General features: G+C 48.9%; 16 protein-coding genes, 5 long non-coding RNA genes and 1 other non-coding gene across 66 annotated transcripts; 9 read left to right on the forward strand and 13 right to left on the reverse strand.

Annotated features, from left to right (window-relative positions):
• The first annotated feature begins 543 nt into the window (after positions 1–543).
• Positions 544–87,245, forward strand: TNRC6C (trinucleotide repeat containing adaptor 6C). Of its 12 annotated transcripts, XM_090122058.1 has the most exons (23): positions 544–1,596; positions 15,755–15,854; positions 16,717–16,738; positions 37,714–38,037; positions 53,143–55,734; positions 61,620–61,829; positions 63,043–63,209; positions 64,045–64,176; positions 64,879–64,936; positions 65,145–65,290; positions 70,050–70,223; positions 71,478–71,624; positions 72,052–72,171; positions 73,448–73,531; positions 73,846–74,077; positions 75,710–75,877; positions 77,109–77,300; positions 77,452–77,595; positions 80,188–80,304; positions 82,303–82,497; positions 83,199–83,269; positions 83,948–84,087; positions 85,720–87,245. In XM_090122058.1, the coding sequence occupies exons 2-23, from the start codon at positions 15,792–15,794 to the stop codon at positions 86,075–86,077; spliced, it is 5,856 nt and encodes a 1,951-aa protein (XP_089978184.1). In that variant the 5' UTR covers positions 544–1,596; positions 15,755–15,791; the 3' UTR covers positions 86,078–87,245. The 12 variants fall into 12 exon arrangements, with proteins under 12 accessions (XP_089978184.1, XP_089978185.1, XP_089978175.1 ...); XM_090122059.1 differs by lacking the exons at positions 544–1,596; positions 15,755–15,854; positions 16,717–16,738 and adding an exon at positions 26,591–26,777; XM_090122049.1 differs by lacking the exons at positions 544–1,596; positions 15,755–15,854; positions 16,717–16,738 and adding an exon at positions 33,186–33,268.
• A 6,784-nt stretch (positions 87,246–94,029) lies between these two features.
• On the reverse strand, positions 94,030–96,586 carry LOC116232341 (GTP-binding protein Rhes-like). Its single transcript, XM_031598604.2, has one exon. It carries the CDS (start codon positions 95,167–95,169, stop codon positions 94,543–94,545), a length of 627 nt encoding a protein of 208 aa, XP_031454464.1. The 5' UTR covers positions 95,170–96,586; the 3' UTR covers positions 94,030–94,542.
• A 10,397-nt stretch (positions 96,587–106,983) lies between these two features.
• Positions 106,984–141,759, reverse strand: SEC14L1 (SEC14 like lipid binding 1). Of its 3 annotated transcripts, none has more exons than XM_031599136.2 (16): positions 141,603–141,759; positions 140,616–140,706; positions 120,526–120,675; positions 120,306–120,437; positions 118,730–118,858; positions 118,244–118,478; positions 117,470–117,579; positions 116,825–117,014; positions 114,198–114,286; positions 113,215–113,285; positions 112,369–112,540; positions 111,950–112,084; positions 109,693–109,827; positions 109,001–109,252; positions 107,799–107,977; positions 106,984–107,241 (listed from the first exon to the last, which is right to left on the reverse strand). In XM_031599136.2, exons 2-16 carry the CDS (start codon positions 140,676–140,678, stop codon positions 107,136–107,138), a joined length of 2,148 nt encoding a protein of 715 aa, XP_031454996.1. In that variant the 5' UTR covers positions 140,679–140,706; positions 141,603–141,759; the 3' UTR covers positions 106,984–107,135. The 3 variants fall into 3 exon arrangements, with proteins under 3 accessions (XP_031454996.1, XP_031454997.1, XP_031454998.1); XM_031599137.2 differs by having other exon boundaries at positions 141,610–141,758; XM_031599138.2 differs by lacking the exon at positions 141,603–141,759 and adding an exon at positions 141,497–141,592.
• Positions 141,760–153,151: 11,392 nt separating this feature from the next.
• LOC149915358 (uncharacterized) lies at positions 153,152–156,734 on the reverse strand. The gene is made up of 3 exons (XR_016459095.1): positions 155,949–156,734; positions 153,881–153,929; positions 153,152–153,296 (listed from the first exon to the last, which is right to left on the reverse strand). It is a non-coding gene; the product is annotated as an uncharacterized LOC149915358 (long non-coding RNA).
• On the reverse strand, positions 155,680–155,849 carry LOC116232684 (small Cajal body-specific RNA 16). Its single transcript, XR_004167741.1, has one exon.
• Positions 156,735–175,024: 18,290 nt separating the features above from the next.
• LOC116232628 (uncharacterized) lies at positions 175,025–181,432 on the reverse strand. Its single transcript, XR_004167728.2, has 4 exons — positions 181,389–181,432; positions 177,630–177,980; positions 176,841–176,948; positions 175,025–176,356 (listed from the first exon to the last, which is right to left on the reverse strand). It is a non-coding gene; the product is annotated as an uncharacterized LOC116232628 (long non-coding RNA).
• Positions 181,433–183,722: 2,290 nt separating this feature from the next.
• Positions 183,723–187,156, reverse strand: LOC149915359 (uncharacterized). Its single transcript, XR_016459062.1, has 3 exons — positions 187,053–187,156; positions 186,481–186,583; positions 183,723–186,389 (listed from the first exon to the last, which is right to left on the reverse strand). It is a non-coding gene; the product is annotated as an uncharacterized LOC149915359 (long non-coding RNA).
• Positions 187,157–188,974: 1,818 nt separating this feature from the next.
• Positions 188,975–237,692, reverse strand: MGAT5B (alpha-1,6-mannosylglycoprotein 6-beta-N-acetylglucosaminyltransferase B). 3 transcript variants are annotated; one of them, XM_090121917.1, is made up of 18 exons: positions 236,990–237,692; positions 225,941–226,053; positions 216,035–216,179; positions 207,805–207,917; positions 207,644–207,717; positions 206,686–206,853; positions 206,061–206,225; positions 205,389–205,558; positions 198,565–198,696; positions 197,844–197,977; positions 197,581–197,711; positions 197,409–197,414; positions 196,315–196,470; positions 195,798–195,944; positions 194,625–194,741; positions 190,938–191,012; positions 190,499–190,773; positions 188,975–189,553 (listed from the first exon to the last, which is right to left on the reverse strand). In XM_090121917.1, exons 1-18 carry the CDS (start codon positions 237,115–237,117, stop codon positions 189,355–189,357), a joined length of 2,448 nt encoding a protein of 815 aa, XP_089978043.1. In that variant the 5' UTR covers positions 237,118–237,692; the 3' UTR covers positions 188,975–189,354. The 3 variants fall into 3 exon arrangements, with proteins under 3 accessions (XP_089978043.1, XP_089978041.1, XP_089978040.1); XM_090121915.1 differs by lacking the exons at positions 197,409–197,414; positions 236,990–237,692 and adding exons at positions 229,750–229,807; positions 230,000–230,067; XM_090121914.1 differs by lacking the exons at positions 197,409–197,414; positions 236,990–237,692 and adding an exon at positions 229,750–229,951.
• Positions 237,693–238,404: 712 nt separating this feature from the next.
• MFSD11 (major facilitator superfamily domain containing 11) lies at positions 238,405–261,466 on the reverse strand. 6 transcript variants are annotated; one of them, XR_016459080.1, is made up of 17 exons: positions 260,412–260,480; positions 259,690–259,849; positions 259,331–259,504; positions 257,959–258,014; positions 256,817–256,924; positions 256,322–256,401; positions 256,137–256,233; positions 254,338–254,396; positions 252,957–253,098; positions 252,077–252,117; positions 250,892–250,957; positions 249,045–249,170; positions 248,441–248,615; positions 247,447–247,582; positions 240,968–246,940; positions 240,163–240,210; positions 238,405–238,999 (listed from the first exon to the last, which is right to left on the reverse strand). XR_016459080.1 is itself a non-coding variant. In XM_090121921.1 (16 exons), exons 4-16 carry the CDS (start codon positions 259,424–259,426, stop codon positions 246,776–246,778), a joined length of 1,347 nt encoding a protein of 448 aa, XP_089978047.1. In that variant the 5' UTR covers positions 259,427–259,504; positions 259,690–259,849; positions 260,412–260,474; positions 261,299–261,466; the 3' UTR covers positions 240,627–246,775. The 6 variants fall into 6 exon arrangements, 5 of the variants coding, with proteins under 5 accessions (XP_089978047.1, XP_089978046.1, XP_031454980.1 ...); XM_090121921.1 differs by lacking the exons at positions 238,405–238,999; positions 240,163–240,210 and adding an exon at positions 261,299–261,466 and having other exon boundaries at positions 240,627–246,940; positions 260,412–260,474; XM_090121920.1 differs by lacking the exons at positions 238,405–238,999; positions 240,163–240,210 and adding an exon at positions 261,152–261,466 and having other exon boundaries at positions 240,627–246,940; positions 260,412–260,474.
• Positions 261,467–261,676: 210 nt separating this feature from the next.
• SRSF2 (serine and arginine rich splicing factor 2) lies at positions 261,677–266,455 on the forward strand. Of its 7 annotated transcripts, XR_016459084.1 has the most exons (5): positions 261,677–262,402; positions 262,706–263,016; positions 263,351–263,454; positions 264,106–264,217; positions 264,718–266,455. XR_016459084.1 is itself a non-coding variant. In XM_090121924.1 (4 exons), exons 2-3 carry the CDS (start codon positions 262,041–262,043, stop codon positions 263,007–263,009), a joined length of 666 nt encoding a protein of 221 aa, XP_089978050.1. In that variant the 5' UTR covers positions 261,677–261,820; positions 262,008–262,040; the 3' UTR covers positions 263,010–263,016; positions 264,106–266,455. The 7 variants fall into 7 exon arrangements, 3 of the variants coding, with proteins under 3 accessions (XP_089978050.1, XP_031454992.1, XP_031454994.1); XR_016459082.1 differs by having other exon boundaries at positions 263,351–264,217; XR_016459083.1 differs by having other exon boundaries at positions 264,106–266,455.
• METTL23 (methyltransferase 23, arginine) lies at positions 266,134–268,050 on the reverse strand. The gene is made up of 5 exons (XM_031599129.2): positions 267,772–268,050; positions 267,594–267,698; positions 267,033–267,270; positions 266,625–266,709; positions 266,134–266,302 (listed from the first exon to the last, which is right to left on the reverse strand). Exons 1-5 carry the CDS (start codon positions 267,865–267,867, stop codon positions 266,134–266,136), a joined length of 693 nt encoding a protein of 230 aa, XP_031454989.1. The 5' UTR covers positions 267,868–268,050.
• A 111-nt stretch (positions 268,051–268,161) lies between these two features.
• Positions 268,162–280,653, forward strand: JMJD6 (jumonji domain containing 6, arginine demethylase and lysine hydroxylase). Of its 2 annotated transcripts, XM_090121923.1 has the most exons (8): positions 268,164–268,387; positions 269,252–269,640; positions 271,894–272,180; positions 273,482–273,617; positions 273,736–273,874; positions 274,344–274,471; positions 275,921–277,802; positions 277,911–279,619. In XM_090121923.1, the coding sequence occupies exons 1-7, from the start codon at positions 268,259–268,261 to the stop codon at positions 275,955–275,957; spliced, it is 1,245 nt and encodes a 414-aa protein (XP_089978049.1). In that variant the 5' UTR covers positions 268,164–268,258; the 3' UTR covers positions 275,958–277,802; positions 277,911–279,619. The 2 variants fall into 2 exon arrangements, with proteins under 2 accessions (XP_031454983.1, XP_089978049.1); XM_031599123.2 differs by lacking the exons at positions 275,921–277,802; positions 277,911–279,619 and adding an exon at positions 279,658–280,653 and having other exon boundaries at positions 268,162–268,387.
• A 516-nt stretch (positions 280,654–281,169) lies between these two features.
• On the forward strand, positions 281,170–304,458 carry MXRA7 (matrix remodeling associated 7). 3 transcript variants are annotated; one of them, XM_031599128.2, is made up of 5 exons: positions 281,176–281,974; positions 286,448–286,508; positions 288,636–288,735; positions 290,232–290,312; positions 296,814–298,547. In XM_031599128.2, exons 1-4 carry the CDS (start codon positions 281,534–281,536, stop codon positions 290,263–290,265), a joined length of 636 nt encoding a protein of 211 aa, XP_031454988.2. In that variant the 5' UTR covers positions 281,176–281,533; the 3' UTR covers positions 290,266–290,312; positions 296,814–298,547. The 3 variants fall into 3 exon arrangements, with proteins under 3 accessions (XP_031454986.2, XP_031454988.2, XP_031454987.2); XM_031599126.2 differs by lacking the exons at positions 290,232–290,312; positions 296,814–298,547 and adding an exon at positions 301,451–304,458 and having other exon boundaries at positions 281,170–281,974; XM_031599127.2 differs by lacking the exon at positions 290,232–290,312 and having other exon boundaries at positions 281,192–281,974.
• An 83-nt stretch (positions 304,459–304,541) lies between these two features.
• Positions 304,542–325,250, forward strand: ST6GALNAC1 (ST6 N-acetylgalactosaminide alpha-2,6-sialyltransferase 1). Its single transcript, XM_090121918.1, has 12 exons — positions 304,542–305,597; positions 306,681–306,807; positions 312,735–312,823; positions 313,536–313,784; positions 317,525–318,143; positions 320,752–320,920; positions 321,117–321,288; positions 321,496–321,634; positions 322,180–322,283; positions 322,816–322,905; positions 324,156–324,255; positions 324,629–325,250. Exons 5-12 carry the CDS (start codon positions 317,556–317,558, stop codon positions 324,797–324,799), a joined length of 1,533 nt encoding a protein of 510 aa, XP_089978044.1. The 5' UTR covers positions 304,542–305,597; positions 306,681–306,807; positions 312,735–312,823; positions 313,536–313,784; positions 317,525–317,555; the 3' UTR covers positions 324,800–325,250.
• A 3,858-nt stretch (positions 325,251–329,108) lies between these two features.
• ST6GALNAC2 (ST6 N-acetylgalactosaminide alpha-2,6-sialyltransferase 2) lies at positions 329,109–336,511 on the forward strand. Its single transcript, XM_031599118.2, has 11 exons — positions 329,109–329,168; positions 329,348–329,657; positions 331,645–331,737; positions 331,829–331,883; positions 332,208–332,382; positions 333,116–333,281; positions 333,362–333,500; positions 333,771–333,874; positions 333,952–334,035; positions 334,461–334,560; positions 334,649–336,511. The coding sequence occupies exons 2-11, from the start codon at positions 329,533–329,535 to the stop codon at positions 334,814–334,816; spliced, it is 1,209 nt and encodes a 402-aa protein (XP_031454978.2). The 5' UTR covers positions 329,109–329,168; positions 329,348–329,532; the 3' UTR covers positions 334,817–336,511.
• A 91-nt stretch (positions 336,512–336,602) lies between these two features.
• Positions 336,603–339,552, reverse strand: LOC116232620 (uncharacterized). Of its 2 annotated transcripts, none has more exons than XR_004167722.2 (5): positions 339,486–339,552; positions 338,791–338,897; positions 337,721–337,810; positions 336,934–337,023; positions 336,603–336,683 (listed from the first exon to the last, which is right to left on the reverse strand). It is a non-coding gene; the product is annotated as an uncharacterized LOC116232620 (long non-coding RNA). The 2 variants fall into 2 exon arrangements; XR_004167723.2 differs by lacking the exon at positions 339,486–339,552 and adding an exon at positions 339,344–339,478.
• A 12,159-nt stretch (positions 339,553–351,711) lies between these two features.
• Positions 351,712–362,404, reverse strand: LOC116232621 (uncharacterized). 2 transcript variants are annotated; one of them, XR_004167725.2, is made up of 4 exons: positions 362,382–362,404; positions 354,075–354,160; positions 353,747–353,896; positions 351,712–353,633 (listed from the first exon to the last, which is right to left on the reverse strand). It is a non-coding gene; the product is annotated as an uncharacterized LOC116232621 (long non-coding RNA). The 2 variants fall into 2 exon arrangements; XR_016459146.1 differs by lacking the exon at positions 362,382–362,404 and adding an exon at positions 362,111–362,240.
• CYGB (cytoglobin) lies at positions 362,352–372,781 on the forward strand. The gene is made up of 3 exons (XM_031599116.2): positions 362,352–362,761; positions 368,737–368,968; positions 369,534–372,781. Exons 1-3 carry the CDS (start codon positions 362,619–362,621, stop codon positions 369,696–369,698), a joined length of 540 nt encoding a protein of 179 aa, XP_031454976.1. The 5' UTR covers positions 362,352–362,618; the 3' UTR covers positions 369,699–372,781.
• A 5,466-nt stretch (positions 372,782–378,247) lies between these two features.
• Positions 378,248–393,136, forward strand: RHBDF2 (rhomboid 5 homolog 2). 3 transcript variants are annotated; one of them, XM_031599115.2, is made up of 19 exons: positions 378,248–378,338; positions 384,379–384,507; positions 385,635–385,780; positions 385,874–385,998; positions 386,332–386,524; positions 386,604–386,816; positions 387,374–387,502; positions 387,872–388,005; positions 388,199–388,405; positions 388,568–388,679; positions 388,893–388,967; positions 389,266–389,427; positions 389,512–389,612; positions 390,058–390,121; positions 390,257–390,351; positions 390,582–390,657; positions 390,780–390,880; positions 391,122–391,275; positions 391,737–393,136. In XM_031599115.2, exons 3-19 carry the CDS (start codon positions 385,652–385,654, stop codon positions 392,154–392,156), a joined length of 2,490 nt encoding a protein of 829 aa, XP_031454975.1. In that variant the 5' UTR covers positions 378,248–378,338; positions 384,379–384,507; positions 385,635–385,651; the 3' UTR covers positions 392,157–393,136. The 3 variants fall into 3 exon arrangements, with proteins under 3 accessions (XP_031454975.1, XP_031454974.2, XP_089977933.1); XM_090121807.1 differs by adding an exon at positions 382,455–382,601 and having other exon boundaries at positions 378,270–378,338; positions 385,635–385,998; XM_031599114.2 differs by having other exon boundaries at positions 385,635–385,998.
• Positions 393,137–393,445: 309 nt separating this feature from the next.
• AANAT (aralkylamine N-acetyltransferase) lies at positions 393,446–397,929 on the reverse strand. 3 transcript variants are annotated; one of them, XM_090121810.1, is made up of 4 exons: positions 397,199–397,929; positions 394,650–394,925; positions 394,410–394,564; positions 393,446–394,325 (listed from the first exon to the last, which is right to left on the reverse strand). In XM_090121810.1, the coding sequence occupies exons 2-4, from the start codon at positions 394,804–394,806 to the stop codon at positions 394,020–394,022; spliced, it is 618 nt and encodes a 205-aa protein (XP_089977936.1). In that variant the 5' UTR covers positions 394,807–394,925; positions 397,199–397,929; the 3' UTR covers positions 393,446–394,019. The 3 variants fall into 3 exon arrangements, with proteins under 3 accessions (XP_089977936.1, XP_089977934.1, XP_031454973.2); XM_090121808.1 differs by having other exon boundaries at positions 393,446–394,564; XM_031599113.2 differs by lacking the exon at positions 397,199–397,929 and having other exon boundaries at positions 393,446–394,564; positions 394,650–394,928.
• A 1,485-nt stretch (positions 397,930–399,414) lies between these two features.
• Positions 399,415–448,511, forward strand: UBE2O (ubiquitin conjugating enzyme E2 O). 10 transcript variants are annotated; one of them, XM_090122123.1, is made up of 20 exons: positions 410,154–410,448; positions 411,546–411,772; positions 417,234–417,326; positions 422,072–422,131; positions 426,115–426,225; positions 426,876–426,973; positions 428,418–428,481; positions 430,303–430,446; positions 431,080–431,189; positions 431,942–432,092; positions 432,922–433,421; positions 435,394–435,548; positions 436,241–436,353; positions 437,114–437,239; positions 438,242–438,331; positions 440,617–441,274; positions 442,190–442,326; positions 442,767–442,970; positions 443,413–443,470; positions 445,383–448,511. In XM_090122123.1, exons 2-20 carry the CDS (start codon positions 411,692–411,694, stop codon positions 446,135–446,137), a joined length of 3,708 nt encoding a protein of 1,235 aa, XP_089978249.1. In that variant the 5' UTR covers positions 410,154–410,448; positions 411,546–411,691; the 3' UTR covers positions 446,138–448,511. The 10 variants fall into 10 exon arrangements, with proteins under 10 accessions (XP_031454966.2, XP_089978249.1, XP_089978250.1 ...); XM_090122124.1 differs by lacking the exon at positions 411,546–411,772 and having other exon boundaries at positions 410,155–410,448; XM_031599108.2 differs by lacking the exons at positions 411,546–411,772; positions 417,234–417,326 and adding an exon at positions 410,602–410,658 and having other exon boundaries at positions 410,179–410,448.
• A 419-nt stretch (positions 448,512–448,930) lies between these two features.
• On the reverse strand, positions 448,931–453,977 carry SPHK1 (sphingosine kinase 1). Its single transcript, XM_031599112.2, has 5 exons — positions 453,566–453,977; positions 450,987–451,136; positions 450,768–450,862; positions 450,472–450,587; positions 448,931–450,088 (listed from the first exon to the last, which is right to left on the reverse strand). The coding sequence occupies exons 1-5, from the start codon at positions 453,960–453,962 to the stop codon at positions 449,326–449,328; spliced, it is 1,521 nt and encodes a 506-aa protein (XP_031454972.2). The 5' UTR covers positions 453,963–453,977; the 3' UTR covers positions 448,931–449,325.
• Positions 453,978–456,413: the final 2,436 nt, after the last annotated feature.

The raw sequence follows: 456,413 nt of genomic DNA on the forward strand, positions 1-456,413 counted from the left end.
CGCATGGACCGCTGGTTGTTATGAACGCGCTGTACCCGTTGGCACAGCCGCTGTTCGCACGGGGAGAAGCACGCGAATGCGCCACTGCCTCTTTGCACGGGGGGGGCTATAAAAGCACTGCTACCCATTCGCTCCGATGCCTGTTTGAACGGGGAGGGAGGGGAGGGCAGCCTGCCGTGCACACACCAACCTTAATTTGCACGGCGGGGGCTGTGCACGCACCGATAGCCGTTTGCACTGCGGGAGGGGGGAGGGGAGGGGGTGGCAGAGCTGCGCGCACCGCACCGCACCGCACCGCACCGCTCGCACGGACCGCGCGGCTCCTTCCCCCCCCTCCCCCCACCCCCTGGGCAGGAGCTGAGCGCGGGGGGGGGCGCGAGGAGGGGTGGGGCGAAGCCACCCGCTCGCGCCGCTCTTTGGCTGCGGCCGCGGCGCTCATTTGCATGTGGCGGGGGCTCCCCTGTCACGTGGCTGCGCGGGGCGGAGGATCGGGGCCCGTTGAGGGGAGAGGCGGGGGGAGGGGGGGAGCCGCACTTCCTGTTTGAGAGCGGCGCTGGGCGGGGCGGGGAGCGCGGCGGAGCCTCCCCGCGCTCTCGCGCTGCCCGGCGCGGCTCTTGTCAGTTAGCAACAAAATGGCCGCGGCGGCAGCAGCTGTGCTCCCGAGGACGGCGGCGGCGGCGGAGGTGGCGTCCGAATCGGCGGCGCGGAGGAGCAGCGGGGGCCCGGCTCAACAGCACTGAGCGGACACCGAGAGCGAGCGGCGGAGCGCGGCCCCCACCCGCTGCTGCAGCCCGGCCCGAACCCCCGCCCCGGGGGCACCTCCGCTGCGCTCCCCCCCCCCCCCCCCCCCCCTCCGGAGGGACTCCGCCGGATCCTCCCCTCCCGCTGCTTCCTGCGGGGCGGCCCCGCGGTGCGGATCGTCCCGGGAGGGCGCAGCGAACGCCGCTCCGGGCGTTGCGCGGGGGGGGGTCCTTTTGCGGGACCGTGCCCCGGCGGGCCGCGCTTTATTTCGCTGATTCGATTCTCCTGTTTGTTTGGGTTTTTTTTTTTTGTTTTTTTTTTTTTTGATTTGCACTTTTCACCTCCTCAGATGCCCCTCCACGCGGACTGAACCCACCGGGACGCGGCAGAGCCCCTCCCGACCCGGTTCGGATCTTCGCTGCAGCGCGGACCGTGCGCGCCGGGCACGGACTGAGCCGCGCTGCGCTCCGCCGGGAGCCGCCGCTGCCCCGCGCCTCCGTGCGCGTCCTCCTCCTCTGTGCCGTTGTTTTTTTCTTTTTTTCTTTGAGGGGGTGTCGACAAACGACGACGGCAACAACAACAACAAAAACTTCATTTTTTTTCTTTAATTATTATTTTTTGGCCGTGTGAGATTTTTTTTTTCGCATCGATTCGTGAAATTACGGGTACAATTACAGAAAGAGAGGGAAAAAAAAAAAAACAACCAACCAACCACCAACACAACAAACAACCTTTAAAATAAGAAAGGAACGCGTCAGTCAGACCCCTCCATCGTAGACGACATCCCTGTTCGTTTCCTCACAGCGAGACCGAACCGAAAGCTGCCAAAGAGCCCCGCACAGAGCAGACCACAAGGTGAGGGCGCCGGGCTGTGCGGGACCCGCGGGGCTCAGCGCTGTGACTGCGGCGGACGGAGCGTTGTTGCGGTGCGCTGTGTGCGGCTCGGCAGCCGCGGGTTCGAATCCCGGGGGCGGTGACTGAGCCCCGGGGGTTGCGGTCGTCGCGTTGGTTCGTATTGAAGGCTGATCCCATAATGTGTTGCAGGGCTGGTTATGGGAATTAATTGCTAACTTTAGAGTTCACTGCCTTTCTCTGCATACGGTCCTAGTCGTACTTCCTGACTACTTGATCACCATGTAGATGCGAGGCCGCTCGTCCCGCAGCACCACGGCCTGTTTAAATTTAGCCGTAATCCTTATTACGTCATGGCCTTTCTGCTGCAGAATTCTCCCTCCCTCCCGCAGCCGTCCGCCTCGGAGGGGTTACGCCGGGCGCGTAACGCTGCGCGTACGGACGGATTTACGCCATCCGCGTAGTGCGGTTACGCCGCCCGCGTAGCGCTGTGCTGCGCTGCGGCCCCGGGCATCGCTTGGCCGCGGTGCGGAGCTGCGCACCGTGCGGGCGCTCCCGGCCCGGCCCCGAGGAGGAGTGTTCGGTCCCAGCTGGGATGGCGCTGCCCGGAGCCTGGAATTGTGGTTGGAAAACCTGCCGTTTGTCTTCGTTTTAGGTTTTATTCATTTCTGCGATGAGTCTTTCCTATTAATGAAACAACTTGTGGTTTTCCTGACTTCCATCGTCTTTTGTTTACTCTTAAAGGAAGCGGTTCTGGCCTTTTGTAGTCGGGCCTTCTAAGACTTTGACATTTCCTAAGCATGAAAGCGTATTTGGGCACAAAAATGCTTCTAAGGTGGAGCACTCAGAGCTTCCAAGTTCCGTACTTTGCCAAGCAGTAACAGCGAACCGGGGTTAGGCTGAAGGCTTTGCCAAGCACAGCATCTTCCCGTGTCCCCAACTGTTGGTTAGCCTTAACCTTAATACTACACCTTAAGAAGGTGTAGTGTTACAGCAGCCTAGGAGGATAGGAAAGAAGGATTTTATTTATGCTTTTGGTTCCCTTCATTCAGAAAGGACTCTTCATCCCGGTGGGGGTTTGCTGCCTGCTGTCAGCTCGGGCTGACCTACAATTCCCAGTCGGTTCACAGCGAGGTGCAGCTCCTCTCTTCAGTGGCCATTTGGTATTAAAACCCAGCAGAAGGGTTTGGTTTCGGTTTGAGTTGCGAAGCCTTAACCAAGAGCCGTGTATGTGGGAACGGGTAATATGTTAACTTACATTTATTTCCTCCTAGCAGCTGGCCTCACCGAGATAAACAAGCGCTTTTCCAAATGCTGTCATCTGGCCCTTTTCCAAAACAAGCTGAAGGAGGAGGTCAGGGGTGGAGCCATCCTTTGCTTTAGTAAAAAGAGGCTTTCATTTGGAAAGAATTGCTGGATAGTGTTGGCTACCGGACCTGCAGCTTTAAAAATAAAATACTCAAACCTTTAGGAAGTGAAGCAGTCTGTTCCTCATCTCTTAATGCATGTGCTGCTGCTGTTGGAAGGTATAGCAGCTTGAAGGTAGAATTCACGTTGCTTGTTTTGCTAAATAATCAGTGCCCTATGTAAGACTTTGAACATGAGAAGTGAGCGATTAAACATTTATCATCTTTGGTTACAGTGGAGATGTGCAACACAAGGGCTATTGTTTTAATTGTTTAAAATTCAGATGACAAGATAATGGTAATACCATTAGAAGGTTTCCCTTTGGCCTAGAAGCTGCAGGTAGGAGCCTGTCGATCCTTTGGTATTAAAGATGAATGATAAGGAAACCTCTTAAATGCCTGTGACGCTGCAGTCGAGCCAATTTAGCATCAGCTGATGCCTTCTAGTGATAATGGCTTGGGGTGTTCAGCTGCGTTATGAAGATATCAGCCACAGCAAATAGTGTTAAGAAGAGAAATACACTTTATTGAATGGAAAGGTGATCCAGAAGTGACAATAAATAGCGTTATTAAATGATCTGTGTGCTTTGCACGGTCTCTTCATTGGTAAATGCTGGTGGTACAATCAAAGATGGTTCTTGAGGCGTGAAAGCAGAGGAATCAAAGTATTATTTGATCTTCCTTTAGGATTCTGAGCTATTTATGAGAAACGTCTACCAAAGACACGGCTTAGTTTTACATCTTAATTACTGGATGTAGATAGACCTTTGCTTGTGTTATCACTGCTTAGTCGTGATCAACATCACTTGGATTCCAACGAGCAGCTCTGCGTTTTGTGAAACCTCATTGGTGTGCAGTTTCCTGCTTTGGCACTAATGCATTTTAATGTCTGCCGCACGAGATAAAAACGTCTGAGTTTGGTCACAGTAACAAACTGCCTCCTCCTGCACAGACTGCTTACAGAGCAGCTTCAAATGATATCAGAGCTGCTATCGTTTGCTGAGACTGCAGCGGCAGTTCAGAACGCGCTGCTGATTCTTTTGTCTTTTTTTGGAATCACTTTCTTCGTGCAGGAGCACTGAATTTCACCGCAGACATCTGTGAAACGGCTCGATGCGATTTAAGTCTTCAGAGCAGCAGGAATCGACCTCGGAGTTGGTTTTGCTCTTAGCTCTGGATGTGAAGCAGCGCCGTGATTTCTCAGTGCTGTATTCCCAGCCGTAGTTGCAATTCAAGCTCATAAAACATTAGAAGCTTTGGCGGCAGCGAGGGCTGCGTTCTGGATGTCTTCCCCATGGGTTTACAGCCAAGGATGGCTCGAGAGTGAGAACAGTTATCTGTGCTGCAGCAGTGCTGGCTTATGGCTGCGTGCCCAGATTGTCTAGCTTTGCACACAGCTTGATGGTTTGCCTTTGAGGGCTGTGGAGGTGGAAGTCGTTTGTAATAAACAGCTCTCTGCAGTTTGCTTCTGAAACGCACGTTCGTTTAAAGGATTGAGAACTACATTGACTTAGATTTCAATCAGGAGATTCTGTTTCAGAAGCTCGCTTATGAGAATTCACTTTTGTGGATGCTCCATCCCTGCAGGCATTCAAGGCCAGGCTGGACGTGGCTCTGGGCAGCCTGGTCCTGAGGTTGGCAACCCTGCACGCAGCAGGGGGTTGAAATTAAACAGTCATTATGGTCCTTTTTAACCCAAGTCGTTCTGCGATTCTATGAAATGGGAACGGTTGTTTTTTTGCCTTGTATTAAAATAGGTGATGTTTATCCCACGTCTGTGTGTGTGTTTGCTTTCTTAGCAGTAAGCACTGAATTGCTGGAGACTTTTCTTTCATTTGGGAGGAAGATTGACTCGTCAAGTCGGTTGGCATCCCTTTGTGTAATTAAGCCCCAGATAAAAATATGTCTATAGGTCTCGAAATAGTTATCATGCGACTACCAGCTGGAGGAAGAGAGCCCTCACCCCAAGGGGAAAAAAACCACCTTGGGCTATGGAGTGCTTAGTGTGTGCCCACAGGCATCTTCTGCAGGCAGAGCTGTCCTGAATTTTTCTTAGTTTCTTGTTAGTGAGGTCTGCATGCATTTTCCCATAGTGACTTCCCAAATGCATCACAGGGAGCGCCTGTGTTAGGATCTGGGCAAGAAAATCCCCCCCCAAATGGCATGTCTGGTTCTCCTTAGCTGCACTGGTTTTCCTCCTCTTCCCCTTCCTGTGTTCAGCCTGCCTGTTTTTGCTGGAAGCTTAGGCTTTTCTCAGCAGTGCTGCTGTTGCAGGACTTCCTCGCAAAAGCAGCGGAGAGGCAGAACTTTTATCTGGGGCTGGATGTGGTGCTGGCTGTGCCTTGGGTGCTGCGCTGCGTGGTCAGCGTGCGCTCATATCAATAATGAGTTCAGACTGCCTGCTCTATTTTAAGCACAGCCTGATGCTGTGCGTGGTCTGACTGGGGCTCTTAGTTCCTCAGAATCCCAGAAGGTTTCTATGGCTGATACTAATTTCGGATGCTGACAGCGGGGGTGTTTTTCAGCAGTGGTTATTGGCGAACAGCAGAGCAGCAGTGCGGTGCTTCATTGCAAACCACCGTAAGCAGGAAGCAGCTCAGTGGTGCTGAGAAGAGCAGCTGCACAGCTGGGTCAGTGCTGCCATTTTGCTGGGCTCTATTCCTGTGCCATTGGCTGAAAACCAGAGCAGGTATTTGGTATTGCTTGCAATGTTTCTGACAGCTCAGGATATGTTTGGAAGAGTAACTTTGTAGATGTTCTTCTTTATGTTGCTACCAAGTTAGGAGGCGTTGGAAAGCTTTGCAACCCTGCAGGTGCTGTGTGTTGGGAAAGCCAGCCTGCAGGATGCCTTCTGAGCCTTCCACTGCTGTCATTCTGTCCACCTGCAGGTCTCAACGTTCCTCTTCTCTCAGTATTTCTAATGAGTTCCAAGCTTCCCTAATGCAGGAGAATTGCTTCTAAAAGGCATACCTTGGTTTCAGCCCCATTTTCAGCTTTGAAATGAATGTTTCACTCAACAGCTTCTTTTCTACCCAGGCTGCAAAATGAAAGATACCCCATATCTGCACGTCTAGTCCTTCTTGTCTCCATCTTCGGCTGTGTTCTGTCTTGGTCTTGGTTTGTGACGCTGCAAAAACTTCCTGTTAATTCAGAATAACCCACTGGCCTAAGAGTGCTCATCACATCTGTCTGTAATGTACCCCTTCATTTTCCTGCTTGTGAAACAGTTTGGTTTCTCTTTGTGGTGTTAGGTGATATATATAGTGAAGAGGTCTGTCTTCTTAAGCCATTTAAAAGCTATAGCGTGTTGTGGTACAGGAGAAGAGCCTACTTGTGGCAATTTAAATGCTACAGAATACTTTGTAGTATGCTGATCATCAAGTGTGGGTGTCCAATCCAGGTGTAGAACTAAATCTGGTCTGTGATTGCTGCGGTCAAGAGAAGATTGCTTAGAAACAGCAGGGTAAAAGAGCTTAGTGAAAGTATGATAGAATTACTTCTCCAGTAGTTATTCTTCTAATCAAGCTTTCTGAAGTCCTTTGCTTTTGAAAACAGCAATCCCAAGTCTCATCTCGCTGGGCACCAAGAATACATTGCTTTTCATATTGTGCTACACTGAAGCAGAATATTTGAATAAAGCAATGGCTGTATTACTGGGTGGATCCATTGCAATTTGCTTCATAAAATCAATTTTTTTTTCCTAATTGCATTTGTGAAGATAAGACATTCTTCACACGTTGGTGGAAGAACTGTTAAGGTGACAACAGAGCCCCATGTGTTTGGAAGCAGGTGAGGTAGGTGATAGGTGTTGGTCTGTGCGTCCGGATGCTGATCCGATGCTCTGATAGCCCAGCTGTACTGAAATTGTCCCCTCTGTCAGCACCCAAACAAGCAGCACTCATCTTTCTGGAGTCCTGTCTGCATCTACTGAACAGATAATACAGGCCTTTTGAGTGTGGGAGGGCTGCTCTGAAAGTAATGCCTCCTACTGTTTGATGTTGGCCCGCACCGTTGGAAGCACATGTTGGTGATACAGAGGTTGAACCTTCCCACCTGTAACCCACTGCGTTTGGTTGCTGTGTGACAGATGGCAGCAGAGGAGCAATCTAACATCTAACATGGAAGCACGTGAAGCAAACGTGGAATCGAATTCTTCTGTGAAGAAAAAATGGCACCCACTGCCATTGAGGTTAACGAATGGAGACCAGGCGGTGGGTGTGAGCACAGCCAGGCAGAGTGATGCATTTTGGCAGTGGTGACAGAAACGGTGGTCACCTCCCCTGAGTGTGACATGCAGGCTCTTGTTCATCATTGGAGAAAGTGCACAGCTGATGGTGGTGATGGTGTTGCAGAACAGTAGCTGAGAATTTGCTCTACCAAATAATGCTCTCGTGCTCTTTGGATGGAGCAACCAATGTATTTCTGAGAATATTTGCTCCCTTGGGCATTTTATAGACTAGCTGAAGGCGTGAAATGGTCATTGCAGAGATGATGATTCACTATAAATTGATTTCTAAAGTGGTGGTTACTGCAACTGGGAGCAGTTTGGTTCCCTAGTGGAGAGGCTGTTCGTTTGCTTGGTTGAAACATGGTGATAATCCGTTCTGATGGTGGGTCTGATATTCCAGTATATAATAAAAATGCCGAGTTCAGCTGTTAATTGAGTACTTGATAGATTTATCATTGGCAGGAATTGGTAGCCAGATGCTTTTATTATAGAAAGTGGTGGAACAGAGAACTTCTAAACTTAATGGAAAGGAGGATTACTCGTTCAGCAACGTGCTGCAACTGAAGATGCAGTGGAACAGCAACTAAACTGATTCAAAATGTATTTAAGTTGAGCAAAATAGTCACGGAGGGCAATGTTTTGGTTTTTGTAGTTAAACGCTAGGGATGTATTAATACAAAAACAAGTAATTTTTTTCATTTGTGTTTAAACTCCCCCATATTTGCAGTGTGCAGTTTTCGAGCGCAGTTCATTAGCCTGTAGTATGTTTTGTCTTCCTTTGCTCAGATCAGATTTGGTGTTAACCTCCTGCGGAGAATTCCAGGACCCCTGACATTTTATTGTGACTCTTGATTAGCTCACCAGGGTTCCTGCTAAGAATTCTTCTTTCATTCACTTGATAAATTGAATTCCCTATTCACAGTGCCTTTAAATAGAACGGTATTTGGAAAACTCGGAGACAACAACTTGAATGTTCAATGAGCTCTCCCAACAAGTGTGAAAATGCAGAAGGAGGAAATTAAGGGCTTGTAGTCTGAAATCTTTTAGGGGAATAAACATGTTATGAGAGCATATAGCTCTGTCTTAGTGTTCCCTTTGGTCTTGCTTCCCTCCTGACTTCTACAAGAAGGGGTGCTGTTGATGCCTGCTTTCCCTTTTTCACCTCATCTCATGCTGGTGATCCCTGAGTTGTGTTGTACCATTTGGAGCCCTACTGGATGAAAGATGGCATAGTTGTTTATTTCTGAGCCCCAGATCTTGAGGTCCTGAGCAGGCTCTGTCCTTCTGGTCCCCCATCAGCCCTGCCTGCTGTCCTGGTGCCACGTGCCAGCTCTGGCTCTTCTTTCAGCTGGGCAAGGCAGAGGTGCAGGATGCCATCTCCCAGGACTGCCTTCTGTAGGCTGCTGTGGCTCATCTGTGCAGTGGTTTTAATGCCACAGGAGTGGAAAGGGCCTCTGGGGATCACAGATGGGTGACAGCTGAGTCAGGTGACATGGCTACATAGCTGAGTGCTGCTGTGTGGCTGTGATGGAAGGCAGAGCTGAGGGCGCTGGAAACCTTAGGGGCAAAATGATGCGTCGTGTTAGCTGTGCAAGTGTACCTGTCATCTCTTTTAGCTGTGTTTGCATGAAGGAGTCCTGCATAGAAGCTGCGTTCTTTCTGACTGTTCATTGTCCCCTTCATCTGCCACCAAAGCCTGGTGATGCAGTGATGTGCTGCCTGGCTGCTCCAGCCCTGCTATGGAGAGATCAGCACACAGAGCCCAGAGCAGAAGATCTGCTGCTCCTGTTCTGTTCCCTGACCTCCTCCTCAGCTGTGTCCACATGTGCTATGCTGGAAGTGCAGTGCTCTGACTTGTTCTTCAGGTCCTGCCAAACATCTGAGCAGCTGCTTGTCCACGGGTTGCCTCTGCTGCTTGGTCAGTTGATGGGTGATGTTTATTTGAGCAGCTGGCTGCTCTGGAGGCTTTGCCTCTTGTCACTGAGCTCTTCTCAAGCGTTTGCAGAAGACATGTAGTACCTGGAAGAGATGAGCACGTGCTGCTCTGCTGCTGGATTGCAGAGCTGTTCTCCATCGTGCATTATCTCCCAGGAGAACTATCTCTGTGCTGCTTGGTCTGCTGGTAAGTAGCACTGGCTGGGAGGCAGTGCTGCGAGGCTAAATCTAGTCAGGAACTAGACTAGATTAGAGGAACTGTTCCTAACATGTTTTCAAATGCTGATCACCTGCTTTGGGTGGTGAATGCAATGCGAGCGAGCCTTCTCGTTCTGGTTGGATGTGTGGCTGCCGTGTCCTCTGCACCCACAGTTCTGCTGTACAACTCCACCAGCGTTGCTTTACAGTGCTCAGTAATAAAGACCTGACACGTCAGTTGGGACGTTCTCATTGGAACTCTGGCAGTGATCCTCGAGAAAGTGAGAAAGGCAGCCTGTGGATGGAAAGCAAAACCCCAAAGCCCACAGCTGTGCGCTGGGACTGAGCAGTGCTGGTGCGTGGTCAGACCTCAGGCATCTGACCTGCTCCTTGTGGTCAGCCTGCATTCTCCGTCAGGAAAGCCTTTCTCTTTGAGATTTCCCCTGTGCTGGTTAGTAGAAGCTAAAACAGGGCCGGGTTGCTCCATGGTTTGTTCTATTACTTTGTTTTTAATCTCTAATTGAATGATAATTTCTGTTGAGTCTACGTTATTTTGATTCGAATTTAATTTGCTCTGATGGTTTGCTTCTATTATGTGTATATGAAGTAGGGTCACCAAAAGTTATTGTTGAGTGAACTGGAAACTGAAAGGCGAGCCTGGGTCCTGCAGTAAATAGCACTTGGCACTGTCCTCGAGGTGCTGTCACACTGGAGATGCTCTTTAACCAATGGTCCAAATTGGCACTGCTGGAGACACCAGCTGCTGGAGGTTGAGATGTCTTAGCAAGCATTCTTTTTCTTTTTTTTTTCACCTGATGGTGGGATTTCTATTGTAAAGGATTATTAACTCAGTCTCTTGGGCGACCAATAATCTGCCATAGTTTCAGTAAGGTATTTTAATTGAATGTGATGCTTTTCACATCCTGTTTTCAGCTAAACCTGTAGTGTTTGTTATTGTCTTCAAATGGCAGCTCCATTCTGCTTAAATTTCAGCAGTGAATTCAGTTATCTGTGCATGTCTTGCCACCTTAGTAAAGTGGGCTGTGATTTCAAGAAAGCCTGAAGTGGGGTGTGGGAATCAAGTGTAATCCCTCACAGTTATTGGCGGCTGTGGAGAAGGGTTCAGAGAGCATCAGAGACCTGGAGATACCCACCAGTACCCTGCACACGAATCAGCAGACAAAACCAAATGCACACCAAGATGCCATAGAGCTGAAATTGCATTGTGCAGTCCATGGAAGAGCAAAGGCTGTCGTGGTTTGTTTATGCACAAGGGTCTTGATGGAGTTTCTGTGGCTTCAGAAGCCAGGATCCTGTTCCTGGTAATGATCAGTTTTGCCTTGTATGCTTCAAGATTGGTTGACCAGATACTGGGAAAACCAAAGTAGCAGACCCACAGTTAGCAGAGGATGATATTTTGATGTTTCACATGAAGGGAGAAGTCTTGTCAAGTCAAATTATGCACTAAGTATTGACAAATGCAGGACAGGGACGTAATTTAACAGTCAGAAGCCCCAAAGCATGGGATTAATAAATCATAAATGGAGGTCAAACAAATGCTCCTCAAGCTTCGTTTACGATTCCCTGCAGCGACACATTTTGCACCCAGACTTTCAAATTACAGGGTTTAGTTTCAAGCTGCGTGTTCATACCTGTGCATAAAACACATTATCAGCTTACCTTGTCCTCAGTGGTGTAGCTGATGGTTTCCCAGTTAATTCCTGCCGCACTGATGCTGAACATGGTACCCTGTGCTGCTGCTGAATTGCACTCTGCTGTAATTCAGACCACATCCCGGCTGTATCTGCTTCTCCTGAATTCTGTCTGGCTGAGTTTTGCAGCCTCATGACTTGATGTGTTGTGGAAGCTCACTGCACGCATTTTTCCAGCAGCGAAGTGATTAATAGAAGTACTGAATGCTGCTGGACGTGTGTGATGTACTGCAACCAAATCCATGGGATCTCTGCCTGCTTGGAAGGGGGAGTGCTTGACTGTGCCATAGTGTCACTCAGCCTGTGTTTCCTTACCCTGTTGTGTTGACTAAAGCACAGTGTTTTTCTTAAAAAAAAGCTGTACAACTTGCTTGAAAAGTCAATAAATTACATCTGTTGCATCTTCTTTTTTCCCTGTTAAAAATGCCTGTAGCTGTGCCATAGGGAAAACAACAAGCTGATTTGATGTAGCTTCTCTTCACAAGTCCTTGTTAGCTGTTAGTGATGTTGTTATCCCTTCCCCTTTGAAGTTGGAGGTGCAATCTTTGCCTCTTTGCCAGTCTTCTGGGCTGCTGCCCATCTCCTGCAGATCCTTCCAGGTAATCAGGATGACTTGGATACAGTTGTCCTGTGGTAAGTTACATCAGGCCCAGAGAGTGGGGAAACCGTCCTATTTCTCTTAAAGACTTTTAAAGCTGTTCTTACTTTTGCTGCCCCGTGTAGTTCCACCTTCTGTCAGTCCATAGGAGCTCACTTCAGAAGCTGGGCTGTCTCCCCAGGATCAGGAGCAGCACTGAAGGACCGTGCAATGGGATCCTTGCTTGGGGCTGGGTTCTCTGGCCGTTTATGGCCAGGAAGGCAGCAGGGGATGCTGCTGGCACTGCTTGGTATGTGCCCAGATGCTGCCCCTGGGCAAGCTATCAAACAAATTCTTCCTCTTGCTTGTTCCCAAAGCACTTAGCTTTGTTGTCACTTCTAATGTGCTAATTGATTATTGACTTTTTTACCTATGTTTGTTCTGGTTTGGTGTTCATTCTCATTTGGTCTGGTTTTATGGACTTCTTTCTTCCTTGAGGTGATTGGAGAGCTGGTCATTAAGGACCGCTCTGACTCCTCCCAATTAATGACTGAGCCTCGGTACCAAGGAGAAGCCTGCTGCTGGTTAAGCTCCTGCCAGCTCTTTGCCTTCTGCTGGGATCAGCTGCAGGCAGGTCACCGAGGGCTGGGCAGAGCAAGGATGAGGGAGGAAGCAGTGTGAGCAACGGGCTGATGAGGAGCCCTGGTTGATCCCTCTGAAACCAGGGGGCTGCTGGTGGCATGGGGCTCTGTCAGCATTCCTCCTCTGGGTTGGGGTGTCTGCATTCTCTTCTGGATTTGTCATTTCCAGGAAACAGCACCTGGCTCTTTTCTTCTGCAGCAGCGTTTCTCAGTTGTCCTGAATTGTTGCAGCCTGCCTTTCCAGTACCTGCTGCTTTTTATGTGTTCTTCCCCTATTTTGTTGCTGCCGTTTGGAACCAGATCTGCAAGAACCTTCTGAATGGTTTTGTGTCTGTGCTGTCCAAACCCCTCAGACTGGAGCTGTGTCACATGGAGGCACAGGCAGGGATGTACCTCTGTCCCATGGCTGGCCATTGCAGTGCTTCTGGATGAGGCATAGGACGGGTATAAGCTTACATGTAATGACATGGATCAGCCCTTGAAGTTTGCATCAGAATGCTGTATTCCCAAAGGGCTTCTTGCAGAATCCCGTTAGGATGTCAGGTTGGAGCAGTGCAGAATGCCAGCTGTGCTTTCAGACGTGAAAGCGATCCGGTGTCTGATGCCAACTAGAAAACTTTTCACTGGGCTCAAAAAAATCAACCTAGATTGGTTTCTTTTTTTTTTTTTTTTTTTTTAGGGGAAAAAGCAGACTTTCTGTAATGAGCACAGACTGACAGAAGGTAACCGTAGTTCTTGCAGGCTGTTCTGATACTGACCTGTCAGCTCACCTTCCTACTGCAGGAGAGCCTCCTCAGCTCGAGTGCTCTGCTGGAAGCCTGGATTTAGGCTCAGATTTATGAGCTAATTGCATTCTTTAAAAACAACACCAAAGTAAAACTGGGTTTTGCTCGTCAAAAAAATCTCCCGTGGCTTTGATACTTTGGGTCCGTTTTTATGAAAAAGGCAAGCTCATGCAAATATATCTGAAGATGCTTCTGCTTTAAATCATGAGCTTTGTATTCTCTTTTCTTTAGCATACTTCCTGTAATAAAGATTGAATCGTCACTCGGGAAGTAAAACTACAACACATGGCTTTTGACAATGTAATCGAACTTAATATAGCATTGTTTTTATTATTTTCCTGTTGTTTTGCTCGGGGATGACTAATTTCTGCCTAGAAGTGACAGCGAGCGTTGCCATCCCAGAGGCCACTTGGAGCTTTATTTCTATTTTAAGCATATTTAAAGCATATGTATTCAGAAGTGTCATTATGTAAATCACTCCTGAAAATTGAACTCCATTAAAAATTATAGTATCGTTTTCCGTGTTAATTTGAGGCTATTTTAAACTCAGAAATGAAATATAAAAAAAAAAAAACACACAGGTTTTCTGCTAGGAGTGGCACTTCTACCTCTTATGTTGTAATTGATTTGATAATACGGTAATAAAATACAGTGTATTTTTAATGAAGCAACGTGTTTGCTGTCCTTTGATTTAGAAAATCCTCTGGGATGCTGTGTTAGGGGTGGAGGGGAGGGAATGGCACTTTGTGCTCAGAGCAGCAGCAGCTTTGGGGGGCAGCAAGGTGGGAGCAGAGAGGTGTGCTGCTGAGTGCAGCGTGATTCAGGGAACTGAATGGGGGGGAAAAGACCTACCAGTAAAGTTGGGAAGCGTGTGATTTCATAGTTCAAAGGAAACTCGAAATTAAGGACTTTTTGAATTATTTTTTCCTGCCTTTTAAAACACTGCAGTGATTATTAAAAGGGATTTAACTGCAGTTGTGGTTTTCTGGAGTTGCTGTCACAGCACTGGTTTGCTGAAGTACCAGCAGGAGACCAAACTGTTTCCCACTTGGCTTGCTTCAGTCACCTGCTTTAACACGGGAGAAGGGCTGGAAGTTCCCTTGGTAGAAGCCTGGGAGGTGTGGGCTTTGTAGAGTGTGGTGGGACTTCGTTAGGGAGCGCTGGAAGTGCAGGGAGTGGATGCAGCTGCTTTGTAGTCACTGAAATCCGGGGGACTTCTGTTCTACTGAGCCAACGGGAAGAAAGTCACAGCTATTACGGTTTCAACTGTTTCTTTTGGCAGTATAAGTCATTTTTTTTTTTTTTTGTAAAGTTCTATGAGAGTCTGTATAAAGAGTCTGTTTAAAGCTGCCATTTCAAGTACCCATCTCAGACGCGATGCTAAATGCGCCGTGCGGATTCCTAGCTGCAGCTCTTGCAAGTGTGCCTTAAGCATGGGGCAGTGCAGTGTTTGGAACCACTTGGGAACTGGTGTGAATAAGGGCAGTTGTGTGGGCATCGAGTTTGTGGTGACGTGGGATGTGGTTGAGGTGCTTCAGGTCCTGCCTCCAGCTGTGCTGACCTCCCTGCTGTGCTGTGCTATGGCCATACCTGTCCTGCAAATACTTGGAGTGCCCTACTGTGTGTGCAAGGGCTGTGTGTGTGTGTTCAGAGCTGGGAATTGGCAATGGGACACTTGGTGTTTGGGTAATACGGATAGGAAAGCTGCTTTTGGATGTTGGGAGCGCTGTGCAGCTCTGCAAGCATTACGTATCTGTAATGGCCACAGCCTGTATTGTTGGGCGACTGGAAAAGCTGAAAATCAAATCATGCCTCAGAAGCTCTAATCCAATAAGAGCTGCAGTAGTTTCAGCCGATCAGAAACGGAGTCTTTTCAGAAGATCTGTAAGGCTGATAAATGATCAGGCTCTGAAGAGCTGACAAGGAAGATAAAACAGTTACTGCAAATAATTCATTTACTGCTTGTTGGTATTTGCTTGGCGGGGCGTTGCGGGGGATTCCTTGTGAGGGCTGTTCGGTGCAGCGATGGACAAAGAGGGCACAGAAGGGGAGGTTCAGGTGGAGGAGGTTCAGGTGCATGTCCTTGGTTTGGGGTGAATTCCTGCTTGGCTGGAGTTGGCATCTTTAACCAAGGTGCCCGTGGAAAAATGTTGTACAGTCATGCTCCAATCTATAGGATAAACAGAAAATAGGATAATTTGAATTAGTCCAGACTTTATTTTATGATTCTTTTTTTTTTCTTTCCTCTGGAGAACAAAAGTGATGCATCTGAGGAAAACAAGCATTTGATTTAAAAAAAACAAAACACTTCAGAAGTAATGTACTCGTGCGTAATCCTCAAGGTACATTGAGAATCACAGCATTAGGAAGCCAGCGTTAATTAGTTGGATTGGTGCTTTTTTTTTTCCCTAGCTTTAAGTCTTCTTTCCATACAGCATTAAGTAGAAATGGAGGAGAGGGGTTCCAAATCTATTATTTCAGAGTTTCCATCCCCTACTGTTTTAGTTGTTGCTCATTTTGGTTTGAACAGCTTTTTTTTGTGATGTTTTCTTTCCAGCATTAGAAGCAGCCCTTTTTAGAGATGCGAATTAGAAAGCTAACAACATTAGTATGGATTATTTGCCTTCCCAGGTAAATTTGATCTTACTGAAAAGCTCTCTCCACCCTTTATTCCCTCAGGGAGAAAGAGGAAGAAACACAAGAAGAGGAACATTTGATGGAAGAAAAGAAAAAGAAAAAGCAGGAAGAAAAGAAAAAGAAGGAAGGTGCTCAGAAAAAGGTTTGCTTTTTTCTTTTCTTACTGATGTATTCATTTACTTGTATCATATGGATACAGCTCTGTAACCTTTACTTTGACTAATTCTGACACCAGTGAGCAGCCCCATCAGCTCTGAGTGAGGCTGTGGGCTCAGAGCAGTTGTGACAGTTCATTAGCAAGCTCTGAGCTGTTGGCCATCCATGGATGGTGGTGGCTGCTTGCAGTGCTGCACGGCGTGCATGCTCCTTGTCAGCATCAGTGCACAGTTAGCTGCCTTACCCTAAATTGATGCTGGAGTGGCTGTGGGTTCCGAGGCCACTTCATCTTTTCTGTGGTTTGCATTCTCTTGCCTTTTAGTTATTACTGTTTCTGTATGTACATGGAGTTAGCTTTAATCATATGTGGGCTTGAGGGTGAGGGTAGGAACTGCTCTCTTGCTCAGTAGTTCAAAAACTACACCTCAAATAGAAAGAGAAGTGGGTAGAATTGAAACAGGCAAAAAGGATGGGGCTTCACAAGAGATACTGGGCAAATTCATGGAACTGAGTTCTGTGAGTGTTTCGTAGACCTGCTTGGTTCAGGACATCTCTGAGCCTCGGGTGGTGGAAGGCTGAGTGGGGGCTGGTGCTTGCTGTGCTTCTTCCTGCTGTTAGGCAGCAGCTTTGGGCTGTTGTCAGACAAAGATAGCCATTCTTACGTTCCCTGTACATGAAGTTGAATTAAAACTATCAGTAATTAGTTCCTATCAGTAATTAGACCTAACGCCCGCTTTATGTAGGCGTTGTCTGCAAAAGGTCAGGACTACAGCTCTGCAATTATTAGGTGTCCCTTTGAATATTGACAGACAATTGATTTTTTTTTTGTTGTTCTGTTCTTTTTTCAGGCTGCTGAACAAAAAACCAAAGGTAAATTTACGTTTATTCGTTTGGTGAACAACGTGGTGTTTTAAAAGTTTGCTTAAAGATGTGTGTGTGTTCTGTCCTTTATGTTCCTTTTTAATGAGGGGGTGTCTCGTTAGTTCTATTCCTAAATCCTTGTTGCAGGAGCCAACTCTTCATACTGGATTCTCAGAGTAAGTTTCTACTTCGGGTGTCACATGGCTCCTTTTTGGTAGGAATGCACAGATGAAATAACTGGAATGTAACACACTCTATGTTATCAATTTTCCCCTCATGTCAGGACAGATGTAGTTTTCAATTTCAAAGACAGCTCACTGCCACCAAAAAGTGCACATCTCCCCATCCTACAGCCCCAATTCAACTCAGTGTAGTGAGTGAATTTGGTTCCTTGAGCTCATGAGAAACCTGGGTGGAGGAAATGGTGGTGAAGCTGCGGCCTTACCGAAGGTGAGGAGGTGAGGCAGGTGTGATACCTTTCTTCTGCAGCTTTCTGCCATCTGCTCTGTGCCTTGGGTTGTTTGTCACCACGCAGCAGTCAGGGCTGCAGCTTGGTGTTGAACTGGTTAATGCACGTTTATTGCTGTGTAATTAGGTGGCAGACTGGCAAGTACAGCTTCTCAAATTCCAAAGGCTGGGAATTAGAAAAGAGCCAAGTCTAGCATATGGGATTGACAAAACAACTTATGTTTCAAACGCTTTTTATGTATTTATATAGCAGAAATTAATTCTCTCTTCAGTAATACTGAATTCAGAAAAACAATCTTCTAAGTACACGATGGAGAAACGAGGACAAATAATTTATCAGCACGCTTTTTTTTTTTCCCCAATTTTTTTCCCATGAGAAATGTGTGAAATCAGAAAGCTTCAGTCTGAATTGTGTTGCATCTGCCCTGTGGTTCATAGCAGTAAGGAAGACAGCAATAGCTGTGACCTTTCCTCTCAGAATCTTAAGCATGTGAGCAATTGGGAATCAAGGTATGATTTCTATCTCAGAAGTAGTTTAGTTTCCAAAATATGTAATATTTTTTGTCAACTCATTTCTGTGTGAAAAGGATTCAGTGCTACAGTGACTTTAATATCATATCTCAATAGCAGTTGTTTTTCTTGTCACAGTAACTAATTATGTTCGTTTTTACATAATTAATGGGCCTTGATTCCTGACAGCATGGAGCCACAGTGCCATCTCCTTTCCTGTGTGGCATAGTGTGGTTTTTGTCTTTGCTGTGATAACTTTGTATTTATGTTTGATACCATCGAGTGTGATGTAAGGTTTTATAAGGATGGTGATATAGATCCAAGTTTTTTTTCAGGAACACCTGAGTTAATTTATTTTAAATGTAGGGACTGCATTTAAAACTGTGAGTTCAGTACTTGTCCCTTATCTTTGTCTCTTTGGCACCCGTACTTTATTTTATTTCCAAGGTTGAATGACAACAGCCACTAGAATTAAAGGCAGCACAGGGATTAACACCAAATTATTTTATTTCATATCTGGGAGAAAGCAATTAAATTCATTGTAAAGGCAGAATGGCACTATAGCTGGGTGAGCTGCCTGCAGCAGTTATTGCATATACAGGCTGTTTTAAATCAAAGATTGAAGCCAAATGGGGGCTGAGCCTTCTGCAAAACATTACTGCATCTGGATTTGGGGTAGGTAAGGTGTGACATAGCAGAGCTGCTTGCAGCACGGATGTTACTTTCTCTGCTGTGATCTTTCCAATGTCTGAGACCAGCCTGGGTGTGCAGGGGAAGCTGTGTCAGAATGTGCCAGCTTGGCAGGGGAGCACAAATTCCTTTTGTTGGTGCAGGCATGGCTCTGCTGTGCAGCTGTGGGTGGCGGTGGCAGTGGGAGGTACTCCCACCAGTTGGGTTCTGCTGGAGGAGGCTGAAGAAAATCATACAGAGATGGCAGAGGGAGGCAGTTTTCAGTTTCTGTTTTTCAGCTGGTTGGGACAACGTGTTTATGCTGTTTCTTATTAGCTCCTGGCTGTGTTTGTGAAGGAGAAGGCAGTTCTTGGAAGTGACTGGAATGGGAGAAGCTGCGGGACTGGAGCAGTGGAGAAGGATTTCTTTTTTGGTTGGCTTATGTTGTGCTGGAAACCTGTGCTGTGAGAAAGAGACTTCTAAAGTTTTTATAAATATTGCATTTCTCGCTTTTTCTTAGTGTAGTATTAAAAAAAAAAAAAAGAAAAAGAGGATACTGTTCCATCTAGCAATTTAGCTCCGTGTGTGTGGTTGTGGCTCGTTGGAAGCTGTTGCATGCTTGGTCTCTGGTGAGGCCTCAGGAAGGAGGAAAGAGGTTTCCTGTGGGTGTGAGCATGGTGTGCTGTCAGCTCGGAGCAGGCTGGCTGTTTGCATTTGTGTGTGCAGCACAAACCCTTCCAAAATAAACACGTGCTTCCACCAATAGAGGGAAGGCATGCGGCTGCCTCTGAAGTCACTGGTGCAGGGGTAGGAAGTGCTCCCTCGTGTTGCTCTCGTGTCTATTTAAACAAATTATTTTTGTTGTTTAAATGAAGAACCAGCTCTTTTAAGTCTTGTCTACTTAGCAGCTTCTTCAGTTTCTAATTTTTTTTCCGCAGCATTGTTTGGTATTTTCTTTTAGGCTGAATCTCTTATGAGTTCGCTGTTGGCAGCAGTTCTGGGCTATGTGTGAAAGGAAAAAAGGCATTTGAAGAACTGATAAGGAGCTGTTTCTCAATTACTTGAAAACAAATTAGTCTTCCTGTTAAGCTGGAGAGAAGCGCTGCAGAATTAGATGAGGTGGGAAATGAACACGTTCCCATTGCACGCTGTGCTCCCATGTTACTGCTTTATGGTAATTTTTTGAGAGCAGCACCATTGAACACAGCCCATTAGTGTTTATTTCAGATGTGTAAACTCTCACCGCTTTCTGTGCTCTTGATGAAGAAACTTTATGTATATATAAAGGCTTTTGTAATGAAAGCATTTAGCTGTAACTACCAAGAAGAGCTTGGTGCTGTACAGTACGGAGTTCCCACTGCAGGAAATGGCTGTTACTTCATAACTACAGGAGACTTTTCATGGAGAGCTGTGCTTGTGACAAATGCTACGAGGTGAAGGTATTTTGCTGCTGCTGTTTGTCCAGCTGTCTCACTGAGGATTTAGGGAGCACAGAAGTGCACGAGTCCCTGGCTCTGGCTGCTTTGCTCCCATGCCAGCTGAATTCTACGTGCTTTATCTAAATGGAAGCTCAGGTGCTAAGTATAAAGTAGCTGAAGTGATGATAATAGTGTGTTACTGAAGCATCCACCCTTGCAATGCATGTACCCCATTCTCCAGCATCATCTGCAGTGAAGGTAAGTGTTGAATCTCCAAATGTACAGATGCAAAGAGTTAACTGTTTACCATTTTCAGTTGGCCTTAGAACATTCTTTCCTAACTCTTTGATTAGGAGAGGTAGTCTGCAGAACATTTTTTCCTTCACTGTAAAGCATAGGGGGTCAGTCTGTCCCTTTTACTTCATGATGTGTGCAGGGCTGTGCATTCCTGGCATATGACCAGGAAAAGGGATGATGGCTTTCAAATGGAAAGATGGGACCTTCAGCTCTCTGCTTGCAGGATGAGGCAAGGTTACGATGGCTGGAACCCTGCAGTGAACGTGGGACCCAGCAACCCTGTCAGCACTGCCCTATGATGGAGTGGTGTGGCAGCATCATTCCCCTCTGCTTGTTGTCTGGAGCTTTCTGCTCCCCCAGGCTGTTTGTACTGTGTCTCTTGGGAATCCTCACCATACAGTGATGTTAATGTACAGCTTGCAGAGGCAGGAAAGTTGCATATCTGCAGACTGAGAGGTTACAAACGTAGACTGTAAACTTTCACTTTAGAGATGATGCCAGGCTCTTTTTGGTTGTGCCCAACAACAGGACGAAGGGCAGTGGGCATAAACAGGAGCACAGTGAGTTCCATTGGGGCGTGAGGAAGAACTTCCTTGCTGTGGGGATTACAGAGCACTGGAACAGGCTGCTCGTAGATGTGTTGGGACTCTCCTTCTCTGGGGACAATCAAAAGCCACCTGGATGCTTTCTTCTGTGCCCTGCTGTAGGGTGCCTGCTTCAGCAGGGGGTTGGATGTGATGATCTCCAGGGGTCTCTTCCAGCCCTTGTGGTTCTGCAAGTGTAAAATGGAGAAGATTCTTACGTTTCAATTGTAAGAAGTAAGAGACACTGGATGATATTTGGGGTCTGGTATCTCTTTACTACTGATAGGTTACCATTAATCCAGTGTCTCAGTGTGACCTCCAAACTGGAGTAGGCTCTCTTGGTTTCTGATTGCAGACATAAACTTATAATTCTCTGGCCTCCCCCAGGGCCCAGAGTAGGAGAAACCACAAAATCCTAGAATGGTTTGGGTTGGTAGAGACCTTTAATATCACCTAGTTCCAACCCCCCTTGCTATTAGTTCAGTGTTGTGTTTGCATGAAACAGTTCAGCACTGGTGACAAAATGTGCCACAAATCATCATTGCAGGAGGAAGGGGAACGCTGTAATAAGTTCTTCAATTAGGTCATAATATGTAGTCATGTGATAACCTGCTGATAACCCACTGCCATGTGTTAAGGCTTTGTAACGCAAATGTTTTCATTCTGACACCCCTTATCTTTGTGTTGTTTTGCTATTACAAGAGTCTTTAAACAAGTTGCATGTGTTTCATTCATAGCTGGCTGATACATCACTCCTCTAACAGGAGAAGTAATTACGATTTTACAACCTAAGAGAATAGAATGGGAAGGTAATTCATAGAGTCCCTCCATAACATTGGTCAGAAAGAGAAGAAGGTGGTATAAAGCTGGGACAGCACATCTAGAGGAGAAATTTGCATGTGGAAGATGACAGATGAGCCCGGGTTGCTTGGAGTTAACTGGGAGAGAAACTTTGGTTTCCTGCTTGCTGTTGAATGTGGGATGGCTGTGACAACCCACTGGAGTTTGTAGTGACAACAGCTCAGTGCTACTTAATGTGCCTTTTCTGCCCACAAGTGTAGGCAATGTTGGGAGTATCTTTAGTCCAACCCTCTCATTTTGAACCGAAGGAGAAAAAATTAGCGTAGCAAGTAAGTGTATGGATAACTTTTCCTACAACTCCTGTTCTGCGTTCTTTTGTTTGGGTCCTGTTGGTTTTCTAATCACAGGTATCCACTGAGAGGCCAGGTGTGTGTAAGCACCGGTGGATTTTGGCAGAAGAGCTGAATTATGGCAGGGCTGGGCGTCCTGAGCCCTGCAAGTGGGGGCTGCCAGTTTTGAAGATGGAAGTCTTCTGTAGCTCTTGTGAAGCTGTAGACACTTTCAGACGAATGTTTCCAGATAATCAGGCATCAAAACAAGTACTGTAAATGGTTTTTTGTTGTTGCTGATAAAAATATTTGTCTTAAAAAAAAAAAAAAAAAGCAACCAACAAAACAACAGCACACACAAACATTTAACTCCAGGATTATTTGAAAATAGAACAGAAACAACATTCTTAACGTGCTCCTGTCCTGAGCAGGGTTTACAGGGCAGCTGATCCTTAAAGAAGTAGAAAAATGCTTCAACTTCTTTGCACAGAGATGCTGTTTTTCCTTACAGCTCATGCAGGCACCTCCAATTCTGTTCCCTGTGTGCCTTGTTAAAGTTTTTGAGTTCCTCTTCGTTCCTCTCGCAGACCCCTTAGTGACAGCTTGCAGTAGCTGCCCATCACGGAGATTTGGCTGTGTACTTGTAAGTGCAGAGAGAATATTGCTCTGCTCTTCCTTGTAGCTTGCATTGCTCAGTCTCCTCAATTGGGAAGTGATCTGGGCTTACCAGATTTAGGATGTAACAGCTCCAAGTGTATTTATTTTTAAAACAGGGTCAAAATGTGAGCTTTCCCATACTAGAAACAATGAGAAGTATTTGTCAAATGCTCTGAACGTTGTCCTGTTTGAAGGCAGTAGGACTTCATGCTTTCATCAGATGTCTCTTCACATTGTCTAATAAATACATCCTGACATTATCTCTACAGGACTACTCTGTGAAGAGAATAAGAACAACTGAAATAACACCAGTTTGACTTTTCTAGCCCTGATTCTCTGGGTGCCCCTTGGTGCTGATGCCTCTCGGATAAAATCCCCGACTTGCATTCTGGAAACACAACAACTGCCAATACAGTTGTTGACAACTGTATATTATAGAATATAAATTTTAGCACAGCTACACAATGATAATGGTGGCTGTTAAGATCAAACTGCATGCTGTTTTATGGTTATTTATCTGCCCACAGTGTGTGCTTCCATATTCAGCAGTAGGCCTCTTTCTCAGTAACAGGCATTGCCTAACAGTGTATTTAAACATGTAGACTGTGAAATGGTCAGACTGTTGCCTCTTCTGGTGTCACAGCAGTTTGGACAGTAGCAAATGTTCTGTTCTTTAGTCCGCTTATTTAATAACTATTTACCAGTTAGAAATGGAATGTTGTCTGATGTTTCCTGTCCACCTGAGATAGATGCTCTCGTACCATAGACCAGAGGAGGTTTTCTTTGCAAGCTTGCCATCACTGTATTCTGTATTTGCTGAGAAGGATGGACTGGAGCTCAGCTTGGAGTTTAACCCACCCAGCAGGTTGGTTTTGTTGCACATGGCGTTATGCACAGCTGCTGATTCCATCAGTTTGGTTCTCCTTTACATTCTGAAGTTGGTTGTTAGTTGTTAGCCTTACATATGTTTTCATTTAACTTAAGGACTGCCTTATGAGGTCATTCTTTTATGGGAAACACTGCTGCTGTGATGCCATCTCCGTTAGAAGCTGCCAGCTTTCTTTTACCTGCCATGTGATGAGTGCTCTCTGTTGGTAGGTTATTGTGTTACTGCCTGCAGGGGGCTTGTATCCCATGTAAATATAATGTCTGTAAGATCTGCAAACCATAAGCTTGAAGGAGAGGTTTATTAGGGGACAAACATAGGCTTGGTTTGGAGCATAGGATGCTGGGTGGATTTGAGGTGCATGCCAGCTTTGTAGCATTGCTTGTCCCGTTCCTTGGAAAGGGTGCAAGCAGCTTTGTGCTGTGACACTCTGCACGTTCCTCAGGCAGTTACTCTGCAGATTCTGGAGAGTGTTGTTTTGGGGAAACAAAGGAAATGAAAGAGCATTCTGATGTTCTGACACGGTGTGGAGCCTTTGCTTGAGGGACCTTATGTTGGGACCTGCTGTTGGCATTCCTCTGCTTCGAGAATCTCATCAGCCTCCTGACTTCCTTTGTAAGATTATGTTAATGCTTTTCCTGAGTTGTTAAAGATGGCAGCCCGTACTTAATAACAGCAAATTCTGCAGGCATACTTGCAATGCGAGTTAACCAGCTCGCTCTGTTAGCTGCTGGAAGCACTGTGGCTGTGATCACAGCGTGCAGCTGACCGACCCTTCTGGTTCTTCCTGACCTGGTTCAGGCAGTGCAGTGTGCTTGCTTCCTAAGGATGGTTACTCACAGGGCTGATTGCAGGGCCAGGATCACCAGGACAGGAGGTAATGTTCTTTGTAAGCATCCTGTCCCAGCTTTTGTGGTCTGGCTGCAGTGGCTCATGCTAGGCAGCGTTGTGGGACATGCATTTAACAGCTAATGCTTCTGGCACTTCTCAGCTGCATGGGGCATGTCAGCATCCATTGCTGTTTGCCCAGGAAGAACATGTGAACCCGAGGTGCAGCTCAGCCTCTTGATTGCCTCTTCCCTTGTTGGCAGTAGTCGTTCTCCTCTGTCACATAGAGCTTCATGAAGATTCCCCTCCTGTATCAGGATGCCCTTAGCACTTCTGGCATCGCTTTGGGTTTGGCTGCTTTGCTGTCTGTTTTTCCAGCAGTCTTCATGGAGCCAGACCTTTGGCCTCTCCAGGACGTGTGATGTGAAGCTGACAAGTTACTGAGCTCCAGAATCAACACGTCCTCAGCTCCTTTAAAAGCTCTGAGTGCCACACTGACGTTCTGGGCTCAGGACATTGCACGTAGCTCTTTTGGCTAACAAGAGGAGATTGTCGTGTCCATCTCCAAGCTGTCAGACAGATCCAACAGATATTCTTGAAAGGCATTTTGTTTGTTGTTGTAGAGCAGTGTCCTACTCAGCCTGAACAGTCTTTCCTGTAATTTAAGCCCATTCTTGTCTGATAGTGCCTGGTATGGAAAGCTGCCCTTCTCTGCAGCAGCCCTTTGTGGATCTTCTTTACTGAGCAGCTCCGTCTGTCTGACTTCGTGCTGCTGCTTTCAAACCATTTTCCAAACCACAGTTGTTTGTTTCTCTCCTGTAGAAATCCTTCTAGTAATGTAACGATTATTAAGTAATGTTTTGAGTTAACCTGTGTAATTTTACTACTGCTGTTTGTAAGTACAGTCTGTTCTGTGTCTGTCAGGCTGAGTCCAGTGTACAGCTCTGTAATGTGTTCATAGCAGTGCTGCTGATTCCTCCAGTTTGGTTATGTTAGCTCATTTATCTCTCTCTGAACCCAGCTTGCTTTAAGGAGCTTCCCAGTTTCAGATGGCCTCTTCTCCAATGCCGTAAACACCTTGAATTGATCGTGCAGCATTTCTTCTTCCAACTCTCCTCTCCCCCTTTCTCCTTTTCATTCACTAACCATTTTCTCTCTGCTGGGAGTCCTCTGAAGCAGACATTTAGATACAACATTTGCTTTAATTCCTCACCAGTTTCCGCTGCAGTTGTTTGCATCTGATTGGCAAAAGATGGGAAAACCTCCTGGTGGTGCAGGAGGTGAGGCTGACCCCCCAAGCTCCCACATCCCCTCCAGTTCTGTTCTGTGTAGGTGTGAGGCAGACCCCACTCCTTCCTGGCACCCACCAGGGGCTCTGTCCTCTACAGGAGGAAGACAGGAAGGCCGTAATGCAGTATTTCTTCAGGAATGAAAACTTTAAAACCACGATCTCATTGTTACTGCTAGCTGGGATCTGGGCAGCTGAAGGTTACAACATTGCAGTCCATTACATCCTCACTGCATTACTGCACCTGTGCTTTGTACATTTGATGTAGGCCTGTTTTTCAGTTGCGATTCAGAATGTGTTTTAAAATACGCAGTGTTTTTGGCTCTGTGTTCTTTACAGTATTCCATTACGGTGGCTGTATGCTCTGCCTGCTGTCAGCACCTCATCTCAGGTGGATGATAACCCCAGGGGATGATCGGGGTGAGGTAGGGCCCTCTTGGGCCTGAAGTGTTGGGTGAGTTTAATATGAGCTATGGGTGAAGTCAGGGCGATGCAGTGCTGTTAGCTGGCAGTGCCCCTATTGGCACTGCACAGTGGAGGCAGCTTAGGTGCATCTCCCAGCTGGCTGTCTTGCTCTGATGTGCAAGGAATATTATATTAAAACCCCAAATTACTATGTTAGGTCTCTGGAAAGCCATTATGAAGTTGTTATTTTTGCAGTCTGCTTCGGCAGCTCTGGGATTTTCCTCTTCCTCTGCAATGGAAGCTGGGCACAATCTTAGAAGGCTTGGGAAATGGTCCAAAGTTACTCTTTGTACATCAAAGTGTGTGTGCTGGAAGAAAATCTTGGGCTTTCACATGTTAAACCAAGCAGTATTTCACTGATGAGCAGCCCTGACAATGCTGCTGTGGTTTCCTTTGGCCACATCTGCCTACCTGATATAAATATGTGCAGTAAATGTGGAGTAATTAGGTGTTCCTTCCTGGTGAGGGGAAGACATGTGCCTAAAATAAACTGAGCGAATATTTTGAATTGAAGTGAAGTAATAATATAAAATTATTATTAGTAATCTTTATTAAAACATCTTTAATTTCTTTTAACATTCATGTAATAGAATCTGATTTACTGGGAGTGGCATTTAATTAATTTAATTCAATTTAGAGAGTTAACTCTATTACATATTAGTACAGAAAATTACCTCTGAACAGTCATTTCTCACTGGTGACATGCAATAAGTTAATTTAGCTCCAAGTTCGTTTGGGTGCATTGTGAGTTCTTGCTGAAAGTTGCTATGGTGACAGCCCCATCACCCGGGCTGTCATCTGTCCCAACCAACGCAGCACTTTGTGCGGTGACACCGCTGCTATGGGAGGTAAACACTGCCAGATGGAGCAGCACTGCTCCCTGCTTCCTTCTGCTCGTGGTCCTTTCAGTCAACTTGGCTGCTTACATCTTTAGAGATGCCCAACTTGCATTGCAAGGACTGAAAAGCTTCCTTGGGAATGCCTGGTCATTACTGGCCCTGCTGCTGCCTTCCCACAAAGGAGGTTTTCTGTCTCACTGTGTTCAACAAATTGAACGGAGCTTTTCTTGGCTACTGTAAAATGACTGCAGAATCCCAATCAGAACTTGGTTGGCTTTTATTTAGGGCATTTTCCTGTAGATTTGGGGGAGAAGAAAAAAAAAAAAAGGTGGTCTGAAAACTGCTGGAACTACTTTCTTTGTTTTTCAATAATTTAAATCCTGTTTCTCTGATATGAGATTAATGCACGATGGCCCTGGAAAGACACAAAAGACCTGTTCAGCTTGAGCAGCATCACTGAGTAGGGTCTGCTCCGAGTTCTGAGCTGCTGCAGGCAGGTGGGTGAGCCCTCAGTTCTGAACAGAACGCTTCCCATGCAGGGCTGCCTTTGGGAAGCTCACAACTGCGTGTTTGAAACAGCGTTTGGATTGGAAAGGGGAGCTGTCAAAAGAACTGAAATGCACACTTCATGCCAGTGTACTTTTTGTGTCTAGGTCTGCGTGCTGGAAATCTGACTTCAGCAGTGTGTGTTTTTTTTCTTTAGAGCATGACTTTAATTGGGCTTATCTGACTAAGGGATCATTTTTGGGTCCAGATTGTTTTCATCTGATCACTTGGGGAAGCCACAACAATGGCAATTCCCCAAGACCTCTTCCGTTTCCAATACTGGGGACTGCATCCAAAATAGGATATGGAACCTCAGATGTTTCTCTAGAAATAAAATCCATGACATTTGGTCAAGTAGATACCTGTCAGTTTGGTCTCTCATTGAGTTGGCTGCACGCAGTCCTTGGCGAAGATGGCTCAGGGCAACCCTGCAGTGCTGTGGTGGTTCAGGTGGTCCTGGCTGTCCATAGGGCTGCAGGATGAGCACATTCTTAAGCCTTCTCTTGTGATAAAACACGGACCTAAAGGGTTATGCCAAACTTACAGAGTCTTTTTACTGGTTTATTTAAAACGTTGCTCTCGCCCACGAATTTGTTACTATTTTAGTATTGCTCTTAAGATATTTATTTGGTACCATAAATGTCCATGACAGCAGAGCCAAAGCTTTGTGTTTACACAGTCAGGCTGACATGTGTGCAGAGTCCCATGATTTCAGCAGCACAGCCAGTGTCAATAAAAACGACACGTCATGTCCTGACCATGCTGAACTCTCATCCTGCAGATACCTGATCTGCAGCTGTTGATAACTGCCTACATGGAAATGTCTCTAAGGAGCTAAATGCCAGTGCAAGTCCTTCCTCATGCTTCCAGCCTCTAAAGTCATTGGAAAAGTTGTATTCCTAGTTTGCAGAACAGATGTGTGTGTGTGCATATAGTGGGTCTGGTGGGTCTGTGCTATGTAAGACACAACAGATTTGATGCACACGTCTCTGTATGGATAATATGGGTAACACATCCAGCCTTTGTGATACAGCATGGGCATCCAAATTTAATTTAACTTGAAGATTTTTGCCTCAGTTTACTTAGTTCACAGACTACATGTTAACCTGAGGCAGGCAGCCCACCAGGTTGCCCTGCTTTCTGCATGGCTTTTAACAGGACTCAGGGCTTGGTCGTGGGATCTGTAGATAGAAATGAAATTTTAAGCTCTTGTGTACAGAAAACTGATAAATTTGGAGATTATTCCAGCTGTTAATTACTTCAAATATACCAGTTACTGTCGATTGTCATAGTTACCTATTTGTACAAATGATATAACCATGAGCAGATTGTTCCTGCAGAAGATATTTACCATTCAATCTGGGAGTGGCTGTGATTGAATTAAGGAAGAATGTTGCTGGTGTGATGACTTTGCACCTTTTGTAAATTTGCTTTTAAAAAATCCTTTAAATATGAAAACTGTATGTAAAACATTGTCTAATAAGATTAAATGCACACAGCTTCAAATTGAAGGATTGAGTTCCCACTTCTGCCCAGAATTCTTATGCAGCCCTGTATGGAAGCTATTTAATCTGTTATTACAAGGCTGGGATTCTCCCAGCAGCACTTGCAGTGGGGTTAGCATTGTGTCATTCATCTTGGAGCTGGTTCTGCCCATGACTGCCATTACAGATGGGGCTGCAGTGCCATAGATGGATGAGATGGATGCACACAGCCAGGTAGATGAGCTGGCTTTCTAATGTCAGAGTGATGTTGAGGGAGGAGAGCATACATGGTGCTGCTCTCTGGGTGGGCATTGAGTTTACAGCAGTCTGAATTCCAGGTCAGCGCATGCTGACGTGTTGGGTGAAGCATGTCTGTGTTGGGGGCTCTTTGGGAGGAACAGCAGGCTGGGAAGCAGCTTCTGGGCACCATGCATCTGTTTACTGATTTGTCTTTGGTTTCCAGTGAGCAAATCCAAGAGTAGAGGGATGGACATGATGAATACTGGAATTGGGAGTTATGTGAATCCATAAATACTGCTTAACGTCGTCTGCAAATTGGAGAAATATTGTTTGAAAGAAAGCAGACAAAGTGTTAAGCCTTGAAAGTTACCATCTGTTACCAGTTCACATCCTGAAGAAATGTAGCTGTGATAATTTAACTGTTCCATTACTCGGTTTTGATTCATGGCTTGGACTTCTAAATTTGAGGCCTGATGCATGTGATCCAATATCCATTCATCAGCCAGGCCATGGTAAACCATGCGTGTGCACTCAGAACCTACAATAAACACTCGAGGGTTTGTCTTGCAGTGAAAGAATCTGATGCTAAATAGCATTGTATTTGCTTTGGATTATCAATCTATTGTTGGTGACAATGTATCAACCTAATTAGCTGTACCATTTTTAATGGCACGGCTAATTAATCGTGAATTTAAAATTAAAATTGTAATCAGTGCTAACGTGGAGGAAAGCAGTAAGGAAAAGCTTGGGAGCTCTTAAAAGTGTAAGTATTCTTCCTAAGAGTGCTGCATGCACAGCCACACCAGAACAGTGTGGAGTGGGGTTGGAAAAAAGGCTTTTAAAAAAATGCACATTTCATAGCAAAAATTATACAGATTTTGTATCTTGAGAGAAATATTTGGCACAGTCTGCACTCTGATATGAAAGGGTATGTAGGTGCTGATTAAGGACGTGAAACAAAGTTGAGTATTGGAGTGCAGAGGTTTGCAAGGATGTATGTTTTTATTAGGAGCTTCCTGCACCACACCTGCAGCAAGTCTGCAGGTAGTCCTGAATGATCCTCACTGTTAGAAACGTAAACCTTAACCTTTGCTGCTGCTATTTAAGCCCAGCAAGTCTTGTCCTATTCACCATGCGATGAAACAAGTTATTTCTTCCTCTGTACTTATTTTTTGCAGTGCACACAGTCTGCCAGGCTGAGCAGCTGCCCTGTGCCATGGCTGTCGGCGTCTCCAGGTTTTTCTTTCTTTATGCCACGTCCAGGTCTTGGAGCTCTCCTTTGAATGGGGATGGTCAGATGGTTGACCATCAGTACTGGCGCTGCTTAGCGAGGGCTGTAACATGGCACGGATGTGGAAGGGTTACTTTGAGCCTTGTGGCTTGGTATTTATGCAGTTACAATGCTTGTTATCATACAAGCCTGACCTTTTAACTTCAGTTTAGTCTGTGATCTGCCTAAATGTATTTTTCTGCACATCTTCTATGGGTCAGTTGCCTGCTGTTCTGCATTTCAATCTTCCTGCTTGATAACGTGGCTCTCCTTACCAAATTGCAGCTGCTTTCTTTCACAGCACTTCTCCGGTTTACCATTGATTTCTCGACAGTTGATCAGAATTCTGATCCTGTCCCGCAGCAATCTCATCACCCCCGTGTTGTTTCTCCCTGGCTTAGTGTCATTTGCAGATTTAATAAGGATATTCTCTAGTCCATCATGCCGTTGTTAATGGAAATGCTGAGCAGCGTAGGCTCAGATCAAGTCCCGATGGAATCTTTTCTGAAATATGCTTTCGTTTTGACAGCAAACCATTGATTCTCCCAGAGAATATTTCAGCCAATTTTGCATTTAGCTCACATTTCCCCAATTTGCTTATGACAGCATCACATAATAATTTCATGTCAGAAGCCATTACAAAGTTGAGGTGTGCGGTTGGGGTTGGTGGTGACGCACCAGAAGGGTGAAGCTATCATTTATTTAATTGTTAGAGTTTATTTCTCCACTCTTTTCTTCACTGGTACAAAATTTATCAATATTACCTTCTACAAAAATAGCAGAGATTCATCCTTTTGGAGGCATTTTACGAACAACTGTGGGGGAAAAATGCTCTCAACAACAAATTGTGCTGCGTGTATTTTTTGGTCTGGTTTCCTAAGGGAACGAGGCTGGTGAGGTTGGGTTGTGTTGGTCTTCCCATGTAAAGCTTAAGAAACTCGTGTTGGATTCTGACCACACGAGGCAGGAGGTGCAGAGGTACAGACACCATTGGGATGTGCAGCTGGGTGCAGGACGGAGGCTGATGGGTGCCATTTCTTCCCTGTCCCATCTGCTCAGCCCTCACAGCACATCCTTAACGTGAGCACAGTGGGATCTGTGCAGGTCGCCCTGCGTGCTGGAGGTGTGGAACGAGCCACAGTACTGCTAATGCTAATATATCTTTAAGAAAAGACTGTTTAGTTCTTCAAAACTCACAAAATACAAGCAAATGGAATACACTTTCCGGCTTGCTTTAATATTTATATGGTTCTAGCAGATCCAGGAATGAAGATTAAAATAAAACCTTTAATTTATAAGAAGTAATATGGAAGTTCACTCTTGGGAAGGTGATTTGTGACCGGCTTGTCACTGTGGGCCCTATAAGTTATTATGATTCCCTCATAAAATATTGATTTCCCACAGATGGTTGTAAAATCTTTCTGGATGACATATTTTCAAAGGAGGTTTTCCAGCATCTATATTAGGAATTAATTTTTGACTGAATTGAAATCCACTGAATAGATAACAAATACATTTCGGCATTTAATATCTATCAATTTATGGTGGGTAGTTATCTGCTAACTTGACGCAACGATTCTGTGTCTGAATATAGCCTTAGAATAAATTATGCTCCTATCTTGATGGAGCCTGTGAAATGCGCTCAGATGAACAGATCAGACTGCAAAAAATAGGAGCTGCAGAGCTTTTGGATTCATCCAATGCAGAGACCTTCTCAGCAAACCCAAACATCCTTCCTTAAGGCTGCAGAGCTCCATCAGCAGTGCGTTCAGAGCTTTGATTTCTTTGTCTTTTCCAGGATTGAAAGCTCTGTCTGTTCTAGTAAAGCATGCTGTGTGCAAGAGGGACTTTGGTAACTTCACAGTCATTTTTGTTCCATTGCACTTAGCTGTGGTAGAGCTGTAGCTGCTTTCTGGAGGCTCAGCATCGCTGTGTCATGGGATCACCAAGGTTGGAAAAGACCTTTAAGATCCCCAACCCACTGTGCCACATCTCCACGGTTCTGGAGCACCCTGGCAGTGCATCCCTGGGAAGAAATGTTTCCTGATACCCAACCTGGTGTTCCTCTGCTTAAAGCAGGGTGAGGGGTGGGACAGCAGTTCTCTCTATGGAGCTTCCTTGCTCATATGCTACCAGCATGCTGAGCACAACTGAGTTACCCAGGATGAAACCCTAACAGTTGGTAGAGATGTTCTCTGTGTTAATTTCCATCCTGACTCTGAAATTTCCTGTTAAAAAAAAATGGTGGAGGAGTAAAGAAGGAGAAAAGGAACACTGCTAAAGCCAGAAGGAAGGGAGGGGGAATGCTGTGAAGTGGGAGGAGGTGTGCAACAGGGAGACAAAATGGGAGGGGGATGAAATTACACCTGGAAGACTTCATTTGTCCTCAGCATGTAAGAAGCGTTGTGTTCAGGAACTAGTACTAAACTGAACTGATCTTAAAGCTCTGAAGCCTTAATAAGGCTGCATCTTTTTCCTTTTACCTTGGCTGTGGGCTCGGTTGTCAGACTGCAGCTTCTGCTTATGGCCTTTTTGCAAGTTTTGCTATTACTTCTGGCATTGGGCCGTGCTCTGCAGTTTGTCTTTTCTTGTTTCTTTTTTCCCAGAAGTTTGTGTGCTGGGGGAGGGGAAGAACACAGCATGAAAGCGCCCACTTTTGTATAGAAATGTTAAGAAGCATTAGGTTTTCTGCAAGTTTTCTGAAATACCTTTGCTTTTGCCAGTAGATGTCACTGTGGATGAAAAATGCCAGTGCTTAGTAGACAAAGGAGGTAATTTGCTAAATGAAAATTCATCCTTTGAAAGTAGATTGGGGGGCAACTTTTTTTTTTTTTCATCCTTCTAAAAACAACAACAAAAAAAGACCTTTTTAATCAGGTCAAAATGGATTTCTCACCAATCGGACGCCCGTTTCTGCCCAGCACCATCCAATGCTTCCTGTTTGCCTCCCCCCGAGTTGGGTAAGTTCTGCCTTTCTGCCTGACTTGAGCAGGGCTGCCTGCTCTGCTGCTCGGCGTTGTGCTCCGTGCATCTCTGGGTGCTGCTCCAGCCAGCAGCAGCGCTCACAGCAGCATCTGTGTGCAGGGAATGGGGCATGGAGGAAGTGGCTTCATTAAGGTTGATTTGGAGGGGGGAGCGAGATGAGGGGAAAAAAAAAAAAAAAATTGCCCACATGATTGGCTGGGAGAATAGCTCTGAATTATGGGATCCATCTGTTTCCTGTAATGAATTCATAAACCCATCAAACAATGACCTGAACGAATTGCTGAAGGAAAAAAAAAAAATAATACGCTGGCATGATATGTTTAACGCAGTGAGGCATTGGCATTGTATAATCAAAAATTCTTCTCACATGCAGCACTTTGTAATGGAGCTGCTGTGTTTAATAGAAGCTGTAAATAAATCCTGTCACAGTGGCAGCCAAGAATGCATTTCTGGCTTAACCGTTTCTCTTCTGGAATGTCTGCTCCTGGAAGCCCTTAGAAATGCAAGTTTGATGGGGCTGGAGAGCAGGATTCAGAAATGCAGAGAGATGTTAATGAGGGGAATGAAAGGAAAAAGCTGCCGTAAATCAGTATTATGTGGCTTAACCAGTTTCTTTCATTTATGCATGTTCTTTTCTTATGTCACAGAAATGTACTTAAAAGCTATTGTTGTAATTGAAATCTGTTAGACTGATCCTATTCATTATATTAATAAAATCCACCTACAATTGCACATAACAATTTTTTATGCGGTCGGGATTCCCGAGATTGTAATCATCAGAAAGCATGCGGAGTAATTATTGGATTTGTTTGGGTAAAATTGGATTAAGAAGTTTAGATACCATTAAGTACTGATAATTATTACAAGCAAGCCCATTGTTTAGCATATGTACAGCTCTCTGGCTGCAGAACGAGCAGATAGCCATCACAAACATGGGGAGAGCAAGCAATTTGGAGGCTTTCATTCGATGCCTTTCATTGTATTTTGGCAAGGTTCTTTCTATAGCTCGCTCTTTTGGCTCTTTAACTGCGTGCCTCTAATGGGGGTGGAAAAAAAAATCACTTTGCTTTCACTTCTTTCCCCCATCTCCTCAAAATAACATTTTTAGCCTTCCAACCAACCCAGCCTTGGGCTGAGGGCTGCCTTGCAGTTCCAGCTTCCCAGCAGCTGCCCGGCACATCAGTGGTTGCAGTGCATTGCTTCCAGGTGAGCAGCACAGAGGGGCAGCCCTGCGTGCATGGGGCTGTGTTGGGCACAGGGCAGCCCTCCTCAGCATAGCCTGCAGGAAGGGAGGTGTCTGTGTTTGTAGGGGAGCTCTCAGAGCAGCAAACGCCTCGTGGCAATTAATAATTAGTAAATCTGCACGGATGCTTTGAGCGGTCGGTGTTTCTCAATGCACATCAAATGGAAATTGCTGCTGAAACACTGCTGGAGAGACAGCTTATAAACAGTTTTTTGGAAGAGTACAGTCATTGCGTTGTCTTTGTAGCAGATATTCTCCATATATTATATCATGTGAACAGGCTGATCTGAAGCTGAAATATGGAACAGAGCCCTTTCTGCGTTGTTGGTGCTTTATTTCCTGCTGCTGGGGTCATCCAGCAGTTCCTTTCCAGCTACCACCATTGTCTGCATGGGCTTCTTGCAGGGCTGCCTTCCATCTCACCAGTCTGACAGAGATTTTGGTGCATGGAGCGAAAGCACTTTGCTGTGCTGATTAGAGAAATCAGTGCCATTAACAGGCAGGGATGTCGTTCTGCAGCGTACTGCTTGCTTGGTACTTGGATTGTCTTTGTTCTCTCATCTCCATTCAGATATTGAGAGGGAAACATTGTGAGGCTGAAACTGGGTTTCTCTGGCCACAGCTCTGTGGTGAAACAACTTCAGTTTACGTTAAAGCAAAAATTGGCGTGTCTTCTGTGGCTTGGAGATGTGTTTTATATCCGTGCCTATTTGGAGTTATCAGCTGGCGTTTATCCCTATCGCACTACGAATGTAATACTTCATAAAAACCGGTCCATCTCCATCTTTCAAATGTGTTTCCAATTCATTAATATTCCTGAAGAAAATCCACGGCCAGGCGAATACGGGCTCTGCTGTTGGCGTTGTGCCACGTAATGGTTTTAATTCCGCTGACAAAAGAGCAGAGCAGGCACTGCTCTCCCACCTTTGCCGTGGGGCGGTTTTCTCCTGAGCATCCTTGGAGCACACGTTTGCCTTTCAGAAGGACTGGGCACGTGAGATTTCAGTGTTGGTAAACACCGATGTCTCAGAATACATAAACAAATAGCCCCCAGCTCTCTAATTTTTCTGTTTGCGTTCCCCATCTCCCAAATGAAACAGGGATGTTGCTTTGTTCAACAGCATAAAAAGCAGTTCTATATCAGTTATCCCTTTGATTCATCAAAGCAAGGCAAACAAAGCAGGAGCGGGCATTGGGGAAGCAGGGATTTGGGTCCTGAGCCACACGCCAGCTTTGGTTCCTGGCACAGTTATCTGAGGGCCGGCTGTGATGGCAGGCAGTGGTGCTTCATTGAGTTCGTAGTACCCATAGGTACTTCAGAGGGTTAATATTTGCAACCTCACAGCTCAGAGTGTAAAACCAAAGGGCAGCAGGTGCTGCAGAGGTGGATGTGTTTCCGTTCCCTTTAAAGGAGCTCTGCTCCATCGCTACTTGTTGCATCTCTGCCCTTCTCCCCCTGCTTTAACCCACCCAGAAATTTGTTACAGCAAGGAGTAAAAGCTTCCAGCACTGCAGCAGGCACTGTGCCTTGCACAAGTAGAGAAAAACCATTTTAAAACTAACTGCTGTTTTAGTTCCAGTGGTGCTTATTGGCCATTATGTTGTCCTGGTAGCAAAGCAGAGGCTAAAACTGTGGAAATGGAGTAGTTAAGACAGTATGTAGCATATTTAGAGGTTTAAAGCTTAAAAGATGGCAGAAAAGCTTGCGTTAATCTTGTGCTGAAATACCTACAAGCAGCTGCATACATTTCTTTTTCTGCAATGTAAACCTGGCTCACAAGTGCCTCGTCTCAGCTGCCCCGTGCACTGCTCAGCACGGCGGTTGCACCACGAGGAGTTGGCACTGCACAGTAATGATGGGAAAGAATTTGTCTTTGAGAAGTAGCGCTGACTGGCGGTAGAAATAACATTCATGTTTTACGCTTCCGAATCCGTTTTGCAAACTTCAGTTGAGCGTTGCTCAGTGTAGATGAGATGGCCTGCCTCTGGTCACTTGTGGTGCGTGGGGAAGTGATGCTGCAGGCTGCTTGTCCTCGTGCACAGACGCCTGCATTGGTGCACGTGTGCAGCTCGAGTGAAGTGCTGAGCTGTGGTTGGATTTGTCAGTGTCAGGTTAGAAATGGGAAATGTTCTTGCAGAGAAGCAGGTGTTGTGCAGCATAGCAGCACACGGGGGTGATGCTCCTGCTCCTCAGGGTGGTGCAGACCCTGATGGTCTTCTGAGGGACGGGATGAGGAAGGATCCTCTAGAAATGGAGCTGTTGTAGTATGGGAGTTGTGCTGCTTAGTCACTCTTTCTAATTAAAGGAAATAATTACGATCAGAGCTTTAATCGTAACTTTTGAATACATGCACCCCACATCTTCAAGTACGATGTACTAGATGATATATTTTGTTTGTTATAATTCTTGAACAGAACATGTTGATGCATCACTACAGACACAAAGTATGTGCACATATGTCTGAATCTACATTAAGTAAAGCAGAAGAAAATTAGTCTTGAAGATCAATCTTGGCTTTTTACTACCTGGAATTCCCCCTGCTGTAGTGCACACTTCTTTTCAATTCATGTTCTAAACTTCACGTTTCCCAGCATGCTGCTGCTTCACCATCACAGTCACTCTCAGCTTTAAAAAAAAGAGCCCTGTGAACCCGTGTCTCATTTAATAATCAATTGTCCTTACGTGGCTCGAGAGCAGCAGCAGTCATTTCGATCATCCTCTTGTTTGTTGGGTTCCCATTTTCTCTTCTGGGGTAAGTACTGTTAGACATCTTAGAATCACAGAATGGCTGGGTTGAAGGGACCTCAAGGATGATGAATCTCCAACCCCCTGCCACATGCAGGGCCTCCAACCTCCACATTTAATACCAGCCCAGGCTGCCCAGGGCCCCATCCAACCTGGCCTTGAACACCTCCAGGGATGGACGGGGCATCCACAGCCTCTCTGGGCAGCTGTTCCAGCACCTCACCGCTCTCATAGTAAAGAACTTCCCCCTGACATCCAACCTCAATCTTCCTTCCCTCAACTTCAGACCATTTCCCCTCGCCCTGCAGTTATCTAACCTTTCAAAGAGTTGATTCCCCTCCTGTTTCTACGCTCCCTTTAGGTACTGAAAGGCTGCAATGAACTCACCCCAAATTTCCTGATACTAAATTATTATTATTTTTCTTCCACAGTGCCAGAACCTATTAAGACCAGTTTAAGCCAGCCCCAACCTGCCGGTACCGGTACCAGTACTTCCACCAGCACTATCACCAACAGCAGCAATGGCAAGCGTGCATCTGCTAACGGGCAGCAGCCAGCCGCGTCCCGCTACCTGCCCCGCGAGGTGCCTCCACGCTTCCGCCAGCAAGAACAGAAGCAGCTCTTAAAGAGAGGGCAGCCGCTGCCCACCGGGACTCTGAGCAGCAGCCCGGCACAAGGCACTGGGCCAGCAGGGGCGAGTCCTCCCCCACAGCCAGGGGCGGGAGGACAGCATCATCCCAGTAAGACCCAAGCAGGTAAGAGCTGCGAGCCGGGGGGGGGGACGTGCATGGTGCTGTGCTGTCAGCTGTGGGAGCTGAAGGGGTGTGTGATGTGCCTGAGAAAATCAGGGTTTGAAGCGAAGCGTGTGCTGATCCTCTTTTTCTTTCACAGTTATGAATGAATGTTCTCATACCCCGTTCTATAAGTTTACTTTGGACGCTCAGACCTACGGGGTCTTTTTCCAGCTTCATTTTTGCTCCTTGTACTGGCTGTGATTTCCACAACGTGACAGTATTTCTAGTGAGCATCCCCTGACAAGCACTGTTAATTTGGGTTTTTCCAAGCTTTTGAGTATCGCGTTGGCAATCTTAATGATCTTTAAAGAGTTTTGTGTATGTAAATAAAAATGGGGAACTTTGCTTGTGTGTTGTGCTGGGACACTTCAGTGCCTCTATAGCTTGTGCTCTCAATATTATTGTCACATTATCAGGTCCTTCTGCCACTTGGTTCTCTCCTCTGGCAGATGCCTCAGCCTCCTTTTGGCCATTGACAGGAGCACTGTGAGCAGGCAGGCTCTCAGCTGCCTTTCTCTTCTCTGCAGCTGCTGATAAGGAAACGAGGCATTCTCTGCTCATTTGTCCCTCTGTGCTGGAGACCAGGTAGCTGTCGGATGGAGAGGAGCTTTGTCAGAAGGTGGTACGGATCACCTTTGTCATCACTCTGCTGTGTGTGTGGTGTCAGGCAAAGCAGGGAGCACTCTGAGCTGCAGTTGTCCATTGCTTAGAAAAACTTATCTGGACTAAGCCACAAGGAGGAGGGGTTTTTTTTTTGTTTTGTTTTTAGAATTGAACATTAGTAATTTCTGCATGATCTCGGGAGTTGCTCGTTATCACTCACTAATGGTGTCAGACATCACAAAATTTTGATCTGAGCTGTCTGCAGTTTTCCCCTCTGGGCATTAGGGAATCTTTCACAAGTTTTGCTGCCTGTGATGCTGAACTCCAGCAGTGAAAATCATTCAGTATTGTCCTCAGAAGTTTTGGTTAGATAAGAAAATAATCTCTTTCAGAAATGAAGCTTTATGGATGCACTTGAAAATACGATTCCACTACTTTCCAGAAGCACAAACCAAAACAAAATAATGTATATTTACATAAAGTGGTTGCAGTTATTTAATTTTTAGAGTGAGGAAGAGGTTCTGTTGGAGTATTTGGCTTTAGTGGCACAAAAGGTGGTCGGTTCCTACAACTTCCAGCAGCGTTCTCATCCTCTGTACAAGTCACATTCAGCAGGGAAGGTGACAGGCATACATGGCTTCTGTTTGAAAGGGAGATGTTTCCTAACTGCCACACTCATCTTCTGTGTTAGTTTGATATTTACTTGTTTGTTGTGTTTTTTGGGGATGTAACTATTGAGACAGTAGAAACAGGCTGAGGAACCCGAGTGGCTCAGGCTGGCTGAGGATCAGCGTTGGCTCGGTGGTACTGTTCTGAGCATCAGCAGAGCTGTATCCCAAATTTCTTTCTTTGATCTTGAAGGAACACACCACGTCTCACGGAAGAGTCCACTCTAAATCATAACGTAATCCATGACAGAACTGCCTGGTAGGAGGGCAGTGCTTGCTCTCTGCCTTTGATCTTGCCACATGCATTTGTACCGTGAGCTTTGAGACTTCTTTTCCTGACTCCTATTTCAACTTGCTGTATGAAATAAACACTTATTTCTGGTGTTTCTCAGCCTGGCAACTGTCAGCAGGTGTTTGTGCTGTTGAATTAGTTTGTTTTCTTGCGTTTCTGCTACTTCTGTGTCAACTCTTGGGTCAGTTCGTAATACAGTAACAAGTAGTACATGGGGAGGAATGCAGTAGCATTTCTGCATCCTGCTGTATTTCATATTGCACTAAGTGTGTTTATTGACATCACATTCTTTGTAAAAGTATGACTGGGAAGCACTGATCTGTTGTCAGCAGGCTTTGGTGAGTGCACAGGGCAGAACTGCCAGGTTGTTTTCTATGTTAAGTCAAACCAAAAGCTTTACAGGGTACCTGAGAAGTTCTGCAGCAGTTCCTGGAGCAGGGAAGGAACTCTCACAAAAGCTACGTGCTTGGCTCACTTTTGTTTTGTTGGGTTTTTTTTCCCTCTGCTGACAGCAAGGTTTCCTGTTGCGAGACAGAAGCGGCTCCATCTTCCTCATAGAAAACACTTGCTGAATACAGAGCTCATTTATGTCTCTTTCCAGCAGGTGGAGCATCAGTTCGTCCACTGAGAGCAGTTACAGGAGGGAAAAATGCAGCTCAGTTTATAGCACCAGCAGCTGTGCACCTGGCTTCTTTGCAAGGCTGGGACAGGAGTGGTGTCTCATTCCCAAGTGACCTTTGTAGCCACGAAATTCTTTGCATCTTGATGGTCTTATTCAAACCAGGTCTGTCTTAATGGCTGCTTCTGCATGTTGAGATGAACATACAGACAAAAGAAGTAAGAAGTATTCAGGGAAGGCCAAAAACTTGTCATTTCAGCTGTTAGGATTGGAAATATTTTAGGATTTGATATTCTGAAAAACTCCAGATAACGAGTTTTCCATGAAATTTAATTAAAACTGGTTCACATTTTTGTGAATATGAAAGTAAAGATTTTTTAAGTGAGCATTCTTGAATGCATTTGTCAGCTAGAAGCTTTCCTGCATGTTTTGTTGTCCCTGAGGACGGTGTTCCTTTGTCTGTCTCTGGCTCTTGGGATATTTCATTTACTGAAGGCTATCGAAGTAAAAGTTTTCAGAGGAAGGGAAGGAACAATATCATGAAAGCTGCTCCTACAGGCGAGCACAGATGTCTGATCCACTGGAAGTGGGCATTTGGTCTACCTGAACATCGCCTGCATTGTAGCAGGGAGCGTGCTTCACAAACGTTGCTGCTTCTCTGAGAGGCAGTCAGTGGAACATCCATTGCTGAGGGCTCTCTTGCTCTCAGAGCCTGATTGCCTGAGCAGAGCTTGTTAGACAGGCGCTGGATTCAGTCCAAGCAAGTCTCCGTATGTGGCTTTTTTATGCTTACATTGAGCAGTAGTGGCTTTCTTTTGATGGATGACCTGGTATTAATCAGAGAACCAGGACTGCTGTAAGCTAGCATCTTGTATCCAAAAGATGCTGAATATAAATTCACGTCTGTAGCTTTTATTTTTATAGTGTCGTATTCCTTCAGAGTTAACTCGAAATTATGCAACCACGTTCTTTCCAGGACCTATTTATAGCTATGGAGATACAGGGAAAGCTGTTAGAGAGGCACTGCCAGCCTCTTCACTGTGAAAATTGCCCTATTTTATCTCTTTATTCTCTTATCATCAGTCTCTGTTATCTGCTGCCTTGGCCTATCCAAAACACTTATCAGAACTCTAACTGCAACGTCGTGAATTAAAAAGGATGTTCTGCCAATGTAAGGGAAGTGGAAATTAATGACCACTAATATATTCTTTGTCAGATTTATCATTTGGAAATATCAGTAAAGTGGATGAGAGTGCTGATTTTTTGTTTCTCTTTTAAGGTAATCTGTGAAACATTAACTAAGCAAACTGCTAGGAGAAGATATTGAAACATTTCAAATGGCATAAAATATTTGAGATATCTTATCCTTTGAAACAGTCTTTAATTCATTGTTAACTATTATGAAGCTGTGTTCGGTAAGAGCGTTTTCTGTAGCATAGTAATTCTTCCAGAACTTTTATCTGAAGCAACAAAGCCTGTTCTCCTCACACTGCTTCTGTAATCCTTTCCAAGATTACAGCAGGGAAAGCTATTTGTGTAATTTACGGGCAGTATTCTAATATCCGCTCGGCTATTTCTACTTAAAGGTGCTGCTGCTTTTTATCTCTTCCCTCCCCACTTGGTCAGCTAACTCTGTATGTGGTGAGTAGCTTTCTCCCTCGTTAAGGTGCGAGCCATCACTGGAATGGCCTTTTTGCCAAGTTACCTAATGAAGTTAAGGTAATTTCTGGAAGCTATCATGGGAGAATGAAAATAACAAGTGATGCATCCTCCTTTGTTTCTTTACAAGCGATGAAGTTTGTAAAGGAATCTCCAGGCAACCCCTGTGCGTTTGATGATGGTAAGAGCAAAGATCAAAAGAAGTAATCAGGTTCTCTCGAAGATGCCTTTCACTTTTCTGCAGTTCAGCAGCATCAGACCAACATCCATCTCCTCCAAAGAAACCTGTCGTGTCCTGCAGGAGTTGGGAGCTGCAGTGAAACTTCTGCGCTTCTTTTGTGCTGGCAAGCAGAGGATTTGTGGAACTGATCCGTAACATATGTTTGCAGAGTCTTAAAAGAAATGAAAGCAGGTAATTGATAGAGCAGTCAACATGAGATGCAACCCACAAGAAGCTTTGTGAAAGCTGAAGAGTTGCGCTCTGTTGTTTTCTGGGAGGTGAGAATTTGAGAGCTGTTAGATGTGTTTTCCTAGCGGGGTCTGATGCTGGATTTTACATTAAAATTTTTTCTTTTTTCCTTTTTTCTCCTCTGAAGTGAGAAGTCTTATTTCATGTTTCAGCATTTCGTTAGCTGCAGTTTGTGTATTCCTTCCTGTGGCATGGTGTGTGCATGTGCAGCTGGGAGCTGCCAGGTGCTGTCACGTGGCAGGGTAACTCTTCTTGTTGGCATGTTGGTGTTAGCTTTGCCTTTGGGTGACTTTGAGGAAGCAGGAGAAAAGAACCAACCATTACTGTGCAGATCCGTGTCTGATGGATCCACTTCCATCCTGCCCTGATGCGACGTCCAGTGCTTTAACCATGGGTTGCTTCAGAATTCCTTCTAACAGTGATCATGTAAGGCAGTCTAATGAAATTTGGAGAGGTTTTAGGGAAAGGTACCATCCTGTCTAAAAGCAGTCAGTGTAGTTGGGAAACACAGATAAGCTTTGGTATACAGCTGTCTCATCAGATCAGGCAAAGCAATAGGGACCTTCAAACTAAGCATGAGTTTGAGCTCAGTTCAGCTTTTGGACTTGGTGGTCACTGCAGGTAAGGCGTGTGTGTGTGCAATAGTTTTGGAGCATGTGAATAAAGGATCGTTTCAAGTTTGAAATTAGGTTCAGCTTGGTTTCCGGGAGGCTTGGCAAAGAGCTTGGTTTTTAATGAAAAGTGCACATGTGAAAACTGCCTCTATGGAAATGATTAGCTGAACTTTATGGGCCCGTATTCTATAATTCTGTTAGCAGAATATCTCTGTTGGCAAAACTGTCTTTGCTTCTCGTTGGCAAGTTACTGGATTAAAAACAAACATTTTTCAAAAATTGGTTTTCTTTTTCTGGATCCTTTGTTAAAGGATCAGATAAAGGGCCTGCAGGAAAGCTGGGGAGGGAGTCTTGGCTGCGGTATATGGTGATAGAACAGGGGGTGATGGGTTTAAACAAAAAGGGGAGGTGTAGGTGAGATGTGAGGAAGAAGTTTACTCTGAGGATGTAAACTCCAGATTTGGCTGTTTCTTCTTTCTTCGTTCTTACTTCTGTGAAAGACAACTGTGTATAACAAATACGTGATGCTTATTTACAAATAGTGTTGGTTTTGCATCACTTGACGAGGTGCTGGTTGTAATTTGCAGAGCAGTTCCCTATACGGCTCATTCACAAGTTAATCACACTGCAGTTATGTAAAAGTTCTCCTATTCGTGGGGTGAAATTTTATGTTGTGGTGTTAGTTAAAAATACAGAAACCACCATTTCTTTTTAATTAAACCTTTTGCTAGTAATGTCAGTTAGTTAACATTGTAAAAGGATGCACAGGTACCCGAGGAGGCTGCAGGAAAGGTGGCTGTGCTTATTTCTTGTTTTCTTCCTCAAGGCATTGCTCAGCATTCAGTAGTGCTTCGCTCCATGTTGTCAAAGTGTCAGGTACGTGTTTAGACCAAAGGAAGCTTAAAAACGTGGTGCAAGGAGGAAAACACGCAGTTAACGCGGAGGTGGGATTCAGCCAGTAGGTGCTGCCTGGGATTTAGTCCCAAGTGATTAATAGCTTCTGAAATACAGTGATGGGAAGGTCTGTGGGAAGTGAGTCACGGCTAGCAGAGGTTTTTGTCTCCCATGTAAATTTTCCTAAAATCCATATAATGCTTTCAGTGTCAATGGAAAAGTAGCGGGCTTAGCGTAGCATAAATACAGGCATTATGAATGAAAAATGATGGCTGAAACTCATCAGCAAACTAATCTTTGGAATGAATTTTTCTGTGTTGTGTATGTTCTCTGACATCGGGCAGCAGAGCATGAAAAATAAATCTGCTGTTTCAAATCTATTTGACAGTGATTTGAATTTTTCACCGGGAGAAGGAGAAATAGAAATCTGTAAAAGGGATAAATAACTGAAACACCTTTGTATTTTGCTGCCCTCCTTTTCAAAGAGCATGGCTGTGCAAAAACATCATGAATCAAAAGGCCAGCCCATTTGCTTTGGAATCAGTAGGTCTGTACCCTATCTGTAGTTTCGTTGTAGAAGGCTGTGATTTAGTGGTAGTCAGATAAATAAACTGTCCAAGTGTCTGTTGGGAAAGAACATCGAGAGACAAAGAGTCTGGCAGGTTTCTGTAATGTGCAGATGGCAGCTTCCTGACAAAGCATGTCGAGAGACCGAGCTGCAGGATAAGCAAAGGGCAGAAAGCAACTACTGAGGTCAGGCTGAGCAGGGAATGGGAATGTGGTCCTGGGGAAGGAGCAGTGAGAAAGCAGTGTCATGTGTAAAGTGATGGAAAGGTGAATTCGTGCAGCGCAGGAAACAATACGGCAAGAAACAAACAAAGCAAAGCAGTTTGTAGCTACTGGGGGGAAAAATGGACAAAAAGACAGCATTTTCTTAAATAATGCAAGGAAGGCCAAGGGAACTGGCGTGATGTTCAACAGGGAGACCCATTAATAGATGGCATCAAGAATACTTTGTGTCTTCTCCCTCATCTGTAAGGTGATACGTGGCTGAAAACTAAGGCTGCAGTGAGTTAGAATACTTACATAAGTGTTTCAGATTTATGGAACTGATGAAATTGATCGCTGTGAATACAGTGAGGATGTGTTGGAGCAGTGTTGTCTCACTGGCTCTTTGAGTGTTTGAGGGCTACAGAACAGAAAAATGAAATAAACAATTTTTAAAAGCACAAAAGGAGGAATTACAAAATGTCGGTGCAGTCCTCTAGGACAGAACTAGAAAAAATAACCAAAACAGCTATTTCAATACATGCAGAACATCACAGAGAAACAAGAGCAGAGCTGGCATGGGTTTATTGAGAGCAAATCATGTCAGAGGAGAGCAGTTCCCTGTAAGAGCCGAGCAACAGGCATTGCAAAACAGGAGAGAATAATGTCATAAAGTCTGTGTCTGGCTTTTGACAGTGCCTCAGAAGGCTTTGGCATGATGGATGTGTGCTGTTGTAAATAAGTGGGAAGTATAAGATTAAATTACTGTAAGATCGGTGATGGCTGCTCAGAAGGGCGCAGACACAGAGTAGCTATCAGCCCTTAACTGACAAAATTAAGTTTTGAGATAGAAAATTTGTCCTCTCTGGTATTTGCATCAGTCATTTGGCTATGAACAACAGCCTTCATTAAGTTTTTGAATGATGCCAAACTGGAGAAGAATGTGAGACAACCGGAAGACAAAACAGCGGTGACAAAATTGTGCAATCAAATAAGAAGCAAAGAAAAGGGGAAGGTTCTTTATTTTCACCGGAACAACTGGGTACAGAAATATGATTACGTGAGAAATGTGCTGCAGAAATAGATCTGGAGTTGGTCACAGGAGGTGAACCTGACGAAGGGTGTCACAGACTGAAGGGAAGACGCAGCGTGCTGAGGTCTGGCTTCCAGAAGGCACGTGTGCTCATCCCTGAGGAGTGGGACATCGAGTCCAGGCCGGGATGCTGTGCAGTCGGAGGTGAACCCACTGGAGAAAGAGCAGAGGAACGCACCAGGAGTGAGAAGAGCTCGAGAACAAGATTTGCAAGCAGTGAGGCAACTGGGACGGCTAAATCTAGAAAAAGCAGTGGAGTTAAGAATGCAGGAATACCTAACTGACTGCAGCAAGGACAAAAATGGTATGTTCTGTACGGCTGTGGTGCATCAGGTGAGAAATAACAGGCTTAGATTTTTGCGAGGAAGATTAGGGGTACGCATTAGGAAAGACTTGCCAGTGCAAAAACTGTCTCAAAAAGTGAGATGGAATAGCTGGGGATCTGCAGTCTGATGTTAATGGCCTTCATTGGCAGGTTGAAGAGACATCATTTGGTGTCTGTGGGAGTCGTTGCTTAGCTCAGCTGGGAGGTCACCTCTCTCATCTTCAGTTTTTGCCTTTGGGTGCCCATAATGAGTCTTGGGGCTGCAGGTGCCCTGTGCATGTGGTGGGAGTTGGGGCGCACTGGGGTGTCCTTGGGTTCTGCATGGCCTTACTGCTCCCTGCCCCGTGAATTGGTGCCACTGATAAGCACTGCCTCCATCACTTGAAGGAGACTTTAGGAAAAGATTCACTATATTTTTGAGGAAAATTACAAGGACTACGAGAATGTGCCTTACGTTCTCTTCAGGTTTAATATATTTTAACTAAGGAAAATTTCTACCAGGTGTAGCTGCTGCTATTAAGAGAATGTAACCATTCACCACAATATATCCCCCTTTAAGGTGGCTGCAAGATCGACTCTCAGGCTCCTCTTCCCATTCCGTTTGAGAGCGTTTTCTGAGTGAAGCAAAGAGGAGATTTCATTTGTGTTCATCGGTTGTTTTTAAAATGAAGTCGAACCCATCCAACATTCAGACAGCGCTGCACAGAAGCAGGGAGCAAATGCCTTCATGGGGAGCCTGGCTATTTTCAGGAGTGCTTCAGCAGAGCAGCTCTGGAGCCAGGAATAGCAGCAGCGATTGTGCTGTGGTAGTGAAGTGGCAGCAATTCAGAGCACAGAGCCAAAGCCTTAAAGAGCCATCGGTTGTGTGCGACCCAGCGCGAGCCGAAAGGCCTTCCGACAAACACCTGACAGGAATGGCAGCGGCAGATTTACAGTGTGCTGCGCAATTAGTATGGATTTGGGACAGAGCGGAGGAAGAGAAGGGAAAAACGGGGAGGGGGAATAATGGTGAAGTGCATTGGAACGCTGTGTGTAAATGAGCCGTGTGGATTTTTTGTGTAGAAGACCTCCACGCTGCTCTTCTGTAACGTGTGATGTTATGTCGGCTGCGCCCTCCCCTTTATGTGCTGCGTTCATATGGGCAAAGACGAGCAGGGCGGCTGCTGCCGTTCCCCTCCCGCAGCCGAGCTGCATTGTCTGGGCAGCGTACAAACAGCCGGGGCTGTGATTAATATGCTCTGCTGTTTGCTGCCTGCATCGCTGCGAGATAGAGGCAGGGAAGTAATTAAGAGCCTGGCGGCGGGCCAATACACATATGGGACTTGTTGTGAGCGGGAGGAGGAATGGAGGAGGAGGAGGAGGAGGAGGAGGAAGGCGGGAGGCAGCCTTGGCGCTGCACGCCCGCGCTTTTGGCTGACTTTCAAAAAAAAAAAAAAAAAAAAAAAAACAACCAGAAGAAAAGCGGCCGGAGCGCTAATTGTAGCCGGGTCCTGAAGTGAAAATGTTTTGTGACAGTTGCAAGAATTTAAAGAGGAAGGAAGATCGGTTTAGTGTCAGCTGCAATTAGATAATCAAAGCTCAGAAGCACCGTTGGGCTGGGGCCGGGCCCAACCTGCAGGCAGGCCCAGCGCGGCACGGCGCGACTCCTGGCAGCGCTACAGGATGAGGCTCAGGCTGCACGCAGCCGACATATTGCAGCGCAGGACGTAGATGCAGGAGCAGCTCTGCACACAATGTAGCGACTCCTAGGATGGTTGGGCGGCTCCTTGCTTCAGGTATTTCGTTACCCGTCAACCCTTCTTAGAGCCAAATTGGGAGAGGAAAACAAAACAAAACAAAACAAAAAAAAAACCCGGAACCTTAACCCTGAGAAAACAGCATCTGCTGCTGTTAAATCAATTTATTACATAACGTTTCAGGGAGAGAGAGAGAGAGAGCAGCAGCGCGGCGTGCTCAGCTCTTGGCTGCGTTTCAGGTTTGATAAAATGGCGTCTCCGCAGCGAGCCGTGCGCCGGGCAGAGCTCCGAGCTGTGTGCTGTGCCATCCTGCACAGCCGTGCCGACGAGCACAGCGCCGTTTGTTTCGTGCTCGTTGTCGTGGATGTGTTTGAAAGGTTCTGGCATCAGAGGAAAGGAGCGACATGTTCGTGTCGTGGTGGAACGTGCTCACGGGCTTTCCCAACTTGCGTGCTTAACTGGGCTTCGTTTTAAAGTAAAGCGGTTGTGTTTGGTGCTTCCATCTTTTGTCTGCCTTAACACATGATGTATGTGTCTCAGGAGTTCAGCTTCTAGCATGCACGGGACAGCAAGGCGCTTCAGGTAGAGGGCAGCTGGCAGATCTGTCCTCAGCCCTGGGCAGGGGATGGCAGGGCTGGACGTGGCAGGTTACCCAGAGCCTGTGAACCCAGGGCTGTTGTGCTGGCTAACATGCATTGGAAAATACAGCCAGGAGTAAGAAGAGGGGAATCTGTTTTGTTTGTTCCGCTTTAAATCAAATCTATACTTATTAATAAGATTCTCATTAAAAATTTATCCGAGGCGGTGCCGTTTTGCACCTCCTTACTTCATTTCGTAAATCAGCCGAATGTTAAATTATAGTTGAGGGTGTGTAATTGTGCTGCGTGTGGTTCAAAGTAATTACTGCGATGGAAGTTATAAAGTAGAGCTAAAAACAACAACAAAACAACAGTGAGGAATATGATTGCAAACAGTGTTTTCAGATAAAAGCGTTTGTTTGCCTTTCTGCAGGCCGTGCACTTTGCTTTTAGAGAAATGCACGCAACAGCTCCTCACCTTTTGCTCTGCTTGTACTTTACATCTGCAGCCTATGCAAGCATTTACCTGATTTTGCAGTTACTTGTTTATGTTAACATAAGCAGAAACATTTTCTGAACTGCAGCGTGTGAATCCAGCCGGCTGCAGTGCTTAATAGCAGGGATCTCTTCCTGCCCCATTACATTGCAAAAACAAAACCCAGTCACCTACTGCTTACTGGTCAAAGCTGTGCAATTTTCTGGTAGCCAGCATGCCAGCAGTTTGACTCAATTTGTTGTGAGTTTTGGTGGTTTTTTGCGTATTTTGTTGTTGTTTCGGTTTTTAATTAACAAGAAGTGCTGTTAATCTCAGCTATGTTAATTTTCTTTCCTGATTACTGGAGGTTTTGTTAGCCAAGAGAAGTGTATTTCACAAAAGACACGTAATGAAGATTTCCAGGCGCAAAGTATTGGTGGTACCAGCAGTTGGACCTGGCGGTGCAGCAGCAGAGCTGATATGAGATGTTGCTTCTCATCTCCTACTGCTCTGCTCGGAATGGCAGCTCCCAGGAAAGATGGTCTCATGCTCCTGGCAGGCTGGGTGCTGTGCCTCAGAGCTTTGCAGGAGTAAAGAGGAACTGCTTTTTAAGTACTGACATTTTATTGGTTTTCCCATTCCAGCCTTAACAGCTTATAAAATAAAGCCGTGGCAGTTTTTTGTGGAGACGTGGTTTCCTAGAGAGTCAGAGGAGATTTTTGTGTTCAAAGGAAACCCCGAACAAACAACGAAAAAATTACCCCAAGATTTAATCGTATAAAAATATTTTCCTTTCATTATTTCTCCTGTTGGTGTAAAATCCTTGTGGGCTGAGTGTAACTTTGCTGCTCTCCGCTTATTTCCTTTTAGGATTGAACTGCTTTTAGGTTAGAGAAAATGGAAAAACGTCCTTTGGATGTTTGCTTCTGGAGGCATTGTATAAAAACACTTTTTTGGGGGCTTGTTCTGTGCTGGAAGTGCGTTATCTTTGTTTAGCAGCAAAGTACCAGCTCTCGCAACTTGCTGTTTATTTTGTGGGTTTTTAATCTGTCCCTTTCTTAGTGCTTTTACAGCAGCACTCGGTGTTAAAAGCAATTGCTGCAGTACCTTTCGGGACGCTGTGAAGCTGCTGTCTCTGGAAAATGTTGCCTGTCTGAGGCAGGAAGAAAGCTGTAACTTCCAAGCAGCTCCTGCAGCTCGTTTGTTAAGGCAGGTCGTCAGGTCCCTGCTAGCTGCCCTCGTGTTGTAACAGATGTGAAAGCAGAGGTTCAGGCCCCAGAAGCTAAAGGGAAGCAGGCAGAGCTTGTTGCTCTTAGCTTTTGGGAGCAGCTTCTGTCTGGAATCTGCAAGGAACCATCCCTGAGTACATTTTTCTTTCGTTGTTTTGTTGTTGTTTTTAATTTGATAACCCTGCTGCAGCACGTGTCACATTGAGAAGGGCTGGATTTGGATTTGACCACTTTGTTTTTTGAGCACGTTCCTTGTGAGAGCTGCCAGCCTGAATCCCTGCCGAATCCAGAGCAGGGAGTGAGCAGCACAGGTTAGTTAGAGCTGCTGTTAGTAGGAGCACTGTATGTTGTGTACTGGAATTAGCACAATCCTTATCAAAGGAACCTCTTTCAGATTAGTCAGTGGTTGTTGTTGTTGAGGCCATCATCTGAATCTTGGCAAATGTGCTTTTGGAAGGGAGCAAATAGTGATTTGCAAGCCCTCTGAAAGTGGAATGTTTCTGAGCTGCATGCATGCTGCTTCCTGGAGGCAGACGTGTGATGCTGCCCCAGCAGTGCTCAGCCAGCTGCAGGACCTGACCTGAATGGTCAGCTCTTGCTCTGTATAATTCTTCCCCTTCCTGCTTTGGTTTTTCTGTTTCTTTGGCTGCTCTTCCAAATCCCACTGCCTCATGCAATGAACCATTTTGCTCCCTACCGAGGAATCTTTGGAAGTTGTTTTCTTGTTCTTTCTGCCATCCGTGTGCACAGTGAGCCCTGTGCAGGGTGCTGTGCCCTTTCCCTCAGCCTGCCCTGCCCAGCACCGCTCTGCTCCTGTGCTCCAGGATGGAGCTTCAGGTTCAGCTTTTGTGAGACCTTTTTATTGAAACTGTATTTCTAGCCGCTTTTAAATCTTCCTGACATGTCAGAAACATACTGCTGAAGCTCACCACCCACTGTGCTGAAAAAAAATCACACACAACTCCTCTTATCTGATTCCTTGGTTACCTCAACTTCTTATCTGCTGGCCTTGGCTGCTGCAGCTTTTTTCCTTTGTTTGTTTCTGCTCTGCTCCGAATGCTGCTTGGCTCATATTTCTGACCCCGTCAACCCAGTTTGGGTCATTTTGCAGGCTTCCTTTCACTTTCCCTGCCTTATCTGGGATTCTGGGCTCTGTTTAACACCTTCGTAGATTATCAGGTAAATTTTCTGCCTTCTTCCTCAGCTCTGTAAGCGGTCGGTTTCGTGCAGGTATAACGTGATGCTTTCCTTCTTGCTGGCCGTTGCATGCAGGGGCAATAATCCGGCTGCTAACCAGCTGCTTCATATTCTCTTTTCAGTTTGTCCTGTAAATGCGTATTGTTTGGGTCTTTCTGTGAACAGCAGGCATGTCCTGGCATTGTGAGCAGGCAGGCAGTGAGCTGAAACCGTGTTCCCATCCATTCTTTAAAGTATCTTCAGTTGATTTTGAGATGAGATGCTGTCCTGGGTTAGTGTGTTCGTTCTGGATCCCGATAACCTGCGTGAGGCAGCTTAATAATCACAGCTCTCGTTTGCAAAGCCACAGGTGAAATGTGTGAATAATGAGACTTTGTTCAGGAGAGCTTTTTCTATTCTTGGAATAATTTTTTTCACAGTGTTGGAGTACCTTTAATTGGAAGCAGTTGGAGGAGCTAATCACACCAAAATATTTGTGATTCAAATCAATGTATATTAGTCATCCACTGTTAAACAGCTTATTTGGGAGGTTTGTTGTATACATCCTACCCTCAGAACAGTCTTGCACTTCTTACTCAAATCTGATGTAGATTAATTGGTTGTAAAAATCAAAGTCACGTTAGTGCAGATTTACGGCAAGTAAAAATAATTGGCATCCAAAATGTGTAAGGTGTAGCTGCAGTTTGCTCCTTTCTTTAGATCAGCAGTTGGAAGAAGTGCTGTGCAGGTGGCCTCCACCATGTATCCCCAGGATGGGACTGAATTACTTGCCATGAGGTTCCCATTAAAACAAACTAAAAGGAGAAATCTCTACCAGAGGTCTTTTATAGAGAGCGATTGGGATGGAAAGTAAAAGCAAAAACGACTAAGCTGGAGTCCGTAGCGTGAAAGTGGTTGTCTTTCAGTATCATTTTGCATCCTAGCAAGCAATTAGAGGCTCAAGAGCTTCTTTAGAAATTGTTTGATTAGCACCTTTGTTTCAGGATAGGTGTGTGGTATATATTGTATGAACTTTGTGCCCTAAAGACCACCTGAATATCTGTGCAATACAGCATTAGTTTCATTGGGTGGGGGGTGGACTTTGGACGTACTTTGGATGATATGTGCAGCTAAAAAGCACATTTAAATCCCTTGTAAATCCTTTAAGAGCTGATTTTCTTGCCCAAACTGTTATTATGAAATGCCTGTGTGTTCTCTGCTATAATTTAAAAGTTACAGTAGCATTGTTTGAATGCGTAATTGACGCTGCATAGTGAAGGTGGCTGTCAGTGTTTGTTCCTTTATTTACAGGAAGGGCTGAGGATGTAAACGAAGTGTGAATGGAGTGTGTGGATGGTGTTGTGGCTGCAGTGTGTGTAATGGCAGGAGGACGTTTTACATTTTTCTACTGCGTGCTCTTTGAGAACTGAGTCAAGTAATAAATTTCACAGATCATCTTCTGCGTTTTTCACAAATTTGCTTCTTAGATTTCTTCATGGAGGTCATTGTATTTGCTCTCTCTATTTCTGGTGTGTATTATTATTTTATTTATATACCACTGCATGTAAAATGTTGTTGTGTCTCTCTTCTAGAATGGAATGATTCCATTTTAATTGAGAATTTTGCCAGATTAAAAAAAAAAACCAAAACAAATAGCAACAACACAAAAAATCGAAATATGAACTTGGTATTTTGTTGTACTGCAGAAAATTGCTGTATCATGTTAGAAAACATGCTTGAAATTTTAGGGCAGTTTCCATCTGAGTGCAGAGCACAGCATTATAACTAGTGATGTAGAGCAGTACTTAACTGTGTTTTTGTGGCGCTTGAACCGTGCACTCATTTTGAACCTTTTTGGATCCTTTCAGATCTCAGTCACAGTGGATTGGGAGACCATTATGAAAATTCCCACTGGGGACAGCAGCCCACTTTCAGGAGTGAAGGCAACTGCAGCTGGGATAAAGTGATAATAGACAGGACTGACAAGGAAGCGTGGCCTTCCATCACAGGAGCTGAGACTGAATCTGCCTCAGAATGTACTACAGACACTGACTCTGCCTCCAACTGTGGCTCAGAGAACAGTAGCATGGCTACAGGGAGTGCCCAAGGCAACTTCACTGGACATACAAAGAAAACTAATGGCAATAATGGCGCCAACGGAGCACTCGTCCAAAGCACTTCTAACCAGAGTGCCCTTGGAGCTGGTGGAGCCAATGGTAACGGCAGCTCGGCCAGAGTGTGGGGCATGGCTGCAGGCTCTGGCTCTGGCCTAGCTCACTGCTCTGCCAGCGGTGGGGATGGCAAGATGGACAACATGATTGGAGATGGTAGAAGTCAAAACTGCTGGGGTGCTTCCAACTCAAATGCTGGCATTAATCTTAACCTTAACCCTAATGCCAATCCAGCTGCCTGGCCTGTACTTGGACATGAGGGAACTGTGGGAGCAGGCAACCCTTCCAGTATTTGCAGTCCGGTCAGTGCCATAGGTCAGAACATGGGCAACCAGAATGGGAACCCGACAGGCACCTTAGGTGCTTGGGGAAACTTGCTGCCGCAAGAGAGCACAGAACCACAAACGTCCACTTCTCAGAATGTGTCTTTCAGCGTACAACCTCAGAACCTTAACACTGATGGACCAAATAACACTAACCCCATGAACTCTTCACCAAACCCTATCAATGCAATGCAGACAAATGGACTGCCGAACTGGGGGATGGCTGTTGGTATGGGGGCCATCATCCCGCCCCACCTGCAAGGCCTTCCTGGTGCTAATGGAACATCAGTTTCTCAAGTCAGTGGGGGCAGTGGTGAAGGAATGGGCAGTTCAGTTTGGGGGATGTCCCCGGGTAATCCTGCCACAGGAAACAGCAATTCTGGGTTCAGTCAGGGGAATGGAGACACTGTGAACTCAGCATTAAGTGCTAAACAAAATGGATCCAGCAGTGCTGTGCAAAAGGAAGGAAACGGAGCGAGCGCTTGGGATTCAGGGCCTCCGTCTGGTCCTGGGGTACTGGCGTGGGGCAGGGGCGCTGGCAACAGCGGTGTTGGTGGTGTGCATTCTGGAGCTTGGGGCCACCCCAACCGTAACGCCAGTAACGGTGTCAATGGTGAATGGGTCAAGCCCCCAAACCAGCATTCCAATAGCGACATCAACGGGAAAGGATCAACGGGGTGGGATAGCTCCAGTGTTACCAGTCCGAATCCTGCCATGCAGCAGGGCAGCGAACAAATAAACTCTTGGGCCAAAGCTGCAGCGTCCGGCACCACAGCTAGCGAAGGAAGCAACGACAGCGGTGGAAGTCAAAATGAAGGCAGTACTGGGAGGGAGGGGGCTGCAGAGGGCAGGAGGAGAGACAAAGGGATGATAGACCAAGGGCAAGTTCAGTTGCCAAGAAATGACCTTGACCCCAGGGTCCTGTCCAATACAGGGTGGGGACAGACCCCTGTAAAGCAAAACACTGCCTGGGAATTTGAAGAGTCCCCGAGGTCTGAACGAAAGAATGACAATGGAACGGAGGCCTGGGGTTGTGCAGCTACTCAATCTTCAAACTCAGGGGGGAAGAACGATGGGTCCATCATGAACAGTACAAATACCTCTTCAGTATCTGGGTGGGTCAACTCTCCACCTGCGGCTGTTCCAACAAACACAGGTTGGGGAGACAATAACAACAAAGCACCAAATGGCCCAGGGGGGTGGGGAGAGTCAGCAAGCTCTACTACTGTTAATAATGCTGCTGCTGCCAAAAGCGGCCACACTTGGAGTGGGACCGCAAATCAGGAGGACAAATCACCTACCTGGGGTGAACCTCAGAAACCCAAATCTCAAAACTGGGGAGACGGACAGAAATCGAATCCAAGCTGGACTTCGGGAGGTGGAGATTGGACAGATTCATCGTCTGTTCCTGGACACTTGGGTGATGGGAAGAAGAATGGATCTGGGTGGGATTCTGACAACAGGTCAGGGTCTGGATGGAATGATTCCACGAGGTCTGGGACCAGTGGGTGGGGAAATGGCACAAACAGCAAGGCTAATACAGGTACAAGTTGGGGGGAATCTTTAAAGCCAGGCCCCCAACAAAATTGGGCTAATAAACCCCAGGACAACAGTGTGAGTAACTGGGGCGGAGCTGCTTCTGTAAAACAGACGGGGTCGGGGTGGGTTGGTGGGCCAGTGCCAGCCAAACAAAAAGAGAACTGTGAGGCAACTGGCTGGGAAGAGCCATCTCCACCGTCCATTCGCCGCAAGATGGAGATCGATGACGGTACCTCAGCTTGGGGCGACCCAAATTACAACAACAACAAGACTGTAAACATGTGGGATAGAAATAATCCTATCATTCAGAGCAGTACCACAACCAATACCACCACCACTAGCACCATTATCAACACAAACATGGTTGAACCTCAGCCATCGCACCAGTCAAGTGCCCAGCCGAACCGGTCCCCGCTGCTTGGTCCAGGTATGACAGTACTTCTTTAAGCTCTGTACCAGTATTAGTGAGTGCTGTATGGCCTGCTCACTGTGTAACTGAGTGTAAAGATGGAAATGCTCCGTTTATGTCATAGCTTAAATGTTTGTATTTACTCTTGAAACAGCGGTGTTAACTGCTCGCCTTGAGTACAGAACGCATAGAACCTGGCAGACACCTTTCCAAAGTCCAAACTCCTTATTTCCAGTTCTTTCCAGACACAGCCACGGTATTTTCTGTTTCTGCCAATTTCTGCTGCCTGCCGTCACCTTTTTGGCAGTGCTGCTCCGATGGATCTAAGAATAGTTGCAGTGTGCTTGCAGATGCACCGTGCGTCTGGGTGAACCTGTTGGCTTTACCTTTTTGCTGTAGAGATTTGGTTTTGTAAGTAGCACCAGAGAGAAGGCTGGCTGGCTGTGCAGTGAAAGTCAGAAAAGCTCTAGCCAATGTCAGGCTTGGCATGTTGGTCCAGATTTTCGTTGTAAGGTCTTTCACCATTTGTTAGCACCTTCTGCCCTTGGAGAGCTGGCTGCCTTTTTGCTAACCTCTCTTCTGTTATTTATCTGCTGTTACTGTTACTCAGTCTTTATTCTTGTTTAGACACTGAGCATCTGTTTCTTTTCTACAAACCCTATCTCTTGGCAGCAGATGTTTTTTTGGCTGTTGCATGAATCCAGACTGGTGCTGTTTCTTCTGTTTGCTGTCGTTTGTGAAGAAATGGTTCTCTTCCATCCTTCAGGTCTCAAGCATGGACTGTAGCTGGGCTTTTATGAGGTTCTTGTCAAGCTGGATTGGTTAAAGATGTTAATATTCAGGGTGGCTGAAAAAAGCCATTCCACTTCAGTTCTGTTCCAGATATGAGGTTTTAAGCATTGTTTGTCTGAGAAGAGCATGGGATTTTTTCTAATGAGAGAAAAGGTGCTGTTGTTGATGAGCAGCTAACAATGAAAATACGGGGGAGGTACAGAGAAAAAATTGTTTAGAGGAGAGGTATTTAAATAAATGTCACTGGAAGCCCTGTTCTGTGTCTCAACCACAGACATCTCAAATCCAATCTTGCAGTGCTCTTTAATATTTCTCATTTGATTTTGCGTCCAAGTCCTTGTTTTGTCTTGGCTGTGCTTAAATATTGGCTTTCTAACTGTGCTTTTCTCCAAGCGGGATTTCTTCTCCTCCTTTTATTGCCATCATTTTTTTTTTTTCTTTGATGTTGTGAAATAATTCAAAGTTAATGTAATGTCTGTATAAAAATAGTCTCATGTTCCTTACTCTGGTCAAATATTTTAACAGTTGAGGATGTCTGTTTCTGTCAAATAATGTGCTCCAGAAAAAGGAATCTTCTAAGAGGTTTGTACGTGGCCACGCTCCGTGCATCAGTTATCTTAAACTTATTTCATTCGTATTGAGACCTGCAGCCATGAAACCGAGGTCTGACATTTTGGGATTATAGCAAAGGTGTCCTTTCTTAGTGTGGGTTGGTTGGTTTGTTCTCCCCCCAGAAGCTGATTTTTGGATGATTCCATGTGTTTCTGAAGCTGTTGGTGTGCAGCAGTGCCTCTCCAGAGGTGGTAGCAAAGGAAGGGTTTCTTGGAAGCAGTGTGTTTGTGCAGTCAGAAATGCATATTAATTTGAAGCCACCCACTCAGGATGCCACATGACTCGGTTAAAATGACCGTATTTTGCATCTTGCAAAGGTTTGCATTAGAAATAAGATATTCTAAGATATTAAACCAGAACAACTTTCAGAATGTAATCAAGATGGAATGCAAGAAAAAAAGGATTAAAAAAAAAAAGGAGTAAGGGATGAGTGATTTTCCTTCCTCACAGACAGCTGCCATACCACGTAATGTTATTTTTTTTAACCCCAATTTCCTTTCCCATTGATAGGGAATATACCTTTCCAACCTCTGCAGCAGGGAAAACAAGTCCTGTAGCCAGGATGCTTCTGTGAACCAAAGACACATTTATCCAACAGTGGTTCTGTTCTGTGTACATTATTTCTGTGCAAAACTTGATTGTATAATTAAAGGCTGTGCCTTAGGGCATAGGTAAATGCTCATCTGAGATCTTCCAGCATTTAAACCAAGTATTAACATTGGAATTTGGTCATCTACGTGGATCCTGATGTGCTTTGCCAGTCTTGGTTATCATTTATTTCAGGGAATGGCTCAGGGAATAAGGACTCCTCGTTCTGTGCCTGTCTCAGTAGGGAAGCCTGCTGTGTAGCTGTAGGATGGCACAGTCACACATTGACAACCAAGAGGTAGCTCTTAATTTTGCTGTACAGAACTAGTTAATGGTTCATAAAGGAGTAGCAGCTCCTTTTGAAATAGGAGTTTATGCTGTGTTAGCTCAGAAATGCAGGCCAAGCTGCAGCCTTGTTATTCGAGTTGTCACCCATCCTCAGAAATTCTCAACATTCTTTGCAGAGCTTAAAAGCTGTTGATGGGAAGCAGATGTTGGTACGCACTTCATGCAGTGCATTGTGCTCTGAGCAGTTTCTTTTCGTGTTGTAAATAAATGCACACAAGAACCAGGATAGATCGTGTGATAAATGTACTCCTTTCTGGTTGTAGGAGCTCCCTCCCAAGCCAGCAGTGAGTTATTTAGAAAGACAAAGTGACAAAACAGGGATGAGTGAGAAAGAGATTTTTGGATCCCAAACAGCGAGAGATCTTTCCTGCAAATGCTAAGAAGGGCTGGATGCTCTCCTGTGTGAGGGGAGATATGGGGCAGGCAGACTGACAGGATTCCAGCCTCCATCTGAGCAAGGAAGCCAGCTGAAGGTAATGCAGGCTTTCCTATGGAGATTTCATGTTGAAAATTAGAGCCTAGAGAATGAGCAGTTCAACTTGGAAAAAATCTAAACGAAGATCTGAATTCTTCTGCTGCTTCTGCATCTCCTGCTGTTCTGTTGGCAGCAGCTCCAGTGCCACTTGCAGTCTGTGATTTCCATGGAGCAAAAGATGGGAGCGGTGCATTATCCTTTGAACTTCCATCAGAGTGGATTGGAAACCGGAGGAGCAGCTCTGAGCTGCTTTAGGGCACTCCTTTAGAACCTAAAATCCCGTTGTGGCTACTGAGCTCTCTGACAGTTCTGTTCTGGGGGATGGCCAGGTGTTATGAGAGACCTGTCCTCTGCTGTCATGCAGCCACGGCCTCGCTGAGAACCAAGTAAGAGCTTCCCCAGTGCAGAGCCATGCAAGAAGGCATTGAGCCCCACTGCATGAAGCTTGCAGGAGGTGGGAGCTGAGGTTAAAGGGTGCAGGAACCTTCCTGTGGGTGCATACATGAGTACACACTGCTGCGGCTTGTTTATTCGCTGAGTGAGCAGACTAATGATACCCTATCTTTTTTTTCTCCTGAATCTCTTCCATCTCCATCTGCATAAGGCTCTCGTGCTTCAGTTTGCCTGCACTGTAGTCATACACTCTGCTGTATATCACAGACCAAATGACTTCAAGGAGAACAGTTTCTATCCTCCAAATGGGTATAGGGCTATTTTGAGGGAAAACAACTGCATCCTGCCATAACTCAGTTAACATTTCACTTTCCCTTGAGGATTTCCTGTTGGCTGAGGCCCAATGTTAATTATGTTTTTATTTCTATAAAACGAAACTCTGCCAATGTGGCCATATTCATTACTCACTGTGATCTCTTTGTTTCTTGCAATTCTAACAGTTGAAAAACTGCAGTATTAATGCTTCACTTTCTTGCCAAGGAGCCCTTTAGCAGAGCTTATCCTATTGCAGAACAGCGTTCATGCAGAGCCATTTGTTTGTAGTTTTGTTTTTTATTTTAAAAGCATGGGGCTTTTTCTTAGGAAAGCCTTACATGTGTGTTGTTTTCAGAGGGGAAAATAGTAAGAATTTTTTGAAAGTGGAAGACTAGCTCAGATTCGAGACTGTTAGGAAGGTGTTTGGCTTCCCTAGGGCTGTGTAAGGGAGCTTAGAAGTAGCTCTGTGTGTTGCTTCAGCCCTCTGCAATAACATTTGGGATCTGCTGCACTGGGACTGCAGTGCAGGCTCTTTGAACTGATGTCTGTTTCAGATACGACTCACACTAGATGTAAAAATCCAGGAAAAACCTCGTTTACAAACGACTCTTCTGGAGGCTGCGAAGCAAGTATCTTCTTTCCACTTCAGGATTTAGCATCTGCTTGAATATGTAACCTTACCTTCCTTGTTAAGATTGTAAAGCAGAGCCATACAAAGGTAACACTGTGATGCTAGCAGAGAGCTCCTTACCTCAGAGGGGAAAATAGAGCTAGAATTGGCATGTCTTCGCAGCACTCAGCATCCTTCAGCTTGTATTTGTTTAGTTCCTGCACTGACCTTGATCTGGTGAGACAGTATGAAAACTTCTATTTGATATGTTTTGTTTGGTGTTGGGTACTTTCAAGCATCATCTTTCAATGAAGCCTATCTCCTTTGTTGTTTGTAATCCCATGTTACTTCTCAGTGCATTTAAAGAACTTAACTTGGACATTGCATGTCTGTGGTCTTCATTCGAAATTCAGTGTTAATTAAAGAGCAGCAGCAGGACCAGTTCTTTGGAATTTATAGTCTACAGCTTATTACACTTTGCCTTTCTCATACATGGGTTTTGGTTTAAGGCTGATTTCGTGAGCTGAGTTGTTTCCTTCTTAACTAGTCCTGTGTCCGTTTTGTGAGCCAGAAGCTACAGATAGGCAGGGCCTTCATTCACTGGAATAAAACACATGCACTTAAATAACATTCAGCTCCAAAACCACTTTTCTCAAGTGCTGATGTTCAACAAAACTACTGAACTCCCGCGTGCAACAAAAGAATGGTTAAAAACAACAACAACAACAACAGCACAAAACGTTGGGACAAAAAAACCTTGTTGTATTGCTGTGAGTTCCTCTGTAGGTTGCAGAAGCAGTTCCTGGCACACACAGCTCCAGCACTAAGCTTGGTGGCACATGGATTTAAGCGCATTACGTTCAGGCCAGACCGAGGCAGCTTCTTTATAGTAGCTTATGTGTATGTAGCAGCTTCTTTATAGTAGCTTTAATGAGTTAAAGTAATACTCTGCAGGAAAGCAGGGACTGCTACCTGCCAGTCCTCGTTCTAATTGCAGTCTTGTCTAGCTCTGCTGTAAAGAAAACAAAAACAAAAAACAACACACTCATTGATTACTGCACTGAGCCTCAGAGAAGGGGCAGGCAGTGAACACAGTCAGCCAGGAGCTGTAATAAGAGCTTTAAGGAGTGTTATCTACATAAGTAGTCTATGTTGAAAGTGTTAGCAAGCAAATAATGTCTTGCATACAAGGTGTGAGCAAAGAGAAGGACTTTCGAGACTAAACCAAGGAGATTTTAAAATCTATTTTATTATAGAATCATAGAATGGCCTGGCTTGAAAATGACCATGATGCTCATCCAGTTCCAACCCCTGCTACCTGCAGGGTCCCCAACCAGCAGCCCAGGCTGCCCAGAGCCACATCCAGCCTGGCCTTGGATGCCTGCAGGGATGGGGCATCCACAACCTCCTTGGGCAACCTGTTCCAGTGCCTCACCACCCTCTGTGTGAAAAACTTCCTCCTAATATCCAACCTGAACCTCCCCTGTCTCAGTTTAAAACCATTCCCCTTGTCCTATCACTATCCACCCTCACAAACAGCCATTCCCCCTCCCGTTTATACTCTCCCTTCAAGTATTAGGAGGCTACAATGAGTTCTCCCTGGAGCCTTCTCTTCTCCAAGCTAAACAATCCCAGTTCCTCAGCCTTTCTTCATAGCAGAGTTACTAATTATAGTTAGAGTAACTAGTTGCAGTTACTCTATTACTGTCCGACTTTGAAATGACTGACAAAAGAAACCTCTCATCACTCTTCCTCCTTGCCTCGCTCCAGCAGGCTGGGGAGAAATGCCTAACGTCCACACGAAGAGCGAAGCTTCTTGGGGAGAGCCATCATCCCCTTCTGCTGCAGTCGATAACGGCACGTCGGCATGGGGGAAACCTCCCAGCAGTGGGACGGGGTGGGGAGAGAGCCCTGCTGAGCCAGCGGGGACCTACGGCAGAACAGCCACTCCAGCTGCTGCCCCAGCACTGTGCAAACCAGGTAGGTGTGTGGGCATCACGGGGTGGGGATGAAAAGAAGGCAGAGGTGTTTGCTGCTGCCAGCGTGGCTTCTCGTTCTCCTGTATGTTTAATTCAGGATTTCTTAATTTCATTTTCAGAACTCCTCTAGGTCTCTCAACTTCTGTGATTCCAGATACCAGCTTCATTTAAAAGCATGAATTTAACTCATCCAGTAAATTTAAGTGTGTTCTTTAAGGGTATTTTTTGCATTCTTTAAGGACAGTACAGTGTAAATAACAGGCATAGGAAAAAAGGAAACTGCAGGACTGTGTGACCAATGCCTGAAAGAAACCTGCATTAGGGTGAGAAGAAACTGAGCTCAGTTGAGATAGGATCAACTTTGGTAGGAGGAGAAGCACATGAAAGTGACTGGTCATAATGTCACTCATCTGTCACACTAAAAGAGTGGATATCTGCTTCAGCTGTTACAGCTGTTCACAGGCTCAGGAGCACCATGAGCTGCTTTCTGGTTCTTGATTTCTAACAAAAGTTATTTGATAAAAATCTTAAGTCTCCAACTGCCCTGAAGGCTGCAGGTCTGGTTTTAAACTAATGTTGAGGCTGTGATAGTCTTTAAGTGTTATTGCTGCTAAATGCTGCAGTGAGAGATAGTTAAAAGTCCCAGAAAACCTGAAAAGAAGAAGGAGAGGTCTGAGAATGAGTAATCCCTGCTTTAAGCAGAATAAACAGTAAAACAGATTGAGCTGACACAGCCTTGTCACTTACTGCACAGTGTTCCTTGCAGCCTGCTTGCTCCTTTCAGACCTCATTCTTCTGTGATGTGAATGAATTTCTGGCCATTAGTAACCTTGCAGTTTGGTTTTGTTCAGTGGAAGAATGTGGTGGCTGAAATTGTGAGATTCATTGAAAGCAAAATTGTACACAACAAGAGTGTGGTCATACTTCTGGTTCCTTGTTCCTAGGAGACGGGAAGGGTCACAGATCTCTCTTAAAAGGAAGATTTGCCATTGCTGGACTTCGTCCTTCTATAGCTCTATTTAGAGCACTTCTCTTTTTTGTTAGCTTCAAAGGAGGAGTCCTTATCATTTAATGCCAATTAAGCTATTTGATGAACCTCTATATCTCTTGAAAATACTTAAACGTTAGCATGTAGGCTATGGTATGAAAGTCTATTTCTGTAAAATTTGCATCAAATTAGGTCTGATTTTTTTTTTCTCCCTCTTTCCCTCCAGCTTCAAAATCTATGCAAGAAGGCTGGGGCAGTGGTGGGGATGAAGTGAATCTCAGTACTAGTCAGTGGGAAGATGAAGAAGGAGATATGTGGAATAATACTGCTTCACAAGAAAGCAGCTCCTCCTGTAATTCCTGGGGGAATGCCCCAAAGAAAGGACTTCAAAAGGTGAGAAAAAATAAAGATAGTCTCTGGGAATGAGTAGAAGTACAGTGCAGCATTTCTGGAATCCATTGTAAGAGATTTTCTCTTGCATTACATCTGGCAGTAAATGTACCCCTGGCACCAGAACACAAACACAGCTCACTGCTTCCATGTTGGAGTACAGCTTACCTTATTTCCAGGGCAAGCCTGATGAAATGATGATGTATCAGTGGCCTTCAGCCACTTTGTGTGGTGCTAGAAAACAAACAGTAGTTTGTGATGGAGTAGTTCAGCAAAAAATATCTATTTTCTGATTGGAGAAACAAGTAGATAACTTTAAGGTTTGTATAGGTATGAGAATGAAGCAGTTTTGTACTGATGCCATGCTTAAGCAGGATCATACCCAGTAATGTAACAGACGGCTTCTGTTGCATGTACCTCTTTTCAGGACAAGGGAAACCTGGAAATTAAAGAAATTGGGAATGCATTTAATCAGTCCACTTATTACTCCGTTACCCAATGCAGGCTGTGATCAGCATAATGATTCAATCAAGCTTGTCAGATTTTTTTATTTCATTGTGGTTCTCTGCCAGAGATTACCATGAAATACTTAAATCAAAGGTGGCCTTAATTCAGTGGTCATCAAATCAAATAGGAAGTGGTACATGGAACACCTGTTGAACAGAGATGGGGTTTGATGATGATTGTAGAGTTTGGATAATTTGTAGGGGAAGGGAAAAAAAGTTGTAATGATTGTAGGGTTCTGAATACTTTTTAAATTAATGTACTGATATATCTTGCAATAGTATGTACTATTAACAAGAAAAACTGCTTGTGTACTTGATTTACATCTCACTAGTACGGGTATGCGAAGCCAACCGTTAATGGAATCTCCTGCTTGTTTACCAAGGGCATGAAGACATCTAGCAAGCAAGATGAGGCCTGGATCATGAACCGCCTGATAAAACAGCTCACAGATATGGGCTTCCCTGTGAGTAGTGCTCATAGCTCAGCAGCCTGGGGCTTAGCTGTTGTTAGAATCGTAGAATGGCCTGGGTTGAAAAAGACCACAATGCTCATCTGCTTTCAACAACCTGCTGTGTGCAGGGTCACCAGCCACCAGACCAGGCTGTCCAGCCACATCCATTGATATACCTCCAGGGGTGGGGAGCTTGAACTTACTGTTCTTCAGTGTTTCAGACTGTAACTACAGAAATATGACGTCTTCTTCAGACTGGGAAGCAGTTCTGTTACACAATTAGAAATTTACTTCAATTTCAGGATAAGCTAGCAGAGTGCTCTCTGAGATTGCTTGATGATGTTTATAGAACTTAGGAAACTGAGAGTTTTATGGTGTTACTTTGAAATTCGGTAACAATTCCTTATTAAATAGATGAAATGAGAATAAAGCTGTATTTTTAAGGAAGGGCACATAGTAGTAATGTTTAAGTTGACCATAGAAAACAGGAAGAAATTGGAATAGCAGAAGACTGTGACATGACCTTGTAGAAGTGGTACACACTTAACAAACTGAACTGCTCTGAGAATTATTAAAGCAGAAGAAAAATACATGCAGACATTTGTGTCACTGAGTAAATATTAAATCCAGAATTATGATGTGTTTTCTCAATTTCCTTTGAAATCTTCTAAGCACAATTAGTTCTTCTCTTAACGTGATCTGTATTTTTGACAGAGAGAACCAGCGGAAGAGGCCTTGAAGAGCAACAATATGAATCTCGATCAGGCCATGAGTAAGTGTCTCTGCAGCTGATTTTTTTTTTTTCCTTTAATGCAACATACCCAAAATTCATGATTCTGAGAATTCGATCTTGTCCAGTTCAGTTGGATGACGTGCTTTTACTGAGGGTTTTTGCTTTTGTAAACAGGAAGCACTGATGCTGGCAAATTCACAGTCTTTGTGCCACCTTCTTGAAAGTGTTTTTTTCCTTTTCTCTGAAGGTGCTCTGCTGGAAAAGAAGGTGGAAATGGACAAGCGTGGAATGGGAGTGACCGACTATAATGGAATGGTCACCAAACCCCTTGGCTGCCGCCCACCACCAATCTCCAAAGAGTCTTCCATGGACCGCCCCACCTTCCTTGACAAGGTAGGTCAGAAGTATGATACACAGGTTAAGACTGTACACTGGAGAAACACCATTGAATCCTACTGAATGCTTCAGTATTTTAGAAAAGTCAGGAATGAGGAGCTGAGGTGTTTTTAAGTCAAAGAGCAGACGCAGTCGTAAACAGCTTCTCAGATGAGCTTCCTTTTCTGTGGTCACATATGACAAATTTTCCAGTTTTCATTGCACTTTTTCATTGTGCAATGAATGAGGGTTGAGGCGTCAGTGGTGTCCAAGATTCAAAGTGCCTGAAGAACAGAACGTAGGGAAAAGTGCAGCCAGATCTTCAGTAGGAAATGGGAGTGACAGCCTGACGCAGTGCCCTACAAATAGACTCAGCAAAACACCTCAGAATCCCTCCCACCCAGAATTGTTCATGAGGAGTGAGCATTCTGTGGTGCCAGTCTTTATTTCGTGAGTTATCTGAAATGTCTGTAAAAGTTGATATTATTTTTCAGTTGCAGAAAGCAGTGCCTTTTTTACAAGCTGTGCTGAAACCAGTTCACTTTACATAAGCTGTTTACAGGATGTGAGACAGAATGATAGGTAGTCTTATTAACAGACTGTATTAAAATCTATGCTGGCCAGGAATAATCATTCTTTCCAATTGTCCATCCTTCTTACAGTGTTAAGTATAGCATTACGGTTGAAGTTAAGGTGTGAGCTGTGACAGATCCCAGGTATTGTATTAAGAAAATCAGCCTGGCACTGCACTAGGACACTAGGTATCACTGTATGTCCATCATAGCCTTGCTCCCTACTATGTGAGGCTTTACCTGGCTCTTCTTTTTCTCTTCCTGCCACTTAAAATTCATTCTTAACAGTAACCAATTATTTGTTTGTGTCCAACCTCAATGAGTGTGTTAATTGAAAGATCCCTCTCATCATGGAGGTCACAGAATTAGTGCATGCATGCCATTTTCTTCTCTTAAATAGCAATATCTTGTGCAGCACATTTATTGCAGAAGGGAGGGGTGTATTATGTGCAGCATAACACATAATTATGGAAACATATGTTAAACACAGGTATTGAGAAGGGAATACTAGAATGATTAGTATTCATACAGCAAGTAAAATCTGTCAGTCTAGGCATAATCTGTCACAGTGACTTTAATATGACAAAGGAAATAATCCCAAACTATATTTGTTAGTGTTGAGCAACTTGCTAAGTGAATTAAACAAATACAGCTTCTTCACTAAGAATAGATTTTTTTCCCCTATGATATTCTCTCTGTATTTACATCTCATGATACTGGAGTAGCTCTTTTCCAGAGCCTTTTTGCCCTTCAGGGTAATGCTTCAGAGCACAAACCTGGGGCTGCCTCTCTTTCTGATGAGGTCATCTTTTCCGTGGTTGGTGCCACAGCTGCACAAAACAATCTAGCTGATGTTCCTTATTTTACCTGTTGTCTTGCCCTTATCTTTTCCTCAGCTTTGGTCTTCCATGAGTTATGCAAGGTTCTTCTTCAAGAAGTTATAAGCTAGGTTACTGTGCTCAGTGCTGCCTCAATCAGCTGATTCTGTAAGCACTTAATTCATGTATTCTTTATTCTGTGTCACACAGAGTCAGTCTTTGGCACTCAGTGCTTTGTTAATTGTATTATTTTTTCAGGAAATTACCTTGCTCTGTAGCACCATAAAAGGAGAAAGGAGAAAATCCAGTGGCTTTGAGAAAACAAAAATCCAGCCTAGCAGTACCCTGATACGTGATCTCAGCCACGTTATTTTATACTTGGTGGCAAGCATGCTGTGCTTAGGCATCAGGTTTGCTTGAAGACGTTACATGATGTCTTCTGGAGACATCAAGTTTGTAAGAAATGCATGTAAGGTGTTCCTGGCAGCATCCTGAAGGATAGCAGAAGTAAGCCTGTTGTGTTTCATTGGCTCTTTTCTGAAACTAACTGGGCTTGGTCTTGGAGGCACTCCTGAGCACTAGAACTCAAGTTTGGTAGATTTTATTTTGTCTTTTACTTTGTTTCTCTACCTTCTCTTTTTTATGCTTTCTCACACATCACCAGCATAGAATCCTATCTTCCTTGGCCTGGTGCTGCTTGCAAATATCCTCCCAAATTCTTGAGCATGTAGGAAATTCTCTCCTTGAAAATTAAGCCCCTTTCACTGTTGTTTTGGTCTTCAATCTGCTCTGTTTCTCTGCTGTTAAGGTTTAAAAGTCTTGGTGGTTGTTGACTGCCGTCATGGTTTTCCACAAACACTCTACTTGTCTGCACTGTTCTCTTGTTTCTAGTTCAAATATAGCGTTTGCTGGATTTTTTTCCAGCTTCTTCCTCGCATTCTGGTCCCACTTGTCGCTCCTCAGTGTCAGTTTTTTTGTCTTTGGGATAACAGATGAGGTATTTCATCCTTATGCAGGACCGCTTTTTGAGGTCCTTCATTCATGAAGTGACAGTTGTTATGGGCAGCTGACTGCCAAGGCATCCAGGAATCCTCTGCTAAATTGCCCATAGCTCGTAGCACCAAAATATCTTAACAGTGCTTGCATTCTGTCATATCTTGTACATGGAACTGTTGTGAGACCTTCCAGTGTCCTGAAAGTAATGTTTTGTTGGGCATAAGGGCGGTGCATTTTGTTCAATAAATGTAGAAGGAAATACTGCCTCTGGTAGCATTGTGCAGCTGTGTCAAGTCCTTTCCATGAAGTTAAATGCAGTGCTGGATTGAGCATCATTTTAACAATTCATATGCAGGAGGGTTGCTGAATTGTTTCACCTCAGGGAGAAATGTAACATCCATTTGTGAGAGCATCACTGAAGAGAGATGACAGGAAAAGTTGGGTTAGAAAATACTACTTTTTAAGAAATAGTGCAGAAAAAGTCTGAAAAATAATGGGTAACGAGCCACTGTCTGGAGTGAAGGTATCACCTGGTCTGGATTGAGAATGGCTGAATACTTGATGTGAAGTGAATTGATTTTTGGCCCCAGCTGTAGGGCACAGAGTTGTGCAGCAGTCTGCCTCTTGCATTAAGTAAAATTCAGAAAATCAAACCCGAGTGAATGCAAACAATGTGTTAGAAACAAAACCAAAGACACGTGCTGTAGGTCAGCCAGAAAACATGCTCAAGGTGACGGTGGTCCAGAGCAGAAATCAGATGCCCAAATCTCTAGCATGGCTGTCCTTCACCTCCTCCAGCAGTGCCTCATTCCAGAAGGAGGAAAAAGAATATCAGTGGGATGATATTTGAGTAATCTGGGGCATGGGAAGGGATTGCATTGGTCTCTTTTGGTCAGCAGTTCTGTTCACAAAGGAAACAATGGCACCTGAAAGAGAGAGCACACGGAGCTTGAAATGATTTTCACTTTAAAGAGAGAGGGGCAGAATTGGAAACACATGTCTGTGATCAGAGCAGAAATCCTTGAACCTGTTACTGTCATGCAGGCTGCAGTTGTTTGTAGAGTGTGACTGATGTCCAGTAGAATGTAAAATATCTTGAGCTGAAAGGCCTTGGGGATATCATTAGAAAATGTCAGTGTCCCCCTAGGACAGTCAGATAGCATGTCAAGTGTCAGTGTGCCTGGTAGCAGAGAAACTTTGTTTGCATCAAAGGAGAACTGTTGAAAATGCATTTCTCAAGATTATCTTAGGACGTGAAATTCCCTGAGATCCCTGCTGCATGAGGCCGTTTGTTTGGCTATCTGCTATGAGGACAGGGCTGCTTTGCTAACAAAGGAGGATTGGATTTAACGACTGATCTAACCTAACTCCCCACCTATACAAAGGCCTTTCTTTGCACTGAAAACATTGCTTGAAAAACACCAGTCTGGTATACTGCAAATGAAAGAGCTTTGCTCTCTGCCTGCTTTTGGAGCCGTGCTTTGTAACCAGCACTGTTTGATGGTGCCTGCTGCAGGCTGCCCACACATCAAAGCCCAGCATGAGACAGAGCTGACTGCCCCACCACAGTGCTGCCCACATAGCTACCTGTTAGACTGGGGATTATGGGATGTACTGTGTTTTCTGCTATGCTGTTTGCCCCCCACAGGGGCTGCGTTGTTTGCATCACATCCGTGTTCAACCCTGGTTCCCTGCAGCCTTGTTAGGAGGCTGCTCCTTACGTGCCTCCTCCTGGGGGTTTGGGCAGTGCCCTCGTGGCTTTCCTAGCACAGCCACACAGACAACATCATCAGTATTGGTTTTAAGTATCTGTGCTCCGTGGGTGCCGGTAGTGTTTCAGACTGGATATTAATAAGTCACCGCTGTGAGAATATTAAAAGAGGCTCATGTGTCTGAGTTAGGAAAGGGGATTAATGCAAAAATGTTTTCTTACAAACAGAGCTGTGATGTGGAACCAAATGCAGGCTGGTGTCAGGTTCACGTATCGAGCCTGTCAGGGTTAGCAGGAGCACTGCACTGCCTGTCTGTGCTCTGCTTTGGGAGTTCAGCAGAGTAATGCAGACCTCCCCAAACCCTGTGAGGTCTCTCCCCATCCCAGTGTTAGCTCTGGGTGGCTCGAGCCCTCCTTTCCTGCCGGGAGGTAGAAGAGGGTGGTTGTGCATTTGTGGATTAATTGCGACAAAGTAAAGAAAAACAGTACCTTAATGCTGTTTCTCTTTCTCTTCTTCCTTCACCCCATGCTTTTCATTCCCATCATTCATATCTCTTTTTTTTTTAATTATTATTATTTTTAATATACACACATTTTTTTTATTTTTGCTCATCCACGCCCCTTTATATTCTCATGGGCAACTGTTCTGTGTGCTGCTCACTCCCGGGCACTGCACGCAGCTCACCCTTTCTTTCTCCAATCAGGATGGCGGCCTAGTGGAAGAGCCCACTACTTCACCATTTTTGCCTTCACCAAGCCTGAAGCTCCCCCTTTCAAACAGTGCACTCCCTAATCAGACCCTGGGCGGGATTGCCTCAGGGCTGGGCATGCAAAACTTGAATTCTTCTCGACAGGTAAGGCTGTTCAGAGAGGTCACAGCTTGAGTTGCAGCGCTCGGACTCGCAGCTCGCGCCTGTCCCTTCCCCTTGGAAATGAGGCTTTGAACTGAAAAATGCACACAAAGTCTTTGTTCACTTGAAATATCAGTGAAGAAGCTACCTGCTGTGTAAACATTTCACGTTATAGGACATAAAACAACTGCTTGGTTGTAATTAGCCTGCTAATTACACGCATCCATTGAGAAGAGGCTGTAGTGTTACGGATTTATACCAGCAAACCCCAGTGTAGCTCAGCCTTGATTGATGTGAGGTTTCTTTTTTGAGGCACTGCTAATTGTCACAGACTTTAAGACAGAGACGTTGCTCTAATTCATCTTTCCTGGCTGGAGTAATTATTCAGTGATGAGATGGGTGAGAAGTGATGCGGTTTTATTTATTCATGTCATAAATGTCAAGGCAGCTCCCAGCTTTGACAGGTGGTAGGAAAGGAGCTGTGCTTTCTCTGGTCAAACGCAGCATCGTGCAGGAGGGAAGTTTTGGCCCCTGGGTAGAACACAATGCAAGGACAGGAGAAGGGAGAGGAGGTGAAGGGGAAGATTCGTAAACAGAATGAGATGGAGAGGTCATGGACTACTCTTGTTTATGTAGAAGTTAATCTTGCTGTATAAATTGAAGTACTAGTTAAAATAAGAAAAAGAAATATATATATATGTATACATATATTGTTCTATTGTGGCTTCTATTATGTATATTCTAAGTTAGTTTCCTAAAGGCAGTACTTGTTCAGCACTTACAACCCATTACCCATATCAGAAGTGGAGGCAGCTCTAATAGCACATCTATTATCAGTGGGTTTGTAAAATGAATATGTATAAAAACTGCCTAGATAACTTAACGACTAGAATGTGAGTTTAATGACTTCATTCTCCTGTTCGTTCCTGCATAATTACAAATATTTTTGTGAGTTCTTTTCATTGCTCATCTTGTGACCTCCAGCCTTATGCATCCTTATAGAAGAGATCTTCACCTTCAGCTGCCTTTTGTTCTGACACAGTACAAAGTTTTGGCAGGTTTGGGGTGTTGTTGGGTGTATGGTAGAGCTTGCAGTCCCCGATTCTGAGCCTTGTTATCAACAAGGCTTCCCGCAGAAAAGTCCTGGATTCTTTTTCTGTGCCAGTCACTGGGGGTAAAGGCTGCACAAATGAGGAACTCTGAGCTTCTATGTTGAGTGAAGTGTTTCAAGGCTGATGTCTTTTTGTCCTGTTGCAGATACCGAGTGGCAATCTGGGTATGTTTGGCAATAGCGGAGCAGCACAAGCCAGGACCATGCAACAGCCGCAGCAACCGCCAGTGCAACCTCTTAATTCATCCCAGCCTAGTCTTCGTGCTCAAGTGCCTCAGTTTCTATCCCCTCAGGTGAGATGGGAGCTTCCAGCCTTATGTTCTCCCTTTTCCTAGAATTCTCCCATGTGATTTCTGCTCTGCACGCTCATTCAGTGATGATCCTGAGGCTCTGCAGCCGTTAAGCATGTTACATGGTGAAATGTTCTTCCCTGTGTGTAATCTGTGTATGCAGATCCTCTCGCTCCTTTTTGCAGAAGGCAGTGTTCCTGGAAAGCTGAGGGCTTTATTCCCTTTTTTTCTCTTCTCCTTTCTGTAAATGCACGTGTGAGTGTTGTTACTAAGAACTACTTAGAGCCTGTTGTTATTTTTTTAATGATTTATTACTCAATTATACAATAGTAATATTATTCAGCTGATGCCTTGTGACTCTTTCTTACATCTTACAAGCTACCAGCGTTAAAAGTGAATAAACAGTGCTTAATACACTGCTCTTCCTTAGGTTCAAGCACAGCTTTTGCAGTTTGCAGCAAAAAACATTGGTCTCAACCCTGCACTATTAACCTCGCCAATTAATCCTCAGCATATGACGATGTTGAACCAGCTCTATCAGCTGCAGCTGGTAAGTGTGAAAACCTGGCAAGTAAGCTCTAAGTGTGAATGGAATGCATGAAGGTAAAATAAGAGAGCAGCAATGAAATCTTTAAACGGACATGGCAGATATTTAAAGCAATTAGATAGTGATTTCTTTGGAAGAGCTCCTTTTCAAAGAAACAAAACCATGGTTTTTGCCTCAGGCTTTGTGGAATAATTATCCTTTACAGCATATCAGGGGAACTAAAAAGTCTTGTTGCAACTGTATATTATCAAACAGCACTAAATCTGCCTGTTACAGTCAAACACGTGCAACTCATTGACCAACTGGGAAATTAGTGTCACAACATAACAAGACAGAAAGCTTGGCAGTGTCATTCACCTGAGTTATGTAAGAACTGCATTCCATTACCTCACTAGACAATAAAGTGCGTGGTGCAGTTCCTGTCATTAATGGTATGAATGTTAATCACGCCGTAAGGACTGCTTGTTTTTGGAAAGTTGTGTCTTTGCTACATTTGCACATGTATGTTTTATTTAATCACATATTATGGGTCTCTTTAAAAGCTGTATTCTGTGCTAGCAGTTTGTTAGTGTTTGCTTGTATTAAATATAAAATTGTGGTTGACAGACTACCTTCATTACTGATGTCATGTGCTGGTCTAACTCTTCTCTTAGTAACAAGATTTGGTATTTCATGTCTGACCATATGTCCCAGTTTTGAGCAGCACAGCACTGCTCTCATGCCATGACATTGGTTGGACAGTACAAAGCTACTTGGGAAATACCTGTACAGAACTCCTTTGGATTTTGAATTCAGATGATTCAGGGAAATGATACCTTGCCCAGTGAATGACAATAAAGTTGCAGGATTTTTCTGGAGTAAAATCACACAACCAGTGAAATACAGTGTGCTATCAGAACAACAACAACAAAAAAAAACAACTAATACAAAATAACTGTTGATATTTACCCAGTTTGGATAACTTTATAATCTTATGTGTTATTTTGTCCTTTGTTTGGCACATTTTTCAGAAGGAAAACACATTCCTGTGTTGAATGAATCCTTATTGCTGGTGAACTTACTCAGTAGCCTGTTTGATTTAAAGAGAAACAATGCTGAACTTAAACAAATGCATTTTGTAATATGTTCTTAACAAGATCATTACATTTGCTTCATTGTGTGTTTTCAGAGAACTCCAATGCTTCTTCCTTATTGTGTATCATACCAGATCAGCTCAGGCAAGCTTGTTTAGGATTCTTGTATATGTTAGAGTCTCTGACCTCTGGTTTCCATCCCGTAGGCGTACCAACGTTTACAAATCCAGCAGCAGATGTTACAGGCTCAGCGTAATGTTTCCGGACCCATGAGACAACAGGAGCAGCAAGTAGGTTTGGTTGCCAATTCAGTTCCACCATCAGAGTTCGGCTTCAAAAGCTTAAAGAGATGGAACACGATACCAAACCAGTTAGAGCATCCTTAGAAACAATAATAGAGTGCATGGTTTGAGTAGTGGGAGGGTAAGAGTGCTGGGGGGATAAAGCTACTTCACAGCACTCAGTTGTTGGAGGAAAGCTCTTCAGCACTTAATTCAGTCTGTTTTTATTTGTAAAGAGATCTATCTAAGGGTAGAAAAAGCCATAAGAAATCTTAAGTCATTGCGAATCGAGCAGTTACTGATTTGTTCTCTTTTGTTGCCAGGTTGCACGTACAATCAATAACATGCAGCAGCAGATCCAGCAGCACCAGCGCCAGCTGGCCCAGGCCCTGCTTATGAAGCAGCAGCCTCCCCCTCCACATCTATCTTTGCACCCCTCTGCAGGCAAATCAGCCATGGATAGCTTTTCACCCCATCCCCAGGCTCCCGGCCTTCCTGACCTGCAGACCAAAGAGCAACAGTCTTCACCGAACACCTTTGCTCCTTACCCTCTTGGTATGTGTCCTTCCTCAAAGCAGTTCCATATGCAAAAGGCAGAGGGAGTGTTTGTCATTATTTTATCCTTCAGTACGAGCTCTACAGTAATAAATATAAAAGAAATGCGTATTAAATATTGTTGAAATGGCTAAACAAAGCTGTGGTTTTGATGCTAGCGATCTGAATGCTTTGCAGAACAGAAGATTTGCTAATTACTTATCTAGGTACGTAGCCCTTCGTGAATTTAATACTAAAATCTAAAATGAACAGATATTATCTATGAACAGTCACTTGAAATCTCCTTTCCACTCTAATCAGGACTGGTGAATCATCAGCTTTGGTCAGTGCGTTTCGAGACAGATGCAGATGGGTTTGATGGAATGCAGAGTGTTGTGGAGATGATTGGATGTTTTGAAAATATGACTGCTGAGTTTAAAATGCAATTCTTTGGTCAATTTAAAGGCATGATTCAAGAGACATCTTCAAAAACATAAAAGCTAGCTTCTAAGAAGTGGTATGTGCACGTGGTTAATGCAAGAAATAATCAACTTGTGTTGGATAAAAAAAGATCCTTAAACACTAAGAATCGTTTATTTGCTCCATGGGAAGTAGGATACTGGAAAAAAATTGTCCAGGAAATTTGTGAAATCTTCTTCACTGGGCTTTTTGTGGTAGGTGATACACAGATCTGTCAAGTGTGATCTGTGTCAAAAGAAATGTACTGAGAGCCTTGAGATGGTGACAGAAAAACCCTTCAGACCTGTTCTTCATGACTGTTTGCTATATGCCATAGACTTTATGAAGTAGGAGAATTAATGTAATCTCTTTGTGCCTCTTTTTATGCTGCATATGATAGAATTGCCAAGCTTTGTCTTCCATTCAGAAGTTAAGAAGGTGATTCTCACCACTATGGGGAGCTGTTATAGCAGGGAGCATCAGAAGGCAAAAGAATTTGTGGAGTGTGAGAGGTTTTTACCATATCAGCTTCCTGTGTTCTGCTGACGTGCAGGATTGTATATCAAAAAGGACCCAGATCTGTGTCACTGAAACAGATTAAAATGATTCCCTACATATATATTATGTGTATACTTCCTGAAAACCATTGGGGTGGTTTTTTTCAACCTACTTCTGTGGATATATTCACACAGCAGAATACCTGCTGCATCAAAAAGCAGCTCTTCATGTTACCTTTGAGTTAATTACTTGAAGATTTTTTAAATGTTGCCAGCAAATCAGAATGGCAGACATCACAGGAGTACGCTGGTGAGACGTTCAGAACACTTTGGCTTAGCAATGGAATGTTGCAAATTCTTCACTGGTTTAAACTTAGCATTCCAGTGCATTCTTTCAGAATGCCTTTTCTGGGACAAGGAAAGAGGCTGCAAGTAGAAATACCGACAGATATAAAATATATCCCTACCTTTTAATTTATTTTTTCCTTTTAGCAATGTTTTAATGTTTCCTGAACTCATAGGAATGTTATTCTAAGTGAGTGTTCTGAGAGCAGATTGAAAACATGCATATTGAATCTCTGTATAAATGTCTAAATAAAGACATATTTAATAATTCCTTTAGCTGGATTGATAAGCAAAGACACCTTTTTTAATCCTCCAGTGTATCAGGGATGTCTAACGACCTGTTTTCCTTCAGCTGGACTGAACCCGAACATGAATGTAAATAACATGGACATAACTGGTGGTTTGTCAGTGAAGGACACTTCTCAGTCCCAGTCTCGCCTTCCTCAGTGGACACACCCCAACTCAATGGATAATCTGTCTAGTGCTGCTTCTTCTCTTGACCAGAACTCCAGCAAGCACGGTACGTCCCATTTAGTTTCTAGGTCAGTTGGGCTTTTTGGAAGTTGACTCACATTGCAATTATCAATCTTTTCCCATTTTGCTCTTTTCTTTGAGTGCAGGTAGTGGTACAGAGGCACTCTTTAAGACATTAAGATTTCTGTAGCCACATTGAGCAGGGTATTGAAATTCTTGCACATACAACTTCCTACATGCAGACCTTTCTGGTTCTTTTGTTTAGGGAATTTTATTGCTGGGAACTTGGAGTTCAAATAAAACAGCCATCAGTGTTTGCAGCATGTGCAAGTATTACATTAGAACACGATGCTCTGTTAACTCTCTTGTATCCTGTTTTTTATTATAAGCAGCCTGAATTATTTCTCTTTTACAGTAGTTTCTTCTTCTGCAAAAAATATACTATAGATACTGTACTGCTTATGCCCAATTGTTGTCGATATTTCAAATCACAGGAACATGGAATGGCGTAGGTTGGAATGGGCCATAAAGATCATCTAGTTCTTCTCCCACTCCGTTGGCACATCTGGGATTGTCCCGAGCCAAGTGCAGCACCTTTGCACATGGCCTTGTTGAACCTCATTAGGTTCTCATGTGCCCACTTTCCAAGCCTGCTCAGGTCCCTCTGAATGCCATCTCTTCCTTTCTATTGTCAGCCACACCGCTCAGCTTGGTGTCATCAGCAAAGTGCTGAGGGTGCACTTGATCCCACAGTCTGTGTCACTGACAAAGATGTTGAAGAGCAGCGGTCTCAAGATGGTTCCCTGGGGGTCCCCACTTGTGGCTGGCCTCCAGTTGGACATAGAGCTGTTGACCACAGCTCTTTGGATGTGACCATCAACCCACCCCTGCTTCCACTGCCTGTACATCTCCTTGTGCCTTGATTTGACCAGCAGGGCATTGCTCTGCTGTGCTGTCAGTAGCAAATAACCTAGAGAATGACAAGAAGGGGACGTGCCTGCAATGATATCATGTAACATGCTGCCTCAGCAAATTCCTATTTACCATCACTGTGATTATTTGAATTACTTACTCTCTTTCTGGCAGTAACCCAAGTTTCCTTAGCTAGCTTGAGAGTCTAGATCTTACCAGCCGTGTATTCACAGCTATAACTCCTAGTAAGGCTTCGGAGGCTGTTGCTTATTGTGTTTATATTTTATTTATTACTTACTGGTGAAATCCCGTCCTCCAAATTAATCCAACTCCTAACCAAAGCATTTCCATTTCATTCATTACAGGTGCTATACCTGGAGGTTTAAGCATTGGTCCTCCGGGAAAGTCCTCCATTGATGACTCTTACGGCCGCTATGATCTGATTCAGAACAGTGAGTCGCCTGCCAGCCCACCTGTAGCTGTTCCTCACAGCTGGTCACGTGCCAAAACTGATAGTGATAAGATCTCCAATGGCTCCAGCATAAACTGGCCACCAGGTAACAAAATGCAAAGCATTTGTGTTCACCTAATGTCATTAAAGTGCATTCTGCATTGTATTTATTGAATCCCTATGCCTCCTGATAGGAAGAATTAAACTTTGGAGAACTGTGATTTCATGTGCTTTTGTTTTTATTATATTTGGAACAGAATTTCATCCAGGAGTGCCATGGAAAGGACTACAGAATATTGATCCTGAAAATGACCCTGATGTTACTCCTGGAAGTGTTCCAACAGGGCCGACCATAAACACCACGATACAGGATGTTAATCGCTATCTTCTCAAGAGTGGAGGTAAACACACACGTTACTTTCATGTCTGTATTTACTTTCTTCTTTCCAACAAAGATGACTTCCTATAATATGAGTGTAGGACGTTTTTGCACGTAATCCTTACCTACAGAAGCTTCTGCTCTGAACTTTCACTCACAATCCAGAAACACACGATATGGGACTATGATGTTTCTGGTTTTACTTGGGAATGCAAATATTTTTATGTTGAGAAGGGCTCTGAGATGTAATATAAACTTTTGTGGTCACTGGAAGTTTTTATAACATATATAATTCCTACCAATTTGTTTTGAACAAGATTCTTCTCTCCATTCTGACCAACCCCCTGCACTTCAGGAAATACTTAAGAAGTCACAATATAAAAGTTCCACAGCTGTGGAGGCAGCAGGCTTCTGTCACATGTGATTGTGGCTTTGTTAGGAGATCACTCAGGAAAATAAATGAGAGCTGTTTTATCCCCAAAACCATCAAAGAGAAAGAAAAGAAAAAAAATAAAAAGGGATTAACTTGTTAACTACAGTTTCTCAGTGCTATTTCCATTCCTTTTGTCTTGGCAGACAGAACTAAAAGTATTCTCTAAGAGAACAATAAACTACTGGGACTGTGCAACTTACTAGTAGATGTACTGGAAGGGGATCGTAGGAAAGATGGCTCAGTTTAATTGTGATCAGTGTGCCTTAATAGGCAAGTTCTGTATACTCTATTAAAATAAACACTGTATATGGACAGGAGTATTATAATCAAGGCTGTCAAGAAGGAGCTGTCAGGATTTTGTTATGGTAGATAGCTACGTCTGTGATACCTGCAAAGCTTGTAAGTCAGAATTCAGACAGAAACCAGTTTCCAGCTCTGGAATGCATTAGCTCAAGTGAAGGGATGTGAAATATGAGGGAGGAGGGTTTTCCACTGCCTTGAGTGATTTTGAGTTGCCTCTGAGATGTTTCTTCTGCAGGTCTTCTTCACAAAACGCAGTTGTACATCAGCTCTGTGTGTATATAATCTGTCTTGGAATGAAGAAATAGTTGTTCCACTTGCAGAGGGTCAATATAGATGATCTCTGCAGAATAAACAGTCTGTTGGGAGACAAAACCCCGTGAAAAGCAGTGGCTGCTGGGGGTCCATAATATCCTTCCTTACCTGTTGGCTTTTTATCTTCCTAAATATGAATAATATAATTTAAATGCAAACTGTAGTTGCTGAGTTTTCTTTATGCTCACGTAACTTGGGTGTTTGTTTCTGTCATTGCTGGCACTCCTTCAAATGAGACGAGGATTTTCATGACATCCTGCCAGGAAAAGGCTCTTTGAATACTGCATCTTGAATGTGGTGGTTCACAGATTGTATTAATAGAGCTGAAACCCCTACACAGGGTTAGGCTGTGGCTGCTACACTGAACACTTAGGCAAAACCAAAGTGTTGGGTTTGGTTGTTGTTTTGCCCTGGTTGATAATGATGCCTTAGCCGTGGGCAGTCAGGGCTGCTTTCAGCTCTTTGGGCATACAGGGCTCTGAATCTGGTGTAATTTCTTTACCCCCAGCCTTCCTCAGGGATGTCTGCGTGGGGAGTAGATTATTTCCAGAGAGGGCCTTAATAGAGGGTTATTTTGCACGAGTCTGATGTCTGTATGTGTATCTCGAGGAGCACAGTGAGTCTGGGTAAGGTGAGGTTGCATTGGTTTGTGTTCCAGTTGAGTATTCGTAGCCCTTTGGATTTTTGTTGATCTGTGAGGGTTAAGATTGCCCTTTAATTTCCTCTGTTCTACCCCAGTAGACCACTTTGTCTTCTTCCAAAGTGCTCACCTGTCTTTCTTAGTCAAGTAAAGATGTTTCAGTATCTCAGTATACCTGCATATGTCAGGAATGATAAGTCACCTGGGATACATACTTAATTTTGTTGCTGGCTAGAGAGAATATCTGCACTTCTTCTGGTCTTTATAATGAACATATTTTATTTTATGTTCAGTTTCTTTCATTTGCTGCCAGGAAGGAAATTGTGTGTATGCACAGATAGCTGCTCAGATTGTAAATGATTTACCAAGATGGTTTCAGGCTATTTCGTTTAATGTTATTAGTTTGAGAAGAGTTTGCTAAAATATATCCTTGCTTTACTGAAAGTCTGCAAAAATCTAAAGATGTTTGTGGGCATTAGAATATAGGAGAAGTGCTTACCTCAAGTAATTTAGGACGAATCACCCGTGGTAAGAGGTTAGTTTATCATATACATTTATGTTCATCTGTAGCTGTCATTGCTCAAGTCAGCCAGTGAAGCACCCTTATAAATGGAGCCTGTTCCTTGAGACTGAACGGTTTAATGCTGATTTTGTTTTAGTTGTGTGTCTTAAAGGAAATGCAGAATTTATCTTCTGCGCAGGCACTAATACATGTACTACTGTGCCAGCTTTCTTTTCTCTTCTACTAAAGACTTCTGCTTCACTTTCTCATGCTTTCTGTAACATTTCATTCCTAGACGTCAGAGACCAGGCTGATTAAGGAAAATGCCTTGCATGGTTTGTATTTGCACATAATAGATTTGCTTATGTCGCACCAAACATCATTATGCCCATCTTTCTTAGTTGCTTCTCTGCTGGTTCTGCAGGGTCATCCCCAACATCATCTCAGAATGCCACGCTGCCTTCATCGAGTGCCTGGCCGCTTAGTGCCTCCGGCTACAGTAGCTCTTTCAGCAGCATTGCATCCGCACCTAGCATTGCAGGTACGAAAAATGGCCTTTCTACTTTCACATCTCTCTGCATCCTGAGAAAAAAAGGCCCTAGAAAGTGCTGTCCGTGTTACTGCAGTGGTGCTGCTATAGGCAGAAGCACACTTTGTAGTGCTGCACGAGGTAGGCAGCATTTCTGGAGGCTCTGTTGGGGAGCATTGTATGGTATGCCTGGAGGTGTGCTAAGGAAAATGTATTTATTCCACTTGATGCCAAATGCCATTACTCCGTGTTGGCATTGAGGTGCCTTAATGACTATTTCCATTGCATCTTGGCAGAGAAACGTTCCGTTCTCTAGCAAGAGAGTCACTGCCAAGGTCCCGTACCCTTCCAGTGAGAGCTGATGTGATTTTTTGGTTCACAAACTCACTGCTAACTGTGAAATATCTTCAGCTCGGGAGAAGGTTTGGTTGTACCTCAAGAAGGATGCTCTGCCTGGGAATGGGGTTGGAGCTGGGGCTCTATCTATTGAGGAAAGCTTCCTCAAGAGTGTATGTTCTTAATGTTTTCCCTTCCTTAAGGAGAAATAAATGAGTAAGAAATTCTGAGCTTTCTCTCCTTGCAAATAATAGAAAACTGGCTATGTAAATATCCTGTTTGTTCCATTCTAAAAACGTGTAGGGGCTATTGCATGGATTGTATTGCCATTTTCATATCTAATTAGTGAAGAATCTCCACTGCTTTGAACAAACGAACCCCAGACTCCCAAGGCATACTGCAGATTGCAAAGCAAAAAGCATTCTGTTTGAAATGCTTGCTTCACTGAAAGGAAAAGAAAGGGATGGCTTGCTTTCTTTTATCTGCCATGCATTCCTGCTCTATTTACTTGTGTTTTTTGCAGTCTCATCTAATCTTTGTGTTAACCCTATGAGAATTAGTGACATAGCAATGTCTAACCTGTGCATGCATTGTGTGCTGTGTTGCAGGCTGAGCTGCTCTGAGTTCTAAAACTCAGACTTTCCTCCTTAACCACCACTTTTTTTCCCCCTTGTTAACATCACCATCATCATTGTTCAATTATTTTTGTCACTACAACTCGCAAGAAGTGGGAGAGTGCTTACTTTTCTACTTAAATCCCTATGATTCAATATGAAATGATGGAGATAGATGATACACAGAGGCAGTTTTGAGAGTGTATATAACAGAGGCTGTGATTTGGTGACTGGTAAATTTGGTGTTAGGGCTCCTAATACAAAGGCTTCTACAACTGCGTGCCACACAGGTGAATAAAGGATTTTGGTTCAGCATCTTCATCTTCAATCAGGTTTGTGCAACTCACTGCTGAACACTACTCCTTATTCTTAGCTTTGTTTTAGTGACTTTATAAAGCTCTGATTGGACAGGAGTGGTAGTGAAGTGGTTTAAATACTGATAGGAGAAGTAAACTGAGCAGTGAGAAGTTACAGAGAGTGACAGATTGTGATCTGCTCCACTCTCCTGGAGGCTCCCACGTTATGTATGTTATTTGAATGTTCAGGAATACAATTTGTATTGGTCTTTGATCTTTGAAATTTTAATAGTATATCAGAAGAACGTGTGGATGTGCTGCTTACTTTACATTACATAAAATGAGTTGCACGGGAAAAAAAAAGTGGTTACATTCTGTTAAACCTTTGAAAGATAATCTTTAAGGCTTTCATTGTAATTTTGATGAAATGAGATTTCAAATACTTAAACTCATTTTCTGTTTTTGGGGTTCTTTTTTTTTTTAGTCACATCATCTTTTACTGAAAAGTAAGACAGGTATCTTAAAAGGGGAATTGTGCAGTAGTAGGGGGTGTTAAAATCAGCAAATAGCAAATTCTTTGAAAATGTAAATCCCAGTGTAAGGAGGTTATTGGTGTGCAGGATTTGTAGCAGTGAGTTGCTAACAGAGTGCTGTTTCATCTCTTGGAAAGTTGGAGTAACACAGCAGTGCAGAAGCTTGATTACCATTTGGTTTAACCATTGTTGCTCATTGAAAACACACAAATCTCTTATTTTCTGTTGCAGGTAAACTGTCAGACATCAAGTCTACGTGGTCCTCTGGCCCAATCTCCCACACACAAGCCTCTCTGTCCCATGAACTATGGAAGGTACCCAGAAACACTACTGCTCCTACCAGACCACCTCCGGGCTTAACCAACACCAAGCCATCATCGACGTGGGGTGCCAGTCCCCTGGGCTGGACCAGCTCTTACTCCTCTGGTACTCCTGGCTTCTGTCTTTCATAGCACCACAGCACCTTCCTTTTGTAATTGTTGGTTGGTTTTCTGTCTTACTGTAGTGAAATACCCCATAGGTGGTACATGGCACGTGTGAGCCGTGTAGGGCCTGATGGCATTGCAGGGCCGTCAGGGAATGCTGTAGTGTTTTGTGCAGACTTTTTTTTTTATTGTCTTGCTTAAATACAAAAATGAGAAACCGTGATTGTGGCGATAGAAGCATACACACTGTGTTTATTAGTGAAATACTGACAGCTTCAAAAGGAAGTGTTACACCTAATGTATCTAGCTGACTATTTTATTGATCTGTTTTCAGTAAGCTGGAAGTTAAATGTTCTTCCCTCTTCTTACCATTTATTTTGTCCATTTTCTTCACCAAAACCCCACCTGGTGGTCAGACACTGTTAGTGCCAGAGCTCCCTCTGAACACAGTGCTCACCCACGTGGCTACACAAGTACTGCAGTTTCCCACATGCCACCAATAAACATCCAGCTTGTCCAGTTTCTCATTGTAGAACACCATGTTGAAGCTGGAAGAGCAGATTTGCTGCTGGTTATGCCCTTGTATCTTCAATTGGAGCACAACCAGTGCTTGCCAGGATGTTGTGATTCACCATAAGTTTCCTTGCTGTATATGCTTTCTGCATGGTAGTGAAACGTTTTGTTGTGGAATTTGTGTTGCAGGTTCTGCATGGAGTACTGACAGCTCAGGGAGGACAAGCAGCTGGCTGGTTCTTCGTAACCTCACGCCCCAGGTGAATGAAACTGCATTCAGTGAGATGTGCAAAGCAACTTGCCATGTTCAGGAGATAATAACATTCAATTATCAGTTGGGCTGATTTGGTTCATTTGAAGGGAAAGTAATGATTCTGTGTGTGTTACAATTTCCTGTCTTCTACAGAGAGTCTGTAAGGTTTTTAAAGTGCTGTCAAATGAAGTAAGAGCTTTAAGGCTCTGCAATTAGCTGTTCAGCATGCACCATCTCTGTATGTGTAAGTTTGGAGGTGAAGGATGTTTTAAGGCAGATTCAGAGGTGTGAAATCTGCATCTCCTGTGGAGTTTTGTCTTTCTTCTGAATCTGTCAAACCCTCCAGTCTTCCCCATAGTGTCATTCACAAGGAAGGACGTAAGCTACAAAGCATCCAAAGTGGTCTTGGGGAAAATTGATTTAATTTAGGTTCTGTATGCTTTTTCCTTTAACTTACTTTAGACTTCTAGTGATAGCTATAGTTTGTACCACATGAATTGGGAAGTGTTGTGCACTGGACTTCAGGCAAGTCTTTAAAAGTGATAAGTCCTTAATGAAATTCTTACGAAGGACAAACTTCCTTTCACATCCACTTACTCTTCAGCTTACAAACTTGTTCAGCCAGCAGCCATTTAAAGTGCAGTCACAAAACCACAGGTAACCTTTTCTCCTTCTCTCTGACCAGATTGATGGTTCCACACTGCGGACACTGTGTTTGCAGCATGGCCCTCTGATAACATTCCACCTGAACCTGACACAAGGGAATGCTGTGGTCCGATACAGTTCCAAGGAAGAAGCAGCCAAGGCCCAAAAGTCTCTGCATATGTATGTTTCTGTTCTGCTTTTCTTCTGTTATGAAGCCTGTTTTATCTAGGAACCCACTTTTTTTAAGCAAGAAAATGGGCTTCTTTAGCTGTATGGGACTAATAGATATAGAATGCAAGAGTTGAAGAATGTGAGTGATATAATCAGTGGTATTAGGGAGGATTAAAAACAGGAAGAATACAAAGACTGATGTTTCAAAAGAGCACTTATCTGCTTAGAGTTAGAAGGGAATTTTCTTTATCAACAGTTTGTAGCACAAGTGTGATTAAAAACACTGATTGTAGAGGAAATATCGTTTGCTCCATGACCAAATGATAAGGGATGACCTTTCCTTAATGAAATGTTACGAAGCTGCATTCCGTAATCAGAGAAGTAACATCACCCCATCTTAGTTACATTAGTTTAGATGAGTGCATCAGGTAAGAGAAATGATGCCAGTAGCAAAATGGATATCTGATTTTGAAGATGTGTACTTATATTAAAAATGCACACAGTAAGGTCCTTATTATCAGTGATTTGGATGTAATTGTTTTTTTTAATAGGCTGTGCACAACTATAGTTCTACTGCTGGCAAGGACAGACCTGCCCTTTCTGAGTGACAGGGGCTTAGCAGTCTGTGCCGTTGGTTTGCTGGCAGGGTGACAGTGGCAAAATGCAGTGGGATTTTTGGAAGCCAGCAAGTCAGTATTGGGGTGCCAAAAGGTGCCATAGAATTATAGCAATATAGAATTGTTGGATTGGAAGGGACCTTAAAAATCATCTTGTTCCAACCCCTGCTGTGGGCTGGAAGATACATCACAGAGTCAGCAGGCTCAGGTTGGATCTCTCCCATTGGATTAGATGTGGGAATGGTTTGCTCACTCCATCCCCAGTTATGTGGTTAGCTTTGTTTTTTAAGTGAGGATCAGCAGTGAATAAAAACTTTTTCAAAATGAATTCTAAATTCTATGAAAAATCATTCCTTAAGTAGAGTGCAGACTTTCTCCTGTGGAGGTTGTTGGCTAACTGAGGTGGGCACCGCACAGCTGGCTTTGTGTTGTGTTTCATAGAGTCATAGAACGGCTTGGGTTGGAAGGGACCTCAAAGGTCATCAGTCTCCAACCCCCTGCCACATTCAGGGCCACCAACCTCCACATTTCATACTAGACCAGGCTGCCCAGGGCCCCATCCAACCTGGCCTTGAACACCTCCAGGGATGGGGTATCCTCATGCGTTTGCCTGGGTTAGATGGGTAAATAGGAAACAGTAGAGAGAAGATGCACTGTTGCGTAGGGACAGGACAAGGAGCAGTGGCCTAAAACTTGACCAGAAGTAGTTCTGTACTCTTCATGGTAAGGCTGATGGAGCACTGGAACAGGTCGCCCAGCGAGGTGGCAGAGTCTCCTCTGGAGATCTTCAAGGATGCTGACCTGTGCGACCTGCTGTGGGGACCCTGCTGTAAGCAGGGGATTGGACTCAGTGATCTCTTGATCTGTCCAACCTCAACCATTCGGTGATTTACAGAAATCTGAAATATTTCCAGAAATCCGTGCAGGGCCGTTCAATGATTGATCCTCACGAATCCCTCCCACGATATTCCATCATTCCAAGCTCCCAGTCTCACATCACCACACCTTCTATTCTCATCCCTAGGTGTGTCCTGGGTAACACTACCATCCTGGCCGAGTTCGCCGGCGAGGAGGAGGTGAACCGCTTCCTAGCACAGGGCCAACCTCTGCCTCCCACCTCCAGCTGGCAATCCAACGCCGGCAGCACGCAGCCACGCCTGGGCTCAGCCGGCTCCCACGGGCTGGTGAGGGGCGACGCCGGGCACTGGAACAGCCCCTGCTTGGGGGGCAAGGGCAGCAGCGAGCTGCTGTGGGGCGGCGTGCCCCAGTACTCCAGCAGCCTCTGGGGACCCCCCAGCGCCGACGACGGGCGAGTGATCGGGAGCCCCACGCCTCTGAATACTCTTCTTCCGGGGGATCTTCTCAGCGGGGAATCCATCTAGGAAGCGGAGAGGAAATCACAATCATCAGCACTAAAGGAAATATAAAGTTGTAACCCTTTCCAGTCCTGGGCTTGATGAAGAATCCAGCTTTAACCGATCAGACTGGCAGCCCTTTTTTTTTTTTTTTTTTTTTTTTTTTAATTTTATTTTTAGTACCTCTGTCCAATATCGACTATGAAACTGCAGAAGTCCTTGTGAACTGTTAATGCAACAGTATGGGCTCCTTTTGGTCAGTGTCACGTGCTAATGACAGGTTATATATTTTTTTTTTTTCATGGCTTTTTGTTTTATGTCGTCTTTTTATGTTTGTATGGTGATTTTAAAAACAAACTATAAAAGCTGCTTAGAATAGGTCTATCATGAAGGGCACTTTTCAGAATTTGGGCTGGAAAGGGTTATTTTATCAGCTTGGGAGGGGGGTCGGGGGTGGGGGGGGGGGAAGGGGAAATGAAAGCCTATTTAAAATGAGCCTGTGACTATTATGCACATTACCAGAGGCGGACCCAATAATCAGAAAGGGTGAAGTGTGATATTTACCATTGGTACAGACAAGTGATGAATCTGAATGGTAACTATTGACTGTACAGGTTGAAGGGGGAGGGGGGCGGGCTGGGGTATCTGTGTCCACTACTCCCATGGATCTGCCTATGCACATTACTCTCGTTTCATTACTTTTTCATGTCGTTTTTGTTAACCTCTCCCCCCCCCCTCCAAAAAAAAAAAAAAAAAAAAAAAAAGGACAAAACAGAAAAAGTTTATAAAAAAAAAAAAAACAACAAAAAAAAGAACATATCAAACATGCAAATACTTGAATCCAGCAGGCCAATAACAAAAAAATGTGAACGCTCGCTACGTCTGATGATTACACTTCCAGGTTGGCATCAGTACACCGAGACAACAGGCTCTAAGGATTTGTTTTTCAAGGTTCCGACGTTCTGTTTTCGTTTGAGCAGATGTGTGAGTGAGTGTGTGGCTGTGTGAGTGTGCCCACGCGTGGTTTAACTAAAAGCGTGTTCTCCTTTTATCCAGTATATGCTTTTGATTTGCTCATTGGTCAAATGTTTAATTGTTATTAGCTTCTAACTTTGCACTGAGTGTCCGCAGCCCTTCTTGTAGCTCATCCTATAATGTATAAAAAAAAAAAAAAGGAAAAAAAAAAAGAAAGAAACTGATAGAAGGGGCCGGCGACAATTCACGTGTAAATGTTTACTCAAGGACTCTTATCGCATTTTAAAAATGACAGTGTGTATCTCTGGAGAATAATATGTATATCTACCTTGGGCGGCTTTTTATTGTGGACTAATGCAAGGATTCCCGGAGTATTGCACCGCTGTTCCATTTGGGATATAAAGCTGAAGAAGAGATGCTCGCGTTGAACTGTGGCCATAGAGAATTGTCAAGAGCGGATGGTTCCCTTGCAAGCAGGAACAGAAACAAGCACTTGGACATTGGGGTTTGACTGCTTTTGGAGGAGCCGGGCGTTCGGCTCTCACCTGTTTACAGACCTTTTTTTGTTTTTGTTTTGTTTTTGTTTTTTTTTTTTTTTTTTTTTGGTTTCTTCTTCTCCTCCTTCAAACTTTAAAATAATAATAATAATAAAAAAAAAAATTAAAAAAAAAATTAAAAAAAAAAAAAGGAACTTTAAAAAAAAAAAAAAAGACTTCCATCGTAAAGAAAAAAAAAAAACTTATTTTCAGAATGAAGATATGCTACTTCAGAGCTCTGGGATTGAACAGTGTTGTTGTATGATTCTTTCCTTTGGCCATTGCTGTGTACTGTTTTGGTTGTTGTTTTCCTCCTCTCCGTCGGCGCGGCGAGGCGTTGTGGTCACTCTCTTGCACATGGTGGAAGATGTCTCAGGAAAGCCGGGTTTCCCGAGGAGCAACTCCACACCATTTCATGTATTTTTAAAACCCAACTCCTAGCACTGAAGATATTATTAAAAAATAATTACAAAAAAAAAAAAAAAAAAATTTAAAAAAAAATTTAAAAAAAAAAAAAGACAGTAAGAAAGAAGAAAATACCTAATCTAATGTGTAGCAGTTACATATTTACCAAATAATGGACTCAAAAAGAAAATAGATGTTTGAAGAGTGCTTTATATATTAAAAAAAAAAAAAAAAAAAAAAAAAAAAAGAAACAAAATTGCTTTATGTTTAACAAAAAAAAAAAAAAAAGAAAAAAAAAAAAAACAACCAGTTCGATGTTTTTTGATTGTTTTTAAAGGAAGAAACACAGCGGGACGACAGACAGCAGCCGTACGTCCCAGAGTTACATGGACGTTGTGCTCCCTGCCTGCTTGGATCAGGAAACTTGTGCATTACATTTAATTTCATTTTCTTTCGGGTTTATTTTATTTTATTTTATTGGAAGACGAGCTTTTTAATGGTTTTCTCCAGTGTAAAAGGGGTCCTGCAAGATTGCAAATTAACAAAAGCTGGTTTTATAGCGGATCACGAACTATGCACAAACTGGGTTCAAGAACTTCTTTCGTTCTCGAGGTTCCGTAGTGTATTTAGCTCAATTTCCTTTCCTCAGAGTAATTGCATCTCATTGCCACGCACGCCCAGGGCACAGGTAGATATTTTATATCTCTCTCCACGCTCATATAAAATATGTATGTGTGGCTGTGCGTGCTGACATACGGTTTTCCACGCTGAACTTTAGCATTGAGTTGTAGAACTCATATTTTGAAACGGGGAAGGAACATTTCTGTTTGTGGGGGGTTGGGGGGGGAGGGCGGGGGGCTTTGATTTGGGGGCTTTTTGGTGGTTTTTTTTTTTTTTTTTTTTTTTTTTTTTTGGCCTTTTGGATTAAAGATGTCTGTAACTCTGAGATTAAATGGAAAAAAAAAACAACAAAAGGAAAAAAAAAAACAAAACACGTGGCTTTCAATGTTATCTCTCCTCATAGAATGTGATTGTTCAAGAACATGCACCGAAAGTTGCTTTCAAGAGTACGAAGATTCTTTGAAAACTAAATAAATTGCAGTTGGTTTTTTTTGGGGTTTTTTTTTTCCCTTTTTTTTTTTTTTTTTTCCTTCTTGGCTGTTCAAATAATGTGTATTTTTCTTCTGTGCAGGGGATGCTAAAGGACAAAATAAAAAAGCAGAGTTTGATGCGTGGAGGGAGCAGATTCCTGTAAGTGCAGTGAGTCTATTGCATCCAGATGGGTGCACGGAGTGGCTGTGGCTGGTGTTGGAGAGCTGCCCCTCACCTTTATCACAGCAGTGCTGTGGGTGGGTTTTGAATGCAATTTTGGAGGCTGAGGGCTCCTCCAGCTCTGCCCATCCATCCCCACGTTGGCACCTTGTGCTCGAGGTAAAGATGGCTGATTCCACTGAGTTGCAAGGGGTGAGCTGGATAGGAGCACAGATCAATTTATTGTTGGTCTTTCAGGCTTTGAAATGAGGGAGGTGATGCCCATAGCAGCCGGTGGGAAGGATGGCAGCCCGCTGCCTGGCCGTGTGCTGGGCTGGGCTGGCAGGGAGGTGCGCAGCCACCGAGCTTGGAGGCGTTCAAGGAGCATTGAGTTGTGTTGAGGGCATGGCAGTGAGAGCGATTGGTGGCAGGTGGACTGGGTGATCCTGTAGGTCTTTTCCAACCTTGGTGAGTCTGATTCTATGGTCTCTCTTGTCGAGGTGAGCCTTATGTCCTCCCACCTCTGTAACACCAGCTCTTCTCTTCCTGGGGCTGTTCTGGTGGTGGATGCCCACAGCATGGGTTTATCTGAGATCCGTAGCAGCCGAGTGTGCAGGGCAGCTCTGCTTCATTTGAGAGGGAGAACAACCCATGCAAAGAGCTGGAGCAGAGCAGAGCATCGAACACCTGGGCAGTGCTCTGCAGCTGGGTTTCTGCTCTCAGGGCTTTGGCTGCACTGCCAGAGGCTGTGTGTGTCACAGCAAACCCTGGCCAGTGGGCAACCCAGGCTGCCCATGGGAGGGGGCACTTGCTGGCAGGTGTACGTGGTTCCAAGTGCTCAGACCTGGATTTTGGGGTGCTTTCTGTTACAGAGCTACAATTTCCAGTCTGCAGCCCGTTGGATTTCAGTGCCAGCACTGCCACAATACTGCCCAGTTATCATCTCAGTTGTTTCTTACTTTGAACTGCTTCCCCTTTCCTCTATTTCTTTTTCCTCTTTGGGTATTGGTGTTGAAACTCTTGGAACAGAGCTGCCTTCTCTTTTATAAAGAGGTTTTCAGTGTCAGCTTTCTCGAGTTCTCTTTGCCCAGACCTCAGCATCCCCTACATCTTGAGCTAATGAGAGCTTTTGTCACCCCTACAGTTGAGCAAAAACACCTTTCTGTATATCTGATACACTTAAAATTTAGCATCCTCCCTGGTGTGCAGACAGAAATTGAGCTTTTGGCCAAAACCCACCTGTTGGTGTTTGCGTCTAACTTGTATTTTCTGCATCATACTCTTTTTTTTTTCTGCTTTGGTGAGGTCAACCATTAATGAAATTAAGGTTGCTGCTGATGCTGAGGATGGGCCTTAGGTCTCAAGAATCTTCACAAAAGGACCTTTTCACAAACTGGTGTTTTTCACGTGTGTTGCTTTGGCTGTACCTTCCATAGCACTGTTGCTGCATGGCTGCCCCGTTTTTAGGCCAAGAGCATTCCCTCTGTGCTCCAAATCTGTCAACCCCCCCCCCTTTAGTTCATGTCTAGTTTGTGGGTGGCACTGGCAGAGCAGATTGTTTTGCTACTTCTGCTCCAAATATATATATATTATTATTGTTCTTGATAATTCAGTATATGATTGTGTATGTGAAGGAGCGTTTTAATTAAAAAATGTATATGGACATCTGTATATGTTAAGAATTATTGGAGCTGGAGGAGTCTGGACGTGACATACTTGAGGTAGGGGTTGTGGGCAGCTGTGGTGGCCCCAGCTCACAGGTTGCTGTGTGAGCTGTGGATCACCCAACACCGTTGTGCATGAACTGCTGTGTCCATTAGCATTCCTGTCCTGCACCAGCTGTACCTCTGTGTGATGCTCAATGCACCATTTGCACAGCCAGCTTCGGGGAAGGGCAGTCCTGAGCGTTGGATGCACGGCAAAGCGACCTCCTGGCGTGCCCATGGATGGCCACGTGTCCCCACGCAGCCCCAGGTAATGACAGCCATCACTGCGTGGTGGTGGTGCTGGGGAGGTGCTGCGCTTTGCCCTGGGATCTCACAGCAGAGCGTGCGCCCACGTGCAGATGCCATAGGGCACGGCTGCTGCACCCATAGGTGGCTTTGGAGTGATAACAGACCCGTGAAACCTTAATGGCCCAGGGAGCAGCCCAGCCTCTGCCCTCTCCCTTATCCCAAGGGTCTCTTCCCAAGGGCTCTTCCAGTAGCGTTGAGCTCTTAGGGTTGGGAGAGGCACCTCCACCACCACCCGCTGTAGCTTTCCTGAGGGAGCACAGACTGTGAATGCACACATGGTGTCTTCCTCTGGCACGCACCAATCTCAGGTTATGTTACAGCCCACGCAGACAGAACTGACCATTTAACTTACATGCTCCCACCCTTCTCTCTAATGAAGGTTGGAAGTGACGGTGGTGCTCCGTTCCACGTGTGCTCCTGCTGCTCGTTTTTTACTGACTGATGCACTGAAAACAAGTTGCTTGTACATTTCTCTGATGGAAACGTGGTCCCAGAGCAGCCATGATGTCAGGATTATTAAAATGTTACAATGAGCCAGAAGGTTCCTCTGCTTTCTGTAAGTACAATTACTAGTCAAGGTGGCTTGCCATGGTGCTGCTGGTGATGCTGAGACCCCCCTATGCCTCCTCCACCCAATGTTGGAAGTTGCATGTTAATTCTTCCATTGTCCCCTGTACTCAGGGGGAAGGAATTGGTCAGATCCAAAGCAGACCCTGACCTCTCTGTGGTCCCATCTCCCCCATTTTTTGCTCAATCTACATTTATAATGACGAAAACACGGTGTGTACCAACAGCAGCAGAAAGGAGCAGTTCTGGTTCTGTTTGCAGTGGTCTCCTGATTTTGGGTGCAGCGCTCGTGGTTGTGTTTCATTGCCTGTACCCCGGGATAGGAGAAATCAGAGCAGACATTATTTCATCTGATTTTGAGTGGAAGGCGCGGCGCTGCTCGGCCCTTTGCAGGGTGCTCCCCCTGAGCATTGGCCCCAAAGACAAACACTGCTAATTACACTCTCCACGAGCGCGTGCCGCTTCTCCCTTTTACAATGTTTGGCTTTCTGGCCCGGTGCCCCCGGTTTAAGTGCATGTGTTGCGTCCCTCCATCCATCACAGCAGCACCCATTGGGCACAGCGCTGCCGCAGCTGAGCCTCCCCTCCCACCCCCCCCCCCGTGCTGTGCAGCTCTCCCAGGCAGTGCTGTGATGGTCCCCGATTGTTTGTGTCTGTAAATGGAGCGGAGCATCTCTGTGGGATGTGCTTCGTCATGTGGAACGGAGCGCTGCGCTGCGGGGGAGGATGGATGGGGCTGGGGATGCTCTGGGGTCACTGGACCAGGTGGGGATGGAGAGTTTCCATGGAGAGATGCTCAGGGTCGTGGCAGTGTTTTGGGGATGGGGAGAGCAGCCTTCATTCTTGAAGGGAAGTACTTGAAGGGAGAGTATAAACAGGAGGGAGAATGGCTGTTTACGAGGATGGATAGTGATAGGACAAGGGGGAATGGTTTTAAACTGAGACGGGAGGTTTAGGTTGGATATGAGGAGGAAGTTTTCCACCCAGAGGGTGGTGAGGCACTGGAACAGGTTGCCCAAGGAGGCTGTGGATGCCCCATCCCTGCAGGCATTCAAGGCCAGGCTGGATGTGGCTCTGGGCAGCCTGGTCTGCTGGTTGGTGACCCTGCACAGAGCAGGGGGTTGGAACTGGATGAGCATTGTGCTCCTTTTCAACCCAGGCCACTCTATGATTCTGCGTGCCACCCCCATAGTTCAGAACGACCCCTATAAGGAGGGTAGATGTGGCACTGGGGGATGTGAGCAGTAGGCACAGTAGGGGTGGATTTGGTGACCTTCGAGGTCTTCCCCAATCAGACTGCTTATGAAAGCCCAGATCTATCTTAAGCCACAGCCACTTCATGATGTGGACACCCAGGAGGATCCCTGTGCTGGATCCCACAGCTGCACTCATCATTAGGGAAGGAAAATCCACATCCCTTTGTTGCTGCTGGGGGAAGAATGTGAGCTTTGCTTCTTCACCTCATTGCACTGCAAGCACATCTTTCTCCTGTAACAAAGAGCCAAACAGATGTGGGACAGCCTGATTTGTAACCTCACCCTGCACAGCCACCACTGCAAACTCCAATTCCCAGGGGCTGTGGCTGTGCCCAACCCTAAAGACCAGACCTGCACTTCAGAACTGCATCTCAGCCCCACAACCCAAGCCTTGCACAGGTCCACCACCTCTCCCTGCTGCCCAGGGGGGCCCAGAACTGGGGCTGGACAATGGCACTGGGTGCTGTGCCCAGTATGGGACAGTCAAGGGGTTGGGGGTATTTCACATTATGAGTGAAGGGGGCCGTCAGGGGGTTCTCCCATCCTCTTGATTTTGCAGTTTTCTTATGATTTTAGTGTAAGAACACAAAGGCTCTAGTGCTTTTTGCAGTGTTGGAGCCAGGGCGCAGCACACCCCTGGATGTAGGTGAGCACGAGGTACCAGCAGCTCCATGATGTTGTTTATGATTTTTATTATAATGCCTTTTAAGGGCTGTTGTTATTTCTGTACTCAGATGTGGGATGAGCTGTTGTATTTTCATTTGCTCACTGCTTGGTAAAAGCTGTCATGGGGGGGTTATGGGGACAGTGGCCCCACAGAGTGCAGTGATGCTGCTGAGGCTGTGAGTGGGGCAGTGCCAGGACACTGAGATAAGGACAGAGACCAGAGCAGGGAAAGCAGAGGGAGAGAAAAGGGTCTGGGCACAAACCTATCCACACGATTAGGAAGAAACTCACACATTTTCCAACTCCGCTTTGTATCACCATGTTTATTGGGTATGCTTAAAAAAAACAAACAAACAAAAAACCAAACAGAAATAGAAAACTGGAGAGATGCATAGGCTGCCCTATCGCATGCTCTACGTGCCTATCCAAACACAACTACCTCGGACACTCATCATAACCACAGCTGCACCAGGACACTGCATGTGTGGGCATTGGGATGAGGTGGGCACAGAACCCAGAGGGGACCCAGGGGTGCTGGTGGCACAGTGCCCATAGAGATGCATTTGGCTGCATGCAGCCTGCTGTCTGTCCTACTGTCTGTCCCCTTCTTGCAAGCACAGCCTGAGTGCATGCTGCATCCCAGGTGGACACCCCCCTTTTTGGGATCCTGCCCTCTCCCCACGCCTTCCCAACCAAACCAAAGCGGCACCATCCCATCCGCCTCCCTCCCCCCGCTCCGCTGACCCCACAGTGCCGGGTGAGGAGGGAAGGGTGGGGAGGAGTGGGGTCCTGGCCGGCAGCCCACCTGCATCCTGCTGGGCTCAGCACACAGAGCAGCTGTTGGTTTTGTTCATGGGGGGCCGCATCCCGTTCTCGCTGGGGAAGGTCTCCCTCCTCCTGCAGAGCGCAGGGCCGAGCCGCCCGGGCAGCCGGGCTTGCTGCAGCAGCTCCCTGAAGACCTCCAGCACGTTTTCGTTGTCCTTGGCTGACGTCTCCACGAAGCGGCTGTTCCAGTCCAGCTCCACCAGTGACAGCGCATCCTCTGCCGGCACCTGCCGCTCACCGCCGCTCTCCGCCTTGTTGCCCACCACCACGATGGGAGGGAATTTGTCCTCCTTCACCTCCAGGATCTCCTCCCGCAGACTCTTGACGCTCTCAAAGGATTCGGCGTTGTCGACGGCGTAGACCAAAGCGAAGGCGTCGCTGTTCTGGATGGAGAGCTTCCTCATGGCTGGGAAGGAGTAACTGCCGCTGGTGTCCAGGATCTCCAGGGTCACGGTGGCCCCGCTCACCTCGTACTCCTTGCTGTGCAGCTCCTCCACCGTGCGCCGGTGCTTGGGCTCGAAGGTGTCCAGCAGGAAGCGGCGGATCAGGGCCGTCTTGCCCACGCCGGCGGCGCCCAAGAAGACCAAGCGCACATGGCTCTTCTCCTTCCCTACCAGGGACATGGCTGGGAGCAGAGGGGACAGGCTGCTCTACGGCTGCCACTCAATGTTCGGGCGTCCCTGGGCGGCTGCAGCTCTGCTGTCCGTCTGCCTGTCCGTCCCCGCTCCCCGTTCTGCAAAGTTTGGTGCCACCTCTTTGCAAACTCCCAGCAGACGCTGTTCATCTTTTATCCTGGTTCCAATCTGCCATGTGGCACCCGGCTGTCCAATCTCTGTAGGTTTAGGGTGCTGAAGGAAGGGAGGGCAGGGAGGGAGGAGAGCAGGGTGCTGCGGGCCAATCCGCGCCGCGCAGTCCTGGAAAGCTACTGCGGCCCTGGAGAGCACCGCGCTGCGTTGCGCAATGCGTGTGTAACTCGCCGCTGCCGGCAGCGCCGGGAGCTGGCAGCATCGCTGCGCTGGGAGATCTGCTCTGGCTTCTTGGCATGGGCTGTTGGGCAGGGAGCCATGGGGGCTCAGTCTCCGCTTGGGTGGCTCATGGGCAGACATGGCAGGGGATGCCCGCTGGCATCTGTAGCTTTTCTCGTCCCTATGTGCGTCCTGGAGCTCGGTTGCACAGCAAATCGCTGTGGATGGGCTCAACCGCTCTGTGCTCCGCTGAGATAATTGACCGGAGGGGAATAGTGAGAGCTCGCTGAAAACCACACGTCATAGCCTTCATGTCCAACTGTCAGTTATGTGGTGGTTTCATGAAATATTTATCCTGAGGGAAAAACAAAATCTGCCCACAAACAGCACCCTGTCACTTCCACAAACCAATGCTGGGCGGTGCGTTGGAGATGCTGCCCTGACCACAGCCACGCTGTGACCCGCGTCCCTGCTGGTACCCAGAGCACTGGGGCATGGCACACAGCTGTGAACACAGCGACCATGGGCAGTGCTGAGTGTCCCTGGCATCGGCTGTGGAGAGAAAGTTTGGATGTGGGCCACGTTCTTAGGCAGCGGCACGGAAAAACTGGGTCAGAGCTGGAGCAGTGCCAGGGCGATGGGCACAGAGCTGCAGAGCTTCAGCACTGGGAAATGGTTGTCAAATCTCACAGCTGTCCTGGGCAAACGGTGGAGGAGAGGGTGCTTGGTGTGTGTGCCCAATGGGTGCCCCATCCCTGGAGGTGCTTGAGGCCAAGGGTGGGTGCTGGACAACCTGAGCTGGGGGCAGCCAACCCACAGCAGGGGTGGCATTAGGTGGGTTTTGAGGTCCCTTCCAACCAACCCAACCCAACCATGCTGTGGTTCCATGATCCTATGTTCATTGTGCTGGGAGGATGAGGGTGGTTCATCAGCACATGGGTTGAGTGCATGGTCTCAGTGATCACTTCTTTTCAAGGTAGAGTCATTAATCATGAAGCTGGTTTCTGAAAGATGGATAGTCCAGAGGACACCCGTTGAAAAGACAGGACAAGCCTGTAGCATGATTTTGTGTTCGTGGGTTTTTCCCTTAGCTTTGGACTTGCTTTTGTAATATTCCTCCTCTTCATGCCTCACCCTATCCATTGTGGCAACAGCCAAGAGCTTCACTGATGTGAGCAGCCCTCCTCAGCAGTCTGCTCTGGGCAAGGGGAACGTTGGGTCCCCAATGGTGCCCAACCCTCTGGTACTCAGCACTTTGTTCATCCTGTGCTCTGCCCAGATGTCCCATAGATGATGCCCAGGGTTCACCCACAGTGAAGCTGAGGTGCAGCAGACACCATAGGAGCTCGGTGAGCCAAAATCTGGGATGAGGGATGGATCCACGGGGAGTGCCAGCTTTGGGCGAAGGGTGCATGCAGCTGACACAGTGACCACATCTTGGTGCCATCAGCTGAACCAAAGGCGGGGTGTAAACAAGGCACGACACATAACCTTAGCCCAGCTTTGGGAACAGTTTAAAGCCAAAAATAGATATATTTCTTTTCATCAGGAAGGAATTCTGTTCGTGCTTCTTTGCGTCCCCCATCACTTCTCACATCAGCTGTCTACTGTGCGTTTTCACATCTGTGCTGCTATGGTTACCAAGAGCCTGAAAGGTTCTAAATCTCCCTCAAAGCAACGGAGGATTTTGGAAGTAATCTCATTAAGAGATGAGCAATGAATATTTCCAAAGGCCCTTTGCATGAGTCTCTCTACGCTGTAGCTGATGGCTGCTGGCAGGAGAGAGCGCAGAGTGGGGGGACCCTGTGCCAAGGGAGGGGGGACAGCAGCTCGGCTGCCATTGCAGCCTTTTGTATCCAGCCTAAATGTGACATTTTAGCTCGGATGGGTCAGTATGGGAACAACTAGCAGTGACTTCATGCTGAGCTTGCCCTACTGCCCATCTCTTGGCTTCAGCATGTGCTCCGTGGCAGCATTTGGACAGCGCAGGCTGTCACCTGCCAGACAACCCAGCGCCCACCCCACACTGCCTGCTTTGCCTCCTGCTTCTGCCCATGGATAAATTCATGGTGTACGTGAGGGCAGCTGCGTGTGCTGCTGTTCCAACCGAGACAGGAGGCAGGGTGGCTATGAGAAACCCTGGTGAAAGCATCCTGAGCTCCCATCTCTGCAGGCAGAAACCTGGGGGTCTGGGGTGAGAGGCATCATTTCTCCCTTTGGAACTGAGTCCTGAGTTGGAGATGTGGCAAAAACAGGAGAGGATCAGGCACCTGAATAGGGCTGGTGATTAATGAAAGGCTCTAATTGCAAGGTGGTACAAGGGCTGAGGTCAACCAGGCATCAGCAGGGTGAGGGATGGGGAATGGGCAGTGGATGTACTGCAGCTGCAGTCTTGGTGGTGCCATGGCTCCAGTGCTCCCAGTGACCCCATTGTCCCCAATGCTCCCAGTTCTTCCACTGCCTCCAGTGTTCCCAATGTCCCTCAGTACTCCCTATGACTCCCATGGTCTCATTGATCCCGTTGCCCCCCGTGCTCCCAATGCCCCCAGCAGGCAGCCAGCACCCCCAGCACAACCCACAGCCACACAGGAGGGAGTTAAAGCCACCCGTTCCCCAGCAGGAGATTAAATCCGAATGGCCTTTGCTTTAGCAACAGGTGAGAGGAGAAATCTGAAACTCCATACATTTTCTGCAGCCCCTGATGCATAGATGTACCGACGCTATATGTGCTCCGTGTCACCGTCTGGAACAGTGTGTTGTGGAGGATCCTGTTCCCTGTTCCTGGGTACGTGCTGCCCCGACGGGGAGGGCTTGGCCCTACGGTGACCCCACAGCCGGATGGGGGGTTGGTGATTAATTAAAGGCTCTAACTGCAAGGTGGCACCAGGGCTGGGGGTTGCCTGTGCTCCTGGCCAGGCATCAGTGGAGCGAGTAATGTGTGGGGATGGGGGTGGGGATGGGGATGGGAAGGTTATGGGGTGGGGATGGGATGGGGATGAGAAAGGGATGGGGTTGGAGATGGGATGGAGTTGGGGATGCGATGCGGACAGGGATGGAGATGAGAATGGGGATGGGGGTGGGGACAGGGATGAGGATGGGTTGGGATGAGGATGGGGGTGGAGATGGGGATGGGAATGGAAAATGGTGATGGGAACAGAGATGAGCATGGGTTGGGTGGGACAGGGATTGAGATGGGATGGAGATGAGGACAGGGATGAGGATGGGTTAGGATGGGAATAGAGATGGGAATCAGATGTCCTGGTGTGGACATCACTGCTGGTGGCACCAAGTGCTTTGAGTGCGCTGCTCGAGGGCATCCTCCCTGCCCAGCCCCACAGCCCCGCACAGCACCTGCTGATCCAGTGGGAGCCATGTGCAGGACAGAAGAGGTGCGGACAGCATGTACCGGCGGGGTAATGGGAGCCGGGCTGCCTGGAAACACCTCTTGTTAGGACTAAAGGGATTTAGCACAGCTGTTCTCAGGCTCAGAGGAGTTTCTATAGCATCTCTTATCTCGCTCCAGCCAGGATTAGCGGCGGCAGAGAGAAGCTTGCCCCTCTCTGGGCCACCGACACGGCATTTCCTAAGGTGACACCGGGTGAGGCTGTGCAGCAGTGCTATGGGGTCATCAGCAGGTGACAGCTGTGGCCCTGAGCATCCTGGGGTCCGTGTCCCTTGTGTGCAGGGGTGCAGCCTGGCCCCTTGCCATGCTCTGTACAGACAGGGAATGTGCTGTAGGCTGCCAGCGCTCCCAATGCTCCCAGTGCTCCCAGCAGCTTTGCCCACTGCAGTGGCATTGGGGAAGGACACAAAGCATTGGTGCATGATGCGACCCCTCTAGCCAGAAGCACGGGGCTCCATCTTGGAGCAGAGCATCCTTCTCACGGGGCTGAGCATCCTCATGGCCTGAGATTCTCCCCCATGCAGAGCTGCAGCCTAGAGGTGAGGGGCTCGTGGCTGTACAGCTGATGCCATGGCTGACACCAACACCCCAAAGCAGGAGCGGTTTTGCTGTCCTGGGTCAGGATGCAGGTGCAGGATGTGTCCCACTCCCCTCCAGGCTCCCATCCCATTGTGCCTCGTCCCACTGCAGCGCTCTGCTCTGCATCCCCTCCAGCAGCAGGGAGATGTGCTGCTCTCTCCCTGAAAACAGAGCGCTTTCTTTTTTCAGACTGCATGGAAATGTCACACTGTAAACACCCCCCGGTGACGCTGCCATTACCCGCAGTCCTTCTGACCATACAGCCACGATTCCTTGAGCCACCACGGCCTCAACATCCCCTTGTCCTTCAGAAGCAAAAAAAACCCTTCGCATCGCTGCGGCAAAAGCGACGTCAGTGTTGACCCTCGTGCCTCGCTGGTTGCTTCTGCTGCCATGTCTACGAGCAAACTCCTTCCTGCTCCAGGCGTGCACAGGGGGAGCTTTAACCCCGAGCCAAGCAGATCACCGTGAGTGCAGCTGACAGCGCTGCAGGAGATCTGCCGGCTCCGCGTGCACCGGGGCACTGCCGCCTGTCAGAGCACCTCATCCCCACGTCCCCAAAATGCGTTCTGTCGGTGAGCAGCAGCAGCAGCAGCAGCAGCAGTGTGTGACCCCTCAGTGCTGGCAGCAGCACGGCGTGGCTGATCCGATGGCTGCCACCCAACCTCTGTCTCTGGCTTCGCTTTGCGGGGAGCCGCACCACGGCCCTGCGCTGTGTTTGGGGAAGGTCAGGTCTCATCTGCACCCAGCAGCACTGGGAGGGGGTGCTGAGCCAAAGCCAGCGTGTGGAGCACTGTCCTCAGCTCACGGAATCACTCAGCTGGGAAAAGACCCCTGGGATCCTCAATCCCACCCCCGCCATGCCCACTGCCCACCCCTCAGTGCCACATCCCCACGGTTCTGGCACGCAGCCCCTGGGATGGTGACCCCACCAGCGCTATTGGAGCAAACAGGGTCACAGCCACCTGTGCCAGGTGCACTGCCTTTGTTTCCAGCGTGCAGTGACCCATGTGTGTGTGCGTGCAATGTGATTCATAGCCCTTCCAACAGTGTTTGAAGCCATTGTCTGTGGGCTGATGGATGGGGCTCGGTTCCTGCTTGTTGCACCACAGGGACGTGGGAAAGAGGAAGGTCTCAGCCCACAGCCTGGGCTCTGCTCCCCAGACCATGTGTGTCCCTCCCTGTTGCCAAGATCCTCCCTGGGAGCAGCTGCAAGGGGATAAACCAATGGGTTTTACCAAGTAAACCAAGGCAAGGCAATAATGTGCCAGAGACCAAAGCAGCTGTGCGCTCCCTGCACTTCCTTACAGGCAAAAGAGTCACCCCTCCACATCGCATCCCTTCTGTGCATGCACAGGGATTCCAAAGGAAGGAACAGGTGGAAAACACTGAGCTCAGACCCCCTGGGCAGAAAGCAGCCCCCAGCTGGGGGCAGAGCCCTCCGAAAGGCCATGATGCGGCTTCTGGAAGTCACTCCATGGCTTCCCATGGCTGCATGGCACACATCAGCCCTCCTGCCCCTCGGACACCCCCAGCTTAGCATGGGCAGTGGAGGAGACAGCCATCCCTATGGACCTTAGATGTGAATGTCAGAACAGAAGGGGCCCAAGAGCTGCCAAATCCATCTGCCTCGAGTTGTGTTTGGCTGCAGGGTCCTGGGGTTTTCTCCTGTATCTGTGTCCATGCGAGCCATCACCTGGCGGTGGTTCTGCCCACCACAGTCACCCCACACTGCCCTCCATCACTCAGAGCCCCCGCAAGGAGCAGCTCAGCCCAGCAGCTGTCAGCAGAGCCGTTCAGACCGGAGCATTCCTCGCAGTGTCCCTTCCCTCCTTGTCACTGTGTTGTGCCCACGGAGCACTCAGGCAGTCCCATGAAGCAGAAACGACGCGTTCTGGCAGCTGACATCTCCAGGAAGAGTTCAGCATGAAGACAAAATCACCCTACGGTGAGTTCGTGTTCCCAAGCTGCTGCCCTACAAACCCAGACCGCTCGTGGTGCCAAAGAGGAGAAAACAAAGGCGGGGAGGAGGTTTGTCCTGTGTCTGCGTATGGAGTGCCAGCGGTGCGGGGTGACCTGGCACAGCCCCAGGCACCAGGAGGCACTTTGCAAAGGGACATCGGCTCTGTCCTCTGCGCCACAGCATGGCTGGGACAGAGTGGGATGGAGAGGTGGAGGTGATGAAGGGATGGAAGGCTGACAGCTGCTGGGCTGAGCTGCTCCTTGCGGGGGCTCTGAGTGATCGAGGGCAGTGTGGGGTGACTGTGGTGGCTGCAGGTTTGTGCCCTCCCTGATCTCAGCACGTTTCTGGCAGTATCTGCTGTGCAATGGCAGACCTGATGCGTTTGCCCTCCCTGAAGCAGGAGGCTGCAGCTCATGCCATCAAGGGCAGCTCAGCGCATTGCCCTGCACCCACTGAGCTTCTGGGGCCACTGTTTGTGGGTGCTGCCCCAATCTGCTCCAGCTGTCACTGCTCAGAGCTGGGGTTACCTTGCATGAGCCCTATGGGCGGCAGCAGCAGCATCCCAGCATGTGAGATTCTCCAGCTCTCCTGCTTCCCTGTGCAGCTCCTTGGAGGCTGAACAGCATTCGGGGTCTCGGGAGAGAGGCAGGCAGAAAACAGGCTTATTTCTCTCTGTGGCACAGCAGAGCATTAAATATCTTCAAAGAGACTTGCTGATTGCAGCTGCTGGCATGGGGAGCTCTGTGCTCAGAAAGGAGGAGGATGATGATGGTGGTGGTGGTGCAGAGCAGCTTCCCAGCCCCACCTCCTTGTCCCAGTGCGGCCAGGGGACAGAGCAGCCCCGGGGCTCACAGCCATCTTCTGCTGCTGCTTTTGGTTCTCTTGAAGGACAAACAGAGGCAGGCGGCCGCCCGGAGCTGGCTCACGGCATCAGTGCTAGCATGCAATGTGTCCTATTTGATCTTCAGAAACAAAGAGCGGCACGGCACGCAGCCAGATTGCTGCGGAGGGGATGGAGCCTTGCTGGGAACACATGGCTTTGTATGAAGGCAGTGCTGGGGACCCCACGTGCAGCCCCACTGCAGGGCCGGGGCTGCCCCAGCTCTCACCCCACAGCCGGTCTGCAACCCAAAGATTTCAGGTGGTGGCTTTGTAGCCTGGCATGGGCTGGGGGCCGTTGTTCTGAGTGCCACCCTCACCCCACATTGGCTCTGTTTTGGGGTGCTGGGCCTCAGCAGCACCCAGTGAGCAGCAGCCACAGCACCCTGCTCCCAAATCCCATTCCCAGGGAGTCCCTGATGGCCTCACTGTACCCAGCGCTCACCCCATTGCTGCTCATCCCCACAAAGAGGTGCTGCATCACAGCCATAAAAGCCCCAATGCAGAAGGAGAAGCATAGAAAAGCAGCTTCGTTTGCATCCCTTCCAGGCTCATTTAGGGGTGTGCTCTGTCACAGGCAGCACCCAGACCGGGGGCCTCACCATGGGAACCGCTGTTGGCTTTTCTGCACAGGCTGCGGCTCTCTGTGCAAAAATAAAACAATCAGCACCGCTACTGAAGTGGAGCCTGGAGTGCTGAACGGTGCTGCTGCCTGCGGGCACCTCCGTGCGGGGCTGCAGGCGGACCGGAGCTGCTCCCCTTTCCTGCTCACCCAGCCCCAGGGAGCTGCGAGGCTGTTATTGCAGGGACTGACCAACAAAACACCCCGCGTGCCTCGGAAGGCTTTGCCCAGTGTGGCCATATCTGCATTCATCCACCCGCCCGTGTCTCATTTGCTTCCCTAAAATCAGAGTCGGGGCATTAAGTTGGGGAACCAGAAGGTACTGCAGCAATTCCGGGCTGCGCAGTGCCATTCTTTGACCTCCGACGGAACCACCCCCTGGGCCGGGCAAACCACGGCTTGCTGCAGGGTCCCACGGGGTGCAGCAGTGACCGGAGCTCCGCTCTCGCAACGACCTCGTGCAGCACCGAGCTCAGCGCCACGCAACCGCGGGGATGAGCACCGCCACGCAACCGGGGTCGGCGCAGTACGCGGGCTTTTGGCGCCCCCTTGCGGCGCGTCGCGGAATCGCGCGGAACGGATCAGCACGGAGCCCATTCGCTCCGCCCCGCTCTACTGCGGCTGCGCAGGATCTGGCCCCGCCCCTCGGCAGCGGGCCGGGTGCAAAAGGCGGCGGGAAACGGGAGGCGGGAAACGGGAGGTGGGGGGGGTGGGGCTGTGGTGCGTTTTGTTCATTTCTCTTTTCCGGGGTGGGGGATGGGGAGAAAGCGGCTGAACATGGAAAACCTCAAGCTTTTATTTCTCAGTGCCTGCACCCCAACCGGCTCAGAGTTCTCTTTTATCACCCTTACAGCTCGGATAAAAGCGGGAGCAGCCGTAAATGGGTGTTGCAGCCCCGCTCCGACTGCTGCCGGTGTGAAACCCGCAGGCTGAGGGGAGACCTTACAGCACAGCAGGGCTGGTTTCTTCACACTGCTGCCAGGATGAGGGGAAATGGCCTCAAGTTGCACCAAGGGAGGTTTTGGTTGGATATCAGGAAGAACTTCTTTACAGAAAGGGTTGTGAAGCACTGGAATGGGCTGCTCAGGGAGGTGGTTGAGCCACCACCCCTGGTTGTGTTTCAGAACCGTTTGGATGTGGTGCTCAGGACATGAATTAGCTGAGGGTTGGTAGAGTTGGGGTAGGATGGTTAGGTTGCAGTTAGATGTGATGATCTTGAAGTTTTTTTTTCCATCTGAAGAATTCTATGATGCTAGTAAAGAAAAACAAAGCATGTGTACCTGTGTGTATGCATGCCATAGGGCTGATGAGATGTTGTTATAAGGTGCCCAGCAGGGATAGTTTTCCCTCCAAGCCTGCATTTCCTCACCCAACAAAGACTTTATGCCTCCTGCCTCCCCCCGCAGCACAGCCTTGCTTTCCCTTTAATGCCCTGGAATCTTTGCAGGAAAAGAACAAAAATAAAAAAAGCTCAGGCCGCCTTTTTCCAAACAGTTCACATTTATTATTGATAACAGTTAAAAAAAAATCCTTTAAAGACTATCTGTATTTTATTACCAAGAATGAGGTATTATGTATACAAAACATTTACAGAATTTGATATGCAGTTCATGAGTATGGACAGGTAAGTGCAGATGGACACAGGTAACAGGGGAAAAAGCCAACAGAAGAGCCGTTGGCTGAGAGAAAGAAGTAAGAACAACAATATCACACAAGAAAAGACCAGGGGATGGGAAATTAATTAGTCAGACTGCGATGATCAAGTCATATTGCCACAGCACTTTGCTTAGAGGAGGATTAGCTATGGTTTGTCTGGCATTTTATCCCCTCCAGCTCTTTGTGCTGTTGTGTGCTTTGAGCTCTAAAAGAAGTGTTAAGATTTACAGCAGGAAAAACCCAGTGTCACTTTTGAGCCAGCTCAAGTGAAAAACAGAACAGATCTTCAAGACTTGAAAAGTGACTGCAACTCAAAAAGGGTCTGCAAAGCCAGACACCTCTGGAAACATGTGGAGTGTTGAATGAAGCAGTTTCCTTACAGCTGTCAGCAAAACCACCATCTGAGAGGGAGAGAGAGGAAGAGGAAGGAAGGAAGAAAGAAAGAAAGGGGACCATCTTTACCCTTACAGCCTGGCAGATGAGAAGTGGCATTTGCAAAGAGCGGAGTGCCGTTAAGTTGACCTCACTGCTGCACTGGGAATTCTGGTTCCTGCACATCACAAATCAAACCACCTCTCCAGGAAGCTGGGCTCCTCATAGGCAGACAGCTCACATCACACAGTTGATGTGAGAACCACAGCAGTGTGGCTGTGTGCAGACTCCAGGCTGGGAGCTGTGTGACAACACAGTGGTGTCCATCTCACACAACAGCAGCTCAAGTGACAAGTCTAACCTCCAACCTCAACTTTTGAGTTCATAAAAAAGACAAAATTAAGCAGTTTGGTTCCATTTAAGGAGACCAGCACCTCAACACCTCAAAATTCATTAGTAAAATACATTTGCTAGCTCTGACGGGTTTCACAGCCAGAACTGTTCTGCAGGAAAGATGCTCCTCGTTACAGATTAGGAGCCACCTCTCAGAAGTTCTGAGTATATTAAAAAAATAATAATAATAATAAAAGGATAAAAACATTTATACTCAGCTCAGAACCAGTATTCCTCATGCAGGGCATTCAGTATCTTCAGTGAATTCTTATCTTAAGTGAGTTCTGTTTTCAAAGTGCAAGACTTCAGCATGCTCCTCTACCACATAACCCTGACTCCCCAAGACTTAATAGAGCCAATCCAGCCTCCTAGCAAGGACTTCAGCAGCACAGAAGCTCCTTTTTGCCTGGATGAATAGTTTAGCTCTCAAACAGACAGACCAGGCAGGGTCTAAGCAAGCAAACGCTGCTGTGTACCAAAATCTGCCAGCTATGGTCTGTAGCTGCCTGCTGACAGCCCTTTGCTCAGCACTTCTGTGCCTTTCACTGTGCTTGGGACAAACAGCCTAAGGTTGGAGAATACCTGAACCACCTTTAACCAAAAGAGTTCAAGTAGGATTGCTGGGGTGTGGGTAGAATAGGGGCAAAATCCAAAATCCAGGCAATTCATTGCTGGCAGCAGCAATAGAGAAGATGGTTGAGCAGGCACCACTTGGAGTGTCTGCCACTGTAACACACAGCACGAAGGTCCCTGCGCTTCCTGCCTGCTTTAGGGCTTCTGCTGCTTAGAACTAAAGTGCTCTGCTTCTGACATACACAGAAAAGGATGGGAGGCAGGAGGGACTGAGAAGCGCACAGGAAGGATGTAACCCATACCTCCTCTTGGTTGATTTAAGAAGCAAACAAACTCTACATGAATTCCTCATAACAGCAAAGCTGCAGTAAGATGAGTTCATGGGGAGCATACAAAGGAAATGGGGTGAGGTTCCAGCACAGGACTGGAAATAAATCCTCAGGCCAATTCTAGATCAGCAAGGGAGAGCCTGCTCTCTGCCTCTCTCTCTGCAGTGCTTCAAGCACAAATCCAAGGAAAGAATGAACTGCTTTAACCCATCGACACCCAGAGCTCAGATTCCCCCAAAAGAGCTCATACAAAAGGTATTATTAGTGTTCACTGCCTGCCCACAGCTCTGTGGGCATGCCTTGAAAAAAAATGGACTCACAAAGTCAAGTATCCAGCAACTGCTTTTCTTTGTCTCGGACATCACTTAGTGGCAATGGGAGAACAGTTTGCAGCACTGGAAGATCACAAGGGATTTAAGATGGCAAGAGATGTCCTGACAGGAGATTCGCAGTTGATTTCTAATGCATTATGGAGCATTTTTGGTAGGGTTTTCCTCTTTTTTTTTTTTTCCTCTTTAACATTTATACAATTTAAAAAAATAATCTTAACTGACATACTGATCATTTTTTCTTCCAAGAGAGCCCTTATGTTGAGAGTTAGGATTCGTGCAAGCACGCTTAAAAATATTTATGGCTGAGTTAGGAAAAAGGTTCAGGTTAAGAGACAGGAGGTTGGGTCTTACAAGGACCGAAAAACACTAAGTTTAAAATTCAAACAGCTACTTTACTATCTAAGAAAGGCTTTTGTGGGGGTAGGGTTGGTTATTTTTTGCACAATTGCCAGTTGTATTGCAGTCAGCTGCCACAGGCGAAGGTCCGGCCATCTCCTCCGATTGCTTTTCATCTGTTGTGGCACTACCTGGAAATCATGGAGCTGGAGTGGGACTGGCTGGAAGAGGTGGTGGCAGCACTGAGCTGAGAGAATCCACTGTGGCTTGATTCAAGGCTGGTCATAGATCCTCTGCAATAAAAACCCAAGTAGTTGTATGCTTCAGAATAGACAAGATCTGATTTTCTGCAATGTATCTACATTGTATTTCTTTGCATGCTGAATAAAAATAATTTTGGTGCAGATGCTTAAAAGCTTTCCTGCTTTACCATGTAAGACAATGGGGACAGCAGAAAACCTTGCAAAGAGATGCTGCTTAAAAAGGCTGAGTTTCAGCAGGTATCTCAATAGGCAGACAACTGAACCAACTCAGTTCCATACTGAGCTGCATCTATTTCAGCACGACAACCTGCCAAGCCCTGCAGCTCACAGTACTTTTTAAGAAAAGCAAAGTAATAAATGATTAGAATGAGATAACTGATTGGTCCCTTTTTGGCATTATTTGCTCCTATTGCTAACTTCTTTTTTCCCCAATGCCAACTAAAGCTTATTTAGCCTGCTTTATGAAACTAATGATGCTCCATTAAGAAATACAAGCCCTTACAATGTATTTCTACTTAATTGGACTTGATACTAGCACCAAAAGGGTTTGACATGGGCTGTCCTTTACGATCCCTGGCCAGACATACCTGAAATCTTCAGATCCTATCACTTCAGTATAGTACATCACTTTGCATTTGTGAGAGGAGACCTGCAGAGATGCTAGCACATCATCCACACGAGGCAGGTTGGTTGCAGCACAGGCAGGCATGCTATGAAATTTCCACTGGAGAATATAGAAGCCAGGCCACCTGGTCACATGCGATCCCTAAAAGCAGTCACAGCCAAAATGGAACTTGGTTAACGCAAGGATTTGTACACTTGCAATTTATTTTCCCAGCTTAGAAAGGCTGCCCATGTGCCCTTATTTTGTCCCCCCCAGTGCCAGTATTTCAGCTGCTCAGCCAACCAGCAATGCTGGTCCGCTGGGATCTCCGAACATAGAATAAATTTCTAACAGAATATCAGAGGTGCCTTTTTTCACCCCCCCGCCCACTCCTTACAGTGACAGGGGGTTAGGATTTATATACACTTGAAAGTACAAAGTCCTTGGTTAAAGCAATCTTTTTTCTCTCCATTTATTTTCATCAATGGCTGTCCTTTTGAGGCTGTGAAAAGAGCAAAAGGTGCTGCCTCACAGAATGAGAAAGCGTAGTTCAAAAAGTCACTGTCCATACTTCCAAAGGTATAACACTTTTGATTAGATTAAAGCTGTTCAACTCTCATTTCAAGCCATGAGGAGTAGTGGTGGCAGAGGATGACTGTAAACACGTGTCATGTAAAAGCACATCTCATAAATAAGTTTGCAAATGCCACTAAAAGAAATAACAGAGTATTTTGGGAACCTTGGCCACAGGGTCCTCCCTGAAGTGTCTGTTACAGAAACAAACACACAACTCAGTCTTCTTTTTCCAGACTTCTCTCATTACTGAGGCAAGACACCAGGATATCCATCAGAATGTTTGCCTCAGAAAATAGTGCTCATAATTACAGCACAAAGCACACCTGGATATGTTCTGCACATGCACTGTTCTAGGTAACTTTGCTCTGCTCCTTGCTGACCAGTCTCAATCACTATCAGACTGATGCAAGCTCCCCTTGCATCAGATCCCCTGTGAATACTATCCCCCTTCCATGAAGCATGCAGCTCAGAACAGAAGCTGAAATGTCAGCCAAAAGCAAGCAGTCTGGAGCTGAATCACCACTAAGTCATCAGTAATGTCTGTGAATGAGAACATGAAGGTTTGGAGCTACTTCAGTCTGTTTCCACACAATAATTCAGTAGCCTTACCTGCACGCTTTCCCCTTCTTTGCAGATAAGAGGAGATTCCACCATGCTGTAATCACGGCCCAGCTGCCAGACTTTGTCTATCAACTGGACGTTGTTCCCACCAGGAGATGTGATACTGTGAGCTCCCAGAGAGTCTTTTTTAGGAGGCTGTGGGGCTCTCTTGGAATGAAAGATGTTAAAAACAATGTCGCCTTTACACACATCGAAATCCCATGTGATCACAGATGAGGCATCCACAATCTGAATGAGAACCTGGGGCAGGAGAAGAGTCATATTAGACAGCAGCAGTTTGCTTGGTAGAGGCAGAAACTCTTACCAGAAGAGAGCTTTTTATTGCTGGGCTTAATTTAGACTGTCAGAAGGCATTCTAAATAGAAGTTTTTTCTGCTGGAGTGTCCTTATTTTAACACACAACCTTCAGCAGCTCTTGAGTAGCTTCTGAGAACATTATTTGTCTTTGCTGCTCATTCCATTCAGTCACGTCCTTCTAAGCAATGATACCTTCTAAATGGCAACAAGATGATACCAGAAATGGCCACAAACTTCAGCTGCTAAGTATTATAACATGTCAGAGCTACAGAAGAACAAAGGGAATGCAGGGCAACTAAATAATCTCATTCTGAACCACTTTCAGTTCAGGAGACAGACTCCAAAGCAGAGAGTTGAGATGGAAGAGGAGGCTGCAGCCATACCTCATGGGGAGCTCCCTTGAAGACACTTGCAGACTGGTAGATTGTTTCAGTCCAGAGCTTTATGTCTTCATTTTCCAGCTCTTCTGCTGTCCGGTAGAGGGACTTGGGAACCAGCCCACCCTCTGGTACTTCACACTGAAAATATAAATAGCCATTAAGAAGCATCCCCTCTGTACACCCACCTTGCTCTCTCTGCCTGCCAGTTTCAGAAACAACTTGCAGCCAGCAAGTATTTTGAAGAATGAGATGAACAGAATTTAAAAGTAATGTCAGAGTTTGCACATCATATGCATGTACATTTTGCACAAGCCACTAAAATAGAAATCTAGCTTGCATAGCTTTGCAGGATCAGATGCCAGAGGAACAGCTTTACTTTATACACAAGAGCTGCCTTTACAAAAAATGACTGTGTAAATGGCATTGTCATCACTTAGGCTGCCCTATGCTGATGACATGCAGGAGCCACTTAAAAATCATGGTTATAGCAACTCAGAATTGAAAAAATTGAGCCCACAGAGACCTGAAGGTACTGATGTAGCTGAATCCAAGGACTAAAGGTGGAGGAGAAATACAGTAAGTTTCCAAACAAGGCAAAAAGATATTGCAGTGAAGAAGGTAACAGTTTTCAAGTTACAGCTGTCTTGACAATTGAGTACTGGAACTGATTACACAACATCCTGAAGCACAGTTCTTTATTAAAAAGCCTCCAGCAACAAAGTTTGACAACACTCTGCTCAGGAACAGGTTCCATAGAAGTGTTTGGGGCAGCAGAAATATTCCATAACTGTATTACAGGAGAGGATTGAAAGAACCTTCGAGAAGTCATTTTTATCCTAACATCCCAAAGTAAAGAAGAAAAAGACCCTGTTGTTGCCTGTGACCAGCAGGAAGTATTGCAGCAATTTGCTTTCTGGTAACCTTCACTTCTGTTTACTCAGGCAGTAGATTTTACCCACTTCTCAAGCTCTGAATTACACAGTACAAACTCTCCACTGAAAGCTACTGCTGCTATAAAAAGCAGCCCACTGAACATGAACATACGGCCTACTCTAAAACATCTAGCAGTGCTCCACTGTAGTATGAGACTGCAATTGAAAAGAACTAGATGCATTCCCAAGAACAGTGCAGAAATTAATCTAGAAAATGTTAGCAGGGGCTTAATAAGCAAGCCTGGAATTATGTTTTAACACAGCTGAGTACAAAAAGGTAACAATAAGCCAATCAAACAAAATCTAAATGTAATGGTGATGGAAGCTTCAGAAAGTGCCTGAGTTGCAGTGAAACTAACAAGTTGGCAGTCAGAAACATCACGGAGCAAAAAAATCTTACAGCACTGTTGTATGTTATATGTTGTATGTTCTGTTGACAGATCTGATCAACACCTACAGCCCACATAGGAAGCAGCTGTTAAGGCACATGACATGAGACTGAGAAATTGCAGCACACCCCAGCAAAACATTGTTTTCAGTTTGATGTGGTCAGCACAGATCTCAACGTATTGCACATATGAGGCTCAGCTGTTAAACCCTGCTAACAGCTGGGCCATCTCCTTGTGCTCCTTATGGTATCAGTCAATTTGTTCAAATGATGCAGGCTTTTCTGATAAGTTGGTAGTGACATGGCCAATGAGATCTGGTAGTTGAAATATTTTCAATTGGACCCATGCATGACAGAATCTTCTCTGACCATTAACTTTTCTTGGACAGTTGAGACCACTATTGATACACTGTTAAGTGAGAAAAGAAATGAACAGCTCCTAGATGGGCACAGAATCATTTGGCATGTTTAATCAGTGGTATGATTTGGCTACCAATGGTGACAATAGAGCTTTTGTTCCTCTAGCAGACTGGTAAGGATATTTCTGAATCTCCAGAATATTTGAAGTCTCGGGGTGATGGCAGACCATAAAATGGCATAGTCTAGCACACTGGCTATAGCTAACCTTTCATCTTGCTGCCACAAAGAGGAAATAAAAGATCTTACACTGCATCTTATGCCCTCACAAAGATGCAAACAACAGAACCACGCACAGCTCCAGGCACCTATATTGCACACAACAAATGCTGAGGTCAAGAACTGTGGTCACACAATGGCCACAGTCAGCCACCGTGGCACCAAAGCTTGGAGTTCAGTTCTCCTCTTCAAAGGCTTCCTTTTGAATTCTGACCAAAACCAACAGGCTTCTTTGTTTAGAGGAGTGAGGGGAAAAAACCCAACCCACAAGTCAGTCTCTATATGCACTAGTTCAAATTCTTACCATGCACTCTCCACCAAGAAAGTCAGGAATAATTTCTTTATCGATGTAATCCAGCAATCCCCCAGGACCCTGGTAGTCATTTCCAGCATAAATAAGGAATTTCTTTCTAGTGTTGTCATCAATGAATGGACTAACCTATAAATGAAGAAAAATAGAATAGATCAGGTTCTCAAGTTTGTCTTGAGAAAGTGTTACTACCTTTGTTATGAAAATTCACACCATAGCTTTTTAGCTAAATTCACTGGCTATATAATAAAGTTTTTAAGTTGGGATTGTAAATCCACTCCAAGAATCCTATGAAAAAGACACATCCAAAGGAAACATTTACTGCCTATAAACCCAATTAAGAGCTTTTACAAACTACAAATGCAGAGCAGTGTACTGAGAGCGTTGAGAAAGACCTTGAATTAAAAACATACCAGTGTCCAAAGAACTGGGAATACTCGAGGTGCTCTCAGGATAAGAAGACGACCCAAAGTCTCAGGGTAATTAGCTTCTACCACCTCAATGATTCTTAGCAATGCTTTGACACCAGGCCTCCATAAATGCCGCATGTTTAAGCCTTCTAGATCTACTAGACAGGTCCAAGAGCTAAATTTTAGAGAGAGAAAGGAAAAATAAATCTCACATGGAAGAAAAAATATTCTATTTGCTGGTTCAGGTGGGAAGACAGATTTTCAGCCTGCATAGGAGCAAATGAGATGCATTTATTTATACCTATTTCATGTGTTCTTATGCACACGTCCAGTACCCTGGACTCCACTGCATGTGAAAGAGTGATTACAACTCAAAGCTAGTTCTGCTATCTGATCTCAGGTAGAGAAGCTTTTTTTTTTTTTTAACGGGATTAAATGTGTTCTTAAAACAAAATACTGAGCTTTAGCATATGCTTTATTTATTTTCCAAGCTCTGGTCTCCCCCTGGGCACAGACTCAAGATGTACAGCTGTGCTGTACCAGCTCACATCCATGAAACCACGTGCAATATTAAAATGACACAAGAAGTGTTTACTGTTTTATATGTAGCCCTTTAGCAAGTGTCGTGCTTCCATCAGGCTTGGAAGTCACTCAAGTTGTAATTAGGGCAGGTCTCAGTTAACAGTAGCTGTGCTTATATCTGTATGTGAAACACAGAACACCCTTTGCTTGGTCCATTTAATAAATGCAACTCAGTAGCATTACAATGCAGTGTCATCCCACCCTCCTCACCCCCACAGTGACACCTGGTAATTCCTGAAAAGCAGATCTATAATTGATGTCTTTTACCTTATTGGTCTGCCAAACACTTTTGTATTCTCTTCACATCGCCTCAGACCTTCTTCATTTATGGAGAGAACCTGCACAAGAAAATTGTTTTGAGAAGGCAGTCTAACACTGAGTAGGTTGGATAAAGAAAAAAGTGTTCAACCAAAGTCTAATTAAAACAAGCTCAAACCAGCACAAGCTTAAGTGAAAAAATTATAAGATATGATTGATTTTCCTGAAAAATTACATAAAAATGTAGTATTTAACTTGGCATCATTTTTTTCCCCTCCAAAGAATCACAGAACACCAAGGCTGGAAAAGACCTCTAAGGCCATTCCGTCCAACTGTCCACCTATCTCCAATGAATGAACTAGTGATTACTGTGTTCACTTCACTGGTTGATCTCACTGAAAAAATAAACACGCCTTTCCTTAAAACCAGGAACAGGTAAACAAGATGTGCCTGGAAAAGCTGCTGGAGAAGAAAAATGAAATCCAACCCCTGTATCTAGGCGTTACTATGGCTGTGACTGTCGTTACTATTGAAAACCTGGAATTTTGCAAGCTTTCTGCCTAGAAACAGAAAATCCACAACAACAGTATAAGTGCTGCCTTTAGAAAAGGTAACATTGAAAGAAAGTATTCTTCTTTTAAAAATAAGTTATTCTAATCCTCGTGATGAAGCCTTGAAAACGTCTGAGCGTGTTATTTACTCTTCTGCACAAATGCAGAGACTTAAGTTCGAAGCAGCACACAAACTGCAGAAGAATCTATGAGAGTGCTAACCAATAACTACAGGAGCTGCCAAGAACTACGCCTTTCCACCATCAGTTTGCAGTTGGAAAGGATACAGAAGACCAGGAGCTTTCAGATGTATTCAAACTGAAAACAGACGGACAGAAAGTACATCAAAATATCCAGAGTGATGGATGTTCTGGCAGAAAAGGAAGTTTCTAAATGAAAATATCACATTGTTAGCAACTTGCTGGCTCCAAAAATACTTACGTATCGAAGCAAGGCCTCTTCCCCAAGAGCTCTCACTAAGCCTTTGGTGTCCATCTGTCCCAGCCTCAGCACGTACAGCGGGCGGCCATCTGAATAACAAGGACAATTACATCAATGTATAAACTGTAAAAATTAAGGTTATGTTACAAGAGTGAAGCAGCTTTATGCTAAAAATCCAAATGGAAACGAGCCATATTCAGTTCTAACTTTGCTGTACAAGTGGAAGGAGGAGCACCTGGAATAGATGGCAATATGAGCTTAACCCTGCCCAGTTATACCACAAGATCACCAGTAAATGAACTGCTTACAGCAACCACTTTGGACAGATGCTACACTAAGTGCTAAGAGCTAAAGAAACAAAATGTTAGCTTCCAGTTTTGCTGAAGTCACACCTTTCAGCTATATCATGACATCACGTGGAACTGGCACAAAACCTCCCTTATGCAGTTTGAGCCTGGAGAATACAGACTTAGATCCAGGGATCAGCTTCAGATGACCCTCTGTATTCAGGAGGTTGCCTTTTCACAGTCCTCTTGCCACAGTATGCTGCTACTGTCCCAGGATACAGTGGCACTAAGTTTAACAGCTGCATTATCTGAATTTAAGAAAGGTTGCTGATTCTTTATAATAGGAACTAGTTGTCTGAACTAGTTTCCATCCTCCTCCCAAAGACCTGATGTATTTGTTAAGCTTTGCTCCACCTATTCTAGTACACAAGCTAATAATCACCAACTTATAGAACTACATATGCTATTAAAAAAAAAGAAACCAGCGATAAAAGGCAGCTTTCTCCATAAAAATCTCACTCAACAACTGCAAACAGAATAGCAAATTATCATGAAGTCCTTCGGGAGTCAAGGAAAGAAACCGTCAGGATATGCAATATTAAAAACAAACTGCAGAGCCAAATCACGCTGCTTATTTAGCAAGGACACTGCTCCATGAAAGTTCACAGGGTCAGCTGATATTTAATCAGATGGTCTGAAAAACAGTATTGTTTTAACACCAGCAACTTATCTTGTTTGGTTTTTGAAACACAACACAAAAAAGCACTTAAGCTTCCTCGTGGGTTCCCCTCCCTCACAGATGCACACGCATGCAAAACTAAATGGTTTACTAACCCTCCTCCACCCAAATGACACATGAAGTCTCAATTGACAGCCTTGTATATTTAATTCAAGCTTAATCATTTAAATAAACATTTGACTGAAGCACTCTTGATACTCTAAAAGCCACTCATGTAAAGAAACACTGCCAAGATATTAACTTTTGCACTGACAGCTTCTTTGAGACGGCACACTTTATACCTGTGTTGCCTCTGTTTTAGCACTAAGAACTCTGCAGAATGCTGCTAGCTTAAGTTTGGCACATCTTGCTCATGTGGGAGAGAAGGAGCAATAATGGAAAAGAATTTTTTTAAAAAAGCTGCCTGTTAAAGTTTTAAATTGTAGAGAATTGCTCAGTTTTTAAAGTCTGTTTCCATTATTGACAGTTCTGTCACATTTGAGGGAACAGCTCAGAAAAGAAAAAGAAACTGAGGAGAAAGGGAGAGGCACATGAAGTTCACAATGCTGAAGATCTGCTTAGAAGAACATTAACAACTTGGGTGTGTTCTGCACCTTCCTGCTCACTGGCAGCAGCCTGTTATGTGTCTGGAGAGCAAGGACAAGGAGCGACAGAAAGGGGGAATGGATTCACAATTCTTTTTCCTATAATCTTTACGATCATATTCTCAGTTTCCACTTTCTAAGTTCGAATCTGTCCAACCCAGAGCAGCAGGGCAGAGCCATTCAGGCTCGTTCTCTTTCCAGCAATAAAGCTTCTGCTGTGTCCGCCTGGCCAGGACTGCAAACAGCTTCCTGTTATCTTCTCTGTAACAGGAAGAATTGGCAGAAACAATGGTGCCTAGTGGGGAAAGGACTACAGCAGAAGGACAGAGATAGCTCACAGTAAGAGACCACTTCCTTATCTACAGAGCCCAGCATGCCTCAAGCAATGAGTTCCAAAACATTTCATTACTGTGCATGGACTGGCAACGAGACCAGTGCACAATAAAGCCAGCTGAGGGACAAGGGAGCATATCATGTACAGTCTTCCATGTTTTAAAGATTTGGCCATACCACACCATACAAATTCAACCAGTTTCCTCCCATCTTAAATAAACCTGCTCTATTTGGTGTTTCTGCAACAACCCACTTCTCTTCATTAAGCTGACTGTAATGCCAAATAAGCATTTATGCCATCAGCAGACTTACCCAACATCAGAAATAAGTTGATTAGAAAAAACACACTTACTTACAAACATCTCTTAATCACCACAACAGAACACTCAGCATTTGCATAACACCATTCTAAGCAACTCAGAGCAGTAGAGAAGTTCAATTACATTTTTTTTTTTTTTTTTTTTTAAAGGTAGTGGCATAGCAGAGTTAAACATGTTGGTGTTAGTCAAGGATTAGGACCCACTACCTAAGGAGCTGGCAACATGAATTTAAGTACATTCAGTACGAAGTAATGGAGAAGACCTATCCAGCTTTCTAGTCACCTCTAGCTAACAGAGGAACCATTACACATTTCACACAGAACATAAAAAGACTGGTCTATATCCACAGCAGAGATCATCATACCTTTGTCATGATGATGCCAGCCTCCTGCATAGTAATCCTGGAGTACTTGAGGAGGATTCCAAGTATCTAAAATATAGTCTACCTGGTGCTGCTTACGCCACGTCAGAGACTGGCAAAGGATCTCTCTTGCTTTATCAATGTTGAAATCCCGGGCACGGAGGAATCTTAAAATGTGCTCATCCTTTGGGATCTGTTACAAAGGACACAAACAACAAAACAAAAACAAACACCACAACTTCGTACTCAAGGTTTGAAACTAGCAGAACAGAAGGATGAACAAGAGGAGCTGAAAAAGCCTAGCACCAGGGCAAGAGGATGGTATAGAACACCCAAAATTAATCTAGGAAATCAGTCTCTTTTGCAACTAAACCTAAGCTCTGTCAGATATTGCAATTGCTACCATTTGGAGGATATAAACATTTCATGAACTCTTACAGTGGTTTACATCTGTATGACCATAAGAAGTTAGTCCAATTTAAGTGAATGTGGTGACAAAACACAGACTGTACTTAATTGCTAAATAACAGGAAGGCCTGGAAACCGAGACAAAATAAGCAAGTCAGAAGCAACTGGAAAGCCCTCAGGTTCTCTCTCAAGAGATTTCCTCTTGTGAGGTTTTCTCACAAGAAATAAATAGGAACTTACTTTGCCCTTGTGTGTCTCTTGGAGCCACTGTCTAAGCCGAATGAGGCAGCTTTCCTGCATGGGTGTCAAGTCGCCCAGATAACGTTTGATGTAGTCTGCATCCAGCTTGTCTAAAAGAAGATGTACATGTGATTAAAGTGGTCCTGAACTGACCTAACCAGAACAGCAACTGATTTTATATGCTGATATCTGAGACAGAAGTGGTGGCTTTGTGCTCTCTGCAGAGTTGAATGAAATTTCTCTGAATCAATGAAAAGATGAGCAAAGAAATAGAGTTATCTTCATGTTAAACTGGGAAGACTCATTCTTCTGCAACTAAGAAAGATGTGAAAACAGGCATTTACAAAAGCTTTTTTTTCCCCACAGTATATTCAGACTTGTCAATTCACAGCAATCATAGGGCTTGATTCTTCTGGAAATATTAGAGAAGCTCTGACCTAAACCTTCCAGTGCAAAAGTTTTCCCACATTCCATCACTGAGAGCAGAAAGAAGATAGAACAGAATACAGTGACCAGGGAACTTTCCTCCTCATTATTGCTGCAGTTAAACCCATCCCAGAATTTCTGGGCAAAATGCAGGCTACTGATTTGCAACCTAATGAACAAAGAGAAAAGCTTCTCCACTTTTCTGATCTTCATTCACTAAAAAGACAAGTTGATAACAGCTCTTCAAGCTGATGTTCAAGTTTTCAGCTACCCAGGAGAAGTAGCACAGTGCTGCCAAGAGCCTCTACAGTACAAAGAATCCCACTAAAACAAGTCAAACCACCATACCATCAGGTGTTCCTGCTGTAAGCTCTGAGGGGCTGCTTGAGGTGTTGAGGATCTCCTTATTGTTCAAGCCCTCCTTTGTGGCAGAATCTGGCACATTAATAGCAGGTGAAACTGGTCGTCTTGTGTGGGATGTGCTGCTCTCCAATTTACATGCAACAGGAGGAGTCCAACGAGGAACAAAGGTTATTCCTTCTTCCTCCAGCTGCTTCAGGTAGTACTCTATTATTTCCTTTCCCTTTAAAAAGGAGACTTTACTTCAGCTACTAAAAATACCTTTAGACACAAAAAGGATCGGTCTGGAAACCTTTTATGTGGCCAGACCTCTCTAAAGATTCCACTTCCAAATACAGACCTACACACACACACTGCCCTAGGCTAACGAGTAAACGGCCCAGCTTTCTGACCACGGCAGCCTGTTACTTAGCAGCAGTTACATTATCTTTCCATAACTAGAGCCAGGCACCAAATTCATGGCTGCAAGCTCACCTTTTTAATATTGCTGGTGTACTGCTTCATGGCAATCTTTTCCACTGTGCTTTCAAAACCAAAAAAAGATTTTATATCCAGACTTGCTGACTGTTCAAAACAGGTCCAGTCTTCATTGTCAGGATGAACCTAATATTTAAAAGGAGGTCATACAATCTAGTTACATATTTGGTATTCTTTTTCCTCACAATGCTTCAAATGACTCTTCATCAGGTTCACAGAGTCAAAAATACACAAGAGGAATTTGCAGTCTTTTGCTTCATTTGCAAAATACAGATAGGAAAAGATAACACTAAAGAACAATTGGCTGCGAAGCCCTCCTGTAACCCCCCCTGCTGGAACAGAACGTGTTCCTAACGAGAAAGGGAAGGGTGGAGAAATCCTAGTGCACGAGCCAAGATACAAGAGACCAGCAGGTTTAAATAATTAACAATATCTCACTGTAGATATGAGTTGAGACTGTAGTGTATCCATGGAACAAAGTAAAATACTCCACAGTGAACTTTCTGTTCCTGCAGGTTAGGCTAACAGACCAGGCCAGCTAGCTTAAGGACTGCAGCAAGCACAGTGTAAGCATTCCCCAGCACTGCAGTCTAGACATGTTTGTAACAGACAACTGCAGGATTGTTCCTTCCTTGACCTACAAAGTACCAAGGTAGAGAAATATTTTACTGTTCTCCTATGATAACGCTACAGAAAAGAAGTGTAAACGTCTCATTTGGTTGAGCAAACCATCAGGGAGGCTTTTGCTACTATATCGCCTTTTAAAATTTTGAGCATCTTCCACAGGAAAAACTGCAGACTGAGGAGTATTTTTAATGGCAATAATGGAGAACTAATAACAAAAATAGAGTAATAATAATAATAAAATAAAGGAATAGTGGCAAATGGTTTTGAATTCTAGTGACCTTTCAACCACATTTCTGTAAAAAACTGAAAAAATATTAGCTGCACATAAAAAAACTATAGTGCAAATAAGAGGCTTACACTTGCTAGCTTACATTTAACCTTTGAAATCCATTTGAAGTTTTACTTATATGAAGATGTGCTGTTTCAGCCTATGAGTACTTCCTAAGCTATTAAGAAAAAACATGAGCAGAACATGCAGCAGGAAGCCACCACACTCCTCTGTACCAGAAAACACCTGCACTGAAGACCAAAGCCAGCCACCTGTGAAGGAGTTAGGTTAAAACACTGCTGACGATGAACATTTGAGCTGAGCAGAATGCAAATAAAGCTATGTTGAAGTTTCCTTTAGCAGTTCTGTCAGGGTATCAACAGCCTTGACAAGGCTCACACTGCTATTACAGACCACAGATCTGCTTAAACAGAGCTGTCAAACACAGCAAATTATGTTGTGTTCTGCTACCGAGAAGATGCTCAAGCAAGAGGGTGCCAAACTTGTTTCAGTTCTTCAAGCAAGCGCGTTACATTTAACACTAACAACAATTATCACTCATGGTGGTTATTTCTTCTTGCAAGGCAAAAGCCAAGAACAGCCTAACTTCTGTTGAGTTTTGAAATCTAAACACTGACTGGATTCCATCTGTAGCACCACAAAGAGCCTGTTACTCACTGTGTAAGAGCAGTGCTCGTTAATAATGACTCTGTTAGAGAAGGTTTCATTGTAGGCTTCTATATGCAAAGTCCTCTCCCGTCTGTTCAGGGAATTCTTCTGGACGAAGTAGACGTAATCCACTCCTGCAATCTGAGGAAGATGCCACAGATTCCGTTAACATACAATATTCATGTGAAATTACATCATAAATAAGAACAGGCACTTCAAATCTAATCACCTTTTTCAACAGCCGTGGCGCATCTATATCCAGCTTACAGCGCCGCTCGATCACATGGATGGCTCCATCCTCACTCTTATATTCACTCACTGTGTCGCTGGCTACAAACATAGGAATCAGTGGGCATGTAGGAAACCTCCTCTCATAAGCCTACAACAGAAAAAGAAAAGCTGTCATCACAGTTAAGTCTTGAGGGTGTGGGTAGGGTTCCTTCACTGACATCACCGGCATCTGAAGGCAAAAGACCACTGATACCTTTTGCAGAAGGGATCCTTCCTGGCATCCACATTACAGTTGAAAGATCAGAGTTCATTCCAAGCAAAGCATTTAAGATGTTCTTAACATAGCCATGCTTGAGCAAAACAACACACAAAACATGGCCCTTCCCTACCCTTCCCCCCAAAAGGAAACTGCCTGTTACACATAACAACAACCCACTTGTCAGCAATAACAGGAAAATAAGACTCTCTAGTTCTAAAATACCACAAGACAAAAACAATTACATGTTGAATTAGAAAACCCCACATGCTAATTATTGGTGTTTCACCAAGCTGTCTACAGGGTTTTCCACACAGCTCCCAAAGGTCTAATAAAAACACTTCAGAGCCTATTTCTGAAGCTAATAGAGCTCTCGAGTTCCCTATGCATGGAGTATTCATGATCACAGAATGGTTTGGTTGGAAGGGAACTCAAGGATCGTGAATCTCCAACCCCCTGCCACATGCAGGGCCACCAGCCTCCACATTTCATACCAGCCCAGGCTGCCCAGGGCCCCATCCAACCTGGCCCTGAACACCTCCAGGGATGGACAGGAGCATCCACAGCCTCTCTGGGCAAAATGATGATTTCATGGCACAGTTTATCAGCTTACAGTTATGTCACAACATATGATGAGCCTTTCCAATAAGACAAGGCCATGTCACACTTTTGGCAATTAGAACTTTTTGCCACCATGCCAGACAGCAATAGCTGTGCCTCCAGTTACAGGACAGAGTCATATAAATGAGTTGATCCCTTAAATACTTCACGCACATAAGGAAGACAGAATTAAATTAGGCACATTCAGATATAGTTTAAAATCTAGAATCAGTAACACAGGTTAAAAAAAATGGAGTTATCTGCATTAAGAATGCTGCTGCATTTTAGTTTTAGAGCCAACCATGACTGGAGGATACAACATCACTCTTATCTTCTCCTTTTCACAGTCACTAGTATCTCTCTGCTTCCCTCTCGTGAAGGGCAGTGATATAACCAATGTTTTACCCTCTTTTCCAAACAGTGAATTCTTTCCTCTTTGCCATTAGACTCAAAACCTTGGCTTTGGTAAATAAGTAGGATGTGCAAGGTGTCCCAATGCAGAAATCTGAGAGCCAAACGTGAAACAAAAGCCTTTAAAAAGAGTTAGAATATGCACTTTGTCCTTTTAAATCTTCTTAACTGCTCTTAATATAGCTGGACAGCAGCACGGGAACAGCATCAGCAGGGAGAGGGTGTGGAAGAAAATAAGCAGCAGCTGCAGAAAGCATGCAACATGGCCCTGGGAGAGAAAAGGTCTCTTAATTCTCCTTTTATAAGAATAAAAATACTTAGTTTGCAACCAGAGTTCAGTTGTAGCAGCGTTGCTGTGGTGACAGCAGTGCAATGCACTGAAACAATGTCAGCCTTTCTCCGCTTCATTAATGTTTTTTAAACCATTTTTGCAGTAAGACTGCCCTGAGTTCATAAAGCTCCTCTGCAGCATACTCTAAATACAAGCAGAGCGAATGCACACACACTGCTTTCTTCCGACCTCTCATTTGTGCACAGCTGGTTTTGTTTAAGGAAGAGGAATAACTCCTGAGCTCAGAGACATGCGTGACAGAAGTGGCAGAAGGTAGTGCTGCAACACAGCAGCTACAGCACGGAGCAAAAACCTTTTACAGTCCTAAGGGAGCACTGGTCCTGTTAAAACACTACAAGAGTTTGCTTGTGTGTGTGATGAAGGCCTTGTTCTGAACAAAGCCTGTGTGTTTTTGTAGTATAGGAATGCCTCAGTCCTCTCGCTGAATAACAAAGCCCCAACATTCTGAATTAATTCAACCACTACTGCAACTACATGGATTTGCTGTTTTTTATCTTCAAGGCCAGGCTGGATGTGGCTCTGGGCAGCCTGGTCTGCTGGTTGGTGACCTGCACATAGCAGGGGGTTGGAACTGGATGAGCAGTGTGGGCCTTTTTAACCCAGGCCATTCTATGATTCTATTCTATGATTTGAGGACATGGTAACAACGATTAGCCACTTCTTCCTTAGCTTATGAAATACCTAGCATTTCTCTCTATTTTTGTTTGTTGCTACTAAATAAGACAATGAAACATCCCCACCGAGGAGCCCCTATAAGCCTCTGCTGTCTCACTGATTGCACACATTGATCCATTTCTCATCTCAGTCCTCCGAAAGCTCCTCATTTGCCCTGAGAACACTTGCAAATTGCAACATTACCTGCAGGAAGGGTTTACTGAACTGCAAGAAAAAAAGAAAAAAGAAAAAGCCCAAGAATTTGTTGTTCTGAGAGGCAGGACTGAGCTGAATGCATTCAGTTTGGAAGAGAACAAAATAATTAATGTCAGAAGTTGGCAAGCTCGGTGCTTACAGCAAAGTACTTGAAGGTTTCAAAGAGATTAACAGCAACCCCAGAGTCTTTCTTCCCTAAGGAACATGCACACAGTATTGAGAACTGCTCACAGTCAGTTTCATTGGGCTCTGAAGTCAGGCTGGTTCCATTCAAGTTGTGCCACCAGCATACCAGCTCTTGTAATGCATCATTCCTCAGCACAGCATCGTTTGAGGAGAATTATTACAGCGTGATTATATGTGCAATTACAGCAAACTGCAGCCACATCAACATTTTCTATCTGATTTAAGCACTGCCATCTCTTCCACACGTGGCCAACAGTTCTTTCACAGTGCACAGCAGGCAGGAAAAGCTGTACTGACTATGGGATACTGAGAGATCTTCCTTTGCACCACAGACCAACACTGCACGAGAAGAAAAGCTGCAGTGGAAGAATGGCACAGCAATTAATAAGAGACACGTGGGTCAAAGCAGCACACGTATGGCCAGAGCTGGAGCTATTAGAAGAGCAAGATAACAAAAAATACCAAGTGCTGCTTCTCTGCTCGTAATAGAACTTTTTTGTTCTGTATTATTGAGGTGTTTTAAGAAAGAAATCATTTCAAGTCCAGCTTTGTGGGCAGGAAATAACTAAATTGTGTTATCCAATACTTCTTTAGCAGCCTGATAAAGCAGGGTGTACATTATAAGATGCCACATGTGTTTTCCCTTTATGATAGGTCTCCCTTTACAAATAAAGTCATCAGATGCTACACACCTTCCTCTTCAGCACTGCAGCTGCACCGTACAGATACAATCACAAAAGCCAATTATTTCCTCAAAAGCAAAGCAGCTGAGGCAATATTGCTGCAGTCTGCGTGCAGCAGCAAAGTGCTGCTGCTGCTCTGGGACTAAATGCATGCAGGACATTGCATGTTACTTAGTTGTACCCTTCTGCTCTGTCACCTTTAACAAAGAGGTTAAGTGGGAGTCCCTATATGTAGTAGAAGTGAGGAGAGCACATCTGCAATTGGTGCTGGGGTGCACATGAGAGGACACAAATGTCCTCTGGGCAGGGAGAGGTGGATGGGCAGAGCTTTCAGAACCGTTAAGTCTTGCAGTGCTGTTGTTCCCTACACCGTCCCAAAATTAAGATTTCCCACCAGCCTCAAACATTTGTATACTCCTATTTACTAAAAGGTGGCATGGTGTATTCAGAAATATACTGCCCAAACTTCAGATTTCGTGGACCCATTATATAAACCCCTAACTTTCTTAATGCGTGTAACAGTAGGAACATTGACAAGCATAATTTCCACCAGAATAGCACCGTATTAAAGCCTGTCCTCCCACTGCTTCCCTTAGCAACTCCTGTTCAGAGTCCAAATAACAGGATTTAGCTTTCATCATTTAGCCGTGCTTAAAGCCATGAAAGCAATTCAGAAGTGACACTATTTTAAACCCACTGCAGTTATTTCTCACACCCAAGCACACTGCACTTGCTCCTGCTAGCCTTACATTTCAGAATTGCAATGTTAGCAATAGCAGGATCCTCTCAAAATATCAACTTTAGATCAGTTAGGGATGATCCCGACCCAATTTTCAGGAAGACTAAAGACGTTTTGACTTTTTGCTTTCTCAAACTACACCTGAGGCTAACAAAGAGATCTGACCATCTGAGAACAGGAATGTGCTCAGCCCTCTGGGAAACATCAGTTATTTATGAACAAGTTACTCAGCTTCTCTGGCCAGATTAATGTTCCCTGTTGAATATATTAGCCTCCCATACCCAGGTCCTGGTCTCCTGTCTTAAAGGATACGGATCGTTCAGTTTGTTCATTAAATAGATCAAAAATACTCCTACACACAAGAGAAGAAAATCTGACAAGATCTTGCAAGCAACCTTTTGCTACCCCATTATTCTTATAGTACTTGGATCCTCCAAATAAAAATTTAAATCTGATAAATAAGTAGGAATTTTAGTCATCACTCAGAAAATTAAGCATGCTGATTATTTTCTTCAGAGCTAATTGCATGGAACAGGCTAAGATGCTGCGTTCCTCTTTGGTCACTGTTCAAAATGGCAAGGGAAGCAGCCTTTAAAAGTAACACAGCATTCCCCAGGGGCATCCCAAGAGAAGCTGGCCCATCCTGCCAACTGAACCCGCTCCTCTGCTATTTGAGTGTGCCACACAAACGTTATTCCTGCAATAAATACCTGACCATGTTTGGGTGCTAATCTGCAGATGCATCCCAGCATCCACCACACTCTTCTACCCGCTGCAAGCATGTGGAATGTGAGTCGTTTATAAACATATGAGAAGGGTCACTGGAGTACCAGCCTGACAGCCTGCATTCCAGCAGCTCCATCATTCCTGGTATCACCAGGTCCCCTTCCTCCCCTGCAGGTCAATAGGAAAAACACTGGCTTGTTGGAGGCCAACCAAGAGGCTTCAAATTCTTGGCAGCTGCATTTGAAATGAAAAAACTTTGGATTAACTCTCGCAAATCAGCAAATACCTTCTCATCCATAATACACTGCTGTTCATACCTCTCTGTACAACAAACATGAATTTAAAAACCATTATACTTCTACAAACATAGTGCGTATCCCAGCACCAGTGTATTTCATGCACGCTAGTTCATACATCAGTTTTCAATTGGAGTTGAGAGGAAGAAAGTGGAAGGGAAGAAAAGAATATATAAACCTCAAGAAGGTCCAGAAATGGCTTCTAGCTAAGTTAGTATTCCAGTCACCAGAACTGGAGTGCAGCTTGGGAAGCAAAATCTTTAATGCAGTAGTCAGCTCTTTAGAAAAGAGCCCTGCTATGAAGCAAGCTTGGGAAGGACAAACAGAGCTCCAAAATTCCCCTGCTGCAAGTCAAACCCCTGATATCATGCAAGCAGCGCTGCTGAACTTTGTGCAGTTAGGTTTTCTCAGCAGCACGGCTCTCCACTCATAAAAAAAGTTTAAGTGTTTTTTCCTTCCTCGTTGCATTTTTAGTTCGTTAAATGTTTTCATTTACCAAAAGTGATCTTCTTCTTTCTGAGAAACAAAGGCAGCTTGGCAGTGACTCAATACTCGGAACTCACTTTCTTTGGAAAAGACCAGGAAGGCTTTAATTACACAAGACTACAAATGAATTTTCTACAGGACTACAGACAACCCACTGAGCATGAAAGAGGCAGATTCAGACCAAAGAATGAATGAGGGGATAGCATTTAAACTGCAGTTATCCACATGCATGCTTCTAGTCCTCGACAAATAGGAGGTAGTTGAACCAACCTTGTTTTTCACTTGTTTGTAAGTCTTAGCCCAGCCCTCACCACCAACACGACTGGTCAGATTTTTAGCACTGCTACAATGACCCACAGCTGCAAAGGAAGGTGGGATGTGTGTTGGTTCATTTCTTCAAACTAGAACTGGCTGACATTCACCTGGCATCTGAAAAGCCCCACACCCCGACCTGCAGGCACAAGGCATTGCCCAGTAACTCCATCATGCCTTACGAAGGTGGCAGCTGCATCTCATCCTTTCTTTCTTCGTTCCTTTTCCATCCTCCTTCCAGCCCAGTTCATTTTGCCCTGTTACTGAGGAATAGGAACACTGTATTCACGCACTGTTCCCTTCTACCACATGAAATTTGGCCTTTAAGTATTAATGATAGCTATTAAGAGTATCTGAGATAAAATAACTCTTCTATAAGTTACACAGAAAAATCAATAAGACAAGTTGATATCAATAAAACAAGCATTCTGCTTATTTTAAGAGGCTAAGAAGTTCTTGTTTATTACACACAAGTACAGAGCATTATTGACCTGGGTCTTCCTGATTAAATGCTCATTAGTGTATGTAGAGAGGAAGCCCACAGCACTGGAGCAAGCAGTAATTGCACTGCTCCCACACCACGTACCAAAGCAGGGCATTCCCTACGTAATGCAGACAGCCCAGCTGCCACCTATTTCACAGATGTGCACCCCAGTATTGAAGTTGAGATGGAGTCAGTCTAAAACGTTCGTAAAGGGTGCTGTTATGCTTATAGCATTACAAACTGTAACTGTGCTCCCAACACCCACAGGCATGGAGCAATCTGCACTCCTCACAGCCTGCATGCCCCTACCTACACTGAGCAGCACTGCTTTTCACACACATTTCATTAGCAACACCAGGGATTCACTTGTTAGAGTAGGAAGTGCTAAGATGCCCTCTTATTTGCAGTACTCTTGTCTCTGGAGAAGTGTTGAAAACAGCCAAGCCAATAAACTGAGCTTTGTTAGCTCACATCTCCTTCAGAGGAATAGGAATGCCTGAGACATTCTCCAGGAAACAGAGAGCCGAGGGAATTGATGCCTGCTATGAGCAGAGCTGGACGAGAAAACATTTCTTTTCCTGGCACACATCAAACCATTACATTCTCACTGCTGACAGCTCCTCTTGTCGCTTGAGAGCTGGGTATGGAAGAAAAGTTTTTATTATATGTACAAAAGAGTATAATCCCTAACACGCCCTGTCTTCTTCTGATGCTCTGATAGTTGTTTAAAGGAGTCCTTTTGATTTAATCAGGTTCAATTGAAAAGGATCTAAAACCCTACATCGCTATGAATGACCCACTTAGACCTGTGCAAACATCCACAATGAAATAGGAAGGGAGGAGAGGGGAGATTTATTCCACTACATTTAAATTCACACCTTAATCTACCTATATAAAGCCTTAAGTTTCATTGCTGTGTTTGAAGAGAACAGAACTGTTCTGTCCATTTTCACATTCAGCTGCTTCAGAAACCTGTAGTACTTTAAATAACTACCCAGCTATGTTTCTTGCAGGTCTCAAATACATCCTACTCCTAGGCAACATGAACACAGCCACTGAAAAGCTATTAAAGCAATCTTGTTGATGTCACCAAAGAATAAACACTGTGTATTTGTTCTACTCAGTAGATTTAAGAGGCCTGTCACATGAAAAACTGGCATTGAAATTCCCTGCTTCAATTCAAAAGACAGTGAGAAAGCTTTGGATTTTCACATCCATTCCAGAAATTCCTGAAATAGAAAGCTGAAAGTATCTGAAAACAAAGACGACATGAGCCACAAACATGACAAGGTAACCCAGCACACAGACTGAACTCAGATTCAGTAGTTTCTGTGCAATACCATGAGGACTGCTCTAAAGTAATACCTCCTATTTTATTACGGTGCCCACGGCATCAGAGGTGATGGTGGTGGGATGGAGGCAGAGGTTCAAGCTTCCCACCAACATCCCATTACATTTTATTGCTGCTGTCCAGAGGTAATTGCTTGCTTTTAGATCACCATCACCCCAGACAGCACCTACCTAAAACACGTGGGATACATGCAATGAAAGCAGAGCAACCTTCCCAAACAGAGGCACTGTGGCTTTTGCACAAGGAACAAAGCTCCATTACACATACCAGGAAGCACCAACACTTTACACACCTCTGTAGACACAGTCCAGGCTATTTCACACCTACTTAACATCTCAGATGTCTTCTGCAGGGTTTCAGGTACAACAACATTTTATACACTGCCATCAGCTATCAGGAAACACAACTGAGATGGTATTAGAAATGAAATGGCAATAATTGCAATAGCTTGCAATTAGAGCAGCTGACACAACACGTCCCACACCACCTGGATTTCTGACAACAGGACCTTTTCACGTGTTAACACTGCTACAAAGCACTCCCAAGTGAAAGCAATAGCACTAACCAGCAATGGTGTTTCTGGTCACCTCCTTCCTTCAAGCAGCATTTCCATGGTTACAGTGTTGATCACTACTGGCTTTAAATACATTCCAAATATAGATCAAATGCACAGCTTGGCATTTTAAACAGCCCTAATAACTACCCTGCAGGCCAGCTCTTGTGATCCAGCCCTGAGTCTAAGGCATAATGCACTTAAATAGCACACTGTGTTCACTCCTGAAAAGTTAGCAAGCGTACTGCTTATTGTATCACCCTGATCATTTGTAAAAGCAATCACCAAAGCTGGGCAGACCAGTGAGGAATCATCACCCAAGTACTCATTTCTCTACCATGTAAGCCAGAAATCCAAAGGTTTTAAAAGACTGCTTATTAAAAGGATGTTCCATTTAGAACAGTGCCCACAACTCGAATGTCTGTAAAACTCTGCACTTATTATTTGCTCATACAAACTCATAAAGCATTGTTAATAAATTTAAGTTATACTAAAAAAAAAAAAAAAGAAACATTGCATATTTGCTTAAAAGCATCCCAAAGCAAAAGCAAGGTAGGGGATAAAAGGAAAAACTGCAGGAAACTGGAGGGAAACTGCAGAAAGCTTCCTCTGTATCAGAATGTGCAGTGATGTGTAGGCTACAGAGGCACTGAACCAGTTTCAGAAACCAGTGTTACTTTAATATTTTAATATTTCATTAATATTAGTTAGACCTTATAAATAAAGCAAGAGAATCAAAACAGGCTATGAAGCAATCCTCTGGATTAGTGGAATTTTCCTGGTAACTCGCTGCTGAGTTACACAACCGTGGTAACCAACTTACCCAACTGAGTGAGGAGCTCTGCCTGGCAGCACGGGAAGAGATGGGCAGACACAGAAAAGCTCTGTTCTGAAGAGAAGTCACACCACCCACACAGGCTCTTTTGGTACAGCACAGTGCTTTAGCCCCTGTACACGCATGGATCCCACTTGATCCCTTCCTGCACGGGTACTATTCATTAGTCGGTCATTTCCATTTCAGAAAACTAATCACTGAGAAGCTTTCCCAGCAAAATTATAGTGGCATGATTGCTCCATACAGATGCATATAATGAAACTGAAAGGGAACTGGCTCATAACTACCTAAGAAACATTTTGCCACATGCAAACACAGCTTTCTTCCAGATAAAAGAATAAACTTGTCCTTTATTCCAGCTCTTCAATAACTTGCATCTTTATTCCAGCTCTAAAAACCTCAAGATTTAGCAAGCAAGCAAAAAGAAAACCCCACAGTTTGGAGAGAAAGAACCTGACCTTGACACAAGGACTAACGTTCTGTCTTTTATCTGCAAAAATCTTCAGCCACCACAGGCATGCCTCAGTGGGGCTCTAATTGGAAGAGTGGTTTCTTTCTAACAGATATGAGCCACTTGTGGTTTGCTTGAATAAATTTGCACACCTGAAACTGTGTAATACACCTTCCTACCTGCGAGAACCTGAATGTCCACCTTCAGAGAACACATGAATGAATAGGGCAGATCTGAGGAGAAAGTGGGTGGCCACAGTGAGAAGTTAAGAGTTACACCTGCTTGCCTCAGAGTTACAAGGAGAGCATTCATTCTTTTCATCCCTCTGACAAGTCTAGAGAGCCTGAAAGAGCCCAGGGCACAGCACTACTCCACTAAACAGCAACTCCAACAGCTTACAACTTCATTAGAGCTGCTGCACAGTCTTGAGACATGAATCTCTAAAACAAGGAGCTAAAAAAAAAACACAAACATTGGGCAAGTTTCTTCCTCTAGGAAAAACGACAACTAAGGACAGAAAACCCCGAGAGGCTGAATATAAATAAAGTCATTTTCATCTTCCTTTGGAGTAAGCAAGGAGAGCCTGCTCACTCAGGTTAGGCTGGCTGGCGACTGGGAGACCAACAGTAAAATGCTGGTTGGAAAGGGGAAAAAAAAAAAAAAAATCAAAGAAAAAAAACCTGACATAGATGTGGTCTGAGTTAAGGTGGAACATCAAGGACAGCTAATACAGTGACACTGATCTATGTCACTATTACACACTGACCTTCATTGCCCTAATGGGGGTAACAGTGTGAGATTGACTTGCAATTCCACTTGAACATGTTTATATTAAATGTACGTGCAAAACCATTCTACAGAGAAAATGAGTGTTTGCTCTGTCCGTGTTCCAGGCAAGACAGATGGAAATCAGTTCTGGCTCAGAAGCCACGTAGCTCTGAGCGCAGCACTCGGTTTGACAGAATGTGCCTTGCAATTAGCATCAGCTTCACTAGCTGCTGGGAGAGGAAACTTGGCTTCTGACCCCAATTGCACAGGACACGGCTGCTCTGGTTCAAGGTTAGAGTGCTCTGGCAGGGAGGCTGACCTCCAAAAAAGCATCACAGGAAAGCTGGCCACAGGCCAGCGAAAGCTGAAATGCTCTGAGACTGCTGCGATTACTGGGGAATGTCAGCTATGCTCAAGCACTTCCTATTTCTCCGCAGCAATGGCAATATATAAGCCTTTCCACAGCACAGAAACATATCTTTGAGATTAAGATACACACATGGAAGGACTGCAAGCCATTAAAACCTTGTCTTTCTATTGCTTGTAAATAACCACAGTATGTCTTACAGCAGCTGAACAGTGACTACTCTGTTCGTTCAGCATCGCCAACAGCCATCCCCTAACATATAGGATACAGCCACACTGATATGCTGATTTCAGTATTTAATTTCCCCATTCCTTCCATTAACAGAATTTGTCTGGATCCTCCACAGTCAGTTCTACTTTAGAATTCCACTGCAATTCTAATGTGTCCACCGAGGATTTATTTTTGGAACTGCCACACATCCTTACTGAGTGCTTGATCCACACTTCAGGCTTACTTTCCTAGATGCCAGAATTGCTATTCAGCAGGGTTGTTTTTGTCTTAGAATCACAGACATTTTCACCAAGCAGCCCTATTAAAACATGTTGAACATATGGAATATACATATCTCCTTTATAAAATTATTACTGTTTAGGCAAAAATCTAGTTTAATGGTAGGAGAGGGAAGGATGGCTGCAGCTTTGCTACAGGCTCAGAATTTCTCAGTGAAGTATTAACAGAAGGGCCAGAGCCTCTCACTGCCACAAACAACCAAGTCTCCTGATCTCCATGCTGATCAGCCCCAGCTCCTTGCCACCCCGTGCAGAGGTTCAGCCAAACAGGTTTAGCTTCATTGTCAGACTGCACCCACCAGGTTTCCATTTGGCCTCCAAGCAACACCGACTGCACTCCACCAGGAGTGCAACCACTACAGCAAGGAAACCTTGGGCAAGAGGGCAGAATTCAAGGTGAGCAGTGTAGATCAGCTGTCTGAATTTGGCTTTTGGACCAAAATATCAGCTTCTAGGTAAAACAAGGCAGCTGTACTCTATTAAGCAAACCAATAAAACTATTAACTGCATCAATTACACCGTAGCCATTCACTAATGTCAAGGTAATGTCATCAAAACACAGTATGATAGCATCTGGGACCTGCAAAGAAAAAAATAAATTACCTCAAGCTAGAAAGTTAAAGGCAACATTGCAAACATGTGTCCTAACCTTACACATCTGACTTCCCAGGAAAAGGTTCAGAAATATCTGAAGATGGAAGATAACAGTATGGAACAGCAATGTCTCATATGGAAACACAGACTGGGACTCATCACCATAAGAACTTGAGGTCTGAGGGAGGTAACACACAGCTATCTATCGAGCAAGGAGCATGATGAATGTGAGCACAGAGCAGGTGGCGTGCAGCCGAGGCTCCAGATAAAGGATATCTCTCTTGACAGAATGTGTCATGAAGCACAGCCACCTGCTGGAGGGTGTCATGATAGAGAGCTCGCTTTGTTCCAGCAAAGAATTGGGTAAGCACAGGAAGCCAACCACATATGGTGCTATTACACACAACAGGCACTTTCTGGACTAGAAGGGCTGTCAAGACACAGCTGTAGATTGAAAATGTATCAGAGACAGCATTAGCACACGTTTCTCTCATCCCTATCCTCTTCTCTAGAGGGATGCTGCACTAACTAGGTAGGGCTTATGCTGCTCATCAAAACACCACTGCTAGGTGCATCCCTGGCAGTGGGGGTGGTGCAGCCTCTGCACCCCACATCTGCTCACCAATGAAATGAGAGAGATGCCACCATCTTCAAAAGGCGAGGCAATTAAAGAATAATTGAAATTCCTTTGATTCGTTTCTTAAAAAAAGAATTAAAATCATAGATCATAATCGCTCCTTTGTTCCTCACCCTCCTTTAGAGGGAGGAAAGGCAGACTAAAGGTGGAATTGGTTTAGTTGGAACAGAACAAAAGTTCAAATGAAATTGCATTAAGTCCTGTTCATTGCAGCATCAGTAGCTGCACCACACAGACCATGAAACACTTCAATAAGTAATTTCATAGAGCCACGAGTTCAGTAATGAAGAATTTATCCACAGGCCAACGAATTGTACAGCAAAGAGAGAGTTTTGCAAATTAAGAAGCAGAATTTATACGCTGTATAGAATAGCCAGCAGAACTGGCTGTCCTGTAGAAAGGATTCCTCTGATTGATGTTCCTGAACTGGAACAACATTTACAGCATTCACATTTATAAACAAAAAAGCACAATACACTCAAGGAAGGAAGTGCTCTCATCAGGAAACAAATTGTTCCCCTTCTGTTGTGGCATAAACAAATATAAATAGGACCCATCACCATCCTCACCATCACTGCAGAAATGTTTTTTCACACAATGAGATCCATTGGTACCAATGCAGTATGAAGGATCACAGCAACAGTAAGCAAGGCAGAAGGTTCCTAGCCAGAGAGACCAAGATGGTAAGGGAATTCTGCAATATAATTTCCAAACTGTTACACAGAATGATCTGCACCAAAGCCACCTATACTTAAGTGGTGAGACAACACATAATATCAGAATGAAAGCACTGTTGTAACTACAAAAAATAATGATTATTTAGAGCTTAACTTTAGAAGTGTGACTACGACAAAGTCTTGATGTACTAATTTTAAAGAACCCAACTGGATACAATGAGGTTTTCCTTGCTCCTTCCCACAGTTCCTGTGCTATCACCAGAACTAAGGCTGGCATGCAACAATACCTCTTGAGATTTTTATTTTCAAGTCTGCTGATACGCAGGCTCCTCACTTAGGTTTTGCTTGATGATAACTTAGGAGGAATCCAAGACACAAAATGTTCAAATCTGAAGTTTCATACATGAAAGAAACTACAAGACTGAAAGACACTACATTATTATTATTTCATTTTTCTAAGGTCAGGACAGATTCCTGTTTATACCAAATCAACTCACAGAATCTACATTTCCGAGCCATTAAGCACGACATGCAAATACTGCTCCCTGCTGAACACCACCAAGCCAAAAGAATGCTGAATCAACTTTCCAGCAGCCCCTTCGTTTAGCCTTACAGCAATCAGCTTTTGCATTTTTCAGGCTGCAGATCCCTAATGATTCCCCACAGAATCAGGGCTCCCTGACAATGCCATGCTGACTTGCTCTTTCTCATGGCCAGCTGCCATCATCTCAGCAACAGCTCAGGAAGGGAAGAGCACCTGCTCCCACAGGGTGCCCATCAGCCTCAAGTGAGCCTGTTGTGGCAATCAGGCAGACAAAATCATTGACTCTTTGTTCCAAGATGGCATTTTGAGCAGCTTATCTCCCTGAACTGACTTGCAGGTGAACTGCAGCTTCTTTTGCAAGGAAGTGTTGAGAATAACCCAGTATGCTAACATGGCTGTAACGAGAAACCACGTATTTCTTCTTTCTCTGACCCCCTAGAAGAGAAAGCCCATGAACCACAAGCTGATAACCTCTGTGGATTGGGCTGAAATCACTATTACTGAGCAAAAGGGATGCAGAGAGAAGCAAAAAGCTTAGCACCCGATCTCAGATTTTGAAGGCTTGTGCTTGCTTATAGCTTTGTAGGAACCCTGCCCCACGCTGCAGCAGATCCCAGGTGCTGTCAGACAGCCCTTCCAATGCAGACTTTGGACCATGTTGCCATCATATCCTCCACATGCTTCTAGGCACGACTCACCTCAAGTATATTGATGACAACTGCAACAAGCAGCATGCAGACAGATTATAAGAAAGCAGAATGATTAAATTACTTGTAATAAGTCCTACTTAATGTTTTACCTGAGCTGCTAACGTTACCTGTCTTAACTACATCATAAAAATCAGATGAAAAGAATAATTCAGCTTAACAGCCTCGTTCCTCATTTAAAATATACACAAAGTAATTTCAAACTGCATGATAAAAAATGAAGATGAGCTCACTTGGGAGAAAATAGACCATTTAAGACTAACCTGTAATTAATTTTTACTTAAGCTAATTAACAGATTTCCCTGTAAATTCCCAGAAGGTTCATTCTATATTCAGAACACAAGAGTTTTAAGTTCACGTCGCCTTCCTCCTCCCAGAAACATACTGAATTTCAAGTGAGTGCAAAGCAAAAACATCGATCCTGGTTATGAAAAAAAAATCACAACGCACCCCTACGTTCTGTGTTCCAAGATCTGGACTCTGATTTAATGTGACTTGTCAAAAGTCCTGAGGGACTGCTTTCAGTCCCCGAGGCTCTCCTATCCCATCTTTCACTGTGTACTTGTTTCTTCTGAGCATGTGAGCTCAGATCTGTCTGCAGCTCCTTCAGCTCGCAGCAGGAAGAGCTCTGCAGGAAGAGGAAATGCAGATTATTTAAGCTGGAGGTGCACATAACTGGCTACACCATATGGAAATACCTCATCCCACGTCTGCAGTTGATGTTTGTGATCTCTAATTTAACCTGTCTGCTCACTGGATGTGATTTTAGAATCTACAAATACACCATATCTTTGATCCACAAGATTTTAAAAAGCTTGCACGTGTGCTTCTTAAGGCTAATTGCATATTAAATTACAAACATACAGATCCTAACCGTGGTACCATGAGCATCCAGGACTCTGCAGAACATACTACCCAGTTCCTTTCTCCCATGCATTCAACATATTTTCAACTCTAAATGTTCCTTGGTTGATTATTAGACTGCAGAGCAGCACTTCACACCAGTTCAGACACAGAATGCCTGCAAAGTGTGGAACTGAGTGCTTTCAGAACAAAGCAACAAGACCAGGACTGACACAGATTTTTCTTCCATTGACACCTTTCAGAGTTTGACAGTAGCAGTGTTTTAGCTTTTAAGGCATAAAGGAACTGCCAAGAAAACCTGACTAAAAGCACTGGGTGGAGAAAAGTGCAGCTGTCAGCTACAGACGGGTCATGTGCTTGCCCACAGAGAACAGGAAACTGCTGGCCATGGAAATATCTAGGCATGCCATGAAATAATATGTAAATTGCACAGTAAGCAGGCTGCTAAGTCAATATTTTTCCCTAGTGTTTTGCTTAACCCTTATGTTTGTTAACTACAGCTCATTCCAAACAAGTGGCCAAAATCTCATTTGTTCATACAACACGTTGCAAACACAAAAGACCATCAGCAATGACATCAAACAGCAATTGAGCTGTAGACACTGATTCCAAAGTAAGTATGTCCATACAAGGTGCTGTTCCACAGCTCTCTCACTAATGCATTTCCAACAGCAAATAGGGCTGAATTTTCAACAAAGCCAGGAAGCAAAGCAGATGAGGGCCTGGGAGTCGAACAAAGGAAGGGAAAAGCTGAGCCTAATCCAAAAATTAAAGAAATTACTTGACAATGGTAAGCCCCAGATGCATTCCTAACTTCTTGTTTGGCTCCAACACCACGTATTTTAACAGTGGAAACATCATTTTAGGTATTCAAAAGAAAGCAAACCACCTTTGAAATCTTTGGGAAATAGAAGGTTGTGGAAAGACCTCATTGTGTGCTTCCAATACTTGAAGGGAGCATATAAACAGGAGGGGGAATGGCTGTTTGTGAGGGTGGATAGTGATAGGACAAGGGAGAATGGTTTTAAACTGAGACAGGGGAGGTTCAGGTTGGATATTAGGAGGAAGCTTTTCACACACAGGGTGGTGAGGCACTGGAACAGGTTGCCCAAGGAGGCTGTGGATGCCCCATCCCTGCAGGCATCCAAGGCCAGGCTGGATGTGGCTCTGGGCAGCCTGGGCTGCTGGTTGGTGACCCTGCACAAAGCAGGGGGTTGGAACTGGATGAGCATTGTGCTCCTTTTCAACCCAGGCTGTTCTATGATTCTATAGTCTGTGTCTGCCACAGGCAGATCTGGAAACCTCAGCTATCACAAAGCAACAAGCTCTTACAATGCACATTAATTTGACTAAACATAATGCTTATTATTTAATAGTTTAATGCACACTTGCTGTGTTCAGTCATGGTACTAGTCACACTCGTATCCAAAACTAAGTAATTTGGGGCTGCAAATAAGACGTTTTCTAAGCAGGCTGTAAGAGCAAGATGTTCTCCGTGGGGCTTCCAGAACCTCTCAGAAAAGCCTTCAGCTCTCACGACATTGTGTGAGCTGTTGTGTTGGGTTTTTTTAGTGTTATTTTCTCATTAATCTTATTTTCCATTTGCATGAAATCCCATGATAGCAGATAATTTGTTATTTGAATTAAACTCAAGGAGAATTACTGAATGCGTGCCTGACCAAAAACAAGCTGTGAATCTCCAAGGTTAATTTTAGCCTTGTGTGTGTTAAAAGGTCTTCAAGATTTGACCTCTTAACTGCCTTTTAACGTGAACTTATTGGCTGAAAGCACTACATTATTAAATGCAAACTCCCTTAAGAAAACATTACAATTTCTAGCTTCAGTAACTTGACAAAAGTTTAAGTTTAAACTGTCATTTTTCCACATTGCAGTACTAAGTAAACTTAAACAGGAAAAAAAAATCAGCTTAGATTCTATTCAATCTGATAAACATCTGTGCAAGTGTTCATATAGAGAAATATATATACACACGGTGTTCAAGGCATTGGTTATGACATACACCACAGAGCTGCCAAAATCATCACGTCATAATGCAGAGCCACGTGGGGAAGTTGTGCTGCCAGCACCAGGCATGTCAGACAACACGGTAACTTCTGGTCGATGATTCTAGAAGCTTTCCAAGCCCAGGAATTGCTTCATTAAAAGATTTGCATCCTGTTCTTACTGTTTTCAAAGCAACTTAGATATTATCCAAAACCACACAGCTCATCAGTAGAAATAAATCAGCTTCACGGAAGTAGCTTATGTTAAATTTTATGTAGCTTGCCTTTAATGTTAAAGGAAGGCAAGAAACACAAAGCAAAGCATCTCCCCAGTCATTTCCTACAACTGCACTTCACCAATTCTAGACTAGAGAGAAGGGGTTGTGCCTTGAACACTGCCAGACATGCGTTAGGTTCAATAGCTGATTTTTGGATTTCAGTGGAGGAGCAGAAGAGAAACATTTTCAAAAAGAATTAAGAAAGAGAAAGGATTCCCGCATTTTAAACTGTCTGCAAAACACTTGTCAATCTTTGTCTAGGTCCAAGTGGAATTAAATCCAGTTTTTGGTCTTAATATAGGTGGGCTCATCCTTCAGAGAGAGAAGAAAGCTCCCCAAACGAGAGCAATGTGAACAGAGTGCTAATTGTACTTCATTCTCCCCTCAAGAATCTCTTTGAAATCCGTGATGCGAAAAGTAGGCAGCTTACTGATCCTGAACCAAAGGGAAACAGTACCAAAAAGCATCAAACTATCAAATACTGTTCATATTCTTGGAATAATTTGGCTCACAGAGACACTCGTTTGCACTCTTCAGGGGATACATTAACAGTCTGGGTAGATTACCACATGCATTAAAAACCAATAAAGTAACAGAAGCAACATGGCAGAAGGATGGTCACCCAGTGAACACATTCTGAACAAATTCAATTAATAACCTGCTGCCCAACGTAGATAAAATAAATGATATTATCACTAATCCTGACTTCCAGCCTCAGCAAGTATCAATCCAGCTGACTTTCTTCTTTATAAACATTCTTCTTTGTTCACTGTTTTAATCTTTCACTGATTGTTCTTTTCCCTATTGCATATGCAGTATAGCCTCCTTCCCCTTCCAGGAGAAGAAAAAAATCTTATGTAAGAAAAGGCTAAATATTTGCTAAAAATTATCCTGGAAGTTTTGTAATCCCCCAGATACAGAACAGCTTGAGAGCTCAATAGTCTGAAGTGTTTCCAATTACACCCAATTAAGCACTGTGAACAATCCTGAGGTCAGCTCAGTGCTTCAGCTGAAAATATCCTGGAAGATTTCTTAAAAGAAGAAACTGTGCCTTCCTCTCAGCAGCAAGGTAAAGGCATTCCTCAGTTCAGCAAAACCTGAGGAATTGTGTTCAAGACACTCAACTCTGCTCAGTGCCTTTAGAACTAAAGCCAGTATACTTCACTGAAGGATGTAGAGTTGCATACACAGATTTAAATTCTAGAAAGCCGCTTAGCTTAGATATCATGACGGGGTAAAGTATTAAAAGACCTTCAGCATATCACAGATCCTTACGAAAATAACCATCTTCTGACTTGAACTGTTTGCAAGAGCAAGACCTGCAGGTGTACATGCAGGCAGTTTCAGGAATATGATAGAAATTGAAGCATTTCACCTGGTGTGATTTTTTAATCCGTTTTTTGCCCTGTGACTGCAAAGGATCACTTCCATAAGGAACTCTGCACTTCAGCCCATGTGATCTATCTAAATATTTACGCAACAAGCACCATTAAAACTCTCCCCCAGAGCCATTAAACAACAGCTTTTTCAGCAAGTGAAGCAATAATAGTTATTTTAGATTATTTACATTTTAACTGCTCTTATCTGGTAGAAGCTGACCCGACTGCTCCCCCACAAGTGCCCTTCCTAACTCACAAGAACCACAGTTGTGGTTTTGGCTGAATGCACTTAAAAATGTCAAAGACTGACTTCCTCTTCATTTTCTAAAAGGAGAAAAGAAAGGGGAGGAGGCAGAGAAAGAGAAGAGAGAAGCCAAATAGGATTTTACTTCTTTTTTTTTGTTTTGTTAGTTTTAATATTAGCACACACACCAGCAGTCACGCAGCCAAGAAGCTTTTTGGTTATCTCTCTAGCCTCCCTATCTTTTTTTCCCCTCCCCACAAGGTACTGCCCCTGCTCCCAGTGCTCCTTCCTCTTCTGCTCACACTTGACCCTGCTTTCATGGCTTCTTCTGTGTTCTCTATTCTTTGCAGCCCATACAAACAAAGATACCACAATAAGCCTTTCATCAATGTACTTGATGCTTTCTCCCAACCTGAAATAGATTGATCCTAGTGATCATAGAACCACAAGAATGGTTTGGGTTGGAAAGGACCTCAAGGATCACGAATCTCCAACCCCCTGCTGCAGGCAGGGCCACCAACGTCCCCATTTAATATTAGACCAGGCTGCCCAGGGCCCCATCCAACCTGGCCCTGAACACCTCCAGTGATGGATGGGGCATCCACAGCCTCTCTGGGCAGCTGTTCCAGCACCTCACCACTGTCTCTGTGAAGAACTTAATCAACACGAAAGCACACTTCAAAGCAACTTGTGCCGTAAGTTTAAAACAAAACAGTCTGTGGGCTGTACTGAAACTCGAAGGGAAGAGGATGTGTTATATAAAAATACTCTGAGGAAAAAGGAAACAGTCAAAACACACATCTCCCATATTTGGTACATCAGCTCAGACTTACGTGTTCCACAGCACCTATCAGTGGTGCCCAGCTCGTACTGAGCAACACATGGAGCTACCAAGTAAGAGAATTGAAGCAAAAATTGATACTTACGGCCATAATCAACTCAAAGGGGTGTTTGTACACCCGTATGGGTGACTGATACTTCTGCACCATGGCTGCGGTTAAGAAGGTCAGCTCCAACCTGAAAAAGAAACATTCAAAACCATTTGTCAGATGCAAGAAAACAGTTTTAGACTCCTCCTCAGACAGCAATTCCAGCATAACGTAACAGCCCTGCCTGCAGTTCTCCTTTCACAGCTCCACCAAGACTTCTCAATGAGTCCCTGAAGAGCTGTGTGTATTTTTGTTAGAAACGAGCTGCCGTTCTATAGAAAAAGGCACCACATTAACACGATTTCTGCCCGGTTTTAGTGCCAAAGTTTCAGCACACAGCTGTGGCTGTTCATCCGGGCAGCGAGATCTCCTGTGCTGCTGCTGGGACGGCGTGAGCACCGCGGGGCAGGGCGCTGCTGGGGACCGGCGTCGAGAGGAACGGGAGGAGCACAAGTATCCCAAAACGTGAAAACCCTCCGCTTTCGGAACGAAAGCAAAAAGGAGATCACAGCGAACAGACATAACGCGTTCAGATATTGCTTCCAAACGAGCAGAATCAGCGCTTTTCAGACAAAAACTTCGGGAACGCCTGCAGTTCCCCTATGAGGTTCGCTCCCTCCCCAGACGTCCCAGCGCACAGCCAACGAGGAATGAATGCACCGGCACGGCCAGCAGCACCGGACCCAACGCGATCGCTTCGGCTGGATTTACAGCAACACGCCGCCAGGCTCATTTTAACGGCTTTACCACAACAACTCCGCGGCACTTTTATCTCTCAGCTGATCCCGCAGCCCTCCGAGCGGAGCTCAGCCCGGCTCACGGCACCGCGAACAAAAGAGCCGCGCAACAAAGCGGCGCCGCCGCCCCGCACCGGGCACCTGTTGGGGATCGCGGGGCCGAGGACCCGCCGCCAACGCAGCGAGGAGAGGAGCTGAGGTTGAAGCGGGTTGGGTGCGCGGGGCCGCGCGCGGGACAGCCGCTTACCGCTTACCGCCTGCCGTCACGCCGCCCGGCCGCTCGCCGCTCTCCTCATGTCGGTGCGGGGCAGCGCCGCCGCCGGTTCCGGCACAGGAGGAGGAGGAGGAGCGCAGCGCCGCCCGTTGTTAGTGGTGACGGGGCGGGGGGCGGGGCTTGGCCGCCGGCCAGCTCGACGCATGCGTGATGGCGCAACAGCGGAGGAGGAAAGGGGAGGCGGGAGCCTTCGCTTCGCGCTGTTGTTGCGCCTGCGCGTTGCGGCTCGCTGGTGCGGGGGGGTGCGCATGCGCAGTGCTGCCGATGGCTGGGCGTGGGGGGGCTGTTCCACGTGGCTTCTGTTCGCATAGTTTCTTGCAGCTTGTCTGAAGTCCTCCGTCACTCCCCTCAACGTGGGGCTTGTGTTACTCGTAGGAGGCAAAGCTGTAGCTCTGCAGCTCCCCAGGGGTCCAAAGTGTGGGGCTCTAAGGGTTAGATGGAGAGGTTGGGTGCGAGGCGTGATGGTGGGACATCTGGGTGTGAGACCTGTGCAGGGATCACTGCCTTTCATCCAGGCAGTGGGTGAAAGGATTGGGATGGGTCAGTCTGGAGAAGAGGAGCCTCAAGGGAGACCTCATCACTACATCTCCCTGGCAGGAGGTTGTGGTGAGGTGGGGATCAGGCTCTGCTCCCAGGTAACAGCAGTAGGATGAGAGGTGATGGCCTCAAGTTGCACCAGGGGAGGGTCGGGTTGGATGTCAGGAAAAATTTCTTCTTCCAAAGGGTTGTGATGCAGAGACACAGCTGCCCATGGAGATGGTGGAGTCACCATTCCTGGAGGTGATGGGGTTGGACGTCAGGGGGGAATTCTTTACAGAGAGAGTGGTGAGGTGCTGGAACAGCTGCCCAGAGAGGCTGTGGATGCCCCGTCCCTGGAGGTGTTCAAGGCCAGATTGGATGGGGCCTTGGGCAGCCTGGTCTAGCATTAAATGGGGAGGTTGGTGGCCCTGCATGTGGCAGGGGGTTGGAGATTCATCATCCTTGAGGTCCTTTCCAACCCTGGCCATTCTGTGATTCTGTGATCAGGAGACGTGGCATTGAGGGATGTGGTCAGTGGGCTCCATGGGATTGGGCTGGGGTTGGATGTGTTGGTCCAAGAGGTCCAACCTCAGTGATTCGATGACACTGAGCTCCAGAGGCACTTCTGTGCTGGGTGCACAGCATAGGCCCATGCTGAGAGCATCACCAGCAGCCCTGATAGCATCATGGGATGCCTCAGGAGGACCGCTGGGCGGGAGGAGACAAGTGAGGACAAGGAACTGCCCCAGAAACCTGCCTAGGGCATGAAAGGGGGAGGGCTGAAGCCTGATGTAACTGATGGTATCTTCTGAGTGAGAGTACTGAAGCGTTTCAGTCACAGCCCCAGCTGGGTTACTCACCTGGGGGGAATGCACACAGCCCTCAATCCGGGGTGCTCACGGGTGTCCAAAAGCATTCTTTCCTACTGCACAGTCACACCGCGATGTGCTGAAAGCAAGAAGTACAGCCGTGCTTCGTGCAGCACTCTGTGTTAGAATAAGGACTTGAAAATTAGGGGCAAATGCCTCTGTTCTCTCCAGAGACTCCATTAAAGCAATTCTTTCACCCTGAACGTGTCTGATTGCTGGCTCGCTCCCTCAAAAAATAAATCTTTCCACTAAAATTTAGGGTCATTACCCAGTCCTTTTGGTGCAATTCTGTTTCTAGGAAGGCTAAATTTGTGGTTACTATTAATTAGTGATTCAGCAGCAGTTCTCTCTTACACAAACCACTTGTCTTAGTCAATAATAGTCTGTTGTCTGATCCGAAACCTGGCCTTACAAGACACTGTTTAACGTGTTGAGCAATTGTTTCTCTAAATCAGTTTTCTATGGTGGTATTTGGCCAGTTGCACTCGTGTAAGCGAGGTTAACTAGTTAATCTAGTACCTTTGTAATTAGATAGAGTTATCTGATTGATATTGCCTGCCATTACGCCTGCAACATCCTTTTCCTGCTCTGAAAGAGAGATAATCCTACTGGAGTAGCAGGGAGAGGAATGCACACCCACTCAGATTCCTCTTTGTTCATAACACTTCTCCATTTTGAGTCTGGAAAATCTGATTAGCTGCCTCTATTGCATTTAACCAGATAGCCACATGGCCAGAAAAGCTTTGTGAAGGCTCTGAAATGTATTGATAAAGTGAAGGCGTTATCGATGCATGATTTAATGTCCAAATCAGTCGCAGGAGATGTCCTGGCTTTTTGCTGTAGAAATAATCTTAACAAGATAGACACAGCAGAGGAAAGCAAAATGTTCTTACATTTTTCTATGGTTTGCATCCCTGTTGCATCTTCTCCTATGGAAGCTCCAGCGTGGCATCACTAGGAGGAATATGAATTTATAAAGGAGTGGGTGAAAAGCTCAAGGAACACAGTGAGGAGTGCTGAGATTTGAAGCCCAAGTGGGAAGGGCTGCAATTGCAGACTGATATTCTCAGAAAATAAGGAATGAGGTGGGGAGGGAAGAAGGCCTTATGGAGGTCATGCAAGGCCAGTCACTGCCCAGCACGTGAACGTTTTTTTCTGGCCTTCCTTCCTTCCCATTACAAATTCTGGTCATTCTGGTTACACAACTCAAAGCCCGGACATTTTTCCTGTTTCGAGGCAATATTCCCATGGAAATGACAGCTATCGGCAGCCAATCCTTTATTATTAATATCAGCTAAATCAAAGTGCAATTGCCTGGGAGCAGTATGGGGCTGATGTACACGCACACAGAATGCCTCCTGGCCTCGCTGTGAGTGGGTGCAGGGCTGTGGCATCCAGCAGGCAGGAACTCGCCCTCTTCTGTTTGCATCCCAGGGAGACGCTGGTAAAGGTGAAGCTGTCACTGCTTCTTTCTGTCCAGCTGGTCTCATCTTCACAGCTTTTGTACTGAGGAGATTGCTAGGAGCTGTCGACAAGCCAGGAATGCCTTCATTCAAGTTCTTGCTGCTAAGCACTAAGCACATTAAATGTTCCAGAAGGGGTAAGATTTTAAGTTGAGATATAATGAAGTTCTTCCAGAGTAATTCCCTAATAAATCAATTACGCCTGACTCAGTGGAATTTTATGTACCCGCGGCTAAACTGAAATAAATGCCTAAACATCTGAAACCGTGGAAAAGCTTCCAAACACTCATGTTTGCACATAAAACAAGCAAGATAACTGACAGGCAGTTGGTCTGGCAGAGCTGTGCCCCGCAGACATACGATTCTGCTTTACACACACTTCTTATTAAGCACATTACACGTACTTAGCTGGGTGTCACAATTCTTTCTTCCCTTTCTAGGCTATCAGCTGCTCTGAATCCCTTCAGCCCTTCACTCTGAGAACCGAAGCAGCCGTGACATCCAAGTTGGATCCTCCAGACAGATCTGGATGTGCTCATCTGTGTAACAGCTGATGTATGTTTGAAAGCTCCCTGCACAGCACATGCTGTGGAAACACTGCACAGGAAGAGAATAACGGTCATGTATCTCTCTCTGGAGATCTTCACACCCTTTGTAACGTTGGGGAATATATTATCCATCCCTACATACAGACGTAAGCATGGAGGCTCAGAAAATGCCCCACAAAAAGTCATGCCGTGAGTCAGCGTCAAAGCAGCCCAGGGCTCTGTGCCCCACGGTGGTGCCTTTATTCCCACATGCTGCTGCCTTTTAGCCCTGTGGTAGTTTTCCACCCTTGACACAATTAGGAACAGGGTAAAACGTCTCTGTGTCCAGGAAGATGATGTTAATGTATGAAACCTAGAAGATGTGAAACCTGTGATGTTCACTTAGGATTGAGCTGGTGAGCAACAGCGCGGTGCAGTATAACTGAGGGTGTAGCTTTACACCGTTACTCCGTTTATCTGAGCTTTCCCATGTGTCACAGTGCAGAGCAGCCTTAAATGGACTTGTACCCTGCAGCCCTTTATGTTTCAATGCCATAAACAGGCAGAAACATGGTTTGTTGGTTGGGTTTTTTTCCCTTTCTTCTGAAGGGACTGATAGAAAATTGAATTCTAGGCTGGGAGCTGTCAGAAACACCAGCTGCCAGCAGCTGACATCAGAGCATGGCTGCCAATGACATTAAAAGCTACGTAGACAAGCATTAGCAAATAGGACTAAGTTGTGATTCATCAGATATATGAATCGGGGTGAGCATGTGACAGCATCCCAGCCCTTATTCACATCCTCTCTCACGAAGCCCGTAACCATACAGTGCTTCCTGCGTGGTTCTGCTGCCTGCAAGCACTGTTAGAGCAGTGAGCGGGTGTGCAGGGGTGGGGGCTGCTGGTAAGGCATAATTAAAGCATGAGGAGAGCTAGCAGAGCGTGTGTACCAAGTGAAGCATCAGACCCAATGCTTATCTCAGTGCCTGTGCTGGATGTTTGTAACATCAGGAGGCTGACAGCACAGACCTCTTAGGGAATGTGGGGAGGGGGAGGCAGCCTTTGGGACCCCCAAGATGATTTTATCCCCGAGACATGAGGAGGTGGCATGGGAGGGCCACACTGCCAAAGGGAACACGCCCCCCTTTTTGTCAGCATAAAAACACTTGGATGATAATTTATTTACTATTGGCAAAGATGCAGTCATGCTTACGGTACAGGAAGCTGGAACTGCAAGCAAGGAAGGGTTTAGTGAAGGGTTTAGTGGGCTTTTGGGAACGCTTAGCTTTCCTAAGTGCCTTTGGAAATGCCACTTGAGCCCACCTGCTGCTGCCCTGAAGCCTGCTGGGACTCCTGGTAGGAATCATCTCCTTAAGTGACTTGCAGGGCCACCTGGATCTGATCCACTCATTAATGACACTTCTCCGTACTCAGAAAATACCAATCTTGACTAAGAGGCACAGCAAATGCAAAGATGAGCAAATTTCCTACACAGATAAAAACAAAGACTGTGTAATGTCCCCCTTTCAAATGAGTCTGACAGTGTAAATACTCTCCCCTACTTCAACAAGTGCTGAATCAAGTTATTGGGTTGTTCACTAGCTACACGCTGTCTTTATTTGCCTGTAAAATGCTCTGATTATTATGTATTTATTTTAATAACACCAGAGGAGTAATAAGAAATAATTACTTGTTATTAAAAGTTCTCTGCAAACCCAGCTCCTTTCAAAGCATGCACTGCACCAGAGCACAGTCTGCTCCCTGTGTGTGAACACTGAGCTCCTTCACAGGGTCAGGGTCAGCACAAGCCTGCTTTGTGGATGCTGCACTGCTGGTATGAAGGTGCTTATATCTGTACAGTTTATTTCCATGCCTGAGGAAAACAAGGTGTATCATTATGAAGCACTTCCATACCAAAATACCTACCTGGATGGCTATGCCAGGGTTTGGGTTGTTTTAGACTGTGCTCCTGAGTGTAATAGCTAAAGCAGCCCAGCCTATGCATGGATCAGCTGGCAGCCTTCATCCAAGCACTCTGAGAAAACACTGAAAACACTTGAGAAACATAAGCTTCACAACACTGCTCACAGCCCATAGAAAGGCTGCTTATCTTCTCTGATCAGCAGAATTCTTTGCATGAATTCCAGCCCTGTATCCAAGGCAATCTCATTATTTGCTATCCACGCTCAATCTGCTTGCTAATTTCTTTTTCCTTGTTGTGGGGGAGGAACCTTCCTGTGCTCCACAGTGTGCCTGTGCTTGGGAGAAAGCAAGTGAGACATAAAACATCACCCTCCTGCAGCAGAGGGAGCCTGGATGGAGAGTGGGATTTGGAGCCGTGCCTTCCCATTGCTCTGGCCCCAGTGATTTCCATCCCAGGGAGCAGCACACTGCTCTGCTTGCTTTGCTGTGGCTGCAGCTGTCAGCATCGGGCAGGGCAGCCCCAGCAGGGAGGGAAGAGGTGGAACTGCAGTGAGATGTGGAGTTTTTTCTGGGGCAGCTTCCCAACAACAGCCTCAAAATAACCTGGTTTAATGAAGGGCATGGTCTCCAGCACACAAAGCCTGTTTGCAGTCATGGTTTCAAGCTGGTAGCTGCAGACTGATGTGTGACCACTAAGTATTTCAAATTAGCTAATGAACAGCTGCTGTTTTCTTTGCTTCTGGTCACAACCAGCCTGTGTCTGAATCAAACAAAAGGATCCATATGTCACAGTGCAGCTCATTGAGCAGAGCCTGCCAACAAAGCCCCCCATTCCCAGTGCTGCAAAACACGGACTGGCAAACCCATTTTGTCTCTCAATCAGTGGGGAAGGACATTTTGGGCAGCCCTATACCACCACTCCAAGCAAACAGCCACATCCAGCATGGGCGCATCCAGCAACACAGAGACACAGGTGGTTCCCAAACCCATCAGTACATGGATGTAAGACACATCACCACAGCTTTGCTCAAACATCAGATTTTAAACATAGGCAAGTGAACTGCCAAGAAAAAAACTACCCAGCACTGTGGCTGCTGCAGTGTGCCGTGGAAACAACACTGTGCATATGATCAGATTCAGCAGGACACCAGCAGCCTAAGGGTCCTTTTACATTTGGCTTGGAAAGGCTAAAAATAGCACCCCAAACCACACTCTTTTTCTTGCTTTGCCTTCTCCTCCCCCTGTTCCCATTCACTTTTGTATGCAAAGCAGCATTTGGAGCAGGACCTGGCAATTAGTCTTCAGCCCAGCAGCTGCAGGAGGAACAGCTGGAGGTGTTATTTTGGTGGGTTACTCATTGACTCCACCAAAAAAAAAAAAAGGAGCCCGGAAAACTCAGAGCAGCTCACAGCCACATGACAAAAAAAAAGAGATAAAATAGAAGAGAGAGCCCTATATCCTAAAGCAGATTAGTTATAGCAATTTCTCCAAACCTAAATATAGATAAAAAATCCTCCCTCATCTTTAGCTCTGTTGGCGGAGATCAGAAAGAACAAGGAGGAGATAAATTTCGTCTTTTGCTTAACCCCCTCATCATCTGCAGAGGACAAATGCTGCTGTGGTGATGCGCCCAGCACTGAAAACCACATTCCTCTGCCACAGCCCTTCCACAGGGCCTTCACAGGGGCAGCAGTGCCATGCTAACAGGGTCCGTGCCCAGTGATATTGGCCCCTTTACTCCAGCCTTAGGTTTCACTTCTGAAAAATCAATCACTGCTGGGGCAAAGCAGCACTTCTTGCCGGTGCCTGGGCTGGGAAGAGGACAGCCAGGTCCTGAGCATCTCCCATGGCAGCACAGAGGTGGGAGAGGCAGCAGGACCCCCTGTGGCACAGGCATGTGGGCTGCAATGAGTTGTGTGCCCCCGCTTGGGGACATGAGCTTGCAACCACAGCTCTGGCAGCACCAGGTGTCCCCAGGCACTTTTCCTTATCAGTTCTCACTGTGTGCCATCTGTGCTGCCATCACACCTCCCAGCAAAGCGCCAAGTCGTGGTTGCACAAGGATAAACAGCTCTTCAGGGCAGCAGAAGAAGAGGAGGCTTCTCTAAGGGGTGTCAGAGCTGCAGGTGCCCTCCCTGCAGCATCCCTGGGCAGCCCATGCACACCACAGGACTGCCTGCCTGCTATGGGATGTGAAGAAGTGAACACTGAGCAGGCTGAAGGATGCGCAGCTAACGATGCAAGTGATTAATAAACAAATGATGCATTTGCACCAGGAAGGAAGAAATGAGAGGAAAGGAAGAAGAAGGCAAGGAGCAACACTTAGAATGGCAGCATGCAGCACTGAGCTCTCTACAAATCTGCTGAGGAAGGCGCTTGCACAGCACATGGTTTGGTTGGATCAATGGAGCTGCAGAGCGGCTTGCTGCTGGCAGGCACACAAATCCACTTTCTAATGAAATTTACAGCAAGTGGAATTTAGGTCACTACTCGGAAGCATTCAGTTTATTCCAGGCAGCTTTTAAAATATTTAAGAAATAGCTGTCAGATTTAAGCCTGATCACCTCTGTCTGGATAGTCCAGAATTTGGAGCCAGGGCAGATTTCTTAACTCTAGACCTTAGAGAACAGTTTTTAAAGCTTTCTTCAATTGCCTCCAGCCCATTGTGACTGAACTCAGCCCAGCTTTTGATGTTTGTGCTGCACCAGCTCCTGTCCAGGGCCCAGTGCAGCAGCACAGACAGATGTTAGCAAAGGTGAACCTCAGCTAATGACTGAGAGGAAAGGGTTTTGGCCCAGGGCAGCACTTGCTAACACTCTTCCCAGATGTGTACCTTAAGGGAGGGGCCAAAGCTTCTCAATGGGGATGGAGAGGGAGGAAAGGAGCAAAGCAGGCAGTGCTGCTGGCCCCAAGGAGCAGCCCTAGCTCTCCGTGCACTTCCTGTAGCTCCAAGCAAAAAGTACAGACGTTTCCTTTTCTAGGATGCAAAGTCCAACTGCTTGTATAACGCACCAATGGGATTAACCTGTTCCTGCCCTAGCTGAGGTGGAAGCAGAACCACCTGGGCATACTGTAAGAAGGAAGGAGCTGTAATTCTAGAGCACTGGAAGCAGAATCGAGGCTAAGGAACAGCATTCTGACATCCCAACCCTGCTGCTCCCAAATAGCGCCCTTCAGCCCAGGGATGCAGGAGGGAGTCAGTCCCAGGCTCTGCAGCCTGGATTTGTGATTTAAGAGGAGAGCACTCATCCTGACAACGTGGATGACCTCCTAAAGCCCTGTCTGGAGGATGATGGTGTGGAACATCAGGGAAGGGGACTGCCTCTCGCTCAGTTCAAGCTGGGTCCCCAGTTTTGAAGACATCCCCAACTCCAACAGCTGGGAACCCTGAGAACTGCTTCAGCCAACAAAACCCACTGGGCTCACAGATCAGCTGTGTGAAAAGACAACTGTCCATTCCAGCTCTCCAGAATTTTTCTGCTTTCCCACTTCACAGATCCCAATTACCTCCCACTAGGACCAGAACATGGTAGCTCTGGTCCAGCAGATCACACAGACTTGACCCAACACAAACCTTATCAGGCCCTGTAGGCAGAGCTGTTGTGGCACAGTTGGTTATCGGTGTCTGCCAGCACAGAAGGGTATAGCTGCTGTTACAGACAGATCTCTCCAGTAGATAGGGCTTTTTTTTCCTTCTTCCTTCTGTTACAGAAGAAAAAAGTTACTGTAGAGAAGTTACATCCTGGTCCAAGAGTCCTGACCTGGAGTTTTACTTCTCCCCAGAGAAGCTTGCTATCTGGATGGGCTGAGAAGCCAAGCACTTCCCCATGGATGCTGCCACGTGGCTGAGTGCACATGGTACCCTGCATGCAGAACCGCCAAGAAGTCATGGGAAAACCTGGTTCTGTGGCTAGAAACACGAGTGGAGATTGCAATGAATCTCTGTGCTAGGGTTCACTTTGAGGAGAACTGATGATCGAGTCCGATTTCCCATGCAAAAACACAATGCACAGTGGTAGAGCTTTTTCAAGCCAAGGGATGAGGAGAGCATGACCTCACTGCTCAAACATGGAGGGACTAAGCAGTGCTGGAGGAGGCAGCCCCAGCAATGCAGCAACTCCAATCCCTGCACTGGCAGGAGGAGCTGCATTTGGGCACAGGGAGAAAACAATTGGATGTGTTGGCATTGTCCTGGGACCTAACAGCACAGAAGGAGCAGAGCAGAGCCAGGCAGAGCTGCCAGAGCTCGGGGGCACAGGGGGAATGCTGCACCACTCACATATGCAAGGGCTTAGAGCTGCTGCAGACTATGGAGCTGTTTCCAAGCAAGGAGCACATCCAAGCATAACTCATTGCTTCAGAGACCTACGTCGAGCTCAGGGAGGAACATCCTGCAGTCTGCACAAACAAGTGCATGGCTCAACAGGGCACGTGCTGCAGCCAGGGCTCTGCCAACACTGCATCTTGCTCAGGCAGTGGGCTGTGCCTACAGACACTGAGCTATGGGAGTGACCAAAGCACTTTGCTCACAGCTTCCTTCATGACTGGGGAAGAAAAATAAACAGGGTGTGCTTGGAGAGCTGGGGTGGGGTACTGCTTTGGGGCTGGTGGTGGGACCAGAGAGCTGTGCTTGGATCAAAGGCAGAGGTGCACCCAAAGGGGTGCTCAGCCCAATCTAAGCTCCTCCAGGAGGAAGGGTTGACAAGATTCTGAAGTGAATGTCTTGGCTTGAAAAAAACATCCTGTCTGCAGAGCCAACATGGCAGGGATTCAGTGCAGTGCCCTCACTCATCTGCAGGACTGCAGTTCACTCGGGGCCCCATACCCCATCTGCACAGTGTGAGCACCTTCATTTTCTCCCTAGCAGAAGGAAGCTCACAGCAGCTGGAGGGAAGCCACACAGTGACTAACAGTGCACCCATTCTGCCAGGGCACGTGGACCTTCAGACAGCAGGGCTACAGCACTCACCGCTCCTAACACCCATATGCCACTTTTACAGTGCAGTTTGAGAGTCACTTCAGCTGATGAGCAACTAAGACCCTTAAGCATGATTTGCAGTTTCCAGAGCCCCAAATACACAAGTGACCCACTTTTCCCAACTCCATTGTGCTTTCCCCAAATTAAGGATGTTTGCAATGTCTAATCCACTCTCCACTCAGCCCCTGCAAGCTGCACAAAGAGGCTTTTTACCAGAGCAGCACTTCAGTGCAATCCATCAGCTTCAGCCCTGCACTGCTTTTGCAGAAAGAATCTGGGTGAGCTGGGGGTCATTCTCAGCAGTCCGTGCACATGACTGACACAGCAGCTCCCAGCAGAAGCTGGGAAAAAACACTGACCTACTCCAAATTAAAACCTCCAGAGAGAACATTACTATTTTTGCAGAAGCAAAAGGAGTTAAGGAGCAGTGTGTCCACTGCGAGATGAATTCTGCATAAGCACCAAGCACAGGGGAAGCACACACATAGCCTGTATCAACTCAGCAGCCAGCATGGTTCCAAAGCACACCAGCCTCAGGCTTTATTTGCATTGGGAATACTGCAAAATCAGTGAAAATTCCCCCTATGAGAAGAAATCCAAAAGCCAGGCCCTTTGCAGTGCAAATGAAAACTTACTGTTTGCTGCTTGCTTAGCAAGGGTAGATGTTACTGTTCAGATGAAAGGAAAGGGAACTTGGAAGCAGTACCAAACACAGAGCAGAGCTGCCTCCCCCCGGACACACACACACATTGCTCAAGAGCATGACAGGATGCACGATGGCAAGGGCTGAGCATCACATGGGCTTCACAGCCAGTGCAGCTGATGGGTTACATAAAGCAGATGTAACTTGGGCTGCTGCCAACACAGAGAGCAGTTTTTCAACTGGAACATAATCCTGCCACAGTCTTACTGCCTGCACATCTGATTAAACAAAGTCTCCCAGTTTCAATGAAACACAACTGTTCTTGCAGACATTCACACCCTCTAGCGGACATTAGAGCTTGGCACACTGCAAACATGCTCTCACATTCTTCAGAATTGCTTTAGCAACTGTCAAGAATGAATCACTCCTAGATATCTTGAAAGCACCACAACCCTTCAGCATGACTGCCCTGGACACAGGTGTCAGCATAGGAGAAAGCTTTACATGCCTCCTTGCCTAAAAGCATACCTCCAATGTGTTAAAATCCTTCCTACATTATTCACAATAACAGGGATCAAATAAAAAAGAAAACCAGTCAGCTTGAAGAATTGGAATTTATTCACATTTACCATCTACTTTGGTAAAAATACCTTCTACAGCCTAAAGAGACAACGCAGGTGTAAACAAATGGAACTGCAGGGGCAGAACTCTCACCATAACGCAGACAGATCTTCGGTTCAGCCACCTGAAAAGAAATGACCAGGACATTCAAGCAGAACAAGCATACTGCAGGGAAAGCTGCTCACAGATGTCAGGGCTGCTCAGCGTGCGAGCCAAGGCACCAGAGCAAACAAGTGTGCCATGAGCTGCCTACAACCCAGGGCCCTCTTGCAAATGGTTATGCTGCACATTCATTGAAATGAGGAAATACTCTGTCATTTAAAAGCTGGTTGACAGGAAAATTCTCACTCAGACAAATAACTTTTTTCAGGCGCAACAAAGATCAGGTTATTTGCAGTCACTCTACCTAGGGTTCCACATGCTTTGTTCTGAAGCCCAGGTGACAGAAAATACCAGCTTGTAACCCAGGTAAGAGTGGCATTAGTGAAGGGAAAGGGAAATGGAAATGCTTGTTCCAGTAATAAGCTGAACAAAGGGTGTCAGTCTGCAGCAGCACAAAAGTGAAATGTTTTCTAACCGCAGCCTGACACTGTCAGAGAGTTCTGCCCAGGTGAATTTAACATTAGAAGACAAAGGGAGGACTGGTTGCAAATTCCAAGCACGCAGTTTTACATCTGGTGGGCGGAGAGCACAGCTTAGCTCAGTTACCTTGGCGAGGGGGCAGATTTAGCAGCCACTCCATGGTCAGCAGGAATACCTACATAAAGAGCAGCAAGCATTAAGCACAGTACTTAGTGACATGTCCACTGGAGGGCTGCTGTTTCTAAGCCTCAGACAAGAGCCCAGGCAGCAGCTCAGAAACCAGCCTCCCTCCCAAAAGAAACCCCACCCTCATTGAGCCACCATGTATTTGAATCCAAGCACAACTGTCACCATTGGCTGAAGTCAGAAGGCAACAAAATTCACATTACAGTCCACAAAGGACCAGAAGGGTGATGTTAAACTGCATCACTGCTGTAGTTTTACATAAGGTACAATACTTGTTATGTTAGGTGAGGGCTGCAAGAAAAACAGAGTTGACATAGATGAGAAAAAGCAATAAGCATTGAGCCCATCAGCTGAATGCGGTATGGGGAGCACCATGCTTTATCTACAAGTACCTTGCAAGCTCAGAGAGCTGCAGGCAGCCTGGCTCACTTTGAAGCAAGGTTATTCTGAACATGTGTCTGTCTGACACTGATGAAACAAACACTTTGCCAAAGGTGCATGCATGTAAGAAGGCAGTTACTTTATCATCTCACAAATCTATCCAAGTTTTGGTTTCAATCCTGCTGTGGAGGAGGACCAGAGGACCTAAATGTCTGCCTCCATCTCAAAGTAGGACCTTCCCCTGCGCATGGCCAATAATGATAGCCCCATGCATTCAAATAGCTGCTGGCAACTGGGCAGATTTAACTGCAAGTGCCCCACGTCTGCAAGCACCTAGTAGTGTGTGCTGTTCCCTTTGCCTGCTCCTGAGCCCTGTTAAACATCTGGCATCTCTGTTCAAATCCCTTACTGAAAAATGAGATGAGCATTAGACTTCTATCATCTCAGTCATGTGCTGAACTTGGCCCTCCCTGCTGTTGGCTGGTTATAGCAATGACAGCTACACTTCATCTCTTCTCGTGATCCCAGGCAAGCTTCCTGTAAAAGCCCAAAAGGCTCCAGCTCATACACAGTAAGCTGCCTCAGAGAAACCTGTTGGGACTGCTTTACTGTCACAGGAAAGCAAATTAAAATGGAGATTACCTAAACACTGTGCAGTGTTTTTTGAACAGAGCCCATTTACCCAGTCAGGGTTTTAGCAAGAAAGCCAGTTAAGGCTGGAGACCACTGCCCCACACAGATTTGTCTCCTGTGCACCAGCATCAACTAAAACAATTCATAAAAACAGCATCCCACCCCCTGCTTGTTTTCAAATCCTTTTCTATAGCATTCTGACAACACACCACTGCCAGACACCAAAAATAAACAATAAAGTGCCTTTTTAGTGGTGGTGAATTTTTTTTTTTTTTTTTTCAGAAGTCTGGGCTGTTTGGGTGCCAGTTTCCAATCCAGGCCTGCCTCACACAAGGAGAGCACACAAGGGCCTTAGCTGGGACCTTAGCTGAACTCCTTGGTTGTAGAAAAAAGTCAACACTAAAGAAAAGCACAGATGTAACAGGAGGGCAAAGTACACAGCTTCCAACAGAACTTCAGTTTGTTCAAATAAAGAACCAGCCTATCAGTACTCCATATTACATGAAATAAAGTTTTGGAATTCAGATAGTACCTGTGATAAATCAAGGGGAAAAAAACGATCATCAGTGTACCTAAATTCTACCTTCCACATTTAAAACCTGCCTATAAAGGAAGGGCAATGTTAGCTTAATAGTACAAGACAGCTTTTAAAAGGTGCAGTACACATTACAGAAATTAATCCTCAAGCTGTAAAGAGTACTTTCCTTTGGCTGAAGACAGCAACTCGTTGTGTGCAGTATCATACATGACCATCAGAATGCTGCATGGATGCTCACACCTGTTACTGCATAGGAGGAACCCAGCAGGGGGACCTCTGGGGGTTGATCTGGGGCACGGGTGAGGCCAGCAGGCACTAGGCTGAGACACAGCCGCCAGCAGCCATCCCCAGGCCCTCAGCCTACCATGGCACCAGTGGGCATGGAAGGCTCCAGGATGGCTGCTGCCCACCCAGAGAGAGTGCATGAGTCACTGGCTTTGCCTCGGTCCCACTCACCTGATGCATGCTGGCTTCCCAAGAAGACCTAGTGATCTTCAGCCATGAGTTGGATTTCTTCTGGAAGCAACCACCACCACAGATCCCATGACATTCCCTGTCCATCTGCATCCCATACCCTCCCCTCACAGTCCCTACTCCCCTCAGCCCTGCTACTCATGGCACTTTGCTGCCCCTCGGTGCCAACTGTGCTCCCTTCCAGCATCATGAACCCTGATCCCCAGCCTGCAAAATGATACCCCAGCCCTGCTCAAGCCTTCATCTCCCCACTTCATGCCCTGCCTCTCAGCCCCAACATGAACCCCCCCAGCCCCTGACCCTCACCCCTAGACCCCAGTATTACCCCAGACCCCCATTCCCTGATCCCAAGCCCCAACAAGACCCTCTGAACCTCCCCTAGCCTGACTCTCAGACCCCAATTTGACCCCTCTGGTTCTACTCCAGCCCTTATCTCCACCCTTCACTCTAGCCCACCGTATGACCATCTCAAACCCCTGTACCTTCATCTCCAGCCCAAAACGCGACTCTCCACCCCCCATACCCAGACCCCAATATGACCCCTCCGCCTTCTCCCTCCTCCCATACGCCGTACCCTAACCCCATACGCCGATATGACCCCTCCTTCCCAATCCTCTGCACCCTCACCCCCAGAACGACTAACCCAGTTCCCGTATTCTGATCTCCAGCCCTCAATATGACCCCCAGCTCCGCCTATGACCACCCCAGGCCCGGACCCCTGCCACGCCGCCCCTCGCAATGCCCGCCACCGGAAGTAGAAAGGCAGGAAAACCACAGAGACGAAGTGAAAACCAGAGCGCCGCGCGGAGCCACTTCCGGCCTCCAAGAACTCTCTTAAAGGGATAGGCGGCCAGCGCCTCGTCGCTATGGCAACGCGCAGGCCCGATGCAGGCCCGAGTGAGGCCTAAGGGTGGGCCCGAACAACACGGGGTGGGGGGGGACCAACGCAGAGGGAGTGCAGGGAAGCCCAACCTGTCCCACGGGGTGAAGGAGGAGAGCCCCAAAACGGGGGACTTGCTCAGGGAAACACAAAGCATAGGATGTGGTCAGCATTGCAGCGCAGCTTTGGTTTCAGTCTTGTGCTTCTGAAAAAGCATTAAATCTCCGTGTGCTCAGAGGCTGGAATTGCACATATATTTATATGGAGTAAATCAATATTTAGATCTGGTTCCGTGCTTATGGCTTGCGAGGCCCTGTTTATGGTGAGTTGTGCTTCACTTTCAGTGGCTCTGACAGCTCCAATCGGGGCTGAATGAGAGCAGCCTTCCACACAGCTCGAGGTTCCTCAATCATGCCATTTACTCACAGGCAGCCTGGCATCCTCACTGCATGGAGGGGCTTTTCCAGCCGGGTTGAAGGCCTCCGAGCTTCAGCATGAGGACTGACCTCATTCTGATACACCTGCAGTAATGTGAAGGGGGGGTGAAGGCAGGAACAAAGGGTCTGTTTAGCTGATTTCATTTTAATTACTCAAAAATGCATCTTTACCTTTCAGCAGAGGCAAACGCTCGGTGCTGGCAGCGAGGTGCACTGGTTGGACACTGCTCCATACAGACACAACCTCCATTGCCCAACCCACGTCAGGTCAAAGCTGAGAGCAGGGACACCTTCATTCACCTTTTCTCTTTGCTGCTGAATGAAGCCCACTGCTGCCCAGCTCTGAGTGACAGCGTCTTCACCTCTGTGCTTTCATTTTCATAGAATCTTGGAATCATAGGACTGTTTAAGTTGGAAGGGACCCTTAAAGGCCATCTGGTGCCACCCCAGCACTGAGCAGGGACACCCACAGCTCCATCAGTGCTCACAGCCCATCCCCTGACCTTGGCTGTCTGCAGGGATGGGGCACCACCGCCTCTCTGGGCAACCTGTGCCACTGCCTCACCACCTGTGGTGTAAAGCCTTCTTCCTTATACCTGATCTAAGTCTCTCCTCTTTAAGTTTGAAATAATTTCCCCTTGTCCTATGACAGTAGACCATGCTGAAGGGTCCATCTGTTTTTTTCTTATTGCTACCGTTTAGATAAAGGCCACTATCCCTCAGTATAACACCACTAGGGCTGCAGCCTCCTCAAAATGTTATGCATCTCATTGTATATCTGAACCAGTGCTGTTTGGCTCTGAAAACAAACATTCTTTCTGGTTTTGTTTGTTTATTTGTTTTGTTTTTCCCTTTGGTAAAAGAAAACATTACCTCTCTGAGATTTACACACTAAATCAAGCATAAAGCTGAATTATCTCCCCCTCCTTTTCTTCCAGGGAGCAGATAATAGGTAGATCTATCCATCCATCTGCTTTGTTACACGTCTCCCAGCTTGGCAGCATTTCGGTTGCTATTAAACCATGTTCATCCCCCTTGACATTCAAAGGGCCGTTATATGATTACTGTCACAGTCTTGTACGTGGATCCTTAAAGCAATTCTCTCTTCCTCTTCCTTCTGATGATGGATTTGCTCGTTTATGCAATAGTAATTTGTTTTTCACATGCTGTATTCCAGCAAAATGCTTTCACTGTCAAACATGGTTTTCTGTACAGACCTTCCCTGCAGTGCCATGTTGTAATGGAATGGCTTCAGGCAAATTGGAGCTGCCTTGTCTTTCAACAGTGTTAGCAAAGAGAAATAGCAGGAGCCTGGGTCAAGTTCCTCCTAGTTTGCAGCACAGCAAATGGGGATGGGACACAGCACTGTGAGTCCCTAGGATAGGGACCATCTCATCCCAGTGCAAGACGTACCATGGGACATGTGTTTGTCAGCTCCATGACGAGGAGTATGGGGTGCCTGCAAACAGGGATGTGATGCTTTCTGGCCTCTGAGGAGCAGATTTTCAACATTTGGAAACCACCATCTGTTTGGGGGTTTGAAGCTTATCTGTAGGTCAGCAGGCAGTGGGAAAAAGCTGCCATGGGGTTTGCTGCTACTGGAGCTTTTCCAGATGATTTGTGAAGGGGAGGAACATTTCAGTACAGAAGCATGCCTTAAAATTCCTTTTGGCCTCCCCTACGTTCTCCAAGGCTGTCAGTGCACAGCTCTGCCAGGTCCTCAGAGATGTTCACTCCAGGTACATCTTCCATCCTTAACATGAACCGGGGCAGGAGCCATGCACAGAGATGCCCTCACCCATCTCACATTTGGAAGATGTGTCCAGCACAGATCCCAGTGCCAGCATGCACTGCAGGGAGAGGGTACTGGTGAGCATCGTGATAGCTCACATCATCAGGACACCCAGCATGAGGACACCTTGGGGAGCTGACACTGAGCCCAAAGCACAATGGGTCCCCCACCCACTGCTCAACCAGCCCACCTGCAGGGGCACAGCTCCACAGAGGCTGCAGGCTCCAGTGCTTCCCAGCAGCACAGATGGATCTCAGAGCTTTTGGATATAGGTGTGCCTGAAGGGCAGGATGCCAGCACCAGCCCTTACTCACCCTGTCCTCCTGCAATCACTGCAGGACACGATCCGCTCTGCGGGCTGACAGCAAGGCACCAAGTATGCTTACAAATGTTGGGGGTAACACCCTTCTTCATCTAATCCTGCTGATACAGATGGCTATTTGCAGGAAACCATTTGATTCACGGGTTCATCCTTTACTGTGGCAGATAACATCGGTTAAATGCCTGCTTATTTCTGCTTGGCGAGAACAATATAAGCCACTTAACTACACATCCAAGATAGACCGATCCGTAAGTGCTTATGAGCTCTTTGATTTACTTCGGCGTCTTTATCTTCGCTGAGTATCTCACAATGTCATTTATTATTTAGCAGTAAATTAAAGCAGAGGAGCTGTGATTTTCAACAACAGAAATTAATATCCCAGTACTCCTTTGTACCATATATATCTATAATTTACAGCCCTGAAATCAGCCAGATAGCACTGGAAGACGATCCGTTCCCCTTCTCCCTTGTTACCTCCTGATTACTGTTGCACAGGGGGAGATAAAAAATGGGCTGGTGGGAGAGAGGCTCGAGTCAGTGAAGGATAGTTTTAAATTAAAAGTCCGGTGTTTGTGGCTCTCGTGAGATCCCCTTCTCCTCATGCTCCACACTGGTGCACACATCACTTACAGATTATATATGGAACAGGCTGTGCTTTCGCCCCGAGACCTCTGAATTTTCATCTTGCTGATTTTATGCTCGGGGATAATCATTACTAAATAATAATACTGATAATAATTCTTCTAGCCTCAGGCACCAAGCACACTGCAGGGCACTTTGCTCACCCATGGGTGTTGGAGTTGGCTTGACGATAGAGGCAGCTGGGATGGATCTATCCCCTCCATGGCTATGTCTTGCTGGAAAGATATGCTCAGGGCCCATTGGTGGTGCCAGGGACATGGATGGGGCACTCTGGGTTAAATCCCCCTTGAGCTGACAGCCTCTCCCATTGGTCTTGCCATGCTGTGGTGCAGTATCACAGCCAGGAAGCTTTATGGGCTGCGTTGGGCTTGGGCTGACACCAAGAAGCTGATAATTTACAGCAATCTGCTGTAATACAACAGCAAGACATGCCCTGCTCGGATGTAGCTGCGCAAACTGCAGGGATAAATCAGCTCCAGCAGGGAGCAAAGATGAGAAGCAGAAAAATGATCCCAAAGTCACTGCTTTTCCCTACAGGCACGGAACATGGGGTTGGTGCTGTCCCACTGCAGCATCACCTGGCACGGTCAACACCTGTGGGGGCATTGCACTGACGTCCATGGCATCACACTGAGAAGGTCGAAAGGAAGAAAGGCACTGAGGAATTTGGCCTTTGACAAGTAACCCTCTCCCCTTCTCTTCTCAGAAATGTGCTGAAATTTTCAAGAGGAAAATGTTGAGGTATTGTTTGTTTCTGGGAAGAAAAGCGAGAGGATGAAAAGCAAACATGCAGCAATAGCTGGGGGGTCCCGGAGGCTCCTCGCAGCAGTTCAAAGGAAAAGGAAACAACAACGGAAGCATCAGATCAAGATATATTGAAGCTTTGAAGATTATATCAGTTATGGATGAATTAAAGCATGCAATAATTAGCACTGAAAGCTACAACGACACCTGAAGAGATGGGGAATATCACTTTCTTCATGCTCAGCCTTTCCAGCAGCTCTTGTGCCAGGCTGGATTATGGCAGTAGCCATCCATGCCTTGTGGGGCAGGATAAGGTTTGCCACGTGGCACTGTTCAGGACAGCGTGCCCTTGGGCACTGGGAGGAATGGGACAGCAGTGCTCTGTGCCCCCAAATCCCATGATGGGCCCTCAGATGGACTTGGAGGTAGAGACGAGCTGGGAAAAGGAAATTGCCCCATCAGAACTTGGGAGGCACCAAGGTTCTCTCTCCTGCTACCATCAGCTGAAGATTACAGGCTTTTATTTTTTTTCATCCCAGTGGTAAGGAGAAAAGAGAACTAGGAATAAAAACAGCCTCTGGAAAGCACAAGACCCAGATCAATACCACAGCTGTGTTATCCCATGAAAACAGCATTTGTCTTCAAGCTTTGGTCACCTTGGGCATTAGGATGCCAGGCTCTGACACAATGAGCAATGGGAACACGCCTGCCAGTTCTGCTGGCTCCAGCTTCCTTGGCAAACTCTTCCCTGTTCTGTGAGTGCAGAAATCTTTTAGCGCTTGGCTTCAGACCCACTCCAGAGTTAATCTGCTTGAAAATCAGCCCTGTAGAGCAGGGGTTTGTTATCTGCTGTGTGGTTGATGGTGGAGAGCTAAATGCCAAGTGCCAAGGAAGACACAGAAAGAGGGGCTGTGGTCTTTTGGGGATGGCCAACCCCTGAAATGGAGACATGGGGACATGGGGATATGGGGCAGGAGGTCCTGGGCTGCCTGGGCAGGTGTCAGCTCCTTGGGGAGCTTCACCTTTCATAATCCCAATACAGCTGGCAGCAGTGAAAGCCTCCAGGGTCCATGGGTTGATCTCATGTCCAGCAGGTGCTGGAGATGGGAGCAAAGAGGCACACACACATCACCCTGGGCAATGATAAGAGCATTCAGTGAGAAGAAAAAATCAGCAAGATTCCTGTTAAATAGCGTCTTACAGCACAAATAATATTCAGCAGCATGGAGGCTGAGTCAGGTTTTGTGTCACTTCAAGAGGAAAGTTCAGAAATGTGTCAACTGAGAAAGAAAAGCCAAACAAAAAGAGGCAGAACCAGGATTCAGCAGTGACAAAGCGAACCACGTTTGGTCATTTCTGTAGAAAATCCGGTCAGCCCCAGGCCTGAGAAGCACAGCCTCTCCTATACAGATGTGCTGCTGGAGGAGCAGGGAGAAATGGAAAGAAGCGATACCCCGCAGCCACCGGAGGTGTGCCTCTGTAGTTCCAGATCGTAGGGGAAAGCAAACCAAACACGAATTCCTCGTCCCCTGAGCCTGGAGCCCCGCAGCCGCTAGGTGTCAGTGGAGGCTGCTGCCTTGGAGAGATAACCCCCCCATCCCCCCCAAACCCCCCCACCTCCCAACTCCTGGGGTACCGGGTTAGCCCCGGCTTGAATTGACTCCCCAGCTTCTCCCACCAAAACCCATCAAGACCAGCCGTTTTCCTTGCAAATAACTCCTGTAACTGCCATTTCTTAGTTAATAATAATAATAATGGCACTTTACATCAAATGATCAATCGAATGCTGCTAGCTGTAGGGTTGGAGCTTCACGTGAGATATACTAATCAGTGAAGGGTTAAAACCCCATTCTCCTGCCAAACAACCTCAATGGAATTTGGGTCCTCCTTTTTCTGCCACCCCGACACCCAGCCACGTTGTGCTCCATTCCTCAGACACAACCAGTGCCATTCCCAGCCCATTTCTATCCTAATGAACAGTGTCTGAAATGTAGAAGAGCTCTGCAGTGCTGACACCCATAAATCGACCCCGAGGTCCCCACTGATTAAAAGATGCAGGGCAGGGATGGGGTGGGATAACTGACGGAGCTGCTGTAAATAATGGATGGGTTTGTGGTGTGTTAAACCACACAGAGCTGCAGGGGTTCTGAGAGGCTCCAAAGAAACGTGTGGGTGAGTGCTGGCTGTCCCAGGTGGGGTGACCCTATTACTGGGAAGGAGAAATGGGACGTGGCCCCCCCAACCCCACAGAGCCCAGGAAAGCTGGGGGCTGAGTCAGTTAATTTAATGCAGGAAAACAGCTATTAAGCTTTCTGAGGCCTTCAGAAGAGAATTAGAGGGGAATTAAGTTGCTCGCTTCAGCTTACTCAGTACAAATAAACCCTCAGCTGTTGGATTAGCGATGCTGGAGCAGGAGTGGTGGCTGCTGGAATTTTTCCTTTTTATTTATTTATTTTTTTTTTACCATTTTGATTCTCGTCATTCAGGGGAACACAGTGTCAAACCAGCCTGGCTCTGCTCCAGGAAACCGCTGCCTTTGTGGCTGCGACGCTGCTGCTTTACTCCTCATGGAAATAAAGGAAGAAGCAGAAAGCAGAACAAAACCCCCAGTCCCAGCTCCCCATTCACACTGGCTCTTCTATCCCCATGAGAGCCCATGCAGATTTCATTTGGAGAAAAATCTTTTTCTTTTTTTTTTTTTCCCCAAATGATATTGGACAAAGAAATGTACCCAGCAAATAAAGAAGTTCTCCCCCCGTATCCACGCAGCTCACACAGCACAGTTGGACTCACGCTGCACCTGACAAAAGAGATGAGCTGGAGCGGAGAATAAACTGCCCAATCACAGCAAATAGTCTTGGAAATAAAGATTAGCTTGGCTTAATGAACACATCCTCTGCCCTTGGCAGCAGAGCTCTACCTGAGAGACCCCAGGCACTGCTTCAGCCTCTCCCCTCCATACCGCCCTGCTAAAGGCTCAGTGCAGAGCGAAGGCGCCTGGCATGGGCTGTGCTGGATGCATGGAGCTGTGCTGCTGGGCACACCGTGGGGCACTGGGGGCAGTGCTGCAGCCTTCCATAAGTGGACATCGGGTAGTGGGAGAGTGAAGAGCAACACTCAAATGGAGCAGAAAGAGAGGGACGTGCCGAGCCCTGCCAGCAGGGAGGTCATGCACGTGGCATCGTTATGCTCCGATAATGATCTGCACGGCCAGCGCTCCCACCTGACCCCGTGTTCTGATGGCAGAGAGAACCGCTTACTCTATTAGTGCTGGGCCACTTCAGCCAGCAGCCAATTTTCCTCTTCTGCAGCCTGGAGATGGAGGAGGGCTGAGCAACTTCAATCCCATTGTGTGCAGAAGGAGAGGCTGCAGAGCTGGGGCGGGGGTGGCAGAGCAGGCAGTGATCACTGTGGGCACCCCAGCACTGGGACAGCCCCAGTCTCAGTTGGGGACCACAGTGGCCACCCCCAGGGTTTGGCAGAGGGATTCCTCCTCCCTGCAGCTACAGGTAGTAGAGGGTCCTCAGGACTTCACTCTCACCACATTTCTCTGCATCTCTTATTTTAGAAGCTTCCTTGCTTGCAAAACATTCTCCCTGCTCCACACCATCACCATGGACTGTTGATGTGGGTGCCTCTCCAGCCGATGCTATTGAGCCTGACACATGTCTTTTTAATTTAAAACCCTTTTTCAGGATGCTGTGCTGCCTGGTGTGTAGCACCCACGCTGCTAATGGGGTGGATTTCATCTTCTCCTCCGAGCTGCTTGTCTCTGGGCAGCATTAAGGACCTCTTCATGCTCCCTTCCCCACTTTGATTGCTCCCTTGAAGGATGCTCAGCTCTGTCCCAGCTTCATTTAAGGGTGGCAGGAAACCAGAAATGCTTTGTGTGAGCCCCCTGGGCTGCACGCTGCAGGGTGAACAGATGGAGCAGGGCTAAGTGGGGGGCCTGCTACCCCCCATATAAGGTCCCAGTGGGTCCTGCCTGCCCCAGCCCCACGTGGATTCCCTCATCCCTTGGCTTTGTGTGCAAAGCAAGCAGAGCATGAGCTCACTGTGCCTGCAGATGTGTTTCCATCACTGCTCAGGCTGCAGAGCATGCACAGCCTCCGAGCTCTTTGGCAAACACTTTGCTCCTGCACTGCCCTGCAGCATCTCCTGAGGGACAGAGAGAACACCACCGGGGTGGAGGAATTTGTGTCTGAGAGCCCCACAGGCTGCTGCAGATTGTCTGGGAGAGAGGTGATCAGACACAAGCAGGGCAGAAAGGCAGTGACTGATGGTTCTGGGGTTCTCCCCCCACTTAGCACACGTGGGAGGCTCTGCCCCCCAAGCTCCTCCGCAGCAAATGCAAGGAGGCAGCGGTGGAGCTGCCTGACAAGTGAGATCCTTGGCCCTGGCCTAAAAACGTCACTTGTGTTCTCTTTCCTTCCCTCTGACAAACGTGCAGGGGGTGCTGCTAATAAAATTGGGGGCAGGAACTTGGCAAAAACTCCAAATGCGGGGAAAGCAACTTCCCAACGAAAGCATAACCCTCGATCAGCCCATTTATGTGTTTTGATTGTAGCATTTACATTGTGTTTAATATAAAGAAAAGAAGAAATTGCCTCATTGTAAGCAGCTGCCAGGTGGCCAGAGCCAGCAGCAGGCACCCAGCCCAGCCCCAAGCCCATCCACAGGCCGAGAGCAGTGACAGCACCGACCTGAGCCCTGGTGATGAGCCACAGCTTGCTAATGAAATAATTGAACATGATCGCCTGCCCTACTCGGATCATGGCCAATATCCATCACAGAAGCATCATCCGCCAAGAGATTTATTTGTTCACGGGGGAAGAGGAGCCAGTGCCCAGCTCAGCTCTGCTGGGAGTGGGGAGACTATGGAGAGCAGCCAGGCCACACCACACGCTGGGGACAGCCCTAGGACAGAAGGGACTGAACAGAGTCATTGTCCCTTTTCAGGTCTCCCATGCAGCACCCATCACTCCACGCATCACCAAAACCATCAGTTTTGGATAATTAACACCATTTCCCCCTTTGATACCACATAGAGGGCGGATTCCGCTGTGCTGGCCAAGCTCCACAGCAAAATGTGAGGTCTCACACAGGGAAACAATGAGAAGGAGAGAAAAATGCCCACTCTGTAATTGCATTAATGAAAGACATAGCAAGGATAGCAAACGCAAGCCTTCCTTGCTGCCCTCCCTGCTCCAGCAGCCTGCTGTTACTCCAAAGCACTGGGTAAGTTTTCTCTCCTTCTCAGCACATTCCTGCTTCCAGCACAGTGCAAAGTGTCTGGCTCTGATGTCAGCAGCTCTCTGCAGCCAGGATCCTTACAAAGGAGGTTGTTTTTCCTTTTTTCTTTTTTCTTTTTTCTTTTTTCTTTTTTCTTTTTTCTTTTTTCTTTTTTCTTTTTTCTTTTTTCTTTTTTCTTTTTTCTTTTTTCTTTTTTCTTTTTTCTTTTTTCTTTTTTCTTTTTTCTTTTTTCTTTTTTCTTTTTTCTTTTTTCTTTTCTCTTTTCTCTTTTTCCTTTTTTCTCTTTTTCCTTTTTTCTTTTCTCTTTTTTCTTTTTTCTTTTCTCTTTTTTCTTTTTTCTTTTTTCTTTTTTCTTTTTTCTTTTTTCTTTTTTCTTTTTTCTTTTTTCTTTTTTCTTTTTTCTTTTTTCTTTTTTCTTTTTTCTTTTTTCTTTTTTCTTTTTTCTTTTTTTTTCTTTCTTCTTTCTTATTTCTTCTTTCTTCTTTCTTCTTTCTTCTTTTTTTTTTCTTTTTTTCCTTTTTTTTTCTTTTTTTTTTCTTTTTTTTTTTTGAGTGGAGGTTTTTCTTTTTTTCTTTTTTTCTTTTTTTGTAAGGAGGGAAGGGGGAGGAACTTGTGAGCACACAGGGCAGGCAGACTGCTACTCATCACTCAGCTAAAAGCTGAACTGCTCCAATCACTGTTTGGGGGCATTTAAAAAGTTTCTTCATGCCTTCAAGTTGCATCCTACAGACTGGGCTCCAGATGTTGATATTGCATGTTATCCATTCCTGTGTATTAGCAAGTTAACCAATGAGTCAGGATCCGGAGGCACAACCCAGCATCCCCAAACTGCTGCAAGAAGCATAAGGATTTTGCCCTGGGGGGAGTAAATCCTCCTGCATGCAACAAATAGAAGTTCTGTCTGTATAGGATCTGTTGGAATCCCATTTCCCTTCTAGAAGCACATTAACACATCCCCATGGTGCTACCCCACCCCTTCCAGCCCAGCCTCCAGGCATGGAGGGAGTCTCCCACCCAAAATCATTTTTCTTTCCTATTTTCTATCTTTCATATTCCCCGCACAGCCCGTATGTCTGGCAATATGCTAACGCTGCCACCAAATTGAAGTTGGAAGATGAGAGCAATCAAATCAGTTTCCACAGGATACATTTAACTGGACAGATTTTGCTCTAAACCTAAGTACCCTTCTGGGGATTCATTACTAAAATCCATCCGCTTCCCATTTGTTTTTAACAGGAGGGAAAGATGAGCTCTGAATAATTAAAGGCAGCTCCTCTCTGTGCGCTGCCGGTGGCCAAAGCGAGGGCCGAGCTCAGCACTGCTCAGTGACCCTACAGGACCCGAGTTCTTTGGGAACACTGCAAAACCCACCCAGCTCCTCTTGGCGTAATGCTCAAGAGATGCACATCAAAATGAGCACCTGGTGAAAACAGCGCTAAAAAAAGAAATCACTCCAAAATGAAATCACCCCCATCGGAAATCACCCCCAAAAGAGATCACCCCAAAAGAAATCACCCCAAAAGAAATCACCCCAAAAGAAATCACCCCAAAAGAAATCCCCATCGACGCAGCCCATTGCGGAGCTCTCCCAGGTCCTGACCTGCAGTTGCGTTGTCTCCCAAGGGCTGCGCTGCCCAAACATGTTGATGTGATGGTTTGTCGGTGGGGGAAGTGATGACAACTTCCTCCTGTTAATTAAGTAACCCCACACCCCACAACACAGCCGAGCTTTTGAAGTCATTTATGATCGCTTATTCATTTTGTCCCAGCACAATCTCTATGGAAATGTAAAATTCAGCTACTGTATGATTTTCTCTTTGCATTGACTGGAAGAAGAGAGAACGAATAGATACTGTTAAATTAATTATCAGCATTGATTTCTTGTCTTTTTTATATTTTTATCCCGAGACGGAGCCTTCAGTAACTTTGAAGAATCTCAAGCACTCAGGCTTGGAAAATTGATCTTGTGGTTTCTGTGAAGCAGTGCTTCCCAGCTCCCCTTCCTCACAACACACTCTAAATGTTAATTTGCATGCTTGAAGGGAGCGGCACAGTTTGGCATTGTATCCCCCTCCTCTCCCCTCTCCTACACGGAGCTACCAGTTCCTTTCCTAATTGATTTTCATATTTAGATTCAGTTCTAGGCAAAGTAATTTGGGGACTGAATCAGAGATTGAATTAATAGCTGACAACAAACGAAACGTTGATGGGGCTCCATTAGGCCATCAGAGCGCCCAACTTGCGCTCTTTCTCCAGGAGTTTAATTTTCTTGATCTATTATAAATCATCATATTAAAAAATAGCTGCTAAATAGACTCCTCACTTCTTTCGCAACAGATTTGAAAGTTACCAGATAAGAGGAAGGAACTGTTTGCAAACGTTCATTTGAAACTCTGTAGGGTCCCTTGTCACCATGGCTGGTGGCATCAGGGGAAGCTCCAGGTGCAGGACTGGGCGAAAAAAGTGATGCTTCATGCACTCAGGCTGGTCTAAAGCTACCAGAACAGCTATTGCATGACCAAGTGTTGGATAACTTCTAGCATCCCAGAGCCCTCATTAGCAGCAATTAATCAGTGGTCACAAGGACTTTGGGCAATGTGAATGTGTTCCAGCTGATGGGATTTGCCAAACATAGCAGTTTCCTGCACCCAGGGAGCTTCAGTCCCAGTGCATCCCTTGTTTTATTTATTGCACGTTTAGCATTTGAACTTGCACAGAACTCAGTACTTGCAGAAAAACATTTCCTCCTTACATTTTGTTGTAGCACTGCTCCAACGCTGGCTGGAGAAGGCGGCTTTTTTCCTCACTCTTACTAAACACAGTTAATTCTTTTATAAATTAACTTGCACAATGTTACAGTACATTACCTCACCTTGAATATTCTTATTCTGAACTTTACATGGCTGATAAATGGAACGATGCTTGGATTATCTCTGGGGGATATTTTACCCATAACATAACTTATTAAAATACAGCTGACTGCAGAAGAAACAGCACTTTTTCAGCAGGGTCTGGGCTATCCAGCGAAACACAGATAATGAAGAATGGTTTATGGCAAAACTGATAATTCAGCAGCTAGCATAAAGCCCAGTCCTATGGCTTAGTTCAGTCATTGGGAGGTACCAGGCAAGGGTTGGGGTTGGGGGTAGCACTGTGTCTCCTCAAGGGGTGGCAGTGGGCAACCATCATGTACCTCTTAGTTCCAGGGACAGCGGTAGCTCTGGTGGCACCATTGGGCATGGAACAGCTCCCAGCCACCCAACTCTATTTCCCCAGGAGGTGGGAACACACTTGTGTCTCACTATTTACAGCACCTGAGCACTGGGCCATTAATCCTTTCCTGCCTGCAGCTCCATATCTGCCTACCCATGCAGGGGACACGTGTTAGAGCTGTCACCCAGCTGTTGGTCCTCTTCCATTTCTTTCCCTTTCAGCCCTCCTACCACTACTGGGTGCATTTCTGTTTGCTACCAGTGGCAATGGTTTCCCAAGTAAGTGGTGAGGCAAAAGGAATTACTGTCGTTTGGCCCTGTTTTACAAAAAGATCCAGGAGGATGGAGCAGGCAGGGGAGGAAGGTACAGTGTGCCATGGAATGGGGCAACTCTTCATCACTGCATACAGCAGCTATCATCAGCAGGAAAACTGCTGTGCTGGGAGCTTTGGAGGGACCCAGCTCTGGTGACACCCAGGTGACAGCCTGGGATGCTGCAGTGGCTACAGAGTTCTGGTTGGTGATGTGCTGTGCCTTAGTTTCCCCATGCACATGCCATATCTAACTTAATTTTCCAACAGCATTGGCAGTTCCATGTCAGACATCCACAGCGCAGCGAGGCTGTCTGCAGAGAGGTGTAAATCCAAGTCAAACATTTCTTCTTTCCCTCTCCTGGGAAGATCAGATGCTAATTAGGGCTGACAGCAAACCCATACCTAGCGGGAGGGCAGGGGCAGAGCTGTGCAGCAGCTCCCAGCCCTGTGCACAGTTCCTGGAGGATTTTCCCCCTCCCTTCAACAAATCTCCTTTGCCTCCAACACTGAGCCCACTGCTGGAGCAGGGGGGGTTGGCACGGCAGCCTCAGGCCCTGCTGCTGTCGAAAGCTCCGTCTTAATTATGAACGATGAACACTTGAAAATCTGACCCGAGGTGGCTGTTGTTGAGTCATCCTCTGTTTAATTGCTTGCAAATATTACACAGTCTCACAGTGTGGGCTGTAAATTACCAGCAAATAAAGTGAGGAAAACTGCTTTACGGCTAATAGATTGCTTCTTGGGAAAGTTTGGGATTAAAGACATGGTTCTGTGGGGATGGCAGTGCCTTCCCTGGGGTCAGACTGTAGAGACAGGCAGGAGACAAGAGCAGAGGATGCACAGGGGATGCTGAACTCCTCTGCTCTATTCCTGCACCTCCACGGGTGGAGGCATCCAGTTCGACTGCTGCAACAGCATCTGTACCACTTGCTGAGAGCCTCAGAAGTGCCAAGTGCTATTTATCAATATTTTCCAATACCCCCTAAGGTGAGTCTTTCTGAAGATTTCAGCATGAGGGTTCGTTAAGTGACTTCAAGTGAAAAGGAAGAAAAAAAAAAGAGAATCCGCTATTCAGTACTGCAGATTTCCCTGGAGGCTCCTGTTATTACCATCTTCCCAGCGATGAGTGATTTATGTGATGCTCCTGCCTTGGTACACACTGTGCAAAGGACTGCTCCTGGGGTGAGCATGGCCCACCTGCCCTGGGGAGCCCTGAACTTGGGGTAAAACACAGATGTAGGGATGTCCCATGGGTGGGACCATGGTGGTGGCAGCTCAGCACCTCAGCCAGATCCCAAATCCCATTAAAATGAGAAATACTTCCAGCCATGGCCAACACTGAGCACTGTCTCGGATGTAATCTGTAGATCTGTAGTATTGTTTTCTGTAATGCTCAAAAAACCCTCCTCCAAAACTCCAGGATGCAGGATTATTAATTGATGAAGGAGCCTCTTTCTGTGGAAGCACTCGCTCTACTACTCAGAAATGCAGTCTACAATTAGCAAGGCTTTTTCCTTTGGGTGCACACAACCTGAAAATGCTCAGAAGCCTCTGGGAGGCTGCGCTGTGGGTACGTGGGCAGGGGGAGCAGGTTCAGTCCTTTGGATGCTCCAGCAGCAGCTGTGCATGAATGGAGGATGTTCCAAATCTGCTGTGCTGAGCTCTGAGCATCACTGCGAGGTAATAGGGGATGTATCCACAGTCTGCCCATCCCTGTGCCCCCATTGCTGCTCACTGCATACAGCCAGGAAGGCATTTCCCAACCAGGAATACCTGGAAGAGAGCAAAAGAAGCAGGGAGGAAGGAAGCTATAAAGCAGAGGAAGCACTCAGTGTTCAAAGCCTCAGTACGGAGGTTGGAAAGGAATAAAAGCACACTGTTGGCTCCCAGAGCTGCTGTTCTGGCAAAGGTGAGCAAAAACAATAAAAATTCCACCGGTCTTCGCTTTTCCTTGAATAACATTAGGGGTTTGCTCAGGAAGAGCCCTGATCAGTGTGAAAATGATAATGGGGAGCATTTCTGTGCCTGCAGGCAGGAAGGAAGCTGCCATCGCCCCTGGCACAGGCTGCAGGAGGTGCCCTTGGAGCAGTGCTGTAAGGAACCACGTCCTCCCTCCATCCTGCTCCCCTCCAGTGCAGCTAATTCTGTATTTCTCTTTCTGGCTGCGCTGCAGAGAGTAATGAATGTGGCTGATTTGCCATCAGATAAATGGCATGCCATTAGCTGCCTGTTTAGAGACCATATTTCCTCTTTGTGATGAGAGCTCAATATCTTTCCAATGAGTTATTACTTAGAGATCTTCTAGACCTGGACTTTAAGTACCAAGCAATTACTGTGCTGTAATTCCAGGGCTGCTTGCCTCCCTGTTAGACACAGCCTCTCGAGCCTCACCAGGTTGATAGGAGGAAGGATTTTAGGTTTAGGGCTGCAGCAGCTCCTTCCCAGGCTGTCCTGTGTGCATCGTCCCCTGGTCCCTGTTGGTCTCAGGATTTGGGCACGCTCCTTGCAGTTCCAGGGCATTGCCTCTTTTTGCAGAGCAGGAAGAAAATCCTCTTTTCTTTGGGAAAAAGCCCTTTGCCTTGGGACAGAAGTCAAGAGCCACGTTTGCAGCACTGATACAGATTTTTATCCTCCAAGCACTCCACTGGGGCTGGAGGTCAGTGTGGCAATGTGAGCAGTTTTTTTTTTTCCGTTCTTACTGGAGTATTTAGAGCATCCTGACATTTCCAAGGTCTCAGAGGAGTGGTGGGTGATACTGGAGGCCACACTTAGAGCTGCTTGAACAAAAGGTTCCCAAATTATGCTCAATTCCCTCTTTTAAAAACAGCATTACAAAAGCACAAGGTGCTTGTTCAACACGAACGCAGAAACTGCTGCCTTTCCTGGAAAGCTGCTCTGAGACCTGGGAGCAATTAAACCCTGCCCAAGCTCTGAGCACAAGTTGCCCAAAGCCAGTGTCTGCCCCACAGGGCTCAAGGGCTTCTGAGCAACAGCCTCATCCATAAGAAAGGGTTCAAGGGAAACACTGCGGATATGAGAAATTACTGCTGTGAAATCTAAGGAAAAACACCAAAATTTTGCAAAGGGATCTGGAACTCCCAGCATCTCCAAATGCAGGAATGAGAGGCCGAGGGGAGACAGCACACCTGGAAGTATTGGGGTGGACCTGGAGGTATCTCCCTGTTAATGAGCACCTGCAGCTCCTCTGCTCACAAACCTGTGCAATCACTGCGGGAGATTTACTCTCCAAAAGTCTATTTCTTCTTTATTAAAGAAAACAGCAACAACAAGTGGTATATTCAGGGCTAAAACTGTTGATGCAGAGTTCAGCTTGCCTGGGGCATCTCCTGCATTTTTAAAGGCTTCAGCCTGAAGGAATGAAAAACAAGACAATCCAATGCCCTGTGGAGCTGCTGCTGCCCGCTCAGCTCCAGCTCCAGGCATCTCATCTTCCTCTGAGCCTCAGAGCTTCTACACTGGGTCCCAGCAGCCAGCACAGTGGGATGGGATGGAGCAGGGTGGGTTCAGTGCAATAGGATGCAGCAGGATGTGACGCAGCAGAGGCCAGCTACCCACAGGTGTTTCCCAGCTCTGAATAAATAGCACATACTCACTAATGATGAACTTCAGGATCATCATCTTGATGAGCAATAAAACACATAACCATGCCTCAGATGTACATATCCTAATAAGTGATAGAAGCAAAGTAGTATTGTCCATCCTAGTGGTCTTGCAGCTCAGCTGCAACTGTCTACTGGATCTCCCCTGCCCAAACTCCAAACACAAAGAAAAGAGCTGTGGGATAGGAGGCATTTCCACTCCTCAGGGGTGAGTGCACGGACGGATTGATGAATATAAGGATGGATGGATAGGCAGATGGATGGATAGACAGATGAGTGGATGAATGAATGGATGGATGAAATAAGGATGGATGGGTGGCCACATGGTGAGTGCCACAACTCCCTTGATTTACCAGGCCAAATCCTCTCTTACAGTAGAAACAGTAAAAACTAAACTATCTAGGAAACTTGCTTTTTGCTTTTTTCCTCTCTCTTTCTTTCTTGCTTTTTGTTTTTGGTATCAAATTTAGCATTTTAAAAGCACCTGGCAGGCTCAGTAGTACAGCCCCAACTGCTTGCCTGAGGAAGCAGCTCGAATCAAACCACTTTCTAGTCTTCTTATTGCCTTATTCCCAAATTGGTCACAAGGAGGTGTCAAAAAGAGGCCAGGTGGCACAAAGAGTGGCTTTTCCAACACTGAGGCTCCATTTCCTAGGAATTAGAGAATGGTAGAATGGCCTGGAGGAGATATTTCAGCCTCCCAAACTGCTGACGTTGAAATGTATCCAGGAGACCGGGCTAATACTGGAAGTATTTTAAATAGATCAAATAATCAGTGCTTTGCAAAGCCAGATTCCTACGTCTGAGGCCTCAGGCAGGTAAGTTCAAGTGTGTTTCCATAGTGTATTAAAGGCACATTAATGAAGCCCACAGCCTCCGCTTGCGATCTTCAAAAGCTCTCTTGTTTTTGAACTGTAATTGTCCACTGAGAAATGACAAAACAAACAGCAATTACACTGGAAAAGGGATTTTTTTTTTTTTTTAAATGATGCCAGTGGGACTGGAGCTCATAAAAGTGTGCTGGTGATATATAAACATTAAACTGCCACCAATTGCCAGAGAATTGAAAGCATGGAAGCGTGCGTTGTTGGTGCCTTTGGTCCGCGAGCTCAGAGGAGCTGCAGCCCCTGGAAAACCCAAATAATTCCCCCACTCTGCTCCAGCATCGCTGCCTTTTAGGAATGAAACCAGACATGCCCAGGCTCTCCAAAAAGGCCAAGAGCTTCCCCACAGACAGGACGTTTTCATTAGCATGGTGCTAATAATTCCCATTTTTTATTAGGGTAGCACCGTCCCTCTTTATGTGCAATCTGCAGAATTCATTTTCACCAGATAACATGACCCACACTGGACTCAGCGTGCAGAAAACCACTGATAGCAACACGGGGCCATTTATTTGGTGCAGTATTGTTAAAGTGAAAACAGCAGCCAGGCAGCGGTGGCCAATTACTGTCAGATAGGACCTGCAAATAGGAAAAAATTACCCTTGCTAGGAAGGAGAGAGACAAGTTATGGACTGGATTCGGTGCCGTGGCAAGGCAAATAATAACAATTGCTGTGTTGGGAGAGATTATGGGCTGCCTGCCTGCCAACTGTGGCTATTGCACTGTAATGCTGGGTTTCTGCTTGTGTGGTTGGAAGGGAAAATCCGCTGGGCAAAGCAAAAAGCACCTGTGCTATGCGTGCAGCTCTGCTGCCAGGATCCTCCCTGCAAAAGGGATATTTGGGTGCAAAACTGGCATTCCCCACCACCTCAGCCCCACCAGCCAAAAATGGAAAGCCTCGTTCTCCTTTCCCTACCTGTGAATAAAACTGCAGTAATACATTCATTTTAAAACCATACAGAATATGAAAATTTGGTACAAGGACCTCAGCTCCCTCATTGCAGAGAGCACTTATCTTGTTTAAGAAATCAGTTTTAAATGCTTGCTCAGATAAGATTCTATTTTCTTCCGTAGTTAGCGTGTTTTAAATGGTTTTATTTAACTAATAAAAGCCATCTTTGCTGCTGGTTTTTAGGTGTTTTAAATTGAAAACCAATTTCAGTCCAAATGGACCACGACGCATGTTGTGAGTCTAAAATTAATAAGAATCTCATAAAAAGGAAATGCATCATTCCCTGTAACACAACATAATCAAATGTAGAAATGAAGAATCCCTGTAAATACACATCCAGCAGCATAATTGCCTAAGTAAACGTGCACCCATTTAACCAAAAAAAAGGTTGCCAAGTGTAGGGTAAAAGAAGTACAGCTGCAGATTAATGGTTGTCACCCAAGAGGAATAAATAAGATGTATGAATGAAAAGCAGGATTAGAGCTGGTGAGCAGACCAAGCAGGATGCTAGCAGGGCTCACAGTGCTTTGTGCTGCTCTCAGGCTTTGGGGAATAGATAGGAAACGTGTGAGGGGATGTGTGGGACTTCAGTGGGACCTGGGGCACCGCAGCCAAGGCGGCATCCTGGGGAGATACCAGGGCAGCAAAAAGCACAAAGGGTTGGAAAAAGTGCAGTTCCTTCCTGTGCTGACTCCCTTTCAAAACGCTTGTGAGAAAAATGGACCATCTTTTACACGTGAGAGAGAGGCTCAGCGAGAGGCAGCAATAATCTGTCGTTTTCTATTCTGCTGCTCAGCTAGAAGCCCCTGGGGATGGAGGGGAAGGAGAGGGACCTCAAAATAGCGGCGGACTTCATGTGCAGCTGGAGATGCTGTCAAGAACAAAGCAAAACCTGGAGCAGAGCAGACTGGTCCTTTCCCCATTCCCATCCCATGGAAAGGAAGCGCTGCAGGGCTGGGAACTTTGTGCAGTGCCCCGGTGGCTTTGAACCCTCCAAGAGCTGATGGAGATGGAGAAGGGAATTTGCAGAGTGCTGGGTCTGAACAAGAGGCAGTCTCTGCTGCCCAGGGGCTCCGTCTGAGCCCTTGTTAGAGAGAGATGCTGAAAATATCCTCATTTCCTTTGGGAGCAACATCTGCTAATCATTAGCCAGGCTGTAGGAGGGGAACATCTGCTGCTGGTGGCTGACAGGTCGGGCTGCTGCTGGGTCTGTTTGGCAGCCGAGGGGAAGGCACATCTCTGCTACTGCCACAGCCCTGCCTTGGTGCCCCATCACTGGGTTCCCCAGCATTGCATTCCCACAGCCTTACGGTGGTCAGCATTCCTTTCCATTCAGACCTCGGCAGAAAAACAAAGCACCAGCTCAGAGTCATAGAACTGCAGAATCACAGAACCATTAATGTAGGAGGACACCTCTAAGATCATCTAGTCCAAATGTCATCCCATTCAAACCCACCATGCCCTCCAAACCCCATCCTTCACTTTGATGATGGAGGCAGTGCTAAAACAGCATCCCACCCAGCCCTGAGCAGCAGCACCTCAAGCTTTTCCTCCAACTTTTGAGCTGCCCCCAGCAATTGTCCTTTTGGATGGAGCAGGACGACGCCTGAGGATCTGCAGCTCGTGCAGAGGGAATCCCCAGGATAGGATTAGCTCAAGGGTGATTGCTGGGTCTCAATCGCTTGTAAACTCTCCACTGCACAGTTAGGTGGAGGAAAGCAGCCCTGCTGGGGGTTTGCCACATTTGCCCTTTTCAGTTTGTTGCTGAGCTGGGAGAAAGAAGGGAGGCAATGGAAAAGGAGCGGGATCAAACTCAACCAACCTCAGCAGCCTGTAGAGTGATGCCTCAGTGGGAAAATGGGTGAAACCAAGGATGCTGAAGTAAAATCCTTCTTTCCTATGAGCCCAAAGCCTTGGAAGGTGGCTCAGCCTAAAAAGCATTGCACAAACTAGCAGCAAGGAGATTATCCCAGCCTTCTGCAAGCCAGCCCTTCATCCTCCACCTCAGACACCACCAGCCTCACTCCCCTCACCCCACCATCCTCCTGCCCCAGCAAAGGTATTGCCTCACATCCCAGCAGCGTGTGATGCCCACACTCAGTGCTCAGCTATCCCCACCATCTCCTTGTTAAACCAAATAGGGAACAATCAGAAAGCAAGCCATAGCAGAAGCATGTTTGCAAAGCACCAGCAACAGATGTCCTGGGTCCCGGGTGAGCTTTGTCTACACCAGAAAGCAGCCAGCTCCAGGCTTTCTTTGTCTCGACAATAAACAAGTGCTAAGGCTAAGTGCAGCCCCACGCTGCCAAGGGGTATAAATTGGCACCTATTAGCCAGCCTCAAAATAACTCTAACTTGTTTGACATAATGAGGTGATTAAATCAGCATGAGAAATCCTGCTTCTTGGAGCCAACAGGACACGGCGATTTAAAACACACTGCAAAGCCCCACTGCAATTAGAGGGAGGACAGAACGGGGTTTCGGGAGGGAGATGTCCATGCAGGCTTTGTTAATCGTGCTGTGCTGTGCCGTGCCAGCAGTGAGCCTGAATGGATCCACAGCCCAGCCACCCTCATTAGCACTGCCAGGGCTGGGAAAACACAAAGATTACCTAATGTGCATGGTTTCACCCGTTTTTCATGCCCTAAAAAGACATTAGGGCACGCGAGGACACTGCAGCGAGGGATGCCAGTGCTGGAGAACCACCTGCCATCAGCTCCCACACTGCTGCCAGCGTGTTCTCCTGCTTGCAAACTCTTACTGAAGAAACCCAATGCATGGAAGCTGCTGTTGGAGCAAAGGGAGTCCAGAAGGATGGGCTCTGAGCTGGTGGTGAAGAACAATTCAGCAAAGAGTTTGCTTTTGCTTCACCCGATGTAGGAAAACAAGCAGGGAAGTTGCTGCATAGGTTTGGCAATGAACGAAGACCACCTGTGCTGATGAGGAACATCTCCACACCACGCTGCAGGAGAACAGGAACACATGGATGAGTGCTTCTGAAAGCAGCCTTCCGCCAGTCCTGCCCAGCACCAGCCCACCCAGAATATCCAAGAATCCACAGGGAGCACCCAGACCCCCAGCCCTGTGCTGGAGACCTTCAGGGATCCCATATCAGGGTAGCTCTGCAGTTTTTGGTGGCTGCTCCCCCGCATTGCTATCTCCATGCCCTACATGCACATTCCCAGCAGGTTGCTGGCGACTTTCAGTAGGCTGCCTCTCTCTTGGCCAAGTCCAGCATGCAAATAGCAGGACAGTAAATCTTTGGCCAGCAACAGTTCTCATCCAGGTATCACAGGGACTGAAGTTAATGAGGGTTTTGAAATCCAATAGTCCCTAAACACTTTAAGGCACTGCCTTTGCCTTTCTATCTTCACGCTTTGAGGACAAATCATTCCTTACAATCTGTGTTCCCACACCCTCTTGCCTGAACTCCAGAGAGGGATTTCGTCTAGGTCTGGCACATACTATGGTCATTTGTCATAAAATTATTCTCATTCATTTATCTCCATTCTGCCTTTTCAAGTCCTTTTCTCGCGCGCTACTTCGGCCAAATTCCCAATTCCCTGAATTTATTATCACTATAAAATGGTTGCCTGCTCCACAGCATGACCTAGACGTGCACCCCACCGTGATGCTTTAGAGGCCTTTGTCTGTTCCTATGGCAACTGGAAAAAGAGGCAGCACTGCAGCCAGCTCAGGGCCGGATCCTGCATGGACATTACACCTCTGCCCAGCTGCAGGAGCCCAGGAGAAGCCAGGTGACAGTGTGATGAATAGGGCAGAAGCACACGTATGTGGGGTCTGCTTTTCCTCCTGCCACCTTATAACTGGGTTTCCTGGCTTTTCCTTGAAGGTGGGCTTGGATTGAGCCAGCAGCATCCCCATGGGTAACGGGATGTTGTTGGAGCTATAGGTACATGGATCTCTCTTCTCTCCAAACCAGCCAGCAAATAACTCCTTTTGTGAGATCTACTGCCTTTAGACCTGTTGGCAGAGATTCATGCCTTTGCTTTTATTTACTGATCTGATTCCTTTTTAATACTTCATTACTCAATTCCCACCTCAGCCCCTCCATCATTCCACCCAGGATCCAGCTGGAGCTGGCATGCCTCTAATTACTGCATTTGCCCCATTTATCCTTCCTAAATGTTGGCAGAGATCTCACCTGGGAAATCAACACAGCAGACTCGACTCATGCTTTTGACATCACCACTATTTTGTTTTCCCACCCACTGTGGATCTCCCCCCCAGACCTCTGCATTGAGAGGTGAGAACTGAGCTGCAAGGACACAGAAAGCTCTGCCATCCCATCATTGCTCTGTGCTGCATGTCCTGGATGTACAAAGCTAGCAATAAGGGAATGCACGAAGCTGCATCTGGGCAGGGCTCTGCCTTGAGGGCAGTGTGCATGGAGCAGCTCCCCAGGGCAGCAGGCACAGCTCTGAGTTGCTGGAGCTTACAGAGTGCTGGGACACTGCTCCCAACCATGGGGTTTGGGTGGTGCTGTGTGGGGCCAGGGGCTGGACCTGCTGCTCCTTGTGGGTTCCTTCCAACACAGGGAGTTCTATGATTCTAAAAAGCAGAGCCTTAGGACATGGCTTTCAGTGTCCTGCCACAGTGTGTCCTGTGGCTTGTCCCAGGCAGCAGGAATAGGTTTGGCACCACCACTCCCAATGACATTTCCCCCATTTCCCAATGGAAAACCCAATGCCTAGATTTACCAGCTCGCTTTCAAAACCCTTCCAAAAGATACAAAAGAGCAGAAGGTGAGGAATAAAAGAATCCACCTTGCGCATGAGCACCCTGGCTGTGCACTCACACAACCCCGTTGCTTTTGATCTGAAACTTTTTTTTTTTTTAATTATGATTTTCTGATGACAAAGGGCAGAGCTGATCCAGGCAGCATCTCAAGCAGCTTGCCCAGCTCTGTGGGCTGCCATGCCAGACAACACCGAGCACTCGAGATGGATGGGAAATAGCATTCCCTCCATGTGTGGCTGAACGATCATTACATGCTGGCAGCAGCACTGGGCACAGCAGCCTCTGCTCACTGCCATCTGGCAGCTATAGCATGGGGAGCTGGGGCAGGAGGTGAAGGAGAGCACAGCCCATCTGCGTGTCCTCTTGGAGGAAGGAGGAGGAGGTTAAAGTGCCACCAAGAGCCAGCTGGCAGGGAGCACGGAGCTGCATCCCAATGGCAAATGAACACATTGGGCTTTTGGTGTTGGGGTGCACTGAGAATCAGAGAGGGCACCACCAGCTTGGCATTGACCAAACCCAGCTGAGACGTGGCTTTATTCCCCAGGATTTGTGTGGGATTTCTGCTCAGCAGAAAGGAGCCCATTTAAAGACCTTCTGGTTTGGGTCAAGGAAGGGATGGAGAAAACTGCTTTCATTCACATGGGGTCTGGGTGGATTGGGAAAGACCCTGCCCCATGTCAGAGACATCATGGGGCTGTACCCATGCTGAGCAGCAGCACCTCCATCGTGGCAGCACTGATATTCCCCAGCCACACTTCCAAACATGAGAAGCAATGCTACCTGTGCCCAAGCTCGCTGGTTTCCCATTTCACTCAGCAATTTTGAGAAACACTGAGAGAATTCAGAGAAATTCAGAGTGGGTGAACCTTGAGTGCTTCCTGAGCACCGCAGCCAGCAATTCTGCACATCCCTGTTTTGTGATAAAACCCACTGCATTACACAGAAGGAGCCTGCTGCTTTCTAAAGGCTTTTAAAAGCCTTTGTTCAATGCAAACACCATTGTTAGAAAGCCCCAGGTTGGTCCTGCTGGCATATCTCCATAGTCCATCCCTCTCCAACCTGCATCCCTTTGTAGGGCAGCACTTTGTACAACACACTCAGTGTGATGGAAATACACAGCTGGACTCAAAGAAATGGCTCTGGGGCACACCTAAGCTGCTTCCTTAGCCAGAAGGGAGATGGAAAGGGCACAAACTACTCACTGGGATTTGATGGCTTGTACACAGCCCCACCTGCACTGCTGCTGCCCTGCAAACATCTCCAATCCCACAGCACTGAGGATTTAATAGCACTGAGGATAAAGCTGAAAAACATATGTGGGCTTTGTTGGGCAGCTTCCTACCACTTGTTGAAGACTAAGTGGTTTCAAGCAGTGTAAGGACACTCACAGGACCATGAGCCACACACAAAGCAAAACCCACTCCCCCTTGGCCAGGGAGGCTAGCAGCTTCACGGGATGGAGCTCTGCTCTTATTTATAGCAGCACTGTAACATGATGGAAAGCACAGCAATGACAGCAGAACAGCAAGATCCTAGGCTGCAGCAAGTGAGGATTTGCTCAAATGCAACAGCAGTAGGTACAGAAACAAAGGAACAAAAAGCTGCTTACCTTCAGAAGACCTCAGCTATGCAGAGATCTTCAGCAAGATACCCTCACCTCCACTACCAACCCTTAAATGAAGGCTGGGAAGGGGTGGATCCTGGCATTGCATGCACCTGAGCTCCCCTGGGTTGGCCCTGCCTTTCCACCAGGTGCTCAGTCACTGCATCAAGCTGTGACTTAGCATTTCCACTATGAGCACCTCAGGACCCCAGGTCTGGCTGAACCCGGGACCTGAGCTAAAAGCATTTGCTCTCTCTTCCAGAAGCTATTCAGCCCTCTGCAAAGGAATGCACGACATCTTCATAAATTTCAGCACTGTCCAGAGGGCAGCGGGATCAGAGCGAGTGCCCTGACCACGAATCCATCAACCTCTTCACAAAAGAATCAATTTTTATGTGCTTGTAGCTGTGGGGGGATTACTGTTGACCCGGTGGAACCATAAATAGAAGCAGTGCTGGCAAAGGCCGTGTGTTCACCCAGCTGCTTTCTCTCTTCCCACCCCTGTCTTTGCAAGGTGACCGCTTGCATTGTAGCAGCATGGAGCAAAACCCTGACTGCACGCTGGGTGTTGTTTGGTTGGAGGCAGAGCTCCACCTCTTGCCTGGGGAGCACAACCTGGCCATGCTTGGGTGGGCAGCAGCATGGCACAGTGCATGGCATCACTGCGCCCTGCAACATCTTCCTGACGCTCACTTAACAAATCCTTATGGCTGTGCTTTTTCCTCCGTGCACCCACAGGAGCCACGCTCCTGGGTCAAGCTGTGCTGTTATGCACAGAGGATCAAGCAAAGCACGTGTTTCTGCAAGGGGTGAGCTCATAGCTGAAGCCCCTGCACTGTTGTAGGCACCAGCATCATCCAGTTCCGCTCAAAGGGAAAATCCTCCATCCCATAGGCTATGGGGAGGGTCCTGTTGTGCTGTTCCCATTTCCTCCCATATGGGGAGATGCTTCCACTTCCCACCAAAACATCCACAGCACTGCAATGGATCCCACAGGAGCAGGGCAAGGTGCAAATGTGTAAATGTAAAAGAAAAACCAGATTTCCCAGCCCCGTCTCCTGCTCTGACACCCCGCTCTCTGCAAGCCTCATAAAATCTAGGTCACTTCTGAGGGATTATTTTGCAAAAGTGGAAAATCATCTCGACAGCTTCCAACTACCCCACTTGGGCAGGTTTCTGGAATAGAGAGCTGTGGGATGACTGTTTGTCTTTATAATCTACTGAAGTGAAATCAAAGCTGAGCCCTGAATAAAATGCCCTGAATGATGATCCACGCACTCCCACTGCACAGCCATCGAGGTCTCACCCAGGCCAGCAGTGTCAGAACGGATGAATCAAATCCTTTAAATGGGATGCCTTGTCTCATCCATGCTCCTCATTTAAGCCACATGTGAGGTATTTCCTGCTCAGCTGACAGAACTCAGAGGAGAGCCGGTCCCATCCAGGGAATGCTGATGCTCTGCTTGAGATACAGGAAGGAGAAATGTCTGCATCATCCCCAGCAGGCCCAGCACCATCCCACTGCCACACAGCCCCACCACACTGATGGTTTCCTTTCCCACTTCATAAGGGAAAGCACCTGCCCGCTGCTATTTGCTCACTGTCTTGCTGCAGGCAGGTTTCGTTCTTAATGAAATTGTTCAAATCGGCTCTGAGTAGCAGCAGCAACTTGCTTTTCCAACAAACTTGCTTTTCCCGGAGCCCTTATGGGATGGCAGTTGGTGAAGGCCCACCTTGCCCCCAGCAATGCTTCCCCCAATAGTGTGGGGCATGAGTGAGCCCTCCTGTTGCTGTCCCATTGGGTCCCATGGTCATGAGGTGACACCAGGGAGGAGATGACAGCCCTGATCCACTTTGCTAAGATGCCAACTTTTTTTTTGCTATATTTAAACAGCTCTGAAAGCACTTTCAACCTCAACAGCCCCATTCCTCTGTAAAGGTACTTCTGAACCACGCTGCACTGCGTCAGAGTAATTAAAAGTGAGACTGAAATCTTCCCAGGGAATTCAGAACACAGCTAAGGCTGCAGGTCTAACAGACCTATGTGCCCCAATTCCAGCTTCCCCCATAAAACATTCTGCAGCCTCACTGTGCCTCAGTTTCCCCACATATACCCTAAAGGACAGCAACACATCACTGTCCCCAGCCTGCAGCCCTGGGCAGGGGTTGGGCTCCAATCAAGGGATCCCTGCAAAGGGATCAATGTCGGTCCCACAAGGAGCAGCTGAGACAGTTAGCAGCATCCAGCCCTCTTTTCATTAATTTCTCTTGAATAATTAAACCCTGGGATGTTAATACTTTCTGCTTGAAAACTCAAATTGCAGTGTTTGTAATTACTGTTTTATTGGAACATTAAAAATTAAAGGGCATCTCAAGGTTGTTGGTATGGCACAGGATCCTCCTCCCCTCCCCGTGATGTCCTGCGTGCTCCCAGCCCTCCCTTCCCTGCTGCTTTATCCCATCACAAGCAGAGATGCTGGGGCTCAGGATTTGCGAGCATCTCCAGCCCTGCAGAAATGGGGACGTGTCAGCATGAGGACATCCTGATGGGGACGATGGCTTCCAGCATCACTCAGCGATGTTCTGGGAAGGCAAACAGCCACGAAGCCCGAACAGGAGGTGTGCTGTGGCTCTGGGTGGGGAGGAAGAGCCACTCAGTGGTATTTGCAGCTCAGCCCCACTGCCCCCCCAGCCCTGCTGTGTGTCCCCTCAGCAGCAGTTTGTGCCACGTTTCTGCCCTCAGTTCATCGTTCTGCGCAATTTGCAGTGCTGAGAACCAGAGACATCCCTTGGCTCTGCTCCCCACCAGCCCACGCTCTTACAGGTTGGGATGCTCGGTTCCCCAGTTTGGGGTTTGTGCCCCCCAAGGAGCCTGTTTGAAGGACACAGCAGGACTCAGCATCCCTACATCCCACCAGTCCCACGCCGCAGGGCTCACACACGGTCCTCATCATAGGGACAGCCCCATGGGATGGTCCCACACAGTCCCCCACCGGTTCCCATGGCAGCGGGCTCTCCACTGGCTCACCAATTACCATGGCAACAAGGCTTCCCCCTCCCCATCCACAGCACTGGGGGGTTCACAGGGGTTCCCATAGCAGCTTCCCCTGATGGAGAACATCCCCCCCAACTCCCCCAGCAGCAAACAGCGCAACTCCTGCATCTGGCCGAGCGGTTGGATGTGGGCACGAACCTGCTGCCCACACAGGGGCTGGATGCTCTCCTAACCCATCAGGACACAGCACCAATCTTCCCTCCTGCTGCCACCCCCTCACACCCCTCCCCAACGCCTTCCTGCTGCTGACAGGTGTGCGGATACTCAGCTCTCTCTCCACGCCGTGTTGTACAGCATCTCTCTGCTCGGAGAAGATTTGTAAAAATGATGCATGATGGGTGGATGCAGATGAATTTTATTCTACTGTCCTGCCGAGGATTCTGAGCCAGTCACCAAAAGGGGAATACCAGCATCACTGGACCCCTTGAGATCTTATTCTCCCATTCAGCAGCACTTATACCAGACCTCCCTTGATGCCAGCCCTGGGGGGAGATGCTGGAGCACAGTGTGTGCTCACCCAGGGCAGCACCTTTCTCTCCTGGGCTGCCACAGCCAAAGCAGCGGTGATATTAGGGCCATGGGGGCTGTGATCCCCACCCCCCACCCATCCCCCACCATGGATGGGATCGGACCCTGCAATGGGACCTCAAATCCTATGGGGCTGTGCTTGTGCTCAGGCTGCACAGCTCCGTGCCCTCGGATTTCATGATGAAGTTAAGATAGTGAGGCTGTTGCTTGGGGTGGAAAGATGATTAACAGCCATCATCCCAATTAAGAGTTTCTAATTGGGATTAATTTGAGAAGTTAATTAAGCGTGGAAATCTCTTGCCTCCCAGATCTCTCTTACCAACCTGTTGCTCCCCAGCCCTCACACCACTGGGAGGGCACGGGGCACTTCAGGTGAGGACATCACTGCTGGGCTTGTCCATTAGCACTGCTTTTGGTGGCTGTGTATGTAGAAATGATGCCCCAATGGCAATCAGGCACCGCTCCCTCCACCCCGTGCCCAGCAAGAAGCCTGCAGCTCTTCCTATTACTTTCCTCAACATCTCATGAAAATTAATTCCTGCAATTAATGGATTAAATCAACAACCCCCCATGCTCGGTGAGGCTGAGCCAGATGCACTGTGGCAAAGAGCGTGGACATCACCTTCAGGAGGAAACAAGGACATGGGATGGGAAGTCAGGAGCAGATCAGATAGGTGAGAGCTGCAGTGCAACGCTCTGCAAAGCAGAACCCCAACTGACTGCACCTCCATGCAAGCTGCAAAGCCCCTACTTGCTTCTTAGAGATGCTGTTGGATGCCTTGAATCCTCAGATGAAAGGAACTAAATTAGGGCAGATTGCAGTTTCCTGCTTTCTGGCTTGTATTTACAGAAATTCTGAGAGATCTGGTCACTCCCTTTCCAAATAGGAGCTGAAAATAAGGACCTCCCTTTAATTTTTCCCCTTTCCAGAGGATTTGGTCCCACGGCTGGGGACACTCCATCCCCCACATAGGTGCTGGGGCAGAAGTTGCACCCTCAGCAGTTCTGCTCCGTTTTGCCCGTGGATCATTGGTATTTCTTTGCTTTCCTGGGAAATGGCATTGAATAGGCCCCTATCTCTCCTGAGAAAATATTGATCCAGAGTTTTAATGGCTTTCCATTAACGAGCCACAATGGGTGTCATTGGGAAGGATGGCTCCACCTGATAAGAAAGGGAACACTCAGCTTTAAAAAGGGGTTTTCGCCCCCTCCACAAATTCTGCCAGAAAAGAAAATGAACAAGAAAATGAAAAAGAAAGAAAGGGAAAAAAAAAAAAAAAGCCATGGGTTTCACTGCTCTTTTCACTCAGTCGCTCTGAGGACAGATGTTCAATTTGTTAACTTCCCCCAGGGCTCCGCTTTGCCGAAGGGATGAGGCAAGGAGAAAGGAGATCCAATGCACTGGTGTATTTCGGGAAGTCTTTCTAAAGGGGGGAAAAACATCATAAGAAAGGCCTCCCAAAAAGAAAAAAAAAGGCACGACATGGGGGAGACAGGACTCAATTAAAGCAAGACCTTGAAATACACGAGCCAGCAGTGCAGAGCGAGGGTCCATTAGGCATCACTGTCAGGCGGCGTGCCGTGCTTAACGGAGCTGCGTGGCAGCTGAATCCATCACCTGGGGAAATAAACAACGCTGCTTACATCTTCAGCAGCTCCTTGATCTAGCGATAAACCCGTAAGGGGAAATAAATGGGCTTCTCTTCCCCGGACTGTCCACATCGGGATGCAATTTGCCGTTTCACCTGGCTGCTGATAAGCGGGGGATTGGGAGGGAAAAGCTGCTTAACGATTTCCTAATAAAGCCCCTGATAAATGGAGCGGCCCTATTCCCTCCATCCTGGGGTGACTGACAGCCCAGACGGCTGTTCCATGCAGCTGGGCATTGGTAGAACGTGCTGCTGGGCCAACAGTGGTACGCTGCTTGGGGACACCTCATCCCAAAAATTGTCCTTGGCACCCACTTTGGCAAAAACATGGGCAATTTGGGCAAAACCCAAAACTCCTCTCGAAGCCCAGTAGCCCACTGTATGAGGGAGAGGTGCCTGCAGCTTGCAGCTGGGGGGAAATAAGGTAAATCACTGCACCCCAAAGCCACCCTGCTGCCCCCACGCTGCATTTAGGGTGAGCAGACCCATCCCAGGAGCCAGGGCCGCTCTGCCATCTCCCCATGGCTTTTCCAATTGTCTGATTTTATTCTCAGTCCTGACAGTTTTTCTTTCCACCCCCCCCCCCCCACCTGCCCCTCCCTGCTGGGGATTTATTCTTCATAATTAGCTGTGGTAATTAGAATCTCTTTCACATGGCAGCGCTTCAGCTTCCCTTTGCATCTCTTCCACGCTCCTATGTGATAAAACATAAAATTAATGTCTGTGTCATGCTCAGGTCTCCCATTCGGATGGAAAGAAGTGCTGCCCAGGCTGCTGGATAACCCAGAGCACTGCTGTAACCATCACCCGAATGGGGACCCCTGGATCACACCAGCTCCCCAACATGTTGCTATTTATGGTGACAGCAACCAAAGTGAGTGAGCCAGCTCCTAATTTAGCTTGTAGAGAACAGCCCTGACAGCGGTAATAGGGGCTGATGGCACCTGGCTGCTGGGAGGTGAAGGCTGGGTTAAAGCATCCCAGCAGAACCTGCAGCTGATGCACTGTAGTTGCTGCCTGGAGAGCTGTCTGGAGTCAGCTATGGGGTCCTGCTCTTGGGATAAAGCAGGTTTTGTTTGGTCTTTGTGGCACTGGGGGCTGAATGACTGGGAGTGTGTTCCTTGCCATGTCCCCAGTGCCCGGCCTGTGCTGCCCCAGCCCTGCAGTAGTGTGGGCAAGCTGCTGCTTTGGCACCAAGAAATCAGAATCATTAAATCTTTGCGGTTGGAAAGACCAATAACATCATCCAGTCCAACCCCAACCCCTCCCCACCGTGCCCAGTGACCACATCCCTCAGTGCCACATCTCCGTGCTCCTGGAACACCTGCAGGGATGGTGACCTCCCTGGTGCCAATGCACTACCGGATGAAAAGCGCCAGGGAAAGGCACAAAGGATTGGTGTTCATCTCTGCGAAGAGAGGCTTCCACAGCTTTTATTTACACACACGCCTGCTGCAAGACACACAAATTACTTAATCAATCCTTTCCCTTGTCGGCGTCACCGACTGTTTGGAGGCTGCCTGCACGACGTTGCACTGAAGGTGACAAATGACTCCTGGATAACAGCACTGGCTCTGAGCTGGGGGACAGCAAGAGCAGCCTGGTGCCAAAATGGGGCTCCATTCATCCTGCTGAACCCTTGCTCTGTCACCCGGAGCCAGGTGGGGACAGTGTTCCCAGGTGACACCATCAGGCCGGGATGAGGGGTTATTCCATGCATGGTACAAGTGCCCACTCTGCAGCTCACAGCTGTGCAGCCCACTCCATGAGAACCTCCCAAACCCAACCAGCCCGCTCACCACAGGTGCCACTAAGCCAAGAAAGGAAACGCAAGCAGCACCAAACACTTCTCTAAAAGGAGATGAATGAGCTTAAAGAGAATCTAAAGAAGTGAAGCTGCTGCACGGAGCTCTTGGCGTTGAGCTCACCTTCTCTCGCAGCCGATTGGGAAGGCAGGGGCTGCAGTGCTGGGGGGATGCAGGCACAGTGTTGCTGCTGCAGCTGCTCTGCCTTACAGCTGCCCCCACCTTCACTCCAAGCCAGTAACATGCCAGCTGCTGCATCACCTCCTCCTGCCTCAAACAAGGAGCAGCACTGTGCCACCACCTACACAATGGTACACAGCACCCTGCGCAACCCTGAGCCCAGCATCCCTCTGGAGCCCCACGCAGAACTGCTCAGCCCCAGCCTTGTGCTGCAGGCTGAGCCCCTGCTGCTTGCACCCATTGCAGCCACTGCCCTCAGGTTTTGCCCTCCCCGGCCAAGAAGGTGCCCCCCAGCACAGCCCAATAACTCCTCACAAGAAGGGCTGGGTGTTTTTTGTTTCCCTTTAATTCACCACTCATTCTGGGAAAGAGGGGGGGGGGGGGGTGGGGGGGTGGGAAAAGTAGGGGGATAGAAAATAAATAAATAAAACAACCTCGGATGCTTCAAGAGAATGAAAACCCTGAAACTGCAGTCTGCTGGTGGCTCATCCCATGGATGGAAGAAGGGAAGGGCGATCCCCTCCAGCTTCCTCTCCCCGCCACCCCCATCCCAGCGCCAACGCGGTCCAGGTGGGTTCGGATGCGGACAGATGATGCGCCTCAAGAGGAAAATGGAACCGACCGTCGGGACGTGGCTTTTTGCAGCCCGACACCCCCGGCTCGGCACGCATCCCGTCCTGCCTCCCCAGCTATTGCACGAGCTTTGAGATAAAGCCACCGGCGGCGCACGGTGCGTCACCGCCTCGGGGCACGAGTCACAAGCAGTCCCTGCACAGAGCCACCTGGCCCTCGCGGTAGTCGCGGCAGGGGCAGAGGCGCCGGTACTTGGTGTTGTGCCCCGCGCAGCTGAAGAGCAGCGGCTCCTTCTGGAGGTAGCACTCGTGAACGTTCTCTGCCACTGCCGGGTAGAGATGGTTCATCTCGTACTCGGTGCTGTCGCAGGTGATGCTGAGCCTGGGAAGGAAAAGAAAGGTGGGGAGGCTGCTGTTCCAGGGCGGGGAGGCTGTCAGGTTCTTCACTAAAGGTGATGCTCAACCTGCCTTTCCGTGAGCGTTCCCAGTGATAAGCCTTGGGTTGGACCTTTGCTGGGTACAGGATCCATGAGTGCTTGGCACCCTTTGACTCCATGTCAAACCCTAAACCCCATGCAATCAACCCAAGCCTTGAGTGGACCACGGACATCTTCACTAAAAACATTATATCCTGCCCAGACAGAGGTCTGCCTGCTCTACACACACTTCCACAAGCAGATGCCATCCCCTGGAAGTGCACCCAACCTCAGTGAATGTCCCAATGTCCCCTGGATCAGCAAAATGGGGACACACACACACAAAAACCCCAGGAGAAGCAAGAGCTGCCCCTGCTCTATGCCTCCATGGCCCCCCCAGCCCATCCACGGCTGCTCCGGCTCCAGGGATGGGGGGCACAAAGGGAACACGAGCCCTGGCCCTAATTCATCCTATAAAGCTGTCACCAGGGCTCCAATCGCCTGCCTAGCTGGCATGACGAAAATGGTAATGTTGGCATCTTAATTGTCCACAGAGCTGCCAGGAGCCTGGTGGCAGATTTATACTCTATTAAAACTTCACCGCTGTGTGTTCAAAATGCAGTTTTCAGAGAGAAAGATGTAAAAAAGACAGAAAGGGAGAGAGCAGGCGGGAGGTGAAGAGAAGCGGGGTGGGAGCGGGACAGCAGCAAATGCCAATGCCATCACTGCTTGTGGAAGCACAGAGCTGCTGGAGCAAGCATGGGGCTGCCGTGGGTGCAAGGGGCTTTTGGGGACAAAGGACACGAGGACAAGAAGAGCTGGGGACACAGGATCAATAGCTGGGGACACAGGATGGGGGACCCCCTCCAGCAGCCCCCCCGAGGTGTCACCGCCCCACTGAGGACACTCACTGCAGGAACACCTCCTTCTTGTTGAGGAACCTGAAGAAGGTGGGCTCGCACACCAGCCCACGCCGGCGGCACGTCTCGGTGCAGGCATGCTGCCCCTCTGATAGCCACACCTGCAGGGAGTCTGCTGGCGGCCAGGCGCGGGGGTCCCGGCGGGCGCTGGGGGACCACACCAGGTGGGTGGCGTTGGGAGACAGGGCCAGAGGGCTCGGAGGGCTTTGCATAGCGGGGCTCTGGGCCTTGGCAGGAGGTGGAGGGGATGGCATGGTGCAGAAATCCTGGAAGGGAAGGGAATAGGTCAGTGCTCGAAGGGGAAGGGCGATGCGTAGGGGTGGGGCTCAGCAGGACTCAGCATCCCTGGCGGGGACACCTCACAGGCCCAGCCTTTCCTCCCCAGCATTCCTCCCATTCCTCCCCCAGCATAACAGGGACGGTGCCCAACCTGGTGCTGAATGTAGGCGTGGATCCGCTCCAGCATCCCCTCGCAGGTGTACTCGTAAGGCAGGTAAGGGTCCACCTGTGCAGGGGAAGAGCACAGGACTGAAGCAAGAAGCAGGCAAAGCCCTGCCCTGCTCCAGCTCTGGCAGCAGCACCTCGAGGCACCAAAGCCCATGGCGTGTTTCCCATCGCATCACCACTGCCCGTTCCTCAGCACCCAAAACACAAAGCCAGGGATGGGATGCATTTCCCATTATCAGTGTGTTTCCCATCGCTGGCCAAGTGGGTGATGCTCCTGCCCTTCATCCACCATCGGGCAGAGCAAAGGCATTCTGCTCCTGAAAGAGTTCATCTCCCTTCCCTAAAAATAGCAAGAACCATGTGAGGGCACTGCAGGGATCGGACCCCTGTGGGGCTGGGAACTCAGCATGGTATTCCTCATTCCTCTTTGGAAGAAAATGAGGACTGCAAGAGCTCTGCAAGCAAAAAACAGGTTTAAGAGAAAGAGGGTGAAGGATTAAATGGGGTTCAACTCACCTCAATAGGTTCAAATGAAGTCACCTTGCTCCACACCCCAGTTTCCCAAGAAAGCCATTTCTGGGGGCATTTGCCCATCCCCCTGAAGGTGCTGGTGGCCAACACAGGGCTGTGGGGACCATGGAGCAAATGTGTTCCCCGCAGCCCCACGTTCCTACCTGCTATTTATGCAGAGCCAGCAGCACTTCAACAACCAGTGTATTTATAGCATGGGTTATGAAACACTGCTGGTCCTCACCCGCTCTTCCACATCACACCTCCCTCCTGAGAGCTGCCCTTGTGTCCTGGTGTCAAAATCAACTCCTCCAAAGCATTCCCAAACCCCCCAGCATCCCCAACCCCCGTAGCATCACCAAACCCCCCCAGCATCCCCAACTCCACGGCATCACCAAACCCTGCAGCATCACCATCCCCACACCTCCCCTCATTTTCTATCCCCTGTGGGACAGGCTGGGCAGGTTCTGGAGGCCTCCTTCCCCTCTGCATCTCTGCAGAGCTTTATGAAAAGGATGGATGATAAGTAAAAAATACCCCAGATAGTTCATCCAGAAAACACTGCTGCTTCTATTTTCTGCACCTCCAAAATAGCTGTCTCCTTTGAAGTACCTGTCAGAGCCAAGCTCCAAAGGCTCAGCCTGCCAACAAGTTCCCTCTAAGCATCTCTCCACCATAAATATCCCACCTGAGATCTCAGCAAGGCTGGAAATCGCAGCTGCTCTGTCTCATTACAGGTGTGCAGTGTAATTGGTGCTGACACCGTGACAGGCACTGATGCTGCTCAGTTAACCAGGGCCAGGTCTTGCAGCTTTGGGGCTGCAGTGCTCAGCCTTTCACCCCTGCACTCACAACAGCAGTGCCGAGGAGCTTTGCACAGGGTGATGCTCTGCTATTTTCTTGCAAAGGGATTTTGCATCCCTCTCCTGCATGCAAAGAGTGGGGAAGGCAATGCAAAACACACAGGTGCTTTGGGTTGTTTTTTCTTACAGACCCCATTGGGTATCCCAGAGCTGCCTCCCTTGTTCCAAAGGAAAAGGAAGAAAAAAAAATCCCAAAGTAATGAGCAGAAAAATAATGCAATTGTCAGCTGCCCCCCGGCAGCAGGCTGGGAGCACTTGAACCAGCTATTTTCGCTGTGATGTTTAATATGCCACTCTTTCAAGCATAGGCTGAAATGTATAATTTTCCATTATATTCCTGTATGTTTGACTTTAATATAATGATGCCTTCTCCCTTCGCTACACCAGAATATTGCATCTGTTAAATGGCTTGTGCTGGGACAAATGGAAAGAGCTGAAGGCTGAGAAATGGCTGTGCCTGAAAACCTCTCTGCCCCTCTCACCCCAACCTCTGGCAAAGAGCTGCAATTCATCACTGGCACAACAGCAGGGGGTGGCATTCCACCCTCCTGAAAGTGCTCAGCTGAGATTTGCCTTAAGGTGCAAAGTCAAAGGTGCATGGTTGGTGACTTTTGAGTGATGTGATGAAAAGGGGAAAAGGAACAATGGGAGAGGAAAAGGGGAAAAGGGAGAGGAAAAGAGGGGAGAGGAAATGAGAAAAAGGAAAAGGGGAAAAGGGAAAAAGAGGAGAGGAAAAGAGAAAAAGGGAAAAAAAAGAAAAATAGGGGAGGAAAGGAAAAGGGGACAAGGGGAAAAAGGGAAAAGGAGTAAAGGGGAATAGGGAAAAAAAGGAAAAGGGGAAAAGAGGAGAGAAAAAGAGGAAAAGAGAAAATGGAAAAGGGAAAGGGAAATTGAAAAGGAAGGAAAGAAAGGAAAAGGAAAAGAGTAAAACCAGTTTCAGGTCAGTTTTTAATTCCCAGCGTTTCCCAGCAAGGAGAAAAATGTGTTGTTTCAGGTCAGGCAATCTGTTTGGTTCGGTGAGGCAAGGGGAAATGCATCATTTCAGATAGAAGTTTCCCTAGCAGGGCATTTCCAAACAAAGACACGCAGATGGGAAACAAAAACACATTATTTCATTTCACTAATGGTGAAATGCAATGTTTGGAGCGAAAGAAATAAATGGATGGTGATTATTCCGAAGGAGAGATTTGCCAAACAGTCTGAAAACACAACGCCCTGTTTTTTCTACAGGAAAAAAGGAGGCAGAAAACAGTTCCTCCCACCTGGCTGAGCACTGAGCTGCCCGTTCCCAACACCCATCAGCTGTTCTCATTTCCTGCCGCAACCAACAGTATTTTAAAGATACCGAGGGATTCCCAAAGCCAAAGCCAATAATGGGGCTTTTAAAGCTGTAAGGTTGGTCAACTTTTAGTCTTAATTGCTTTGACAGCATCTCTAATACAGATACCTATGTTAGAAACAAACAGGCAGTTGCTGACACTTGCTCCGCTTGCTCCCTGCTCTGCTTGCAGAGGATATATAGACCACCTTTAAAAAAGCAAAGGGCAGAGGGGAGTGGTGGGCTTATCCCACTGCACCTCTTGGTGCATGAGAATATCTCCCTGCAGAGCTGCTGCAGCACGCTGCTCTGGGTTGTATTCATTTGGGATGAATTTAGGCTTGCACATCCTGGCAGCCCTAACAGAGGCATGGCAAGCAGCAAAGCAATGGGGATCCCCCAAAACAAGGGGTCTGGGGGGCTTCCCTGCTCTATGGAGACATCATTCAAGAGACCACGAAGCCATATTTCCAATGTAGGTGCCACACTGCAATGCAAAATGCCCACAAAACCCCACAGCCAGGCAACCCCAGGCTGGTGCCACATTCTCTGTGCTGCTGCCTCATCCCTGCTCCCCCCCTTCCTCTCAGCGACGTAGGAGATGTTAATTAAGGAAAGGAGGAAGGATGTGTTGTGTCTGCACCACAACTGCATTTGTATGAGCAGCTGACGTGGGAACGGGGAGAAATCCGGAGATGGAGCTGATCAGCCTGCGGCACAACTTCCTCACAACCCTTCTTTATTTTTGTTACCTTTCCTTTTTCAACAGCGGAGATCACGGCTGGGCACCTGCATGACCTCATCCACACTGACTCCACATTTCCTCACTGCACAGCTGCTCGGTGACATGCTCACCCCAACATCACCCCAAAACCTGCACACACGGTGAGGGCACGGCTCACCCCAAGCGCAGCAAAGCGGAGATGAGAGCTGTTCTCTCGGCATGGCACAGAGGCTCATTTTGGGGAGCCCTTCTCACCTGGGTCCTCAGGATTGTTTTGATAGCAGCTTCGAACTCCTCGGAGTTATTGTAGTCGACAGTCCACACGTGTGGCTTCCCAATGAAGTCCTCGGCGTACGGATGCTGGGAGGACACCTAGAACAGAGCACAGCTGCAGCCTCCGGCTGTGAAACTCCTGCTCTTCTCCCAGCTCCACCCCCAGCCCCATAATTCAGGTAACCACAACCTGAACCAGGCAAACCACCCGAAATGGCAAAGCTCTGTGGAAGTACCACATCACAGCTCCAGAAACGACAGCAAATCCATCGCTGCTGAAGGCACAGAAAGGTTGGTCACCAGAAAAGGCAGTGCTGGAAGCTGCATCACTCCAGTGCTGTGTCAGTGCCCCACCACCCACCTCTCACTGGGCAGTTTGGGGGGAAATCACTCCTTTTTGGCAAACCAAATGCTGCTTTTCCACCTTCACACTGCTAAAAGGCAGCTAGAGCCCTGAGGGCAGGAGGAGAGAGGATGCTGAGCTGTCTTGGAAGGCACTGCAAAGCAGGAGAACCTGCTAGGAGCAGAGCCATGCATGCTTTTTTTTTTTGTCCCACTTGCTCTCCCTTCCCATTCGTAGCCAGCAGTGAGCATCTCCTCCCAGCCTCCGCATGAACACCCCAGGGCACTCCAGAACCTTGGGAGCCATTGGGGACAGCGTGGCACAGCCCAGCAGAGCTCAGGGAGTGAGAACTGTGCCGCATTATCCACTTCATTAATAATAAAAGAGGCAATTTTCTCAACCCTTTAACTTTTAAAGAGTTCCTGCTTCACTTAGATTGAATTCCCAGCAATGGGCAAGCCTGGGAGGGGTGTCATACTCCTGCAGCACCGCTGAGGTCCCCATATCCTCCTCATTTTACAAAAATACAATGGGCTGAGGGGGCTCAGGCACCAGCAGAACACCAGCCTCTAATCTACATTCCTATTTCAGGGATGTGCATGGATCAGCACAGCGGGAAGGGAACGAGCACTGGATTCTGGGGGGCAGGGGGTCTGTGAGCATCGCTGCACCACTCTCCCCTCTGCAACCCACAGCAGAGCCCCTTCCATCCAACAGATGCCTGTTGGGATGATACATTCACATGTCGGGATTTGGAGAAAATCTCTCCAGAGATCTCAGTTGGGTGCTTTTCCCCCCCACCGAGCACTTGCCTCTCTGGAGGTGGGCTTCCCACGGAAGAACTCATGGTTGAGGGAGCTGTGGGGGGGGTTGAAGCGCGCCTGCAGGAACACACAGCCATTGGCGATGGCCTCCAGTGGGGCCGGACCCTCGTAGGGGAACCCAAAGCCGATGAAGAGCTGTGGGGAGCAAACAGAGGCTGGTGATATGGAGCTGCAAACCCATCAGTCCCCATTTGGAGCCCCATAGGAGAGGCTCCAAATCACCCACGAGCATCCCCCAAGCCTTATAGGAAAGGATCCCATTGACCCAACAGCATCCCCTGCGCTGCTCTGTGCAGCAAGCCGCTACAGCAGCTCCATGCAGCTCAACATCCCATAACTTAAATGTGCCCAGAAGCTACTCCACATCAGAGGGATGCTTTGCAACTCACAGCCCAGTGAGGCGCTCACAGCTGTGGAAGCTGCAATGCTCACCCATAGCCACCAGCATCACACCCACCCTGCACAGAGAAGCTCCCATGCCCCCATAAGGAGGGGAGCAGCCCACCTTCGCCTTCCTCAGCAGCTGCTGGAACTCATGCTGTGGCAGCAACCCGTGGTTCTTGACAAAGGCTGGCACCTCCGGCGGCCGCTGCGTCTCGTAGTACACAGTGCCATGGATCTCCATGTACTTGTTGAGGATGGACAGGAATTTCTCCTTGCCCTGAAGAAGGAATGAGTGCCCCGATGCCAGCATTAGGGCTACAGACTGCTGGATTGCAGCACACCGAGGGCAGGGGGTTTGCAAAGCCAGGGCTCGTTAACAGCCCCACATCCCACCTAACAAGTCCCTAAGATGCTCTTACTTGGGTTTAATCCTCCCGTCTGTTTTATTACCTGGAAAATCAAGGGGGTTATCATTTTTCTTCTTTGGAGGCTTTTGCTCTCCAAAGCAGCCTTCCATTTTAACAATTTCTCTATTGCTCTTTTCTTTTTTTATTATTTTGCTTGGAAAAACACAAAGGGGCAGTGCTTTGGATGCTGTATTTTCAGTTTATTCTGGCCCCTAAAGAGCAGACTGGGAGGAAAGGAGGAGGTATAAATGAGGAACTTGGGAGAGCTGCACACGCTGCCTTAACGCCTCTCTGAGCACTGCATTTCTGCACTCAGCCACGTATCCCAGACTTCTCTATGGCTATCAGCCAGATCTGCATACAGAGCAAAGAAGCCAAGCAGCTCTCTCTGGTCAAGTAGAACTGCAGGGTGCCATTGTGGCCATGGGTATGGTAACACCCAACTGGGCAGTGTTCTGATAGTGATTCCCTCATGCAAAAGACTTGGAAGATGACAATAAAACACTGCTGAGCATTGCTGGCGGGGAGAACCAACCCTCAGAGAAACCCCAGTGCACAGCATGGGGAAACAGGTGTAATTCATGACTTCTGGCTAAAAGGGGCAAATGTTTGCAACGCTAAGGCAAGCGAATGTTCGTTTTAACCTCCTGAGTACCTCCCCAAATTGAGCTAACCAAAATGGAGTGCATCCTGGCCTGCACATCTGGCAAGCAGAGCACAGGCAGGGAGGGCAGGTCCTGTTCCCTGGGGGTGCTGAGGCCCCAAGAGGCAAACACGAGGTTTTAATGCAAAGGGTGCAGCACCATACCTGCAGCTGGAGTGTCACCATGGAGCACCAAGGGGAAAAAAAAAAAGAGAGAAGAAAGAGTTAGCTGTTTTCTCTTATGCTCTGGAATGGCAATGTATGGATGAGAATGGGAGAAGCCCACTATGAATGGGACCAGGACATGCTGGGAGCCCCGGCACCCACAGTCGCTCACCTTCCAGATGCTGGCCTCCTTCCCGTACACCACTGCCATGCTGCTCACTTTGTTGGATTTGATGCGCTGCCGCTCGGTCTGGTTGAGCTCCTCCGACACGAAGCCCATGAAGGAATTGTCTGGGGTGTGCGCTGCGGACACCAAGAACAGATGGACACAGCTGGGACCGCGGCTCCAGAGCTCGGAGGAGAAGCGATGTGAAACATCAGCAAAGTGCCTGAGCCCCCGTGATGGCCCCGCTGCGTCCCTACGGCAGTGCTTACGGAACATGGTCATGAACTGGGAGGGGTGCAGGTTCCAGTAGCCCCAGTTGGTGCGGAAGCCGCGCAGCGTGGCGTATTCCTCATGGTTGTAGGCTGGCTCCGTCCCAAAGGTATCGATGACACGAACACGGCACCTGGGAGAGGAGACAGAACCCCATCACGTCCCCGTGCCCTAAATGAGCAGTTTCCCATTGCTGGGCTTTCGTCCCCCTGGTGGTTTCCACAACAACGCATCTCCTGAAGACTTGCTAATGCTTTTCCCGATATCCCAGGACTGCTGAGGCAGGCATTACCAGCATGAGAGCAAGGAGAAAAGGGGAACATCAAACCAGAGAGGGAAAAAAAAAAAAAAACCAACAAGCTGAACGCGAGAGCAAATGCATTTATAATAAAAGCAATAACATTGCCTGTCATTTTTCTCTCTAATAAAATTGTGCAGGATAGTGGAAGAGATGGGAGAAAACATAATAAATAGCAGGACTATCAGCACTAAATTAAATCGCATATTTTCCTGGCTGCTGATATACCAGGGGATGCTGACATTTGTCACGGTGCTGAAGGAGCCGGCGCCAGGGTTCTGCCTCTTGCAGGCATCAAAGGCTCCCACTGCCACAGTAGGGTGGCAACCTCTGCTCACCTGTTGTCCTTTGAGGTCATCGAGATCTGCCTTTGCTTGCTAATTAAGGAAAATGAGAGCATGAGAAAGAAGCGGCGTTCTCACCTATATTTCTTAAAGGAGAGCCCCATGTGCTGCTTCATCTGCTGGAGGCCGTGGTAGTCGGTGTAGATCAGGTCAAAAGGCAAAGGGTTCGTCAAGGGGCAGTTTCCCCGGCCTGGAGGCACCCCTAAGTTGCTGGAGGGAAGCAGGAGGCACCGATCAGCTCTGAAGAACGTGTGCCCACATCCCTGATGGGTGCCTCGGAGGGGTCATCCGGCAGCCCCATGGCATCCGTGTTGTCTTTGTGCCTTGGAGACACAGGGACAGCCTTGCCCCAAATATCTGCCCGCAGGCAGAGCTCCCAGATGGGCTGGGGTTCCTCCTCTGGTGCTTGGGGGGCACTGAGAACAGCTCTCCGTCCCATCTGCCCATGGATGTTGAGCATTTTTACTCATATTTCTGACTTTGTTCCAGAGAAGCTGTGGATGCCCCATCCCAGGTTGGATGGGGCCATGGGCAGCCTGACCTGGTGCTTGATGTAGTGTTTGGCAGCCCTGTCCACAGCACAAGGGTTGGATGATCTTTGAGGTCCCTTCCAACCCAAGCCATTTTGTGTTTCTATGATGCTTCTGTGATTTTGCCCCATCAATGACATAACCTAATAAAGCCAGGACAGTCAGACTGGGGGCCTCATTCATTGCCTTTGCCTAGGATTCTCAGTCAGCCCCTTCAAATAACCCTTCTCAGCCCCTTTTCTCTTCTGCAGCGGATAAAATGCATTATGAAAAACCAGATAAACCGGATTGACCACAATCTCTTTATCAAGATCATCAGTTACCTCGCCCCAACGCGCAGTGTGATTAATCTGGCTTGATGCACGGCTGGTAAACCAGCAGCATGCCTCCTTCCCTTTTCAATTACCTCTGTGAACTGATGGATCGCTCTCCCCAAAGCTGTTCCATTAAGTGTACTACTGATGTCAGCCTGACAGCCCATCTGCTTGTCTGGACCACATTTCCTCCTTCTCAGGAAAGAAAAAATGTGACACCTTCCAACTCCAGCAGGTTTCTCAAAAATCCTTGCTACATGTACTTGTGATTTCAGCTCAGCAGTTTGCTCAGAAATACAAATGGTCCATCCCTCAGTTCCAATATTCCTGCTAGATTTCGATTTTCCTTCTAGATGTGAACTCCTCAATTATTTCACCAGAACAGCATAGAGAACCCAAGTTGTTGGCCCCACGATGTTGGGCAACCTGTTCACTGGAACAGGTTGCCCAAGGAGGTCATGGATGTCCCATGCCTCAGGCATTCAAGGACAGGCTGGATGTGGCTCTGGGCAGCCTGGGCTGCTGGTTGGTGACCCTGCACACAGCAGGGGGTTGGAACCAGATGATCATTGTGGTCCTTTTCAACGCAGGTCATCCTATGTTGGCCCCAAGATGCTGGCCCCATTTGGTGTGGGTAGGCTCTACCCACCTATCCTTGTAGGTATTTCCTCATTTCTTAGGAATAAAGGACTGGGGTTGGTGCAATGGGAAATCCATCCTCCAGCCCCATCCCAGCCTGGGACCAGCAGACCAGGGTGATCTCAAACCCCCAGGAGTGACCCTGACTCCAGAACAAGGCATCATGGCACCACACCATGGAACTGACAACACTGACCAAAGCCAGGGTGAGCACAGATTTTCAATTTAAGGCAAAGAGCTGTGACTGCAGCTGGTTCAGTGCTCCTGTCACAAGGAATATCAGCACCAGCTCCGGGCAGAGCGGCCGGGTCAGCCGCAGGGGAAACAAGCTGCAGTTTTATCACTTTTATGGGCAATTTTACATGACATAGCAGATTGAGAAGATGGCAGGAATAGAAAGGCTCTCACCTCTGAGAACTACCTCAATGAGATAAACAGGACAGCGAGGAGACCCAGCCCTCTGGGGGACAGAGGTGGCTGCTCCCAATGGTAGCAAGTGGGAGAGAGGATTTTTTAAGCCACTGAAGATGCCCAGAATGTTACAGAGAGACAACAACGAACTCCACATTTGCTCACATACACTCCGTTTTTTTTCCTCAGGCACCAGCAATGTGCTCAGCACCACCACCTGCCAGCTCTCCCCAGCTTGCAGCATCCCTCGTGCTCCCAGCATCAAGTCAGTGTTTTTCCAGCAAAGCTTCTCTCTGTCCTGTTTACTTATCATTCCTAAACACTTTCTAACCACTGATTTTTTAATATTCTAATCATGCAAATCCGGTTTGCAGCTCCTGGGCGGTGGGATTTTTTCCCCTTTCCTCCTTATTTAAACATCCTTTATTCGAGCTTTCATCATTTGCCAGTTAAGCCAACTAATTTTCTCCTAAGCCCAATTTCACTCATGGTTGGAGTGAGATTTCCATGATTTTCCCCACACCGTGTCCTATTAACGACACTTGAAATTACGCAAATAGAACCGACGAGCACAAATGCTTCTTTCTCAGTGAGCATTTCTGAGAAATGCTCGACCCCAGAACTACACCTGGAGGAAACCCCCCCGCTGGGACCTGCCTGCAGTGCTGCCCACATCCCATCCCCACAGCTCAGCTCCGCTCCCCCCACTCAGCTCCCCCCGGTGCTGGCAGATGCGAGCCCAGCTCCTCTCTGCCAGCTGCCTCCACCAGCTGTGCCCACTCCAGAATAAATCTAGAGCAGCTTCTTGTCCTGCTATTTTCCCCTTGTAAATGCTTGAATCAACCAAGGGGACGCGTTCCCTTCCTGAGCGTGGGGCAGGCTCTCTGAATTCAGATGATTGCAGGCTTATCTTTACATCCCATTGACCTATTTTCAAATTAACCCAAACTTTTCTTCCAGGATGGGAAGCTTGTGCCTGGGGAGGTTCAGGTTGGGTATTAGGAAACATTTCTTCTCTGAAAAAGTGGTGATGCATTGGCACAGGCTGCCCATGGCGCTGGGGGAATCATCATCTTTGGATGTGTTCAAGAACCATGGAGATGTGGCACTGGGGGATGTGGTCAGTGGGCACAGTGGGGTTGGACTGGTAGTTGGACTGGATGACATTCTTGGTCTTTCCAACCTTAATGACTCCATGATTCAAAATTCAACAATACCCAGCTAAATCCCGCAGTGGTTAATAAGGTTATCATAACCTCTCCATGATTAAAGCAGAATTTTCTGCTTTATGGCACCAAAGCCAGCCAGTGAGTCCTCATTTGGCTACAAAATAAACATATTTCACGAAGGAGTGCAATTTAACAGCTCAGTAATTCGTGCTAATTTATGCACCTTCCTCTCCTACAGGATGAAGACCTCAGAGGTGGTGGAAATCCCTCCCCATCGCTCCTCACCCTCAGTCCCACTCCTTGCCTGGCACATCTCCGAGCTACCCCTTGTTGCTGCTGGAATTAAAGGGGGTTAACTGGAGTCGACTGAAGTTAACTGGAATTGACTGGACTTGACTTCCTGGATGGGAGAGACTGGAGGGAGCCAGGAAGGGATCCGGGCAGAGCTGAGCCCCAGAGATACACTGAGGGTGCAATGCCAAGCTAAATGAACCACAAGAATAACCTGCATTTAGAAACATGCTGCCAATGAGAATGGCTCTTTCTGGTTGGAAATTCAGCAACGAACGAAGAACATTCCTAGGAAAGATGAAGAACTGCCTGGGATGGGGAGCAGCAGGAGCTCTGGTGCTGTCAGTACCTGGGCAGAGCTCACTGCCTCTTGCCACCCCAGTTCAACCACAGTACCCACAACCAGGGCTACTGCTGGCCATCTGTGTGATGCCAGCACTGCATCTGCCAACTGCAGAGGGATGGTGATGCCTGCAGCCCGGGCTCCGCACTGGCTTTCATGCGAACAGATGCAAGACAGAAAGATGGCTTTTATCTGCCAGAAAATAATTAGAAATGCCTTCAGCTGGACACCGCGTTTCCATTCGAATGGCCCTTTTTGCAGCCTGAGTACACCTCAGCGGCGGTGGAAAGCGCAGGAAAATAGCAGCTCTAATTATGTGTATGGCAGGCAGCGAGATGGGAGCCGCAGCTTCGGCTGTGGGATGTGGTTCTGGGGCTGAGCAAAGCCTCGTGCCATGCTGTGCCCCATGTGGGATGCCCCTCACCTGCACCCCAGGGCTGGCAGCACGGAACGAGCACATGCCTAGAATTAAGTGCCTTGCCAAGGCCCATATTATGAGCCCAGGACTTGACACCAGAGCAATTAAGCTCCGAGAACACTTCGTAAAGCACTGACCTCACGAGGCATCAAATCCCGTTTTCTTCGACTTTCTGTCCTGCCTTATGAGCAGTTAATTTCAAGGGGGCAATTTCAAAAGTACCTTTCAGCGCCTCCGAGATCGATGCTCCCCATCACTCCCATTCTCCTCCCCAGCAATCCCTACATGCAGCCGGCGATGCTGACATGATGACAGCCACCATCATCGCATCCCATCACCAGCTGCATTTAGGATGGGGAGGGAACCCACCGTGCCATGTCTGCAGGGGGGGCTGGGAGGCAGAGGCTCAGCTCCCTGCACCCATAGACTCACAGTGCAGTGGTGCAGCCCGGTGCTGCTGCTCTCCTCATTGGGAGCCAGGGCGCAGCCGTGTTCCAGCACAGCTAACAAGTGCCCAGCAACTCCTCATGCCCATTACTGGGTAATCCCACGTGTTGCCTCTTGCCTCACACTAGGAAGCAGCTAACAAATTCACAGAAGAGGACAAACACCTGCACGTTGTTCAGCAGCTCTGGTAAGTCACAGCAATGTCATTCACAGGTCTCAAATGAGTGGCTAAAAGCTGAAGAAGGAGATGTTGTGTGTCCGTAATTCAGCTCTTTGGGAAGGGCTGAGCTACGGGATCTGCCCAACCAGGACAGACAGACAGAGAGTGCAACAGGAACAGAGGGGTTTAGGGATGTGATGGGGACATGCAGCATACTGCCCATCGGGGAGGGGAGCAATGCACTGGACTGGGACAGTGCATCCACCTTCAACCCCAGCCCTCCAACTGCTGCCTTCCTGCACAGGGACTTCCTCCTGCCTGCCTGATCCCCAACACTACAGGCCCAATCCTGACCACTGCCTCCAAGCACTGCTGCATTGCAATCAATACGCACACTAATAATGAACAGCTGCTCGTAGGTAACTATTGGCTGAAGCACGCGCACGCAAACCTTTTAGCAATCCCTTGCCAATGATCAATACGTGTATAAAAATCAGCTCAGAAATGCAAAGAGACAAACCAGGAGAGAGGTTATTTCATGCTGAATAATTCACGGGTACCGATGCAAGGCCGTGCTGGGCAGGAGCTTTACAGCTCTGAGCCACAAAGCGAGCAGGGGTTACCAAAGAGAAATGCACAAAATGCAGAATCAACATTTCACGTTTATGGAGCAGAGCATCTCCAAACCAGACTGCTGGCTGCAGGCTGAGCTGCTGATTGCATCCCAGGCTCTCTGCACACCCGCAGCATCGAAGCCCCCGTTGGGCTTTGGCTAAGCATACGAGATTAATGGTAGCACAGCTCGTTATTAACCACGCTTGTTCAGCTAAGTCTCCTGCTTGCTCCTGTGGTGAAAGGGCTTATCTCTGCTCTGCTCTGAGCCACACTGCCCCACAGCAGGGATGTTTCTGAAAGGTCAGCAATAAAGAGATGGACGCACCAACTCTGCTCAGCACCCCACAAAGGGACCCCTGCATCCACCAGAGGGACAGGACTTCCTCCAGACCCAGACAGGACCAGGAGCCCCATCCCAGGGCAATGCAGGGGCTCCTTCCCCTCATTAAACCACCACCATGAGGCTCTCCATCAGAAAACACAAACTAGAAGCACACAGCAGCAAGGACACCCTGCCAGCCATTAACTTCCCCCTGTCCTCGAGCACAGGGACATTATTCAGTGTGTCAGTCCAACCCAGCAGGGGGCACAGCATGGGGATGGCTGCAATGCATTCCTGCGCCTTTCTGAGAAGCTGCACGAGGACCAGGATTATAATTTTTTTAGTTAATTAGTCGGGAGCTAATTCTGTTCATTAATTCTGAATGCTGCAGGGGCTGGGTTGGATTTTTTCATTGTGTTTTTTTTTTTCTTTCTCTCCAAGATCTGTTTATTTTTCTCACTCCCTTTCCAGCACGGCTCATTATGCAGCAGAGCTGGCTTAAGCATCACCCAAAATCTTGGCGGCCCACAGGGCAACACAGGGCTGTTCTCCATTCACAACCCACCCTCTCCAGCATTTTCACTGGCACTTGCCCTGCAGCTCACATCCCCGGCAGCAGCTGAGGAGAGCTTTGTGATGCCATTGGCACCACCAGCCCGGCCAGAACTCAGCATGCAGCAGAGGCCAGGTGTCTCGTACACAGTTGGCATCTCCTTTTTACCTTTTCTGCTGAATACTGTTCTCTCTTGAAGGCCACACAAGTGCTTTGAGTGGCTGGGTGCAGCCATCTACTTGCACTTGCTCTGCATCTCCATATGGCACACTGCAGAAATGTCCCAGCAATGGCCAATTCCCACCCAGGTCACACTGCAGCCACCACCCTGCAAGGGATGGGTGTTATTTCTGGCAGCCTTACTCAGCCACCGAGCAGGAAGGGTGGGAAGGGAGGAAGGAAGGAAAGAGCACAGCCACTGCTCACACAACACCGGGGGAGAGATGGGGGCTGAGCACCCTCTATGGCACTGACCCATAGGACAGCTGAGTCATGGGGCCATGTGTTCCTGCAGAGAGCATCACTGGGGAGCAGGGGACAGAGGGGACACGGGGGATGCTGTGTGCTGCCAGCAATGCACCAGTAATGCTCAGATGCACCACGACTACAGGGCAAAGCCTTGTCCTAACAACCTGCACCATCTCTTGGTTTCATAGAATCCTAGGGTTGGAAGGGACCCACGGCACCAACCTCTGCAGCTCCTTCAGTGAGACTGTCACCTTCAGGCTGTGTCCCAGCAGGAAAAGGGCAGCCAGGATGTCGGCCCACTGCACCATCTCTCCCAGGGGCCCCCCCTTCAGCACCCGTGGGCTGAAGACGTCCCCTGACTCCTCGGTCAGGAAGCCGATGTGAATCAAGATCTGCAGAGAGAAGGACAACAAGCTGCTGACAGCCAAAAATGACTGCTGGTCCCTTTCCACTTCTGCAGGCTGAAATTACTCAGGGAAACCACTCGGGTGTAAGGACAAGTGGTCTGTGTCCAATTAGCAAAGATCCAATATTCAGTGTCTGGCTCTATCTTCAGACATGGTCCATTTTCCCCTGCACACTGTGGTCTGTCCATGGATGCAGAGCATACCTTCCTGTAGAAAGGGGCCTAGAGGGCAGCAGGAAAATGCCTCCAGCATCTGAAAGGAGGAGACATGCCACCCCATGCCCCACTCACTGCTGGTGCCAACCCAGGGATGGACACCTCCTGCTGATCAGGACCCGGCTTCAAAGTCCAGCCCAGCTCCCAGCTGTGTCCTGATCCACAGCCATGACCACCCCACTGATAACACAGCCCAGACCCCACAGATCTGCTGCTCCCATTTCCCCATGTCCTCATCCCCACATCAACCCCGCCATGCAAATGGCTCCTACGTGTTTTTGGTCCCCCTGCCGTCCCTTCAGCTTCTGCTCGAGGCGTCGGGCTGCCCGCAGCCACTGCTGGGCCAGGTGCCGGATCCTCTTCTTCATGAAGCTGAGTGACTCCTTGCCAGTGCCCACCAGCTCCAGCAATGGGGCCAGGTCGCTGCGGAAAGCTGCCTGCAGAATGGAGCACTGCTGATTGCTATCAGGCATCACGGAATCACATAACCATGAGATACCCCACGTTGGAAGGCACCCATGAGGAGCACTGAGTCCAATACAGTGACCACCCAAAACTCAACCCTAAGTCTGAGAGCGGTGTCCAATGCTTCCAAAGCTCCAGCAGCTCAGGGAAATGCCTGCTGCCCTGGGGAGCTGCTCCATGCCCACCACCCTCTAGTGCAGAAACTTCTCTTAACATCCAATCTGAGCACTTGTAATAAAATTGCAATTAGGGTCCGTTAGAAAGGGGTGGTTTCACTTGGATGTTCTCCAAACTGGTGCCTCTTTGTGGCATCCCAGGTGGGAGAGCACCTGCATGTGGCATCAAGATGGGTGCTGGGGAGTCTGCTGGCACCACTGCCTCAGGGGCACCACTGTCACAGCCCCGACCCCATTGTTATCCCATGGACCCTACCTGGACACGGGGCAGCGGTGGAGGGGACGGTGCGGCCGTCTGGTTCCTCCAGGGTAGGGGAGGGCAGAACCACTCAACTTCACTGAGGTAGATGAGGAAGGAGCACTCGGTGCCATCCACGCCAAAAAATGCATAGCAGGGGTCTGAAGTCCACCTGGCCCTCATCCACTGCAAAGGGATGAAGGAACACAAATGGGGCTCATCCACAATCCCAGCTCACACATCCAGAGCTGTCCCTGAGGTGGTTCCAGGTGCAGAACAGCCGCTGATTGCAGCCCCCATTCATCAGCCCCCGACCAGCTTGTAGTTAATTCCACAAATCTACTCGGAGACAGCTCGCTGTGCCTGCTATGTAAAATGCACCAATCACCCAGACAGGAGATCGAATTATAGCCTTCGACAATTAAATTACATTCCAAATTAACTCCAATTGTGGATAGAAAGGATGCCCAGCACTAGGGGATGAGGAAAATCCACTGCCCCAGTCCAGTGTTGCTTCAATGCTTCAGCATCCTTTCAGGTAGGATCAGCCCAGAGCTGGAAGCAGGAGGCTGGGAAGGGAGGGGAGAGGGGAAATGCTTTTAATTAGCCATGTAAATATGCTCTCTGACGAAGAGATCACACTGAAGGCCAAACACCAGGCTGTGTGCAGGTGTGAGGAGCACGCAGTGTCAGCCAGGACACTGCGTCAGCAATGGAGGTCCTTGCCACCATAACAAGATGTGCTCCTGTGCCACGCTGAGATGGTGTCCCCAGACACCAGCCGTGCTCCAGATATTTAAAGAAGATATGACAGTGCTTTCTCCTCACCGTGCTTCTGTCATTAAACACAGAAAGCACGGGCAGGGAGAGGCAGCCTCACAGAGCTGGTTCTGCTGCTGCCTGCAAAGCTGTGGGTTCAGCCTCACACCTCCCCGTGGCCTCATGGCAATTGGGCATGTGGGGAACTTCAACTCACCTCCACCTTCCCAGCGCAGTCAGGGTACTTGGGGTCCCTGGGCACCTCGCACTGGTCCCTCCTGCCATCCCCCACTGCAGAGAGAGACAAGGAAGGTAGCGGGTGCCAACACAAGGAACGGATGGGGCTGGAAGAGCTGGGCACCTGAGGACAACACTCACTTTTTGCATTCATGAGGCTATTCCGGAGAATCTGGTCTACTTTTATTGCGATGTCTGAGACGTTTTGAGCTATAGCTTGGATCCTCTCCATCAAACCGGCCGCTGGCTGGAACCTAGGAAGAAAGAAGAGAGAGCCTACAAACATCCTGAAAATCCAGGCTTGCAGAGCTGGGCTGTAGGCTGCAACATGGCAGCGCCTCGTTCAGCAGAGAGCTTTGAAGAGTTCTGACTTTAGAACAGCATAAAACAGTTTTTCTGCTATTTTTTGCAGCGTGCTCATAAACAGCAATACATCTCTGCATTTTACATCGGGAACTGCTAAATATGCTGGCGAAATCTGTTTGCGTTATTTCAGACGTGCTATGCTTGAAAATCCTCCGCTGTGATTATTGGCCTTGCAGCGCACGCAGGAAGACACAGGGAGTTAAAAAAAGGAGAAAGAACCAAAAATTGAGCAAAAGAATGACAAAAATAGCAACAGGCAAAGAAAGCCTTGAGAATCACAAACAACGACGCATGGATGGCCTGAAGTCCAATCCCACTGACATTGAGCAGACTTCCACACCCAACGGTGAGGGCTATGGGGCAAGGGGAGATGACAGGGAGACTGGCAGTAGAGCCCAAGCTGGCACTGAGCTCCATGTTGTGGCCCCATAGGCCCATGGGCACCATCCCAGTGTGGTCAAAGACCCAACCCCACTGGCTCGAATGGCTGCACATGGCAGCTATTGAACCGCTGCTCACGATCAATCCCAGCTGTGTAAACAGCACCATTACCCTCCACATATCTCACGGCACAGACAGAGCAGCACGAGTGACAGAGCACGGCAGAGATGCCTGATGTCAATTAAAACCTGGTGTCAGGTATAAAAAGGGCAGAGAATTCAATCCATGAGCAGCGGTGCCACGCTCGACAAAGAGAGATTTCCACCTCCAATGCTCCACTTGCCATTTCCACTGCAAACGATGCCTTGACGAGCGCCGTTATCACAGCAAATAATTTCCCCTTCTGCAGCGGCTGGGTCATGGATTTTTCTTGCTGCTGCTGGGATCATTATAATACAAGGAGATGTCATAAGCAGTGAGCAGAACCAAAAGGGCTACCTTGAATACCGCTGGCACAAATATATGTGCTGATATCAGGCCCTTCCCTCTGAAGTTTTATGTTTGTTCTCCTGCAGATCACTGAAGCTGAAGGCTGCGATTTAAAGTACCTCTGTCCTCAAGGCTAAAAAAATCCTGGGTTTATGAACCGATACTGCTCCTGCTGTTGATTTAAGGTCCATTCTCCAGCAGCAAGCAGCCCACATTTTTCCTCCTGGCATGGTTTATGACCATCGATACTCAACCTGCATACCTCCACGGGGAACCACATATCTTAGGCTTTTAAGAAATAATAAATGCAGAGGACGCCATTGCCCCCAAGTAACTTTCAACCTTTTGCGGAGAAGAAAGCCCAGGTCTCCTGCCAGCTGCTGTAACAGGAAGAATCCTTGTGAGACCCTGGTAAAACACAGGCACAGAAATGACCTGTGACAAGCTTAGCTTGTGAGCACAGCTTCAGTTTGAGGGCTGAGCCAGCCCTGAAAGCTCCCAAATCCCTCTTTTCTGCAGGTCTTTATCCACCAGGAAGCAGCAGTCAGACCACTGTACATGTCTGTAGGGACCAAGAAAATGTTGGGATGGGCAGGATAAAAGCAAACTCAAGAATTACTGAATTTAGAGTCAGCAAGCTCCACCTTCTGCTCAAACAGGACAGGGTCGTTGGCTTGGTGCAGATGCTCCCCATGTTTCCCCAGCACTCACAGAAGTGCAAGAGGATGGGAACAGATACAACTTCTACCTCCAACTAGAAGCCACCCCAACCCCTGATGGGCTCTAAACCAGCTTGCAAACAGCCAAAAATTTGGTGAATCCCAAAGGCCCGTGTCATTGCATGGGAGTTGGATTAGATGAGCTCTAAAAGTCCCTTCCAACACAAATGATTCTATGGAAGATTGAAGGTCTCCATCTCATCCCCAATCGTGAGATCCCCCAGGGTTGAGAATTGGCAAATGCATTCAGGTGAGATCAGGACTGTCCAAACCCAAGGATTTCTCTGGGCTCATCCTCACAACCAGCCTGCATCCTGCCAGTTCCCAAGACTTATCCTGGCATTTATGTCAGCCTGCCTGGCTCCTGTATGATACAGCTGTTCCCTGAACACAAAGGCTTCAAGGCAGAGCCCTTTGATATTAAATGGGTGTTTGATCACGGTGTGCAAGCAGCACTTCTAGTTCTCTGGAACAAGACATCCACACGTTCGTGTGTAGAACATTCAAAGTGCAGAAAGCTTACCTAAGAGGAAACGAGAACTGAAATGACCTGGATCAAAAAAAGGAATATTTCCTTCCCTTCAGCTATTTTGGAGTTGAAATGTCCAGCACAGTTCTTGGCGTCTTTCATATGTTAAAAGGAAGAAATAATCATAGAAAACACCCAAAACAGGGAGCCACCTCCCACCCATCACATGCTTACCACTTTCATTACCCAAACCAGCTCTCTCCAGCATTGGAGCAGGGGGTTCCATGCTTGTGGTGAAAGCTGCACCGGTGCTACAGGGCTGCAGCTCGAGCAGGACATTTCATTGAATGCATTAATGAGACAACAAGGAGGTTAAGTAGAAGTTATATCAACTATCATTAAAGTGATTTGTCTCCTGAGCAGAGGAAATAAGACAGTAAAAAGCAAAAGCTCAAACGCAAGAAGGTTTTCCTGGAGCTCATCAGAATCCAATGCCTTACTCCTAGTAACTGGAGAAGGACAAGGTGAGGGGCCCATGCTGCTAAATGACAGCTAAGCAGGATGGAGAGATTGTTCAGCATCCAGAAACACCACAGCAAAGCACCAGCATGGTGAAACCCAGAGCTTGCCCCCAGCTGTCCCCTTGCACAGAGCCCTTTCTCCTTGCTGCTTTTTGACTGTTCCTATAGCGACAATATAAATGCCACCAAAATACACGGGGACTATGCCAGCATTGAAACTATAGTAAATTGCTATAGGTTTTCTGGAACAAATTTTTCCCTGGGAACTTAAAACCATTTACTACAGCAAATACAGTACTTTTACTCCTAACCATCAATATTGATTTCATCTTTATTATTTTCAGATTTATACTTCCCCACGTTGATTACGATTCAGATCACGCTGTGGCTTATAATGCACTGTATACAGTATTCATCTCATTCCAAAAACTGCTATTAAGACGTATCCTTCCCCACAGGCAGATCATTTGCCACATAACACAGCCAGAGGTTGAGTTTTCCCTTCCTTTTTCATCCATTAATTTGCTCCCCTTCGCTTTGCCTTTTGCCCCCAGCCCTGCCGCACCAACTCAGCCTCAGCCTGGTTATCTCTTTACAAAGCACCACGCTTTTATTGCCTTTTATAAAAAGCAGCATTAGGAAAAGACAAATCTCCTCCTATTTGTGCGTTGTCTCCATAATACAAACCCTAAGCGTGTTTGTTTGCTCTTCTTATATTTCTTCCGATCGCCGTTGGAGGGAGCGACGCGGGTGGAGAGGAGCAGAGGTTTGGCAGATAACACATCCACGTCCCAGAACTCATGCAGTGCTCTTCACCAAAGGGCTTTGCTTGCTCACGATGATATCTGTGCTGCCATTTGCTGCTTTACAATCATAGGGTCGTTAAGGTTGGAATGGCCTAAGACCATCCAGTCCAATCACCCACCTATGGCCAATACTGCCCACTGCCCGTGTCCCTCAGTGCCACACAGAATCATAGAATCACCAAGGTTGGAAAAGACCTAAAAGATCATTCAGACCAACTGCTCACCTATTACCAATAGCTCCCACTAAACCCTGTCCCTCAACACCACATCCAGTCTTTCCTTGAACACCCCCAGGCTCGGTGACTCCACCACCTCCCTGGGCAGTCCATTCCAGTGCCTGACCACCCTTTCTGAAAAGTAATACTTCCTAAATCTCCATGGTATCTCCATGGTTCCCGAGTACCTCGAGGGATGATGGTGACTCCACCACCCCCCTGGGCAGCTGTGCCACTGCATCATGCTTTCACAGAGAATATTTAAAGATTTTGTTGCCCAAAGACACGAAGCAGAACAGCAATTCTTTGCTCTCTGTGAATTCATATGGGGCAAACAACCTGGGGAATGCATTTTGGGACAGGAGAGCTCCATGGGAACTCATTCGAAGCAAATATTGGATGTTGCAGGAGCAGAGCTGAGCTACATCCAAGCAAACTGCAGAAAGGAAACCACGCGCGTGGCCAGCCCCAGCTGTCCAAATGACGGATCGAGTCATAAATACTGGGGCATTTTACACGCTGAAGTATTTCAATTTATTTTATTTTCCATTTACGGCGGTTGATGTTGCTCACAAAAAATGCATTTAAAGGGCCAGACCCCGAGTGAGCTGCAGCCCTTGAGAAGCCTTTGTCATTTCAGCAATGAATTGCATGAAAAATAAGATCCCTTGGCAAGAGAACAAGTCACAGCCAGAATCACAGACCTGCCGGGAGCAGCTCACACGTACTCCAACATATTGACCAGTTCCAGTATCACAGACCTGCAACTTGCACCTGCTCCAACACAAGCAGAACTTGCCAGCAGTCAAGTTTGTTGATTAAAATGTTCTAAGAATGCTGAAAGATGCTGAGAGATCCTTCCCAAGCAGATTATGGGGCTGCAGCCATAAGCCCAATCCTTATTTTCTTAGAATCATAGAATCCCAGAATGGTTTGGATGGGAAGAGACCTCAATGACCATCCAGTTCCAACCCTCCAGCTGCAGGCAGGGCTGCCAACCTCTAGACCAGGTAACAGATCAGGTTTCCCAGAGCCCCATCCAACCTGGCTTTGAGCACCTCCAGGGATGGGGTACCATGAGCAGGACAGAGCCCTAAGCACAGGCAGCAGCAACTTCTGTTCCTGGGAACTTGAAGGGTTATGGCTCAGTCACTTCAATGTCCATTAATCTTTACTTGATAGGGGCATAAATCAGCTACATGTGCCTCCATGCTCGGACAATCTGATGCCTGCAGGCTGCTGGGAAGAGCCTTTGTGAGCCCGGGAGGCTTCACAATTCCTCCACGGAAGCTGCTTTTAAGTCAGCCCCAAAACACCCAGTTTTGCCCACACACCATTCTCCAAGATCCACGCTGTGGGCACCAATGAAGGGTGCACCCAAATTCCATGGGTGCTGAAGGCTAGCCAGCCAGCCAAGCACAGCTCAATGTCACTTGCCCTTCATGTGTCAAGGCATCAAACCACCCTTTCTGCAAAGCAATAAGGCTTTGCAGAGCATCACTGCTTCAGGGTGCAAAGACCCAAAAACAGCAGAAAGCAAAGGCTGCTGAGGAAGTGGCTGCAGCAAACCTGGAGAGATGCAAGCACAGGAGTGATAAGAGAGAGGACCTGGGTGCTGCTGGGGGTCCCCACCATCAGCAGCAGTGTCACTGAAGCAGCTCCTTACAGGCAGCAATTTGGGGAGCCGGGTTGGCAGGATGCAGGAGCATCACCCTCTTGGAGTCATACTGTGAGACTTTAATTCCGAGGGGAATATGGAGTTGTGTAACAATTATAAGAACAAATACTTGAAGCGTGTGGAAATTAACTGAGCCTCGGCAGTAATTAAGCCTGAAGATTAATCAGCCATTAGTAAATAACAGCCTACACGTTACTCACCACACAGGGCCAGTGGATGAGAAGGGCAGCAGGGCAGACCCCCACCGAGGACCCAGCTGTCACCTCCCACCTGAGGACAGCCCCAGCACCCAGACCTGGGCTCCTGTGAGCCCCCAGCTCCCGAGTCCAGCTGACATCAGCCCCTGCACAGCCCCTCCATCCCCCTCTAGGTTCTTTCCAGCCAGGCACAGTGCTCTCACCGTGTGCTAATATTTCCCCTGCCCAGCAAACAGCTCTCCAGGAGGTTTCCATAAGTACTTCTCATTTCCTGCCCTCTGATGATTTATGAGGGTTGCATTCAATTAACAGTGCTATTGATTTTCCTGCAGCTGACTGGCAGCCTGCTCGTGCTCGTTGAGAAATTCATCGCTTACCTTCCTGCATGGGCAGGGAGCAGGAAAGGCTGGAAAAGGCATTCAGCAAAATCCAACAGAATTCAGCAAAATCCAGTAGATTCTGCAGCTCATGCCTCCTATCCCAGAGTGACAAACCAGGGGGCTTCCCAAAAAAATCCTGGCCACCTCATCTAAAGAGGATGTTGGACACCTGAGTCTATCCAAAGCTGTCCCTGAAGCATTGCAGGAGATGGATTTGACACATGTGAGTGCCCACAGACAGCATCCATGGGGCAACAAGCAAAGCTTCAGGTGACTTTAGCCATGAAAAACCCTGTAGTCACTTCCAGCTGCGTTGCTCCTGACAGCTGAGCAGATTTCCAAGGCTGCTAATTAATCATATCTCACTTATTTGAATTCCTCTATGCACTTTCTGGGTAGAAAGCCATCCCTGCAAGAATGACATGGGGGCACTGAGAGCATGGAACATGCTGGGGGCTGTGCTGCTGGTTGATGATCTTGAGGTCTTTTCCAACTCCAATGGTTCTATGATCCCATGGATGACCTTGAGGATCTCCTCCAACCTTTGTGACCCTATGATTCTATAGACTTGAGGGTCTTTTCCAACGTCAGTGATTCTATGTCTCCATAAAGCGCAGAGGAGCTTTGATTCATTCCTACCCAGGAGGTGCCCCCACCTTCACTGTTTTTGTGGAGATTCAACACAGCAGGAAAGCCCCTGGTAGAAGCAGGACAGATCCCACTGCTGCTCAGGGGGAGTTGCAGGAGCCCATGCTGAGCAGAGGAGGACACAATTGCAACAGCCGTGCTAACCAGAGGGGCTTTAAAGAATTAAATCCTTTTGAAATTACCACCCTTTAATTGTATTATCGTTGGCTGACAGCTTCAAGTCGGTCACTGGAGATCAAAGGAGGGTGTTTGTAAATGCTGCTGGGACCATCAGCCCCACCACGATGCCTTCATCTGCAGACACTGACTGCAAATTCAGCCATAGCATGGGCTGGATGACAGTGCAGGAAAATGACTGGATGGTACCAACAGGTCCATGCAGCAGCTCAGCTCGATGGAGATGCTCATGAGGCTCAGAGCATGGGACTGCTTCCAAGTGGTGTTTTGTAGCATGCACACAGCTCGGGTTCATCTCACTGCTTTTGTCGTTTGGGATGCTCTCAAGGGGAAATGTGTAAGGAGCAAAAGGTGATGAGCTGGAAGAAGTTGATCCTGCCAAGGAATACTCTGCTCCTGAAAATTAAGGGATCTGTAATTTCAGCTGCTCAGTGCCATCTCAGCACAGCTACAAAATCCAGAGGATGCTTCCATGCACTCCATGCTCTACAATCCCTCTCAGGCTCAGCAGGATCAGACACCCTCAGCACAGACAGGGCCACCATGTGGCACCAAGGGCCGTGATTCCCTTTGAGAAGCCCAAGACCCCCCTGGGGATGAGCAATTCCTTGGGGCTGCTGCCACCCAATGTGAGATTTCCCTGCAATGCGATCGCTGCCAGCTCATATAAATGCTTTTAAGTTCACCTCTGATGTACAGAAATTATTACAACCTGGAATTAATGGTTCTTTTAATGAGAAATTTGCCCAGAACATCACCAAATGAGAGCGAGCGCCTTCCAGTCTAGCAGCCACGTCCCTTCCTCTCCAGGATTACTGCTGGTGCATGTGGCTAACACGCAGCCTCGCAACAATAAAATCCTCAGCACCTGCCATTACAGAGGCAAATTATATTTTTCAGTGGTTAAAATTACATTACTTAAAAGGCAAAGCCATGCACTCCCAGGCTTCCTGCACAGTTTTAATTCGTGTGTGCACTCAGTTCAGCGCAGCACAGCCTTTAATTACAGGCTCTCTTACTGTATTTTCTATTATAGGCGCAGAAGAGGCTCATAAGAAAAGCAGTGGGGAGAGGAATGGAAGCGATCATGGGGACGAGGAGGTGCAGAAACCCTCAGTGGTGACAAGGCTGCACACCCTATGGGTGACCCACAACTCCATCTGAGCAAAATCAACAGCACCGGGTGGAAGACGAGGGCCAGCAAGGTTGGGATTTCCCAGCTCCACTCCAAGGTGCTGGGCATGGCAACCCCCCCTACAAACCCCCCAAGCTCATGATTCTGGGGACAGCAGCAGTGCGTGGGGGCATGGGTGCCTCCAACTGACCTGTCCAGAGGGAAGAGTGCCTCGTTCCCTTTGTGGAAATCAGTGCCGTTCTCCAGCCTGGCCAGGATGTCCATCCTCTTCATCAGCAGCTCCAGCATGTCGCTCATCCGCCGCAGCACCCCTCGGGACTCCAGAGCACCCATCACTGTGGGGCACAGAGAGCAAAAGGGACACAGTCACAGCCAGGCGCTGCCAAGGGGATCGAGCTGGGTGCTGAAGCAGAGTCTCTGCAAAGCTCAGCCCCAAAGCTGCCCTCACTGCACTCCCCAGCCCTGGGCACAGCGCTTTAGGGAGCACATGTTGCCCTGCTGTCCCCTTCCAGCTTTGCAGCCCCATACCTGCTGTCCTGCCCAAGGTGCAGAGCTCAGACTGAGCCCTGCTGCACCTGAATTTGGCTGTGGGCAATAGATCCCTGCTTGTGCATCATAGCTCAGCCAACTCCCAGCAGGGCAGCACTGGGTCCCAGCCCCATTTCACAGTCTGCTGGCACAGCTCAGGTTGCTGTCATGCTGGCAGCTGAGTTTCCTGAGCCCCACACCTGCAGCAGGCAGGCTCCTGGTTTGATCTTCAGAGTACTGCCAGTCATCCCAGAGCCAAGCAACAGAAAATAAAGCTCCTGTTTCATCTCAGCACCATTCATTTCATGTTAGTAATAACTTAATCAGCTCATAATCCCCCAAACTTTTCTCATTTTGCTTATCTCTGCCATTCCACTCAGATAAGCTTTGCAAAGGGCAGTACACATTGCAGTTATGAAGCAGCAGGGGATGAGCAGGCAGCACGGGGACACATGGACACCCCACAGCATTGGGAATGGGGCACCTCTGGGGCAGCACAAACTGTGTTTGTGGCAAGAAGTCAGGGACTTCTGCTTGAATCTTTGGATGCCTGAGGTGCTGGCCAGGCTGGGGGACAGAGGAGCCCTGTTTGTCTATCCCGGTGCCCAAGCTGGGGTGCAGCCCTCTGGGCAGGACATAAGCCCCAGCTTTTCCCATTAAGAAGCAGAACTGGTAACAAAGCTGCAATTTAAAGATCTTGCAAGGGACAGAAGTGGAAACTCAAAGTTCAATTTGCACTGGCCAAGTGCATCACCAAACACAGCCCAAACACAGAGCCAACAAAAACATAACAGCTGGGAGAGGGGCGTAAGCCAGAAAATGCATCAGGAGCCCACAGCCATGCTGTGCTGCTGGGAAGGAGCGAGAACTGAGCCTGGAAAGGGAGTGAAGATGATTTACAGCCACGAAGCCGGGCTGCTGCCCCAGTTTGCAGCCAGACTGCATCCGTTTAATTAAGGATGCTTGTTTAGTGGTGCTCCTCGTTTGAAATTCAAATGGCTGCTCCTACAGCCCTGGCACAGAAGCAGCTCTGCCCCTTATTAAAACACAGAACCTGGAAAAGCCCTTCCCGAGGGACTCACATCCCCACGGGCTCCCCAGGGAGAATTCCCACATCCTTCCTCAACATCCCAGCACTCCTTCTTCCACATCCCAACTCTCCTTCCCTGGCATCCCAAAGCTGCTGCTGGGGAGTGGAGTTCTCCCTCTGGGCAGCACATCCCCTGCCCAAAAGCACACGTGTTCCCCCCACCCATGCCCTCCCTTGGCTCTCAGGGACGAAGCTGAAGCTCTTCCCCACCAACCCCTCTCTTTTTCCGCTGTTGGCCTTTTTGTTGTTGTTGTTCCAGGAGCTTAAGGAGGATAACAAGAACAATCTGACACTTTTGGCAACTATTATTACATCTCTTGGAAAGTGTGCCTCATTAAAACCCAAAAGAAAGGAGGAAAAGTGCTGAAGCGACTCTTTTAAAAACGCAGGAGCTGGGATGGATTCGTTAACCTGTGGTGGAGTGCTGTGTCTGGGGGGAGACATGCAGCCCCAGAAGGGAATCTGCAGCCTTGAAGCCATGATGAAGAGCATGGCAGGAGACAAGAGAACCCAAAACCCCTCTCAGCAGCACAAACCCCTGCAAAACAAGCCTGGCAAGCGACTTTTCTCAGCAAAACAAAAGCAAAATACAAACAAAGAAATATTCTAATTACCCCTGATAATCAGCTATGATGGGAAAGAAAACACAAGGAAAACTGCTCAACGGATTAATTGGAGTTTGCTAAAGTATGACAGCTCCTGACAGCTCTCTGAGCGGCAGGCACTCTTTAAAGGCAATCACCAAACCTGACAGAGGTTTTCATAGCGGCACTATGAAATAATGATTGCAATCAATCATATCTTACTGGATTTCGTGAGACATGCTGGTAAACACAGCGAAGGGAGGAGAATTATTTATGGTGCTTCAGAAGAGCATACAGCTAAGTAATTGGATGAAATCAGGGGAGGAAAAGAAAGCATCCCCTCAGGGCGATGGCTATTGGAAGAAGAAAGAGTTTCTCTGCAGAAGCGGTGGAACAGTCAACAGCCGACGTGTCGGGAAGTGGATGGAAGAAAAAAAAAGTGCTTCTCTGCAGAACTAATGGAACAGCCAACGTGTTGAGATGTGGATAGGTCCTTTCCCAGCCGTGCTGAGGAAACTGAGGCACATCTGAGCCTACCTCCCTGCTCTGAAGGCATCCCCTGGCATTGAGAACGCAATTTGGCAATATATCCTTGCTGTTTTAACATGGCTGATTTGTTGTGGATTTTTTTTCCTCCGTCTCAGACATAAGTCACATCCCTGCCTGGCTGTCTCACTACAGCTGAACGCTCCACTACAAGCAGGGAATTTGCTCAGCGATGCTGAGATATTACTTACATCCACTGAAAATACCAGCTGAATTAATTTCAATCTAAAGCATCATTTGCACAGCTTTGTTTTTCTCCTTTAAAGGACAACTGCAGGCTACTTAAACTCCTCAAAAGGACAAGGTGGATTGCAAGGAAGGAGCAGCTGCTCAGCAGAGCCCAACCTTCAGCTTCGCGCCGCGGGCCGCAGGGATGGAGATGCGCCGGGACGGGCGCTGGCCATGGTGCTGATCTGAGAGCACGAACCCACCGCACACCTCTATTTACCCAAGCTATTGATTTTGGGTCAAGCAGATTAAAAGAGCAAAGCAATTTGCCAAGGGCTCCTGCTAGCCCTGGAACGTAATGCATCGCAACCACAGCACTGAAATTCTGTGCTAGCTGGCTCCAGTTGAGCCTCAGGGCAGACCTGAGCCACCCCTGGTCTGCAGCCCTAGGGAGGGACGGTGTCATAGAAAGGCTTAGGCTGGAAGAACACTTAAGGATCATCTAGTCGACTGTTTAGAGAAAGAGACTCTTTATCAGAGAGTGTAGAAATAGAAAAAGGGGTAATAGCTTTAAACTAGAGATGGGGAGATTCAGATTACACATGAGGCAGATATCACAGTGAGGTGCTGGCACTGCTGCCCAGATATGCTGTTGGTGCCCCATCCCTGGAGGTGCATGAGGCCAGGTTGGATGCACCCTCTACTCTGCTCTTGTGAGGTCCCATCTGGAATACTGCATCCAAGTGTGGAGCTCCCAGTACAAAAAAGACAGGGAGATGTTGGAGAGGGTCCAGAGGAGGGCCACGAAGATGATCAGGGGACTGGAGCACCTCCCATATGAAGTGAGGCTGAGGGAGCTGGGCTCATTCAGCCTGGAGAAAAGAAGGCTGCAGGGTGAGCTCATTGCAGCATTTCAATACCTAAAGGGAGCCTAGAGGGGAGGGAAATCAACTCTTTGAAAGGTTAGATAACTGCAGGACGAGGGGAAATGGTTTTAAGTTGAGGGAGGGGAGATTTAGGTTGGACGTCAGGGGGAAATTCTTTACAGAGAGAGCGGTGAGGTGCTGGAACAGCTGCCCAGAGAGGCTGTGGATGCCCCGTCCCTGGAAGTGTTCAAGGCCAGATTGGATGGGGCCCTGGGTAGCCTGGTCTAGCATTAAATGAGGAGGTTGGTGGCCCTGCATGTGGCAGGGGGGTTGGAGATTCATGATCCTTGAGGTCCCTTCCAACCCTGGCCATTCTGTGATTTTGTGGTCTATGGGAGGTGGCCCTGTCCACAGCAGGGTTTTGAACTGGGTGGGATATAAGGACGCTTTCAACCCAACCATGCTGTGATCCCTTCATCACCCACTCTGGCCAGACCCCTTGAGCCACCAGTATGGGCACACCAAGCAATCACTGCCATCTGCAAACCCACTGACATCATCTAAACTATGCAGAGGAAAACACAGACCAGTTCAGCCACTGTGAAAAGCACAAGGAGCCACACAACAGCATTCATGCCAACGACAGAGAGTCTTGCTCCTGCCAACAGTCAGCAGGGAACTGGCTGCCCCATAATCAGTAAATTAAGCAGTCTTAAGTCAGCAGGGGAGGGCTGATGAAGGAGATGATATTAGCTGGGCAGCACACAATTTACCCCCTTGGATTCATCCATCCCTTTGCCTGCTGTGGTACAATCAGCACTAACTGCATGACACAGGGAATGCCACACTCTGGCAGGGCTGGGCACTGCCACCTGCTCACCTCTGTCCCCCAACATCACTGCACAGAAATGTGTCACTGCAGCCCAGTGCTATGTGCACCTCTATGCTCCATATTTCGGTAGAAATAAGAAAGTGCAGGAAGCTGAGCAGCACAAACATTCATAGACAGGAAACACTGCTGCAAAAGAGCTCAGAGCTTCCCCAACACACCCCACTTTTATTATCTTTTCCCCACACATACATCCCAAGCGACGGAGACCTGGGGGCAACAGGGACACTCCAGAAGCGCTGCCCCACGTGACACACCACAGGGAAAATGAGGATGTGGAGAGCAAAGCTGGACCCTGGCTTTGCAGCTGGGACCCCAGTGGGGAAAAATCACTTTCAGAGGCTGCTCTGCTTCCCACTGTGCTTTATTTCCTCAAGTACCCACTGCTCCCAGGTGCAGGATGAATTTTGATTTAAGTGTGAAAGGGGTAATAAAAGCCCAGAGAGCCATTAACATTCCTCCTGGACATGGAGGGCTGTTTACTCATCAGGGTTTGATGGAAATGCCGTTTGAGTTTCTTGCAAGCGAAGGAAAATCAATTAATTGATTTAATCATTCCCTGGGAGCCACTGGTGATGGAGATAACGGAGTGCTGGGGGCCAGCAGGAAGCTGCACCCTGACACTGCTGGGATGGGGCAGGGGGAGCTGCGGTGCTCCACTCAAGCCATTGCTCCCACCTCATCCCAAGCAGCTGGATGTCCTCATTTCCCTATTTCCACGGCACAGATTTCCCTGCTTGGAAGAGCAATTTAGTCAGAGCCGTAAAGTTTTACAGCTCCACTTTAAAATCCCTTTGCAGAAGCAATGTGGGGACCTGCGCAGTGCATGCACTCATGGAATGGATGGGGACTGCTCCAAGGCCAAAGCACCCAGCGGGTTTTGGCCACGGGAGAACAGCACCGAGTCCCTTTGCTGCCACAGGGCAGTGCCCATAGGGACACTGCATGCAGAGGACATGCTTTTAACCCAACACCACTTCTGGTGCTTGCAGCAGCACAGCCAGCAGCACCCACACCCGCCAGCACCACTTTAACCAATAACTAATGAAGCCTCTCCGTACTCAGCAGCAAGAGCAGCGTAAGTGATTCCCGCTGCCTCATGCAGCTGCTTCAAAGAGCCCCCAGAGCATCTGAGCATCTGTTGGGAGAGGCAGGGAGCGGGGCTGAGGGGACACAAAGCCCAGGCAGAAAAACTAAGCTGAAGGGACATGCAGGACCCACTGGGGACACATGCCATATAGAAGCCTTGGTGCCAACAGCACCCACCATAGGGAGTTGGGCAGCCACAGCCACGCTGCTCTGGGGGATGTCAGCTGGGAAAGTCTCCTGCTGCCTTTCGAGGGAGCTCTGCATAAGGAATATCTGAATGCAGGTCACGGTGCTGTGACAGCGGTGCTGTCCCCGTCACCCGGCGCTGCCTGGGCGAGACGCGGGCGCTCCAGCAGCACATCCTGACAAGGTGCTTACAGCCACGGCACCGCTCAGCAAACGGCATCGACAACATCCAACACAACAAAAGCAGCCCTGCGGAGAATCGCGGCTCGCTCAGAATGGAGCTGGCAGTAATTACAGCCAGGTTTGCACAGCTGAAGCTGCCCAGCTCCATCCCGTGCTCTGCGGTGTGCCCTGTCATTGCTATGGGGTTACACGAGGCTTTGCAACTCCTGCTGTCTTCAGCATGCATTAAGGCAGTGAGACAGACGCATAACTTACATGGCTCCTTGAGGGCAAAGGGAGCCATGAGCCCCCTGAACCATGCAGCCATGCATCACATGCCCAGAGGAGCAGCCCAGGCACTTACTCCCAGGGCGCTCCCCAGCCAGAGACCTGGACAGGTTGCATACAATGGTCTGGCAAAGTAGCTTTGCGGTATTTTGCTGATGCCAAGCCAAGCTCCTGCCAAATGAACTGCATTTCTGCCTGAAAGGGTGAGAGCAGAAGTTACCCTTCCTAAGACAGAGGGATATCACAACAGACTGTAGGATGCCAGGACAGACACATCTGTGTTTTTCTACCCCTCAACAAAGCCAAGCCTTCTCCTCATGGCTGTCCTCCCCCACCATAACCATGTGCAGAGGGTCAGGGCCACACACAGACCTTCCCCTCCTCCTCCTCCTCCTCCTCCTCCCTGTGAGCACAGCCAACTGCAGGGCAGCACACACAGGTACTCCAGCTCTCTCTGATCATTAGTGATGCTGAGCTTGACCTTTCTGCATCTGCCATGAGAACAAACGACGCTATCTGGCCACACAAACCCAGCTGGGATGAACCACAGCAGACGGAAAGCCAGCAGAAGCGGGAGTGAGAGCAAAGGGCCCCTCTGAGGGGATCATGTCAGCTCTCACATTTCTGTTTGGCCTCTTTGCTCTGCTCCTCAGGGAGCCATTGAAGGCACTGAACTAACATGAGATCCTGGCGTTTCATGGTGCTGTGACTCTGGAACAGCAAAGATGCCCTACAAAACCCTGAACAACCTTCAGCATTACCGTTTGCAGCTCAGCTCCCCCTCCTCTGCCCCCTCCATGAGAATCCCTCCTCCCAAGAGAGAGAAACCACAAACAGCCAAGGACTCAGCTGTGCTTTGCAGCCCCAGACAATCCCTCTCTCCACTCCTGTGCTCATCGATGGAAGAAATTGCTTTAAGCAGGTGAGACTCCAGGAATCGGAGCAAGGAACAGCCACAGGAGAGGCACAGCACAACACAGCAAGAATTGCTCTGGGGAAAGCAGGGCAGGATTTCTGCCAGGTGATGGTCAGTGCCACTTCCAGCACAATTTGTGTCGGCTGCAGGACTTCTCCTGAGCCCTTTACCCCAGTGCAACGAACCAGAGCCACCTGGCAGCCCAGGACAGTAGCACTGCCATGCACCTGTGTGCATCACAACCCCACTGACCCTGCCTATGGGCTGCTAAGCATCCCAGCTGGGTCCCTACCATGCAGCCCCAAAGAGACCAGACCCCCAAACGTCTCTCTCCATCCTGGGATAGGGCAGCAGCCTCGCAGGGACGCTCTCTGTTTCCTGCTCCCCATTAAAGATTTCAGAGCCTTTCCAATATCATTGCCCTGCCCCAAACCAGCCCGACCCAGCTAAAACAAATCGTGTTTGGGAGGGAAAAAAAATATTTTAAATGTGAAAGAGGAGGTGTGGTGAAGGCACAGACAGCTGAACCTCTCAAGTGTAGGTCTGCTCCCAGCACACCTCCCACACGGGAGATGATGCCTTTTGCCAATCCAGATCTTTGCTTGTAGAACAAATTCTCCCGGTGACCATATCAAAACAAAGGAACCTCTGTCTGTGTTTATTTGGCAGCAGGATTAGGATAAAATACCACGCATTCCTCGAGGTTTTTATTTATCTTTAGGACGCAAAGCATCCGCTGCATCAAATCACCGAGCAGAGAACCCATCTGAGCAACAATTTCTGGCACACACACAGAGATTGGGCTGGAGAGAGTCTCCTAGGAGGAGATTCACATATAAAAGTAAAATTAAAAACGGGATTAACTTCCAGGCTGTGACATTATCCGTTTCTCCTTTTCATGCTCCTGCCTTCCATCCATCTTCATTTTGGTTTTGATTGGCTGCCCGCGCGGCTCAGATGCTGAGAAAGCTCTGGGCAAGGCTGTGGCATTTCCATAAGCTCTCCTCAGAGCACAGTTTGGGTAAATGCACATCAGGCCAAGAGCAGATTTGGGATTGCAGCACCCGAGGGTCAGGAAAAGCAAGAACAACCCCAATGTGGCTTTGAAACCAGCACTGCAATGAATGGTCACCTCTTATCCACAGCCAACAGGAGTTCTCCCATGTGAATTACTTGGAGGTGCTGGGCACCCCAGAACCACAGTGCTGGCAGCCCCACGTGCACCTGGTGGGATGCATGGAAGTGAGGACAGCAGAGCTCTAAGGCAAGGAAGTCTGCAGGGAGAACCCCACGAGCAGAGCCTCGCTGGCCCCGAACTGCACCTGCTGCATTAGTGAGGCAGCTCACACCCAGAGCAGATGGGAAAGGATGCTGCCAGCTTGCACTGAAAAATTAATTAGTTAATAATGAACGGTGCTCAAAGGGAGCCATTAAACCCAATGCATCAATGAGCCCCTTGCTCAGGCAGCACACAGAGGACCTTGCATGCTCAGAGCCTGTCCCACAACACCCACATCTGAGCACACACCCAACGATGCCTCTGCACCCAGCAGTCTTGAGCCCATACAGCTCCACATAAATGCTGGCCCTCTTTCCACAGTTACTGACATTAGCAGCTAATCAGCCCGGCCAAATTAACCTGCTCCTTTGAGCTTGTCTTCAGACCAGCACCGTGCATTTAACAGCAATGATAACAACCAGTGATATTTCTTGGGTTTCCTTGGGATCCATAACACATGTTAATTAAATGCCCGTTTTTGTTATTCAAATTGATCTACTGAGATGTCGCAGCCTTAAGAAGCAGCAAACCCATCCGTGTTCCCCTCACCCCATCCTACAGGTGCTCAGTGCTCCCCTGGCACAGCTCTGTGTTCCTCTGTGGGACATGGGGGGGATCGAGGTCTGCCCCAAGCAGAGCACAGCTGGAACTCCAACCCAGGCACCAGCATGTGCTTTACATGGAGCTTTCCCACCTCACTGGGCTTCAATCCCCATTTTCCCCAGTGACATTGGTGAGGTTGGCCAACGTGAAGCATCCCTCCCAACTTCTGGAGGTGGGTGATCTGTTTCCATCTCCATTCCCAGGAGCCACCACCTCGCAGACAGGCTGGGGACATCACACAGCTCCCACCCGAAGTCAGTCCTGTACACAGCCTGAGGTCTGGGTCCTGCTTTCCTTTTGGGGTTTCTTGCTCCCCACATAGGATGAACCCTCCTGTCCCAGGTGTTAGACAACAAGCAGACCAAATCTTCCCAAACAAGAGACACAGCAGCAGCCAAATCTGCAGCAATTCATCCAGAAGCAATAAGTCATTCTGAAAATCCATCCAATGGACTAAAAAATGGATTTACTCTGAATTTCTGAGCTTACTAACACAGCAGTGCCTGCCTTAGCCAGTGCTACAAACCAGAGGGGCTCAAGAAATGAGGAGAAGAAATGAAATCCAGCCCCAGGACTGTGCTGGTGAATGCAAAGACACCAAGGGCAGGAGGCAGTGGACTCAGATTTGGGTTAAATAGACGACTAAAATAAGGATGGGAAAAATTGTCCCACCATGGCATCCAGAAATGGGACATTGGCTTTTTGCTGTCATTTTACCCCAATTTCATAGAGTCCTTTGGGGTGGACCCGGGGACTTGGGCAGGTTTCTGGAAACCTTGGCTGATGCTGACAGCATGCTCAGCTGTGCAGCAATATATCCCCTGGGGTGGATATATTATGTATTTGCATCCCCAGCTTGGCTGGACCACAGGTGGGCTGCAAGGCCATGGAGAGGTGCTTACCTTCAGTTCGGATGGTGAAGGGCGAATCCCCCAGGCGCTTGGCTGAGAACTGCCCTCCCAGCGAAGTCATTAAGAAGCACAGAGTGAAAAATCCAATGCCCAGCACAAATATCCTGCAGGGAGGAAAGCAAAGCTGTAAGGAGGGGTGCAGAGTGCAGAACTGCCTCTTGCCTCCAACCATGGCCTTATTGAGTGGGAGGAGCCCTGAGATGCTTCTGCCCAACCCCTGGCAGCAAAATGGTGTGTTTCACCCCAAAACACTTTCTGAAGTCACTGTGACCTGCTTGCAGGGTCTGAGTGGGAAAGCTCAGCCAGAGCAAGCTGCAAGAATGCAGGAACCACTCAGCAAACAATACTCATTTTCCTTCTGAGAAAGCCCAGGGAAAAGAGAGACCTTGTACCTTCCCTTTCTCCCACAGGAGTTAAAAAAGATAAAATAAAACCAATAATAATGATAAAAAAGAAAACAACATCTTTTTGTTCATCCCATAACCAGGCTGCTGATATTTCCATTGTGCTTTGGGGAACTGCATGGACTTGTCCCTTTGGGGATGAGTGTTCAAGGAGAACAAATGCTGCACTCAGGGCCAGTAAGGAGGAAACCCAGAGCCCAGGCCAGGTGGTCCCATACCATGGCAGGCTTCTTCCTGATGGATTTTGGAAAATTCTACCCATCAGAGAGTCCACTGAACAGACATTGCAGCAGCACAACCTCCTCTCCAAGGGATAAAATTAGCTTTTGTTGAAGGGGTTTGTCTTCAACCAACCACATCCCGTGGCCATGAGGAGCTGATGGCCCCATCCAAGTGCTCACTGGCACTTCTGCCTCTTGGTACCTCTGTCCCAAAGGGAAGCAGCCCACCAAGAACAGGTTCCAGCATCTCCTGTTTCAAGGTAACAACATCATCTGCAGGGCGCAGGAGCGGCACAAAACCCAGCACTGCCATCCAGCAGCACATCTGTCTTTGGAGATAACACAGCTCCCTGCCTTACAGCATCCACCTGCTGGCCCTGGTAGAGCAGCTGCTGCCCCATGCAGCATTGCTGGTCCCTGCTCCATGGCCATGAGCAGCAGAGGCCGTGGTCCTGCAGCCTCTGATGCTGAATGCTGCCAGCAGTGCTCCCAGACCCGTTGGAGACCTGTGGCCAGGCATAGGAAGAGCTGATCCCTCCAAGAGAGGTAGAACTGCCTAAAATCCCCATGTAGACACTCCAGGAACTTCTTGTTTCCAGATGAGCTTCCTCGAGGGAATGGAAGCAGTTTAACCAAGCACTTGGCTCATCCAGACCTGCATCCCCAACAGCCCATCCATGGCAGATGCTGGTGAGCTTGTGTGGACCACCATCGACCTCAACCCCTCTGAATCAGACCTTGTAGATGGGTTTCCAGGGACCTTCTGGCTCAGCTCAGGCAGGGAGGTGTTTGTGGAGGTGGCTGAGCAACCTCAAAAGCAACGGGAGTCCCACAGTCTACTTAGGGTGGAGGAGATTTGGGGACCCTGAGCACATCCCAGTCCCTGTCCCTGTTATCCCATCCAACACCCAGCCCCATTGCATCTGCAAGAGCCAATGGAGGAGAGCAAATCCCAGCCATGAGTGAGGAGGGTCCTCCCTGGGCACAGCCCACCCACTGCTCCTTTCCCAGGGGGCTCATAGAAGCATTCATCATCCAGGAGGTGGCTGCTTAAATCCTCACAGCTGATCCCACCCTCCATTTTCACCCTGTTGATACTATCGTCATCATTACCCAAGACCTCGTTTGTGCATTTTAATCTTCATGATTATAACCTGGCAAGGAGTGGTGGTTAAATTCTGGGAAGAAAGAGAGGAAGGGAAAGACTGGGAGATCCGTGCTCCAGCATCTCGTTAGGAGACAAAATCTGCTTGATTTTGATTGGATTACAGAGAGAGTAGGAAAGATGCAAGAAGAAGAATCAGATCCTAACTGAATTAATGTTCCTAGGACAGAAGCAGACGCAGCTCAATTCTTCTACCTTAGCAGGTAGAAATTCCTTTGTCCAGAAAATGAATGCCATGAAGGAGGTACAACAGGGGCTCAGATCTTCCAGATTGCCATCAGATAGGCTGGGACTTCTGTTCCCCAAAATTAAGACTCATTTGCTGAATGCCACAGTGGCCAAATAGCATCCATCCCGCCTTTGCCTCCAACATCACCTCCAGTTCATCACCACGGTGCTCCAACTGTGTGGGTTCTGCTGCCAGGTCCCTCTGCACACCCACCTCTCCCAACCCCATGTGAAATCCATGCCCAAATCCAGCACTGCCCCAAGCAAACAGCCGGTGCTTCTAAGACCAAAGTGAGAGCCATCCCTACGCAGCCCCACAGCCTGCTCACATCCTCGCTTGTTCTCTCCCCTTTTCCACTTGCTGCAGGCACTTTCACAGCTCGGGGCTTTTCGCATCGCTTTGCTAAGCGTGTCTGGAGTGTGATTAACATGTTTTGGTGCAAAGGGTCAGGTTTCCTGCTTACTGTTTGCTGATGGCACCACTGCCAGGAGCCCACACAAAGCAGGGATCTCACTATGGGTCTCTGCTGAGCAGCCAGAAACAAGCAGCCGAATTACAGGACCTGTCCCAGCTACTATCATGGCAGCACATCTTACTGGGCTGCTCTGGTTGGAGAGCACAAGACAGCCCAGGGCACGCAGATGGGACCGTGCAGGTGCTGTGCTCTGCACACCAGGGCTCCTGCCCCAGGAGCCATGCCCACAGCGCCGGGTATGGGGGGCAGGGATGCTCAGCCCATCCCTTCAACCTGGGGACTTCAGACTCACCTAGGAATGAATACAGCCACTGCTAAAAGGCTGCACGTGTCCTTCCCACCTCCTATGGTTGCACACTCACAGCCCCGAAGCTCTGCCCCTTTCCCCGCTCTGACCCCGACGACTCAGAGCCTCAATCCCCCGTCACGACCTTGGCTGTGTCCCACCGGCTCCCCACGGTGCTGCCGCGGGATCCGGCCCCGAGAAGGGCTCTGGGCAGGCTGTGCAGAGCCATACATCTCCAAATACGAGCGCAAGCAAACGACACAAGCACAGCCCCATCCCCACAACCTGCTGCGGGGGCCGAACAAAAAAGGCAGCGGTCAGATCGCTCTGCCGATCCCGGGCTCGCCCTGCACCACACTGTGCGCACACACACAGCTTCCCCTCCCACGGTCTTTTCGATCCTTTTCCCTTAGAAAAAGCCCGAGCAATTACCGGTGCCTCCCATGTGGCTCAGGTCGAGGAGCAACAAAGCGTATCTCCGGTGCGATAGAGATGGAGAGCAAGAGATGGAGAGGGAGAGCCAAGGCACGGAGGCATCAAATATAAAATAATAATAATAATAATAATAAATCTAAAATAAAAGCAATAAGAGAACCGAGTCGTGGTCGGCGTGGCTTGCAGCCCCAGCCCTGCCTCCGGCTCAGGTGTGGGATTCCACATCCCCAGCAGCACCCGTGGATGTAATCCGGAGGAAGCAACTCCCCTGCGAGCACCGACATCGCTGAGGAAGGTGAGCAGAGCCGCACGCAGCCCTGCGAGGAACCCCCGGAATGTATCGCCGTGACGGGCAGCCAGAGCTGACCTGCCGGCAAACTTGCTTGGGCTCCCGATATCTCCATCTGGGGCCAACCCGTATGCAAGATAAAATAATAATAATAATAAAAAGAATCAAAATAATAATAATTAATTTTAAAAAATAAAACCAAAACCAACCAACCAAACAAAAAACCCCGCTTTCTATCCCGGAAGAATAAGCAAGGTGTAAAAGAACCAAAGAAGAGAATAAAACCCCAACTTTACCTAAAGGGTCTCAAGGTGACGAGACATCTCCTGACCATTATCTTGCCATCCGCGTTGACTGTGATCATCGTTCAAAGTTGCGGGGCCAGCGGGGATGGGGGCGGCCACCGCAACCCCCCACCCCCCCCCACCCGGCGCCGCGGCAGCGAGCGGGGCTCAGCGGGGCCGCATGGCGCGGTGCGGGGCGCGGAGCATCCGCCGCCACCGCCCCCCCACCCACCCCCTTCCCCCCCCCAGGCTCCCGCCCTACCCGCTGCCCATCCCGGGGCCGCTCCGTTCCGCGCAGCCCCGCGGGCAGCTCCGCGCTCCGCCCCGGCGCCGCTCCGCCCAGAGCCGCGCAAGGTGCGCGGGCGCGGCGTGCCATCTAGCGGCTGTTCGGATGGGTTTCGGGGGAAAAGGTGGGGGGAAGGATATTTATTTATGTATTTTATATATATATATATATATATATATACATTTGTTTGTTTTTCAACGTCTCAGCCTGAATTTAGGTGGCACTGTGGCTTCTGGCAGGGAGGGGAGGGGGTGGTCGTGGAGTGCGGATGCTCACGAAGGAGCGCGGTTTTGGGGAAGGATGCGCGTCCCTCCAGGTGGCAGATGGCAGCCCCAGCGGTGGGGAGCACAGAGGTGCAGGCAGCAGCATCACCCCGCAGCCAGGGTGGAGCTGGGTGCTGGCTGATTTCGGGCTTACAAGGAGCCAGGTGAGCCCCATTCCTGAGGAAGAGGGCTGTCTGGGGTCGTGCTCTGATAGCATCATCCCGGGGCTGTGCTGCCCCATCGAGATGTTTTCATTCTGGGGGCTCACAGTGATATCCCACGGTGCAGCTCCCAGCCTCCCCGTGCAGCCCCAAGCAGCCAAGCCGAGGCAGGGCAGCATCCTGCGCAGACAAAGAAAGGCCACGGGAGCTGAGGTGGGAGAAATGACTGCTGAGCTCAGCAAAGGTCCTCCCAGCTCATGCAGCGGGGAGGGGACAAAGGTGACAAGCACAAAAAGCACTTCGGGATTAAGGGATGCACACAGAGCCTGTGGGTGCCCCTCTCCAGCCCCCAGCAGCAAGGACACAGGGCATTGATTCCTGCATCAGGGGTGATGATTTCATCCTACCTGATGACCTACATCGGGGTTGATTTAAGTCAGCAGTGCTCCAGGTAGCGAATGCTGCAACAGCACCAGGCACAGCGAGCTCACAGACAGAAGACAGCTGGAAATTCTCCATGAAACAGCACTTTTCTGCTGAGGAGAAGTGAGGAGAGAGAAAAAAAAAAAAAAACAACAGCCACCCAAGCCTGCTTGGCAGAGTGTTGTAAATACAAAAGGATTTTTTGTGCTCATCCACACTTTTTTTGTGGACAGGGAAAGAGCCACACTTGTGCTGAGCAGGGTGATGCTGGGCTGAGGCAGGTGGGCAGAGGGATGCATATTTGCAGAAAGAAAGGATCTGGGCAGCAGACAGCTCTGCCAAGGGAAAGTCAGCCCTGGGCAGCTTTGCAGCACCCAAACAATGACACCCCAAAGCCATTCCTGTGGGCATCCCGTGGGAATAGATATTGCACCTCTGGTTGGGTGCACAAATATTTATAATTGAGTTGGGTGCATCTTGTCTTCTCTTAGACTGGTGAAGCATCTGGTTTTCCTAACCTGGCCTTAGGGAAAGGAGGGAAGGAGTGGAGCAATGAGGACACCAGGGGGTCCTGCTGCCCCATCTCCTTTTCCACCCCCACCATCCTCCAGCAGGAGGCTTTTGCTTCTAATCCGAGCTGTGAAAACACCTGACAAACCCACATTGTTCCCAATCAGCACGAGAGTGCTGCTCCAGCAGGGCCCTCAGCTCAGAGCCCAGCTCAGCATGTTGGCACTGGAAACTTTCCTAATGCCCATAAAAGCACAACATGAAGCAGTCAATGGAGCGGCCAAATCAGTGCCTCCTGTGTGCCAGGAGTGGCTGCAAAGAAAGCAGCATCCCACCCCAAAGGTGCAGAGCAGGGAACTGCAGGTGAAGCAGAATGAAATGCAGAAGTCTGGTCCTGCAATCCCTGAGTGCCAAGCTTTTATTCTGGCTCCAGCCAGCACATGAAATGGCAGCTGCCCATTGCCCTGCATGGGAGCACGGAGATGTTGGTGATGTTGTATCAACCCCATTAACAACGTGCAAAACCCCATCAGTGCAGTGATTAGCAGGGAACCCCGACCTGCAGGTGCAGTGGGAGGGCACAGAGCCTGCTGCTCTGCTTGTGCAGGAGTGCCTCACCCTGCAGGGCACTGAGCAAGGCTGTGCTGGGAGAATTGCTCAGGCAGGAGGAAAGGCATTGCCCACACACACAACCCAGCAGGGCGCAAGGGAGAAACTGCATTTACAACAGTGTCCAGGAAACACAATGGGCTGAATGGGCTTTATTCAGCTCTAGGGAGCGTGCAAATCTTGCACTTGATATCCTGTGTGGCTTCGGAGGCAACAGACCTTGCTCCTCCAAGGGCCATTTGGATGTGACACGGTCACAGCCAGAGCCATCCCTGCTGGTGCAGGATGTGTCCCCATGGTGGGAATGTGGCACCCTCATCCCTGAGGAGCAGCACAGCAGCAGCCTGTCCTTTCTCTCTGCTGCTGCCTGAAACAAAAGCTTAACTAACTACAGCCCGCTGTCTGCTTGGAGTGATAAATCTAAAAGCTGAGAAGGGTAATAATGCAGCGAATCATCTATGGAGGCTGAGGAGAAATGGCCCCCAAAAATCAATATGCTGAAGTTCTATGTACACATACACGTGTATGTTTGTTATTATTTTGAATCATATGAATTGGGCAGCAGCAGGGAAAAGAGAGGACCAATTCAGCAGCCAGACTTTCTGCTCCAGCCCTGCACCCTCCAATAGGTTGCCCATGGAGGCGGTGGTGCCCCATCCCTGCAGACAGCCGAGGTCAGGAATGGGCTGTGAGCACTGATGGAGCTGCAGGTGTCCCTGCTCAGTGCAGGGGTGGCACCAGATGGCCTTTAGGGTCCCTTCCAGCTGCAATCATTCCATGGTTCTATGATTCAGCACCACCAAGCCCCAGGGCTCAGCCCCTGCCCACGGTTCTTCTCCCCAGGCCAAAGGGTCTTCATGGAAAAAGAATGATTGCGTTGGAAGAGGATCACAGTGAGCCACCGAGCAGTAATACACAGCGACAAGCCACTTGTCTCAAGTTCTCCCCATGCACAATTTTGCCCTTGAGATAGGGAATATAATTTGATTGCAGGAGCTGCAGTGCCCAAACGCTCTGGCTGATAAGATCACTTACCACAGTAACTCCTCCGTCCCCCTCAAGCGATGTGGCTGGGGATAAGGGCCCTCCTCATTGGTCTCTAACAACTCCTCTCCCTCACTGGCTCAGCCTCAATTACTGCACTATGCCTCTGTCTTGAGGGAAGTCTGAGGATGGGGAAAACACAGCTCTTGGGAAGCCTGAAGCCCCACTGCGTGCTCAGGTCCCAAAGCTGCTGAAAGAACGAGAGTCAGGAAGGGATAATGCCAACAGAACATCCATCCCAGCACCCGAGTGGGGACACACAGCCTGGTCAGCACAAAGCACAGCATCCCACAGCTCCCATCAGCATGAGGTAACTTCAGCACAGCTCTGCACTGGGAATTTGGAATGCTCCCACCCTTGCCAGTCCATCAGCACAGTCCTTCTCTTCCATTAGCTGCTAATGAACTCGGAGCTCAGGAAAACAGAGCAAAGGATCACTCCTTAGATCCCCACAGGATTATGTGCTTTGAGAGCGGAAGAGAAGCTGAATTTCTCTTATTCCTCTTGGAGAAGGGAATTAGTGTATTTTTCTTATGGTGTTAATTACAAACAGCGCTGACTTTGGCTTAAGCAAGGGAAAAAATAAAAACAAAAGGTGAAAGGAAGGTCCCCGCCAGCAGCCACTTCCTGACTGCTCTGCTGCAAAGGAAGATGCCCAGAGGAAACAAAAGCAGCAATCACAAATTAGAGAGGGAGGTGCACAGCGGAGCTTCGATGCTCACCCACATCACTGCAGGCACTGCTGGAGCCACACTCCCCCCTGAGACAGCCAGCAAGGACACCTCACAGCAATGGTAGCTCTGGGCAGACCCCAGCAGGAGGTGCACAAAGAGGGAGAAGATGCTGAGCCCCATCCCCAGGGGATGAAGGCTCATCCCCTTTGGGTGAGCTTGGTGGGAGCCACATATCTCCATTCCCCATCTCACAAACCGTCCCACACCCTGATTTCTCTCTGCTAATGAAGCCCCAGCAGGACCAGGCTCCAAGCAGGGCTCTCTGCTCTCCCATTGTAGAAGCAAGAGGCAGAAGACACAGAGCCCAGTCCATGCTGGGGCTCCCGGGTGCCCTCACTGCAGCACACCCTGCAGTCCTGCTGCATTTCCCCACAGCCCTGAGCCCTCCTGCACCCCAGAGGCTGTGCAGAGAAATGGCCATTCAGAGCAATGGGGAGCTCAATCCCCACCAAAGGGCATCCAGAATCACCCAGCAAATCATCTGCTGACCAAACCAGATCACACTGGAAGCCCCAAGCTACGGGCTGGCATCACACAGTGATAAAAACAAACCTATAAACCCTCAGACACCGAAACCTGCATGAAGAAAAATGTTCCCTTTTCACGTACAACGAGCGGAGATCATTCTAGACTTTTATGATGATGATTTTAGAAGGGAAATAAGCATATTTCAATCCAGTCAAGAGTGAAATTGAGTTTAACAACAAAGCAATTTCTATTAGTAGAGACCCAAGGGAAAAAAATAAAATAAAATGAATAGATGAATAGAAAACTCAGAGAGAGAAATGCACCAGGCAACATGAAACTGGGAGCTCCGAGTGGCTTTGCCTTGCTGCTGACCACCGAAGCTCACAATGATCCGCCCCATTGCTTTGCTCTCTGCTTGGCCATGCCATGCAGAAGGGCTTTGTGCTGCTTTGCTCCTCGTGTTGAGTCCTCCTCCTGTTGCCCAGGATGTAGAGTTAAAAACTGGAAGTGTGAACGGCCATAAAGTATCAAATCCGGGAGCGATTACGCTGTCCTAAATCTTTATGGGCTTTAAAGATTAACTCCAGTGGGCAGCTCCGCTTGTTTCTCTTCGGCAGGACTTTAATATGGAGATAAATTAATATTGATCACAGCACATATGATGAAGTGGAATTTTTTGGACCATTTCCTTTCATTTTTCTTTCTTTCTGTTGCTCTTTTCCTCCAGACAAGCCAATTGAGCTGCTGCAGGTATCAGCAATGGGGTCAGCAGATACAGTGTCACGGAGCCCACAGGCAATGCAGTGTCCCAATGAAAAGTGGTCCCAACCCCTTTGAAGCCAACGGGGCAGCTCCTGAAGGCTGGGCAGGAAGGAGCTGAGGCAGCAGCTCCCACAGCATCCACGAGGATTGATGAACACCCAACAGGAGCAGCAGCCAGCCCTCGATTCGGCCCCAACACCTGCAACGAGACTCTTGCAATTACTACTTTGTCTCCTCCATACTGGTAAATAATTCAGGCAAACTCCTCTTTTTTTTTTCACTTTTGTTTTCATTTTAATTAATCCACATAGAATTTGGCCCTTCGAACATAATCACAGCAGCGCAGGAACAGCAGGTAGAGAATCTCATTACCCAGCTTACCAGCCAGATCCTGCAACCATTATTAATAGAGACTTCACCGCGTGGGGAATTAATAAAACCTGATGGTGAGGGGGAGGGGAAATACTTCTCCTGAAGCACATCACCATCCGCCTTGTCCCAGGGAGAAGGCAGTGCTGGGGATGCTGTGCTCCATGGAGCTCCATCATGTTCTCAACAGCACTTTCTGGGGTCTCCATCCCCTCCAAGCCCAGCGGTGCCATCTTCCCATGGCTGCCATCACCATGCATGGGCTGGGGAAAGCCTCAAGAGCCAAAGTAAGGCGAAATCAGGAGGGACATCTCTACGTGTCAGTGGGATGCAGTGTCCCAACACGCGTCCTCGTGGCACAACATCCATCCCTACCCTTCAGCACACCAAGGAACTGTCAGCACTGCTCTGGTGGCTTTGCAGAGGTATGAGCACCCCAAAGTCCCATCCCAAGAGTGACACAATAGGGATCAGTCCCACGCCCACAACTCAGTGCTCAGCTCTTGCTCCTGAACTGAGGTGCAATTCGTAGAATCATTAATGGTCAGAAAATACCTCCGAGGTTATCTAATCCAACCATCAACCCATCAGCACTCTCTGGACACAAACATGCAGGGACCTACACAAAAGCAACAGTTGGTGGCACGTGGAGGAAGAAGTATGGAGTTAGGACTTCTTCTCAGACACCCCGCTGCTGCTGTGCATTGGACAATCCAATGAATATTGCCAGAGATGCCCAAGAAATGGGCAACTGGCTTGGGGAAAATGCCCCAGGTCCCATATTGGGCACTGCAGAGAAACCCTGGGAGAACCAGCATGCTCAGGTCTCAGTTTGTGCAGGACTATCAGGACTCCAGTCAGGCTCCCAGGTGTTGTAGAAGGAAGACAGGTGCCCCCCAATCCTGTCCTAGAAAATGGTGTCACCAATCCCCTCTCCTAGCAATCCCCAGGTTCACTTCAGCTCAGGGCTTTTTTGCCTTCATCAGCCACGCTTAGGCAAACAGCAGTACATCAATAAGCAGCTCTAATTAGAGGTGCTAATAGCGCTGGGAGCTCGGGGAAGGAGCAGCAAGGCGGGAGGGAGAGCGATTTGCAGGCTGAGGAGGAGCAGGAGATGCAGCACGCCAAGGATTTGCCTGTTCTAAATGCAGGGAGCTGCTCACGCCCAGCACGGAGACAACCGAGCTGCAGGAGCCCACGTGAAATTGCCGAGGAAATATCCCCCGTGCTGACTATCTTGAATTATTTATGCAAATGTTATTATGCATTCATACTTTATGGAAGCCTTGCAAAGCCGTGATCCTGCCTGTTCACAACTCCTTTCCAGAAAGATCTCCAGCTGTAAGAGTGGGGGCACAAAGGGTGCAGGTTGCACGTCAGGGACCTCACCTCCCTGCAGCACGGAGCAGCAGTGGGATGGCAACGTTCCTGGGGTACCTGATCCTACAAAACCAGGCTGTACGGCCACGTGCAGGGAGCCACATATGGCATGGGTCCTGCAGCACCATCCCCTCTGCCCAGCACAGCGATGCCAAGCAGAGCAAGTGGACAAGATTCCTTTTGCACCATGCAACTTCCCAGCACCACATTCTGATTTTGGGGCAGCAGAGGCAGCACCCTCACCTGCTGCAGTCTCCATCACTGTATCCCTGGAAACTGGAGCTGGAAGGAGGTGGCACGGCTCCCTTTGCAAGAACGGGGAAGAGGAGCAGTATGGCTCCCTGATCCAGGGATGGAGATGGCTCCTCCATCACCCCATGTGCAGTGCTCCTCCCAGGAGATCACTGAGGCTGTTAGGGATGAAGAGGAATGAAAGGAATACTCGGGGAGGTGCTCAGGCTGTGCTGGAGGAGGACACGTGCTGCTGGCCAGCAGAGCAGGTGTACAGGCAAGGACACCGGGCCCTGCAACCCATGGGGTCACCCCACATCCCAGGAGGGCCACCAGCACTGCTTCCCCGTTGCCACACTCTGCTCTGAGTTTTTCTTTCTTTACCTTTGGAAGCATGCCAGGAAAGGCTCACCCAGGCCAGGCTGTCTGTGCCTCCGGTGATTGCATATGTTTTAATTACAGAGCCTTGCCAAGCACAGAGGCCGGAAACTTGAGCTCCAGTGAGGCGCAGACGGGCAATGGAGACACACAGGCTGAGCCACGCTTTGTTGTGCTGCTCAGTGCCTCGTTTATCACTCACCAACCACACAGGCACAGTGAGCCCACCAGCTCCAGGCAGGGAACGAGCAATACCCCTCCCGGGCTGGCATTCATCAGGCTTAGCCCTAAAGAATAGAATAGCATCATGCACTCGGGGATGCAAAGGCAAGCATCAGCCTGGGAACTCAGCACCAGGCTTCCTCTGGGAGCTTGCATCACTATCAGTTAGCACTGCACTGGTGATTTATTAGGAGAGCTGCTGTCTGCGACAGCTGCAAGCCGTAAGGCTGTAGGAGCAGCATCTGCTCCAGCAGGAAGGAGTTGCAAACAGCATGGGGTGATTTATGGGGAGAAAGCTGTTGTTTCAGCACAGGGCACGACCCCTCTGGCCCTGAGTTCCCGTGGCTGAGAGCTGCCACCAAGCATGAAGGGTGATGAGCAGTGCTTAGCAGTGGAGCACCTTTCTGCAGCCAGGACACGATGCCCAGTGCTGGGATTGCCACCTCTGCACGAGGCCACCGAGCCCTGAGGACTGGCAGACGATCCCTGGGCTTCTGCAGGGCACAGAGCAACACCTGAATGCTACAGCAGGCTGTGCAGAAAGTGCCTTTGATTAAGGGCTGCAAGGATGCTGCCCACACACTGGGAAGCCTGAGCATCCTCCTGTCACAGCCTTACAGCTGCACGTAGGGCTGCTCCATAGGACCATGGCTCCTCCAGGCAGAAAAAAAAAAATGAGTCTTTTTCAGTGTTTTCTAAGGACACAGTTCCTTCTTTAAAATTAGTTGTTTTTTGTCTGGAGCCCAATGTGTGGCACCCAAATGCAAGGAGGGGGGGGATAAAACTGCAGGTCTATTAAAAATGATGAAAGACACCTTGACAGTGTCCCTTTAATGTAATTAAAAGCCTAGTTAAAGGCACGCCAAATGTTTACTAATTAAATGAGCGCTTCATTCTGTACACATAATGAAAAAAATGTAATTGTGATACTTTTAACAAATCCAGGGCTTTTAAAGAAATAATTACTTGACCAAAATGAGCTGCTAAATCAAACCATCCTCTACCTGCTGTTACTTTTCTTCTTCTAATAGAATCGTAAAGGTTGGAAAAGAGCTCTAAGATCATCCAGACCAACCATTCTCCTGCCACCAGAACTGCCTACACCCTCTGGACTCATCACAGTGCTTGGATACCTTTGGGATGGTGACTCCAGCACCACCTCTCTGGGCAGCATGTGCCAGTGCACAATATGGCTCTATGTGGCTTTTTCAAGAGCACAGTGCCACTAATTCAAACTGACAGCAACCCAAACCGAATGCTGGTGAAGGCATGGTGGTGGCTGAGCATCTGCAGGCTCCTCATTGCCAGCTCACAGGGCCCTCTGCTAGCAGATGGAGAGTCTGATGGCATGTGCTGATAATGGATTAGGATGCTCATCTTTGATCTTGACTTTCTCCTCGTTAGCTGATTTCTGGAGGGCCGCTGCAGGGAGGTGTTACAAGAGATTTATTAACAAGATGAACTGCAACACTGGGAAAAGCTGCTTCTGCAAAATGCATGTATAGATATAAATCCACCCCCTGCCTGAATGCACTCAGCACCTTTCCCCCACAGGAAGCTCGAACAGATTTGCCCACTTCATCTCTTTGGACTGATGGAATTTCATTGGTGCAGCCATCCAATGGTGTCTGAAATACATTCATGTGCCAACAGGGGCAAATGTAAGCAAAATCAAGGCATCCAGGGCAGAAGGAGCTGCAGGTAGGAGGGAGTCCCAAAGCACAGGACATGCAGCACCTCCAAAAAGAGCCCAGTAAGGCCAAGGATTATTCTAGCACCCATGAATTTTAGGAAGCTGTCTGAAAGGCCAGCATCTCTCCTCAGGAGCTGGGATGGAGGCACAGAGCTGAGCTCCATGAGCTGCATCTCCTCTCCCCCTCTGCATGGCACGAGGTAATGCTGTAGGAGTGAGTGATGCTGCAGGGTGACAGCCTGAGCCCATCTTTCAGGCCCACACCGTCAGGATCCTCCCAAGGAAACGCTTTTCTCAGCAGCTCAAAGCACCACATCTAAAACAATCAACAGCCTGCTGCATATTTAATCTTATGCTTCACTACAAGCTGAATAAATTGGCTTTCCTCTTAATCAACAGCAGCACACAGCATCACTGTGCCAGGCTCCCAGCACTGCCACATGAGCTGCAGACCCACAACCTATTCTCCTCCACCAGCACGTGGGGCATTTACAACAAACAAGGCCCCAGGTGGAGGGAGGACAGCAGTGGGGGCAGCTCCTATGTCTGCCTGCAGACCTGAGGATGATCAATGGCTCAGCCTCCGAGCAGCAATTCATCTCAGCTGGCTGCGTGCTGCTTCAGAGCTGGGATGCAGCACAGCCACCACTTAGCCTGGCCAATTTCCTGTGCTGATGTTTCACCCACGGCCCCGGCAGGAGGGACTCATTAATTACAGAGGCTGGAATTGTCTTGCTGCTAGATAAGGGGGGAGGCAAACACTGGTCAGCAGCCATACATGCCTAGCAGTGCAATATCCTGGCAGAAATCATGGCTACCAAATGGCCCTGGGAGGGCACAGCAGGGCAGTGGCACACACATACACACACACATAATCACACACACATCCCACCTCACTGCTCAGAGCCTTGCAGCCGAATCCTCAGCTCTACAGAAGTTGCTACAGAGAAGGAAAAAGAAAAAGCAATCAATAATAATGAAACATCGTCAGCTCCCAGCCCAAACTTTTTTTTTTTTAATGCATTTCAAGAATCTGCTGGCTGCCCTGAGTTACAAGGCAGGCTGCTGGGCAAAGAGCTGAGCCGTGCTGCATGGAATTGAAAGGCAGTTGCTGGCAGCGAGGAGCACAAAAAGGCACCTCCCAGGGTACTCAGGGAAGCATTGGACATCCCAGAGAGGAATATGCTGGTTGGGTATGAGCTCTGAGATGGCAGCACTGAAGATGTGCACACGAGACAAGCTGGGAGCAATGACTCCAGCAGCAGCTCCACGTGGGATGCCATTATCACAGGCACATAACTTTACTTTGTTGAAGTTTTCTAGGAAGGGGTTTATTGACAGCAGAAAATCAAGTATTTCACAGCAATGCTTTGTGGTAGAAAGCACTGAGCAATCCCTACATCTAAGTACTATTGACATTTTAAGTCTTTAATTCCACCAGAGACAAAACAACTTCATTTGAGAGTTCACGGATGACCTAAGAACACCATCATTCTTACTGAACACAGCCTCTCATTAGAATATTGACCATCAAACTGCACTTCCAGCTGCTCAGGATACAGCAGGGTGCTCCAATGCAGCCTAAGCCTGCAGGGTGACTAGGTCCCCATGAGCATCACAGTGCTCTCTTCAGTTGCTGGCCCCTAAAGCCCAGCAAACCCCTCCATCAATGACAGCACAACATGACTCTCCCTCACCTCATTTTGTTCTCCACAAATGCTTTGAGCACAATGCTCCCAGGGCTGCAGGCTTCAGGTCCCCATCCCTGGTGTTCTGTTTGTTTACTGCAGAACATCAGAAGTATTTTTATTGCCAAGCAAACTTTTAAATCCAATCGCTTTCTGCATGAAATGAAGCTCAGTGTGCATAATGCCCTCTCCTTCCCCTGCAGTCATTTTTTGTGCATGTATCAAATCACAGCAGCGCAGCCATACACCGACTGCTGAGCAGCCGCAGGGCACCCAGCCCTGTCCTCTGCCACCGACTGGGAAAGGGCAGCGCCTTGCCAACACATCTGAGAATTTGCAGAATTAGGCTCTCAAAAAGTATAATCATTATAATTACACATAAATGTCATTGAGCTCTGCCTGTGATTGCAGCTCAATTTCGCTCCGCATTGAGGTAAGGGCAGCATGTGAATGTGAGCACTGCAATGTTTGAAGTTTCACTCATGTTGTGTTTTCTCCAGAAAGTCCAACTACAGCACAAGTACATGCTGGGCCACCAGTGCACAGGGAAAAAGCACCTTACAGCACCCGATGCAGGGGTTGTTCCCACCCTGCAGCAAGCTGAATGCAGAAATGCATCAGAAGAGTGGTCATTTATATTCTGTACAAGTATTTTATAGGAATATGCATAGTGGGAATGAAGTTAATTTATAAGCGTAGCCTGCAGATTTTAGATCAGAGTTACAGAGAAATTAGCAGCAAGGGAAAATGCTGAGCCTTCACAGCTGTCCTCCACCTGCACCGTGCTCCATCCATCACGCTGCTCAAGCAGGGCAGAGGTGCCCTGGCAGCTTGTGATGCCATTCACCTCCTCCTCCCTCGTAGCACTGTGCTCAGCCCCAAGTGAGCGTGACACAGAGCAGTGGGCACACACAGCTGCTGGGAAGGTGTGAAACAAGCAGCAAGTCAGCGACTGCTCAGCATTCAGCTGCAGGCTGGGGTCACATCATTGCACACCACCTCATCTCCAGACCACAGGGCCAACCAGCATCTGCTTGTAAAACTGTATCTTTTTCATTTAAAGTAATAATAACCAGCAATTAGACACTTACTTTGATTGGAAAACATACAGTCGTGTCTATTCACGGGTTCAGTTGAAGGACTGTCTGCACTGCTATAAAAGAAACATTTTCTTTCCCTCCTACAATCACTCAGCACTGAACCAAACACCCTGTACCACTGCTGTACCTCTGCAAGCATGAAACAAACAATGATGTATGATGAGGAGGCTCATTTAAACAAGCTGTTATCTGTGTAATTACTTTTTTTTTTTTTAAGTAAAGACTAATAACGATAACAAACTGTGCAGGTCAGGCTTTACTGCAAGATGAGTGGTTCCAGCAATGAGCAGTCACCATTGCATTTAGTAAAGTTGCTTAATTGAAGCTAATTTCACTAAGTGACCTTAACGAATAGCTATTTCCCTTCAAGATGACAGAATGATTGATGCTTCATTTAAGGCACAAACCTTCTATTTTTTTCCCCCCTTCATGACTCAACTTTGAAGCACAAACTCCTGAATGTCCTTTTATCCAAAGACTCAAAGGGCTGTGTGTGGTGACAGCCGACCTAAGAGGTGCTTTTCTATTTGCACACACAAAGGATATTACAGTCAGCAACTGAATACAGATTCTCTCTGTCTGAAAGCAGCACTCTGAGGCTGCCCAGCCTTCATGCCATGGGGCCACAGTGGAGTCTGAAGAACCTGCAATGGAGAAATAGAATAGTCTGCTTTCACTCAGTACACTCAAAATTAGCATTATCATTAAGATAATGGTTGTAAAAACTTGTTCTCAACTCACGTATCACCAAGTCTAAACTCAAAGACATCTCTAAAGAGAAACTGCAACCATTAGACTTCTGCACAATGTCCTTATGTAACTAGGATCACTTGGAGGAGGACATCACCAGTTATGGTGATTCTATTCTGCCTCGTTTTCTGTTTTACTGGCCATCAGCAAACAACTAAATGCTGCTCTAGAAAGCCTCAGCAACTTTCTCTGTGCATGGCACACTTCTCACACCCAGCCCAGCTCCCAGGAAACCTCAGCAGCATTACTTACTGGTGTCAAGGGAACCAGGCTCCTGAAGTTAACTACAGGAGTTAAAGCAAGTGAGATTTTCCCAATTAGGTCAGCAGACACAAGGCCCCAGATTTATAGTTCTCTGCACTAATTTTCCATGGAACTTAACCAGCAAACTCCACCAGAGTTCTTTCCAGTGGTATCTAAATTGGCCACAACAGAGAACAACACCAGATGAAGGCATCTTGACTTGAACAGGCACACAATCACAGAACCATAGGGTGGTTGGAGCTGGAAGGGACCCTAAAGGCCATCTGGTGCCACCCCTGCACTGAGCAGGGACACCCACAGCTCCATCAGTGCTCACAGCCCATCCCTGACCTCGGCTGTCTGCAGGGATGGGGACAACACAGGAGGGCCTTTACTACCACAGGGACCTCAGGAGAAGTTATGATTTTCTTCCCCTCAAATAACCCCCTCCTAATTTAGCTGTATCAGCAGAAGTTTTATTATAAACATCATATTCAGAAAGAGCTATTTATAAATGCTTCTCTTCCTTATCTCAACATTCTTATGTAGATTGTACCAAATGAAATGAACACAACAGAAATAAAAGCACATTGCTTAGTTACAAACAAGGGCTAAAGCTGCAGAAGTTCTCTTTGCATACATTCATATTATATCAGAAGGAAAACCAACTGACAAGACAGAAACGTGGATCTGCTTATATGATATGCATGAAAGACTAATTCATAGCAGCATCTCTGGCACTCAGATGTCAGGAATATCAGTTTTAATTTCCTCTTAGCATTTGTTTGAAGAACTTGGATGTGATATGTCCGGATATTAAACCTCAATAGTAACATAAAAGGATAAGAAAAAAGATTTTTCAAATAAACTCAAGCAAATTAATATATAATTTCACTTATAAAGATAAAATCCCTAACATTAAACCAAACTATGATACCATAAAAAACAGCAGAAGCCCTTTTTTCCTCCCAAATCCCAATGAAATGAACAGTAAGCTCCCAACTCACATAAATGTGGAATTGTTCAAAAGCCAAGGAGGTAAAATGAATGGGGACCATCAGGGCTGGTAAATACTGATAGGAAGATTAAGAGTTGGAATGTTGACAGCTGCCAGCACTGCCATTCTTTAGACTGCTATGCCAAGCATTCTAACCATTATGTACAGCTGTGTGGATTTTTTTTATTACCCAACAAATCACAGAAATAAGTGAAGAAACAATCATGTGTCATGGCTTGATCAACTGCAAACCTTTCCTTAAGATCAAAAGTTTAAAAGTTATACAGTTAACAGCAAATATATATATTGACATACATTTATCTCTCTCAATTTCTTGTAAAACTTGTCACAGAGCAATAATACTTCAGTGACCCAAACAGCTTTATGACATTCTCTGTCATGAAGTCAGACCAAACAGAACAGGGAAAGGGAAACAAAGAGAAACCTGATTTACAGAAGTACCACATGTGCACAAAACCCAATTCATCAGTATCCCTGATTGCCAGCCTCAAAAGGCTTGCTGAAACCACACCAGATTGCTGTTTTTCCTGAATTTCTAATAAAATGTTGATATAATTCTTATGCCACAGATGAACAATGCAGATTCATTAAAACAGATCGATTTTAGGAGTAAACTCACGAGAGCTGTTATCCAGCTAAAATGAAGCAGTGTTCACTTTCAGTTACTCATTACTACAAGACCCAGAAATGACTCTCCCTCCCATGCACTGTAAGACAAAGTTGTTTCCTGCGAGCTTTGCCTTCTCTCGTTCATCTGTGTGGGGAAAACAAGTCTCACAAACAATCAGAGAGGAAAGTAAGTGCCTGCATCTTTAAGAAGATTCTTTATCCCTTTTATATTTGAGAGAAAAATACAGATATGTAGCAACAAGAGAACCGTAATCACTGCCAGCATCCTACCATCTATACATTTTATGGTGCTCTGTCTACAAACAGCATACTTCACATTACAGGATAACAGGGGTGGATAAGAGCATTTGAGTGCTGCTACTCGCTTTTCGTAATTGAATACCAAACTCCTTCTCAGTTTGCCTGACAAATTGGAATGGCTTCAATAACCCCTCACTCAATGTGTACCCTCACCTCATTCTTCCACATCATCCATTTACATCTCCTGGAAATACACAAAGGTTTTCCTGGCTGTCCTCAGATTTCTTTGCTTGCCAGTTGTTCAGGTGCCTTCTAATCCTCCCACTAACAAGTTACTAAACTTACAGCAAGAAAACCTAGAGTGAATTTTAAATCTCCATACACCTCTAAAATAATCTTTCTCTGCTGTCACATTATGCACGAGGACAGCTGTGCTTCATGGGAGTAGTGTTTTATATGCTCTGCAAGAACAGAAGTGACAGCAAATGTCACAGGAGACACCATACTCCCTCACCAAGTTTAACCTTGGGCACACCTATGTCTGTATGACACGCAGGAGCTACTAATGCATACTCCAAGTCAATATTTTTACTTGTCTTTGAAAATATGACAAGACATTTGCATTCTGACTGTGCATGAAAAGCTTAGGAAATGGTACTTTTCTAAGAATAGTTACATGGAGTGTCTAAAAAACTCCCACCTCGCTCAGTGTTGTTTATCTGCTCTCAGCTGCATCTTGTTTATCTGCTAGATGGAAACAAAACTGCAAGTACAACAATGTCACGCAGACAGCTAAAAGCAAGGTGGGATGTACTTGCTGAGTACAGGAGATCACCATCTACAATTGTTCCAGATTAAAATTTAGTTGCCATGCCATTCAGCTTGTTTTCACATTTGGCAGAATGAGATTACAGTACAGTCTTCCCTAAATATACTGAAGGAAACAGCTGACATCAATCTTCTCAGGTATTTTTAGACCGTGCAGTAGAATAAACACCACAAGATGATTCTTACAGATCACATTCTGACTCCAACTGCACTTTTAAGACATATCTTTGAGAACACTCCCATCACTGAAGCTTTCATCATGATCTGTGAACTGAAAAGAACTGTTGGGATGACTGGGAGGGAAGCCTTGTAGCCCTTCATGTAGCATTACCCTGAGAAGGTGACAGCAGCTGCCCCACTGCAGCTCTACTCTGGGAGATGCTGGATGAAAGGCTGGTTTTGTGTCCTGGAGGTGACTAAGTAAAGCAAATTGTTCCACACAAGGATTTGAGAACTTTCAGGTAAAAGAATAAGGCAACATTTCCTGCAGAAATATTCCTGCATATCTAATTGTTGAAAAAAAAAAAAAAAAAAAATCAATGATGTGAATTGATTGCTCGGTTTTACAGACGTGTTCTGCAATACATCATAGAAGTACTGGTCATTCAGTGGGAGAATTTAAGTGTTTGCAGAACTAGGATATAGGTAAAATAATTTAGGGAGAGAAAGAAGAAACTAATTCTGTAGTGGATGACAGTGAAATTAGGCAATCACACATTCAGGAAGATATGGCTCAGAACAAAATTGTTCAATACATCGATCTCTATTTCCTTCCATTTCTAACACAGGATTTTTAAGAACACGCATACCACGCTCAGTTGATTAAAGCAAGGAAAAAGCCTTTCAGACTCAGCATTTTCTCCTCCTGTATTTCATGTTCAGTTTGAGGGATGGTGATTTATAGTAGCTTCCTCCATCGTAATCTCTTCAACCTGATCCTTCCACCTTCTTGCATCACTTGTCAATAAATGTGCTTGTGCTCTTCCTTGTAGGTGTGGGATATTGAGATCAAATGCTGCTGTAGTCAGAGCCACGGGCAAGTAATGCTGCTGCCTTCCACTCCACTGCAAAGAAGGTAATTGTCCCAAAGAAACCAACAACCACCATGATCAGGAGCTGCCACTGCAGAAGGAAGTAGTTGCTGTAGAAATATGCAACTGCAGCACAAATGGACTGATAGGGAAAAAAAAAAGTGAAAGATTTTAAGTGGAGATATCCACTCCAGCACTGCTGCACAGGGTTGTTGAGCTGGTAATACACACAGTTTAGCATGCATCTTTAAGTATGCTTCTTTCAAAGATACAGCAATCAAACTTCATCATACCACAGCATATGTCTCTACATGATATACAACAGATTTAGTTTTTACTTATTTAAATAGTGTTCACTACAGAAAATGAACACATTTGAAAGCATTTGAAGCATGGCAAGCACAGTTCTCCTCTATTTCAAAGCATTTTGTCTAGAAACAATGCAGCCAAGGCTTTAGGACAAAATCCAGAAAACCTATTTTCAGTTTTCCAGCATCACAAACTATTTTCTACCAAAACATAGCTAGAAACTTGGACAACCACTCCTGCTCACTTGCAGTGCATCCTTTTTAAGGGTAAAAATTTCATTAAAGCTTTACAAAGAATATTCCCACACTTATACATTCATAAGGTTACGTGATGTAATACCTGAACAAACTTAAAGATGGCAAAGGCAGGAGCACTGTCTTCAGAATACAGGAATCCTAAAATGCTGAGGAGTTGGGTATTGAAGCAGCTGTCTCCCAGGCCCAACAGAAAGCTGCAGAATATGGCCACCTCTTTGCTGAAGGAAAAATTCAATCAAATGTAAGAATCACTCATTCAAGCAGCTCACTGACTAATGCATGAACCTATGAACTACTTTTGACAGATTTACTTGGAAATGGAGTAGGGAAGAAAGTTACCAAACTTTAAATTTCATTGGAGAAGAAGTGGGAACACTTGGCTGGCAAAAAGTATAATTTCATCAGATTTTAATTCCTTGAATGCTAAGGCTCTGTTAGTATTACCAGCAGTCAATTCTACAATGAATTAGAACTGCTAAAATCTCATTTTGATGCCTGGAGTCATAAAGCCCACACAGCAGTGATCAAAAGCCAAGACACATACAGTGAATTCAACAGAGCAGCAGGAATATGAGGAAAAGACCAATTCATTCAGAAAAATACTCCTATTAAAAAAATAGTCCCATGTACAGGCACAAAAGCTAATCACTGCAGCTCAGCAGCTGTGCCTGCACAAACTGACCACATTACTTTCACACAAATTAGCACAAATACACCCCCAAAACAGGTTGCAGTGAAAAGAATGCTCCCTATATTCTTCCCCTAACTAACAGACTTTGGACTTGGATAAGGAGCATTCAAAGATGTATAGTGTAAAATTGGTGCTCTAAGCTATACTAAAAATGAGCCCAATTTCCTGACAGCAAGTACAACAGTTGTTGTTTACAACTGTAAGAGTTATGTTCTCAAACAGTATAATTGCTACCAAATATCCTCATGCTTTTTATTCTTACACCATTTAAGTCCCTAAATTGAGTACGTACCAGAAAAGCTGTTTCAATGAGTTTTCTATGAGAGGTACAAGCTGTTTTATATGCATCTTGAGTTATAACAGCCAGACTGAAGAGCTTACATACCTCGGAATCATGTAAGCAACATCATCTGTTCCTTCCATAGGAGCAACAGGGGCATTGCTTGGCATGTTGACAAAAATTAAATAAAAGGCAATGAAGTGGACAATGATGCCTAGCATCACAATGGGGTTCCTGCCAAAGCGACTCTTCTTGCTCAGTAAACCAAAGATTCCTCCACCTGTAGGAACGGAAAAGATGGGAGATTTACATCAGAAACAAAGATACAAAGAACAGGATTGAATTCAAAGTAACGAAAATTAAAAATAGACTGAAAATATAGGTTGTAAATACCCCTGTGTTTAACAGCTGAAGCCCTGACAGACAAGAAAGCAGCCCTAAAGTGTCTGCAAGCTCTGCCACACCAGCTCTCCTGGTGACAGAACCTCTGGGTTGCCAGAGGTGTCCAAGACATGCAGGCACATTTCTCAGGTGGATGCTGATGAAGGCACTTAGTCTTTTCACAAGGTGTCGTGCCAGGACTTCTGTTTCCTCCTCACAACACTATGAAGTGAGGAGGGATGATGTTCTGCCTAGCTTTGTTGATTGCAAAAACGTGCCTCTCTGTGAATCCAAGTTGCTCATCAGCAAATATTTCCTTTTGACTCACCTAAAATTTCTCCAACACCAATAAAAATCCCAGAGAGACCAATAAGGCTTTTCTCTTCACTGCCAAATCTATTCACAGCACCAATGCATGTTCCATACACTCCAGAAAAGAATGTTAATTCCAAACCTTTGAAGGAAAGCAAACAAGATTGACAAATGAGGGCTTTCTTCATAAGCTTTGCAATGGTTTTTATCTAAATGTTTTTCCCTCAAGTAACTTTCAAATACATATTTTAAAGAGGTAAGTGTAACAGAAGCAAACAAGAGGAGTTTTAAGCTATATAATCATTATACTTTTCTATGTTAGCTCATGGAAGCAATGTAAAAAAAAAACATGCCACATAATTAGCATCAGATGCACTAAGGCTCAGTACTGCTGCTGTTGACACAATTCCTATAAACAGTTTGTATTTCTGCTTCTCCAAGAACTTTGGAATTTCATTCTGTGAAATAGCACTTAATAACTGAGGAAATGAAACAATTTCACTTTAAGATTTTTTTCCCCCAGATTATAGCATTTCTGAGAAAGATCCCTGCACCCCCAAATCCCACACAAGAGGAGTTCTTAGCTCAACTGCTCCTTTCCCCATAGATGCATAATGAAAGCAGAGCAAGAACAACTACTTGTTAGAAATCTTTCTTTCTACTGCTGATACTGAAAGGTGACACATTTAAGTCCAAAATAAGGAACTATTAATCTGAAAAAATCACAGTGTCTTAATAGCAATTCTATTTACAAGAACCCAAGTGTAATGCTTAAAGAAAAACAGAAAATAGAACTCTCATTCCCCTCCTCTGTCTTTTGCTATTGCAAAAACACAGCATGCCATACATTGGTCTACCAGCAGCAGACTGCCTAATGCTGTATGCGACCTGCAGAGCCTCAAAAAGGAACGAGCTCTCAACAGTCTGATTAATCAAACCATACATTTTGGAAGTAAAAGCTTGTGCCAGTCCTACGGGACTTCCTATTTTCCCATGAAGTGGCAATATGAACCAGGAGCCACCAGATGGCAGCAGGCAGTTCTGCCAAGCTGGACTGATTCTTTTCTACATAACCTTCCATACCAATTTCAAATTTCATCACACAAGACCCCGTTCTCTTGCCTGGTTATCTTGTTTCACATTCCTGTTGCACTGAACATCTACAAGGAATTCAAGTTTTTTCATGTGGGTTAACATAAAAACCGAAGCCAAATAAGTAGAAAAAACCCTCAACAATCCTCTAAGATTTTGAACCTTTTTATAGCCTTTTTGTGGAATAACTGCTTTCATATATGGTAAAAATAAATGCACTTTCATTCTGCAGCTCATACTTCGGTCTAACAATGGCAGATCAGGCTCAACTGAAGTTAGTGAAGAGAGTTCCTGCCACAATAAATACCAATGGCAAAAATAGTAAAAAAAAAATGGTTTAATTTGTACCCAGTAGAACCAAGACTAACTGAAGACTATTAGTAATGCCCTATACCTCATTATAAGCCTAACAGAGGCAATAATGGAAATGTCACCTGCAAAAAATTTAACTGAACTGTAGTTGCACTAGACATAATCCACAACCTACCGACAGTGTAATGCCTGCTACATACATTTTGCCTAAATCTCAATTTGGGTGACCCCAAAGTGGACTGAACAGCATATTATTACGTCCAATAGTGTCAGAGTTAGGTACACCTCTCCTCCCACATAGGAACACTTTCCAGAACGTGGAATAATTCATTCAAAGGCACCTGAAATATTCAAGTTCTGTTTGCAGAGACACACAAATCACAACTCTGTGGTCACTGTTTAAAACTCCAAACGATGCCCAACAGTGCTGCACAATCACACACTGTGCTTGCTTCATACCTGTGTAGGCTGTTGTAACACTGAGGAGCAGAATCTCTTTCGTGAAGCTTAGCTTTATAGATCTCTCTGGAAAGACAAAAAGGAGATGAATATAACTTCCACTAACACTACTAAGAGCACCTGCAATTTCTCTGCTCTCTGCTTAAACCAAAAATAAGTTGAAGTTATTTCAACTGTGACTTTCTTGCAATAAGAAAATTATAGAGTGCTAAGCACACAGACCTTCATTTGCACTTTAAAAAAACAATTTGATCTCAAATCTTTTTGTAAGAAATGCAAGGATGGAAATATTAAAGAGGGAGATGTGCAGTTTTCTATCAGCAATTTATTCTTTGTTGTATTTTTGTACTCACTGTTCATGGTGATTAACTCCTCTAAGAACATTTTGTCCATGAAGATGTCCATGATCTTAAAACAAGCAGTCACTGATAGACCATATCAAACTCTGAGGGAACTAGTCAGTTCAGTTCAAAAACATTGATTTAAAGTGTTACCACCTGGTGACAAAAAGTAATATGCAGCTTCTCCTTTATTCTGTTTTTTTTTTTGTTGTTGTTTTAAAAACTGGAGAAGCCAATTTAACTTTCATTCACTAGCTTTCCCTAGGGGTGACCTGTTGTTTTTGAGCTTGTCTGTATAAGGAATGCATTGTAAAGTAGCTTGGATATCAAACTCAAATTTCTCCTGCACTATACTTAGCACAGAGGTGATGTCTGTTACACTTTCTTTGCTTGCAGACAGACTTTGGTTGTATGATACCACCATGGGAGAAACACTCTAAAGTTCAGCCAGTCACCTCACACCAGTTACACATCAACAGCAATCTGTCCACAACTTCAGCATTTCCAAGCTTTTCCATTTGCAAACCTTGTTTATGCATGACTCAAAGTCACGAATGTTCACACAGAGAACTCAGTTCCTATCAGGCTCAAACCTCATCAGTCCCACATCAATACATGAACTGTCATCTCTAGTCTGAAAATCATTGCCAGCCTCTTTCCCCAAAGGCCAGACCTGAATTTCTGTTTTCAAATGCAGTAACTGAAATGCATTCTTAACCTATTTATCTGCAAATTTTTGTTTGTTGAGTGATTTGTACATTTTCACATATCAGCAGAACCACGGAGAGCTGGAAAGGATTTGTCAGGATTTTTTGAAGCAACTTGTATGTTCAACAGTACTTACTGAAGGCATCCACTGCTCTCATCAGTTTGTTTTGTGCAGACCTGGGTAAATAAATGACTTAGTCAAAAAAGAAAATTAATAACCACTTTATATCATTGCACTGAAGGCAGATGAGTTCATTCTTCAAAGTGTCTGTACATTTTTTTTTTAGGTCTGTATTATGTACTGAAATATGCTAACGCATTGTTAAGTGTTTGAGACTCTAAACTACTGACCACAAAATGCATTTGGCTTTCTGAGCCAGTGAACACCATTTAAAATTTAACCTAAGAGACTTCCTTCTGAGCAAATTTAGAAATGGTTAGCATTGAACATTTTCAGTAGCACACACTTGTTGACATTTTTCTAATGTTATTTTAATAAAACAAAAATATATAATATGATGCTTCAAGCAAAACTGTGCTGTGTCTGCCTACCTATACACTTCTAATGTACTCAGAAGTTGCATCTAAACATTTTGAAACTATATGATAAATATACTAGTATGAAAATATAACTTAGAAAAAGGATGGGAATAATTTCTGCTCATTCCAGCCCTTAACCTGGACTGATTAGGCAAAGAAAGACTACAAAAGCCAGATGCACATTTAACAATCAGTGGAGAAAAAGAGGTAAGTGGTATCTTTCCAAAGGCACTTACTCATTAATGGAAAAACTTGATGTGCATTACCTCAATCCATCCTTGAAAACGTCATATGCAGAACATTAATTGATTCTCACTTGTTCAGATACAGACACTTTTCTATCAAAAGTGTACATTCTACAGGTTGTTCATAATGTTCAGGCTTCCAGTTCAGAGGGGAAAGTGAAACTGACACTCCATTAAGAAGCAGGGACACATAAGTATATGTGACAATAAATTATTATTGCAAGCACTTACGAGCTGTCCCCAAGGATTTCATTAGTAGAATCTTCCTCCCCTGGAGCTTTTGTGTCCTCTTGTTTCCTAATCAGAAAGAACAGAACTGTGCCCACAAGACTGATAACAGTCAGGGCAATGAAGACAGTTCTGCGATCGCTCTCTGGAAAAACAAATTAAAGTCATAACAAGACATGTAAAAGCAATTCAAAGTCAGCTACCTTCAAAGAACTAATACAAGCATAATTCAGAGCAGTGTTTGAAATGCTTACTGATTTTCTACGTTACCTTGCATGTGGAACAAAACGAACACACTTACTGGTAGATTCCTATCTCATTTTCACGATGCCAATAAAACATTGGCATACTAAAGAATGTTACTTGCATTTCCTGCCATGCAAAGACTATGACCAGGGAGGAGCCAGTTAGCAATGAAAGTGCATAAATTATTAGCAGGAAAAAAAATACATGTTTCAAGGGATGTATAATTCAGAACAGACATAGGAAGCTACCCCAAATGCCCGCAGATATCTAAGAACTTGTTCTTTACCAGATATTAGCACTGTAACATCAGTTATTAGAATTGTATACTACAAAGGCCTTAACAGCATTGATACCTCAGTAACTGAGGCAGCATACAGTGTGTTACTGGAGGAAGGTAATTGGTTCCCTCTGCACCAGCTCTGGTGCACCACCCAACTTGTCTGACAAAGGAAACTCTGCAGTACCAAAGTTATTCCTATTTGCAAATTAGGCAGAGAAAAAAAAAAAAAGCTGAAACTGCTAACAGTTGTGATTGAACCAGTGAACAAACACAAAGACATTGCCTATGCTTGTATTTAATGGACTTTTGCTTAAAGGCAAACAGTAAATTGTTCTATCTCAATTAAAAATAACCTGTGCATGATTATGGATCAAGAAGAAAATGTGCCTCATCTTGAAATGCCTGTAATACAGACAGTAAAAAGGAGAAACTAATTTTCAATTGCTATCAGAGCTTCTAATACTAACATCTAGCTTTTAAAAAAGAAAAGTCTCAAAACATTTCAACAGTGTTTTCCATTTAAAAATGCAAGTAGTCATAACAGCAGAACTCCCTCGTTCTATTTAATGGCTGCATTCTGTGGTTATGAAATTTAGAAGGTACAGAACTTCAAGGCCTCCATGAGAGAATGTGGGAGCTGACTTTTAAAAATTAACCTGTGCTGTGCTACCAAGCCCAGGTCTATGGAGAACCTGAGAGACAATGCATTTAACAGAGGCATGAAGTGGAACAGAGGGAGCACTCCTGAAGCCTGATAATTACCATTTAGATGTCAATGCCTTATTCCTGAATGACTATGCTAGAAAGTGGCACCCGTATATTTCTGTTACCATCTTGCCACAAACAAGTAACACCCACCTGATATGTAAGTTTTTCCTTGCCAAGCAAAGTATATATACAGGTTTCCAAAAAACAAGCTGTAAACAAAAAGAACAGCACAGGTGAACTTTTCATGGTAGGATTAAGATCACAGCACCACAGTAACACAATTCTATGCAAAACCAGTACTGCACAATTGTGAAAGAATAAGAAAGCAGCCATTCCCCATGCAAACTGTTTATTCTGCAAACAAAGGAGAGTATTTTTTGCCCTAATGCTGGCTATTTCTTCTTAGGAATCAACACAGAACAAGATAATAACAAATGAACTTAAACAACATTTCTTATCTCTCTCACTGTTTTTGGAAGGGTGTAGCTTAGAAAGATGATGCATGTATAGAAATGAATTTGTAGTACTCCCCTAGAAGAGTCATGTGTCTTGTCTGAAATATTAGTTCAGCAATACTGAACTGGCTGTTAACAGGTTGGGGAAATTCTGTTTCTACATACAGTTCCCTGAAATACATCAGCTCAGAATGAATGGTGACTCAAAACAGCCTTAGAGTGAAATTTCCTCATCTCAACTCATACATTCTACTCACTATAAAACACGCAATTACTTGAGTTTGTGGAAATCAGGACTTTGCTACACCAAGACGTTAATTAATCCCAAAACACGAAACACAAGCAGCACACCACTGTTTCACACTGCTGTTCCATTAATGCAGCACTCTGTCTCCACACAGCATCAGCAATGCCATTTAGAGCAAGCTCATCAGCCTACCACCGTGACTCATCCCCCACATTATTTCTCAATATCCAGAAGCACTGTATTAGCAGCATAAGAGGTATCTGCCTTCAGGATACATTTGTGGTCCTACTATCAGTGAATTTGATCTCTTTTCAGTCTTGCTGACATTATCCAACTCCAAACCCTCCAGCAGGAGGGAATTCCAAAAGGTTTTCACCCATCATATGAAAAAAGCAGTTCACCTGTTCCAAACTAATCTTTCCCTAGTTTCAACACATTACCTGAGCTCTAGTACAGCAGTTCTTGCTAACAGTTCCACATTCTGCTCAACTGCCACCTTCCTGTTCTCCTAGCCCATGAGTAAAACACTCCTCATTTTACTTCCTCTCAAAACTGTCCCAGTCTTTTTTATTCTCTCTTCAAATCAACAGCTCCGTTTTCATGCATGTTTCCATCATCTTTTCCTCCAGCAAAGTTCCAGAGCAAGTAGAGGCCCAGCACTGAAGTTAAACACGGCTCTTGGGCAGAGGTGAGATGGATACATGGCAAGGCCATTCAGGGTCACGAGGGCTCATCAACATGCTCATGATACCAGTGCAAAACAGCTCTCGAAGACCAAGATATTTGCTGAATGCTCCTTGAACTAATATGTATCTTTTTAGCACGTCAAGAGCAAAGACTTGCCATAGGAAACTTTCATTCACTGTCTTATAATGCACAACAGCTTTAGAAGTTTTGCTCCAAACTCTCCACTTCATTGACTGCAAAATACCAGAAACAAACAAACAAACAAACAAACAAACAAACAAACAAACAAACAAACAAACAAACAAAAATCTGCTTACTCTCAAAAGGCCTCACATAAGCAAAGATCTCTGGCAAGATACCCTCATCTCCATTGCCGACCCTTAAATGAGGTCTGGGAAGGGATGGACCCTGGCTCCACCCCTTCTGCTCACTCAGCTCCACTGCATGCACCTGAGCTCCCCTGGATTGGCCTTGCCTTCTCACCAGGTGCTCTATCACTGCTTCAAGTTGTGACTTGCATTTCCACTACTACAACTAAAAAGCTATTACTTAAAGCTTACCTGGACTGCAAGAGTGCCCAAAATACTCCACTGTTCCTTCCAATGGTGTTTTCATCAGAATTTATAGTCAAGCAATTTCCCTGTGCCGTCCATAGTACTGAAATGTGCAAAAGATATTAGTCAGGAAACAAAAAGTACATTCAAATAGAGCAAAGAACAGTGAGCAGAATAAGAGCAATGCTTACCTGCAGCTGCAATGCCAATAAAAACAGAAGCAGTATAGAAACTCCACGTAGAAGGTTGGATAAAAACTGCAATGTATAAGCTAGAATAGAACAAATAGATCTGTTTATTGAACATAAAACAAAGTGGAACGTGCTCTTTAAGAAATAGCTATCTTACTTAGCTTCTCCTATGTCATCCACTCTCAACCAAGGCACCATGCAATACAGTTCAGGTTATGTAAAAAAAAAAGGTAAGCTTTTTACTCCACCAAGAATGTAGACTTTGTTTATGTAGTCAACAACCTGAGACCACAACATGAACTCAACAGTCAGCAAAATCTGAAAATGATGAGAAAAAAACCACAGTTTCCAGTAGGCTTGAAGTGCCCTGAAGTCACCTACTGATACATGTAGCAGCTCAGCATGGTGCTCTCCATAGCCAGTACAATTTTGTATTTGGTGCTGCACTTCCATGTGAAAAAAAGATATTTCAAAGAAATCAAAAATAATACTTACCTATAAAATATGCCACTAATAAACATGGAGAGTTGAGGTCCTACTAGTGCAACCACTGAAGGTGAGATAAGGTTTGATGCTGAGAAAACTCCATAAATAATGGACATACTACATAAATAAACAACAAAGATAGTAAAGTACTTAAAATAAAACACAGGTTACAAATTCAGATTGTTTAAGAAGACTGCTCAGTTGATTCCAAAGTATAAAAATATATGTAAGCAACTGCCTCATTTTTATATTCAAACATTTCCTTCCTTTGTGTTGTTAACTGCCTCCAACCATTTTACTCCATACAGAAACACTCAAGTGTAGTGTATCTTGCACTGCTGAATCAAGTCCCAAGCCACTGCAGGCCAACACATCTTCTAATTTATGACAGGGTTTTGTCAAACTGTGCCTTAACAAGTTTCTCTATTTTGTGCCTACTACTTCTGAAGGACAATGTACCAAAACCACTTTCATCTATTAGTGAGCTTTTTATCTTCTGTCAAATGCACCGTAAAAACTGTATAGATATATTTTGTGGTAGCTGTATTTTTAGTTTATGTTAAGACAGTAAACCTTTCAAAGCAGCAACTGGGTTTTCTTATATGACAGATCAATTTGGTTTACAAAAGCTCCCTGAGCATACTTGGTGTGTCTGGCCAAGTCAGTGCAATAAACATTCAGAGTGGTATTTTACAGCTGAAAACCTTGCTTCTCTTCTTGTCTTTCTGGTTGCTTCTTTCCCAACTATGTTGCAGTATTTCCTACAAGTTGATCCAAACCACCTATATACCACACAAAGGCACAGAAGCAGATGGGGCAAACAACCAAGGCCTTAGCAGTTTTTTGTCTTTTTAAAAAATTTCCACATTTTTTTAAATTTACTGAGATAAAAAGCTGAGAATGTGATGACTGGATGGCAGTTTTAGTTTTACAAAGAACATACACAAAACAATCACGTAGCTCAATTAGAAACAAGTAATTCAGGCTAGGACTGAATGTGAGAGCCATGATTTAAATTGCTTTAAGTATGCCATTAAATTGTGAAGCCAGCAGGGCACTAGAATCTCTTGAGAGTATATCTCTACCAGATGTAATTATAACTAGCTTCACCCTGCAAGGAGCAAAGTAGTAAGAAAATATGTGTGAGTTACCTTGTGTAGCCACTGCCATGAAAATCTGTGCTGTTTAAATTTGTAATAACTGTTTGCTGTGAGGAGAAATCATATGCAATATTGTTAGAACTTCTTCAAATCATTTGCAACAGATTGAAGTCAGTGCTAAACATCAAAAATTATCACTAATAGACTCTACTTAAAGCATTAATTACAGCTGACAATATCTCCACAATGAAGATGACGAAGATATTAGGCAGGGAAACATCTGTCTGAAGCAGTAATAAAGATTTGGGAATTATATCCTGATTTCACCAGAGATCTTACAGTATTTCACAGAACTTCTGTTTCACAAAACACTTCTCTTAGGTAGCTACATATTACTATCTTCATCTAAACAGCGGGGGAAAACAGGCTGAAGATTCACTGTATTCTTAATTTATCCAAACTTCAGCTTCAGCTGTACTCTAATTTCAGCTAAGAGTTTCCATCCTTTCAGTCTTTCCGTTAACAGCTTGTTCCTTTTTTTTCCCCTTGAATCAGCTTTAGTGATCATGAGACCATGTAATTAGCTGGATTGTCTGGCAGATCTGATTGAAAGTCACTTTTAATGACTTTAATGACAATACATTACATCACTGCATGATCACTAGGCCCAATTCAGTGAGGTGCTGCACATTCATTGCGTAGCAGAACTTAATCACTGCGCTGTATAATAATTTAACAACAACTGTTGTAAGCAATTATTTCTACGGTGTAGAGAAGGACATTTAGATGTTCGAACTCAGAAAGAATTCTTCTTAATGTGCAAGAACAGAGAAGCAAGATGTATGTTGACATAAGACTGATATCAAAAGTAATATCAACAACTAAGTTAGGGAAGGTGACTTGGCAGTTCTAGCAGCTGTGTGAGCCTGACTGCTTGTCAAGTGTCATCCTCACACTCCCCTTCAACGTCCAGTTTGTTAAAACAGAAAAATAGGTAGCGTTAGGAAAGAAACTCCAGGAGAAACTAGGGGCATGTTATCTAGGGGTTAACAATAACATTAGGCAAACATTTTGAAAGAGCTTATATACAGAAAACAGGAATGTGAAAGATACAATAAAAATAAATCGTTATATATGGAATGAAGCAAAACAGACATTGAAGTTCTAACATTTGATAGGATTACTTAATTTTCCACTGTCTAAACAATCAGAGTTACATACGTAGCTATGATACCTTAAGGAAATAAACTGATTAAGCATCCTGTTAACCAACTTAATCTAGTTAACGCTAAACCAAAAGAAAGGAGATAAAATGTCTAAAGCCACATTGCACATTAAAAATCTCACTACAGCAACTCACACATTAGACAAAGGACAAAAGAACTGTCACACAGCTGTGGAATGTTGTGATATGCACACCTACCGCAATATTTCCACATGTTTGGAAAGCAGTGAATATAAACATGAATGAGATTCCCAAAATAAGTACGTTGAAAAGTTTTTTTGAGTCAGGAGACATTTTGTGGGTTATTTTGCCAAGTTCTCAGCTTCAGTCTGGAAAAAAATCTATTTCCCTTTAAAAGTTTCCACTTAACTCCTGTTTAAAGAAATAAGAAGAAAAAAAAATAAAAAAACAACAACAACAAAAAATCCTTTAAAAATGACGATTTGTGAGAGCTACTTGTTAGCTGCTAGGATTTGTTTAAATAACATACAGCAAAGTCAGTAAATTGGAAGAATAAATAGATAGATACAAAAAGTAAAGATCAAAATTCTCTCTACCTTTTCCCATTAAGTTAAGAGAGCAGACAGCAGTATGTTACTTCTTCATGACATCTCATTCCACCCAAAGAAGCAGTTTTCCAAGCATCGAGATGGTTAATCAGCTGAGTTTCTTGCCATGGTTCTGGACTGGAATTCTGGTCAAAAGCCAGTAAATCACCTGACAAAGGACAGATGAGATATTCACACACACAAGTCATTTCCATGCATGCTGTACAGGAAATAAGGAACATTTCACAATACAGATCAGCTGACCCTGCCTAGAAAGCCCTCATGCACTATGGGAAATGCAGTTTTATCACTGTATGCTTTCTTTTTTGACTTGAAAGTGCAGACATCTGCTAATCCTTAAAATTGAAAACACTTATCTAAGAAAAATGTCTAATTAGTTGGATTCCTACATAGAAAAGGTCACTCTGGAGGGCAAATAATTCCTCAAAAAAGAAACTTTTCAGTATCACCAACACAGAAGTTCTGCTTGGTGCTTTTGCCTTATCTTAGTGACTCTGGAGAAGGAATGGTCTGTATAATCTTCCACTGCTTCCTCTCAAGAAACATTCACTTTTAGTAATGTTTCACTACCCTGCTTTACAGTGGTTTTCAGTAATACATTCAAGATTGATTCATATTTTTACTTTGAAGCCCTCTGTCAAACTGTCAGCAAAACTAACACAGGGTAACACACTGGTATGGACAGAATGGCTGCTTGTTACTGTCAGTACCTTGTCTATATTCTGTATCCCCTGAGTCAGGAGTGGCACATTCTGCCTAACCAGCCCCATGAACTGCCAGACAAAGAGGAACGGATGAGAATTCAGAACTTAAGAAAACGGCAAATCAAAAAGTTTTATTCTTTACTTGTGGAAGAAAGTCAGCTTGACCATGCAGAGGCTACTTTACAAAGATCAAACAGCAATATAAAGGCGTTGCTTTTAATGTCAGCAAAGCTCCCTTTCTATATTAAGTATTTAAAACTAGACTGAATTTTTAAATCCAATTTTTACTTTAAGGCATCGCTAAACAAACAGACCCCACGTTTCCCTGCCCACAGCCAGAGCCCCACTCACTGGTGTGTGGGGACCATTCTGCTGACAGCAGCTCACACTTAAGGGATTGCCTTTTAGGCAACTGAGGGACACAGGGAACCACCTCTGTCATTTTAAAGAAATCACTGTAAAGATACAGACTTTAAATTCCTCCTGAGTGAAAGCATATCAGCAGATGAATCAGAAAGCAATGAATTCAAACTCTTTGAGCAGCAAAAAAATAATAACATGCAAATCAATACAGACATGAAAGCCAATCCCAAGTTATTCGATTTCCTAAATCTTTTCCATACGAAACAACCTGTTGCCTCTGGGTTTGTATCCAACTCATCACTGACTGAGCTTCCTTTCTCAGCCTTTTTTTTCCCCCCTTCATACCAAAACACCTTTCTTCATTCCATTTAAAAACAGCTTACAGAACAGACAGGGTAGAAACATTCACCACAGCATCGAGGTAAGAATTAAGCACTGCGGCTGCGCCCAAGGCAGGGAAGCGACCGCGCAGCGCGGGGGCAGCACCGCCCCCCCTCCCTCTCCCCCCAGTGTCCGCCATTTTAGGCCACCTCCTCCCGCGCAGGGCTTTTCCTTCACAACGATTTTCTTTTTTTTTTCTCCACGCCGTAGGGTTTCCCGCTCCTCTGTCCCCTCCACTACAACGCCCAGCCCTCGACTTGTTTCTTTTTTTTTTTTTCGTTTACAACACGTTGTTTAAAATTTGCCTCGCCGATTACTTCCGGGTCACCTCAGATCCGCTTCAACGGTCACTTTTAAGCGCGCGCACGCCGTTAATTTAGACACCTATTTTCCCCGCTACTTGCCGGGCCGCCTCCGGGAACCGAGGTCAGGAATTTAAAAAAAAAGAAAAAAGCAGCGCTAAAAGCTGCGCGGTTGCTTCCGGTTTGCGCCCCACCGCGCGCGCCAGCGGCGCTTTCACTTCCGGGGCAGCGGCGGCCATTTTGTGGCGTTAAGTAGGCGCGCGCGGGCGGCGCCCCGCTCATTTTCTCGCGGCCGCGGGCAGGGCGGGTGGTCCGGTCGCTGCGTCTCCGTTGCGGCCTTGGGCCTCGTCCTTTTCTCAGAGCCCGAAGGTGGGTGCCTGCTCCTTCCCTCCCCGCCGAGGACCCTGCGGCTTTTCCCTATGCCCTGTAGCTCTCCTCCTTTCTGGACTCTGCGCGGCCGCCGCTCCGGCGCTCCTCCTCCCGTGTGAGGCGCTTCCCGCTCCGGGCCGCGCCGCCTCCAAATTCTCCTCCCTTCCCTCGGGTTTCTTCTCCTCAGCCGCCGCCGCCCCTCGGGGGGCTACAGCCCGCCATGAGCTACGGGCGCCCTCCGCCAGACGTGGAGGGCATGACGTCCCTCAAGGTGGACAACCTGACCTACCGGACGTCCCCGGACACTCTCCGGAGGGTTTTCGAGAAATACGGCCGAGTGGGCGACGTCTACATCCCCCGGGACCGCTACACCAAGGAGAGCCGCGGCTTCGCTTTCGTCCGTTTCCACGACAAACGCGACGCCGAGGACGCGATGGACGCGATGGACGGGGCCGTGCTGGATGGCCGCGAGCTCCGCGTGCAGATGGCCCGTTACGGCCGCCCCCCGGACTCGCACCACAGCCGCCGCGGCCCTCCGCCCCGCCGCTACGGGAGCAGCGGTTACGGCCGCCGCAGCCGCAGGTGAGTGCCCGGAGAGAAGAAAAGAGTCGGGCTCCGCTCGCCCGGCGCAGCCGCTTGGCTCTTTTTCCCTTTCCGAGGGAGTTTCTGGGTGGGGAGGGAGCCGCGGAAGCACGTGGGGCTGCCCCGCAGCAGCTTTAGCCCCCGGCCACTCGCTCTGAACAATGGCGCCCTCTGAACGCTTATTTTCTCGCCCACGTGGGGCCGTTCCTCCCGCCCTGTCCCCGAGTAGTAGCGGTGCGGACCGTTGTGCCGCCTGCGTTCCCTTCTAACGCGGTTTTTTTCCTCCCGCTCCTCTCGTTTTAGCCCTAGGAGGCGCCGCCGCAGCCGATCGAGAAGCAGGAGCCGCTCTCGGTCCCGCAGCCGATCTCGTTACAGCCGCTCCAAATCTCGCTCTCGCACGCGTTCCCGCTCCCGCTCCACCTCCAAGTCCAGATCAGCCAGGAGATCCAAGTCAAAGTCCTCGTCTGTCTCCAGATCTCGGTCCAGGTCGAGATCTCGGTCCAGATCTAGGAGCCCTCCACCAGCTTCAAAGAGGGAATCCAACTCCAGATCCCGGTCTAAGAGCCCTCCCAAGTCTCCGGAAGAGGAAGGAGCTGTGTCCTCCTAGGAGAATGGTAATGTACCTCGGGATCAGCACACCTTGCATGTTACTTTATTGTAGCACTTAAGTGGGGTGTTGGGTAGTTGGTAGTATTAATAGTTCGAACCGAGTGGATCCTAGTGGGGCACGTTGTTAGCTGTTTGTTGTTTTTCTTTTTCTTGAGCAGTGCTTTTTGGTTATTGGTTTAGGGAAATTAATACCAAAGGGCTTTCTGCACAGAAAATTTTCATGTTTTGTTGAGAGATTAATGGCTTGGTTTTGATAAAATATTGTATGAGACGCAACCTATGATGAAAATGACTATTTCTTACTGTATTTATCCAACATCTGCATTTTCCCCTTTAAAGCTGCGGTCTCCTGTTTGCTAAAAGAATATTGGCCAGTATTGCAGATTTTAACTGATTTGGCTGATCCTCCAGGGACCAGTTTCTGTGGGCGTGTATTGGAGCAGGTTTGTCTTTAAATGTTAAAGATACACTATCCTTTTATAATGGAATGGAAGATCGGTTCAGTGGCCGTTGTACTGACTGGAGGTAACTGTTGTAGCAAAGTGGCAAATTCCTTGCAATGAAAAAACGACGGAAACTAGTTTTTCCTCAAGTTGTCAACTTGAAGAGGCTCCTAAGGATAACACTGGGTGGGGAAAGGATAGTGTGTCTTTAACCCATTCAAACTGTTTGGTCCTCTTTTTTAAAAGGAAAGGGCCTAAGCTAGCTCTGCAGTTAGATAATTGTAGCAAAACTAGCAACTTTGGTTTGAACGTTAATTAGTTTAGTTAAGTCTTTAACATGAAGTATAGTTTTACAACTTTCATTTAACTTTCAATAATTGATTGCGAAACAGGCTGAATTCAAGTTAAAAGTGGTTTGATGGACAGCCTGATGTCTTTTTTTGTAACAAAATACTTTCACAGAAGCTTACATTTGGCCTCTGAATTAAAACAACACACGGGGGGAGGTGGAACACCATGGTAATGCCCAGAGCTGTTAAGAAATTAGGCAAAGCCAGTTGAAACACAACTAGAAGTATACCTGAAGTCATCCACACAGCGGAGAAGTGACGAGATGGAAACCTAGCTGAATTTTTCTTTCTTCAAATCTAGATGCATCAGATAAATGAGAATCCACATAAAGGACGCCTTTGGGGGGAAAGGATCGCTTGAGTCTACAGTCCATTGGAGAGACCCCTGGCATGAGCAACCAGCTGTCGAAAAGGTTATTTTGTAACATTTTGTCTAACTTTTTACTTGTTTAAGTTGCGCCTCAAGTGGCAGATTTTACATTTTATGTGCCATTTTGTTGCTGTTATTCAAATTTCTTGTAATTTAGTGAAGTGAACGACTACCGATTTCATTATTGGCTTGGATATTTGAGGTAAAACTTCATTTCTGTTTATATAGTGCTGACTTTCATTTGAAATTGAACGAATGGTAACTCGCTGCCTCAAGTTTCATACTGAGGAAGTGTGCAGCTCTTTATGCTGAGTAGCTAACTGTCGAAAAGTACTCTCAATTTTGTTATTCCTTAAATAAAATTCTGAGGAAAAAAACCCTTCAATTTGAAATTTACTGTAAATGCTTTTTTTTTTTTAACTTTGAATTGAAATAGTATCTTCAAATTGGTAGAAATCTTTTCAGGTGACAGTTGATATATGAAAGGATTGTTTTTATCAGACTCAATTCTAATCTCTTCTCTTATGTATTTTTGTGCACTAGGCGCAGTTGTGTAGCAGTTGAGTAATGCTGGTTAGCTGTTAAGGTGGCGTGTTGCAGTGCAGAGTGCTTGGCTGTTTCCTGTTTTCTCCTGATTGCTCCTGTGTAACGATGCCTTGTCGTGCAGAAACAAATGGCTGTCCAGTTAATTAAAATGCCTGACAACTGCACTTCCAATCACCCGGGCCTTGCATAAAAATAACGGAGCATACAGTGAGCACATCTAGCTGATGGTATACACACCTTATTTTTTCCAGAATGGTAAATCTTGCCAACATGCATATATGAACTTATATTTGAGAAATGTAATGTTAAGAAAGAAATGGTTCATTCCTCTGTAAGTACTGATTGGTGTATCTTTTGCTTAAGACATCTTGTACTATACCCACTGTCTCTGTAGTTAATATTAAACATTTTTTCTGTGTTAACTTTTCTCAACTTAATGTCTGAGTCAGCTTATTTTTAGCTTGAAAAGATTTCTGCAATTATACTGTCAATGTTTAACTTCTATGTAGTAACAGAATGCATTCTACTGCTTCTTAATTTTATCCACTGGGGTTGCTTTGAAATTACTCTGGGCAGAATTGCTGGTATTGTGACTAACCCAAATGCTGTATGATAGTATTGCACACCAGGCTCCAAACACCAAACTGGGTCTGTTGGATGTTGTTATGGAGGATACACACTGAGCAGTACTAATTGCATTTGCTGTGTGCTTGTCTTGATTCAACAGGCTGCTGCTTGATGGTAGCTCATCTTAGTGATCATTCTTTTCTTGATTTATTTTTTTTATACCAAATGGATTGTAATGTCAATCATCACATGTCAAGGGTTATTGTAATGCCTTGTTAACGTTATGCATGTATGTTAAATGGAAATGGAAACATCTGAATACTTGCAGTCTGGCTTGACCAGGGATTAAAAGTGCTTTTCTACAAACTGAGGAGTTTCTGTGTTCCAGGACTGTGTGTCTAGCAGCAGTCCACATAGACTCAATTAAAGGGGCTGGATTTTGTATAAGAATCTTAAGGGAAAAAGCTTCAGTCCTAGGAAACCAATCTTAAGGGATACATTTATCTTTAAAAGAGTTTGGTAACTTTTCTTCGTAGCTGAAGTTGTGAGTTTAAGTTGGATCTTGTTGGATGGTCAGTTTGTTAAGCTATGTTGTGTAGTGGCTTATGTAATGGAAATGAGTCTCTGAAACATAACTTGGTCTTTGGAAAGGAGAACAAATTGCTCAAAAGCCAGTTACACAAATAAACAGATTTATTTTTACAATGCATGTTTTAAGAAGTACTGCTAATGAGGATCTGCTTTCCAAAACGTACACGTGAGGTTTGCTGTAGATCAGACTGTTTCCTGCAGATCCACGCTAAAGTTGAATATAATCTTGTAATGGAACCAACAAGTGGAATAAACTTAAGTACCAACTGATCTTGCTAGTGAGATGATCATCATTTCAATGGTATGTCTGCTGGGTAGAGGAGAGCTGGCCAAGTGTTCTTTGTCTGCACTGAACGAATGTAATGGAATGTGGATGCTCTTCAATTTCCATTTGTAGAGCAGAGCTTCGATAGACCAGTCAGCACTGAGGGGAAGAAATATCAGTGTGTGAAAATGCAATCCAGGTTTGTAACTTATGCAGTGATTCAGCAGAGACTCAGCAAACTTATGTATGATATTCTGCAAAACTGAGTTTGTAATGGCTCTCTGGTTAACAATAAATCTGTGGTTAGCTGTTCTTGTCCTTGTTCCTAGGATTTATTGGCTCCTATCAGCCTGATTCACAATCTTGAGAGTAGCTTTAGGAATCGGTACACTTGTGTGTCTGAGAAGTTAACATTCTTAAATGTAAATAAACAGAACTTAATATCTGAGTCTCGTGTGGGGGGGGGGAAAAAAAAACTTACCTTCGGACTTGATAAGTAGTCCAGAACTGAGCATGTGGATTCTTTTCCAGTAAGAAGTAAACAGTAGTTAAAATATCTTCAAAATCTGCATAGAGGAGGGGAGATTTGGGCAGTCTTAGTTTCTAGATTCTAAATACTTTGAAATATGCCTGCTTCTATGAAATGGTAGTTGAAAATTAATGTGAGACTTACTGCAGCTGTGGGAGAGGCTTGATAGCATGGCCTTAAGCAGTTAGCTAATGGCTCCACTTCTATTCACTTACCCTCCAGTAGTATTTGTACGATAGCTAAATACTGGAATTACTGCAAAAATAACAAGCTCAGGGGAACTATCACTATAAGAAAGTTTAATAAATTGAGTCTTTGCAGTTTGTCTCCAATCAGAGGTACCTGAAAGATTGAACGTACCTTTTGGGTCAAAAAAGACATCGGATCCTAAAATTATGTCTACGGGAGCAAGAGAGAGAAGCTCTGGAGATATGCGACCCCAGGTGATGCCTACAACAGGTACATGGGGTAGGTGGTTCATCAGGCAGCTCTGCTGGGAGATTTCCAGGCACTGAGGCAGCTCCTCGCTATCTGACAGTGTCACCTGAGCACCGCACTTGGCAGCCACTATTCCGGGTAGGCTGACACCTGCGCCGATCTGAAAGGACAGAAGGGAGCTGTGGATGCAGAGGGTGGGGATGTTGTGTGGGCACTGCAGCCTGAGAGCTGAGGGTCGGGAAGTAGTTCTGCAGGGAAGGGGGGATGAGATGTGCAGATGTCTGAACTGAGTGAAGCAGGGCTGCTGCTATGAGGGGACCCTGAAGCAGAAGTGGTGCACGAAGTGCAGAACGTGTTTTTATGTGTGTTTGTGTGAGCCTGCAGTTCCCTGCCACCTCTGCCCAAGCTGTGCTGGAGTGAGAAGGGCTGAGATATGATACAGAACCGATGACCGGGCTGTGACAGCGATTAGCGAGCAGTTACCTCCAGCACCCTGCGGCCGGGCAGTGTCCTCCTGTGAAACCACACGTACTGAGCCAGCACCACGGCGCAGGGCCACGCGTACATGCCATACTGCGGGTCCAGCACCTGAAACACAGGGCTGTGTCGCTGTGACTCCGTGCCCAGACCCTCTCTGCACCCTCCCGCCCCCGGGCCGTACCTCGGGGACGCGCAGCGCCAGCACCGCGCGCTCCTCTCCTCCCGCCGCGTCCCCCACGAAGCGGTACCGCCGCACGGCGCGCCGCGGCTCCCCCATGCCCGCGCCTCGCAGGCGACCAATCACAGGCGGCGACGTGTGGCGCCAGACCCCGACGGCCAATCGGAGCTTTCTCTCGGGGTGACGTCACGCGGAGCGCCGCGGGGCCCTCCGGGAACCTCTCGGTGCCTCACGCCGTGTCCGCGCCGGGTCTCCGCAATCCGCCGCGCCGCCCTTCCCAACATGGCGGTCGCGCCGCTTCCCCGCTCCGTCCAATCAGCGCCGGGGGGCGGGCGCAGCGCGGCGGAAGGCGGCCGGGCGGAGTGCCAATGGGAGCGCGGCGGGGGCGGGGCTTCGGCGGTGGCGGCGGCAAGGGGGTGAAATTTCTCGAAGGTGCGGCGGGGCCGGGGAGCGGGACGTGGGGCGGGAGCGGCGGGTCCTTAACGCCGCCATGAATCACAAGAGCAAGAAACGGATCCGCGAGGCGAAGCGCAGCGCCCGGCCCGAGCTGAAGGACTCGTTGGATTGGACCCGGCACAACTACTGCGAGACCTTCCCGCTCAGCCCCGCTGCGTGCAAGGTGCGGCGGGGGGCGGCGGGGCTCTGAGGGGCAGCGGGGGTCCTGAGATTTGGGTTGGGGTTGTGAGAGGGGCCGTGGGGAACGGGGGACGTGTGAGGGGAGGGAGGGGCTGAGGGGAACGGGGGGGTTGGGGGAAATTGGGGGGTTGGGGGGGGGCTGAGGAGAACGGGAGAGCTGAGGGGAGCGGGGTGAGGCCGAGGGGATGGAGGGGTGTGGGGGAGGTGAGCTCCGTGCAGCATTTTAATACCTGAAGGGAGCCTGAAACGGGAGGGTAATCAACTCTTTGAAAGGGTAGATAACTGCAGGATGAGGGGAAACGGTTTGAAGTTGAGGAAGGGGAGATTTAGGTTGGGATGTCAGGGGGAAGTTGTTTGCTATGGGAGTGGTGAGGTGCTGGAACAGCTGCCCAGAGAGGCTGTGGATGCCCCGTCCATCCCTGGAGGTGTTCAAGGCCAGGTTGGATGGGGCCCTGGGCAGCCTGGGCTGGCATTAAATGAGGAGTTGCTGGCCCTGCATGTGGCAGGGGGGTTGGAGATTCGTGATCCTTGAGGTCCCTTCCAACCCTGGCCGTTCTGTGATTCTGTGTTCTGTGCAGAGCAGAGGCAGTGTGGCAGCTGGGTGGACAGGGATGTCCTCGCCATGCTGGGGATGGTGCCAAACGCAGCCCGAGCCGGGCGGTGTGACTGCTGAGAGCCAGAATTCGGGCTGCACCCTCAAGGAGCTTAAAATAACACGCAGGCAGTCTGATAGCCTCATGGTGTATGGAGCAAAGCCTGAGCGTGGAGTGACTCTGTGCTGGTTTAGAGCACGGCTCTGGGCTGTTTGTCCTAATAGCTGCTGTGTTCCCCTCCCTTGGTTTCGCAGGATAACGTGGAGCGGGCAGATGCTCTCCAGCTCACTGTGGAGGAGTTTGTGGAGCGTTACGAAAAGCCCTACAAGCCCGTGGTCCTGCTGAACGCCCAGGTGGGCTGGTCTGCACAGGAGAAGTGGACTCTGGAGAGGCTGAAACGCAAATACAGGAACCAGAAGTTCAAATGCGGGGAGGACAATGATGGTTACTCTGTGAAGATGAAGATGAAGTACTACATTGAGTACATGGAAACCACGCGTGATGACAGCCCGCTGTACATATTTGACAGCAGTTATGGAGAGCATCCCAAGCGCAGGAAACTCCTGGAGGACTACAAAGTACCCAAGTTCTTCACTGATGATCTGTTTCAGTATGCGGGGGAGAAACGAAGGCCACCTTACAGGTATGGTAGAATGGCAGCTGAGGTTACTTCCCATGCCTCTGGTTATTCTGAAAGAAAATTGCTTTGTATAAAGCGAAGTGGCAGCTTTGTGTTTGCTGTTCTGAAGTGCTTATAAGCCTTTAATGCACAAGAAGGGAAGAACAGATTGTGAATCAGGATTTCTCATTCTGTCACCGATCTATTTACCAGTTTCTTAATTTTTCTTCCATTTTAAATAAGTGCCAAGTGCTTGAAAGTTACAAAGATGAATTTCTTGCTGTGCCTTCCGGCCTTCAGATTCAAAATACCTCAAGATTTGCTCTTGATTTTTTCTGGCTACATACAGTACAGGGTTTCATTTAATTACAGGTCAGTCCTTGTAAGGTAAAGATCTTAAACTAGACTACTATGAATAGTGGAGGCAACTGCTTAGCTCCCCTTCAGATGATGATGATACTGCATAATATTTTTGCATCTATGTGATCTTCAAACTTTTTTTTTCCTATCTGATTAGAAGTCAATGGAAATTGCATTTGATTACTGAAATGAAATGCACCAACCTTATATATTGGCTCCTAGGTACAAAGTAATTTCTATTTGCATTAATACAATGCTTTCTAGTGCTATGAGAATAAGATGTAATTAAAGTCTTTACAGCCACATGATAATTGCTAGAGAATGACTTGCCCTCTGAGTGACATGAGGTTCTGTTGTGGGTTGTTTTTTTTAATGAAATAAGACAAATATTGAATGAAGTACTAACAAATAAGAGCTCAGTTGTGTTTTTCAGGCTTTTTTTTTTTTTTTACAAAGTTGTAGCAGAAACTTTTTATCATTGACTTCTAAGAACATGCAGTGCTGTGATCAAATGTGAAAGCACAGTGCGTGTAGTCCCTGTGAGTCTCCAGCAGTAACTGAGGTACACTGACAGAACTTCATCAAAGTTACAAGTAATCTAGATAATCTAGCTGTGACTCACACTGATACTTCTCTCCCTTGTACCCTCCACGCCCACAGACATGAGCTGAACTCCTTGCTTGTGATCATAGCGTTGTTGCACTTTGTTCTGGAAGAAGTGGGTTTGTTTGAGGCTGTTCTCGTTTTTCTGAGTGGTGTGAAAGGGCACAGCTACAGCCCTCACCTCCTGGAGTTCTCATCTCTATGCAAACGTGGATGGAGAGTATTCAGCAGTTCAGTAGCTCAGTGAAAATTCAACCAGGAGCTGTGCTTTCTCTTCAGAAGAGGAAGATGTGCATGTCGTCTTATTCATGGCTGCTTCACAAAGTAGGAAGCCATTCACAAATCCAGTCATTGCTGCTAGCATGCAGTGATTGGAAACCAGCTTAATTCACACCTGCGTTGGAAAGGGGAGATGGAGAGTTTTGTGACTTGAGATACTCTCTGACCCCTGGAGCTCCTCTCATTGGTACCACGTGCCTGTCAGCCACAGGGGGGTCTGGATGGAAGAAGGCTCACATTCATGCTGCTTTAGTTTCTTCCATCTAAACAGACATTGTCTTTTCCTTTTGCTTTTTGGCAGTAAGCCTCCTGATTCAGTCTGTTTTATCTGGTGTAATAGTGCTCTTGTGCTGTTGTGTTTAAACATCTGTGACAGCTGAACTTCTCCATCAGAAGAAGTAAGCTTTAGAAATTGGGAATGAGAGTATACTCACCAAATCTTGAACAGAGAACAATCCCCATCTAGTTAAATATTGGAGTAAAAAGCCTGTTGTAAATGAACAGAAGGCATAGAAGCAAGCCAGGGTTGCATAACTTCACTCCGTTCCTTACTTGTATTGCCTTTTGTTAGTTCCTCATTGTTCTGTGCTTCTGGGTTCCATTTATGAGTAGCAAGTTTTAGAAATGGAGAAGATTAGGAGAATCCTCTTGCATGGTAAGAGCCCTGGTGCAGAGCATTGTGCCTTCATCACATTCATAAACATTGCTGCAAATATGGGAGTGCTTCTACCTTGAGGTCAGTATATACATGAAAAGAACTGTTTCTGTTTCATAGCTGTGTTTCATTTTTAAAAGCTATCTTCACTGTCTTGGCTCACAGTCCTTCCTGTCACAGTTCATGTTGGTTTTTAGGTTGAACCCACATCACATCATTTGAAGATCAATGGAGAAAGGAATCAAGGTGACTCGCTTAGTTTCTAACCATATGCCAAATTAACAGCTCTAACTATCAATCTGTGTGTGAAGAAAAGAGAAAGCAGCTACTTGCTTGCTGTGTGACTGAAGGGTTGTTTGTTTGTTTTTCCTGCCATGCAGGTGGTTTGTGATGGGCCCACCTCGTTCTGGAACAGGAATTCACATCGACCCCTTGGGAACCAGCGCGTGGAACGCCTTGGTGCAGGGACACAAGCGTTGGTGCCTCTTCCCCACCAGCACTCCCAGAGAGCTGATCAAAGTGACACGGGAGGAGGGAGGTAACCAGCAGGATGAGGCCATCACGTGGTTCAATGTCATATACCCGAGAACACAGCTTCCCACCTGGCCTCCTGAATTCAAACCCCTGGAAATCTTGCAGAAGCCAGGAGAGACTGTTTTTGTACCAGGTATGTAGAAATGGCTCCTGAAAGCAGATGTGGCAGAGAGAAGTGGGTTTTTAACATGTCTGAGAAAGAAAGAATGTTTCAGATTTCTTGCAGCTCATTTCTTACAAAGGAGACTACTCTGAGCTGTTTTAGAAGGGCTGTGTATTGTGAGGCTTTCTTTGCACTGCTCAGTTATTTCTGACTGCTCTGACATACAAATGGCCTGTAGTGTAGGATTGCATGTGATATGGATGGCAAAACAAGTCAGACTTGCATTGCACAGTCATAGGACTGTGATCCTCCGCTATATTAAATTAATAGGAAAACATTAAGATGTAAAAATAAATAAATAAAGCTATTTGAGTATTAGTAACTCTCAGACCCAAAAATATTGGAGTTTATACACACCACAGCATGTTCACCACTGGATTTTGTAGCTTAGGTAGTCTGACTGCACATGGATTTTTCTTGGCTGGAGGAAGAGAACTACTTAAAGTCACTGATGCATTCCACCCACTTTTTTGTGGTTATGCTTAATCTCAAAATCAAAAGCTAAAGAAAGATGAGAATGACATCCTTCTATCAGAAAATGGTTGTGCAATGTGTGCCTGCTGTAACTGGGAGTTGAGGTGGCCAGTTGGGTAGGATAGCGTGGGTGAGTTCAGTGCCTGCAGTCTGACCTCTGAATCTTGCATCACAGCATGTAGCTTCCATCCACATTGCCTGTCTGTGTTGCACAGCTGATTTCAGGTCAGAGGAGTACCTTGTGATTGCCTTGGCACTTAGTAGTGACTCCTCAGTCCCCCGTTAGGATTTTGTAGCTGTTGATTTCAATTAAACTGTTTCCTTATTCTTTTTTGGAGGTTGTAAGTGGGTGAGAAGAACATCGCTGTCTATTCTTAGCCTGTGCAGGGAAACAATTTGCATCTATTTTTAAATGAAAGGCTGGTCTGTAATCACAAGAACCTTGCTAATTCAGCGTGGAAAGTGTGCTCCAGCTTGACAGAGAGGGTCTCTGTGCAGCCTGGGTTACAATGGCTCGTGCTATTAGATAGGCTGTCAGTAGGCAGCGTGTTGCTGTCAGCTCAGATCTTCAATCACTGCTTGTGAGGTAGATAATTTGGTCAGAGCATTGTGCAGCCTTCTGTAATGAGAACCTGCAGAGGAGTGGAATGAATTCTGAAATAAGGCTGAGGAAAGAAGATCTGGTGGGAGGCTCACCTGGGTTCGGCAGGCAAGGTCTGGTTTCTGCCTCTGCTATGGGATAAAGATGCATGGCAGTTGTTGGATGTGCAGCTGTGTTCACGGTGCTGTGTTTGCAGGTGGTTGGTGGCACGTAGTTCTCAACCTGGACACAACGATTGCCATCACACAGAACTTTGCCAGCTGTACCAACTTCCCTGTGGTGTGGCACAAGACAGTGAGAGGGAGACCCAAATTATCACGAAAGTGGTACAGGTGAGAGTTTTAATAACCTTCTTTTCATGTTACCTCTAGAAAACAATGAAACAAAACCATCTGATTATGTATAGTGTTACTGTTGAAAGACTAATGCTGAAATTTGAACTGTGTTTAGGATCTTAAAGCAGGAGCATCCTGACTTGGCAGCACTGGCTGATTCGGTTGACCTACAGGAATCTACTGGTATTGCTTCCGATAGCTCTAGTGATTCTTCCAGCTCCTCGAGCTCCAGCTCCTCCGACTCTGATTCAGAGGTAACATATTTTTGGGGTCTATTTTTATCTAAAATATAAACCTGTCACTCATTTTACCAAGCCATGGTTGTTTATAATGGTGGCAAGTTGGATGGTTTTCAAATGGGGAGGAGAAACGAGGTCAGAGTAGGGACAGTCACAGCATGGGACTTCTCTAAGTGCCTGATGTGGTGTCAGTGCTTCAGAAAGTGCTGCCTGCCCTTACAAAAAAAAACCCCAAACCTGAATCGTTTTAGGAGCCGAAATGAATGCATCAGTTGTCCCACCACAAACATACCATAGTCTGTGACCAATCTTAAAACATGCCTCTTTGTGGGTTTTAATCACTTAATTTAAAATGGATTTCACGTCTTTAATTTGAGCTGGTCTTTGAACTGTGATTATCCAGAATTGCCGAGGTACCTCTTGTGCTGAACTCATGAGGTTTCTGGGTTTCTCTAAACTCTGGTTTCATCTCTCCATGCTTCAGTGTGACTCTGGCTCCGAGACAGAGGGGATGATGCATCGGAGGAAGAAGAGGAGGACGTGCAGCATGATGGGGAACGGTGATACAACTTCCCAGGATGACTGCGTGAGCAAAGAGCGCAGCTCCTCCAGGTGACCTGATGGCAACTGCTGTTTGGTAGAACAAGGAGAGGACAATACAAGGCAGAGCTGAGATAGGGCAGATCCTCAGGATAGAGGGATGGAGAGCATTGCTCCATACAGAACGTGAAGCAGTCGGCCAGTGCTTTTAATTACTCTAAACTGATTCATAAGTTCATAAATTCATAAAAGATTCATAATTTTTTTTAAAAAAGTACTTTATTAAATAGTTTTATTACTGTCCCACTTCTATTTTTAATAGAAAATATATTTATATATATTTTTAATGGGGGAGGTAGAAAGTTGTGCTCTTTAGAGAGCACACAGGAAAAGTGAACAGTTTGAGATGAGGAGCGATCAGGCCAGGCTCAGATTTGGATGCCTTGTCCAAACAAAACCTTCAAGCAGTTCTATGTTTTCTCTTATTGTCTGGATTACTTCAGTCTGGCCCACTGCTTTATCTGTTAAAGCCAACATTCAGCCAAAATACAAGATGTCTGTGTTTACTTATTTAAAAAAATAGTAATACAAACTTCTCATTGGTCAGGTTAGATGGAGAAAGTATTAACTCTGCAGAACCAAGAACATTTGTTGTTTGGGATAAAATTAATATGGGAGTTCTGTGGAGTTGCTAAGTTATAAACAGAATCACTGGGAGCTGATGCTGCAGGGGTGAACAAACAGGTTTTTTTTGCTAAATTAAGATTTTTTTCTCACACAGAAGAGGTCTGCCACATTTTTTAGGCCAATTCCTCATGGTTTGGTAAACCAACACTGCTGTATCTGCTGCGTAGTTCCTTTGCTGAGCTGTTGGATGCTCCAGGTTGGGTGTGGTGACATAATGTGTGATCTGCTGAGGAAGGTGTGCAAGTCATTCACCTGAGGAAGTCCAGATATCTATTCTATATTCAGTGTTATGTCTGAGCTCCTTAGGATGCTGCCTGAAGAGCTGCTTGCTGCTGTACCTGCTGCCATTCAGCTGCTGTGATACACTGCTCTCCTGTTGGCAGTTGGTTGAGGTGCTGTCAAATACCCTTTCAGCAGCCAGCTGTGTTGTCAGGCAGGCAATGAGCAGCAGGATACAACAAACCATAATGCAGACCCTGTTAAAAAGTGTAAAAAAAAAAAAAAACAACGCAGCCCCTGTGTGCACAGCTGAAAGTCCTGTGCTTTTTTCACTTCTTTGCACTTCTAATTTGCAAAAAGTAGCACCTTACCTAGAGCCAGCTCTGTCTGATGCACTGCTCTCCTTCCTGTGTGCTGGCTGCTCCTCTCTGTGAGGATGAGTGGGATTTTGGCTCCAGCACTGTGATGGTTTAGTAGATAGAAACACTTTTAAACATAAAATCTTACCTGTGGGAAGTGCGAGCATACACTCAGCCTGCACTCTGTGCTTTGTGTCCCAGTGTGAGGGGAAATGCTACAGCTGATAATGGGCAGTTGTACTTCTTTTTTTGACAGGATTAGGGAATCTTGTGGAGGCCGCAGTTACCCCTGAGAGATAACAGCACCCACCCAGAGGCAGCTGCCCATCGGAGCTCCGTTAGCAGCCAGCCAGCTCTGTCCTACCCCCCCTTCTGCTCCTGCTCCTCACAATCCTTTTTGGTCACTTTTCTTCAATCCAAACATCAGTCTTCATTCTGTGCTGTTGAAGGTTGGCTCCTTACTAACTGAAAGGGGAATGCCCCGACTACATTCTCGTGCAATGCTTTGTCCCCTCTGCGCCCCGAGTGAGTGCACTAAAAACCCATCTGTGGGTATGGACATGCCAAGTATTTAATGGGTTGTGTAACTGGCGAGGAAGACAACGGTCAGTTTTTAAAGAACTTTTTAAAACCAGCAGGTAAACCTAGAAACCTGCCTTGCTTTGATACTGTCTTATGTTTACATGTTGTCCTGTACACTTGAGGAAAGGAACACCAGCCCTTTGGCCCAGCGGGATGGCGGCGGAGGTGGGATGGATGCTCCAAGCACTGAAGCCACTTCAGTGGAGTTGACTTCCCACCTGAAGCATCTTTTGTGCTCTTAATCTACACGTACAAGTTTGAAGTGCATCCTATTACCAGCCACGATCCATTTACCTTTGCTCTGTGCAGTGACAGAGATGCACTAGCACCTTGCCATAGGAATCTCGATGGAGCCAGAGAATCCTGGAGTTTCTTGCACAGCAAAAAACATGGGGGGAAAAGTCAGCATTTGCCAGTAATGACACTCCTTTAGGTGTAGGTGTGATGTTCAGCACTGGGCAACAACTGACAAATCTGACTCTTACGTAGCAACAACAGTTGCTGGGCTTTAAATACTGAGCAGTTTTGGGGCCGTGGACTTGTTTGGGCCGGTGTGGTTCGTGTGTGTAAATGGCTTTCCTTTGAGGCTATGGCTTCAGAAATGTATAGAACGTACAGTGCCAATTTTAAAGGACTGGGAGGGGGGCATATTGTTGTTTGATGCTTTATACAAATGAAATGTGATGTTTTAAGTCTGTGTAGGTGCGTTTGTATCATGGCAGGTAAGCTCTCATCCCCAAGGGATTTGTTGGATCTGCTGTTCCTTTCACAGGGGCTTGTGCTGGTAGTGTCAGCAAAGAGTCTTGCTGGAGGCGTGCTGTGAGGAAGAGATCCTTCTTTTCTACCTGCACAGTGCAGCCAGGAGCTGGCTGTGTTGGGATGCTTCCTTGAGTGCTCTCCTGAGGCCCAGGAGGTGGTGTTACATCTCACATCAGCCATTCTTTGAGAGAGGGAGGTTGAAAGCACAAGTGATGTGCATGTACTAATCCTGCATTGATGCCCAGAACTGGTAGCTGAACTAAAAAGCAGATTGGCAGCCTTAACTGTTGTATCTGCTGGGTTTGATGGTAGCCGGAATGTTGGATTTTATTTATTTTAACCCTGTCACTTTCCTGTTTAAACACTCTCTCCCTTCTTGGAGATTGGGCTGGGTCTTGTTGTGTAAGGGAACCTGAACTACATTTGGCAGGAACTCAGCTTCTGAAATTCCAGTACCAGTCAGTTAATGTAGGAGCAGTGTGTTGGTGAGGAGGGAGAGAAGGTTTGTTGGTGTTCTCCTTAGCTGTCCAGACCCCTGAATTTCTTCTAGTAACAGACATAAGTGCACATGGATATGTGTGCTCTGTAGGGCACTGCAGATTATTCCAGATTACTTCACTTTGAAGCAAACTTCCCAAACTAGTAGCGTTTCTGCCCAGGGTTGCCTTTTATTTCAAGCTCAGTTGAACAGCCAGGAGTCTGCACAACCCATGTAGTCCTCAGAGAGAGCAGGCTGCAGCTGCTGCCTTTGGAAGAATGGAGTGTGCTGTGTTTGAGGAGGCTGCCTGCCCTCCTCGGTGCTGCACAGTTGCTTTGTATGGAAGGTGCTGCACAGTTGCTTTGTATGAAAGGTGCTGCACAGTTGCTTTGTATGGAAGGTGCTGCACAGTTGCTTTGTATGGAAGGTGCTGCACAGTTGCTTTGTATGGAAGGTGCTGCACGCTCTGGCTTGCTGTTGTGTTTGGCATGCAAAGATCAGCTTTGCCATCTTAAAGTCTTACACGTGCAGGATAGGCCAAGCGCTGCTCCACCAGAAGCACAGCAGGGAAGATCCAAAGTGCAGAGCATTCTATTCCTTCGTGCCTATGAACTCTTCATGGGGTGAAATGAAGCAGTTTCTGCTTAAGGGCTGTGTTCATTGAAGGTCCCTTACAGAAAGGCAGTGTTTGGAATGAACCACCAACACCGCCAGCTCTGCGTGATGGGAAGCAAAGCTGTGTGTGCATTGGCTGCCTGGGAACTGGGACTGCTGGGATCTCTGGTTCTTCCTCTTACAGGCTCTTGCCTCAACTGAGTTGGTGAGCTTCTGTCTTTGTTAAGAAGGGGCGATACCTACCTCACAGGGGTGTTGTGAGGCTGAAACGTGATTACTGTATAAGATGCTCTGACTTCCTTCTCCTATGAGTTTTCCAGCAATACTGAGCAAACTGAGGCTTCCTAACCAGGTGTTAGCTCTTCCTAACAGAAAACATTTGGGATGTTGTGCAGCACTTTTGGCCACCTGGTTTTCTCTGGTAGTCCTTCCAGAATTGCTGCGTGGTGCATAAATTGAGGCAGAATGAGGCTTTTTGTCTGGCCAGAATTTAACGTTTGGCATTTTGTCGCTTGCTCTAAGCAGGAGGTTCTGCTATTTTGCTAGATCAGGATTTAAAAATAATAATAAATGAAGTGGGTAAGTTAACTCTGATCAGGGCGTTGGCCTTACAGGAAGAAGGGGATGTTCTCCAGGCCCCTTCCATGCCAGAGCATAACTTAAAAGCTGCTCCTTGTGCCTGGATCCGTGCGTGTGGGAGGCTGGCTGGGGAGCACGTGTGTGCTCTTGCTTCTCCACACTTGTGCTCCTTGCAGCATTGATGTTCCTCCTAACCCCACTGCTTCTGCCTACTGTAGAGCCATGGATGTAGCAGACCCAGCCAGCCCCTCGTTTCCCTGAGCCCCACAGCAGCTCTGCTCAGCCCCGTGCTCAGCCTGATCCATTGGGGCTGCTGGCAGCTGTGTGCTGGTTTGGGCCGGGCTTCTTGGTGTTGTGCCTGCCCTGCCAAAGGGAAGGGAGCTGTGAGCTCTGCTCCCCGATGCAGGCTTGTCTGCTCTGGGGGTTCAGGAGTAAATTAATGCCCCTTCGGAACTGTGGCGCACACAGCTCAGCACCTACTGCTGCACAGTGCTTGGGGACAGGTGATGCTGAGGAGGTGCTGGCACACAAACCTCCCTCCCCTTTGCAGCTTGGGTGGGCTGGCTCTGCGTTGTCTTCTCAGTTACGTGCTTGGAAGGAAGACAACAACTTCTTTCATAATAAACCCAGAGCCTTTTCCTCCTCCAATCCCCAGCCATTGTGGGGTGGAAAGCGAGACTGCTGACTGAATCAGCTGAGATGCATGTGTGTGCTAATCTAATAGAAATAAACGTTGCAATAGGAAGGTTTTGGCATTCCTCTTGCAAAGGAAGGAAGGAAGAAGCAAACTGATCCATTCAGCAGTCTGCCTGAGCCCCCAGCCTTGCCACTGCCATCAGCTGCTTTTATGGCCCCGTCCAGCAGAGCTGGGATACTCTTAACTGTCTCGTTTGGATGATTGTGGTTTTGCTTTTTATTTGAAATAAAATCAATTATTTTGCATTCTCTTGTTTCTTAGTCCCTTTTTGAACTATTTTTAGTCACCTTCCGAAGATCCACACCTCTTCCTTGCAGTACGGTGGGATGCCGTGGGGCTGCCCTGGGAGCTGCGTGCTGGATGAGGGCGTTGGGTCGCTGGGATTGGCTGAAACCAAAGGCTGCAGGTAAATAAGCAGAGCTGATAGAAACACTTTGTAGGATGAAACGCTTCCCCGGCCCTCCTGCGGAGCTGCCCCTCGTGCTCAGCCCGTCGCAGCGGATGGGCGATGCTGCCCGTTCCGTTATCGCCGCTCCCTCCTCAATCCTCCTTTGTCGGCTGAGCTCTGCAGCTGCCCCTGTCCTCTCCTCCCCCTCGGAGTGCTGCGTCAAAGCGGCCTTTGTGCCGGCACAGCCGTGCGGGGCTCCAACCGGCAGAGGGCAGCGCGGTCCCGGCTCTGCCTTAACGCAAAACCCCACCGCCGCGTTCCTGCGTGGCTACGGCCGTAGGAAACGCGGCGATGGTAAAAGAAAGTGGATGTCGTGGTCGGTGATGGTTCCGGCACCGGCACCCATCCTGCCGCAACGCCTTTGCACGGAGCTTCTTGCTCTGCTCTCGACCTACTGATGCTCCTTAGCACGGGAGCACGGCGTGCCTCGTGCTTTTGTGTCACCTCCATCTGACAAGTCAAACGTGCGTGGAAGTTTGAGCTTAAGAACGTGTTTGGGAAGGAGCAGCTGCCTGCTGTGCAGCGCTGAGCTCCAGGGCTGCCCGGATGCTCAAAGCCCACAAAACACACAGAGGGGAAGATCAGCACCGTGACCGATCGTTACTAAGAATACAGCGATCTGTACACAAACAGCCGCTTGATAGGATTAGCGATAACGATAAATGGCAGTGAGGATCACGGATGGCTCCACTTCCTTCTCTCCCCCCTCCTCCCCTGGGGATTTAATCCGTCTTTCTTTTGTTTTCAGCCGCTCAATACAAATATTCCGCTCCCAGAGAGTTCCCCGAAGCCTTTTCCCCGGAGGAAGCTCAGTGGGCTTCCCGTGTCTGCACCCGCCGTGTGCAGCGTGGAGAGCTCAGCGCTGCCTTTACCTATGGCACAGCTTAAATCTTCTGATTCCAGAGCGCTTTTGGAGCGGTGGTTCACCCCCCCGAGGGGCAGGAAGCCCTCGGTGGCAGGGCTGGGCGGCAGCCCCTGGCAGGGCTTTGTGCTGGCTCCGAGCAGCCCCGTCTTTAGGCACTGCTATTTGCAGTCCCTCGGTGCACCTCGCTGTGCCGTGGGGAGGCTCCTGTAACCCAGATACTCTCAGCATCCTGATGGCAGCGACAACAGTTTGTGTCATCCATCGCTGTGTACCCAAAGCAGGGATGTCGCCCCAGTGCTGTGGGTATCACCTGGTTAGCAGGGTTATGGCTTGGTTATCCTATGTACCTCCTGCAGCTCTCGGGGCAGGTGGAGGAGTGATGCTCGGGGTTTGATGTGGGTGTCACCTGGTTGCCATTGTTAACACCTGGCTATCTGGGTACCACCTGCAGCTCCTGAGTATCACTTGGTTGCCATGGCTACCGTCCTGCCATCATGGGTACCACCTGCAGCTCCTGGGGCGATGCTCTGGGGTTTGACATTGATGTTCCTTGCTGGGGACGTCCTGCCGTGCAGTGCCAGCTCCCACCAAGGGCTGCAAGGTGTGAGTGTTCGCTGAGCATCGCACGGAGCCCATCCGGCCCTCCACCCTGCCCTTGAACAGCCCATCCTGCCCGGAGCGGTGTTTCTCCCCCAACCTCAGGGCAGGCTCGGGGCTGGGCGGGGAGGGGAAGGGGCCGGGGCTGTGGGCAGGGCCGAGGGAGATGACGCCGGGTGAAGGCTGCTGAGAGCCTGCCCAGCCCCGCCGCAGGCCGAGCGGGTGGCCGCGCACTCGGGCTCCGGCAGCATGGACGTGACCGTGGATCTGTACCTGGCCGTCCCGCTGCTCTTCACCGTCCTGGCCATCGTCCTCGCCTCCGTCTTTGTGAAGCTGCGGGGAGGCGAGGGGCAGCGAGCGGCGGAGCGGCAGCCGGAGCCGGGCAAAGCGGAGCCAGGCAGAGAAGAGCCGGGCAGAGAAGAGCCGGGCTCGGCCGCCGGGGGCGAAGCGGAGCCGCAGGGAGCGACCGAGGGGTCGGGGGTAGAAGGGAGCCGGGTGCCGGTGGAGGAGGTCGGGGCGGGCGGCGAGGGGAAGGAAAAGGAGGAGGAGAAGGAAGAGAAGGAGAAGGAGGCGGCGGTGGCTGAGCAGAAATCCTCGGCCGAGCGGAGCTCCGAGAGCATCCCTCGGCCGCCGCCCGCCGCCGAACATCGGGAGCAGCAGCAGGAGGAAGAGGAGGAGGAAGAGAGCAAGGTAAGGGAAGGGAGGCTTTGAGGGAAGGTGAATTGCGTGTGGGGGCTGCACGTCCTTTTCCCAGGAGCTGCTCCAGGTGCTGGGGGTGTGCGCTCTTTCTTTCCCCCCTCTTTTTGTGGATCGCTGCAAATCGCCCCCCTGCAGCACGAGGGTGCCCCAACTGCTGTCCTTGCAGCCCCAGGGAGGTCTCCCCCGTCCACCCCCCCCAGCATCCTACCGGCCTCCCACCCCGAGCTCTGACCCCTGCTTGAACTGGGGGGGGCTGCCTGGTAAATCCTCCTCCAGCTCCGGATCTTGTTTAAAAATAAAAGGGTGACCCAGCGGCCATGGAAGGAGTTCACCCTGCTGGCTTCCATGGGCTCTGTGCTAATGCCCTGTGCTGTGGGCCTGGGGACCCCCGAGGGGTTCAAACTGTGCTTCTCCTGAAGCCACCCCTTGTACCAGTGAGGGATGCAGGCAATAGGGTGACTGGGGAACCCAGGAGGGATGTACGGCATGCAGACGTGTTTGGGCTGGGGAGCGCAGCCTGGGGCCTGGCTGCCTGCTGGCTATTATTAGCAGCATTGCTAATCCTTGGTGACTGCATCCAGGCTGCTGGGCAGTGTGCAGACAGACAGACAGACAGACATTGTCTTGGAAGGTATCGCTACTGACTCACTGGGGCGCAGTGGGTGAGTCCCAGTGGGTTGGCACTTCTGTGTCCCGTGGTGATCCCCAGGGCAGTGCCTGTCCTGTGTGCTGGGACCTCACCCTCCTCCCACCTCCTTCCTCTCCCACTTCTTTCCCCGAGTCCCAGCACCATCCCTTGGCCATGGGGATGGCTCTCAAGCAGACCCCCATCATCACAGCATCCCAAAAGTACTGGGAACATCTGTCCATCTCTGGGATGACTTATGGGATTTATCAGTGCTCTGTAGGGCTGGGGAGTCCCAGGACTGCCATTCACTGGCTGTATTCCAGCTGGGATCGCTCAGCAGCACCCAGGACATGCAGTTTCTCTGTTGTCTCATTAATGTGAGTTGGGAATGTTTCTCCATCCTCCTGGGTGCTCTTCAGTCCCATTTCCCTGAACAGACACCACTGCAACCTACTCCTCCTTCAGGAATGTGGCACTGCAGCTCTGTCTGCTCAAAGGTGACCATCCATATGGGATGCTTCTGTCCCCTACTGGTGCCCCAGTGAGCACAGCCCAGGGTGCCCACAGTGCCTGGAGGGCACTGTGCTCAGTGCAAGTTGTACCTTACACTGCAAAGCACGGATGGTGATGGGCTGACAGTTGGACTCAGTGATCTTTTCCAACCTCAGTGATTCCACAATACAGGACAAGGTTTTGTTTCCTTGGGAAGTGATTCCCAGCAGCAGGGCAAGGTGAGGTGCTTTGGCACCAAGCAGGTGTTACAGGTGCGGGTGGGAAGGAGTTTGGTCGAAGCAGTGAGAACTGCTCAGGCTGGAAATGAGCCCTGCCCTACTCGTGGCTGAGGGCTGCAGTCCTTTGATGTGACTCAGCAGAGGCTCAGAGCAGCATCGTGCTGCTGTAGGCTTGGAGCTTCTCAGCAGACCCAGTGCATCAGACAGCAGTGGGCTGTGCTCAGCACACCGAGGCCTTTCTCCTTTTCCCTTCTGTCTGCTCAGAAGGCTTCAGATTCTCTGCAGCCATTAAGCACTGAAGCAAGTGCTGATGGATGAAGCAGCGTCGGTGTGCTCAGTGCATCACCCTGCTGTCTGTGTTCCCTCCTGCTGCCTTTATGCTCCGTTCCCTGGGACCTACAAGGTCCCAACTCCTGCCCTGGTGGGCGAAGTGATGCTCTGTGTGCTGGGCAGGGCTGAAAGAGGGGGAATGAATCAGGGGAAGGAGTCCTCATTCCCGTTAGGTACTGGTGGTGGTTCCCTTGTGTCTGCTGGCTCCCATCACTGACAAAAAAATTAATTAGTTTGTTGCTGTCGGAGCTCATCCCCAGCTCGTTATGTGATGGATGCTGCTGCCCTAATGAGAAGCTGCAGGGTGGGAGCTGTGGCAGCTCAGTGTGGGTCCTGCCAGGAAGGAGAAGAAATCCCCAAATCTCTCATTAGCTCTTCTGCCTTACCCAAGGGCTGCTGCTCTGCCAAATTCTGCCCATCAGCTTCCTTTTTTCTCCCCTTTTTAAAGGCTTCTTCCTTCCCCTTTCCCTCCTGGCTTTTCTTTTTCTGTCTGGCTCCCCGCTGCCTTCCTCTTGCAAACTCTTGCATCAGGCTTGGATCAGAAGGCGCAGCCATAAATGGCAACGTGGGGCTGGGAGCTTCCAGGGCAATTTTCTCCCCCCTCTTTGCAGCCCAGGACCTTCCCATTTCCCTGCAGTTGGAATGGATTAGGGGCTCTGCTTGTCCCTGTCATACCCACGGGACAGGAGAAGTGGTGGGGGCCCAGCAGCCTCTCCTTGCAACCCTTTAGAGGAGGGAAACTTGTTGTGGGGATGGAGGAACTGCCTCTGCTTGGCCATAAATGAGCTGAAAACAGGGTGATGGGGAGCCCAGCCTATATTGCCCTATGACAGAGAGGAGGCTTTCCCACCTGGGAGATGCTGTAGGGCTGGAAGAGGGCTCATAGGGTGGGAAGGCCATGAGTGGGGCTTTTGGGGAGCACTGTGTTACTGCTCAGTGCCCCAAACCTCCCCAGGGGTCCCATCCTTGCTGCTGCTTTTGTCTGCAGCCTGCATTGCCCAAGTCAGGCTCACACGTGGGCGTTTGCTTGCTGGCCATGGAAGCTAAAGGGCAAAGCACATTTCTGATGAGCTAACAAATGCTTAAGCTCTACAGCCAAGGTCTGCCAAAAGCCAAGACAGCTGTATTGCTGCATTGTTATTTAAGGTAATGACTTGGGGGATTTTAACCCTGTGCTGGGTTTGGAGGGTGGGGGGGAAGGGAAGTTGTGATTTGGTGGCATTACTTATGGGAGCTCCTGACAGCTCCTGCTGGGGGTGACTGTCCCACCCACGTACTGGTTGTGCCACGCAGTGTCAGCTCTGCAGAAATTGCTCTCCCATCCTGGCAGCCTGACTGCTGCATCAGCATCCCCAGGGCTGCTGCTGTGCCTTCCCCTGCTCTGCAGCACTGTGGTTCAGCATCACCGCATCCTCGTGTGACTGTGGCACCACTGATCTGGCAGTGGCCGTGGGGCAAAGGCTGCCAGCAGTGCTGTCCTGGGTCTTGGGGGGACTTTTCTAGGCTCTGTCTGTGTGTTCAGGGTGCAAATGTGCTCCTTGGACCCGTACCCATGGCCAGGAGCAACACCTGGCTCATTCCAGTACGCATCCCAGGGGCTGCCTGTGAGAGCTGCTCCCAACCAGACAGAAGGACAGGGCCATGGAAGGCAGGGCTGCAGCATGGGGGGGAAGGGAGCTGCTGGCATCTGCTTCTGAGCAGAAAAATGCTGTGCTGTAGTGAGCAAGCAGTTGCCACTAAGAGGGCTCCCCAGTGTGACCACAGCACATGGCAGTCGCCTGCAGGCCTGGCAGCCCAGGCTGCTCCCCCTCTGCTCCCATCAAATGTTTCTTCCAGTGGGTTGGAGCAGGAACGTTCTCTTTCAGCACCCCCAGGGCCAGGGCTGAACATCCCCTCCCAGTGCCTCTCTGTTGGGTGCTGCTCTGCTGGCCCCGGGGCTGCCCAGGTGTCAGCAGTGAGTGCCCATGTTTGGAAGCGTGGCCCAAAATAGCGGTGGCTGCTGGGGTGTCAGCCACGTGTCCTTCTGGGGAGCTGGGTGGTGAGGAGAAGCCAAGGGGCTGTGAATAATGTGCATTCCTCACCGATGACAAACCAAGCAGTACCACGCTTAGTGGTGGATATAAAGCCACGCACTGCAAACCCAGTGTGGGGTCCGTCCTGGTTCCCCCTGTGTCTGCATCACACAGGGAGGAAGGCACGTGTGTGGGCACTGCCTGTGTCCCAGCCTTATCTCCAGGGCTGGAGTTGTTCTCTCCCTCCCCACGCTCCATCTGCAAGGAATTCGGCCTTGATAAAACTCACTGCGGCTCGTGGGAGGCAACCCCAAAACTTCCAAACTTGGTTTGTGTTAAAATTCTGTGCTGTTTGATTCCTTCCTGTGCATCCTGAGCTGAGATGGCTCCTGCTGAGGGCAGCTTTGCTTGCCTGTGTCTGAGTGGGATGGATGCTCCTCTTGCTGGGCCCTTCCGTGCCCTGGACCCAGTTCCAAGCCTCCCTTTCTGCTCCTGGGGCTATTTTTGGTTATTTTTGGTGCTTGAGGGCCCAAGGGAGGAAATGACTGTAATGGCAGCCCCGTGGGCATGGGGACAGGGCAGTTCTCATGACACTGCTGAGCAGTGAGAAGGAAGCAGACTAATGAACATTGCTTGTTAGCAAGCATCCCTTTCCCCTCTTCTCAGAATGGGGCAGGGAAGCAGTACTCAAACTTGAGGGCTCTCATGGGTGATTAGAACAGAACCTTCTGCTCACGGCTACTTTTGTCTTTTCCCTCTGCAGGAGGAAGATCCAGACTCAGACAGTGAGAAGCTGATGGTGAAAGAGACAGAGGAGGATGATGGTGAGTGCCAGGAAGGCAGCACCCCGTGGGGATGGACTGAAAAGCTGAACCCCTGTGCCTGGGGATGGTCCCCTATCTCTGGGTAGTGCAGGGAAAGAAGGACCCAACATCCCAAAATGAAGGGAAATTTGGGGAGAAGCAGCTACTGGGGATCCACACACAGCAGAAGGGCTTCTGCCCTTGGGCTATTCCTATTTCTAAATACCTGGGAGCAGATGAGCAGCTTTTTTACATTGCTTCCCCCAATCCCCTGAGCTGTTTGCCACGGAGCAGCACCCCAAAAGCTCCTTCCTCCCCTCCAGGCACATCTCTTGGGTCTTTAGGCAGAGCCACGTTTAACTAATTACTCAATTAGTTGATTGGAAAATGATGAATTGCCTCATTGAGGTGACTGTGCTCGGAGAAAACAAAGCAGATGGTCCATCAAGCAGCAGCGTGTCGGTGGGGCTGTGCCCACTGCTGGCACATCCCCTCTGTGCTGGTGCTCCTCCTGCTCTGCCCCACTTTCCTCCCAACCCGGGTAAGGCACAGCATGGCAATCCCCAGGCTCAGGAGGATTACCCTAATGCCACGGGGAATCAAATTTTAATCCCACAAGGTGGGAGAAGTGCCTTCCCTCTGTAGGGGACAGGGTTCCACAAAGACATGTGTGTGTTCCATCCTGCTGGGCTTCCATGCAGCATCGGTGGTGTTATTGGGTCTGGCAGATCTGGTTGGATGAATGACGAGCATCTGCTGCCCAAAGGATGCTTGGTGATGGTGCTCTACCAAAGTTTGCCATTTTTGGTTCATGGCTATTTTGGGGGCAGCTCAGATGGAGATGGGCATGGCTCATGACTACTTAGCATCCCCACGAGCCCATGGTGCACGAGAGCAGCTTAGCTCCACTTTGGGGGATGGGAGGCAGGAGGTGGCTGCTGAGCTCCCAGGGCTCTCACCCGGCTCAGACACTGCCAGCACTTTCAATGCAATGCAAGAGAAGAGAGATGAAAAACAAATATTTTCTTTAATATGCTCCCGGCCAGGCTCCTGGTAAGTAGGTCACATCTTCGCTCTGCAGCCAGCCACGTGAAAGCCCTGCCTCCCTGCTCCGTGCTTCCTGAAGTTTGTTTTCAGTCTGTAAAGAAAGTTCCTGAGCTCAGAAAACATCCAGCGGTTTCCAAAGCCACAACACGTGGGCAGTGAGATAGGTGGCTGCCTCTCCTCCCTGCTGCTTGTTCCTTTCTGGTGGAGCAGCAATTAAATTGCCCTTTTTGGACAGGCAAAATCTCAATTTGGCAGAGAACTGTGTGGGGGAAATGATTTTAATTGTCCTTGAAATCAGGCGAGCTGTACAAAGGTAATAAAATAACTCCTGGGTTGCACCAGGGCAAGGAACAGGATGTTACACCCTCTCTTTCTGTTCGTTCCCTCTCAATATCTCCCAAAGCAGCAGCAGCTGATTTTCTTTCCATACGCTTTTATGACCACTTTTATGGGGTCTCGTTGGTGCCTGCAGTTATCACCTGGGATAGTGGATTTGTGGTAACATGCAATGTCCCAGGGATGCACAGGGAGTCAGACAGCATCTTCTGTTTGTTGGACTCCTCAGAAGGAGCCCCAGGGCTCTGTGAGGACAGCAGATGGTTCTGTGGGTACAGCTGTGCTGAGCAGCTGACACGAGGCAGCCCCATCCCACAGTCCTTGGGAGATAAAGGTCTGTGGATCAGCAGCTGCAGATAAGCACAGCTCTGTGAGCCCCCCAGGGCCGCCCTTTGGATCGTCCTCCACTGCTGCTGTTCTCTGTTGTCTCTGGGAAGATAAGGAAGGGGAGAGGTTTCTAAAAGCAAACGGCGCTCTAATGAAATCCGATTGGAAAAGGATCAGCTTTGCCTCGAGGTCTGTGAGCTCTGGCACTAATTAGCCCAAGGCTGAGATGGGGAAGTCTGGAAAGGGGCCCCTAGGCAGAAGGGGAGAGAGACCTGCTGTGGGTTTCCTGAGGCTCTGGAACTGATGGTGGAGGTCTCATGGGTGAATGCATGGGAGCAGGGCTGGGCAGGCAGCTTGAGCCTGTGGGTGCTCAATGTCCCTCTCGGGTTCTTTCTGTCTCACACCATCTCCTGCTCTCCTTTGTCCTGCCCTCTCCAGCTACAGATGAGACATTCTCTTTTAAGTACAGTCCTGGAAAGCTGAGGGGAAACCAGTACAAGTCAATGATGACCAAAGAAGAACTCGAGGAAGAACAAAGGTATGCTGAGTTACCTTTTTTCCCTTCTCACCTAAGTCCATCTGGTTGGCTTTTTCTTGAAGCAAGACCTCACACCATCACAAATATAATCACACAGGTTGAGGAGGTACAGGGCCACAGTGCATCTGTATCACTGGAGCTGGGCAAGCTCCTTCTCTGGGTGCTCAGACCCAACATCTCACCTGGTGCAAGCTGGTATATATCAATGGACCCACTGGCACCATGTTGATTTCCATCTGTTGAGGCTCTGACTGCCCCTTCCCCTCCCTTTGCTCTGTCCATAGTCCATGGGTTTGGGTACAGCTCTGAAATACTGGAGCAAAGGGAGTGAATGTGGAGCTCTGGAGCTCCATAGCCCAGTGTGGCCCACAGCATGCTGAGGAGATGCCAATTCCTCCTTTGTCATCCCAAAGGAAGGGCTGTGGGCCCTAGCTCTCCATGCAGGCTGCCCTAAACATGCTGATCCTGCACCATTTCCCTTTGTGTTAGCCCCACTTTCACACCAAGGGATGCCTTCCCTTTCTGTCCACAGGTCTCAGGGTTCACTGCTGTGCAGCACTGCTAGGAGCAGCACTCTGCTTGGGCTGCACGCTCCGGTCTCAGCCATGCAAGCCAGCTCTGGCTGCTTCTGGGCTGATCCTGCATTGCTGGCATCAGGAAAATGTTTGCTTTCTTCCCATTATGTCTTTATCATGCCTGGAGCATGCAGTCTGTACAACACTAGCCAGGTCTCTTGGCATCACTGCTTTCATGTGGGGAGGGGATGGTGGAATGAACAGAGTGAATGTGAATGAAACCCCCAGGGATCAATGGGAATTGGTTTTAGGGATCCTGCTAAGCACCAGTACCACTGCAAAAGGCACACTTAAATCCTCTGCATCTGCAGCTCCAGCAGCCAGCTGAGCAATCACTGCGTGAGGGTTCAAACAGGAGACCTGCAGGGCTGGCTCCTTCGTGGCAACAAAAGCCACTGGGGGTCCTGGGTATGGTGAGGGGACATCGCTCTCACTGCATCCCCAGCCAAGGTTTTGTACTCTGGACTGGAGGATGGGTACCAGTGCTCGTGTCCCAGGGCAGGGCTGTGCCCCGAAGGCTGACAGATGGCACTGAGGGCACCTTAGAAGCTCTCAGCAGCTCCCACACTGAGGGCCATTGGCAGCGTGTTTTCCTACTGCTCCCTTCTGCTGTCTCTCTTCTCTGTGTTGTTCATTTCCTTATGGCAGCTTTATGAATTTTATTTTTTTTTATGTTTTACTTTTGTCCTGCTATGTCGCTGGCTTATTTTCTTCTCCCGATTCTTCCCTGTGCCATCAGCAGCTTCTCATTTCAGGGTGATGTATAGGGTCTGGGTGCTGCTGGGTGAGGTCCAGGTGAGCAGAGGGCAGCAGCTCAGCCTGGTCCCTCAGCAGCCCCGTCCCTCTCCTTGGTTCCATGCATTCTGCACTCTGACCGCTGCCGACCCGCTGTGACCCAGGTTTGCCACCTTTATGTTGCAGGATTGAGCTGACCTCTGATCTCACATCTCTGTAGCAAGTACCTTAGGTCCTCGGCCACAAACATTCTTGCAAATCTGTTTGGTAAGGACGCGCCGTTTCTTAGAAGTAGTGTTACCATTGATAACATCTGCTAATGTGTTTTGGTGGTTTTGGTTTTGTTTTTAATTCTTTTGGGTTTTATTCTGGGGGGGAGGGCTTATTCCTGAGCCATCTCTCTCACCAACCCACCCACCTCCCTTCCCTCCCCATAACAGATTAATGAGTCTGCTCCCCCTGCTCCATCTCACTTCCACGAGCACTCCAAAGGGACCTGGAATAGAGGGTTCTCATGTCCAGGTGCTCAGCTCTTTCATATGGGTTCCTCAGCTAAGACATCCCATGAACACTTCTATTTCCTGACTAGGAAAATGAGGGCAGTGAGCTGGTGGTTAGCCCTAAGGCATGTAGCTGGAGGTGGGAGCTCAGCCTGCTGCTGACCCCTCAGATGTCCCATGGCCAGCAGGCACCTGTGGGAAGCAGCTTGGAAGCAACATCCCCAGGATGCAAGGCCCCCAATTGGGACTGCCTGTTGTGGTCTCGTCTGTCATCAGGAGCCCTTCATTTGGGACACCTGATTTTGGAAACGCTACTGAGATAATTCCTTTTTCATCAAGACCCATAGACAATAGGAGAGGACAGACGTACAGTTTAAACAGAAACCCACTTCTGCTCATACTCTGCATTGCTCCTGAAGCTGTGGTTGCCTTGCCTGCTATTCACTTGAATCTTGCGGCTTCAAACTGGTGCTAAATCTGGACTCAAAGGGGAAGGAGTGTGACTTTCCTTGAGTGATGCAACTTCCTGCTTTTTGATTACTTCAGTCTTAAAAAATAGCAGGACTTCTCAGTAGGGAGGGATGGTAACTCTTGTTGGCAGACACATCTGCTTGGCTGGTGGCACTGCACACCTGGTGGGTTACCAGCGCATGGAGAACAGAAGCACGTAGCATTTGTTCCTCTGGGGGAGAAAAGCAGTCTGAGCAGGAAGGGGAAGGGAGCAGGGGAAGGATGCAGCCTTGAGTCAAGCCAGCACTGCATATTTCCCAAATCCATCTCTTCTGCACCTGAGGCTTTTGGCCATCTATTGCTAACTGCAGCTGCCATGGTGCAAAGCTTGGGGACGTGGGACTGGAGTAGTGCAACCTGCCCAGGCTGGATGAGGCACAAGTACAGTCCTAGGGCTGTTAGTGGGTTTGTTTGTTTGTGCAGTGAGTGCTGACAGCTGCAACAAGGCTCCACTTTTAGTAAAAAAAAAAAGAAAACAACCAGGAGAGAGATTCCCATAGGTTTTTGTTTTCAGTTCTCTCTTTCTACAAGATAGAGCAGGTCCCAGCAAGTCCTGGTTGGCCTTGTGATGCTGAGTCCTTCCCACTCTTCTGTAGGTGTGCAGGCTGAAGGTGAAAGCAGATCCCACGTGACAGTCCGTAGGAAGCTCTTTCCTTTTTGTCTTCTCTTGTTTCTGAGGTTTATGGAGAAGTAGAGGTAGAAAACCAGAAGCTGTCCCTCAAGCTCTGGGTGCTGCAGCTGCGTTTCCCAATCAGTCACCTTCCCTGGCCAGCGATGAGACACTTAAGTGCTTCTCATTGCTGTGTGGGCTGCAGCATAGGCAGAGGCTGTGTTGTCTGCATGTGTACTTGGATGAGATGTTTGTGGTTTTGCATAACCTAAATTAGTGCCAGGAGTAGAGTGGGAAGGGGAAAGCAAGAGAAACAGGACAGCAAAGTCCCTGACCCTGAGGGGCCCAGCTGCAAATATAAGGGCATCTCCAGAGCTGGGCAAAGCCACCAGCACTCTCAGTCCCTTAAAGCAGTGTCTGAGTGAAACTCAGTGCCCCAAACTGCACAGAGCCTGCTGCTTGCAGGTGTGATGGATGGCTCAGTGATACCACAGTCCAACCTCTACAGGACTGGGGAGAAGTAGGGAGGGCTGCTGTGTTTGCTTTGCTCTGCTAGTAAGAGTGGTTCTCACAGTCATCTCAGCCCTTCTAGGATTAATTCTTTGGCTCTCCTGGCCATGGATGGGTTGAGAAGGCACTGCTTGCAAATTGGAGTTCAAGCAAAGGGAATGTGATGGTTGTAAATCTTACCCACTGTCCTTTTCTTGGTGATCATTTAGCAATGGAAAGCTGGCTGGCCCCCAGCTGGGTCCAGAGTGCTTCTTGATTACGAGCCGCTAAATAAACCCAGGCTTGGACCCTGGAGTTTCAGCAAGGCAGGGTGCATGGCCAGACCTTAGCTGCAGGGAAAGGCAGAGAGAGAACATCCCTTGCTCTGCCAGACATCCCAGATCAAATGGGGATGCAGCTGTGGCTTTAGGGAGAACTGTGCCAAAGTGCCATTTTGAACCAGACAATGCTTGCAGTGATGACTTGAGAATACAAGGGCAGGAAGCAGCTGCTAGGATTTAGATGATGGACTTTGACCAATTTTGAATATGTCCACTGCTGGCCCTCTAGAAACAAGTGGGTGGCCTGGGCTGGGGGAGGTTGTATTTCAGGAGAGCTCTCTTTCTGCATCTGTCCCTGTCCACCTCCTGCATTGCCATCACATGGCCCTTTGCTTGCTTGCTGTCCTTTCCTGTCCAGCATGGCACTTCATTTGGATGGGGGAAGCTGGTAAGTTTGGCTTTCTTTGGGTTTTCATTATTTGTTTGCTCTTCATCTTCTGCAGCACGATAGTCATCCTGGGCTGAGGGAGGAGGAGTAGCAACAGGGGGCTACAAACACTGTGAACGTGGGGCTCCATTTAGATCAGGCTGACCACTGCTTCACTGCAGCCACTGGCCATGGGGATGGCACTGGCCATGGGGAAGGCTGCCTTCAGCCACAGAACAGCCAGCACCTGCCCCTAGGAGGAAAGGGGCACAGGGGTACAGGGTACTCACCAAGCTCCCCTGGCTGTGATGCTTCTCCATAGGGAAAATGTCTATGAGAAATCAGTGGAGCTGAGCTCAGGCCCTATTTATAGAGCATCTGCTTGAGTCATGAGTGAGTCCACGGAGCAGCTCAGGATGCCTCCCTTGGAAGCACAGGGAAAAGGGAGGCCAGTAGGGCCCTTCCTCTCCTCTTCCATCCCAGGGGGGAACCTTCCAGATGCTCCTCTGCAGGCTGTGAATCCCCAGCCCTGCTGTGGGATGAGGTTTCAGACTGTTTTGAGCTCCCAGGTTTTTCCTTTTGGCTGAGGTCCCGAATCGTCCCAGCTTGTGGCTGCTTTGCATCTCCCTCACCCAGCGCTCACAACTTGGCTCTGTTTGCTTCTGCTTAACCCCATGCAGCATGGGCAGCTTGCTGTTGTCTCTGTTAACTCTCTGGGAGCCCAGGCTGCCTCTCCTGTGGCATCGTGGGCTGCAGGAAGCCAGGCATGGAAGCATAGGTTGGCCCATCTGTTGCTTTCTCCACTTCTGTAACACGGACTCAGGGGGTTCAGGAGCATCGCAAAAGGGTGAGCATAGAGCTGGAGGAGGTGAGCTGAGCTGGCAGAACTCAAGCTGCCTTCCTGGCTGTGCTGTGGCCTTTTCAGCTGTCACTGCTGTGGCTGGGAAGCGTAGGAGGCTTCTGCCTTGAAATGGCATTGAGCAAGGGCAGCTCAGCCTTGCCAGCCTTGTCCTTGAGCTGCTGGGCCTGTGCTCCTAATTGCATGGACTCTGGCAGCCTCAGCTGCCTTCTTGGTGTGCTGAGGAGCAACAGGCATCCCCAGTGTCCTATGCACCTTCTGGCTGTCTGGTCCCACTGGAGGAATTTCAGATCTGTATAGATAAAATCTCCCTTTGGTACCTTTCACTCTCTCACTCTTCTCTTTCAAAGCACTGTCTCTCCATATTCTGCTGTTAAGTTCTCTCTCTGTGTTTTACCCACTGACTGAAGCAACTGGCCCACAGTTTTGGGACTGAAGGGAAAGCTTAGATTTAATATGTCCTTCCTCACGTTGTTCCTGCAGTACTGTGGTCCTGGATGTGATGGTCACTGCCAGAAGTGAGATGATATCGACCCCAAGGGTAGAGACATAGCAAGCGATGGTGATGAGACTGTAGTCTCTGTAGTAAGATGGGAGGGAAATGCCTGGGGGGAGCTTGGTTTCCCAATGCCAGGCCCAGTGCCCATGGCCTTTCCTCACTGCTTTCGAGCCTGAAAAGTGAATCATAGCCTTGGAGCGAGAAGAGCCTGACGCCAGAAGGTATGTGCCTTGCTTGCCAGCACTTCAGACCAGAGGACTGATGTTTCCGAGAAGCTGAGTGCCTGCTTTACCTGCTAGGGAAAGGAGCTGGGAATGCTCCACACTTCTGAAAATCACCTTTCCAGATGAAATTCTTCCTGAAAAGGCTGCAAGCAATCCCCAGAGGTGGTTAGAGCAAGATGTTTGGGAATCTTCTCCTTGGACAGTGTCAAGGCTCCTCTGGAAAGCTATGGACACTTTGGATGAGCTGTGAGATCTCTGACCTCCTGCTGTGGATTTTGACTGCAAGAGGGACATTAGCACTGGGATGCTGTCTGCACTCTAAGACAAGAAGTCCATGCCCCAGTGCCAGTATCTTTGGTGAGCTGGAGTGAGGGTAATGCTTCTGAGCCCATCAGAGAGACAATTGGTTTCCACCTGTGCTGGAGATGCTGATCTCAAATTGCAGAGGAACTGCAACCAGGACAAAAAGGAAAGGATAAAAATGTCCTTCCCCTGTCCTCAGCAGCAGAGACCAGTTACCTCAGGCTTAGGTCAACCTCGTGCTCCAGTGTTCCCACCTTCAACTCCTGAGCCATTTTCAACCAAGGACTGCCCTTGTCTAAGCTCCTTATTCGCTGGTTGCTCCTTGCATATAACCACATCCAGTTGATCAAAAGTGTGATTTATTGACTTGGCCCTTAGCTGGGGCCAGAGCAATTTGGATAATCTATATGTGAAGAAATAATCCATTAAAAAAAAAAAAAAAAAACATGTCTTGATTCATGTGCTGCCAGGGTAAGGCTGATTTCACCATCCACATCAAATGGAAAGGAGGGAAGACCCAAGGATAGGAGTGGCTCGTGGCTCAGCCTCCATCCCAAGATAATTAAGTCTCTCAGGCTCCATGGCAGCAATATCAGAGCTGCTCAATCTAGGGAATTATATGGCTCTGATGTTCTCATGACAGTCTGCCTCATGCTCTTTAAACCCTCTCCCAGCTTGCTCCAGGAGCAGAAAGGCATATCCCCGTTTTGCAGATGGGGAATTTGTGGTTTTGACAGATATCCTCCATCAAGTTCATGTTTTGTTTAAGATCTCACCCCTACTGTCTGCCTGGCCCTGTCCTTTAGGTGAGTATCCCTGCAGAGGGGATGCATCTGAGCCCCATCCACTCTCCCTGATGTCTTCTATCTCTCCCCACTCCAACTGTGACATGCTGGAGGGGACTTCTCCTCCTGGGCCCCCATGGCAATGAGCTTATGCCCTCATGTGTAAAATCTGATTATGCTTGTGTGGCTTGAGCAGGATGATCTGATCGTCAGCGCTGTGAATCCCACAGAGTGATTATCCACTCTGGAGAATTTTCTTTCTTTGTCATAATGGGCTGCTGAGCTTCCCCAGCACTGCCTGAGGAACCCCGGGCCATTGTGAGGCTTCAGCCTTCACCTCCCATCCGGGATCCGGGTTGCTGAGTGTCTGTACAAAACAGCAGACAGTCAAACCTTTTGCAGAGGAATAAGGAAGAAATGAGGTTGCAACTTGCCTTTATGTTGTAGCTGTCAGGAGCAGGTGACATCTGAATGAGACTCAGGTGTTAGGCACTGTGAATCCTACTGAATTCAGGGGAATTAGGTTGTGGTACATCTGCAAGTATCATAGCATTCCACGAGAGCAGCTGGGGCAGTCAGGGCAGAGCATCTGAAGGGTTCACGCTGGGAATGAGGGACCACATTCATGCTAACAACATGCTACAAGACCTTGGGGAGTGCCTGGATGTCTCCATCCATAAAATGTATCTCATAATCTCACCCTCCTTCCCTGAGATATTAGGAGAGGAAGGAAGCACTGTGGTCTATAGAGTCTGTTGGTTTTGCTTCCTTTCTTTGATCAGACAGATCAATAGAAAGGTTGACCCGTTCACACATACTGCCTTATGAAACCAGTACTGGATCCTGGCTCATCTGGTTGCAGGTGACAGGAGGAATGCGGGCTGGACAAGTGTGTTAGCAGCCCAAGACAGCTCTGCATGGGACACTGAGGCAGTAATCCCTGGAGCTAACGAAGGTTTTCAGTTAGCTGGACTTCTTCAGCTCTCATCATAGGTCAGAAAGAAAGATTGCAATTCAGGTTTGATGCCAGATGAGAGGATTTACGTTTCTTTGACTGGGTTTCAGCTATCCTGCTGCAGTTGATGAAGAAACGTGCCTCCTCCTTTGAGGCATGTGGTTTGCAAACAGTGACTTACTCTTCCCAGAAGGGGAAAGCTGACTTGCCTTCCCCTCTACTCACACTGAGTTACCCCCTTGCTCATTTATGTGAATAATAATGAAACCATCCTGAGGGGTGAAATGACTGAAATATTTCTCTTCTCTCCTTGTTTCTCTTTGCAGAACTGAAGACTATATGAAGTTGTCCCTAGCCTCCTCCTAAAGGCATCCCTTGGCATCTTTAAAGGCTTGAGAGAAATACCAAAACCAACTAAACACACCCATAAGAGAATCCATAAGCCCTCAAAACTTGGCATCCCCTCTTGGTCTGAAGTTGAGTTCTTCAAAAGCTCCTGTGGTATCAAGTTTAAGGAGATCCTGTTGTGTCTCCATGGACTGGGGCTGGGCCCAATGAGTGACTTGAGTTGTGTTTGGGGGGGCTGGGATGTCCTAAATTAACCTTTCTCCCTCTCCTTCAAACAGAACCCAAATTGGATACCAAATTTGCAGCAAGCCTATTAGTTTTGTTCATCGCCGTGTATTAGCCCTGCCATGAATTCAGTGTTGTTCCTTTACAGGGGTGGGTGAACTGTAGCTCTTCTCCCAGACCGGCCTGGATCTTATACCAGACTACCAAGTTGTTTCTTCTTAGAGCCAAATCCCTCTGTGTAGCTGGAGAGTGGGAACTGACTGATTTCAAACATTGTGTAACATTACTTTATTCCAAGGGGTGGAGGCATAAAGTGGGATCAAAGTAAGGGAGAGAAGATGGTAGCTGACTCAAATCTTACTTCTGTAGTTATTTTAGCAAAGAGCTGATCTTGCAGGTAGATGGAAGAGTGGAGGAGTGATGAAGGTTGATAGCTTAGCTTCAGTTTGTGGTAAAGGCTTAGGAGACCACACTTTGTCGTTATCTGGATTCACACTTCCCTGCTCTGTTTCCAAGAGATGAGACCCAAGGAGGTAGCTATGGCACTGTGGGTTCCCACAGCTCAGGATGAGATTAGGGGGTTCCTGGAAGAGACACCCTCCCCACTGCTCTGCCCGCTTGCTATCCCATTGCCTTCTTTCTCTTGCTAGCCCAGTGGCTCGTCCACAGGAGCCACATCTCAGCACCCCTCCTCAGCTCTGTCAGGGGATGAATTTGGCTGGGTGCACGTGCCTGCTTCAGGCGTAGCAGGCTGCAAATGAAAGCCAGCTGGTCTGTGAGAGTGAGAAGAGGGCCCAAGTCCTCTAGAGATGTTGCAGAAACACCAGACTGGCTGGAAATATGTCCTTCAAATTTTTCTCTCACTGCAGGACAACAGCCTCTTGGCTAAAGCTGCAAACATATCAGAAAACCAACAGGCTGCTTTTTTTTTTTTTTTTCCTTTCCTTTTTAATTCCTATGCAGACGATACTTGAAACCTTGTACACAGTTGTCCTTTCCAGCGCCTGGGGTTGGCAAATTCTTAATAAAAGGGCTCATTTAAAGAACAGCAGGAGGCTTCAGCTTTAGAAGAGGCTGGGCTGCCCCTTCCCAGCCAACAACTGCAAGCGTGTTCAGTGGTTTGCATATGAATTTAGGCACACCCTCTGCTTCAACACCCACTAGTACAGCTGCTGTCTCCCTTTGGTGCTGGCTAGCTGACTCTGTGTCCCAAGCACCCAACTATGCAAAGAATGCCTTATATACATTGTGTTTGTTACATGGCAATACGTACATCCAGCAAAGTCTATAGTTGAGTCCAGATTTTTGCTAGTGGCAGCGAGTCAAACTATTTCTTCAACTCAAATGGCTGTCTGGGTATTTTTTACTTTTGTTTTGTTTGTTTGTTTTGTATCTGATGGTGGCTCTTATATGAAGGACTGTAATTCTAGTGGCTTGAATCTGTAAAAATTGCCTTTGTTTGGTCCAATAAACCTTTGAATAGTTTATTTGGTTTGCGTTTGCTCTCCCTCTCTCCAGCAGCTTATAACTTCTTCCTCAAGAGATTTGTGTTGAAAATCTGGACTTTAGGTTAGAGGTACGTTCTGTTTTCTTGTGCCTTTTACCCTATAAGTGACTCCACTGAATTCAATTGGAATGGAGTCAGGCCAGTGGTGAAAGCCTGGGGTTCTTCCCTTGTTTCTTCTGGAGCAGCTCAGTGTTGCAGTAGCATCCTGACCTTGTTTGTCTGCGGAGCAATTAGCAGTCTTTCCAAATGCAGAGCTCTGCCCAGGATTTCAGCTGCTGTGAACACAGATGCCCAGCAGCTCCTGAAGCTTAGATCTGCTTTAACATACCTACAACTAACAGCTCCAAAACTCCAGTTAATTGTGAAAGTTTTAGACTGAAGTGCCTAAAGGAGCCTAAGGGAGTTAAGTATGCAAATTCAATTCCCTATCAAGAAGAATTAGGCTGCTTTGAAAAATCCTTAATTAATCTATTTTGTCAGCAATAAGTAAAATCCTCTTTGACTTCTTGAATCCAAGCAGCTTTGAGGACAGCACTTATGGGAAGAGAGAAAGATTTACTTGTGAATGGGATAGTTTTGATCTGAAATCATCAAGAAAATACAACCTGGAGCACTACAAAGTTGTTTTACAAGGTCGCCTTTGATAGCAGAAGCTCCTTTTTGAAATCAGTTTCATGTTTTTGATGTCTTACTCTTCTTTCTCAGGCTCTTTTCTCTCCTTATCTTTGTTTTGCTCTCCCTTTGTTGTGGATTATGAAGTGCAGAACAGTAACATCTCCTTTTTGTTTCTGTTTTCAAATGTACGGTCGTGAAATTTAAAGTCAGGGGAATAGACAAAATGTATTGATGCTGTGTTTTAAAAATAAGTGGGGATTGTCAGCAATCTCAGTTTTGGAGACAAGAGTACAAGGAAATGGAGCTTTAAGCAGCTGAAGGTTTCAGTAATGTTAATGTCTGTGAGATAATAAGTGATGGATGCAGACCTGTGCAGAGTATTCGCAGCTGGCATGTATTTCCAGCACGTGAGGCAAAGACGCGTATTGGATTTCTCCACATCAGTCTGGAAATGTGCCCTCTGGTACCCAGTGGTGATCTAACATAAAATATTGATCAACAATGACCGTGCTTCACCTCCTCTGGTCTGGTAATGGCAGTTGGATGTGTTTCGTGTGAGCAGAGAAATGTGCAGAAAGGATAGACAAATCCAGGTGCTTGACAGGCTGTGGCTCGAGCTTTCATAACCAAAAGATTCCAACATCAGGATACATTTGGCCTCAAGATAATTGCGTTTTAATTGCAATAGGAAGTAATTGGCAAATGAACTTCCTTTTGCCAGGATGTGCTTTCTTCCTGCCCTGCCTGCAGCGATGGTGCTGGGAGGACAGCTGGCTGCTTCTGCTCCTGCTGGGGCTGAGCCCAGAGGGGAAAACACAGAGCTTGATAGGAACTCGGGATGTGAGGGCTCCTCAGCTCATTCCTGACTGTCTCCTTCCATTGATTCTTGGTGTGCGTACTTCTAACTGTTGATGCTGTGCTTTCTTCATTCAAGCAAAGGTTGCGTCCTGGTTTTGCCTGTCAGTAGGTATTTTTACTGCTCCTATTATGGAAACAGCTAATAGCTTGTCCACACAGGACTTGCAGGAAGACTACCCCAGGTTAACCAACAGCCTCCATTTAAATGGATTAATTACAGTGTATTAAAGCCCTGTGCAGAGAGCAGGCTGTGATGGGGACAAAGGACACTTGACAGGGTGACTGTAGAAATAAAAGCAAGAATCGATATTTCCAGCTGAGGGGAAGTCTAGTGATGCTAAAGACATGGGAGGAGCAGCAAATTGGATTGCAGCAAATCTGCCTCTGTGTTTACGTTGCTGAATTCTGACTCCACAGACCTGCAATATTCATTTTGACCTAAAACTGTAGGCAGATGCATCAGTTCATTAGGCATTTGAGAGGCATTTGAGAATACGTGATATTCTCCTGCAGCCCACCCTTCCTTATCTCTAAGCAATGAGCAGTAAATATGTGAACAATATAAGCTCTCCTATAAAGATTCTTCAAACAAAGCATTGTGGCAGATACCAATCATTGTGCTGCAGGGCGTATAACAATGGTTAACTGCTTCAGATAAGGCAAAAATCAGGGTATGATTTTTTCTGGAGAGCAGGAAGTTAACAATCAACTGTGGGACCTTCTGGGGCTGGAAATGTGAGGTAGATGCTCTGCTGGTCTGATTCTGCCCATGGAGGAATCACCTCATTGCTGGACAATGAGTTCACCTCACTTTTTGACATTGGCAGACAAACTCTTGAATCAAAGCAGACTTCAGTCTGTGATCTTATCTTCCAGTGGCTGATTAAAGTCATGTCCACACTGGAAGGCAGTCTAGTCTCTAGTTTTACAGTAAGATATGAATTTAAAACTTAACAGCTATTCCTGAATTCCTTAATAGCGTTCCTGAATTAAATGCATACTCTCACTACAGAATGAAAGGATGCTGTGCTGATGAAACTTAATCCATTTTTGCTATAGAGCCCACTGAACTGGGACGTGGTGATCTTACAGATTTCCACACATGGAGTTATCCTGAAACTGTGAGCACAGATAAGCCCTAAGGTACTCCTCCAAAGCTGGTGCTAAAGCAGACAGTTTTATCTCCGTATGTAAAGAAATGCAGAGAGGCATGCAAGATAATTAGATAGCTGGGAGGGTGAAGGATGCAGAACCAGAGGCTATCCCTTTCTCATCTTGCATGGGCAGATTTCCTGCAGTCAACAGGGCTTGTAAAATGACCCACATTTGGCTTCATGTTTCATTTGGTGAGCTTGTTCAGAGTGCCTGTTGGGGACTGGCTATTCCTACTTCTCCTTTTCTTGTTGACAGGGTTCAGAGAGAGCAGCTGGCTGCCATCTTCAGGCTCATGAAGGAAAAGAGTGACACATTTGGAGAGATGTCTGAAGGAGACATGAAAGAGCAGCTTAAATTGTATGATATATAACTGTAAAGCCAGTGAAGACGATGCCCAAAAGTCATCTTGGCCATAATTATACAGGACTGTGGAGACTGTAGTGCTATAAATGTGTTCCAGTAGTTATTTTGCAGTTCCAGGTTGTTTTGCAAATGCACACAGGCCTGTGATATGTATTTCTTAAGACTTGCAGTTTTTCACCCTTTTAATCATTTTTTTCTTGAAGAACTGTAATGGCATTTTTGACTCGTATAGAGGTTTTATCTCTGGCTGAGCCATATATCTCAGTCACATAAAGTAGTTAAACTTCCAGTGTAACTTCTTCCTGGTCATGCTCTGTAGAAATGAACTTTTAAAGCTAATAATGATAGCTTGATAGGTTTAATAGCTAAAGGAAGCCAAAGATGATAGAAGAGCAGATTTTAAATGGATGGAAAGAATAGTATAGAGTAATTCAGGTTGGAAGGGACATGGGTTGGAAGGGATGTAAGGAGGTCTGTAGTTCAACCTCCTGCTCAAAGCAGCATCAGCTGTGAGATTAGGCCAGGTTACTCAGGGCTTTATCCTGTTGGGTCTTGAAAACCTCCACAGATGGAGACTGCACAACCTCTCTTGGCAGAGAGGCTTCCAATCCTACAGTTAGAAAACAACTAGCCAAAGCCAAAGCATTAGTACTGAGATTAGATGTGAGCTGCCATTCTCATCTCCTTGAAAGGAATACTTCATCCTACTTCAGACTGGCTTTTTGAAACAAATCCAAGATGGTTCCGGCTGACCCCGCTGAGCTCAGCTTCATGCCTGTGAAAACAGCAGCTGACTGCATCCTGGGAGCAGAGACATCTCTTCGCCTCTTGACACTGGTGAAAGAAGTGCAGAAAACTGGCTGGCATTTTTACAAGGACAATTGTGTTCAACTCAGATTGTGTTCTTGTAATGCAAAAATGATGTGAGAATCTGCGTACTTAGGAAATCTCTGTGAAGCTATCAAGTGTTTTGAACAGTTTTGATAAACCTTGGCGGTTTAGCCAGAGTAAATCAGTCAGCATCCCTAATTTAAACTGATTGTCTTCTTGTGTACTTCTCACAAAATCCTGTTAAATACTTTATTGGAAAGGATTTTCCTGGTTTTAATAACTGTTCACAAGTTTTCTGACCTAGGGATTTAGGGAATGATCTCTTCGGATGAGGTTTCTTTATTTTGTGCAATTCTTTAGAGCCTGATAATAGCACCAAGTACCAGATTATGTGGTCACTGTTTCCCACTACAGCACATTCCATAACACTATTGACTTCTAGGAATCATTTTATCTTCTAACTGTTTTCACATAAGCCAGGGCGTGCTGATTATGAGATCAAGCTGGCTCTACTGCCAAGTCATGACTTAACCTAAATATCTGAGCGTTCTCTTGTTCAGCACGTGGTCAAAGGTGTCTCACAAAGTGAAAAAACAAGCAGACCAACATCTTGATGTGTGTGGGAACCACAATTTTCTTTGTTAAACTATAAAACAGAAGAAAGGTAAGAAATTCCTATATGGGAATTCTCTTTTGTTCCATCTGGGCAATGGCATTTTTTTCCAAGGTTATCCTTGAAAGCAAGCAAAGGAGAAATCAGATTTGGAAGACTTTTTAGACTGCTTAGTAGACTCCACAGTTTATTTCCAGAGTATTTTTGTATTTCTTCTTTTACATGTGAGCCTTGTCTGAGCAGGAATACGTCTGAAAAACACCTCCCTGAGCACCTATCATAAAATGGTGTCCGCAATGCCCGCCCCACAGAGGGAAGAGTGGCTGCCACCAACCCATCCCGTCTCCTAAGAGTGGTGCCTCTACAATGGTGACGTGTTCTTGGTGACAGGACAGCAGTAAAAGCTGTCACCGACAAGGCCCATATTTGAGAGAGAAATGAGGCTAAGTCGATCGAGGCCACTGGGCCGCGTCCACCTGGAGAGGTGGCGCGCAGGGCGGGTCAGCAGCAGGCCTCGTTGCCATGACAACCGCCCGCTCCCTGCGCGGCACCCGTAGCTCCCCACGGCACGGAAGAGGCAGCGCGAGAAAGGTGTCCGCGCCGCCGTTATTATGCAATGCGCATGCGCGCTGCCTGACGCAGCCTTACTGCGCATGCGTGCTGTGGGTGCAGTGTCTTTACCGGAGGGGCGGGTGCGCATGCGCAGTGCGGCGCCATCAGTGCAGTGCATGATAAGATGGCGGCGCCGCTGTGTGCGTTCTAATTAGAGTTTCCAGACGAGTTCTGAGGCTATCGTTGCATTAAAAAAGACAAAAACAACTCCCCTCTCCTTCCCCCTAAAGCCCTTGATTTTCTTAATTGCTGTGTTCAGATTCCATGTGTCTGACAATTAAATCCACGGTCCGTGAGGCTGCATTTATTCCTATAAGGACGGTGGGGACAGAGCTCAAAAAGCATGTTATCTCTAACAGCCTATTTTAGACAGTATAATCTCACGTGGAGAGCGAAATAACCCCTGCTGAAGCTTGCAGTGAGCAGAGGCTGTGAGGAGTCTGTGAGTTTGTGCGCTATGGGAGCAGCACCAGGTGGTAAAGATTGCTGAGGGTGAGGAAAATGAAGTGCTAGAGCCTTGTGTGAGCATGGCTTTCTGCTTGGACAGGAACAGAACAAAACACGAGAGTCCGCGTGAATCACTGTTACCTTTTGCATATTAAACCCGTGTAGTGGATCCCAGCCAGGAGCTTTGGAATAGCTGTGAGATGCTCCTTTTTCTGAAGCTGAAAATCTCGTGTCTGTAATGCTGCCTTAATTCCCAAAGTAGGTCAGGAATGCAGGCACCGAGGTAGGGATGTGTAGCGGGTGAGTCACTGTGCGATCAGCTGTTGAGAATGCTGTGTGCTTCTTTCATCCCTTAGCTGCTAACTTGTGTCTGTAACAATAAACAGAGGAAGCATTACATTGTTTCATCTTCTTTTGTTGCATAGAAACGGGCTAATTGCTTGTTTTCCAGGAGTTGCTGGGGGGAGTGTGACTGTTTCCACATAAAGCCAAACTGAAGAGTTTTCACTGTGGAAACGGATGAAACAGCCGTTGTCCTGGGGAATCCTAAGCAGCCTCAACACATCACCAAAACTGGCAGCACTAACTGGGCCAAACATAGCGGAGGAGTTGCGTGCCTTCTCTGTGTGGTCATATGTGGACTCACTGCAGCACATCTGGCTGTGAAGCTGTGATGCCTCACCCGGGGTGAGGTATGGTGACTGTTCATCTTCTCTGGAGTCATTTTTTCCACCTCAGCAGTGGTGAAGAGATTGCAGTCTTGGTGCAGAGAACAGTTGGTGAGAGGTAGTGCTAACAGAGCTGCCTGGAGGTGGAAAGTTTTTGATTCTTTGGGGAGTTCTTTTACCAGTCTCCTGAAATGTCTGAGCTTTTCTTACCCAAGGTTAATATAAATGCAGCCTTAGTTCACTTATAATTGTCATAAAGTTTATGTAGTGCAATTTCTATAGATAGGTGGCAGCTGGTGGGAGGGGAATGCAAGTACTGTTTATCCGCTGGATGGTGCTGTTGTTTTGTGCAAACAGCAGAGGTCCTGAATAGAATCACAGAATCACAGAATGGCCAGGGTTGGAAGGGACCTCAAGGATCACGAATCTCCAACCCCCTGCCACATGCAGGGCCACAAACCTCCTCATTTAATACCAGACCAGGCTGCCCAGGGCCCCATCCAATCTGGCCTTGAACACCTTCAGGGATGGACAGGGCATCCACAGCCTCTCTGGGCAGCTGTTCCAGCACCTCACCACTCTCTCTGTAAAGAATTTCCCCCTGACGTCCAACCTAAATCTCCTCTCCCTCAACTTGAAACCATTTCCCCTCGTCCTCCTGTTATCTACCCTTTCCAAGAGTTGATTCCCCTCCCCTCTGTAGGCTTCCTTTAGGTACTGAAAGGCTGCAGTGAGGTCACCCCGCAGCCTTCTTTTCTCCAGGCTGAACAAGCCCAGCTCCCTCAGCCTGTCTTCATATGGGAGGTGCTCCAGTCCCCTGACCATCTTCATGGCCCTAGCCCTTCGATAGCTCCAACTCCAACCTCAGGTACTGTTTTTCTTCCGCAAGAATTAGCAAGAAAGATATGCACAATCTTTTCCTCCTTAGCAAATTTCTGATGAATCCTGTATGTTGTGATCTGCTTTTTATCTGGCATTCCTGGGACTTGCTGAACTTAATTGCTAAATATAGGAAAAGTCATATTTTCACTGGTTTCCACCCAGCCTGTTTCAAGTCTGAGTAATTCATCCTCACTGGGACCAAATTATTATTACTGTTATTACTTTTAATGTAAATCTTTCCTCAGTCATTCAGTTCCCAAGAGTTCAGCTTTGTTTCATCTGCAGGATGAGTATTTGTTGGCTCAGTCAAGTGCACTAAGTTAGCTGAGAGTCACTGGAATAAAAGTTTGTTGTCAAGAGGACTACTTGTGTCTGAAGGAAGAAGAGTTCTGTTTCAAGGAGCACTGCATGAAAATTGTAGGTTAGGTGTTGCCAGTTATTCCTCTTGTGTAGGCTGGGCTTCCTTGACCTGCAGCAAAGGATTCCTGCGTCATATCCACTGTCCTTGTGGTAGGTTAGAACCACATGGCATTAATGAAGAAGCAAAATAGTAGGGAATATGAATCCCAGTCACCCTGAAGCAGGGGAAGTGGCATTCTGAACGCTTGTTTCTAGGAGGAGATTGTATGTTTCTGCTATATTCAGGCTGCCTTAGTCCTTCTTCCCTCTTATGTGTAACCATGCCAGTTTCAACAACCCTACCATTGCATTGTTAAATTAACAGTGCTGTGAGTGGGATAATGAGACAGTTCCCTAAAATGTCCTGAAGAAATTGCACACTGCCCCATACAACCCTGTTGTCTTCTATAATTTGTCAGCATAGTGGAGGTGGAGAAATTGCTGTGTGGTTTTACACCTAATTCACACAACTGTAGGATCCCTCATGCTGCCTCTGAAGTCTTCAGGAGACTTTGGTTGCAAGCATTCTCCCCTATATCTGATCTTACAGATATAGGAGAGCAAAATGAGGGCAGGAAGTCTGATGTCGATGTAATGGGAATATAATTTCAACAGAGATAAATTTCTGTGTGATACAAAGACATAAAAAAAAAATAACCCTGCACTATAGATTTGTGTACCTCGAGGAAAAGCCTTCTGGGAAGCAGCCAACACAGCAATATTCTGCCTGGGATGTGATGCAGCTGCGTGATGTGAAGATCCTACAGATGGCAGTGCCAGCCACGCTTCCCCTCCAGGTGGGTTCCTGTAGGGCAGTGAGAACATCACCAGGTCTTCTCTGGCTGCAGACATTCTTTTTGTCAGCTCCTCTCCTGGATTTATGTGGCAAATAGTTTCTTAACAAAGGGTGATTTGTCATCCTTGTTTGCTGATGGATATCCTGTACCCAGGAATGATCTTGCGTTGTGCTTGATAGTTTGATAATTTTTATACTGAGAAGCCCATGAAGATGGTGTTGATGTCTCTGTTCACCTTTGTACAACCAGAGATGAGGCAGAACCCCTCTTGCTAATTGTATCAAAATGAGGTGGGCTTTAGCTTGCCCTTTATAGCTATAACCACCCCCACACCGTCCCCAGCTGAGAACAAGGGACTGTTCCCATGTCTGTGAAGACATGCTCATGCAGACACTTGGGTTCAGGATCTGGGATGGTAATGGGTGGCTCTGTCATCTCCGGGTAGGGGTTCTTCAGCATGTGGTTGATAGCCAAGCTGCTGTACAAGACCTTCTCTAAACAAGTGGGTCCCAAGGCAGACTGCTCTGCATTAGTTCATGGTTACTTCTAGAGAAAGGTTTGGCTGGAATCCTGATGGCACGTTTCAGTGCACTTAGGAAGGAACGGGCTAAGAATGGTACGTTGTTTGCCACTTCTCTCTTCTCCTTTATGCATCGATTCCACTTGCCAATTGCAATGTTGAAACAAAGTTCCATTATCTGGATTCTGCTCTGACTCAAGGAAACTTTGTACAATTGGTGCCTGTAGGTTTGCAGGCATGAGTGCAATTTGGATTGGCCTTCAGTAATGTTAGTGACTGCCAAGCCTGCCTCGATGTTGGCCCCTTTGGGTGCAGTCAGGCAGGCAGAGCAGCTGCGTGTGACTGGGTGTACCTATCTCTGAATCCTTGACAAAGGTCAGGCATCCTTAAGACACTATTCTGTGTTGACTTTCCTATCCATGAGTACAGCGTTCAATGGGCAACAATGAACAACCAAAGGATATGACTTCACAGAAAAATTTTATTGCAGTTGATCTAATGTTCCTAGGCAATAAATTATTTTGGGGGATAACAGAAACCAACGTCTAGCCACATGACGTGACAGGAAGCATTTTTATCTTCTGAATAGGTTAGATAGCAAACCATGTGTAAGCCCACAAATGAAGATCTGCCTATTTATCTTTAAAGGGCTATTAGAGCAGAAGACAATGTGTATTTTTCTAATTCTGAAATCAAATGACATTTTAGAGAGGACCTGAACTTCCATCCAGGAAGGAGTATCGTTATTTTAATGTATTCATGGGGCACTTCGGCATATCTGAGTGATTTAAATAGGTTGACTTGATGGACATCAGTGAAATATTTTGGTGGCAGCAAAGCAAAAAGCCCATTTGAGACTGGAGAGCTGCTGGAGCATTGTGGCTTCAGCCATCAGCATTCTGAGGATGTTGTGGTGGAGCCACCAGTGTCTAGATGAAGCTAAAACCAAAAAGATATCCATGTAGCTCTGGGCAAAAGCAGGACTTGTGGTGTCATCCTGGTTCCATTCTCATGTGGTTAACTTCCTTTGACCATTCTGTCTCCTTTCTGTTTATTTCAGACATGTCTGAAAAAGTGTGTGATGCTGGAACGTGGCTGATAGCGTTGTTCCAGCAAAGACCACGTTTCAGAATCAGCTGAAGGAAAGACAATAACTTAATTTACAAGTGCTTTCAGACAAATTACAGACAGTAAATGTTATAAACCTAACTGCTTGTTCTGTACCACTGAATGCTCAGACTGCTCTGCCATAAAGTTTCACAGAATAGCACACACAGTTAAATTACCAGAAGAGTTATTGTCTCAAGTCCTTATTTTCACTGAGTCATGGAATCATTTGGGTTGGAAAACACCACTGAGATAATTAATTCTGTCTGCTTTGATAAGAGTCTCCTCCTGTTGTTCTATGCGTTGTCTCAACAAATATTAATTTATTTGAAGTAAATTGGGCTGACATTTCCTTACAGTTGTAAGATAAAGGTGTAAATATGAATTCAAATATTGACGGAATGTTGACTGGAACAAGATGGGCATCATAAAAACTGGTCAGTGGAATGCTATCCTGGTTTTAACTGGGGAGAATTCGTTTTCATACTGGTGGCTGTTATCAGCTGTTTGCTCACCCCCCCTTACCCCAATGGGAAAGGAGAGCAAACTGGAAAAAAGTAAAACTCATGGGTTGAGATAAAGTCAGTTTAATTGGACAGGAAAGGAAAGGAAATTAATAATGTTAATGATGGAATAATATACAAAACAAGTGATGCACAATGCAGTTGTTCCCCAACCAAAGACGGTCAATCACTGAGCAGCTCCCTGCCATGCTTTGCACTGGAGTTGTACCTATCTTTATGAAATGCAGCTCATGGGAGGAGATGTATAATGCCATTACATATTATTAGAAACAGACTAGCTGATCCCTTTTGGCTCTGACATTCTGCAAACCTTCCTAGAGATCTAATGCTTGCAAGACAAACCCCAGTTGAAAAGATGCTAAGTAGCTCCCAGGGGACTGGGAGAGACTGGTATGCCATTCCCAAATGCAAGAATCTCACATTTCCACTACAATAGCACGGTGTGCTGCTCTCCTTCTCATCAATGTCTTTGCCTGTGGTTTTCACAGCATATTTAGAGGTGGTGTGCAAATGGGGTGGCAAAGAGTCACCTTCTGTTCCTGGCTGGCAAAAGTTAATAGGAGTGAGGTGAAGAAAGGTAGCACAGGGCCTTCTAGGTTTCTAGATAACACAGAAGAACTGCTGAATAGATGGCAGTAGATAAAAGATAAGTATGCAGTTTCCAGCAGTAAAACCATCTCACCTTTCACAAGGCTCCATGGCTTTGTTATTCTTGCAGCTAAAAATCACTTTTCTGATGCATCTACAGGGACAGAAAGGAAGGCACTGTGAGGCTGCAGTTTTCCAGCTGTAAGGCAGGGACACCATGATGTACAAGAAGCAGGCTTACAGGGTACTTTATTCTGTAAGCACTTTTCACACCAGGGGATGCCAAATGGCACAGATGTCCTTCTAGTTCTAAAGAGGGGTGGCTTCTGATGCTGAATTAGTGGGAAGAATAAAGATCTTTACAAAGAAGTTTTTCACATTTGGCTTGAAATGTGGTAGACCAGCACAACTGTGATTTGGTGCAGGTCCTTATTTTCGCAGGCATATGTGAAAGGCTAAGAGGTGTGCCTGCATGTCTTGCTAGGGGTGTAGAGAAGGATTTGTGGTCCTTATGTTTCTCTCTCCAGAGTGGCAGAGAATCCAGGAATGTTCCCAATCCTAGCAGCTGATAGGCAATTCTTCTACTGAAGGGCTGATTTTCAGGTGAGAAGCCAACTGACCACGAGTTCAGTACATCAGCTGCTCACCTGTCTGCAGTACTGCCCTGCTGCTGAGTAAACAGCTCTCTCAGAGGTTCCACAGAAGGAACAGAATATTCTCCAACTTTCTATCAGTAGGTTTTAAAGGAGAAGTAAAAAAAAAAACAAACCCACAAGCCACAAAACCCACAAATCAGCTCTTGAAGTGATGTCAGTTTTGTCTCTCTGCCTGTCAGCTCTGTGTTGATATGCTAGGCTTCCTGCTGGGATGGGACAGACAAAAGGCTGTTTAGGGAGGCATTTGGGTAAAGGAGCACTGATTGCCTCCAGCCTGTGTAACTCCAACTGAGTGTGTAGCCACTGTTACTGGGAGCATATTTTTTCTCTTTATTTGTTGACTTTTTTTCTTTAAGTTCTTTCAAATGAGGCGGCCCATCAATCTTTTCAGCTTGGTGTTTCTGAGAAAGGAAAAAGGAATGCAGGGACCAGTGCTATTTCTGTTTTGCAGCTTAAGCAGGACAGGGTCCATGGCAAACAGCTGAAGAGGCAGAAAGGAGTGATGGAAAATTTAATCTGTTTCATTTAAGAGGTTAACACCTCTAGCTGTGGCCACAAGGACCTCAAAGAACCTGAGCAGGTGCTGTGATAACAGGAAGAACCAAAGTCCCAGAGATTAGTGGCTGTAATATAGGCAAATTCAGAGCTCTTTCAGCCTACCTCCAAGCAAGTGATTGCTCCAAGCAAGGACTCTACGTCGTGTGGGAGAGCTGCCTGTGTTCACATTGCTGGCTGGAAGTAGGGGAAATATTCCAGGTTGGACCCGTAACATCTGCTGTCATAATGTAGATTTCACTCCTTACCAAGTCATTAGCTGGGTAAGGCTGGATACCACACAGGCAAAACAGCACTGAAAACCACAATGGTTTACACATTCTTTGTGCAGTTCTGCTGCTCTTGCAGCACATCTTGGCATGCCCTCTTCCTTAGCGCAGACACGGGGAAGTGGAAAACACACAGAGCCCAGGCAAATAAACAAGGTTTGATACACAGTCCTCAGGAAAATTTGCACACAGATAAATTATTGGTGTGGCTCAGACTTGAGCTAACAGCCTCAGCAAACGGATCAGATTGTGATCAAGTTTATTCAAAAAAATAAACAGAATCTGCCTTTTGTCTGCCCAAGATGTAACTAAAGATATAGTTAAGTGGATCTGGAGTTAAACAAAATGTTAAAAAAGTATTAGGAAAAAGCCACCTTCACTTGGCCCCAGGTAGATTTCACTAAAAAAAGACTTATTTTCAGTGCTAAAGAACAGAATAATTTCTAGTGTAGGCATTGTGCTAGGCCAGGAGCTAGGAGTCCCTGCACAATGAGAGAAGCAGCATCTCTTGGGATTGCCAGTAGGGCTGCCAGAGAAGCACACAAACCTCTAATCTGGGAAAGGAAGCTGGCATCTGCCCTGTGGCCCTTGAGAAGTTGCCAGCGCCTGTGTCAGGTTGCAGTCTTGCCAATTATCTCCCTGGCAGTGGAGGTGAATGAAAAACAAGTTTTTATGGGCTGGGAGCCCAGTAAGTCCCAGCAATCGGGCTTCTTACAGAGCTTTGTAAGAGAGCAGCTTTGTTCTTGGTCTGTGTTTTCACTGGATCATCCCTCACCTTGGCTGAGAGCGTACAGCCACATTTCCTAACCTGACCTTGTGTTTGAGCTCACCATGCTGGCTGAGCTCTGGCAGGCTGATTTCAGCAGTGAGGGTGAAAAGAGGATGAAATACTATTCCAAGGAAGTGAAACCCGTTAGGATTTGGGATTTTTGTTTATTTGTTTTTAATTCCCTTGCACAAATACAGGAAAGTGAAAAGCTGGATGTTTTGCATAGTGACCCTGCTTTCAGCTCCTATACCTGCCAGAGATTTGAATATTCCCCAAAGCACAGCCTTTGCTGACACAGAGTGCTACAGACACATTCTCCACAATTGTCAGCACAGCTCCTCAAGAGCAAAGAAAGCTGTCTTTTTTTGGTTGTAGGAATCTTGCTATCCCTCGTGATTCTTGGGTTTGCAGTAATGTTACATGGAGGAAGTCGAAGGAAAATGCTTACTGCCTCCAGAATTTCCCTTTGGGATTCTGTTAACAATAAATGCCTTGTAGTCACACACAAGCAGCTTCTCCCAAGCAGTATGCCCAAAGGGCTGGAAAGACAAAGGCTAAAACGAAGCCATTGCTATATGTGCTGCATATCAGTGCTTCAGGACCAATAGCTGCCCCTGTAAGACAATATTGTTTTGGAGATGCAAGCACAGAATTGCTGCTTGCATGTTGCACTCCTGGACCTGTTACCTGGCTCTCCAAAATTGCTTAGAGCTCCTGAGTGCTGCATGACAATACAATGGCCAAACCCCTTCTAAATGCCTGTCACTATTCAATGGATCTCCTCTGATCCTAGGCTCACTTTGGGAAGATTGAAATGTTTTGCTGTAGGTGGAGGAGCAGAGCCTGGGCTAACAACCTCCCCATGTTTCAAATCTGTTGTTGTTTCATTTTTTCTCTCCTCTGTCCTCTGATAACTGGTGTTTTTTCACTTTAATCCAGAGAGATGAATTTGTTAGGAAGAAATGCAGTTACTGCTGATGTAGCTACAGGGACTCCCTGCAGATGCTAGGATGCACAATTGGGACAAGGTAGGCATGAAACCTTTTATTGGCTTTCCTGTAACTTAGAGCAAATGTCAGCACTGTGTGTGTTTAGGAACAGTGTGAATGTTAGCTTCTAATATTTGTGATGTTGGCAACAAAAACTTATTCCCAGTTTTGTTTTTGATAAGAACTGCACAAAACCAGCTTCTCTACTAAAAGCCATTCCTACTTGAGTTATGAGGGTTAATATTTAACTGTGAGTTAAAATAGCTGTTTGCTGTAGTATGTAAAACTGCATTTCAGGTGCAGGGGATCATCTCTGTTTGTCTTTCCCGTTGCTAGTGCAGACACATGTTCTGGACTGCCAAGTCAGTCTCTGGGCAAAGTGCAGATTTTCATGAGGAGGCTCAAATATGAGTCAGGGAAAGTGGGACAGGGCAAGACATTGTCAGGTGCTACAGATCAACGAGGAACAACATCTCCTAGATCTGATATGCTTATAGCTCCACTCAAGCGTGGTGTGTACCCTCAAGGTTGTCGCAGGGATTCATTTACCCTCGGAATGTTTTGTGTGCACATGGCATCAGTGGAGCTTTGTTTGAACTGACATTAGTGATGTTCTACTGGTCCTATTGAGGAACAGTAGTGTAGAAAGCAGTTGTCTCTCTGTACATGATGACATGATTCAAACATAAGAAACACAAAGAAATGGTAGTGTGGGTTCACCAAAGTGATGTATATCTTTTACATTCTGCAGCTGTTCATGGACCCAAGTTCATCCACGCCCTGTATCAGTGTTGAACTAGCATCACTGGCATTTTCTGTCCACTCAGCGATCATTGTGAAGGGATGGGGCAAGAGTTCTGCCCCAAAAAGTGAGGGACTGGTCCTGGCCACGGCAGTGGAGGAAACTTGACAGAGCTCAAAAAGAACGGCTGGAGAGTGCAAACTATAGCCATCTATCTGTGTGACAGCTCAGAGCCAAAGGGACATGTTCCTGAGCCAGGTGAGCCTGTGTAACAAGTTTGTTGGCCATAACAGAGTGAGATTGGAGTGAAGTTGACATGTTTTTCAGAAGTGAAAAAGTGAGACTGAATTCTATTAGTCTGAAAGTTGGCTTGGCCTGTTGGACAGGGAGGGGACTGGCTGGCTGCGACTTGCAGATATCTGACTTTAAGCACTAACTCCTCTGCATTGTGGTGGATTTGCAAGGAGTCCAGCTCTGATCTGCAGCAAAGCACTCGCAAGGTAAAATGGATGTGTATGTCATATCAGCTTTTGTGGGCAGAGATTGCTTTTGGATTGGAGCTACAGTCACTGCAAGAAGAAGAAACCAAAGATTTGTTTGTGCTTATGCTTTGAATCTTTCCTGATCCCTTGGGCAGGTGGTGGTCTGAAACCTATTTTCTTTTTCTAATGTGTGACAACCCTACCTGTGCCAGAGGAGTTGGAACTAGATGACCTTCAAGGTCTGTTACAACCCAAGTCATTCCATGTTTCTTTGACTGCAAATATGGCTGCTCTTGTAATTCACACCAATGCTCCCAGTGATGCCTCCACCAGATTAGAGGTAAAGGATTTCCTTCTTCTTGCATCAGACTAACTTCATAGAGGGAAATAGAGGAAATCTTTCCTGTCTGCAGTTAAAAGTGTTTTTTTCCCCAGTTTGGGTAGCAGTAAGTTTTAAATAATAGAAGTGGTGCAAAACTGCTATCTTGTCTGAGAAATTGGACCTGTGTGTGAAGACTCAGGGAACCTTAGGAGAGAGGGTGTGAACATTCTTGCAGGGAAATCCAGAGAGAAGACCAGCCCACTAGTTCAGTACACCTGGAAATAGCTGCATAGGGCACACCTCTGGGCAGCAGCAGCAGAGCTCCATCTCTCTCAGGCCTCTCACTATGGGGTTTTTAATCAGAAGGCTTCCTAAAGATCCCAGAATATTCCGTTGGCTCCTTGTTTTAACAGTCTTCTCCCTCATCATTACTAGTTTTAGCTCCTTGTTTGGCATGGATAAAAGCATTTTCAGGTAAGAGCCCTGCTTCCTTGCAGTACGTGCTTGTGGATAGAGTGCTTCTGCTTGCTTTCTGTCCCTCTCTCTTTTAATCTTGAAAGTTGCACTTTGGATCTGAGTTTGATGACCAATTTAGAAAACCGTGTTGTATACAATCAGAGCACAGTGCTGGAAGGTCACAGCCAAACTTTTCTCTGCTATATCACCAGCTCCCAGTACTTCCCTGCATAGTTGTATTAGGAAAGCAGCTTTTACTTGATGAACTCCGTGTTTCCATAGTTTGGCACTACATATTTGCTTTTTCCTTGCAGCTCCCATAAAAACCTCACCCAGTTCTAGTCTAGACTGCATTGCTAGACATTGAGTTTGGTGTGATACCTTTACATTTATAGTGACTTCAGCACTTGATTCCTAAAGTAATACAAACTTGCAGTGTACTGGCACCCTGATGTCACACTGACATGATAAAGATGTAAGTTATCTTATTTTTTCCATGCCTGGCTCTTCTTTAAACCATTTTGTCCTACAAAGATACTGGAAACACGCTGCTGAAACTTTATGTAGAACACACCCAGGCATGTGCAGTATGTGATTGTCTCTGTTTCTATTTTTGTGCCTTTGTATGCAATGTGAAATACAGAAAGCAGCATTGTCATGGGTTTATTTGCTCCAGGGCTCAGGAAATTGAAGAAGAAAGTGACAGTAAATATTATTGTGCTTCCTCAGTTGTTTGCCAGCTCTACTCCAGAGGCTGGTGTTTGATGAACTGGGTTGAACCTGTTGTCTGGTTTTAAAGAGTTGCTCAGGGGATCAAGGTCCTGTGCAGGTACAAGTGCCTGGCCACGTGCCTCTGACTGCAAGAAGTAAGGTTTTGGATGCAAAGAGCCCTCCCTTTTGCATTTTGGTCTCAATGTTACCAAATGTCTTTTTATCTAGAATATAAGTGAAATCTTTCTGTTTATTGGAGTATGCAGTGACGCATTTAAATGTGCAGGGCTATGACAGAAAGCAACTGCTGCATCCTTGATTGAAGCTGGTTAAATGAGAGGAAGTAGAGGAAGAGCTGATAGGCTCCTCTTTTTACTTGAAATGGTGTTGTAAATGTCCAAGTATCCATTTTATATCAACTGATTTTTAAAAGCCATCCTAGGCTAATAATTTCCTAATCACTTCACAGTGTATTGTTCTGCAGCCTCAGCAGTAATCAAAGTGCTGTCTCCAACCTCTTATCTGCAGAGGTATTTTTTTCCCATTTATCACCTTGGGAGCACTTCTCAGCATCATGCAATAAACAAGTTATTTGAACGATTGTATCACCCAAAGGGTAAAGTGTGAGATCAGTCAACAACGTCAGTTTGTTATGGAAACTTTTGTTGTATGTAAAAGCTTAGCTGCAGAATGTTTCAGCTTGCTTTTTCCTGTTCCACCCTACAACTGTGTGTACAGGGAAGGTTTAGATTCTATGTCAGAGGTACATTTTTCATAGAGTTGTGAGGTGCTAGAACAGGCTGCCCAGAGAGGCTGTGGATGCCCCATCCCTGGAGGTGCTCAAGAGCAGCTGGATGATTTTTGAGGTCCCTTCCAACACAAACCACTCTAGGATTCTATGTATATAAGAAAGATTTTATACATATAAGCTTTAGAATGTATTTAATAGCTTTGAAGTGTCTGTTGTAAGGTGTTTATAGCTGGTGAGTGGTGTGTGATGCCATTGCAGAAGCTCAGGGGAAAAGGAGAGGAAATAGTGCCTTGTGGCTCCAGATGTGCAGGTCTGGATTCAGTCCTTGGTTCTGACCCAAACTCAAGAGGTGGAACTGGGGGTTGTACAGTCTTTTTCTGCATTATTCTATATCTGAGTTCACAGCATCACTCTGTTCTCTCTGCAAGACAGTTAGCTTCCCCAGGCAGGATCTGCACTGGAGCTGTGTCTGACTTGTGGCATGCTTTCTTTGGGAGATATCTTAAGTGAATCTGAAGATAGAACTGCCTTTCTCAAATCCCTTGGGATTTGATCCTGGAATATTACCAGTTTGCATTATATCTGAATGGTCTCTCTGAGGCAAACCAGTTTGGTGATGAACTGGTGTTTTGGGGACCAAATTATAAGAGCATATGGTCACAGTTGGTCTTTTTATGACTGTAATTTCTAATGTCATAGATGGAGATGGTGTAAAAGAAGTGATGCATGCTTATGGAGCAAATTTCACTCCTTAGCAGACTTCCTTTTCTGAACTCTGTAAGATCTCCATACTTTTAACACAGAAGCTCCTGTCTCTGCTGATAAATAAGGTGGAATGCCAGGTGTCTGTCTTTGTGTTGTAGCTCATGTCCTGAAGTCAGTACCTCTGAAACAGAGTCCTGCAGTGCTCTATGTACACTCCTGGGGGTTGTCGTGCCCTGGGCAGGGCAAAGCTATTCTGTGCTGGTTTGTAGTTAGTGCCAATGTAAAGCATATTTCATGAGTTAAGTCCCAAAGAAGAATATGGAAATTTGAATAAAACTTTGGTGGCAAATACCTAAATGAAATTGAATTCAGACAGCATCCTTCTAATAAAGGTGTTTTAGTTCCCTGTAGAAACTCAGTTGCAGATACCAGTGCAGGTCATCTGAGTGTAATGGTTGTGTGCAGAAGTGATCTGAAGTACAGTCAAGAGCACAAGAAGTGTGCTAGAAGCTGCTCAGTGTTAAGTGGAAAGTGTTTGTGATGTGTCTTCTTTTCCTTTGATTGCATTCAGGCAACTCAAGATTTACCAAAGCATCTCACATATGCTACAAGTGGACACCCAAGATCAGCAAGGCTCAAACTATTCTGCTAATGGGAGAATTTTAAAGGTTGGTTTGGAGAGAAATGCTACGTGGCTCGAACTGAATACTGCTGTGAGTACACCAAGTTGGGAAGGAAAGGAAGAGCAGAAGAAAACAATGAGACCAGTTGCCGGGGTGGAAGAAGCCAGGGAGAAGGTGACTGTGAAACCATTCCCTGAGGTGGTGGGAATCAAGAATACAACAGCGTCAACAGCCTCTGTAGTGGAGAGAACAAAGGAGAAAACAGTAGAGAGACCAGTTACAGGGGTAGAGGAAGCCAATGGAAAGAGAACAGTTCCCAGGATGAAGGGAGACAAAGAGGAGGCGACTGTGAAGCCATCCTTTGGGATGAAGGTAGTTCATGCAAACAGCACATCCAAAGACAAACCAAAGGCAGAAGAGCCTCCTGCATCAGTGAAAACCACAAGGTCTGTGACTCAGGCTGCCACAGTGACAGAAAAGAAGAAACTGAGGGCTGCTGACTTCAAGACTGAGCCTCAGTGGGATTTTGATGATGAGTACATACTGGATAGCTCATCTCCAGCATCGGTAGGTGTGATGGCCTTGTGTGTATGTCCCTGTTGACCTTTGTCTGCTTTCTACTGGGCATCTTTGCCCTTCAGAGTGGAGGCTGATCTCCAAACTGGTAGATCAACCCACTCATATATGCAGGTGCTGCTGAGGCCCAGAGCAGGAGAGCTGTATGGCTCAGCTTGCCTGGCCAGTCCTCCACCATGCTCCAGGATGGGAAGTTGTTGTAACTGCACCCCTTTTCATGGGTTCCTTTCTTTAAAAGTCAGCCATAACAATCTTCCTATAACTCAGGAGCATCAGGAGCTGGGGAGAATATCTCTGCTGCTAAATGTCCTACAAGGTGATTCCAGTCTTGAGTGCTTTGCTCTATTGCATAGGAGACTTAGGCACATAAAGCAGCTTCTGTGTGGCACAGTGCCCTAAGGTAAGTGCCATTACACTTAGTCTTGTAATGTCTGCGACAGACGTTCAGAGCCTAGCCCTAAATCATGGTCCTCATACAGGTGTAACATCTCCATTGTGGTGAAGACTCAGCTTTTACAGTTCCCAGATTTGCCTTGATCTTTGTATTATGCAACCAGGCTAAAGTAATCAGGGCTGTGGGGAAGGAACAGGAGTATAGATCTGTGTAATCTGTTTTCCCAAGCAGATATGTATTAATGCAAGTCAAAAGCTTTGACAGCAGTGGGGAACTTGTCATGCTTGTGCTGTGCTGTAAGGAGTGACACTGGCAGTGGGAGTGAGGAGGATCTCGATGCACAGAAGTGAGAGCTTTCTTAGTTGTTTGAGTTAAAGTCAGAGTAAAGTGAAAGAAAAGTTCATCCTGGGATGAACTTTACTGTTTTGATGTTTTCTTTCTGAGTTCTTTCTCCTTTGTGGTTTTTGCCCCTTTTGGCAGTGCAAGCCATTCTTTTGCTGACAGGTTGTGCTCTTCAGCGTGGCATCGAGCCACATGAGAGGAGAAGATTCGTGATTCTATTAAACAGAAAATTTGGCTGTTAAACCCTTGAGCTCATTTACTGGCCCAGCCTTACTGGGACACAGCAGAAGGGCCTGGCTCACGATCAAGTGTGTGGAGCAGGATGTGCATCCTTGTTCCTGGACTTGAGGCACTCGAAATACAAATGGAAGTGGGCAAAATATGTGGCTGATTGTGCATGTGCCATATGAGACAATCCCTCATCCTGCCCTGTGCTACTGCACTACACATAGTGGGGTTAGGTCAGCTGGATCCTGCTTGGTGATTCCCAGATGCTTCTGTCTTCTGCAGCTCCCTAGAGAAGACATGCAGCTATCTCGGAGTGCAGAGCAGGAGCTGGCAGAGAGATGAGGGACAACAGCTTTCAGCAGGAAGCCAAGAGTGTTCTTCATTCTAACTGGGGCTCGGAGCATCTGGGCGTGCAGAACAGCTGAGACAGTGGGAAAAACCCTTCCACAATAGTGGAACACGGAGGAAGTACATGCAGAAGGGTTCTTGATGAAGATATGGATCTAGACATCATGCACTGAATCTTGCTTCCAAATGTCATCTCTATTTCTGCAAAGAGAGGGAGTAACTAGAAGTGCTTCCAACTTCCTTCATTTCCTGCACAGTCAGACTTTCCCCTAATTCCTCTTATATTGATCCAGACTAGCTGTGGAGGCTTGAGAAGCACCAGGCCTCAAACAGTACAAAGTACAGCTTAAACAGGCAGGAAACATCCCTGTCTCTGGACATGTAACATGCTAAAAATGTAAAAAATGCATGAAATGACACCAACATCAAACTCTGTACACTATTCTTATCATTGCAGTGCTGTCATGACAAGCAGAATGTCACTCTCACCTGCAGCAGGGAGCCCAGCTCAGCTGTGAGCATGCTGCAAGGCTTTGGCAAAGCAGTCTGACCACTTCTAGGGGTTTGAGGTGGGCACATAGATCCACTTAGTCTTTTCTTTTGTATTTTGGTAGATACTGTAGTAACTGTTTGGGGAAGATGTCTAAGACAGTAAAGCCTAAATTGACTCAGTGGAAAATTCACCACAGTTGGAGCTCTCTGCTCTCCATCTGCACACACAGCCTAATGCTTGCCAGCTGCAATGAGACCATTCTTGTTACATAGGATCAGCTGACTTGGATTCCCTTATCAGCTGCGAGTTGCTCTGCTATTCCTTTAGGAGATGGAATAAGCTGTTTGTGTGCTTTTTCTTTGCTTTTAAGGGAATCCAGAATGGTAATCTGACCCCACGTGTATCACTGTGTGTGTGCATGTTGTATCTGAGATCAAAGTCTTGTGAGCTTGTGCCTTATCCGGTACATTTAGGTTACATGTGATAAAGGTATCAACTGGCAACAGGTAGTGAAGCCTGAGGCCATTAAAACCTGTGAGCAGTACAGGCCTGTTTTTCTGAAGAGGAAAGTCTCAGAGACTTGGAGTAATCCTGCCTTACTTGTAAGTAATTTTGCATCATCTAATTGTTCATCTGTTATTGTGCCTCATTTTCGTGGTAATGGGGACACTGAGAGGAGTGGATGATCCACTGGAGTTTCTCTGATCCTTTACACAACACCTGTGCATAGGCACTCAGACAGGTTTATCAGCTCCCTGCTTATCAGCCCTTATTGTTTCTTCTTGTTTTTCAAGACCTGCTCTGAATCAGTGAGGGCCAAGGCTGCCAAGTCTGGCTGGCTGAGAGATCTTTTCCTGCCAAACATCACACTCTTCATAGACAAGAGTTACTTCAATGTCAGCGAGTGGGACCGCCTGGAGCATTTTGCACCTCCCTACGGCTTCATGGAGCTGAATTACTCACGTGAGTCTTCCAGGGTTGTCAGAATGAGACCATGAAAACTTCCCACAGGAACCGCATGCTGGGTTTCTGGTGTTTTGCAGGACCTCCTTGACAAACACATCAAGCTAGGTGGATCTTGTGGAGGAAATTGTGGTGGTTTCCCTGTGTCTATTCTCAAGGTTCTTGATGCTAATGCTCCACCATGTTTGCTTTGCAGTGGTAGAAGAAGTCATGTCACGGCTGCCCCTAAATCCCCACCAGCAGCTGCTCCTGGCCAACAGTAGCAGTAATGTGTCAACATGCATCAGCTGTGCTGTTGTGGGGAATGGAGGGATACTGAATAACTCTGGAATGGGCAAGGAGATTGACTCCCATGACTACGTGTTCCGGTAAGACAATCTGATGGTTCTTGGGAGATACACAGCTAGCCTGCTCTGGCTAGAGGGAAATTGTGCTGACTGCCAGCTGCCCAAATGATTGGTGGCAGAAAGAGATGAAAAAACACAAAGGTTTTTCTCTTTTTCCAGTTATAAATAGGGGTGCCAGCACTTCCCATGGTTATCTGCTAACCGTTTCTGTTTGATTTCCTTGGACAGGGTGAGCGGGGCTGTAATCAAAGGTTACGAAAAGGATGTGGGAACAAAAACCTCCTTCTATGGATTCACAGCATACTCCCTTGTGTCCTCTCTCCAGAACTTGGGGCGCAAAGGGTTCAAGAAGATCCCACAGGGGAAGGTAAGTCAGGTCTATGCTTGTACAGCTTTGACTGGATTCTGTTAACCTGTGACCTTCATTTCTGATCTTTTCATGTGTGATGGGCAAAGGGGCTGAGCTAACACTTCAGCATTACTCTTAGTGAGGGATCCTTGGCTTGGGAGTGAATATTCACGGTGCAAATTGTGTTAGTCCTACCCTAAGCCCTTTAGAATACAACAGAATAGTTCACTTGGAACTGCCTGGCCACATCAGGGCCAGCCAAAGTGAAATCATATTATTAGGGGCATTCTCCAAATGCCTCCTGAACAGTGGCAGGTGCAAGTCATCAGCCATCTTGCTGGGAAGCCTGATCCAGTGTTTGACCACCCTCACAAACCTTTGGCATGTTGAAGTAGCTATGGATCAGATGTTCTCTCCATTCTGTCACTGTGGGATGGTTAAAAGCTACAGAGCACCAGTGTGTGCTTGAGAAGCTCAGTCAGCTTAGATGTCTGCTTGCTTCTTGGTGTTAAAGAACATGTCTCTCTTGTGTTGGTCATTAATGCTCACTTTTTCTTTCTTAGCATATCAGATACATTCACTTCCTGGAGGGAGCTAGAGACTATGAGTGGCTGAAGGCTCTTCTGCTGAACAAGGATATCAGGAAAGGATTCCTGAACCACTATGGGTAAAGCAAACTAGCCTCACCTCTACGTCCTTCAGTGTGGAGCTCTCTGCTGTACCTTCTTCTCCACAGTGCTCAGTCTGCCAAGTTGCAGACCAGGTTAAACTCTCCCTCCTTGCTGATTTATCTGAAGAAATGTCTTCTTTCCCTCCCAGCTGTGAGCACTGCTGTGACCAATACGCCTCCTTCCTAGCTATTTCAATAGTAGCTGCTTTTAGTGGTGTGTGGTCTGAGCTCAGAGAAAGCTTTGAGTTTCTCTGGGATGAATGCATGCTGCTTTGGTGTCTGTACGTGGTCCTACTCATGGATGAAGAACTGGTTTCACCACGTCTTATCTATACATATGCATGTTTTAGATATTTCCATCTCCTTTGTTGCCACTCTTGCAGCAGGCTACAGGTGGCTGCACTACAGGAGGCTTTGTCATCATCTAAGAAATGTTGCAGGATAACTGAACCAAGCGCATCAGGCTGATGCTTTCCAGCCATAGCGAAATATAGGAGTTTATCCTGAGTCTCCCTATTCCTGTCCCTAGGCAAAGGCCCCGGGAGAGATTTGATGAAGATTTCACAATGAATAAGTACCTGGTAACTCACCCTGATTTCCTCAGATACTTGAAAAACAGGTGAGCTGGGAACTGTGTGCTTTCTGACTAGCAGCATCTCTCTCTGTCTCTGTGCTCTCTCTTTCCAGCCCACTGACTTGTAACTGCAGTTGAGCCATACCAGCAGATTCAGGGTAAGCTTCACCAGTGTGCAGTCACTTAAAGTGCTCTGTGGTACTGCAGTGGGATGTCAGCTGCAGGTAGACTTACAAACTTCTCATCTGTGAGCTAGAGAAGCTGCAGCTCTCAGACAGATTGGCTTTCTGCATCCAAAAGGGGTCAAGTGGTAATGTTAAATGTGAGCAGAGCATTGCTAAGATGCCAGAATAGTTAACCAGTTCAGGACCAACCTTTCATGTTACCCATTGCTCAGCACCTTGGAGGAAGGCTCCATAACAGCCCTCCTCTCCTTAGATCATGTCTTAACTCAAGGCATTAGTTGTTCCCTCAAGCACAGTAATGAGCTCTTCTTCAGCATCCCATTTGTCTGGCCTGACTGCCCTTCTTTGCATCTCATTCTTACAAGTGTGTCCTGGATACTATTACTATTGTAACATCTGCCAATTGTGGGCCACACATGACCAGGAGATGTAGGAAGCAGAGCTCCTGTTGTGGCCAGCTCTGATTGTGTTTGCCCTTTGGTCTCCTTGAGAGCTGCATTGTGTCTTTCTGATAGATAGCAAATGCAATGCCAGATGGCTTGTACTCCCCTGCTCATTCTTCTCTCTCTTCACTGACTTGGGCTCTTTCCAAGGCCAGGAGAGCTCAAATTCTATTTTTAATGTGTGGACTCCTACCTTCCTAACAACTGCTGGCACAAAACACAGCAGCTCCTAGCAGATTTTGTGACCCTCCTTCTGCACCTTTTCTGCATCATGTTTCATTCCCGAATGTGGATGGGGAGAAGATACCAGGGGACTCTAAAGCCACTTCTGCACTGCAAGGCAAGGAACAAGGAGTGATCTGAATGTACTAGGTTCTTTAATCATGTTCCCATTTATCCCCACTGCCTCCTATCCTGTAAAGTTTGGGCTGAGCTGGGTTCAGTGCAGGTTTCAGTGCAGGTGATGGAAGCACTGTGGGCTGGCCTTGTGCTTCACTGAGCACACAGCATTACGCATACATGAGCAGTTGTGGCTTGTTTGAAATGCTCAGTGTGGCCACAAGCTGCTGCAAAGAGGGTAAGTGCCAAATGGGCCAAGGAGGACGAGCCATGCACAGCTTGAAGCAGCACGCTCAGCAGCCACGCCGCGCTTTCTTCTCTTCTGCAGGTTCTTAAAATCCAAAAATCTGCAAAAGCCCTACTGGCGGTTGTACAGACCCACAACAGGAGCCCTCCTGCTGCTGACTGCCCTGCACCTCTGTGACCGGGTAAGGGCATTATGATTCTTGCTCACAGCCCTGTCTGGAAACAAAGGATAACTGAGTATGGGTGTCCCCAGCCCTGACTTGTCACCTAGAGGGGAACAAAGTGAGCACAAGAAAAGCAGCCCCAAAATAGTTCACACAAAGGCTGTGCAGCCTGCTTTAAGACGAGAGCTGTTGTGCCTCCCAGGCAGTCAGTGCAAAAGGATGTTGGCTTTCTGGGCCTCTTCACAGCCTGGTCTATCTTGGGTGCCCTTGCAGATAAACTGGGAGGCGTCCTTGTTCTGTGCTCCCACCCCATTTGGGAGCTGTCCTGTATTTCATTTAGCTCCCTCTGTCCTTGATCTCTCTCCCTGCTGAGCCCTCTTGTCTTTCCCAGGTGAGTGCTTATGGCTACATCACAGAAGGTCACCAGAAGTACTCGGATCACTACTATGACAAGGAGTGGAAACGCCTGATCTTCTACATTAACCATGACTTCAACTTGGAGAAGCAGGTGTGGAAAAGGCTTCATGATGAGAACATAATGAAGCTCTACCAGAGATCCTGACTGTGTGGTGAGGGCCATTGCCTGGGAAATCTCAACAACACCTCACGGGGAACAGAGGAGGACCTCAGAAGCCAGGGTTAGCTCTGGACTTCCAGGCCCAGCTTCAGCTCCACGGAGATATTTCCCTCCTTTGGTATCTTTATTTTCTCACAACACTTCCTAAAACATGCATATTCTATAGACCAAGAGAACAGAAGGGAGAAGTGCCTCCAAACAAGTCCCATCTGACTTGTGGATGCTTGTAGGCTCTGGTGCTGAGAAAGAGAAATCCAGGATGAATCTGAATAGCAGATGTTCCAGTGTCCATTATCTTAATCAGGTTCTCCCTCTGCAAAGAGATGGTCTTGGGGCTGGGACTAGTTTTGTTCTAGGTGGGTTCTCTCTGTGAGCAGTGCTCTTTGTGGAGCTGGGTGTTTTGGGTAAGGAGTGGATAGAAATGGGGACATGGACAATCCTGTCTCAAGGGGATGATTTGTGTCCTGGAGATGCTGTTGTCACTCTGCTCCCTGCAGACATAAAGAAGGACTGAACTCTTAACTTCCAAACTCAATTCCCAATGTGACTTTGCTGTGACACCTCCTGGGGAGCACTGTGATGTCTGGTGCCCAGCCTGCTGACCTTGGCCTAGTTCACCATCAGCACAAGGGAAGGGGAGAGCTCTCCATAGTGCAGCAGGATGATGGATGTTGTGCCTCTTGCTGTGGGACTCCCCTGGCTGCTGACTACATGTAGCGAGTCTGGTGAAGAAGCTGGTGCTTGGCTATGCCAGGAACATGGTTCTTCCTCTCCTATCAGGAGAAATGAGAATTCTCAATATCCAGGGATGGATGCTGTCTGTCCTTGCTGCTGACTGGAGTGCCTGCCTACATTGTGCTGAGAAAACACAATAGAGTACTGGCCTTCTGAGTGGGCTTTTGCAAACAAAATAAACGGCACTGCTTTACCCAAGCTGATTTCCATTGCAGCCTTTTGAGATGTGGTCAGTATCTTATCTGTGGTCAGTCACTCCCCAGAGCCTACGGAGGGTTTTCCTGCTGCACCCACAGGCTCTGTGCCCTGCAGTGCCTGTGCGTGGCTGCTGCCCCGAGTCTAGGGGCTCTGGATGGGCAGCAGGCAGCTTTGTTCCTTGCCCATGCATTGCTGTGGGTTGCTTGGTGACCGACTCCACTGGGTATTCTTCCCTTCTGAATAGGGCTTTTCTCCTCCCAAGAAGTTGGAAGAAGTTTCTTTTAAGCTCCTCCCTTCCCCCTCTTCCTCTTTTGTCTCCCTCTTTTCTGGGAAACAGGGCAGGGCTTGAGCCCTGCTGAGCAAACAAGGAGCCCAACCTTTGGGATGGGCTGGCAGCCCCCAGCACCCATCTCCTCTGCAGCTGAGGGTCCCCGGAGTCAAGGAAAGGAAACTCCCTAGGATGATGTCCCCACCAGCAGAACCTGTTCCCCCTTGGCTCCTCTCTTAGGGTAGAGCCACACAACAGAATGTCTGCAGCCCTGAGGTTTGGTGTGCCTGGCAGGGCAAAACTGGTGATGCTGGGCTGTGCTGGAGCAGCCCCAGTCTCTCCAGAGCTGCCCTGGTGACCGAGGACGTGGTTCTGGGCCACCCCAAATGTCTGCATCCAAGCCAGCAGCGTTGTCCCTGTGCCACCAGGTGGCAGCTGCTGTCCAGGGCTGTGCTGTGGGCATCCAGGTGTGGCACAGGCTGTGTCCCAGTGGGCCGTTGTCCCCCTCGTGATGCCCACCTGCACTTGTGGGTTATGGCATGGAAGTTATTTGGAGTGCATACAGAAGCAGTTCGATGCCATCACACCCTGAAAGTGTTGTCACATCAGCCCTGCTTTTTTTGGGAGGAAGATGTTGGAGAGAGCCAGGAGCTGTAAGTACAGCCGTGTCCTTCTCACTGGGTTTCCCAGGAGTTAACAGCCCCCAGCTATTCCCTGCTGGCATGCAGGGACACCCCCCCCTGCTCACAGTGCCACATTCCTGGCAGGGCTTCCAACCCTTTGTTTGGTTTCCCTCTCTTCCCTTTCACAACCTCCCCATGTTGGTGACTTGCCCAATGGAATTGATGTTTATTTGTGTTACCCAAACAGACAGTGGGTTTGGGGCAGGTCTCGGTGAGGCTTGCACCCTTCCTCACCTCTGCCTGTGGACCTGTGCTCTCTTCTCAGGGATGTGGCAGCAGGGAAAGCCAGTTGGACAAGAAAAACTATTGGTAATAAGGGAGGGTGAACAAGATAAAGGAGCGACCTGAGGCTTTGTTCTGCACAAAGCAGAGGATGACCTCCCTTCCCTGAGTGCTTTGGGAGGGAACTGGAGCGGGGCCCTGCAGGCAAACAGCTCCTAAGATGTGGCAACCCTAAGGCATGGCCAGACCCAGCCCTGGGGCACAGATCCTGGAGAGGCCCCTGGAAACATCCCAGGGTCCCTGGGTTGTCACACCATGGGAACCGTGCAGGCAGACATGGCAAGCACCGAGTTGTGCCCTGTGATGTTGTGTCATTAAGGACACAGAGCATGGCCAGCCCCCAGGTGCCCTGCTTCAGCAGATCTAGGGGATGTTTGGCCTGCAGAGAGCCTGGCAGGATTGGTCCAGAGCAGCCAAAAGAGCGCTTGGAGTGCCATCACCTCACCCCAGAGGTGTTTTCCAGCTCTGTGCCCATCCAGGACAGATCCCAGAGCCTCACTGAATGCCTTGTGCCCTTCGGACTGTGTGCTCAGCTTATCTCAGCCCCAGCCAGCAGTCCAGGGCTGACCGACAGCTCTGCTATGCACAGGCATCTCTGTGATAAGTGGGGCTGAGTCCAGTGGGGCAGTGCAGGGGGAGCCTCATCCCATTGATGTTCCTGCTTCTGCAGGCAGCATAAGGGCACAGCTGTCCAACAGGATCCAGTTGGTTTGGCACGAAGATGAGCCACATTAGCCCAGTTTCAGTGCTGCATCCCACTCTATCCATAGTGGAGATTGATGCCCCATTTCCTTGGGCAGCTTTGGGGTGAAAAACACAAAGGTGGAGCCCATTGCTCAGACTGACCAAGCATCCTCTGTGCTGCCCCTCCCTGCACAAAGACCTGAAAGCCCTCCACTGGGACCACGAGGGACTGTGAAGGCATTTCACCTCTGCAAGGACATGGCAAGGGGAGGTTTGGCCAACAGATGACTGTTTTCCCATTCCTTACATTCAATTTGAGGACAAATTTCTCCCAAGGAGAGGCCAGGCACTGGCACAGGCTGCCCAGGGATGTTGTGGAGTCACCGTCCCTGGAGCTGTAGAAGAAATGTGCAGATGTGGCACCGAGGGATGTGGTTTAGTGGTAAATATTGGTGTTGGGCAGACGGTCGGACTGGATGACCTTGGAGGTCATTTCCAACCTTAATGATTCTGTGATTCCCAGTTTCCCTCAGCAGCGTGGATGGCTCAGATCTGAGTTCCAAAAAGCAACTGCCCGAATGCACAGCCGAGGCTAAGGATGACCTTCTTATCATGATTATTTTGTGTGGTCTTTTCCTAACCTTAATGGCAGTTACCATCCTAAAACCTTACCACACACCCAGCTTCTAAACAAGCACAACTTATCTGAGGTGTGCACTGTGGCATAAGATAAGTGGAGCAGACGAACTGTGCATCTCAGCAAAGAAATGACAGCAAAAAGCCACATGGAGTGGAAACGGATGGAGATATCAGAGCAGCTCCTCCATCCTGATGGGGGAAGGCAGCAGGGCTGTGTTACAGGGCTGCAGGCATCTCCACATGGCAAACCCATGGCTTTCCTCAGCCTGCTCATGCTTTGCTCCCCCAGGGCTGAGCCACACTGACTCCTTTGTGACTTACCCACACAGTGGGTAACAATTAGCCCTGATTAACGAAGGGTCAGAAGGAATCACATGAGCTGAGGCAAACCCCAGCTATCAATGCTGGATGCTGTCCCACAGCATAAGAAAAATCAGAAAACCATTTAGGAAATGCTTGGAGTTGGCAGGTTTTCTTCAGTTAGATGAACCTGGCAAAACGTATCTGGAAATACACCCTCAAAGAAAAAGCTGAACGTTTTCCTTCAGAAAGCAGCCAGGCTCAGCCCCAGCCCTCTGCTCACAGCTCCTCTGCGGGTGCTGGGGGCAGGTCCAGCAGTGCTGGGGCAGATTCCCTTTTTCTTCCCTTCCCCCCTTTTTTCCCCCTCTCCTTCTCCTTTTTTTTTTTTTTTTTTTTTTTTTTTTTTTTAACCTTCCCCTCATTTTCCTTCCCCTTTTTTCCCCTCCTTTCCCCTCCCCATTTCTTTCCGCCCCAATGCGGCTCTTACAGACCGGGCTCCGCGCTGGCCGCAATGCGCCCACGGGGTCCGGCGTGGGAGCGGCGGACGAGAGAAGCGGATGAAAAAGTTACGGGAAAAGGGAGAGAGCTCCGATTTGTGCTCAGCGAGGGGGTGGCGTGAAAGGGAGGCGAGAAAAAAAAAAAAAGAAAAAGAAAAAAACAAACGCAAAAGCCGCTCTGAGTCAATGTTTAACCCCCAGCGCGCAGCAAAAGCGGCTCAAAAGTGCTTTTTTTTTTTCTTCTCAGCGAGTCTGAACCAGTCCGCCCAGTGCCTCCTCCCTTCGGCTCACACCCTCCTTCCTCCCACCGCTCCTCGGGAACATCCATCGGTCCGTCCGTCCGTCCGTCCGTCCATCCATCCATCCCGGCTGCGGGGAGCAGCGCAGCACCGCCGCGTTCGGATCCACGCGGACCTAATCCGGAAAGCAGAGATGGGTTTCCCCCGCTGGAAGCGTTTCTGCTTTTTGCTCCTCGCAGCCTTCACCTCGTCCCTTTTGCTCTACGGACACTACTACGCTACGGTGGAGCTGCGCAGCGGCCCGAGGGTCGCGGCCAGGTATGGGGGATGCGTGTGGAGCGGGTCTGGGGGGCCTGGAAGCTGCTCAGCCCCACCGTGCCCCCTTTGTTCGCTGTTTGAAGGGCTGTTTCCCCCCCCCCCACCGCAGGGTGTCCTGGGTCCTGGATGGGACTGCTGGGGGCTGCAAGGCTGCAAGGACTCAGGGTGAGGGATCAGAGCACCGCCGGCAGCAGTGTTGGAAGGGGCTGCTTTCCAGGGTGAAGGGTTGACCCTACACTGTAGCTGCAAGAGCAGGGCACGGCTGCCCGCATCCCATAAACTCCCAGACTCCAACAAGGGGCATCTCTCCCTTTGCTTTCCCTTCAGCCTTCCCCTGAGCACCCTCAGTGCTGGGCTTGGTGCTGGGCAGCCTCGTGTGCACGGCTGTGAGAGCAGGGATGGTGCTATGGGACGGAGGGGAGACTGTAGGATCACAGCCAGTCCTACACGGGGTGCAGGCAGGTTTGCACACGGAGGCACTGGGATGCAGCTGGATGGGCTGCCCTGGGGCTGCATCTCCCCCAGCGGGAGCTCTGTGCACCCATCCCACCTCACAGCCCAGGCAGGAGCTGCTGCACAGTGCTGGGCTCGTGCCTGGGTGCCCTTGAGAGGGGAAACTGAACCCCACGACGGCTCCAAAGCTCTCCTGGAATCGTTCCCATTGGCTTTAATGTCAATACCAAAGTGCAGCTCGTGTCCCGTTGGCTCTGATTCCCAGTATTTGCAAACACACTGCCCCGTAATCTCTGCTTGTGCCTCCAAAAGTACCAACCTGGAGCCACCAGCGCTGCTCTGGCAGCTGACACAGGGCTGAGCTGGGACTGAAATCCACAGGTGCAGCACTCCTTACTGCTAAACACGAGCATGGGGTGACCTTCTGGGCTTTTCCCCCCATTGGAGCACAAGGGGTGGCTGAGCAGTGCTGTGTTTTGGGGAGCATAGTGTGCACAACGTCTCCTCCTGCTGCAGCCTGGTGGGGGCATGCAGGGGTCGGGAGGGTGCTGAGTCCTGAGTGTGGAGCTCTGCCCATCCCCAGCATCTCACCTGAGCTCTGTGCTGTGGAGGAGACCCCACACTCAGCCCTTTGCAATGGGATGGAGCAGATGCTGCTGTTCCAGCTACCTCCAATGGCTCTGGCACTGTTTGCTTCAGATAAGCGCTCTCCCACTTATTTTCTGGAAGCAAAGAGTGACCACAGAGCAAAGATATCACATTGATGAGTGCCACCACAGGGACTGAACACACCCTGGTTCAACTCATGGTGCCCAGCCTCTCCAGAGCCCTGTTGTGCATCGATGGGTCCAGGGGGGGCTGTCATCTTCTGGGGCAGCCAAGCATTGCTGGGCATGGGGACACTGCATCCCGGGAGGTGCTGGGCAGCAGCTGTGTCACAGACAGCTGGCACCTTGTGAGGGTTGGTTGTGGTACAGCAGGTGGGCTGTGAGCATCAGCTCTAGGGATGGAGCTGACGGGGAGGAGATGTCCCTCCCCTGCAGTGGGAAAGAGTGGAGGAAACCCAATGCTTGCTGTACGGGAGGAGACAGAGCTGTGCTCCCCACCTGCTCTACCTGTCCCTGAGATCCCATAACAAGGAGCCCTTGTCTGCTCCACAATGCCCTGCTTTGCTGGAAGCACCTGCTGCTCTGAAGGGCCCTTCTGTGTGGGGAGGAATGAATAGGAGCCTGTTCCCCACAGGTGGGCTCCCACCTCCTGCCCAGCCCTGACCTGCCTCAGGGGCACCCATGAGGATCTGAGCCCCCCTATATGCAGAGTCCATCCCCAAGAGGTTGGCAGTGGGAGTATGAGCACAAGAGGCATTTTGTTCCCCTGTTTCATGTGGGGTGGCACTGATGTGGGGCATCATAGCATTCATCAGCCACCCCTGCAGAGCCCTAATAGCCCCAGTGCAGTGATGGGCAGGGGCTGTCAGGATGGGGAGTGTGTTGAGGTGAGGACTCGGTGTCACCCTCCTGCTCTCCCCTTGCAGCCTGCTGCAGCCAGAGCTGCTGTTCCTGGTTCACCCAGACGCCTCACATCCAGACAACAGCCACCAGCAGGACCTCAGAGGGACTGTGAAGAGGTAAATGGGGAGAGAGAGGGAGTGCGTGATGACCCCAGTGCGTGTGGGAGCCTCCTGAGCCCTTCTCACTGCTATATTTGTCCCTTTCCAGCTTCTTCTCCCAACCATCCTCGGAGCCGGAGAAGTCCAAACCCAGTGGAAAGCAGGTGACAATCAGCAGGATGTGGAGTGTCCCTGGTGCTGTCCCCTGGGCCACCAGCCTGTCCCCACATCGGGGGGCTGCTCCTGTGAGCCAGGACTGTCCCTGTGCTCCATCCAGGTGCCCAGGGTAGGAGATGTCACATCCATCTCCATAAAGCCCAATCCTTCAGCGCTCCGGGGAGATGGGCTCTGCATTTTGGAAGCGGAGGCACGAGGCAGTGCTGTGCCTCCAGCAGCCAGAAAGGAGCAGCTCTGTCCCTGGGTCTGACCTCCCCTCGGTGCCTTCTGAGACTTCCCCAGGCTCAGTGTTGACCATTCTCCCCCTGCAGCCCACCCTGTGCCCCCGCTCGGTGGTGGCCACGGCGAAGGCAGACCCCAGATTTAAGGAGCTCTTCCAATTTGACGTCCCTGTGCTGATGTGGGACCAACACTTCAACCCCGAGACGTGGGACAGGCTGAAGGCACGACGTGTCCCATACGGCTGGCAGGGCTTATCTCAAGCAGGTATGAGGCTTGGGGGGCTCAAGGAGACCCTGACAGAAGGGGCCAGAAATGGAGAAACCCCACAGAGGAGCTGGGGATCTCAGTCTGTTCCCACTCCCAGGGAAGCGTGGTGGTGGGAACAGCTTTGCAAATGCTGCTTTTGCAGCATCTTGTGACATTTTCCCCAAATAAAAGCTCCAGTGTGTGCATGATGATGAACTGAGGCACGGAGGACCTTGGACAACCCGCTCCATTGTTGTCGATGGAGATTGTTTCCCTTCCAAGCCCAAACCTACTCTCTGCTCTCCCTGGCAGGGAAGTGATGGGGAGAGCAAGGAGGGGGTGGTTGCAAGAAGATTTTTTCAGGAGGGCTGGCATTGGCATCTCACAGGTCTGGGGCTGTCCAGATGTGTCCCTGTGCCTTGCACAGCACTGGGCAGCTGCTGTGGGGAGTGGGGTCAGTAATATGGGGCTGGGAGAGATTTGTTCTCCATAAGAGCGGTGCTGCAGTGGCACAGCTGCCCAGGGAGTGGTGGAGTCACCGTCCCTGGAGGTGTTGAGGAACCACAGAGATGTGGCACTGAGGGATGAGGTCAGTGGGGATGGGTTGGGGTTGGACTCGGTGATCCTAGAGGACTTTTCCAACCGTAGTAATGCTGTGATTCTTTCCCCCTGAGGTGCACCCATCCACAAGCACTTGCTTGAAGCACTCCCAGCAGTGCTGACACGTACTTCTCCCTTTTCCCTAATCCAGCTGTGGGCAGCACCCTGCATCTCCTTAACAGCTCCTCCAACACTCAGCTCTTTGACCATGAGCGCTTCCCCAGGGGCTGCGTCCGCTGCGCCGTGGTGGGCAATGGGGGAATCCTCAACGGCTCACGGCAGGGCCGGGCCATCGATGCACATGATCTGGTCTTCAGGTAAGGCTGGGAAGGCACAGTGGGGCTGTGGGTGCTGGGGTGAACCCAGCCCTGGACATTGCCCCGTGGTGATCCTGCAGGCTCAATGGGGCCATCATCAAAGGATTTGAGGAGGATGTTGGGACCAAGGTTTCATTCTATGGCTTCACGGTGAACACCATGAAGAACTCCCTCATTGCCTATGAGGCATATGGCTTCACCCAGACACCGCAGGGCAAGGTGAGACCCCGAGGGCATGTCAGAGTGCCCACCCCTAAGAATGGGTTGCCAGGAGGGTGGTGGGGTCACCATACCTGGAGGTTCTCAAGAAAAGAGTGGATGTTGCATTGAATGACAAGCTTAATGGTATAGCGGTGATGGGTTGATGGTCAGACCAAATGATCTTAATGGTCCTTCCTTAATGATTCTATGATTGTATGAAATTGACCCCTGAGGCTCCTCCAAGCTTCAGGAGTTTCAGTCCTCACCGTGCCCGTGTTCCTGCTGCAGGACCTGAAGTATATCTTCATCCCCTCGGACGCACGCGACTACATCATGCTGAGGTCGGCCATTCAGGGCAGCCCGGTCCCCGAGGGCTTGGACAAGGGTGACGAGTGAGTGAACTCACCAATGGGCCACCACATGCCCAGCTCTACCCCCTGTGACACCAGTTCTCCTCTCCCTGCTGCAGGCCACAGAAGTATTTTGGACTGGAGGCATCCGCGGAGAAGTTCAAGCTGCTGCATCCCGATTTCTTGCATTACCTGACAACCAGGTGAGGATGAGGAGGCAGATTTCCCCCCCTGCCAATCCCATTCATTGCAGTGCTCACATTTCCTCCTGGTGGGAAGGCTCATACAGCCTTGCTGCATTCACCTGGCCCTCCACTTCATAGCCAGTTTTGAATTGTTCTAATGGGAGCAGAGGGAAAAGGTGCAAAGAGATTTGGGTTTGTTTTTCTGTGTTTCATGGAAACCAGTGCCTGGTTTGGGGCAATTTTAAATAATGGGGAGGCATGTTTTAGCAGCTGGCAGAGAATGTGTTGAACCTTAGCAGCAGACATCAGAGAATCCACATATTCTCCTTTCTAAATGCCACGAGAGGCCACATTTTGGTGGGTGTCCTGCCTTACATTGCTGTTTGGTGGGGGGTCTTAATGCCGTGCCCCTCTCCCAGTGCTGCCTCAGCTTTGCTCTGCAGGTTCCTGAGGTCAGAGCTCCTGGACATGCAGTACGGCCACCTCTACATGCCCAGCACTGGGGCACTCATGCTGCTGACAGCACTGCACACCTGCGATCAGGTGAGGGAACGCCTTGCCCAGTGCCTGGGGTGAACCTCCCACCCTGAGCCCATCACCAGCCTTTTTCCTCCATCCCATCACCCCACAGGTCAGTGCCTACGGGTTCATCACGGCCAACTACGAGCAGTTCTCTGACCATTATTATGAGCCAGAGAAGAAGCCGCTGGTGTTCTACGCCAACCACGACATGCTGCTGGAAGCAGAGCTGTGGAGGAGTTTGCACCAGGCGGGGATCATGGAGCTGTATCAGCGGTGAGGGCAGCTCAGTCACACTGCAAGGACTCTCAGTGCAGCACGGAAGAAGTTCTCCTCTTTCTTGAAGGCCTCCTCCTGTCCCTGGAGGGCTCTCCCATACTGGCAGGCCAGCCTGAGGAGCAGTGCCTGCAGCTGACAGCAGAGCAAAGGTGGTGGTGCAGGGCGAGCCAAGGCTGGCAGGGAAATACTGCAACTCCTCAGGGCCCTCCAGCATTTCATGACTGAGACTGGCGTGGCTTTGGGACACCTCTGCACGTGGCTGTGAGCTCCTGATGCCTTGAGAATGTCTGTGGGGCAGCAGCAGCCCTGGGAAGCACAGCATTCATCCGCAGGTGGGGACGAAGGGGATGCTGGAGAAGCATACATCTGACAGACCTCACTTCTTGGAATTTCCTGGAGAGTTACAGCCTTGAAGTCACACTGGATAGGCTGCAGAACCTGCAGAGCAGAGCTATCAACAGTGTGGTACTTAAAAGGGAAAAAAGGAAACTCAAAGGGAGGTGGTCTGGAACCCTCCCACCATCCTGTGTATTCCAGCACTGCTGCAGTGGAGTGGTGGAGGCTCCTCCAGCTCTCGGTGGTTGGAGGGCTGATACTGCACAGCAAAGGGAGTGGTGTGATCTGATTACTTTGTGTAATTAGAGGAACATTGAGTCATTATTTTCTTCTATGCCTTGTTTAGTGAATGGGGGGGGTTGGACAAAGCATCCTGCCTCCTGTAATACAGCAAGGCTTTGATTTGGGAATGGCAAAGTGCAGGTTAGGGGTGGGAGTGGGGTTACAGGGATGCTGCCCAAGCACAGCTCTGGAAGAACACAGCAGCAGGGTGGTGGCTGCATTGGCTCGCTGGGCACTTTGAAAGCAGCCTCTTCCCACCTCGATGCCATTTGCTGTACGTCAGCTGGAAGGGTGGAGGGGACAATTGCTTGCAGATATGGCAAGAGATAACCAGGCTGAGAGCCAGGGAACCTCGAGCTCCCCTCCAGCTCCATCCTCCTTTGTGACACAAAGCTGCACTCAGCTGCTTCGACCTGCTTCAGATGTAATCTCTAGTGGAGCCCTGTTTGCCTTCTCAGGTACGCCTCAAATTAACCTTTGTTCACGTCAGACACTGCACAATGGTTCCATGGCAGCCTGTTACGCCTGTTTTTACATACAAACACTCAGCAAAACCTCTTCCATGACAACACGTCTGATTCTCACATCACCCAAAAGACAGAGCACCGAAAGCTCCTCAGTCCAAGTGTGAGCACAGCCCAGGTGGCTTTGAACACACCCAGCAGTGGCACTGTGCCACACGTAGCAAAAAAGAGCAGCTTTTAAAAAGGAATGCTGACACAGTGCAGCATCCCACCATGAACCCCATCCAGCTCCCAGGGATACAACTGGGAGCAAACCAGAACCTGCTGGACTCGCATACAGCTTCTCTATTTTAAAATGGAAGGGTTTTTCCCTTCTAGCCTGGAGTTAAAGCACTCCCTAGTTTATTACCTTAGCAGCCCAGGAACCTGATGGTTATACTGCTGCCTGTCACTGCTCCCTTATCTTGGAGCATCTAAGCTGACCACAAGCACTGTATCTTTCACAGCCCCAGATCAGCCATAGTCACAGTTACTGTGAATTCATCTCCTCAACTTCTGGCATTCTTCTGTGGAAGACAATGAAATCTGAAGACTGATGAGGCAGAGACTCACGCTTGCTCTTATTTCAGAAGGCATTTCAATTTGAAATCCTTTCTACTTGCCCAAAGTCATTTCTGTTCAAAGCAGATACCCAAAAAAGACTGATTTTCAATGATTTGTTTTATTCAGAAACAGCAGACTGCAGGAACCACTTGCTCCTTCCTCCAGCCAGCTGCAAATCAGGTCCTGTGGAAAAGAGAGCCAGAGCAGAATCAACCATCAGCTGAAAAGTTCCCAATGATATGCACTATTGAATCAAGAGTACACAACTCTCTTGTAAGACCAAAAGTATGCTTTGTTTTTCCCCCCCCCTGCTCCTTGGAAGCCCAAAGCTTCACATGCTTTCCATTGTGACTGCTTTTTGGAACCTATCTGTATTGACAAAGCTGCCACTCTGCTGGCTGCAGTAACATCTCCTCCCTTTTTGTATACCAACCTTTATTTCCTACGGAAGTATGCTGTCGTCAAGTCTGCTGGTTCAGCCCATCAGTGAACAGCACTGATCTTCTACAAACAGACACGAGTTCTGTTAAATAAAGCATGGAACTACTGAGCAGAATGCAGCTGTCAGCCACCTGGAGATAAAGTGCTCTAGCAGAGTGTGTATTTAATGACTATGCAAGATTAAAACGTATTTATCTGCCCTCCAAATGTGTTCTACTGTTTGGACAAGCAACTTAAAAGCTCTTCGTAAATGTAGAACTAAACTGTACTTACGACTATAGCAGCCTATGTTTATTGTTATGGTCTCTGCACAGCCCTGCCATATCTGGGCTCCTGAGGGCAGATACAGGCATACAGAAAAGAGCTTGTGCTGCAGCTGTGCATCACAACTGCAGGAGGAAAGGGGACAGATGCTGCTCTCTGCCCTCCTCGTGGGCACCTGCATCATTTCTGTCTCTGCAAGATGTAGGAGAACTGCTGAGGGGAAGAACTACAGAAGCCTCAGTGAACAATTGTTTCTCCCTCACAGCTGAGTTGTCAGACAGGGATAACAGCACATCACCGGCTCTGTTTCTCCCCTGCTCTCATCTACACCAACTCCCCAAGTTCTACGGAATAAAACGCAGTGAAGACGCCCACAAGCAGCCATGCCTATGAGCTGTGTCCTTCCTGGGAACCACTCAGAGATTAGGCATTCTCGTCAGCAGATGAGTCACACTGCCTACAGTTTTGGCACATAAAAGTGTAAGATTAACAGAAATACTCAAGGATTCTCTTACCAGTTTGAGGTCCAACTTCACAGCTGCCTTCTCGCCAAAGCTGTCTCTGGGGGATGATATAACCCCAGGGTTCTGCACAACATTTTCCTCCTAAATGGAAATTGCATTGAAGGCTGTTAGCAACAACCCTCCGAGCTAAGATTGTCCTGCCTTTGTTTTTCCCCCATCCCTTCTGACAAAAACCAGCACCGAATCACAAAGCAACAACTGGACAAGTTTTCCTTTCTAAGATGGGCAATTTTTGCCTTAAACTTAGCATAGCAGAAACCTGTCCCTCAGAAACAAAGGGGCATGTTTGCCAGCGAGTTGTTTCACTCGAGACAAGAAACTTTGGGAGGCAGATGCCATTTAAACCTTTCCTTAGGAAAAAAATATAAGCTTAGAGGCTTTGGTGGTTTAGACCTTTATATGCTGTTCATGCAGACTGCTACTTCTCATCATACAGAAATACCTTGTACAACTCGCAGAGAATCATCTGCTCATGTGAGATATAAGTTATCTATGGATTTTCTTGGGAAATGCATTCAAGCAGGTCGCAAAAAGATACATCTGTTCTGGGGAACGATTCTCCAGTGTCCCTTTTTGGTGACCTTTTGGTCAGCTGCTCCCAGTAACCTGATGCAAGTTTAAAACCATCCCAGCACAACTCCAGATAAGCACACAGACCAATTATCCTTTCACTAGGTCTACTTCTGTGACAAACACACTCATGAGATGAACTGTGTCTCCACAATGAGCTGTCATCCAATCTACTTCTAATCCCTTCTACTCTTGCTCATCTTCAACAATGCTGACAACCAGGTGTTCTGCAGGGCACCAACCACATTAAAACTCCCATTCATTGTGTGCCACATGGCAGCAAAGGGCTGCACACTCAGATAGCAGCTGCAACAAAGCCAGTCTTGATTGGCTTAATTACATTAATCAAGGCATCAGGCTTTTATACCTCCTCCCAGCAGCCCCAGGGGCCCAGAGGGATATCACCTGACACAGCAGAACGAGCCTGATCTCTACAGCCCAGCAATAGAAGAAAACTGAAGTATGAGGAGTTGAATGCTGCTGTTTCTCACCTTTGTGCTGCTGATACAGGCTTACTGCCAGCCCGGTGAAAGACTCAGCCTCCCGAGAAGGTGAGTGCAAAGGCTATTTTTCCCTTTGCTGAACAACATGCTGCCACCTGAAAGAACGGAGAGATGAGAGTTAAGCCATATAACAAACCGTTCTTTTACCTCTTTGCTTCCGATGCTGAGCCTCAGAGTCACGCTTCCACAGCGGAACGTTTCGGACAGGGATAACCGATCACCTCATCACCGGCTCAGCCGAAGCCCGGACGGCGCGGTCCGCTCTACACGCGGAGCCGTGAGCACAGCGAGGTGCCGGCGGGCAGCAGCGCCCCCTGGCGGCCGGGTTCGGGCAGTGCAGTGCTGCTCTCCGCTCGGCCGCTGCGCTGAGCCGAACCCACAGCGGTGCTGAGCACCTCGCGGCGGAAGAATCGCTGCATGTCAGGCCTAACGGCCCAGCCTGGGCGCCCCAGAGGGCGAGGCGGATGCGAGGCCGCGTCCCCTCAGCGCGCCGCGCCGCCGTGCAGGCCTCATGGGGGGTGGTGGCGAAAGGCTGCCTTACCGCCAGAAGACACGGATGTCTCGCGTTCTGTAAGCAGCCGTGATGGTGCGCGACAGCCCCCCGTTCCTGTTCGTGCCATCCCCGCTCCCCCCGGAGCCGCCGAGACCGCGGATTGCCGACGATGGCGCCGAGCCCGACTCACCGCCACCAGCACCGCCGCCATGTCGTCACGGAGAGCGGAAGAGCGGGCTGCGCGCGCCCACCTCGCCCGCCAAATCTCGCGAGAAAGAGAGCGAGAAAATAGGCGCGCGGGGGCTGCCGGGAAGTGTAGTGCCGTGCCGTGTCCCCGCGGCCTTGTGCAACGTCGGAGCCCTTAGCGCTCCCTGAGCGGGCCCGGTTCTCCTCACGGCCCGGAGGTGTTAAATAAGAGAAAGATGAGGAAATAAACGTGCACAGCTCCTCGCCATGGCGAGGCCCGGCTCTTCCAGAAGCGCTCCCTTAGGCCCGGCAGGGCAGGCTGCAGTGAGGCCGTGCTGCCCTGCAGTGCCCTGTGCTGGGCCGGGCGCCAGGCCTCGGCGCTATGGGCGCTCCCAGCTGCTCTCTGTTTGCTGGGGAGGCACAAAGGCCGTGGAGTGCCTCGAAGGGCTGAGCGAGCGTGAGCTCACCGCTCAGGAGGGGCGCTTCAGAAGGGCTCGGTGGCTGGAGGTTGGGGTTAGGCAGTAGTTAATGTGTGAGCCGTGCTTTGGCTGTGCGGTGTTGGCTGCGTGTGCTGTTAAAAAGCTGCCCTGAAAGCTGTGGGATCCCTGTGTAGTGCAGCTGAAGCGAAGGGAGGGAAAATAGGACTGTGTAATGGCTTTTTGCTTTGCCCGACCTTGTGAGGGAAAGCAGCAGGGAACGGAGATTGAGCAAACCTGAGTCTGAAAGAGGGGGAATCTGAGGATGGATACGAGCCCAGTGTGTAACACGTGTCACCTGAGATGTCTGCGCTTCCTTGGGACGTTCAGAGGAAAGGCACATTCCTCAAACATAAAGGTGCCTGATTCTCCACGGCAAAGCTTACAGTGGCATCTTACAGCATGACAACAGATCTGTCTGACCTGGCAACAACACCCAGGCCTGTCCCAGGGAGTTGTACCACCAAGGAGCCTGGTGTCTGCCTCTGGGTCCCCTCTGGTGGCAGCAGGGTGGCCAGGAGCTGCTGCCCATGTGGGAGGCCCTCTGTGGGCACAGCACTTGAGTTCCCAGGGAAAGGCGACGTGGAGTTGTGTTTGTTTTTAATGCCTGGATACTCCTGGCCTTGCTCCTATTTTAGAATTTGATTCTTTCCAGAGCGTGGATTTAACCTGGCTGGTAAGTTCTTTGCTTTCCAGAATGGCTTGTATTGCTTCCTAAAAAGTCTCTAGTCAATAGACTGCAAGAATCACTTTATTACGGTGAGACAAGAAGGCTGCAAAGAAACAGCAGTGTGCTATTAGAAATAAGCTGCTTCCCCTATTGAGTGTCTGCCTAGGAAGCCTTCTCCAGCCCTCTGTGCCTTCCAGGAACTGCAGAGAAACTCATGAGCTGCCCAAGCAAGGAGCACAGAGGAAGAAGCCAACGAGCAGAGAACCCTTGGCTCATTGCACGAGAGCCTCAGTGCCTTCCTGCCCTGTAAGAGCCTTCTGGAAGGAAGAGTGAGACACAGGAAGGCAGTAATTAAAACAGCCTTCATTGCAACTGCCTTTCCTCTGTGAAGATGTGGCTGGCAGCCTGCCTGCTTTTAGTTTTCTTGAGAAGCAAATACGTAAAACCCAGCAACTAGAATTAGCCCTTTAGATCCCCGAGGGACATCAAGTTTTAAAATAAAGCAGCTGAAATCCTGCCTTGTGCGGAGTTCAGATTATAGAAGGAGAGAACATTCTTAATTGTAGCACGGATGATGCTCACACCACAAAGTAGCTGTCTACTTACACTTATAGATGGATGAGCTCAGCCAGGGGCAGACTCAACGAGTTAATGGCTCAGGACAATGGCATGAGCTAAGTGTGCAGTAGTCTGACTGTATTTATTCATGATTGCAGAGCGTAAATAACGATTACAAGCGTATTTTGGAGGCAGAACAAAGGCTCTGGGTGAGAAGTGGTTATTGCTTCACCCGTGCCCACGTTCTTAACTTTGCCTGTGTTACTTGATCAGGTTTTCTCAGCTCTTCCCTTTAGAGGGCGATCCTGCCGCACACATCTTCAGCGTGCGAACTTCTGGGAGCTGCAGTGCGAGGTGAAGCCGCCTGGAGGTCAGCAGAACATGGTGGCTCTCCTGGAGCTCTGCAAACCTATGGACACGAAGGGAGCTACAGTCTGGTCTGGGCAGTTCTGGTTGAATGTCTTCTGTTTCCTCAGGCAGTTGCCAAGCTGTTCCCAGAGGTAATTTGGAATAATTCTGGTAGATTTCCTGTGGCTGATCTCCGTCAATTATGGTGCTTTCTTCCTTTAATCTTTCAAAGGACTTCTATTTTTGTTGAGCAAATAGAGAAAGCTATTAAAAGGGCACGGTGGTCTTCTGTTTCTTGGGAGCAGCCCCAAAATGATTACTTCTTCCCACCAGCTGATCCAAAGTGGATTACTTCCTCTAGCAAATCATGCACTGGAGTAAGGCCCCACCTCTGGTTTCTGAAGGTTTTTCTTTCTGTCCTGCAGAGCCACAGCATTACCCTCTACAAAGAAGTGTGAGCACTACTGTGGAGTATGTGGTTATTCCTTGATCAGAGAATGGGAAAAGGGGCAGAATATGTGGCAGGGAAGGGAGGAAAGGAAAACCAAACAGAAATAATGACAGAACCCCTTCAACTTCTGTTGGGCTTTGATCCCACGCTTTATTTGAAGGACAGGGTCTCCTCCCAGTTTCCCACCCTTTTCCCCTGCTGGCTGCCTTGTAACACCCTCTGGGGAGCAGCTCTCCATACTTAGTGATAGCAGCTTGATTCCCTCTGCCTTCCAGCAGTTCCCACTCTGCAGACAGGGTTCCCAAAGCCCAGAGAAACAAAGCATCCATTGATTCAGAGCTGCCCTGCTGTGGTTATCTTCTTTGACATATGGCTGGGGGAAGCAACTGGGTTATATGAGCGTGTTCAGAGGCTCATCCCCTATAGCTGATTGTGTCTGGCAAGCACCAGCCCCCTGCATGGCTGAAGTGCACAAAGCATGAGGAGAAGCTGAGGAGCTGGATGGATGCTTGGCCCTGCTCTGTGTGCTGCATGCATAGCAGCTCACAAAGAGCAGTCCCCTGTGGAACAGCTGGAGATCATTTGCTGGTAATTCAGGTGCCAGACTTGTAAGGGAAAAAGATCTGTAGTGTTAAGAAAAGCCTGCCAAGAGGTCCCAACGCCTGGTGCCTGCTGCTTCAAGTCAGTCCCAAGCAGTATAAGAGAGGCTCTCTGGAGCTCAGAAGCAGACAGAAGCAACATCTTCCCACGCAGGACAAGGCATGCTGCAAACTAAATGCCCTTTTCCTGGTAGCAAAGCTTAGGCCTCCATTTAGTGTTAAATACTTGCTTGAACCCACTCATCCAAGCTACTAAAGCAGAATTTTAGTAGCCTCAGAAATGCTCTGCTTTGTACAAAGAATGGTAAGAGCTTTATCCTTACGGAATATCTATGAAAAGAAAGGATGGCCTTTCTGGGAGTGTGGTGGTATCTGCAGGCAGGGTTGTGGTATGGATTCCTGCAGGTGATGGGGAGAGAGAGAGAGAAAGGTTCCCTTTCCTTTTTCCTTGGTGGTGCTGAGCAGCAGAAGAAATGGTAGCATCAGCCACTCAGCCCAGAATGGGCATGGTTTCCCTCTCAGCTTCTGTCCACTGTTCTTCCCACTTCTTCCCCCTTTCCTCAACTGAGTTTTGAGCACAGTACAACAAAATTAGTCTCCGTGTGCTGTCCCAGCTCAATGAGCAGTTGCCAGGAGATGACCTTGCTTTGAGTAGAGAGATGAATCCTCTCTATTTTCTGCATCAGCCTTGGAGATTAAAGGCATGGTAAGCAGAAAGGGAGTGAACTAGTATAAAAATATCTAGGCACTAATGAGGAAATTCTCAGGTCTTCTTTTATCACAAGCAGTGTTTCTGTTTGCCTGGATTACTCAGCCAACAGCCGTTGATTCAGTCAACCCAAACTGTGCTGTCATAAAAGCGATATTTCATCTATCACTCTTATGCTAGCCATGCAGGGAGCAAACAAACGTATTCTTAGAAGTAATTAGCCTGAACTGCACTGAGGTCAAGTGGTTCTGTTGGAGAACAATATGAATCCCCAGCATCTCCTTACTGAAGACTGAAAGTAGAGAACTGCAGATGCCGTATCTCTGGCTCATTGTTCACGCCAGAGGAAGGAGGTGATTGTTCTGAGGTATTTTTAAGAATACCATCTCTGCTAGTTTCATTGCTGAATGTGAAATAACACTTTTAAATCATGAAAGGTCACGTTATTTCATGTCCTTTTAGGTCATCTGTCTTGCCCTTATGCAGGGGAAGCAGCTAATGGCTTGTTTGACTGTGTCCAAAGTGGTGAACTGAAGTCTCCCTGGATTACAGAGGGCAGTTGGTTAAAGACCTATAACTATTCCTCCTACTGCTTGTGAGAAGATCTGCTGAGGGCAGGCTCCAGGTCACAGCTCCTGCAGGGAGCCTTGATGCAGAGGATTAGATTGGGAACCACCCAGACCAAGAGACAAAGTGGATCCAAGGTATCCGTCCCAAACGGGTGCACAGGAAGGGGTGCAGGAGCACTCTGCTTGCATGACATGTGTCTCAGCGCCCTCCTGGCCACCCATCTTTTAAGGGTGGGTTCATCAAGAGCCAGGTGTCAGCTCTGTGCTTCCACTCATGGGTTTTCTCTTGAGTGGAAATGTCAAGAACTTGTCTGGTGTTTCTGTGGATCCGTAACACCCATTCCCTTCCTGCAGGGAAGACTTGGTCTGCCTGTGCTTTGAGAGGAACCAGAGTCCTTCTTTTTGCCCTGTACCTGCCTGCTGTAGTTCTGTCTGAATGGCCCCAAGTTCTTGAATGGGAGCAGATCACAACTGGTCCTTCCTACCACTCTGCCTGTGCCAGCAGGACTTAGGGACCTACTTAACCTCCTCTTCTCTTTGTGCTCCCAAGGTTTCAGGACAGATCAAAGCATGAGGGTAGCATTGTTTTAAACCACCAGTTTCCTGTAGAATGTGATCTATCCACTTACAGATGGCTTTTATGGTCTCCAAAGCCTCCTGTGGATTAGCCCATGGCTGACTGTATAAACATTGTCTCTATCCCACATCCTGCTTCCACAGCATGCTTCATGCTTCTCTGTCCTTTCTTTCAATTCAAACATCCTGCAGAATCCTCCAGCATTTCTCAACAGCCTTCCCTACTCTCTTCCCCCCTGCCAGGTTGTGAGTACAACTCCAACTGCCCCCAAATTCTTGGAGAGCTGCCCACAAAAGACAGAGATTCATGTGCTTTTCTTCCCGAATTAACCACCAGCATGTGTGTCACTGCTTTGCTGTTGACCCCACGCCTTTTCTGTTGCATAAAGGTAGGTCTGCCTTCAGCCAGCTCTCCTCCTGCGCATTCCAAGTGCTCTCCTTTCTCCCCTCAGCTGTCATCTCGAGCAGCCTGGCTGCTGAAGGCAGTGGGCGGGCGAGCACACACCACAGGAGATGGCTGATCTCCCGTAGCACTTCTGCTCGGGGATGTGCTCTGCCATGCCAGCATTCTCCTCCACCTCTCCCCACTGCGTGAGGGGCACAAAGCACCGCTTCATCTGGGGGGTGAGGAGGAGCTGTGGGGAGAGCAGCAGACCAGGGACTGGCACTCCTGCGTGTGCTGGTATATATGGGGTGGCTCTTCTCCTGGTGGAGGCTTTGAAGTGGGTGCCTGGGGTGTTGAGGGGTGGTGACATCTCAAACCGCAGCACCTGATTTCCCAGAAGTTGCGTGTGTGGTGCTGCTGACTTGGAGCAGCTGGCAAAAAAGTAATAACACTCTCCCCCTCCCAAATCATTATTTAAACAGTATAAAGTTCTCTGTAAATGTTTAAAACAACAACAGGATTGGGAGGGGAAGGAGGAAAGACAAACAAGTTTGCTGTTTGAGCTTTGCAGAAACAGTTCTTAATTTTTTGGCAGGGTTCTCCTTGCCCAGGAGATCCAGCTGCCAGCACACTTTAGGAGGCTCCAAATTCATTATCAGTTTTCTAACATCTCCCTCCAACAGGCTGCAGTTTGGCACGGGCAGTGCCTTTGATGTCTGGGCTTGGCCAGCACCTCGTGCTGTAGGATCCCAGTTCATCGCTGGGGCATTTCAGCTTGGCATCAATGGTGTGAGTGCTCCCAGAGATGCTTTTCTTTCCCAGCCCCGAGGTTCATGGTTGGTGAAACTCAGCAGGAGCTGGGGAACTCAGTGGAGCATTGTGCCTGCATGGGAATGGGGCAGGAACCAGAGGCAGGATGTGGGAGCTCCCAGTTCCCAGCCCATTGCCTCTCCTATCTCTTCTACACCAGTAGCACTGCCAGCACCTGGTTCATTAACACAGCAGAAACCCTAGATAGTTTCTGAATACACAGCTGGTAAAGTGACTTCAATTCAGCTTCTCTCAGTTGAAGGGTGAGAGCTGCATCCTGGCTGGGCTCCAGGCTGAGGAGGGCTTGGTGGGGATCTGAAGCCCTGGGTACAGAGGGTTTGCTAGAGACCAGTGGCTGCTCTCCAGGTTCTGAGCCCTGGAGCATCTGCCCCCATGGGGATCCTGGGGAAAGGGACCATTCTTTTTAGCATGGGGTTGACCTTGGGCTGAGAAAAAGAGATTGCGTCCTTGGTGGGGTACCAGAGAGTAACATCAGCAGAGAAGGACAATGTTCCCCAATAACCTGATGTCTCAGGTCTCAGCTGGCCACCAGCCCCCCTCAGGGCTCATTGCTGCCTGATCCCAAGTGCTCTGCTCCTGTCCAATCCTGCTCAGACCCTGCAGGGTATATACCACCCCAGGGTGTCACTGCTGGTCACTGGCTGGCAAACACAGCCTGTGTGGCTTCCTAACAATTGTGTTCCTGCTTCAGCCACTTGGTCTGGTGCTGATCTACAAGAAGATGCTATTGCAGAGAGGCCCCATTGCCCACTGGGGGGTTTCAGGAGCTGACCTTGCTGCTGTCACTCCTGTACCTATGTGCAGGTCCTGCAGTGAGGATGCCCATGGTGTTTCCTTGAGCTGCTGGCCCCAACCTGCTGTTGGTGCCCTGTCCTCCCTCCCCACATTCCTCCTCCAGGCAGCTCAGCACCGCCCCAGGCAGCACTGGGTGAGCTCCCCCAGGGGTCTCCTTTACTCTTCCAACTTCAGCGAGCTCTGTGCAGAACCTCCAGCGAGATAAAAGAGCGACGCAGTGTGAAACCTTCCTCCTCCTCAGCAGATGGTGTTTGCGGCAGTGGACGTTTCCTGTGCTGCTGTAACAGAACGGCCTGGTCTAGCCAAGAAGCGGAAGGGGAAGCTGCAGTCTGGTCTTGCTGAGGTTCCCTTGCTCTGCAGACCTGACCTGAGATCCTGGATCACGAACGATCTCTTGCTTTCTCAAGTATCGGATGTTTTTTCCCCCTTTTTTTTCCTCCATGTTCAACCCACGAGCTGAAGAGCTGCCATGCCTCGCTGCAGCCAGCAGCTTCTGTCACTGCAGCACTCACAGCAGCCTCCTGGGGCTCAGTGACCGCAGATGTGCTGTGTGATGCAATGTGAACTTCACATCACCTTCACGGAAAGACTGAAATGCATCTAAACTGGAGCTCACCCGGTGTCACTGAACAGAGCAGTGCTACATCTGTGCTAGCTGTGAACTTCCAGCCTGAAAAGCCTCACGGGTGGAGAAGCAATGCCCTGACTGAGCGAGCTGCAGTGGGAGCTTTCAGCTGGTATTGTTTCTGCTTGGGTTTGTTTGAGCAGCTCTGGCTAAAATGGTCCGCCAAGGAGGGGCAGCTGCACATCCATCAGGCTTAGTGCTGTCAGACCAGGCTGAGGTTGCTGAGCACTGCAGTGGGTGCTTTCGAGACAAGTCTCAGTCGGGGGAGCGAGGAAATGCATACGGCCTCGCTGCCTCCCTGGAGCCAGCACTATGACTGCTCCCTGGAGAGCAGCTCCCTGACTGCATCAGCTCCCTGAGCAGCTCTGCTCCTTCTCCTCCCAGCAGCCAGAAACTGCCTACATCAGCTTTTATCTTTCACTGGAAACCAGCTGAGCCACAGCAATGCGGAGCGACCCATGGGCACTGCGTGCTGCTGCAAGCTCTGTCTCACACCCAGGTAATTCTGGGGTATGAGCCTCTGTGGGAAGGGGCTGCATTCCCCTGCCAGCTCTGCAAGGTCAGACACAGCCAATGCCGTGTTCTGTGCACCCCTCCAAATCCAGTAGCACCAGGCTGTGTCACAGCCCTGCTGAGCTCTGCCAAACCTCAAAAGCCCTTTCACAAAGAGCCATGTGTGCTCTCTGTGTTCCCTATCAGCATCATCTACCTGACTTCATCCTGCTGCTCACAGCAAGCCTGGGCAGGTAGCAGGACACGGGGCAGCTGGAGGTGGATGCTGGGGGTTCAGCCAAAGTGCACTCCTTCCTGCAGCATTCAGCTAAGGAAGGGATCTTTCTTTAGCTCCTCTTTTCCTCCGCCTTTCAAAGCGGTGCCGTATGGATGCTATCATGGAGTTCATTAGTCCCTGTCGGAGCCCCCTCCCTGAAGGGGATGGGTTTTGCTGCAGTTGAGATCTGGTGGTTTTTCTCTTGGGATTTCAAGAAGTTTCATTCCACCCATGAGAAGTGCCAGGCGTCAGGGGAAGATTTGTTTCTTGGCAGCTGTTCCCGTTTTGCTCTAGAAAACAGATGCTGTGCTAGGAATGCACCGTGACTAAAATTCCTCTGGGCTGCTCAGGTCAAAAGCAGCAACGGGGGAAGCAGGGGAGCAGCACTGCTCAGCACAGTGGGGCTTGGCATTTCTAGGGAGCGGGGGCTCAGTCTTGGCTCATGCTTGGCTCTGCCTGTTTTAAGGAGCTGCAGAGCCTGATGGTGTCAGCTCTTGGTTCTGTGACAGCATCTGACCCCTGGGACACGCAGTACACTGCTTCTGTTCCTTCTGCAGAGGGCTCGGGGAAGCTTTCGGGATCAGGAGTTTAAACAAGGGTTGTGATGGGTGCTGACAGTTTGAGAAAAACACAAACAGCAAAAGATATTGGTGCTGTCAGGGAACATGACAGGCAAGTTCACAGCCCTCGCAGGCCTTTGGCTTCCTGTTTTCTCCTGCCAGGAAAGCAAAATCCTACGTGGTGACAGTTGCAGGTGGCCCTGCTGCAGGTAGGGGCAGAGCTGGGGATGCTGAGAGCATCAGCCCCATGGGATGAGGTGTGCAGGCAGCACTGCCCTCCCTGGATGAAGGTGGTCAGCACGGTGTGGACACTGCAGCCCCTCAAAGTGACTGCAGAATGGGTCACCTCATCACAACAGACCTCTTCTTGTTCCCAAGCTAAAAGGAGCTGGGCAATAGAAAACCTGCAGCTGGTCTCTCTAATCTCCCACCAGCGTCTGCATTAACTGACAGCACAGTGACTTCCTTGATGCTTGGCAATTTTTTTCCATGCACGCATCAAGCTAATCAATTAAGTTTCTCAGCAGCTTCCTCCAGCATTCAGGCTTGGAGGGTGGAAGGAATTTGTTATTCTAGGCACTGTAGGAGAGGCATGAACTGTACTAAAAGCAAATTGGTTGCGCTTTCCAAGCACTGACGCTTCTCACTCGCAGCTCAGGGGTCTGGTCCTGCTCCCACTGCCTTGGCTGGAGCCAGGGATGGGGATGGGGATGCTCTGTGTCTATCTCAACTTTGGGGACACTCTGGGTTTCAGAAGCTACACAACCCTTCTGGTCCATGGCGTTCAACCCCATCCAAGAAGCTGGGGAGGTTGGTTTATCCCTTAACTCAGCCCTCTGCTAAATAAATATCCTCCCTGGATGCTCTTTTCCGATCAGTTGTTTATTTTCCCTGCTTCTTTTCCTTCTCTTGTGCTTCTGCTTGTTCCCTGCCTTGCCCAGGCGTGCTGCTCCACGTGCTCTGTGAGACGTCCCCATCCATCCTGCAAACTTGGGGCTCTGGGGGCTGCAGGATGCAGGCAGGATGGGCGGAGGCACTGAGAAATTTGGGGTGACCTCGGGAAGATGGAATGATGGATGAGAGGAACCTCATCTCCTGCCAACTCGGCTACACCCTGCTAGTGGGAACGGGGATGTTTTGTGCATGTTTAGCAATGCAAGAGGCTGAAGCATGACAGCAGCAGGGGTCAGGAGGGCTGTGGGGTTTGTTAGGAGTGTGGCCAGTCGGGTGATGCTTCTTGCTCCCCATGAGACCTATTGCAATCTGCACATGCATCCTCTCAGGCCAAGCAAAACTTGCACTGTGCTGCTGGCCTTTGGCTTGTGGCCTGTTCACGGCTGGGATCCAGCTGGGCTGGGAGCAGTCCCTGCTCTTGGGCTTCCCCATGGGCTCATCACCCCAACAGCATCCTGCTGAGAGGACAAGGGGGAATTGGGGTGTGGAGAACAACCTGTGCTCAAGCAGAATTCTCTTGATCAGCCACACGATTTCAGCCACCTCCATGCCTGTTCCCTGCAGCCACCTGGTGCCAAAGGATTGCATCCGCGTGATAAATCTCATTGCTCTTCTGTTCAGGAAGTAATTTGGTGAACCAGGAAAGAGAATGTTGCTTGCTACCAGCCTTCTTTCCAAGCAATTGCACAACACTGCTCTGGGGTTAGCAAACTGCAGACATCTGGGAGCAATCGATGCTGTTTAGGCTCTGAGAAAGCATAGGAGAAAGTTAGAAGGAAGCAACTTGAAAGCTCAGCATTGTTAAAGGCAGCCTGGAAACCCTGGAAATTCACATGAGGGTAATGCCTACAAAGAGCCGGGAGGCAGAAGGAATGAGAAGGACAACAGCAGCCTCCACAGGAGCCTTGGACATGGTTAAAGATTTGGGGAGCCACATCTTCTGTGACAATCTGCCCCCCCCCAGCACCCCCGTAAATGAGAAACCACATAAGCCTCACACTATTATTGCTACACAGCATTAAAGTCCCTCATTTGGGATAAACATTCTCATCTCCAGCAGAGCATGAATAACATTAAATGAGATAGTTAAAATGTTTCAGACCAATTATAGCCCCGGTGTAAGTTGGGCAGAGTTGCACCAGGGATTAATTTGATGCAGAGAGCTCTGCCTCCTGTTCTGAGCCGGGATTCCAGTGCGGGTAATTACATCCTGCCTCTGAGCTTCCTCTGCAGTTTTAATTGGGTTGAATGGACCAAATCCGCAGCAAGTGTAAATCTATGTAATTGAGCTCTCTCTGGAGAGGAACCCTGCTGCTTTACACCCTCCAATCTGGGCCAGCGCTCTTCCCTTCCTCCCTGCTGGGCTCCAGCTGCCCAGGGCTGGCTGCCACCCCATGAAGGGCTCCCATTCTGCCCTTGGCTGAAAGTCAATGATTTCCCAAGCTGCCATGGACAGCCCAGAGCCCAACTCCTGCATTGGTGCAGGTGAGGCCCGCAGGGTCCCAGTCTGCTTATGGGTGCACTGTGCTTTCTGCTGGGAAACAGCCCCATGAAGCAGCCTCCTCCCCATCTCCTGTCCTCATCCCATCCCAGATCCAGGCTCCAGCACACAGAGCAGGCAGCTGGACCGTCTCCCTCTCCCACTTCCCAGCCTGCTGAGTAAATCAGCAGTAATGAGGGACATTTGACCCTCTCTTTCCCCGAACAGCCTCAAGAAGCATTTTTCTTCCATGAGGTACTTAAGAAGCTTGAACTGCTTTCCTTCTCCTGCTTCTATTGTAGCTTTGCTTTCCTTGTTTTTGTTTGTTTTTCTTTTTCTCTCCTATGAAAGGACAAGTTATGGGATGCAAGGAACCTTCAGGATGCCTTGGGATCAGAGAGGATGCAGCCAGTTTGGGTCCTGTCTCTTTTGGTCCAGCAGAAAACTGTGTGTGCGATCAGAGCTGGGAAAGTGCTCCTGCTGGCTGTAATTAGGGATGTCATTGCAAAGCATTATCTCACAGAGCTGGAGCCTATACAGAGCCATACATCCTCCATAGCCAATTGTGCACGAAGGCGATGGGACAGGGAAGGGCTCTGGGAACGCTCTCCCTTGCACATTTCCAGGACGTTTTGCTGCTGTGTGGTCCCTTTCCCTTCTCACAGAGCAATGATGAAAGCAGACAGCCAGCAAGACCCCAGGGAGCAGCGCAGTGCAGCCTAAGGCTTCGCCTCCTGTAAAGCTGTGTGGGGCTGCGGGTCCTCACCCCCAGCTGTGCTCAGCCCACTCCTCCATTTCCCGTTTGGTTTCTCCCACATCGTATTTTCGGGAGATGGAGATGTCCCAACCCTCCCTTCCTTCCCAGTGGTAACGCATCTCCTCGGAGGGGCCACGAGGGCTGACACTGCAGGACCTGCTCTTCTCGTAAAGCACAGTGAGCTTTTGGCCAGCAGCAGCGATGCAATTTTTGATTGAGCAAATTTCCCCTCCCACCCACTGAGGACCTCCTGGGATCAGCACGCATCCCAGCACAGGCAGCAGCCACCTCGGCCAGCCGCCGATTGCTGCAACGGGTTGAGTAAATTGAGGCCATTTCTCATGAAACCATCCGTCCCAGAGGTCACCAGACAGAGGGCTGGCTCAGGAAACCTTCAGCCCCAAATCCACCACTCCCCCATGCAGCTGATGGAGCAGAGCTCTCAGTGCAGTGACCCAAAGCGCCGCGCCGTCTGTGCCACGTCCAGCTGGCCCTTCCGCTTTGCTGGCGTCCTCCTTTCTGCTTTTATTTTGTCTCTTTTTTTGGCTACGTACGTGTGCAAGTCCAGACTGGAGGAAAAGTCAGACTTGCTGATGGTAAGGCCTAAGCTGAAATCTGGGTTTTCCCTAAACCTGGGATGGCTGTGGCTGGATGAGCCCTGCTGGTGGGCTCAGCCATCTGCCAGGAGAGCTGTGCCGGGCTCTGCGCTCACACACTGGGGCTGTTGGAGCTCTGGCTCGTCTCCATCCTGGTTTTGTCCTTGCCCACATGCAGCTCCGCTCATCGCTGCCCACCCAAACGTGCTCAGCCTCCTCCTGCTCAGCTCCTGACCTTTATTCTCCCTTAAATCAATACACAGAGCCGTGCTGCAGCAGTACCAGCACCTCCAGGGAGCACAGGTGTATAGCATCCAAGGAGCTGCTTCTGCTTTTGAGGCTCCCATCCAGATAAGCTTTTGTCTTTCCAGTCCCCAATCTCTCCTGTGCTGCATGGGCATCCCCTCTGCTCCTGGCACTACTGACTCCACATTTGCTTTCATTCTGCTGTAAAATGAAGGCAGCTCCAGGTACAGCAGCAGTTTTATTCTTCCTGAATATCGTAATGCCTTTATGAAAATAAAATCGAAAGTGAGTTGGGATCGGAAAGGTTTAATTAAAAGCTTCAGGGGGAAAAAAGAAATCTATTAGGAAACCTCTGTGGACATTCAGCAAGTTCTCCTTGCAGAGAAGCAGCCTGAAGGGAGCTGCAGTGTCTGCCCTTGCCCTGCTGGTGGGAAGCAATGAGAGGTGCAGTGAAGCTGGGAGCAGCCCAGGTTAGGTGCCTGCCTTTCCATTGCTGCACCAACATTCGGCCAAAAGCAGCCAAAACCACAAAAGCCCCACTTCCTCCTCCCTCACAGCCCTTGGGAAAGGATGGGAGCTGCTTTCTTGGCCAGGCTGAAGCTGACATCTGCCAGTCCCAATGCCTGATCAATACCAACCAATGGACTTTTCCCATCAGAACATCTTTTTTTTTCCAGCAGGATGCCAAGTTCTCAGACAAATGAAGGCTCCGTTTGGCAGCGGATAGAAAACAGGAATATTTGTCTTTATTCTGAAACCGAATTTTTGTGGCTAAGCTGCACCAAAAATACATCTTCCCCCCCACCTCTCCCAGACACGAGACATCACTGAATGCCGAAAGCAACTCTTCCCTGCCACAAATGGACCAAATAAACCCAGCACGAGAGCGGTGCTTAGCAGAAACCAGATGCGCCTCTAATGCTGTCATCTACAGCAAGCTGCGTCTGCAAACTGATCTTTTATTAATGTGTGTGCATGGGTGGGAGAGCTGGGAGAGTCCCAGCGCGGGGAGCACAGCGTGCCATTGCCCCGTGCCCATGGGCTGCCTTGTGGCTCCCAAAGGGCATTGCTGTGGGACTACCCAAAGCCCCTCCAGACACAGCATTCAGGATTTGCAGAATTTGGCCTCGGTTCACCCTGAGCTGCACCATGGAGGTGGGTTTTGGAGGGGTTCTCGGTGCGTCCTGAGGCTGGGAGGCTGCGGGAGGAGAAGGATCTGTTAGTTGGTGCTGGCAGCTGGGGTGGGTGAGGTGATGCAGGATCCAGGATCCAGGATGCTCCCCGCATCTGCGTGGCTGGATGTACCCTCACCTGGGAGCTGGACAGCTGTTGGAAGTGTCAGAAAGGGCTCTTCCACCCCCACCGGTCTGCCCATTTCAGGTTCTGTGTCTCTATTTCCATCCACCTCAGAAGCAGCCACTTTCCAGAGCGCCTCACTGATAGGCAAAGAGACCTGTAAATCTTGGGAGAAACATGGAGAAACCACCATTAAACAGCAGGCAGAGTCTGTGAGAGATGTGGCAGGGCAGAAAGGCAAAAAAAACAGGCTTTTTCTCCCCAGTTCTCCTTCATCTGCACACTTTCCCCAGAAGTCCTTCCAGCCCAAGCCGTTCCATGACTCCCATGTCATCCATCCCACCTGGTCTGGCTCCACAGCAGAGTTAGGTGGCGCGAGGCTCAGAGCCTTCCTCCCTCCTGGACTCTTCTTCCTCTCCCTCAGGGTGCCTGGGGATGGAAAACATGAGGTGAGCCCAGACTGGGCTACACTGGGAGCATCTGGACCCATTTGGCTTTCCAAATGGAAGGTGCTAACTTTCACTACATTGCACTGAAAGAGCTGAGCCCTCATCATCACCCAAACCTGCTTTTCATCCATGTTTTCCCCATGTTTTCCCCATATTTTCCCCATGTTTTCCCCATGTTTTTCCTCAGCTCTGTTCAGCTGAAGTCCCACGAGGTTCTGCTGCAGCACAGTTTGGCCTAGAATACGCTGATTTCAGCCAACACATCTTTTTTTTTTTTTCCTTTTTATTTTTATTTTCCTTTTTTTTCTTTTTCTTTTCTTTTCTTTTTGCCAGGAAATAAATAAATCATACAATTCCTCATTGCCTCCTCCTTCCAGCATCTCTCCCTTTATCACGGCGCATCCTTCCCTCAGGCTTTGGAATTGGGTCAGTGAGCAGAACCCGGCGGCAGTGGCTGCTCCATAGCCACGTTCATAGAAAGCTGCTGCAGCCCTGAGTGCTTTGGGGTGGAGGATTTGCCTTTTGGGTCCCATCCCACGGTGGGAGCTGGGGCAGAGCAGGGTGCAGTGCGATGCTGCGATTTGCACTGCTGCTCCACTTTCATGTTGTCACCCAATGGTGATCAGTGGGATCAAGTGGGATTTGGGGATTTGTGCCTTGGGGACCTAATGTTGGTCACCTCCTCCAAGGTTGGTCTACCCAAACCATCAGAGAGCCCAGAGCAGGGCTGAATCCTTCCCCACCCCATGCACCCTGTGGCTCCTCCACGTGTGATGCCCCAAGAATTGGGGGTCACTTCCAGTACCACTCAAAAGCCAGAGGAGAAAGCTGAGACTCGCTCTGAGTCACTGGCATGTTGTTACCAAGGACACTAAGGTTCCCGATTTTGAAGAAGAGATTAATTACACTCTGCAAATAGACATTTTATCTGCATTAAAGAGCAGCGAGAGCTGATTCTTTTGGCGTAGCGCATTATGTAGCAGCAGGTAGTATTGTGACAGATGTAGGAATCCAATGGCATTGTCACTTGGGTTTAATCATCAGAAAGCTGTCTTCCCAGGTCAGCTCTGAGTGAGGATTTGTAATATTTACATAGCACTTGGGCTGCCTTCTTGTTGCCGGAGTCTGCATTCACTCGTCAGTCTCTCTTTATGCATGTGCCAGTATTAATTGCATTTAGAAATGAGATTCTAAAGGAGAAGTGAGAGCTATTTAGACCTCCATTCAGCTTGAAAGACAGCAGCTTTCAGTGTGACAGCTCTCGAGATGCTCTCGTGCTCGGCTCTCTCCCCAGCTGAAAGCAGGTGTTGGAGAGAGTTGTGTCGGAGCCTCTGTACCAGCACTGCCTTTTGTGCATGCCCAGACATTTATATAACAGGCAGTATAATGACTCCGCAGAAGTGGCAGAGAATTGACCCTTGTGGGTCTGGATTAAAGCACGGAGATCTGCTCACAGAAACAAGGGGGAAAGCGATGCTAACGCTGCCTCCTGCCTCGTCTCCGGTGGAAGGAGGGGGTTATTTTCCTGCTGGTTGGTTTGGGGGTTATTTATCAGCTTGGAGCTGTACTCGTGGCCTCACTAATGTATTTAAAATCGCACAGAGATTCAGCTGACACTTGTCTGTGCTTGCCTGCTGTGTGCTGATTGCTCCAGCCCGGAGATGCGCTCGCAATGAGGAGCTCATGTCCTGCTTGGTGCTGGAAATGAGGAGCTCATGTCCTGATGGTGCTGGAAATGAGGAGCTCACGTCCTGCTTCCCAGAGGGGCTGGGGCTGGGAGGTGAAATCCAGATGATGCTGTGCTACCGACTCTGTTTTTGGCAGCCTGAAGTGCAGAGGGGCTGCTCCCATCTCGCACAAAGCTCTGGCTCACGGCACCTCCACCTCCCCAACCTCATGTCCCCTCGTGCAGCCCTTGTGCTTCACTGGGGACTGGGGGAAAGAAGTTGAGGAAGGAAGCCGAGCAGCCATCCATAACCACACATAGCAAGCAGAACCCTGCTGGGTGACAAAAACCAAGAGCTGAAGCCCAACGTCCTCCCCGTCCCTGGATGGGGAGGTTGGTCCAGGTGAGCACTGTGAGGAGGAAACCCTTGGAGTCCCTCCATGTGGGATGGTGGGAGCCAGCTCCAGGGTCCTCCTGACCCCCACCCCAGCCCTGCCAACACAGACCAAGGACACCCCGCACCGTCCCTGGCAGCCCCAAGGCATATAAATAGAAGAGGGGACGTGAAGGAGGTCAATGAGCAGGGGATTTTACATAATCTCATCTTGCTTGTGCTGCACGGTTGTGTCCTTTGCCCAGGATGCAGGGGAACGTCAGAGCCGGGGACGTTCCTGCACCGCAGCAGCTTTATCCCATGTGCTCCAGTCTTCAGCACGCACTGGATTTCAGACACATCCTTAATCCTGGGCTCATCCCAATGGAAATGTTGGCCTTTATTGCGGTGCATGGAGTCCAGGGGCTGCCTGGCCCAAAGCAACCCCAACCCCAACACAACCACCACCCAACTGCACCCAATGGAGGAGGCTGCCCACCCTCTGCCGTGCCCATCTGAAGCCTGCTCCACTCTTCCCTGGTCGCCTCTCACATTTCTCCACAGTCCCTGACCAGCAGCACTTCTTTCTTTCCCTCTTGTCACTTCTATTTTCAAGGCTGGAGACGAATTCTCTCCTGGTATAAACCTGTCAGTGGAGCTGCAGTGATTTATGCCAGCACAGAGCGAGGTGGGTAGATGGATGTCCAAAATAGAGCAAGCAGAAAACCTGTTACCTTCCCCTGCAGAAACAGCTTTGTTCTCTGCTACAAACCCGCTGCAAGGCTGGGCAGAAGGTGACCTGCTGCTCCTTTAGCTTTAGATAGCCTAGAATGGAGCCCTCGTGCTGTGTCCAGCTCCCAGCAGCGCAGGGCAAGGCTCGTGTTGTGGCCACAGCTCCATTGGGGACAGAGCCCTGGTGACCCTACACAGCCCCTGTTTGCTCAGGCAGCTTTAATTCAGTGGGCAATGCAGGTAGGGGAGGGCTGCAGTGTGCACAGAGGAGGAGCTGCCTTCCCTGCCTCGAGTTCCTATTCTCCATGCCCTGGCTTAATTGGCTCATTAAGCACCAATTTGACCTCCCCACTTTCGGATGTCTCCAGCCTCCGTCGGTAAATAGATTTGCGTGTCTACAGTGGAAACCTCCGGCTGAGCCTGGTGTTGGGGCAGGCAGTGAGCACCCAACAGGAGCAATGCTCCCTCCCACCGTGCCCACATCGAGGTGAGGATGCACGGAACCAACCCTGCTCTCCAGCACGGCTTTGTAACCACAGGACCGCAGCAACTCCCATCCCAACTGCCCCCTCCCCACCAGCTGAGCCACCCACTGCCACCCACCCCAGGGCCACCTTCATTACCCTGTCCCCAGCTCCGGGGGACCCCAAAGCCCGTGGCAGGGAAGGACATACGGTTCGACTTTGTTGGAGAAGCGTCTCCGCAGCATCACGACCAGCGTGCCGAGCAGCAGGGCGGTGGTGCACATGGCTCCATCACCACGCAGCCCTCGCGTCCCTCCTGCAGGACCCCGCTGTCCCAGCCCTGGTATTGCCCTCTGCCCAGCAGCCACCTGGAGGCTCTCAGGGATGGTGTTAGAAAGAATTAGAGCAGGATCAGAAGTAATTAACGGGCAGCAAATGAGGACGCTCTGCTCTGACCTTCGGGTGGGATCGGAGAGGGAGCTCTGTGAAACCTTCAGCACTGAGCTGCATCCGGACAGATGCCAGTGGGGTGGACACCAACACACAGAGCCCATTCCCACCCCATGCATCCCATGCATTTCCTGACATGGGGTCAGGGCAGGGGGCTCCCTATTCTCTACGTGCCTCCCTCCCCTCCTCACCCACCTTCTCCCCTCTCCTTTCCCTCCATCTCCTGTCTCTCCCGCTCCCCCCTCCCCGCTCGGGTAATCTGACAGGCTCAGCCCTGCATGTAATTCCCCATGGCCACGTCTCAGCCAGCTGATCCCAATGTCTGCAGGATGGCTTTGCCTCCCCCTCCCCGCTCTCAGCAGCACGCATACCTCTCCCCACACCTCTGTGCTGGAAAACAGATTCCCCACACAAATGGGTTTTGAAACCAGGGTCAGATCCAAGCAGCCTTGATCAGCCCTGGTTCACTAAGTGATGAGGTCAGAAAGAGAAAGCAGAGTGAGCTTTGGGGGATCCTGGCTCTCCATCCCATCAGCAAGAGACTGGGATGCTGTGATTCATCCCCACTCAGACAACATCCTTTTGGACCTCTCCAAGCCCTAAAAAACACTGAGCATAGCTGTAAAGACAAATCCTTGCAAGCCCATCCCACAATCGGTCCCTGTATTGCAGGTTGGAGGGGATGGACCCTCCCCAGTGGTTCCACCAGGATGGGAGTTCTTTGGGAGCATCCCAAGCGCCTCCTCCGGCTGGACTGCTCCTCTCTCTGCACACCAGGTGGCACCGGGATGTCCCCACTTGTGTCCCAGACACCATCTGAGCTCTTGAGAAAAAGCAACCATCGGTAAGACCACGGCAAAGCCTCCTCCGTGGGTTCTTTTCCAGAGGTGCCTTTGCCCACCCAGCGCCCAGCTGAGGGCTCCTACACTGATTTTCCATGCAGTGAACTCACTGCCCTGCGCCGGAGCGTATCACTTCCAGACACGCTTGATTGACACCGAGAGATGCTTGGCTCAAAGGCAAAGTAATGTGAGCAGATTAGTTAATGCTTCTTGCCCCAGCTCTTGAGAGCAGGGCTGGAATGGCAAGGCAGGCTTAATGGGTTTTGAAGGCTTTTCTTTTTAAGATATGAATCAATGAATCTGTACAGGGAGCACGGATAATGTGATCGGAATAAGAAGCAGGGCTCGTCTTTGAACCTGAGCGAGGTCCCTGACAGTGTTTACTTCATGTCCTGGCACCAAATGCAAGATGACATGAATACATTAGCTTGCTGGCTTTCCTGAGCAACCCTTGCCACAGCCAGGCCAGCTTCAGGAAGGGAAAGAGCAGCAAAGAGAATCTGTTTGGAAGTGTCACCTTGTTTCCAATAACCCTGTCATCCCCACTCACTGTCTGGTTGTGACATGGGGACGATGCTCAGCTGGCTCCTGCTGGGATTGGGATGGCGAGGAGCAAATCTCATCCACACCACATCCCCATCCCCTGCTTCCTCCCAGCACTATTGCTTCATCCCACCTTGCATCACCGTTTCTGTTCCCCGAAGCCTTGGGGAGGGGTTGGGGTATTTAGGAGAGCTCTCAGCATGGCACCGGGTTGTGGAGCAAGTTCCCAGCCCTGCCCCGGAGCTTCATGGATGCACCCACCTCCCAGCCCTGTCTGCACCTCCGCTTCCTTCTTTTCCCCTGGATTTCCTAATGCTGGAACTTTATGTTGTGTGGGCTGATTTTGTTTGGTTTCAGGGAAGAGATGACACAACATTTGAGAAGGCCATGGGGGTTTTCCTGCCTCATCCTCCTCACTCCTCAATGCTCATGGCTGCTGCCGGTTGGGTCTGCACATCTTCACCCCATACACCTCCACCCCATACACCTCCACCCCATACACCTCCATCCCACCCACCTTCATCCCATACACCTTCATCCTGCACATCTTCACCCCATTTACCTCCATCCCATATACCTCCATCCCACCCACCTTCATCCCATACACCTCCATCCCATATACCTCCATCCCACCCACCTCCATCCCATACACCTCCATTCCATACACCTTCATCCTGCACATCTTCATCCCATACACCTCCATCCCACCCACCTCCATCCCATACACCTTCATCTCACCCACCTTCATCCCATCACTTGGACCCTGACCCACATGGCCAACCCGTGTCCCCAAGCAGAGACCCTGCTCCCATTTTGGGATCTCATGCTCTGCTCTGGTTAACGTGCCCTCGCCAGCAGCCCCAGCAGCATCGCGTGAGGTCTGGTTTCAATCAGAGGAGGAATGTCTGCTGTGGGATTTGCTCTGCACAAACAGTTGGGTTTCGCTTCCTGGCACTGCCCAGAAGTGCCGGGGGGGACATGGGCAGAGGGGAGCAAATCAGCACCTGGGGTTGCGAGTGATGGAGTCAGGATGGAACCTGGGGGTCCCACCCCATGGGGTCTGGACACAGACAGCAGTACAACCTCAGCTGGAGGTCCTGCTGCCCCCCTTCAGCCCCTGGCACAGCCGCAGCTGGAGCAGGAGCTCCGGCTTTGCATGGTTCCCTGGGGACCCGAGAAGCAGAAGGAAGGAAACCTGCAATAAGCACAGAGCATTTGCACAGGCTTTAGACTAAATCCTCCCCTCCTGGTGTGCTGGCTGCTGCAGGCACCGCAAAGCCGTTTCCTAAAGTCTCCTTATTTCTCCTCCTCGTGCACAAGGGACAGTGGTGCTCAGCCCAGAGCATCCAGAGCTGACTGAGCTTTGGCTGTGGGGTTTGGCTGTGAGGTTTGGCTGTGGTTTGGCTACGGGGTTTGCACCTCACCCTCGGTGAGGAGTCAAGGGTGGAACTCTGCCACCATCCCCATCCCACACACCGTGGAGCTGAAGTCGTGTTTTTTGCCTCCACCTCCCACTCCAGGCTCAGGAGCCAAGTGCATTCCTCATTGCACCCAGCGCAGGGAGGAGGAGGAGGAGGAGAAGAAGGAGGAGAGGCGATGTGGGAGGGCAGGGTGGCAAATGCCACTGTGCCTTTGGGGCTGCCACCTCCCTCTGTGCAGCACTTGGTCCCCCGCTGGGGACACTCAGGTCCCTGCAGGGACAAAGACCAGCAGGGTGACACCAGGCGATGCTGACCCTCTGAGGTTTTGAGCAGCAGTGTCAATGCAGCTTCTTTCTCCTGGAATGTGTCACATCCTGCCACATTAGCTGGGGGAAATGGTGGCAATGGGACGCTGTCACACTGTGAGGCTGTGCTCACGGCTCTGATTCACATCTGGGAGGAGATGCAGAAGTTGAGGGCTGTGTTTGGGGTTGGTAGGCAGTGGGTTGGCATGGCACATCTCCACCAAGTACAGTCCTACCCACATGTCTCAGAGTGGCTTCCCATGGGAAGAAGCCAAGCACGTGGCAGAGCTGGGTGTGATGTCTCCAAAGAGGGGCAGGGACCCTCTTGGAAACGTTCAGGGGCTCCTCATTCATTTCTAACACAGAATTGAGACTCTCCACCCAACCCCAAGTCCTGCTGCCAGGAAGAGGGCACAGCTCTGGCTGTGGCAGGGGGGTCCTGCTCTGCTGGGTTGGGCCTGCAGCAGGACAGCATCCCCCCCTGCTCCCCTCGCAGCTGTAAGCACAGATCTGCTGATGCCAACAGTTTTCCTGCTGGGAGCGGAGTGGCAGCTGAGGATGGTTTGGAGGAGAAATACAGCAAAAAGCCTTGGCAGCTCTGCTGGAACAGAGCACAGGCCACAGCAGGGCTCAGCTACACTCCAGCCCCTGCCCAGGTGTGCCTTGGAGCTGCGCCTTCCATCCGCCTGTCTGTTTGTTCACCTGTCCCACCTGCCACTGCTCATCTGTCTGCCTGCCTGTCTGTCTGTTTGCTTGCCTATCTGTCTGTCTGCCTGCCTGTCTGTCCGTTGGTCTGTCCACTGTCTGCCTGCCCATCCGCCTGACTGTCTTTCTGTCTGCCTGCCTGTCCCCCTGCTCTGTCCCCTTGTGTGCCCACCTGTCTGTCTGCCTGCTGTCCCTCTGTCAGGATGTGCAGCAGCTGCCAGAGCACTGCAGGATCCCCCACTGCTTCTCCCACCCCCTCTGCAGGCCCGGTGGTCATTCCAAGTCCCAGCAGTATTCTGCCTTTTCCTGTGCTGCCAGTTTGACAGCCTGGGTCTGCAGCAAGCCGCAAATGGATTTGGGTACAAACAACCCGACAGCAGCACAGAGGTGTTCCCTCACACCCCTTCCCAAAGGCATGAATTTCCCCACCTTTTCCTTGCAATCTGCAGGACAGAGGGTGATGTGTCCCTATGGGAGGTGGTGGGCATCCCAAAGGCAGCGCTGGGCCCAGCCAGCACTGGGACAACTTCAGCAGTGCGTCTCACATTCTCTATTTCCTCCACACTGTTTACAAAGGCTGAAAAAAAAAAAAAACCCTTCCACCTCCCCCCCCTCACCCTCCCCTTCTCCACCCCCCGCCCTCCCTGAGAGCAGGAGGGAGGAGTGGGAGAGAGGAGGAGAGAGGGGAAAGTGAGCTCACGTTCACACGTTGGAAGAGGCTGGTCCTGCGATGCCTTTGAATATTTCACTTTTCGGCAGTTTCCCATCAGTCAGCCGCCCGCATCCAGGCTGAGCGGGAGCTGCTACAGCCATGGGGAGACCCGAGCTGTAGGAGATACCCGAAATTCCAGCTCTGAGGGCGCAGCTGCTGGGCGCACACCTCGCCGCTCTCACGCACATCCCCTCCCGGCTCCAGGCGCAACGCACGCAGCTCCCCATGGAGAAAGTCCAGGGAGAAATGGAGATCGAGAGGTGGGAGCGAAGTGAGGAGATCTCCGACGCGGAGAAGAAGGTTATTCAGGAGACATGGAGCAGAGTGTACGCCAACTGCGAGGACGTCGGAGTCTCCATACTCATCAGGTATCGGGGGGAAAAAAAGCGAATCCGAGCGAAGCCCTTTATAGACAAAAACAGAACGGTCTGTAGAGCGGAACGCGATGAATGACAGCGAGTGGGGAGCGCGGAGCATCCATTGGCGCGGGGACGATTCGCTGCACTCCTCCGATTTCAGCGCGGGGGGAGCGGGGCAGCACCGTGGGGACTTTGTGGGATTCGGTTTCCATCGGAAAGGTCACCTTAACCCGTGTGGAGGTGGGGGAGCGCGGAGGCAGCGCGGCGCAGGGCTCGGCTCGCCGGGGGTGGGTTTGTTGCGGTTGGGTTTTGGGGTTTTTTTTTTCCCCCCCACTGAGTTCCGTGCGGATGGCGTTGGTACGTCCCAGGCTGGCGGGTGAAATAATGCAAGTTGGGAGCCAAGATAAAACCCAAGCAGGTGTCTCCGAGGGCACCATCTGTCCCTCCGGCGGCAGCGTCGGCGGGGAGGGAGCGCTGGAGTTGGCGGCGGGGGGGGGACGGAGGGCACACATGGGGTGGGGGCAAAGGGGGTGGCAGCACCGAGCGGTCTCCAATCCCTAGGCATTGCCTGAGCTATGGGGCATCATCACCCGTGGCAATGAGTGTCACCCCACGGCACAGAGCATCACCCCACGGCACAGAGCATCACCCCATGGCACAGAGCATCATCCAGCAGCATGGGGCCAGGTGGCTGCAATGGGCAAAATGCAAAGCCCCACATCGGTGCCAAAATCAGGGTTATGCTCTGCTGGAGGGGAAATAGGGACAGGAAGGTTTTCCTTTTGCTGCCCGTCGTTGTGTGGGGTGTGAGCCCTTTGCATGCATGCGCTTTGTGTGAATGGCCTTCTAAAAGTTTTCCACGGGCTGATAGCTGATGCCCTGAGCCCATGGGAAATGCAGAGCACAGAGAATTACTGTCCAACCTTGGGAAGCCAAAATGCTCCTTCTCCCATTCCAGCATAGGGCAATGGGGAGTGGGAAGTGCGGCACAGGCGTCCTCACTGCCTTCATGTCCCCGATGCACAGGGGTGGGCATGGAGTTTGCTGAGCCCCAACAGTGTGCAGCAGCTGTATTGCCAATGGCAGTGTTGGGAAGAGGTGTCTGGGCAGGATGCTGCCTGGATGATGCCATGGGGGAATTAGCCCAGGGCAACTCCTTGCTTTTGGTATCTTTAGGGTGCAGTGATGGGGCTCAGCAGGGGTGAGGGCAGCGAGGTGCGGCCATGGGAACATGTGGCTGAGCTCTGCTCCCAACCCAAACTCTCCCCATCTAAGTTTCTGCTCCAACTTGCCTGTCCCCAGACAGAGCTGTGGCACTGTGGTGGTGTTGAGGTGTTCCCAACTGCCAGCAGGGTATCACAGACCTGGGATGGACCTGGCTCCCTGTGAGCCTTTACCGTGGCACATGCCCAGAGCCCAACTGCATTTCTGTTGTTGGGGAGTTGTGTTGCCCCATGGAGTTTTCCTCTGCTTTTCCCCAGTTTATCTTTCAGGACCTGCTCTGGGCTGGGGATAACTTCTTCCTACGGGAAATGCATGGGGGCTCACAGCCACCTCTGCACATCGAGGGCTGAATCCAAGCTGGGGGCCAGTCCTTCACTGTGATGGCAAGGTGGGGATGCCCAACCAAATGGTGAGCTTGGAGTGAGGGTCTGTAGTGCCACCATCCTGCAGGGGTTCTGCTGTGTGTCCCAGTGCATCTCCCTCCTTCTCATACCATTTCTATGCTGGCTCATCCACCCTCTGCTTTGCAGATGGGGAAACTGAGGCACAAGGCTGTGCACCAGCACTGGCCATCAGGCTCCAGCCCTTGTGGCTGCAGCTTTGCTCTGAGCCATAGCACATCCCTATGGTCCTTCCAGCAGCACAGCAGGGTCCTGAGCTTGTGGGGCCTCTGGGATCCAACGGGATATGATCACAGATAATGAGGATTTCAGGCAGTGCAGCCACCGGATCATGGGAATCTGCGCCGTGCGGTCAGAACTATGCTGCTAATTGACCATTTCCTCGGCGGGGGAGCTTCATCTTCCTCCTGGGGAACGTGGGGCCTCTGCAGTATCACTGCCAGGATCCATTTCACAGCAGCTGCCTTAACCCTTATGGGACTGGGGCTGGGGCTGGGGATGGGCAGGGTACCCTTAACTGCACATTTGGGACTGCATTTCGGCTGGGTCGTTCCAGCCATCATGGCAGAGAGACACATTGCAGCACACATGGAGCCTGGCCGTAGCTCTGGGTGCATTGCCGTGCCTCAGTTTCCCCATCTGTAACCTAGGAATTGTTCCTTTTGGGAAAATGCTGCCCGGTGAGGTCCTCAGAAGAGGCTGGGTGCGTGTGCAGGGAGCTCACAGTGCAGTGCCATACAGCCACATGCCCAACATGAGCGTGGTTGGAAACCCCTATGGGTTGGAAGTCCCCACATGCCGACCCTCACACCCACCTGCTGCAGCCACAGGTGTGGGACTGCAAAACTGTATGGATCCCCTTGGGCTCCTGAGGAGGAACCCAGGGACAGTCCCCATCAACTCCCAGTCTGCCCCATTCTCAATGTGGCAGCTGTGCTGAGCCCTGTGCTGCAGAGCCTCCCCATCCCTCTCTCGCTGCTCCCATCACCACCTGTCCACATTTCCAATTCTTTTGCCTTCTCCATCAGTCCCAGTGCTCGGAGCTGGAGGAGCACAACATGCACAGCAGTCATCCTGCACGCCGGGATAAACTACCAGAGAGCCCAAGGAGTGAGTCCAGCTCTGCAGAAAACCCTTTCTATTTTTCAGAATCAATCAGTGGGTTGAATCTCCCCAAAATGTCATTTAAAGCGATGGTTTTGCAGGTGCCGTGCATTTTGTTCGGGTGTCCCTGGGGGCAAGGAGCCCATTTCTTGTGCCAAAAGGTGCATTTCAGGGCAAAGCATCCCAACTGAGCCCCCTCCCCAAAATGCTTTGCAGTGGGGCCCCCTCAGAAGGACCCCATCCCACTGCATGTCATGCGCTCATGAATCACTGCAGTCTGAATGGATGTTTTCCTGGAGAAAAGGGCTCTGCTACTGAGGAGGCTCAAGAGGAACATTTCCCAAAAAATCAACTCCCCATGAGGGGTAGAAAAAGGGTTGGAGAGGGGGGGAGATTTAAAGCACTGTATCTGGAAGCAGAGGCTCATGGCTGTGCTCTCTGCGTGGCTGCAGCTCCCCATCCCAGACCACTGGGATCCCCGTGTCCCCAAACTCATTTGGTTTTTTCCTGCTGGGTTTTGCTGGAGCATCCCAATCCCTTTGCAGAAGCCCAGCCCTGAAAGAAAACCTACATACAGGTGGCTGGAACAGCACTGGGAAGGTGCAGGCGAAGCGCTGAGCCATCCCGAGCTCAATAAATAGCACCTGCCTACCTCCAGCAGCTGCTTTGTGGGCATTGGAGCAGAACGGGGCTCGGAGCTCTAGGGAAGGATGTGGGGATGGCTGAGAGCTTCTCCCACGTAGAGGGATGAGAGAAAGCGTGAAAGCATCGGTAGGAAAATGATGATGATCCTTACGGGTCCCTTCAACTTGGGATATTCTACAGTTCTGGGATTTGAAAATCGGTCAGAAAGTATCCAGGTGTTCATCCTAGGGATCCCAGCAACCTGGTGTGCTCAGGGCTGCTTTCCCTATGGGTCGGGTTGGAGCTCTCAGGGTGATGAAGCACTGATGCTTCCAGCCGTGCGGGGCAGGAACAGTTGGACTTGATGATCTTAGGGCTCTTTTCAACCTTAATTCTTCTACGCAATGGCTGGAGCTGGGGGTTCAGCCCTTGCTTGGTTTTGCTACAGGGATGGAGAAGGGAGGAAGATGGGGAATGTGCACGGGGAGCAGCGCTGCTCCTTCTGCGCAGAGAGCAGCAGCATGGCGCTGTGCACCTTAATTATTTCCTTTGGCTCTGCTACTGGTGAAGGTTGTGTCCTTAAAGTTGTTAAAAGGGCAAAAGAGGGAGGAAAACATCTCCGACATCCTGTGCGCTCGGTCCAGATGTAGCTCGCCGGGAACAAATTAGCGGGTGCAGAATGGAACCGCTTAAAAAGAAATTTAATGAGATGGGGATTCAGGCATCTGCTTTCCATCAATCATAATTTCGTGTGATATGCAATGGTAAATGTCATATTTTTAATGACTCTGATGAAGGAAAAAAGCCCGAACCACACACACGAGTAATGAGCCAACAAAATTCCAGAGCCTGAGCTGTTTGAACTCTCAGAAATGTTCTGTGGATAGAAACAAACCCAGTGAACACCTCTTCTATCTCACTATTGTTTGAGTTATTTTATTTCTTCCTCCTTTCCCTCCCTCTCCCCCTCCCGCTCCCTCGGGTTATATTTAACCTTTGTGTTAAATTAATCTTCTCTGTTTATTAGCAACTACGAGAAAGGTTCGTTCCCTCTCTTTCTGGCTCCGACAGCTCAGATTTGCTCCAGCCTTGGGGTCCCTGCTCAGAACTGTGATGCTATGAGCAGACTTGGAGCCTCTGCCCACATGGGTGGAGGACACGGCGTTGGGGTTGTGCTTGTTCCCTCTGTGTGCTGTGGTTCTGGGGGTCCTGGTGGTTACTCCAAGCTCAGTCCTTGAGTTTTCTCATCATGCTGAGAGCAGATGGGGCTTTTCAGGGAGCTTCTAACAGCAAAGAGGGACTTGAGATTTCCAGGCTCAGGCATGTGCTTGTTGGGGAAGGCTCCAGGCACAACCTCAGTCCCAGTGCCATCTCCGTGGCCACCAACTCCATGCCCCAGCCCTGTGATGGGTCCTGGCCATCCCTCACCCCGTGGCATCTCTGAGCCAACGGGATGGGCCTGAGGACATCCATGGGAATGGGAGCTAGAGGCAGCCTCCCTGGGTTGGGATTCCTGCTGACATTGACCCGATGTGAGTTTCAAAGCAACATCTTGTCCCCCCCCTTCACTCTCCTTCCTCCCCAACCTTTCTGCTCATCACACCTATTTTGGGCTGATGGATCCCAGCTGCCTTGGGGAGCAGTGTGATCCCAGCGCTGCCTCCAGCTGCTTCCTTGGCAATGCCATGAGTTGTGCACCAGCCAATGGAGTGGGGGAAGGCTGGGAGCAGGGAGAGGGAGAGTAATGGGGTGGGAAGTGAGCGGGATCCATGAATTGACACTGCCTGTGGGGTGGTGAGTGGAGTGATAATCCCAGCTGGTGCTGGAGGGATGTAGTGATGGATGGGAATGGGATGGGAAAGGGATGGGAATGAGATGGGAATGGGATGGGAAAGGGATGGGAAAGGGTTAGGAATGAGATGGGAAAGGGATGGGAAAGGGTTAGGAATGAGATGGGAATGGGATGGGAAAGGGATGGGAAAGGGATGGGAAAGGGATGCATGGTTGAGATGTTGCTTGGGCACAACTGCCTGCCATCAGCAGCTTTACTCATTCCAGCTGAGTTTCGTGGGGGTTGGTTCATCCCATAGCAAAGAGGGTCCCCAGCTGTAGGCTGGGTGCCTGGGGGATGTCCTGGCAGTGGCTCCTGGCACTGGGAGATCTGGCCTGGGGTCTTGCTGGGAGCTCTTTGGAGAGGTGGATTTGTGAATGCTGGGCACATCCTGGGTTGGGAGGGGCTCTTTGCATGGCAATGCATGAAGAGAGCCCACGGGGTCAAAGATAGGCAGGGAGAGGCTGGCTTGGATGAGGGATGAGCTTTGCTTGCTTTTTTCCATCTTTCTGAGTCAGGAGGAGATGTTTTGACATATAGGGGATGGCTGTGGCATCTGGAATGCTGGGCTGGAGTTTCTGGGTGAAATGATAAGGAATTCAGTCCTGCCACTGCTTTGTAGATAAATATCCAACTGGGATGCCTTTGTAGTAGATAAGTGAGAAAGGCATTATCGTGCTGATGAAACCTACAGTATTTCCCTGGGAATTCAATGAACTCTAGCCCTGGTTGTGCTGGAGGTAATGGGGCTGTTCCCAGCACCTCTCCTCTCCTGACTGTTCTCTGCCCTTTCTCCCAAGGTTTTTTGTCAACTTCCCATCGGCCAAACAATACTTCAGCCAGTTCAAGCACATGGACGACACGCTGGAGATGGAGAGGAGCTTGCAGCTGCGGAAGCACGCCCAGCGGGTCATGGGTGCCATCAACTCTGTGGTGGAGAACCTCAACGACCCAGAGAAGGTCTCCTCTGTTCTGGCCCTGGTGGGCAAAGCCCATGCCCTCAAGCACAAAGTGGAGCCCGTCTACTTTAAGGTAAAGGGAGGGAATGAAAACTTCTTGGGATGCTTTAGAATCGTTAAGGTTGGAAGAGACCACTAAGACCACTGAGACCAACCACTGACCCATCCCCACCATGGAGGGGAGTCAGGGAGAAGCAGTGGTGGTGCTGCTTGTAGGGCTGCTCCCCTCGTGCCTGCAGTTTCCTATCGAGATGCTGCCTCACGTAGAGCAGCATCCCCAAAGGCAGCTAACACTGGAGCTTTTGGGGCTTGGAGTTCCTCTCCCAACCAGAATCCTGCCTGCATCCTGCTCCTCTTCTTGCACATCTCTAGGGTCCTTCTTGAGTTCTTTTAGCAATGAAGCGTGGTGGATGGCACCTATGGCACTAGAGCTGCCAAAATTAAGGAGATGCTCAGCGGCGCCACGTCAGCCTCCTGCCCAGCCCCTCTGTGAGCGTTGTAACATCCAGATCACCCCTCCATGCAGCAGAGGGCCATTGTTCCCAGAACTCAACCCCAGCCTTGCATTTCCTTAGAGAAAAAGTTCACTCATCCTGCCCTCCCTGCAGAGCTCATTAACCCTTTGCTGTCCCCCGCAGAAGCTCACCGGCGTCATGCTGGAGGTGATCGCCGAGGCGTACGGCAACGATTTCACCCCGGAGGCGCACGGCGCGTGGACCAAGATGAGGACCCTCATCTACACCCACGTGACGGCCGCGTACAAAGAGGCAGGCTGGGTGTCCTACCCCAGTGCCACGCTGTGAGCGGACCGCGGGGACGGGCGAGGGGCAGGGAGGGATGCGATGCGCCAGGAATCCGCCCTGCTCTGTTCTCGAGGTCTTCGCTCCGCGCGGGGCCGGCCAGTGCTGGTAGATGCCAATCACAATTGGATCTCTATAAGGTTTTCAAAAAATATATCAGTAAGCAAGCCAAAAACTAAGAACCACGGGGGTGTGGGTGGGTCGGGGTGAAGCACGGGATGTGGGCAAAGGGTGCGTTGGTTGTTGGCTCCATCTCGCTGTCCTGGTCCATGATCACCTCCCAAAGCCCATGCCTTGCCACGCAGCGGTGTGCGGCACTGCTCACCCTTCTGCTTTCCATGCCTCGCCCCCAGGACAGCCCAGCTTCTTGCTTTTGGGCTGCGATGCTTATCAGGACCGCCGCACTTTGCTTTGCCCGCGCTGCTCATCCTCGCAGGGCAGCCAGCCCAGAGGCTGCAGCACCCATCGCTTGCTTCATCCGCAGCTCTCGTGGCTATTTGTTGCAACCCATCCTGGGGCTGGAGGGAGCAAGGGGACAGAAGTGCCACTCGTCCCCACTGCAGGAAGGCGGGGTGTCCCTGGGTGCCCTGCGCAGCGCTGGGTCCCTGCGCCAGGGACATACATGAGGATGGGCTTGGGTGACACACGTTGTGCCTTGGCCACTGTTTGTCTGTCAGGTGGGGATGTGGGACCAGGGCCCCTTGCCTGGAGAAAAGGAATTCAGGAATTGGGATAGGGAAAGATGAAGGGTCCATCACAGGAAGGATGGGGTGTGGAGGGAGGTCCCAGCTCTGTTGACGCTGACACTGCTTTATGTAGGGAGTGTTCCTGCCCTCTGGGTCAGACTGGGCTCCTGCAAACAAAGTGCCTGGTAGAAGTCGGTCCGTGTGGTCACGGACCAGCAGTGCTCCCCCGCCCTGCCTGGGGGCTGCCCCATGCCCTGTGAGGCTGTGGGGCCGTATGTCTCATCCTGCCCCAGTGCTGGGGCTGTGGGTGAGTCTGCAGGGTTTTGCTGCCTCAGTTTCCCTTTTGGCTACAGAGAGTGGAGGGGACAGAGGGGCAGCCCTACCTACTCCCACATGCATGTAGGTCAGGCTGGTGGAAGGTTGGGGGTGATACATTCCCTAGGAAGCTTTGGCATCCTTGTCACCCTCTATTTCCCAAACTATCTCTGTGATTTTTAGAGCTTTGATGGGGACGGTGATTACAACGAATACCATAATGTCCCTGTGGTGACCTCCCCACTCCAAGCATCCAGCCAGTAATTCCTGCTTTGCTCACCCACTGCTTTTTAGACATCCACAGGGAATCTTTTGGGTCTTTTTTTCACTGTTTTGGGTGTTTTGCTGCCTAGTTGGTGACACACCAGCCCTCTTCCATTGGCCACCCCACTGCCAAGCCAGAAGAGGTGGAGGCAGGAGTTGGTCCTGGATGTGTGTGATGGACTGGATGGAAATAACTGCTCAGGATAAAGCCAGCGTGTGCAGGGACAGAGGATTTAGGAAAGGAAGGGGACACAAAGTGACGAGGTGGCCTCAAAGCTGAACCCACCAGCACTGTTTGCAACAGCATCTCCCAAAGGTCGGCTGTGCTCATGGTTGCTCAGTGTCACCATTGGGCTCATGCAGATGGGAGAAGCCCATTGGTTCTGTACTGTCCATGCTCTGCAGACCTGGGTCTGTTAGAGATGTTTCATCTTCAGACAAAGTCCGTGCATTAACCTTCGAGGTTAATTTCTTCCAACCGGATTTTTTTTTGTTTGGGGCTGATTTCTTCTTCCCTTTTTTCCTTTATTTTTGTCCCCCCAGAACAGCAGTCCCATGACTGCATGTGTGCACGCATGTGTGCGTAGGGCCGGCTGTTTTTCCAGGCATATTTTCTAAACCAAATCCAGATGTGTCCAGCTGCTGTCCCACCCCCGTCAGCCCCACTGCAAACCACTCAAACAGACGCAAACAAAAACATGTTTATTTTTATCAGCTCTGTAGGACGTAAAATGGAGCAGGGAGGGCGGCTGGGGCAGAGCTTGTATAGGGAAATGATGGAGATGGAGCAAACACCCCCTCCTCGCCGCCCTCGGCAGAGCGAGCATTGCTTAAATCAGGAAAATTGTCAGCTGGGGAGAGATGAAAATGAGCAGAAAAAGGGGAAAAAAATATCATTCCGGAGTGACAGAGGGATGAAAAATGCTGTGGGAAAGAGAGGAAAGGGAGGGTTGGTCCTGGCTCCGAGTGCAGCTCCCCAGCACACGTGTGTGCACGTGTGTCACAGCTGCTCCATGTCACAGCCCTTTGGGAAGTGTGACGTTGCACCTCCCACGTGCTCAGAGCTGCTGCCCCACCAGAAGGGCAGGGTTTGGTGCTGTGACCCAGTGCCCCCCTCCAGCAGCAGGAGCAGGACTGGGTGTCCCCAGGGCAGGGTCGGCCCCCAGCATCCCATCCTGGCTCACCCAGTGCTCCCAATCTGCATCCTTCCCCCCAGCTTTTGGCTGGATGTGTACCCAAAGGCAAAGGGATGGGACACGGGGTTGCGTGTATAGGACAGGACAGAGGTCCCAATCCATCCCTGTCCCCTTGTAGCTACAGCTGACACACGCCATACGTATACATCACACACACCTGGACAAGGAGCCCTAACGACCCTGTGCCCCTCCATCGCTGCCCCCCGAGGTTCCCCCCCCGTGGGCTGTGCCCCTGCCCTCAGCCCACCCCAGAGACCAGAGCTCAGCCCCCTCCTGCCCACCAGGTGACAGAGGGGCGAGGGAGGAACCCCGCTAACCCACCACGGACCAACTTAGGAAGAGAGGGAGATCAAACCGCCCGCGCGGTCTGAGCACCCAACAGACCACGCCGCTCACTCTTCCCATTGCCAGAGCTGTCTCTAATTGTTAGTTCGTCTCAGCGGCCCCACACGGAGCCGTGGGGTCCAGTGTAGCTCTGTGTGTTACCGTTACGATGCTGCTGCGGATGCTGTTCATGTTTGTGTTCCTCGGCGCTTCCGTGCTGGTTTTATACATGCCGTCTTGTGTACGATGGATGTAACTGGTTTTTTGTTCGGTTGGTTTTTCTTTTTTTTTTTTTTTCTTTTCTTTTTTCTTTTCTTCGGTTTTCTTCTTATTATTATTATTAATTTTTTTTTTTTTGTAGGTTTTTAGTATGTTTGTAACCAGACAGAATGGTGTTATTAAACTGAAACTTGTATCTTCAGTGGATAAATCGATCAAAGCCCCCCTGGCTCCTCCTGGTTTCTTTGCTGTGATGCTGGCAGGTGGTTTGTGTCCTCTGGTGGGCTCTGTATGGCCGGGTAGGGCTGCACAAGAGGACCTTACTCCTTCCCTATGGCTGCTGCTGGTGCCTGTGGCACACTGCAACCAGCAAGCACCAATCTGGCTTGGCCAAAGCAAACCCAACAGCCATGGCCATGGTGAGGGGACCCAAAGGGCTGGTTCTGTCCATCTCCTCTTGTCTGGGAAAACCTTTCAGTGTTGTCACCACGATTAATTGCCCGTCCTTGGAGTCTCTGCCACATCCTGTGTGCACATCCAGGTGGAAGCGAGCGGTCAGCACAGCATGCTGCTCCGCTCCAGATGGGAAATGTTGGCCTGGAAACCACGGGCAGAGGGACTGGGAGCTGCTGTGGGGTCACGATGCTCCCCACCCTTGGCACACTGCTCTGAGACGAGAACCAGCGCAGCCTGGAAATCACCAGCACACGGCTGTTATTTCCTAAAGGCTGTTGACAAAGGAGCCGGGAACTTCAGCAATACCTTGCAGAGAGAAAATATTTACACAGCCCTTCACTTTGTACTAATATTTACCCCTGGCTCCCGTCACTGGGGTGGCTGTGACGATTGCGCCGTGACCCAGACCCCACAGGCAGGAGATGGGATGCAGTGCAGGAGAAGGGCCCCAGGGAGCCCCAAAGCTGCCACGTGGCACAGCCCAGGGATGCTGCTTTGCAGGAGGAACCCTTGGCCAAGGAGATGTTAGGAACCACCCCAGTGATGTGGTGAAGGATAGTAGATATGAGCTGAAGGATGGAGGGAGGGGGATTTTGGTTTCTTGGCCATGGCATGGGTTTGTGTTGCCGGGTGTCCACCTGGCCATAAGTCCCTGTAAGTGTGGGCTCTGGGCTGGCACATCTCCATCTCCATCTCCATCTCCATCTCCATCTCCATCTCCATCTCCATCTCCATCTCCATCTCCATCTCCATCTCCATCATTTCCATCATCATCACCATCTCCATCTCATCTTCATCTCCATCTCCATTCATCTCCATCTCCATCTCATCTCACCTCACCTCCATTTCCATCTTCATCTCCATCACCATCCACCTCCATCTCCTGACACCAAAGAGGAGAAACAGGAATACTCCTACTAGGGAGAAATGAAGTCTGCAAGAGCTGTGCTGTGCAAATGTTCAGTAAAACCAGCCCTTGGAGAAGCCCTCCATTTGCAGAGCATGGATACTAAATCCAAAAGATGTTGGGGGACACTGATCCCCGTGTCCCACATGCCATGGGGCTGCAGACCAAGCCCACAGGCTCCTGCTGACTTGAAGAACATTTCCCTTCTTTTCTCCACTGTACATGGAGGTAAGGTACAAGAGAAGCCCTCAATCCTGCAGGGTTTGGATGCTGTGCTCTCCCCATCCCAGAAGCTCCGTGCTGCAGCGATGAGGAGCAGCCAGGCTGACACTAAGCAGGAGCACGACCCTTCCTTCCTCGCCCGGCTCCACCTCTGATATGGTTTATCTGAGCAGAGCCCAATGTAAACGCTGTCAGCACGGGATTAATTCCCAGCAGTTTGGCAGCCAAGGGATGCGAGAGCAGCGCCAAGGGAGGGAAGTGAGCATCGCAGATAGAAAAATCCTCCGGGTGTATTTACAGCCAGGTTTCCTCCTCTCCTGGGTGCTGAGCTGAGGGCAGGAGGAGAATCGGGGGGGGGCAGCCATCTGCATCCTTCTTGTCCTACCCCATGGAAGAGCCCTCGTGTTGTCCCCAGGCTGGGAGGAGTAGGGAGAGGTGGGATGTGGAGAGGGGATAACTGGGATATGGAACAGGGATAATTGGGACATGGAGTGGGGATGACTGGGATATGGAGTGGGAATAACTGAGACAAGAAGAGGGGGATAACTGGAACATGGAGCAGCGATAACTGGGATATGGAGTGGGGATATCTGGGGTATGGAACAGGGATAACTGGAACATGGAACAGGGATAACTGGGATATGGAGCGAGGATAACCAGGACATGGAACGTGGGTAACTGGAGTGAGGATAACTGGGACGTGGAGCAAGCCCCTCACACTGCAGCAGCTCTCAGCCTGTCACTGTGCTCAGTTCGGGGAAGACGGGAGTTTCAGCATTTCCCAGGATTTATTAATGTTTATTATGAATCCTTTTTTTTTTTTTTTTTAATAAAAAATTGGCTGTCTATTTGCTTTAAGGCAAAGCTTCAGAGGACCACCTGGCAGATGCTGTTTGTGTGTTCAGGCAGCTTCGAGGCTGATCATCCAAACAGATCCTCAAATAAAATAACCATCGGCTCTGCTGCACAGCGGTGTTTCTGTATTCAAGCAGGACAGCACAGGGATTTGATAGAGGGACGTTTTCTAAGCAATAGTGCAAAACCATTCACTCGATCTGAGGCACGGCACCAGTCGAGGTCGGGCTGTGCAGGAGGAGCCATGGGAAGGCAGGTAAATAGCAGCAGGCGAGGAGTGCTGCTCCTCAAAGATCAGCAAAGATGTGCTGCTGTGTGTGCCTGCTGCAATCCTTCCTCCTCCCTGCGCCATCCCATCATAGCAGGCACCAGGCAGAGCCTCCCTGCACTGCCAAGCTATTTCCAGCCTTATCAGAGCCATTTGCAGGGGAAAGAAACCCCCACGGTCAGCACATGGCCCTGTGACAGGCACCAAGGGAGCAGCCCCTGCGCCTTCCCATAGGTTTGTTCTTTGGGAAAGCAATAAAAGAGGAGGAAAACCCAAAGGGGAAACTCCCACCAGCCTTTCTGCCGTTGCATTTGATGTCTGATTTCCGAGTGCTTTCCCACCGCAGGCTGATGGAGGAGGAAGCAGCAGTGAAGGGGGTACAGATGGGAGGAACGTGGGGGTGGGCTCTCTGGGGGATGTCAGCTCACTGTGACAACACATCCTGCATGGGCTGGGGGGTGACAGCTGTGCCACCACGCTTAGCACTCGTATGGGACACACGTCTGTATGGGATGGACACAAGTGCCAAGCAGCTGCTGGGCGGTGGGAGAGGCCGAGCATCCTCTGCTGCTGCTGCAGGGAACAGCATCAGTGCCTGCAGCGATTGTGGCCTGGCCTCTGCTGTTCGTGCTGGGAATGGCAGCGCTGCAGGCAGCGAGCTGCAGGCTGTGCGGGTGGCACCGGGCCATGCTGGTGGTACTGGGCCACGCTGGTGGCACTGTGTCATGCAGATGGCAATGGGACAGGTGGATTTCAAACACATGGGTTGTGCCCAGGAGCTCCACACCCAGCTGAGAGCTCTCGGATAAGCAGCTGCAAACAGCCTCAGCACATCTCCTGGCCCCAGCATGAGGTGCACAGCAACGTGTCCCCTCCTGCAGCCCTTTGGGGACAATCCAGCCTGGGCACACTGCCTGGCCGCAGGTGACTCACAGTGCATAGCACCCAGGCACACTGGTGCAATGCTGTGACATTGCTCCCTTGGGGTTTTTTTTCGGTCATTTAGTTTGCTTCCTTATTGCCCAACGCTCTGCTGAGTTCACAGGGGTGACCCTCATGGCTTCTCCCTTCCTGAGCCTCAGCACAGCCCTCCCCCAGGGAAGGATGCACCCCCTGTCCCAACACGGACATTTTTCCAACAGACTTTGCAGACCAAAGTGCAGAAGGGGCTGTGAGGGTGACACAAGGCAGAGGACAGGTCTTGCTGCTTCCAAAGTCCCCTCTCAGGCACAGGGAGATGTCGGTGCCTGGCACCTTGGCACAGGTCCCTGCTCTCCTCCTTCTTGCCCCAGCTTGCAGCCCATCCCAGGCAGGTTAGTGCCAGGGACACCCCCACCTCACCTCTCCTCATTGTCACCCCATTGACACAGGCACCTGGCTCTGCCTTGCTCCACCCACCTCCAACCACAGCTTCCAAGCAGCTGGGTGGAACCCAAAGCTTTTTCCACCCTCATTTCTACCAAGAACAGATTTGATGGCTGATCTCACTGACGTGAAGGTGCCAAGGGGAGGGCTGGCTTGGAGCCTCACTTCTGTAGGATGCGACACATGAGAAGCTCTCAGAAAAGGGCAGGGACTCAGTGCTGGGAGGAGGCTGCTGGGGGTGCAGGGGATGGGGCTGCAAGGTGTGAAACAAGAGTTTATGTTATGGCAAAACCCATTCCTATGTAGAAGCTTCGGCAGTGCAGGCATGCCAAAAGCAAACTGCAAATGTCTCAGCACCACAAAGCTTATGAGTATGAGTGGGATGAATCTCAGCTTGGAGATGGTTTCCCAGTGTAAAGGACCATAGAAGCAGAGGTGTTTCCCCATGGAATTCACCGCCATCCCTTTCTGGCCAAGTCACCCTGTGCAGCACATGTGATTGGCTCTGCAGCTCCACACAGCTCCAACCTCGAGAATGTGTCACCCCAAATCCAGTCCAGCCAGCAGGATGTGCCCAGACCTGCAGTGTGTCTGCCAAGCTCCCAGCAGTAGGGCTGGGGGTACCCAGGGGAGGACTGATGGGTCTTGGTGGGACAGGGAGCAGGGAACCCCAGTGTGGCAGCTGTGGTACGGAAGGTTTTCAGCTTCACAGCTGGTTGTGAGCAGTGGGTGCCCTCTGTCTGCACAGCAGCCATGCCTGTGAGTGCCCTGTGTTGAATTTGGCCCTGAGTTGCACCACACAGCACACGGCTCTGGTGCTCCCTGGAGAGCCTTTTAGTGCTTAAAACCCAAACCTCCCCCAGTGGGCTTACAGTGCTTGGTTCCACTGTTGCAGGGACTCAGAACTTGTGAGCACCAGCAGCAGCTGGGGAGGGGGGTGGGGAGAGCTCCGTGAGTAGCCAGCAGAGAGCACTCACGTACAGCACTGGGAGCAGCCACATGCAGCACCAGGAGCATCCATGGGTGGCACTGGAACCACTCACACGGCATTGGGAGCACCCATGTATGGTACGGGGAGGACCCGTGTATGGGACAGGGAGCACCCATGTATAGCACTGCGCGCACACATACCTCGCAGTGGGAGCACTCATGTATGGGACTGGGAGCACCAATAAATGTCACTAGGAGCACCCATATATGGCACAGGAAGAAGCAATAAATGTCACTAGGAGCACCCATGTATGGCACTGGGGGCACCCATGTGATGGTACAAGGAGCACCCTGCTAGGACAGCAGCAGCACCAATGAGTGTCACTGCGAGCACCCACATATGGCACTGGGAGCACCCACATATGGGAGCACGCACGTGTAGCACCAGGTGGGGCGCTCTAGGGGGCGGATCCTATGCGAGACCACGCCCCCTCTCAAACCACGCCCACCAAGCGCCCCGCCCCTTCACCGAAGCCCCGCCCACCACCGAGGCCCCGCCCCGCCCCGTCCCGCCCGGCCCAGGTGGAGGCGGCGGCGCCGGTGCCGGCGGTGGGAGCGGGGCGTGGATGCGGCGAGGTGAGCGCGCTGTGTTACCGGGCCGGGCGGAGGGCTGCTGTTGTTGTCGCCGCTTTGCTTTACTTTGTCCCCCCCTTCCCCGCTTTGTCTCCCGTCGCCTTCCTTCCCCGCTCCGCGTGGCCGAAGGATCCCGAAGCGTTCCGTCGGAGGGTCCCGAAGTTCCCCGGAGCGCCGCGTGCCGGGCTCGGTGCTGCGGGGCACCCCGCGCTGTTACCGCGATTCGGGTTCGGCAGCGCCCGGGGACCTCAGAGGGCGCTTTGTGGCCTCCGGTCCCGGCGGGAGGAGGAAGTCCCGGCCCCGCGGCGTCACCGTCGGGCACCGCCGGGAATTCCCGCTGAGCTCCGGGGGAGGGGGGAAATCGGGGTCCTCGGGGTCTTCTGTGACGCTTTATGGGACCCCCGGCCACATGTGCTGTGCGATCGTATGGGGACGCTTTGCTCCTCCGACCCACAAATGCTCTGCGGCTCTTTGGGTCCCTTTGCCACAGGTGCTTTGGGGTCCTTTGGGTCCCTTTGCCATAAGCACTTTGGGAACCCTTTTAACACGGATGCTTTGGGATGCTTGGCCACAATGTGTTGGGGTCTGTTGGGACCCCCTTGGTTGGGGACCCCTTTGGCCACGATTGCTTGGAGGTCCGTTGGGACCTTTCTGCCAAGAGCACTTTGTGGTTTTTGGGGTCCCTTTGCCACAAATGCTTTGGGACCCCCCAGTGCTGCTGCTGTGCTCCTGCAGAGCAGAGGTAGCTGTAGTGGGAGCTGCACCCAGGGGTGCTCGAGCTGTGGGGTGGATGAGGGTTAAAACCACAGCGTGGGTTGGGGGGTGATGCCAAAATAGCTGTGTTGTGATGGGCACAGGGCTGTGGGGGCATGGCTTTCAGGCACGCGTGCAAGCAGGGAGCTGAGGAACAATGGGTGTGTGTGCTGTGGGACCAGGTCCTAAATCCCATAGGGGTATGGGGCTGAAGCTCCTGGGGATGGGCTGGAGGAGTGGGGGAATTCCCATTGAATTGGGTCACATTGTTTGGCTGCAGCAGATCGAAGGGTGAGCAGCAGCACGTGGCTGTCCTCTGGCTGAGGGCTGCTGGTTGGTTTTGTTGGGTTTTTTTTACCTTTGATGTCACTCCTGTTTAACTCGGAGTAAACTCAAGGAAGCCTCACTTGCATCCTTCCCTTGGGAAATAACACTGGAGGTGTTTGGCTCCAAATCCACACTGGGGGCTGAAGGAGGAGGTGGGGAGCAGTGAGGGGTCCTCACTTTGCTCAGCAAAAACCCTCAGAATTTCTCTCGTGCAAACAGAGCTGGAGCCAACCCCACCTGCACCCGCTGCAATGGGATGGATGTCCCTGCAGCCCCGTTCTTCCTTTGTGTTTTCTCCAAGGGTGGGCTTTGTGCTGCAGGGGGTTTGCACAATGGGAGTGAGTTACTGAAGGCTGAGACCACATTACTTCTCTTAAATCCATACAGCCCACGAATGATGGGATCATAACTCGTTGCTGTTGGAAAAGCTTTTGTCTAATGGTCGTTGGGCCTGGGGGTGTCCAGCAGAGTGGTGTTGAAAGCCAGGATTTAGGGTCATTGGGGACCGTTTGGTGTTACCATCTTTTCCCCAGCCTTTGAGTAGTGCTGGGAGCTGTGCTTTTTCTTGCAAGTATCATGCAAAGCCTTGCCATTCTCAGTCTAGGTCCTTCCAGTACCTAAAGGGAGCCTATAAACAGGAGGGGAATCAACTCTTTGAAAGGGTTGATAACTGCAGGACGAGGGGAAATGGTTTGAAGTTGAAGGAGGGAAGATTTAGGTTGGATGTCAGGGGGAAGTTCTTTATTATGAGAGTGGTGAGGTGCTGGAACAGCTGCCCAGAGAGGCTGTGGATGCCCCGTCCATCCCTGGAGGTGTTCAGGGCCAGGTTGGATGGGGCCCTGGGCAGCCTGGGCTGGTATGAAATGTGGAGGTTGGTGGCCCTGCATGCAGTAGGGGAGGTTGGAGATTCATCATCCTTGAGGTCCCTTCCAACCCCAGCCATTCTATGTTTCTATTTCTCACATAATTACAATGTAGCAGGGCCGAGGGCTCAGCCTTTGTGTGGAGTGTCCCAACACCTCCTCTGCTGCCTGCCCACAGCTCGCTGCCCTCACTTTGCTCTGAGATTTCCATGTCTGTGAGCGGGCAGCTCATTTTAACACGTTGCTTCGTGTTTCCCCACCTGCAAAATGCCACATCCGTGGGGCAGGCGTGGGTGCAAAGCCACATGCTGAGCATGGGGCTGCATTGATGTGTGTGCATGGGGCGAGTGGGCTGAGCAAGCCTCAGCTCCATCCTTGACCCCATGCCGGGGGCTGCCCTACCTACTAAGAGACAGCAGGTTGGCTGGGAGCTGTGGGTTTGCACATAGATGGTGCCATCACGTCCCCAGTGCTGAGCAGCTCGGGGCAGGGCTGTGTCCATGCATTCATGCTGCCCAGCTCCGAGGTGCCGCCGTGCGTCATGCAGCAGCTTGTGCTGGGGATTTGGCTGGGTTATCCCTGTAATTCGTTGGCTGTGGGAATGCTGGAGCTGGGGGGAGGGCTGGGAGTGAGCGTGCTGCAGGTGGGGGCCCTGTGGGTGCAGCCTGTGTGCCAGCAGGGAGATGGGAATGAATGGCAAAGCCTCCCTGGGGAGGGAGGGATGGGTAAGTGAGTGCTGGGACCACACCAGCTTGAGGAGGAAGGCAACGGCTCTTGGCACCCAAGAGGCTGCAGAGTGTGCTCCTGGCACGCTGCTAGGATGTGCAGGAGGGGTGCCGGGCCTGGGAAGGGCTTGGCAGCTCGTAGCAGGGAGTGGGGCTGGGGTTGGGGCACAGCATTGTGTGGTGTTGCTGAGTTTGGGTGCTGTGTGCTCTGCTCGTGCTGCGTTGGATGGGATGTGTGGGACAGGGTGGACCGCTCCCAGCTGGGCTTTCCTGTGGGGAATGCAGGTCTTGCATTGGGGAGGAGTGGGATAAACCTTCCTGGGTGGAATTTGGGATGGATGATGAGGCTGCAGAACCGGCTGATGCTTTGGAGGAGGGGTGGGTGTGCATGCAGTGGTGGGACAGTGACACAAGGCTGGGGGTGGCTGTGTGCAGATAAGCATTCTGCTCCAGGAGATACAAGCCTGGGGCCAAGCAGCTCTCCTCGCTGTTTGGCCGTGGTGAGGGCTGCACTGAACACCCACAGTCATCTCATGCATGGGGTGAGTGGAATTTCTGCGCAGGGCAGAGCATCGCCTCCTGCTGCAGCATCCCATGGTGATGCTCTGAGCTCAGGAGAAATCCCCAGCGAACACAGAGATGCCCCCAAGGTGTTTCTCCTAGGAGCAGAGCGCTGAGGGACTTTGCAGACCTTGGCTGTGTGCTCTTTCCAAGAGCAGCTCTCAAAGCAGCAGCATTTTGCAGATGTGGAGGAATGAAAGTCTGCCCTTGCCCAAAGAATTTTGCATCTGGGGAAGTGAGAGCGAGCTGGGGGACAGCCCCTGGTGCTCCCTGCTCTGCAGAGCCATACCCTGCACAGGGGGACCCAGAGCCCAACTGGGAATTGGGGAAGCTCTGAAGAACTGTGCGGCTTGAGCTGGGTTAATGAAGCCCAGCAGCTTGGGGAATCTGTTCTGCACGTGGTGTTGGGGTGCGTGTACAGGGAGGACGTGGAGCTGCAGATGGGCTCACAAAGAGCAGAGCCCTTTTGTGGTGGGGTGGGGGGTGTTTGGGTGTCAGCTCCTTGGGCAGAGGGGGACGTGCTGGGAATGAATGTGCACAGGCCTTGGGAAATGGGCTGGGAAGATCCCCATCCAGCTATTGTGGGCAAGTCCTTCCCTTTCCGTGCAGATAGTGGCTCAGGAAGCCTGGAGAAACACGGCTCCTGGGAGCATTGCTGTGGGGAGGAGGTGGTCCTGATGAGGGGTCTGTGCATTTATAGGGATGCGCCAAGGGAAGGTGCCCCAGTGCACAGCAATGCTGCCCATCTGCCTTCGCCTCCTTACCCAATGCCCGAGCTGTGTGCAGATGGGAGGGGAGGAGGAAAGCCTGGCTCAGCGTTATCACAGCCACCAGCACACTCCGTGGGTTGGCTGCCTCTATCTCGGCCGCGTGGTTTTGCTTCCTTCCAGGGTGTGCCGAGTGCCTGAAACTCATCCGGGATGAACAAACCACGCAGCAGTTGCCCAACGTCCTGCTTGCTGTGGGAATAGGCAGAAGGAAAGTGAGCAGAGTTTCCCAATTGCGCACCCAGGGAACCTGTCAGGCTCCTGCTCTCGGTAAGGTTTTAGCTTTGGGTTTTAGGTTTGGGCTGACACTCTTGGGGTGTCCATGGAGGTGCTGGGCAGGTTGAAGAGGTTTGCTTGGCAAGGCAAAGGCAGCTCTATATCGCAGTACAACCAAGAGCATAAAGGCTCCAGTGCTGATGGGCAGCTTCAGTGCGCTCCTGAATCATTTATGGGCATGCTGGTGTTGTGGTGCTCTGCTAATGGATCGGCTCTTTGCAGGGCTGCCTCAGAGAGGTGTCTGCAGTGTCTCGTATGGGGGCTCTGTGGCTTGGTGCGTGGTACTGCTGCCAGTCCCTTTGCTCTGGTTCCTTGCTCAGAGCATCCTGGCATCGCCCTGTGCTGATGCCATGCGTGAGCTGCGTCACTTTTTCCACCACTTTCCTCTCTGGGTGTGTTTCCTTGGGTCAGCATCTCTCGTGGCTCAGCCCAGAGCCCCAGCCCTTGGCTGGGTGAAGGCAAAATTCTACTGCTTGGCCCCCATGGGGGCACATGGGTGAGCAAGACAGGGCCCCTCAGCGCTGACAAACCCCTCTGTGCCGTGCTTTGGAGGGTGAAGGGCTGTGCTGGCCGTGGCTGCAGCTCCTTGCAGCTTGCTTCGGGCTCAGGCTGCCTGTTCTCACGCTGAGCACACTGAGTGAGAGCTGTGCCAGCGCTTGAAGGGCCACATGCCAGTGCCAAGTGTGCAGGGAAACGGATAAATGCATTCCCAGCCCCATCCCAGAGGCTTTTTGCTGGCGTGGGGTGAAACTTCCCACACCTCGTGGGATGGATGCTGCCCAGCCCTGTGCCTGGCTAACCCAGGGGACTTAGCTGGCGGGGGCTGCTCCCCTCTTCCTGCTCTCTGGATGCCAAGCATTGCATTAATTCAAGGAGCCGTGAAAAGTGCTCTGGCCACATGATGAGGCCTGCAGGTGCCTGATGGGGTACAGCTGCCCAACTGCTGCTCCCACGCTGCTGCGTGGGAGGGCACTCAGCTGGTTGGGTGCATTGCAAATGTGCTTCCCCGGAGAGTATTAAGGTTCTCACCTGGAGCTGTGTGGGAGTCTGATGGAGCAATTAGTGATGGGATCAAGGGCCCAAACAGCACTGCTCCTTTCACATCACCAAGTTTTCCTCTAGTTTCCCATGTGTGCTGCTTGCTGTGCTGAGTGCATCCGTGGCAGGGGCAGCATGAGGGATGCTGGTGGTCACAGCAGCACCCACAGCTGTGTGTCCCCGTGCCCAACATGTCCCTGCCCCCATCTCTTCAGGCTCCCCAGAGCCAGCCCTGCCTGCAGCTGGCACCTCTGCCTCATTGCTGGCTGCCCTGGGAGGAAAACAAACAGCATCTGCAGTTCCCCAGTGAGATGGAAAGTTTCACTTGGTGGGGCCGGACCGCCTGGCTGGCGCCTTCCCAGCTCAGCAGTCATCAAATACCTCTGCACAGCACTTGTGTTTCTTTTCTGCTCTTTTCTCACTCTGTTGAGAGCTTTGGGTGAAAAAATTCCCCTTCAGCCCTGTGTTGTCTCAGCCAAGGCGCCAGGTGCAGTGGCTTTCCCTCACCCTGTGCCAGTGACCGCAGCATGATCCCCCATGTCCTGTGGCTGTCCAGAGCCATGCAGTGGTGTGGCTTTGTGGCTTTGTCCCAGCATCCTGCCCTGATGTTTTTGGATGGCTCTGCCCTTACTCTGACGCTTCTGCTCCCTTTCACAGCCCTGTCCCCAAAGCTTCTCCCAGGAAGGTTTCTGCAGGCTGGAACTGATCTCTCACCCCTGCTTTTCTCTTGCAGCATCAACCCCACCAGGCAGAGCAAGAGAACCTCAGCCATGCCCTGGGGCTCCCATGCGTGAAGGACAGAGGAGAAGGAAGAAGGACCCCTGTGAGACGCACTGCGTGGGATCTCTGCCACTCTTATGAGGTAGGGGCATCCCAGATAGGCTCTGAGATGGGGGCTTCAAACATCTGATTCTAATCACATTTGTGGCAGTGGTGCCTCTCTTCTTCCCATCCAGATTCTCTCCATCAATTACCCTCTGCAGCCTCATTGAGGCTGGTGGGGAGTGGGGTTAACTGAGGAAAGGGAGCCCTCTAAGCCCTTTCCCCTTTTCTATGGGACAGCAGAGCTTGGTTTAAGCCCTGCATGTTTGGGCTGCAGCACTGGGCTGTGCTGGGTAGTGGCTGCCCTCTAGTGCCAATGTCCTCAAGGAACTCATCCCATGGGACACCAAGCTCCTAAGGCCAGTGGTGGGGAGGAGCAGCCCAAAGGGAGCAGAGCAGGGCACAGTGGTATTCCAGGGTGCCTTGCCATAGATTCTGCTGCCTCTGGCTGCCCCTAAGCAGGACTGTGGCATCTGTCAACCACACCAAGGAGGACAAGGGGAGCCCTGGGCAGGTGCCCTTGGTGCTGACACATAGATGGCGAGAGGCCAAGGGGCTGAGCATCCATCGCAGCAGGAGCCCCCCAGTCCCTAATAGGATTTAGGACTGCTCCCTTGTGCTCAGATGGAATTACCTTTCCCTGTTGACTCATGAGGCTCTGCCTGGTGTTGCAGGGCTGCAGGGGGACTCTCACGAAGGGGTTGCCTGAAGATTTAGCTCCTGGCTGTTAAGCCCCTGCTCTGTGCACTGGGAGGATTTTGGTGTGCTTTGCCTTGTCCTGCTGGCCCAGAGCCCAGCACGTGCATGAGGGGAATGTTTTGCGTGCCCAGTTCCATGGGTACTGTGCTGATGCTATGGCCAAGAGGTGCTGGGGAAGCAGCCTTGAGGCTGTCCTCTTGTCTGGGATGCCTCAGTGCTGCTCTGTGGGGGCTCCCAGGTAGCTGTAAACCATCAGAGGAGAGTGATGCGCATCCCTCCCAGTGAGGGGGGAAGTGCTTGCAGCATTTCCCTTCCCTCTGTAGTTCCCCTCAGGCAGAGTCCCATTAACATTAATGCTCCTGCTGCCATTTCCACACCGATGCACTCACCCTGCAGAGAACAGGAGGAAGGGATGCAGCAATAGGGCTGTGGCTGCCTTCCCCCACTCTCTCCCTGCTCCCCCCACAGCCTGCCACCCACTCAAGATGGCATCCAGCAACAAGAATGGGAGCAGCCGCTCCAGCAGCAGCCGCCTGCAGAGCAAGAAGCCCCCCAACCTCTCCATCGTGATCCCCCCGCCCCGGGAGGCGGAGGAAGATGGCACCCACAAGGAGGTGAGCTCTGGGAGGCACCTCTCCGTCCCACGTGGGGTTTGGTATATCCGTTGTTATCCTCTGTGCTCTGTAACCCTGTGCTCTGCCTCCCAGCCCTCCAAGGTGCCCATCTATCGGAAGAGCAAGAGCCTGCAGGAGCCACGCTCGAAGGGATATGAGAGCTCAGAGCGGCGGCCGGGCTTCCGCCGACAGACATCTCTGTCCCAGAGCATCCGCAAGTGAGGGCCTGGGGGGTGTCCATGGCAGGGATGTGGGTACCAGCCCAAGGGAAAGCCTCGATGGGTGCCACGTGGCTCAGCTGTTGGATGAGCACGTGGTAGGATTGGTTGTGAAAATGTCTTGGAGCTGTAGGAGCGAATGCCTCGAGTTGTGTGCATCCTGATATAGGGTATCTCAGCTAGCGGAGCAGCAGCTCATCTGCCCCATCCTGCAGATCTGTCAGCTCAGAACCGTGCTGAGCCACTGAGCTCCAATCCCCAGTTAGAGGGCAGGGTGGGACGGTGACACCGGGGGGCTGAGCGGGTGCTGGAGCGCATCCATCACACACCCAGGGGCACGGCGGAATGGTTCGGCGTCAGCGGCGACTGGGAGGGGAAGCGGCAGCACTGGCAGCGCCGAAGCTTGCAGCACTGCAGCATGAGATACGGCAAACTGAAGGCTGCCTATCGCGACATGGAGCTGCCCAGCCAGGAGGTGCCCTCCTTCCAAGGCACCGAGTCACCCAAACCGGCCAAGATGCCCAAGGTACAGCTCGGGGCACAGGGACCGCTCACCAACCAACCCTTCCCCATAACCATCACCAACACACCTCTTCTTCTTCCAGATCGTGGACCCTCTGGCCAGGGGCCGTCCCTTCCGCCACCCCGATGACACCGACCGTCCCCATACACCCCACCACGTCCTGCCCCCGCACACCCCTGGCGTTGCATCGCTGGCATCCCTGGGCAGCGCCCGCTCTGGTTACAGCCGCCTGCCGCGCCGCAAGAGGCTTTCTGTGGCACACATGAGCTTCAGGGCGGCCGCCGCGCTGCTCCGTGTGAGCGTTGGGGAAAGGGATCGTCCTCTTGATTCAGTTCTCAGCCTTCTGCTGTCTTGGTTTCTTGGCTTTTTGCTTTGCACAACGACGGTTGTTGCACTCCGCTGCTTGTTGGGAGGGGGAGGTGGTGGGTTTTAACCTTAAAAAGAGAAGTTCTGGTGGAAACTGGACCAGGAAGTGGAACTGTCTCGCACGCCATCCCTCGAAAATAGCAGCCTTTGTGTCAAGCCAGCAACCTTTTGCTGCAGGGGAAGTTTCTCTGGCACTTTCTGTCACCTGGGGAGTCCCCTGCAAGCCTTGGAGATGGGTCTCCAAGGAGATGTGGGGCAGAGACCAAAAAGGAGATTTAGAATTGTGCCACCTGTCACAGCCATGGCCCAGCACTGATGGCTCTCAGGAGCAACAGGCAGCTGCGTGACCTCTGCACAGGGCCATGGTTGGCATTTAATGTTTGCCACCACCTGCTGGGCTTTGGGGGTGGCTATGACAAAGCCCCCCTACTTTCTGCAGCACTGAGGCTTTGTGTTCCTTACCCTCATTTGCTTCCCCTGCCGTAGGGCCGCTCTGTGTTAGAGCCTCTGGCTGAGAAGCAGAGGAGCACCAAGAGGAGCTTCATGTACCCCAGCTTCATGGATGAGGATGTGGTGGACATCGCTGACACACTGGACTCCTCCTTCTTCAGTAAGGCAAGCACTGTTCCACACTGACTGCTGAAGTGGGGGGGTCCCAGTGCCCCACGTGGGGCTGAGCAGCGTCCTGACTGGGACAGTGGCTCACTGAGAGCCCTGTTTGTCCCACCTCCTTTGCTCTTAGCATGGTCCAGGGTTGGTCTCTTACCCAGATGAGGTTTGGGCTGTCTTTGGAGCTGCATGTGCCAAGGGCGTCTGGTGTCTGTGCTTTAGCCCTGCTCCAAGGGCATCAGTGGGTGTTGTGTCCAGCACTGCAAAGACTTGGTGATAATCGCTGGTGATGGGATCATAGGCACTTCACGTGGGCTGTAGTGTGTGCTCATTGGGATGACATTGTGGTCCCCCTCCCTTCCATGCTCCTTCCAGATGGACACACACGACGAGACCTATTCCATGCCAGATGACGTCTTCGAGTCACCACCGCTTTCAGCCACGTATTTACGCATGCATTCAGTGGGGGAGGATGTCAGGGCATCCCCAGAGGTGGAACAGACCGCACTGTGAGTGCCAACCCCAAGCCCCCTGTCCTGACCTCCCCCCAGACAATACCATGTCCACCAGTCCCTGCTGTAGGGAGCAGCATATCCAGCATGCTGCTACAAGGACAAAGCCAAGGAATTTCCCCAGCTGTTCTCAGGATGTGTGGGGCTGCCCATGGGCTGTTAGCTCGCTGATGGGTTTCTCTCCCTGCAGACGTGAGGGTGCCCGTCTCGCTGCTGCCTCAGTTGGCCCTGCCCCCCAGAGGGGCAGACGCATCGCTTCCAAAGTGAAGCACTTTGCCTTCGACCGCAAGAAACGCTACTATGGACTGGGGGTGGTGGGGCAGTGTCTGAACAGGACGTACCGCCGCAGCCTCAGCAGCATCGTGCAGTCACAGCTGGAGATCACCGACAGCCACCGGTGAGGGCACAGCTTGCAGCCCACCAGGGTCAGCCCTGCTCCCTGGGGCTCCCCAGGTGCAATTTGGATTTGCGTCCCTATCAGAACGGGCTGCTCTGCCCAGGTTACTACAGCATCCTTGTGCCAACAGGGAGCCGTGACCCTGTTCCCTTTGCTCCCCAGGCCATATTTCACCTACTGGATCACCTTTGTCCACATCCTCATCACCTTGCTGGTCATTGGCACGTATGGCATTGCTCCCATTGGCTTCACCCAGCACGTGACGACAGAGTTAGTAAGTTTAAGAGCTCCCAGCTGTCCCCTCCTGGGGGCCTGACTCCTGAATGTTGTTCTCAAGTACATAGTGGGGGTAATCCTGTTGGAGTGAGGAATGCAGCCCCCTGGGGACGAAAGGGCTCAGCCCCTGCAGGTGGTTGGAGGGGATATGGCACTATGGAACTGTGCTGCCCCCCCCAGCTGGCTGTGTGACCCTGGTCTCATTCTGCAGGTGCTGAGGAACAAAGGTGTGTATGAAAGTGTCAAGTACATCCAGCAGGAGAACTTCTGGATCGGGCCCAGTTCAGTAAGCAATTTGCCAGCCAGAGGCAGGGTTTAAGGGGTGCTCCCTTCTCCTCTCCTATAGCTACATGGCACTAATCCTAGTCCCAACCTGCCATCCTGCTGTTTGGTTCCCTCTATGAGCTCCTCCTGTCTGCATTCTCCAGAACCAAAGCATTACAGTGGGATGCTTGGGAGAGAGCCTGTCCCCTGCCCACCCTCCATCCATTTGGGTGGGATCTCATCAGTAGGGCAGCATTTGGGAAGGGAGGTGGGGATGAGATGCGACCTGGAGCATCCCTCAGAGCACTCCCTCTTTTTAGATCGACCTGATCCATCTGGGAGCCAAATTCTCACCCTGCATCCGGAAGGACCGCCAGGTGGAGCGGCTCATCCAACGCGAACGGGACCGGGAGCGGAACTCTGGCTGCTGCGTCCAGAATGACAAATCAGGCTGCATCCAAACACTGCCGCAGGACTGCTCGGTGCGGGCATGGCTGGGGCATGGGATGCACGTGGGGTGGAGTGGTTCCTGCTTGTCCACGCTCTGAGCATCTCCATCCCTGCAGGAAACGCTGGCGACGTTCATCAAGTGGCCCAACAACAACACGCCGACCATGGGCTCCGGTGAGAAGCGCACGTCGGGGGCTGTGTGTCACCAGGACCCCAGGTGGGTTGTGTGGGGCTGGGTTTGCAGCTCGAATGCCTGCAGTTGGTTTGGCCGAGGGGTTGGTGGCTTTTTCGTGCCATGGGGCGGTGATGAGGAAGAGAGAATTGGTGGGGAAATGGAGGTGAGGTCTGTTCTAAGTGTGGTGGATGGGCCAGAAAGCTACCTGAGGAGCATTGCTGTCCTGAGCTTGGCCCTGCCTGCCCCTATCCCTGAGATAAGCAGGGACATGTGACATCTTAAGGGGACACTTGGTGAAGTTACCAGATGGGTGATATGGCTGCAGTGCATTTCGCTGTAGGATATTGAGCATGCAAGGATCTCCCTGAGTCTGGGAACCTTAGGGGGGTGGCAGCAGGTCCCTTGTCCTGTGCCTGGCCACAGGCTGGTGGCAGGGCTGTGCTTGGGGAGACTCTCAATGACCCCTGCATATTCCTTCTGTCACCAGGACGTGTGAAGAACCGGCCTCAAATCCCCCCCACGTGTGGCCAGATGACATCACCAGGTGGCCGGTAAGAGCCCTTAGTGAGGTGCCCACCATCCACACCAACACAGCCTCTATGGGAGGTGGACAGCCTCAAGCACGGTGTGGGGCTGTAGGAGGCTCTTAGCAGCCCTCCTACTGCAGCTCCTTTCTCTTCTCATAGATCTGCACCTACGAGACCAAAACCAACCACACAGGCCTCCCTCACATGGACTGCCAGATCAAGGGCAGGCCCTGCTGCATTGGCACCAAGGGCAGGTGAGATACAGCCAGCGGGCACCAAGCCTGGGGCAGGTTGGGCAGTGTTCCCTGAGCCCTTCTGGTGCTCCTCAGTGCCCCCCACTGATGTCTTGAGTTGTGCCAGGGATAAAGGGAGGCACTGGGGTTGAGGGTGGGACATGCAGTGACAGCAGGACCGTGCACTGGGGGTGCTTGGAGCAGGGGGTGCACCCTGTCTCAGGTGAGCCCATTGCTTGCTTTCTGCCCAGCTGTGAGATCACAACGCGGGAGTACTGCGAGTTCATGCATGGCTACTTCCACGAGGAGGCAACGCTCTGCTCACAGGTGAGGGGCTGTGGGGTGAACGCAGGGGGCTTGGGGTGAGCAGCCTGGCTGGGCATCACTATGCTGGCATCAGCAGGATGGGCTGCCACCCCATCACCTCCCACCCACGTCTGCCTTGCCAGGTGCACTGCCTGGATGAAGTCTGTGGCCTCCTGCCCTTCCTCAACCCGGAGGTCCCCGACCAGATCTACCGCCTGTGGCTGTCCCTGTTCCTGCATGCAGGGTGAGCAGCAGGCTGTGGGCACTGGGGGGGGTGGCTGGGATGGCAGCATCCTTTGGGACAGGCTCTCTGTGGTCCCTAATGGGCTGGGAGGGGAGATGGGGGAGCACTCCCAAGCTACAGCAATGCATGCCATCAATGTGGGACAGCTTTGTGAGCTGTCTCGTGTCTGTGAGCACTGGGTGGGAGCACTGGGCAGGGGCTGTGGTAGGGCAGGAGTCTAATGCTGATCCTCCACCTCCAGCATCATCCACTGCCTGGTGTCGGTGACCTTCCAGATGACAGTGCTGCGGGATCTGGAGAAGCTGGCAGGCTGGCACCGCATCTCCATCATCTTCATCCTCAGTGGCATCACAGGCAATCTGGCCAGTACCATCTTCCTGCCATACCGGGCGGAGGTGAGGGCAGCTTGTGAAGTTGGGGGGATCTCCCCGTAACTCTGCTCCCACCCCCAAGATGAGCTCTGGACTGGGCACTGAGCAAACATGCTTGTGCGCACAGAGCATCACCACCCTGAGCTTCGTGGGGAGGGGGCTGCAGAGCCCAGTACAGAGGTCTCACCCCTCAGCGGGTTGTGTCATGTGTGGGGAGGGGGTCTGTGCCCCATGTGTGTGGCTCACGTGGGCCGTGTGCCCCACGTGTTGGTGTGTGCAGGCTGGCAGATGGCTAATCTGCTGGCAGGCTTTAGAGGGGATCACATCAAGTGCCTTAATCCCCCTGCTGTGTGGGATGGGTGTGGGAGGCACCCGATGCCTGGCTCTGCCAAAGCAGCACCGGTGCTCCCCATGGCAAATGTGGGGAGACCCTGGGGACGTGGGGACACAGATGGGTGATGTAAGCGGGGTCTGACCTCTTGCAGGTGGGCCCTGCTGGGTCTCAGTTCGGTTTGCTGGCTTGCCTCTTCGTGGAGCTCTTCCAGAGCTGGCAAGCGCTGGAGAAGCCATGGAAAGCCTTGTTCAACCTCTCTGGCATCGTCCTCTTCCTCTTTGTCTGCGGCCTCCTGCCCTGGATCGACAACATCGCCCACCTCTTCGGCTTCCTCAGCGGCCTGCTGCTCTCCTTTGCCTTCCTGCCCTACATCACCTTCGGCACGATGGACAAGTACCGCAAGCGGGCCATGATCATCGTGTCCCTGCTGGTCTTCCTGGGCCTCTTCACCTCGCTGTTCATCTGGCTGTATGTCTACCCCATCAACTGGCGCTGGATCGAGTACCTCACCTGCCTGCCCTTCACCAGCAAGTTCTGTGAGAAGTACGAGCTGGAGCAGGTCCTGCACTGACCCACGGAGGGGCTGCGGGGCTGGGGCCGGCCTGCTCAGAGCCTCCAGGCCCTGCTAACCCCAGGACAGCTTGTGGGGTGAGGCAGCAACCGGGCCCCACAGTGCCAATCCTACTGTGAACACAACCCCCCTTTTTGCAGGGGCACTTTTGTACCTATGGCTCTTGGCCATATCCATCACCTCGGGGCTGCCTGGGGCTTACAGGGGCTCTGTGACCACGCTCTGGTTCATCCCTTTCTCCGACCCGTCCCAGTGGGATGGGGTCCTCCAGCACTTCTCAGCCCTGGGATTTTTAATTTTGGGAGGCTGGAGGTGTTTTCTTGAATGGGCTGTGGGGGGACCCTGGTGGTTTCCACAGTGGAGGACTCTGGAGGTTTGGGTGTGTTTTTGTTTTTGTTTTTTTTGCAGCTCTGACACTCTCAGAGCTGAGGATTGAAGGTATTTTTCAGCCCCCTGTTTGCTCCCCAGGGGCTCAGGAGCAAAGCTGTTCTCCTCATGGTGGGATGAGGGTGCTGCTTTTTCCCCTCATCTCGGTGAGGTTCCCCCTGAAAGTGGAGCACTGTGCTGGTATGTAAGCATAGAAGGAAGCACTCCAGTGGTTTTGTTCAGCTCCTTCTGGAACCCCAGAGTGAGGCAAGGCTTGGCTCCTCAGGACCCCCTCCTGCTGCTGCTCTGGACCCATGGTGTCACATCTTGTCCTTCAGGGTGTAACCCTGTGCTGTGTGTGACAGCGCTGTTAACAGGAGCAGCACAAGTCCCCCATCAAAACAAGAATCCAGGTGCTGGAGTCTCAGCCCCACGTGTGCCCCCCCCTGCTCCGCCGCAGGCCGGCTGCAGCCCCATTCCTTGCTCCTCTGGTGCTGCTCCAGCCACACATTGGCACCTCACCTCAGTTGTCTCTTTTTGATACTTTTTTTTTTAAAAAAAAAAGCTGTGGAATTTTTTTGACCCTGAATAAATTTCTACCTGTATTTAATGAGATCCACGAGGCCACGATTCCCTCCATGCTTTTGATGGGAGGTTTGGCAGCAGTCACTAGGGCTGTCCCTGCTTTGCAGGGGGATGCTGTCCCCAATTCCCCTTTAAAAACCCCTCCTGTAGCAGGGCACAGTGACCCAACAGAGCCTCCATTCCTTGCCCAAGGGCAGCATCACCCCATCAGATACCCTGGGGCACATCTGCCCCATTTCGCTTAAAGCTGAGACACCCCAAAAAGCAGTGGATGTGTCTGGGCTGTGCATGGAGCTGGGGGCAAAGATAGGCAGGCGTGTAGAAAACAATCACTGCATCTTTATTTGCTGCTTCACAACTGACCAAGGCATTTGCAGAGGGCTCTTTCTGGGCAGGTGATGTCTGCATGCAGGACTGACCCTGCAGGGAGGATCCTGGCTGTACGATTTGGGGTGGCCCTGGGGCTCTGCTATAAAGGTGCCTTTGGGTGAGAAGTGGCTGCAAGGGCTGCTCAGAGCAGGGCTTGGCTTCGTGCCTGGTGTTGGGCTGTGCTGGGGATGGGGACCCTGGGCCGGGGGCTCAAGATTTATAGGCTCTGCTGAGGCTCTTGGCCTTTCCATCCCTAATGGATCCTTTGGTTGCACAGCCCCAGCTATAGGAGGGGGGAAGGGGAGGGTGCAGGCTCGGTGCTTGCAGGCTGGATTTTTCCCCAGCGCTGGGAGAGTGAGGCACAGGGCTGAGCTGGGGCCACGCTCATCCCTTGGCCAAAAGGCAGATGTGTGGGCAGGGAGCTGTGGCTGGGGCCAGCAGGGAAAGGTGTGCAGCCACGGTGGGGATGGAGAGAGGGCTCACAGTATTCACCCCCCATCCTTCCCTCAGCAGTGAGGCTGGTGTGCAGCTGGGCTGCAGGGCTCAGCAGCCGCTGTTCCTGCGCATGAAGGCATGGCCCCGCACCTCGTGCTGCATCTCAGTGAAGGCCAACGCGCCCACCGTCACCTGGCAGGGACCCAGAGCTTTGAAACCACACTTCTCATAGAAGGGCACGAGGAAATGTTCGCACATGAGCACGGCGCGCCGGGCGCAGGGCAGGCAGCGCAGGTACTGCAGGTATCTCCACATCAGGATGGAACCTTTGCCCTGCTGCCGGAAGGTTCGGTGCACGGCCAGCACGTGGATGTGCACTGCTGTGCCCCGCGGCTCGTGCAGGGTCAGTGCTGCCTGGAGGGAGGGAACGGGGCCGTTAGCGGGGCCGTGCAGGGCAGCCCGAGGCTCTGCTCCGTGTACCCTGAGCCCGGCTCCTACCTGGCTCAGCCTGTCCTGGTCCCAGAGGGAGCCGATGATGAAGGCCACCAGGCGCCCTTCCTCGAACCAGCCGAGGGAGAGCTCTGGGCACAGCGTCAGGAAATGGCGGATCTCATCCAGGTGCAGCGGGCAGTCACCGGAGACAGAGATGAAGGCTGGAAGGGGATGGCACTGAGCTCCCAGCTCTGACACCGGGCTGAGGTGGGATGGGGATGGGGATGGGGATGGGCAGCCCCTTACCTTCCCTCTCAATCTCAAACACGCTGACGGCATCCTCGGGGCTGAGGCAGCGGAACTCACTGGCAGGCAGTGTGTGCCGGCGCTGGCGGCCGGGAGAATTGCGTGGGCCCTGCAGGTGGGTGGGCTTCAGGAACGGCACCGTGCTGAGCACCGGCATCCCGCTCTGCTCCCAGCTGCCTTTATCCAGGGCAGCTCTGTCAGCTCCGGGCACCAGCGGTGTCACGGCACCCTTAATTTCAGCCGATCTCTTCCTGAGCTCTTAGCTGTCGAAAATACCTGTTGATCGTGCATGGGATTAGGCTACCTGCTGTCCTTTAGCTATATATATGTGTGTGGGTATGGAGACAGCAAATACCCACCCACGGCAACCCTGCTGTCACCTCTGGGAGTTGGCACAAGTAGCCAACCTCCAGCCCCAGGGGCCTGGGCAGTGGGATGGAGCTGGGGCTGGGCATCTTGTCCCTGTCCAGGGCACGAAGGTGACGTCGGTGCTGTGTGTGCACCAGAGATGACCAGCCTGGAGCTGCTTCAGGGGATCAGGTTGGGGATTAGGGAAAGATTCAGCAGGTGCTGGGCATGGAGCAGATCCTTGGGGCAGCAAGCATGGCACTGAGCTGCCAGAGCTCAGGGAGTGTTGGGATATTGCTCTCACATGTAGGGTTTGGGTGGTGCTTTGGGCTTCCACTTGATGGTCCTCGTGTGTCCCTTCCACCTCGGGGTGTTGTGTGATTCTATGCCATGCTTGTGCTGCTGGGGGGTTTGTTCACTTTTCCAGCTTGCTTAGGGGGTAAATCACATGGCTTAGCCCCTGGGGAGCACTTAAATCATGGCCACACTGGAAAACCTGGCTGAAATAGGCCAGCAGGCAGGATGAGCCCATCTGCAGCTGCTCCAGTGCCTGTGGTCACAACCACTCCAAAGGCTGGGAGGTCCAGGGGTGTGCTGTTAGGGTGCCCTTGCTGAACAGACGTGGGATTGGACTCTGTAAATCCTTGTGTAGAAGCTTGCTCAGGAGAGCAGTCCTCTAGTGTTCCCTTGCAGGGAAAAGCAGAGCCCCAGCCTTGCCCAAAGAGCTCTTATGGGTCCCGTGGCAATGGAACTGTCTCTGCTGCTCTGTCCCATCCATCACCACCCACCCTACACATCCCTGCCAGATCCCTCTGCTTGGGTCAGGTTCTGTGTCATAAATCCGCCTCATGTTTCATGCCCAATCAAACCAAGTTAATAAACCCAGAGAGAAGTGCAACCCGAGCAGCCCTGGCCTGCGGGCAGGAATAGTGGCAGCAGCTCCCAGCCAAGCGGGAGCCACCAGTCAGCCAATATTCAAAGCAATTCACAGCAAAGCCAGCATGGAGCCAGGTCAGTTCTGATTATTGTTTGAGAGGTGCCGGCTTTCCCTGCTAATTATAGGCTTGCCTCCAGCTAATAGGATTTATAGAAACAAAAGCATTACCAGCACAAGCGTTGCACAGGGCAGAGCCAAAGCGAGCTGGGAATTTTCCATCTGGAAAGGCTGAGGGCTGGGTGCTGGAAGTGGTGAGATGGGGTGTTGCTGTGATTCCCTTTCGATGGATTGCTGGGTTAGCAGTGGATGTGCTCTTTGGGCACAAGGGCTATCAGGGGCAGGAAAATATTTAGCATCCCTTGTGCCAGTTCTCATTGCCAAGGGGTGAGTGCAAGACAAAGCAACACGTGCTGGGAATGAGTGCTTCACACTCCCATGGATGGGAAGGGAGCAAAATGAGACAGGAGTGCTGTGATGTTTGTAGGATTCACAGCTTGGTATCAGTTGCCAGATCTGCTCACCCCCTGATTGCATCAGGGCTCTGCAGCAGGCTGGGGTGGCTCAGACACCCCCTGTGCTTATAGAAACTTCTCAGTACCCCAACACAACAGCGTGAGCAGAAGTGCTGTGGGCTACAGCCTGCTCTCAGCTCCTTTTCATTGAATCTTTTCCCCTCCAGCACTTCTGGCAGCCCAGGTCACACAGCCAGCGGGCTGGTGGAGTTGTATTTCTTTTTTGGAAATGAGCTTTTGCTTTTTGCTCAGCTCCTCAGCTCCCTGCACACACAAAGGTCTTTGGCATGCAGGGAATGTGCACACTGAGATGGCTGCTGGGTGCACAGTGAGGGATAACCAGAGTTAGGAGGAAACCCTTCTCCTCCCAGCTCCATCAACCTGTCTCCCCCGCTCTAACACAGCCTCCTGCATGTTTTCATAGTTGTTTATACCCCAGGGTATATTAAGCTCCGGAGCAGCTTGTGGCTCCTTTCCACATCCCCATATGTCAGGGTGTACTATTAGCACGCCAAGTACATGCTGTAAATTTGTCCCCTCCTTTTGTGTTTGTGCACTACAGAGCCCAAAGCATCTGCATGGCCTGCAGAGATGCTCTCACCTCCAAAATCCAAAGCAAGTCAAACTCGATGTCCCAGCTCCCTCCCTTCTGAGGCAATTTCTCCATAGCCCAGAACAACACAGCGACCCACGGGCCACCAGATATCCCCAAGGCCATGAGGACCACCAGATCCCAGAAACGCTGGGCTTACCGGCTGTGGGATGGGGATGGGGACCTGGTGCTGCTCCTCTCCAGCCTGATCCTGCGGCTCCTCACAGCTGTGGGACAGCAGGGATGGGGCTGCAGCCACACGCAGAGCCTCACTTATATATTTGTTATTTATGGAGCACGTGACGAAGTTCTAAGGGGTTTATAACCGTGATGAAAGACGAGGAGAGGTGAGAGGCTTTAAGATGACGAGCAGGCAAAGGATCCCATCAGGCAGCTGAGGCTGATTTCTTTACCCTGGCATGACTGCCTGCGGGGGGATAAAGCTGATTTAGATGATTGCTGCGTACTTGGGGTGAGCTGGCAGGGAGAGCAGGGCTTGGACAGGGAAAGACGCAATGCATCCTTCTGTGTTCACCCCCAGCTGCTCCTGGGGGCTGTTACACGAGGAGCAGGATAAGGGAAGCCAGCTGTATTTGTCCCTATCGTGACCAGTGTAACCAGATGGGGATTATCCCAAGCGTGAGCTTCTGGAAAGGGAACAATTGGGCTCCATCAGAAGAGGGGTGGCCAGCAGGGACAGGGAGGTGATTGTTCCCCTCTACTCTGCTCTTGTGAAGCCCCATCTGCAGTATGTGTCCAAGTTTGGAGCCCCCAGTACAAGCAAGGCAGGGAGCTGTTGGAGAGGGTCCAGAGGAGCCACAGAGATGATCAGGGGACTGGAGCATCTCCACTACAAAGACAGGCTGAGGGAGCTGGGCTTGTTCAGCCTGGAGAAAAGAAGGCTGCAGGGTGACCTCATTGCAGCCTTCAGTACCTAAAGGGAGCCTACAAAGAGGAGGGGAATGTTTGAAAGGGTTGATAACAGTAGGACAAGGGGAAATGGCTTGAAGTTGAGGGAAGGAAGATTTAGGATTGATGTCAGGGGGAAGCTCTTTACTGTGAGAGCGGTGAGGTGCTGGAACAGCTGCCCAGAGAGGCTGTGGATGCCCCGTCCATCCCTGGAGGTGTTCAGGGCCAGGCTGGATGGGGCCCTGGGCAGCCTGGGCTGGTATGAAATGTGGAGGCTGGTGGCCCTGCATGTGGCAGGGGCGTTGGACATTCACAATCCTTGAGTTCCCTTCCAACCAAACCATTCTGTGATTCTGCATCAGCAAAAGTAATCATTAAAAAAAACCTTCTGCTGTTCAGAAGTGGCATTTCAGAGCAACCGAAGGCAGCACCATGGCAAGAGAGAGCAGCCTGCTCAGTCTCCGTCCGCTGCTCCAGCTGCAGAGGGCCAACACCGGAGGCTCGCCGTGCAGCAGCATCTTCGGAGCAGCGCTCTCGGGACGGGCTTTGCAGAGAGGACACGGGCGCAGCCCGGCGGCTCCTCGTTCCCTCTGTTTGCTCCCGGCTGTCCCGGTGCTCCGCGGTCACGCTGCTTGGGGTAGCTGCAGCCTTGTCTTTTGAAGGCGCTGCTGCCACTCCTGTTTCACACCTTCCTCTGGCTTCGCCGCAAGGATCCGTGCACCCAAGCCGGGCACCCATCCATCCATCCCTCCCTGCCGGCCCGAGCAGCGGCCGCGCGGTGGCAGCAGCGCCCCACGCACCGGAACCGGGCCCAAAAGAAACGGGGTCTGAAGGGTTCGGTGGGTCCGGAGCGGAGAATGAAGAGGGGCAGTTTCATCTGCGCACCGGTTCGTGCCTATTGCCCGTATCTATATTTCATTAGCAGTGTTGCAACATGCATCGGGGGGATGATGAGAAGCATCGCTAGCATAGCCGTGCTTGGAAACACGTCCGTGGAGCTGCGAGGACACAGCGCAGTGCTGTGCACAACGTCCGAGCGCTGCTCCTCCATTCTCCTCCAGGAGCGCTGGACAGAGAAACTCAGCCCGTTTGTTGAGCTGGGGCTCGAGCTCCTTGCTGGAAAGGATGAAAAGGGGGAAAACACCGCTCCTGGGTTTTTAATATTTTTTTCTACGACATAACCGATCTGCCCGAGGATTCCATGCGTTTTCCGGATGTCCCGCACAGGTGCGGGGAGGTCACAAAGGGAAACGACGTGATGTCTCGGAGCAGAGAAAACACCCCCCCGCCTCTCTGCCCTCCTCCCTCCGCTCTGCCCCTCCCACGCGGTGGGCGTGGCACCTCCGCGGGCGTGTCCAATCAGCGGCCACGCCCGCCTCGACGGCGTCGCTACGCACGAGGCGTGGCCCCGCCAAGCCCCGCCCCCTGACGTTCCATGCGCGCCGCCCGCCCCGCCCCGCCCCTCCCCCATCCCGTGCCGGCGGCCGCGCGCTCTCCCGCTCAGCCCGGCGCCATGGCGGAGCTCCCCGCCGCCCCGACCCCGGCCCCCGCTCTGCCTTTACCCCCTTCGGCTCCTCCGGGCGGTTCGCAGCGCCTCCTCTTCTCCCACGACCTGGTATCCGGCCGTTACCGCGGTTCGGTGCGTTTCGGCCTGGTTCGCCTCATCCACGGCGAAGACTCCGATTCGGAAGAAGAGGAAACGGCGACGGCGGCACCGGGGGGCGGCGGCCGGGGAGCGGGGGGAGCGGCCAGCTCGGGGGGCTCGGAATCGGGCGGCCCGGGGGCGGGCGGCACGGAGGAGGGCCGCGCCAGTCCGCTGCGGCGGGGCTACGTGAGGGTGCAGTGGTACCCGGAGGGCATCAAGCAGCACGTCAAGGAGACCAAGGTGAGCGGCTGCGGGCCGCCGGCTGATCGGGAGCTGAGCGCCGGGCCGCGTCTCTGCGCGATGGCTTCGGAAGGGGGACGTGCGAGCGGCCCGCGGGGATGCGGAGCGGCGCCTCCCGTGTGCGTGGAGCGATGTCCGGCCGTCGTCGGACGGCAGCTCTGCGGTTCTGCCCTCGTTTGTGCCGGCGTTGGGTTGAGCCGCACGTAAATGCGTGTCCTCCGGCTGCGTGGATGCGCCCCTCCGGCCGCGTTCTGCTGGGCTGGGTTTGCGGGTTGGATGTTAGGGTTTCCGCTCGGAAGAGAGCGGTGAGGCAATGCAACGGGCCGTGCGGGGAGCTGCGGGAGTCGCCGTCTGTGGAGGTGTTTAATTTAGATGTCACGGTTAGGGACGTGGCGTGCGATGCTGGACAGCTGGGCTAGATGATTTCAGAGCTCTTTCCCACACCTTTCTGATTGTATTCTATGCTTCTGGGGCGTCCCCGCTGCACGCAGCCCGACAGCAGGGAGACAAAAGAGAGAGGGGCACTGAGATGGAGCACAAAGGGGCTGCCAGCCACGGGCGTTGTGCTGAGCGAGGCAGGAGGCACGCACAGGGGCTGCCCGGCCCTCCGCTTTGCCTCCTTCCAGCAGCTCAGCACGCCAAGCAGGAGGTGTGCGGTGGTCCTGCAGGGGTGGGTAGGATGGTGAGCGGTAGCAGGATGAGCTATATTTAGGTGATAGTGTCATTAAACACGTGACCGGTTGGAGATAAGCAAAATGAAAACGGGCATCAAGGGAAGATATTGCTGTGTTGTGTGTTTGTACCTAAAAAAAAAAAAAAAAAAAAGCCTTTTCTTTCCCACAGTTCGATCGCTGTGGCTTTCAAATACAAATTCTGTGTGCTGCAGCAGCACAGATTGGCCCAGAGTGGAGCGTGTTTTCTAGCATCCAAGGCCACCCCAGTTTGGGGGAGCAAACATGGATTTGGGTGTTGGATTCCTTAATTCCAAAGTGCTCATTCTGACTTTGCTGGATAGCTGTGCCCTTGTGCAGCATTAGGGAAAGCTGGGCTGGGGAGGGAGGGGGTCGGAAGGCAGTTACATAAATAAATGCTCTTCCTTTTTCTTTCTTTTTTGTGGTCTTGCTGCTCTTGTGTAGGCATCTCTGCACTCAGGTAATAGACCCTGGGGAGAAGTTTCCTAAGTGCTTGAAGAATTCAGGTGTACTTACCGTATTGATTTTTCCATTTGAAAAGCTGCCCAACAACCAAATTGCCAGGCATTGTGTACAAGCTGCTCTGCAGTGTGGGATTACTAAAAACAAACCTGCCGCTGCTGGAAACACATGGGGCTTGCCATTTCGTGGTGATAAGTGAGGTCTTTTGGCTGTCTGCTGACCCGGCCCCTTTGCACTGTGGCACCAGGTAAGCCTGACATCCCTCTGTGGGCTGTGGGGAGCAAACCATGTGGCCACGTGGTTGTCCTGGGCCTGAGGTTTGTTGGCTTGTGGCTGCTGTTCTCAGCTGTGTCTGCAGGTCTGTCTTCTGGCTGCAGCTCTGACTCTCAAGCATCTTTGGCTGTGAGTTTGTTTGATGTCTTCAGGAATGTTAACCTGGCCTGGTGCAGCCAGACCACGGATTGCAGAGGGCACTTGTTGCCATCCAAAAAGCTGCTCTGTGTACCCAAACTGGGTTATGATCTGAGAGCTTTCCTGTCTTTTCTTTCAGCTGCTGGGGGCAGGAATTATTTTTTTCAACTAGAGGATATATAAGCAAATCGTGGTGACTGTTGCCTCTAGAAGCTGAATGCTTTTGTTCTCTCCTGTTGGATGTGGAGGGCAGGCTGCTGCTGCTTCAACCCCAGCACACAATTTGTGATGTTAATAAGTAATAGAAGCTTTCTCTTGAATTTGAGCTGGTGTTTGGTACAAAGGCCCAGTGGCTCTTCCACCTGAACGAGGGGTTTGTCTGAGCCTTTGGTTCTGATAGGCATTAGCAGCATCGTGACATTCACGTGAGTAAAAAGGAGCCAGGCTTTCTTCTCTCTGTTCTCCTTTCCTGCCTTCCTCGGCTGCTTTCCCAATGCAGAGCATAGGGAAATAATTGTTGCCAAGTAATGTAAAACCCAGACAGTCCTGGAAGGAAACACTTCCCTTTCCAGAGAGGTGTGCCAGCCATGTCCTGTCTGACCTCAGTCCTGTCACACAGTGAACCTGCAGAGCAGTTCTGGCTTCTTGAGCCGCCCTGCTTGTCTTCATGGTGCTGCCGCAGTGCTGGATGTGTTGTTGCTCAGAAGTTGCACTGCTAACTGCTGGGAGCACCTGATGCTTTTTCTGATAAATGAGCAGAGGTTCAGACCCAGCTGGATTTTAATTTCAGAGTTCCTCAGGTGCAGGTTATATTCCTTCTGTACGCCTGAGCTGCCTTTGGGTTCTTTGCAGAAGTGCTTGATTAAGTTGGGTAGTAGTGAGTCCCATAGGGTGCTTTAAAATGCTGCTGCCTTCCTCCCTCTGCCCCTCACCTGGAAGCCTCACTGCTCTCCTCTGCCTTTCGTTTTCCCAAAGCCTGTGCAAGGCAGATACGCCTCTACTGCAGATGGGAGAAGCAGAAAGTGCAGGTGTTGTGTTTCAGCACCTTATCAGAAGGCCTTCAGCAGGGCAGGCTGCTGAATTCCTGCCTTGTGCTCTGCTCTCTGCCTCGGGAAAGAACTGCTTGTGGCAGCACCCAATGTGATGCTGTGTCTCAGCAGCGCTTTCTGGTTTACATGGCAGCCTGTAGGGACCCGATGGGCTTTTTGGGGAATATTTAGCTTCTGAACCACTTGGTATGGATGGCTCTCAGTCTGTTCAGCTTCACTTTGCAGCCCAGTTCAAACTGTCTGAGGCTCCCCAGGCACAAATCCTGTGGCTGATCAGCTCGCTAGCTGGAATTGTTCTGATGCTATCTCCTCGAGTCTGAATTCAACTCTGCTTCATCCCACACAGTCCTTCTGTTCTTTCTCACCCTCCGCTGCTGCTATTTCTTGACCTCAGACATTGCGATATGAATACCAGGTTGCAGGAGAACTTTCTGAAGGTGTTATTCCCACATAATTTCAATATCTGCATGAATACTTGTCTGAATCCTGTCGTGTAGTCACTTCTTTGACCTAAACTTAGAAACTGTGATTTTTGTATTTATCCCACGGGAGAAGGGGATGCTCCCATTCACTGAAGGGCTGTGCTTTCACCTCTCTGTCCCTTTGCAGCCACCACCAGACCGGTATGAGCACCAGACACCAGTCCTCACTGGTGACCTTGCAACTGCGGGATGAGAGCACAGAGAGCCTTAAAAACCTTCTGTCTCTAAACCTGGTCAAGGTGTCCACTATCTAAAGCAGGGTGGTTCAGAATGCTTAAGGTCAGCAGGTGACGAGAGGCACTTCTGCTGTGTGTGGGTGCAGCTCCTCTTCCAGAGTCAGCAGTAAATGCTGCTCAGTGCAGCACTCAGATCCAGCGCCCACAAACTGATGGCACTGGTTTGTATCACTTGTGAAGCTGTATCCAACCCTCTTCTTGCATCTGATGTTTCAGTCAGTCTCCCAGGGGTGCTCTGAAACCACCTGACATCCGTAGCCATTAGAGATGGGAGGGAAGAAAGGGCTTACTGGAATTGTTGTAGTTCTGCATAAAGCAGGAGCCACGTCAGATGGTTCTGCCTGCAAGTGCTCATCACAAGGTCACGTACCCTCGAGTTGGTTTTTTGCTTTCTTTGATGCTTGCCACATCGACTTGGGGATCATCATTAATATTTCACTGCAAAATGGGCTCCTGCACAACAAAAGTTTGTGCTGTTACTGTATGGAGAGTTATTCTGTGTGTGTGGTGAGTGATCGTTTGGGCTCAGCAATTAATTAGTGCTCTTCCAGCCCCAATCAGGAGTGTTATTTTTAAAATGGACAAAGCCTGTCCCTGAGCAGGCAGTTCTGTGGCTCACAGCGCCCGCTCCCAATGTGCTGGGTTAGCTAAAAGGGAAGGGAAAGAGGCAGCTCAACAGGACTAGCACACAACATAAGGTGCACTACAAGCTTCAGGAGGATTCAGTTGGATCCCATACAGGGTTTGAGATACCTGCGTGTGAACGAGTGAGGTGTTTTGCTGTGACTTTCTCCTGAAGTTTCTCCTTCACGTATGCTGTGCAGCTCCAGCTAAGGCTTCTGCAGGGACCTGGCTGTAAGCAACTCTGTGAAGTTACTTTTTTTGGCTAAAATCCTTTGTTGAAGTTAAGTGGTACAAGGCTTGTCGGATGTTTTTTGGGACAAGGTCTCGCTTGTGCCAGCTGTCCTCAGCTCCCTCCTCAGAGCAAAGACACTATTTTTAATGCTCAGCATCTGTGTTGGTGCTGGGAGATAACTGGCATCTGTGAAGCTCAGAACCTCTTCTCCTGTGACTGTTTAATTGCTTGTGGGATTTCAGGGGCTCTGAAGGCAATGACACCTTTCTAAATGCTCCCTGGGAGGAACCTGCCTCGTTGTTTGCACACTCCTTACCTCCCACCATCAGCATCAAACTGCTGCTTTGGGCTTGAGGTTCTACACTTGCTTTTGGTGTTGCCAGCAAGGCCTGGAGCTGAGACGTGAGATGACAACGTGGGTTTTTCTTTTTATGTGGCGGTGCTTGGAGTGCATAACACATAGCTCAGGTTCTGCCTTGTGCAGGTTGTGTGTGCCACTTCAGAGCTGTGGTGAGGTAGGAGGATGCTAACTGTGTCCTGGAACAAAAAAAAAAACTGCAGAAAGGCTCCGTGGTGGCACTGGGGCTTTTTTCCATGCGATTTCCATCTTTCTCTTAACTTTGAGGTCATTGGGCTGACTGGGTGAAGGCAGTTCTTGATAGAAGGTGTCTCAGTGCACGTCAGGTGGTTCTTACCTCCTGCATGGGAAAGCTGAAAGGAGCATAGGATCCATGCCAGCCCTGCTGAGGGCTGAGAGCAGGCAGAGCAGAGCCCAAGTGGAAACTGGACAGGGATCTTCCGCTGTGTGCTGGTGTAGGTGGAAGCAAGGATATATGCTCCTTGATGATGCAGCTGGACTCTGAGATCAAACTGTGTTGGATATATGCTTGTGTAGCAAAAAGATAGGTGGTGCTGTGTTGGTTTTCTGCCCTTTGGGGTGTAGGCTTTAATTCCACTTTATGGAGAGAAAAGTAATGAATACCTGCAGCTGCAGCCTTGCTCCCCCTGACTGCATGGCATGTCTGCTGAGACCAGAACCAGTGGGTAAGTGATCAGATCTTAAACCTAAGGAATCTGTATCTTTGTACGCTGTGATTTATTTCCTTTTTTTTTCTTGAGAAATGGCCTTACCTGCATGGGTTGTTCATCCTTCTGTGTTGTTCAGGTTTGTGCTGTACCAAAGAAGCTCCGTGATCGTGGTTCAGCCTATCAGGGAGCTCTGTAAGCTGGATTGCATCGATGTCCTTATGCTGTGTGTTGGGAGCATGGCTCACCTGGTACTCTGCATCTCAGCAAGGGGGTGGTGGACAGGGGAGGTGTAGGTGTGTCTGCAGCATTGTCCTGGTGGGATGCAATAGAGCTTTGGGGGCATTTGGGGAGTGCCAAAGCTCTGTTCCTGTTCCTCAGCAGCTGGTGCTGAAGCTCCTGGTGAGTGGATGGGCAGCACTATTGCTGCTGTGGGAGGTGAGGGCAGAGATGTGCAGGAGAGCAGGTCAGGGAGCTTCCAGGCAGGGAAAGATTGAACTCACAGCAGTTAAACAAGGAGAGCCTGTTCCATTTGCATTACAGCAGTATCCTTTCAGAGCCTCTTGCTGAGCTGAGGAGGAGCTGCGTGGCTCTGCCCTCACTCCGTTAGGCAGCCTTCATTTTGTAGCATAAAATTGCAGCGGTGTGCCATGTGGTGCTGCACTCAGCTCCAGCACAGCGATTTGCTCTGCTGCTGGAGGGAGAGTGCTGCTGAAGCTGAGGGCATGGGAGCTGATGGCTTCTAACAGCAGCTTGGAGCCCAAAGCTGGGACTTGCACGCACATCACTCCTGCTGCAGCGACCAGCAGTGCTGTCTCCTGTCTGTGGCTGAGCCTCCTGCTTAATGTGAAGTACACTGATTCGGGGAGAGCTGGAATTAGTTCCATCACAGCCGATTTAAGGTTCTTTACCTACTTTTGAAAGGATACAACTGCAAGAATAAAAGAATTTCGCATACGAGTCATTTTTGTTTCAAGAAACAGCCCTGCTCCTCTGCTGATAAGGATACTTAGCGAGTAAGTAGCGTTTTTAATCTTCAAAGCGTTTCCTGGTGTTGATGTGGCAGTGCCTCTGGAGTTGTGCCTTGGCAAGGTGACAACCTTTCCCTGTAGGTGACTCCAGGTGACGCCTGCATCAGTGCTGCTGGGCCCTGAGCTTGGTTTGCTGTTGCTGTGGTCTTGCCTTCTCCATTTGACTCATTCTGAGCTGTATGGGTGGTGGGAAAACCCGTGACATTCCTCAGTGTAATTACAGACTGAGGTGTCTATTTAGACAGATTATTCTCACTGCAAACTATAATGCATGGGTTATTCTGAATGTGTAAAATGGAACGCTTGGAAACCGGGTGGCATTTTATATATTTTTCTATTGAGAGACTCAGGCTTGATTTGTTTCCTCAGATGTGTGAAGTGATGGGTAACCTAGCAGCTTTAGAGTTAATTTGGGTGTAAATGCTGTAAGCTGTGAGGGTTTTGCAGGAAAGCAATGCAGCCAGAAAGTGCTAGATCCACAGTGAAGTGGTTGTCAGCAGCTGTGCTGTTACAGGCATAGAACCTGAGCAGCACAGATCAGAAGCATCTTTGTGTTTTCCTTATCCAGCTTCACTCCTCAGCTGCCCTGAACCAGCATCTGCCTTCCTTGCTGCTCACAGGGAGCTCTGCTGCTGCTGCACTGACTGTGCTGCCCTCCTGGCTGCTCCCCTAAAATCTGCCTTTTCAGAATGAGAGGTGAGTGTGCAGGAAGTTTTCAGGGTTGATCAGATTTCCAGCAGGGCCCTACATGCAGTCATTTTTTTGGCTTTGCTCTTTGGACTGCTGTTGAAGATGGAAGTTGTTTTTCCCTGGAAGGTAGGATGCACATCCCATCCAAGTGAAGAGTTCTCATGGCTGTTGCAAGAAATATTCATGCTTCTGTTCAGCATTCGAGTCCAAGTTCCTTGAAACACTGCTAGAATTGAGACAAAATAGCCACATTTTCTAAATTTAGAGTTACTACGTGGTTGTGTAACTGGCTTTAAATGAAGCAGCTCTTCAAATTGATTGTTCTGTCCTTAATTCTGTCAGAAGCCTTCCTGTCCTCGTGCCCCAGGAAGCCTGCAGGGACCTGGCTGTGGAAATTCCCATGCAGAAGTACCATCTTCTCTTAGTGAATGATCCGCTGAGTTCAGATGAAAGCAGAAGAAATGCAGGGCTGGAGGGAGGGGAGGAATCTGTCCTTCTTGGAAAACTTCTGGGTTTGTTGTTTTTGAAGTCTGCAGATGTGGATGATTCATTTGCTTCCTGTCAGAGCAGGCCGAGCTGCATTCTGGTGTTCCAGAGCTTGGGAAGCTCTTCTTAACGAGGTGTGGTGGTATTGAATGTTTCCTCCTTGAGGTGTACTTAATGCATGTGGAAGTGATGAACATAAAACCCGGGTTATTCCCACCATGGAAGCTTTCTGAACTGCAGCAGGATGAACCAGGCTGCTTCCCAGACTGTGCACAGACTGCATGTTCCTGAAATATAAGAGAGGAGAGCACCTTGCAGGGTTACCCAGCAGTAAAAGTGATGCCCTGCAGGAAATACCAGCACCTGGTACCTGGGTTCCTGGATTTACAAAGTAAAGGATCCTAAAGTTTCTGTTGATTGCAGCAGCTGATGCTTTTATCCCAGTGTTACCAGCTGCCAGAGCTCTCACTGTGCAAGTTTGACAGTAAGATTCAGGCTGTGTTGCTGAGTCAGTCACTGCCTCATCCCCCAGCACCTGGGGCTGTGCTGGCCTTTGCCCCCCTTACTGTGGGGCTGCAAGCTTCCTCTGTTCAGTTCTGTGTGCTGCTGGGGGTTGTGCTGCTACGTGAGCTGTCTCATTTGGTTCTCTTGAGCAGGGCTGTCTCTGCTGCCCTGGTCAGCCCAAGGACCTGGTTGGATGGCATTAATGCTCCTCACCTGGGGCTGCTTTGATCCGAGCGTCAGATGAAAACTTAACGCTTTCCATTACGAGCACTGTGTATTTCACAAGAGTATTGTGCCATCAGCTCTCATGTTTCCTGTTTTGGTAGGCATCTTAGAGAAAGGTTAATAATTTATAGGAGGTAAGCATCACAAGTATTGTTAATTGATGCGGTCGCTGTAACACGTATATAAAACCATTAATTGGAGGAATCTTTTTTTTCTCCCCCTTTCTCCCCAGTGTTGACACTTGGAGATCTGGAACAAACCCAGGCTAGGTTCCTGGCTTCCTTACTCATGTTGTGCCTGTGCTTTTTCTATTATCAGTAACACGATTCAGTACCAGGCTGTCATCTGTCGGCACTGATTACCATTTGGAATCCATTTGCTCTTGTGCAACGATTAAAATAATCGAGAGTTGAGTTACATCTTACAGTGACTGTGGCACGAGTGTCAGCGTTGCACTAATGCTGTGTATTCTCCTCTTTAATTGCCATTCAGGTGGAAACACACCGTGTATTCACACCTAATGTCATCTCTCCCACGGTGCTGCTTCAGCTCCTTTTGTTTTTGCCCCACGCAGTTTTTCTTTTCAGATTACAGCCGCCTTTCTGATTAGCACATGTACAGCCCTGCAGGTTTGTAGGGAAAATACTCTTATCTGAGAGCTCCCAGCGCTGCCATACTTGCTGCAGAGTGAATGCTCACTGCAAAAACAGGTGGGTTTTTTTTCTCAGTGTGATTGGAAACTGCTGGAGAGCCTTGTGTTGGGTTTGACAAGGTGTATTTAACCTCCTTGGCCATAACCTATGGATGAGCTGCTCCACCCAACCTGCCTCTGCAGTTCCAGCTGTGTGCTTCGCTGCCTGCAGTGACTGACATGAGCCTGAACTTTCTCTCGTGGTGGTTTAATTTGAGTTTATCTTAATCTCCTCTAATCTGGCACTGAGAAGTGTTTGCTGTCAGAGGAATCCTCGAGGGAATGAAATGATGGCCTGGAGAGGTGGCAGGTTCTGCTCTGCTGCTGCTGCTTAGCATTGCTCTCACACAGCTAAGGGTAAGTGTGGGGTGGGGGGCAGCAAACAGTGGGCAGAGCTCTTTTTGGAACTGGGATCTTTGTGCTAGGAGGCTTTTTGTGAAGGCATTTGTGAAGTCTTTGAAGCCTGCTGTGCAGCTCAACATCTGCATCTGCTTGGTGCTGTGGATGCGATGATGACAGCAAAGCGAGAGTCCATCCCACTTGTTTTGGAGAGCAATCAAAGGAATCCTTGCACAGTGCAGTTTGTTCCCAGTTGTGTTGCTAACTTAGCTCCTTTCCAGTTCAGCACGGGGTGACTGCCTGTGGTCTGTACTGCTGGCCCTGCTTAAATGAAGGCTTGGAACAAAAGATCAAGTAGGCACAGAGTGATGTCTGCAGCATCACTGTCCAACCTGTACCTGCTATTGAGCATGGTAGGAAGGGTTCTTGGATGGTGACTCAACTGGTTCCTGCTATGCTGTAACACCAGGTTTGTTGCTGCTACTGCAGACTGGGGGCTGACACTGAGCTTTGTTTTTAGGTTTTCCCACTAGTGAACAGCACTGGTATGTGAGCTAGAAGGGGGCTGGAAGTGCAGTAGTTGGGGTTATCTGCACTCTGAAGAGTAAAACAAAGGATGTTTGTTGTGTTCCCGTGTGAAAATAAGGCCCTGCTAGGAGCACCACAAGGTTAGTGGTGTGTGTGTGTGTAGCTGGTGCTGCTGCTTCTGGCTTCACCTCATTTAAACATTGCCTTGGAGTTTATTTTAGGCTTGCAAGAATAGGAGGCGCTTGTCATGGTCAGCTAGGCTGTGATTTAGCAAAGTGGCAAATCTGCTTTAGAGACTGGGAAAAGGAAGAGGTTTTAATCACAAGCGACAACATGCAGTCTGTGACTGGAACCCAGGCCCTGAGCAATGGTGAAACCCCTCTGCTGACACCTGCATGGCTGCAAGAAGCTGTCACTGCAGGGGCTTCTTGGTGCTCAGTTCCAGCAGTTGTTGAGATGTCACACAGACCTATGGACTGTTTTCCTCCCACCCACATCAGCAACTTGTTTTTAGGAGGATGTACTCTTTCGTTTCCCTGCTTTTGTGCACGTTAGTGCTTTGTTAGGTGAGCTAGGAAGGGGCTGGTAACAAATCTCTCAATACTCAAAGCCCATGGCGCTTTTGAAGGTGCTCCCAAGTCGTGCTCTGCCTGTGCCTATCAAGGAGGAGCAGTGCTGACTCCTGCATGGTGCTGTAGCTGTGACACTGCAATCACACCAAGGTTCTGGAACGTGGCCTGGGCAGGAGATGCAGGCACCAATGGACAACGTGTGCCACACCACCATATAATGACCATCTTTGTGCTTCCATCTCAGCCTCGCTTGTTGAGTGACCTGAAAGCTAGGAGGAACTCCATTTTGGGGGCTGAAACAGCATGTATGTGCTTTCCCTGAAGGACATAGATCTGGTAAGGATTCAGCTGCAGGCTCTGTTTGAGGGCTGCAGATGTCAGTTTCCTTAAAATCTCACCCAGGAAAGCAATGTTTGCCATTCTCTCATGGGCTGGAAGTGCAGTTTTCAGAATGGAGAACTGTATGGCTGTCTGCTGTTCCATCCATAGGCTGCTGGTTATTGCAGCACTGCAATAGAGACATCTGTCAGCACAACCCATGCAGAGGTGGGTCCTGAAAAACTGCCTTATCTTATCTGAAGGTGTGAACATAGCAGTGAAGAGATGAGATCAGTTTACAGCAGATGTGTTCAGCAGCCCTTAGGGCTGTCACAAGGCTGTCTGCACCGATTCTGGGTGACAGAGCTGAACCCTCAGTTTGGCCACTGCTGGGCAGCAGATGCTCTCTGCACGAGGGGACCTCAGCTGAGGGCTCTTTCCTTGGGAGCCCACCTTGTCCCTAACAACTACTGTGTAAAAGAGCCGTGCTCCTTTCTCCCTGCCTTTTTTTGCTCCTCTCAGTGTGCAGCCCTAATTACAGCCCTGGCAGCTTAGGGTTGGAGCTGCTGTCCTGTCCCAAAGCCTCCTAGTTTTGCCTTTCTCAAGTCTGATTGCAGCTTCACCTTGCACAACAAAGTGGCTGGCCAGGCTCCTCAGGCTCTGTGCATCACTGCCAGTGGGCTGTGGTCAGGCTGCAGCTTTGTGCCTGCCCTGATCTGCACCTGGTGGCTATGTGTGCTCTTTCCTGGAGCTTCCACATGTTGTGTTGGATCTGGAGAGGCACGAGGCTGCTCCTTCCATCCATGCTGAAGTGCTGGAGCTGAGCAGCCAGCATCCCCTCTGGAGATGGGCCTCCCTCGAGCCGAGCAATGTAGGTCAGAGTTAAGTATGTAGAATGAAAAAGAGACTTCATTGTAAGGCAGCGTTTCACCTAGATAATCCAGTGAGGTCCTCACGCTGATGGGAAACCTGTTCTTACATATACACCGTTTTCTATGACTCATTAAGCAAACCTAATTAAGCATCAGCCCTGCTAAATGGCATGGCACGTGGTCCTGAAGGCTGCAGGGCAGGCACCCTGACAGTGTGCCCTCTGTGCAAATCTGTGTTGGCAGTGCCCGAGGCCACGGGTAAAGGCTGAAGGAGTGAAGGTGTGAGTGAAGCACCTGATAGGATAACAGAATGCTGCATGCATGGCAGTGTGAGCCCAGCATGGAGCTGCAGGGAATCTGGACATGAATCTGGACAGGTGAATTGAGTGATGCTGTGTGTTGAAGGCGATGCTTTCTGTGTGCTGGCTGCAGCTGCTGGAGGTGCACGATGTGCCACGTACCTGACACAGGTAAGGAATGCCTGTCAGCAGCAGTTGTAAGGCTGGCTGTGTGTTATGCAGATGCTCACACCTGAGGGCCTCTTGCTGTGGCTTTCTGCTGCATCAGGTGCTTTTCGTTTTAAATTTCTACTAAGAACAAAGCATGTCATTTCATATGCAAGGCAAAAAGAAAAAAATCCTTTTTACTGCCTTCTCTGTGTATGCTTGGCACGCTTCTTAATCTTGACAGTATCTTGAGTTTTCTATGCAGAGTGTTTACCTGCGGGTGAAATGCTTTGTTCTGACTTCTTGTTCCCTGTGTAATGGTGCATGGGTTCCTTCCTGGCTTCCATGTTCCATCCCAGTGCCAGCTGACCCTGAGGGGCTGATGGAGCTGCACACATGTGTATGTGCAGCCTGCAGAGCTGGGCGATGGTTCTGGGGAAAGGCACTGCTGTGAGCATGGGAGCATCCTGCTCGAGGCTGGGCTGACTTGCTCTGGGCTGTTCCATGTCCTCATAGGGATCTTGCCACATCTGACCAATATACAGTAGTAGTCAGTGAGCATTGGCAGCTTTGAGGGAGTACATAGCTTCTATTTGTCATTAGGAATGACAGCCACCTAAGGCTCAGCTACCTGCATGCCACGTGGCTCTTGGGTGCCCTGCAGTCTGCAGCCAGCTTTGTCCACCTTTGCAGGGCTCCCAGGGCTGCTCCCCCCATGGCATTCAGGCTGAGGTTGTCCAACCTGGGCTTTGAGAGGAGGAGGGAGCAGAGCACCTCTCCAGCTGTCACAGCACAGCTTTCTAAATCATCTCGAGGGTGTTTTGCTGTACTGTTTGCAAACTCCAACTGCGTTTATGGCTCAGTGTTTCATTGGGGTTGTGATGGGCTGGAAGCTCTCTGTGATAACCGAAGTCATTAAAGCAAAGAGCACGTTATGTGTACAGCCCATAACAGCCTGGTGCTAAAGCAAAATGCTCCCTTTCTCCCTGTATGTGTTCACAGCGATATATCCTCGTAAAAAAGTCACTGTAGGAAGTAGACATGGAGTGAATTACAGTTCCAGGAAATATGGGGCTCACTGTCAAGGATAACTGACTTGGTTTAAGAAGGTAAAATGCATTTTGCAGACGGTGGCTATTGATTATTTGTTCTCCAGATTGTTTTTTATTGGGTGTGTAATGCGAAGGAATCCAGATGTACAGAGCATCCTCCTGGAGCCCTGCCGGGATGGGGATCAGTGCCTTTGGGACTGATGAGCTCCATCATTCCTCTTCAGCACTTTTCCCTCCCGGTGACGACATCCCCAAGAGGCTGTTGGCACAGGTATGGAGTTCTGTGTCTGTGCTGGGAGTCGGTGCCTTTCTGCTCTGAAAGGAGAATGCTTTTCTTATTAAAGAAAGGGGAAAAAACATAAGCAACCTCTCTGTGTGTTTGGAGGCAGATCTGCTGACTTCAGGCAAGCAGGCTTTTACTGCCTATTGCTCATGCTGTCTGGAGTGAGCTCTTGTTCCTGTAAGCATGCCCTCAGCAGAGCTGCTCACAGCTGGTGAGCTGCACCTGGGAGAGGCCCCAGAGGTGGTGATGGTGCTTAAAATGATCCCTGTCAGCTTGTCCCAAACCTCAGCCTGAGCAAAGAGCCGAGGGAGGGCAGGGAAGGATGGAGGGGGACAAATGCACTTTAAGTGCACAGGATTTGTCAGAGCTGTTGAGTCAAATGCGATGCATTCTGATGCTTATCTGAGCATCCTTTGTAACCAGCTCTGCCCTGAGATATCTTACAGGTGCTTCCAGGTGATGTTACCTGCTGTGTGATGTCTTTGGCATTTGTAGGAGGATAATTACATGCTGAGTTCTGTTAACAGTCAACCCCCCCTCGCTCTTGCCTCTAAGATCTGTTAGTGAAGTGGAATGCTTTTAGTGCAGATCCCATTGAAGGGGGCAGTGGCATGCTTCTTAGGGATGTTCTTAGGGAACAGGAGGTCTTCTGCTTGGCCCAGAGGTGCCTCATGAACCTGGGAGACTGTGGGCCCTGCTGGAGCCTGAGCTGGATCCAAACACCTTGGTCCTGCAATCTGCTTATTGTTGTCCATGTTCAGCATCCAGAGGACACCAGGCTGACAAGGACTATTGCAGGTATAAAAGATTTTTACTCCTAAAACCCGTATACAGGAGGGGCACTTAATTCACCTTCAGCATGTTTAGAATAGAAATTCAGTGGACTTTAATAGGGAAAAATAATAATCAGAACATCTGGCTTCTGTGTCGCATCCAGCAATGGCTCTGTGACTGCAGGGCCACACAGTGGGGCTTCCTGCTTGCTCAGCCAAGAGATGGGGAAAGCAAAGATCCCCAGGTTTGTCATCTTCAATTATTATCGCATCAAATGTGGCTCCAGGAGTGTTAAGTCAGGCTCTGGAAGGCTCTCTCAGCCCTGTCCCTGTTACATCATTGCTGTCACCAATCCCTGGGGGTTTTCTCAGTTAATGAAGGGAACGGGAGGTTGTTTGCTGTTGTGTTACAGGGTGCACTAACAGTGAGTTCAGCCTGGAGATGTTTGCATCTCCCCCGGCCATTCTGCAAGTGGTGGATTCCCTTCTTGTATAAAAAGCTGTGGAACAGCACAGCAGTGGCAGAAACTCCATTGTGAAATCAGAGCTCTCAGAGCCCTCATATGGATTCCGTAGGGTCCGTGCCTTTTTGTAACAGCCAATACAGCACTTCTGTATGGGAGGCATAATTGGAACTCCATCAGTGAATAGAAAATGCAGCTGAGGTTTTTTGGGGTTTTTTTTTTTTTTTTTTTTGGGCAATGATGCAATTGTGCTGCATTGTCCCAGCAGCATTCACACACTCTCATCTGCAGTGTGAGCCAGGGGAGTGGCTTTGCTGTTTGTCAGGAATGAATGCTGCACGGGGTGTCTGTGCTGGCACTGAATTCAGGGTGGGCTCACTGTAGCATTCCAGACTTTTGCACGAGCTGGTTGTTAAAAGGTTTTGAATTATTTTCTTTTTTTAATGATACCTGACTTCGCAGTGGATACATCTGGCTCAAAAGGCATTGTTAGATAACAGAAAGCCATTGCAGAGCGCTCGCTGTGGCATGCAGCCAGTGCTAGCTGCTGCACCCCTGAATCACCGCTTGCCTTTGCACTGTGCTGGGGGTGAGATGAGCCATGTGTGCCTGTCTGGAGGTGTGCTTCCATTGCAGGGCAGGAGAAATGGCTCAGCTCTGTGTGCTCGCTGCTCAGGAGCGTGCCGTGACACAGCATTGCTGTGCTTTCAGCTCAAGCTATTTATACATGGGTTTTCTGCGTGGTTTTGTCTGCTCCAGGAGGCTGTTTACTCCATAAAATAACCCCACTTCAGTTCAGTTAAATTGCCAGGGTTCCTCACCAATTAGATGAGAGTTTCATGGCAGTGCGTAGCTGTGTGTCCAAACGCTACTGAATAAGAAGCAATCTGAGCATTAGTGTGTGTCTGGCATCAGTCCCCTAACGCTGCTCAAACCACTTGTGTGTGCAAAGACTGTAGGCCGAGCTATTATTATTTTGGTTTTTGAACCAGTCCGAAAATGTGAGCAGGAAAAAGAGTGGCAGTGCACATGGAGCACAGTGGGGGCTGTTGGTCTGGCAGCATCGCTGCTGCTGAGGCTTGTAAAACACCAGTCTGTGAATTGTGTTAAGGCACCTTAAACTGTTCTTCCTTCCTTGCCTGTTGCAGGTCTTGCAACTGTGAACAATTAGAAGCTAATTTAAATGGCTGGTTTGTATTCAATGCAGCAGTGTATGAGCTAACCAGCTGGAAAGGAGGCACGGTGATTTTCTGTCTCTGTTTCTTGTCTCCCTCTTGTTGTTCCCTGGCACCTTTTGCAAGGCAGATATTAGCATTGGGCCAGCATTCAGCTCCCTGTGTGCATTGCTGTGTGCCCCACATGCTCCCAATGGTCAGTGGCTGATTCCTACAGCACGGATGCAGCTCAGCAACAAAGAACCTGTTGCATGGTAACCACCATCTCCATCCTGAGGCAACGATTTGAAGAATCCTTTTGCTTCAGGTAAATCAGATTGCTGCTAGGCACTCTTCTTGCACAGGGAGGAGCACAGCTTCATCAGCATGGCTGCTGGGTTCCCAGAAATTGGGCTGCTGGCTGCAGCGTGCGCCTTGGTGTTAGGAGTGCCCAGAGCAGCTTCTCCTTTGGGTTTGCTCTTCCAGCAAGCAAGTGCATCTTGCTCTTTAGACACACTTAGACTCTAACTCGAGATCCTGCCACAAAGACCAGCACAGCCTCTGTTGGCAGGCACTTTCTGAGGTTCCCACTGCTGAACCAGACATCGGTCAGCATGTCTGCATAGGGCAGTGCTGCCTCCCCAGTGAAGGGCACTGCAGCTCCAGCCTGCTTCACATGAGGCTCTGGGGGAGGGATGAGCCCATCTGCACGAGGAGTTGGCTGCTCTATAGGCAAAATGCTGCCTGCTTCCAGCCAGCATCTCCTGTGTCTCTTAGCTGCAGTCTCGTGTGGGTTTTTTCAGGTAACAGTGCCATCTGGTGCTGGATCTCTGCTCTTTATCGAGCTTTTCTCAGATTCCTAGGCAGAGGTGGTAGCAGAAGGGCTGGCTTTCAATCAGCCATCTTACTGTGAGGCAGCAGGTGGGGGCTGTGTAGCACTGCTCCGGGGGGAGCGGGTTGGTGGGCTGCCTGGTCTGTGTGTTAGGAGAGACTGTGTGGGAAGCAGGGCTGTCAGTGCGGGGTGCCTTCCTAGCTTTATGCTAAGCACCATTATTGTGCTGTTCCTGGGTTCTCTTTCAGCTCTGTTGTACGGTTTTGTAAAGCTTTTTGTCCTGGCTGCTCTACCCCTCCTTCAGCTCCCACAGGGGGGTTTCCCATTGCCTCATCCCTTCTGTGATGACTGACAGTGCTCGGCTTCTGCAGCAGGACAGAGGTGTGGGGATGATGAGCTGAAGGCACTGCTGCCTGTTTCAAAGCGATTTTCTTTCCAAGCAAAGCAGGGGAGCAGCAGCTCTGTGCAGCTCAGCTCAATGCCCACCCGCTGCCCCTGTCCTCCCAACCACCTCTGCCAGTGCCGTGCTCCCTCTGCTGGGAAATGCTTTCAGACTTCCTCCTGTCCCACCCAACAGCAGCCTGATAACCTTCTTGCCTTCTCATCTTCCTTCCTTTAGTTGTTGCCTTGTTCTCAGCCTTCCTTTTCAGATCCACGGACTCATCAGGCCGGGGAATGTCTCGCAGTGATTTCTAAAATGTCATGTACGTTTGCAGAGCTACAGAAATGATCTGTTACTGGTACAATAAATAGCACTTGACATTCTGGGATGAGGGAAATCCAAGTGAAAGATTTGTTTTTGCTGAGATTTATTATGAAGCCAGATTCCTCTGCTCTGAGCGCTGTGTTTACCCACGTTATAATTAAACTGAACTTTTGCTGCATCTAATGATTTACTCATATATATATATCTATTTATTTTTTTAGCCAAATTCCTGTCGGAAAATGAAAGCAGAGCTTCTCAGGGAAAAGGAAAGCAGGACACCTTGCTGCCACAGGACCTGGAGGTGTTTGTTGGATGTGAGAACACGTTGCTGTAAGCAAAGGGCCTGCAAGAAAGGCTTGGTACTTCCATGGCAGCATGGGGCTGCTGGCAGTAGGATCCTTATGGGCAACCTGTAGGTGCTGCCTTCTACTGATTTGAACACATGTGCTGGTGCACAGTAAGATTAAACCCAAAGTTTGGTGCTGCTTAGGGTAGGGTGGGCGATGCATCCCACGTCGTCTGAGTGCCAGAGGGTTGGCACGTGCGTGGTGGCATGAGCAAGAGCCGTGATGTCTCAGTCTGCAGGTAGTGCTGGAGCACTACTGATGCCATCTTAGCTTCTGTGAAGTCCTTTAAAGCATTTCTTTCAGGTTTAGGGAGAGTTTTAGCACCCGTCGCTCTGTCCTTCTGCCCCTGGAGTTAATCATCATCCTGACCTCGTGCACAGCAGTGTTTGCACGGCCCAGAAAAGCCTCACCAACACACAGCTGTGCCGAGCGTAGGAAATGGAGGTCCTGTTTGCTGTCCTTCCCTGTCTGAGCAATCCAGAGCAGAACTGTACGTTCTGAATGACACGCTCGTGAGTTCTGACTGTTAATTCATTGCAGGCCGTGCTGAATGTTTTTTAATCTCTCGGTACAATTTCTAACTAACCGAATGTTTGCTGTACTCCCTCTGAACGCCTGCCTGGCAGGGCTACAAGCTGCACACACTCTGGGTGGGGTTTGGCAGGGCAGAACTTTGCCAGTCAGCACCGTTTTGCTCTCGCTGCCATTCAGTCTCATCCCACAAGGGTTGTTGTCAAGCCCTCTGCTTTCTATTTCCTAGCTCTTTTAGATCATGCAGCTTTGGTCCTTGGAAGCTAGAATTTTCTGTGGTCTTTCTTCTGCCTCCTTCTCTTTTCCATTCTTCCTTCCCCAAGCCTGGGAGCCTGCAGCTGCTTCAAGTCAGAGTAAACCCAGGCTCATCTTCTGCAGGGTTCTCCTCCTGCCTTCTTTCTTCTGCTGCTTTCTAGACAGCTCCTGTGCAGCACAATACGATCAGTGTAATAGAAATGTCTTTCAGGAGAGGTGAGCTCTGCGTGCAGAGCATGTTTTTCTAAGAGCCGCCTTTGGTGCCACCAGTAGTTTTGATGCTGAAATTCTCTTTAAAACATCTCAGCTTCAGATGTTCAGAATTTCAAAGATCCCAAACCTTTGTCACCTGACTCTGTGTGTCCGTGCTGCATTTGGACAGCTGGCTTGCTATTCTGGATACCTCATTTGGGTTTAAATAAACAGCTTGCATTGATTGCTGTGCTGCTGTTGTAGCTGAAGGGAATTTGGGTGTGCAGTCAGAGTTTAAAATAAAAATTTAAGACTGAAAACAGCAGTGACGTGTTCCATGTATAACACCTCAGCCTAGCTAACGAGGAGACCTTTGGGCAATGATGGATTTGCAAGATGTTTTTTTTTTCTAGTGCCTTTCTTCTGCTGAGAGAGCTGACTGTCCCTATCACAGGACGGGCTTTATAAAATTGCAAGTAATGCTTTCTCTATCTTTATTTGCAAATTCAGCAGGGGCGTGTGGAAGTGGCTTAAGTGAGAACAGTTACACAAGCTGGGTGAGGAGATGGAGGAAGAGCCAAGAAAGAGCTGCAGGTCTGTGCTGCTCGGGGCCTGGAAGCCAGGCTGCTGCTGTGCTGCTCCCCAGCTCTGCTTTGCTCATGTGGAAGCACTTCCATGCTGCACAGAATCCGTGTGGCTGCTGGTGGGTCACTGCTGGGGGAGCTCATCCATCACATGGCAGCACAGCCAGCTGCAGAGGCTTCAAGTCCAGCAGTTGTGCATTCATATCTGTTAGTTCTAAGCAGTTACCAAAGGGAAGGGTGGATGTCTGCTGCTTTTTCTCCTTGATGCTTGCGTGTTTATTCCCAAAGTTTGTTGTGTAGTTAAACAGGGATTAAAGCTGTGTCTGGCATAAGGGCTGTGTTGGAGATAGGGGCTGTGGGATCACACCAGCACCTTTCCCAGGTTTGATTTTTCACTGGGCAAACACTGCAGCTGTCAGAGACAGCAGTGACACACTGTGAACTCGGTTTAACTTGCTGTTGGCAAGAGCTGTGCTGGATCAGGTGTCATCCTCACAGCCAGGCTGAGCTGGGCAGTGCTGGGAGCTGAGCAGAAATACAGAAGTTGCACTGCTATGGCTCACCCACATGGAACATATGCTCCCAAATCTTTGTGCCTCTGCATATTGAAGGCTCCAACCTGTGACATGTTCTGCCTTGAGCCAGGGTGGATTGCAGTGGTGAGAGGTCCCAGCCATCTGGTGCCCATGCTGTGCTGTGAGTTCCCCAGCATGGCTTGGTCTGCACGGTGCATGGAGAAATGAAGTCCTCTGAGCATGGTAAGGAGCCCCTGGTGTGTATGGGAGCAGCAGGCAGTGACTGTGGATCATTGGGCTGAGCAAAAGCTGCTGGGGCTTAATGATGTAATGCTCTTTCCTATCTCCCAGTTTCAGGGGACAGCAGCTGCCCAGCTTCCCATCAAGTGAGAGTATCCAGCTGAGAGTGAGAACGTGATTATGTTGGTGCTTGTTTCCTAACCTGGATGCTTTGTACCACCCTCGTGCAGTACAGAGTATGGTCAGAACTGGTGGAGCAGCCCAGGTGTTCCTGCTTTGGTGGTGTGCCCCTGAGCTTGGACACTGCTTCAGTGCTGAGTACTGGAAAGCAGTACTGAGTACAGGGCAGCAATTGAGTTCCAGAACTATTGTGCCTCTTGGAGCTGCTTGTCTTGTAGTGATGCTTAACCCATGGACCTGGTTATGTGTGTGCTGGCTGTGCCTTTCTGCCTGGGTGAAATGTTATGAGCATCGTTGGCTTTTTGAATGTAGGTAAAGTGGATTAAAAAAGATGAGAGGGCAACACAGGCAGAACATCCCTGGTATGTGAGGTGTTGGAGGTTGCTGAGCTCAGCTCAGTGTGCTGGTGAGTGCATCTCTGGGGAGCTGAGAGTCCTTGTTGCTGGGGCTGTTGGCAAAGCACTTGGCTAGAGCAGAAAACTTGAGCCATGTTAACACTGACTTTCATGGAGGCAAATGTAGCAGCTGGGCTGTAAGTCCCTATTTTAAAAGTGTATCCAGTGCTGAGCTCCCTGGCTGCTGAGCAAGAGGCTGACCTCCCATGGATGATGATCACACCACAGGGATTACATAGGAAGAGTGACTGCACTGTTGTGTGTTCAGGAACAGCCACTCCAGTGTGCTCTGGTTGGGTTTTGTGCTTTTAATGATCTTTGCATGATACCAGACCTGCAAAGTATTTATTTCTGGGCTGGTGTTCTGCCTACTCCTTGGCTTGCTTATCCTAGCAACTGAGGCAGGTGGGTCTGGTGCACAGAGCTGAAAATAGTCGTGCTGCTTTTGCAGACAGAGCCATCAGAGAGCAGGTTAAGTGCAGTCCCCTGCAGAGCAAGCTTGACGCTTTGCTTTTGGAAGAAACTGCATGCTTATATCCTTCAGGTGCGAGTGATTGGGAAGGGAATGCTTGAACAGCTTCCCTGATTTACATGGGATGCCTAATGTACAAATATTGCCTGCACCAGGCAGCGTCAGCGTGGGTAATTCAAGTGGTGTTCAATACAGAACAAAGCAGAACGGCTCAGCGGTGGGTGATGAGTTGGTTTAATCTGGCATTGCCCTAATGCGTGTTGAAATGAAGCTGTCATCACACCCTGAGCTTTGCATTAAGAGAACTCTACAGTTAAAACCCCCAAACTGCTGCTCACAGGTGTGCAGTTACCGGAATGCTGACTGTTGCTGTGACTGTGGTTCTGGATGTTAAGGGCTCTCTGTACAGTACTTCAACAAATAATTTTGGAAAGGGTTATAAAAATGGATGTCTATCTGTGCCCTGTGGGCTGTGGGAGGCTATGAACACTTCTCCAGGCTGGAAGTGGGCTGTAGGAGGCTTCAGGTTTCCCTCCCCGCTGCAGCTGAGACTCAGGAGCTGCCCTAAAAGCCTCACTGGCTGCCTTGCTTCCTGCCTTACCGAAACATGCCATCAAGAAGGCAATAAATACTCAGGTGCTTCGCTTTGATTCCGGATCCTGCCCTCAGATTATAGATTTATGTCTTAATTTTGCAGATCAGGCTGTAAGCCAGGGTGTGGGCTGGGATGAGATGCTGACAAAGCACAGTGGGTTTGGGGCTGGGTTCAACCAGCAAAGTGATGCACGTAGCAGGAGCAGAGGGGTGAATGCTGGAAGTGAGATGTGAGGGAGGCTCTGTCCCTGATACACAGCTCATGTGGTGCTGCCTGAAATGCATGGTATGTAGTTAATGTGTTTGCAGAGCTCAGATTGATGCAAATATGCTCCTGAGCACTGAAATGCAGATGAGAAGTGGGCCCTGTTTTGCAGGGGAGAATCTTAACCAAGCAGCCTTGTGTCCTTCCCATTAGTATGCCGAGAACATTATCCCTCATACAGCATTTTTGTCATGCATTAGATGGGAATTGGGTTTTGCTGTTTTAAGCCTATTAATAACACTTAATGGAGCAGCCTGCAAGTAGACTTCAGATGAGTGAAGCAGCTTGCTGAAGGGTCACTGCTGGAAGGACACAAGCAGCTTAACTGGCCAGGAATTGTTGGGTCCATCCACTGATATCTCCTCTACCAGCAATGTGTGGGAGTGCTGGAAGCCTGTTCAGTCCAGAGGGATGAGATGCTGTGCATTTGTTGGCTATGTTAAGTGCCAACACTAAGACCAGTCTCTCTTTTTTTTTCTTCCCCTTTAGCTGAAGCTTGAAGATCGCTCTGTGGTCCCTCGAGATGTGGTCAGACATATGAGCTCCAGTGTAAGTGCTCTTTTCCATGTCCCTTTTTGTTCATAACAGTGCTGCATGGATTTCTCAGACTTGCCAAATTGCCTGAATGGAACTGAACAGTACTGATTTGAGTGTGTTCTATTTTTAGTGTGTCTAATAGAACTAACAGCATCCCTTGAAAACGAGATGCTGATAAGGCTGCCTCACTGCTGTTGTGTATCTGCAAAGGTCTCCTGAGCACAGGCAGCCTGGCAGTGTCAGCTCATGAGACAAACCTGCCCACCTGGGTGTCCTTTCAGTTTCAAGTCAGGCTGCTCTGAGATGAGGGGAGTGCAGACCTGCAGCAAACCCCAGCATTGTTGAAGCAAGACACACACCAAAGCATCTGACACAGCTAGGTTGGCAGAAAACAAGCTGACTCTTAACCATCAGCTTGTAACTGTTGCCTTGACACTTTACTGTTTAAGCCATTCATTTTATGCTAGTTTTACAGTATTTGTGCACATCTGAGATGTGTAGATTTGTCTTCTTGTAGGACATACAGGGAGCACTGTCCCAGTATTGATGAGATGGGATCCCTCAGGAGCTTAGCTGGGCTGGCAGCTTCGTGCTGCTGCTCACAGCTAACCTATAGCCCTGAGCCATATGGGCTGCCAGGTGGGTGCTTGCATCTTCTCTTGACTTGCTCCCAGCAGTGTGGTGCTCATGTGGTGCTCAAACAGGCACTGGTTGCTGTGGTTGCACCACATGGTGAGCTGTGTGCACAGAAAAGGCCATCCTCTGACCTGGCTGAGTGCTTGAAATAAAGCCTCTTTTATCCATTAAGAAAAAAAAAGGCAACCCAGTCCTTTTGCACAGAATGTTCCAAAGACAAGAAAAAGGTAGGAAAACAAAAACTTGAAGGATAAGTTGAAAAATGCTGAAATAAAGCATTTCCTTAAGAAATCAAATTCTTGTTTGAAGTGGAAATTTGGATTCAACATCTCTTAGTAAAACTGCAGCTCTATGAAACCATTTCAATCCAAAACAAGGAACTGCTGGCACAGTGCTGTACCTGGCACAGCTGGACACTGCTCTGTATCTTCTTCCTCAAAGCAGGATGTTTTCTGTGTCCTTTCTCTCAATTGCCTGTTTCTAATGCTTTTTACCATCCTGAAAGCTTAAAGTCTCTTTGAGCTGTTCTCTTCTTGGCAAATGTGGATACGCTGCTTTTGTTTGCAATTTCCATACTCATTGGAGCACAAATGGGCTTCTCCAGCTTGCTGCACATATGTTGGTAGGTACACTGGTGTGTCCCAGCAGGCGTTCTGCACGCTCTTATTTTCAGTTTGCATGTTTAGATGTTGGCTTTCACTTGACCATTTGTGCTCGTGGTTGATAATGTCATTTTATCTATAGGATGGTGGGTAAATAACTCGATTTTTTTTCCTCCCCTCAAAAACGTGGTGTATCTGAAGATGACCTGAGCTTCACCTTCATCTCAAGTATATTTTAAATATCAGTGGTAAATAAAGCAATGAACCCCTTCTGTCCCAAAGAAAAATGTTAGAGTATTGCAAAAAATCACAACCACGTTTACAATAGGAGAGCAGTGGCTGTCAGCCTGCCCCACACCACTTGGCCTGGCAAGTGCACAATGAGGAACTTGCTCTGTATGCACTGCACTCCCAGGGCTCGTTTGTAACCTTGGGTGGGAAGGACTCGAAATCCTCTGTTCCTCAAGAGAGGAGCTGACTCAAATTCAGTGCTTCTCGTCTAGCAGTGAGCGCGAGGAAGGAATGCCTAATGCATGAAATGAGGTCATTTTCTCAGAATGCGGTTGGGCCCCCGTGAGTCTAATCCAGATGGATGCAGAATGGTGGCAGACTCCATTTTTCCAGGTGATGCTTGGGGGGAAAAGATCAGAAATAGGGCTGCAATCTGTCAGGCGCCCAGATTTGTTGCTTTGGAGGGTGCTGGATGCTGCTGCCCCTTTAAATTGAGCAGTGGTAGGTGGAGATCTCCTTGTTAGAAGGGAGTATTGAGGGAATGAGTCGGATGGGAGTGGTGTGGGGGTCTTGGAGCTTGCTGAGCTGCTGTGCTCTCAGATAGGAGGCTGATGGGTCAGGGGATGAAACTCTTTTTGCTTTGGGACCGCATTGCTGAGCACTGCTGCAGCCTTGCTGTGATTCAGCAGAACTTCCCTGCCCGCAGCACTGCCTCTGTGGTGCAGGGCAATGCTTCATGTGACAGCGAGGTAAATAAACCCAGAACAGCAGTTCAGCAGCAGATGAGAGAGGAGAGCCAGCATCCTGTGCTCCTGTCACTTCTCAGGCCGCTCGCAGTGTTCATCTCTGCTTTCTTAACCCTTGCATGTAAGTCTGTGTTCCCAGGAACTTATCAGGTGCAAGGGGACACGAGCTGAAATAAACCCTCTGCTCCTTCCCGTGATCAGGTGGCACCCAGCTGTGTCAGATGGGCTCTGGGGATGCCAGGTACCGGGGTGCTGCCATTGTTGTGTTTGTTTGGTGCTGATGGCAGGAGGCTCTCTGCCATGGGAAGCCTGATGCTTTGTTTCAGCTGATTCAGGTGGGCTGAGAGACTTGAATCCCAGAACAGCAGCAACTTGAAGGTTTTTTGTTTCTCTGGCTGCTAGCTAAGCAGTCTATAGCACAGACTTAGCAAACCCTAAACAGCAAAACGTGAGCAGAGGATGGACGGGCTGTATTTAAGTAGCAGAAGCTGCAGTCAGGGTGAGGGTTTTGCTTTGCGGGTGCCACTTGTGAGCAGGCCTTGCTCATCCTGTGGCCAGAACCTTGCTGGCAGCAGGTGCCTGACTCAGGTGTGGTTCTGGCACAGCTTGTGTGGGTCTCTGCAGAGGTGTCAGTGGGCAGCAGGGCTCTGCAGGGCTCCTCCTGGCACCGTGCAGGCTGCTGGCTGTGCCAGGTTTAGTGCAGCCATCGGCTGTAGCTGAGAGGGTTGGGAAGCAAAGGAAACCTCTCTAAAAGTGGCAGTAATCTGTAGAGCAGTTGGAAGGGATGAAGCCCTGCTGCCCTGAGCTGTGCCAGCCTGGCTCCCCCAGCCCTGCTGATACGCTGGCACAGCTCTGCAGGGATGTGGCACGAGAAGATTGCTGCCTTCATTGCCTTGGGAGCTGTACCTGCAGGACGCAGGCTGCTGTAATTCCAGGAAGAGGATTGCAGCATGCAAGGTGGAAATGCAGCCAATCTGGGCTGAACACTCTGCCCAGCAGCCATTCTGGGCTGTGGGGCATCTTGGCTCCCAACAGGAGGTGAGATGAGCTGAGCACCAGCATACTGGTGGCCTTTCAGAAGGGCCACCCAGGGCTCTGGGTGAAAGCATTGAATAAATATTTGATGTGACCAATAGAACAACGTGCTTATAAGTGGACCGAGCAAACAAATCCACCTCTGCCCAAGTGTAAGCACTTCCAGCATCATGCTCAAGTCCTGCTGGAGCAGTGACCTTCGTGTTTGAGATAAGGACAGCCTTGAAGTTGCTGATAGCAGGGCATTTGTCACACTGTCCCTCAGTCCACTTTTATGGTGGACCGTGGGCTTTAATAAATAAAAGTATGGATCGTCCCAGCTGTCAAGGGCCAGGGCAGCTGCTGTGTCTGACAGTGTTTGGGTTAGCAGCCTGTCCTTGCAGGCTTCTGCCATATGTGTGAGCAGTGTACGTATTGCCAAACTATCCCCAGAAGGCTCCTGACAGCATGTGGTGTTTTCTTTGGGACAAAAAGGATTAAAACTTTGCTAAGAAGTGACAGAGGCAATGACAACCACTGCATAATTGAATCAACTGTAAATTATCTGATGTGAAACCTTGGCATCTGAAAGGTGCCAGATTTTTTTTAGTATGGCAGCAGGTGAAGCCCATTTATAACGTCCTGCACAATCAGGCTTTACATGAGAAGTCACAGATTGCTGTGCACAGATTGTGCACGGAGCATGTGCATCTGTGTGCAAGGCCTCCTCTAGGTTCTAAACCCTTCTCTTCTTTTTTGTTTCCAGGACAGCCAGTGTGGGACTGTAATTGATGTCAACATAGAATGTGCTGTGAAGCTGGTAGGAACCAACTGCATCCTGTACCCTGTCAACAGCAAAGACCTGCAACATATCTGGGTGAGAACGCAGCCAAAACAAACAGTGGAGCCAGGGTTTTGGTGATGGGAAGAATGCTGCTGTGTTCCAAGCAACTTGTGCAAAGGAAGCATCTGTGCAAGATGCATCTGCAGCTTGGTTTTATTTTAAAGCATCCTCCCTGGGAGAAGGTGGAGCATCTCCTCTTCTGCCCATCTGTTCTGTGTTTCTGAGCACATTGCTGAGATCAGGCTTGGAAGGTGGGGTTGTCACTAAATTGTGAGAGCTTCTCTATTGAGATTGTCAGGTGACAATACAACCACAGCCCCTCAACCACAACCTCTCAGCAATATTGTTGGTGCTTAAGCAGTGAGAATGCTAAGGGGAGTCGAGCAGCTTTCTGTTGAACTGAAACATTCCTGGTTCTCCCATTTGTGCGGGTGGGGGATTTTTGGATGCTGAGTGGTATAAGGTTTTATCAAGTGCAGAAATTCAGGACTGTTTCAATGGAGAATCTGTACTGTGCTCTGACTCTTCAGTGTACCTTAATTCAAGCTTACAGCAAGGTCTGCAGCTGCTGCCTGAAATCCCCTCTGAGGTCGCCATCCAGTCTGTGTTATGTGAGGATTTACTCACTGGTTCAAAATACAAGGGCTGATGTTTATAAAGCTTGTTTCCCGTTTTCTTCACAGCCCTTCATGTATGGTGACTACATAGCCTACGACTGCTGGCTGGGCAAGGTGTATGATCTGAAGAACCAAGTCATCCTTAAGCTTTCCAATGGAGCCAGGTACTTCTATTGAATGCCCCTAGCTTTCATGATCCTGATCTGTTTGAGGAGAACTAGGCGCAGGCTGAGCTTCTCATTCATGTGCTCCTGTGAAGTCATCTGCTTGCTTTATCCTTGGATATAGAGTACAAATACATCTTTATCTGAAAACGTCACTGATTACCCTCTGGAAACGTGTTATCTGAAGGATGTTATTTTTGTCAGTCCCAGCAGATCAGCCCTCCAGAATTAAATATGTTGGTTTTTAAGACTGTGCTTCTGCCCTGGAAAAAATGGTTGTTTTGACATATCATGAATTCCAGACTTCTCAGTAGGAGAGTGTGCCTCCTCTGACAGGCAGGGAGGGAGGATTCTTACCTTAAAGCATCTGCAGGAATGTGGAAGCTTGCAGGCTGGTGCTTCCTATTAATGATGAAAAAGCAGCCCAAGATTGAACTTAAGTCGTTATGGTCAGCTCTGCTTTATCTGCACTGTTATTTACAACAGTGTTAGGAATGTTTTTAATGAGGATGTAATCTAAAGCCATACCCCCTGAGAGAGATTTAACCAGAAGCAATTGCAGGAGTTTTTTTGTTACCTTAATGTGTGGTTCTGCAGAGCCAGTAAACAATTTGAATTCTGATCCTTGTGCATGTCAGACAGGGTGTAAATTGAAGCCCTCTGAACTCTGTGCTGTGACTGGGGCCTGTCTGGTCTTAGTGATGCAGAGGAAGGAAGGAGCCAGTGGAGGGCTGGGAGGCACACAGGCACAGCAGCTGGGATACAACCCATCTGTCATGTAAATTGGATGGTAATGATTAAAAAAAAAAAAGAGGAAAAAAACAGCTCTGCATTCAGCTTTTTCTAAGATAAGTGAGCATTGCAAAAGCTATAAAAGATGACTGGTGGATGCTTCTGTGATTTTCTTGACTGTTTGAGCTTTTGGTTAACCCAGACTGAAAGGCTCTTACACATCTGTTAAACTGGAGTGAAAAATAGCTGCACTTCTCTATCTGCACTGCCTGCAGTTACTGGTGGCATTTAAAACTTAGCTTGGTTTCTGTTAGCAACTCATGCATAGCTGTGTCAAATGAGGTAACTGTTTTTGAAATCTTTACAATGAATCATTTGAAATCCCAGCAGAACTTAGTCTGGACGTAAAGCTATTACTGAAGCAAGTGTACCCAAACTGCCTTTAGTTTCCTGCACCAATGTGGGTAACAAATGACACCTCTGCAGCAGACAAATCTTGACCAGTACCTCACATATTACTTAATATTCTTATTTTTTACTCCCTGAATGGAGCCTTTGAATACCAGGCAGTGTTTTTTACAACTTGTCTGTGGTCAGTTCTGCTCTGGACCATAAAGGCTCAGCAATACGGACAGACCCACTCAGGCAGCAGCTGTTAATGTGGTGCTGTTTGGCTCTGGAAATGTGACCGTGTGTCTTGTCTGCTCTCCAGGTGTTCTATGAGCACAGAAGATGGAGCCAAGCTGTATGACGTCTGTCCTCACGTCAGTGACTCGGTGAGCTTCTGGTTCTCCTGAGAGTCTGTTTGGTCAACTTTAACTCATAAGCTTTTTGCATAAGAAGGAGAGGGGAAGGGCAAGGGCAAAACCACAATTATTTATAGATACTAAAAGTTCAGTGATGCGTTACATCTGAAAAACAGTTAGCTGGATCTTCTCTTAAGTAAGGTGTAACGAAACGTAGCTTAAAGGTGTCCCTGCCTATGGCAGAGGGGTTGAAACTAGATGATCTTAAAGGTCCCTCCCAATCCAAACCATTTTAGGGTTACTAACAAGCAGGTTTTCAGCAGATATTACATTTAGTATATCCCACTGTGCGTTTTGCAAACAAGTCACACAATATTCAGTCAGGTGGCTGATGTCAACGTGGTTCACTGTCTGCTCAGTACATCTGTATGTGCCTGAAAAGGCTCTTGCTCCACTTAATACTTTCAAATGTAATGCTTTCTTCTGGAAAAGGGCGTGCTGTGTAAATGATGTTCTGCTAGAAGCACGTTTCTAGATGGTGTAGAATGCTCTCTTGCTGTCGTTGTCTGCTGCATTCTCTGAATGGAGAGCTGCCATCATGCTGGAGTTTTCCATATCGTGGTGGGGAAGGTTCTGCTGGCATTTCAGCTGTGTGCTGATGGAGTCTCAACTTCCTCACCTTGCAAAGCAGACAGCAGCTTGCTTCTCCTTCCAAATGGCATCAGCAGGGCCTCGCTGTGTTCCCAGCTGCTTTATTTGGAGTTGGCTGAGAGAATAGCACGTAATTCATACAAACTAAAATGCAGTTAGCCCTTATCCTTCCCAGCCTTCAAAATGAAGATCTAAAACTGCATTTCTGTTCCTCTATTTCACGAGGAGTAAATGGAATATAACTGTAATAGGATGCGCTGCCGTGGTTTTCTTCTGCACAGAAAAGGTGTGGTCTGTTGCTAGACCTTCTCTGGTATTTTAGTCTCTGCTATTTTGGGTTGCACAGCATTATTGTGCTTGCTAAATCTGTTTTGAAGCAGCATCCGCATTCTGAGCACTGATTTTTGAGATCTTTTTTCAGTCAGGCTGCCTTCAGAATACATGCAATCCTACAGAGGCTCACAGTTTTGTCTTAAACTTGAGTTATCTCCGGTGTTACCCTTGGTCCTGTGCTCAGAATTGCTGTGTTAGGTGCACACCTGATCTAGATCTCATTGCACTGCTCTTATCCTTTCTGACAAATTACAAGACTTGCTACATTTCTGTGCTCTGTATTCGATCTACTCTAAACCGTTCTGTCCGCCCCCACATCCTGAATCTTGGCTCATCAAATCACTCTAAATATCGGTGGAAAAGAGTTCTAGGAAATAATTGTTTTCTTTATAGCCCTGTTCTGTTTTCATAGGATTGTTGTGTTGACTAATCCACCCAAGGCAGGAAGAACACTCACAAAGTTAGTCTGACAGATGGAGGAGTGAAGGCAGGAATCCCCTGGCTGGCTGATAGCTGCAGGAGCTTGAACTGGAGCATGGAAAAGAGATCAGGTGTCCCTGCCCAGGACTGTGGCCTCTGTGGCTGCCTTGTTACTGAGAACATAGGTGTGAAATCCATATCTTTTGTTTCTTGCAAATACCTTTGCTTCTCCCCTACTGAGTCATAATCCTGTATGAATGTGTGATAGAGCAGGTTGCTATAGAAACTGCTGGGTTGGCTTCAGAAACGAGCTTTAAGAGATGGGCAACTTGCTAGTGAGACTTCTTCCTTTGTATTAACCTTGCTGATCACGAACGAGGGAAGGGAAAGGCTGCAATCTTAAAACTTCTGTCCTTTATGCTGTTTTTTCCTCCCTTTCCCTCGCAGGGTCTCTTCTTTGATGATTCGTATGGCTTTTATCCTGGGCAAGTCCTCATCGGGCCTTCTAAAGTCTTCTCCAGTGTACAGTGGCTCTCGGGTGTGAAGCCTGTTCTGAGCACAAAAAGCAAGTTCCGAGTGGTGGTGGAAGAGGTAAGAGCTGCCAAGCTGACACAGGGCCACTTTCTGCACGGAGCAGCTCCCTGGCTGGCAGCTTAGAGCAAAGTCAGCTTGCCATGGTAACCTCCCCAAGAGCAAATGCACTCTGGTTCTGTTCTGATGTGACAAATTTCTCACTGTGGGCTGACAGGGCTTTTGAGCATGGTTTGGCTTTTCCTCCCAAGGGTCCCTGCTGGCGCCTTGTAAGGTGACCATGTGCCAGTGCACTCAGAGGCTTGTAGGGCTGATCGTTAGGGTAGTAGAAGCACCTCTTCCATTGAAAGTTAATGTTGCGTGCTACCAGAAAGAGAGAAATGTTGCTGACTCCTTGCTGAAAGAGGGAGCAGCTCCAAGTCCATTAGTGTGTCTTTGTGACATTGGACTGCTGAGTTGTATGAGCTTATAGCTTCCTTCCAAAGCCAGATGCCATCTTCCTTGAAGCTAAAAGCTGTAGGAGCGCTCAGTGTTGCCCACAGCCATGCTGCAGAGGAGCTGAAGTGGTTCTGGATGTTGGGAAACTACACTTAATTGACAAAAGCAGATTTGTTGCTTTCCCTTAAATTTTCAGATCCTAGGCATGGATTTGGGAAAGCTGAAAAACGAAACCCCTTTCTCTTTACATTGCAGGTGCAGGTGGTAGAACTAAAGGTTACTTGGATCACTAAAAGCTTCTGTCCTGGAGGTACTGACAGTGTGAGTCCTCCACCCTCAATAATCAGCCAGGAGAACCTGTCCAGGTGAGAGCAGTTGAAAACCTTCTGCACTGGCATGGTGTGCACAAATGTGGGTGACGTGCCTGCAGCTGATTAGACACGAAGATGGTTTTTTTTTTTCCCCTCCTTGTTATATACCTCTATTCCAAAACATCAAAAAAGTGAAGGACTAACTACAAATCCCAACGTCCCACTGTCCTCTCCTAATGCTTTCCAGTCAATAAGTGCTATGCTTGTCCTTCTGTTTGTGCCTGAAATAGGCTTCACCTGTTAACTGTGTGTGCAATAAGGAAATAGTGTCCTGCACTGGGCCCACGCTGATGCTGAGGGAGCATCTGGTGCCCTCTGCAGGCTGCAGCTGCAAAAGCAAGCTGGACAAAATTCAGAAAGAAAAGTCAGATGAGTAACAGCACAACAAAGCATAGTCCTGCCTGGAGCTTATGGGGAAGCTGGAGGAGAGGAGCTCTCAGATGGCAGCAAAAAACACTGCCAACTTGAAATGTGTCTTGGCAGCTGTCTCTGGGAAGGAGGACTAGGGGGAGAGGAGTTGGTGTTCCACCCGACCCCTTTGTGTCCCTAGGCAGTCTTTTATGAGACATTCCACTCCTCCTTTACAGCTGTGTGCCTGGGGAAGGCTTGGTGTGGTGTTAGCTTCTACCACCCCAGAAGAAGTGCTGTTGTCAAGAGGACGTGCCAGCCTTGCGAAGGCTGTGGTTGCAGCAAGGTTCTGTTATTGCTTTTTGGCTTTGCTCATGGCTCTCCTTTCATCCTACCAGGGTAAAGCGTCTGGGGTGCTTTGACCATGCCCAGAGGCAGCTTGGAGAAAGGTGCCTCTATGTGTTCCCGGACAAAGTGGAACCTGCAAAAATCACCTGTGAATGCCCAGAGAGGAACTGTGTCCTGGGTGAAGGATCAGTTGCCAAAAAGGTGAACTTAGGGGGGGGGTAAAGGGAAGGATGTGTGACTTCTCTGACCGTTTCTGATTGCTGTGGTTTTTAAAGCATAAATCTTGTGGTCCAAAATGTGACTCCTGGAGTGACTGTAAAGAGTAATGGCTTCTTGATGCCAGCAGCGGAGTCACCTTGTGCAGCAGTCTCACTGCACTGGGAGAGGCATGCAGCTAATCCACGAGAATGTGAACAGGACACTGAACACAGGGGTGTCAACTTGCAGGGGCAAAGCTGTGCTCTGACAGCCTGGTCTTAAACTAACAAAAACATGCACCTATCCTCACATTTATCGTGGAGCCAAAGCGTTCAGTTCAATCCTTGCTGCTGTGATACTGAGGAATGTCTGCTTCCTAGGCCAAATGAGTCATGCTGTGACTTTACATGTTGGCTGTAGAGCAGTGGTGTTCCTAGAATAACAGGATATCAGCAGTGTGGATGGTGACCTCCCTGCGCAGCTGCGTCTGTTGCATAGATTAACTCGTGTAGCCTGTTGTGACCTTCCAAAACAAGAAAGTTCAGATCTTGCTTAAAATAGCCTGAAAGAGCAAAGCTGACTTGCTGAGGACTACAGCAAGTAGTCCTACTACTGCAGCTGGTATTTGCCCCTAAGTAGGAGCAGTGGTGAGATGGCTGTGATGTTATCACTAGCATGGCTCTTGCTAGTTTGTACATTTCACCATACCAGAGTATTCTGCAGAGACCCCTGGAGTGCTGTATTCCTCTCTGTACAGAGTTCACCATTCCTGGGTTGTCTGCCACTTTGCTGTGTATAAGCACATCGTTTGACCCACATCTGCTTTCTGCAGGTGAGGAGACTGCTGAAGAAGCAGATAGTGAAGATCATGTCGTGCTCCCCAGAATCTCAGGGTACCACTGAAGCCCCGGACAAAGAGCCTGCTCCAGCTGCTGACCAGAAATCAGAAGACCTTAAGCCTGGCTCCAAGTGTGAACTGGAGGACTCCTCCAATGGTGCGCCGAGCGCAGGGGAGAGGAAGGAGGAGCAGCCTGAAGAAGCAGGGAAGGACAAAGGGGGAGCAGCAGTGAGACAGCAACCTCCCTTTCTGCTGAAAGATGAGGGATCGGCTGATTACAGGCTGCAGTCCATGGAGCAGGATGCTGATGATGAGGCAGCTGATGACACAGATGATACTAGCTCTGTCACCTCTTCTGCCAGCTCCACCGCCTCATCCCAGAGCGGCAGCGGCACCGGCCGCAAGAAGAGCATCCCTCTATCCATCAAAAACCTGAAGCGGAAGCACAAGAAGAAGAAGACCAAGATCTCAAGAGAATTTAAGCCAGGAGACAGGTGAGTTGGGTTTCCAAACCTAGGTAGAGTTGCTAAAATCCCTTTCAGATGTAAACCACCTCCTCAGCATGGGTGGAGAACGATGGTGTGCCTGATGTTGGGACACTGCTCGTTAGTAACCAGGAGTGATTACCTTGCGATGACTGTGTGAAATCAACTTGATTTGAGTCCAGCTTCTGATGAAACTGTGGCCACGTGATGTGACACTGATGCTGGTCCAGCTCAGTTGTGCTTCAGGGCATCGACAGAATATCTGTGCTGCGCTCGGCTCTGTGCGCAGAGCAGGAGGTGAATAAAGATCACATAGCTTAGATGTGACACTAATTGGGTACCTGGGTGGTGGTTCTGCAGAGAGGCTGAGGACAAACCACAGCAGTGTGACTGGACAGCTCATCCTCACAGAGCTCATTGCTGGCAGGGCTTCGTACTGCAGTGGGCTCTGCTTTATCCTCATCCTGCTCTGCATAGGTATCAGCAGCTTTTGCCAAATTGTTTTTTTTTTTTAATAGACAAAATGCACTGCTTGAAAGCCTCAGAGGAATTGATTTCAGTAGCCTGAGGGAGGGAGGATTGCATCTCTCAGCCCACTTCTAGAAATAACTGCATCTCTTAGCATTTGCTATCTCTTTCTGAACTTGAGAATGTTTAAACTGTTTTCAGGGGAAGCAAGGACACTGACAGCTAGGGAACCTGTCTTGCTGGTTTTCCTGGACTACTTGTATAAAAATGCTGCATCAGAAATAAACTGATGCAAATAACATGTGACAGTCCTTCCAAGAAAGTGACACCAGGATTTAAGGGACCCAGTAGTTTGAGAATGCCCTGGACTTTGTTCACGTTTTGTTTGGTATTTTAGCTTCGTTGTTCCTTTTATTTCCTGAAGGTTTTGGAGAAATTGTGTTTGAAGGTCACGAACCTCAGCAGAACACTATTGGAACGGAAGCAGAAATGGGAACACAAGATAGCATTCCTGGGAATGCTGGGAGACTCACTCTCAGTTCACTTACACATTCTGCTGAGTGTTTCTCCTTCACTAAAGACTTCACTAGGGAAAGCTTAGCTGGGAGAAATCCCCATGGCAATTCTGACTCCACGCAGGGGAACTCAGAGGCCTGGTGTTAAGACACTTTGCAGCAGTGACTGTGCCTCCAAATACAAGAAATGTGGGTTTTTTCAGCTAGGGTTTCATCTCTGTGCTTATACTTCACAGGACACGTGTGGCAGCTGGTCACAGCTCAGTGTGAGTGGTGTTTGCTGTCTGAATATTCAGATGAAGCACTGGTGGGTGCACTGCCAAGCACTGCTGAGAGATGCAAAGCGGGTGGTCGCTCACCAGATCTGATGTGTCAGCTCAGGGCCACCTCTACCTACAGGGTGCCAGCTCAGCATGCTGCTTTACCATCAGTTTGAGACTTCCTGCAGCTCTCTGGGCAGCACACAGACCCCTGAGAATGCAAACTGATATTATTTCCACTTAAAAATGTGATGATGACATTCATAAAAAAAGGGCTGGGGAGGAATGGGGGGGGACAGCCTCTTTGTCTTCTTCACAGTTTGACTTGAAACCAACACAAATGCAGCACTTATGTTGTGTCTGCAAGGCCTGGCCAGCAAAGTAAAGGTTGTGCTTAAAGTCAGCACGAGATTGAAAAGGCAGGTTGTGTGGAGTCAGGCAGGACGGAGTGCAGGCAAACTCTGCTAATGAGACCTCCACCTTCCTCATGTCTCCTGCAGCACAGAATGCATCCAAACTCTGTCACGCTCTGTGGTGGAGTACCAGCATGTGGTTTGTGGCTGCATGCTTGGGATTCATTTTCAAGCTGCAGGCAGATGTGTGCATGTTTGAACAGCTGGGAAGGAGAATTCTCTTTTAAAAAGAATATATATCCTTGTTTCCAGTGTGTTTGTCTTTATGGAAAAGCTGAGATGGATGCTGAAAATCCCTCTGGTCACTCACTGACTGTGTTTGCAGGGTTGCAGTGGAGGTGGTGACCACGATGACTTCAGCTGATGTGATGTGGCAGGATGGCACTGTGGAGACCAACATTCGTTCCAACGAGCTGATTCCAGTCCATCATCTGGACAACAATGAATTCTGCCCTGGGGATTTTGTGGTGGACAAAAGAGGTACCGAGTGTCACAGACATGCTCTCCTTGGGGAGTAAACATGCTTCTAATAGCAAAATGTTCTTCCTTCTGGATCCCCTAGAACGTGTTGCAGCCCGTCTTACGGTAGCTGTTAGAAATGGTCAGGTGAAGTTAACATAAGAGCCTTACCAGGGACAGGCAGTGATTCAGGTGACTTGACATGTGTCAGCACACAGCCATTGTTTAAATGCCAAGGTTGAACTGTGACAGGCAAGTTGTGAAAGGAATAAATACCGAGGAACAAAGCCAGGATGCTCAGTGTTCTGTAGAGGTTGCCTGCCTCCTCTTTGAAAGTGCAAATGGCTCTGAGGTGTGTCCCAAAACCAGGGGAGGAATGAACAACTCATGCTGTGCTGCTCTCCTTGAAGGACCTGCCTGTTGTGACCCTCAGTTTTTCCAGAAAGGAGTCTGGATAAAAGGGCTCCCAATGTGCTCACACTGTCCAGTACACCATCATCTTGTTTCACCATCAATTCATACCCTATTAAAATGCAGCTCCTTACCCGAGGACAGTTTTGACTGTTTTGGAAAAACTGTTTTTCCTAATGCCATTCACAGATGGAAGGTTTCAGCTGAGAGCTGGGGCACTGACAGCCTCAGCTGTGTGCAGAATCTGTGCTCTTCCACTGAACTTGCCTATGTTTGTTTTCTCCTACCACTGTGACCAAAAGCTCAGAGCTCCCAGGACCCTGGTGTGTATGGAGTCGTGCAGTCTGGTGACCATATCGGCCGTACCTGTGTGGTGAAGTGGTTCAAGCTGAAATCCAGTGGAGATGACGTGGAGGTAAGTGCAAGAGCCACACAGTAGTGAGGTTCCTATAGATAAAACTGGCAGTAGATCTGCAGTGGAGCTGGTGCTTGGGGCTGGGAACAGTCATGTACTTTGGGTCTGGGAGTAACACATGCAGTTGAGTTCAGTGTCAAGAGTTTTTCCCCACAATGTCTTTGCTAGTTGATGGAAAGAGAGGATCCATAGCTTGTTATCCTGCTGTGTTGGGGTTCGTAGAAACACAGAGTGAATCTGTATTTCACAGATTCTTGGTGGGCTAGAAACAAAACATCAGGTTTGTCTGGGGAAGTGTTCCACTTTACTGCTCGTTTCTCGTTACTTGGGAGCTCCTAGCACTTCTCCTTTGCTCATCAGTTGATGAGCTTTTTATCAAACACTTCCTGTTGCCTCAGATCGTTTCTAAAGTAAATGCTCTTCTTTGGGCCCCACTGAACTGCCTTGAGAAATCTGGATGTTCAGAAGGGAATGAAACAACCTTGCCTGTCTTGTGATTGCAGTGACGTGGAACCTGAGGTAAAGGTGAGGGTGAGCAGGGGAGAGCAGTTACTACCCATTTCCTTTCATTATAGTTCTTTGATTGATGTGCTACAGGATGAAATGACAGAAGGGACGTGAGCAGTTCCTTCCTGCAGTCTGTTAAGGCAACAGAAAAGTGACGAGATGGAACACAAAGTAGCTCAGGTGTTGGAGGTACGCTGGGAAGATGAGCACAGCATCCCAGGGCTGACGTGTCTGCGTTGTGTCTCCAATGCAGCTGATTGGGGAGGAGGAGGATGTGAGTGTGTATGACATTGCTGACCACCCAGACTTTCGCTTCCGCACCACTGACATCGTGATTCGCATCGGCAATTCGGATGGAGCCACAGCTAATGAAGATGAGGTCGGTTCTCAGTGCAATTACATGGCTGTGGTATCACCTGGCATTAGTGTTAGGGTGTGTGAAAGGAGTCAGTGGGAGACCCGTAGTCTGGAGCCTTAGGCTCTGTGTGGGCATCCTTAACTTTCTAGCTTGCTGGATTTGTTTTATTGGATCCCCTGCTGTCGTGAGAAACGTATCTGATCTCCAGGGCTGGTGGAAATTCTGTGCTGAAATGATTGGGTTGATGGGGACTGTAGCTGAACAAGAACAAAGTTGAGACGAGGCTTGAGGGTTGCTCAGGATTTAAGTAACCTCTAACATGAGAATGTTCTGTGAATTCCTGTGCAGTGGTGAAGGTGAGTTTGTTGTGTAACCAGTTTCATTCGACCACAGAAGAGTGGGATTCTCATTTTTGGATTATTATACATATGTTAATTTGGATCACTGGGTTGATCTGGGGGGAAAGGGAGAGCGCTCAATTTTGTAGAGAACATGGAGTTTGCTGGGAAGCAGGTTTCCTTATTTTGCCTGGAAGCCCTCCAGCCATTGAGACAGCTGCCCTAAAAAGGGATGGCTGGTGTAGGATGGCTCTTGCTGCAGTTCTCGTTTCAGCAGCATGGAACACATCCACGCTTGCTCGGCTGACCCAGATAACCTCCTTCCAGTGCTACTTAATGAGCACACTCCGGGCCAGCTGTAGCATGTCTGTATGTGTCTGTGCTCTCTGGAAAAGCTGCTGCCAGCCTTCCCGGGGGGGTGGCAAGTGGCTCCTGGCATCCCACTAGAGGGCAGCCTGCTCCAGGGTTCTGTGGTGTCCCTTTCTGGCAGATACCCCAGTGATGCTGCCCTCAGAAAGGCCACAGCCCCAGGGCTGCTGTTACTTCTGCTCAGCTCGCTCTCCACCCAAGCTGCAAGCATTGCTTTGGGAAGGTCCAGGATTGCAGGTCATCAACAAAGGAGGGTGATGTGTACTGAAGTGCCTGGGAAAGAGATGAAACTGACAAACTGCCCTTGTTTCCACAGCCTTCGGTCGGGCAGGTGGCTCGCGTGGATGTCAGCAGTAAAGTGGAGGTGGTGTGGGCTGATAACTCCAAGACTATCATCCTGCCTCAGGTGAGATGCTGCTCCCAGCTTGTGGTAACTCTGCAAGTTTTGGTGTCAAATGCAAGGCTGCAAAGAAAGTCTGCCTGTGAGGGAATCCTGCTCTATTTATTATTGCCTTCCCATGACAGTGGGGCTTCCCACTTCTGGTAGCACACAAAAATCCTCACTTGTTTTAGGATGACTGATCAGTTAATTAGTCAGCATGGCTTTTGAATATAGAGAATATTATGCTGCCAGGGAATTGTAGGCAGGCTGCTGGTCCTTTTGCACACACTGTGCTGCCTGTTTGTGTCTCTGACCACAGCCTACAGCACCTGCTGCTTTGCAGAGTGGGCTGCAGAGCTCGGCGATCATCAGCTTTAACTTGAGCCCAGATTCACTGTGTTGCACAACTAAAGCACAGCTGAAAAGCTATTGCTGCTTCTGTCTGGCTTGTGAAACAGTGCTGTGGTGTTTTGTCTTAAGAAGCTCCTCCAGAAGCTGGATGAGAGCCACAAATTGTGACCTTACCTACATAAGGGTCAGACCCAAATGTCTTCCTGAGGCAGGGAGGGAGAGGAGTTGAGTGCAGACTTGAAAAATGTGGAGCCATATTGCCAATCCATGTAACCCCATTCATTTGTCCTCTGCATTGTTCTATTTTAAGGCTTATATTGTATGGTCTTGGAATCGTGTTCACTATTCCACGTAGTTCCATCCCATGTCTCTTCTCCTTGTTGCTTCAAATTAACCCAGGCAGCCTGAAGAGAAGAGCAGATTTGCTTCTGTAGGGTCCATCTCCTGCAGCATGACGGTGAGCAACATTGCTTCTGCAAGGAGAAAATACTTGATCAAGATTCCATTTTAAGCCAAGCATCTCTGCATTAATTACAGTAGAATAGTCAATGCCTGCACTATGGCAGTGGACTAGAGCGTTACAAAGCAGACTGCTGTCTCCCTTCCCCCTGTTGTCACATGTGCTTGGATGCCAGGCACAATCAGAGGTCTGCTGTGTGCTCCACAAAGGGCTGCTCTCACGCTGCAGTGCTGGGACTCCAGCAGCTCCTGCTGTGTCACACCAGTCCCTTCCATTCTGCTTGTCTGTATAATTATGGGAGTTGGGGAAATGTCAGGAGTGAATTATCAGTTAGTAAAACTGTGATTTATCAATGCCTGCCCGCATGCCACAGACGAGCTGCCTGGGTGCTTTTTCTCAGCTCTAAAAATAAAGATGGCATAACTGGCTAATATTCCATCTCAAATTTGGATTAGCTTTAAGGGCGGTGTGTTTTGGTGGCTTTTCCTGCCTGCAGTCACTTGTGTTAAACCCAACCAACCCCCACTGGCTGCCTGTCTCTGGGTGGCACAGAACTGGCTGAGCAGGGCTGGATCAGCTCGAGGCTTTGACAAGAGAACTGAGTGTCCGTGTGCTTCAGCCTCTGGAATCACGTCTTGCAAGGTTGAGAGGACTCTTGGGCCATCATTCAAGCCTCAGAAGCAAAGTTGTTCTTGGTCTTCTGCTTCTCTGATGGCGTCGAGTGCATCTCTGAGCCTCTGCAGAGAACCTCACGAGAGATGCAGTGTGTGCAAAAGCATGATTAGAGGAGATGAGGGTAGATGGAGCGTGGATGGGTTCTGCTTTCGGTACTGAAGGGGAAGAGAACATTTTATGTAAGAGCTTAGTCAGCAGCTTGAGTTAGACTTTATTGTCCCAGCTGAATTTTAAGCAGTAGTCACACACAGCAGCTAAAGCAGCATAGCAGAGCTCTGACAGCAAGTAGTGTGTGCCACAGAAGAAGAAATCTGGTGTGTGAATTTTTTCGCTGGTTCCAGCATTGTCTGTGTGGAAGGACGGAGTGTGGAGGCAGCCAAAGCAGCATTCTGTGCCAGCACAGCTAGAAATACAAACTCCACTCATAATACCCAGCACCTTCTGAGTTAGCTCTGCGTTCAGAGCCCCTGGGGCGTTTGGGAAGCTGGTTGGCACTAACATGCACTTATTGGTGGCTCTGCCCCAGCCACTGGGAAGGTTGTAGCCCACCTGGACCTGCCCTACTCACCCCCCAAAGCCCTACTTTGCCAAGTGGAGGATGAGGCTCTACTGGTTCACTCAGTGTGGGTCATCCATTAGGATGTTATTTGGATCAGACCTCACCCACCCTGAGTAGATGGAAGGGGTTGGAACAGCCTCACAAACTTCAGCTGACAGCTCCCATTTCATGGGGAGAACCGACTTGTCTGCTTTTAATAACAGTTAAAACTCTGCACTTCAGCCTTAAATACTGTGTGCCTTTTCTAACTCTGCTCTCCTTTAGCACTTATACAACATCGAGTCGGAAATTGAGGAGTCAGACTATGATTCTGTGGATGGCAGCACCAGTGGGGCATCCTCTGAGTGGGAGGATGAAAGCGACAGCTGGGAGACAGACAATGGCCTCATGGAAGACGACCACCCAAGAATTGAGGAGTTAGAGCCCGAGGAGCCAGCAGCAGAGGAGGTAAAAAAAGTAGAGGAACAAGTCCAGGGAGCTGTGGCTATGGCAGTTGCAGATCTTGCTGCAGAGAAAGCTGGCAAGGACGGGGCCCCGAAGAGCTTCAGGGAACTAAAGGAAGCCATCAAGATCTTGGAAAGCCTGAAAAATATGACTGTGGAGCAGCTGCTGACTGGTTCTCCCACCTCCCCAACTGTGGAGCTGGAAAAACCCACTCGGGAGAAGAAATTCTTGGACGATATTAAAAAGCTGCAGGAAAATCTCAAGAAAACCTTGGATAACGTGGCTATTGCAGAGGAGGAAAAGATGGAAGCCATGGTGGAGACAGAGAAGAAAGAAGAAAAAGCAGAGGCACAGACACCAGTGAGGTCAGAGTGGCCCAGTGAGACACCAGTGCTGTGCCAGCAGAGTGGGGGCAAACCTGGAGTCACCTTCACCAGTGCCAAGGGAGAGGTGTTCTCTGTGCTGGAATATGCTCCAGGTGAGTGCACCAGGGCAGGCTGCTGAGAAGGCTCTGTGTTGCCATGGTTGTTTTGCTCCAAAATATTTGCATCTAGGCCTCTAGGGGTTGGGTATCCTCTGTTATCTTTCTTGTAGCTGATTAAGCGGGGAGGAGAAATGAAGACAACTTTGGTAGAGCAGTTCATTCTGGGAGCTAAATTGGTTTCCAGGTGGCATCTCAAGCCATAAAACGGACTTGTTTTTCTTTTCCACATTGGAAATGAACTTTGGAGGGCTGTGTGGATCAGACTCAGCCTTATTTTTGTAGGGGTGGATTGGTTGAGGAGCAGAACAGGAACAGCTGGTGCTCTTGTGCTGGGTGTCCTTGGTTGGATGAGCGTCCTTGTTAACATTCATCTGCCAAAAATAAAGAAAGAGCATCTGGTTGTGTGGAACACAGGTGACAGCAGAGCTCGAGGTGCTGGGCAAGCCCACCAGCTAAGCACAGAGCTGGGGAGGAGAGGTGGCCAACCTGTTCTGAACCTGCAGGTGCATGCAAATAAAAGCAAGGAGCTGCACTCAGATTTCTGCAGGCAAGAGGTCATCCCAGCAGTGTGACAGGGCCCTTTGCAAGACCAAGAGAACAGGAGATACAGGTTGTGGCTGCTGTACCATGTAGGAAAAAGCAAATAATCTCTGGGCTGCCTCCTGGCTCAGCACCAAAGTAAGCTGAATTGCCCTGGGCTGATGTGTAAGCTGGGATATATTGAAAAGCTCTAGGGCTTCCTGTCTTTACTGCAGGAGTTGGGGTTCTTCAGGAGGATGTGTGTCTACTTTCTCCTGCTGATGTCCCTTCTCTCTTTTTGTCCAAATGATACATTTAATGCATGGATGGATCTGCCTTTATAAGGAGCTGGTGGCAGGCTTTAATTCTGCTCTCTCCCTTGACTCACAGATAGTCATGCCTTCAAGAAAATGGAGTTCCAGCCCCCAGAAGCAAAGAAGTTCTTTAGCACTGTGAGGAAGGAGATGGCTCTGCTGGCCACCTCCCTGCCAGATGGCATCATGGTTAAAACCTTTGAGGATCGAATGGCAAGTGTTTGCTCTCCAATTTCTGTGTGTTAGAACTGGGCTCAAAGTCCAGCTGGCTTGGAACTCCCTGCTTAGCCTCAATCCCCTACATTAGAGCCACAGGAATGTGAGCAGCATGTGAAATTGTAATTACCATGAATGGTTGCTTTTGCATTCCCTCAGTGGGGGGTGGCAAACACCACAGATTCTCCTGGCAGGAAATCCATTTGGGGTTCTTTGCCCACTGGCACGCCTGCCCACTGAGCAGGACAGGCAGGTGGGCAGGCAGTGGAGGGTGTGTGAGCAGTGGGCACAGCAGGGCCATAGCAGAAGCACAGCTTCTAGGGAGAAGGTGCCCTGAAATGTGTAAACTGCAGGTCTGTAGCAAGGGCTGAAGTGGATAAAGGGATAAATGGGCTGTGATCACACAGCTGGTGACTTTATACCACCTTTCTTCACAGGACCTCTTCTCAGCACTTATAAAAGGGCCCACACGCACACCCTATGAAGACGGCCTCTTTCTCTTTGACATCCAGCTCCCCAACATCTACCCTGCTGTGCCACCTCTCTTTCGCTACCTCTCCCAGTGCAGCGGGAGACTGAATCCCAACCTGTATGACAATGGCAAAGTGTGTGTCAGCCTCCTGGGGACGTGGATAGGCAAGGTAATGCTTCCTTCTACCCATCCACAGCTCACAGTGGTTGTGCCAGGCCACTGCTGGAACAAGATGCTTCCATCCAGGCCAGGAGTCCTGGGTGATGTCTGGTGTCTGGTGCTTAAACTTGGTGGTGGCTCAGACTGTAGATGTCTGGAGGTGGACTGATGTTGGGACTGGAGCTGATGTGGTGTGTAGTTCTATGCCATTCCAGGCAGACAGCATGGCCAGGCAGCGTGCTGGGCTGACAGAAAGTAAGGAAGATGACTTGGTCTTGCAGGGGCACCAGCACATCACGTGCCTGTTGAGTCAGTCCCTTGTTCCTGCTGCAAGCCACGGGATCTGAGTGGTGGGGATGTAGAGAAACTGGGGTCTTGCTTCATCCAGTGGTTATCTCTGAGCAAACCAGTGGTGCTTCTGCCTTTTGATGCATTTGTTATGTGTATTTCAGGGGACGGAAAGGTGGACCAGTAAATCCAGCCTCCTCCAAGTACTCATCTCCATCCAAGGTAAATGCTCCTGCAGAACCTGTGGGACAGGAAAAAGCAGGGGGGAATGCAAGCTTATGTCTGACAGGGGGTTGATACGTGCCATGCCAATTGGGCTGCTGCTGCCTTTTGCTCTCACCTCGCTGGACAAAGCAGTGTCCTTATCTCTGCAGTTCAGCATTCCGAGCAGGTACAAGCTTTTCTCATGCCTTGATTTTTTGGCTGTGTCCCAGGTCTCTGAGACAATGCTTTCTCTTCTTCCTGCAGCCACAGAGCTGTTCTGCTTGTTATTCTGAGCTGACAAAGGTGGACCATTTTGTTCTCAGCCATTTACCAAAGTTGCTGCTAAACTGGACTTAATTTGCAGGACTGTTTTTATCCCCACTGAGTCATCTACTTGGGGCACATTTTTGCTCCTGATGTTGGTGTTTACACTCCTAAAGCAGAATAATCAGGGGTGTGTCTAGACTGGCCCCAGGGCTTCCTGTCATAGAGCTTTGCCCTATAATATCCAGTTTGGAGGCAGACAGTCTAAATCAATTCTCCACCTTAAGGCCAACTTTCTGTGCGGGGAGCCCAGGAATGTGACTTGAGAAATCTTTGACACAGAACAAAGGCTGCTGCCTGGAGTACACAGGGACTCTTGCTCCTTCACAGCCTCCCAGCCTGCCGTGCCCTCCTGCTGGGGGGCAACACCACAACAAAAGCCTTTTCTCATTTACAGAGCTGAGCATCCAAATTTAGAAGCTGAACTACTGAATGTTTTACTGGAGCAACTGTGGTGCTAGTGGAAAATCTTCCGCCCTCCCTTCTGCTGCCTGGTCTTGGAGAGACTCGTGTTGTCACCTCCACCAGCTCTAATGCAGCTTGTGGCAGGCTGCCAGCAGCATGGCAATATCAGTGTCGTTTCTACCTACACAGAATTGCAATCTGGCAGAGGCAGGCAGAGAAAGCTTGGTGTGGGTGGCTTGTCACTTTGTTCCTCGTCTCTGTACTGCCCTGCTGGGACCATACTGGGTAGCATGGTCGGGTCAAAGTATGGCTTCCTTTCTTATTGAGAGGAGGAGGGGAGAAAAAATGTATTTAATAATATTTTTAAGAAAATGTCTGGGTTGCATTTGCATTCTTTTTTTGCTAGGAATAGAGGGAAAGTTGTGAAATGTTTTTCCTTCCACCCTTTTGACCTCCTCTGCTGCTGTGTGCCCTCTGCATCACACCAGTGGAAGCCTCCTCTCAAATGCTGTTCTTGGTGCTGTCTGGGATCCTCAGCGTGTGAACAGAAGGCTGCAGAGCCATTCACACAAAGATGATCAGGGGGCTGGAGCACCTCCCCTACAAAGACAGGCTGAGGGAGCTGGGCTTGTTCAGCCTGGAGAAAAGAAGGTTGTGGGGTGACCTCACTGCAGCATTTCAGTACCTAAAAGGAGCCTACAGACAGGAGGGGGGTCAGCTCTTTGAAAGGGGAGATAACAGCAGGACAAGGGGAAATGGTTGGAAGTTGAGGGAGGGAAGGTTTAGGTTGGATGTCAGGGGGAAGTTCTTTACTATGAGAGCGGTGAGGTGCTGGAACAGCTGCCCAGAGAGGCTGTGGATGCCCCATCCATCCCTGGAGGTGTTCAAGGCCAGGTTGGATGGGGCCCTGGGCAGCCTGGGCTGGTATGAAATGTGGAGGTTGGTGGCCCTGCACGTGGCAGGGGGTTGGAGCTTTGATGATCCTTGAGTTCCCTTCCAACCTGAGCCATTCTGTGATTCCAGTGCATTTTGCAGAATCCTGTTTATTCAGCCTGCCTTCAAAAGCAGGTAGCAGGAACCAAAGCACAGCTTCCTTCGTGCCTTCTCCCAGCCCTTCCTACTGCTGGATTTGCCTCCTGCGCTATGGGTACCAACAGAGGAGGTCCTCCTTTAACCCACTGCCCTCCTTTTCCTTTGCCAGGTCTCATCCTAGTGAACGAGCCCTATTACAACGAGGCAGGCTTCGACAGCGACCGGGGCCTTCAGGAGGGCTACGAGAACAGCCGCTGCTACAACGAGATGACTCTGATCCGGGTGGTGCAGTCCATGATGCAGCTGCTGCGCAGACCCGTGGAGGTTTTCGAGCACGAAATCCGCGAGCATTTCCGCTGCAACGGCTGGCGCCTGGTGTCCCGCATCGAGTCCTGGCTGGAGACCAACGAGCTGGTGGAAAAGAGCCACGAGCAGACCAACGGGGCGGATTCTGCCTCCCTCCTCTCTGCGGGCAGCGCCCTGGCCGAGAGCCCCGGAGACAACGTGGGGGAGTGCAGCGGATCCGCCGAGCAGGGAGCGGCGGCTGAGTTCTCCGACTCGGCGCTGGACGGGAAGGAGGAGCTGGACGAGGCAGAATTCACGACCTCGACGCCCAACGCCAGCGATCTCCACCAGTACTCAGACTCGGAGAGCGCGGGCCAAGCCAGGGGGGTGGACCTGGCCAGAGACCGAACGGACGAGGGGAAGGCTGCCCAGGACTCTGCCTCGCAGCCGAGCGTCAAACCAAAGAAAAGGAGAAAGAGCTACAGGAGTTTCCTTCCGGAGAAGAGCGGTTACCCCGATATTGGGTTCCCCCTCTTCCCTTTGTCCAAGGGGTTCATTAAAAGCATCCGTGGTGTCTTGCAGCAGTACCGGGCTGCCTTAGCAGGGGCCAATATCCCAGAGTGGACAGAGGAGAAATAAACCGTCGGGTTAGGGACAGGCAGGTGCAGAGGAGAAGGGAAAGCAGCAGAAAGGAAATTGGCAAATGCTGTTACCAGTAAACTGGCTTCTCCTTCCAGCTTTTCTTCCTCAGCTTGGTTTGTTCCAAAGAAGGTGGTAGGCCTGATTTGCTCCTCCGAGGAAAGGTTGTCTACGCATGAATTTGCCCTCGGCCCTCCTTCCTTCCCCCTGTCCCACACACGTGCTCCTCTCGCGAGTTTGACCCTGCAATGGTAAGATTGGAGACCCGCACAGAAGCAGTCTTGCAGCCACGTTCCCTCTGCACTTTCATCTTGGGGCACCTTTCCACACAGACTTTTCCCACCCAGCTGTTTCTGCTGCTGGGGTTCGAGCCAGAAGTGATTGCTGTAGGATCTGGAAGCGAAGGGCGCTGCCCTCTTTCATTTTTCTCTGCATTACCATGGGTTTTCTGAAGTCTACCCAAGCTGATACATACCCAGACGTTGGATTGTTTGCATTGAAGTTGTCTGCACCATACGGAGTTGCTCTAGTCGTAGTTGTTCACCGATAGCTATGAGGTTCTTCTGATCAGAACTGAATGGGCAGAACCAGAACTCTGTGCTGCCCTGGTAGTGCCGTGGGGTTTCCATCTGCTCCTGTGACTTCTGCTCTTTTCTTCTGGAATCAGCTCCACCATCCACAGTCTATTCTCCGAGTAAGGCGAACTTCCCTCTCCCCACCATGCATGCCTGTCCTCTAGAAATACACGAGATGTGGGGTTCTGCCTCTTTACTTGCTCAGCTGTCTGAATCTTCCCTTCATTCCTCCCTGGCAGCACTGGGTGTAACTCAGCTCTCAGCTTCCCCTGGTTGGGGGGGGGGAGCGTGGCACACCTGCTGCCTCTCCATCACCTGCTGCTGCTGGGTCTGGGGGCTGTGTGAGCCAGGGTCACCCATAGGACAGGAGCTCATGCAGCGTGGCCAACTCCTGTGGGAGCAGCAGTTTGTGGTGGTTCCTCAACCAGTAACCAGAGCGCATCCCACACTGACACGGGCTGCTGCTATTTCCTCCCCTGGCCAACTGTTTCCTGTGGCTGGTAGAGCTGTGGGCACGGCACATCCTATCTGTGTGCTGCTGCTGGGCCTCTGGGAAACAGCTGGCAGGGCAGCACAGCACTGATGGAGCCGGTGACCTTCAGCACTTTGCAGCAGTGACCTGCAGGAGCAGCAGCCTCCTGGCTGGAGCCTCCCACACGCACTTATGTTCACTTCTGGAGCTGAGGAGGTCACACCAGCACTGCTGCATCCACAGGAGCAGCCAGGCTGTCCTTCCAGCTGACAGCAGGGAGAGCTGGGGCCGTTCAGCAGTAAGGATGGAGGCAGATCCTTTCAGTGTGGCTGTGTTCCCTCCTCCACCCCAGCCAGGATGTGGCCTTGACACCCAGCACAGCAGCCTGCTCTCAGTATCTCCCTGCTGTGCTTCTGACCTGCACTGTGTGGCTGTCCTTCACCCCCTCCATATGGCTGGGAAGGAGCCAGCACCGAGTGCTCTTGGTCGGAGGGAGAAAACCCTCAATGGCCACAACTTGATTGCTGGCAGAGCTCCGTGCATCCCTTTGCTCCCCAAAGCTCTCACCCTCCAGAACACACAGCGCTGCCATGGGGGCAGTGAGCTGCTCAGAGAGGCCTGTCCCAGGTTTTCCCCATTGCTTTCTTTTCCACTGATCATAAGCAAAGAGCGTTGGCCCAGGGCCCCCCCCCAGGAGTGGGCACTGCCCTGCAGGGGGGCTCAGCCCCCACCACAGCACGGAGGTTTACAGATTTTCTAAGCTTTTGATAATGTGAAGCTCCCTGGTGACCAGGTTGGTGGTGAGCACACTGCAGCTATGTAATTTTTTTTTTGTGTATGTATGTAATATTTAAGGGTAACAAAAGTTAAAAAAGGCTTAAAACCTTAAAAAAAATAATAATAATAATAATAATAATGATAATAATTAAAAAGACACAAAAAAAAGAAAAAAAAAAAAGCCAAAGCATGATGCATATTGTTAGCCTTAAAACTGGCTACACGACTGTGTGATGTACAAATCCGAGCAGCCTGTAACTGTTTTAAGTGCTGGGGTTGGGGGAGAAGCATTACAAAATCAGTTTGTAGCCTTTGAATTCTGTACAGTATTTAAATGAAGAAAACAAAACCAAACCAGACCCGACCATTGAGGCCATGCTTAGAGGTGTGTCGTTCACGTGCAGATGTGGATGCTTGGTTGCTTAACGATATATGTATAAAGTGCTGTGTGACCATTAAAACTTTTTTTACCTGCAGAATTATTTTTTTGGTGGTGGTGGTTTGGCTTAACCAAGGTGTAATAAAGGAGGGAAGATGACTTGCCATTAAATTCCGCCTCTGTGAGTAGTTTGGGCTGTCGGTCTCTTTTCTTTTCCCCCATGCAGCCCCTGGCTGCAGGCTGTGCTGGGACCCCTGGCTCTTTGGGGAGAACAGTCGTGCTCTTCTCTCCATTCCCACCATCCTAATTGCATACTTTGTAGATGAATAAATGTGTGGTTTGCCCTCCTTTGTGCTGAGAGCAGCAAATGAGCTGTAATTACTGCGAGAAGGCTGTGATCCGCCCCAACCCAGCTCCTGGGAAGGGCCCCTCGCTGGGCTGTGGGGGGAGATGTGGGCTCCCCGTGGCTGCATTCAGCCTCACCTCCCCCCAACACTGCAGGCACCGAACGCCCAGGCTGCGTCCTTGGCTTGGGTTTGGGTTTTTAGGTTTTTGTTTTTTTGGTTTTTTTTTGCAAATGCTAAATATTTATTGCATTTCTCACAAGAATAAACTCTGCTTCTACGGGAAGCTTTGGGTAGAAACACTCTTTTTAAAAAACAAAAACAAAAACAACAAAGAAATTATCGATGTCTCCCGGTAGATAATTGGTCCTGGCTCAGCCCAGCGGGGACGCGAGCGGTGCCACCAAACCTGGGGCCGTGGCTGTGCCGGCGCAGCCGCCCAGGACCGGGACGTCGTACCGATGGCACCGGGACGGAGCTGGCACTGAAATACCCGCTGCGGCTCGTGGCTCATTTCTGGGACGGCGCCGTCCCCACGAGGGTAAAGCTAAGCAAAAGGCCGAGTGCCCGCGGGCACAGAGAACTATTGCTGGAAGAGGAGGTTCCTGAGTGGGAGGAGGGCTGCGCGCCCGCTGCCGGCCCTAGGAACCGGTGACCACGCGGCACATGTGGCCGTGGATCTGCCCCTGCACGGGCTCACACGCCAACGCCTCCCCGTCCACCGTCATGATGCCAGCGCTGCCCCGCGGCTCCAGGCGGAAGGCGCGCACCGGGATGCAGTGCAGGTGGGGGCAGTTCAGATCCAGATGCGTGCCTCTGCCCATGGCCAGGAAGATTTTCAGCAGCGCCACGCGGCTGATGCCCGCCCTCACGTAGAAGAGGTGGATGCAGCCGTCGTGCAGCCGCGCCTCCGGAGCCATCAGCAGGTTGGTGCCCAGGTGGGACTGGTAGATGGCGTAGACGCAGACGAACTCCTCCTCGGGTACCACGACCCAATGCGGCGGCACCGGCTGCCCCAGCGGCACCAGCAGCGTGTCAGCAGGCAGCTCCCTGTCCTCACTCACAGCCTCGGTCCCCGCTGTTGGTGTGGCCCGGCGGGTTTTGGGGTCCCTGGGGCTGCCCGGCTCGGTGGCCGCAGGCAGGTAGGAGAGGCGGCCCTGGTAGATGCGCAGGCGTACCAAGCACTGCAGCGTGCCCAGCGTGAAGCGTGCGTTGCCCAGCCGCCTGTACTTCTCGCTGTCAATGTCCACGTCGGCGATGAAACCCCATCCGAAGCCCAGGAAAGAGAAGAAGCGTTTGCCCGAGGCTGTGCTCAATGAGACCAGGTCCATCGGAGCGTGCAGCCCCTTGCACAGGATGAAGGTGCAGTTGGTCAGCAGTTTCTTCTTGGCCACGTGGTCGTTGCTGCGGGGGACAGAGAAGGGTGAGCGTGGGCTGTGACCCCCCCCAAGGACACTGCCTTTGTGCCACGGCTGGGATGCATCCCAGCTGGTGATGGTATCTACTGGGGACAGCTCCTAGAAGAGAACCGATGCACCAAGGCTGATGGTTGGGTACGGTTCCCATTGAGGTCTTCTCCAACCTAGAGGATGCTATGGGGCTGCTGGACCAACCCCAGTCCCACCCCTAGGGTATGCAACTGTACAATAAGATCAGCCATAGAGCTCATTTGAGTGAAAATGTGGCACATTCAAGGCCTGGAGAGGAGAAAACTCCAGCTCTCCCTGTGCTCTACAGGGATGAATCATGCGGGGCTGGTGTCCCCATCCCACAATCACCCCACTCACCCTGCATAGTAGTTGATGGAGGCAGCCAGGGCGTTCCCAGAGCCCCCAGGCAGGATGCACAGCGGTGTCTGCAGGGCCTGCTCCCAATCCGACCGCTCCATCAGCCCATTCAGCACCTGCAGGAGGAAGGGGGGTTGGGAGCTGGTGGTACATGGGGCTGCACAAAGACCCCAGTGACCCCACAGTGCCTTCAGCAGAGGTTGTGGCCACCCCGATGGCTTCCAGCTGAGTTTTGTCTCCGCATCTCCCCCCATTTTGCCCCCAGCCCTGGCCATGGGGTGACAGCAGGTGCTCACCTCGTGGAGCAGACCATCCCCAGACATCACCACCAGCACATCCCACTGCGACAGGTCTTCATCCTGCACTTTCTCCTGGGCGTGCTGGGGTCTCTCTGCAGTGCAAATGAAAACACTGAGTCCTCCGCCCTGCCCACTGCCACCCAGGATGGTGACCGCAGCCCCATAGGACCCCATCCCAGGTGGGTGCCGGGCAGGAGGAGGGTCCTGGGGACTCACCAGTGACAAAGACGGTGGGTGTGATGTCAGCATCAGCCAGCATGGGCTGCACCACCGCCTGGAAATCCTCAAGCGCGCGGCCAGCGCCGCTCTGCGGGTTCAGCAGCACCAGAGCTCGGCAGGGCCGGGGCAGCACCCCATAGCTGGCACCTGGGGGGGAGCAGGGGGTCAGCACGGCAGGACTGCTGGGCTTAGTGAGCAGTCTGCTATGGTTTAAGGGACACAGAGTGCTGAGTAGGGGTTAGAGGGGGTCTGCACTGAGAGATCTGGGGGTCCCCTGCACAGTGAGCCAAGAGCAGGGGTTGAGGGCTTTGGGGAAGGGTCAAGCTATTGATTCCCCACATCCAACCCTGCCGGCGCAGGGCCAGCACAGACACCAGTGCTGGCAGATGGATGCTTTGCTCCCCACGGGGCTCAGGTTTCGCACACAAAGGCCCCATCCGGGCTGTAATTACAGGGCTGGTGGAGGCTGTCATTGCTCCATTCCCTGCTGTCCCCACGTCCCCAGCAGCGGTCACTCCGTGCCCTGCCCGACCGCTGCTGTGACCCACTGGTACCCAGCAGCCTCCGTGGGCTCCGTGCAAGGACCAGAGGGCTGCAGTGTGGGCACAGCACCGCGATGCTGTGAGTCGTGCCTGCGGTTGTGCCACAGCTCCTTAGAGCCCAATGGCCCAGACAACAAACACAGGTTCTGGGGGGGCTTTGCGGGGCTGAGGTTTTACAAACTGACAGCACGCGGCCGAGCTCCGTCAGCAGCAGTGAGTCACGAATGCTGACAGCGTTTCCCAGCACAGCGCAGCCCGGGAAGCCCCTTGCTCCACTCGCCAGCAGCTGTGAGTGCAGAAACACGCGATTAACGCGGGGCAAAGGCCACCAGGGCTGCACACAACCTGAGAGCGCAGCACTGAGCCGTTCCCGTGTCCCGCAGGCTGGGTCCGGCACTGGCCCTCACCCGATGTCCCCTGCCCTGCGCGGCTCCTTATCAGCCGGCAGCAGATGGACGGGATGGGACGGGATGGGACGGGACCGGCCGCCCTCGGGGCGCTGCCCGCAGCGATGGCCGCAGCTCAGCACTGCTCCGTTCCGGCCCCATTGGAGACACCGAATCCCCTATGTGTGAATGCAGCCCCACAGCCGGCTGATGGGGGCTTTCTCCCCTCTCCCCGCAGCAGACGGGGTGGATCTCAGCGTTGTCCCTTTCCCTTCTGCAGCACCGGCGCTTTGTGGGCCATGGAGGGGGGGTGGGGGGGTGGATGCAGTGTCAGCAAGAGGAAGGGGCACCGCTCTGCCCCCACCCCACGTGCCCCACGCACGGCACACGAATTGCCACATCGTCCCACAAACCGCCGCAGCGCACGAGGAGCCGACGTGCCGGGTGACCCCATCAGAACCCATAGGGCAGGACGGTGCCGGCACCCCCCACGCAGTCACTGCCGGGGGATTTTTCATCCCTGGGGGCCATCAGGAGGAGAAATGGGCTTCGTCCCCAAGGATGACGCTGCGGTGCGGTGGGGCGGGGTGGCCGCCCCCCCGTTGCAGGCACGGGGTGCCCCGATCGCCCCGCACTCCGGCGGCCTTATCTGCCCCGCACACAGCACGACGAGCACGGGGCGTGGCGTAGCGCAGTTCTGAACCGGGGGAGGAGGTTCGTAAATCCCCGTCAAGCGGAGAGCTGCAAATCTCGCACCGCTGCGTCCCTCGGCAGCGCTCCGCACCGCCCCGCCGCGCCGCAGCCCCACAGCGCAGCGCCGGAGCCCGGCGGCCGTCCGCTCCCGCATCGGGCCTCGGCTTTTTCGCGTGTTCTTATTTACAAAGAGCGGTAGCGAGCTGTTTTCTAGCTGCGGCTCACGCGAAAAGGCTGCATTTTAGAATGCGGGCAGGAGAGCGATGTGACAGCATCCCTCCCACCCACCCGAGCGGTGGCTTCGCTGAGCAAAGCGGGGCGGCCGCGGTAACGCTGCGGTGCAGAGGAATTCAATCTCTGTTCCAACGCGGCCGGAGGACAGCGGGGGACGTCCTGCATCCTCTGTCCCTTCGCAGGGCTCCGGGGTTTTGGGGGGGAAGGCGGAGCTCTGTGCCCCCCCGGCGCTGTGCTGCTCCGTGTGTCAGCGGCGGACTTTCCCCCCCACGGACGCCGCTTTTGTTAAAGCTTTGCTACTCATTAAACCGCTGGAAGGAGGCGGCGAGGACAGCGCAAAAAGGCCCCGCGGTGCGCGCTGCCCTTTTGCTTTAAGGGGGAAAGCGGGGACGGATGGAGGGACCCCACGGTGCGGTGCGCAGCGTCCCCGTCCCATAGGGCCGGCGCAGAGGGAGGGGGGGACACGCGGGTTCCGTCCCACGCGTCGTCCCCCAACCCCTCTCCCCATCCCGACACCTCAGGGCTGCGCTCCCCCCTCCCCAAATCCCCGCACACCCCGACACGGGGGGCTCCGACACCCACCCCCCCGCGGTCCGTGGGGGCACAAGGCGGTACGGCGGGGCCGCGCCGACCGGGAAACTTTTTCTCCCCGCCGTGCCCCCCCCCCCATGGACCCCCGGCCCCCACCCCGACCCACGCGCGGAGCACCGCCGCTTCTCACCGTCCCGCGTGGGCGCTGCGGGCAGCGAGAGCTCTCGGATGCGTTGGCTCCAGGCCTGGGCGATGCGGAGATTCTCCTCGGCGTCGGGGTGTTGGGAAACGCGGAAAGTCCTCTGCAGGCGCTGCCGGGCGGGGGAACCCCATCGGGCCTTACGGAACGGGTAACCCACGAGGGAGAAGCAGGCGGCGGCGGGGCCGGACGGGAACGCGGCGCTACCCACGCAATCGGCCAAACGAAGCGCCGCGTCGGGACCGCCGGGACGCAGCACCTGCAGCTCCCGTTCGGTCAAAGCGACGGACCACGAAACCGAACCGGGACACGATCCCGGGAAAAAGCGGCCCCGCAGCAGCACCGCACCGCCGTCGCCGTGCGGGGGAACCCGGCGGCCGGCGGCCATCGGAGCGCGGAGCGGGGCCGGCACGCACCGGGAGCGCCGCCCGCCGCTGCTCGCTGCTGACACCCGGCGCGCTGCTCGGCAATGGCAGGAGGCGGCCCCATTTAACACCCCCACCCCCACCCCCCCCGACACACGCACACCCCGCTGTCCGGCCCGGCTTCGGGTTCCCCGAGGGCTGCCTTACGAGGGGCGGGGAAGGGGGAAGAGGGCGGATCCCAGGGATCCCGGCTTTGGGTGCGGGATGTCCCGGCACGGCCCCCGCCGTCCTGTGCCTGCAGGTGCCCTCTGCCCCGTGGGTGCCCCGTGGGTGCCCTCCGCCCTGGGCTGCTGTGCTGGCAGTCACAGACCGATAACCACAAGCACAGATGCCGCAACCCCAGCCCGGATCCCACAATCCCAAGTACAAACCCTCGTGATCCAGTGTAGACCCCATAACCCCAAGCCCAGACCCCATAACCCCAAGTGACCCAAAGCCCCGTGACCCAGCATAGAGCCATAACCCTGAGCACAAACCCCATAATCCAGCACAGACCCACAACCCTAAGCCCAGACTCCTGTAACCCAGCACAGATTCACAACCCTAAGCCCAGACTCCCACAACCCAGCCCAGACTCCACAACCCAAAGCTCAGCCCCACAACCCAGCCCAGACCCCATAACCCAGCACAGAACCCACAACCCCAAGCTCAGACCCGATAACCTTGAACAAAGAGCCAAACCCAGCGCAGACCCCATAACTCCCAGCACGAGGGCACAATACTCTTCCCACTTCCAGCAGCCTTCTCACCCTAATGCCCACTGAAACCCACCCTATAGATTCAGAGAAGATGGAGGACGAACACCCAGACGGGCACACGGCAAAGCTGAACGGGTTTTGCTTTATCGGGATAACTAAAAACAGAGGAGCCCCACAGCGGGCTCTGATGCTCCGCACTTTCCAAGGAGATTCCTGCTTAAAGGCAGAACGGGGCGGAACGCCCCTTTTGTGGGGCGGGGGGGATGCGGATCCCGAGAGCCGTGCGGTGCTGGGGGAAGGGTGGGCTGTGCCGTGGGTCAGAGCTCACAGCCCGCACGGTGTCGGTGCAGGAAGCAGCCGCACGCTGCCAGCCTTCCTGGTGACTAACAAACGTTGTATTTCCGCTCAGCACGGGACGTGGAGGGAGGAAATGAGAACGCTTGCTGGCAGGTGGGAGTGTCTGGTGCTTCGGTGGGAGTCAGCACCCTGCTGTGCTGTAGGGTGGGGGAACGGGGTTCCGTGTGCCAGCCCCTGTCCTGCCCACGTGCCATTGGGAAGCGGCACATCTCCCCTCGTTGCCGATTCCACACCATCCCGCACAGACACCACTTGTCTGCCCCCAGACACATGGCTTGGTACAGAAATCACTTCCATCGCAGCTCAGTGCTGATTGGGGTTATCTTAATGACAGGAACCTCAACGCGCTCCCTTGCACGGGAGGATCTCAGTGCTTGGGAATCTGTAGGCATTGGGTTCATCCCGACCCACCTGGAGGTGGTCCCCATCACCACACACTTCTCACAGTGTATCCCCCTGCCATGCAGACATCAGCTCAGGCACCCCCTACTCCCTGCTGGAGGGCTGTGGGATGTTCTGCTTGGGGAAACTGAGACAGGAGAAGCAGACAAGATTTGCCCAGATCTATGCAAGAATCTGAGGATTATACATGCAGTTAAAGACATCTCTGCTCTGTGCTGTCCCCGGTCTCTTCCTGCTCCCGTGCAGTGAGTGAGATGGTTTTCCTTAGGGAAAAAATGCAGAGCAGAGCCAGATCCCCACTGCCCCCACCACTGCTCCCCCCTGCGGTGTAAGGCATGATGTGGAGCTCTGCCTGCCTGCACAGAGCCTGTGGGAGCTGTGTGCAGTGGGAGCTGTGTGCAGTGGGAGCTGTGTGCAGTGGGAGCTGCAGCCATTTGTGTCCCAGATGCTCCTGATGCCTGCTCAGCCTGCATTGGTTTCTTTCAGCACGACACGAGTCTCAAGGTGGAGCCAGAAATAGCAGTGATGTGCTGCACTGGGGCTGGCCAGGCTGCAGGTCTTGGCAGGAGGACAGGTGCTGGTGCTGCAATGGGAAGCTTTGAGCAGGGGATGAACCAAGCTGGGGACACCAGGGGCAGGCATAGAGCAGGAGGGGATGGAATCACACGAGGTTTGGGGCTGCAGGAGCCGGGCTTGGGGCTACCAGCTTTGCTGCAGGACACCGGGAAATTCTTGTGACTTTGTAGGGACAGCACCTGGATTGAAAAGCTGTACTGGAGACCAGAGCTCGGCCCAGGAGGGCTCTCAGCCTTTGGGACCTTGGCAGCTCTTCAATCCCAGTAGGAATCCCCATGCATTTCACAGGAGGCTCACACATCACCCTGGCAAGGCTGCGAGCTGAGCTCATTCCCACAGCTGACGACTTACACAGAAATATTTCTGAGATCACCTCCCTGT

This window comes from Phasianus colchicus, chromosome 20 (genome assembly GCF_987193195.1).
Source record: "Phasianus colchicus chromosome 20, bPhaCol1.hap1.1, whole genome shotgun sequence".
Taxonomy (NCBI): Eukaryota; Metazoa; Chordata; class Aves; order Galliformes; family Phasianidae; genus Phasianus; species Phasianus colchicus.

Excerpts from the sequence above, each read along its gene's own strand:
- SEC14L1 (XM_031599136.2), bottom strand. The coding sequence starts at position 140,678 with ATGGTGCAGAAGTATCAGTCACCCATACGGGTGTACAAACACCCCTTT. Across the intron at positions 120,676-140,615 it reads CCTTTGAGTTGATTATGGCC|GCTTATGAGAGGAGGTTTCC; the intron begins GTAAGTATCAAT and ends TTTCTGTTGTAG. Across the intron at positions 120,438-120,525 it reads CGCCACGGCTGTTGAAAAAG|ATTGCAGGAGTGGATTACGT; the intron begins GTGATTAGATTT and ends CATCTTCCTCAG.
- ST6GALNAC1 (XM_090121918.1), top strand. The coding sequence starts at position 317,556 with ATGCTACAAGTGGACACCCAAGATCAGCAAGGCTCAAACTATTCTGCT. Across the intron at positions 320,921-321,116 it reads CATGGAGCTGAATTACTCAC|TGGTAGAAGAAGTCATGTCA; the intron begins GTGAGTCTTCCA and ends TTTGCTTTGCAG. Across the intron at positions 321,289-321,495 it reads TCCCATGACTACGTGTTCCG|GGTGAGCGGGGCTGTAATCA; the intron begins GTAAGACAATCT and ends TTCCTTGGACAG.
- UBE2O (XM_031599106.2), top strand. The coding sequence starts at position 399,461 with ATGGCGGAGCTCCCCGCCGCCCCGACCCCGGCCCCCGCTCTGCCTTTA. Across the intron at positions 438,332-440,616 it reads AGACTATCATCCTGCCTCAG|CACTTATACAACATCGAGTC; the intron begins GTGAGATGCTGC and ends GCTCTCCTTTAG. Across the intron at positions 443,471-445,382 it reads AGTACTCATCTCCATCCAAG|GTCTCATCCTAGTGAACGAG; the intron begins GTAAATGCTCCT and ends TTCCTTTGCCAG.
- SRSF2 (XM_031599132.2), top strand. The coding sequence starts at position 262,041 with ATGAGCTACGGGCGCCCTCCGCCAGACGTGGAGGGCATGACGTCCCTC. Across the intron at positions 262,403-262,705 it reads TACGGCCGCCGCAGCCGCAG|CCCTAGGAGGCGCCGCCGCA; the intron begins GTGAGTGCCCGG and ends CTCTCGTTTTAG.
- LOC116232341 (XM_031598604.2), bottom strand. The coding sequence starts at position 95,169 with ATGTCCCTGGTAGGGAAGGAGAAGAGCCATGTGCGCTTGGTCTTCTTG.
- AANAT (XM_090121808.1), bottom strand. The coding sequence starts at position 394,806 with ATGCCGGTGCTCAGCACGGTGCCGTTCCTGAAGCCCACCCACCTGCAG. Across the intron at positions 394,565-394,649 it reads GTTTGAGATTGAGAGGGAAG|CCTTCATCTCTGTCTCCGGT; the intron begins GTAAGGGGCTGC and ends ATCCCCTTCCAG.
- SPHK1 (XM_031599112.2), bottom strand. The coding sequence starts at position 453,962 with ATGGCCGCCGGCCGCCGGGTTCCCCCGCACGGCGACGGCGGTGCGGTG. Across the intron at positions 450,588-450,767 it reads GGGATGGTCTGCTCCACGAG|GTGCTGAATGGGCTGATGGA; the intron begins GTGAGCACCTGC and ends TTCCTCCTGCAG. Across the intron at positions 450,089-450,471 it reads TCCATCAACTACTATGCAGG|CAACGACCACGTGGCCAAGA; the intron begins GTGAGTGGGGTG and ends TGTCCCCCGCAG.
- MFSD11 (XM_031599120.2), bottom strand. The coding sequence starts at position 259,426 with ATGTCTCCTGACTCAAAAAAACTTTTCAACGTACTTATTTTGGGAATC. Across the intron at positions 256,234-256,321 it reads TATTGGCATTGCAGCTGCAG|TACTATGGACGGCACAGGGA; the intron begins GTAAGCATTGCT and ends TGCACATTTCAG. Across the intron at positions 249,171-250,891 it reads TGTTACAACAGCCTACACAG|GTTTGGAATTAACATTCTTT; the intron begins GTATGAAGCAAG and ends TTTCCTTCAAAG.
- ST6GALNAC2 (XM_031599118.2), top strand. The coding sequence starts at position 329,533 with ATGGGTTTCCCCCGCTGGAAGCGTTTCTGCTTTTTGCTCCTCGCAGCC. Across the intron at positions 331,738-331,828 it reads CTCAGAGGGACTGTGAAGAG|CTTCTTCTCCCAACCATCCT; the intron begins GTAAATGGGGAG and ends GTCCCTTTCCAG. Across the intron at positions 333,282-333,361 it reads GCACATGATCTGGTCTTCAG|GCTCAATGGGGCCATCATCA; the intron begins GTAAGGCTGGGA and ends GTGATCCTGCAG.
- CYGB (XM_031599116.2), top strand. The coding sequence starts at position 362,619 with ATGGAGAAAGTCCAGGGAGAAATGGAGATCGAGAGGTGGGAGCGAAGT. Across the intron at positions 362,762-368,736 it reads GGAGTCTCCATACTCATCAG|GTTTTTTGTCAACTTCCCAT; the intron begins GTATCGGGGGGA and ends CTTTCTCCCAAG. Across the intron at positions 368,969-369,533 it reads TGGAGCCCGTCTACTTTAAG|AAGCTCACCGGCGTCATGCT; the intron begins GTAAAGGGAGGG and ends TGTCCCCCGCAG.
- MGAT5B (XM_090121917.1), bottom strand. The coding sequence starts at position 237,117 with ATGGAGGAGCCATCTCCATCCCTGGATCAGGGAGCCATACTGCTCCTC. Across the intron at positions 207,918-216,034 it reads GCACTCTTCCCTCTGGACAG|GTTCCAGCCAGCGGCCGGTT; the intron begins GTCAGTTGGAGG and ends CTTTCTTCCTAG. Across the intron at positions 190,774-190,937 it reads ACGCCTACATTCAGCACCAG|GATTTCTGCACCATGCCATC; the intron begins GTTGGGCACCGT and ends CTTCCCTTCCAG.
- TNRC6C (XM_090122058.1), top strand. The coding sequence starts at position 15,792 with ATGGAAGAAAAGAAAAAGAAAAAGCAGGAAGAAAAGAAAAAGAAGGAA. Across the intron at positions 15,855-16,716 it reads AGGAAGGTGCTCAGAAAAAG|GCTGCTGAACAAAAAACCAA; the intron begins GTTTGCTTTTTT and ends TTCTTTTTTCAG. Across the intron at positions 63,210-64,044 it reads CAAAGAAAGGACTTCAAAAG|TACGGGTATGCGAAGCCAAC; the intron begins GTGAGAAAAAAT and ends ACATCTCACTAG.
- RHBDF2 (XM_031599114.2), top strand. The coding sequence starts at position 385,652 with ATGGCATCCAGCAACAAGAATGGGAGCAGCCGCTCCAGCAGCAGCCGC. Across the intron at positions 385,999-386,331 it reads CTGTCCCAGAGCATCCGCAA|GGGCACGGCGGAATGGTTCG; the intron begins GTGAGGGCCTGG and ends TCACACACCCAG. Across the intron at positions 390,352-390,581 it reads TGCATTGGCACCAAGGGCAG|CTGTGAGATCACAACGCGGG; the intron begins GTGAGATACAGC and ends CTTTCTGCCCAG.
- MXRA7 (XM_031599126.2), top strand. The coding sequence starts at position 281,534 with ATGGACGTGACCGTGGATCTGTACCTGGCCGTCCCGCTGCTCTTCACC. Across the intron at positions 281,975-286,447 it reads AGGAGGAGGAAGAGAGCAAG|GAGGAAGATCCAGACTCAGA; the intron begins GTAAGGGAAGGG and ends TTCCCTCTGCAG. Across the intron at positions 286,509-288,635 it reads AGAGACAGAGGAGGATGATG|CTACAGATGAGACATTCTCT; the intron begins GTGAGTGCCAGG and ends TGCCCTCTCCAG.
- JMJD6 (XM_031599123.2), top strand. The coding sequence starts at position 268,259 with ATGAATCACAAGAGCAAGAAACGGATCCGCGAGGCGAAGCGCAGCGCC. Across the intron at positions 269,641-271,893 it reads AAACGAAGGCCACCTTACAG|GTGGTTTGTGATGGGCCCAC; the intron begins GTATGGTAGAAT and ends CCTGCCATGCAG. Across the intron at positions 273,875-274,343 it reads CCTCCGACTCTGATTCAGAG|TGTGACTCTGGCTCCGAGAC; the intron begins GTAACATATTTT and ends TCCATGCTTCAG.
- METTL23 (XM_031599129.2), bottom strand. The coding sequence starts at position 267,867 with ATGGGGGAGCCGCGGCGCGCCGTGCGGCGGTACCGCTTCGTGGGGGAC. Across the intron at positions 267,271-267,593 it reads CCGGCCGCAGGGTGCTGGAG|ATCGGCGCAGGTGTCAGCCT; the intron begins GTAACTGCTCGC and ends CTGTCCTTTCAG. Across the intron at positions 266,303-266,624 it reads ACTACTTATCAAGTCCGAAG|TGCTGACTGGTCTATCGAAG; the intron begins GTAAGTTTTTTT and ends TCTTCCCCTCAG.